Source organism: Neopsephotus bourkii, unplaced genomic scaffold (genome assembly GCF_033783945.1).
Source record: "Neopsephotus bourkii isolate Nb327-2 ecotype Australia unplaced genomic scaffold, CSIRO-AGI_Nbou_v1 NB_973, whole genome shotgun sequence".
NCBI classification, from domain to species: Eukaryota; Metazoa; Chordata; class Aves; order Psittaciformes; family Psittacidae; genus Neopsephotus; species Neopsephotus bourkii.
Window position 1 is genome coordinate 35,017 of NW_026901467.1, and position 576,716 is coordinate 611,732.

Sequence of the window (576,716 nt, forward strand, 5' to 3'; positions counted from 1 at the left end):
TTTACAGCAATGGGGTGTCACGCATGTCACTGGTATTCCCCACTCCCTACAGGAGGCCAAGGGACTGTGGAATGAACTCACACTGTTCTGAAATCCGTGCTACAAAAACAAAAAAGGAGGAATACTGTCCCTCAAGAACAATTAGACAATGCCATCTATACATTGAATTTTTTAAATTGCACTCAATCTTCCATGAATACTCCTGTCATGGCAGCACAACAACATTTTGGCTCTGATAGTCCACATTCAGAACGGGGTAAAGTGTTGTATCATGATCCTTTGGGCCTGCAGAAATGGGAAGGGCCTGTGGAACTGATAACCTGGGCAAGGGAGATATACTTGTGTTCTCCTACCTACAGGCCCACGGTGGCTGCCTGCAGTTTTTCAAGACATATTATGAGCTGGACAGAGAAGTTGAAGAACCCGATGCCTCAGATGCAGGAGCTGACCTTGGAGACCCTGAGCAGAATGAGACAGAGGAAGAAAAAAAGAAATGATTCGCAAAACATCACTTGGGGGCAACTGAAAAGTGTCTATAACCAGACTGTGTTTAATGACTCAAATATGTCTGCTTGCAACACAGCTGTTATTAGAGGCTGCAATTTTGTGTATAAACCACCTGTATTTAGTAACCAGGTACTAATAAGAAACTACACCTTGCATCTTATGTATTTGTCACTTGTAAAAGAGTTAGAGCATGCAAATCTGCAGCAGCTGCTAGAAAATGCTAAGGCAGAAGCTAGAAAGATCCTAATAACTGTACATCACAATGGTAGTGTTATGAAGCAGGTAGTGGAACAAATTAAGAGGATCAGAGAACACCACTGGTGGGAAATTTTCTTTGGATGGTCCCCCACTGCCACCAGTATCTTCAATGCTCTGCTGCACCCTGTAGTAGTTATACTGCTAATGTAAATCTGTATGCGCTTTGCCATGAGAGTGACTTGTTACTGGATGAGGCAGGTGAAATTCTGCATTGACAACAAGGTGCAAAGACTGAGGTTGACCAAACACCTCCTACCATAGTCAAGGGCAAGGCTGGGTTGGCCTCTGTCACAAAGAACCTTTTGCTCCGCTGTTGGCTGCAATCCAGTAGGCACTGAGTGGTGGGGACACATGCCATGCCAGACCTTGAGGGAAGGGATGGCCTCCTCTGTTGTAAGAAGACCATCCAGGAGGAAAGGGCAGGCCAAAAAGCCTGGGGGTGGCACAAGAGATGTAGTCCAAATCCCCTGCTCAAGCAGGGTCATCTAAAGCAGGTTTTGTCACCTTGTATTCTCAAAGGCTGGTGTCAAGAAGCTGCTCTTGTGTGATTTAAGACTCCTTAAGCAGAGAAGGGGATAAGAAAAGTTAAGGACTGTGTCTTCGGAAGTAGCAGCATCTATCTCCAGGTTCCCAAGACTCCCAGTATATCTGGCCAACACACTGGTGAAATATTGTTTTTGGAACCTGGACATCAATGATTTGCTTTGCTTCTCCTCCATGCCATCTGGAGACTTGTTACCAATCTGTGAAGAACCAAAGCCAGAGTGCTCACCGCCTTGATCGTGCAAGGGGCAAAACAGGGCAGCAATTGATATTTTTGCTTTTGGTACACAAGCATGGGTGTGAAGACTTTGATGGGTTATGCCGCATGAATTTAAGCAACTAATCCAGTCCAATACATGCACAAATACAAAAGTTAAAGACCCTCACCTAGCAGAAAACACAAGGTGGAACCCCTTTCAGGGATGGACATGAGTGTGGGACTAGCTGCAAAAAGCTGTTATATTACTATTAGTAGTAGGTATTGGGTTTTTACGTATTTTTTGTTGTGTTCCTTGTCTTTCAGTGCTAATCTATTCCCTTGTAGACAGTATATTATATAAAACTGTAGTATGGATGGTAAGATATCGGCATGTTCCAACCACAGACTTCAGGGTGGCATGTATCAGAGACGACAGATAATGGTCTGTGGTGAAACACACAAAAAATGGAAAAGTACTGTTTGGCACAGGTTGTGGGAACATAACCTTGAAAATAGGGCAGTTAACCACTCTTAGCACAAGGGAGTCTTATACCAGTAAACATCCCTTCACACGCTGGCCACGTGTGTACTGGTGTTGCAATTGGCAATTTTCCACTCCAACCCAAGAGGGGACTTAAGGACCTGTGCAGGGATAGATGGGTGAGGTCAGATGCACATCTTGATTCAGGGGACACCCTCATGACGCACTGCCTACCATCCCTCTGACAGGGCAACATGTACTGTTGCTTTCTCCTGCTCAGCAGTATCCTGTGCAACCAGGGGTCAGTATGTATGTAAGCTGCTTCATGTTAGTGTATATTTGCTTCACATTTAGTAACTCAATGAAGAGACTAGAGCATTTGATTGTTTACATTGTGTTTGGTGTCCAGTCTTTGTACATGGGAATCCCACGAACACTGAACGCTCCAACATGGATATCCTTACTTAACAACATACCTAAGACTCCATCTCTGTTAAGAGCCTCACTGGACACCACTCTACAATGACCAAGACACCAGCTCCGTAAGTGTGAATGTCCAGATCCTGTTCCTAAGACTGTGCTAAGATGGAAACCAGGAGCTGGGCATCCAGGAACAGCCCCTCCAACACGGATATCCTCAAGTTACACACCTAAAACCCCATCTCTGTAAATTGTCACTGGACACCACTCTCCACTGAGATGCTTTGGGGGATGCTCCGTGACCCCCTCCCGGACACACCGGGACAGGGCACCCCCCGAGGACTCCCTGCCCGCCCCCCCCCGCTCCCACCGGCTCACCCCCGCACAGGAGATGCGCTCCCGCCCCACGCCTCTGACCGCCACCTGCAAGCCGAGGGTAGCGCGGGGCTGAGTTGGCCCCGACCCGCCGCCTCCCCGCCACTTACCGGGGCGCCGTCGGACGGGCGGACCGCGAGGGCACGGACCCGGAGCCGCCGCTCCCCAGCAGCGCTCCCACGCGGTGCAGCCGCTCCAGGGGCTCCTTCTCCTTCCCTGTGCGCCACCCGCGGCCGCTACCGCTGCGAGCGGCGGGGCTTGGAGCAACCTGCTCTAGTGGAAGGTGTCCCTGCCCACGGCAGGAGCTCGGAACTGGGATAAGCTTTAAAGTCCCTTCCAACCCAGACCATTCTGGGATATGAGTATAGGTAGGAGCAAACTTTACTCATTTGCCTTTAGCTGACACTCCAAGTATTCTAAAATAACTCTTAAATAGGTTATTGGTTTGATTACCCTTCATATAAAACCCTCCTTCAAATGCAGGTTTGCTCTTTTCAGATTTAATGCACGAGCAGAAACCAAACCTGCATACCCACTGAAACCAGTGCAAGAATTTCAATAAACTTCAGCAGTGTCAGAAATCGTCCTCAAGGATCTTCCATACAGCAAATACTTCCTTCTTCAAAACTTTCCTAAGCAAGTGATAGTGATGGTGCACCACAAACACCCCCAGTCACACGCATTCCTCCTGAGACCGGTTCACAGCTTAGGATTTTAACCATCACCATGCTGTGTACTTGATACAGGTTTTCCCCTTTGCAAAGTCTGCTGATAGGGAAAAGCTGCAAGTGCTACACAAGCTGGCAGACTCAATGCTTCTTGCTAAAAAGATCAGGCTTTATTAAAAAATACACCTATTGCTTAAGGACCTGTAAATCTATGAATGGGTATGATGGCTTGTTAGCATCAATATTTAAACACAGGTATGAAAAATGTCCTTCAGCTGAACACCAAAGTCAATTAATTAATTGCTGGGCAACTCCCCAGGGATAAAACACCTATTAAAAGCCAACAGCAAGCCAGAAATCTCTTTTCATTTCATGTGATAAAAAACACAATACATAATAAATCCTGAAAAGGGTCTAGATACTGGACAGGGAAAGCCTATATTGTTAATAGTGTAAGCATACAGCTTCACAACTCCAAACAGCTGTCAACTACGGCTGCAAGTAAGCTGAAGTAGTAGGTAGAGAGGAACCACGTCCATGCTAAGCCAGTTAGCCACGCAGCAAAACTAAAGAGCACTGCAACCAATGCCATCTTAAAGAAGAAAAAAAGCCCAAAACCCTACAAAACACAAAAACTGAGAGGAGCCATCACTTTGCATGGCATAAGCAGGAAGTTATTTTAACCTGATGACTTCCCTGCTCTAAACTTTAAGCATAACTTTCACATGTTTTTAAAGCCTAGGGTTACTATGTTAAATGACCTACTTGTAGTGGCACCCCAAGTGGACACCATTGTCCACAACTTCTACAGGACACTGCAATATGATTAAGCACTAGATTTCTAGGGGAGGTGAAAAAAAAACCACACCAGCAGTGACTCATTCCATTGAAAAGCTTATTACCTTCACTTCCAAAGCAACAAGCTACAGAGATACTGAATGAAAGCAAGCCAAATCCACCTGGAATACTTCATATTCTCAGCTAAAATTTATAAACTCTCTCATTTCATATTATAAAGGATTAACAGCATTTGTATGCATAGAAACTGCCTTTAGAGTGATGTGTGCAGACCTCCAAGTCATGAATTAAAATGTCTTCCTAAAATGTAGCAGTCTTAGCACTTCCTCTAAGTGACGGAAAAAGCCCATAACCAGAAAAGGAGGGTGAGGCAACACCGAGCTTTTTTTCCTAGACATAACAAAATCCTGAGAGAACAAGATGCTCGTGCTATCAGAATAAAAACCCAAAGATGTAAAATAGTTCACCTTTCCCCCTGTAAAGTTGTTTTTGAGTCCAGATGTTCTCTTTTCCTTGGCCAAGCATGAAACCTCTCTTCAGTTTAAGACCATTTTCAAAATCCTGAGTGAAGCAGAAATCAAGTGCACACACTGGAACATGTACAGAATCTTACTGGTAACAAAAAAACAACACAACACACATTACTACACTGGCTAGAAATGCTTTAACTGTTCTGATGGAAAGACTCAGCTTATTGCTAGGAAATAAAGTGTCTGGAGCCCAGACCAACTGCTGATATTCCAATCAAACGCAACTTCAAAGAGCATTTTTTACTGTATTAAAAAAAAAAAAAGCTGGAGAAGGAAACAGGGACAGAAATGAAAATCCATCCAGGGAGTCAATGGTACAGCTTGTCACCATGCATCTGAACATGACAATTGCAGATATTCAGAACAAGCAAGTCCAAATACCACATTCCCTGGGAGAAAAGAGGGAGTCTCCCTTTTCAGAGGCTAAAGTAAAAAGTTCTCAATGTATTTCAAGGCAGGACCCAGCTACCAGAAGGCAGATTTTCTGACAGATAAAGCAAGGCAAAAGGATCTTCCTTGAAGTCTGCTGCTCCCGAGCCCCCTTCTTCAACTCTTCTTCTGGTGGCAGGAAGGCAAAGCATGTCCTGTCTCTGTGAGCCTGTGCGCTCCTTGTCTACAGTAACAGCAGGCACCTGTGATTCATCTCCAAAGACATTTACACATTGAGATCAGTTGAATACTGCATTATGAAAGCATAAGCTGCAGTGAACATGATTTAGAATCAGTTGTTTGCCCACCATGACAAAACAGAAATGGCAATTCCTTACTTTATAAACGTTCTCTTAACGTAGCAGTTGCTCCAAACATCTGTCAAGTTTTTATATCCCAGGAGAACAGATGCAGCCAAAAGAATGTTTATTCTAAAAGGACTACTCTGAACTTCACAAGCAGGCAGGGGCAGCTCCCAATTTAATTATACATACACACAGCAGCTCCCAGTTTAATTAAGGATACACGGCACCACTTAGTGGTGAAAGCAGTCACCGCTGACGTGGATGAGAAGTTGTAACTCCAGCCTTCTTCACTCCCCACAAACATGAACCAAGTCTGCCCTGTCCCTCCTCACTAGCCAAATACTATTACAGTGTGTTTACTACAAGAAAGTGTATCTACCAAGCAAAAGATGTCCAAGAGAGATGAACCTCAAGGCCAGTAGAGCCAAAGGCTGCCGAGCATCAAACAGATGCATCCACTTTAAAGAGCTTTTCAGCATTCTCCAGCACTGTACCAGTTTCTGGTGACACAGATACAAGGAGTGTTTAATCAAATGATCCAGCTTAGTATCTGCCTGTACTCCAAAGAACAGCAATCTCTTAGCTCACAACTTGTATTTTATATAGACTTGGGTCATAAACAAATGCAACAGATGTAGAAAAACTAAACACTGACTTTCCACTCCATCAACCAGTTAAAAAACTAACTTGTGCACTTACATAACAAAACACAGTAACTAAAAGAAAGCCTTTCATTCAGGACAGATCGGTGCATTGTTACAAAAAAATAATGATTTCAAGTTATGAAGTCAGCATCATCATTACCAATGCACCTTTCCTGAAGAGGAAATCCCTGTCTGTTATCAAGTATCAACTGCAAGAGTGCATAAACAAAATAAACAACCAACAAACACACCCATATCCGAAAAGCTCTATTTATATTATATTCCATACATATATATATGTCTTCATAGACGACAACTGTATTAATTTATACTTCAGGTCCTTCTCCTCCAGGAACCAGCTATAAAAGAATAAGACAATTGTGTGTTAGTGCCATAAAGTTTTACAAACTCATATGTGACAGTTCTTGCTTTACAAGATTTTGGCAGATGGAGACTTCATGGTAGACCACAAAAGTGGTGTTTAGATTTGATATTATCTTCCTCTGACAACAGAGGAAATCAGGTACAGCAAGAGAAGCACGTCCCAAAAAGAACCTCCAAAATACAAAGAATGTTTAACAAGACATAAAGGAGTTTCTAGATAATACATGGTTTTTGTTTTGTCTTTGTTATTCATTCCAAGGAGATTTTTTTTTTGTCTACAAACACTACAGCTTGTTTTCAAAAAGACATAGAACATGCTTCCTTTCATGCAGGATTTCCCCAATTGCTCATTCTTCCCCAGGCTGTCGCTATACTGGGAAGTTGGTTTCCCCTTTCTGACTCCTATTGCTAAGCACAGCCCAAAAACTAATAGAGCCTGAACCCTTCTACAGGCAGCAGGGTAAGTCAGCACAGCATTTTCCTGTGACGAAAGTAAGGAACTTTCTTTAAGACAACTGAACAACAGAAAAAGAAATGCAAAAGGAAAAATATGAATAAGAAGATAATTTCTTTCACTGACACATTCTTAATAGTTAGCTGAGCGCTTCTAAAGACAAAGAGCTCTGCTGCTTTTGGGACCAAAGTAAGAAAAAATCTAAAGCATAGTTTTCCTGATGTGGGAAGACGTGCCCCGCAGAGAGACATAAGATCTAATATAGAGACATATCCATGCCTTGCTGAATATCTGCACTCTAAGAATCCCCAGCTTCTGCTTCGTGGGCAGCATCCCACCAGCTGAACTGGACGGTAGTAGTTTTACCCCATACAGGGAGTCAGAACATGCACTGTCCTTCAAGGATGCAGAACAATAACCAAAGCAGAAAAAGGCTTAGAAATGAAGTCAAGATGGCACTTGCTGAGACACACAGTAAGGAGGTGCAAGGTAGGTATGACAGCAAAATGGAGATTATTCCTCATTCACACAGAGCCAACTTGCATCTAAGTCAGTCTTCCTCTTCTCTTCCCACAAAATTAGGAATGCCCTTATGTAGGTACTCCAGACTTCAATGCAGAGAAGCAAAAAAATCTGGGTCTGCTTCTGTAGTGTTTAGGAAGTTGCAGAATCCAGCTTAAGGATGCATAACCACAATATCTAATTACTGTTTCATTACTGATCTACATACATCAGCACATGAGAAACAAAACCCATGGTGCTTTCCATCTGGCATCATCCAACAGGCCTCCAGATATTTTTTCAGAGCACATAAAGGTACATACAGCTCTCTGAGCACCAGGTGGATAATTACCACCAAATGAATCAACATGCTTATAAGCATCCAAAGTGTGCAAACACATTTATATATAAAATAATGGATAAAATAGATGTATTCCTCCTACATACTTAGGCAGGCAAACACTCATAGGAGTTTAAAGCCACTGTATGAACCAGCCTCCAGAGTGGGTAACAAAACCAGCGATTCCTTTGCACACCTCAAGATCAGAAAAACATTCACCTAAGTAAAATCAGGGTCATGCTCTTTTTATTATTATTGTTTTTAAGCTGTAACGTGAACCAAGTAAGGCAATAATACCACTTTTACAGCACCACTCACAGACAAATATGCCCTGGAAGGTATTTGAAAGTACCTTATGCAATAGAATTCTCTGGAAAGCTCAGCTTAAAGTAAATTTAACTTAATTACTAACAGACTTACAGGTACAGAAAATAAATGCATGCAGCCTCTTAACCACGATGACTTACCATTGTTATGTTATTTCCATTTAACAAAATCTGGTCTAGTTTTGTGATTCTTCTACCCTCAGGTGTAATCTCACTGAAGCAGCATTAGAAGAACATGAGAACATGTAACCAGGAATATTTCAAGTTTTGATTACAGAACTGACAAACATCTCTGCATTCAGATGACAATTGCTGGAACTAACAAAGACATCACCCACACTGCAGTGTAACTGACCACCTGGGTAAAGAAAGCTACCTGCCAACTATAAAGTTCCATTGTACTTTTCTGCTCAGTACACAAAGACACAGATTCACCCTCTAAATCTTGGCAATTTCTTGAATACCATCAACACTCAAAATAGGTTTCAAATATAAACACAGCACAGCAAAGTAATAAATACTTATCTTTATGTCTGCCAGCTTTTTAAATCTTTGCTTAGACCTTAAGAAAATGTAAAAGCAAACAAACTACTGGCAAGTTCTACACACAACCCGTGCAAAATTAAGGCTACAAAATAGGAACCTGATTACAAGTATACATCATGCAACAGCTACTCTATGACACAGCTGTCCTGGACACATCACCACCTATAGCTTAACTCCAAGATATAAACTATTCAGCTGGCAAGTATTCAAAAAATGCAAACCCACTTTGCTTATAAATTTTACACAATATTTTTTTCTCAGGAAACCAAACAGAAATAATGCTTACAATTCTGTAACATCTTCTAACACCATATCTGAATACCCAGAATCAAAGAAAATAAGACCCAGAGTCTTAAAATCAAAATAAAGTTATTTTCATTTTTACTGAACTGTAATTCTATCTGTAAAATAAAAATACCAGAATAATACAACCGACCCATACAAAAAGTTTCTATCCAGTGAACTCAAACCCCTCTCAAATACAACAAATGAATGAGCTGAAGCATAAAACATTTCCATCAAAAGACACTGACAAAGTCAAAAAATCCTAGAAGTGTTCCAACAATTTCTTTATCACTCTTCATTACAATATGAATGCGGGAGCCTATGCACTTGTCCACAAGTTCTGTAAATAAAAACAAACAACAAAGTTGAAAGGTACAAGAGACTGTTTTATAGAACAAGACATTCTTTTGAACAAAACCCCTGACACTGTGTGCAGTGGAAATCTATTTTTAAAGGTGCACCTGTACTGCTAGTACACGACCACGTTTCTGAGGCTGGAACTCTGCAGGAAGACGTTCCCTTCGGTGAGAACACTTTAATGTCATAGAATCAGTCTGTGTTTCAAGGGCCCTTAAAGCTCACCCAGTTCCAAACCCCTGCCACGGGCAGGGACACCTTCCACTAGAGTAAGTTGCTCCAAGCCCGTCCAGCCTGGCCTTGAGCACTGCCAGGGTGCGCAGCTCATCACCGCACACTGGCCGAACACCAACACTCGGCCCCAGCCGCTGTCTGCTCCGCACCCACAGACACCCACCGGGATCCCCGCTTACTGCAGGAGCCTCCCGAACTCGTCCACCCCATTCAAGCTTCCCGCCAAGCGACCGCGCCGCTCACACCGACCACAAGTGCCCGCAAACAGGCTTTTCTTCCTCTCCCTTCCGTCCCGTCCCGTCCCGTCCCATTCCATTCCATTTAATTTCATCCCATTCCACCCCATCCCATCGCACACCGGAGCGGCGCAGCAGCACCGCCGATTACCGAGCGGCAGCAGCTGAGACGGGTTGCTGGTCGCGGTGGCCGCCATGTTGGACCCAGGCCTGACCAATCGCTGCCACCTCCCGCTGCAGATGTGAAGGGCGGTGCGGCAGCCCCGATAAGCGGATCGCAGAGGAGTCGCTCCGCCGTTCCCCATGAGTAAATACACTCACCCACCCTTCAAATAGCTCTTCTTTTCGCGGGGAGTGGCAGGTGGAAGGATTTTAATCGCTGTACACCAGAGCTATCTTTATTTCCCCACCCAGATTTGTTCATTAATTCACAAGTGGGCTGCAGCAGGAAGGATTTTTTGGAAGCCCTTTTGGGTATACACATGGCTTGGAGCAAAAATCACTGGTTGTTCAAATACACTTTGCTTGCTTCATACTGCAGCACTGAGCAACCTGCTCTAGTGGAAGGTGTCCCTGCCCATGGCAGGGGATTGGAACTGGGTGAGCTTTAAGGTCCCTTCCAACCCAAACCAGTCTATAGTTAGATAAAACTGGTATTTCAACATCCAGAGGCATCGCACATTTTGTGCCAGGCTGCCTCTGGAAGAATCAAGCCCAAATAAATTCCACCCTCTGCCCTTAGAGGGCATGAACCTTTGGAGGATGTAGAGCTGCTGGCTGCAGGGCGGCTAGCTCAGTTCTTGTGTGCTTAGTTCCCAGGCAACTCTGAATGTTCACAAAGTCAAATCCAACCTCTGGCATCAGCAGATGCCACACGGCTCCACACAGGACCACTTCACGGTGACCAGAGCAAGGTGAGGGCAGACTTGCCTCATAGCGAGGGTGCAGGGCTGTGTCTCTCCCTGGAGCAAAGTGTGTACAAGGTGGCAGTCGGGGTAGTTGTAATGATGACATAAGTTGGCACAGGCAGAGTGTGGGGACAGGCACAGAACCACAGATGAAATCTGAAGAGGAAGCTTAATTTCTTTACCTCACCAAACAGAGGATCCCCTGAGCAGAACCTGGGCAGAGCCACTTAAGCAGGGACACAGGCATCATGGAGCTTGATAGATGCTGGAGGATTACTGACACTTCTGTTTTCCCTGTTGATCATGGATTCATGCAGGCTTCATTTACCACTGTGCTTTGATCTTCTCCATAGTAGGACATAAATTTCAAGTGTGTCTCATCGGATGTCTCCAAGTCAACTCTACTTGTCAAGCACAAAAAGATAAACAATTAGTATGATATGTATTATTTTTCAACAGCCCACTTGCTGTGTATCTCTCAGTGTATAAAAATTCTGATTCACCTTTCAGTAAAGTGGATTCAAACCCATTCTGTCAATTCTAGGAATGGATGATAGTCCTTGCATAGTCTGGTTCAGAGGAAGAGGAGGAAAAGGACTTGGAAAATCTTGGCTATGCAGGCTTACGAAATGAGTCTTCCAAGAAATAAGCCTTGTTTTGGTGGGTTGGTTCTGAGCTGGCAAGTTCATGGGTTCTGTTTGCAGACAGACATCTGCAGAAGGTGTCTACATTGGCACAGGGAGAAGACTAGCAAGGGGGTGGAAAAAAGTCTCTTAAAAGTGGTAGTCTTTTCTTTTTGCTTGCCATGTTTGCACATGGAGTTTCCTGAACCACTGCATTACGCGCAGTCTGACATGCAGACTGTCAGGAGGTGAAAAATAAGGAGGAAAAACTAACCATTTAATCTAAAAGGCAGTGTTGGCACAAAAGCAAGTGGACACAAGAACTGCTTTTATTGTTATGAAATGCAGAATTACTAATGAACTGATGAATGAATGGGGCTTTGAGCAACCTGGTCTAGTGGAAGGTGTCCTGGACCGTGGCACGGGGGTGTGGAGCTTTAAGGTCCCTTCCAACCCAAACCTTTCCGTGCTTCTATGAATTACAGTTACTATGGTAATGATACAATAGATAATGATTCTTAAGTAAAATATTTACCTCTGAGTAACAGAAAAACTGTAGGGCTGAGTTTTCATTGCTGTTTGCTAGCTATGCACCAAGAAAAAAAAATCCTTTAGGAAAATGCTGTGACTTCTCTAAGAGCTTGTAAGGTAGCAGCTCTCTTTCTCATAAATACATGCTGGGTGAACTGTGAAAAAACAAAACAAAACACAGATTATATCAACCAGTTTTCCTGCAACAGGTTGGTGTTGTCAATCCAACGTTTTTACTGTCTTAGCAGGAAAGAAAATTTCAAGCAGAAAAAGAAAATCTAATAATTTATTTAGAGAAGCAGTAAGCTATAATTATCCAGCAGTATCATATACAGATGTCTCTGTTAATGCAAAATCCATAGCAGGAAGAGTGATGTCAGACTGCACTTTCCTCAATGAACTGAGTATGAGCTATAAACACTCCCATGCATCTTTGGGGAGATATCTCATTACTGCAGTAGACAATGGCCAATACTTTGTACCCTTTTCCTTTTTAAAATGATACTAAACAGTAAGTTACAGACTAACCAAGAAATCATTCACTTGCCAGAGCTGGATTGTTCTTTGTAGCTTATCCTGTGTTCCTTGCAGTATACTTTTTCTATAATGGCACTTCTGTTGAAGCTGAGGAACTATTATGTAATTACATGCTTTCCTGTTATAATCTGAGACTCTGGATACTGTGCTCGTGTTGAGATTTTCTTTAAGCATTATTTGTTTACAGTTCTTTCAAAAATAATTCCATCAATTTCCACCAGAAAACCTTAATAATTCAAAGTCCAGTCTTTACTGAATGCTGTTGATTAATATAAGCAGAATTGAGTCATAACACAGGTTGAAGAGGGAAGATGGCCTGAGTGCACTATGATTTTAAACGACACTAAATTTTCCTGTGCTTTTGAACCTTTGAACTGTCTTTCTAGGGTACAGAGTCATAGAACAGGTTGGAAGGGGCCTTAAAAATCATATAGTTCCAACCCCCTCCCATAGGCAGGGATCATAACACACATTTAGCAGCAGAGCAGTGCTAACAGAAGCTTTTACTTGATTTTTCTCATTTTCAGCATCCAAACTGACAAACCTGGACAGAAACCATCCAAGACTCCCTTTTGTACTACCATTAACGCGTTCGGCTGGAAGGATGCAGCCGAGGATGTGCTGTCCTCTGCGCTTCAGGGGAGCTTTAAGAGATCTGCTCAGAGAAGAAGTAGACCACCACCAAGAAGGGGGACCAGGACTGGCGGGAAGGCCTCAGCGACTGCATTGCCCGGCCTCCATTATGTTTTCCCGGCCTCAGGATAACACGCAGCCGCACGCCCTGGCAATGATTTCTATGGGCTGTTTCCTCCCGACTGCCCGGCACAGCAGCAGCAGCACAGCACCGCGGCGCCCCGATACACGGCAGAGCGCACCTCCTGAGGGGCCGGGCCGAAGCGAAACCCCGCCTTGGCAACGGGGCGGAGGGAGGGAGGTGCTGCCGGTCGTGGCTGGGCGCTGCGGAAGCACAAGCCGGGGGGGGGCTCTCATCCCTGTCGGACCCTGAGCGGCAGGAGGCGGAGCGAGAGCTCGTGCAGGGTGGCATCCTCCGGAGCGGCCATCGCCGGGGCTCCATGGAGAACAGGGGCCCGGTGCTGCACATCGTGGTGGTGGGGTTCCACCACAAGAAGGGCTGCCAGGTGAGGCGGCGCGGTACCCGTCCTCTGCCTCTTCCGCTCTCTCTCCCTGCCATACTCTGCCCTCAGCCCGCGGCGGGGGGGCCCGGCTGAGGCCCGCGGGCAGGCTGGACCCACTGCGGGGAGGGGGGGGGCGCGTCCGATGGGGCCGGGGGAAGGGGGGGGGGGGGGAGCTTTGCTTTACCTCAGGGCGGGCTGGAACCGGCGAGGCGTCGCTGATTACAGTAGGGTTGCGGCCTCCCGCCGACTGGGCCGGGGGTTCCCTCAGCCGCGGGGCCATGACTCAGCCCGCCCCGGGCGGTGGTTAATGTTTGCTGGGCTGCGTACGTGACCGCTGCCGGTGCTGCGGCCGTGGCTGCTGTGGGTTGGGCGTTCAGGCTGAGAGTTAAGTGGAAAACAGATTTGTTACCTGCCTCCTGTTCCTGCCGGACTACTCTCACAGGTACAGCTTGCGCACACGCAGCCTGGTGGCCCCAAGGGACAGGACTACCCGTGATTTAAGTTTCGAGTGTCGGCTCCTTTCTTGCTTAAGTGCTTGGCTGCTTCCTGTAGCCTGTAAAGTAGAATAAGTTTATGTTGTGCATTTCATACGTCTGTCATGCTCGGCTTATTTTAACCCTTGAAACAGGAGATGCTGTTACCCAGCTGGGCTGCATGCACAGTTGCTTTGCTGTGACTAGATAGATGTAGTGATGGACTTGAAGTGAGTCTTTGTCCATGGGGCATCCGTAGTGTTTACAAAACATTGACAAAACAATAATGAATGCCATGGTGATGGCTATACGAGAATAGGTCTGACACAAACACGTTTCATACAAGGTAGCAAAGAGTTAAATTAATCTTTGTTAACGTTTAAGGAAACAAAATAAGCACAGCATAGTAATGTCTAAAACCATTCTTTGTACCAGCAGAGGCTGAAGCAGAAGTGTAGTAATTCATTGTAGGTATTCTTCCATCTCTTTTTCTGAAAGATCTGCAAGGTTTTGGCATGCATCATTTCTCCTCAGGGTGCTTAGGGCCTGTTCACATGCGGATGTTCGCAGGCTCTTCCTGTGAAGTGATCAGATTATCTAGGTTGCAAGGTTTGCAGTATTTATCAGTCACTTTTTGTCAAAGACTGTAAGGAGATGAGTGTTACTTGGTTATCAGTAGGAGGAAGAGCAGATTGTTGTTGACCTCTTGGAAAAGACATAGGTTGGAGATAAAAGCAGAGATCACTCTTGTTGCTTCTGGTCTTCTTCTGCAGCCTGTATTTTTTTCCTTGTAATGTTATAGAGTGTTGATGCAATGAAAAAAACACACACAAAACCCCCACCCACCTATACATTAGTAGCAGTGAATTTTATCTTGCTGCCAGTAAAATGTTTGTAGAGGGATGTTTTCAGGTGTTGTCAAAAATGGGGTTGGAATACCTCTGAACCGAATCCTTCTGTAAGTTTCTTAAGAAATGAACTGGAGAAGTTGGAAATGAAGGCAGTTGGGGAAAGGGTTAAGGTAGCTGTGTTGCAGGGAGAACTGCAGGAATAGAAGGTCAGTTTGTAGAACCACAAACAGCCAGGCTTCCTGAGGGAAATCTAACCAGAAATCTAATTTCAGATGTATTCTACTTCTGACTTAGCAGATTTGTTACTGAACTGTAGCCTCCTAAAAGAACTGGAGGCAGGGAGCTGCACAGCTATAGCCTAATGAGTTTGACATCAGTAGCACATGAGTCTCTAGAGAACTGATGAAGGAAAGAATTAATTAACAACATGAAACTAAGTAGACTGACTCCTAAGGGTGTTCACTGGAGATAGATCATGCCTGGCTTACCTGCATCTTTTGCAAGAACAAGTGATTTACTTTCTTTGGAGAACAAAGAGAGAATCTTGAATCTGCCTGCAACTTGCAAACAGATCACACAGCAGTGAAAAAACCCTTTTTTTCTAACGTGGAGATAATGGGGAATTAGCACAGGAGCTGGTACCTGAATTAGGAATAGGATGAAGGTGAAGAAGAAGCAGCATATTGTGTCAGAATAAGAGCTGCTGGTCTGAGAGGTGCTCACAAAGGATGTTTCTCAAGACTGAATTTGGGACACATACATGGTACTGGTGTTGTGTATACAGTGAAATCTGAGCTATGGTGAGCAAACTTGAGGAATCAGTGTTACAAAGCAAGACTGGAATGTTGTGGAAGAGCTGGATGATAAGGAATGCTAGAATGATAGAGATGGGGTGCATTACAAAGGTATGCAATAGGAGTGAATAATAACAGTATGGGCTTGGGAATTAACATGAGGACGCCTGTGGAAGAGCAAAGTGAGACCATGTATGATGAAGGATGAGTTCCCGAAGTGGTGTGGTTTTGGGGGTGAGAGTGGCAGCAAATGTAGTCCTAGAATATAATAGTATTTTTATTGATGCATAAAAATTCTGATTGACCTTTCAGAAGAATGGATTTGGATTCTCTCTGTCACTTCTGGGAATGGATGAGGTAGTCCTTGGGCAGTCTGTTTTCAAGGAGAATGTAGAAGAGCTTGTCTAAGTAGGATAACAAAATGGATTTTGAGGCTTTCAGTTGTCTTCATCTGAGGACTATTAAGCTGCCTCTGTGAATATGGGAAGATTCTTCCCTTTTCCTTTCCTACCTCTTCAAAGCTGGAAGATGGAGGCAGTTGTGTGTTGAGCTGAAACAGGGAACTGAGATGACCAAAAAGCAAACCTTGTTTTGGGTTAGTTTTAAGGTGGTTGGTTCACAGGATCTGTTTGCTGAGTGGACATCAGCAGAAGACAACTACAGGGGCACAGTGAGACTAGTAGGGGAGGTGGAAAAATGTCCCTTGAAAGTGACAGCCTAGGGCTTCTCTTTTTGATTGTCATGTGTCATAATGGCCTTTGAAATATTCATTGAACAACTGCATTAAATGGAATTGGATTCCAGGAGACTGTTGGAAAGTAAAATATAAGGAGGGAAACCCAACCATTTAATCTAAAAGGCAGTGTTGGCACAAGAACAAGTGGATATGAACTGACTGTGGACACACTGAAGATGGCAAGCAAGCAACCACTAAGTGCAGAAAAGCAAAGTTCCAAAGCAGCTTTTAAATGGCAGCAAGTCAGGGTGAATTTGGGGAGCTTAAGTTGGAGATATCATACAGCTAACCTGCCTGTTGTAAGAAGAGTTTACCTGGTTTACCTGAGAAGGCTCCTTTCGGGTTCTGTGTTTCCATTTCTCTTTTCTCAAAGAGTCTTCCTAGTGAATGCATGTGGAGTTAGATATTTGGACGGATTTCTTGATTCTTGGTGTTTTCTTTAGATGACTTTCCTTCTGAAACTGTAGTATGGAAGAAGGGGGAGATAAATATATATGTGCTATAAAGCTGATGTGTACAGAAGTGTGTAACTTGAAACTGAGCTCTGACATGAATTCTCTGTCTGGGATTGCTGTTGGTAATGGAGGTAATTGGATTCTTACACATGCTGTCTTATTCTGGCTTGAGGCTTACATCTGAAGTGTACAGGTCTTCCTGTTGATTATCTTTGCATATAAGAATTGATTAATCTATAGAGAAAAACTTTTATGTGCAGTTTGGAAATGTACAGGAACATACTTATCTTGCATAGGCTTGGAAAACAATGCACATGCATCTGTTTACAGATGAGAAGGAGAGTCAGGGAATTGCTTTGTCTCCTTCCAAGGCCCCACTGTTGGACTGTGGGTCTTTTTGCTGGGTGAAGTAGAATTAGGCTTGACTTTGTTTAGAATTAAGAGATGTCTAAGGAATGAACGAGTTTGCTTTGCTCTTTTTATCAACCCTTTTGAGAACAGCCTATGTTTCCAGGTCTCCTGTGCCCTTGACTGTAGTACTTATTTCCAAGAGGAAAATTTTGAGGTTGCTCTCTTCAGAGGATTCCACAGGCAGCCTTCTGAAGGCATCTTTCTTTTCTTTTGTTAAGGGGAGCACTTCCAGCTTGTTCCTGTCCCTGCTTGTTTGCTGTTGTTTTCCTGGAGAATTACTTTTTTTCCACTTCTTGGTCTTTGTCAACCCAGTAGTTGATGTGATTGTTAGATGTACTTGATGCTCTTAATCATGTAAGTGAAGTAGGTGCTTTGTTGTCATTAAGGTCCTTCTCTCTGTTCTGGGGAGCACAGTAGGCAGGTGTTAAGCAATAAGTAATCTCCTCTAATGATTAAACGAGGTGTTGTTAAAAAGAGCAACAGAAACACAAAATAACTTGGAAAAGAACTGTGCTGAAATCGAGCTGAAGTGCTTGTCCTGCCTCTGTTGACAATAACCTTTAAATATTAGCTCAATTCGTTCTGTTTTCTTCCTTGTTTGTAATATTATTTAAGCACTTCAAAGGGCTATTATGAGCATGAAATCTCTAGATGAAGTTAATCCTAGCATAGGCTGAGTATCAAAGATTACCCTGTTGTCTAAAATATGTGGGTTTGCTTATGTTCAACAGGTTAAAACTTGGAAAGAAGCTTTTAGCTTTTATTAGAAAGACTATTCAAATTAGCATGGGATGCTAAAAGTTTTAAATCCACAGTGTATTGCTGAGTACACCTGTAGCTGCTATCTCACATTCCTGTAAACAGTGCCACAGATTCTCATCTCTCATGCAGGATTAATGGTGGGTTCTGTTCTTTGCATGTCTCTGTAATCCACTTATTTAGTATTTTTTTTGTTCATTGTTCAAGTGAAACTTACAGGGGTTGTGGATTTCTGTTTGGGTTTTTTGTTTCTTTGTTTAGTTGTTCAAGCTATGAAGAGTGCTATGCTTTCATAATCTTGCAGTTGCTTCCCTGAAGTTCCAGAAAGGAAGTAAAGCATTTCTTTGAAGGATCCTATACCGGATATTTTCTCCTTTGTTGCCCTGATGCGTGAATTGAGATGAAGTTCCTAAATACCTGATTGCAGCTATGTGACACTTGCCATAGTCAGTATCATCAGCTTTCATCCTATAATCTGCCTGTTCTTTATGTGTCTCATAATATGTGAGTAGTTCTTTAAATGTTCTGTACCAGAAATCGTGAGCTTTCTCTTAAATAAATTAATTAATTACAAGTGCATCTAGACATAGGACAAGGGGGAATGGTTTTAAATTGAAAGAGGGGAGATTTAGATTAGACATTAGGAAGAAGTTCTTCTCTCTGAAGGTGGTGAGTCCCTGGCATAGGGTGCCCAGAGAAGCTGTGGCTGCCCCATCCCTGGCAGTGTTCAAGGCCAGGTTGGGTGGAGCTTGGAGCAGCCTGCTCTAGTGGAAGGTGTCCCTGCCCATGGCAGGGGGTTGGAACTGGATGAGCTTTAAGGTCCTTTCCAACCCAAACCAGTCTGGGTTCTACGAATACTAAATCAGTAAAAAAACTTTATTTTTGTACCTCTGTCTCACCTTTCATCTACCTATTTCAGAATGCTTTCAAATAGTAACTCGGGCTCTCAACACTTGTAGAGGAAGCAGTGTAATTTATATACATCAATAATAGAGGGAGGTTCAAAGCTGTAAATCATTGAACAAAAGTCACTCCAGCTGGAATAAATTGAAACTTGCTGTTTCAGCTTTGTGTTCCCTGTCCTAAAATTGCCTTATTTTATGTGTCTGCTTTTGTTAATCTGCCCCACACCTTGCATGGGCTCCTGAGTTATTACACCTAGGCAGGTATGTTGTTTCTGACAGCACTCTTAGAAAGTTGTGGATACAAGATGTAAAAGCAAGTTCCTTGCCTGCTCTGACATGCTGGAGGACAGTGCATGGGGCTGCTTGCTTTGTTGAGGTTACCTAGAGCATAGTGTGTTCTGTACTTCATGGTGTTACTGTGTTTGTTGAGCTAGATTTGTCTGTTCTGAGGAATAACTCTAATGCTGAAACTTGAAAGGAATGAGCATGTTCACTAACAGCCATTCTGGCACCATCTGGTTTCCCATGGTAAAGACCCTGAATACTCTGTGGCTCATAATATAAGGGGATTGCTCTCTTGGACTACATCAGTTCAGCAATATAGGCTGTATGAATTACACACAATGGCTGTTTCTAAACTGCCAAGTAAATGTACTTTAAAATGTCCCTACAGTCCTGGTCCTTCATTTTCCCAGGACAGGGAGGATTCACTGGACCACTTGACAGCTCCCTGCCAGTATGCGTGGGCTTCTTTCCATTGGGAACTGGGGCATGCAGCAGAGCTGGGGAAAGGATGCGCGTCTTGAGTCTTGTATGTGATAAGGTCTGGGTGCTGTCCTGGGGGACAGGAAGTGCCACCAGGCCGCAGGTTGTGGGGTGAAAGAAGGCCTGCTGCTGACGCCAGTCTATACTAATTGCTGTGTTGAGCAGATACCAGTTAGGAGTAGAGCAGAGGATTGTCCTCTCTTGTTTCATTAAGGAAGCTGCCTTCTCTGGTACCTTATATCTTCTTAAGAGTTCATCCTATATGAATTCAAGCTTAGTGTCTGTAAGACCATAAAGTCTTGTCTTGAGGGCAGAATTCCCTAGCAAGTCCTCTAGGCTGGAATGGTTGCGGTAGTGTTATGTTCTACTTCTGGGAAGAGTATGTGTGTGTGGAGAGGTTGTCATTGTTTACTTTCTTTGAGGAGAATGATGTAAGCTAAAGTTCCAAGGCACCGGACTTATGTCTGACTTGAACTGCATGACTGCAAAACTGAAGTGTTAAGTAATTGGGAAGAGTGTCTAAATGCATCCTAGCATGACTTTGATGGCAAATGCAAAGGTTCAGTGTTTCAGGTTATTTTCTATTTTAAGGGCCTAAAAGTCAAAACTTTACTAACCTGGTGAGAGTTTCTAAAGCAGACTTGAGTGGTTATATTGTGCATCTGAAAGAATACAAATGGTGTCTTAGAACTTGTGTAAGTGGCAGCTCTATAGCTTTAGCAATATGGGAACATGAGGCAGTGCCAGTTTCAGGAACTGGAAAGATAGAAAAGACTCTGCCCTACCTTTTTGTAATACATGGGCTTCTTTCATTGTTAATCTGTGTGAATTTAATGGATTTTAAAACATATTTATAGAAATACATATCATGCATATTCTGCATCTGTGTTTATATAAATATGCATGTGTATTATACATAGTTATTGCACAGATAAATGTATAATGTATATTTAATAATCTGTTATTAGATGTATTATTGCATAGGCATTATTGTTATATGGATGGGTTCCTCAGCTTGTAGATCCTGATCTGTTGGCTCTCTCGTACAGCAATGGGGGAAGCTTGTCATTTAAATCAGATTAAATTGTGATTTCAATAATAAATTGATCTCTGTGCTGAAAGACCAACAATGTTCTTGGATTTCCAGTTGGCTGCATGCTGCAGTTATGACGATTCAGATAAAATCATGGGTATGCGGGTTTTCTCTGCATCTGGCTGTGCCATCAAGAACATCAAGGACATCAAGAAAAACTTTTAAAAATCTCTGCTTTATGTGAGGAGCAAATGCTGACTTATATGAAAAGAGGGGTCAAAGTTTAGGTGTAATTTTGATTACTGTTGCTCAGTTGATCAGTAGGGTTTTTTGATCACCATTGCTCAATACTCAACATCCTTTTACTTTCTTAAATGAGAGAGGAAGAGCTTGTATGCTCAAAATGAAATGTGCTGAAATGGTTTATGAAGGGAAAAGTTTTCCTGAATGGGAATGTAGTAAGTGGATTTTGCTGATCACCTTTTCTTCCTTTGGACAATTCTTTTACCTGTTTGTGCGGTACAAGCAATAGGAGAGATCATCAAAGCAGTTGTTCAGAGAATGGAGTGGGTTTGCTCCCTGCAGATTGGATTTTACAGTTGACTGAAGGCATCCTTAGTCTTTAACATAATACTGTCATTCTAAATATTTTCAGGGTTCTTTAATAGAGATTTGAGTTTAAACCCTCTCTTCATTGAACTGATGGGGAACCTTACTTGTGTCCACGTGTTTTTTCATTTCTTGTCTGAAGAGAAATCTTCCCAAACACCCATATTAAAAAGGAGAGTTGATATTGTGACTGTGCTGAATAAGAGGGGTTAACTTGTAAGTGGAGTAGTTCAAACGTGATTGTAGATGGAGGGGGGAGGATGAGTTTATACTGCCTTGCCAGCACATTTTAGGTGATCGCTATTTGGTGCTTACTTGGAATCTTACCATGGTTGCCAACACGAAACACTTCTCACAGGTAAGGGAAACAACCTTATCCGAGTAAAAATTAATGCCAACTTCCTGTGTAATGTCTGAATGTAATACCTTGGGTGGACATGTTTATATGTATTGGAAATTCCTCTTTTATGAATGCTTTTTAACTTCTCGTTTTGTACTTATCATTCAGAAGACAATATCAATGTGTTGTTTTTAAAGAAAAAACACGTTTGTTCCTAAATATAGCAGGCGAAATACATTTTTCCTTGCCTGCACTCGTCTTTTTTACTTTGAGTAAAAAAATAATAAATGAGTAAAATAATAATAAATGGCTGGTAAATTTCTTCTGGCTGGGAAATCTCCTTAAGGGGAGAGGTTTTTTCCCTTGTATTTTATCTTCATTTGGCAATCCACAAAGGGTGAAATCCTCTGTGCAGAGCACATTTATTTGTCCACTAAATCGCAGCACAACATTCTGTATCGATTTTAGTTCTGATATCCGTCAAGAGCTATGTGCTCACAAAACAAGACAATGTGAACAGGCAGATAGCATTGCCATCAAACCCCTTTGACAGGCATAAGCAATATTTCCAGCAGTAATGAAGATCCCCGACAATGAGTGGAGGTTCTAGTCTGTGTGTTGCGTAACTTATTCTGATGTCTCTGAGGAGTTCAGCTTTGCATTTGAATTTCATTTTGTTGGAAAGTCTTCTTTAATTCACATGAGGAGACAAAACACTGCTCTAGCAGTCTGCTCTGAACTTGCATGTATTTCTTTGTTCCTGTTGACTAACGATCTTTATTAAAAGACTTTATTTTTCATATTTGCAGTAATACATCTGTGTATTAATGACAACAGGGAAATTGAAGTGCATGCTTATGTATGCACATTGTCCTGGTTTCAGGTTATATGTATGTATGTATGTAAAGTTTTACATAAATCCATTGTATTTAAATAAAAAATTAGCTTCTCTTCATTCTGTGAAGAGGGTGAAAGCTCTGAGACAGGTCTCGCTGTAGTCCTATCGCATCCTCCTGTCAAGGTTCGTCTTGGGTTTAAAGTGGAAGATGAGAAATAAAATAGCTTTTATTTTAGGTTGCTTTGACTGGGGACAGTGTACATTGTGCACACACAGGCTGAGAGGAGGATTTGACTGAGGCTCCAGCTGTTCAACAAGTCAGAAGTGATAGAACTGAGATTCTGTCTACCCTGTTGTTATCACTTCTGTATATGTGCATTGTGCCAAGCTTTTCAAGAGCTGTGGGGTATGGTTTTTTCAGTGTTTTTGTTGGTTGTGGAGTTCTTTTTTTTAGGCTGCTCAATGTTCTTATCCTTTGGGTTTGAAATAATGTTTTTTAATATGCAGAGTTGATGTAAGTCTGCAAATTGAGCTGTAGAAATCAAGCAGGGAGCAGTTATGGTGAGTTTCATCTGCATTCATTCAGTCAGCTGCAAGTTAGAAGTGTGAGCAAGCTCTCTTCAAAGGCGATGGAAAGAAACAGATCAGATGAATCATCCTCTGCAGGTGTCTCTTTTCTCTGACTGCAGAATGCTTAGGAAAAGGAAAGCTGTCTTGGAGGTGGTGCTTTTTGACATGTGGGCAGCTGATATGAATCCCACATGCACTGACTACTTGGCAAGAAGTTTGATTTAAAGAGTTCCCAGTGATTTCATTTCAAAGAGTTAAGTCGGAGGAGGGGTGGAAGGAAGTTCCCCCAAGTCATTGCATTCTCTCCTTGCTGTTGGATTATCCTTTTTCTTTTTCCTGCTTTGTTACTTCCACGCTTTCAGCCTCCATGGTATGAGGCAGTACGTCTACAAGCAGTGATCTATTACACTACACAGATGTGATTCCTCCTTAGAAACCAGGGTACTTCCTACATGGATACTCTTGGGGAGGGGGAGGGATACTATATCAGAACATAAATCAGGTCTATCATAAAGTAGATCTATAAAATAGGCTGGTTCAAGCTACTTATGCAGTCTTAATTCTACTTTATCTGAGTTTTGTGATATTCTCTCACATATGCAGGTGTATACAGAAATCTCTATAGTAGAGCACATTTTTGAAAGAAGCAGACTGATACAGAACAAGGTTGTCATTAGTGTCTAATGTCTGCTCAGTTGAATTTGGAACAGTCAACGCCTGCAGAAGGCCCTGTTGCTGGGAGTATCAGGTAGCAGCTGAGGTGCTGATAGTGTATTGTGGGCTGCAACAAAGTAGTTCCTCAGCAACTTTCATGCTGTCAAAAGAACACAGGAGGCCAGATCTCTTGGCTTTATTCTGGGCTTTGAAAAGGGATATCCCTAGTGAATACATTTTTCTTACATAGCTTGAGTTGCCCTACCCTTTTTTCCTTTATTATGTCTTCTAATTAATTATTTTGGTTGGAATGCAAAATAAAATTGGAATTCTGTAAGTGCTTGAAAGTAGCTTGGCTTCTTAGATCTTTACTCACCATATTTTGCTGTGAGGAATGCTTGAAGGTATTCACTGAAGTCTAAGAGACCTGGGGTCTCTGTATTTGATGGAATTAAGCTCCTGCCGTGGGTCATGCAGTGAAATAAAATATCTAATTCAGGAAGTTAATGTAGATGCTTCTTGACTATCTGTGTCTTAACACTTAGGAACTGTGTTTTATTTATTGCTGAAGTTAGTCCTCCTGCAAGAATTTAGTAATAATTCTGCCAAGTTTTCTGCCAGCCAGTTTGAATCTGAACAGCATCAGACTGTATAATCCTTTTCTGTATTGCAGATACTTACATGAATCTTCTAACATTTTAATTTTCTTATATCTGTGATTTGAAAAGGATAGCAAGAAGTTCTCTGGATTTATATTTGTACTAGACAGCAGACCTCTGCTGCTTGGATGGATGATATTTCCAGTGTCTCTCCTTCGGAAGTCAGATGCTCTTCTCTTTTGTTCAGCGTAAATATCAGACTGAGGATTCTTGGTAATTAATTACAAGTCAGGGTCTGGATTCCCTCCCCTTTCCCCTGCCAGAATTAATCCTTTTTCTATTGCATGTTTTGTTGGTTTGGGTTCCTTTTCTCCCCCCTTGCCTAATTATTTTTGTGGGTTACTTATGTTTTGCTCAGGACTTTTGTCTTTCACCAGACCTTCATTTTTTGTGGGTATTTTCAAGGTCTCATCTATAATACAAGGAATAAGAAAACTTGATACAGCAAGTAGCAAGGCTGATTTCTTGTGGTGGTGTCCTTTGTGCTTTTTTAAGTTGGCAGCAGTTGTAGAAAGAGTGACACCGTGTGTTAAGGTGAAGAATTTAACTTTTCTTGATTTAGTTGCTGTTTCATCTTCAGTACTCTCGTTCTTTACCATGTTTTTCTTTTATCATCCATCAAACGTTAAGGTTTTCTGTATGCTTGCTTTGCCATGCTTTTGTTTTCCATGTATATATACCTGGAAAATTTCCATGTGTATATATTACAGCTCAACGTTTATAGCTACATGTGCTTTGAGAGAAGTTGCAGTGTCTTTAACTATTTTAACTTGCTGTTCAGTTTCTTTTACTGATAAAGGTGGGTTTAAATTTTGTTTGGTAATTTAAGAAATACCTAAAGGGGGTCTACAAGAGCGCTGGAGAGGGATTTTTACAAGGGTTAAAGGGACAGGACAAGGGGGAATGGCTTTAACATGACAGAGGGGAGTTTTAGATTAGACATTAGGAAGAAGCTCTTCCCTGTGAGGGTGCTGAGGCGCTAGCACAGGGTGCCCAGAGAAGCTGTGGCTGCCCCATCCCTGGTAGTGTTCAAGGCCAGGTTGGATGGGGCTTGGAACAACCTGCTGTAGTGGAAGGTGTCCCTGCCTGTGGCAGGGGTTGGAACTGTATGAGCTTTAAGGTCCCTTCCAAACCAAACCAGTCTGGGATTCCAAATGCACCTCTGGAAAAAAGAGTTTGTGAAAGTGGCTGGAAACCCAGTGGGGTCTTCATAGAAAAAGAAAATGAAGGATTAGTATTATGAAGATGCTGATGATGAGAGTCTGTGGTAGACATGCAGTGTAGTGCTAAGAATAGAAAGGTTTTCTCTATTTCTAGGGGAAAGGTAAATGACAAATAAATGAAAGGTGAAGTTGAAAAGCAGGATTTCTTGGGGAAAGGAAAGGGAGGTACTTTAGGCCAATATGTAGAATGCATTGCAGTGAAGGACATAAAAATACTTACAAACAGTATTTTGCTATTAGCATAGATTCTGAGATTATTCAACACTGTTAGGGTAAAATAGAGGCTTTTGTGTGTTAGCATGTTACCCAGTCATGAGCACTTGGGGGGCTGAGAAGCCAAATCTGATTTCAGGCTGTGTGTGCCCAGCGATGGCCCCTGCTGAGGTTGCAGGTGCAGAAGTGTGCTGCTGGCTGTGTGCATACAGAAGGTATTCAGCTGTTGGGTGATACTTTCTGCTTGAGGACCTGTTTCACACCTCTCTCGAGGAAAAGGTCCTAGGCTGAACAGGAATACTGTACAAGCCAAATCTGCTCAGGGCCTGTCAGACCACACGTGAGTTAGACTGTGCCTGCTTTGGAGTAGGAGATAAAGAATGCTAGTAGGAAATAAAACTTTAATGCCATTGCTAAAACAAAAGGTGCTGGGCTGAATCACAGACACTTGCTTGTTCGATAAAAGTAATGTATTGTCTCTTTGCCTCCCCTCTGCTTTTGTTTTTTTGTTTAGGTTGAATTTTCCTATCCTCCCCTAAAGCCTGCAGAAGGACATGACAGCCAAAGTTTGCCAGAGGAATGGAAGTACTTGCCATTTCTAGCCTTACCGGATGGGGCTCACAACTATCAGGAAGGTAAGAAGTGAGAGAAGCAGTTGTATCTGCTACTGCAATCAAAGAAAATATCTTGATGTCTGAACAGTTAATCGGTGATTCTTTTAGACTTCCTGAGTTGTTTTCGGTTTAAGCTGCCAAATACATTGGCAAAGGTACTTCAGTTGCTTCAGGCTTTGAAATGAAAGTAAATCATAAAGGTGTACCTCCTACATCAAGAAATCAAATGTTGATAAAAGCCTACACTTGTGTGTAGTCTAGAGTAAAACAAGGCTCCAGCACTCTCAATTCTTTGAACAGGGAATAAACTGTTAAGTAAAACCTGATCCAGTTTTGAGAGAAGAATGAAATGCTAACATTCTGCTTTGCAATGTATGTAATCATTATGTTCTCTACTAATTCAGGGGTTCTTGGAGTAACCTACAGGTCACTCGGTGTCTGTAGAATGGTGTATTTTGAAAACCGGCAAATGTAAAGGGCAGGAACAGAAGCTTTAGTGTATTTGTCACCAGAATGATTCCTTTGCCATGTATTTACCAGCAAGTTCACTGCAGTTAATTTGTTTGTGTTGCTTAGTATCGAATTTATTTGTTTGACAGCAGTTTGGTTCATCACCATGACATTTATATGCATGTCCAGTTGCTTCATCTGAGGTTTTTTTTTTCTGCTTAGCAGTGAACAAGGAAGTCACTTAAAACAGCAAAATCACAGAAATGCTTTAATACTACTTTTAATAAGGTTTTTGTGGTTGGTGTTGGTTTTTTTTTAGCTCTGTGTACTTAGCTTCCTAATTCTCCAGCTTCCAGAGATCTCATTTGGAAGCAAAAAGAAAGTCATATCAAAATAATCCCTTGCCGAGCAGCAAGAAGACTCCAGTCTGGGTCACAATTCAATAGCTTGATTTCTGTGTTGTTAAATATGTAAGGAGAAATAGGCTACATTCAAAGCCAGGAAAGTCACATTCAGCTGCACCTACATGTATTCTCTTGGCTCAGTACCATCCCTCAACTTTAAGCATTTTTATTACTGTACTAAAAGCTTATCAGTGTGTAATTTTGGGTAAATAAATAAAGATTTGGCAACAAAACTGATATATATTCTTGTGTTCTGTAAACAAGAATGCACCTGAATTTGAAAAACACGCAAGTATGTTTCAGATAATAGTTATGCTTACTATAGCTTTATTAGATATCTATTTTTTTTAGTTTTAAAGTAATACCCACTAATAGTTGCATTTTTGCAAAGGAGATGATGGTTCAGGAAATAGTCTTCAAGGCTTTCTAAAACCCTAGGTGGTCTTCATAATGTCATTAAACTTATTTGAGGGAGTTAGCTTTGTTGTGGATAGTCCCTCTTTCTGTTGGACTTAAAACGTGGGATTGTCTCTTCATTTTGTTACTGTGAAGCAAACGAAGTAATAGCAGTTGGTTTCAAAACAAGTTCCACTCAGGTTTATGAAAGGTAAACAGTTGTAAACAGTTGTCTTCTAGTTACAATTTAGCAACTTTTGCAGTAGTGGCAAGTGTGTGTGTATGTACACTGGTGTGTAGGTCTCAAGCCATAAAAACCTTCCACTTGTCATATTTTATCAATACTTTTTTTTCTTTCATGTTACACTTGCACAGGGAGAGTAATTATTTTGTGTGAGACAAGGATTCACAAATCCTTTTTGTGAGCATAGTGGTGCATGGGTATCTACCTTAGCAGTGGTAGCAGCTATGATAATCTGTCAGCTGTCCTCGGTGGTTTTTTTTCCCCTGTCTTCATGGCATTTGCCTTCTTAATGGCATCACCCTTCAATTATATGCCTTGCCTCACAGTGCTTTGTCTTTGCTCCTCCATACTGAACTGGAAAAGCAGCATGCCTGCAGGTTTCAGTGGTGCTTAGCTGCTGTCAGTAGCTACTTCTGAGGACCTGTCAGTGGGCTTGTAGGAGCTTGGTTCAGCTAAACACCAGGCTGTTGTTAGAATATCCATATTAACACAGCTGGAGATGCTTCCACAAAGCATCTTGCAGTCTTGAAACTAATTTGAGTGTAGGCATAGCTTTATATATGAGTTTTTAAAGTCTCAGAAAATAAGTGTGCCAGTATTTTCAGCAGTGAATGTTTTATAAATAAGCGATGCTGAAAATGACAATATTGGACTCTTGTTAGTAACATATGAAACAAGTCTTTTCTTTTTCACAGATACTGTGTTTTTCCATTTGCCACCGAGGTGTGGGGATCGAACCACAGTCTATGGTGTCTCTTGCTACAGGCAGATTGAAGCAAAGGTAACTTTCCAAGTTGGTAATTACATTAATGAAATAGTAGGCTTGATGCATTAATGACACCAAGAATCAGTGGCTTGCATTACACCGACAAACTGCGTGATCAGCTTGCATTAAAAACCTATGAAAATATGCATAGTAAATAGCTCCATAACTTGGAAACTATTCCTTTCCCTATGTCAGCAGGCTTATTGTGGTCTTTTGAAATATCCAAAACAATTGACCAGTGTGTTTTGGCTCTTGTGAGCTAATCCAAACATCAGCACCAAATAGGAAAACAGCTATCAGTAAATAGATAATTGTCTGTCAGGTAGCCAAGTCATGGTCTCCGGGAATTAAGCATCTTGGGTGGAAAAAGTTGAAATTTCTCCAGTGTGTGCCTGTGAGGAATTCTGTAGTGTTTCCTGGGATCTAATGATGCAAGTGTAGGGATGTTTTTCTTCACCTACCTCCTTTACCAAAAGTGCACTTGCAGAGTAGACTAGAATCTTCCCATTCATTGTAGCTGCTTACCAATACTGAGCAAGTAAAAAGCAGTAGAGGTGAAAAATAGCTGAGAGGTGGTGTGCACCTGATCACTCTGAGGAAATGATGCATTTGATCTGCTGGAATCTGTCCATATTTTCAGAAGTAGTAACAGTAGTATAATCTGTGTACTTAAAATTGAGGAGTTGGGAACTAAATGATCTTTAAAATCCCTTCCAACCCCAACCATTGTAGGATTCTGTTGCTGAGTTATTACAGATTTCTTTTAAAATTCCCCCCTTTTCCAGTGAAATGCAAAACATCTGGACTGCCATGTGGGTTTGAGCTTTAAATGAGTCTTACATTCAGAAGATGTAAATGTTGTACTCTGTTATAGTGTTAATCATACCTTGATTATATTTCAAGTTCCTGTTTATGCTATAGGAGAAATTTTACACATACAGATTTTAGTTCTATTTCTTCTGAACTAAATCCATGTTCAGTTCAGTTCCCTCACTATCTTTGCAGCCAGTTTTCACTGTATTCTGTGATTTAGAGCCTTCCTCTAGCTATAAATTGGCTTTATTGTGGTCTTGATTAGTTTATGTTATTTTGTAACTAATTAAGAAGCTAAAGAGATGTTTAACATTTTGGAACAAGTAGAACACAAAACAGTGTGTTTCATAGGACAGCTGTAGTGTTCTTCCCATCTGCTCTTTCTGGTGTGTACGCTGCAGTCCGCACACTTGCTGGTTTGTACCATTAAGTGAATCACTTCGCTGGATTTCTGCCCCACCCTTTCTAGGTCTGCTCTTAAATCCTGGGACCATTTGGTTTGGCTGAGAATGTAGTTGATTCTGCAGATTATACCTCCTATTTATTTGATGGGTGGCTCAAAGAAATCTTCCAAGTATAAAGCAAACAAGTTTCTAGGCAAAGACTTTTCAACCTGGTCCATTTCCACAGATACTGTTAGAGAAGAGTGAGTGATGTGTTGTGGCTACTCTTCTGTTACATTACCTTGAGTTAAAATGCCATTGCCTTTTCCAGGGCTATTGCCTTTTTTTCATGATAGCGTCTTTTTAAACAGTCCTCTGCCTATCATCACAGTTCTGTTTGGATCTTTGCTATGCTTACCGAGATGAGAACACAACTCTGACTTATCAGTGTTATGACCATTTTTACTAGGTAAGGGCAAACTGTTGCATGGTTTGGATATTCTGCCATTTAAAGCAGTCAGTTTTAGGATTCTGTTTAAAACAGGGGGATGGCATGTGGCAACTAGACCTGTATTCACAACTCTGTCTGGTAGAACTACTGTAATACTTCTATTTTTTAGGCATTAAAAGTACGGCAAGCAGATATCACCCGGGAAACGGTACAGAAAAGTGTCTGTGTTCTCAGTCAGCTGGTAAGAATGCTTGTTTAACTCCCAAAACACTTTCAGATAACATACTAAAAAATATTTATTTTCCATGTTCTGATTTGGAACTTTTGGCTCCAAATACTTCTCTTTAAATCATTGCAAAGTGAATTTACTGAAGTAAAACCGAGTCAGAAGGCTCTGGCGTTTGAGTGAGCTGCCTGGAGTTGATATATAAGTTATTGTAGAAGTGTCTGCCTTCTGTATATGTTATCAGGGATCAGGATATTTATTTGTGCTTTTGATTATTCTCATGTGCTACTAACTTTATTTCATGTAGTAGGATTGAGGGTTTTGGCCATTATAATACCTGAAGAGAGTGGCTATTGACATTGATGCTCTGACAGTTGACATTGAAAGAGCTTTTAAGATAGTCACACATACAGCATACTCTTGTTTTGAAGAAACATCTTGTGATTCTATTTAGCAAAAGCTACCAGTCACCAGGCAGGGAAAAGGGATTCTTTCTGTGCTTAAAGCTGAAAGGTTTAAGCACAGGAGAAGGATGCTGCGAGTTAGCAACTGCCCCTCCATGAACTCTGTAATAATGTGTCTATATTGCAAGATACAAGATATAAGATATATTGTAAGATAAGAATGAGAGAAGATTCAACTTCAAAAATGAGTGACTAAATAAATTTTCTTCACATGCTTTTTGTGTTTGTTTTTCTCCCAAGCCTTTGTATGGATTACTTCAGGCAAAGCTGCAGCTCATCACACATGCGTACTTCGAAGAAAAAGACTTCTCACAAATTTCAATTCTTAAGGTAACTTTAGTAACAGCCACACAACAAACTTTCAGTGTACAGAGCAAAGCTTTCAATGTAAGGCTACAGGCTTTAGTGTTTGCAGTTATTGCTCAAATATTCCATTTGCATAGGTCATTCATTTATTCAGCTCTTGTAACAATTAAACATGAACTACTCTAATCAGACAGAGAGTCACCTTTCTGATGGGTAGTGAAACACAAGAACAAGCATGGTTATCAGTCTGTATCTCCATTGACCCCATCAGTAAAATCTGACTTTCTTTCTGGAATAAGATGTTGAAATCCTTGAATAAATGGATTTTATTTATTCTGGATTTTTGGTGACCGTGGGCCATTAACAGCTTCTGAGTTTTGTTTTGCTTTTGTTCTAACTTTTACAGGAGCTTTATGATCACATGAATAGTTCCCTGGGCAATACTTCACTAGAAGGGTCACAGGTTTATCTAGGTAAGTATTTTTGTACAAGCAGCAGAGATGTTAAACTAATCAGCACATTCCCTTCCTGAGCTAATTTGTTTATGTGCATTTAACAGATTTAAACAGCAGAGGTCTGGGTGCCTGCACACTATTCTGTTATGTGTTTCTTTCTTTATGGCTTTCAATAAATGTCAAATAAATTGAGTGTTGCTTTCATATTAGGAGGTAGTTGTAGGCTAAAAGCCGTGTTACCTCTTGACCCAACAGCCTGACAAGCCACTGCTTGGCTGCTTTTAGGAAACAGCATCTTCTTAATTTCTAGATTGAGCTATTTGAGAGTGTAGGGTGCTCAAGCTTTCATCATATTTTATTTGGGATAGATCCCATGTGATTCTGACTCTTTTCTGTGTTTTCTGAATATACAGTGCAGTACTTCAGTCTTTCCATAATGCTGTATGGTAGGCAACAGAAGTCAACTCAAGAGTATGACAATTCAAGTTACAGTTATTATTGTCTCAATTGTAGATATAACTTTCGCTCCTGCTCAAAAGAGAGTATTTTATATGAGTTCTGCTGTTGAAATAACCAGGTTCACATAATGGGTGTCCTGCCCCTCCTGAAAAATGGTGACAAGAATTAGGTTAGTATCTCTACTAGCTGTAGTAACTGCTCTCTTTTTGGAATCTCAGGTCTGTCTCCTCGGGATCTTGTTCTTCACTTTCGACACAAGGTAGGTGTTCTATACTAGATGTATGAAGTACATCACTTTGTGGAGTAAAATGCTTTGAGAGGAACTGAAAAACACATCTAGACAGACATACCTCATCTAGGAGGAAGATGACTGTTTCCTAAGTACTTCTGGTTACAACCTCCTGATTTCCTGTCCCCTTCCACCTCCGTAACTTCAGTGAATATAAGTCCTAGACTGACAAGTTTTGCCTGTGTGCTGGATTCCCTGGCCATTTCTATATTTGTGTGACACTTCTTTAGACCTGTTGCAGACTGCAGGTGGGATCTCAGTTATGGCCTTGTTTCTGTTTCCTGCTTCTCATCAGATGAACGTGGTGGAAGAATATTGTTAAAGTCTGTGCAGACACAACTTGGAGCATTTTTCCCTGTATCTCATAATTTTTGCAGCTTCTGCCATCACAGAACTTGAGAGGACTTGCTCCTCTTCTATTTCCCAATGACTATTGAAATGCAGTGTGTATAGCTAAGGTACAAATAGCATTTAGAATCTTTTGTTAACTGAAAGAGGTATCAAGGAAGCAAATTGAAGAATCTGAATTTCATGGTGTATTTGTGCCTGCTCAGTAAATTTTTGGGGTAGAACTCATTTTTGTTTAACATCAGAGGTCTGCCAGTCATACCCCAGAATTGTCTGTGTTTTAATTTGACTGTAGAGGGTCTGTGCTGCCACTCGGATCTAATGTCTCACCTGTAGATGCCTAAAATTAGGTGAGGTGAATGTCATTCTTGGTATTTTGCTGCATCTTCTCTGTAATTCTGTGGAGGAACTCTTTTATGGTTCTGTAGTTTATTGGGGTTTTTAAATTCTTGAGTTGCACAACATGTACTTTCTGATAAGCTTTGTATGCTTGAAATTACACAATTCTTTGTGTAGGCTTTTCATTGTGTATGTCAAATGCTGATTTAAAATGAGTGCTCAGGTGGGAAATGAGTATTGGAACACTGGTTTTCACTGGTCGAATGTATCTGCTCATTTGACAATCATGCAGTGATTAATATGAAACCTTGGGTAAAAGATTAGGCTTGCATAGTATTTTTCATAAATAAAGACTGGTTCATTCATAAAGACTGGTTCACTCACCATCCTTCTCCTTTCTGTGTTTGTTCTGCAGGTGTTGATCCTTTTTAAACTGATTCTTCTAGAGAAAAAGGTAACGTTTTGTAGGCTGAGGTAATTAAAATAGAAGATACAGTTATAAAAATTTGCCTCCACTTCTGTTCTGTCCACACTCCCCCTTATTAATGGTTGTCCCAGCCAGAGTAAGTAAAATGTTATTAAATGGAGTGGAGAAACTTAACATATTATAAAAGATAAGAAAGAATACATGGATACACATAATGCAAATAGGTACCTGTGTGAAGGAACCAATAGGAAATGCTGGTACCCAAAAGGCTGCATACAGATTTACAGGATAACTTCTGGTTCAGGCTTTAAATAGGCATACCAAAGAAAACGAATGCTAGAAGTGTCTTTCAGACGTGAATTGCATGGACACCTGCAGGAGACAGGGTAAAAAGCTGTATGTGTTAAGTCAGGCTGAACTCACACTGAGTGGGTAAAAACAGTTGAATTCTAGGCTCAGAGTTTTCTTTGGGCTATCTCACTGCCTCAGAAGTAATGCTGACTTAGTCATGTAAGTGCAATATGCAATATGTACAAGCAGATGTGAAACAGAGACATTTGTTTTCTTCTGTGTGTATATATATATACATATATATATATATAAATACCCTGGAACAAGCACTTTCAGTGAAATGAATGTGTATCAGGTCTCAGATCTATGCAGGGATTTGCTTTTGTTTGTTTTGCTTTTTTAAACTTGTTTAAAATTCTATTTAAATTTCCCAAATGTCACTTTCTCTTTAGCAAACCTGCTCTGTTAAACCCCAACTTGTTCAGAGCACAGAGAAGGAAAATGAGGATTTCCTGTTAGCTGCAATTGGAAAGTCAGTAGGACTTAATCTATAAAGGAAGTGTTCAAGGCCAGGTTGGATGGGGCTTGAAGCAACCTGCTCTAGTGGAAGGTGTCCCTGCCCATGGCAGGGGTTTGGAACTGGATGGTCTTAAGGTCATTTCCAACCCAAACCAGTTTGTGATTCTGTGAGTAATTCTAAATATAAACAGTTGTGATTTTTTTTTTTTTTAAAGCTTATTGAAGGCCTGGATATTTTTCGTGAGGCAGTAAATATGGCTTTTAAAACAGAAGTAACAGCTTCTCCAAAGCTTTTGCACCTGTCACTTGTAAATTAAAAATAACTTGACGGTTTAAAATATTCATTGATGAGAATAAATGCAGTTTATAGAATCATAGAATAGAATTGTAGAATGGTTTAGGTTGGAAAGGATGTTAAGATCATCAAGTTCCAGCCCCCTGCCATGGACAGGGACACCTCACACTAAACCATGTCACCGAAGGCTCTATCCAACCTGGCCTTGAACACTGCCAGGGATGGAGCATTCACAACTTCCCTGGGTAACCCATTCCAGTCCCTCACCACCCTTACAGTAAAGAACTTCTTCCTTGTATCCAGTCTAAACTTCCCCTGTTTAAGTATAAACCCATTACCCCTTGTCCTATCACTACAGTCCCTAATGAATAGTCTATCCCTAGTATCCTTATAGGTCCCCTTCAGATACTGGAAGGCTGCTATGAAGTCTCCACACAGTTTCTGCATTTAAGAGCTGTATGCTAAAGACTGCTAGGTATGAAATGCTAGGCAAAAGGAATACTTGAGAAATTACGATTATGACATAGTAGGAGTGCACATGGAAATATGTATGTAAACAAGACTCAATATGCAAGCTTTTTCCCCAAAAGAACCCAAGTCTACACTGGTTTTTTTTTTAACCATAAATGGAAAGAATATTTCCCAGTAGGATTTTGTAACGTATCTCCACGGATCTGTTTAAAAACTTGTAATAGCATTTCACCAAGTCAGTTCAGTATCTGGACATAAAGAAACAAAATGCTTTCTTGAGCTACAGTTCTTCTCTGAAGCTGCTCAAACCACAAGACATAAATGCACAGGAAGAGGAAGGGTTTCCCAAGCATGTTCATATGACTCAAATGCATGAAATTGTTTTTAAAATAACTGGATCCTTATTGAATAAACCTGCAGGTTGCTTTGGTTTTGTTTTTCCCTGACCTCCAACAGGAGCACAGTGCTCGCATTTTCAAAAGGAAGAGTTTAGGTTTTCTGACACTGCCTGCGTTCTGGCACATATTAAGGTTCCAGAATAACAGGAGGAATCTGTATGTTCAAGGACCTTAAACATAATCTCCAAGAAGCCACTAGTAATGCCAGTTTTCCTTGAGCTGAAAAATACCTGAATGCCACAGACCAATTTGCTTTAATCTTTAGCAATTTAGTTGATGCCTTTCCACAGGCTAAAGTACTGGTTTTCCACCTTGTGGCTGTCATTAGGCTGGAAGACTACTTCCAGATGGTGATCATTGGATTTTCTGCTGCCAGGACCACCCAGTTTGCTGATGTAGGTGTTGTAGGGCATATAACGGGTTGGGAGGGGTCAGGAAGTGTGCACACATATGGAGAGAGAGATGGCAGAGGGGCTTGATGGAGCCAATATAGAAAAGTACTCGGCTTAAGTAAGCAGTATACCCAGTGAAAACTTCGTGTGGAATAGATTTATTGTAAGCAAGATGGTACTTACAGACTTAATGATTTCTGTAGGCTTAAAAATAAGCTTGGCTAAGAATACATGTTATCTGGGAATCTAAATCTCTAGAGGTATTGCAGGGTTTCTGTTGTAGTTCATTGCTGTTGGGTCCTGCATCTTTCATACGTGCTTTAGAAAGCAGCGTCCTAGAAGAAGTTTGACTTTTTGATTCCTGGTGGAGTCAGCTTAAATCCTGTCCTCAGATGAGCTGCTTGTTCTCATCATGCTTTCTCTGTGGCTGTAGCAATTGAATTTGCCTATCTTGAACATAGAAAAAAAAAAAATTTGTGCAATACACATAATCCGTTTCTAGCTGAGGTACTATGAAATATCATTTGGTATACGTTAGGTCTCTATAGGTTTTTCTTTTGGTTCTATCTATACACTATATACTATTACATTCTATACACTAGCTTGCAGACTTGCAAATACTAGTGAAACATGAGTTCATCAGTCACATCAAAGTGTCTTCCTAGCTGACAGCATAAGTCTTCTAGTAAGTCTACAAATTTGCACTTTTAATTTCATCATAAACCTATTAAACTGGCTTGCAAAGTCATCAAGTTAGGTCATTCTGCATTCCTTTGTCTGGTTGATTCCTTGTAACGCTTGCCTGTCTTGGAGGAGCTTCAGTAGTAATATTCAGTCTGCCTTGTGGTTCTTCTTTCATTGCTAGCCTTTGACACTCCTCCTTTTGAATTCCTAACTAATCTACTAATCACAGTCTCTCTGATTTAATTAAGGAGATTCTCTATTCCCATGTTATGCCTTAAGTGCTTTACCAAAGCTAGTATCAGTCATGTTTTCTGTTTCCGCAAAATCTTGTGTTTAATCATAGGAAAACACTGTTAATAAATGCATGCTGCATTTATCCTGGTTTTCATTTATCTGCATAGCTTTAATTTATTTTCTTAGAAGGGATGGTTTTGCACAGGTTTTTGTCAGAATTCTGGAATGGGTGTTATTTGGCCTCTTTGATTTATAACAGACATTATAATGTACTACACATGGATAAGAATTTATGCGGTGTGCCAGGAACAACTTCTTCCTGTCAGTTATTCAGTAACTGAATCAATTTGGGGGGGAAAAAGCCTGAGCAACTGACAGTAAAATCAAAATGATTGACAAGTATCTATTACACATGGCTGTATATATGCGACATATATATATATCACAAATAAAATATAAGGGTATAATAGACATTTAAATATTTGAACTGCTGTAAGAGCTTTTGTTGCTAAGCAGACTCTCTAAAATAACATAAAAAGCAATGCTTGAATAGTTTGCATGTGTTCTATATATCTTTGCCACGTTTGAGTGTAATTTTATTGTTCTCGTTCTCTTCTCCCTAATTCTCCTTTTCTCTCCCCACCCCTCTCCCTTCTGCCACTAGGTGCTGTTTTATATCTCTCCAGTGAATAGACTAGTGGGAGCTCTGATGACTGTCCTGTCACTCTTTCCTGGTAAGAAGAGAAGTTTGGACTTCTTTTTTTATGTGCTTTCTGGTAATAACTGGGACTGGCAGTTTCATATGGCAGACAACACAGGTGACAATAGAGTCATGTTTGGTATGTTGCTTGAAAAACAGGTGGTTTTATGTGTGTACACATATCCTAATTTTTGCTACTTAAACGCTATGGGTTATTTCTTGTGCTTTATTGGAGCCACTGGATCTTCTGTATTGCCAGTGGGTAACATAGGTGGGACCCTGAATAAGTCACATGCTCCTGGTGAGTTCAAACAAACAAAACCAAACCCCCTAACCTTGCTAATTCCTAGCTTCTAACCAGTCTCCTCAAAGAAAAAAAGTTGGGGAAGATTATTTAGGAGAGAAAGTGTGGGGTTTGGTTTTGGTTTACTTTTGTGGGTTTTTTTAACACAGCTTCCTCCAGAAGTAGTGTTTTAAAAAACTTGATTTCCACTACATACACCAAAGTACTTTGTTCATTTTCTTTATTCAAAGTCGCTTATATTGCTGTTGAAATGCTGATATTCCTGTGTGCTATCACTTTCCAGGGATGATTGAACATGGTCTTACTGACTGCTCACACTATAGACCAAGAAACAGCATATCAGAGGATGCTGGGTTGCAGGAAAATACACCACATTTGGGTGACCCTGTTTCAGCTGCTGATACTTCAGATACAACTTCAGGAATGGGAAAGGGAAGCAGAAAGGTGGCAGAAAACCTTTCGCTGGAAGGTCAAAAAACAAGCATGCCTTTCTCCCCATCAGAGAAGACTTGCAATGGAGCTCAGTCCTCCAACAGTGCTGTGCAGCGCTTGAAAGTTCCTTCCCGTGCTTCTCCAGCATCCTCTGACAGTGACTGGGAGACCTTAGATCCAAGCATTTTGGAGGAATCTAATCTGAAAGGAGGAGAACATGAAAATACAACATCAGAACAGGCTGAAAATCTGAGCTCAGAAAGCCTTCCGATCACTGTGCAGCCCCAAGCAAATACAGGACACGCGGTGCTTGTTCCAGGACTGATTTCTGGGTTGGAAGAGGACCAGTATGGTATGCCCTTGGCTATTTTTACAAAGGTAATGTCCTGGGTTCAGCAGGTAAACATGTTGTTCACGGTACCTGGTAACTCATAAAGACATCTGTTTTTCAGAAGTGGCTAATAATTTTGGTTACCCAACTCCAGATGGACAGTAGGGTACTACAAAACATGTAAGTACAGTCTCTGGCAAGTGACTGTGTTCCTAGGCAGGTGGAAAGTGTGAGTGCACGTCTGAGAGGGGTGTGTGCACGTACATGCACACACTTGTCTTTCATATGTATTCTTACTTCAATTCTACGTGATGGTAACCTGTAACCCCACTGTGGTTAATAAAGGCTGTGTAACTACTGTTTTCTCTCACTCTGAATTGTTGATCTAACCTGTATGGGGCAAGATCAGAGTATTTAATAAGTGTTTTGATACATAAATCTACACTAAGATTCTGAAAGCTGTATTTTAGCTAACACCTAAGCCTGTGTTTCCCTCTTCTAATTTTTATATGTATGTATTTATAAATACATATATGTGTATATATGCATAAAATGTGTATATAAATGTGTATCTGTATGCAAACACAAGAATATATAGAATCATAAAATCACAGGCTGGTTTGGACTGGAAGGGACCTTAAAGCTCGTCCAGTTCCAGCTCCCTGCCACAGGCAGGGACACCTTCCACTAGAGCAGCTTGCTCCAAGCCCCATCAAGCCTGGCCTTGAAAACTGCCAGGGATGGGGCATATATATCCAATTTCATTATTTTTTACATGGGAACTCCCAGTTGTCTGGCTCTTTCCCTGTGCCTGGTGCAGAGCCACTGAAGTTTAAGCTTGTGCTGGTGCCTGACTGAACTCCAGATACTCGACTGTCTCTCTAAGGACTCTGAGCATTGTCAGATAACAAGCAATACATTTACTACGGCTGGTTTCCCATAGCCTTCCCCCTGCCCCAGGAAAGTGCATCCCTTTTAAAGATATTTTTGTTAGTGAAAAAGTTTTGGTTTTAATTTAATAATCTTTTAGAGGAAGATTTGCCCAGAAAGAAGAAGATTCAGATTGATTTCCTCAAGCTGATGAGGTTCAAAGTGATATTTCTTCCTTTGGAGGTGCTTATTTGCATTTCCTTACAGGACATTTTATTAAACGGGTATGTGAGCTCCTGCCCGTAACTTGCATTGGAAATGGCAGTCTGTGTGGGCTCATGGGAGCAGCTCAAATGTCATTGCCTTGTATTGCCTCATGTCACTGTTAGAAATGCTTTTTCAACCAAGATCTGCAGTCTGGTGTTTGTCCATACAGTCTGTCTAATGAAAAGGATAGCCTGTGAATTGTATTTAGTGTAGTTCTATGGGAAATACTAGATTGAAAGCAAGAAGAAAATGATTGATAAGGGGGCCTATGAGTGCTAACTTAGTTTGCTACTAAGCCCATAAAGTGGAAAAATAAACAATTTTAAGGAAACAGACAGTTTCTACGTGTTTACCTTCTGTTCCATAATGGCACTTTTAATTTGAATTCATCCAGTGTCATTAAAGCAGAAAAGACTTTACATCTCTTTAAGTTATCAGAAAAATGTCATTTGAAGTTATAGTTTAACCATTGTAAACTTGCTGCAAAGTTTAAATCTCTTTTAGGGCTCTCATATCAGTGTTTTTTTTATGCAATGCCATGGAAAGACTAATAAATCTGACTAATGAGAGTGGGAGGAGATTTTGCCAGATGGCCTAATTCCTTATCCAAGTACACCTGAGCATAAGGAAAAGTAGGTTGTGATACTTGTTTCTTTGGTATCAGTTTTTTAAGTTCTGATACTTATTTCAGTTGCACTCTTTAAAAAGAATGGAACACATTTACAGAAATAAGAGTAGTTGTACTTAGAGACAAGTGTGAATTTGGGAACTGACACTTGATACATAAATAGCAAAAGATTTCCAGGACTTTGCTACTTGACTAATCCAGTAATTAAACCTTCCTTTGCCAACTTCCATATTTTGGGAAAGATTTCCATTTAAGTTGGTGATTCCCCTCAAAGCACCATTGTTCCTTTGACACAGGCTATTTGTTCTCAGCTGATAAGGCCTTGTCATCTGGGAAGCCATCCCTGTGTCTAATCTTAACAAAAGGGAATAACTGTGCTCCTTTCTTCCATATGTTTCCCATTACTGTGTGCTGTGTGATGAAGTGCACGTGCTCTTTTTGCTGCCTGGTATGTGTTAGCCCTTCAGGGTTCCTACCAGTAAATTGCTTTGTGCTTTATACAACTGAACAGCTGGAATTAGATTTCAGGGGTATGTTGAGCCTGTATTGAAAAGAAGATTACAATTCCTACAGCTGCTTCTCGATGATCTCTCAATGGTTTACATCAAAGCCTTTTTACAAAGGCAAAATATTTGGGTGTTGGGGTCTTTTGCAACTGGAATGTAGGATACTAGTTTAACTTGTAATCATGGAGTGGCTAAAAAGCATGGTGTATTGCTTTCTATCCTGCTCTTTCTTAAAGCAGGCATGCATATGGTTATCAGAAATTGATTGCTATCTCTGGAGCATGGAAATCTCCACCTACAAAATGTGGATAGCAGTCTGTAGCTTTCCTGCATTATGTGCTTCAGGACTACTAGAAGACATGGTATGCAAGTGGAGAGATGAATCTTTGCTGACTTCTTGTCTCTGAATTGACCTGAGACTTCACTCTTGTTTTATACTGCTTGATCTGTTGCCTTATAAACACATTTGATTCCTGTCCTTTGCATTGTGTTTCAGCTTCAGTCCTGGGACTGAAAGGCAGCATAACCACCTCTTGAAAAATGTAATTCATGTGGAACCTGGTTGCTCTGCTTTGCAGATGTGATGTAGCAAAGCAATAGATAATCGTGGCTGAAATTGTAATAACTAAGGTTCATTTTGGGTGGAATGTGCAGGTTTTGTTACGGAAAAACTCTGAATATAGACAATTCTAATTGTTTGACCTTATGTTAATCCTCTGAACATGTCTGTTCTTTTAGGGGTACCTCTGCTTGCCCTACATGGCACTGCAGCAGCATCACCTCCTGTCAGATGTAACAGTGCGCGGCTTCGTTGCCGGAGCCACCAATATCCTGTTCCGTCAGCAGAAGCATCTGAGTGATGCGATTGTGGAAGTATGAACCTTTGCCTTTGAGTTTCTTGAACTAGGGAGGGGGAAACAGAGGTTGCATTTTAAATACAGCTTTAAAGTTTCACTTTCATGCCCAAATTCTGATTTTTTCCTTTTGAAATAAATTCTTAAAATGCAGAAGCGTATTAAGTTGATGTCATCTGTTAGGATAGGGTTAGATAAACTGTGCAAAACTACCACATGTTTTTCTGTATAGTTTTATATCCAATATTTGAATTTGCAACTTAGAGTTTTGTTTTGTTGCTGGTGTAATTTTAACTTCTCGTGTTGTGGGTTTTTTTCATCGCTTTGTAGTAAGGTCTTCAAAAATAAGTGCTTGCAGCTGAGAAACAGCTACAGTTGGGTAATAAAGCACATTGCTGTTGAGTTCCTTCTGATTCAAGCAAGAGATAAAAATCAGTATCTAAGAAAACATCAGTTCTAGCATCAGTATCTAGTCAGAAAACATCAGTATCTAGTCAGAAAATATCAGCATCTAATCAGTTCTAGCAAATGGATACAGCTACATAATCAGCATTTGGTAACCTAAGATAGCTACATATAGGTAACCAACTTAATAAATTGAAGTGATAATCAAAGAGCCTCTAGGAGAATGTATGTGAGCACCAAACTTCCCCTGCCATATCCTGTCAAATAAGCAGCTTTTACTATGTGCCAGGGAGATGATTAGGTTCTGGTTTTATCAGAGCAGTATCTGGCTTTCTGAGAACGGTTAATTCTTTGTTTCTTTGGCTGTTTATTTCTTCTTGGTACTGGGGGGACTGTAAGTTTAGATTTAGGTAGCAATATATAGTTATTATTATTTAGGTAGCTATATATAGTTATATATATATATATATAAGTAATTTTATTTAGATGAATGTTTACCATTGGAACTATTTCAGATAGAAGATGCTCATGTACAAATCCATGATCCAGAACTCCGTAAGATCCTGAACCCAACAACTGCTGACCTGAGATTTGCAGATTACTTGGTGAAGCATGTAACTGAGAACAGAGACGATGTTTTCCTTGATGGCACTGGATGGGAAGGAGGTGATGAGTGGATCAGGGCTCAGTTCAGTGCTTATCTTCATGCACTGCTTGCTGCTGTGCTGCAACCAGGTAGAACGGACACCTTGTCTAGGGACTGAGATGAGGGTGGGTGCAATAAGCATTTGTACTGTTGCATTGAATGTGTGGGAGTGGTCACTGGATCTTTCTCTGCCTCACATTTCACTTCAGGCTGCTTTTTCAGTTGACCTTGGCAATTCTTGTTACTCCTTGCCAAGCTTGGTACTAATTCTCACTCCACAGCCTGACAGACACTTTCCTCTTTGTCTTCTTTCTTCTTTGTCTGTCTCCTTGATTTAATTAAGCTTTCCTTGTAAGTAGAAATACCTGAAACCCCATATATGATGAGACATATATGATGAGACAAATTTGGGTGTCTTACAGACACTATTGTAGCCTGAGGTCAATTTTGGGGAACTAATTGGATTTGGAGACATTAAGTTAAGAGGCTGTCTTCAGGAAGTTTTCCAAGGCTATTCCATCTCTTTTCCCTTCCCGCCATAGTCCCAAGCAGGGATTCACATAAGTGGAAAGTGTCATGTAGAGGTGTGTGTATTTTATGGAGCTCAATTTTTTGTCTTAACTCAGAAATCTCAATGTTCCAACTTTTTGTGCATGAATATAACTAAAAGAATCAGTGTTTTATTTGTGGAAAATGTTTAGTTTGGCCAGCACTGACCCTGTTCACTTCATTCTCGTCACAATTGTTCTATATTCATGTCAAGCAATTAATTCAGATTTTGTTCTGTGATGTATGTGAGAACATGGGACTGGGGACTTGATTTTTCAAGTCCGGAAGATGCTCAGTTCCTGTCTGACAGTATTTTCAGATGATTACCTGATTTATAGGAAGTGCCAGGGTTTTCATACTAACTTGCTCTAAAATAACTGTTTTCCTTCTCTCCTGGCATTGCATGATTGAGACAATTTAAAATGAAACTAAGAAAACATTATTTAAATGCCTGATTCTTAGTACTAGAGTTTTACTTGTCTTTGATTTTATAAGAGCCTGGAAAACTTTAATGTTTCCTTACAAGAAAGAATGTGCTATGTCTTGTGTTAGGTCTCTTAACAAATTGCTGCAAATTCTCATCTTCTTCTTAATTTATCAGACAACGAAAAGACTTTGTCAGACTTTGGAACGGTGTTTGTAGCAGCCTGGAAAAACACCCACAACTACAGAGTATGGAACAGCAACAAGCATCCAGCTCTTGCAGAGGTAAATTCTAGGTAAGGAAAGCACGATTTTTTTTCTTTAAACATTTACCATGGGTTGCTCCTAGTTAGGCACACCATTCTGTAGAAATACAGCGTTCCCTTGTTCCTGATATAAAGCACATTGAATCAATACCTCCTGCAATAGTTCTTGCTCTAATTCTGAGCTATAGTTCTAGGAAGAAAAATGCATCCTGACTCAGAAGAAGTGAAAGTTGTTCAAGTTGATTGTTGGCTGTCCACAGCTATAGAAAGTTTGTCATTCCTCAGGAATTGTGCTCAGATGGTTCTGCTTTTCACTAATTGCTTCCATGTGTCCAGGGAATAGCTGTGTCCAGGGTGGTCGTTAATGGGGATGGAGGGGAACTGCCCGTTTTGTATTGCATCTTCTGTACTTTGGATTGTTTTATGTGTATTTTCACTCAAAGATTAGATGATGCCAGGCTTGGCGACACTGTTGGCTCTGCATGTGTTTTGTTTACAATGGGCTGTTATTGTACTGCAGGGAGTTTTGTTTGCTTTTGCGTTGTCAGCTGCTCTAGTCTGAAGAAGGCTTTTCTTTAGACCTGCAAAGCTCTCTTGGTCTACTTAAGGGATCTTTTTTATTTGCTCTGTTTTGTTGGAAGGAGGTGCTGTGCCTTAGTGTGCAAAGATTGTTAATATCTGGACTGTAAATAGAAGGCACCTTACAGGTCGTTCCTAGGAAATCTACAGTTGAATTGTCACTGGGACCTCACCTTTGGTGAAGTAGTGTGTCTACAAGAGATTTTATTAGTTTTATTGTAAGCCACAAGGAGGAGTACAAGTAATAACTGTGTGACATGAATTGATTTATAGAACTAAATTCCTAAATGTTTTCTTGGGTTTTCCTCCTCTTCTAGCCATCCATTCCAGGGCCAGTACTCTGTGTCAGATGTGAAGTTAAGATTGTCACAGTAAGTGTATAGTACTTGGATTTTTTTACAGTTTTTAAAGTGTGATCAAATATTAATAACCTACTGTTGCTATGATGAACTAAAACAAAATAACTATTTAAATTGGGCCTGCACGTGAAACTGTACTCAGTGTTCTGCAAAACACCGCATCTAAAGATGGAACATTCGCCTGAAATAAGGAAAAACAGTACTAGTGCACTATTTTGTGTTGGACTTCACAATAGAGCTCTGTTTTTCTTGCATTGCAGTTATAAGGCTTTTGTATCTTTTCTCCCTCTGAGAGCTTGCCTAACTGATCTGTGTGGATAAGATGCATGCAGGAATTATGGGCTTGATTGTGTATGTATATATAAAACTATACGTACCCTATGTAAATTAGTGTGTGTGTTGATATATATACTTTAACTATGTATTTTATTCACACCTGGAAGTACTAAGTCAGTCAGCTAACAGTGTTCAGTATCTCTCTTGTTTAGCTCTGTGCAAAACAGTGAACGTGGAAAGAAGATTGGGAACGTGATGGTTTCTACTAGCCGAAATGTTGTTCAAACAGGAAAAGCTGTAGGTAAGACATTTGTTTCAAACCAGCTTGCATCTAAGCCATATCTTTTTTGAAGAAGCATCCTATATCTCAGTTATGGTTTGTTTTAATCCAGATGTTCATTTCAGTTCATGGCTTGACTTCGCGAAAGAAGATTTGGGATATCCAGATGTACTTTATTATATATAAAGCAGAGCAACAGTTTGAGGGGTAAAGCTGGTGATTGAGGCTCTGTATATCTGTGGAATACAGAAAGAGAAACAGATAGACAAAGTGTAAATTCCTTTTCTGGTGTGGGCTGGAGATGAATGTGGGAAAAGACGTGTTCAGGTAAAGCTCTAATGGAATCTGGAAATGCTTATACAACATCACCACCTTCTGCACTGAGCTGTTCTCATTTTTGTATCAATTCGACTGAAACTATTCAGAGCTGGTTGAAATTAGAGGAAGACCTCATGTCAGTTTCTGTAGGTTTTGCAATAGTCTGTAATTCTCTGGAAAAGCTCTTCTTGCCCTTGAACAGGAGCCACATCACATTGTCACAGAACCACAGAATCAATGAGGTTGGAAAAGGACTTCAAGATCATAAGGTCCAACTGTTCCCCAACGTTGCTAAGGCCACCACTAACCCATGGCACTGAGGGCCTTGTCTACAGGATGTGTGAACACTTCCAGGGATGGTGACTCTGGCACTGGCCTGGACAGGCTGTTCCAATGCCTGAGCACCCTTTGGGGAAGGAATTGTTCCTCATCTCCATCCAAACCTATCCTGGTGCGGCTTGAGGCCATTTCCTCTTGTCCTGGCACTTGTTCCTTGGGAGCAGAGAGCAGCCCCCTCCTGGCTCTGTCCTCCTGTCAGGCAGTTGTTGAGAGAGAGAAGGTTCCCCCTAAGCCTTCTCTTCTCCAGACTAACACCTCACAGGTCTCCCAGCTCTTCCTTATCACCACTGGGCTTCAGGCCCTGCACCAGCTCTGTTGCCCTTCTCTGGCCCCGCTCCAGCACCAAAATGTCTCTCTTGTAGTGAGAGGCCCAGAACTGAACACAGGATTCGAGGTGCAGCCTCACCAGTGCCCAGCATAGGGGGATTATCGTCTTGCAATACCAGGTAATATGAGTTCACCCACTGAAGAATCTGATAGTTGTCCTGCAGTAATTTTACCAAAAATTGTTTAGCTTCCTATTTTATTCCATTGGAATCTTTCTACTCTTTTTGCTGTTGTACAAGCTGGGAAGAAGTGCCTTTCAGCCCAAGGTCTAGCAAGGGCAGCACAGGCCATTTGTGCTGACCTACAACATTCAAGTTCTTTGAATATTTTCAGACACAGACTCTGGACTTGGATTTTAAATCCCAAACTGGATGACTGGTAATGTGGGTGGGGTTTTTTTCTATTTCTTTCTAGGGGCTGTATAGCAATAACACTACACTACTGACCTTTGCTTTGTAATGCAGGTCAGTCAGTTGGAGGAGCCTTCACAAGTGCAAAATCAGCTGTGTCATCCTGGTTTTCCACTTTTACACAGTCAACCCAAAACCTTGGGGACTGAATGACAGTTTTCCACGATGCTGCTGAATACTTCAGGTGCAATGCTTTCTCTGAGCTCTAGAAAGACCACTCTGAAACACAGGAGTGGAGATTAACTATCCAGGACCAAAACAAGGTATATGTTGCTTGCAAGCAGACATGGAATGTTATTATTCAGCTTCTCTAGAAGTACAGAAGAATGGTGGGTGTCTCCATACAATGGGATGGCATTTCCAGTATACTGGTTGTATGGAAAATGACTACTTTCCTTTCAAACTGAGCCTTTATAGAGACATTAGCAAACAGGGCTTGTGGCAAGCCAAATGTATTTGACTTTAGATTTGTACATTTTCTTGGATGTTGAAAATATTTATGTAAACTAGTTATATTTTTCAATCCAAATAGCCAAATGTTGGTGAATTCTTGTTAGGAATAAGCAGAGTATAAATACTGTTTCCTCTTTCGGGTTGGACTTGAGAAGATCTCTGCAACAAGTATACAACGGGAACCCTCAAAGGGTTCCTTCCAAGCAAGGTGGAACTTTTTCACCTGCAAACTAAAATCAGAAGGGTGCAGAGTAAGACTGTGGCTGACTTAAGGGGTTTATTTTTCCCTTTATCCTCTGTACCCAAGTACAGTTGTTTGCATTATTCCAGCTCTCTCTGTCTCCAGATCTGTGTGACAGTGGTGAAATCAGTATTTTCTTGACATCATGCAGTAAGCCTTCATAACTTTGCATATGTTTTGGCTGTGTTTTTATCCTGGAACGTAAACGGAATTCCAGTTGGCGAGATCTCGTAGGGAAAAGGATTATAAAACAATTCTCCCAAATCGGGATTGGATCACAGACAGTTTTGGGAGGTCTTACTTTATGACAATGTAATTACACCATCAATGTAGTTACATATGAACACAACATATTAAACCCGCCTAAACCTACACCAGTAGCAAACTCTGTGTGGCTTTTTTAACCACTTTTTTTTGTTACAGTAAAGTTATGAAGACTCTTCCAAATGAAAATCAGCTCTGTCGATTTTCTGTGCAAACTCAGGGAATGTTCTGTTTGGATTGCTACATTTTTCATAAGGAAAGTAACACTAAAATTGAGAGAGGAACTGAAATGGTTCAGTTCGTATCCTTGTGTGAAGAAATGTCATAGTTTATATGAAAAGATGTGGCATAATGCTGTATTTTGTACACAACATGCATGAGGTGTCTTCTGTACGCAAGAGTTTTCCCACTTCCTCTCTTTGTGTGCCTCTTTATGCCTTCCAGCATCCCCACGTGAGAGCTGTTAACATTTTATACATTACATTATCAAATGTTCCAACTTTCTGTAGTAAAAGGCTCTTGGTTTATTGCCTCATCAGTGTCTGTCAGCATTTTGCCATGGTCTTTTCTGGGGCCAAGATTTCAAGTCATAGTTATTTCTTCTGTTCCTCAAATAAAAGATAGCAGCTGTACAAGAGATAACCCAGAAGGCTTGAATGTACTTTAAGAACTGAAGTTCTCGTTTCCTTACATGCATTTGAGAAGCCAACAGAAAAGCCACACTTGTATCACTGTCCAACAATTTAGTTTTCAGTTTTATTGCTTCAAACAGCAATTTGAAAACACAGGGTCTGGTTTAAAGCCTTCATGATTTTTTTTCCAGGACTAACTAGATAGAATGGCTGCGGAAAACCTGTGAGTATACAGCTAGTATGAGTAGTTTCATTTGAGAAGGGCAAGAAAGGCCCCTAGAGCTCTACTAACCTACTGCTTCTGACATACAAGTAAAACGTATCTATAGAACTGCTGCAACTATTACTCCTGGTCTCTGTGTATTTGTGTATCTCCTGAAACTGCTGATGCTCTTGTTCGTTTTATTCCACAACTCTGTAACAGAGAGAATAGAATTTATATCTTTTCAAAGACTAAGTAATACTTGATAGGCAGGAAGACCTCTGGTGAAATAAGACTGGGGCTGCATTTATCCATGATGAGTCTGGAGCGTTCTGATTCAGCATGCAGATAAGAAAATACTCCAAAATAATCCCTTGCTTTTGTGAAATGGCTAGCACATAATCTGCTCTCTGGGGCTTAAGTGGTCAGGCTTCATGTTGTAGTGAAGACTAAGGAAAAATGCATAAAGGATTTAAGCACTTACAAAAGTAACTGCAGCAACTTAGGGCACACTGGGTAAATTTAGGCTTAGGCGCTCACAATAGCGAGTTCTAGGAGCCAGGCAAGTGATTGGTATTTCCATGTACAAGGTATAGAAGTGGGACCTTCAAGGATGCCTTTTCAGTATCTTTCTCATCCTCACCTGAGTTTTTCTGTAGAATTCTGTGCCCCAAATTTGTGTAGCAAATTTGTTATTGCTATACAATCTGTTATTACCCTGCATTCCCCTCACTCCCACAGACTCCCTTGCTGGTCCAGGGATATTAGGGATGATATTAGAAAGCTGACCTGTTTTTTGGCTGTTGTTTTGTTTTGGTAGATGGGTCTGAGGAAAGGCAGAACAAGTGCCTCTGCAGTGCTAAGGTGATACACAGCTTCTTGCTGCTTTGCACATGGACCCTAATGATACTTCACAGTGTTTCTCTTATGGGCAAGAAGATGAGGCAGATCTTTCTCTGCTTTTTCCCACAGCCCCAGCTGTCTCTGTTGTGGAGCCAGACACACAACCTGATTTAAGAGTATTTTCTGTTCACAAACGATAGAATAAGAAACTTGTATCCATTCTCAACCTTTTTAAGAGCTGGCATGATGCTTGCAGGTCAGGCTGTGATTTTTAAACTCATACAATGCTGAAGAGCATACAGCAGGTGGAGATGAAGTGATTTTCATAATAAGTGGTCTTCATTAACCTGCTCATTTGCTCTTTGACACACGTTGAACTTACTTTGGGGCAGTAGGAAGGTATGTGGCCAGTGAGGTTCCCCTAAGCTCATGTAGTCCTCTTCTTATTAACAGTTCTAATCTCTTTAGTTAAACCCAATGCAAACACAAGTTATTTTCTTCCCCTCTGTTTTCAAATGTCCAGTGCAAGCATTAGTATTTAGAAAGATTCAGGCAGTTGATTTCCCTTTCAAAGACCCTGCCATCCATTTCTGCCCTGCAAGGAACACTGAGCCCTACATCAACTGCTGATAGTGCCTCTGATAAGTCAACTGTTAAGCTGTTGTTACAGCTCTGCCATGATATATGTTGCAAAAGTATTTCTGGCTGCTGATGTACAGCATGAGCTGACTTACTCTAGTAGCACACCTCTCAGATCCCCAAAACCCACAATGGTAAGTATTGTTGACCTAATATTTCATTTCACTAAAAGGTTCGGCACTTCTCATCAATCATTTTCATGCTACAACCTTAATCCCTGTGCACATTTGACACAGATTCCCTCAAATATCACAATGTGATGATCAGTTTTAGATCAGTGTTCTAGTACATTGCACTTGTTTGACCTTGTACATGTTTTAAGCACCTTTGTAATGAAATTGAGTCTTTTGCCTAAATGAGCTTCTGATTTCCATACCAATTATTACTAAGCAGAGCAACTAATGTGGCAGTATTTAATGATGAAAGTGAAGGCATGAATGCAGTTTTTAAACGTAGAAACTGTTGTTTGATAATAAAACATTCAAGTAATGTACTGGATTTTTCTTGTCCTGCTTGAAAAATAAATACACCCAGCCTGTTTAAAGCTCTGTCTGCTCAAAAAGCTGTATTATTTTATGAACTGAATCCCACCAGACTACACTTGCAGGCATCTAGTGTGATACTGGTAGCTGCTTGTTTTAGGCTGGCAGTCTAGCTTGTCTTCCACTTAAAACTGATCGTGCTGTTGCTCCTTGCAAATGTAGGACAAGAGGATCCTTGAGTGTGATTTTTGATTCCCTATTCGGTATTGCTCATTGTGAGTTAATTAAAGCCTTCAGTAGGTCACAGAGCTCTCTCGCATCAGCGAGAACTTCAGGTACAAGTATAATGTGGATATAGATTTAGCTTCACAGTAATACATAGTTCATGGGGATTGTGACATCGAGTGAAAACCAGGGGGCTGAGTAAATTAAGTGCTGCACATCCAGTTCTCTGGCATCCTGAGCTGTTTTAAAACATGGTAACTTCTACTCTTACTGTCCCTGTCCCTAGCTGAGAATGATCTGGTAAATTGCTGTAGGATCAAACTGCCTCCAGTAACACTGGGATGTGAATTGGATGGAGCATGTGTCTAGAAAAGAGTTACAATTCTCCAAAACGTGTTAAAATGTTTCAGACCATGTGCAAGTTGTTGTAGGAACACACTGAAAGAGAGACCTCCATCATCTTGTCTATGCAGTGTCATTTGACTTTCTTGCAGGTATTTAGTTTGCCTTCAAAAGGGCAGCATGGAGAGTACTGATTAAAGATGGAAACACTCCATTACTGTACTGTGATTAAAGATGTGTGACAAATTGCTTTGTGGTGTTTGGAGTCTTTAATACTATAGGAGAGGAGAGACTGGCTTAAAGAAAACCAATACAGAGCTTTAGTTCTGTGATGTTTCTGGTCTTGACCCCTTTCTTTATCACACAGTAGGAGTAGTGCTTGGATCCATAAAAAGAAGTTAACTAGTTAAGTAGTGACCCTTACTCAGGTTACTTTATTCCCCTAATTTGACAGCTGTGTGTGTGTATCATCTGTACAGTGATGGAACTTGGAAATCAAGCTGTCTTGTTGAGTCCTCCTTTATAGATTCAGAAGCGCCTGATCATACATTGCTCTTCTTGTAATACTATTCCAAAATCAAGTGATAAAAAACAAGGTAGGTTTTTTGTTACTTCCCTGCCTGAATGGACTGATGTTGGTAAAAGCATAATTACTGTTTGCCTCAATACTAGCAGAGAAATCCTACACAAACTTCTTTTCTTGTCTTGAGCTAGATCACCAAGAAAGGCACACTGCTTCCTAGAAAGAGTATTTAGACTGAAGGAAGACCAGTTATCTGAAGTGAAGGCAGATACAGAGGTGGGGAATAACATCACTTGCATGCTAGATTAAACAGATGGGAAATACTGAAAGAGTAGACTTGGTTGTTCCCTCTTATCTCTGAATTCAGAGACTTTATGAAATGCATGGAAGCACCATGGAGAATTCATGAGCTGAGGTAAACCAGAAAGTCAGAAAATAACACTGAGCATAACGTGTTGTCTAATATGACCTGTGGTTACTGACCTTTGTTGCTTTGAATTGCGTGTCTGTGCATTTTGATGTGTGTAATGCTGTGCTGAAAAGCTGGCTGAGGAGTACCCCCACTCTTAAATGGTACTCTTCAGTAAGAACACGTGCTCAGAGATAAGTCAGTGAGCCATAGCTCTTGCAGTGGCTAAATAAAACCTGTGCCAAGACCTAGCTTGATGTTTGTCGCATCAGCTGAATAGACTCTTAAAGCCTGCATTATATCACTACCTTTTTATTGTTTTGTTTACCAGCTCTTTGGTCATATTACTGCAGTAGTGTGTGTCTGTATTCAGTACAGTTTAATGTTTTAAGAGATGAAGTCATGTAATGTTTGAGGTGACCAGTCCTAGTTCAGGAATGGTGTGTGTATGCTTAAACCCTCCCTTTCCTGAAACAAAGCTACCTGGAGTCACAAGTTAGACCAAGACACATCAGAGCTATGCATTTTAGAGCAGGAGGGGAGAAAAGTCCATGCTTTTATTACTCTTTCACCTTCATGCCTGTCTTACCTTCTCCGTTAATCCTTTCTTTCCAGATTGGAGTTTAACTCTGTACTGACCCAGGTGTTGCTGGTTGTGAGTGATCCCTGCATTTTACTCAGGCTGCTAGTACTCCTCCTCCTCCAGGTTACAGGTTCTGTAAGAACTCTGCCTTCCTGCATTGTACTCAGGTTGTAGGAAGGAGATAAACACTTCTGGAGTGGAGCCAAACAGAACTGGGTCTGGCTAATGTTAAGCATGAAGTGGGAAGAAACTGGTTTTAAGGGTGAGTCTGCCTGAATTAAAGCTCCTTTCATGTAGGAGTCCAGACCAAAAACAAAACAATGTTAAAGTAGCTGTAAATGGGAAACAGAGGAAGGAAAACACCAGGCTGATGCTGATGCTTCAGGCATCACAATGGCTTGTTCCATAGTACTGCAGTGGGACAGGTGCTACTGCCTTGGAACAGAAGCACTGAGAAGTGACATGAGAAACATGAAAAAACAAAACTTAAGAGCTTTATCAAATTATTCCCCCCCACCGCAAATTAACCACCCCTATAATCCAGTTCTCTGTAAAGCTTGACACAATCCACTGCTCTAGACCTGACTGGTTCCATTAGAACAAAAGTTAAACTTGCCATTAGGTGTGTATTTAAACAACTGTAAAAACAAGGGGATGCATTAAAAATAAGCAGAGGCCAGACTGCTTCCTTTTATTACTTCAGGTGGGGGGAAACTGAAACTCTGCAGGACTAACTTAATCAGACATACAGAGTATATTCTTTGGAACTTGTATGTAAATGTACTCCAAAGCCAAGCCCAGGTTGAGCAGGCTGGCATTAGGGTGCAGCTTTGTAGTAAGATACTAGTTTAGAACTCTGTAAAGGCTTTGATTGTATTTGCTCCATTTATGAAATGAGAACTGTATTTTTCAGCTGTTGTCTTTCACTCATGTCCAGTGCCCATCTCCAGGCACATGCCAGCATTTTGCCTGCACAGTTTCCTTCTTCAGTTATGCAAGGAAAGAATCAAGACTTGAGAATAGCATTTCTCAGCTGTGTTTTCCTTTGGGGTTGAATACTGACTGCAACAACTAGTTGTATAAGCAACTGAGCTAAGAGCTAGTATGTCTTCAATGGAGTCACTACAGAACGGTTCAACACTTGACTAGTTTAAATACTGTACTAATAATAGTAAATTAATTCACAATAAGTTACTACATCATCTTAGACCATATAAAATGCAGATAATAGCTAGAACAATATAAAAATAATACATTAAAGATGCAGACCAGCAGGAAGCCCTGTACACCAGCTGTGTTTTAAGATATCCCCAAAGGCACAAAATTAAGGACAGCTCTCCCAGATTCTGTGAGGCAACTGCAGCAGCCACTGCAATTTAGTCACCTCTTTCCTATTCAGATTTACCCTTTCCCCCCCCTTCCTTCAGTAAGGAACTATGCATAAGATTTTAAACTCAAGCTGAAGGTTCTCACGCAGCAACCCCACTGTGCTCCTTCACCAGCTATAGTTCCTGTTAGGGTGGTGAGGCACTGGAATAGGTTGCCCAAGGAGGTTGTGAATGCTCCATCCCTGGCAGCATTCAAGGCCAGGTTGGATGATATAGTATGATATAGGCCTTGGGTGATATAGTTTAGAGCGAGGTGTCCCTGCCCATGGCAGGGGGGTTGGAACTTGATGATCTTAAGGTCTTTTCCAACCCTAACCATTCTATGATTCTATGTCCAAGCACTTCAGCTTGTCCTGAAGACTCCTGCAGCATGATACAGTGGGCAGAAGGGAGCAGCCCTTTCAGACCAGCATTCCCAGAGACACCACTCACAGTCCTGCATCAGATATGCGATTCTCTAAATCCCATTCTAAAGCAGTATCACTGGTTTTCCTTTATTGTACACTCCCCTGAGTGGGCTTGCAACTGGAGGTGCCAGGCTACATGCCAGCAATAGGAACAGCTATGCCAGCAGCTTGCCTCTTTCTCTTCTGTTGGACCCATCATTATTCTGGCTCCCATAAATCCCTGCAATAGCACAAAATGCCAAAGCATTACGAAGAGCTTTATATAAGGCAGCTTTCTTACCTGAAGTCCCTTTCCCACTCAAAGCCTTAAACAAAGCTTTGTAAATCCATGTAGGCGCTGTATTTATGGAATAAGGAACAGAATCAAAGGAAAGCCAATGGCAGTCTGGTTGATCAAGTGGGTAAATTTGTTCTTGGTATTAAAGACTGAAAACAGGTCTCCCATCTTCTGAGCTTGCAGAAAAGATCCCTCATCACCTCCTTAGTGCCCACTCATCACTTTCAGTTGAGCAAGGCTTGTCCACTGGAGAAGTGCTGATACATCAAAATCATAGCAGGGGATTCTAGTTCTATATAATCCTTAGTTCAACTTGGATTCCCCTTTCAGTGATTAGTAAGTACAGTTAACTCCTGTGCTTCTCTCCAGGCTTCTCACAGCTCAACTATTGCCAGTTGCCTTCAACAAACCACTCTATGCATAGTAACTCCATGTCCTCCAAGCAGAAAGCACACTTCAACTCAAGTTGGATTCAGTCTTTTTTAATAAATTAATGTCATTCAAAATACAGTGCCAGAACATGATGCAGCTGAACATGCTAGTAAGGTTTGTCATGAAGCACCTGTGTTCATGTTAGATTGGCGGCGCCCCGCTACTGCTAGTGGTTCCTGGGATTAATGCCAGAGCAGCACTAGTCATCTGCTCTCCTGCACGCAGAGCACAGGGTATTCCTGAAGTTTGCTCCCCTCCCTCCCCCGAGTAAAAAACCTGATAGCTAAGGGATATCTATACACAATCACACTACAGTAATGCTTGTTATTAAATTAACAGAAAATAAAGACCTGGTTAATCCACACTAAATCTTTGTTTTACAATGGAAAAATACATCAGCAGCAGGAAGTAATATACACGAGCCAATGGTACTGTAACACAGAGCGTGGAGGCATTTCCTGATCAAAGCTCCACGCAGACCCGCACTATGAGGGCTGGCAAGTCCTACTCCCAAGCCCCGCAACTGAAGTCCACACCTGGTAATCTACCAGCTGCTTGGAAGACCTGTATTCTAAATAGACAGGTATAAGTTAGTGAAAATAGGATACATGCACCTAACTTTACAGCTTGACTGAACCTGCAGTCATCGTGCCCTGCATGTTACCATACAATGGAAGATCTACCCTTCCTACCACAGGTAGATCCATGGGATTTGTTTCTTTTTCTTTTAATGGCATTACTATACCAACATGGATATTAGTATTAAGTAAGTGCAGCACAGTCCTCGAGTTGGGCTGTGCTGACAGATAACTAGCACTTAAGCAGAATATCCAGAAGTAGTTCAAATGTAACTAGAAGATACTTTCAGAAGAGTTGTGACATCATCCTAGAAACTACTCTTTTCTGAAGCTAATTTTCCTGAACTGAGACTTCATAGAACTAGAAATTAATTCTTTAGACAAGTCAGATGCTTAAGCTTATGATATACATATACATTTCTCAATTATCAGATAATAGTATTTCAGATTATGGAAGCGTATCTGCTCATTTCATTGATTCATACTGAATGGCAGCAAGGGTTAGGGGAGGGCTTAAAAATACATCCTGGGGGAAGCAGAGTCTGACACTTCATTTTCCAGACCTGCTCTTTCACCACCATTTATTTTAACCTAACTGAGTACAGAATCAGTTGCTCAGTCTGATCGGTAGCTATACAGGTGGCAGAGTAACCATCTCCCCATCCAGCTCAAATTCATCAACTCCATCTGGTGAGAAAAGATAGGTTGGAGGCTTCCACGGGGATTCTTCAAGGCAGGATGGATAGAGCTTTCCTACAGTGCACCGGAAGTCCTTCCCCAGGTCCCAAAGCACACGTTCTGATATGTGCTGCCTTAGAAACCAGCGGTCAAGTTCCAGGTCATACTGGTAGGTGGCATACTTGGCTCTCTCGTTCATGTGGGTTTCTCGTATAAAGACACATAAGGAATTGGAGATGACAACAGCTCTGATGCAGGGGTCAGAGTACCGCTTGGCAGGGATATTGGCTGCCATCCTCCATTCATTTTTATTCACATCATAGATTTCCACAGTTACGGAAGACCCATCTACAGTACTGCTGGGGAGCCTTATACCGGAATTGCTGGCGATATGCAGTCCTCCAATATAGAATATTTTGTCACCAAAAGCAGCAGCTGAAGCAAAACACCTACTTGTTTGGCGCATGGCCATTTCGACCCAAGCATCTGACCTGGGGAAATAGCAGTACATCAGGTTGTATGCCATGACATAAATGCAGTTGTGAACTGCTACTGCTGTGCTCCACTGCCACGCACAAGGCAACGGGCTCACCATGGTCCACTCGTCCTTCTCGGTGTCATATCTTTCCACAGTTCTCCTGTTGAGCTCTCCACCGACACTATCTCCTCCAATTGCATAGATGTATCCTTCACAGCAGACCAGGCATGGCTTTATGCGAACAAAGAGCATTGGTGTCTTTGGAAACCAAGTGTTTTGCTGTGCATCAAACCAGTAAAAGCAATTGACAGTTCTGAAGGCAGCCTGGAGTTTGCTGCTTTTACTGTGATTGGTTTTTGTGTTTTTCAGAGGAACCTGCCCACCTGCTATGTAGATGTCATTATCAGGAGTTACAAGCGTCCCAACCTTATGCAAGTCGGCAGGAGGGTTGCAGAGTTTGTAAACCTTTTCTGCCTGTGGGCTGTAACAGACAGAAGAATAAAGACTACCAGGGTTTTCAGCAGCAGCTTCAATGAATATCATCATCTCCTCTTTTGTCATACCGAGTCTGGGCTTGAAGAACTTGGGCATTGATTTGTAGAGTCCTTGCACTACCACTGACTTATCATTAGGTGGCAAGCCTTGAAACCAGGCTCTCTGTGTCACTTCTGAAAGTGCATCAATCCGGATTTGGCTAAGAACAGAGGACAAGTACTGTGATCGTGACTCCGTGTTGTACTCCAGCCACAACATAGCAGCCTCCCGCACTGTCTCCTCCTTCTCCACGTTTAAATTGTCACTGCTTAAAATATCTATCAGTAGATCGTGTGACAGTTGCATGAAAGCCTCCTGGTGGTACACAGCAGTGAACTTGTGCTCTACCATCCTTTTAGCACTCTGCTTTAACTCCTCGCAGCTGAAGAGATCAGCAAAACTCAACAGACGCACACAATTCTCTGCATTAATCTTTTTGATTAAGTATTCTCTGCACCGCTGCAGCACATCATCTACCTGTAACACACAGAAGAAATGCACTCAGTATTCCTGCGTACAGCCTGTTCCTTCACACACAAAGTACCTGCATTTAGTGCTGAACAGAGCTGAGGCCTGGAATACTACATATACACAGAAATTCAGCAGTGATTTACTCAACTGCTCCATACAGATCAAGTACATCAATCACATGGTTATGTGTTTTGGAGAAACTACTCTTCTGTCAGAAGCACACTGTTTTACTTCCACCCTCCACAGGGACTGTGAAGCAAGGAGGGATGGGTACAGGACACCTATGCGGCAAGCAAGCACTGCCTATACTGAGCAAACTGAACATTTTGAAGTCACTACACAGAAAAGACTATTTAACAGGAAAGAACATGGTTGAGAGATAAAAAGCAGTTACTTCATACTCCAACTAAGACACTCCTACCTGTAAGAAGCAGGCAGTTTCATACAGCTGCTCTACGGTGCTGTCACTTATTGCCAGGTTACCCGTGTATGCGTAAGTGATGATGATTTGCAAAGTGGCTGCATCCACGTTCCTCAGGTGCACATGTGTCTGTTTGCTTTCGCTCAGCCCGCTCATGAACATGGCTCTGAGGAGAAACACACACATTCAGACAAGGATCAACAGTGAGTAGGTACAGCCACCTTAAACAGTCACCTCTAAGGCTCCAGTGATTACACTCCAAAAGGGGAACAGTCTGTTTAGTACTTACCATCTAGTGTTTAAGATAAAGCATTTGCAGAGAACTTTTGGAAAGTACCATCAGTGCCTTCTGGAGAAACATTTTACATTTACAGAATCATAGACTAGTTAGGGTTGGAAAGGACCTTAAGATCATCCAGTTCCAACGCCACTGCCATGGGCAGGGACACCTCGCTCTAAACCATATCACCCAAGGCTCTGTCCAACCTGGCCTTGAACACCGCCAGGGATGGAGCATTCACAGCTTCCCTGGGCAACCCATTCCAGTGCCTCACCACCCTCACACAATAAAGAACTTCTTCATTGTATCCAATCTAAACTTCTCCTAAGTTTCAACCCGTTACCCCTTGTCCTCTCACTACAGTTCCTAATGAAAAGTCCCTCCCCAGCATCCTTATAGGTCCCCTTCAGATACTGGAAGGCTGCCAACTCTTTTGCATTAATCAGACAACTCTAATGATTTGGGAATCTTAACACTGAAATTTAAAACTTTTTCTACGTTAGGTGATGATGAGAAGGAAGAAACATCCTCCAAGAAAACACTGTTGAAACACATACAGCTAGATTTTAGATTCTGAAACAGAAGCAGCAGATTCATTCAATGGAATGAACTAAGTCATATCAAAAAAGTGTGCTCCTCTAGGAGGAGGGAAAAGCTAGAGCAAGGACCAGCATTCTGTGAAGTATTTCATATACACCAAAACGCTTTATATACCTATTGCCCATTCTGTTTTTTTAATTGCAACACAGTTAAGAGCTAACTAGAGTCTAACAGTGTAAACCAGATACTTGCTAATGTCTAACATAGGGGACACCAATTTTAAGAGCTTGATATTCTCAGGTTTGGTCTTTGCAGTCATATTAAAAACTCAGCTCAAGGCTCTTTATATGTATTTGGGTCTTTTTAAGAACTCAGGCACGAAAGAAACCCTACAGCCCCGCTTCCAGCTGCAGAGATGAGGGGACCCAGGGGCACACTCCTTAAGCAAAGCTGTTCCAAGAAGCATCTTGTACAGAGACAGTGCCGTATCACTGTTCCCTCCTGCATCATCCCCACCTCTCCATCTTCTAAGCTCCTTAACTAAGGGCAGCTTGTATCTTAGGAGGGACCACTGAGTGGCCAAGTCAGCATCAACTTGCCATGCAGGTAAACGAGACAGTACAAGTGCCAGCAGATTCCTCTTTGCAGAAAGGAACAGGCAGCTGTTAGAGACAGCAGTGTTCCAGCACAGAGATGGAAGGTAAGCTGGCTGCAGTCAGACACAATGGCTACATCAACCAAGAGATGTTTTTCTGCTCTTTCCCCCCTCCCCACAGCCTCCTTCAGGGCTATCAATTTTTCATAGTAAAGCTAAATTTAGGAAGCTGAGCATCTTTTTGTAAACCAAAGTAGAGAAGAAAAACAGAACATGACAAAACCACAAGCATGATAATTCTTTTAACGAGTGCCAAAACCTCATTCCATAAATAATAAACACACACATATGAATAAGAGATCTGACTACACAGTCTAATGCAGCTCACTGTGGACTCCTAACAGCTTTCCAACCTTATGATTAGCCACCAACATTGAATCTGGCTCCATTTCCAGGGGCTGTTATTTTATAGACTGTTGGAACTATGTCATCTGTGCAAGGCCAACAGCAATAATCGTTATTATCTAGTTATCACACGATGCTTACTGCTAAAGAAATAAACCTTTTAATCTCAGCTGAGGCTGGTTGGTACAACACAAAACCCAGCAGCAACAAACACTTCTATGAAAGTAACAAACGAATCCTCAAATATTTCTATACAAGAAAGCAAACAATGTACAGAAAACAGTTTAGAAGTGTTCTGCATGGTGAGCCCATCTCATGAGAACCTTTCATTGATGAAACAGGAAAGCAATGTCACAACTGCATCAGGAAGGTAAAATGTGGCTGGATGTCACCAAGACTAGTTTCAGGCTTCAAAATTCCTTCCAGGCAGGCACATTAATTATACTGTGTTCCCACAAAAAATGATCGATCACTACAGAACATTCACAGTGCCTCATCTTCTAGGACTTACTACAAAGGTACCTGCAAAAAGTAGAAGCACTTAATGTATCTTGTTAAAAACATCTTCATTAACTAACTTGATTAACTCCCTAAAAAAAAGGAACCATCACAAGTATAACTGTTTCTTCCACTTACTGTAAAAACTACAGCACCTACCCAGAGTAAGTCACAAGATGCTCTTTTGGTGTTGGCACCTAATGGTATTTACAATTTTAATTACTACACTGATGTTTAAAACGCTAACACATTAATTATAAGTCGATCAAGTAATTTTACACTCAAAAGCAGCTATCACAGACTGCCTAGAATTAACAGATCCCACTTTGAATGCTTACCTGAAATACGAGCTGCAAGTGGCAAGAACCATCTTATGGCAGGGAAATTCAGTGCCCTCAACAATCAGTACTATGTCAGTGAGCAACTGCTGTTCATAGAAGAATTTTAACTGCTCCAGCAAGGATACAGCGTACTCTGTATTTATCTGCCTCTCGTCCTGGGTAGACATGACTGTATTCCATTAATATTTCCAGGACCAGAGAGAAAAGTCAAGATCTTTTCACCAGAGAAAGGTCAGTTGAATGTTTCTGAAGTAAGAGCAGGAAGTCCGTAGCCTTCAGAAGTGATACTGAGAAACACGGCACTGTTATCTCGGACTGCTGAATCAATGCTTCAGACTTTGACCAACTCTTAGGTCATCATGCTTTGACTTGCTGTCACAACCTGGTCAGAAACTTTCAAGAGTGTCTGCAGGGCTCCTGGGAGATCTGTGATGCAGCAAATGAACGAGGAGAAGCGAAGTCTGAGGTAGGTTCCGTGGGACCATCTCGTGAACAGCAGCTGCACTTGAGTCACTGAAAGAACGAAAATAAAGTTAATTTACACATCAGCACTTACTCTAAACCCTTTCATAGTTACCTGTTAAAAACAGTTGTCTACAATGTATTTCTAAATCAAATAATTCCAGCTTTAATCTTGCACAGTTGTTTCACATTCCAAAAATCGAGCAATAACCAGGGTCACATTTATCTAATGTATAAGACATCACTACCATCACAGTTCATTATGAATGGTGAATGCAGAAATACCTTACTTGAAAAATCATACTTGAAATTCCAGGCAAAAATACACCATCTGGCATAAGGCAAAGGGTGTAGGAATCCCTGCTGCCATATTGCAGATCTGCTCATTCAACAGAGCCCTGCCTCTAATACAATTCAAAGACAACTGTCTTTTAACATTCACTCACTTGAAACAGATCTGCTTAATTAATGCCACTTCAGTAGCTACTAATTTAGTGTCATTGATATTTCCCAGTGAAGAAATACACACAAGCAGGAACCTCAAACTCTTTAGTTTTCACTGGCTGTTTAACTGGAAACCAGTCAAAATAATCAAACCCAATGTTTACTGGTCAAGTGAAGCAAGTTAAATGAAGAATCCCAGATTGTTTTGGGTTGGAGGTACCTTAAAAAGCCTTAAAGCTCATTCAGTTCCAGCCCCCCTTCCATGGGCAGGACACCTTCCACTAGAGCAGGTTGCTCTAAGCCCCGTCCAACCTGGCCTTGAACACTGCCAGGGATGGGGCAGCCACAGCTTCTCTGGGCACCCTGGGCCAGTGCCTCAGCACCCTCACAGGGAAGAACTTTTGCCTAAGAGCTCATCTCAATCTCCCCTCTGTCAGGTTAAAGCCATTCCCCTCATCCAAAGCCCCTCTCCAGGTTTCCTGTAACCCCTTTAGGCACTGGAGCTGCTCTAAGGTCTCCCCTGAAGGAGCCTTCTCTTCTCCAGGCTCAACCAGCCCAGCTCTCTCAGTCTGCCTTCATAAGAAAAAACAGAAAAGGTATTAATATTCAGGGGAGGAGAGTCTTACCTGCAATAACAACACATATTTGCACAAGCCTTGCCTTCAGACCTCCAAGTTTCAGGAGCAGGAGTCACTGACCCACATGTGTATCAAGGACACACAAATTACTGCTCATCTAAAGCAGTGACCTGCTTCAAATAGTACCTTTTCACCAAATGAGCATGCATGCTGTCTCTGCATCCATGACACTATCCTGGTTTATCTGGTAACAGCATAACATGCAACCTAATCCACTGACAGATTCTGCACTGAACTTTAAATGGCTATAAAGACACACAAACCTCCTAAGTGCATTAGGCCCACAGGAATAAATAGCTCATGGCTCTACTGGTATCCCGGGTCTCTCTACAGCATTGTTTTTCCTGGCTTAGGAGTAAAGTTACAAGAACAGTACAAACTAGTGGATTAAGCTCTGTTGAGGCAGAGCATTGGTACTACTAAGCTTTAGCAAAGGAAGTCACTGATATCCTGACTTCCTATTCTGATGTAATTTTAAAGGATATAAATCTTCAGGAATAGGAAGAAGGAGCAAAACTAATGTACACTGTTTTAGTCATCAGGTAATGGAACCAGTCAAGGATGCCATGGAGAAACTGACAGACACCTGCTAGTGAGATTAATGACTTTTTCGGCAGCATGTGGCTGAGGGTTGGTAACTGAAAAAGCAGACCTGTTCAACAGGAGACAAGCTGAAACTGTGACATTAATTACTATTAATAGCTGGAACATTTCAGTATGACCCTCAGGAGCAGAAAAGATTGAGGAGATGACAGGAGTCTTATTGGAGAACATTTACATGATGTGAACCACTTTGGAACTATGAATTCATAAAGCTGGAGTCCTTGGTTTACAGCTGACCCCAAACCATCTTGTTTCTGTGATGTGCCCAGAGAGGCAGATGCACATAGTAGGGACACACAACATACATGACTCCTGTTTTCCACATCCATACTGTGTTTTGCTGCCAGTGGCAAGCATTTGCTAATGAACAGAACTTTGTGTTTGTCATAAAGCCAGGAGCCACATCCTATTCCCTTGTAACAGAGCCATCCTCAATACTCCTGAAGAGAAAAACAAATACATCAAAGATCTATGCACTTCAGGTTTAAAATTATCCACATTTATATTGACATTTGCTCAGGAGAAGCAAATCTGTTCAAAATATTTGGGCAAGTGGTGTGGGAACATCATTTTGTGCTTGGAAAGACATCCAAGACTACTTACCTACCTCTCTCACGCCTCTCTGAAGAGTTCCATACAATTTTAAAGGAGATGGCTCTACTCACTTTAGAGGCAGTGAAGAAAGAATCAGCTTGTCCCAGGCCACAAACTTGCCAAAGGAGAACTACAAGAGGGTCAGTCTTCCCCAGTCCCAACACAACACCTCTCACTACCCTGTTGTTGTCTGGCATGCAGCTCTTCATCTCGCCTGACTGAAAAACTACCTACGTTAAAAGATGTCTACAGATGCACTACAGCATCCTCTAGTTCTAGAAACTACACAAGAGTGGACATGTTGGATTTATGCATGAGAATACCTATGGCTGAAGTTAGCTTAATATCCTGAACTGAAATTCTAATAAAATAAAAATAATCCTTGAATACAAGTTCTATGAATAAGACTTTCCCCTACAACAATGTCACTGGAATAATCGTGTTGTCCTGGGTAACTTCTTGGTAGTCAGCTATGTAAAGCAGGACTGGCAGGTACCTGCTGGATGGCCACCACTTAACTGGACTTCAAACTAATCCCAGGTGATCCAAAGTATCTCCCTATCAAGCAGAACAACATTAAGCAACAGCCTGATAACAGGGGTTGTTTTTAAGTAATTGTTCCTTTCAGCTTAAGTAATGAGGTGGCTTTTAACATTTGCTCATGTACTTCCAATCTGAATGAGACCATCCCAAACATTAGTCATCAAACGTTAATGAGTTCTGGGACAGGCTATTAATTGCCTTCCTTGAATCTGTTCATCTTCTGAGGTCAGGCAAAGACTGATAAACAGAGATACAAACTGCACTATGTACATGGAAGTGTTAACACTAACACTGTATGTCACCGTGTAACATAGAATAACTATGTGGACTATTTCCAATTTAATTAGTAGGGAAAGGTGTAATATATATAATATTCTTCAACTGAACCATTTAAAACAGAATTTGCTTTTTTTCTTTTTTTTCCAGAATTAAATGAAGGACAAAACATATCTAGATATGCAGTATTTTGGGGGGGGGGGAAAGAAATAAATTCTCCTGAAAATCTCATTAAGAATTCTGCTAGATGAAAAGCCTAGCTTCCAACAGAATGCTGGGATGTATGAAAGTGTCAAAGGTTCCTATCTGCATGTTTGGCCATCTAAATCTCTCTTGAATTCTAACTTCATTAATTCTGATTCACACTTCAATAAACCTGTATGTTTGGAAGAGAAAGAAAAAAAAAAACCACCACCAAAACTTACTTCCTCAGACATTCAACTCATTAAATCTACTTATAACTAATTAAGAAAAGCTTTAAATACTACTTTTGTGCACTTTTAGTCAAATTCCTATTTCCATCCAGGGGCAGCTTCACACAAATCACAAGTAAAAGCATGTCTAAAGTGAGTCACTCACTATTTTTAACATAATAAAATGTCAGAATTAAGAAACAACTGTAAGCCAAACTACACAAGCTCATGTGTAGAGAGGAATCCTCCCAGCTAGCAATGAAAAGTATCAACCTCTGCATATGCCGAGTCACACATCAACATGATACAACATTACCACACCAACTAATAGCACAGAGAAATACAAGTACTAAAAGTGATTAGAATCAATTCTGTAAATCAATACACCTAGCCAACAGATCTCAGACAGGAAAGAAAGAAGAAAAAGGAGCTGGAAGTTCTAGATTCTTGAGTAATATATCAAGTTTGCATCCTTGGCAGCAAAAAAGAAATAGGCAATTGATGAAGCAATCCCAGACTTGGAAGTTTTCCTCTCTTCTAAAGTCATCAAAGGTGTCTTTGATAGCACTGCAAGTCCAGAAACCTGAGGACATCAAGGAGATTCTAGTAAGGCAACAACACGAAATTTCAGAGGAATACAAGGAATGATTTATTCCTACAATGTTATCATCTTGAAAATTACTGTTCACTTGGAAATTACTACTATTTTCCATACATATTATGCTTGGGAGGAAGGCTAGTTACAGCTCAAAGGTAGGTGAGCCTTCTGAAACTACGCAGAAGCTAGAGACAAGGAGTGTCAGACTATGCTAACATGTTTGGTCACAATGTACTCCTCATTCCCAGTTTCTTTCCTGTTTTTCAGCTCCTAAAGGAAGTTATACACTAAAGGAAATACCTGCTCAGAAATAAAATTAGCACAAGATAAACCAACAACTTCACTTGGCAAGTGGCCTTCTACCCTGAGCACAGGTAGTTTCCATCCCCAAGGGCATTTCTGTTTTGTGGAAAGACTTCACCTGTTTTGGAAAATTAAGCTCTGGAAAAAAAGAAAGAAAAAAAAGTGGGCCATGGATGTCTCCAGTAAGATCCAGCCAAGTCCCATCTGTAGCCAGAAAAGTGGGTTTTCTCTCTGTAGTATGTTAATGAAGCAAATCTGTTTAACAGCTTCAATTCCAGTTCACAATACATGTCACTTCCCAAAAAGTTCACTATGAGATATATTGACGTTCAACTATAAATTCAAGTATTTCTACATTAAGAAATCAGATTAATACTTAATCCCAGATTGATCTGGGCTAGAAGGGACCTTAAAGCTCATTCAGTTCCAATCCCCTGCCATGGGCAGGGACACCTTCCACTAGAGCAGTTTGCTCCAGGCCCCTGTGTCCAACCTGGCCTTGAACACTGCCAGGCATGGGGCAGCCACAGCTTCTCTGGCCACCCTGTGCCAGCACCTCAGCACCCTCATAGTAGCTCAATTAACCATGTTTGTTCCTAAAAGGTAGAGTCTTATCATGGAGATCTTATTAATACATACAAAATTTATTATCAAAGTGAAATAGCCACTAAATTAAGGAAATCTTAGCATTTGCACCAATTCTGCTTCAACATCACCTGACCAAGCTAAAAAAAGCCTGCCTCAAAAAAAGACCCCAACAACAACCACCTGTTCAAAATGTAGTAAAAATACTTCTAAATAAGCAGCAACATCCTTTTTCTTTGGTTTCTACTGGTAAGATGCTAGCTAGACAACACCAAGTATAATGGGAACCTTTTACGCCACATGCAAAAATAACTGCGAAAGAGGTATGACACCCATGCCCAGTTCATAGCAGTACATGGTTTACATATCTGAGTGCATCAAGGATTAAAAATTACCTGTTTCTCCTGGACTATTTATGAGAAACTGACCCAACTTCATCTTGTATTTTAACAATCTCCTGAATCATCTTAATAAAGCTCTCTTAGGTAAAGCTCAAAGTGAGCTCACAACAGCACACAGACTTTCAGGCCCAGTATGATCCCAGAGTAATAGAGAAAGCAAACCTGTGGCTTTGCAACAGAAGCTCTAAAAACACAGATATTAACTACAATACAAAGCCATTTCTGTTCATGATTAATTTCAAAAGCAGCAGGTATCTGTTTATAATAGAAATAACAGTAAATAATAAAAAAATCTTAGGCATGCAGATAACCAACTTCAAAGTTATACTATGCATATACTTAGTCCATAAAAGCTCTCTAAGACTTTTCTGGCTCTTCAAATGCACATCTGAAGCCCACCCTCAATTGCTGTAGCTACAAACACAACTAGATGTATCAGCAAGTAAAGACGGGCAGCAACGACAACAATCAGCAACACTTCTACACTGCTGTTCTCCTACAGGGCTTCACTGTGTCTTCAAACGCCTACAAAACGCACCCAAGCTACAAACACCCCAACCTGCTCAGCCGAAGAGACCCTGAACGCTGAAACCCCGCTGCCCACCCCGTTACAGGCCTGAGTTCACAGCCCCTCCCGATTGCGGGGTGCAGCGACACGGGAGTAGAGACGGAAACACACGTTCTCCCTCCTCCCGACACCCAGGTGTGCACGAGTCCCTCCGCTGCTGCAATTCCTTTCCTGCTTCCCTCGGAAGCTCCCCACCAGCACTAATGAAAGGGACACCTTCCTGCTCCGTGAGAGCCGGCGCAGTCCGGCGGCTCAGGCCCGGCCACACGGCAGGCAGCCCACTGCGCCGAGCTACCCTCTTCTGCAGCCCTCCGGGAACCGGCCCCGGCCAAACAGCGACCCCGCAGCTCCTCGCTTCCTTTTCGGGGCGCCTCCACAGCCCGTCTCAAGCAGTGCCCGGCGGGGCATGGAGCCGCAGGTCGCGGAGTTGGGAAGAGGAACCGCACCTAGGCTGAGGAGTGTTTGTACTGGTACCAGCGCTGCCGCAGAGCCCCCCTCGGGACACCCCGTCCGCCGCGGCCCAGCACCGCTCACGGCGACGGGCGGCCTGGCCCCGCGCGGGAGACGGGAAACAGCGCCTCGGCCGCGGGAGAGCCACCGCTCAACCCACCCCCCACCGCGGACAAACCTCCGAGGGCCACTCGTGCCTCAGCGCCGCACGGCGAGCCCGGGCCGGGCCGCGGAAAGGGGCGAAGAACGATCCGGTCGCACCCAGGCGGCGGCGGCCGTTACGACGCGCCGCCCGCCTGTGCTGAGCATGCTCACAGCGTGTAGGGAGGAAGGCGGGGGGGGAGGAAGGGGGGGGTACAGCGGGTGCCCGCGCAGCCGGGCCCGCCTCCGCTTCCGGGGCTGCTCGCACCGCCCCGCCCCGCCGCTTCCGACCGCACTGCGCAGGCGCTAAGGGAAGGGCTGGAGTAGGTGGCTGGAGTATCAGGCTGTGTCTTGCTTCCGCCGCCCTGGCTCCCCCTGCTCTGAACGGGCCGTGAGGCATCAGGCAGACCCCTCCGTCCACCTCAGAGACCAGGTTTAGACTGTTCCGAGAGCGGACCTGGAGCTCGATGTGGGGGGGTCCGCAGTAGCGCCCTGGAGGAGCCCGAAGGGGAGATCCTGAGGGGAAGCGGCTCTTTAAAAGCCAGGCAGCCTGTCATTTGTTAATTTGTTAATTATCGGCCAGGGCAGTGCTGCAGTCACCGTCCTGGAAGTGTTCACACACCATGTAGATGAGGCCCCCAGTGACATGGGTTAGTAGTGGCTTTGACAGTGCTAGGGAACGGTTGGACTGGATAGCTTAAAGGTCTTTTCCAACCTCGATTCTGTGATTCCATTTGGATACATCCACCAAGAGATAGAGACAGAACAAAACGGTAAAGCACAGGAATTTTCCAACCTGGAAATGTGGACTGTTTCCAAGCACCCATTCCTCTTGGGTTTTCTCCAGTCACATACCTTCGTGCATAGCACATTCATAGTGCTTTCCACTGGCCCTCTCTGTCCCAGAATTGGTGTTCTGTCATTAACAGATGAGACATGGCAAAATCACCGCTCCAATTCTGATCTGAGAGGAGACAGGGCAGAGACAACACCTTACATTTCATAAATGACATGTGGCAGAGTGTACTGTGCTGGAGTAAGTGTGTCTCTTGCCCAGATGGAAAGAACATGGTGTTTGTCAGCATACTTAGCCACAGAAACATAGAATCAACCAGCCTGGAAAAGACCTTTAAGATCATCCAGTCCAGCACTGCCAAGGCCACCACTAACCCATGGCACTGAGGGCCTTGTCTACACAGTGTGTGAACACTTCCAGGGACAGTGACTCCAGCACTGCCCTGGGCAGCCTATTCCAATGCCTGAGCACCCTTTGGAGAAGGAATTGTTCCTCATCTCCATCTAAATCTCCCCTGGGGCAGCTTGAGGCCCTTTATTCTTGTCCTGTCCCTTGTTCCTTGGGAGCAGAGCCCAGCCCCCTCCTGGCTCCATCCTCCTGTCAGCTGTAGGGAGCAATAACATCCCCCCTGAGCCTTCTCTTCTCTAGACTGAACCCCTCAGGTCCCTCAGCCGTTCCTCATCACACTTGTGCTCCAGGCCCTGCACCAGCTCCCTTGCCCTTCTCTGGTTCCGCTCCAGCACCTCAATGTCTCTCTTGTAGTGAGAGGCCCAGAGCTGAACGCAGGATTCAAGGTGCGGCCTCAGTGCAGGGGGGCAATCACTAGCCTGGGCTACTGGTGCTGGTACAGGCCAGGATGCTGGTGGCTTCTTGGCTGCCTGGGCACAAGCTGCTCGTGTTCAGCTCTATCAGTCAGTACCTCCAGGTCCTTTTTCAATAGGCAGCTTTCCAGACATTCTTCCCTAAGCCTGTAGCATTGCATGGGTTGTTGTGGCCCAGATACAGGACCCATGTTAGGATGGAAAAACATCACATCCTTTACTCAGTACTGAAAACCTCAAATTTCAGAAACAAATCTAAACTTTGCCCTGCATTACCTAACTTTATTTTCCTGAAAAACAACAGTTTTAAGCAGAAGATTAGCAATAATCTGATTTGGTTCCTTAATGTAAATTCCAATGTCACAAAAGGAAATATTAAATTCATTTAGGGATACAGCTTAAACACCCATAAGAGGAGTCTTAGCTTCCTGTAAGCAGAAGAAACAGCTGAAAACTTTTACCATGATTCCTACCCGGATGCCTTGATCCACCATCCCCGACACTGATAGAAAAAGGCTCCTGCATCACTATTTAATGAGCCTCAGGTGGAAGGGGGAGTAGACAAGTAGTAACTGTCTGCCATAAAGAGGGTGAGCTGAGGGACTGGTTAGTTTCTTGCTGGGCTGTAAGCTATAGTAGCATGGACCTTAGCTTAGTAGGGGCTCTAATGGGGTATGAATAGCTTAAGTCTTGTAGGCTTAGGGTTTAGTTTCTTTGAGTTTTTTTGGTGGGTTGGTTTTTTGGTTGGTTTTTTTTCTGTATTACTTGCTTTTTCCAAGGCTAAAATAATTCTGGGAGTGTGGGCCTAGAGAAGTAAGGGGAGCCTGTAGGCTTTTTGGTGCTTACGGGAGCTGGTGGGTCATTCTAGATGGCAATTGAAAAGGGCTCCAGTGTTCCTGGAAGCTTTCTGAAGCTCTAGGCTGAACTGTGTGCTAGCCTGTAGCAGGTCTTGAATTCAGTTTTCTTTCCTTGTGATTTTGAAATGTTTAAGCTTTCTAAAGAGCTGAGTTGCTGTCTGTTTTTCCTGCTTAGTCACTAGACCTTTTGTGTTCTTCACTGATCTTTTTTTATTACTCTTCCTGCTTGTAAGCTATGTGTGACAGGATTGTATTATTTGCATGGTTTGGAATAGACTGAATTTAGCATATTAGTTAACTGAGGAGATGCGTAAGTGTGGGAGGGAGTTCTCTCTTGTGAATTTTGTATGGCTTTGAATGTGAGCTTATGCATAAATATTTTCTTTGTTACCTATTATCTAGTTTAAGTGTAGTGCCGCTCAAATACTTGGGTTATTGTGTTAGCTGACCTTGTTCTTGAGTATTTTATGAAGTGCATTTCCTGAATTAATAGAGCTCTTATAGTGGTCTCAAATGCAACACATGTGTTAGCATTAGGAAGTGCTTTTTTCATAATGCACTAAACTTCTGAGTGTGTGAAGTTGCCATTGAGTTTTTTGCTCAAAGCTAATTTTTACTTGTCTGGAACACTACTTATATGTATATATAAGACTACACTAAACTTACTAGTCCTGTGGCTTTAAAATATGTTATAAAACTGGATTGAAGTACTACTTCTGAGAGCTGCCTATAAAAGCTTGCTTAACAGAGGATAAGATAAAATCTTTGACCTTGACAGTAATGCAAATTATTTACTTTGTTTGGAAGATAATTGCTTTTTCCTGGAAAGTTCTAGTTTCATTGGGCTGGGAGAGGAATATCTGCTGAATTCTGACACTGCATCAAAAACATGAGGTCACACAGTTCTTTCAAGTGGTTAATTCTGATTATTTTTCTCTTTCAGTGTTTAAAAAAAGAAAATGAATACTGCCTCAGCTTCAGAGAGTGGATCGTATTCCACAAACCACACAAGACCCTTTTTTTATGTACAACAAGCAGCACAACAGCCTTTTCCAAGTACATGGTACCTCAGTCATCCATATGGTCCATACTGTATACCTGCTCCAGGTAAAGTAAATGAGAGCTGTCTGTGGTAGCTTTGCTTAAGAAGTTAATAATTGTTTCCTCCACTTATTAAGTGGAGGAAACAAATGTGTATTTGTGTTAAGAAGCTTCTTGGGAATTTATGGTAGTAGTATTGCAATGTTTTAGTTACCAAAAATCTGATTTATGGAGCGTTAGTTAAATGTGTAGCTTGTGTGCTGGAAAGCATCTGCTTGTGGAGAATGGAAGCTAAGCAGAATATTAAGTAATGGTTTTCCCACAGATACAGAGGTCTAGAATATGCCTAGCAATTAATGTGTGTGTACATATTTGAGTTATGTATACATATTGTACATATGGATAAATACAAACTTAAAGATCCACATAGAAACAATATTGTTAAATACATCTTGTAAACGTGTGCATGTTACCATTTATCTAGAGCTGTATTTTTCAAAGGCAATGCTATAACATAGTCCATAAAGTAGCAAAGAGGTATGGAAAGCTAACTGGTGTACATTCCAAGTTTTATTTCAAATGTAGCTCTCCAGATAAGCTGTTCCATAACAAGGAGCCCTCTCTGCTTTTTTTCACCAGATTTGCTTCCAAGTGTTGGTGGGGGAGTGTCTTTCTTACTTATGTTCTGATCTTGTAGATGTTCCTGTGTATGCAAGAAACTATTAATTGGAATGACTTATTTCAAGAAGGTATATTTGTCTGCCTTTTTTCATTCCCAATGTTTAGGCTTCCGAAGTGGACATCCCTATTTTCCATTTTATTCTGTTGCACTCCATGAGTACCCTGGATTTCTTGTTCCACAGCAACCAGTACATGCAAGAGTTAACAGAAGGCCTTATTTTAATGCTCCCCAACCTTCCCCTATGTTTTATCATGCAACAAGATTTAGACACTATAGTACCCCTGGGAAAAAGATGGAAACAAAAGAAACACAGACTGATCCTAGACAGCCTGAAAACAAGCAAAAGAAGCATCAGGATATCCGTATGGAAACGAAAGGTTGTGATGCAGGAAATGCTGCCTGTGTTTCTTCTGGCATAGGTACAGAGACTGAAAGTACTTCAGAGAAACAAGATTCATCTGGATCTTCCATTGTGGTAGACAGGGAGTTTCATAACAAGAGCCCTTCCAGCTCTACACAGTATAGAAGTCTTCCTACTGGAAGCTATGCCTTTGAGAAGGAAGAAGTGAGGATAGAATATGGAAATGGCTCTCCAGCTATTCAACTGTGGAAGTCCTTTAAAGAAACTATCCCTTTGTATGATGTGGCAAGTGGTAAAGCAGTCCCAGAGAATATAGTGCAGCGTGACTTATTTTCTGTTAGCTCATGTGAAGGAATGATGTATAGCACTCCTGAAGGGGAGAAAATGGTAACAGGAGCTTCCTTAGATGAGAAAAAATCTGTTCTCCCCTCTAAACAGGGTGTTGAAACTGTGCAAGAAAAAGAGGTCCAAAATAATGAGGAGAAGCTGGATGCAGAAAAGCAAGTGAATGCAAGTCAAGGGGCAAAATCCCCCCCAGGTGAACCCATGGCAGTGCAAGTCACAGAGCTGTCAAGGTCTGTTAGCATAGATCAACCAGTGGTAAGACAGGATGTGGTAGTAGCTAAGAAACTGAGCTCTAAAAAACCTACTGGCTCAAAAACTTCTCAAGAAGAGCCCAGCTTTATTCAACAAGCAGGACTGCTTCCATCTAGCATGGAGGTTATGAGTGACTTGAGTTTCCAGCAGAAAAAGCTGAACCGAAGCCACAATGTGACCAGTGAAAGTCAAACTGATAGGAGTGTTTGGTGTGACGAATCCATGGAGAAGTACGTTCCTTCTAGCAGCTGGCTGGCTTGTGTGGACGCTATGGACACCAACTACACCTATGATATTTGTCTGCCACAAAGGAAGCGTCAAAGTGTACTCAGTCTTTCTTCTGATGACGTGTCCTCTAGAGAGGAAGGCTCATCAATTGACAATGCCCCAGTGTCTTATTTTGTCCCCGACTATGTGCTTCACAAAAGCATGTATGCTTTCCAGAAGAGTACAGAGGGCTTGGAGAAAGAGAAAATTAAAAGTGCCGGGTCCCTTAATGAAGATGAAGTGGTAGGAAGGGAGCAGATTAATAGCTTGCATGACCAAGATGTCAAAAGCTCTTCAACCATGAAGATTAAAGAGGCTTCCAGTAAAGGCAGAAAGTTGGGAAACCTTCCTAGATCTTCTAGTCGGATGAAACTCAATTCTCTCAGGACAAAAGCAGCTAAGAGTTTGTCAGAAGTTGAGGACTCTGAAGAATACTCTGTGAGGGGAGAAGAAGATGATGAAGAGGGAGAGGAAGAGGAGGATGAGTATGATGACTATGACATGGATGAAGTGGAATATTTTAATCAGGAAGCTACTCCATATGAAATCTTGATGCCTAGTACAGGAAGCTTCTACCAAGTTGGCCAGAGGGTGCTTTGGAAACCACCTAGACATGCTATACCAGCTCACTTAATCAGCTGGCCTGCTCAAGAGATGGTAAAAACTAGGAATGGGCTTGGTGACAACACTGGTGTAGTTTACAAGCCAAAGGAGAGAGAACAAGATGGTGCATGCAGTGACTATGGGTATTATGGAAGAAAGATGCCTACAGCAAGAAGAGGAGGACTTGAACACCAGCGAGCACTACGGAAATTCTTGGGAGGTAAGAAAATGGCTGAGGACAAAGTGCTGCTGAATAGAACACGCAACCCACCTAAGTGCAGTTGCAAACTGTAGTTGGAGCCAGTGGGGAAGATTGGAGCAGAGCTGTAAATACTGCAGAATTAGGTTGGATTTTCTTGAGGAGAAGGGGTTTGCTACTATCTTTTGCCAATTGCAGGAGGATTCTGCATCTTCACAACCAGCAGAGGAATTTGCAAAAACTCTCCTTTGAGTTAGATTTGATCTACTTCACTTTCTGACATTAGTGGCAATTTATTGATTTGAAAAGCTTTTGGTTATTTGAACTACACATTTACCATTGTTTAATAGTATCTTGGAAACCTGGCATTTAAATGTATACGAACATTCCGAGTTCTCATCACATGCACAAGTTAAGTGGATGAAACAGGATTAAATTCATTATAATCTGGTGGCCATGCCCTGTGTAACTTCTCTGCAGAAAAGGAGTCAAACCATTGTTAGTTCACTGTAGCTGCTGCTCTCTTGCTGTTGGCAACAAAGGCTTTGCCTTATTTTAATCAAATCAGTGTGAAACTGTAAGTTTGACCTGGAAAAAAGCATGTTATTAGTCAAAGAGACTAGATTCATCTGAACTGAAAATGAGTGAAGTTATAACCAGTTATGAGCCCTGAGTGATGCAGGAAATTCAGTGAGTGGCTCTTCTTTAGTCCAGCCTTGTATTGTGACAGGTATCCAAAACAGGGTGATCTACTTTTAATGACAGTCTTGGTGTTCTTAAAGTTCATCTTCTTTGTACAAAATCTGTAACTTAAAACAGTTTGTAACATGTCAAGTGTGGTCTCTAGAAAGCCATGAGGTTTTTCCAATAGCCACTTATTATTAGATTCAGTAGCTAGCTTTGCATTCTGACTTTTGGCTTGAACAGTATAATAACATTAGTAAAACTAAATACTAACTTAATTCTTTCCTTAATTAGGAAGGCTGTTCAGGGAGAACATGGGGATACCACCTGAAGAGTACTGGATTAGAAGTGGTGCTAAACCCAAACTTACCAGCCAAATACCTGGTAGTCTCTTACCCACAGCCAGGAGCAAAGAACAAGGTACAACTTACTTGCTCAGTATGTTTCTGTGATTAAGGAACATTCAAAAGGATCTGATACAAAACAGAAAGCTTATGGTATTTGAACAAGTTTTGAGGATAAAACTAATGCTCATCACTTTGATTTTGATGAAATACCTGTCAGTGCATCTTGGGGTATATTTATATCCTTCTCAAACTGAAATGTGTGAGTAAGGATGTGTTCTAGCTACTCATCTTGTTTTAAAGGTACCAGGGGAAATCAAAGCATCAAATGCTTTGTGGCCAAGCAAAGCCTTTATTTGTGCCGACCTGCTACTTCCATAAACTATAGTATTGATTTTTCATCTGGATAATGCTTAAGTGCATGTGCAATGATAGTTCCTGATCTTGACGAGTAGAACATAGGAATCTTGTGATAGCTACGTAGGCCAGTGCTTAGAAACTAGCATGGACCACAGTTACCTTGCTACTGCTAAAGGATGTCTGCGTGCAAATCATCTTGATGTGGCTACGGGAAAGGTGAACAAATCATAGAATCATAGAATAGTTAGGGTTGGAAAGGGCCTTAGGATCATCCAGTTCCAACCCCACTGCCATGGGCAGGGACACCTCCCACTAAACCATGTCACCCAAGGCTCTGTCCAGCCTGGCCTTGAACACCACCAGGGATGGAGCATTCACAACTTCCCTGGGCAGCCCATTCCAGTGCCTTACCACCCTTATAGTAAAGAACTTCTTCCTTATATCCAATCTAAACTTCTCTTGTTTAAGTTTTAACCCATTACCCCTTGTCCTATCACTACAGTTAATGGGTTACTTTAACAAAACTAAGGTTAGCTAGTTTCTATATCTTTTTCCTCTGAAGAAGAAAGTTTTGCCTTTACAGTTAAGGTTTACTTAGAGTGCAACTTTGTTTCTAAATGCTCTTCAAGGGTGTTTTTCGTGGTAAGTGCTTTGGAACAAGTGTAGAATTTGCTGTAATCTGAGTATTACTACTGTCCTGGCTTATGTGCTTTCAAAGTATCACAGGATCAGCCTAGCAGGTAACAGTGTGATGCTATTTTCAGGATAGGCTTCTCTTAAGTGATAACATCTATCATGTTCCCCATATCAACAGCTTAGTAAATTGTTCTTCAGAGTGTGTTCCTTGGTTCTCTCTCCACATTGCTTTGGTGCTTGAGCATGTTGGGATTTGAGATTTGCCTCCGGAGTTGGATACTTTGTCCTATCTGTTACCAGATTTGAAATTGCTGTGGGTTGTTTATGCTAGCCTGCTCTGTAAAAGTTGAAAACCTCTTCCTTTATCAATACTGTTCTTGGCTCCTTACTACAGTTCATAAAAATCATAAAATAGTTCTAAAATTTTGTTTAACTTCTCAGCATGTCTCTTCTGTCTCTTCCAAGTTATAGATGGTATGGCATGCTAAGGATGTTTGTTACTCACTGCTTTTTCCTCTTATAATTTGGAGAAGCTAGCATGTTCAATGCTAGGAGGAAGGAATAGGTTTCTTAATGCTGTCCATGCCAACGAATGCCTTGGAAGTGCTAGTAAAATCACATCCTTTTTAAAATGCTGCTTATCTTAAGACTGGTTTCTTCATATTGATCTTAAATTTAAGTGCCCTGCAAGTAAAGGGGTTTGGCTAAACAAAGTATGTTGCTTTAGCAGTAATATCATATACTAAATTTGACTTCTTGAACTGTGTACCTGTGGTGCATAACTTAACAGGTCTGAAGAACTGAGTGTTTTTGAGACAGTGGCAAGTGTGGTCGCTTAGACAGCCATCAAGTAGTCTTGAACACTTAAAAAGTGAACTAGAACAGAATTATCCAACTTTCATTGGAGTTTTTTTTGTCACACTCGCATCTATCCAAGTTATGCCCCAAAATGCAATACATCCAGAGTTATGGTTAGTGATTCGATATTGTAGACATGGAGGACTGTTGCTTCACATAAGCAGTGTCAGTTTTGTCTGCCACTAAAATTGGCACATAGTGGGATGGGAGAAAGAGGAGCACTGCAGACTAGTCAGGGGAAGTCAGGCTTAAATTTGCTTTTAGACTATGCTTTGGAGAAATAATGCCAGTTGTATTTTGCTATGTAGGGTACCCACCTTTGCCTAAACTGAAGAAGAAAAGAATAAGCAAGCCACCTTCAAAACGCAGAGACACAAGATGTGAGGTGGAAGAAGCATGGGAGATGCCTAAAAGCAGTGTCCACAAAGGTTGGTATACAGTGACAAGCTACAACAATGGCTGCTGTGAGATTTTTCTTCATTACTGTCTAATAATTAATGGTTTTGTTTGAACTGTAAGAATATCAGGTTGTGAAATAATAGTAAATACATTGCTATTGTATGTGGGCAAAATTGAGGGGAGGAAAAGCAAGCTCAACTTTGAACACTGAATCACTTTGCTATGAAGACTGCTGTAGCTTTGACCAGGTTAGATTCCTTCTCCTTATTTAAGGGAAAGGAAGGAAAAAACCCACATACAAAACTCCAGTGTTTTAGTCTAGTTGCTTTCTAAACTATTAAGTGTTGGGTTCAGTGTTGCTTTGCAGTGATGCTTTTTTTTTTTAAGCTACTGGTCTGTCTCAGCAAAAATACTGTTACTTGAAACAGCCCAAATGCATATAGATGGTTCTTAAGAACTTGAACTTTATGAAGTAGGAACTTTGTGCTACTTTGGAGGAAGCTGAGAAAGGTGATGGAGGGAAATACCACATTGAGTAGGTTCAGTAACAAATATACTCTTGTGCACTTGTGGGAGAGTCTAAGAAGGCTATAGATTGAAAAGGGTTGGTATGTACAGGAAGCTAATTTAGGTTGATCAGAGTTCCTTCTGGATATGAGCAAGTTGGCATGGTAAAGCTAACCTGAATATTCAGTCAGGAAACATAAGGGGTTGAAGACAGTCTCTCTTACATTAAAGAGATGACAATTTCTTATGTTTGCAAGGTTGGAAACCATGTTGGACTGAAGCATCTTGCTACTCAAAATTGGCATCAGTGAACTGGATTATTTGAACAGTGTTAAACCCTTAATTGCTGTTCCTCTTCAATAAAAGCATCCAGAAAACGTGCATCATTCCAAAATACTTTAGATTTGCCCCAGAAACAGTTGGTGCTTCTTGGGTGCATTCAACAATGTAGTTGCAGGAGCACGTTGAAAATATACGAGTTTCATGAAGAACTCTTATCAATCTGTTATCTTGGGATATTCTGAAACACCATTCCTGCAGAATTTATCCTTACTGGTAAGCTGAGCACATAGTTTTATATCAGTGTGATCTCCTGCAGTAGGACAAGGCAACCGCTGCTGTCTAGTCTGTCTTTAGAAGCAAATTGGCATGTATTGGAGGGAGAGTGCATCGCTTAATCTCTTCCTTTTCTTTCTTCAGGGCACGGATCAAGAAAGTCCCTCTCTAAGAGACAATAAATGCCAATATTGGGGCAGGATGGGAAACAAAGTTATGTTTTGCATAAATCCCAAACTCTATTATTTTCTTGTATATTTTGTAAGTTGCTGTGCACTCTTAAAAGATAAGTAGTGGCATTGTAAAGACTGAGGACACTTAAAATGGAGTTAAGTATTTAACACTAAAAGCACCTTTTTACAGCTAGCACACCAACTATTTAATAAATTTAATAGAATTGCACTTTGAGTCTTCTTGTATTCCATCTATTACCTGGAAACAAACCAGCTTGTTACAGGGGGGTGTGTGCCTCAGTAGTATTAGTATTATTAGTCTTTACTGCTGTCCTGATGTTGAGCTCTGCAGGGTTGTGAAGCCTGTCAATGTTATCTCATAGTCAGCTTGTCTGTATGGTGTGGCTTTCAATACCAAATTATCTTCCATCAACTGGGTTTTTGGTTGGATTTTTTTTTTTGTTGTAAAAGTATATAGCTAAAACTGGATCAGGTTAAGTACTGACTTGAAGTTTCAAGGCAGCTCCTCAGGTCTTAACTCTCTTCAAGCGCATGACTGAAGAATAAAACTGAAACACTGTGGTAATGGGATGCTTCCCCCTCCTCCCCTTGTTTTCCTTTGGAGACCTTTTAGTCCCCTATGGAGGCCTTGAGCTGGAGAGGTGAACTTTGGTGAACCAGAAGTTTTTTACAACAGCACTGTACCCTGTCCCTTGACTTCTTACTGATGACATCTATAACTGCTGATACTGTCCTTGGCAACCTACTACAGGAAAATTATCTATAAAAGTAAGATGATAAAACTAGTGATCCTCTGAATAATGGAAATAGACTGATCTAGATGAGGTGGAAAGCTCAGAAGTGGCTGTTTTTATGTGGGAGTATTGAGGTTGCACTTGCTTACTTGTTTTAACAAGCTTTTATAATTACAGCCTTCACCCCAAGCTGTTAGTGAAAGGATCCACTTTAACACTATGATCCAAGTTTTTGATTTACGATACAGATTTTGATTTGGCTTTTGTGCTGCATAAAGCCTGTATTACATCAGAACCTGAAAGAATAAAATGAAGGAGGGAATGACTTCCAGCATGGAGCTTTTTAATAGTTCGGAAAATATAGGACTGCTGCTCTTGGACATCTAATATAGGAATGTGCTGCTCTTAGAGGAGGAAAGACTTTATTCTGATGGGGAGGATCAGTGGTAGAATCTCTTCAACGTGAAGATTGTTCTTAGGTAAGGACTGACTTCTTTTCCCCTAAACTTGAGCATAGCCTTGGCATTGAATACTAAGCCAGTTCTGCTGACAGACTTACCAGATAAGCAGCAAGACACAGTTAAAGGAATATTCATGACCTCACAGTTAGATGGCAGTCTGTTAATAGCTAATAACTTCACAGGTACTCCCAAGATCATGCTACTGATCCTTTCACAGGTCTTGCAGGAGTCAATGTATTTCCTACCCAGACAAAAGAAACAATTTAGGCTCTGGTGACGCCAGCTCCCAGAAAGATGTGAGGGAGTAGCAGTAGGAGTGTTTAGACAGCTCCTTGTCTGGAGAAAAAAAAAAAAAAGCTATTTTAAATGAATTCCTCAATCTTGTAGTGTACCCATGCTATGTACCCATACCAATGCTTTAAGTAGTAGGCATAAATGTGTAAGTGCTCCAGAAATACTTCTTGGGTTGTCTTATATGTGGTGTATTCTACTCTGACGGTACTAGTTGTATGACCTCAAAACTAAATCTTCTACTTGGCTTTTTTTCCACTCAGCAGCATAATTTGTGGACTGCATCTGAAGTCAACTGGTTTACAGCTATATTTAATATTCCAGTGGGTAAAATAGCCACACTTTAGGCAAGTTATGAAGTACAGACTGTGTTTTATGAGGCTGTGAGTTGGAAGTCCAGGCTGCTTTTATTTGGGCAGATAATCAGCCACAGGGATTTTTGAGATTTAACTTTACAGGTGCTCATACGTGGCACACTTTTCTCAGTGAGGCTGGACTTTCCTGTGCTGGCAGCACTGACCTTGCAACTGGGGCAAGTACAGCTCTGCCCTTGAAGCTTTCACATGCTTCCTGCAGCACCTCTGAAGAGCAGCTGAAGAATCTATTTGCTGCTTGGCACACCAGTAACGAGTGGTAGAGGCTTCTGAGGCTGGGAGATTGGTTTGAGCAGACCGAGTGTCTGCAGCTCAGAATCTGACTCCTTATTTGTAGCTGACTAAAACCTCTGTCACAAACTGGGTGTGCTGCAGTCACTGAAGTGGAGCCAGTGTCTTATGCTGGCTTGCCACGTTTTAATTCTATGTTCCAAGTGTCAATTTGGTAGCACCTGGATGGCATAAAGCTTTCGCTTTTACAATGTCCTGTCTTCTGCCTTATGTTGGAAAAAAATTGCAGGTCTCCTCATGAAAATCAAACTATGGAAGACCAGAGTCAATGGCACCTCTCCTTCCCCTCCCCCCCTTATCACATGCTGAGAGAAAAAACACATACATGGCTTAAAAAAAAAATTCTTCACATTCCCCTGACTCACTGCCATCTCAGACAAGACTTATAACCCCCAAGTGATTTCACAGCCATAGAAATAAGACATCAATATTTATACTGGACTCTGACAAGGATGGTCATTTCAGCTGTTAAGTTTCTTTCTGGTGAAAGAGCCAGGAGCTCTGAATTTACTGCTGATGTTGCTGATACAGGGAACTATCAGGAGTCATCAGTGCATCTCATCACAGGGAGACAGGCTGTATAATACTGGAGGATAAAACACAACTCTGCATTTAAGCTCTGGGAATAAGAATCCTTGCGTAGGTAGCTTTTGACTACCTTGTTTTTCCCCAGAACATATTGTGAATGACCGGCAAGGAATGGGGATTCATTTTTACTAAATGACTCTTTAAGACATGTAGGAGGGAGAAAACACATTTTAATGTATATTTTCTTTCCCCTGTCATCTTTTCCAAAGGTCTCAGGAGGAAAAACCAGTCATCTTCCATAAGATTTAGTCTGTGGTTCCTAATGTCAGTGTTAATGTTCACCTTACTAGTGTCAGAGCTTTATCAGGCCTTTTTCTTTCAATGTAAACATAAGCACAGAAACTGAATTCCATGTAAGCCCTTCCTACTCCTGTCAAGGCAAATGTTTCTCCTTCTCCTTTTGCAGACTACCACTATGTATCTCATCTTGGTCCTGAAATCACAGCTTTGTACCACTGCATCTTGATGTTTCAGAAAAGAGCTGTTTACTCTCATGCAGTTCAGCTTACTCTAGCTAAGTGAGCCTTCAAGATTAGTTAGAATAAAAGCATGGCCAGTCCACAAGGTCAACTGAGTAGGCAGAACTTTTCCTTCTTCCTGCTTCTGTGTTCTTTACTGCTGTTCTGTGATTTCCATGTCTATATTGGAAACCATTTTGAAAGCCTTACGCACTTACGTTCTTGTGGGATGATTCACAAAGTAATTGTAAACAAAAAAATAAGGTGGAATTTATTTCCCCGAGTAAAAAAACCTCAGATGTACCAAAACAACTGATACTAAAGTATATACAGAAATGAATCCTTTTCATCTTGAACATGAAAACCCCTTTTTAAATAACTACACCTACTCCATCTTTACACTCAGCTTCCAATCCTATAGGTTGGAGAAATGTTTGAGGTGTTGTAGAACTATGTGTATTAACGGTGATGATGTTGAAATTTTATTACACACAATAAAACACTCAAGTTTTATTAACCCAGCAATTTTAAGTAGATCCCCTTGATTAACCTTCCTTTCCTTCAGCAGTGCTCTTTACTTCCCAGCTGCCAGTAGTAGGACAAATACACTGAACTTCACATAGGCTGTATGCAGTATAATACAGTACAAGCTGCTGCTTATGAGCACTGTAACTGAACTCCCAGTGCTCTGTATGTAATACAATAACTTTACAGAGAAAAGACACTTCAACGGACAGCCAGCTCCTGCTGCAGGTTTGTTGGCAGTACCTTGGAAGTCGCTGTTTCCATCACATGTGGCGATGCAGAGCCAAATCTGGCCAAGGCAGATGACCCTTAGCACAGGTTTTACAATAAAGATATGGTTGATAGAGAGTTGTTTAATGCAGTTCTCTTCTGGCTGCAAAGGGGCAGGAATGGACGGGCCAGCGTAGGATGTCATATGTATCATCTATACATTCCCAGTTTAATAAAGGCTTTTCTGGTGGTTTCTTCCACATCCTTTGGATTTTTCCTTTCACTCCACCAGAAGAGGTCAAGGAGCATGCAGCAGGTGACTGCTGCTAATCAGATTCTGACTTCTCATTAGATTTAGATGACTTACGCTTTCTCTTTTTCTTCTTCTTCTTTTCTTTCTTTTTCTTTTCCTTCTTTCTCTTTTTTTTCTTATGTTTATCTCTGCCTTCGGAGGAAGTGGAGCTGCTGCTGTCTTCATCATCCTTATCACTGTTATCTTCTGAGGTAGAGTCCTCCAAGAGCTGCTTCAGCTCCTCTATCCTGAGTTTAAAAACTGGAATAAGAATCCTTTCTAGCTCCTTTTTTTACCTGTAAAACTTTATTCTAGCTTTCATCTGTTTCCTTCCTAGCCTGAGAAATGGGAGCTACATGCAAAGGGCAGGGGAACACTTCTGCTTCTGCCACATTACACTCCTGTTACAGTATTTGCAGACTGATAAAAGCAATCCCTTTAGCACAAGCAGATGCTCTGTTCTCTGGGACTTCCCATCCCATAGGATGTCAAAGGCAGAGCAGGATATTGGCCAATATTTATGTGTGCAAAATAGTAATGCTACAGCTATCACCAAACCATCCTAAGAAGTTCTGTGCTTATCCACATGCAAATGCGTGTTGGAATGCTGATATTATGACATTCACTGTCCTGATGACACACAGATGATGGTACTGAAGCCTTTTTTAGGCCTACAAGTAAACTAAATGCAAGTACCTGATTATTATGGCATAAATGAATGACTACTCTATAACCTTTGTTTTGGGGAAAAGTGTAGATGACAGAACTAAAAAAGCAGGAAGTATTATTGTGTGATTCTTAAGAAAGCAGAAATGCATTCGTGTCTACTGACATAAAGAAACTGCCATTAAACAAAATGTAAGGGTAAGCTTGTATCAAGATTTCCCCTATATTAGTACTGTGACCAAAATGAAAACCAAATTGAAAATACAGTTTACTATGGAGCCACACTTACCTCTTTTCTCTTTCTTGCCGTTTATTTTCCTTTATTATATTATACATTGGATCTTCGTGTGCCTTTAAAGTGGAAAACAGAAAATCCAGTGTTGGTAAAGCAAAGTATTTCTTACTGACTGTTACATTTCCTAAAAACAAACCAAAGCAACCCAGATCCAGAGGCTTTTATCAAAAGATGAAATACAGTTAGCAAGCTCTTAATTCCCAGGTATACTCTCAGGCTTACCATACTTAATCTGAACTGGTTTGGTTTTTATTACTTTAATGAAGGGGACCCTTCTTAGGTATAATGCTTCTCTGCCTCTTCAAGCAGTTAGCTAAGAGAACGCCTTTCATGTACTACAGGAATAGCTAGACAAACATAGAGAAATTCAAACTGAGCTGTATGCAACCTTATAGCATATTCTGTATATAAACACACAAGAATGATTACAGGAGCAAGGAATATAAGACAAACAAATAATGAAGTTCGAGTTGTCCTTGCTTGCTCTGCACTACCATTATTGATCCTTAACTCAGTTCTTATGCAGCGGAACAGGCACTGCAGCAAAGTTTGTGGCGAAGGAAGGTAGCAAATACTGCAGATGTTTAAGGTGAGTTCATGCCATGCAAGAATTCAGCAAAAAGATGGGGTAATAATTTCTGTTGGAAGATTAAGCAAACAAGTTCAACAGAGACGAGGGATCTGATGTTGACCAGAGGTGGGAATTAAAATGTCAGTAACAAATGAAAGATGTTGGGAATGCACCATGAAGGGCCTTGGACATACAGCAAGAGTTTGAAGCAACAGAGAAAAAAAACCTGAGGAACAGTGAAGAATAGAGGCAATCTTGTTATGGGAGGGAGCTAAACCCACTCTATGCAGTAGCATACAATCAGTATGAGCTCAGAATCAGGAGAGAATGAGTCCAGACTATATTTTAAAGGATAGAAATGAGGACATAAGACAAGGTGACAAGAAACTGAAATACAGGTTAAGAATGCAGAGCCACAGGAAAAGTTAAAGAGGTCATGCAGAAAGAATCTGCAGAACTGAGATGCAGCTTCATGTAGCAAGAGATCAGACCTGTAGACAACTGGATTACAGACCTAGACAACAGGCTTCATGATGTGGTTGTTCACAGCGACAGCAGAAGGCTTGAAGCAGCTGCAATGTGGGCAGCTCAAGCTTGACTAGACATGTTTTGTTACGTTGGCATTTTAATCACAAACACTGAGTATAATGGTTGAAACAGCTTCTTGAAGGTTTTCAATGTAAATGTAAAAATTACTAATTTTCCTTTTGAAGAGTAGATTTTCTGCAAAGCAGTCAAACATCCAACCACATCTGTAGCTTTTTCTTTATTAGGAGATTTTCGGCATCTGTATTATACTAGAGACAGGGGAAAAGTCCTTAATATAGCATCATCTAACAGGCTTCTCTTCACTTGCAAGATTATGCATTGTCAGTATTAACAAGTACAAGCAGTAATACTACAGCATTTGTACTCACTACTCTAAATTGTTCCAATTTCTGGTTGCCTTTAATGAAGAACGGGCATTCTTTATCTCCTGTTCTGTGTCCGTAACGCTTACACCTCCAACCTTTAAAAATCAAAGAGCAGCAGTGAATTGCATCTCTGAGCCAGATCAGAAAACCCCCCACCAAAACCGTATTTATGCAAATATTTTCCATGTATTGGAACAAACAGTATGATGTTCATAAAAGTACAGCTTTTATGAAAGGCTAGGCAAGGCTACTGCGTGCTTCAAAATACTTTTATATCAGCATGAGGTCATAGATTCATAGAATGATTTCTGTTGGAAGGGAAATTAAAGCTTATCCAGTTCCAACCCTCTGCCATGGGCAGGGACACCTTCCACTAGAGCAGGGTGCTCCAAGCCCTGCCCAGCCTGGCCCTGAACACTGCCAGGGATGGAGCAGCCACAGCTCCTCTGGGCAACCTGTACCAGCGGCTCAGCACCCTCAAAGGGAAGAACTTCTGCCTAAGAGCTTATCTCAATCTCCACTTTTGTCCTGTCACTACTTGCCCTTGTAAAAACCCCTCTCCACACTTCTTGTCAGCCCCTTTAGGGACTGGAGCTGCTCTGAGGTCTCCCCTTAAGGAGCCTTCTATTCTCCAGACTGAACCAGCTCAGCTCTCTCAACCTGGCTCCAGAGCTGACCTGCTCCAACCCTCGCAGCATCTCCATGGCCTCCTCTGGACTTGCTCCAACAGTTCCATGTCCCTCTTGTGTTGTTGCCCCAGAGCTGGATCAGGACTGCATGGGCGTCTCACCAGAGCACAACAGAAGGGGAGAATCTTCTCCCTTGACCTGCTGGCCAATCTACTTGGACCTTGTCATCTGTCCAGCACATCTGCCCTCCCCCAGTGTAAGTGGATGGCTCATGAAGGTCCAGTGACATCTGGAATATTTTCAGCCTTACACTGCATGACTTTGACTTCTTTTCCCAAAGGCATCCAAAGCCCTTTTGTTGGGGCATGTGCCAGGAATTCTCGGGCACCTTCATTGCCTGGCACATCAGGTATGCAGTCCTCTGGTTTTGTTTCATTCTCCTATGAAAAAAAAGGAGAATAAAATAACTTTTTTAACTTGCTAAAAATTAATACCTCAAATGTTCAGGCTTTCACTTACTGTGGAAGCTATTTTCCCTGTAACATTTCTTTTTCTTGTAACATGTAAGGGGTTTTAAATGCTTTTAACAGCATTAAGTAATTTGCTTTTGTCCCTCACCCTTGAATTTTCCAGTCGGAACTTTATTGCCATATTAATTCCATTCCTTCCTATTTTAGTAATTTATTTAAATAAGTAATGTAAATGAAAACTTAACAGACAAGCAGAGGCTTCTTTTCCCTCTTTCTTCTAAGAAGACATAATAATTAAAAACAGCCTTTACATCACAGATTATTTCTTTAGGTTAAAAGCACTAAATGATGGCTTAGGTATACAAATTTGGCAAAAGAAGTTATAACTGTGAAAGGAAAAGTATTTTTACACAAATATTTGAGCATTAATAACCCCAAAGCATCCTGGCAAGATGTCACTCAAACTGAAAGTCTGTTTTGCCATAAATGACTCCCCTTTAGCCTATTAAATACTGCAGGAAGTGTGTGCGCTAAGAGGTGATGAAAGAACTGGTCTCATCCTATCTGGGCATTTCACTCTGGATTCACTAAATCACGGTTCAGGTTGTAACTGAGGAGACTGAGTTTTACCTGGAAGCACCTAGTATACAGGTCACTTAAATACCTAAAAGACAGGTTTTGTGAAAATCCCTTGTCATGCTAAACATTTACTGCAATGTATTTACCAACCTTAATGAGCCCAGGGGGAGGTTTCTCATAGCTGAAAAGCAATAGGAACATTGTTACTCTGCAGCTTAGCACAAACACGTTGAGAACATACAGTACTTTGATGGTATAGAGCTAAAACTTTCCTTTCACCTCACATTTTCCCTTGGATTTCACTCTGTCAACAGGTACCAAGATGCAGGCAGACTGAGACAGTGTTTCTCAGATTGCCACACACCTCGCAAACATCCTTCCAGGTTCATTCTCATGTGGGAGAACTGCTTTCATTGCACTGCTTTACAGGGATGTGTGGTACATCCAGTTCACCTTCAGCTATCATAAATGCACAACTCCCTCTTTTTCTGTAGCACCCCCCCCATCTCACTGATCCACTCCAGCACTGCTGAATCACAGACACAACCAGCTGAAAACATCCCATCAGACTGTTCCTTACATCCAACCCTGCCAGCCAAACCTAACACATACTGATTTAATCTCTCTGTATTAAATCTAAAGACAGAACCATACTGACCCAAGTGTCATCTTTCCTGCAGCATTTCTTTTAGAGTTAACAGCAGATACAAAACGTATTTAAATCCAAACAGCAAGCAGGCCCTACTTAAGAGCACAGCACCTGAGAAAGTGCCTGTGTTGGGAGTTAAACGCCAAGGCACTATGAAATGGTCTAATTTTTTAGTCCTGCTTAGTGCATTTCACTACAGATTTTTACTGCCATTTGGAAAGGGGAAAAAAATCATATTCTTGTGAACCTCCTGATCTTCTTATTCCATTAAGCCCCTTTCAAAGAAATTCCATAAACTCTTCACAGCACTGCGGATTACTGATGGGAGTCATTCGACAGATCTCAAACCTTTGTATCTTAATTTCTTTTTTAACCCACTCTAGTGGAAAGCGGCTGCACAACCTCTGCTTCTATGCTGCAACTCCAAGACTCCCAGGAACGTGGAAGAAACTCATTTTCCCTCCAGAAGAAGTGGTTATAGAGGCACCGAGCAGCACTGCAAGCGGCCCCGCTCCCAGAGGCACGGTCTGCTTATGGACAAAAAGGAGCCACTGTTTTATACAGTTACGGGGCTGGAGCAGCCGCTGAGGGAAAGGAACCAGCCCCTGACTCCCACGGGGCCGAGCGGCAAGTAAAACCCAAACCCCCCCCCCCCCCCCCCCCCCAAGCCGTGCACTGGGAACGAGCCGCAAAGGGGCGGGGAGCCTCCCTCCGCCGCTCCTTACAAGGACTCGAGGTGCTGGATCTTCTGGAGCTCCTGCGCCTCCAGCCTCTTCCGTTTCCTCTCCTGCCGCTCCTGGCTCTTCCCGCTGAGCGCCGGGGGCTGCGATCGGCTCTTGAGCCGCGCCCGACTGCTCCTCGCCGCTTCCTGCCGCTGCGCCCTCCCTTGCCGCTCCTCCTCCGGGCCCTGTGGCGCCGTGTGGGACATGGCAGCAGTGCTCAGAGCCCCGGCAGCCGCCGAGGCCGCGGCGACGAGCCCGCCCCTCCCCGCTGCGCATTTAGGTTTCACTTCCCCTCACGGGCGGGGCGCGACCGCCCAAGCGCTGACTGCCTCCGGTGCCACGGCTGCCTTCGGGCCTCCAGGCGTGCACGGCGCTGGGCGGGAAGGGAAGCCATGTTTAGCTCACCGTGAGGCGGCAGCAGGAGCGGGGCTCCTCGCCGGCACCTTTCCCGGCCATTAGAACTAACATGTGGAGTGTAGGGCTTTCAAAACACCGATATTTAAAAATAAATAGGTGATAATAACATAAACCCCACCTCAGTGCCACAACCATTCACACACTGGGGTTGAGGCGGGTAGCCCAGAGGTCGGGGAGCAGAGACCAGGGCAAGTGGAGAGGCAGAGGCTGAGGGTGCCGTGTCCCTCACCGAGGCCTCGGGGCTGTGGGAATGCAGCTGGTGGGTGTCTGGGCATGAGGAGAGCAGCTGGGTGTGCAAGAAGGGCGTCCATAGTGGTGGTCACAGGCCACCAGAGGCCAAAATAGGCGTGAGTGGAGGGAGGAGAAGGTCAGGGACATGCCTGCAGCACCCAGAACACATGGAGGCAGGTTTGTTGTCTTTCTTACCACTTTTAGTGGGTGGGTTGCTGCCCGTGGAGGTGTGGGCTGGCTGTGGGACAAGAACCTAGCCGTAGGTCCAGCGAGCTCTGGCCAAGGCTGTGCTGGAGCTGCCTGACAAGCAAAGGGCAATTCCCTCTTCAGCCCAAAAGCACTCCTAAACAGCCCGATCTATACCCAAGTTTTGCAGTTTCCTGCCTCAGCCATGCTGGTTGGGCTGCAGGATGAGGAATGGAGGCAAGGTGGTGTTGGGAAGGTGAAGTTTGAATTGCTGCTTCAGCCTCACACTGAAGTTCAAGGCCACATGAGATTGCTTGAGAGCTGAGTGAAACATACAAAATGGATCTCAGAAGTGGAGGAATTGAAGGTGATTTTGACTGTGATCTCCTTGCTGCTTCAGAAGTGGCAAAGGGTGCTGTTTCTTGGTAACTGATATCGCAGCACCCTCTGCTTCTGGAGTAAGAGAGAGTCCTGAGAAAGCCCATCTTTTACAAAGAAAATAGCAGTCTTACGGTTTATTTAACCATGTAATATTATTAAACAAGCATTACTTTAATGTTGTTTTAGCTTCTACTTGCTAAAACCTCACTTACTTCGGATGAAAGTGTTTCTCACTTGCTTTCAGCTAAGTGGCTGCCATTGTAACTTCACATCCCAGGAAACTATTTTTGTCCAGTTATATCTGTCACAATCTTTTGCAAGGATTTGGTGCTTATTTTAAGGTTTAAACAAAATAGTCTAGCTCTTCATTGCATACCATGCCACCAATATATAATATTGATGATTTTTATTTAATGCTCCAAATTTTGTAGGCTTTCATCCCTGGAAAAAAGGCAGCAGCCATTCATGCACGGAACAACACTCAGCAGCAGAGTGACATAATCTTGGAGATGCACTTCTCAAAAGAAAACCAACTTCTGCTCTTCATAAACTAATCCCAGCATATCCATCTGGTGAAGATGTCATGAGATGTCGTGTAAGTTCTGAGAAAACCATTTTCATTCATTTAACCTGACAGAGGGGAGATTGAGATGAGCTCTTAGGTAGAAGCTCTTCCCTGTGAGGGTGCTGAGGTGCTGGGACAGGGTGCCCAGAGAAGCTGTGGCTGCCCCATCCCTGGCAGTGTTCAAGGCCAGATTGGACACAGGGGCTTGGAGCAAGCTGCTCTAGTGGAAGGTGTCCCTGCCCATGGCAGGGGATTGGAACTGGATGAGCTTTAAGGTCCCTTCCAACACAAACCAGTCTGTGGTTGTTTGATTTTGTGATTCATCCCATGGGTCTGTAGTTAGCTCATGTGTTTTGCTTTGCAGTGGGCCCTTCAGCAGTTTTATTAATAGCCTTTCTTTGAAACTAATCTGAGAAGAAGAGACTGAGCTGCTGCCATCTCTTGACATGGCAGGATGCAGCAGTTGACCCAAGGTGCAAAACTCAACGAAGACCTCTTTTCTAAAGGCTGAGAGGCAAAAGCAGTTTGCTAATTTGAGTTAAATACCACTGTGTCTACACAGAGTATGAGGCGAATGCAAGGTGATGTGATTTGAGGTAATCCGCTATGGTGCACAGTAAGCTGATGATTTCATGTTTGCTGGAGGCCAGGAGATTTGTTGCTGTGACACCGCCGGTGTGTGGGAATATGTCAAATGGCATCAGTCCTTTACATGGTCATGTATCTTCAAGCAATGAGTGAGGCAAGAGAAATGTTTTTAGTGTCACAGTTCAGTTTAGGATGTCTGAAAGGACTTAGAGGAGACAGTGTCAATTTTCACTCTATTTAGAGAAATGGCAATAGTTACTAAAAATTACGTATCAGCTGGGCTGATGCCCACTAAATAGAGACTTTATTTTGGAAGCAAACTCAAGTGATAAAATGGAGGTTTTTGTCCCTCTTTTCATTCCAGTGTTATTTTGCTATTTTCAAGTGCCTTTTTACTTCATGTTTTCAAACCAGCAGAGTAGTCAGACTTTGAAATGGCTCTCCAGAGTGTTTCTGGACAATGACAGAAAACCTGATGAATTTTCAGGTGGTGATTTTCTTGTTTATGAACAATATTTTGTGGGAGGGATGTGTGCAATAGCAAAAGAGACAGGAGTTCTCTAGAAACCCTACCAGTCTTGCTTTTGTACACCCATAATGTCCTAGTTTGGCTGGATTGAGAAGACTTCTGCCAGTTTGGAGCAGGTAAGGGCCTGGTTTAACCTCAGATTCAATGTTTTCAGCCTTGAGAAAATAATTGACACAAATTCAGGAGCTAAATGCAGTCTCAACAGAAGTGTGGGGTTGCAACTGGAGGCAGAAGGACAGACCATGGTATATTATCCTCTTCTTACCCTTAAGTCAATGAGAGCTTGGCTGTGTTCTTTGCATCCTGGTGTCTTGTATATCCAGGCCTTAATTTGTGAGCATATCAGGGCATCTGTGTAATACTCTTTGTGGTGGCAATTTAATGTGGCACACAGAAGGTAAAATTAAATAGGTAAATAAATCTGCTCAGCCACAGTGGTTTACATGTGTTCTTTCTTTGGCTGGATACAAATAATTCACTAATGTGTTTCCTCGTCTGTCTTATCACTCTATTACCCTCCTCAGAAGTACGTAGCTGTGAGGTCAGGCTTTTCCTACTCTCCATTTTTAATAGAGGGAGATTATCTAAAGCTACAGGTAACCCCAAAGTGTCTCTTTTGATCTTTGCTGAGAAAAGCCCTGCTTTCCCATATCTGTTGCACACTTACCCAAGGACACAATTGGTTTTGTGTCAGTCCTTAGGGAAGATCAAAACAAAATGAATTGGGAAGAAGGAGGGAGTAGAAAAAAAGTAGCTGTTATTTTCAGTTCTAGTTATTCCGGAACAAAGATTCTCAGTATCTGTTGCTTATCTATTGCTTAAATTTGCTCTGTTTAAAGGGTTTATATTAGCTGAGGAGCCGGTTCCTTGTACTTAGCAGGATATTTATTTGAAGTTATATTGGTTTTTCCCTTTATTTGCATATAGTGCTTCAGGCATTTCAAGAAGTTCATTTTGGGGGAAATGTTGTCTTACCATAACAGCTGGCTGTTACAGTGCTGTAATTCCAGCTTTATCAAAGCATCTAAGCAGAAGCATTAACTGCTGTCACAACACAAAGTATCTGAAAGGCCCATATGTTTCATAATATCCACTACAACTTTGTTATAAACAACTGAATGTTTCAGCTACAAGTTCTAATGCTGGAGCCACATTAATTTACATCTGTGTCATCCCATGGGCATCAGTATTCCTGTGAGAGTGTGGCCCTGGCAGAACATCAGCCAATCTGTTTCTCTCCATTTTTGGCTGGCTAGAGCTTTGAGCCAGGGTCTGTTTCTGATTATGTGTCAGATATTACGCACAGGAGAGGAATCCAGAACCCATGTTAGGCTCCATGGGAAGCTAAGTACCTCCTAATGGGATCCAGAAGCAGCAGCAGGCTGAGCAGAGCACAGTCTAAATCCAGCGTGGCCAGCCTACCACTGCCTGAAGCTAGCTGGTAGGAGACATCCATGACTCTAATTTCTGGACCATTTCTGAGCTCAGCACAGGCTACTTTGGAACAGCAGTAGCACTTTGAGCCACTTGGGATCCTTGGTTGTGAAGAGAGGTACTGACATGCTTTCTTACAGAGAAATCTAAAGTTTAGTTAAGTGGAAGTGCTGCAATTTCTTTTGTATGCTAGCTTAACAATTAGGAAATGAGAGACTTGGATTCGGTTCCCTCCTTGGTCTTGGTATTCAGTGATGGTGGCACTAGGAAAAAATACCCCAACCATCATGTTAAGGGCTACATTAGTGGGAGCCACCAGCCATTCATGTTCCACTCTTTGGGAGCAGCAGAGAAAAGCATTTGAGATTCATGGGGTCGAAAGGACAAGTGTGTTTGAACTTGGCTGTGAGTACACTAAGAAGGGTGCCCATCCCAACACTGAAAACTGTACTTCTTTCTGTAAGTTACAACATTAATGTTTTAAGCAGGGGCCAGAACCCAGTTCTCCCTTGATTAGCACCATTGCACCAACTGACAGTATCATGTTCCTATTTCTGCCTTCTTAGATTAATCTCATTTTAAAACTTGAGAGTTAATTATAAACTGGGCTCCGGCTCCTGCTTAGGTCATTGATTTTGTGTGAAAAGTGAAAACTGTTCCTACACACCTGAACCTTCACTGTGGTGTTTACTGCCACACATCATTGTGTAAAGGGAATGAGGGAGCAAATGTCTGAAAGAACACAACAGCCACAGCTGTTCAAGACTGTAAATGTCTACAGGAGCAAGCCTTTTAGGGAAACTGGGAGGAAGAACATCAAGATTTTGGATCCCAGCCAAGCATAGGAGTGAGCTAAGCATTGAGTTGCTTGTTTCTGTAAAGACTGGGGTACTACCTAAGGTATTAAAAAATGTCCACCTGCAGGAAAACTCTACAGCTAAGCAAGGAAATGTCTTTGGAAATTAGGGTTGGACAGCAGTTGAGAAAGGTTATTTGAAGTGCAGCTGTAGTCTGAAGCTCCTTTGTAAGGCTACATCTCATTTTAAGTACTGTAGCACAGTACTCAGCACAGGTGAGGCTGCACCTCAAATCCTTTGCTAAGTGCTGGGCCTCTCACTGAGACATTGAGGTGCTGGAGTGGGGCCAGAGAAGGGCAACGGAGCTGGTGCAGGGCGTGGAACACAAGTGTGATGGGGAAGGGCTGAGGGACCTGTGGGGTGTTAGTCTGGAGAAGAGAAGGCTCAGGGGGGACCTTACTGCTCTCAGCAACTGCCTGACAGGAGGATGGAGCCAGAAGGGGGCTGCTCTCTGCTCCCGAGGAACAAGGGATGGGATAAGAGAAAATGGCCTCAAGCTGCACCAGGGGAGGTTTATATGGAGATGAGGAGCAATTTCTTCCCCAGAGGGTGCTCAGGCATTGGAACAGGTTGCCCAGGGCAGTGGTGAAGTAACCGTCCCTGGAAGTGTTCACACACTGTGTAGATGAGGCTGTCAGTGCCATGGGTTAGTGGTGACCTTGGCAGTGCTGGTCAACAGTTGGACTGGATGACCTTAAAGGTCTTTTCCAACCTGGTTGATTCTGTGATCCTAATGACTGATAAGCTAGTACTTAAGAGACTAATGATTATCTTCCTTCTTGTAAATTCTGTCCTCCAAGCCTCTGGTTGTTGATTGCATGGATGAACTCCCTCCATCCTTCCGTGGAAATGCTGCCTTACTGATCATTTAAAGCTTGTAGTGGCAATGTCACCTATTCCTTCTGAAGTGTAGTGCTTACTGTCTCTTCAGGCCACCACACAGTGAAAATAAGCTGTCTTTGATCTTTCTTCATAATTTTAACTCCCTTAAGATTTTAGAGAAATGAAATCACTGAGTAACTTACATTTTTCATAAGTTTTTGCCTTTTGCTTTCCAGTCTTTATAAATAAACACAAGTAACTGTATGTAGTCCTGGCCATTTTGCATTGTGCCACTGACACTTTTGGGAGAATGAGGCTGTATTTAATAGGGGTATATTAGTGTAGTATACTACTGATAGAGTATTGTATCTCTGGGTATACACTGACATGGTTTCTCCTCTGTTAATAGAAGGCCTCAAAAAATTACAGAGGCAAAGCTCAATGTAGCCTTCAGGGGGCTTTGCCTGACTAAGGACTGGGCACATTTGGGAACTGTGTGAGTAGCAGGACCACTCAAATGCATTTGCATTATGGTGCATTATGCAACAACAGTGGGGAAGGGAGAATTTGGCTGACAGCTCTTGGAGAGTCTCCCAAGCTCTTACAAAACGTACCATCCTTTGTGGGATTGCTTGTGCCCAAGCTGAATGGGCAGGACTTTGGTTTCATAAGAGACAGTCAGATGCAATGAAACGGGTAAGTCTCTATTTATCTGTTTTTGACAGATGAGAGGAGTCAGGATTGCTGCAATTTGAACCCCTTATTAAAGTGATGATAATTATTCCAGATTGGAGGTTCCTCATCTATTAAATCTATATATATACTGCTGCTTAACTCCCAATGGTTATAGGTTTACTGTCACCAGGGTTGGCAGGAGTTCTGCTACTGACTTAGCAGGGATCAAGGCTAGATTCTTTGCCTGGTAGCCAGGGTTTGTGTTTTCATAGTTGCAGTAAATTCCTCCTTTTGAGCTTTGGCTATATTGTTATACCAGTGATCAGTTTGCAAGAACTTTTTCCTTGCAAAAGCAGATTCCTTTCCAGAATTTCTTCTCCAGAATACAGTGACTGATAAAACAGTTCTCATTTTAATAATGCCCAGCGTATCAAATAAAATAGGCAAATCCATCTTTAGGGCCAGTATCTGCCTTTGGTATGTCCCTTCTGCGCTGCCAACTTTCCAGTGGAACACTGGTTGAGTTGCCTAAGAAGGCTCCAGAAATAAAGTGATGAAAAATACAATCTAAAAAGTTGAAGGCAGAGATTCTTGGTTCTGCTTCCTACCTCTGTTAAACAGGGAGATGACTTTTGTTAAAATAGCTGCTCTGAGTTCCATGCAAAGCAGCTGTTCCCACTTAACCATAGATTTTTCAAAACTAGCCAAAGTTGCAGCTCTTTAGGCTTTAAATGCTTCCTAAATATCAAGTTACAATCAGTTCCTTTCTAGGTAACTGCAAAGAAATGAATGGAAACTTGCAGTTCTAGAGCTTCTTCTGCCCCTGACCCTGTTGAGAGGGTGATACAGAAAGACCAGAGTAGCAGTGGTACAGCAATGAAGCAAGGGTTAGTTATACAGGTTGACTCAGGAGTGTCTCTGACAGGAGCGAGAAAAGAATTCTGATATGGGACTGTTGAAACTCATGCCAAACACACACAAATAATGTTTCCCAGTGGTGGGATAGGAGCCTTCGTATCTTTATTCTGCTACTTTACTTTTGCTATGAATGACATCCAGGAATGCTTCCTCACTGCTTGAAAGTTAATCTCATCTCTTTCCTAATGCAGTCTGTATCTAGGCAGATTTGTACATGGCCTATGTCACTCATGGAGTGTGTAAAAACAGTCAATTTATCATCCTCTAATAGAGCTTTCTGCTGCCAGTCTTGTGTGATGCTTTTGGTCCTGCTTGAATAAGCTGAGAAATGAGAGGAGTTCTGCCCAGCTATAATGTAATTTTAACAATGTACCATTGGTATTGCCAGAACAATTAGATGCTGGGTACAGGTGGGTAGGCTGTGTTAACGAAACATCAGTTAAATTATCTGGAATGCAGATACAATACTTAGATTGTAGGCTGTAGGGAAAAATAACAGGGCATTTGGGGCCTCCCAAAATATAAGACAGCAGTGGTAGCATTGAAAATTCATGCACAGTAATGGAGACCTCAGAGCTATAGGCACAAACCATAAAGAGTTCTGCTACTGACTTAGCAGGGATCAAGGCTAGATTCTTTGCCTGGTAGCCAGGGTTTGTGTTTTCATAGTTGACTAAAGAAATGTAGCTTTAGAAGCTGAGTCAGTTGATTTTGTGGGTTAATAAAGAGAACAGAGAACAAGTCAGTAACACAAGTAAAACCTAAAACATGCAGTAAACTGAGAAATAACATGGAACTGTGAGCCAGCAAAGAAGGAGCAGCTGCCAGCCCCTCCTTCCTTACAGCCTTGGGCAACGTGGTTTAGTGCAATGTGTCCCTGCCTATGGCAGGAAGGTTGGAACTAGATGATCTTCAGGTTCTTTCCAACCCTAATTATTCTATGATTCCGTGATTCTATATAAAAGTGACCTAAAGTAAGGAGGAAGAAATGCACAGTATCATTCTCCTCCTGGCAAAAAGGAAGAAAAAATCATAAGTATTATCATTGTAATCATGGCAAAGTAGTTGGAATACTGACAGCTTACTATAACCAAGCCTTGCTGCTTCTAAAGAAGATCTTTTGAGCCCAGTGGGAGGGTGAGCATGATACCAGAGAAAGTCATAGACAGCGCTAGGTTTGTGTATAGTAGTTTGAATTATAATGTTATTGAATAAGCTGCAATAATCAGCTAATTGGACTGTAAGTTTTAGCATGACTTTAACTCTGTTGCAAAGACTTTAATTTTGGTTTCATGGAATGTTTTTTCAGCCCACACAGATTGCATGGGATGTTTGTTCTGGGCCCTAAGCATAAGGACAGACAGATAAACTTGGCTGTAATAGCTGGTGGAGAAGGTAGGCAACGAAGGCTGTGACCTGTGCTGCAAAACAGCCCCGCAAACCAGGAATGGGATGAGAATGTGCCCAGCACTCAGTATGATCTCACCAGCACTGTGGAAACACCTAAAGCTGGTTGTGTGATATGAAAACACGCAATTTTGTAAACCTGGGTCTAAAACTGTCTTTTAGTACACAGATCAGATGGCTGCAAGAGGTTACTGGGCTACCACCCTCCACTTGCTCCTCAGATGGACTATACTCTGTTAAAAACAAGTAGAGAGATGTAGTTAATATTGTATGGATCTGTGAGAATCTTCTTCCACAAGAATGTTGGAATTTCTAGTAGAGGTGAAGTGTTAAGACTTGATGTCTGAATACAACTTATTTTCTCTCAAGATGCAATATGTGAATAAAAGTTCATGAGAGAGTCACTAAATACTGACTAGAAGAGATTACAGTGATCTTCTTGCACTTGGACCCCTCGTAAGCACCTGCTGCAGGAATGCCTACATGCAATGTGTGCTTGCAGCCCAGAACTCCCTGTGTCCTGGGCTGCATCCCCAGAGCATGAGCAACAGGTCAAGGGAGAGGATTCTCCCCCTCTGCTGTGCTCTGGGGAGACCCCCCCTGCAGTCCTGATCCAGCTTTGAGGCAACAACACAATAGGGACATGGAGCTGTTGGAACAAGCCCAGAGGAGGCCATGGAGATGCTGCGAGGGCTGGAGCAGCTCTGCTCTGGAGCCAGGCTGAGAGAGCTGGGCTGGTTCAGCCTGGAGAAGAGAAGGCTCCTTAAGGGGAGAGATTAGAGCCTAAAGGGTCTACAAGAAACTTGGAGAGGGGCTTTGGACAAGGGCCTGTAGGGACAGGACAAGGGGAATGGCTTTAACCTCCCACAGGGGAGACTGAGATGAGCTCTTAGGCAGAAGCTCTTCCCTGTGAGGGTGCTGAGGCAGTGGCACAGGGTGCCCAGAGTACTTGTGGCTGCACCATCCCTGGCAGTGTTCAAGACCGGGTTTGACAGGGCTTGCAGCTTTAAGCTCCCTTCGAATCCAAACTAGTCTGGGATTCTGTGATACAGTAATAAGAACCAGTGAACAGTATTTGGTAACACCTATGCACTGTGGGCAGTTCCTGGGGAATTCACAAATGAATATGAATGAAGGGAAAAATAACAAGGTATCGTGTTTCCAGTCTGCTCAGGCAGTGGCCGCTGGCAGCTGCAGTGCTGGTACACAGAGGAGTGACTGACCTGACTTGCCTCTTTTCCAATTCCCTCTGCAAATAATCCTTTAACTCAAGACAGGTAATGTGGGTTTGTGGTATGCTCATTTCAAAATGCAGAAGGTTTTATCTCTGGTAGAACAGATAAGCTTACATTTCAGGAAAGCTGGCTTAATTTATTTTGTGTCAAGTTGTTTGCAGAGGAACGCTTTCCTCCTCTCTTCCCAAAACATAGAACTTCCAGAGCACATTTTGTAGGCAAAATGCTTTTGGCAGGGGATGGGTGGATGTGGGGGTGTGGACTAGACTGGGGCTTGCATAAAAGGGTTCTGTCATAGTCCACACCTAATTTACAAACCAACTCTATTAAGGCTGCTTTGTTTAAAAGAATGTTGGAACAAAACCTTATTATTTTTAATTATAGAGCCATAACAGTTTGCGCAGACAGAGCACAGATTGGCCTGATAAAACCTAGGTGGGATAAATCAGTTACCCAATTGTGACCATTTGCTTTACAGACTTTCTTGAGAAGGTTTTTAGTCTTCAGATAAATGCATAATGCTTCCACCGTCCCCTTTGATTCACTGAAGATGCTTTGTAACAGACAAACTATCAGTAATGGTTTGATTGTTTTGAATACATTTTAGACAACATCCTTGTTGCAGAAACTGCTCCTCTCTGCACAGTTTCTGAGATTGTGCATGCGAGTCCAGAGAAGGCCATGGAGATGCTCCAAGGGCTGGAGCACCTCTGCTATGGAGACAGGCTGAGAGAACTGGGCTTGTTCAGCCTGGAGAAGGGTCAGCCTTCAGTGCTAAAGGGGCTACAAGAAATCTGGAGAGGGGCTTTTGACATGGGCATGTGTCCTGGGTTTAGCAGTGGCAGTCATTTTTCTCTTTCTTGGTAGCTGGTGCAGGGCTGTGTTTTGACTTTCAGCTGGGAACAGAGCTGAAAAACACTGATGTTTTGGTTTAGCCAAGGACTTTGTGGGCCTCATGCTCTGCCAGGGAAGAGGGGAGCCGGGAGGAAGCAGAGACAGGACACCTGACCCAAACTGACCAAAGAGGTATTCCATACCACAGCACGTCATGCCCAGGATGTAACTGGGAGTTACCCGGAGGGGGCTAGAGGGACTGCAGGGTTGGAGGAGGTATCGGTCGGTGCTTGATCGGGCTGGGGGGCAAGTTATCGGTCGCCTGGTGATGGGGTGTTGTATTCTGTTCCCTTGTTATTTCCTTTATCATTACTATTATTGGTGGTAGCAGTAGTGATTTGTGTTATACCTTAGTTACTAAACTGTTCTTGTCTCAACCCATGGGAGTTGCATTCTTTTTGATTCTCCTCTCCGTTCCCCCAGGAGTAGGGGGAGGGCAAGAAGGGGGGGAGTGGGTAACAAGCTGTCTGGCTGTGGGTTAAACCACGACAGTTCTTTTTGGCGCCCAACGTGGGGCACGAACCCACGACCCTGGGATTAAGAGTCCCATGCTCTACCGACTGAGCTAGCTGGGCAAAGAGACAGGACAAAGGGGAATGGCTTTAACCTGCCAGAGGGGAGATTGAGATGAGCTCTTAGGCAGTTCTTCCCTGTGAGGGTGCTGAGGCACTGGCACAGGGTGCCCAGAGAAGCTGTGGCTGCCTCATCCCTGGCAGTGTTAAAGGCCAGGTTGGACCGGGCTTGGAGCAACCTGCTCTAGTGGAAGGTGTCCCTGCCCATGGCAGGGTGTTGGAACTGGGTGAGCTTTAAGGTTGCTTCAATCCAAACCAGTCTGGGATTCTGTGATTCTATAATATATTTAGACTATGCTTTATTTCACATGAGTTTTGATAATGTTACCCAACACATTTCCCATCTTGTTTCCAGCTACTCACAGTACATGAGGTATGTCACTAATGACCAGATTTTCAGTTTATCTCCTCCATAGAGGAACTTTTCTGAAAATCTGGTAACTGATTTCATATTTATGTTTAAATTTCAGCATTTCTGAAACAGTGAGGTGTAACTTCCATGCTCTCTATTTTCAATGGTATTTAGATGTGAAAACTTTCTGAATGACAGGCTGATAAGCACTGATGAAGACAGCTGTTAAGTCTCATTATGCTGTGACCTTCTGCAGGGAAGTTGCTGAGTACCTAGGGGCAGGTGAGACTTTCTCCTGGCATGGCAGCATCTGAAAGTGGGTAGTGATTCACACTGGTTACCTGCTATTTCTTTGACTTCGGTTTGAACATCCGTAGTGGGTGGAGTAGAAAGCAACTGAAGATGTATTTGAGTAAGTGAAATGTGCCTACAGGTATCCACAATTTAAAGTGTATCCACTTCTTATGCTCTGTGCACTTTTGTGTTTTTACTGCTAAACTACTACCAGTAACAAATCAGAATGAAACCTGCATGTGGAGGTGACTGATCAATCCAGCATGACTCTGACAAGTAAAGAGCTCTGTGGCACAGTATTTATGGCCCACCAAGGAAAAAAGCCCAAATCACCTGGATCTTTTTGGTCACCAAAGGCATTTAGGGTCATTGTCGGACCCTCATGAGTCACACCATTGATAATAAATACAATTACACCTAATGTAATTCTGTGTAACTGATAGAATTTTTATTAAAATAATTTGGGTACAAAGAGCTGTTTCAGGTTCCAGAAGTTCTGAACTTACCATGTAGCTGCATAAAATAAAATAGTATTTGTTCAAAATGCTGCTTACTCAAACCGGTACTTCCCGAGGATGCTCAATGAATATAGTTTAGCCATATTTAATACTTAAAAGCAGTGTAGATACACTGTGCTTCTGTGGTAGTTTCAAAGTATCTGAAGATCTCCACAGACTTTACAGATGCTTAGAAGAAGTTAGCTTTGAGTTATAATTGGGGCTTTCCTTTTCCTCACTTGAAATTCAGCTCAGCAGAGAGAGCACAATGGTTCTTTCACATTAGTTGTAACCCAAAACTATTCTCTAGGAAACTTCTTAGTAGTTTGAAAGAGAGCACATACTGAGGTGAGCAGCTGTGGAAAGCTGCAGAGGGTAAAAGTAATTCATAGTCCCTGTAGATTATACAGCCAAGCCCAGCATCATGCTGTGACCTTTCTGAACATGACCTACTGATTAGAAGAAGACTGGCTTTTTTTTTTTTTTTTTTTTTTTAATTGGATTTTATATCTATTCAAGCTGTGTTTCTCATTGCTCTTACTTTCTTACTTCTAGAATCATAGAATAGTTAGGGTTGGAAAGGACGTTAAGATCATCTAGTTCCAACTCCCTGCCATGAGCAGAAATCTGAGTTTCCTCTCAGTTTACCTGCCATCACTTCAAGGTACCTGCAAGCTGTAGCATTTGACATGTTCTTTTTAAGAAAAAAAGGACTTCTGCTTTTCTTGACCTGTAATTGAGAGAGTACTTAGAAAATATCCCAGATCCACTCTGTTTTCCTCTTTGGGTATGCTACCTTTTTAGAGAACCTTCATATCAAAACACAGTACACACTTGAGGCATCCAAGGACTGAACCTTCAGGCCTGTAATCTTAGCTGTGTGATGGGTAATTGAGAACAGTTAGTGGTTAAGCACTGAGTAAGTCCAACGGCTACTCAGCAGAATATTTCACTAGTCACAACCTCTTCTATGTTGATGTAACCAGATGTGTGGCAAACACTGTAATTTACATCATGACTGCCTGGCATTTGGCTTCAAGCACATTCCAAGGAGCAGAACAGCACCTAAGGTTACACACCAGGGGTATCCAGAACTGGCTTCTCTAGAAGCATTAGGCATGTCTGTACCTATCTCCCTGCTCACACTGTTAGTCATTGCTGTGTTTTGGGCTGACTGAAAAACAGGCAATCCAGTAGTGATCAGCATCTCCAAAATGCTTCCTGGGCAGTCAGGTTAGTGGTCAAACTAAGCCATGCTCCCTTGTTGTGTCACTGAATGCCCTTTTAAAAAGCCCCTCTCCAGATTTCTTGTAGCCCCTTTAGGCACTGGAGCTGCTCTAAGGCTTTCCCTTAAGGAGACTTCTCCAAGCTGAACCAGCTCAGCTCTCAGCCTGGCTCCAGCGAGGTGATCCAGCCTGGAGATCCAGCCCTTGCAGCATCTCTGTCACCTCCTCTGGACTCGCTCCAACAGCTCCACGTCCCTCTTATGTTGTTGCCTCGGAGCTGGACACAGGACTGCAGGGGGTTCTCACCAGAGCAGAGTAAGGGGAGAATCCCCTCCCTCAGCCTGATGGCCACACTCCATTTTATGCAGCCCAGCACAAAGTTGAGTACAAAACTGTATAAATATTAAAGAGTCCAGGGAATTGTTTTGAAAATGTAGAATTTCTAAATAAATGGGCAAAACCCAAAGGCTGTGTCACCACCTGGCAAAAAGAAGTGCCAGATGCAGGGCAAGCTTTGTGTTGGTTGTATCAACATACTCCATACTCCAGTGGTGACCTGTGTGTTCTCCTTAAGAAAATAGAGCATGTCCATACAAACTAACATCAAAAAAAGCTATTTCAATCTAGGCAACTGCCAGACAATCTACATGTCTTGTTTAAAGGATGCTTTGCAGGGCTGATCTGGGACATGCAGCCTGACTGTTGTTGGATCTGTAGCAGCAAATCTGGTTATCTTCAAATAGCTGCCTGAGTTGCCAATTTTTTTCACTGGTTAGGTCACAGAGCAGCCAGCATCTCCTAGCAATACATCAATGTTACACAAGAGTGTTTATGAAAGCACTTTAAAAACACTTTGATTGGCTGCATCCCTTCTGCTGCAGTGTGATAGTGTGTTAGTGTGCTGGTGGCTCTGCAAAGAACGGGGAGCTGGGCTTGTGGGACACAATACTCAGGCATCAATCACTGCATCACACCCTCAATGGTTTCTTGTTGCAGGTGGTCCACCTGAGTGGAGTTTATGCTTGTTTTATAATTTATGAATAACATGATCTTATCATAGAATCCCAGACTGGTTTGGGTTGGAAGTGACCTTAAATCTCATCTAGTTAATCTCACCCAGTTCCAACCCCCTGCCACGGGCAGGGACATCTTCCACTAGAGCAGATTGCGCCAAGCCCTGTCCAACCTGGCCTTGAACACTTCCAGGGGACAACAAATCCAAGTTCCTCCTCACCAAGGTCAAAAGGGAGAAGGGGAGAGCTGGCTGGCTGGGGCTGTGATGCCTCATGGATGTTGGTGCCTCACTGCATGCTTCTCTGGTCATTTTCTCCATCTCTTTTGCAGTTTCTCTGACAGGCTGTTGCAAATACTTGTGACTGGTGCTCACTGAGCAGCAGATGTCAATGCCACCTTGTTATCTTTGGAGTTGTGATTTAAAAATGGCACATTTGCGATGGGATTTTAAAACCTACAGCTATTCCAAACCGCGCAGGGAGCATGTGTGCCGCGGTACAGGCCCAGCACTAAACCTGCCTGGTGCCTTCGCTCCCTCCCAGGCTGAAGAACTTATGTACGTGTGAGGAGGGAAGGGCAGGACCAGGACAGGCCGGGAGGGCGGCCCGGGGGCAGCGCCACGTCGCACCGACAGCCGGTGGGATGGACGGACGGACGGACGGACGAAGCAGCGATCGCGGCGGCGTGTGGGGAGCTGGCGCCGAGGCTGCTCCTCCCCGTCTCGGGTGGGAGCGCTCCATCCACGTCTGCAAGTTCGCAGCGGCGGGAGGAGGAGCGGGCGGGCCGGGAAGGGCGGGCGGGCTCCCTGCTTCTCCCCCTTTCTCCGCGTCTCCCTCCCTCCGTGCGCCGTGCGCGCTGTGCGCTGCCCGCTTGCAGCGCTCCATGGCGGGGCCCGCGGCCGTGGGGCGGCGGGGCCGGTGCTGCGGGGCGCTGCTGGTGCTGCCGGCCGTGTTGGTGAGCTGGGCCGCTTGCCAGGCGCCGCCGGTGCCCTCCGCACAGCCGCCCCCGGAAGGCACCGAGCTCCGCGTCGAGCGGCGCTTCGTGCCCGAGAGCTGCCCGCGGGCCGTGCGGCCCGGAGACTTCGTGCGCTATCACTACCTCGGCTCCTTCCCCGACGGCACCCGCTTCGACTCCAGGTCTGGCCGGCACCCCCCTCGGAGTTGGGTTCCTGCGAGTGTGCTCTCGGGGAGAGCAGGGGAGGGAGCGGCTCGGTCCCCTGAGGGTGTTGCTGGGTACGGCTGTTGCGGTTGAGGTTCGGTTCAGCTCATCCCAGATGTAGCCCATGGGCACTTCTGGGGTGAGCGCTTGGAAGCAGGTCAGCGGCAGGCTGTGCAGTGCGGTGCGAGCGAGAACAGAGAGCTCCCATGGGAAAGTGTCTCTGGAATGTGAAAGGGTGAAGAGCTGGGGTGTGATTGCAGGGCACTGGGGGTGAGAGAGACCTCTGTGGAGGCTGGGTCCGGTTCCCAGTGGTTTGCGTGCCCGAACGGATCCCCATTGCATTCTTCCAGTTGCTTCTCCAATGCATCCACCAGAACCTTTATGCTCCAAGAGGGGAGACTGTAAGGGTATTAGGTTAGCCTGGTAAACAGGAGCACATATGGCATTGGAGGCTCTCACAGTACGCTGGCCGTTTCTTTCTGTATGTTTCCTATGTGTTCTCCGGGTTCAAACCTTCTGGAACACAGACATTTCTGAATCATTATAATTGCCAGAAATATAAGAGTTATCAGGCTGTGCTTACATAAAAGTTTTTGGGTAAGTTGACCTATGTACAGTGAAGAACCTGGCTGCTTTCCTGCTCTTATTTTAGGATCAGACAGCCTAAAGAGTGGGATCAGGAGCGTGTGAGGAATGTTGATGCTGCCCATGGCTTATTTGTTTTTTTCCTGTTTCATTCATTACCACTGATCAGAAAGAAAAAACAAAATGTCTTTTCAGTAATCCTGGTAATCTTCCATGTGCTTCAAGGAGAAATCTACTGCCTTAGGGAAGTAACTGTCCTTCAGTGCAATCTCAGCTCTTCCTCTGGAGCTGAAGTGGCTGGTAGTGCCCCTTCACCAGCGCTTCTGCAGGTAACATTTGAGATGCAGTAACTGGAGTTGGTGCAGCTTCGGTGACGAGGCATAGCGGGGACAGTGAACTCATTGGCAAGTGAGACTCTTGGAGAATCATCCTGAGCTGCAGATGTGAGGACACGCACACACAGAGGCAGCATCCTCACGGCTCATTTTACAAGTATGTGGCAATTGAGAAACCAGCCGTGTGCTAAGAAATGTGCTTCTGCTTTCTGCAGATACACACTGAGGCTTACTGTGGGCTGAGCTGGACCAGCACATGCCTGCACCCAGGCAGAGCGCTTGGAGGGTCTTCCCAGGTGTTGGCTTTCATTTAAGTCCAAGTTCTTTGTCATTTGGAGCAGGAGCAGGCTGTGCAGAACTGCAGAGCATTTATCCCTTTCAGTACTCTAAGTATCAGTAAACCAGTAACATCAGTGAGAGTCTAATCTAACTTGAGTGTGGGTATGGCCACCTTCAGGTCAAGACGGTGCAGAAAGTCAGGTTTGTTCTGCTCGTATTGTTTTCTGTCACATTGACATAGGTTTTTGTTATTCACTAAATATAGTCTATTTTTAATATCAGTGACAGTGATCTGTCATGTTAAGACAATGGAAAATGAGGAGGGGTTTATGTTCTGTAGGTTAATGGAAGAAGTATTTTTGAGTATTTGTCATAAAATATTTGGAGTTCCCTGCATACAGTCAATACATACTAAAATTGGCCTATTGAAAAGCTCATTTTTCTACTTATCTGCCTTGGTACCTGTTGATTGTTTTTTCTTTTTTTTAAGTTCCTGAAAGTGATAACCAGCATCAGTTCAGTCAAACACTGCTATGAAATTGGCCTAGAAAACACTCTGGGTGTTGAACTAAGGGCAGTTTTACTTTGTTTCTTCCTCAGCTACTGAAAATATTCTTGCAGTTTAAGACTATTTCCCTGTATTTCCAAGCAGAGGTGGTCATCCTGCTCTTCTTCCTACCAGGCTGTTGACAGAGTCTTAGTTTATTCTTTATAATAGTATATTATTTTTTATTATTATAATTTATTCTTTATGTTTATTGTGTGCCTGTTTATTTTTTCCTCCCCTTCAGTATTTTCACTTGTTTCCCTGGCCATAAAATGATCTGCAGTTTCAAGTCTGAACTGACTTGCCCAGTCATCTGCTGTTAATTTGGGAATTTCTACCAAAAGAAACTAATAACAGTCACCCCTGCAGAGCAGCATGATCTGTTCACTGCTTTGGCCAGTTCTCTGCTGAGCATCAATGTCTTGACTGTAGGTTTATATCTGGTTTCTTAGAACCTGTTACTGGTCTTAACACCTTCATTATGTTTTTGTGTGTATAACAGGATTTGGCAGGAGCTAATTGAAATATTTTCCACCCTTGCCTGGGAATAGGGATATTTGTGCAACCAAAAGTGAGTGCTCTGTACGGTGCTCTGTATAGAGGGTTGTCTGTTCTAAGGGAAATAGTTGCCAGAATTAAAAATGATGGAGCAAACAGAGAGGTCACTCAGTGAGAGATACTTGAGGGATTTGACACTCTGGGACTGCTGGGAGGCTCAGTGTGTTGTGGAAGTGATGTGTATGGTCCTGGAAGGAAAGTTTGACATCATTTCCCCAAGCAATATCTAGCTCCTGGCTGCTTTCCAGAGAGTTTCAGCAGGAAAAGAGGCACAAGCATTTCTTTTGTATTTACTTATTTTTTTCAGGGCTGCCTTTATGTGAGAACTAAAATAAAGTCCTTTCAATTATAAAAGGAATTTGAGAAAATGGGAGCAGCAAAGGCTTAAAAATAGGCATGAAGCTTTTGAAATACTTCCTGCTGTATGTTTATACATTGCTTCAGACTGTCAAATAGCAGCAGTAATTCAGGCACAGCCAAGCAGGAACGTTGTGCAGAGTTAAGGTGGTCAGCCAAACCATGTAAGCTGATGTTAGTGTTCTGCTGTGGCAGTGCTGATGTTTTCCAGCCTCTCTGAGAAGCGATCATTTAAGCATCATTGCTTTTACCTGTCAAATGTTCATGTGTTACCACAGTGGAAGATCATTTAGCTCTCTTGATTCTTGATCAGTCAAAGTTGTTGTTTAAAGCATGTCTCTATGCCTTAAGTGAGAGATGGGAATGTGGAGGAGAAAAATAAGTAACCAGCTGGAGAAAATAACCAACCACTGACCAATCTCAGAACTAATACTCAAAAAGGGATATTTTCTCTTTCTCTCTTCTCCCACAGGAAGTCCCCAGCCATGATGTCTCAGATTATAAAGCTTGTCAAGCTGGTGTAATTTGTGGTGTTACTCACCAAAGTGGTGAAATGGTAGAAAGGTTTAGGTTGGAAGGGACATTAGAGCTCATCTAGCTCCAACCCCTTGCCCCAGGCAAGGACATCTTCCACTAGACCAGGTTGCTCAAAGCCCAGAATGAGCTGCTAATGTTTTTGCCCTCCTTTCCCCCTTTAGCTATGACAGAGGATCCACATTCAATGTGTTTGTGGGAAAAGGTCAACTTATTGCTGGTATGGACCAAGCTCTGGTCGGCATGTGCGTGAATGAGCGGCGCTTCGTGCAGATCCCCCCCAAGCTTGCCTATGGAAGTGAAGGTGTCTGTAAGTACAGCACTGGGCCAGCAGGGAGTTGACTGTGCAGGGGATTCAGCAGAGCAGATAGAGGATGGAGACACAGAAGAGTAGAAATGGCAAGTAGTGAATTTCAGAGAGGTTTTCCACTGCTCAGGGGTGTTTGTTAAGCCTGGCTAATCTCAGCAGGCTCCCTCAGCATGCTGAAGGAAGAGCTGTTGACTGTACAGGACCTTCAGCAAATTAGGCTTGCTACCAAAGTTCACTATTTATTTATACCTGCCTTGATGTTAAAAACTTATTGTGGTTTGTTATGGCAGTACTGCACACGTTCTTGTCAGTGCCACAATCAGCCTTGCTCTACAGACAGTCAACAAATGCTAAATCAAGATTGGTTTGCCTGATGGACATGTTTGATAACAGTTCATGTTGCCAGATACCCCCCTCTGTAAGCAGCTGCAACAGTGACAAGGGGCCAAGTGGATATAGGCATTACAAGGAGAAAGGTGTATACTGTGCCTGTTTTTTAGGATACGCATGGATTTGTTCCCTTTTTCCCTTAGAAAAAGGGAAATGAAACTGGTTGTGTTTTGCTTTTGCAGCTGGTGTGATACCCCCCAATGCTGTGCTCCATTTCGATGTGCTCCTGATAGATCTTTGGAACTTGGAGGATGAAGTGCAGGTTCAGACTTACTTCAAACCTGAGAAGTGTCCTCGAACAGTCCAGGTGTCTGACTTTGTACGATACCATTACAATGGAACATTCCTAGATGGGACCCTGTTTGATTCAAGGTATGCAGCTGGGCTGTGTGTCTTTGTGTATTTTAGTAGATATCTCATGTCACTTAAACCCATAATTTCCTCCCTCTTCACTGGTATAACAACTAATGTTAATTGCTGAGAAACACAGGAAATTAAAGCTAGCATCATCTGAGTGTCAGTAACTTATTTAGGGGTTATAGGAGAGAGGTACTGACTCAAACCAGTAAAACAGTACATTATTTCTTCATGGGCATTACAAACCCAGATCACTATTTACTGCAGCCAGCTCAAAATTTCTGTAACCACTAGCAGCATAGCAGTTCAAGTTAGAAACAAGCTGTATAAACTAAGCAGAATTCGTAATGAAACTGAGCTACTAGAACTTTCATGTTAAGATTTTAAGTTTGCAGCATGTAGACTTCATTGAAGTTTGGTGGAAGATAATGCCGTAATAACAGCTGCCATTAGGTTTGTGAGCCACTTTTCAAAACCTCTGCTAGTTTCCTGAAATAGCTAAGCACTCTGGAAAACACTTCCCAGCCAGCCCTTGGTCAGTCAAGGAACAGTATTTTCAGAGTGGCAACTTGGGAGTTATATCATAGAATCAACAAGGTTGGAAAAAACCTTTAGGATCATCAAGTCCAACTGTTCCCCCACGTCGTGGTTTAAGCCCAGCCAGCCAGCTTTTTCAGTCACTCCCTCCCCCCCCCCCCTTCTTGCCCTCCCCATACTCCCGAAGGGATGGAGAGGAGAATCGAAAAGAATGCGACTCCCACGGGTTGAGATAAGAACAGTTTAGTAACTTAGGTATAACACAAATCACTACTGCTACCACCAATAATAGTAATGATAAAGGAAATAACAAGGGAAGAGAATACAACACCTCACCACCAGCCCCCCCCAGCCCGACCAAGCACCGACTGATACCTCCTCCAACCCCGCAGTCCACCAGCCCCTCCGGCTAACTGTCTGTTACATCCTGGGCATGACGTGCTGTGGTCTGGAATACCTCTTTGGTCAGTTTGGGTCAGGTGTCCTGTCTCTGCTTCCTCCCAGCTTCCCTCCTCCCTGGCAGAGCATGAGCCTCACAGAGTCCTTGGCCAAACCAAAACATCATTTTTATCAGCCCTGTTCCCAGGCCCAAAGTCAAAACACAGCACTGCACCAGCTACCAAGAAAGAGAAAAATGACTGCTACTGCTAAACCCAGGACACTCCAGCACTTCCAGGGCCACCACTAACCCATGTCACTAAGGGCCTCGTTTACATGGTGTGTGAACTCTTCCAGGGATGGTGACTCCAGCACTGCCCTGGCAGCATGTTCCAGTTCCTGATTACCCTCTCTGTGAAGACATTGTTCCTACTATCCAGTCTAAACCTTCCCTGGTGTAGCTCGAGGTCACTGCTGGTACAGGCCAGGATGCTGTTGTCTTTGGCCACCAGGGCACACTGCTGGTGATACTGTGCATAGCATGGGGCTTTTAAAGGTTAATGCTGTTCTTTCCTGGGGCTGTCTATCACTTAGTCATGTTTTGTTTGTGTTTTTGTTTTCTTGTTTCTTTTTTAGCCATAATCGAATGCGGACTTATGATACTTATGTGGGAATTGGGTGGCTGATTCCTGGTATGGACCAGGGTCTCTTGGGAATGTGCGTAGGAGAGAAGCGCATTATCACAATACCACCTTTCCTGGCATATGGAGAAGAAGGAGATGGTAAAAGTTATTTTTTAATCTTAAGTAATTCATATTTTAAAACAAACTTGTACTTTGTGTATTTTAACTTTATGGGCAGCATTATTACTGATTCCAGACAGATGGAACAAAGTGGTGGAGAGAGAGGTTCAAAACGTATTATATGCAGGATTGGACTGGTTAGAAAGTACAAGGTTTTGTTTTTTTTTTTTTTTTTTTGATAAAATTGTAATCTTTATATATTGAAATTTTATTTCATTCAGAAAATGCAATCTACAAGATGGATTAATTGTCCTGTGAGGCTGTATGCAGCCTGCAGGTCATACACAGAGGTCCCCATGTTAAATGAGGGGACAGTTAGATACAGTTTGGAACTCATCCTTAAATTCTTTCTCTGCTCAAATATTTAAGGACATGTATGTGAACCCAAGGTTTCATACCCCTTCCATGAATTCATTACTGTTAACTGTGATAGCCATCTCCATGGATAACAAAACCTGTGTGGAGCTGGGTTTTGATCTTAACGGTTCTCAGTCAAAGCAACCCATGCTGTAATTTGTGTATTGATGGAAAGGTACTTTTTCACTGAGATACTCAATTTGCCCTTCTTCAACTCCATCATGTGGTTTCCTGTTTTGATATTAACATGATGGGAAGAATGGGTGTGCCACATATTTCTTCTAATGGTTATTTTATGCACTTTCGTGGAGTGTGTTGGAAATACTGGTAGACTAAGCCACGCAGCTCAGATGCAGCTATATGGACTAAAGTAGGTGTTGCTGAAGGGGCTGTTCTTAGTGAAGCAGTGCTATCACAGTAGGAACAGAAGGAAATAATTGAGCTGAAGAATTGAGTGACAAACCCACTGAAAATGACTGACTAGAAGCAGATTATGCTGATTTATTTTGGGAGGGGAGGAGCTTGATACTCAGCTGTTTCTTACCAGTTTTCTGCTCCAACACTTCTGTAGGTAAGGAGATACCTGGCCAAGCTTCCCTTGTCTTTGATGTGGTTTTGCTAGACCTCCATAACCCCAAAGATGGCATTGCTATAGAGAACCAGCAGGTGCCCGAGTCTTGCGAGCGGAGGAGCCAGGCAGGAGACTTCCTCCGGTACCATTACAATGGCACACTCTTGGATGGCACACTGTTTGATTCCAGGTAACCAGATGGTTCAGCCCTTCAGGTCCCATTTGCAATTTGACTTGTCTGTTTTGTCCATAACATACGGACATATATCCAGTTATTTGCTTTTCCTTCCTTTTTGCAATTGTTAAGCGGAGTTGGAGTCTTCTTAAAAAGCTCAAAAGAAAACTTTCAATATGGGAAGGAAGACAAAGACCTCTTTGTGTTATGACAGTATCACAGACGCCATCTAGGGGTGGTGATCCACCTCGTGAAGCTATGGATGCTTCAGACACGTGCCTGAAGACTCTTTGCCCCATAGAGCTTATTTGCCTAATAGGTGATACTACTGAAGAGAAAACAGATCAATATGATTCCCATTGTATGTCCTGAAAACTGTGAGTCAGCATGCTAGCGGCTCATTTGAGGTTAATCTCAAGAAGCTCTTTCCAGTTGCTCTTGAAAACTGGATCTTGAAGGCTGATGTCTTTCAGGACTGAACTCAGTGATGGGGTTTCTGTGGTAAAGGAAGAGGGATTGCTGTTGTGTCAAATTCAAAGCTCTGTGAGCATGTGAGACTCGTGTACAGGATTACATGATGAATAAGAAATACCCTTGTAGCTTCCTGCCACTTTTGTTTGCTCTTCAATGAGCAGTACTTCACTTTCCACTCTAGCTTTCAGAACAGTTGGCACAAGTAGCCAAAAAGAGTTGAAGATGAGCCATTGTAAAATGTTTTAAAAAATAAACTCATGGAAGAGTGTTTAGTACTGCTACAGCTGCTGTGTTTTTTCCTTCTGCAATAGTGAGCTGCAGAACTGCCCCTGGGCAGCTCAGCTACGGCTGTCTGGACTCAGAGGAGTTGAATTACATCAGTGTCTGTCCTGGTCTTGCTGTTCTTCAGAGTTACCTTGTAAAGATGAATTAAAACCTTTCTACCTTCCTTTCCTTGGGCTGTGCCTTCATGTAGCATGCCTTGAAGAAAGGCAGAAGACAGGCACATCCTTGTAATAAACCTCATTTGTTGTCATGGGCTTGTTTTATTTCTGTCATTAGGTGTTGAAGCAGATCCTTCAGCCTACGCAGAAGTGATTGGCATAGTGGGAAGGGAGGGATAGTATTGATAGTGTTTTGTTGATGTGACTCATTTTAATCATGTGCCTCCCACCTTCTTCTTGTAGTAATTGTACTACATAGCTGTGGTTGCAAAATGAGGTAGTCTGAAGAGTGTCTTGTGAAAATGAACATAAACTACATGTAGTTGATAAGCATTTACTAAAGTAGAGTCAGGGCAGAGGAAAACTTAAAGAAGCTGATTTTTTTTCAGTTACTTATCAAAACATGGTTTAATTTAAGATACAGAAATAAGTGCGATTTTCTGTCAAGGTATGGTAGGAATGTGTTTGCAGATAAGCTGTATCCTAGCCAGGGCCCCAGTGCCAGTTAGTGAGTGATGCACACGTCACTAACTGATGAAACGTGGTGGCCTAGATTCATTGAACATGGTGATTGCATTATGCTTCTTAAGTGCTAATTAATGACCTGAGCTGCTTTCAGAATTGTATTGCAAACCTGCTGCAAGGTTCTGTGTTTGCTGGAGCACACCTGACACTGCTAACATGCATTTCCCACAGCTACTCGCGGAATCACACGTATGACACCTATGTTGGGCAAGGTTATGTCATTGCTGGAATGGATGAAGGTTTGCTTGGTGTGTGCACTGGTGAAAAAAGGAGAATAATCATCCCCCCTCACCTTGGATATGGAGAAGAAGGAAGAGGTGAGCTTCCCTTTTCATTTGAGTCTTCTGTAATTAATGATGTTTCCTTTATTATTGAGTGCATTTGTATTTAGTTCCCCCTTTTTTTCCTGGCATTTAAAGACTTAGGTTGTTATTTTGTGGGCATAGAGCTGACAGGATTACACCCAGGATTTGCAGAATGAGTTTAATTAACTAATAGGACAGGAAGAATGCAGGACAACCTCACATGTGATTGGTGACCTGAACTCATTTGGATGATGGGTGGCTCAGACAGACTGGCACTTGGGTGCCAGGAGCTCTGCAGGGTGAAATCTTCCTTCCTTCCTTCCTGAATGTCTGCAAAAGCTCTGTGTGCTGAAGGAATTCGTTGTGGCTTCTTCGCCGTTCTTTCCATAGACACAGGTTTTGTGGATTCCTAAACCTGTAAAGGGTGGATGAATGTAACAGTGAAGTGTGTGTGTAACATACAATTAACATTCCTTTGGGAAAACTCATTAGTACCTGCAAAGATTGGTGTGAAAGGTTGAAGGTAGTAACCCTTCACACCGATCACAGACCTAAGACTGGTGTTTCAAAAGGTACCTCCTGGGATGTTACTTGGGAAAAGTGACTTAGAAAAAAGGCCTCTCCTTTGGGACTGCAAATTCTATGCCATTGATTTGGGAATCAGACTCCTTTACCAACAATCCCCATTCCTGGGTCAGTATGTGTCTTGTTAGTCCTGGTAATGCAGTTGCACATTGTCCTGGGAGGAGGAAGAAGTTGCTTTGCTGTCAGGATGTTGTAAGGAAACATCACCTTTTAGACATGGTGGCATTCCTTGAAGTGTGCGAAGTCCTACGGAAACTTTGATGCTCTGTAATGAATTGGTACATGAAACACAAATCAGTTATTTGGGATGGTCACAGGAAATACCTGGTTGTTGCTTCATATCAGCATATTTTTCAAATTCAGAGTAATGCATTTTTTTTCCTTCACCATTGAACTGAGGTTTTAGTGCTTTTCCATTGCTTCTCTTTCACTGGATACAGCTTGCATTAGTTGCACACACAGGAGATATAATCCTTTAATTCTGAATGAGAAGATCAAAATAACTTGGTAGCAGGCACCGTGGGAATACATATTCCTGCGGGATGCAGGGCCTGGCCATCATAAGCCTGTTTGGGTACCATTTTTTTCTCTACTTGCCTTATTTTATTCCTATTTAGGGAAGATTCCAGGATCTGCAGTGCTGGTCTTTGACATCCACGTGGTTGACTTCCACAACCCCTCAGATTCAGTCAGCATTACTGTGAACTATAAACCTTCCAACTGCACTGTCCTGAGTAAGAAGGGGGATTACTTGAAGTATCACTACAATGCTTCACTCCTGGATGGTACTTTGCTAGACTCAACGTAAGTATATCCCTGGTAAAGAGAATATCCCTGGCAGCTGGTCGAGGGCCTGGAGCACAAGTGTGACGAGGAGCAGCTGAGGGAACTGAGGGGTTCAGTCTGGAGAAGAGAAGGCTCAGGGGGGACCCTGTCACTCTCAACTGCCTTACAGGAGGATGGTGCTAGGAGCAGGCTGCTCTCCGCTCTCAAGGAACAAGGGACAGGACAAAAGGAAATGGCCTCAAGCTGCCCCAGGGGAGGTTTAGATGGAGATTAGGAACAATTCTTTCCCCAAAGGGTGCTCAGGCATTGGAACAGGCTGCCCAGGGCAGTGCTGGAGTCACCATCCCTGGAAGTGTTCACACATGATGAGGCCCTCAGTGCCATGGGTTAGTGATGGCCTTGGGAGTGCTGTGTAGTGGTTGGACTTAATCATATAAAGGCCTTTTCCAGCCCCTTGATTCTATATGATTCTACAGCATAATGAGAGAACTGGGAACAAAGAAGGTGTAGGAGTGTGTTGGAGAAGAATATAGACACTATGAGTGGAGTGATGAAGGAGGTTGTCTGTGTGGCAGTTCAGGTGCCTGGGCCAGTCCTACTAGAATGACACTGGTTTCAGCGTAAATGAGCTGCCTGAGTGTGTTCAGTTTCTTGGGCAGGATTTGCTCTCTGTGTGGGTTCAGTGCTGCCAAGAGAGGTCTGATAGGTAGGTGTAGGGCTTGTTAAAGCTGTCTTGAGTGTGGTACATAGTCAGTGGTCACCCATCACATCTGGACCACACATGGGTGCTAGTTTTCCATTATTGTAGTGTTGTGGTGTCAGCATGGAGAAACTGTCAGAGAGCCTGATTGTGATGGTAATGATCATTTCCTCCTTCCTGTGGACAGTAGGTTCATGAGGGAAGTAAGAGGCTGCTCCAGTCTGTCTCATATAGAACGAAAGTGAGCCCATGGCACGGGTTGCTGCAGCTACAAGAATGCTTCTGCTACCTTTTTTTCCCACCTTCATCTTTTGGATAGTGCAAGTGATCATTATTTGGGTTGGAAGATTTGGTTTTGGAAGGGAAGTTGGGAAAAGCTATTCTTAAACAGGTTATAATTAATATAGGAAGCAGCTTGTAGTTTTCACAGTGTTCACCATAGCTTGCAGAGCTGAAAAGCTGGCTGACATTGAAGCTCTTAATGTGATGCTGTAGGCGAGTATGTATGCAAGCAATGTGCTTGGAATCAAAACACCTTTTATATGGCAGGAATGCTCATTTTGTAGCAGGAAGTAAGGGATGTGGAGACGGTCTTATTCTAAGCAGTTTATAGCGAAGCAAAGATGATGTATCTTATGCCTCTAATTTTAAGGCTGACCTCAGCGCCACTGAATTGTTTTCTTTCCAAATAAACCAGCATATTCTGCGGTGATACTGCCAGGCCAGATAACCAAAGGAGACCAACAGGAGAAAGGGTCATAGAATCGTAGAGTCACAGAATAGTTTGGGTTGGAAGGTTGAAGGCTCATCCAGTTCTAACCCCCTGCCACTAGAGCAGCTTGCTCCAAGCCCCGTCCAACCTGGCCTTGAACACTGCCAGGGATGGGGCAGCCACAGCTTCTCTGGGCACCCTGTGCCAGGGCCTCAGCACCCTCACAGGGAGGAGCTTCTGCCTAATGTCTAACCTAAATCTAGGTCCTGCTGTTGTGACATGCACCATGTAAAAAATATTAACACCGCAGGCTCTGCTTTTAGCATCACTTTAACTTGTGATAATTTCTGATTTTAGAAACAAGCCACCAGCAGCAAGGTCAAATTCAAAATATAATGTGGTTAAATAGCAATAGTAGTATGTGAGATACTTCCGTGCTGTGTTGGTTGTGACTGCTGCACTGTAGTGGCTGATTTTATTACAGGGCTGGCTGATCCATGTGCTGCACCCTGATCCTCATGGGCTGGTAGTTCTGGGACAAATGTACCTCTGGAATATGGATATCTGCTAAAAAATCCAGCTTAATGAGTTAAAAATATGTGAAAGGCAAAAGCCTTGTTTTAAGATAAAATACTTTGGGGGTTTAGTTGGCAGAATTAATGATTTTAATTGGGTTTCATTTAAGAAGCCTATCATTTTAGTATCAGAGGACCTGTCAGCAGCAGGGACGCTTCTGTTTGGTGTTGGCCATAACTTGCTACCTTGGGAACAACTTCAGGTAACTGCTTGATAGAACATGTTGGGCATGTAGTTAATTTTTGGTAATGGCAGGACACTAACTAGAAACTGCTATTTCTGTGGTAATTTGGAACAAGAAATCCTCTATTGTATGTTGAGGGCTTTTATAATTCTTCTTCTTCCCTTCCTCTGCAGACACAGCCTTGGCAAGACCTACAACATAGTTCTGGGATCTGGGCAGGTGGTGGTGGGGATGGACATGGGCCTGCAAGACATGTGTGTTGGGGAACGTCGAACCATTGTTATTCCACCTCATCTTGGGTATGGAGAAGATGGAGTTGGTAAGTGAGTGAATCCTAATGCACATCCACTTAGCATCTCTTGAGTAACTGAAACACAAGTACGCTTGTTATTTGCTATGCTTTAGGGTGAGTTCCTTAATGGGATCTTTTTAAGAGGTTTTTCATGTCATTACTTTAGGATTCCTCCCCCATTCGTGAATGAAATGAACATACTGTCTGTACTGTGTTTTAAGTCATACTGTTCCTGTGGTCCATAGCCCATCCCAGTACAAAAGGGAACACACGCCCCAGTAATGTTGCTCTGTTAAAACACGATCCAGGCACTCTATTGTAGAAGGAGGTAAACACTTGCTCTCTGTGATGGAGAATGGGATGCTCATGCCTGGACATGCCACATGTTATGCGGGAAGCAAAACTGAAGGGGCCTGTTCCGCACTGATACGATAAAAAATTCAAAGAAAAACTCAAACCTCAGAAACTACGTAAGTCAAATGTGAGATGTGACATGGGATCAGTGCTGTTGAAACACCAACACGTCTAAGGCAGTTTGCTCTGGTTTAGAGCACTGAAGCCGATCCATGTTTCAATGACAGGGCCAACAGTGATAAAAAAGAACAGTGTAGAAGGGACAAGAACTTTCATATCCCAAGATAAGATATGATACTGGTCCTCTGAGTTAAAAGACTCGAGGAAGAGGAGTCAGGAGATCACCAACAAACTCTCATGTGTATGGAAACAATTGCAGAAGTTGCTGTGTTCTCTGAATAGCTCCAGAAGAGTTTGTGTTTTATAAAGACTGTCAGGCATTATGTGCCAGGCTTAATGGAGAATTAATTTGTGATAAGAAATAAGGAAGCATTTTCACTTGTACCTGTCTTCCATGAAAAAGTATGAGTATTATATATATTATTACATAAAATTGCATAGTTCTGTGTAATAAACTGAAAGTCTCATAACGTAAGAAGTCTGCTGTGTTAAATACCTGTCACAGGTATTTGCCATCATTCAGATTACATTTGCTACCCATGGTCTTAAACACTGGATGGTTGTTAGTTCCTTGGTGTGTACGCAGGTACCAGAAGAGATTTGCTTGTTTGCTAGTGGGCAGAAGTTAGAGATGACCTCCATTTTCTTTATCAAGAATAAATCAAACTCCTTCCTTCCATGGTTTCAGCATCTCAAGCTGCTGCAGCACTCCTGAGTGTCAGCACCCGATACACAGTGTATGGGGGAGATAAAAGAAAATGGATTAATTCCTACAGTTTTATAAGTAAAAACAAACAAAAAAAGGATGCAGTTTTATTCTGAAAGCTTCCTTCATGTCTTGGTCACCTCTGCTGAAGTGAACAGGAAGATTTGGTGGTTTGGGATCATGGGGTTTGGGGATTGCAGTAGAGAAGGCGCTGTTGGGGAGGGGCTCTTCATTAGGGACTGTAGTGATAGGACAAGGGGTAATGGGTTAAAACTTAAACAGAGGAAGTTTAGATTGGATATAAGGAAGAAGTTCTTTACTGTAAGGGTGGTGAGGCACTGGAATGGGTTGCCCAAGGGAGCTGTGAATGCTCCATCCCTGGCAGTGTTCAAGGCCAGGTTGGACAGAGCCTTGGGTGATATGGTTTAGTGGGAGGTGTCCCTGCCCATGGCAGGGGGGTTGGAACTTGATGATCTTAAGGTCCTTTCCAACCCTAACTATTCTATGATTCTATTCTATGATTCTATGAGGAAGAGAAATTTAATTACGGATTGAAAGGATATACATCCTTCAGTGTAAAAGAGGATCATGCCCCTCTGCCATTTGTTGTGACAGAAGGAGAAGTGCCTGGTAGTGCTGTACTGGTTTTTGACATCGAACTGCTGGAGCTGGTGTCTGGCTTGCCCGAAGGGTACATGTTTGTGTGGAATGGGGAAGTCTCTCCCAATCTGTTTGAAGAAATAGACCAGAATCACGATGGAGAGGTTCTTTTGGAGGAGGTAAGCTGAAATAATGAGAACACTAGCAGTGATTTTATCCAACTACCATCATCAGGATGCTTTCTTCTAACACCATCACTACAGATGTTGAAGAATGGGATCTCTTCTCTTCCCCTCCTCCTCTTCTTTGACATGGTGTTTTTGTCAAGTTAACAGGAAGGCAACATGTCAATTAAAATGTGGTTATTTAGCCTTAAAGATAGAACCAAAAAGAAGCAATGTAAGAACGGCTAAGAAAGGGGTTGTATTTTTTTAGTTTCTTCTTAACTCTTCCTTTTCACCTTTCTCTGTCATTCTGTGTCCTTCCTCACTTGAGTAGTGTTGCCTGCAGCACTCACAGGGTGGGCTGGGGCCCTATGGAACAGCATGAGATCCTTTTGAGCATTTTAACAAGCCAATGGGGTAAAACCAGAGTCTCATTTTCTTTTCCCCTAGCACTCTCTTTTGTTTTCCTTCCTTCTCCATCTTCTCTTGTGTTTACCTCCACTTTTGCTCTTGCAGAATAGAAAAGCATTTTTAGCACCCTAGGCAGTGAGTGGTATTGGATGTGACTGTTGCTGGCACATCCTTCTGGTCAGCTAGCAAGGAGGAGAGTAGAAGTGCTTGGCCTAGGAGGTGTAAGTTAATGTCAGGAGTAGCTTTTCTTGCTGAAGCTTATTTAACAAGAGGTGCCACAGCTCACAGGAGCTGAAGAAGTTGTGTTTGACTGTGGACTTCATGTCTTTGGCAAGCCAGCAGTATGGCTTCTGTCAGATGTTTTCTCATCACATTGAATAGCTTCATCATACGTATCAGGAAAAGGACTTTCAGGGAAAACTAACCTTGGAACCTTTCTTACTGTGGAGGCAAGCCAGAGGCATAATGCCTGAAGAGACTTTAGCAAATCTCATGGTGTTCTGATACTCAAAGTCTCATTTCCTTGTTTCACTCTTTTTTTCATTATGTGTGGTTTCTTGTAAGATGCAGGAGGATGTTCCTTTTACAGTGTGAGCTGCTTGCTTTGGCCTGTGAAATTAACCCACCCCTGTCCATATTCTGTGTCACTCTGTTCTACTCATTTTCCCCTTAAATTATGAAAAATAGCTTTTCTTGTTAGGGGTCCAGCACCCATTGGAATAAGTGAGGAAATACACATAGAGCAATTTAACCTCACGTCTGTCTGAATTAGTCCAGTTTAGGTTGTTAGCGTTTTATGTGTGTACTTTTACACACACTTAGTAAAATGCTAATAGTCAACAGGAAGTGAGTACTACTTTTGTAAGTACTCTTTCAGTTTTAAATGCCTGTCTCACTGTGAGCTGTTTTCTCCCCCTTTCTCTCCCCTCAGTTTTCAGAGTACATTCAAGCTCAAGTTGATTCGGGTAAAGGAAAACTAGCTCCTGGGTTTGATTTTGAAAAGATTGTGAAAAACATGTTCACCAATCAAGACCGGGATGGAAATGGTAAAGTTACTGCTGAAGAATTCAAGTTGAAGGACCAGGAGGCCAAAGAGGGACATGATGAACTGTAAAGAACCGAAAAGCAAAGTCCTGAGCTGAGCTACTGTTTGAACGTGCATACTGGAAGAGGTTTGGGCAGGCATGTTTTTTGAAAGGTCAGTGCTCAGACAGACAGCCCGCATCTGTCTGTCCACTGTGCTGGCAGGCTGCTACATGGGAAGAGGGTTTGCAGTTGGAATCATTAGGTCTATTTGAAGAAAGTGTTCAGTGCCTCAAGTTAGGATGTGCCAACAGATAGAGTATACAGCTGGGCCTGACCCACAGGGGCTGGCTTTCTGCTAAAGCTTAGATGCTCGCATTGAACAACACACAGTCACTCGGGGGGATGGGTGGGTGCATGGGCTGATGGATGGATGCATGGATGGATGGATGCATGGGTGGGTGGGTGGCAGGGAAAAAACTTACTGAGTGCTTTTAAAAGAAGTTTAAGATATCTTCTGTACCTGAAATATTTGTGCAGGAAAATGAACCAGCAAACATTCCCCATGAAAATAACCTGTAAAATGGGCAGCTGTTGAGCCCAGCTCCTTTCAGAACGCATGAGCTCTCTTTCCAGTAACTGAACAGACTCCCAGGACTATTTGCCATCTGATATGCGAATTGCAGAGCATGCAGCTGCTAGCTATGCCATTGCAGAATTCCGTAAGCTGTGAATTAAATTAAACAGGCCTAGAATTGTACCCATGTGTGTGCTGGGTTTTCACCTGATGTAGTAAAATTCTGCTACCAGCTGCCTTGTAGTTCATTAATAACCTTGACTCTGGCTGGCCTGTTCAAACAGTTCCCCCCAATGATGCCCACACCTCCCTAGCTGTAACCTTATTTATACTTTTGTTAGACTTCAGATATTACTATTCCGGGATCCAAATACTGTCATAAATACCAGACACAACTGATGTTGTGTTGGGCATCTGTCTCCTGTATTGGGAATGGTTAGAGTGAGGAGGAAGGACTCGGAGCAGAGCAGTCTGGCATAGCGAACACCCAAAATGACAGTGACACAATCAAGGAATAGAACTCTCTGGGTCTGCAAAAGCTCTGGCCTATCCCTCCATACCGGATCAGCTGGAATGGGGTGTACTCCTGAGACAAGGACCCATTAGGTCTGTAGACATGGCAGGCTGTTGAGTAGGAAATACACAAACCCCCTTAGTATGATCCCCCTCAGAACGCTGCATGTAAAGAGCACAAATACACATCTGGTGAGACACTGTAGAGGACAAGGAGAAGGGGAGTTACGTTCCATTATCTGCTTTGTGTCTAGTCTCTTGCTTTTCTTGATCTGTATGTGCGGGTTGGGAGCTCCCCGAGACCCACTTTTTAAAACCTGGTATTTCAATTGGATGAAAGCATTTTGTATTGGGGTTTTTAATAACAGTTGTTATAGAAGGAGCAATTAAATATTTTGTTTTGATACCATTAAATGTCGGATTACTGATCTTTTTGTTAAATAAAATGTTGATGACTTATTACTGCTCATGTTTCTTTTTTTTCTTTCCCCCCCCCCCCCATTTTGGGAGCTTGAGAGGAAGCAGGACCCCTTGGTGCAGCACTCTCCTCCTGCACACCGCAGGCTAAACCTGAGTATGGGCAATACAGCTATTAGTCTTCAGGAAAAATGCTTTAAACTAGGATTACAAGGAACAACGTTTCATTCCTCAGGTTAGTGAAAGCAATCTCCCTGGGTGTTGTATCTGAGGTTTGGTGCTCTCCCTGTGCAGCCTGTTCCAATGCCTGAGCACCCTTTGGGGAAGTAATTGTTCCTCATCTCCAGTCTAAACGTCTGCAGCTTGAGGCCGTTTCCTCTTGTCCCATCCCTTGTTCCTTGGGAGCAGAGAGCAGTCCTCTCCTGGCTCCATCCTCCTGCCAGGCAGTTGTAGAGAGCGGTAAGATCCCCTCAGTCTTCCCCCCCTGAGCCTTTTCTTCTCCAGACTAAACCCCCCGGTCCCTCAGCCGTTCCCCATCACAGCTGTGCTCCAGGCCCTGCACCAACTCTGTTGACCTTCTCTGGCGCTGCTCCAGCACCTCAGTAACTCTTGATGATAACTCTTGTCAGGTCATTAACAGCCGTATGAAAATGGGTGTTCAGGGAAGGAGAGACTCCAGCAATCAGCTGCTGCTCCTGTAACAGAGCAGCCTGGTTCCCAGCCTGGGCACCTGATTCCTATTAAGTAGCCAGCTGATGAAAGGGAACTGCCCATAGGCAAAGGTTGGTTGTAGGGTTATTAGAGGCTTACTAGGAAGGGGACATGGGTGTGCACCCAGAGAAATTCAGGTATTTATATTCTTTCTGTGTGTTTTCCTTGTCCTAACTGGACAGAGATGCTTTCTGGTATGTAACTGATTATAAGGAAACTGTAAGCCTGTAGAGGTCCCCAATACTTGATCTTGGACATGTGCTACAGACAGAACAGATACTGTGAGTAGAGTCAAAAAACTTGTAAATTCACTTAACTTTGCTGCTTATTCCTTGCTTTAAACTTTAAATAAGGCTCTTTTGGCTCCAAGAGAATGATCTGGGAAATGTATGATACCTTTCTTTCGAAGTTGACTCATAAGTTAAATATACTTTCAATGTTGCAAAACGTTTCTGATTAGAAACTTGACTTAGACATTTTGTGAATAATATCTCTTTCCCAGAACTAAATGCAGAATCTGGTTAGCAATTAGAGGGACTGGACTTCCTGGAGGAGCTGCAGTGATGATGCTGTTTGTAGTTAATTTTGCTTATGATTTTGGAAGGCAGTGTGAATTGAATGTATCAGTTCTTATTTCTAGCCAACAGACATGTAACAGAAAGATGGGATTTAGAAAAAGTGGAGGATATCTGAAAATGCATCTTATGTTTTCCACTGGTTACCATATAATCAAGAGTTATGGTTGGCAGTGGGATGAGGAAAGGATGTTGATAAACTGTACAGTACTATGTAGGTTTTTTAAACTGGACTTCCTGACTCAGGTTGGTTGTGTTGGTGCCTGTTCTCTCAAAAAAGCTGCACGTATGCTATCTCAAGAAGTAAATTATTTTGTGTACAGATCCCCTTTGAACAGGAAATGGGCTCTGTCAGATGACTGAAATATGGCTCAGTTGCTCCTGTGTCCTAGAAAAGGTTTGCTGTCCTGGCAGACCCCTGATGCAGAGTCTGAGACTGACAGGATTTAATGGCTGAAGGTGAAAACCCTGCAGGAGGTCTGAGCTTTCCTAGTGGGAGGGTGAGAATCCTTTTTTTTTTCAGTGATTGTCGGTGTGGACTGTTGTTTGGAGACTGACCATTCATTGTCCAAAATCTTCCTTACATAATGCATGGGACATGGTTGGTTGATCTGAAATCTTCTATCAAGGCAAGGAGTTTTAAGTATCCCTGTAGACGGGAAACCATCAAGTGATCCCTTCTGATACGCTTGGGTTCTGGGCAGGCTGAATAGTCATTTCAGTAGCTCTGATTAAGATGCAGTTGGAGATCTGCTTGGGTAACTGCTTTTAAAGATGCTGCCCAATGCTTTTCCATGTTGGACTGTCTGTGCTATTGTGTATAGTTTGGTTGGTTTTGTTTTTCTTTCCCCCCAGTTATGGGTGGGTTGTACAATGAGATCCTCATCATGCTGAAGGAGTGATGGCTTGGGATGGGTGAGCCTGAGAAAGAATCCTGGCAGGAGGACCAATGAGTTTACGTGAAATCCTGAGGCAGGCTGGATGAGAACACGGGACAGTCCTACCCACCAGAGACCAGTCTCACACCTTCTCACTGATCATCTGGGGAGTCAGGGAACTCTGTTATGCTTGTAGCCAGAATGATCTTGTGCCAGACAGTGTGTTACTGCCAGATCTTGTGCTGTGGAGCTGTGGCTATCAGCTACTTCTCACATTCTCTACATTTTAACTGTTATCTGTATTCCAAAGGTAACCCGCCTGTAAATGGAAAACTTTGTCCCAGTGTAGACTGTGGGGGTAATGCGTGGTAATTAGCCCCTTGCAAGCAGAGACTGGTTAAGTAAGCAGTGCATCCTGGCTCTGTGGTGTTTGTCAGAAGGCCTTTGCCTTTTGGACTTCTATTTGGCAGCTCTGACAAAAAAGCCAGCATGACTGCTTGTTTAAAACCCAGAACCACCAACTCTCCCCCTGCTAAAACCTTGACGTTAGCTCAGCTAACAAGTTTCGTAGGTGCCTGTAACCCAAAATGTAGATTGCTAAAGGCAGAAGATGACTATGCAGAAGGCTGCTCCTTCCTTCCCTTCCTGTTTTGCAGTACAACCATCCAGACCCTCCTTGGATGGTCGTATTGTGACTTGCTCCTGTCAGTCACACGTCAGCTGCAGCACTTGGTTCTATGTGTTTGTGTGTACCAGTGATCAGCAGCTCTCTCGGTGCCACTGACTCAGCAGCTCTCACTGCTTTCAAGCTCTCCCTGTTCTGGCTTTGGCTGACAGGCTCTTGGCAGGTCAGGGCTGAGGCAGCTGCTGCTGTGGTCTTCTGTCACTGGCATGACCAGGGAGTTTCCAGCTCTTCAGTGTGCTGCTGCCCGAGTCATGGCTCTAAAGGGAAGGCAGCCAGGACATTGTCCTCGCCTTGGTTGTATTACAGTTCAAGTGGTTTTCTCCAGAAATGGATTGCTTCTAAAGTCCCACTTGTGGGGATCTGGCTGCCCCTGTGCCAGGAGTAAGGAATTACATGACCGTAGGTTGCATACAAGGACATCACCTCTCAAGCAATCCCTGCCTGTGACGATGCATGCCTCTGCCATGCATTTGGAATACGTGGATAGTTAAATTTCAGTTCACTGCAGAGGCTGCAGCCAGAGGTGGGGTAAGGAAACTACCTCCATCTTGCCTCCTTGGAAAAGTTCCAGTGGCTGTAACAGATGTCAGTCTGTTGATTGGGACTGAATGTGACTGGTGCTACCATGTCAGAGTTTAGATAACAGACCACAAGTTGGACAGAAAGAGGCTGTTTAGTGAGAGGTCTATTACTTGGTGGTGGGAGAGTATGCTCATCTAGGCTCTCTTGTATATGTATTCCTCAAGGAATGGAAGATGGCACAGATCCTGCTGTGTATAAAAAAAGCAAAGGGGAACAATGACCGTACTGCATATTAGGGAAGTTACATGACTGCCTCTATATTATTAATGAATAGAGCTAATACAGCCAAGACCTCTTTAGGACCAGGGTCACAATACCACCTTTAACTTCTGCAACAGATCAGAGTAAGCTTCTGAAGCTGTGGCTATATTAAGCTGTATCATTCTGTACATGATGCGGGGAGGTACAGTCATGTGTTCAGTACAGGGGAAACACTTCCTGAGGGAATATTTTACGAGGGTGATGAAACACTGGCACAAGTTGCCCAAAGAGGTGGTGGATACCCCATCCCTGGTATTGTTCAAGGCCAGGCTTCTTGTGGTTCTGTGCAACCTGACTTAGTTGAAGATGTCCCTGCTCAATATGGGGGGTTGGAGTAGGTGATCTTTAAAGTCTTTTTCAACCTGAACTGTTCTGTGATTCTGTGAAGATTCAGTAGGTGTTTAAACAGAGAGGACCTGCAGAACAAAACTGGAAGAGCTAGATGTTGTATTGATGCTTGTGCTTACAACTTCCAGGGAGTAGAAATACGACCCAAAGCCAATCTGAGAGGTGTTTCTTAAGTGCCTTTGAGGCATGGGGCTGGTAGCAAGAAAACTCAATTTTGCACATGGTTAAGTCAGCTCTTAAATCCAAGATTAGGATCTAGCTTTGTTTGGATTTTCTGTGCCTGTGGCAACTCACTGAGAATTCCAACAGAAATTCCTTTAGACGATCCATGCTAGCTTTGACATGAAGCAGCAGGCTACAAGTGGAGTAGTACACAGAAGATCTGAAAAGGGGCTGAGGTTATGACTGGACTCTCAGCTTGTGAAACTGTTGTTACAAAGATGGAGAATCACTATCTCAGATACACTAACTTCAAACATTCTTCCCATTCCACAGAGGATAAAGAGATAGTAAGGATACAGAATATTTTGTACTGATACAAAAATCTGTTAAGAAGAAACACTTTGCCTGAATTGGGTGAATAAAGCATTTTTACTGATGAAAAATATATGTAGAAAAGACTTGTGTGAAAGTCTGCAGCATATGAGTAAGATCTTTCAAAGTGCAGCTGAGACCGAAATCTCTTCTTTGAAAGAAGAAAACACAAATGTGCACGCTGCTCAGTCACAGAACGTTCACATTTTCAATGGTACAAAATAGCCACAGTTTCTAAAATGCTCCTCTGAAATGCCTGATTAAAAGACATTGAACCATATTATCCCATCAGGAACGCTTTATCACATCTATAAATCCAATTTAAATCTAGTTATAACAGGAGTGTGAGACAACAAAGAACACCACAAGAGCAGTAAAAGGAGCTTCTAGTTGACGATGGATGCCATATGTATTTCAAAATACCAAAATAAAGATAAAAGTTTTAAATTAAATAGTTCTGTAAATGAGTGATCTAAGACAGCACCAATGTGCTGCTCTTCTGTCCAGTTGCCTCCTGGAAGGAATGGAGTGACTTGAGACTGCAGTTTACAGGATTTTCTGTAGGATGGAGTTGGCAACTTCCAGGGATTCATCTTTCACCAAGACAATATCGTAAGAGTCCATATATTTTTCCAAAAGCTCATCTACCTAATTGCAGAAAGGATAAAGATCTGCTTAGTTGTACATTTAATTATATATGAAGAGGTTTTGTCTTTAAAATATTGCCCAGTCATCCCACCAAATTCAGGAAATAAGCCATGCAAACATGTATCGCTCCTATGAGTGAATTCCATGGGGGGACAGAGGAGGAGTGGCCTGACATAAGTGTGCATGCATTCCAGGATACAGGACCTCATGTTTATTCCAGGAGCTCACACATAAAGATACCTAAAGGAAAAGCTACTTCCTCAGCTTCCTGAAAGGCTGCTCTCTCCTGAATGCAAACAGAAGTGCATGACAACAAAACATGTTGTCATGCCAACATGTGCTTTGATACCTGAAGCTTAGTATAATGGAGCTGTTTCTAACTCATACTGTTTCACTCAGTGTTTACAAGGGTAGATTAGGCTACTTACTTTATCGTTGAGATAGCCGATCTTAAGGATGTGTTCAACGTTTGCTACTCCATCTGCCATACTCAAGTCCCCTTGAGAATCACCCAGCAGTATGATGTTGCTGTTGTCTTTTAGTTGTTTGAAGTACTCTGTATTCTTCAAGGCACCATCATGTTTGTTGTAAACATGAATCAATTCTCCTTTAAATCCTTTTAATACCCCCTATTTAAAAAACCCAACAAAACACTGAAGTTATTTCTAGTGTCATACAGATAAGGCAGAATCTAGGAGTAAAGAGGTGGTATTACTGTTGAACTAACAGCGAACTATGTAATATCTAAGGAGGAAGAAGATAAATTACTGTTAAATAATGTAATCACTGCAATAGCATTGTTAAAACTGGACAGACAGCGATTCTCCCTGCCTGGAGGAAGAGAGGTGCTGTACTGGGCTGAGTGTGAGGTTGTCATTCAAGGGAATGAATGGTATCTTAGTCACACCATGCTAACAGTGTTTGAACTGTTATCCTCTGCTTCTATTTTGCCTGGGAGAGTCCTGAGTATGCAATTCTGATCTTCTGTGGCTACACCTTTGCATTAAAATATCTTGTAGTGTGTGTGTATGTATCTATATATAGCTACTAAATACAACAATCAGTCATGTTTGGTAAGAATGTGTTATTTCATACATACATTTTCATCAAAATCCATGAAATTGGAAACCACTTTGACATTAGGATGGTAGACCCCAGCTTGGTGGATAACTTCCTCAAGAATGTCCCCAATCCCAGCAGAAAATATGAACACAGGAATATTATGTTCACTGAGCTTATCAAAGAAGTTCTCATATCCTTCTCTGCAACACAGAACATAAATACAAATCAGATCTCCAATAACAAAAGGCAAGAGAAGTCCAAGTTTTCAGAAGACATTCACATCATCTTTGGAAAACAGAATGAATTTTCCCTGAGCACTCACTTCTTTTACCTCATCTTTTTGGGTCAGCAAGAACCATCAACCTAACATAAGGCATATAGTTTTAGCAAGAAACTGCTGCATCAAGCTGCCTGGTCTTGGTCTGTAGAGTTTTATTTTCCCCAGAATATCTATTAAAGAATTAAAACCAATGTCCCCTTCCCAAACACCCCAGCACAAGCAAAACGACTAGTAGAACTCTCTAGCAGAAGTCTGTGCATCTCCTTTCCATCTTCCTTGCTTAAGTTTTGACTTTCTATAGGGTTATTGCCATAAAGCACATCTTGTTTTGCTTTTAAATCCTGAAAATATTTATTGTGGCTCTTTTCTGAAAGTTTCTACTTTTCAGTACCCTATCAAAGCTATATATACTATACCAGGAGCAAGGGAATGTCAGCTACATACGCTTTTTCCACACAGACACTGATGGGCAGAATTTCACATTTAAAAGAGACCATGTGCTTGTCTGTTTTGTGGAAGATAGGAATTTATCAGTGTGATAAACAAACACTTCCACAAGTGAAGTTCTAACATCCTGTCTCAGTCATCCAAAATTTACCAACAAGTTTGGAGAACTTTAAAAGATATAGTAGCCCCATCACATTTCAAGGAGGGATTTTGCTGGCTTTTAAACTTGCCTTTAGCCATAGAGGAAGAAGAATACTTAATATAACATATGAAACGTATTTTGCTGCATTTTTATCCTAGATAAAACTGTTTTAGGGGATATTTTTCAAAGCAACAAAGTTCATCTCTGCATTAGCTTTTAAAAAAGTGCCACCAGTGCAATTTCAAGAAGATGAGTCTACAGAAATGAAGCTTGTAGGGATGGAACTATAAAAAGCCCACAAACCCCAGTTTCAGATCTCTAGCTTACATTGTGCGATCACTGCAGGCATTTAGCTGCAACATACCAATGAACTGTGAGAATGAAGAGCTTGTTGTGTTCCAAGATTAAGGTGTTGTGTTCTCAGGAATATTGTTTGGTGTTTGCTTTCTCTCCTCCGCCCCTAACACCCAGTAAGAATCTACAGAAAATGTTCCAAACCAGTATCACTTAATCAAAAGGAACTTACTTCAGCATAACATCAGATTCCTTCACAACTTCTGCAAACTTATCCTTTTGTAAGCCTTGTTCAATGAGAAGTGCATGAGATTTATTGTACCTAGAATAGAAACAAAAATCGGTTGAAACTGACTTAAGATTCACCCTTCATTAAATCCTATGATGAAAAGCATCATGTATGGTTAATTCTTGCTCATTCAAGTTAGCAGCAAAGCAAAACCAGCTGTTGCACAACTCTTGAAGAGATTAATTCAGTTCATGCATTAACTAAAGTTAATTACTGCTATTAATTTCCTTTTAAAAACTTACTAAATTGAATCTTAGTTCAAGTTCAAGATGCGAGATGTCTCTTACCATTCTACCATATACGGATATTTTTCTTCAATAGTGAGAGCTGGATCAATTTCAATGGCATAATAGGTTTCTTTCAGCTGCAATAACTGAAGGGAAAAAACATTGGATATTTCAGAAAGATACATTAAGCAACTTTTGGTATTTATCTAACCATTCTGATTACATTATTTAGATACAATGGAATCTGAAATGCTTTTTGAACAAGGCGATAGCTTGTAAATATAAGAATTAAAAAGCGGATGCTGTTAAAATCAACTATGTGCTACTATCAAGAATACAGATATTTCCATTCACTTCTTAGTGGTGGGATTTCTTTCAATCTCACTCAATTTCATGAGTGAAGAAAGCTCAGGGTTTTAAAGACTGGATCCCTTTTCTTGTGGCCCTATGTAATTCAACATACAGCACAGATAGTGTTGTCTATACCAGTTGTCTGCACAACAAACCAACAGCTAGTAAGTTTTCCATTTACCTTTTTCCGACAATCTTCTGTGATGAGCTTAGAGTTATCAATGATGTCTGGGGGGGGGGGGTGGAAAAAAAGAAGTGTTAAACAAGATGGTGTATTTCCTTTGCTTTGCTCTACAACAGTGTAAATGGCACAGATGGCAATGTTTGATGACATACCACTATGTTTCCTCAGAACTTTCCTTACCCACAACCAGTAAAAGGCACATTTCATAAGCATGAAGATGTCCTTCCCCTCATCTCTGAATTAAAAGGTCAATTACAAGCTCTCTTATCTGTTTCTTGAGATTTAACTTTCTGAAATCATCATGAGCCCTCCAATGTGTTTTAGGATTCCCACTTCTTTAGTAAATGGATTCTCTTTGTTCTAAAAGGCTACAGGATAAAAATGTCAAGAATTATGACAAGTTTACTATCTGGATCTTGCAGGCCTCAGGAATATTACCAGCTCTTAAGTTGACCCTACCATATTGAGCCACTAGCACATTATAGTTCAGAAATTAATGCTTTAGCTGTGAATGACAACTGATCTCAATTAACACAGATTGGTATTAAAATGTATATGCATAAAACCACATATAGGCAGTCACTAGGATACTTCTTCATTAGGACGTACAGGTTACATAACAAGTCAGTATAAAATCTCACGTATTAGGAAATAAATTGGATAGAAAATTAAAATGTAGGAAAAACTAAAAGGAGTGAACAAACCAATCTCCATTAAACAAAAAAAAAAAAGTACTCACTATGGCAAGTTGGACATCTTTTTCCATTGTAGGAAAATCTACTTAATGTCATATCAAAATCTGTAATAATCTATTTAAGGAAAGAAAAAGCAAAACTGTCTTACAACATGGAGGGACAAAATAAAGAATGGCTAGAAATTCTGCATGATCAACAATACCTGCAGCTCAGTAGCATGTGTCACAGAAATTCCCTATTCTACTGAACTGCTGTAATGCAAACTACTATAGCCCATGAGAGTAACTTCTTCTTTCTAACACAACTGTTTTTCTAATTCCTTTGGTTAAAATATTTCCTGAAATTATGTGTTTATCTCATTTACTTAACTAGTGTCTGGCTGAATTACACTTGAATCAACAACAACAACAAAGAGTTACCATTTAAATTTGGGAGATCTCTTGAAGGCTGACTTCTGTTTTTTTTTTTTTAGATATATATATATTTATATTCTTCAAACTTTCTGGCATAGAGCACCAATAGCATGATTGCTTTCATTCTGAAATGGTTACACCTTCTACTGTCTTTACCTGAAGTTTGGCAGCTCCACCTTTGATGAGGCCACAGATAATCTCCTCTACTCTCCCTGGGTCCTTAATATGGACAGTCTTCTTCTGAAACTCTGGCATCTATGAAGAATAAGAACAAAGACAGAAATCCACTTTACAGAGGAAACCTTACTAGGTAATACCTGCTATCTATCAGCTTGGAAGCTCTGTATCGATTAACAATTTTATGTGAATTGCACGGGACAGGAACACAAGAGCAAGAAGAAACAGAAAACACCTGAGATGTATGAACTGATGATTGCATACAGTTCTGCTTGCTTTCAACATCTGTTTTAATTTCCTTTCCTAATATCAAATTATTCAATAAGCTGACACTTGCAGAAAAATATAACTGTATTTGTAGGGAATAAGTGATATATATAGAAAGAAGATGTATGGGATCATCCTGTGGGTCAAGTATGTCAATCGGAGATGGTGAACTTTAAAACTAGCTCTTTGTGCGGTTAATATGCCCTTAAAGTTTCAACACAGATAGACACTGCTTGTGTTGTTGGGAATGCTGCATGTGTCAACTGAGTGTTCCAGTACAACAAGGCCGAATAGTAATCCCTGCTCCCGAGCTGGTCCATCAACCATTTTCCATAATCCCTTTGAAGAGTATTTCCCAAATACTATGAGAAATGCTGAATTAGGAAATAAAGGAAAAAAACACAAACCTCCTACTCCTCCGTAAACCTCCCTCCCCACACCCCAAGCCTTTACTCACTCTAAAAGTTTATCTTCAACCTTGCAGAAATGGTGAAAGAACTACTTACTGACAGAAATTTCCCAATTTACCCTGTATTTCCTACCTTTATAATCATGTATGGACTCTTCCTACCGCAGAGGCATTAGACATTTGCAATCTGTCTACACGGGCATTTCTGATTAGTACAGTTTATTTTCTGTATCTATAACTTCAGAGATGATGAAGTGCTAGGAATTTCATTTCTCTCATCCTGACTGTTCAGCTTTCCCTATCTCATACCTAGCACATAATCTTTTCTGCAGTGAGCCAACTGAAAAAGGAAGAGGCAGCTTGTTTCCAGACATACTTCTGGAAGCAGAATTCTCCTATCACCAATTGTTACTAAGTCACACAACACTCTTTTGTCCTGCTTTCAATACAACTAAGCCTTTAACAACTGCCTTGCAGTCAAACCGCAATTAGGTTATAACTTAAGAAAAAGATGACGTTCTAAAGTCTTGCAAACACTTGTTTTTATAATGGAAAAGATACTTGTGTGTCAGGGAAAAGGAGGAGTTGGAGGTACCTTTAAGTATCTGCTCTAGTCCACTCTGCCCTCAGGGAAGAGTAAACTATTACAGCTACATAGCTCTTAGCAGATACTTGTCTAACCCATTCTTCAGAAACTACTCACATGTTCCTTACTTTTCTCAACCATCTATTCTAGTGCTCAATTATGTTCAGAAAAGTTCGGTTAATCTCTATGTACCCTTCCATACTATAATTTTAGGCCATTAAACTTGGAGGAAAGTATTCTTTTTCACAAGTGCTTGCTGGAAATTTTCCCCCTTCTTCCTGCACTAAAGAACCCCAGTTCCTTCAATCTTCTTTTGCAGAGCACAGTTTTCTAAAACTCTGACAACTCTTGATGTTGTCCCAGCCCATCCATTTGAACCGTTCTTGAAACACAGCATCCCTAACTATGGGCACAGTCTTTCTGCTGCACTCTGAAAAGGCCTGATGTGAAGGGCTTCTTTAGACTGTGTCTTTACGTAGTAAGTTTGCATTCACATTTGAATCTGTTTACTTTGTTAGCACTAATATAGTGACAGTTATTCAAATTCAGTTGGTAATGACCACATATTCTTCAAAATTACTCCTAGGCAGAAACAGGTAGTTACACAAAGTGCTCTATTTTATATTTAGTCTTGCTGGATTGTACCTTTCATCCACATCACCTCCAATTTTTCCATATAAGAAGTAATTCTAATCCCCAGTATGGTTGTTGCTACTTTCTGGCTGATACCCTTGAAGACACTAATGAAAACAGGAAATAAAAATCCTTCCAAAAACTTAAATCTTGAGTCTCCGATTATTTCCAAGGTTTTCCACCCATCCAAAATACCTATACCAGAATACCTTGCCAAAAATTCTAAAGTCTTGACAGGGTATTTACTACTTCTTTGCTTTATAAATCTCAGAAAGAAACAAATCAGCTACATCCCACCTGGGAGTCATTGAGAAAGTTATAGAGTGCTAACAAAAAATAAAATCCCTGGAAAATATCCATGAGAGAATTCCCTAATCTTTTTAGAAATGCAGTTACAAAGCATTTTTAGATATTTGTTCACAATTATCAACACATGTAGCTTCACAAAATGAAATATTAACAGCTCTTCACAGATGTTTCATGGTATTTCTTTTGTATGTCATACAGTGCTGGTAAACAAAAGTAACCTTACAACCGGTTTGGTGAGTATACACCATTTTTTCTCTATAATGGAATATGAAGCAATTTCTTTTGTAACATTTTCACTGTAAATTGGCTCATCTAATTCATTTGACTTTCAAGAGGCAAATGATACATGTATTTTTAGACTTGGCATGCAAAAATTAAAATGGAATCTAAATGCATGTTTTTCTAAGAAGTAGTTCAAATGTTAGGTGGTTTACTTAAGATTCTAAGCAACAGACTTCCTAATATAACTGATTTAAACAGAACAGATGTTGGGGGAGATGGAGAGATCAGAGGGAGAAGCTGTCTGAGGAAAGTTGGATTGTTTGCTACTGTTTGATTTCAGACATGCCTTTTGTAAGTTTCTGAAAAAACTTGAGGAAAAAACCTCCTTAGTAAGCACTTTAGTAGATGGTGTTAAAGAACACATTACTTAAGATTGTAAGTCTGATGAAAGCTTCCTGCTCTGATGTTGTAAACTGATACTCCTACTCAAGATCAGCTTTTAAGATACATTTCTAATACATCTTCCATTTTTACATAAGAATTGAAGTCAGTTGAAGAGGATTTTACTTAAAGGGTGAAAAGCACCAGTCTTCTCCAGGAAGTATAACTGAGGCAATTTCAGTCTCACAGGCACTTTCACAGGCAAAACCACATCTTCATTATAGGTACAGCATCTGATAAAGCCTCAGACAAATATGGTTAGTTGAAATAGCCATTGTCCTATCACTAGCTCTTTGTATCTGTAACTGCACATTAACTAGTTCTTTTATTTAGGCTTTATCATTAGAAGTAAATGAAACTGTCAAATAAGCAGTCACCAGTTTTCTGGCAAATTGGCTTCTTCAATACCAGGCTCCCAGAATAGCTCTTGTCTTTTTCTTGCATATTTGCCATTTGTGAAGAGTTGGAAAAGACAAGCAGATTCAAGTTGGAAAGAACTGATAAACAGATGAAAGAACAAAGAGTGAAAGAATGTAAATAAGAACATTTCAGTCAATTTGCTAAAATTTGCGTTTCTATTAATTGGTTAAGAAAGCTCTAAGAGTCAACTCAGTATACACAAAAGGCCCCAAATTCTGATGCTGGGGAAGAACACATATGGAGAAACACCTGAAAAAAAATCTCCACAGCACCTAACAAAGGCAAGAAAGCTTTTCAGAGCAAAGAGCTTCTATACTGAGAACTAAAACTACGTAACTACAGGAAAAGAAATTCCACATTTTGTTGTTTTGAAAGTATATCCTATTGAATTATTTAAGTTTCCCTATCTATTCCAAGTGTGAGAAGAGTTTTGCTTTCTTACCAAAGATATCTATATGTTACTGAACTAGCTCAGGGACCAGTATCTCTTTTAAAACACATGTTAAGATGACAACTCCCAAAGGTAATTTGTAGTTGGCTTCTATGCTGGCCAGAAATACATTTAAGTTTCCAGCCTCTGACATTTTTAAGGAGCCTTCAAAGAGAAGCAAGGAGAACAAAACTGAACAAGATTATTTTAAAGGTTGATCTTAACTGAATTTATGAAAAGGAAAAACAAAGATCTGCTTGTTTGTGATTGCAGGTAATTGGAATAAGGATGTAGGAAATTGTTTTGTAGCTAATGATGTTAAGAGTCATACCTTGATGAATGAACCGTAATGGATTCACGCAGGTTTGGAAATCCCCCAGACCTACAAACCATAGAATGGGTCATTTACAACAAGGATAGTTCTGGAAATTACAAGTCCATTTAGTACCTGAGACATACATCTGGATTAAATAAAGAGAAGTATTTACTGTAAAGACCCTGTTGAATTCTAGTTTTGAAATAGTTTCCTATATACAATTGGATAGCAGGAATGGAACTAGGTGATCTTTAAGGCTTCTTCCAACCTAAACTGTTCTATGATTGCAAACAAAGCTGCTTTTGTGTTCTAGCTGGGTGCTGTTTTCTTAGTATTTGAGACAGATTATATCTAAGTGCATGCTCCATCAGTTCAATTACAAAAAAAGTTGGTGATGATCACTAAAATGAAAGGCAGGTATCCAAGTGAATTCACAGCTGCCAGAGCAAGCACTTCCAATTGGGTATCCTAGGGAATTAGTAACTGATTGTGTACACCAGGTGAAGTGTCATATTCTGGAGTTAAGATTACACTGAACTTTTTAATCTACCAAGTGCTGGAGACAGAGCAGTTACTTCCCCTACCCAGTAAAACAACGTTAAGTCCCTATAATTTAAAATAACAAACAAGTTCAATAAAAAAGGAAATTTCCTATAAAGGATGATCGTGGGACCTTCTTTTGTTTTCACTAACCATAGTTTTAAGTTGGGGAGGACGAGCTGATGAATGACTTGCTATCTTAACTACATGGAGATATGGCTCATTTCATAATCAAATCTTGATACACAGCCTGAAATAGTACTCATGATAACTACAAATGTAAGATCTTATCATCAAAACTCTAAGTAACGCTTTGACTGAGGATGTGAAAAAAGTGGGGCAAGTATTTTTATTCTGATACCTGTAAGCCTACATTACTTGACAAAGTTGGGTTTTATTTTAAAAAGACCAGTACGGATCCTAAAAATTACTGCTAAGAAAACACCCTGCATTGTGGCTGAGTAAGTAAATCTCAATTATCACAGTTTCTTTTTTCCTCCTTTCCTGGTAAAGCTGCATAGACTAGACTATGTTCCAAACCTATTATCTTTTGACACAGGACACACAAGGGTGGGCTGGCAGGGGGAGGAAACTATCAATGTAATTTCCAAACAACAAAATTGCAAATCAAAGTGATTAAATGGATAGGATTCAATTATTTGTAAATTCTATTTCTAGTCTATGGTGATAGCTTCCAAGTAAAAGAGTACAAACCAAGAATAAATGGCATTTACTTTGGGAACTACAGATGCCCGATTCCGAGGTCCCAGACTAGCTATCACATATACTTACTTATGGACATGTACCAAAAAGGACAGCATCAGTGATAGCTTTGAAATCTGATACCTTGGCAAGCTACAGAAAATTGGTTTCAGTGCTCTTGGTGTCAGAAACTAACAGTTTTGTGAAACTGTACTAAAAAGGGCACATTCCTTAATTTACATCTTACTTTCCACTCTCTTTTTGCTATTTTACACCAGAGCATTACTTTCACCTACTTCACAAAGCAAAGCTTACAAAAAAGCGTTTCAAAAGCATACAAGCTTTTTCATGTAACTTCCTCTATCTGCAATGTACGAGCTGCAAGAAGCAGGGAAGCTGTAACAAAACCACAGAATGGGTGGGAGTGGGTGTGTATCTTTTCCTCCACCTCTGTGTGCTCATATATAGCTACCAGTGCTCTTGCAAGTATAAAGCAAGATTGGCTTTGAATTCGGACAATTTGAATTGTGGTCCATGAGTGCAATAAAGGTTTCTCTTTGCAGCCCCAGCTGTGAGTAGCTTTCAGACAGGAACATTAAAAGCTACTGGATGTCAGCATGGTTGCATCAGACACAACATTAGGTGCTGCTAGTCAGCAGACCTGCACTAGTGATCATGCAATCTGCTAGCATAACCTGAGCTCAGGACAGATAGATATTCATTTGTAATTACAAAAACATAGTAAGTTTTCTATTTGTATGATGTAAACTCAAATACGGTAGTAAGAAATCCTTAGTAACTAGTATTACTAATCACTCTTTTGGTAGTTTTGCCAAGAAATAGCCTCAGGACTACTTATCTGAAAAGTAAACAGGCAAATGTTATTTTGGAAATGAAAAACACAGAACACCGAATATCTTCACAGTTGCTTGATAACATGCTGCAAAACTAGACACCCAGCACAGGTTCTATGAAATAACTGGAAGTGGCTTCACTACCTAAGCTATTTTAAGAAATGGAATAGGATGCGTACTAAAAATGTTTTTTTTTCCTGTTTTGTTTCATTACTTACATGCTTTTTACACTTAATGTGCTGGATTTGGATACTGTTTGGTTTTTTTTTTTTTCCCAAACTAAAACATACAGAAAAATCTGAAGAGAGAGCTTTCACAGAAAACATGACGAGCATTTCCTCTTGTGCTTTTAAAGGAGAATACCTGTGCGTTGAGCTTAGGGCACTCCTGATTCTTCTGTCCTTGATTTTGTCCTACTGCAACAGCATAGGTGGCAAGCAGAGTCCAGAGACGCAGGGCTTGCATGCAGGCTGCCAACAAAAACCAACCAAATCCTTTTAAGAATTGGTCTGCTATATTATGTGATCTTTGCTATTCCTGTTGTATAGAAACAAATGCAGACATGCATGGTACAGAGCTATGTCCCTCTGAAAATACCCACACTTACATGGCTGCTCTAATACGTATTTAAAAGCAGAGCTGAATTCATCTACTTAATACAAACTGGTAGATATATTTACTCTTTCAGTGCTGCTGCCAATTCTTTGGTATCAAATTTTTATATAAAAAATAGAGCTTGTCACAATAAATAAACAACTGTAAATAATGCTGCAGCTCCTAATCTTGGCTTAAAAACGCAGGCAGAAGACAGCGCTGTTGACAGAAGCTGTGCACACTTACCAGAGGGTTTTGCAGGAGCAGCTGCCAGAAGCAAAAGAAAATTCCTCTTGCTTGAGAAGCACTAATATAGCAGCACAGGGTGCAGTTGAGGGCGTTTCCAAATACAGCCTGACTAATCCCCGTGCAAAACCCCAGGGTCCTGTGACGCACATCAGCAGCGCACAGCAGTTTGTTGTGCTCAGCAGTACAGACTGCAGGGCTTACAGCCCATCAGCTGCTGTACCAACAACAGAACATTTGACCTGCGCTGAATGAGCAGCCTTCGTGGAGGCAGCAGGCGAGTTGGGGCTGCTCTAACAGAGGAAGACACTTGTTTTTCAAAGCAGTTTGCTACTTAATTACTTTTTAACCCTTTCACAAGATCTCTCCAAGTGTTTTAGGATTTCCTGTTGCAGAGCGCCACAAGTTCCTCACAGCAGCTTGACATGGTCTCATGAACGCGTAGGAGGGAGCACAGATTTATTTGTGTAGAAGCAGCAAATTAATGACTTAATTAATCTTTGCTTTGACTGTAATTATCTATGTGATACTGAAACAGGAAATCAAGGAGGCTTGTTTGTCAGGATTTTTGAGAGACAAGGTGCCACAACATGCTTTCAGAAGTTTGTCATTTGCCTTATCAAATACAGTAACTAGGTACCACAGAAGATGCATGTAAAAGGAATCTCTATTTTGCTGTCAAGAGTATGAAGGAAATATTGTCTAATCATATTCACACTTTGAAGTTGTGTAAACACTTGGAAGTGTAACACGAAGTTAACTCTTACTACAGCAACAGCGCGAGCTTCCCTATACTACCCTGTCAGTAATGTTCAGCCTCAGGTTTATGATCACTAGTTCAGGCCAATTCATATGTGGTCATGAATTTGACCCATGCAATCGTTAAGAACTGAAGCAAGGGCAGGTTAGAAATGTAGCATGTACAAAACCCTTAGAGCTACATCCCACCCCTCCCAACCCCATTACAGGACACTAGAAATTCATTGGTGATACAAATTCCTGTGCTTTTTTTCTACATTAAAAAATACAATCAATAGACTTTTACTAAATGGATCCATATGTTTTGTGTCCACATTCCAATTGTAGGCCAGTGTGTACTCTATCAGAACCCCTGTTTTGACCCAACGAAACAACTACTGCTGATAGAAAGCATGCACATTTCATCAACACTTATCCTCTTAGAATTGAATAAGATCCCCTGAAATGTACATGTATAGGTCTGCTGTATTCTGAAGCAGCAAAACAGTTTAAAAAGTGTGTTAAAAAAAAGACATAATCCCTGCAAAGACTATATATAGTAAATTGAACACACCTGGCATTGGTATTTGCCAGGATTTACAGTCCTATTAATCTACTTGTTACAGCACGTGTCTACTGTTGTAATAGGTAACATACAGAGAATGCTACCTTTTATAGTATTTTCATATAGTTAGCATGCTTTTGGCTAATAGTATCGCCATAATAATGTTTGAGAAAGATCTGTATAATACATGATCTTGAATAAATATGAATTACTTGCATTACAAAAAGCTGTAGCTTATGCCAGTGTTGGATTTCCAATTTAAAAAAAATCTTATGAACAATGAAGTAAAATATGCTTGCTAGATGAATCATGGAGTTTAGGTAAAGACATCACTTGATACATCCAATTTCCAGAGTACCTGCCTTTGAGATTTTATATATATATATATTTATCAGCGGTGACAGTGGTACTGCTATAAACAAGTCTTGTGAACCTCCCAGGTGAGACTGGGACATGGTGGATGTTGGAGCTGGCCTGTTGATATTCTGATACTTCTATGGTGTGATTCAGTGAGAAAAGAAACGCAAATGATATCAAGGAATTTAAAGGAAATGAGCTTGCTTTTGATGAAAGCTGGGGAAACAAATAAAAAAAGTGTGGTTTTGTTGTTTTTAAAAAAAATTGTATCCAATTTAAGGCTGAAGAAAAGAATTGCAGCAATAAAGTCCAACTTTTACAGACTAATTTTTGGTATACCAGCCTAATTAGAAAGCCTTTTAAACGAATTACTACAGTGTTAGTGAGAGCCAGAAAATGACGTGAGCAACATTTCTGTAAACATGAATACAGCCAACACCTAATTCTTAGAAAAATATCTTCCTGTTTTTCAACGAGTATAATTACTTTCGCTTTAAATGAAAACATGGTATATGAAACTCCTCATTTACAAAACAAGGAAGGCTGTCTTTACAACTCTTAAGAACCCTGTGTGTCAAACACTTTAATGACAACCGCTACTACTGACCATGTTCTGTTACTGCTGATTGAGTCAGTCCAGCATTTTGTTTACAGTGTTTAACTTTTGGTAAGAGATGAATTAAAATCACTTCTTTGTTGAAAGAGAGAGAAACCAAGTCCAGCTGGCATTTCTACTCTCATGATACCAAAGGTCATTTAAATATATTTTAAGAACCATGAACTAAAAATGTATAGCTATTGCAACAGATAGGTTCTATTTTAACCCTCTCTCTTTGGCTGAGGGCCATACCTCGACTGCAGAAGATTCTATGGAGGAAAAGGGGGGAGGGGATACAGAACAACACTTAGAACATTAAATGAGTTGTTATTGATATAAAACTAGGAAAATGTTCAAATTTATATGGTGGTGTGTTGGGTGAACTTGGTTTGCAGATTCAGGATGCTCTCAAAGAGTATGAGGCACTGGAAATTTTAGTCTGAAGCAAATAAAAACTGGTTCTGCTGGTCCTTATGCACCTCTGCCCTGTCTATTTGTGAAAAGAAATTAACATAGCAAAAGTAAGTTACATAAGCAAGTAAGCTAAAGTTCTGTTGTTTTAAGTAGTAAGTTGAATACTTTGACTAAATTGCCATCAGCTTTAAAGATCAAGAAAGGTCACATTTAAGTTATTTCTATTTATTGGAATATTTGTTACAAAAATTAGAAGTGACTGAATCCTGTCTACAGCATTCATTAGTAAACATTAGCTAGTGGCTTTTCATGAGCTTACTACTTTTTATTCTTGTTTAGTGAGCCTACTATAACTGAACAACTTTGAACACAGCCATTTCTTTAGCATATTGCCCAATTTTACTTGAGCAATGCTTCATTTTATTGCAGGGATCAATTTTTAAACTTCCCGTTTTTAAACTTCATGTATTTGTTTTCTAATTTTGCTTTTGTAGCAAGTTTACTTAGTCTGTATTTTCCAAACCAGACTACTTGATATAACCTCCACAAGATAGGGAAAGCTAACCGAACCTTAGCACTCAAGTATCAAAACCAAGCAGAAGAAAGGAACCAACATAAGTCTAATTCAAACATGATTTTTATTCATGTCACAGCAAACCGAGTTAATGATCAGCATCCTGGCTCCGGGAATAACTTTTTCTATTTGTGACCATTACAAGGAAAAGAACATTAATGTTCAGGTTGAGGAAACTGGAGTAAACAGAAGTTTAGAAGGCTGCCTTGCAGGAATACTGGATATCACTTATTTTTCCAGTACAGATCTGGCGTTGTTCTAGCCATATTTACAGCTGGTATGATGCAATACAGAAATGTTTGTTTATGAAGATGTGTGTGCATTATGGAGATGACTCATGAGGAATGTAAGAGATTGTTTATACATGAAGAGCTTGAACAGCACTTGCTATGGGGAAGTGCTAAGAATGTATTAAAGACTGAATTAATTAAACTGTAATGAATCCAGAGAAGACGCATGCTAAGAATGTGAGGTCTTAACCTGACCTATTTTAAGGAGCAGCAGTACCACTGTAGCTGAGAATTTATTTTGCCTACTCAACTATTGTATTTTGAAGAGGCAGAAAAACAAGTGCATGCTCAAAACCAAATAGAGGAAGGAAATGCCGTATCACAAAACATAATTAGAAAGTTTATTTGATGTTAGATCTGATCAGAGATAAATCTTTCTTTACAATACAAGAGAGAACTTGTGTTCTTCTAGAGTCTGACTGTTTATGGCTGTACTGAACACATGGTGTTACCAGTGATAACACATGCACTAAAATGTGTAACAAACAGATAACTATTTATTCTTGCTGTGTTTAATACACCAGTAACTATGATGTTCAGTTTGAAACATGCAGGAAGCTGTGACTTGCAAAATTCTATATAGAATTGTTCAGATGAGAAAGTAAAAGATACTGCAGCATCACTGTCCCGTATGCACCTTCCTCTTGTGCTTACAAAGCCATTCTAAAAGCAGAGGTTTCCTCTGGGAGGTATATCAACAGGGGTTTTGAATCTTAACAGGAAAGCAGGAATGAAGGCAAGCCAAACACACTGCTGACTTGGTATACTGAAGTTCAGGTAACAGAGTAAGGGCAAAAGGTTTTGATGGACTTACACGTTAATCAAAGATACTTCTCAAACACAGAGGTATTGTTAGACATTACAAAACTCAGAAACAACTGCAAGAAATGTGGCAATAGAAATCAACACAATATTTAAAATCCTCCATACTACTGACATAGAGGTTTATGAAGAACTGACAGTAATTAAGGCCTGAATTTCCAGTATTTCATGTTTTCTCCTCCTGTCAGTTACTACTTCAGGCAAAAATTTAGTCTGAGAGTATATATGGAGTACAAGCCACACAGAACCAGATCCAAAGGTTCTGGGAATGAATGAATACAGTGCAGGGCAGCTACGTTTTGCCTGCACTTGTATGTTAGGGGAATTGCCTCATCTCTGGGCTCTGCTCCCCTTCTCTCACTTTGGAGAGAATTAAACTGATAGGTTAGAAGAAAAGGGGAAAAACAACCCCAAAGTCCTATTAATAATCAATGAGTATCTGGAAATGATCAAGTGATCTTTAGTTAGTAACCATGTACCTTGGAAATGCTAGTCTATAATGTCTATAAATGGCAGCCTACCTGAGCCAGAGTTTAATCTGCTGGGTTGTTTTCCATATTTGCATTTCACTGATGCCTGTTCTTGCCAATGCTTTCTGGATAGCCCTCTTTATAATTCATTATGCACTCTCAAGTTAAACACCAAATGCAGTTCTGGTTTCTCTATCTTACAGGGGACAGAGCAGAACTGGAAAAGGCCCTGAGAAGGGTAGTAAGGATGAGCGATGACATGAAAAGCTTCCCTACAATGAACAGTTGAATATAATAGAATTCTCCAGCCTGGAAAATAAATGACTGGATGGCATATAAAAAGTTAACAGGGAAAGATTGTTCACTATCTTTTCCTGTGTAAAAATAGTAATTATCAACTAAAGTTAACAGGAGGCACATTCAAAACAAGTGGAGACAGCTAGAGGTCACACAATTAAGTAAATTAGTAAGATGTGGGAATTCTTTTCTGGTGATACTGTAAATTTACACAGCCTTAAAAAGGTACTGGATAACAACACGAAAAAAGCTCAGGTTAAATTACAGCCATTGTCTCTTAAACACAAGCTGTTGGAGGCTGGGAAGTCATTCTGGAAAAAAAAAATTAGGACAATTTGTCCCTTTCTTAGGATTTTCCTGGGCCTCTGCTATAGACTACTGCTAGACAGTATCAGGCAAGGCCTTTCCTGGAAGGCAAGTCAACACTCCCTCTTTGTAACGTGATGGAAGGGAGAAGCTTTTGCTCTTCAGGGCAGTGCTTCAGTTTCATTGAAAGTATCTTATTTTCTGCTCATTCTTCCTTTTTCCTGCTGTTTTTTCTTCAGAGAGCACAAATATAGAAAATTCGTTTTTGACAAATTAGAATTTGAAGGGTTCTCTCTTTTTCCTTTACTACTGCTGTGGTAACAGCATAGCTATTGGAATCTGTCTATCTGAAAGATCCAGTTCCCTCTCATCTTACACCTAATCTAACACTCGCTGAAAGAATGCTTACAGGTGAGGTGGCTGGTGCAACTAATCCTTCTTCAAAACAGTACAGAATTCTAAGAAGTGGCCATATGTAGATATTCTGGCATTCTTATAAATTCTTACTGAGCTATCAGGTGTGCAAAAGCTCACCTTGCACACTAATGCTGATGAGCTCTATTTTTTCCCCAAAGCTGCACAGTTGCATATATACTTTTTAAAATTAAATATTCTGTATGTACCTGTATGCTTGGAAATAGCTTAAAACAAATGTTGGCTTGCCTGGAAACTTCTCATGTAACACTATCTAAAGTGGAATTTGCATTAAGCCCAAGGCCTGGACTAAAGCAGTTGCTGATGATTCTCCTCTTATCTGCTTCTAAGAAAAAATACCCATCTGCTTAGATTTTTCTTCCCACTAAGAATGCTGTATCTAGATCAAATAAACTCTGACCCTTGCATAGTGGAGTTGCAGGACCAGTTTGAAAGCAAAGTCAGCAGGACAAAGTTTAATCTACAATGTATTGCCAGACACTACCATTCTGATGGAAGAATGTAGTGCTAATATAGTACAACAGTTAAAGTTACACATTGAGACTAAAAGGTTTTTAACTGTTCTCTTTGAGTACAGACCCTTCTTTAAACTTCTTGGAAAAAACCCCATCTGTTAAGTCTAAAGATGAAATACCAATATGATACACTCAGTTTAAAGGTAATAGGCAGCACAATGACTTGAGGCGTGATGGATTACCTCCATGTCCCATTGTTTTATGGGTGTTCCTGACTGCTGAATCCATTCAAAGATGTAACTGGATGCTCCTTTTTTCTTGTAACTCTGCATATTTTTCCCTCTGGAAGTGTTACAAGACATGTTCAAAACCTACCACTACTATACATTGCACTATGCTACTACTACTGCTAATGTATCAATACTGCTGTTGCTTTTGTACTAATTCTTACCCTTTGGTTTCACATACAATTTTTCCATGGTAACATGCAGACCAGGTTCAGCCTTACCCATAACTGGTTTATGTTGCAAAGGCAGATGTAATCCAGGATAAAAAGTGTTGCATCAGTAACTGCTAAGTGTAAAATTTACACTTTTAGTCTGAAAACTTGTAAGTTTCCAACATAGAAGGAAAGCTTTCAAGGAGCAGGGTTAAGGGTACATTTTAGTGGCATTCATTCTGTCAACACAAAGGTGGGAGTAAAACAAACTCTTGGGTAACCCACTCCCCGATAAACTTAAATTATTTCAGGGATCCAATCTCCAAAGCAGATGAACAGTTGACAGGTGGGGACAAAAAGTAGGAACAAATATATATGAACAGGAATCCCTGGTGGCAAAACCAGCTCAAGAGGTCTCAAATTCTGTATTCAGACACATTATGAATCTTCAGTGTCTAAATCTGGGCCTTGCCCCACCTCTTTAAAAAATAAATTACAAATTAAATTATTTTTTTAAAGGTTGGCATATATGAAAGCAGAAGCCCCATTTCCGTCTAGCAACCGGCATTATTCACATTATTTATAGAGTATTTTTGTAATTATTGTCTGAGATAAGCCAGTGCAGTTCTATATTCTTTTGTGGCATTACTGAACAAAAATAGAGTTAATTTTAGTATTTAAACATGGTGTCTTCTTTGACCTGTGTGCTGCAACCTTAGGCATATGTCCACTTGTACTGCAAAAACGCGTAATCTTTTTTAAGTATTCAAGTAAAACACTATATTAATATAAGGATTAGACAAATTATAAAAAATCCATCACTTTTAATAAGCAGGTTTTTATTCTTACAGTCAGAAACTCCACACAAATAAGCTAAGAGAGATGTGACCAGCACAACAGCCACAGATTCCAACTTCATGGCACAGTGCCAGTCAAGCTGCTGCATGATAGATGTGGGCCTAAAAACCTGCCTACTGCAGTCATCATAAGTTCACTGACATTTTACAGCAGCTGGCCATTGGTGATTGATTACTTTCGGGTAAGAGAAAGCAGCTGATACCCAGAAACTGGTCAAGGTGTAACTGCTATACAAAGAGCTATGCCCCAAGAAGAAACAGTAACTACGTATCAACTGCTGCACAGTAATCTGACTACAAGAAGGCAAGGGGGAAAGTTAGACTTCATGTCCTTTTATTTTCCACACCCTTCACAACAGTATATTTATCCAACTTTCTTGCCCAGTTTTATATGTGCTCCTATCTCTTTGCATGCTTGTTAGGAAAGGAGGCCAGGAAGAATAGTTGCGAGCTATTCCTGCCTCACAGTTGCATTTAGCATATGATAAGATCAGTCAAATTACAGTGCTGAGCATCTGCCAGGCCCTCTGCATGCAGGAGCAATTCAGCTGTATGTGTCTGACCTGGAGTCAGGTAGTGGCCAAGAAATGCCAGTTGTTGTGGGACAGGATTTCTTAAAGGACCGGTTACATACAAAGCAAGCACATACCCATCTTCAGAGATGCAAACAGATACTAGTGCCACCTGCTGCTCTACACTGTCTGCTGCAGCTCAACTAGCTAGTATGTAAATACTGACAGTTGATTGCCATCTGACAAATGCACCAGATTAAAGCACTAAAATCTAACAGTGGGCTTCCCTTCTATTTTCCTTGAACTTCCCCCATGATGTAGTATTCACCGGAAGTGAAGAGTATACTGTAGTACACTGGCACAAAGTAGGTGTGCATATGCACACATGGAGAGAAGAAAGGGGCTGACGGATTGAAGGCTATTAAAGTGAATTGGAAATAGCCAACACAAGAAAAGATTCTGTATTTTGCATTATGCAATTCATTCAAGTGAAAATAAAAGGTAAGAGGCAACTTAAGGAAAGAACTTCAAGTTCAGGTATTTTAAAAAGGTTTCCAGGCTTACACAAAATGTGATGTTTTTACATTTGCAGGTACCTTTGAAATTGCTATTGAATTTACAGCTAGTGTTCTCCTACCTATAAATGCACTGATCCATACCCCGGGACTCTTCAATACCTACAGTGATCAATTTAGGTATTTTTAATACAAGTTGATAGTTCCTGTGAACTCAAGACTGACTGTTGGAATGCTATGCAACTTTAATTCATAATACAAAGAATTTTGCAATGATAATGTGCATTCAATTAAAAAAAAACCTTCTTACTGCTTCTGTCATTTGACAATGAAAGGTAACATGTCGACCAGCTTGGATGGAGTCTTGGGTGACATGTTTTAGTGTGACGCGTCCCTGCCCATGGCAGTGGGGTTGGAACTTGATGATCTTAAGGTACTTTCCAACCCTAACTGTTCTATGATTCTACGAATACTTGCAGTGTTTGCTATTAATCTTAATCCACATAAGAAGTTTAATAGAACAGATGCCATTAAAGCTCAACCAATAATTATTGCAAAGAGGAGAAATTCACTTAGAAAATATGACTTAACACATTCTAAGCATTTATGAAAAGGTAAATATATTTCAGAGCAGAGAAATTCACTGAAAGATTGCTTTTCTGGCTTGGGCAAAGACTTCATACAAAAAAGAAAGCAGCAAACAAGATGTTCTGAGCCTATACCTATAATATATATCATATCCTGACATTTCCTTATAGTTACTACTTGAAGCTCAATTTTCAGGTGTGTAGATCATTATCATGTTTTTGATAACTGCTGTAATGAAGATAAATAAGTTCTAAGGAAACTCATGCAGAATTAAAGATTCACTTGATCTTCCCATACCCATTCCTTGTAATAATCTATGTTTCAAGACCTACTGAATCAAAAAAACCCTCAAAGGTAGCAACAATTTCAGAAAATTAAAATCTACTTCTGAAACAGATGATTCAATTGTAGGATCAGCTTATACTAAAGTAAAATATTAATATGCACACAATGTATACAGTACACTACTTTTTGATTCTTAACAGTGTTAGAAAAGAATATTGAAGTTTTTCTTCTCCTAAGACCTGAATCTTTAAATTTTCCAACTGAATTATTTGACAGTGAGAATGAAAACCTATTAGTGGTATCTAAGTTGTATCAACATAAACTCTGCTTACAGTGTGATTCCTGGCCTGTACAAACTTGCTTTACAAGCCACATTCTAGGTAATTATGTATTATGATTATCTGTGCAAAAGGCCCGTGGGCAACAAAACCTTGTTTTAGTAATGCTGGTGTTTACCACACTGTCAATGTGATTTTTCTTTTGAGGGACACGGTCTAAACAAAAACTAAGACAGGAATAGTTATATCTGCAGCACTCATATAAAATTTAACTTGGATTAAAAATTTTAACAGTATTCTAAAAACGATCCTAATACTCCAGCTGCTAATAATATAAAGGCTCTCACATACATGTCAGTAGGTAGGGGCAGTATTAGGTTTCAGGAGCTCTTTCACATTTCACTACCTTTCATTGATTCCAGTTTGCTCAGGCTTGAGTTCTTCATCTTTGCAAAGGAAAAAGCATGTATGAAGGAGCTTCACATACTAGCCATTTAAATTCTTGAGTACGTTTGCTACTTATTACATACTCTTTTACTTCAAGTGGAGAATGTTGTGAAGGTCTCATGCCAGAGTAACGTCACGGTTACCCTAACAACTGGCTTCTAGCAACAAGACAAGAATGAAGTGGGGAGGTATGTGATTGCTGCCAGTTGTAAAGGTCTGTATCCTTTGTATGTGGCACAAACCCCCGATGACCTATGAAACAAGATGCCAACCTCACCAGAGACTGGAAAGTAAAAGAAAATAATAACAAATCCCCCCACAAACCCTATGGCAGTCACATATGTTATTTGATTTCCTAGGGAAGTACGTAAGTATCAGTTACCTCACTTCTCACTCGCTTGCTTATTTCTCTCCAGGTAAGCTGTAATACTACAAAGATCCACGTTTCTTTTCCTCCCCCAATGTATTAAGTAGGAATCTGTCCAGAGATTTTAACAATGGCTGGCTAGAAAGTTCCCTGTAAAAAGAGAAACTGTTTTTTTGATACAAAGTCTGATTTTCTGGGAATTGGATCCTCTTACTTCAGAGACAGAATGGAGAAATAGACAAATGTAACTAACTATTTGCCCAGTTTTCTGGATATCAAACCTGGGAGAGTAAGGAAGTCTCAGTTTCAGGTAGTCTGCTATTCGGGTTTCAATCCCCTCTATTATGTTTCTCATCCTTATAAAAGAAATACAATAAAAAGCTCCAAAACAAAAGTAATAAACAAGTTGCCAAGAAAAAAATCCGAAGTTCAACAATGTTGTTTATGAAACAGACAAATAACAAAAAATACTGTTACCCCATTAAACAGTTTTTCTTACATTAACCCCATGTTTTAGCTAGCATGGACTAATCCTTGCATATGAGTGTTATCAAAAGACTTTGGCAATGTTTTTCACTTTTGTTTGTGAACACCTCTTTTCTGCTGAGTTCCTAAAAGGCTTTACAAGGAGTAAGCAAGAAATGAAGTCTATTGTTAATAGAATTGATTTGCTATATAAGGATCCACAACTTCATTGCAAACTTGTTCAGGGCCTAGAAAGTCCAAAAGATTGAGTGTTACTGTAAGGTTTAATCTCCTTTTAAAGTAGCTATCAAGCAGCATCTAGTAAGTTACTTCAAGAATCTAATTAATTATTAACCTTCTATTTAAATTAAAGTTAGCAACCTTGTGGCTAACTATTACCTTCACCTGACTACAGAAATACTTTTACAGTTTCAGAGATGGCAATTTAGCTGTGCAAAGTAATACAGAAGACTTTGGGTGACAGTTGCTTCTTAACACATCAAGTGCAACTTCATGTGACTGGCTGTATATTTACTATTAATGCCTCTTTTATTTCAGAAGTGGAGCCAAATTAACTCTGCCTACATCTATCAGTGCCTAAGGGAAATTCCCTGTTTGCAAACTTTAGATGGTCAATGAAGAAACATCATTAATACTTTAATTCCAGACTTAAATCTTTGCTTCCAATTAAGATGCTGTGATTTTATGGTGTCCTCATTAAGTTTAAACTTGTGTACCACTCTAATTACTTTGGTAAAGAAATGTAGGATAGATACTTAAGAATTTCTTGGGGTTTGTTATTCCACAAGGAAACTGTTACCCTTGTATTTTTCCACAGTGCTTGAGAATCCTTTCTACTTCACATTAAACGTTCTTGGGGTCATAATCCCCGATACTAACCTGTCTTATTCTATTTGATTTGTAATTTCCACCCTCCTTTTAGCTTTTAAACACTGCTGTAAGTTGGCTTCTTACTTATATTTGAGTTTTACATGAATTTTATTTTAACTAGGAAAAAAGTAAAAAAAAAAAGTATTGGTGTAGTTAATGATACAAAGATATTTCATTGATGAGAACTGAAGTCACATAACTAAGGTGTAAATAGGCCCGCTCCCTACTGATTTTGATGACTTTATAAATTAAGGTAATGCTGAGTCTAATGCGGGTATAAAACCAAAGTGTAATATTCCCCAAAGGAAATATGAACAAAAAATATCTGCTGAAAATACAAAACCAATCCCATAATTTTAATTTAACATGGAAGATCAGCCTGCTATAGTAACTCACAGATTAGGAAAAAAACCCAAACCATTTCAATAAGGCTGTACTGTTCCCCACCACCGCCCTAACTTGCACCAAATTACATACTGGAAAACACCTTCTCCCCAAAGCTCCAAGGAAGGTCTCTCTTGCGATAAACTAAACCAGATGCAGTGTTTTATCAATGACAACCCTTAAATCAAATTACATTTGTGGATAAAACTATTACAGGAAGTCCTCCAGAATGCAGCATATTCCAAGTAAAACAAATACATAAAACACATTTTTGCTTGTTTCCTTGGTATGAAGTTTACATAACTGTTTCCCTTATTGCAAAGAAATTTCACAATCTGATTCTATGTCCACTGAAGATACTCCCTGAGGGAGAAAGAGGACTTGCAGCTGATGAACTGCTTGTAAACTGAGGAAGCTGCCAGTTGGAACAGTGGTTGAAATTCTGGCTTAGTGAGCAGATAGTATTAACGTGTTCAATATTAACATCCAACTGGTAAAACATTTCCACCCAAGATAGCTGACATGCTTTGAACAAGCTTTATTTTCCTCTTGCAATTTGAAGTTCAGAAAAATCTCTGATCCTAAAAGCAGAATTTTTGGACTTACCTATTTAGGATCACAGATCTGTGTTCAAGAACATAGCTCTTAAGATGTTATCTAAAGTACATACTTAAGAGTTTCACTTATCAGAAATCAGTCTAACACTGGTGTAATGATTTTTTTCTCTACCAAAGGCAAAATCTTTGAAACAAAGATAAAAGCTAAAGTCTTCCCAGCCGAAACACTATTTAAACACTGCACAGAAAGCAAATAGAAATACATCTTTAGCAATTATTAGGCACTTTTCTGAATGACAGCTCAAATTGGTCATTGGGAATAGGAGGTGATGAAGCTATTGGAAGTATTACAGTACTAGAAGTAAAAAAGAAGTTATTTATAGTTAACCAGTGTTATGACACAGTCAGTTTTCAAATGAGTTTTGTCAAATCCTTCCATAGAATCCAGAGCCCTTTCTCAGAAATACATCTAACCCTTTTCATAGTGGCAATCCAAGCTTTCTGCTCTCTCACAAGCTAAGTGGGCTCACAGAAACTAAAAACCAAGACACCCCCCTCCAAAATACTGAAAGCTGTGCCTGATGGTAAGAAACACCATTCACATGCTTTTTCAACTCTAAGTATGACAACTTTATGACTACTAAAACCGCACAGTGGAATTCTTTTCTGGACCCACGTTACCACACACTGCACTGTATGACTTCAAGTCAAATCTCGCAAAACATGAGCAAAGGAGTAGTTACACAGCTCATAATTTACACAGAGAATCCTAGCTCTTAGCAAAAATCTATGTTTCCATGTGTAATTAAAATAAGTAAATCTGAGCTTTTAGTAAAGTTTTGCAGAGCAGATCACAAAATATCCATTGGCTAACATCAGCAGATTTAGTTTCAGTTCCATTCTTCAGTACTGTTCTTCACCAGTGTCCAAACCATAAACTCAGTATATTGTCTAAACTAAGACCTTTCCCCATTCAGTTAATACCTGATAGGCAGATATTTAAATAATACCCTAAACACGAAGTTTAACAAGCGCACTTCCTTTTATAGGAACTGTGAACGCGACATTGCCTCCCAGTTTCAACAGATGGCTGAGCATCGCCTCCTCCTACCTCCCTGCCCTCTTTTCTTGTAAACAACTTACAACCAGGCTTTTAAATTACAACCAAGACCTATACAGGCCCGTATATACCTACACCTTTATGCACAGCTCCATACAAGGTGGACAAGAGAGGATGAAACTGACGCTTTCAATGCTAGTGAATCTTGCTGTGATGGAACAGCCTCCAGCGTCCATCCTTATGGTCAGAAACCGGCCATAACATCCCTTGTCCGCCCCTTCGCCTCAAGGGGTAGATATAAGACACAGCCCCACGCATCTGGACAAGAGCCCTCACTCCTGGGGGCGGCCTGCAACAGGAGCTGCAGGGCAGCGTGTGAAGGAGAAGGGAGCCGCGTTTTAGGTAAAGGGCTGACATTGGAGGGCGGCGTCACCCTCAGGAGAAGGAGAAGGGCGTGCGGCCGGCGGCGGAGCGGGCCTCTTACCACGTACCATCTCGATGATCTTGGTCTTCCTCCCCGTCTTCTTCTTCATGGTGAAGATGTACTGCGCCAGCACCACCCCGCCGACCAGCACGCACACGCTGGCGCTGGCCACCGCACCCATCTTCGCCACGGCGGTCCTGTCCATGGTAGCTGCTCGGGGCACGCCGAGAGCCGCTGCGGCGGAGCGGGGCCGCTGCCTGAGCGCTGCAGGACGCCGGGGGTGCTCGCTCCCTCCCTCCCTTCCTTCCTTCCTCCCCCCTCAGCGCCGGCCTGAGCGGGTCCTCTCCCACCCGGCACAGCCGCGGCGCGGGCTCCCCGCGTGACGTAACGAGCGCGTGGCCTGCCCGGCGCTACCACGCAAGAGGAAAAAGAGGGGGAGAAAGGGAAGCGGGCGGCTACTGGAAGAGCAAGGAGAGAGCGCTCCAGAGACGAAAGGCCTCTGTGAGCGGTTTCAAAAGGAAACAGCACCAGCTAAGAGGTTAGATATTTTTCTCAGGACCACAAACGAATGCCTTCTTCCTTTCGCCTCCTCACGCCTGCCCCCACAAAAGAAGAAATGAGAGAGCCCAACGGGCCATCGCGCCGCTTCACAAACTACATTTCCCGGCTGTGGCGCCCCCTGCTGGTTGGGGCGGCGTGGCTGATGCTTACCGCGCGGGGAGGGGACGGCGGCGATGGCGGCGGCCGGGCGGAGCGGGTTGTAGCGCTGCCGGCTGGTGCCTCACCTTTCGTTTCGCCTTAGGCCGTGCCTGGGTGAGAAGCCCCTGCGAGGAAGGGGGACTGCCGTCCCGGAGCAGCTCGGACCGCACCACGCCCGGGAGGTGCCGGCTCCCGCCCAGGTGAGCACCCGCCGGGCTCTGTCTGTTGTCCCGCTTCAGGGCGTGTGTGTCCGTGCCTGTGGGTGCGGCACCGAGGACCTGTGACGGGGAGAGGGTGTGTTGTCGGCAGCCTGCCCTCAGCTGCAGCGGGTACCAGCGGCAACCCCTGAGGTGAGAAGATAGAGGGCTTATTTTCCAGGCATGGTTTCCTTTATAGAAGCAACAGTGTGGTTTGTAGGGCTACCTTTTCTCCGAAGGAAGGCAAAGGGTGATCCCATCCTTAGGAACCTGGCAGCCCCTTACCCTCCTCTACCGAGTCGGGTTTGTCCCGCTCACGGCGGGGCAGGGAGCGGTGAGTTTTGAGGTGGGGTGTTGTCGAGCCGCCTACAAAAGGATTAATCTCTTCCTGCGCCTGTCCCCTTCTTAAAATAACAGCAGGTATGGAGCAGAAAAGCTGATTTGTGCCCTGAGGTCTTTAGTTGTGTCACTAGGGCATCTGCAAGGCGATTACTTGTTGGAGGTTTTGGTGTTGTCTTTCTGTGTCTAAAAATAAGTTTTCTTGCATTAGACTTGCATCAGAATCTTTTTCTTTTCCTGATACTCCTTGATAAGAGAGAAAAATCTCAGTTCTGTGACTTTGAAATCTTGTTTTACTTTCTTAATGTTAGTTGCAGAAAGCGTTTAACAATTAAAAAAGCTGCTGTTCCTTTGTGTTTCCTTTAAGTAGCTATCAGTGGCTATCATAACTAATTTCCAAACTAAGGACAAGAAGTTTCCTAGGGTTGTTTTCTGAGCTACATAACCAGAAACCCAAGACAACTGAAGTCAACATGTACACAGCTCAGACTAGAGCAATGCAAAGCTAAAAGGTATATAAGAGCATACTAAATCAAAGTTGTTGATAACAAGGTTGTTTGTGTACACAGGTGTGTATATACTTTATTAGTTTGTATACAGAGATGTATGTTTATTTGTATATATATTCGTATATACTTTACTAGTGGTTTGTTTCCTTTTCAGTAAAGAAGAATGTCATTGTTTAAAGCTAGAGACTGGTGGTCCACCATACTTGGAGAAAAGGAAGAGTTTGACCAAGGCTGTTTGTGTGTTGCTGATGTTGATAATAGCGGACGAGGTAAATTCAGAAATACATATTTGCTGACTTTTAGGCTACACAGCTGCTAGTTTGCATACTGAAAATTTATTGCCCAGGTTGTGTGCATTAGTGCAGATGCGTTTCAGTTGGTGGGGGGCAGAAGTCTCTCTGGTGCTTCTGTGGTTTTCTAACACATCAATAACTCTTGTGTCTTTGCTACTGCATGATTCTCCATTCCCTGCTTTCACTGAGAGGAAAGGACCTCGTTAACACACCCATCCCTCAAACTTGTTGCCCCGAGGCTTATTTTTAATGAGCCTGATTTTATCCCTTCCCCCCCTTTAAACATAATTTAGAGCTCACTCAGTTAGCCCTGCTAACTCCTGTGCAAAGATCCTTTTCCGTCTTTGACACAGGTGTACCGCATCTGTTGCCAGCGGCCTGCTGCCGTGTTAACTGACCTGTGATCACAACTCCCAGATTCTGCTGGAGGTCTGAGTTGTCTTTTCCTGATGAAAACCAAATGTAATTGGTATAAAAGCAGGACTTAAACAGTGTTGTGGGAATAGTAGTCTGTTGTTTTATTTACTTTCTCAACATTATAAATTTCTCTTTGTTTTTAGACTAGTCTTTTTCTACCAGAGTTCAGGACCCAAGTGAATCAGCTATTTGCAATTGCCTAGTCATAGGCTGAAATATCCTCACTTGAGCATTTTTAAGGAATTAATAACTGCAGTGGATTTAGTTTACTGCTGCTGAAATACTTGTTACTGAACTGAGGAAGTGATGTGGGGAAGGCGGTATTCTGTGACTGAGGGGCTTGGGGGTTCAAATCTTTTGTGGCTGAAGAAGAGAGGAAGCAAGTGCCTGCTCTGAGCTTTTGATGTGGGACCCCATGGAACCATGCCAAGTCTCTAGAGCCTGGTGAACTTGCTTTAGGAGTACTTGTATGTTCTGATCTGTGGAGAAGTTTTGTTGGTGTGACTTTTGATCTGCGTTAATATGATGATCTATATCTAGAAGAAATAAGTATTGGCAACCAAGGTGGGTTGTTTGTTGTCATCTTGGGAGGCACCTCTTTGGTGGTTTTGTTGTTTTGTTTATTTTTTGTTTTCTTCATTAATTATTTTTTGTTATTAACAACCAAATGACTACTTGATTAAAATACTGATTCCAGAATAACTCTGATGTAACTGTTACATTCATCTTTGTGATAGTGGCCCTGTCTCAAGAGCAGGTGGTTCCAAGGTCCAGCTTTGATGTAGTAATTATCTGCCTTTAGGTTTGCAGTTGGATAAATGTCATTGGTCCCAACTTTAAAATTTCACACTTCTGCAGGTGTGCTATGTCTATGCACAAATCCAGGACGTAGAAGCTGAAAGTTTGAGGAACTCTTCAAAACCAAAATGGGACTTTTAAAGCATGATCATCAAAATGATGGAATAGTAACAATAGTCAGGGCCACCACCATGATAATTGCTGTATTGAATAATTTGCTAATCTTAATCTAGAGCACAGAGCATAACCAAATTTAATTGAATCATGGAAATATTCTTTTATGTATTCTTTGCAATACTTATGCAAGCAAAATGAGTTCCGCAGGTGTTACTGTACTCTGTAGTTTCATTTGGTTACTTGTTTGTTTGTAGATAAAATTATTGTAGGCAGCTACATGGGATATCTCCGAATCTTTAATCCACATCCTATGAAACCTGGAGAGGGAGGACAACCTGAAGACTTGCTCTTGGAAGTGCAGTTACGAGAACCAATATTGCAGGTGGAAGTGGGAAAATTCGTTTCGTAAGTCAACAACAGGCTTTGTTGCTGTTTGTTTAAGGCTTAGCTGTGATTTTCTTTGTTTGTTTTGGGGATGAGTTTTCAGTTTCCAGAGGGACAGCTATTAAGCACATCTGAGAATACTGTACTATGCATTTGATCTGCTTCTCAAATAATCTTGATATGAGAGGATTTTTACTTACTGTATACATGGAGGATAATCTTCCAGATCCTTTTAAGAACTAATTTCTAAAATAAAGTTCTCCTAAGCAGATTCTCTTATAGCCAATTAAATACATGTTCTTAAGGGATTAATTTTAATTTTGAAATAAACTTCTAATACTGAGGCATGAATTTTATTTGAAAAACAAAAAAAAAAAGTGTACTAAGCAAGAGAAAAACTATTCTGAGACCAAAGGCCACAGGCTGACAGTCCTGCATCAGTTGGAAACTGTTGTCCTTTCTCTCAAGTACTCATGGAGTGACCCTGTGCCAGGAATTCTAATGCCTTACCCTGTGACATGATCTAACCGATTTTCTATAGTTACAGCACAAGAACTTTCTCTGCAGGGAAAGGTTTTGGAGAAGAAGAATGTGACTGTAGGGTTCAAATATAGGAATATGCAAATATAAGATTTGATTTCTGCCTTATAGTTTAATTAACTTAGGTTCCATGCAGGTATTACAAAAGTGAATTTAAAAAAAGTAATATATGTGATTGTTGAGAAATACATATTTGGAGGTATGATCTTTATACTCATTTAGCTTTTGGAAGAATTAACAGCACCTTGTTTGAAATGAATTTCAATATAAAGTGGGAAACCAATTGACTTGCTCTTCATACATAAATGTGAAAATATGTTCTTAAAGGATTCATTTTAATTTTGAAATTAGCTTCAAATACTTCAGTGTGCATTTAGAAAATTAGTACTTCTGAGATTTCATGCTAGCATAAAACAGCCAAGCCTTTGGATTTGGCCCATACCTAAAAATAATTTCAACAAGGTTATTTGAATTTTAGCCTGTATGCATTTTACTTGTAATTTATCTGTAAACAGTGCTTTTTTTTAACCTTCCTGACAGTGGTACTGAAGGACTTCATTTGGCTGTGTTGCATTCTCGAAAACTCTGTGTGTATGCTGTTTCAGGTTAGTTACACACACAAGCTTTCATGTGATTTTTAACTGTATTCTAAAGTCTGGATTAGGTTAATGCTAAATTTAGTATATACAGCGTTTGCTCATCTTCTCTGAAGAGCTGCAGTCATGTTCTCTCACTCAAACTCGTGTCTGAAGAGGAATCATTAGTGATTAGTACTAAGTATTTCCCAGTGACTAACAGGTTTGCTGATCTGCTGAGTGCTTGAGATGCTCTGATGCGTGTACTGGTCTGTGGTTGGCAGTGCTTGCGAATGACTAGTTCTTCTTACAATTTTGAAGTGGGTGTTACTGATCAGAGTGCTAATGAAATAAAAGGTTGTTTAATGACAAGTTATCTCTTTAAAAATGAAACAATTACAATTACTTCTGAACTCAAATCCAGATAATTCTTAGAAAGCCAGAACACTCGTAACATTGCGCAAGGAGGTTAAGAGAAGGTTAATACTGGTAAGAAGGTGAAACTACTGTGTTTTTCCTTAAGGCTTCTTTCTTCTACTGCTTTTGGAAATTCTAAATTCTGTGTTCTCTCAGTATGTAAAGAGGCAAATCACAAAATACCTATTCTGTGCACTGAATTCTTTCTAATATATTCTTAAAGCAAAGCACAGATTTAGGAGATTGTACCCCCATCTTTAAAATTCAATGGAGAACTATACATTGTGCATTTTCTGTGTACAGGGACAGCTGTGGCATTCAAGAGCATGGTTTTCTTGCAATTTCTGTTAATTTTTCTCATTTGAGCAAGTACTTTCAAACGTGTTCCCTTCAGGAATAACGATCACTATTTCTTTACGCTTCTGGCAAATTACACTTTCGTGAAGTGGGATCTTTACTTGATTTATACATGTTACCCTATCTGTCACTTGTAATAAAATAACTATGCTGCTTATGCTTATGAGAGCATCCTTCAGGGTTGAGTAATTATAGCCTCAATGTTGTATTCCAGTCAATCCAATGTGTATTCCATATGGAATGGCTATTTTCTAACTTGTTTCTTCTCTACTGTTGCTACTTAGCTGGTTACTTCTCCAGACAGGTTTTTTTTTCCTCATATCTGTTCCAGTGTCTTTCCCTAACATCGGCCTCCTTTAGGGATAACTGCTTAAAAGCTATATTGGGTTTTAGTTGGAAAAATTGCCTGAAAGGTTACCATAAGTTACGTATCTTTTATAGTGTGTTAAGATGGTATTGGAATAATCTTTGTATACTTAAAGCTATGGTAGCATTTAGCTTAGGTATCATTCACTCAAAGCACCTTTTCCCCTGCTGATGTGACTGTTCTCAGAGGGTTTTGCTAATATTAGTTCTTAAGTGTTACTCTATAAGGTGAAGAACTTTGTTTACTTCATGGGGTGCAGAGAGGGCTTACTCAGAAGGGGAGCTTTAACTTCAGTTTCTATAGGAAGCTTTTTGAATTTCTCATAGTTTCCTAAAGGAGTCATGAAATTAAAGTTCATTTTTAGAGAAAGTGATGTGTATCATAAAATAATTCTTGTTTCCATATGTTTGTGTCTTACCTTTGCACTGTCGATCGCTGCATTTAATTTCAGACAGAGTAAAGTCAAGTCATAAGCGTGCCCTAAGCATGGCTTTGTCCAATTATAGGAAGTGACTAGCTATATCTTAATTTGAGACAAAGACTGTTACAGCTGAGGGTGGCTGTTGAATACAGTGTATTCACTGAGTAAGTAGAGAATTGTATGAATTTCCCTTTGAGCAGGCTTTTTTCTGGTATTAGAAATGTGCCTATCGTGGAGAAAAATATACTTAAGTAATAATCTCAGCCTCTTACTAAATATTTATACCATATTTAGTGTAAGAAGACCTTATTTCTGGTTCTGGCCTTTAGGAATTTTGTAGCTTGGTGATTTTTCTAAATGAAAGCAGTGGTGTGAGCCTTCGTATCTCAAAGCCCCTAGGACTTAAGTTACATGTTTTTTCAGGTTGTTTAAGCTGGTACTTCTTTACTTCTTCCGCATTGTGTGGATCAAAGGTGTAAATATATAACTTTTGTTTTTTGTAGAAACTCTGGGAAATGTGGAACATGGAAACCAGTATCAGATTAAACTAATGTATGAGCACAATCTTCAGAGAACTGCTTGTAATATGACTTATGGTCCATTTGGTGGTGTAAAAGGTAAGTTCCTTGTTGCATATTCTTTATTATTAGTTGTTTAACTGTGAACACATGAGGATTAACTTAAATTTAGAGAGGCAACATGATGCTGCTGTCTAGAGGAAACTGTCTTTCTATGAGTGATGGTACCTTTGCATCTAGAAAATAAATGAAGCAAACTATGAAATGCAGAGTAGTTGTTTCGTCGCATCTTGAACTGGAAATGAGTTTACAAGGATAATATTGATCTAAAAAAAAACCCAAAAACCCAACAATATAAAACCCCTAGTTCCTCCCTTGTAAAATACTTTTAATATCTAAACTAATTGTCATCATTTATGCTTTAATTCTGTTTTGCTTTTCTATGATTTGCTTATCCCTGGGCAAAAAAAAAGTTAACATCTTCACTCTCTGATCCTAAAATATCAAATGTCTTTTAAAGATATGTAGATTTAAAAAACTATATAAGCTTTGATTGGAAAAACATAACAGCGGAAAATAGAATTTATGGTGTTTTTGTAGTTCTGAATGAGTTTAATAGATATCGGTCTTTTTGAGCTTCTGAATGGTGAGTGTTTGTGTTCCAGTCTGGAAGCATTTAGGTTTTCTGTACATGACAGTTCTTTCTCTTCAGAAGTGAAGTTTGCCCAACAATATTAAGGGGTGGTTGTCATCTACACAAGTAGTGTTCATAAACTGTCGGCAGTGTGATACCGCTTTACCAAGGTAGAAAATCATCTGGATCTTCTATGTCTGTAAGAATCTTCTAGTAGTAATTTTACAATGCCTTATCCTAAACTCAAGCTTGTCCCTGGGCTTAAATTCAGTTGGCCAAAATTCATATAATTCATAATGATTGGAGAGATTTTCACCTACTGATTTTGTACAACCATTGTGGGAAAAATGGTCACCTTTTGTGGGTGAGAAGGTATCTATGCTGTGAGTATCTTGAGAAGTGAGTATACAGAGTATAGTGCACTTCCAGACATATTATAGTGGAATTGCAGTAACATGTATTCAGGGGATCGTAAGCTAAGGGTTGTGAGTGTCAGGAGTGGTTCAAGAAGAATATAAATCAAATACCCAGGTACCACGATGTAGTTCTGCAGAATAAACTCTGGATTTTTGACATGGTGTTTGTTTACCATGGAGATTCAAGTAGAATTCTGACCACCAGCCCAGTCTTAATGCCAGGCCTGTCTCTTATAAACCTTATCATAAGCTGTGGCAAATGCAAGTGATGTAATGAAGAAAGTGTCTTTGCAAGCTAGGGAGGCATAAGGTAATGGTTACCTCAGAAACTGCTCAGCCAGCCAAATACTTTTCAACACCTAGGGTGATCAAAGAGAGGGCCAGTTCTGCAATGGCAGCAAGAACAGCAGAGGGAACTCTGGTAAGTTCTGCAGACTCTGTTTTCTAGTAGCACTTCTGCCCAAGCATGTCAAGCTGTATTCCTTTTCCTTTTTTCTTCCCCATGTTCTAGTTTGCGTTAATGTGTTTGTTGCTGTGGAAAAAGAATGACCTCAAGTCTTGTTTTGAGGTGGCAAAATAATAAACAAGGAAGGCACAGATTTGTGTTTTGTAATAAATAGTACATTTTCATATAATAAGAAGCTTTCTGTTTAAGACCTAAATCTAGAAACATTATAGTGGATGTACCTAATAGCAGGCATTGAAGCATCAGAGAAGTAGGGAAAATGAACACTGAAGAAAGTTCCTTTGGGGAAATATAATAAATAATTATATTTGGTATAATTCCTGGACTGAATGACCTTTTTTTATGTGGCTTTCCTGGACTGTCTGGCTAGATCTCTTGTCAAAGATGTGTTTCTAATCTTGCCCATAGCCTTTTTCAGTGAATTGATTTCAGGTTTTTCTTTTTTTTTTTAACTATCATCTTTAAATACCCTGTTCTCTGCTTGAGACTTATGAATAACAGTATTGGGGATTTATTTCTATCTTGAAGACCAAACAGAGTGAACCAGAAAGGAGGTTTGTCAAGTGCTGTTAATTTCAGTAAACTCGTGCGTGTCCTGGTCTGGCCTGCTATACTATCTGTGTGTATCTCTGGCAGATGTTCTGGGGTGTAATTGAGAGCCATTCTGTAAATAAATAAACACATTTTTTTACTGTCTTTCATAGGCTTCTCTGTAATTCTGGCCAGGCATCTACTAACAGTCTTGCTTGCCTTCAGCAGAGGCTAATTCATGATTGTGGCAGTGCTGTAAGCATGCAGCAATGAGTTGGCTTTGCTTATGGTGTGACCTCTACTTCCACACTGTGAAAGTAGGCTAACAAAACATAGGGATGGTTTTTCTATTTATTGCCTTCTGTTACTGCTGTGACTGATATGTGTCTTATTGCTATGCTCAAGCATCCTTGAAACAATGTGAAGGTGAAAGAGGCACTTCAGAGGTCATGTTTACGGAGCTACTGAAGCAGACACGGGAGAATAGCAGTTGAACAGAAGGAGGAAAGCATGTGTACAGGGAAAGCATGTTGTGGGAGTGTCGGGGAGGAGGGTGAATGTCAGTCCCCCAGGAACATGATCTTTCATTTGAGGAAGTAAAGAATGCTGTAGGAGTTGACACAGAGCACTTGATCTATGAAGTTCCTCAGTCTTGCTCACATTTCCCTTGCTGAAGATTATGCTTTTTACTCTTAATGGAGGTTTTAATTGTATACCTTCAGTGTTAAGAAACTTAGTCTACCCAGCCATACCAGTTAACTCTCCAAAAAATCCCCACAGGATTGACTTTGTGTATGCTAATATGTGCTGGTGTCCCAAATGTATTCTTGAGGGCTTTCTGCCCTTTCTTTGGACCAACAGTTATTTGGTTCTAGCTAAAGCTCTGTTTGTTTTTTGTTGGACTGCTTCTAAACCGTTGCCTGTCAATTTAATGGATACTGCTGAAAATGATCAGTTCACTAATGCTTGTTCCTACCAAAGATGAAATTGGCCTCTTGGCATTGAGGTATCTCCTGGTATCATTCCTTTGTCTACAAATAATGTTATTTCTGCCCATGTGCAAATGCAGTCTTAGACTGTATAGTGGGCCGCTACAGCTGTAGATTCATCTGTAGCTACATCTGGGATGCCAAATGCTCTGTTGGTCTCTTGATGCTGTAAGGTTGCCTAGCCAATTTTGAAAATTGGGCTGTAAAGCCAGCACATGGTTTGCATTTCTCATCTTGCATCTCCTTTGGCCTCTGTGGTGCCTTCTGCTCATTCTGTCTGAAAAAGTTTCAGTTTCCTTTGAAAAAGGAAGGTTGAACAGCAAGGAAGGTGTCTGAGGCTTGCTGCTGTCCCTTGCTTCATGGAGAACCTTGCGGAAAAAGAGATTAAGTCCCCTCTTGTCAAGAACCTTTCACAATGTGGGTGGGATGGGGTACATAGGGTTGCAAGAGATGCATAAACCAGGCAGGGACAGAGGTCTGAGGCTGGGTGACTGCTACTGAAATTGGGAGGCAGTTCCATAAGTAGGCAGCAAACTGTGCATAATGGTACAGAAAGGAACTCCCTTTCAGTCCTGCAGTTCTTGAACTTAAAAGAGTTTCTGGAGATCCTCCAGTTCCCTTTATGTTCTTAAAGGGGCTGAAGAGGCTTGTTCAGACCAAGCTTTCAGTTTTCATAGTATTTAAGTTCAGTTTATATTGTATTGGAGCAGAATGTGGTTCTCCAACTGAAAAAGTATCTTACTGTCTTTAGGATGACTGTTTTTATGCAGAAACTGCCTGAAATTTTTTTCTTGACTGTTGGTTCACCTACCATCCAGTCAGAGCTTTTTAGCAATGAAGGAGAATACCTGTTAGAAGTGGATGCTCTACTACTATTATATGTTTTGGTTTAGTTATGAAGCTCCACTAAGCATCCTTTAGCTGTTTGTAATTAGATGTTTGCTTACATAAATCTCTCCTGGTGTGTGCTTTCTGCAGCTTCATTAGGGGAGAGGATCTCACAGGTTCTGTTACTGTGGTAGCTGGGGAAGAATGTCTTTGCAGGTGCTTGACATGTTCAGAATATAGAAACAAACACCACTAGGTCTGTATCTCATTCTCAGTCAGTTTCCTCCAGTGTTTTTGCTTAATTGTCCCTGCTAGTTTGTGGGAATCTTAGACCACTGTTATAATTTGGTTTGTTTAACTGCACGTCTTTTTAGCTGAAATGTGATGGAGATGTAAAATGTACATGGAGATGTAAAATGTACAAAGTGCAACTGTCATTTCTCAACTGGTGGGTTGTTTTTTTTTTTTTTTGTCTTTTGCCTTAAGAAAAAAAGATATTGCAGATTTCTCTAAGGAGAGAATTGGGGTAACCCCCCCTATTTTGTAGCCTAGTTGCTAGCAGCTTCGTTCCTGCTTGTGTCTTCAGATTAATGATTTGATGCTATGAGCAACTTTCACACATGGAAGGATGTTCTTAGAAGAGGAGCAGATGAAGAAAATCAACAAACCCGTTTATTTCGTCTCATCATGGAAGGTTGAAACCTAAATTAAATAAGCGATTAAAGCAATGGAATAAAAAAGCCAAAGGCTGAGAAGCTCTTCTGTGACTGGCATAGGTTAACAGCATGCGTTCGTCTTTGAAGTAGCAGAGTGTGAATTACGTTTGTCGCCACTAGATGGTCCTCTGACTACAGGTATTGGTCAGTGGGCTGCATCTCTAAAACTGGGTTTATACTAGAACAGATCCTACAAGTGTATTTACTGCAAGACTTAGTGTAGAAAACACAAAAGTGTTTTCTGAAAACCTGCATAGCAAAAAGTTTCACTGATTGCAACATAATGTGTTCTGTTGGTTTAGAAGTTTAGCAAAAAGGCAAAATGAACTTGACTCTTGCTTTCACCAAAATTAAGGGGCCAGGGATGTGGGAAATAACTAGGAAATCCCTTATGTTTAGCTAGAATCCTAAACAAAACTGATGGAAACATAAAAGAAAGAAGTGGAGAAAATGTACAAAGATGAAAATATAAACCAAGTATAGGCAGAGTTAATTGTGATTTAAAAATCTGTGGCAAATGGAAAGACAAAAATACAGAACTTTTATTTCTTTGCTGCTTTAACTTTTGTTCCTTGCTGTGTCTGAACACTGGTGCTAAAATGAAAACATGAAACTATCAAGAAGTGACAGAGGGAGATCAACTAATAAAAAGATCTTGTATTGTTAGTCCAGACTTTAAAAAACTGAAACTAAGTTTAAGTTATTTCATTTGTTCTATCTGCTTTTCAAATTTTGAACTCTTCCTCATGATCTTAGAGCTGTATGTTGAATTTGTCCTGCAATGCTCTGGTTCCAGCATATGGGTCCTTTTAGAAAGGGTGATTCATGATAAAGCCATGAGTCAGGAGTGCTGAACACTGGTTTTCAACCACATGAACTCTTAACCTAGCCACAAAATGTCACAGCCCTTAAGTAATGATCAGATTGCACAGTCTTCATGTTTTACTTCAAATGTAAAATTTAAGGAACTCGAGGTGACTCTGCTATAAGCAGAGTAAAGGAAATGAAGGTGAATAAGCATGCAGTTTAACGATTTATATTGCAACCTTGCCTATTGTCAGGTTTCAATTCTACAAAAATATACTTTGTATAAACCAGAGTAATTCTTCCCCCTGGTGAGACCCCACCTGGATTACCACGTTCAGCTCTGGGGCCTCCAATGCAAGTAGGATGTGGACCTGCTTGAGTGAATCTGGAGGAGGCCACAAAGAAACTCCAAGACAGGCTGAGAGCAACCTGTGCTAGTGAAAGGTGTCTGTGCCCATGGCAGGGAGTTGGAACTGGGTGAGCTGTAAGGTCCGTTCCAACCCAAGCCAGTCTGTGATTCTATAATTAGACGACCAGCGACTGCTGTGTTAACAATTCAACTCTCATTATATGAAGTTGTGTTTGCTGTTAGTTTGCAGTATCTTGGAAAGTATTTTTGTTTTCACATCTATAGTGTATTGTATTTGTAAGATACTTGACTCGAATACCAAGTTACTGGCTAAGATTATGGTAAAGAACCTAGTCAGCTTCTAACACCAAGAGTAGAGTTTGCATAACTGTGGCTTATAATTTTGTTTGGGAGAGAAGTGAGAAAGTTGTTGAGCATTTTAGGCTTGTTTTAGAGTTTTTGATCATCCAAATGCAAAGCTTTCTCCTTGTTTATGAATGATCTGACTTGTTTCTCTAATATAGTGAGGATGTACTTATGCTTTTGTGGTTGTAGCTGTGTGATGCCAAGGCAGTTGTGCTAGTTTTAGAACAGTGTGTGTACTGGACAAAGCATGAGATGTACTAGTTTAGAATTGTAGTTAGTATTCTGGATAGCATCTCTAAGATGCTTTCTGTGAGATAATATATTTGAGGACAAGTAAACTAGTTTCAAATGTTGTACAGGGCTGGTAAACACTAAGTGATGTGACTTCATTTGGCTTATTAAAAGTCCCTGCTGATTGAAAGCTTCTGATAAATGAGTTATGTGTTTTGATGCTGTTAAAAGAATGGAGTGAAGCAAATGAATTGGATATAGTGTTTTAGTTAACAATTCCTTTTCTTCATGTACCAGTGTGCCTCTAGTGCAGTTCTTAAGGCATAATTCTGATATTAATCTACAAATAGTCAAGTTTTATTAAGCAATATTCTACATATTATTTAATCTTTAAGTTAAAACAGCATTTATAAACAAGAGTGAGAAGTTTTTTTGTTATTTAAATAGTGATTAGATTTTGAGGCAGAATTGCTCAGTTTTGTGATTGATATAATTTCATCACAGTTTTGATCCATTCTTAAGCTTTTTGTTTGCAGGTTCACCAGAGTCACGTAGGTCTAGTTCTTTTAGCTAAATAATGCTGAGTTGGCTCTATTCTTGCTGTGCAGGTATTTTGGTTAATTAATTTAGCTCTTCAATTATATGAAACAGTAGCTGTGAATGATCTTCATATAATAATAATAAAACTACTTATAGCTGGGTAATCACTTGGAGATAGTTAATTGTCAACTGTTTGCTTAAGGATCTCATGAATTTGCATATTGATACAGTAGAAGATTTGCAGGAAGTTGGCATTAAGCAAAACATTTTTGTCTCTTCAAACAAATCCATATCACCTCATAATTAATTTTTATAGCATTTTTCTAATGTGATATTTAGATAATTAGTGCTGAACATACCTTAATTTTGTCTCCACAACCTATAGAAATAAACTGTCCTGTGCTTTGACTTTGCCTTGTTCGCATTGAGGGTTTCTGGAGATGGTGTGTTGTCCTGCCCTTTGTGAAATCTGAGGAAGGGACACTAACTTGGAAAACCATTGGATCACAGCCTGGTTTGTGTTGAAAGGGACCTTAAAGCTCATCCAGTTCCAACCCCTGCCATGGGCAGGGACACCTTCCACTAGAGCAGGTTGCTCCAAGCCCCTGTGTCCAACCTGGCCTTGAACACTGCCAGGGATAGGGCAGCCACAGCTTCTCTGGGCACCCTGTGCCAGTGCCTCACTGCCCTCACAGGGAAGAACTTCTTCCTAAGAGCTCATCTCAGTCTCCCCTCTGTCAGGTTAAAGCCATTCCCCCTTGCCCTCTCCCTTCAGGCCCTTGTCAAAGCCCCTCTGCAGGTTTCTTGTTGTCCCTTTAGGCACTGGAGCTGCTCTGAGGTCTCCCCTTAAGGAGCCTTCTTTTCTCCAGGCTGAACCAGCCCAGCTCTCTCAGCCTGGCTCCAGAGCAGAGCTTCTCCAGCCCTTGCAGCATCTCTGTGGCTTCCTCTGGGATGGTTCCTCGTGTGCTGCTGGACCAGGACTGCAGGGGGTCTCCCCAGAGCACAGCACAGGGGCAGAATCCCCTCGCTCAACCTGTTGATCATGCTGCTGGGGATGCAGCCCAGCACAGGGGTGGTTCGGGGCTGCAGGTGCACACTGCTGGGTCATACTGAGCTTTTTCACTCTTGTTACATGACCTGCTTCTGTTGAAGCTTACAGCTATTAGCCTAAGTCCTTCTACATCTTGAGAAGGAGTCAATATACTGCTTGTGCCTGATTCTTCTTAAAAAGAGAGATTTACTAGTGTGTAGCCTGCTTATAAGAAATGGTGATATTGTGCTTTATGTAGTAAAAAAAATGGCTCTTAGCTACTGCTTTGAAAAAAGTGCACAGATCAGGCTGCACTTTTATTCTTTGCCTTGTTTGATTCCGGTGTGACTTATGCTTGAGGAAAGTATACACAATAAATTCCTGCTGAAGTATTATAGCGGATGGAGAAGTGCTTAAAGTAAAAATAAATCCACTGTTAGCTGAAGCTTAGGTAGTTTTACCGATTACTGTGTATGTTTCCTGTGGTCAGTTGTGCATTACACTGAGTGGTGGGGAGGATAGTAGGTCATATAGGAGCAAACAACAGCATATAAGGAGTGAATACTAAAACTCTATACTTGGAGGACTGGTGGATGAAGTACAGGTTTCCTGAGCTACCATCTGGTGTGCTTAGGAGATGTTTGAATGATCACATCCTGTAATAGGAGGGTGACTTTTCCCAGGTGAGGGCTGAGTTCTGTGATTGTTCTCTAGAGCATAAGTGGTATGCTAAGGTGGGCATATGAACATTCTCAACACTTCTCGTTTTCTTTTTCAGTTTACGTCATTAAGATTTTGTCTGTTACGTAAGAACTAAAGAATCAGCATATTGATGGTAGGGAGTTGAAACTAGACGATCTTAAGGTCCTTTCCAACCTTAACCCTTCTGTGATTGTATGGTAGCTTACCAGTGGGGCACACAAGCTATTGGGTTGCTCTTGAATAGAATGCTGATTTTATTTAGAGACAAAGCATAGTTTAAGAACCTTGCTTTTGTAGTAACCGAGTTTTTAACGGTGTTCACTTGTAGGTAATGGCTTTTTATTTTCACTGCAAAAGTAACATTAGTATTTTATGTGATTCTATAGAATATATTTGCATTATCTAATAGTTCAATAATCAGTGTATTTATCCTGTTTTTATAGAACTTGTTCAAAGTCATTGATAAATGATTTAGAATTGGATCCTCCTAATAATGCACATTTTTTGATCTGAAAAACTTCATGCCTTAAGTTGGCTTCCAGACTAGTTCAGGTATATTTGAAGTTGTTCAGTGGATACTGTATCAATAAAAAGAAATAATAAAACAACAGCAAAAGGAAGGAAAAAAGAAAATACAACTTTGACATGAAAAAGTTACGAGAAAAAGAGGTGTGAAAATACCTTGAACCTGTCTTTTCCTCAGCAAACAGCCTTGAATTAATTTTACTTTATTATAGCACTGGCCTAGAGGCAAAGTATGCTTCAGAGTTCCAACAAAGAGGGTGCTATACGTAGGAATTCTCTTAATAATGAGGTGCAACATATGTGTAAACCATGTGACCTTGTAACAGGAAACTTTGTAAGAAGGGTTAGACTGTGCTTAACTTTTCCACAATTCTGCAAGAATGAGTTTTATTAGGTGTTAGTCAGAAAAAAATTATCAGCTGAGTTTTATGCTCTAAGGTTAAATGATTCTTATGACTATGTTTAAATACAGCAGCAGTATAAATTTGGACTTGGATTTATTGGCTAGTTCTGTTAAGGAGAAGAATGTTTAACTGTTACCTTCCTGTTGAATTGCTTCTGGGTAAGGACAGGTGATTTGAAAGGCTTGGGCATCAAGAGTTGTTTCATGGAATAGATTTGTTGCTGACTATTTCTAAATGGTTTCTCATGTAACTTTGGAAACCTGTGTTTTTCTTTTTTAAATAATGGACTTAGAACCTCTTTTAAATTGATGATGTGGATGGAAAAACAATCAAGGAAAGTGTTCTGTGAATCTCTCGCCACCCGTTTCCTTTCACCTTTCTCAACTTCTCGTAACAGTAATGACTCAGATCAGAGCCTCAACTGAAGTGAAAAATCCCATCACCTTCAGTATGTGAGAACTTCAATTACAAATTGTTGGATGTATTATTTAATCTGCATTTCATTTAAACAAAGCACTATCATTAAAATGAAGTAAAACCAATTGTAGAAATGGAGAACTGTGAGAGCTCTTGTATATCTTAGTGAAAGACTTGCTTTTCCAAACTTTGGTAGATTTTATGTGATACTCTTTTTGAATTTCTTTTGTTGAAGTACAGTATGCAAATGTGTGCAGTCATTGTGCACTGGTAGTATAAAATGTTTTGTATCTCTCATGTAGGGTTATGACTTTAGCAGTACTCCTGCCAAGAATCAGTGAGTGCCAAGCAGAACAATAATTACCTCATATGTTTTTAATAGTGCATGTATATTAATAATGATCCCATCTTGCATTTCTCCTTTTGGTGACATATTGTTGACTCATATTTAATTCATCATCCTCCTCTAATCCCCAGATTCTTCTTCTTAGTGCTGTTGCCTGCCGTTCTCTGGTTTCCTGTGAGACAATTGTCTGAGATCATATCAGATGTTTCACTGAAGTTTAGAGATGCTGTCTCTAAAGTGTTTTGATGCAGTATGTATTATTAGTCTGATAATAAATAGTTTGGCATGCTGAATTTTCTGTTACTTCAAACCTATGTACAGCTTTATTATTCACATATGTACTTTCTTATTAAGTGTTCCTGCATTTGTGGATGCATTTGTCTATCAGATTTGCTTTTTTTTCTTCATCCAAAAGAACGCAGTTTTCTATTTAGTCTCTTTTGTCTCCTCAAAGGGTCTTTCAGAAATGTGTGTATGTACCATTTGCTTATTTTTCTAGTATTCATCCATGACTATTCCGTGACAAAGTCTCCAACTTGTAGGAATTTATTTGGAAGGTCACCAAAACCTTGTTAGTTGCTTTTCCTAGAGGGGTGAAGTGTATCTTGTAGATGCTATCATGCTTTCTACTAATTCTAATTTGGGTTATTAGGTTTGGTGCAAATAATTTCTGTTAGAAATTACTCTGTCATTAAAGACAGATTTTTTTTTTCCTTGGAGTGTCAAAAGCATGAGGGAACAAACTGGCAAGAGGAGATGAAAATTAATACAACTGTGACAAGGTAATCTTACTTTCAGATTCATGAGCAGAATTCTATTTTTGTGGTATCCAGTTGGTTCTGATCATGGTCACAGCTTGTTCTAGACCTTGTTGAAAGGTTTATTGTTGGCAAAATTGGACAGCTGGGCATATACAGTTGAATAAGATTTAGAAAAGTGTCACCAAGTACCTAGAAATTCCAGAAGCTGGTAAAAATTGAAGTTAGATTTAATTTTATCTACTTGCTTTGTGTAGGACTGCTATGTTTTCCCCTGGGTGGCAATGCAAGCTTTGGTAAGTGAGACTTGAGCTTACCTTAATCATAGCTCTTGCTTTAGTAGCAGAGCCTCTGCCTACTGGAAGTTTAAGGGCTGTACAGTGCTGTCACTTCAGAGTGCAAAGCTTTAGAGTTTTAGGGGAATCTGGAGAATTTGGAAGGGTTTAAAAAAAACTTTAGCAGACGAAAAAGTGTTCATAACAAAGAAATAATGCTGCAACCTTGCTGAATGTTTCCATTTCTCTAACATGACTGATTATGACCACGGTTTATTAAAGATAAACATGCAACCACTGCAGAGAAAAATGTACTTGGTGACTGTAATGAAAAGGACAAGAAAGGATTACAGCAGAAATGAAGTGTTTGCAACTGATCCATCATAGACTTCTCTAAAGATTGCTCTTTGATTGGGATCAAAGTGTCCCATCCTGCTTAGCTGCAAAGGTATGAAAAGAATAAATTGCAAGGCTAGTGGCAAAGGACTAAGATAATCTCAGCATTTGCAGTGTGCTTCCAACAGTCTTAAAATACAAGATAACAAATTATTCCTGCTTTGCTAAATCCATGATCTTTTCTGAGATTGCCAGAAAGGAAGTCTGTGGGGATGGTGGTTTTTTGTTTTGTTTGTTTGTTTTTGTTTTGTTTGTTTTTTTTTTTTTTGATGGAGACAAAATTTATGGACTCATTTGACCACAAAGTAAGAGTTAGTCCTTTCTGTGTGTTGGTTACTAGCTGAGGATAAATAGACAAATGATCCGAGTATGGAAAGTGGCCGTATTTTATTGGTGGTTTTGAGAATCTTTAGTCAAGCTGTGTATTTCTGATTTTAATGGGATACATGAAACTTCTTGAAGAGGTAAAGGTGTTCCACCTAATAGTCTAAACTCACACGTTTGCACTGTAAGCTTCAGACTATTAGACTTTGGTCTGGACTATTTTTAATGAGTTCTTTGGGTGTAACTTCAGTTATTCTGGAGAGTGTTCTTCAGCAAATATTTTCAACAATTCTGTAGCTCAGAATTGGTAAAGAATCCATGTACTTTAGGAAGTGCTTAGGAATCATGAAGCTTCTTACTCTAAGGAGATTAGAAATGAGAGAAGTAGGAGAACAGATGGGGAATTTCGCTGCGTTTTAGCAGTGGGATTTTGTATTGTGTTTGGTTATAAGTCTGCAGGTCTGTCTTAAATGGGAATTTAAACATGGTGTATTTATTGTCTGATGGTGACTCAAGATCCTACAGATAACTTTTGAAAGTACCTAAAATATTGCAGAATGGGGCCTATATTCAACTTCAGCTGAGCTCAATACAAGGACTAATTGGTTTGTGAATCATTAAAAACATCCCTGTGCCTTAACTATAAAGTCAGAGGCTGTTGATTTGGAAGGGCAGATGCTGACAGTGCTTGTCTTTACTTCATTTGTATTCGTGGAAGATTTGCAAGTTCAGTAAGATGTTCTATAATAGTTATATAATACAGGATAGGTGTATAAATGCAGATGAGGGCATCTTGCCATTGCAGAGGTTTCCAGAGTAGATTTTCTCCTGTCCTCTTTAGGAAACGCGTCTGTCGGTGCTCTTTTTAAACACCCACTCTATTTGTTCTGTCTGTAATTAATGCGCTATATTGGAAACAAAATTTTAGTACAATAATCTGTTTAGGGCAGTAGACTTTACCTTTCATGTCTACACAGTGTCAAATACTGGATTTTTTTCAGTAATAATTGCACAAGTGTGCTGGATGTTGCAGCTCTGATACTGTAGTGCATTTAAATCTTCTGTGCTTCTTTGAATCATACTAATGTTTTTCCTAAGGTTCCTTCTACCACCTCAGGTCAGTATCATAAATGGACAATTCTCAAGTTGTCTTCTTGTGTAAGAGTCAGGTCAAGAATAAAGGAGTGTATCACAGGTCTCTACAGGATTGGTTATGTAAGTGAGGGCTGATTGGCCTTTGGAGATATTTTCAATAGTTCAAGATCTCCTTTTCATCTACATCCCCCTTATGCTTTATGGGAAGCTGAAATCTGCAAGATATTATGTAGGGAGGATAGAGGATGATGACTGAGAGAAACAAGAAGGTGCTTTTCCTCATGGCAGCTCTGACTGCATGCTTTACTGTGTCTTGACCAGGGAGGCTTCTTACGGAGTGAGCTGTTGCAGAGAGAACATCTCTTGTGTTGGGACTTGTGAACGTGTTTTGCTGCGCTGATTTAATTTTGGGAAGGGCTCACAAAATAGTTAAAGCTAACATCAGCGGTATAGGCATTGAGTGTTTTCCGTATACACTTTTGTTATTTTCTCTTAAACTGCTATCCGCTTCTCTAGTTTCCTTTCCTTCTACCTGAAAAGCACCGAATCAGTATCAGCTGAAACGTAGTAGCTTCATGCATTGTTTGGGATGGGGACATACATTAGCATTGTATGATGGAGGGCATTTTTCCCTTTTCTCTTTACATGCGTGCAGGGTATTGTACCACCTTGGCATTGCCATCAGATCCACCGGTCTAGAATGAATGGCTGCAGCTGAAGTGCTGAATTCTGATCCCTTCTGTACTAATGCAATGCGCAGGCACCAGACCACCATGTTAGTCGATTCAGAGGTCTTTAAAAATGCATATGGACATGTGCTTCCTCCTTTGGGTTAGGGAAGTAACCTAAGACTTACCTTTTTCTAGGCATACATTGTTTTAAGAACTGCCTGTCATATTTTCAAATGGTTTTTCCATTAGGCAGAAGTGATTCCTGAAGTGCTTTTCTCACAGTTGACCCAGATCTGTTTTGTTTCAGGAGCTGTACTCAGCAGCAAGTTGAATTCTTCAGAACGGCTTTGAACTGGAGAAGGCTGTTTTCTGTGCTGGGAGAAATGTTTGGGGGTGAATTTCAATGATGAAGGAAAAAGAAAGCATTTTTGCTTGTTTCATGTCAGGACACTTAATTTCTTTTCCAGTGTGTGGGAATACAGTTTGTGTGATGAATTTAACTTCTTTTAGGAAAACATTTCCCATGTATCATTAAAGCGCTCTTAGGTTCCTAGGCATCTTATAAATGGCAACTGATCTTTTAATTGACACTTCCTTCCACACAAGACTTTTGACTGAAGCTTTTGATTACCATCGGGGGCAATAAAGTTATCCCTGCTGACTTCTCCCAGAAAGCTGTAACTTTATGAAGCTTTTTCTGATCTCTAAGTCATCCTGTTTGATAGCGTAGTTTTCATTGCATGAGTTCACATGGTGCTCAGGCCTTGTGCTTGCATAATGTACTTTTAATGAAAATGATTTGGTGCCAGAGGGGAGGCTCGAAGTAGAGGAAATCATTAACATGCAAAAAACCTTGAGCTCCAAATAACTTTAATTAGATTATTTCAAAGAGCTACCACCTGCCTCTCATTTTGGCTTTGCATTAGCTCTAAAAATATGTTGTAGTTTAAAAGTGTGATGTAAATATATTCATATCATGCTACAATAACAAAAATGCAAAACAACAGTAGCCAGACTTGTGCTTAAAAGTAACACTTTCTGGCTGCAGGACATTCCTCTTGAGACACGAGCTGCTGCAACTATGTAGAGTATACTAAGTGATTCCATCTGATCTGCAGAAAACACTATGGTTTGTATTTTCACTTTATAAATATGTCACTGGTAAAGCCAACTGGCTGCAATAAGCTGTTTTGAAATGGACATTTCTGGCCCAGTTTTTGGACAACTGCATTTCTTAAAGTGAAACATAAAAACTCCATTCACTAGCTACACATTAAAAACAAATGGCCAAAGGAAATAAGTTGACCTATAAAATGCTGGGAAATAAAAGAGTTCATACACAATTTAGTTTTCTTTAATTATGCTTTACATGTAATAGTTTGGATAATTGGAGTTTGAACCACTAGTAAAAGCTAGTTAAAATCCAGAGCTGAAAGTTAGTGAGTGGTATCGGCACAAATATGATGAATAAAGCGGTAGTATATTAAGAAGTAATGCTGTAGACTTCAAGTCAGAAAGTGATTAGTGATTCAGTCTTAGGTGCCTTATATGTGTTTCTTCAGGCAAGGCAGTTCAGTACTGCAGTATTCTTGGAGATCATTGGAGTGCTCTAAAGAATTTGTCAGATCACATCAATCATATATTCCTATCAGTCATACCAATCATATATCAATCATATATTCATATCAATCATATATTCATATCAATCATATATTCATATCAATCTTACCATATTCAATCATATCACTAATGTTAAAACAGGAGAGATTTTAACTTTGATATTTGTATGTGATCAGGGACTATGAATGTTAAAGATGAATGCTTCCATGTCTAACATGGTAGCTCCATCTATTGCAGAAAGTGCTATAGTTTTAATAATTTTCATGATGTAATGCAATTGGTATGAATAAGATTGATACTTATAATCCACATGGAAGCAGAAGCTATTACTACTTGTTACTTAAGCAGTAACACCTCAACACTTCTACTGGCCTTTACTTTTTCCTGTTATTTGAGTTGTAATATCTCTACTAGTGACCACTGCATATCCATTTTATCTGCTGTAGTGTTTGTCTTTCTGTGTCATCAAAGAATAGAAGCGTAGGTGTGTGTTTCTTTTTTTTTTTTTTTTCCCTTCTGGTTTTGCCTGTATTTTTCTAAGGAAGCAAAGATGAAGAAGAAGAAGCTTTAACAAACAAAGAACAAACGTGTTCTGCTACTGGGCCTTCAAAAAAAAACCAACGCATTTTGCAGGCTGATTTCTGTCATCTTTGTCTTCAGGTAGCAAGGGAGTTCCACAGAAGCTAGACATTGAGAGTTAAGGTTCTGGAAATAGGACAGACAGCTGCAGGTTTCTTCTCTAGCACACAGCTGATGGTAGGAAAATTCATAGGAAATTGCAAGGAGAGTTGAAGATTCTCCACATCCAGTCTTACAGCATTGTGTTCTTGATAAAGGTGTAAAATCGAGTGGAACTGAATAGTTGGCTAGTATATAGGGTTGAGAGAGTTTTCAGTATGCCTTTGAATGTGAATGTATGTGGTTTTGAGGTAACAGATATAGAGTAGCTGTGGTCATGTGGACACCTGGATTATGAAGCACTGTTTTCTTGCAAGCCAGATGAAAATACCACTAGTTAATTCTAGTAGCCAATAACTATAAGATAACTAGCTAAAACTGTTAGGCAACCAGTGGGCTAGCATGTTTTACTAGTTATCAGTGTTTGTACAAGTTTCTGAGAGTACTTTTACTGGTTACTAATAATTTTATGCAGCTGGATACTTTTTCTAGACTGTATCAGCAGTGTGATAATGCTGTCAGCAGCTGTTGGGAAGTGGAAGCTGGGTCATTAACATTGATAGCGTAACAGTGCAAACCAGCTCCCATTAATGGTTTCCATTGTTTGCTGATCAGGAGTATGTGGTAGGACTAAATCCTGTGAAATTTCACAGCATTGAAGAGCAGATAGAGTAGATCAGAGATGAAAGATAGAATGCTTTATTTGAATTATTATTCTCTTGATATCATCTAGTTCAGTCCTAGTTTCCAAGCAATTTCATCTACAAGTTGCCCAGGATTGTGTTCAGTTGTGTTTTCAGTATGTCCATGGAGGGACATTCTGCAACCTTTGTGGACAATGGGTTCCAGTGTTTGGTGTTCATGGTAAAAAACCCAACCAACCCACCAGTCTTTTTTTTTTTTCATGTTCTGATAAAATTTCATGTGGTACAGTTTGTTCCTGTTGGCTTTTGTCCTGTAATTTCATGCCACAGAGAACAGTCTGTCTGTCTTATTTCTTCTCTCTCATTAGGCATTAATGCACAGTGGTGAGGTTCTCCTGCACTCTCTCTTCTCTAGGCTGAGCACCCCCAGCTCTCTAGGTTCTCATCTGAAAGATGTACCAGTTCCTTAATAATGTTTGTGGCCTTTGCTGGACATGCTGTGGTATGTTTCCAGATGTGTTTTTGTACTGGAAGCCCAGAACTGGACCCAGAACTACTGCGGATGTGACCTCACTGATGCCGAGTTGAGGGGAAGGATTGTTTCCTTCAGCTTCCTGTTGATACTCTTCCTAATATAGCCTGGGGTACTGTTGGCTGCCGTTACTGCAGGGGCACATTGCTGGCTCATGGTACAGACCCCATGTCTTTCTCTGCAGAACTTTTTTTCCAGCTGTTTGGTCCCCAGTGTGTACTGATGCCTGGGGGTATTCCTTCCTGGGGCAGGACTTTGCCTTTCCCTTTGAACTTATGACATTGCTGTCTGTCTACATATCCAGTCTGTTGAGGTCCCTCTGAATGGCATCACACCTCTCAGCCTGGTAGTTTAACCAGTCTTCAGTCTTCCTCATTGTCCACTTACGTGTTAAGTTTTTCCTACTGAGTTGGCAAGCCTGTTGGCAAAGATACTTCTGCTGGATTTAGTCAGAGCATCCCATCTCTTTCAAACAGCTGGCAGTCCTCAAAGAGGTTTCTCAGCAGGCTGAAGGGAGGAAAACCATCTGGACATGTATATCCTTAACCATCATGCCCAGAGCTATGTCACACTTTTAAGCTTGAATGGAGTTATTTATGTGGGGTGATGACTTACTTGTCTGAAACTTAAAAAAACTACAAATTCAGGATGAGTCCTGCTGTCAGCTTAACAGCCATCAGATAAGTACCAGATCTGGCTTGGGGCTGGAGGCACAGGAAAGGAGGTGAGTGAGCAGGGATCGCTTGCCTCCTTAGCATTGGATTGATTTCTCTCATTTATCTGCTCACAGCCTTAGTGTGCTTCAAGTGATAAAGTGAACTTAACTAGTGTAGTTGTTACAATTCTTTTATGTATATATTTTTAATTTACACTAATGTGTATTTTTAATTTACACTAATAGTAGTTGGTAGTGTCAGCAGTTAGTGATGAAAAGGAGGGCATTTGGAATTGTAACTTTAATAGCTTCATATATGCATATATGGTATGCATATATCTTCACATGCATCTTTATTTTTTTAATTGAAACATAAAAGGTACTTGTAGATCACTATTATTTCCGAATCATCTGCTAGCAAAGTCATTGCAGTGCTCTTGGCTGGGACTTCAGAGACGCAGTATAAGCAGCAAACCAAATACGCTGACTATGATCAGCAGTCACTGTAACCTCTTGAATACTGCGTATTTTAGGTGTAGAATTCATCTACAACTTATGAATAAATCGGAAAATTCTGGAAGCTGTTCTATGAAGAATGTTTAAGAGGGTAAATGATTCTCAGAGACTTAATAAAGCTGCTTTATACAAATAATTTCAGAGGAAATGCATGAGTTATGCACATTTAAGAGTTGTGTGTATATCTGCATGTCTGATGTGTTTGCATACTGTGTGTTTCTAATTTTATAACCAATAAATTCTAAGATGGAACAGAAGCCCTAGATGATACTTTATAGTTTTAAAAGTCTGTGTAGAAAATCCTAGGGAAGTCCTCGTTCTAAACCAATTTCTCTGTTTAGAAAATGATTCTGGGTATCCACAAGCCCATATATATTCTCTCAAATATAGCAATATATCTCTCAACCCATAATAATTCTCTCAAAAATGACTGCATTTAGTCAAAGGAAACATTTCTTCATTGACTTTTGCCATAAATAGACATAAAGAGTCTACATTTTCTAGAAGGAGGTATGACTTTAATCTGCACGTAGAAGAGGAAACATTGAAAATGTTTCAGGTTTCCAGTGTAGTGGTACAAACTTCAGCATGTTATAGATCAAACTTTTGAGTCTGAAATCATCGAATTGAAGCTGCTAGTGACAAGTGGTCACTGGTTTAATGAGCTGCTATAAACATGATATATTTACATTTTCTCACTTGCAGTAGTAGAAAAAACCCAAAGATATATTGGTTTGTCCTTAGGATCAAGCAAAATCTCAGTCTGATTACTTTTGAACAGTAATGATTTCCACACTGAAATGCTGCTGTATAGCATGTTCCTATATTAATACAGATTCTGACATTTTTTTCGGCTTAGGAAGATGAGTTTTCATTGTCCTCTATATAGAATAACTCCTTGGTTTTGTTGATGACACAGACTGCGTTGGTTTGGTTTTGTTTTTTTCTTTCTCAAAAGACAGAAATGTGAATGCAAAGTGTGGAAAACATTACCATTGTATTATTTTCACAACAATATATATTTGTAGGACTTTGTATTGTATTTGCTTAAGTAGACTTGAAAGAGTAGAATAGGGTATTTTTAAACCATGGTTGTTATGACTGCTTGTAAGGTATGGAGGCATTTAAGAACCCAAGTAATTTGGGGTTTTGGCAGTATTAAACATTTCTTTAAACTGAGATTGTAATAGTAATAGCTTTAGGAATTTTGGTTTTAAATAAAATATGTGACTCTCTGTTTTGTTCTTAATATGTTCTGAATGTTATTCTACCCCAATCTAGTTTATTTTAGTAAGCAAGCCTTTATTGAGGCTGGCATATTTAGCATTTTTTTCCCCATAGTAAATATGTAAATTACAATTAATCTTATTTTTGTTAGGATTACTTCTGAGTACAATTTTAATTTACTAAAAATTTTAGGATTAAAACAACATAAATAAAAATCCTTTGTTTCCTTTGTATTCTATTTCTTTTGCTTTTCTCAGGTCGCGATTTGATATGTATACAGTCCATGGATGGGATGCTCATGTTGTTTGAACAGGAAAGCTATGCTTTTGGCCGTTTTCTACCTGGTTTTCTGCTGCCTGGTCCCTTGACATACAGCTCTCGAACTGATTCTTTCATTACAGTGTCTTCTTGTCGACAGGTTGAGAGTTACAAGTATGTGTTCATATTTGGTGATTATGTTTTGGTGCTATCATTTAGCACGTAAACCAAAAGTAATCATGTCTAATACTTATTGCCTATACCAATGTAGTATCCCAAAGCAGGTGATAAGTAATTGCAGGAAAGAAGAAAAATGTTTTATGTTGTTTACTGATGACTGTCTCTGCGCAGTCATAGAAGAAAGCATATCCTGTGTCCTAAGGACTTTGGGGTCCTATTTTATTTGCATTAGTGTGTTAGGTATACTAGCTCATCAAATTGTCCTGCAAGTGTAAGGATTTTCCCTGCTTCAGTTCAGTCTAATCTGCGCTTTCAGCGTTGTCTGCCCTATACTGCTTGAGGAAGATACTCCTCCTTGTTGTTTCAATGGGATTTTTATTTTGATGCAAATAGGTGTTAGCCTGATAAATCTGTTCAGTTTTTGGAAGAGCTTTGAGACAGGGATTTGTTAAAACTCCTGGTGGCAGAAGGTACGAAGAACAAGCACTTCCATGGATATTTCAGTTGTAAAAAGGCAAATCTAAGGAATTGGCCCACTGTCAAACAGATTGGGCAACTTCAAAGGTGTGAAAAGACCAAGGAACTTGATGCTTGCTTTGCTTTATTCTTTCTCCATTAAAACATTAAACATCAATGCATATTAGGGATCAATGGGAGTTTGGTTTGAAAACTGTTAGTCCCTGATTATATAATAAAATGCTAATGTGCCAGCTAAGACTGTCAATAAAATATGCTGAAAGAAAAATATGTATTTGGTCAGAATCTGCAGCTTATCCTACAGATGTTAAACTGAAAGAAGGAAGTGAATTTGTTCATATAGAGGACAATTAAAGACATAATAATTGTAATAAAAGCAGCTTATATAGTATTTTTAAGTAAGTCATAGCATTCACCTTAAGCAGTTAAAGTTTCTTACTCCAAGTACATAGTTCTGTAGGTAAATATTTTTAAAAACTAAAATCCTTTGGTATGAGCACTACGATACATGCACCTGAAATGTGAGGGCTGCTGGTATCATCTTTTTAAAGCTGCAAGTTTGACAATTTAGAAAAATACATAATTTATTAAACTTGAATTGGAGCATTCAGAATTGTGTTGGTTTGAGCCTAGGAGCTGATGGCACTCCATGACTTCCAGAATCGAATGCTGTCTTTTGGATAATTTTTTTTCTTGGTTATTTCACTTCTGTAGCAAACTTCAGTATTTCACTAACTACTTAGTGATATGTGAGCAATGGAGTAGTTCAGTATGTTAGACAGCAGTATAAATTCAGGAAAGGAATAAGTTACAAAAGTTTCAATGAGGACATTTTGAATGTTGAGGGTTGCATATGAGGATGGATGTGCAAAGCTTTTCTGGCAGTTGACATCTTTTGTTCTAATCTCTTCATTGCCAGTTTTCTTAAGTGGTTGGTTGGCAGTTTAAAAAGAATAAATCCCAACCCAAACTTGCAAACCTCTCATCCTTAGCTAGATGTGCAACCTATTGGTGCCAATTTACTGTTATATCTTGGATTGGAACCACTTAGTTAATGGATGTGTTTCAGAGTAACTTATATATAGCAGATTGTATTTCTGGGTAGTTTAGGAAGTTTTATAAAGCTTAAGGGGAAAAGTCAATTTTGTATTAGAATACTGATTTCACAATTTGAAAAGAAATTGGTTTCTTGCTGTCTTTGTGGCTTAGACTTCTATCCTCTAATATATTTAGCTGTTGAAATAATTTAGCACCAGATAAAGTGTGAATAGATATGTTTGTTTCATTTTTCTGCCTTTACATTTAGCTGTTAGCCTACGGTGATATTTATCTCATCATCTTTGCTGTTGACAGATGTGTTGCAGTAGGTTTTCTGACAATCCTTTCAGACTGTGCTTTACTGTACATCTATACTCATAATATGATAATTATATTCTTTCTTAATATAAGGATATTAACTACAAAGATACATTTTATTTTTTACTTTTTTAAACATCCTTTCTTCTGAACAGATACCAAGTGCTGGCATTTGCAACAGATGCTGATGAAAGACAAGAAACAGACCAGGCAAAACTTGGTTCTGGAAAAAGACTTGTGGTAAAACCTGTTTATTTTACTTAACCTGTATGGTACGTTGCCTACATGGTAAAGAAACCAATATTAAGTAACAGATGGAAACGTTGTCTGCTGACAAAGGACCTGATCCAATTGCCATTAAAGGAAATGGAAAGAATCCAGTAGATTTCTATTAAGATTTCTTTCAGTTGTTTAAGGTTGGGCCTTAAAACTCACTGATGTTCAAAGGAGAAAAAAAAGCCCCATAAGAGGACTGTGTGCTGGAAATGACTATTTCTAAGGCAGTCTGTGTAATACAGAACTTGAACTGAGGTAAAATAGATAATAGGGAAAACAGCTCATGGTTTTAATTTAAGTTTATTTGTGACTTTGTACTGGACTTGGAAAATGAACCTCATTCTACTAGGGAAACTCAGTAGTTGAAAACCAGTTCCATAAATAATATCCTGGACTCTTTTTGGTCAGAAAACCTGTGGATTCAATAGTCTTCAGGAGGTCCCTGTGACTAAGTTGTTTGATATTAGAGCTGTCTCCTATTAAGAGGAAGAAAATGCCCTTCTTTGAGGTCCTGGAATGGAATTACCTGTCTACTTAATGCTCTGTGTACACTCAGCATATTTCAGGTATGACAGTAAAATACTGGGAGAGCATCTTCCTTCTACTGGCTAATCATACAACTTTCTTGAAACTGTCAGTCAGAATCCTAAATCTTGCATTAGGAGAAGACACAGTTTTTAAATAAGAAAATTGGATATACTGCAAATATTATTATTTTTTAATCTAAAATGAGAAGCATACATGGAGACAAATATAATAAGCCAGGCTTTTTTTACCTTTGTCTTTTAAGATGGCACTTCCAGCTTCATGTATCAGATACGCAACTGTGTTTACAAACACATTCTATGTTCTTCAAAGTGGTTGATGCTGTTCTCATAGGAAGTGCTGACAGTTCAACTTGGATTTTTTTTTTTTCTTTTACTTCAGGAATTCAGAATTCATGTTTAAGCAACTTGGCAGAAGTCAAAAGCCGGTTTTTCATGTGTGAATTAGTTGAAATTTCTTGGAGGAGCTGAAACAACAAACCAATGAAATGTATCAATAAGCAGTAGTATTTAGAGATGTAAGGGTATAGGCAAGGCAGAATTTTTAAGTAGTTGCTTACTATATCCATGTATGTAGTAGGAAAAATACACTAATACACACAAACGTTCATCAGACTGAAGGGTGTACATTACTGACTGTTGTAAACATGAATGTTGGCTGAGACAGCTAAAACTTTGTTTTTCCATTTACATGTATTAGTATAATAAGTTACCACCTGTTGTCTCTAATCTTGCCCTTTATCTTAAGATATGTACAGATTTAAATGAATTTAATATTCTGCTCTTGGATTTAATAGTTAAAGCATGAAGCATTTTATTTCTGAATGGGATGTGTGTATTAAAATTTGAATATACTTAAGTGCTTAGCCATCTATTCATGACTATTTTAAAAAGTGGATGTTTTTGCTGCTTTACTCACAATAAGGAAAATTACCAGTTGCCTTCAAAATAATAGGATAACCCTTCCTCAGAAAAAGACCTTGATTTTACTTTTCTATGTTAATGATATTCATGTAACTTGATGAGATCTGAGTGTTCTCTAAGCTTTGTCTTTAATATGCAGCTGTTGACTGATCTCTGGAGCGTGTTTTTTTTCTTTTGAAGGTGGATTGGGTTTTAAACCTCGGTGAGCAAGCATTGGATATATGCGTTGTCTCCTTTAATCAGACAGTTTCTTCTGTTTTTGTGCTTGGTGAGAGAAACTTCTTTTGCCTTAAGGATAATGGGCAGATTCGATTCATGAAAAAGCTTGATTACAGCCCGAGTTGCTTCATTCCTTATTGTTCAGGTTTGTAAAAGGAAAAGTCAACTGAACTGTAGCTTGGTTTCTTCTACAGCCAAGTTGTTTGGTTCCCCGCCCCCGAATAAATAGATTTTTCTCAACAAGCTGTTGATCTTTAAGAAATCTATGGAATCAGAGCTCTCTTTTTAGATGAACTAGGTTGATTGTCAAATATTACTTAGTGTGATGTCTCATAATTTTTAGCATCTGAATAGGTATTTTCTCATCACCGAACCTAGGTGCTTGTCTACTGTTTGAGTAAGTTTGCCCAGACTGCCAAAGCAACAGACGTTTGAGAAATTTTTGGACGAGTAAACTAGTATTTGAAACCTTCTGTCATTTATGGACAGTGACAAAAAATCAAACTAAGTTTATTGGTGGGAGATGAAACTTACTACATTGTGTTGGAAACACCTTGGTTGGATGCTATGATAGAACTACAGATTCTTCATACCTATTCTTTTTCCAATGGTATTAGATAAATTTTTTGACACTGTCTTTAGATTTAAAATATCATCTTATTTTCACAATTTATGCTTTCTGATTTAAATTCTACTGTAAATAAACTCTACAAATGCATACACTTTTAATCAGTATTCATGAGTCATTTAAGGAAGAGTTTCAGTAGCTAATATTTAACCAATGTGTATGTTGTCACATCTGTTCTGGCAATTAGGAATCTTTGTTCATCGTGATGTGGCTGGCTAGAGCCAGTTGTTGGATATGTTTTATAGTGTGCAGTTGATATTGGTGTCCATAATTAATCACCTACGTCCTTGGTTATTGTCAATGTAACTTCCATAACTTTGGTACTTTAATTTATAAGAATTAATGTCTTCAAAAGAAAAAATAATGTAATGATATAAGAAAAGTACTGGCTTTTGAAAATCTGTCATCCTAAAACTGGTTTTGTATCTCTTAACAGTGAAAGAAGGAACAATAAACACTCTAATTGGAAATCATAGTAAAATGTTGAATGTTTATCAAGATGTTACACTGAAATGGGCCGCTCAACTTCCCCACATTCCTGTATCAGTGAAAGTAGCAAATTTACAGTAAGTAACTTATCAAGTTTACTTTTTTTCAGATCAATTTCCAGTTGTGAAGTTTGCCTAGATGTGAACAATCAGTTCTGAGGTATGAAACAAGGTGACTTTTAAAATGAAAATTCAAAGTGCTTTTTCTTTGTTTTGTAAACTATTCATTATCGGGCAGACTGTTAATTCTAGAAGAATACTGGAATTGTTGCATTGTGCTCTAGATTTTCTGTTTTTCTTGAGTGAAGGTAGAACCTGGGATCTTACAGCTCCAGTGGAGCAGTTTTTTCTCTTAAGAGAATGAGAAGAGAAGCTCTGCAACCTGGTAAGATCCTTCTCTGAGACAGGAAAATAGGGAATCTCACTGAAAATCTGTTCTCCCTTAAGCTTTTAAGAGCATATGAATTCCAGAGAAGATTTGTTGGAACAGAATATTAAACTCCAATGTTAAACTGTGGAAATTAAGGAACTTAATTGCAGTTGCTAAGGATTGAACTGCAGCAGCCCAAAACTTCTTATAAAACATGCATAAGACAGGTCAGGTGTAAATCTGTTTGGGTGGGGGATCAAGTGTAGAGAAATTCTGATACATTGATAGCTTAATGCTGAGCCTGTCACTGAAATTAGCGAACTACAGAAAAGTTTAGCTTATGGCTGGACTCTGCCACCAGAGCTGTCGTAGGTGCTGGCTGCTTAGTGCCTGTAACCGTACAGGATGCAGTAGTATGCTTGGCAGGTGGGTTACTTCTAATCCCCAGTAGGTTTATGGCTGCTGTGCCACCATACACTGGATTGTAGAATACTTGATCACGAGTCTTACATTTTATCTCATAACAAATGAAAATGCATCAGACTAACTGGCTTAACTCACTTGCACAGAGCAACCTGAGGGATGTTTGTGTTTTGTTTGGTACTAATGGTTACCTAATGATTTTTTAATACTTCGTAATTTAAATTTTTGTTTAGACTCTCTGGAGAGAGTTGGGCTGGCTTTCATTCAACGCATCTTACAAGTAAAATAGAATGAAGAGTCTCAGTGGGCCAGTTAGTATAAACCAACAGTTAATTATGCAGGATATGACAGTACAGCTTTTGAAGTTGGGAAAAAATATTTATGTCAGAAAAAACTTTGAGAAAGGCACAGATTTTTACAACAGCAGATTGTGCTAATGTTTGTGTACACACTTATTTCTTTGGAAAGCTGTATTATTGAACCATCTGTTTAATAATGCCTCTAAGAAGTTGATGCAGATTCTGCTTTTTCCACGTGAACTTTAACACTTGGTAGTTTGATCATAGTGAGACTTTTAGGAGCCTACTAATTTGTCCCAGATCATTTTGCTAGTTACGTTTCAAATTCCCACAGACTTATTAATGCTAGGGTTTGGTTTGGGGTTTTGTTCTGTAGAGAGTGGAGAGGCAGCAGTCTAGTTATACATACCTCTTTACACAGGTACTGGTAAATGGAGGAATGCTTGTGTGCCTAGACTAAATGGCCTGAACGGCAGGGAGAAGTCTAGGGCAGATGTGTGTCGGAGCTGTGATTCTCTCTGTTTAAAAACGTGCGGTATTCTTGTACTTTTGAGATTAAAAGTAAGGATGAGCTGAACAGCAAAAACTGTAGCAAAGCTTACAGAGGTAGTAATTTGTCTTAAAACATGGCTGTTTTAAAAAATAATTTGGAAGGGAATTCTTTGAGTCAATGTGATAATGCTTTTCTAATGCTCCGCTTGAGAGGCCTCAGCCTCAGTAAGGGCCTCTGGGCACTACTGTAACATAAACAATATGAAGTACTTTAATAAGCATAGAGTTGTTAATCCTACACTGTTGAGAGATTGAAATGCCTTAAATATGTATGTCAATTAATTACTTTCACATCCTTTCTGCTTTTATTGCACTAATAATAAGGAGGTAAATGGAGTGTTCTGAAAGCAGTTGTCTCTGCAGATCATAGATGTTCATCTATATTTTCTTGTTGGCATGTGTACTACTATTGTATGGCTCTGGCTTGATGGATAAGAAAAGCATCCTTAGAAGCTGTTTTGTATAAATCCCTTGGGCAGGGGTAGTGATTACTTCATAAATGCAGTCATGTACTTTTATCCTATAATCTTGATAGTCTACTTCAAAGATCAGCGTACGCTTTATGAATTGATTCATCTTCTTACAATAATGTGATGTACAGTACTTCCAGTATGTAAATAATAACAACACTACAACATTTAGAATGAAATTCCAGCATAAACTGCTTGATTTTTATCCCATTTTCAGAAACATGCAAGAAAAAGTAGAATCAAAGGTAGATGGTTACTTAATAGCATGTTTAGTGAGGTGGCTCTGCACTGTGTTTTTAAGGTGTTGGAACTGCTGCTGTTAAACCAGAATGTTCTCTGTCAGGAAATTGAATATTTCATATAAAAGTTTGTGATCAGAAACTTGAACTAGAAGCAGAAATTTGGGTGTTTGTTTTGGGTTTATGAATTTATTCTTATTCTGGTTTTTACCTGAAGATCTCTAGAATAATGGTCATTGAACTGAAAGTTCAGTTCTATTCATTGTTGCAGAAGTTTGTTCACTGTTTTGTTAGAAGCCTGTGTTCTGGTCCTGTTAATATAGGTATGTAGTAGGGTAGTTACTAACTGTTCATGACATGGTTTTAATGTCAAGGGGACTCCTCCATGCTTAGCACTTCAGAGATATAACCACTTACATTGACAGTTTTGGTTAATCTGCTTAGGACTTCATCTCAGCAAAAACTCATCTTCCCATTGATAAGCCTGCTTGGACAGTTACATTTCTGCATACCCTGTTGTCATCCTTAAAGTTATGGCTGTGCAAAAGCATTCTCACTGCATCTGAATCTCTGAAAGAAAATGGTGTGGTGTTCTGCCCTGAAACCAACAAAAAGAAAAAACCTTCTAGGGTGGTTTGAAGAAACTTTCCATATGCTGCAGTTAGGAAAGCTTGAGATCTGGGAAGCTACACAAGGGAATTACAAAAGTTCCCACTTCCCTCAAATTTTCAGTGTGGAAATGGTAATTGTGAGCAGCAATGTTTGCTTTGGTATCCACCATAATTACATAAACCTCTTCTTAGCATTAACCTCAAAGTCCATTCCTTTGTTTAGTGTGAGGTGTCCCTGCCCATGGTAGGGGGGTTGGACATAGATGATTTTAAGGTCCTTTCCAACCATAACTATTCTATGATTCTATGATTTTTTGACATTTAGTTTCTGTTTTTCTGTTTCATCAGAGACCTCTTTTCAAAGACCTTCCTTGTACCTCCACATCTTTGCAAAGGAAATGTCATGAGCGGGAGCTTGTACATTTATAGATTATCAAGTTTATGAATTAGTCACTTTTTGATGCTTCGTAAGATGCATTAGATTTTCTTTCTGTTTCCCACCCCATAATGCAGGTAATTATGAGGGGAGCAAGCTCACATAGAATTGCGGCTCCTACAGAGAGTTTCTGTTAACAAAAGCACCTCATATGAAAGTAATTTTTTCTCTGTTGGCAGGAATTTGAGCCTGTAAAGGCACGTGACTTAATACTCCCCCACCAAAAAGATGGGTCATGTTTGTCTGAATCATCTGAAATAATTTATACAGAAAGTAGCAGAAAGTCACTTTTTAAGGGCCTATCACAAGACTTACTTGTTTTTCTGTGCCTGAATTATCCTGTCTTCATATGCTTGACCATAAAAGGTCCCTGGAGCAGATTAAAATACTTAGACAACTACTTTTCTATTTATTTGACACTAAGTCACTTGGCAAAGCTGTTCCTAAGAGTACCATGTTTTAATGGCTGGCTAGGTATTACTCTGACCTGGCTGGCCTGAAATTAGAACGTTATGTTAAGGTGCATTCAGTCTGAAGCAAAATAGCTCATGTTGCTAGCCTCGGGGATGTTTCCATCACAAACAGCTGAAATGCCACTGTGGGTTGAGTTAAAACTACATAGAGAATTATAGCTTGGATGTAGTCTCAGGAAGGGGATTTCTCTTGTGATCACTTCCAAGTTACAAACCTGTTTTTGCAATAGAAAAGCATGAAGCCTTTAAATCAGGGAGTTTGTTTCTGCTGAACATTTTTGAAGTTCGCTAGTCTCAACTTTGCTACCTGGTTTGTTTGTATACAGCCTTTGAGTTATACCTGGTAAGTCTGTGAAGGTTGCCTGACTTTTTTCTTTCAAACTGAAATAGACTGCAGAGTTCCTCAGATACCTCTCTTTCAAGTCAGTGTTTCATAATATTAATAAAATTTCACAATATTCTTAATATTTCATAAAATTCACAGTTTTGGTTCTTTGTGCCTTTAGCTATCCAAGAAGAAATGAAGTCTGGTGATATCTGTATGGCAAAAAAAAATGTTGATTTCATGTAGACTTTATCAGCAAGCACAGTATTAAGTATTAACCAGCCTCCTCTCAGGATTCAGGGGGATGTGTTGTGGGAGATATTTCTTCCCTCTCATTTTAATATACTGGGGACTCTTACTACTTAAGGCACCAGTTTATCAATGAAGTTCTTGTTTAAAGGAAGGATATCTTCATCTTTAGCCACACTGGAATTGGATTAAAAATAGCCAAAAGAAAAAACAAGCCACCTCTAGTGCTTGTCTAAAGATACTTGGGTGCTTTGCATATGTGGTGACTCTTGCTTTTAGACTATGGGAACCAACTTTCTTTTGTCAGGAGTTATAGGTCCTACTGTATCTGTGAGCAGAAGAACTGTGCTTCATGGAAGAAAGATTCTTGAAGCAAATAACCCACAGAGTGACATATATGCTTTGTAAAATGTGAAGTTACTTTGATTACAAGGAGTTGACAGATATAGACAAGTTGGTGAAAGTTACTAGAATATTTGCTTTCAGTTTCATGTATTTGACAGATAAATATCATTTTACTTGGTAGTGGAACAGCATGTTATCTGAAGGGGAAGTATAAAGCAGTCTGGAAAGGGTTGGTTTTTTTTTTTGTGCAGAAGTGATATATCACCTTTAAAGAGTAAGAATTTCTGAGTTTCAAAAAATATTAAATTTCCAGTACCCATTGTTTTTAGCTTGAGCTAAGCTAGCAAATATGTTTTCAGTATTTGAGATGGGGGAAAAACAATTACTTTTTTAAACAGGAGTAACTGTTGAAAAGCCAGGAAATAAAAGTAGCCTTTATACGTTCAAGGTGGCAAGCAGGGCCACTCAGTAAGCTTTATCCATACTTGAGCTGTTTATGAACTTCAAGTCTGTCGAGGTTTATACTGAGGAATGATCCTGTAATTTTTTTGTTATCTTCTGCAAATAAGGTAACAGCAGGCTTGACTATAGGGGTCATGCTTCAACTTCTAACATTGGTGGTGTGAAACAGCAGCCATTAAGACAGTATCGCATGGTAATATATTAATCAGCCATCTGTTAAAGCCAGCTACCCATGGGCTATTGATGTTCATGATTTACGCTTTTATGTGTTGATTATGGATTCTACTGAATTGGAGACTTAAAGTAATTAATTTATTAAAGTAATAAATTAGAGACTGTGTAGGCTGAGATGCAGGAGGCTTACTGAATCACTCCAAAGTTACTGACTTGATATGCTATAATAGTGTGCAATTTTCTTACTGCTTGTAAGACAAAGTATTAAATAGGTCTAAAATTTGTTGTTGTTGTATAAGTCCTTCTTACCCTTGCAGAAATAATAAAGAAGCGGAGAATATTTGACTGATGAAGGTACGTAGTTAACATGCTTGTAACTTCATGGCAGTTTATCTGCATAAGTTTATATATGAAGTCTCTGATTAGGAACCTGTCTCCAGGTTTAAATTGCTAGTGTTTAAAATCTTTGTTTTGACAGAGGTTTAATTCCCAGGTTTGAACTCCTAAGTAACACAGCAGCGTGATCAGTTTGGTTTAAATGAGGTACGTGAATCAAAAGACTGGAGTTCAGTATTCTGGTGGACAGCCTTTGGTTGAGAATGTGCTTTATGAAGTTTTAGCTTCCAGTAGTTTTAAAAGAAATTTGAAATCTGCAGTCAGTTTGAAAGTGAGAAAATACTGGCCTGGTCCAAGTAGGAACTTGAAATTTCAACTTCTCTGGCACAGAACCATGATACATTGGGTGGTTAGATGAACACTGTGTGTAGCTGGGGCTCTCCAAACAGTAGAAAGGTAACAGGAACTGAATTTATCTGGAAAAAATATCAAGGAATATTGTTGAATTAAGTATATAAGCTGTAAAAGTGCAATCACATACAGGGTAATAGTGGGTGGAGTCGAAATAAAACCCCTCTCTTTGAAATTTTTAGCTGTCCAAATGCTTGAATATACTTTGTTCTTCATTCCAGCTCATGTGTTATTCCTTATTAAAACTGACATCACCGCAGCTACCACAACTGTTAAAGAATCGCCATATAAAAATGGCAAAACTTACATATAAACCCAGCAAAACTTAGCACTTGCTACACGTTTTTATGGAAAGAAAACTGCAGGAATCAAACTTTATAGTTTGTTGAAAGATTTTTCCTTTTTCTGTATAGTAGGACTGTACTAGAAGCAATGCTAGTTATGATGCACCGTATGACCCCTTCAGTTATATACCTGTAGATATATATAAACTTTTATTTGAGTGTTCTGTAAGAATGTTGCCTGATCTGAGAAGTTAAATGCAGAGAATTCTAGAATCTGTCTACTTAAACATAACTGCATTTTGAAGAGATGCTTTTAAGGAGAAAAATCCCACATTTTTTAATTACTGAATTACCATTGGGTTGTCAAGAGGTGGCAGTACAAAACAGTACCCTTTTAAAGGTCTTTAAAGAGATAATTTTGATTATTACTGTGTATAGCTTAGCCACAAAATATGAATGTGATTGTATTTCTTTTACCTTAGTAGGATTCTGATCCTGCAAAAGACATAGAAGTGCCTAATACTGTATCCTGCATATACTGTGATTCATGAGTGGGCTTTTTAGCAAGTTGGTTTCAAAAGGTATTTAATTGTATGATATTAAGCACGTGCCCATATTGCCAGTTCTTCTAATTTTATTGCATGTCACTGATTTGCTTTTTCACAAAGCATACTTTTTACAGTCACGGGTTTGTAAGTGTTTCAACTTACTTTGGAATAACACTTAAAATATTCCTACCCTCGTGGTTCTAGGGAAAGCCTTAAAGGTGAAAATTCTAACTGCTCAAGAACAAGAAGGCAAGTAACTCCCCTTCTAGTATTTGAAATACAATACTTGCTTTTAAACAACTTGCATGGGTTTTTTTCCCTGCTAACCTGCAGTTTCTCTCTGCCTGTTCATATTGTGACAGATCTGTAGTGCCTAATACTGGCTTATGTGAAGCCAACAGCTGAGAATAAGCTTTATCTAAAACTCATGAGTGTAGCTGTTATCAGTGTCCTTCCTCTTTATTGTTGGAAGCAGAGATGCTAGGGTCCTCTCCAGCTTACCTGGAGTGAAATGAACTCTAAACACTATTTTGAAGTGGGAGAAGAGAAGGTTTAGATGAAGGATAAATTTTGAGGCCCTCCAGATGCTATATTCACGATGCTGTAGCTGCTGTGTTGTATAGCCTTTGGAAGCTGTTCTGTGCTTGTCTGCCAGTGAGAGAGTCTGGCCTTGAAACAGCTTTTAGGCTTACAGCAAAAGAGGCGCAAATGCAGGAATACATACTTGGTGCAGCTGAAGAGGGAGTGAAGCACGGAGACATTTTAGGTGTCACACTTGGTCTTAATTTTTTTCTTAACCCTGACACTGGTACTGTCATAAAAGAAATCACAGAGTAATTTCTCTTGCTTATTATTTGGAGCTTAGACTTAGAGGCTGCATTCTTATTTAAAGTTACTGGGTTTTATCAGACCTCGCATGCATTTTCCATTTAGATAATGCCACTAGGTGTCTTAGGTATGGAACTGTGATGATACGAAATGGAATGTGGAAGTTCTGAACTATTCCTTGAATATATTATACTTTAGAGCTCTTTACAATTTTCTGCCTAAAGCAAGATCATGTATTTCTGGAGGCCTGTGTCAGCAATATGAATGCTCTGGTTTTATTCTATTTTGTGAAAAATACGATTTTAATTTAAATCTGCATTTTTGTATAGCTGGCTACCTTATTTTTTAACATAAACCTTCACTGCTTTTGAAATAGCTTTGATTTTATATTTAAACCAACAAGAAACTAAGTTGATTAATCCTTAAGATAAAAATTGATTTTAGATGCAGTATCTAGCAAGAGCTGAAATCGTGTGTCTAGCTTGCCTGTAGTGTGTGTGCTCCCTGTCTGAAGGGACCACAGGGTGATCAAAGAATTCCAGAGTGGTTTGTGTTGGAAGGGACGTTAAAGCTCATCTGGTTCCAACCCCCCTGCCACGGGCAGGGACACCTTCCACTAGAGCGGGTTGCTCCAAGCCCTTGTGTCCAACCTGGCCTTGAACACGGCCGGGGATGGGGCAGCCACAGCTTCTCTGGGCACCCTGTGCCAGCTCCTCAGCACCCTCTCAGGGAAGAGCTTCTGCCTAAGAGCTCATCTCAATCTCCCCTCTGTCAGGTTAAAGCCATTCCCCTTGTCCTGTCCCTACAGGCCCTTGTCCAAAGCCCCTCTCCAGGTTTCTTGTCGGCCCCTTTAAATATTGTCAGACTGTTACGAGTTCTCCCCGGCGCTTTCCCCGCGCTAAGCAAGCCCAACTCTTTCAGCCTGTCTCTATAGCAGAGGTCTCCAGCCCTCATGATGTCGTTCACGGATGTCAGTGTCTCTGCATGCATTGTTTAATCTTTAAGGGAATCTTATCAGTCAACCTATCATACTAACCCTTATTAAACCCCACTGCTTCATCTAATATGATACGGCAACTTTTGGGGCTCGCCTGTGCCTAACTCCTGGGCTGGCCCTCACCCGCCTTATTGCTGCCCCGCAGGTGGCAGTAGTGCTCTGGCAGACAAGACCCCTGACCCAAACTGCTGTAAATAGCATGAAAACAGGCCTTTCCAACCCAAACCATTCTATGATTTACTAGTTAATGATATTCAATATCATTACAGATTGTTAAACAGTTGTAACTGAGCACTGTATTTGCATTATATGTTTACTTTTCCTCTTCAAAGTGCGCAAAGCATGTTAAATACATAGCATAAATAACCTTAAAAGAATTTTAGTTTCTGAGAGCAAACAGATTATCTGCTGTCATGTGTAATAGCAGAACGATGAAGTCTTACACACAGAAGTATTACTTTTGATGTAAATGTGAACAAATGAGTTTTTTTTTTTAATAAAGGGAGGGGTTTTCAAAGGAGCCTGGGGGTCTTCCACAGATACCCCAAACCAGTTAAAAACAGTGGCTAACTGGCACTGAAGGTTGTACCAGGTATACTTTAAATATCCAGCTGAAGGTCTGATTTTGGAGTTAGTGTTTAGTAAGACTAAGATAAGCTTTTGACTTTTACTCCCACTAGTTCATGTTAGGAAACTCTTTACAGTTTATTACTCCTAGTCCAGTTTTCCTTGAGCATTTTGTCAAATAGTTCACACAGCTAAAATGACACTGAAATGGTAGTGAAACTTAGAACAGTCTGGGTTTTCAAAAGCACTAAACTGAAAAGTACTATTTTCATTATGCTCTTGCATATAGTTACTTCAGAGGGTGATGAGAGAGAAGTGTATTCAAAATGCTTGAGTACAGTTCAGAAATGAGTTTCCTAATTTAGTAGTTTATAAATGATACATTATCAGTAAGGCACTGAAAACAGCACTGCAGAACATCTTGGTTTCTAAAATGATTTGTATGAGTAATACCAATTAAGACTACTTCTGAAATTGAGGTAGAAGTTTTATGTGCTATTATAAATATAAATAATTAAAGCTGTAAATTGTGTCAATAACCAGACCTTGTCCTAGGAGTTGTCCCAAGGCTTAGATTGTGTCATTCAAGTAGAATTTAGAATTACAGCTCCAACTTCTATGTCAGTTGAGTGATCAGTTTGGTATTATAGAACTGGAAACATGCAAAGCATTTTAATGTCTTCAAGTATTATATTGTGAGCAATTTGTTTAGTAATAGAAGATCTACAAAAAGCATATGCTGTTATTATTACCCAGAATCCAATAAAAGATACTTTTTCAAATTATTACCATATGTGTGTAGGAGTTGCTTTGTATTGTAGTTATTTTAGATACCAGAATAATTTGTTTCATACTTTGAGTTCCTCACTGTTAAAGTGTCCCCGTAGATTTGCCATTACTTTGACTATTGTGTGAGATACAGTAAAAAAAAAAAAGAAAAGTAAGTTTACAATAAAAGAAATTTAACAGTAATTGGAATTCCAGATTCTGCGCAAAATGTGCCAAATGAAGTAATGGTATTTGCAGGGATATTGCGCGAGTGCAGTAGCTGTGGGGAAACTACTATAAAACTGTTAAATGCTCTCCCCTTCCCCCTGCTGTCTTTAAACATTGCTTTATTTTCTTCAAGCTTCTATAACAAACTTGACTAGCTGACAAACATTCCAACAGAGAAATTAATGTATTATAAATCATATAACTGGTTACCCATATTTTTCTTATTGCTTCTATTGATGTGCAAATTCATGGATGGCTTTAACAAGGAAAGATTATTGTAAAAGGCTTTTTCCAATTTGTATATATTTTGAGTTGCAGTCTTCTTGGGGCCCAGCAGAAAAGTAGCTGAAGCAGAGACTTGTGATGCTGCTTTTTTAAACTAATGCTTTTATCTCTGAGCTACTGAAGAGGACTACATGACTAAGAGGAAAGTTGGTTGAAATGAGTTTGTTTAAGATGGAGTTTTTGAATGTGTGTTCTGTAATACTGACACACTCATAAGAAAAGTGTTATTTATACAGTAAAATCACTTCCTTGATTTGAGTTGATTTCATGTGATAGACTGATAACCTGCAGATGACTGCCAGCTTAAAGGTACATAGGAAGGACTGCATTTGCAAAGCACTTTTGAATATATTATACTTCAGTAGTATATCATCAAAGACTTACTGCAAAGTGTGTACCTATATTTCTTCATGGTCTTTTAATTTACAATCAGATGTACTCATTGAATCTTTCTTTCGCAGCTTGACACATTCATAGCTTCAGGAAAGAAATTTTAAGATGGTCCAAAGCCAGTGCTGGAGAACTTTAGAAATTGCCTTATTTTCAGGTGTCAATTTTCTTCAGTTTTGGAAGAAGCTCATGGCGCAGTTTCTCTTGTTTTCATTATTTGCTGCAACTAAATAGTAAAGGGTGGGACAGGGTATTCAGTAACTTGGTAACGTCTGCTTCAGCAATATCCCTTTTCTAAAGGCTTTGCTGTTGCCTTTGCCAGCTTTCTTATAAAAATTAAGTTTTAGATCTAAGAATGAAATTTGAGCTATCTTTGCTTTATATGCCAGTTGTATTTGATGCAAAGGCGGTGCCTGCTGTAAGATATTCTAATTCTGGAGTAGGAGCGAATTATTGGCATGAATATATTACCTCATGATTATGAAAATAAATACAAGCTTTTAATTAAGAGTAAGCATTTTAAAAACTAAAATGAAAGTTAACATTCTCTTAACTTTTGCTGGTAACAACTATTCTACTCTACTCTTCGGTTCCTCTTCTGTTTAGGGATTACTTTCAAGTTAAGCAAAATGTTGGCAATACTCCCTGTTGTCTTGTAATTTGTTAAATGCTTTCCTAAATCTTGCTTTGCATGGTATGTGGTCAGATACACAAAGTAAGTAAGATTTCCATAGGAGTAAGTTCAATGAAATACTGTTCCTTCAGCTGAAAAGACACTCTAGTGTAGCTAATAAAGCACCCATTTGTATTGATCCAGAGCAGTGAAAGGGAAATGTTTTGGATCCATGTGGCTTCCTTTCTGAAAGATACCACGGGGAAGAGCCAGCCACAGTCCTACTGCTGTCTTCACTGTGAACATATTCCATCCATTGTGATTTCTTCAAATGCATCCCTTCCCTTCCCTTACTTGATGTTCCATTTTGCTAATTTCTCTTCCTGCATACTAACCTTAGTCTCAGTACTTCAGCAGACTTAAGAAGTTGTGAATGAAAAAAGTTACAACTGTACTGTCTACTCAGCTTTTTGTTCTGATCCCTTCCTTTACCTTTCTTTGTTATACAGATTCTGAGAAACTTGGATTATGTTTTAGTCATCTGTCTAGCACAGATTGGTTCTTAGGTATGATTGCAATAAATAGGAGTAATATTAGTAAAAGCCTTTGAATTGAAGAAGTATTGTTATTTTCTTTTTGTCAAAGAATCTCATTAAAACCAGGAAGTTCTATTATATTTTTAGATGGAACAGTAGAAGCAACATAAATTCAATGTTACTGCTTCTGTGATTCTTTGCAGTTTTTTAATGAGCTTTCTTTTTTTTTCTCATGCAGAGATTTGAAGGGTGTTATAGTCACTCTGAGTGATACTGGGCATCTTCAGTGTTCCTACCTTGGAACTGATCCTTCACTCTTCCAGGCTCCTAGGGTTGAATCTAGGGAACTAAATCAGGAAGAGTTTGATGCCGAAATGAAAGAGCTTCAGAAGATCATCAAGGAGGCCACAAAAACACAAGGTATATTTTATATGTGCTTTTAATCACCTGACTTTGCTTATAGCACTTTGAAGTACTTTGTTTCATTTTCATCTCATAACACATTTCTGTAGGAAATGTAATATTTAATAAAGTTTAAGTTTTAATTAAAAAATACACAAACAAAATCATAGACTGTCAGGCCCTTGGATACAGAGTTTATCCTTTGTGTTTTTATAATGCCTGTTGAAACTTTCAAGATAGTTATGTGGGGTTGCAGATAGTTGTCACTAGTGCAAGGATTCAGAGAAGAAAATGCCAGTGCATGTATTACCCAAAGGCAAGAAAACTTTAAGGAATTTCATAGTAACAGTCTGATATACTTAGGGTTCAGAGAGAGTAATAGTATTGCCAAATTCTGTTTTGTTATTACAAATGGCTTTTTAAGTCGTGCAATCAACAAAGGATTATTTTTGTTAAACTTTTCTGTGTTTTCAGTTGTCTCAAAAAGAGTTGTTTTAGAAGAACATAGACATCAAAACCCAGATAATGATAAATTCTGGAATTTACATACACTGCTATGTATTGCATTGATTTTGTTCAAGTAAGGGCACATAATTTCTGCAGAGATTCTTCAAAGTTTGTGTTTTCATAACTGAGTGTTTAAACAGTGTGTCTGACTTGTACAGGGAATTGGAAGCATGTGATTTTACAGGAAACTATGGAAAAATCTTAGACAAATAGAAAGAACCAATTAAAATCTCTTCGAGATTATAGTTAGCATGTTCTTAAATTGTATTAAAGATACAGTTGTGCCTTTTTGTTTGAAAAAGAGAGTGATAAAGCTCCCTAGAAAATAAGAAATGACTTATCTGCAGGTATGAACTTGACTCTACAACTTAAAGGTTTCTGTTTTGTAACTGCACATAACCTTGTCCATTATTGTGGTAGACTAATGTCAGATTTTCAGTTTTACAAATCCAGTAATTTTGATTTTTACCATGGCTGCTCTTTATGAGTACTTGACATCTTTTTTCTGGCTTTCATAACCAAAGGAAAGAAAGCATGATGGAATAATAAATCCACTTGAAGTGAATCAACTTCTGTTTGTTAGTTTTAACATGTTGTGTGGAAGATCCAGAGAGAGAGTAAGGAAATACAGAGCTGTCCTTTATAACTTCTTTAATAAGTGTCATTGTATGAGTGACAAGTTTATTGGGAATATTGTTGGTCTTTTTTTAATTCTCCCTCTTAGTTTTTCATTTCCTTCTTCGATCTTTCTAATCTGATCTAAGGTGTTACAGTGGCGTTTTCAGGTGGGTTTTTATGAATGCTCTTTTTGTTGTGGAGAGGTGCTCTAATGATGCATTTGGCTTTAACTGGATATAAAACTCGTGAGAGCATTTATACAACAAAACCTTTTACTTAAGAATGCCTTTCAGTTTCAGATGTTTTTGTTTTGGTTCATTTTGGCTTTTTACTTAGAACTTTAGCTAAGTCTAAAAATAACTGCTAGTCATGTCTGGTTGAATACGAAACACTTCTGAACATTGTTCACCATTAAGATACTCATAAGCATGATCTTTAAAATGAGGCATTGACTTTTTGTCTTTTGGAATCATGTTTGCAGTAAGAGCTGTTGTTGTTTTGAAAATATTTATACTTATATGGAAAGACTTTTTTTTTCCAATTTTGTTTTTACTTCCAAACATGAAACTACTTAGAATTAAGTCATCATATTAAAAATAAATTAAAAAAAAACAAACTCCACCCCCCAAAAAAAAACTGACCAGAGTAGTTATTCTCATAAATGCCTTGTATTTCTGTTCAGTGCTGACCTTTAAGCTGTTGAACTTAAGCTTTCTTATACATGTTGAGGAGTAAGGATTTACTCTGTACACTGAAGTATTTTAAAGACTTAATTAACATACTAACTATACAGATTAATGTTACTTGCATCAGTTTGGATGCTGTGATTGAGCTGAGTCAAAACACCTATGTTTAACAAAAAGTTGATGCTTACATTGAAACAGCCACATTGGAAAAGACCTTCCATTCCTGGCAGTCTTCAAGGCCAGGTTGGATGGGGCTTGGAGCAACCTGCTCTAATGGAAGGTGTCCCTGCCCACAGCAGGGGATTGGACCTGGATGAGCTTTAAGGTCCCTTCCAACTCAAACTAGTCTCTGATTCTATGAAGTTGCGTCATAGTTTACTTGAATAAGCAACCTGAAGAGAAATGCTTAAAAAGAGATAGAAAAGGAAGATGTTGACTTGTGTGTATAAGTGGAACAGATTGTGCCTATTCGTATGTAATTGACAGAACCTGTTCTTTCTGAATGTGCTGGTGCTCTCAATTATTCAGTTAGTATGCTAATTTCCCCTTCACATTAAGTCTTTACTGTTTGTTACTTCAGGAACTATACATTTCCTGTTTGGGTTTTTCTTTTTCCAATACATTTAGTATTAAGAAAGAAAAGTGCTTTTCAGAAGAATGCAAATACCTTAGAGCTGGACTTCCGGACTCTGAAGAGGAGAGTCTGGAATTCCTCATGCTATTTAAGTGCCTAGCTTTTAATCCTTGCAACTTTTTTTTTTATGCATGTGAATCTGCATAAGGTTTTATATCATGGATATAAATTTGTTCATAGCATTCTTTGCCTTTTATGTTGAGTCCTGGAAATCATCAGGTAATATATTATAACCAAGCCCCATATAATGCTCTGTACATAAAACTTCCATATACTGTCTTACACAGAGGAATTCCTACAACTTATTTTAATTCTACACTGTTAGGCACAGAATCTTTCTGTGTCTAATGTGTTGATTATCAAATTAGATAGATGAAAGTGCCATAAGGTGTGCAGTATTCATTTTGGAGATAGTTGGTTGTTAGAAGTGTATTAATATAAGCATGTGAAGACAGAAGTTTACAAATTCCTTACAGCCTCTGAAGATCATGGATAGGAGGTGTAAAATCTTGTTACAGATTGCACCTAACTCCTTTTCTATAAAGAAATCAGAAATCTGGTATGAGATCCAGGTTTTAGCTTTAGGAGGAAATTGGTCTAAATCATATGCGTTGTTATACTTTTCCTTTACGCTCGTAGGTGTCTTGACATAAGTCAGAAACTTGATGCTGTTATTTTTACAAATGTAGCTGTGTGTTTGTTAAAGGAGAGCTGATTTGCTTTTTTCCTTTTCTTTCAGATATTTTGCCCAAATCTGAAAAAAACAGAGATGTAATTGTCACAGCAGAAGTTTCACCTGGTTTGGATGTGGAAACTGTATGTACTTGTCGAAAAAGGAAATTACTTTGAAAACATGGGTTTCGCACATGAGTAGATGGTAGTTGATCATGGATAGTGATTACTATGTATTTATGTTTGTGGGACTGAGCTTCTGCATAGCCCTCAGTTTCCATCAATCAAAGCGCACTTTTGTTAATGATTTTAACTAGAATTATTAAAATTATTTAGTATCTTCTGTATCTTTAAATTCCTGGCTAAAGAAATGTAAGTGAACAAGAACTTGGGTTCTCAAGTAACTGTAGTGGTGAGAATTTGTAATGGTGAGTAGTTAATGAGGGGAAACAGCAGAGGTGTGGAGCATCTTGTGGGTCTTTTAAAGATATAATGCATGAACCACTCAAAGATGCCTTATAAGAAATAATTTTTCTCTGGTCAAGGCATCATTCAGTGTTCACTGGTATTATAACCTGATTAGTTTATTCATTTTGTAAACGTACATAGTTTATAAAAACTCAAATTAAGATTCAGGAGAGCTTATATTCTTTCTTTAAACTTTTCACTTTAACATTTCAGAACATACTTACTGCACTAGAACATCTGTAATAAGTAGTTTCTGGCCACTGATTTCTGCAAAACTGATTTTCAGGGCTACTTACTGTTTAAAAACACACAAGAAGCTGCTTTTTAATACATTCATATATATATGATATATTTATTTAAACTGTTATTACTACTGCCACTTCTACTGATATTTGGTAAGGGGACCTCCTTATAGTATGTGCTAGTGTCCTAGCAGTTCTCTACAGAAGGACAATGACATGGTCTTGGCTAGCTTCAGTGATCTCACAACACTTAGAAGTGTTAGGTCCGCAGGACGTTCTAATGCTGCTGTGTTCATTTGGTCATCCTTCCAGATGTTTCATGTAAAAGTAACTCAATATAGCTGTTAAATCACATACTTTATTTCCCAGGGTTGTCCATATATTTTAGTTACCTGTGTGGCAGCCTTTTTCTGGGTGTTCCTTCAGTAGTCATTTAGAAAGGGAAAATCTGGTAAGATATTTAATGGGGAAGGATCAATACAGCAAACATGGGAACAATTTTAGGGCTTCTGCTGCAATCTTGGAAACTACAGTCTTGTAGATACTACTTCTCCACTTGTGGGAAGATTGAAATTGCACTGTATGCAGGAGTAGCAAGATGCCTACTATAATTTTCTTCTGAAGCTAAAAATGTATTTCTGATTATAAGATAATGTGTGATTATTTTATAACACATGCTCTGGTGCGTATGTAATATATTGGCAGATTGGAAGTCACCTTTCCCTACTGAATAACAGAAGGTATTTCCAGAATTTAAATAAATATGCAGTGGAAAGTAGTGTGCCAAACAAAACTTTTTCAGATATTCATATATACATCAGAGTGTATTAGCTCCTTATACACATAACATTCATGACCTTCTGCTATCCTATTTGCAGGCAATTTCGGACAGAGGCTTTACATTTTCAGAAGGAACTTGGAAATGTATTTTGTGTATTTTAAACTGTCATAGGAATGATAAGTCCTTTACTGTTAATTCCCTGTTTACCAAGTTGATGGTAGGAAGGTAATATTGCATTCATTGTGTTCACTCATTCATGTGTAATATTGAATTTACTCTGTTTTCATCTTTTTCTTCACAGCAAGCAATTGACAGTGAGGTAAAAGCAGAGGCAGTGCCATCAGTCACAGTGAAGGTACTGTGCCTAACTCAAACAGTAGCATTCACATAGTGGTGACAAATTTTAGCAAACCTGTCACTGTATTTCACTTAGATGATGAGAATGAGTAAAATCTGAAAAGCAGAATATATTTAATTCCTTTTCTCCATAATATGGCAAGGTGTCATTCCAGTAAGCCTTCTGCTGAAGTCAGAAAGTGATTGTAGATTTATTTTTTATATGCTTATCAAGAAGCAGACACAAAGACATTATTAGGATGGACTGAAGTTCTTTCTGGTTATAATTTTTCCACTGCTTTTCACAGGCAATAAATAATTTTTCCAGCACTTCTCAAAGGCAGTAAATAATTGCTTACTCTTAGTGTGAAGGTTGTTACCTTTTTAGATGTCAATAAACAAAATTAGACTTCCTTTTTTAAAAAGCTTTTCATAGCTTTTGCTAGTGAAAAAGAAAAATGCTAGGAAAATCTAATTCAAAAATTGAAATCACTGCAGTCCTCTGTTAGAGTTGCTGCCTGTAACTGGTACTAAAAAAGGGTGACCGTGTGTGTGCTTGTGTGTTCATGTGTGCAAGTGTATTTTCTCCTTAGTATTGTCTAAAATAGGATCATGATTTTTATTTCTGAGTTTGAGAGGATCTTCTAAGAGTATCAGTTGAGCCTTATTTTTGAGAACCTTTCGAGTTCTCCCTCTTTCTTGAGTAAAAAGTTCAGAGGGTAACTGGACTGTTTGTTGAACCAGCCTCCCTTAGGCTAGCGTGGTTTAGTTGTACTTGGTCTAACACCTTTCTCTGCGTTTTTAAATGCTAAAATGATACAGGATAATCTGAAGGCCTGTTGCAGCTCAAATGCAGTTTTAAACCAAAATAAATGTTGATGTTGATCCTATTAACGTAGTCAAACTTCCTAACACTTGAGTGATTTTATAGCTAATAATATTTTCCAAAAGTTAACCTGGCTGCAGAGAACTCCTTGTTAGACCAGCAGTACAAAACAGATGATAATAGATAGCAGATAGGGTCTGTGAACCTGCAGACCACATTCAGATCTCAATCACAGTTATACTTTTTTTAGATCTGAGTTAAGGACATTGTTTTGGTATCTGTTGGTTTTGCAAAGAAATAACTGCCCTCAGCAGAAGCCCCCAGAGCCACTCCAGGTTTATGGTTAGCTCAGCTCTCATAATCTAGAGTTGTAGTTGTCCTGGGTATCCTGTGTATAGAATATGTGAATTTGTTTGCAGTAGAACATCAAATAGAACTTTACTCCAAAATTATTCAGGAAACTGTGTATTTCTCTTTGCAGTTAAAGGAAATAATTTCTTTGGTTAGCTTTGTTTTTATTCTTTTTGGTCTTTTTTACTGTAGTCACTTAAAAGAGGCAACATGTTATTTTTATTTACATTTTAATAAACACTTTAGCATCGGTTTGTCTTGGGTTAGCATTACAAAGAACATGAGAAATCCCCTCAGGTTTTTGTAGTCTTTCAAGTTATTGTGTACCATTGTTGGCTGTAAGAAAGAAGGAATTGTAAAAGGAAAATACTTGTCTTGAAACTTGAAGTTCTTTAACATTGTTGCTGAATTGCTCTTTGCAGGATTTTCATACTTTTTTGCTGGTTATGGTTGTTTAATGCTATACAGAGATGAAATTGATGCTTCCTTTAAATACTTCTGTATGTCACTTGATTTAGATAACGATACAGAGCAGAGTGACTGCGAAAAAACCAAACCTGGAAGTGTGTGTACAAGCTCCATTAGCAGTGACCTGTGAGCAGTTCGTCTTCGATGATTTAGGTAAATTATTCTAGGAGCATTACAGATATTGCATCATATTACGTTGTCTGATGATGTTTGAAAGGTATAGTCCAGCCTCCATCGCCAGTGTATTGCAGATATGTGGCTGTTAAAGCAATTACAAATTTGCCTTGCCTGCACTCTGCAGCTTCTAGATACTGCTTGGTGAAGAAGACAAAGTTGAAAGGAATACAGGTGCTTCCTTGATTGTGGCACGATGCATGGCAGGTGAGGAGAGGTAGCTTTATGATGGAGGAAATAATACATAAAAATCAGTTACTCTGTGGTACTTTTGCTGGGGCATTTTGTTTTGCTGGCAATTTCTCTCTATGTACAAGTGGCACTGTTGAGCTGAAAGCAGTGCAGAAAGCTTGTTTACCCTGAGGACAGTCTAGCATATGCTTCCAATTTAGCATCAGCTGTTTGGTGATTTCTAGTCTTTTCCTAGCTCTGTTGATAAGGCTGCGGGTGGGCTTGCCTTGTTGATTAAGTGGAGCTGAAGACCTGAGAAGTATGTCCTGGTACCTCAGTTGGGACAGCAGACCATTTCTGCTCTGAAATGTGCTACCATAGTCTCTCTTGAAACAGGGCTTTACTGACTGCTGCTCATCTGAAAGGACAGTTATTAGGTTTTCTCAGCCTGTGACAGGGGCAAAGGGCTGATGGCTTTGTAAACTATTAAAACCACAATATAAAACTGCATTTATTTTGATATGCTCTCTGTTCAGGGTATTTAATTGTTTTATTTGTTGTACTTCAGGATAGTTATATGTTGGAGAGACTAGTCTGCCTTTTACAAATTACAGATTTTAAAAAACCCAAAACATGCCCAATGTTTTGATAAAGGTGAACTGATGGAAACAATTGACATAATTTAGTAGAATATTTCCCAAAGTGCTAGAAAATACATTGCTTTTGTTTGGATCCTCCTATTACTTGATATAATTTTGTGTTGCTTTTAGAACCAGATTCATCTGAAACTGTGGTTGTGTCTGTCTTTTTGAAGAGGAATTTTTCTCCATCAGAACTCGAAGGAAATTGTGTGCTTTCATACAGTACGCCAACAGGTAAGTCACTGGAGATTTCAATTTGATTTGCCTTTTCTGAGGTCTTTATTTTTACGTATTTCTCATAAATGTTCTTTTGAAATATATTGAAGGCAGTAGTAGTTAAAGAAATAATGTGTATCAGAGTCTAGCCTTCAATTTTAGCTAATATTTTATGTAGTATCCTTTAGTTATGTAGTTGTTCTTACAGATGTAAAATCGTATGCTTTTGTGGCTTAGGAAGCAGCTGTACAAATTTTCACAGCTTGTCCTACCAATTTGCTCCTGTTTTGCTCTTTAAGGGATCAACTCTTGGAGTGAGGAGTTAATTACATTTTTATGACTCCTCATATTTCTGGGCTGCCAACAAATGTGACAGTAACTGCCTCCCCCAGAAAAAGATTTGAATAAGCATTGGGGTGATTTGTTTAGAATGAGTATGTTCAACTATTTCTGAGAACATACTCATTCTAAACAAATAAACTAAGTCGTTCTGATTTACAATGCCATAATGACCCTAGTGATAGCATATGTAAGTTTACCCTGCTTTCTATAACTGAAGATGGATTAGCTTGGTTTTCTGCACGCAGCCTTGTCAATGTGTCAGCCTACTGAGAAACAGTATTTAGGCACAACTTCTTTAAAGTTAAATGCAGCATACATCAGTTTAAGCTGCCTGTTCTTCACATCTCTGCTGCTTGGCTTTCCTCCTGCACCTCTTCCTCCCTTGTGCTCACACAGTCAACGGTTAGTTCTCAGCCAGATTTGCTGATTTGGTCCCCTCTGCAGAGCCAGGGAGCTGTGCCAGCACAAAAGGAAGGGTGACATGGAATAGACTGGCAGCAAAGAAATGCATGTGGAGTTAGGGCTTCCGTGGAGGGTGATGGTCTTGAGTACCTTATCCCACATTGATGCTTTTTACTTCACTTCTCACTGAAACACTGTGTTTATGATGATAGTCTAGGCTGTGTGATGACTGACAAAGCTGAAACTCATGTTTTTAAAGAACTTGATCTTACCCTCTTGCAGATGGGTGCAGAGGGTGGGAGGGAAAAGGATGATCCTCCCTTATTCTGAAGAGCCTGTGCACGCAGCTTGTACAACTTCAGTCCCTCTGTATTGTCACTCTGACTGCGTATTCCTTGTGAAGGAGATGTTGTACCTTCATGAGTGTCCAACTTGGTGATGTGCCTTTAGATAGGTTTTGTACTACAGCTGTATAGCTAGCATACTTCTGAGTATCTTGGACTGTCTGGCTTTGAAATCTCGTTTTTTGTTTTGCTGGTCTGGCTTCTGTGCTTTTGCTTTGCATAACCGGAGTATCAAACTTTAAGGGTATTTCTCACAAGCAAATGAATGTGTTATTTCTTTCAGGTGGTACTAGTGAAACTTAGACTTATATTTTAGATAGTAGGTTGGATTTTGCAGGCCTTTTGGTTAAGGAAATTAAGAAATCTTGTATCTTAAGTACGTTTGATTGTTTATATGCAATTAAAAAAGTGTCCAGAATACATGAAATTTAAAAGAATTAGGGATCTGTAGAAGAGATCTTAAAAGCTTCCCTTGAATGGTAGTATTTGTAAGACTCCTAAATAAAGGAACGTGATTAAAATATTGCTAGATTTTTGGTTATAAATTTAAATTTTTAAGCTGGGATAATTCTGTTCAGTTGTGTGCTATTGCTAGTGGTACATGTGCAAGGCAATCAAATCCCTCAATGTAATACATTAGCAAAAATGAAGTGCCTTTGTGACTTAATTTTGTCTTAATAGAGACTTTGTCCTCTTTTGTTTTTAAGTTATCCATATTTGTGGCCCAATCAGTCTTCAGTGTATCTATGTGGGATTCATACAGCTGAAGATTAATGAGTCAATCAGTTGGATGGGATTGCACTATTGATGAATGTGGTCTCATGCCTGCTTTTTGGCTAGGATTATGTCTTTATGTATTGTTTAGTTAAAAAATGTCTCTTAAGTTCTTGAAAAACTGTTACTACATTTGCTGTTTTCCTTATTTGAGTAGCATCTTACGTATTCTTCTTTTTTTTTTGATCTTCTCTTTTGTCCTGTTGCTGGTTATACCGTAGAGCTCTTCCCTGAAGGTGAGTGAATGGAGAAAATGCAAAGTTTGAATGGTTTCATGAGTGACAGCACATGCTGGATAAAGCAGATTTGGAAGGGAGCTGTTATTTTGCCTATTATTTCTGTAAGTTCTCATTATCCTTGCTTTGACGCTGTGAAGGTGTGAATATTTGAGAGAATTGAAAGTAAACAAGTATTAGACATAGGCCATGGAGAAAATAAAGTAGTGAAGACATTTCTTGAAGTATAATGCATTTCCTCATATATAACGTAAGACTTTTGCAAAGTATTAAGTGCTGTGTGTGTTGAGATTGGAAACGGAAAACACAATTGTATGTTCTTGCTTTACTGTATTTTGAGCTTTTTTTTAAGTTGCAGCGAGAACTTAGGCAGGTAAACTATCTTTTTTTGTGCAACTGAAATGGCTATTAAGGATTTGTAGCTAATGTTACACTGTTTGGCCTGAATAGCTCTGAGAATGGTGTCACTTAACATCTTTTCATTCCAGTTGCTGTTGGAAACAAGTTATTCAAGGCTAAAAGGCTGCTTTCTAACCAAGAATACCAGCAATACAAAACTTAGCTGTGGTTGTGATAGATAGGGGATTTTCAAAAGATGCAACTAAAAAGACTAAAGCTTATGCATTGGTAGACTAGAAAGAGAGAAGGGTAGTTTGCAATGTAGCTGTGTACATGTGTTGAAACGATACAGCCTTGTAGGAGTTACTTCACTAACTTGTGCTTTTGCAAGCATACTAAGTGGAAAATTAGGTAACTGTGTTACTGGTACCCTATTTTGGTCTCTGGATGTTTCAGGTGACTTTGAGGTGCTGTACGAGAAATAGATACTTGAACCATCTCCATAAAATACCACTGTTGGCAAGAATAGCTATCACTTTGTGGGAAGATTTCTGCTATATAAAGTAACTTTAAAAATTAGTAAAAAAGAGAGTAAATATACAAATAAACTGTCTTAAAATAGATTTGTATCTTTTGAAAGCGTAACATTCTAAAAAAAAGAAGATTTGGATTTTTTTTAAAGAAATTTCTACTCAAGGTAAACACCTGATGCTGAAGTGAATTTTGTGGAGCTTAGTAAACTTAGTAGAATCATCTGGGACATTTGAGTTACTCTGAGGTGCACTGGACTAGGTAAATGCAGGGTCATCAATATCAGGAAAAGCATAAATTCTCTGAATATGTAACATCCTAAATTAGAAATCTCAGCTTTAATGTTTTTTATCATGTATATCAGTGTTACATTTCAAATATAAATAAGAAGAATGCATGAGTAATTTGTAAGTGAATTGTAACTACAGTGTGTGGAACTTCTATTGCTTTTATCAGGTAAGTGCATAGTATGCCTTTAAATCGTAGCAATTTATGAGGTAATGTTACAAAATTTCTGTTGTATTTCAGATTTGAAGTTAATCTGATTCTTTCCACATTCTTCCTTTACTACAGTGCTAAAATTATGTATCATGCAATGTATCACAACTTGAGATGAAGTGGGATGTATTGCTAGACATAATGCCAAAGGATTGAGGAAGTTCTGTCTCCCGCGCTTGGCTACTGCTTTATGTTTCTTTACTACCATTTAAAATGCTAAAATACTCTTCCCAGCAAGAGTTTTTCACTGTAATGATAAATTTTATTAGTGCTTTTTGATTTGGTTTTCTTATGTATAGTTGTTTTGGACTCATTAACTAGAAATCTCTCCAGTCCCTTCTGAAGCCAGATACTATTTGATTTAGTTTTGATTTGACCTTTGTCTGAAATAACTGAAACACTGTTTCTGGTGAGGCAGACTGAGAGCAGACTATCTAGGAAAAGCTGGTTTGAAACAAGAAGAAAACATCTTTTTAGATAGTTTTGTCACTTTTCTTCCTGTTGATAAATCTCCATATCTAAGTTCAGTAGTAAGATGTTTGTGTTACATTGTCATCAAGAAAAGATCTTGATTTTCCCTTCAGATGATGAAGATAAAATTGAGTGAATCGTTCTGAAGGGTCATGGTTTATCAGCAAGTATTTTTCAGGAATTGTCCTTGGAACCCAGGGATATCCTAGTTATAACAAGCTTTCTGCTTATTTCACACTGATTTTACTCTCTACAAGCTGATGCAGAATACTTACTTGGAGGCATTATCAGCCAGCCAAAAGAGCTACCGAACCAACAACCTAAAGGATTAAATCTGAGTAGTAGTGTGGAATTTGTCCCAAGATAAGTCTTAGAAAGAATTTTTCATTGCAAGGGCTATGTGAAGCAGCAAACAAATTTGTGAGCAAAAAGTGTTTCTTGGATGACTGCTAAATGGTTGAACTCTATTTTTACGTTAACCTGCTAACCTGACAGGACTGATAACTTGTGTAGCTATTCAGTTTCGTGACTTTTCTTCCTCTAGATAATCTATGACAGTAACTTTATTCTCTCTAAAAATGTGCTATGTTAAATTCTGCTGAGATAAGTGTTGGGTTCATGTTTGTCTTTTGTGAGTTATTTGGGAGAAAATGAGAGAATGATGAGAGATAGAGGTGAGATAATGTTAATACTGATCTCAATATGATAGGTATTTCTGCTGATAGTGATGTCTGTACCAGAACAAAACAAGGTTTCCCTGTTAGCTCCTTCATCAAAAAATCCTCCTCGAAAACCCCATAATCTGGTTGTAAGAACTCCATATTTCATAGCAAGTAGCACTTCTGTCTTTCACTTCTACCTTACACATATCACAAACATCCTCTTTTCTCTTGCACCTTCTGGTTTAATTGCATATGATATTAGATCCTGAGCATCAAAGGCTGTACAGTTCTGTTTCATTATGATGCAGTAAGCTCAAAAACAGAATTGGGTATAAATGTCCTAGTTACATTTTTGCTCAGAAACAGAATTGGGTATAAATGTCCTAGTTACATTTTTGCTAAGCCACAAACCTCTGACAGATGCTACGAAGGTAGCATAGTTTTTAAGTGTGTAAAAGAGAGTAACTTTGTTCTTAAAAAGGGTCTAGTTTGTGATCCTCCTGGTGAAAACATAAATGCTTCAGTTTTCTGTTTGAAGTACCAGGAGTAACCACACAGCTGTGGTCTGTCTTAAAGTAGAATTGCTTGCCTACAGCATGAAAATGTTGATCTTCATTGCAAGTTAATTGGTATAAATACAGAAATACAGTGTATTTAACTAATAACTCTTGCTTCCCCATTTACTTGAAAGTGTTCACTTGAAAATGTAATTAGAAATATTCAAATTTACAGGTGTTTTTAGGTGGAAAATAGAACAAAATTTGAGATTTTTGCATAGTTCTTGTTTTAATGTATCCTTAATCATGTTAAATATATCTTGTTACACCTCTCTGAGGGTAGAAGTATGAAGTGTCTTGTATTCAGAATATGGATATGGAAGATGAATCTGTGTTCTTTCATTTTAGGAATACTGAAAGCTGCGCAGTGTAAATTCAGTCTGCCTTTACGATTAATTTGCTTTCCAGCTCAACCATCAAAAGCAGCAAACCACAAGATAACTATTGATACCAATAAACCTCCCATCAGTTTTCTCACCATTTTTCCAGGTAGGTTTTAAATGATGTCTGTAATAGAAAATGTGTTCGGACCTCCAACAGGAATTGTTTGTCTGTGCAGAGTAATGAGGTAATTAACAAAATTAATGTTAGAATGTTGAAACACTGTATTTTGAAAGAAATAATGGAGTTCTTGATACAGCTGTCTGGAGATGATTTTTCTTTTTAGTAATAGTTTTCTTGGACCAGACAGATAACGTGTACTTACTGATATCTTGTAATGCACAAACCTGAGCTACTTTTTCTACTTAAGAGGGTATTAACATAGTATGAAGGAGTAATTAGGTGGCATTTAGGACTGGGAAAGAATAAAATTGAGTACTATAAAGTGTAATGTTATGAAAGTAATTTCTGCTGTAATTATGAGCTCGTAATTTGGAAGAGATAGAGGAGGTGGAAGTTACCACAGAAATACTTTTGTAGTACAATCTGGTACAATCATAAGCAAGCAAATAAGAGCTGAGGATGCATTAGACAAAATGTTTCCATGCAGGAAACTATCATATTACTATGCATTGGCACACCGAGTGCTGGTTGCTGGTACTAAATAAAAATTAATTTTAACTCAGAAGTGTAATAAGAAAAAGCCATGAGCGTTATCTAGGGATTTGAGAAGAAATAAGAAAAGTGACTCATTTAGCTTAATAAAACACAGGCAAAAAAAGGGAATACAGTTGACTTAAGTAAATATTTTGTGGCTGTATCATGCATCTAGATGATCATATTAGCACCAGAAGAAATGAATAAACAGGGCTTTTGTGGTTTAAGCCCAGCTGGTAATTCAGCACCACACAGCCGTTTGCTCACCCCCTCATCTGGGTGGGATGGGGAGAATGAAAGGAATGTAAAACCCACAGGTTGAGATAAGAACAGTCCAATACCTAAAGTTGAATATAAAACTACTATTAATAATAATAAGGGAAAAAAGAAGGGGAAAGAATCTAAAACTAAAAGAGGCAAGGGGAAAAAGAACAATAAACCCAAGTGATGCACAATACAGTTGCTCACCACCTGCTGACCGATACACAGCCTGACCATATCAGGGTTAAGCACTACTTGGCAACAACTAGACCATTGGTGTGTTATCAGCATTGTTCTCAGACTAAGGCCAAAACACAGCACTGCACCAGCTACTAGGAAAGAGAAAAATAACTGCTACAGCTGAAACTGGGACAAGGGCTTATAAAGAGATTTTGAATAAGTTAAGTCTGGCAGTTATTAAGTTTCTGAACTTCAGAGAACTAAGGTTCTGGAACAGTTTGCTGAGAGCTGTATAGGCCAACAACTTTAATATGGTATTTTTAAGGTGGAGCTGCATCTCTTTGAAGTACATTTGTCTGAGAGCAGTGAATTAGGCATGGTAGGTTTTTTTGGTAACCTGTTTTTCCTCACTTTGAGAGTAAATACGCCTTTTTTCTTTTTTTTTTTATTATTTAAGGGTGTGCTATGGAACACTTAATTGAAACAGAGGAACCTTTTTTCCAAAGGTCTACATTTTGGGGTTTTGATCATAGGCTTCCATTATGCCCAAGCAATAATGCTTTCAAAATACAGTACTGTATTCTATTTTTAATAGGGATGCACTGTTGAAAATACAGCAGAAAGCATAGGCCTGATGTGCTCGAAAAGAAGGTATTAAAATCTTCTGATTTCTGTTCATCCCATTGTTAGTGATCTAGGGGGTGGGGGGGAGAACCCAACAAAACCATACTGATGTGGTCAGTGAAGGAACTTTAGATTCTTGGTGGGCACAGTAAAAGTTGTATCTCTTCCGCTCCCTGTTTGCCTTGTTTTTAGGGGAAGGTTGGGAGGAGAGGTGGTATGGAGTAGTTTTTAAAGTGCAGTACCCTTAAGTGGGCCCTTTTAGCCTGTTATGATTCACTGTTTGGAATGAAAAGAAAGGTGGGCATGCATGGACTTTGCAGAGTAGCTGGTTTGAGCAAGGTAGACGTTTGTTGTGCTCCGTACTGAAAGCTGGAAATATTTTCATGGAAAATTTCTGCAGGATTTCTGCAAATGTACGGATGTTGTACACATCTGATAAAAGGTGACGGTCTTTGAGCTATACGCTAAGCGCAAGTCTTCACAAATCTACCTCTTGTTTCCAGGCTGGGGAAGAAACAGCAGTGTGTGGCTCAGCTTCCACATGTGAATAAAGGGAGGGTATACCAAAACACTGCTGTTTGTCTTTACTTCTGAGCCCTAAGAAAGGGGATCAGTCTCATATTGCCTTTCTTGAATTGCTTGTGCAAAGCCTGATGTGGTCCTGGCTGTGGCTTGAGGTTTGTTGAATCCCAGCATCAGATTATAGAAAACTCTGTTCAACTTTCTCTTTCAGACTTTGTTGATCCATCTGAGGATGACCAGGCAAATGTTCTGGGATTTCAGTTTTTAAGTGGTTCAAAAGCCACTCTTCTTGCTTCAAAAACATCACGTAAGTGCTATAAGAATTCATGCTAAAGGAAGCCTGATTGTTAGTTAATATATGTATAAAATGAGGATGTGAATCATACAAAGCAGGATAATAACTGTGTGAGAGTTAACACAGGGCTTTCAAAGTGTTAGCTGACTAATTCTCATCCCCTCTCTGGTATCCAGTGATGTTACTAGGAAAGGCACAAAATTTTACAACAAACCAAAAAATCCTACTCAAGATATAATACACTACAGTGCCAATCCCCTGAAGAAGCTGAATTCTCATCAAGTTTTTAGTAACGTTTTCATTCATGAGTTAATACTGTCATTGTAATAATGAAAAACCCGTCTTTTCCTCAAAGGTATTTCAACATCTGTGTTTGGGAGTAGGCATCTAGTGGGATTTCTAAAAGGGATTAAAAAGCAGGTTTCTAACTCTCCCCTGACATTCAGAAATCCTTTACTTTAATTAGTCATCAAACCCTGCTTACTTGCTTTTCTGCCTCTAAGTAAATGCCTGTCTCTAGATGCTTGTATATCTTTGTAAGCATAGGATTATGGACTCTATATGCTTCCTATTATGTTGACAAAATGTATGAAGTTGTGTGTAGATATAGTGTTACCTGGTCCAGCGTCTCTTGTATAGAGCAGTTAGTAAATTAAGTGGTCATGTTACAACCACTTTGAATTTGTGCTATTTAAAAAAGTTTGATTCTGTTCATTTTGGAGAGTTATGGTCTTGCCTTGTACAACTACTCAACTCGCTAAACTCTTTCTTGGCATATGCATCGGAACCAAATCACTTCAATTGTGTTTAGCATTTTCCATGCCAGCAGATCACAAGGTTTTCATTTAATACAGCAGACTAACAAATGAAAAGCTATAATACCTATTGTGAGTGGCAGGGAGTTCAAATGGAAGAGTGTGTGAATGCTTAATGAAAAGTGTTTTGAGGGAGAAAGCAGAATATAGTTTGTTGTTGTAAAATTCTTTTGATGCAAAATTAATCTGCCTCTTGGTTTTCAAAAATTGGTGTTCATGATGGGTTATGCAGACACTGGTGGCATCAGCTGTGAGCTCCAGGATAATATTTTATACCTTTTCTAATGTAATCAAATGTGGGAAAGCCAGAAACCATTTGGAGAGTCACTGTCATGGTACCAAGAATCACTTTACATTTCTGAAGTTCGAATCCATTTGCACTGGTTTGTGTATGCATTACTTGCATGCTGGTTTATGATTAGTTTGTTTCTAATATTTGTTTAAATAGTATGACTTAAACAGTTTTAACTAACTGGACGTGCAGTGATAGTTTCTGAAAATGAAAGGATGTGAATGATTTATAACAACTGCCTTTTTCCTGCATTGCATTTTAAATCCTTTGATTAGAAATTTATTTTGCATAGTTGCTAAATCTGATACTGTGTAAGGAACAAATTTGTATCCATGTAATTAATGCATTTTAGCTTCTAGTGAGGCTATAACTTTTAATTCCCCTACCCCAAACCCTCAATCTTTTCCTCTCAGGTTTGTTTATTCACTAGGTTGGAATGACGCTTGCAGTCCTACTATAAACTTTCCCACACTGCTTTACTTGTGAAGTTCAGTTTACAAAGAAGATTCAAAATATCTGTTTCTCTTAGCATGACTACTCATTTCTTGTGTCTGGGAATCCTGACTTTAGAAAACAAATGAGTTGTTTGGTGCCACCTTCTATATTTCCAGCATTCATTCATGGATTGGATTGGGTTGGTTACAGAATTTCTGAGGAGGATTTGCTTATTTGAAATATTACCTATGTAAAACTTATTTAAAACAAATAAATTTTAAAAGGTCTGATACTGAAACATAATTCAGAATATTTTTATGAACAGAGACTATCCATAATAAAAAAAACATTGGTAGAATTTCGTGATACTAAAATGATTGTGCTTGAGTCGACAGCTCTTCCCTGGAATAATGAATGCAGACAAAATTGCATATTATTTACGTTAGTTTATTACATGTTAATTTAGCATTTAGTTTATACTTTGTAAAAGTGATTATGCAATATTATCATTGTCAAAACAGTTTTCAAAAAGAAAACTGTACATGCAGATAAATAGGCTAGAAGTAATCATGTTTCAGAAAAGTAAAAAAAGTCCATTGGGACTGATCAGTCCTTATTTCTGGTTTACTGTGAAAGAAGTTGATCTTGGTCTATGGAAGCAGAGATCTTTTTCCATATTCCTTATCAATTGGACTTTAAGTTCTGAATAGGAAGAACTGTTTGTAGGAATGAAAGTCTCCAGGTTCATTTGGGTTTCCCTGTTAAGGCTGCAGACATGAATGGCATCTGTGTTCACATTTGTTTTTACTTGTAGTAGCTAATCCAGTTTGAACATGGTAATAATTGAAGATGTTACTTCAGCCTGTCAAAAGTGCTGCTGCAAAGGACCCAACCTGAGTTTATTTTAACATTTAGTACACAGATACAGAAAGTACAAGATACAGAAAATATCTTCCCTTATGTAGATTAAGGTTTTAAGTTTGTTTATTTCTTCTCTGGAGTGTTTTATAACTGTTTTTCAATAGAAGTGTAAAGGAGGCTTGACTGCTAATTGTGGCTACTAACGTGGGTTTCCTGGCTGAGAGGTGAACTGAATCTTCCCTGTTTCTTTCAGATAACCTGCTTGCAGGGTGACCACTCTTAACGCAGGTTGTGCTAGTTGGATGCATCAGCTGTAGTGTTAAAAGCCTTTGTAACCTATTTAGCCTATTGGTGCTTCTCAGTCTCCTGCTTTTCTGAGTATTTTCTGACAATCTATTGCAATTTGCTGTAACAGAGCTTACTTTAACAAAAAGCAAACACAAATTGGTGAGCTGCTATAAAAGCACAGGATGAGCAGAAGCACAGTTATTTCTTTTTTTTTTTTTTTCCCATTGCATTTCTGTTTAAAGCACCTACAGTTAAAGATTCTGTTTCATACAGTTTCTAAATCTAATTTGTCTGTTTTTGAGAGCTGGAAGATCATGTAAAGCAAAGGGCTGCAATGCTCTCAGGCCATGGTAAAATTAGATTGTGTTTGTATTGACCAACAAGCAATGTATGGAAATCAAATATGCATTTTGGAGGAAATTAATTTTATCCATTTTAAAACATTAATGTATTAGATATGTCTATTATAAATATAATGACTGTTGATTTGGCCTGAAAACATCTGAGCTAATTTCCCTCAAGGAAAAAATCACTTAAGGCAAAGTATGGTGATACTCGGCACAGTCCAGCCGTTACATTGTGAGTGTTTAAAAAATGGACATTAGGTTGAATGTTATCTGGAGCAGATGGTGTTCTTTTCTTTAACAGGCATGTTTTTAAATAAAACTTGCTTCTTTCCTGTTACACTGTAAACAGAATTTGTCATTCTTTGTTCAGGGAAATAAGTATCCTGGGAATGATGCCAGTGGTAATGTCAAACAATCTTGAATTACTAATGTTGAGAAAATTTCAAATAAGTACATTCAAGTTCTAAGGAATTCTGGTTAATTTGATTTACTGTGAACCTTGTTAACAAGGGCAAAAAAAGAACTCGTTTGTATCAAGTCCCAGCAGCTCTTTTCCCTCATAGCTACATTTGTCTATTCTTTCGGATAAAGTATTGGTAGATGTGTAATGAAATGAAATAAGGAACTGTTGTTTGAAAGTGTTTATCTGGATAAAAAATGCTGCTGTGGTATTCCACAATGTTTTTGTCTCCATATTTAATTAATTCTGACTTCCTGGAAATCATTATATACATTATATACTATATATGCATTATTATATGAATGTGAACAAGAAACAACAGAAATAAAATCTTACCCACTAGCTTGATAATTTGCAATTTACTAAAATGTGGTAAGATAAGTGAATTTATTGGGACAGATAACACTGGCACAAATAGGATTTGTATTTTCACTTCAATTTAACTCTTTCATTTGTACACTACAGCACTTCTACAAAGCCATAGTGTGTAAATGGATAAAAATCACCTTCTGCTAACATTAGCTGTGTCTAGATTGAAGCATAGCTTATTAAAGGTGAATGTTGTTGTCTGTGACTAGTTAGAGTAATATTTTTCCTACTAAAACGTATCCTAGAATAGGAAGTGGTGATGTAATTAAAATTGTATTGGCTGTATTATCAAAGAACTCAATAACAATTTCCAAAAGATATTCAGGGTTTTAGGTAAATTGAAGTTGGTCTGTTCACACTGTTGCCAGATGCTTAGGATGCCTTGCTTCTGTCATGGTTTAAAGTGAATTGATCCTGGTTCTGCCTCCAACCCTCAACACAGCTCACTGAGTTGTACTATGGGAGAGAATTGTGGACAGTCTGTTGTGATGACTTAATATCATCCAGTAATTATCTTGTTTCCTTATTATGGTAGTTCTTCAGAGCTTTTTGTTCTTCATGAGCAGGCCCATACTGAAAAGTAAGTAGTCCTGAAGCAGTAAACATTTCTATTTTGTGCTACGAAACTGCTTTTAAAGTTAAAACAAAAGAGCGAGTGTTTAGGACTAACATCCACAGAATACAAGTATTTCTTTAATGAACATGCATCTCGTAGGAAAATCTCATATAGACTTAGGATGCAGTTAACAAGTTCCAATTGTGTGTGAGCTAAACTATGTTGTACAGTGAACGTATGTGGCTTAAATGTGTGTTTATTAGTCCTGTATTTGTTGTTGTTTTCAAAGAACGATATAGGATCCAGAGTGATCAGTTGGAAGACCTTTGGCTGATAACAAAAGAGCTGAGGCTTCGACTCGAAGAACATTTCAAGAAGCAAAACTGCAAAGATTTCACATGTACATTTTCTGGTTCCATTCCCCTGCAAGAATATTTTGAACTAATTGATAGACATTTTGAGGTATGTGAATCATTGATGTTCGCTCGTTTAAAAATTGTGCATGTGTTAGTACTATGGTTGATTAGGTTAGGACTATAGTTATCATGGCATTTGGCTTTCAGGAAATATGAAGTTGTGTCTAAGACAGTGCTGGAAAAAGTGTGGTAAGGTGATAAAAAGATAAAATAAGAATTGTTATCTGGGCATTAGATACCCAGTGTTGATCTAAGTTCAGCTATTAAGAAGGAGAAAAAAGACTGCTACTGCTGAACCCAGGACAACACTTCAAGAAAGTTTGTTGCTATAGCTGATCAGTGTATGTAAAAGGAAAAAGGATTTCACTTTAGAAAAAGTCATTCAAACAATGCAGAGTTTAGTACTTCTATTCATGCTTAAGGGAATGCGATGAATATAGAATTCAGTACACTGTGTGTGTGTTTCATAAATAGCATACCAAACAGAAGAAGCCTTGAGATACTGGTGGTGAAATTTCACTCTTGTTATTAGGCTTCTTGATGACATATTTATGCATTTTCACAGATTATTTGACTGTTGACAATCAGCTTTGATTTCAGTGGCAAAAGATAATTCTTGGAAATGTTAATAAGCTTATGAAAAGTGTAAAATATGAAACTGGTATAAATGACATTATCTTTGCATAATGCACACTCTCCCAAAAATGTTACTACAGTTTTCCCATTTCATTTGGAATGTGCATACAAAACGTATATGACCCTTAACCTGAATTCCTGAAAACCCTTAAATTGCAGCTACGTTTGAATGAGGAAAAACTTCAGGAGCTGTTATCTCAAAGGGCTGCACAGTTTCGAGCTATTGAGCGGCGATTGCTAACACGATTCAAAGACAAAACTCCTGCTCCGCTTCAACATCTGGATACCTTGCTAGAAGGAACATTCAGAGAGGTCAGTACAGTTTGATTATGAGCCTAACCTTTCTTTATGTTGTTGGTAAAACTCAGCTTAAAGCATATAAGCTATGCTTTCCTGGTTACGTTTACTATCCAGCAGACCAGGAAGCAGTAATTTGTTTAACCTAATTTTCCCTGTAACTTTCCAGATGATTTGCAATAGTTTTATTTCATCTGCAACCACAAAATCTTTACTCCTGGGTCACACCAGCTTGACAGCACATCATTCTTTCCTAACTGATGTTGACAGTGTAAATATTTTATAGTTCATGTGAAAATATTTTATAGTTCATAGCTTATGTAAATATTTTATGGTACACTGTAAACTGGTTGGAATGGTTTGGCCAGTGTAACATCCACAACAAAATTGTCTGTGGCTGACCATGTCCTTCCTTACAGGGATTTTATGTTCTAACTGTTCCACAATGTGATAGCATTCATTCCTAAACCATCCCCATGCTGGAAAGACCCAGGAATAACACAGTTTTTCTTCCTTTTGCTGCCTTAGCTCTGCATTGCTTTAGAGTAACCTTTGTGTCATGATGCATCCCCTTTGCTAAGAAGTTATTTTGTGCATTTTCTGTTGGAGGATCTGATTTTACTTTCCAGTATGCCTTGTTAGAGAGGCTGAGCCACAATTAGATTAATTGTAGGAAAAAAAGACTTACCTTTATGCACTGTTGTATATCACAGCAACTAAAAAACAAAGTTGTTAAGGACAAATATTTTTCCTTATTGTTTGCTCTAAGAAAATATTTCTCTAAACTGAAGAAAACTGCCTTTGCAGATATACATGAGTGAAAAGAAATTTGCCTTTGCTTCAGTCTTTACTGTGAATGAGTTAACTATGAGATGCTTTAAGTTTGAAAGTGTTTTTTTTTCTGCTTACTTCAAGAAGTAGGTATTGTTGTGATAGATGGGTGATTCTTTAACACTTGGAAATGGCATGACTAAATAAGCCCTAAATATAAACAAGCAGGTCTGCTTTTGCTGTGTAGACCTGTAGCCTTTCAACTTAAAAGTGACTGTGATGTCCTGAAGAGTTTTCTTACGCAGTTGAATTGAAAGATGAGTTCTGAGAATATGACAAAAATCAGGTAGTTGAAATAAATGGAGTTTGCAGATGCTTGTTTTATGAGGTCCTTGAAACCCAAATTAAGAGGGTGCTTTTCCTGATAATTAATGTTGTCAGCTTTTTAATTAGAATTAGTGTGGTTGAAAGGAAAATGAGGGGAAAGATTTCTTTCCAGAGAAAGAATGCATACATTTTCCAGTGTTTGTTAAAACTTCCTTTTAGGCAAGCTCACGTTTTTCTTGGAAGATTTCCTTTGTTGTCTGCCGTTGTGAATCTCCTTGCAACAAAGAATTGTCATTATTGTTAGTACAAACAAAACTGTAGCAAAATAGTAATTACCATAGAGACCCCCACTGCTGCATATGTTGGTTTGAAAGCAAGAGTTGTGGTAGGATTTAATACTGTCTCTTTGTTATGTGGTTGAAATGAAGTTGCTCAATGATGCATTTCCTATATTAGAAAATGCCTTGTATTTAATTCAGTCTAATCTTCTGTCTTTATTTGAATAAGTATGTCTAATGCAAATAGTTGAAGTATTCAAAATTTGGTACATGTGTTTTCAGTAAAGGAATAATAAGGCCGGGTAAATATGAACAGTATAAAGTCTCACTCCAACAAGTATGTAGCCTTTTTGACATTGGAATTGATATGATTCTATTTTTGAGAATGCTGCTTTTCAGAAGAATTCTTCAAGCAAGTTGCATCTATATTTCCTTTTGTAAAGTTGTCTGTTTTGAGCCCTATGGTTGTGTTCCATGATTTTCCTAATGCAGAATGCATTCAATGAAGAATAATGACCTATACCTCATGGAGTTAAGTGGGATGACTTATTTGCGTCGGTGGAATTTTTATTGAACTCTGAATAAGCAATGTAAAAGTTCTAGGGGGTTTTGTAATAAAACAGATATGATAAATCCCACAATAAAATATATTGCCAACAAGGCAGGATGTATTTAGTACTACAGCACAATTACTAATGGATTTATTGTAAGTAAGCTTTAGCCTTACTTTTCATCTTCACAATAACAAAGAAATATATAAGCAGGCATCAGTGTATGCAATGATGAAAAGCTTGTGCTTGGTTTTATAGTCCTGTTTAATCTTTTCTTCTATAATTTCTCTTTCTGAAGTAATATTCTGGGTCTAAACAGATTTGAGAGAGATTTAACAGCAGTTAACAAATAGTGGCATCAGGTGTTCCATTCTGGAAGGAAAAGCTTTTTGATACATAGTAACCTTGCAGATTGGAAAAAGGAAATGTTATTCTCACAAAATTTAGGAATGATTTGTGCTATGAAGGTGCTATAAAAATAATGGAAAAATTGATTTGCAGTAGATGCTATTTGTATGCCCGTGATTAATTTCTTCATCTCTGGTTAAAAAATGACCAGTGCAATTGGACATGCTGCTAGCTGCTGTTCTAAGAAAGTAATTTAATTATAGGAATTTAAAAGCAATTGCACAGTAGTTGAGATTGCATAGATGCTTTGTAGTTTAAAGGACTTCAAATACAAAATGAGATTGTAGTGAATTTTATGGTAGCTGCTGTAAACAGCATGTACTTTGTGTAATGCTCACTTGCTAGGGACATGTTATTGCTTGAAAGCATAATTTAATGATCTTTAATGTCTGTGATGTGCTTTCTGTCTTATTAAAGTAAATAAAAAAATCATAGTTTGGCAGTAGCTGCAGGTGCTTGCCCCAGAATGGTAATTTTCATGCGTTGATTCTTGACATACATTATTTAGGTTTTCAGGTACAAGCTGGAATTAACAAGTGTCATAAAAATCAGGTAATTCTGTTTATTAGAACCCACATGGATTTTATCATAGTGAATCAAAGCAATACTGGCTGTGTCTAGCTGCAAGCTGTGTTTAACCCCATAACCATGTTCAGAAGACTACAACAGGTACATTCTTCTGGGGAACGAGGAGGAAGATTTCTATGATTCTGAGGATGAGTTTGAAACGGGGGGGTGGAGTTATCCTAGGGCACTAACTGTTGTTGCTTAACCAATTATAAGTGCTTAAAACATGAATCTTGGACAACATGGAACAGTTCAATTTTACAAAAAAAATTAAGGACAAAGCAATTACATCTGCCTTGCATTGTACTACAATAAAAGGCAGAAAAATTAAGAAAAATCATGAAGCAAACACCTGTGTCCTATATCCCCACACTTCCATCATGTGTTATAACCATTGCTCCCTTCCTCTTCTTTGATGCCACTATTGCACAGTACCCCATGTTCTCAAGTTTCTTTGGCGTTAACTGGCTTGTGCTTTTTAAGACTGACAAGTTCTAACCATGACCCCAGCAACACTCCTGTAATTGCTTATCTGTGCACTCTCAAGCCAGCGTGCTAGTGTTGACTGACAGTAGCCATCTAACCAGACAAGAGGATGATGTTCCTGAGTCAGTAAAAATACCAACAGTGTCTCTCCCCTCCCAGCCTGCTAATTAAAACAGATATAGAGAGGAACTTCATGATTTCTGGATCTTCATGTCACTGAAAAAATTTGTGTTGTCATTGGAAACAACAGAAGCTAGGAATGGACCAACAGTGTAAGTCTGGCATAAATGGCCAGCAGAGCTATCTAACCTTAGACATCTAGTCTTGACAACTGCATATTCTACAGCAGTGGGTCTTTGTTTTTGACTGGTGATACATTTTATCTTTTCTTTCTTTAAAGTACTTTATAAGTTTGAGAGTGTCTTGCCATTAATAAGAGAAACTAACACGCTTTTCTAAATTGGACTGCTAGAACTAATTGATGCTGCAAGTTTATGCCCTTTATTTTCTCCTGATTCAGCTATCCCATCATGGTCATTTATATAATTACTGAATGGCTTGTCTCACAGAAATACTTGGCTGTAAGCAGCAACAAAGTGGCTTTCAATGTCATTTTCAGATCTTGCCCTGTAAACAACTGGAAGTTGTCCAGTTCATTTTGCTGGCTTTATTATATGGTTTGTATTTAACTTGTCTGGGCTTGGTCTTGCTTATTATGGGTTCTGCATATGAATTACAGCTCCAAGAAATTCATGTGCATAGGAATTTTTCACTTAAAAACTCTGCTTGAAACAAGGGGAAAAGTGTTCAGTCTTTCAGATTTCGAGGGGTGCTCACAGCTTACTGTTTACAGGGAATAGGAAGAGGGACCATTCCTACAGATAATTTTTCAGGGTATTTCCTTCATTTTTCTCCCTTCAGCACTCTTGTATTCTCTGTCTTGTACGTATAGCTAGCAGTGCTGGAAAGCAAGCGTAACACTTCACCACCGAGCTGTTAGAAGTGGTCACCAAATGCAATTGCCTCTAGGTAGATATACTATGGCCCCTCATTTAGAATAAAGACAGCAATTCCATGAGGACATCAATTTTTATTCTTTATGCAGCAATAAAATGTGGAGGAATTTGTTGTCTGTGACTGAGAGAGCTTTTTCAAGGGTAGTCGTTTTCCCTGAGGTCTGTGATCTGAGCTGTCACTCATGTGACATGTCACACAGCTCTGGATGTTATTTGGAGATCTTGAGCATTCAGTAGAAACAGAGGAATTTGGTGAAGGATTTGGAAGTCGTATATCTCTAAATGAATGCACCGGTTCTTTTAATGAGTAATGTCACAGGAGTTGTCCTTTCTCTTTGACATGGCAGTTTTGAAGAAAGGTGATTCTAATGTTGTTAGAACTTTATGAACTTCATTATACAACTGTTTCTTTGTCATAGTGTAATTTAAACAGAAAGATGGACTAGCTCGTGGTTTTAAGATGGAATGTCAGCAATTGTACTGTGGATTAATGTCAGCTGCTAAAACGTAGGACTGGCCTACGGTTTCATGCCATAGGGCAGGATTGATATTTGGGTGTCTTACATTTTATTTATGGATAGCATGTCTTGCAACCTGATTGATCGTTTTGGAGCCCTTCAATCCCATGTTATTTTCAGAGTGACATAAATAGCCATATTCCATGACAAGGTCCATTTTAGTCTTGAAAGTGGACATTCAAATCATAATATTTAAAGTTAATCTTTGAGAAAAATAATTATACAAAGACAGAAAAGAAGAATTTAGAGCAACACCTGACTAAAGCATGGAGGATGTGTCTTGCAGCTCTGTTCAAATATATTCTAATATACGCAAAAAGAGCATTCAGCACATGTCAAAGAGTTAACTAAATGTTTTCTTAGAAAAGGATCAGGAAAGAGAATGCTATGATACAATAAACTTTCAAAGCTAAATGTAAGGAGAAAAAGCAAATCTTTTGTATTCCTGGACATCATTTAGGAGACCATGAGAAGTGCACTAAGTATTTGTTTCTTGAGGTTTCAGCAGAATGTGTAATTAATCTGAATTTTGGATTCAATTTAAAGGAACTTAGAGTCCCTTTGAGCACATCTTACTTAACAGGACAGTTGTGAAAAATTTTCACTCCAGTGCTGCTGATCATGCCTGTGATGTCTCTCTTCCAGTGTGGTTTATGATCAAGCAAGAGTGTTGAAACCTTGTCAAGCAATATTTTACATGTCAAATACTGTGTGCCAGTAATTGTCCATTTTATAGTGCACAGAGATTTTTTCAGTCCCCACAGAAAGCCCTCATATGGTCTGGTGAACTTCTGTCAGGCTGAGAGTACAAGATCTACCCTACAAAGGAATATTATTTTTTTCCCCTTCAAAAACACATGAACCACTGAAACAAATGTCACAAGAAGTGCCAAAGAACACTTGTGTCACTTATGTCACAAGGAGTGACATAAATCACTTCCTGCCATTGCCTTTATACACCGGTCTGCCTCTACGCATGAGGACTGACTCAGTGCTTGGGGAATCCTTGGACAGGTCACACTGGTGCAACAGCTGTAAAGTGGGAACTGCATGTGGAGTGGTTTTGGGGGAAAAATATTAACTGAAACCATTCCTCTGGTCCTTTGGTGATCTGAATGAAGCAGTGGGTGTTATGAGTTGGCTGTTCACAGGTTCAAGGGGCCTGTATGACATAACACAGTGTAGCTGAAACCCTCCTTTGTGGAAATGTGACAGGCCAGACTGTATGCAGCCCAACCGACCCCAGTTGAAGCGCTTTGTGCCACATCTATACACACAAGGACATTTTACATCCAACTTCTTTCTCCTGTGAGGGCCACATCATTTCCAGTTTTAATGTGCATCTAACTCTCTGCTTTCTGAGCTATTATACCTATTTGTCCTAAAAACTGACTGATCTTAAGTGAAGACAGTCCCACACTGGAACAAGTAATTGCTACCACAGACAAGAATACAGAAGAGTTGTGCCAGCAATCCTAATATATGCTTCCCAAGCACGGCTAACTACTTTCAGATATTTTTGGAATACATCTTCTAGTAAAAAAGGGGCTTTGATGACACTGTAAGTATTCCACTGTTAAAACTCAGTAAGTCTTCGGAAACAGAAACATAACACTGTTTGAACACCAGTAAAATAGAGAATTTTAATTATATATAATAGCCAATAAGCTACTTTTAGTGCCTATGAAAAAGCTACATTTAACAGAAACAGCAGTAAAACAAGAGAAGTTAAATATAACTCCTCCAAAGAACAGCATATTTATTCAAGCCAAAAAAGAGCTAATTTATACTATGGGTGTAGTTCTCCCTGACATTATCTGGCGAAAATGACTATTACAGGAGAGGGTGTGATATATAGCCTTTGAGTCATGCATGATAAACCCTAATGGTTTTGCTTTGAGGTAAAAGTCCTTACTAATCAAGTAATGAATCATTCCCAAAGTGTTCCTAAGGCCATGTGTGTCTGAAGTGTGACTCTAGAGAGAATACTCAATCATTAATGATCACTTCTGAGATTTTTATCAACCAATTAATAAGCCAGGAAAGGAGTTAAGGGGCTTGAACAAAGAGTTAATGGACCTTTAATGGCATTCCATGTGTTTTAGTGAATAGAACATAATGAGTTTTGTTTGCCACTGACCACAAACCACCAACGATCGAAGCGCTCCACACATTGCAAGTGTTAAAATATTGCAAGGAACAGGATTTGCACTTTCAAGAGACTGGAACACCATGTTTACTTTAAAAGTTGCCATGACCATACTTATTTTGTATTACAGGTATGTTGTAGATTATAAATCATAGAGTTCAGCTTCCTAAATCAGTAGATGGACATGAGGTAAGGAGAGAAAGAGGAAATGAAAATGGACCTGGTTGCAATTCCTCAAAGAAAGGAAACGTCAAATCTGATCATCTGAAATATTGGATATCTGTGAATTATTGACAGATTCTTTCACTGGGAGAAATGTACTCCATAAGCAAGAGAGGAAGTGTTCTGCAGTAGTGCAGTCAACACTTGAATCAGAAAAATTGATGCCGTTTTCATAATGGAAGACACTATTATTTCATGCTCCTTAGAAAGTTTTCTGTATCAGCCCTGTAATTATTCAGTGCAGAAGCATTTGAGGCATGAAAGCTATACAGTTGAGAACAACTAGTGAGTGAGTGTACATGGTGGAAGATACAGTGGCTCATTTATGAGTTTGGATACATGATCTTTGTGAAATTGCTCATTTTGAGTGGTCCAGATGTGATCATTTAAGTAAACATTAAATTATTACCAGGTTTAGTTAATTTCTACATGCAGTACTAAGGACATTTTGGTGGCTTCTGATGTAATTTTAGAAGTTTGCTTTTATACTTGCGGTGGCTACTATACTTGTTTAACCCATGTGTACATGGATGCTGTGCCTTCAGGTGGCTGTAGTAACGTTGAACTGGATCATGTTCTGGTATAAGCTCACAACAAGTGATACTGTTTTTTTTCAGGTACAGTAGATAATAATTTTGTGTTGTGGTTGGATGGCAAGTATGCATTGGTTTCAAATTCATGCTGAGTTCTGGAGACTTTGATACTTGGATTCAGTGGAATGCTTGGGTTTGTCTCGACTTTTATGGTCACTTTGCCAACAACTAAATAAGGGGGAGAGCTACATAAATCATGTAATTTAATAGCATTTTATGCCAGACTGTGATTTAAGACCAAACCAAAACAAAAAGACCTCCCTCTCTCCCCCAAAACAACCAAGCAAACAAAACAAGCATCTGGGACATAAATATTTGAGGGTCAAATTCACTAAATTATTTGCCCATCAAATGCGTTCAGATCTTGGTGTGAGCTGGGTATGGAAGTTTATTTGGTTACTGTTGTATCTTTGCTGTATCTTTTGTCTGCTAACTTAATCTAAAATCATTTTACATCACTGCTCACAATTATTTCCATTTAACATACGGTGAGTGAGCATGTAAATCACTTTTCTGTTGATCTTTGATACCCTTACAGATTTAATGTAGTGACATTTAATTTAGTCACTGATGACGGCTGGCCAGAAATGACTTGTACAGACCAGTGTCCGAGATGGGAATAGACCTTAGGTCATCAGTACATCTACTAGTGCTTACTTCTTCTTTGCACTTTCCTGATCACCTGGCTTCAGATTCTATTTGGTATTACTTACCAAAGCTAGTAGAGTAGTGGACTTTGGATTCCTGAAGGAAAAAAAAAAAACAAAAACAGAAAAAGAACTTAAAAAATAGCATAGAAACTTCAAAACTAAAATAACTGTTTGTGTGTATGCCCCCTGCAGTCAGCTCAGAGCTGCTGCTCTAGCCACTGTCTCTCTGAGGAAAAATGTAACTTGTGTGGTCAGTCTTCCAATTTAGATCTTTTAAATAAAAGGTACAGTTTATTTTGGAGTGAGGCTGTTGGTTAAGCCTGTAAATTGACAAAAACAAAAGGGAAAGAACTTTCTTCTCCATTTCTTCTTGCCAGTTGGCATCTCAGGAGGTCTGTTTTACGTTTCAGTTGTGCTTAACTGCTAACTTCCACAGTAGGTATTTCTACGTTGTGAACCGTTTAATTATTCTGTTGTGGATAATTTAAACCAGTATGCAAAGGAAAAAGGTGGTTGCAGGAAAAGTTGGTGTAATGAACTCAGGGGGTCAAAAGTTGGGAAGGAAGAAGACAGTAACGATGAGTGCCATAACTACAGAGCCGTTACTTTAAGGCTTCTATTACATAGAATGTTCTGCCTATTCTGCTTGCCTTGAGTTTTGCAAAATGTCATGGCTGCCAGTTTCTTGTTTTTATATTGTCTGTTTTTTGTGGATACAGACTTGGTATTATTTAGTAATTTTAAAATGAAGTACTTACTGAGTTCCTTGTTGTATGGACAACCACGACACTGGCAGGTTTTGACCATAACGGTTGTAATCATGATTTTTCCAGAAAACCTTTTAGTCAACCTAAAAAAACATCATGTATGGGTGCTGAAGACTATGCTTGCCAGGGTAAATTCCTGTAACATGGGAAGCAGAGCTGGAGAAAAAACATTCTATATCAAAGGAATTGGATTTTTCAAATGGTATTTTTAAAGGAATTGTTCCATTTCCCTTTAGGAAATTTGAAAGTATTTGGTATGGATAACATAATTTTTATCTTGTTCATTGTTTATACTCTTCAGGCCAATCTACTTAGAAAAAGCAACACCTATTAAAGGCCTTTGAATTCAGAGTCTTTCATGTTACAATGTGTCTATTTACTGCTGTCAGTAGGCTTGTAATATATTTAGCTTGAAGAGGTTAACAAGCATACCTTGGAGTGTTACTTTTATTTTCTGTTCTGTGACACTTAGCAAAATCCCATTACACAATTGAGGAGTATTATGATGTTAAAATGTTAATTTGTTCTGCATTCCGTTAAAATTGGATTTTTTTCTTGTGCGCTGGCCCATGCGCTTTTGTATAAAACCTATAATTTAAACACTATACCATAGAAATGCCTAAATTAGGAGCCTTTTGCCTTTGCTACCTTAATTACGTCTCATTATTTAGTACTTAAAGAGCAACTTCTAGCTATTGGTTAAATATTTGCTAGCTAAATAGATTTGTTGTGTTAAAGAAAACAGTAGCCCTTGCCTCTGTTCTGATGTGAATGGGGTTTCAGAGGTTTGAGAAAACTCTATGCTTTGCTGGAGGAAAAGTAAACTTTTTGCATTTTCCTGATTTCTTTCATTTCTCCTTAATGAGCATTTCATCGTGCGTGAGCTGTCTGTTACGTTCCAATAGGCAATTGAAAGTCTGTCTTGAAAGAAGTGTTTTCCAAAAGACTGTTGTGTTTCAGTATGTTCTATGTCTTCAAGTTACATTTATTCCTTTTAGCTTTTATGAGGATCTGATACACTCTTCTCTCTTTTTATTGTGGAAACAAATAAGAAGCAGATAACTTGTTGGCTACTAATAGGTATCATTCAGATGTTTTTTTCCTCCTTTTGGGAAGAAATCTCTGTTGTGTGATCAGAGTCACAAAGAATATGATGCATTCCGAGATCTGTTGAATTGTCTTTTCTGACAAATTTTACAATAATTTTTCCTATTTTTTTAATTATATACAGGAATTATAAACTGCAGAAGTCATCAACAGCTTGCAGGTGAAGCTTCAGTATTTTATTGTGCTTTATCTTGCTATTTTTCCATTGTATAAGAGCGTACGAAGAGATTGTAGTTCATAATTGCAATTAGATAGAATTCCAGAGTGTGAAATTCCCTGTCATATGCAAAGATACCCTACTTCATTCAAGAAACTCATCCCTGTGAGGGTGCTGAGGCACTGGCACAGGGTGCCCAGAGAAGCTGTGGCTGCCCCGATCCCTGGCAGTGTTCAAGGCCAGGTTGGATGGGGCTTGGAGCAACCTGCTCTAGTGGAAGGTGTCCCTGGCTGTGGCAGGTAGTTGGAGCTGGATGAGCTTTAAGGTCCCTTCCAACACAAACCAGTCTGGGATTGTATGATTCTACTGCTCTCCTTAAGGAGCTCTTAAATTGCTTGTGCTATTCATTTGCTTTTGGAAGCCCTGTGTCTCAAAAAAAGTCCTTCACCTATTCTTCCCATATGTTTTGTTACATTGTGGGTTAAAAATTGCAGACTGGAATGGTTACAGTTTGAGGTATAACTCTCCACTTACGTTTATTGCTGTGATATCACTGATCTGCTTTTCAAAAGGCATCAGAGGCAAATAGAAAAAAAACCCACCTTGATGCAAGTCTTCATCTTGCTCATGTGGTTTTTCTTCTGTGAGAAACCCATCTATGGAACAGAGAAACATTTGGCTGCCGATTCTATGAAAGCCAGTTTTAATTTTCTTCAATGTATTCCTATTAAACTTTTTTGAGGGTAGTGGTGGGGGGAATACCAGCAGTGCAGCTACGGAGAAACCTGTCCAATTCTAGGCTAAGGACTGCAACCTTTCAAACAGATAGTGACACAGGAAACAAAATGAAGTTTTCAGGGAAACCATTTATACATGTGGTATATGTAAGCTCTGCAATCATTACTTCACTATTCATGTGAGGGTTTCGGTGATTTGTTGGCTATTGTCTGTATATATTCTTGGTTTTGAATTCAGCAAGACAATCTGTAAAGTTCTGTGGAAACCCTTCCCTGAGAAGAGTTTTTGAGATTCATGTGGATTACAAAGCATTAAGAAGGGTTATTCCTTAATTTTCTTTCCAAGCAAAAATGCCAAGAGACAATTTTAGTAGGTATTAGTAAAAACTGAAAAGGATGCTTTGTGTTCTGGGACTGGTGCCAACATCTGTATTTGCAACTCCCAAGACAGGTCTAAGAGTGAAAGCTTTTCCTTATTGCCCTCGGAAGACTGCTTGAACAAGGTTGTGACATTTCTGTCTTGTTGCATCTGTGATACTTACTTTCCTCCTCACAATTTTTGTTCTTTCTTTGAGGTTTATGGCCACTGCAAAGGAGTTTACTCTCTAGGGATGGGAAGAGAGAAAAAAGTCTTTGTCTTGATCACAGGTGCATTTTTCTAATAGGAAGTCACATTGAATTTGTGTAGTGTGTTTGGATGCTTCTGGATCAGATCCTCAGCCAGAATGAGTTATCGTGGGAGATAATAGCTCTGAGTGCTAACAAGGGCTGAGGTCTGTTCTCCAGTGCAGGTAAGTTTCTTCATTTTTTAATAAAAAAATAGGATGTAAATTTTAGAATTCTATCAAATATCCTGTAAATTGGAGTAAATTTTTTGAAGCGATTCCAAGTCTTGTCTCACTTTCTGCAAATGGTATTGGAACCTATATTGTCTCTTAACTTTTTCATATTTTGATCAGGGATCAAATGGAGGTGGTCTGGTTTCTGTTGCTCTTTTAAAATCATGCATTTATCAGGTGAAGGAGAGTTAAAATGCTGCATACAATTCTGGGCTTTACAGTCTGTGTTTCAAGAAGCTTTTCAGTGCCTTATTGAGGCACTTAATTTGGTGTAGTTTTATTCTGAGCAGTATGGAGCCCTCTTGTCATCCTCTTCAGTCTAGGACTGTTTCAGGTGCTCTCTCTTTGAAAATAGGCCACTTTATTAGGTCAACTAAATACTCATTTAAATGTCTTAAATTCTGCTTTTAAAAATACAAGTGCTTCAAGAGTGCATTTTTACAAGCAATTAAGAGTCCTGAATTTTTGCCTCTCTCGTTAACTTTTCCATTATGCACGAACGGTGTTGCTGTCAGTTGAAAAATCGATTGTTCCAGCAGAGTGCAGCAAAAGACAAATATTGTAAATATGTTTAGTTCCCTGTCAAGAGTTGGTATTGTGTAAAAAAAGGAAGAACTTGGATGAAGAACTCGTAATTCCTGGAATTCCAAAGAAATGGTTAAGGTCTGCCTGCAAGCTTTTCTTTCTGCAATCCTGTGACATCAATAGAATTTACTAGGAAAATAATCATTAAAGAGGTGTTAATATGTAGTGAATAACTAAAGTCTAAGGTCTCACAAGCATTCCTTGTAAATAGAAGTAGAGCTTTGTAGGTAGCCAAATACTAAGGTCAGTAATTTATCTGAGACTGGACTGCAAGCTGGTGGGAGAGTGGAGATTACAAGTCAGGATTTTTCTCATCTACTCAGCTATTACACTTCAGCTGTTAGATCCCCCTGCCTTTCGTTTTAGGTGCTAATGGTTTGGGTTTGTTTTTTTTTGTATTAGTGAGCCTCATACTGGTTCTGGATAATATCTACAATTTGAATCAGTATTCTAGTTCAATCTTGGGGAAAATTCCAAATGATGCAAAAGGATTCTTGCATGTTTCTTATATGTCTGTATGCCTAAACTTACTTTAAGGCATTATTTTTCTTCATATTGGCATAGCTTTGCTGGATATTCACAATGCAAAAGAATAGTGAAGACACCACATAGAAGTATGGTTTTTTTATAATACTAAAGCCAGTAGTAGTTTTCAGAAGGTGAAATTTAGTCTTAAAACATGTTAGTGAGTGTAAGAGCTATATAGCTAAGAAAAAAGTGAGTATATGTATATTCACAGATAAAAAATTAAAATGGATACATAAAAGATTTCCAATGAAATCTCACAGGATTGTAGTTTTCCTTACCCCATCGGTTAAAATTTACATAATTTGAATTAAGTTGTGCATTTTTACTAATAGTTTCTAATGTCGTTCCCATGTCAGAATCTGAATTGAGAGCCTGAAGCATGCTTATGTTTTCAGTGTTTGGGTTGCAGCCTGATCCCCTGGTCCTCCTGGTCCTGTGTTTCAAAATGCCTTGCACTGCCAAAGTTCAAGTGGGAAGTGTTCCCGGAGTTCATTCTCAGCTCATTAATCAGTGTGAACAGGTCAAGTGAGAGACTGAGGATGGGTAAGTCAGGGGTCCCCATCCAGTTGGTGTGGACACTGCAGACACATCACCCCCACAGTTGACCTTCCCATTCTTCAGTGGGTCCCATTCCCCTGACACCTTTGCCCAGCAGAAGTGTGGGGTACTGCTTGTTGCACTAGTCCCTTCCTCTTCCTCCTCACTGGTCAGGTAAGGACAGTTCCCCAGGGGAGAGTGAGAGAAGTAACCTATGGAGAAGCTAAAGCTGCAGTGCTGAAGAGGTAGGGATGTTTGGAGAAAAATCATAGCAGGCTTTTAGGAGGCTATCCCAGCATTCCTATCTGCTGCAACAAGCAGTTTCCCACTTTTCCCATGTCCTCTGGCTCTAGCAGATGATGGTAACAGCCTGTGATATATGCTGATTTTCTTCTACTGTGACCTTGAATCTCTCAGCAGTAAAAGAATCTGGTTAAGTTGCAAATGCCTGGGTTTGGTTGTGATCAAGATTTTTAATGCAGCGTGAAGTAGGTAAGTTTCTGGAGTGCCTACATATTCCAGTTAGGCTCAAGGCACCCAATGTATTGGATGCTGTGCAAGCACAGAATAAAGTTTCTCTTTTTATTTTGAAGATCTTTCCATTTCAGTACACCAAATCTTAACCACGTTTTAAGGACTTAAGTTTAGGGGTAAGGATGAAGGTCAGAGCGATAAGAACAGAGAGATATTTAGGAAAGCTGTTACACAATAAGATGATTCTGGGTTCATTTATTGGCTTTTCTAATACTGTTTTTTGTTTAAATTTTTGGATCTGACTCAGTCTGTAGTCTGAAGGGAATTGGTTACTGACCTTTCCCGTACCAGAAAATCTTAACAAAGGAAGAGTGGTGCGAAGCTCATCTAGTATTTTTCCTGCCTCAGCTTTGTAAAGACTTTATTTACAAGAAGACAAAGGGGAATAGATATAAGAATCCTTCACTATTGGGAAAATGCGACTGCAGAATGGTCATTATTCTTGTGAGAGCGATGCTTGATTTTACAAAGCATATTGCTAGTCTTAGTGAGCTAAAACAAAAGCGCTCAACAAATACAGCCCATAAGGATCATGAAGAAAAGCTTGACATTCTCTCTGAATAGTGTGGGACATGTGGGAATGACTAATTTTAGGGCTGCCCTACAGTACTCCGTATCTGAACATTTCTTTTGTGGCAGCACAATGTGGCCACACTCAAGTTGGAACCCATTTCTGCAGGCAGTCCAAACTTAAAATACCAATAATTGCCTCAAATGTTATACAATCTAACACAGCATTTCTCTGACCTTTTTTAACATAATGGGTACTGATTGTTTTATTTTACTTTTTTATTTTCCTCTGCTGTTTGCAAGTTGGAAACAAGGAAAGATGGACAATAAATTGCTTAGAATTTAGACAAATAGCATCCCGTTGCTTACAGGAGCATTGCTTTGATGCTGTAAACCTAGATGTTTTAAATTGGCACTGACAGCAGTGAGGAGCTGGCCTCTGGCTTTGCCTGCTAGCAATCCCAGCTATATACCTGCCAGCTGAGTGGGATTTCTGCTTAGGTGGTTTGCATTTGTATTCTCAATTGGTGGTTGCTTCATGAATGCTGCTAGGAAGACCACTGGTGGATCTGTAATCCTTTGAAAAAGTGAGTTTGCAGGTGGCCAGAATAGAGGTGTCATTGCAGAGATTTAATAGTAATACTAAATGAACCTGAAGAAAGTCATAAAACCCCTTTGAGGATTCTTTGGGTTGGTAATTATGCCTTGATAATTACCATGATGGGAATTAGTAGGTTGGTTCTGAAAATTAGTATATGAAGAAGTCATTAGTGTTTGAGAGCCATTTTATCTAAGTAGCACAACGAAGGTATAAAACGTTCAGCAGGTGGAAGGAATGTTAAGATAATGGCTACAAAGAGCACGTTTGCTGTTGGAGGTTTTTTGAGATGGGGAAAAGAGAAGACAGAATGATGGCTTGAAGAGAAAATGATCTGTGGCTTTTGATTCAGTGATGATGCAAACTATATATCCCTGGACTGCCTATAGCACATTAAATGCATGCAGAGAGAGGAGAGATTCAGGGCCCTGGGATACAGAGCTGTCTTTGTTAGCATGATACCAGACCTTTTGCAGGCTTCGTTTTTACTTTTCCAGGCACTGCAACTGGTAGGGGGTATTTGATCTGCACAGAGTCTGACTGTTTGTGGGGGTTGTGGGATAGCAGGGAAGGAGATCGGAGCTTTGGATGAATTTGGGAAGTGAAGAAGAGAGGTGATTGCAAGCTATTTTGAGGCAAGGTGCTCTGTAGGAAAGCACTCTCCACATACACTTACCAATGCTAGTGAGGCTAAGAAAGAAGACTGATCTTAGCTCAAGGGAGCTACAGGTGTGTGAATGGCAGTTGCTGTTGAGTGAGCAAATAAGACTTTAGGAAGACTGGAGGAATGTAATGAGAGGTGGTACTTAGAAGAAAAGATAGTTAAGATAGCACACTGAAGAAAGGAAGAGAATCTGGAACTTTCAGACAAAAGGAGACAAATTATTTTTACATATACTACTTTGTCTTCATTTTTACATTCAAATAAACAATCTATAGAGGCCTAGAAATGATTTCCAACAGGAGTAGGCGTTTAGATTTTGTGTGTCCTGATTGGGAGGAGAAAGAAGGTGAAGGGGAAGAAACCCCAGAAAGTACAGAAGCTGGTCATGCTTCAAAGCAATAATAAATATTTTGGTAAAGATAAAGCAACGTTTATGCTGCTTTTACACTTTTGTCACAGTTGATTCTTTTCATCTAGTAAAGATAATAAATGAATAATCATAAAATATTTGTGTTTGAAAGGTCTTCCTTGCTTTTCATGAAGAGTATTTATTTTCCATCAGTCCATTACAGTGTAACATTGATTGGTGCATGTAATGTATTATTCATACTGTTCTAGTTTCATCCCATTAGCAATGCCAACATTATGCTGAATTCTGCAGTGGTAATCTTGTGTGAAGTCTTTGTGCAGTGACTGGTGCTATGGTTCAGACCCTGTTTCACATTTAGTGACAAGACAGAGTGAACAACAGCACCTTGTTGATACTTCTCAGACTTTGTTCCTCCTGTCTCCCCCCAAAGCCATGAGAACTGTAAATGTACTGTAGACCTATGAACCAAATTGTGAAAGGCAGAAAGTGTATCAGAACTGGTTTATTTTTAGTCCTTGTAGTGTATTTTTGTTTTCCTGGTAGCTGATGTCTTTAGAAGAGCCAAATAACTAAAACCATCACATTGCAGAAATAACAACAGAATTAAAAACAGCCTTCAGATAAAATAGTCTGTCATTTTGGTACATATATATGATCCTGTGGGTACAATTTTGATCATGTAAATTGCTGGGTGTAAAACTGATTTAAATATGTGCTAGAGCCAGCTACTCAGTACAGTAAAGATGAGCAAAGGTCTGCCTAATGCTAGTACAAAAAAGCATGCTGGTTTTTAATTCGAATCTTCAGTATTTGCTGCTTTAACATTTAGTATAGGAATTTTTTCGTGTGCAATAGGCTCAGACCAGAGTCCATCAAATTCGGTGCTAATCCGTTGATTGACTGAATGATTTGGGCCTGGTCTCTGTAGGTGAATACTTAAGGTTGTAATTTTTTTTTTCCTCTGGAAAAGTGGACTTCTCCATTGGATATTCTGAAAATCCATAAGAAATTGCAATCTCGAGACAGATGAATAAAGATGAATGTAAAAACTATCTTAGTTCCTAAATGCTTGAGATGTGAAATTACAAGGAAATAAGATGAAAAGTTTGAAGAATGTTCTTTTTCAAATGTTTTCATTTTTGAAAGCAGCTGTGTAAACACTGCAACCAGCTCTTCCTGGAATGAATGCTGAAGAGAAGAGAAAAATACCCCCCCCCCCCCGCTCTAATGTAGATGTTGTCATGAAGGAGAAATGGCTGGTATCTGTAAAACCATGTTTCCTTGGATTTTTATCTTTGGAGACAGGGAGTGCCTGAGCAAAGTCAGGAGGGCTGTCTGAGGAATGGGAAGCTCACAGGTCAACTGGACTCCCAGGGCTCTGAAAACAAGGGCTGACAAAGAGTCCAAAGAAGAAATCTGGAGAGGGACTTTGCACAAGGGCCTGTAGGGACAGGACAAGGGAGGTGGGTTAACCTGACAGAGGGGAGATTGAGATGAGACATTAGGAAGAAATTCCTTACAATAATGGAAAAACTGTGGCTGCCCCATTCCTGGCAGTGCTCAAGGCCAGGTTGGACAGGGCTCAGAGCAACCTGCTCTAGTGGAAGGTGTCCCTGCCTATGGCAGGGGGTTGGAACTGAATGAGCTTTAAGGGCCCTTCCAACACAAACCAGGCTATGATTTTATGATTTTAGGGGATAAATGAGATGGAATGAGGGAGACAGCTTGAGGTACGAAAGGAATAGCCTTCATAGTCAAGACGGATTATACCAAAGGAATAGAAAACAAAAGTTTAAAAGGAAAACAGTGATGGTGAGAGACGGTGAGTATTTTTGGCTATAAGTGTGTGTTTATTCCAAGAGGCATGGTTGTACTTTGGCCTTCATTAGCATTGAGGAAAAGATTTGCTCAGCCTTTTGGAGAATAAGGTAGGTTAGCATTCTTTACCAGGCTTTGGGTGTTGGTCTGAAAAGTACTTGTGTTGTATATACGCAATTTTTTTCTTCTTTCTTTTTCTGATAAGGAATTGTGCATCCTGGAACATATGTCAATAAAACCCTCACCTTTCAGAGTTTAAATGAAAATGAGGTAGAGAAAACTCAGTTATTTGCAGCAGTGTTTTCATTGTAGTAAAATTCTGTGAGGCGTTGAGTAGATTTTAGTGTAAAGAATGTGGGTAAATTACTATTTTCAGTGAGAGTTTATATATTCAGGCTTTGATTTTACATTAGTTTTTACAAATTAGACTTTGTTTCATTGCCTGATGTATTTGTCAGTGTTTCAGAAACGTGTTTGAGTCGGCTGAGCACTTCAAATGCTTCATCTTCACTAATTGTAGCATGCAAATATAATGTCAGACACAACAATTTATTTTTAAAGAATTGATCAAGATACTAATTAAAACAGTGTAGGATGAACCTCTTTGCTTGAAAAAACAGGGAGGAGGCTTCAGGCAAATGGTCCAAAAATCAGTGAAACCCCTCCTGGTGTATTTCCTTCTTCCTTTACCTGATATTATCCAGCATATGAGGAAGAAAGACTTTTACAATATCTCGTGTGGTATTTGACCTTCAGAAGAGTAGTTACATCTGACTGCATTCCAGTGAATAGGACAGTTATGGGGAAAGAATTTAGTCTGGCCAGAGTAGGATGTGCCATAGCCAAACAGCTCAGTGGCTTAGAAGATATTTCTTCTCACTGGCTTGCAGTTTGTATTCTTTATTTTCTGGCATTATAAATTTTGCGTTCCATATTGTGTTTGGGTCCAGCTTTGGAGGGTTCTAACCCAGGATCTTTTCATCCTGTTGATTAGGGAGCTTAATAGGAAGTAAGGAGGGTTGGGTGTCATGCTTTCTTAGGGCAGTGCTTTAACCCCTGTGTAAAGGGTCCTGTGTAAAGATACGCAGCTTCAATTAGATGCCTGCCTGGATTTTGCTTTCTGAGGCTTTAGTGGGTAGCAGGAGCTGTTGCAAAGCCCTAGAGTACCATGTGTTTGCTAGCTGCAGTGTGATAAGCCAGCAGCAGGATGAAAATATAAGCATGAGATGTTGTTTTGCACTGGAAGCTGCTGGTCAATTGTGATCCCAGTGAGAAAGGCAGTCAGACTGTGAGGTCTCATTCACACTCCTGCTTATTGGAGCTAACGCTGTGAGAAGCGTAGATACTCCTATGTCCTTTTAGATGTTGGGAACACCTCATGGTGTAGCATCAAATGCACCTCCAACCCATGGGCAGTGCGATGGGGAGACACCATCTGTAGACAAGTCTCCCTTTTGATCATTGCAGCTGTAAAAGGATTGTGCAGGAAAACAAGGCAGCAACTTTTTAGCATTTCTACAGTCAAAAAAGGACAATGTTCTTGGGAGACTTTGCTGCCCTTTCAGGGCTTGCAAGTGGTGTTAACTGCTGGTATGGAGGTGGAGCTGCCTACAACCTCCTCTGTTACAATGTGTTGGTTCCATTTGCCCTGTGGCCAGTGGGTTTGTGCAGCACAGCCCAGGTGGAAAGCCATGCTGGGTGAACTCTTTGTTGGCTGGATCACTTGTTTCTTAAGACAAAGTCTCAGTCTTTTAACTGGTGAAATGAACAATTTTTGAAGACATTCTTTCTCCATCTAACTTTCTCTTTGCAGTTCGTAGCTGTTTATTCCTTATAAAATATTATTGTTGTGCAAGTTATGCTGTGCTTCATATTAATATTTGAAATATTCTTTTAAAGTGCCTTTTTATTGCTCTGATTAACTTATTGGAGTTGATAATCCTCTTTGAGAGCTTTGATGTTGCAACGCCTCTTAAATCAAAACCCAACTATCTCACTGATAGTTCCAAAGAGATGGAAAAAAAGTTCAGCAATGGGAACAAGTATTGTTTCGGCATTAAAATTTGCTGTGTATTTTAGTGTGTTCCAACGATTATGTTTCTACCAGCTTGGCTTGCTAAATCTTGCTCTTTACACATATCAGGTCAAATGTACTGGATTCAGAGGCTTACAGCTGTGTATAACATTAGGAAAAATAACAAATTAGTAGATTAATCTGTGAAATTCATCTCTAAATGTAAAAACTTGATAGAAAGTCTTACACTGTTTTGCTTATGAGTTTCTCTCTTCCAGCAATGTTGAGTATTCCTTCAAATCTAGCTGTGACTCCTGTTTCATCATCCATTGAAACCACTGGTTGATTTTAGTGGTGAATCTTTCATAAACCTGTGATCATAAGATTGTGAAATTTTCTGTTTCTTGAATTTCACATTGCAAGCTTGTGGGATGTTTAAGTAGTGGGAGGAAGACTAATGTTCAATTAAACACCAGCATCAGTTTTCCAATGTGGCAATCGATATTCCACTCAAGAGGTGTGAGGATTGTTCATGAATTATGAGGAAGCAGCAGAGCACTGATAAGAGAGCTAAGCTGGCACATAAAGAGATTTGGTAGTATTTGAGCTTTGCTGAGGGCTAGTTATGGCTTGTGTTCATGTAGCTTTTGTCTTGAAGCAAAAGGCAAATGTATCGAGACTGCAGCATATTGCCTTATGAGTGTAACAGAGAAACTGTACTCCACAGTCACTTCTTTTAAGGCTATTGCTACAGCTGTATTGGTTTGCTCCAGCTCAAGGTTATTGTTATTCTGAATAAATGTAAGGGTAAAAAGGACAAAAAAATAAAGGAGGAAAAAATTCTGCCATGTGCCCAGAGAAGCTGTGGCTGCCCCATCCCTGGCAGTGTTCAAGGCCAGGTTGGACAGGGCTTGGAGCAAACTGCTCTAGTGAAAGGTGTCCCTGCCCATGGCAGGGGATTGGATCTGGATGAGCTTTAAGATCCCTTCCAACTCAACCTGTTCTATGATTCTATGATACTTTTCAGTAGTTTCATAGCACAGGTTGTCATCTGAAAAGAATAGTCATTAAAATATTTAGAGCCTCAATTGAAAGTACTTTTATGACTTTTACTGGATTTTCTTGTACAAATTCGTTTTAATTCAAAGCCTGCTCACATCTACAAATTTGGGTGGGCAGGAATCCCTATTTCTGGCCTCCTGAATATCTCCTGTAGGTATGTCCCATTCCTTTCTCTTGCTCTTCTTTTCTTTGCCGCATTTAACAGGCCTTTTTAATTTTTAATGTTTACCCTACACACAGAGCATTTGCCATTATTCTGGAGTTCAGGATATATCTTCTTGGGAGCCATTTAGCTTTCTTTGACAAAGTATAATTGAAAAATGCTGAGACACTAAAATTAGCCCATTAACTACTATTAGCCAATGTCCAGGTTTTCAGAATTATTTGTAGTTGTCAGAATGTTCTATTGAAACATTTTCTGTATGGAGCATTCTGTAAAGATTTCTTGTTCATGTTGAAATTTAAATTGATTTGTATTTCCCAGGGCTAAAGGAACAAATTGAAAAGGAAACCTTTGAGATCAGCTAAATGCATGTTTCCCTTGAGTTATTATTTTCTACTCTCTTTGTGTTCTTTAAATGATTTTGTATTTTTCCATATTGAGATGTGACCAATAAAAAAACTGAAACCCCACAAAATTAAATGACCTGAAAATGAAATAGGTTTGAAAATTCTCCTGGAAAATTTTAATACTATGTGCTTGCGTTGAGATTTTTAATTGCTGAATATTCTGCAAAATGGAAATGTTAAAATCTGCTGTTATGTAGGCATGTTTTATATTCATTATAGAGCCAGAAACCATGTAACAATTTCTAGCATCAGAAAAGAAGTCTGAATCCTTGTTCCCAATCCGCTGTTCTCAACATAGCATTCCCTTCCCAGCTTAATTCTAAAGGGAATCCAGATGTTTATTTGAATATTCATAACACACTGCAGTTAGTTCTGGGAGGACCATAGATACCTGTGTTCCTTTCACACCACATTCATCTTGGAGCTGAAAATGTCGTATTCATTGCAGTGCTAGCAGATGAGCTCTTTGACAGGAAAATGCTTTCCCTCCTACCCCCCTACAAGTAAGGCTTTATGGAAAGGCAGTGGTAGAGCAGTCTCAGAAAACGTAATGTATTGAGTATTGACCCCAGCTCCACAGAAGAAGCTTTGTGTACTGTATTTAAATACTGTATTCCCAAAGAATTCTGAATTTATTTGCATTGCCTTAGCGCTAGACATATCTACAAAGGGCATAAAACATTGTAAGGAGCCAGTTGGAGCTTTGTAATTAACATGGAGATGAATTACACATTCAACAGGGGGAATTTATTTCATTGTTCATGGAAAACAGAGTTTACCATCAAAAATTGAGACCTGACAAAACTTTTAATTTGCAAACCATTCAAAAAAGGACTATTTATTTGGCAGCATTTGCTGCCAAACCTTCCTAAGGGTCATAACTAAAATCTGAGATTTTAAACATGTTACCTGATAAAAGTGATGAAATCCCAGTCTGTGTAAGATGTTTATATCTGGCCCATTTTATCCTTGCAGATATTCTTCCATAAGAGTGGAAATAGTTAAGGAGATAAAGTGGTGTATTGGATGTATATTAATTCTGGAGTACAAGGGAATGTGTGCAGTGAAAGGAAATCGATGCAGGGGAGCGTGAAAGCCACCAGGCTGGGAATTTGGGGTATGTGTATAGAAAGTCATGGGAAGATGCAAGCAGCAGTAGGAATCTGCAAGGTGAAAGGGATAAGAGGAATGTGCGTTCTATCTGTTCTGAGGAAATAACGCATCTGTAAACCTTTCCAAACTGGTACTGCATGCTTCTGCTTTTCTTCTTATTAATGGAAATGAGTCAAATTCCCAGTGAATCTGGCCTTAAAAGCTTTAAGGAAAGGCAGAAGTAGGGAGGTATGATTGATTATACTAAAACAGAAAATAATTTATAGTCAGCAAAGACTATTTAGATTATTCTATCAAATGACTGAAGTCCTGACACCACTCTATTCTTCACTTCTTTAAAAGCGTACTCCTATACCTTTCACTATACATTTTAGTAAATGGATTTTAAGGGGAAATTTGAAAGGGAAATGTTTAGCAAATGATAGCAGGAGCATTAGATTAAAGTAACAAGCAGAGTGGGCATGGTTCTTAAGGGAATGTTGGAACATCTTCCATGGAAGATGAGGTACAAATGGTGGTTTTTTTTTCAGATGTTTTCTTCCATTCTTACTCATGCATTCCTTTCCCAGTATGGTATCTATCTAGGTATCTCTGTTAGCAGTTGTGACTTTTCAACCCTGATTTAGATGATAATGAATGATGATACAACATATTTGCACTCTCAACTCATTGCAGTGGCTTTTTAAAAATGCTGTCATAGTGCATTTTATGAGCATAAGTTGCTTTCTCTGTCTTGTGGCAGACAAGTGATTAATTCTTGTAGGCAAGCACTATGTGCCATTATTGTCTGTAAGAGCTAGACAGGTATTTGAAAACACTGTTTTTTACATTCCTTTCAAACCATTGTGAAAATATTTGGATGTACAGGGTGTTTATTAGTTTGAGTTTACTGGAGTGAGCGATAGATATAGGCAGACTGGACTGTGAAGGAACAGAATTGAAGACTTTAAATGCCATGTGAGGAATAGGATTTACTGGCACAGAAGAAATTTGATCCCATTGGGTTATCCTGTCAGAGGACTCGCCCTTAGGACAAAGCACACCCAGGAGGCCGGGCTGCTCAGCAGCTGCAGGGCTGCCTTTTGTATGATTCGAGGCTTACTTTGGTGTTTCCTGCAGTGAACAATGATAATGGGAAGTACTGGTCAGGAGGGATAAATATTAAATCAGTCTTTGGGCTTCCTGCCATGTTTCTTGGTGCTTGGGCCATCTTATTTATAAACCCAGGAGAGTTTGGTAATTATTAGAAGAAAGTGTAATTAATTTACAGAGTTCTAGTTATTTTGCTGAGTACTGTCATTGGAAGTACAATGAAGCCTTTAAGTAACATCCAGTCGCTGCATAAAGCTGTCTTGTGGCTGCTAAACTTTAACATTATACTGAAGTTGGATATAAACACTCCTTTTATAACTCGCATGTCACTGAAGTACGCAGATGTCTTGGCTCTGAAAGCACATTTGTGAAACGAGTGCAGTACTGGACCTGTGCCAGGACTGAGACGCAGTAGTTTGAGGGGGAGTCCTAATACCTCTCAGGATGGGAGGTCAGCTGAATAAGTGGGCCTCCCTTGTTCTGGCAGCAGAATACTACCCCTGAGAGAGTGTGCTCTATGCATGTTAGCTGCATGATGCTACAGTTCACTTCTGAAACTGAATTGAGACTGCATTAGAACACTTCTTTGGGCCTTGCTGGAAGGGGCCATTTCTGTTTAGTGCAGGCATTGTGCCCTGTTAAACAGAAAAGTTGGAAAGAAATAAAATCTGGAGAATTGTATTCATCTTTGTCTTAATTTCACAGCAGTTTTGTGAAAGTGCATAGAAATGCATAGATTTCTCAAGGCTTACTTTATATAGCTGATAGGTGGATGTATATTTATACAATGTGTAATATGATGTGTGCCAATACATATTTGTGTTTATGTATATGTATGTAAACCACAGAGGTTATAAATATTACTGTAGAATACCTCTAGCAGCTTAAATCCAGTTTGATTTCTGGAGTTTCAGCTGTTGTAAAAGACACCCACATTCACATGTTAAGTGTTTAACCAGGTGGGACAACCTTTCCTCCATTGCTGGGTGGAGACATGGCTGTACATCATCCAAGTTGGATATTATGCTTTCTTTTGTTTAGAACTAATATGTTGTATAATTTGGCAGAAATGTGATGGAACAGAGTTCTCTTTTGGGGTAATTTACATTGTAGTTTTGATCTGTCATTTGAGACTGAAGTGTGAGATTTTATTCTAGTTATTTAGCACATAAGGAATTAATGGCAGAGTTGAGCCCAGAGCTGAAGTGCTTGTTTTTCAACACTGAGCCACTTTCTTCCTCTCATAATAATGAGAAACCATTGACATGAGCTAAAATTAAGATTACAATCATAAATGTTTTATATTTCAACATTACATCGACTGGGCAAGATCCTTGGCTTTGCAATAGTGCTGTCTCAGTATCAAAAATAATCCTATGGGAATTCTGCTTTTGGTGGGGTATATCTACACATTTATTACAGGCAGATAGGAGTTAATTCTGGCCATGCTGCAATTCTGAAGGCTTGCTGTGCTGTACCCAAACTTACTGGGTTAGCACAGTGCTGAAAATCCTCCTGTAAAATTTCTGGGCTAGAGCTGTCTTGTATCTGACTGAGGTGTTCATGTAGCAGCTGGAGGATCTTGTCATCTGTGCTTACCGTCTTAGATCTTGGTTTTTTAGATCCTTCTAGGAGGATATAGAATTATCAGTTGCTCATGAGATCCATATAGAGGGCCATGCTCGAGTACCCCTGAGACTAGATAAATTGAGTCTAGCTGGTGTCTGTAGCTACAGATGACTAAGTATATTCACCTCTAAGTATATTCACAGATGACTAAGTATATTCACCTCTGCTGAAAGATAACATAATGCACAAAGCTCAGCCATGATGGAGAACAGGACCCCTTATTTTTCATTTACGTTATTCCAAGGTGTTAGCACTGTCGTTCAGGTTGGTAATTTAGTGAGTTACTGACAGAATTCTGATGTTCCAACGTGCAGATTTTGTATAATGACATAGTCAAGCTTACAGATAATGTGTGAAATTATTTTTTGAGAAATACTGGGTTTTGGCAGAAGTTATTGTTGGCCTTTTTTGGTTTGCCATGTTTTATGAACAAATTCAGTAAGGTATTTGTGCTAGGTGGATCAGCCTGCAAGTAAGTGAATGTCAAGATGTTAAACTGAAAGAGGTTAGATTTAGGTTAGACATTAGGCAGAAGTTCTTCCCTGTGAGGGTGGTGAAGCACTGGCACAGGGTGCCCAGAGAAGCTGTGGCTGCCCCATCCCTGGCAGTGTTCAAGGCCAGGTTGGACAGGGCTTGGAGCGACCTGCTCTAGTGGAAGGTGTTCCTGCTGATGGCAGGGGTTGGAACTGAATGAGTTTTAAGGTCCCTTCCAACACAAACCACTCTGTGATTCTATGTTAATTTGCTTCAGCTAGATATCAAATCTTTTGAGACTTACACATCTTAGTTGTAACAGTTGAGATTGTCTGCAGCAGTTGTACTTCTGTGTCAGGGTTTCTGCAGTGATGGGATATCTCCGAGCTGCCCATGTGACTATTGCATCAGTTATGTCAATTTTCCAGGTAAAACTGGTAATTTGCCATTCTCATGAAATAAGGTATCTGAAAGAACGAGCAAGCAAAGCCCTGGTTACTGTAATACTTTGATATAGTTTTCATAAATGTGTTTCTTATCCTTAGCTTATCAAAAAGACTGTGGAGGCAATGGGACCAACCACTTGTAATTGCCTATAACTGGAATTACAGGACATGTAATTTTTCTGGTTTGTCTAGGGTGGAGAAGGGGATGTGAAGCATGGGAATCTTTTGAAACTATTCCTAATTCCATAAAAGTAAGTTTGTTAATAGAAGTTTCCTTTCTTTTGGTTCTCTCACAACTTAAGCAATAATTTTTCATTACAGGCTTAATATGTAAGGCAAATATTTTCCTCATTTGACTCTTATCATTAAAGAGTTTTGAAACATACAGGGGACTATCATATTCCATTGAGAACACACTGTAGTATGCATTCATCTTAGTTATTTTGAGCATGTATATTATCAAATGCCTCTAAGAAATAGCCTGACAATAGTTTTCTCAAGTTTAAAAAAGTTTTTTTTTAATTTATATTTCCATTAATGAATAAAGAATCTACCTGTAGATGTTTGGTATAAAGTATTAGATCAGTAGAGTGTCTTAATAGTCAGTAACATTGAGTGTTCAATCCTTATGTCTGTCTGGCGTTGGCCTTGCATGACACTTGAGAAAAGCATTAGCTAGCAGCTGTAGATCTTGCCTCTTAAAGTTTAGGACCAGAAAAAGGACCAGTCTAGCCTGTTAGAACCATTTTGGCAAGTCTATGCCTTCTGTTTGGCTGTCACGGGCTTCAAAGTGAATTTTGTTTCACCCCAGATTACTCAGGGACAGCAGTGCCTGGAATGGAGTATGGGGACATGATACAGACCCTGTGTCTGCATTGCTTTCAAACAGGGGCTCCGGTGCTCCCTCAAAAGTAGTGTGTGGGTATGACATGCAGCATGTTCCGAATGTCCTCCAGAGCACATGGAGATCCTGGCAGCCAGGACTACTTGTGAACTTGGTGTGAAGCAATCGATGGGTACAAGGCAGATGGGCTCACTCAGGCAGCAGAGACGGGTCGGGCAGCGTGGTAGGGAAGACACGGAGATGGCTTCGCTGCTTTGAAGTCTCTGCTGCTGGAGCAAGTGATGTATCAAGCTAACCCCATTTTGGTTTAGATGCATTTACTGTGTATTAGCAGAAAGCAGACATTTGCCTGGTAAACAGGATGTGGTCCACTACAGCTAAACCAGTGTGTGTTTATAATGTCCTGTCAATTTTTATAGTGTTATTTCTAACCACTGTGATCTACAGTTATACAGCACAATCAAAAGAATAGGTGACTGATGGCAATAATAAAGATGAGAATGTATGGAAATAAATGTCAGATGGGTGATTTTTTTTTTATATTAAAAGTACCACTTTTGAATTTACATACTCTACTGTAGGTTCCTGCACCTTATTTAGGTACCTAAAATAACAGTGAACTTTCAGCTGTTCAGAGTGTTCTTTTCCTCCAAAATTATTGGAAGAGATTTGGTGCATTTGACTACCAGTCTATGGTGCTTAAATAGCCTGTATCTCACTGATGTAGGTTTCTGATTTTGTATGTGACTTTTAAGGATATTGTTCAAAGCATCAGATTCATCACCATTTTACTTTATTATTACTTAGAGTTGGTTAATTTTCAGCAAAACCTACAAAATATAAATCTCTGTGTGAAAAAGTCGCATACCTGAATTTGGCAAAAGTGTCGTTGATGACAAAAGGCTTGTTTTAGTCCTTTGGGGAATTTTGAGAGCAGGATGCTTTCTCCACTCTGTGCTGACCTGTTTGCTTATCTTATGGTATTTATGGGTCCTCTATAAATTTCTATGACATCATCAATGGATAAATGGGAAGTGCTGTACACTGTGAGTTAATAAATTGCCTCATTTGTTGGTGGGCTTTGAAGGGTGTGTTTGTGTTAAACTAGTGGCACCAGTTCTTCAAGTGGAATATCTGAAAGCTGTTTCTTTTGCTTTCCCTGTTTTCAGGCAGTTTGAAACACCTTAGATCAGTAGTCAAACTGCAGGTTGCAATTAATTGTTCAGAACATGGGAATGGAACGCAGGTCTGGCATAGCCCAAATGAGTTACACTGAATTTGGCATGGAGCATAAAAGAAGGTGAAGTCACTTTTAATGGTATGTCCCAGTTCGTAAACAGGTGTTTGCCCAAGGGGAACACATCAGTGTTACTTTGCAAGCATTATGGCAGAGTGATTCACTGGAATATGTGAACATTTCTAACCCTTCCCTCCCCCCAAATATATTCTGTCAATCCTTTTAGCAATTCATGTTCAGTGAGATATTGCTTGCAGCAGTGAAAGAGATTGGATTCCAGAAATAGTGGCACTCTTTTTATCTATTAACCTATCTAATGAATGGTGGTTTAAAATTTGATTGGCAGCTTCTTTTCCTATCTTAATTAAATTGGTCTTTCACCCCAGTGTCTTTGAAGGACAGAGCCTTTGTTAAAGATGTCAAGTTGGTCTTTTATTGTTTGTTTCCACTGGAGTAGAGCTTGTTGACAAAGGTGCAGAATAAAGAATATACTTGTTAAAATATTCATTAAAAAGGTTTTAATAGTACTACCTAGGACAAAAGAGGAAAATGGGGCAAGTGACATTATGTTCTCCACCTGAGATGCAAAGAGCTTGTAACATTTCTACTAAATCAAATTCTTTAGCTAAGGTTGAAAAGAAGGTAGTAAGGCTTGTTCTGTAAGTGTGAAGGCAGCTGAATTCATAGAGAATTCAGTCAAAAATGTTCTGTTTGGTAGTACAGGGACAACCCATGCTTAATTTCCATAGAAGGGGAAATATCATCAAATGAACATTGTAGAAACGTAGCATAGATGTAAAGGGAAAAAATTGCTGATGGAAAAAAGAGTTGATAGAGAGTCTGTTTATTAAAATACTTGGTTTTAAATTAAGTGGGGATTAGAAGCAAATTATTTTAAGGTCACCAATTGTGAGTTATTAGACTATTCTCATGCAAATTACATTTGACTGTGCACCAGTTGGAATTGCTTTCTTATTCAAAGCTTTATTTGCACGTACGTTTCACTGCAGAGGTCAAAGCGCACAGTGTACAGTTTGAAGTTCACTGATATTTCTCGTGTGGGTATGTACCTGTTTGTCAGAACCAGGTGGCTGTAGAAAGTTTGTCAGATAATGAGAGTTTTCACTGGCTTGAAGAAGCCATAGAAACCCAATTCAAAACAATAAAGGTCATCTTTTGCTGTTAGGATTGAATTTGCTATTTATATTAACCTCAAAGGCCTGGAGGACCGTTGATTGTGAAATTGTCCTTTATTATCACAACTTGCTAGGGACTTGTACAGATTCTGACTTGTTAGCAAAAAAATGCTTTGCTGTACACGTAAATAACCTGGTGAAGAGTTGTACTTTTGTATATTGCCGTATAGTGACATGCATTTTGTGCTTTATGCTTGGATGTTTTATATTTGGATCTTAAATCTACTCCTTCTTTGTTTGCCATCATGTTTTAATTAAGTTTGAATGCAATATATTTGATAAGGAGCCAATACCACTTATGGAAATGGAGTCATAAAACTGTCCTTAAGTCTTGGTGCTACAGTATATGGTAAGCGAGCTTAAATTTAAGGGGAGACCCTTATCTAGGACTTAAAAATATAACAAACCAGAGTAAAAATTATCCAGACTAGTATGTAGTGATGGGACAAGTGGGAAAGGCTTTAAACTGACACAGGTTAGACTTAGATTAGATATTGGGAAAAGAACTCCTCCCTGTGAAGGGTGCTGAGTCGCTGGCACAGGTTGCCCAGAGAAGCTGTGGCTGTCCTGTCCCTGGCAGCATTCAAGGCCAGGTTGGGCATGGTTTGGAGCACCCTGCTCTAGTGGAAGGTGTGCCTGCCCATGGCAGGGGTTTGGAACTGGATGAGCTTTAAGGTCCCTTTCAGCCCAAGCCAGTCTGTGTTTAATGACTCAAAGACCATTCATCTAATGCATTTTAACACAATTACAAGTTGTGTTAGAATGAGAAAATATTCAGGCTACAGTGTTTATGAAAAACGTGGTGGGAGTTTACTGCTCCTAATTTTTCTGTTAGTTCTTGAGCTGAAACAGTGTATAATGGAACAAGATTAAAGAGCCAAATTTGCTTTTAATATTGGGCATTTCTACATTAAAATAATTTTATGGGCTGCCAAGCAGTCAGATAAGGTTGAAAATAAAGTGGTAAAGATGTTATGGAAACAAACGCTTTCTTGCTATCCACAAGGGTACATGTGGCACCATGAGTTAATGTATTACCCTTTCAATTATAGGGATTTTATTCTGGCAATACATGGACTGTATTTGTTTTGACAGGTATACTGGTGCCTATTGTCATGTCACCAGTTACTTGAACATCAGTAAAAGTAGTTGTAATGGGATATAGGGAAAAGCTCTTTACGTGATCAGATCCTAAAAATGGCTAGGAATAGGACCAGATAGAGAAGTCTCATGTGTTCCCTGACAATTACTCAAATTAAATGCTTTCTCAAGAATAGTTTGAGCAGAGATGTGTCCCTAAAATATTCTATGTTAAATATAGAATATACATATTTTCCATATATAGAGAGAATATACAAATTCCCTCTGTCTCAAAATATCCTGTTCTATAAATATGCAGTGTTCTCCCTAGCTATGGAGAACAAAACCTAGGAATTCTTAGCGGTTGAATCCTGCAAATACTAATTCCCATGACAAATCCTGAATAAAACTATAGTCCCCACCAGTTTCAAGGGCCATAGATTAGAAGCAAAATCTGACCATTAATATGAAGACAGTAACTATGGAGCGATGCTCTATGACTGTGGAACATAACTGCCTGCATGCTTCCAGTTTCCATTAAGCTTTTGTAATAGAATTGAAAGTTTGCAGAATGTAAAATGTAGTGGAAAGCTTGATTACTGCAGTTTGGTGCAGGTGTGGGTTTTCTTTCCCACAGAGGCATTTACGTATCTCGCAGCAGTATCGTTCAAGTTGAGAACAGAAGATAGGGATAGAAGTCTGCAGCACAATAGGAAAGAAGCCCGTTTGATCCCCTGGCTATTTAAGTTAATTAGTTAATAGCATATTTTTCCTCCAGCTTTCTTCCAATAGGTTTAGAAATGTATGTGTAAGGGTTAGTATGAGGGGGGCATTCTGCAAACAAGGATACTAGAATGCTATTCTGCATCTAAACCTCCAAGAATCTGAAAATTTCCAATTGCCTGAGACTCATGCATTCATATTGGACACCTTTATCTATTAGAAGTGTAACTTTATTGTGGTTTTTTTTCTTTCTTTCCGCAGCTGTGATGTTATATATTAACTTCAAAAGCAGAAATGCTGAATATATATTCTTTATTGATCTAAACAGAAATATTGTGTTCTGATCAAGTGATGTAAAAGTTTCCAGTAGTCCCTAAGGAGAATATTAAGCATTACTGTAAACCTTTTAAAATTTTCAGTTTATCTCATATTTAAGAATTCTAAAGGCTTGGACAAACAATTCCCTGTACATGTAAGATTAGTTAGAAGTGACAGAGGAGGATAGTTCCAGAGAAGTGGCTAAAGCTGATGTTCAAATGAATTAAAGGAAGACTGAGGCAAATGTAAGGATGTTGGCCTGACATTCATCTTGGGTAAAATAATGGAATAGCTGAAATGGAATTGCGTTAGAAAGTTATGTAGAATTGCAGCACAGTCAATAATAGTTGATACAAATTTATGGAAAGATAGGGGATTATTATTAGTATTCCCTTAATTATATGTTAATTTAAATTATTCACAAAGTAATTTCTGTTCAACTCATTGTTTATATGCTGTTGAATTTTATTATGCAGTAGAGAAGGAAGAAGTTACACATTGGGGATTCTGTTTTGTAACTACCATTGTTGTTAATTCTCTATAGTTTGCCTCCCATTTCTACTGTTATGGATATTATTGTGCAAAATCACCACAAAAGGACAGGGAAGACTGGGGATACCTGAAGATAAAGGAGAGGGGGACTAAACCTACACTGCTTTTCAAAGAGATGTAGGTGGATTAAAGATTCAGGTAATCTCTTTCTGTAAAATCTGTTCATACGTCATCTGTCAAACATCATCATGAAAGCTGAAAGAAAAGAGTATCTTGATGTCCTCCTGTCATACGTAAGGTATGTTTCTGACTCATCTACCATTAGAACTTGCATCAGGTTGACACCCCTCTCAAATATCTTTGCCATGTTTTCATAGATTGATAATAAAGAAATAAATGGATAAATGCTCAGTTTAAACAGGTTGAAAATTGGAAGAAATTTGAAAAGCAAACAAGTGATTATGGAGGGGTTAGATTGTTAAATGAAATAGCAGGTGAATTGAGGGAGGCCCTGGCTGGTATCACATGGAGAAAAACAGATAAGAGGAGCACTCACTAGAAAAGACTAAATGAAAGAGGGCAATTAGCAGGGATAATTACTGACAGGAGCACCCTTTTGCCATTTTGAAAGGGATTTTGTCCATCAGTACTCTGATAATAACTTCTGATAACAGTAGTGATCTTCGGAGGCTGCAAATGCTAAATACTGACTTTGGGGGAAAGAATGTTTTCATTTAATATGGAGCTACTCTTTCTCAAATGAATTACTACATCAGAGTAACCCTGCTAAAGTTCAGAGTGGCTTCAGGTTTTCTGTTTCCATGAATACTTTTGAGTGATAGTGGCTGAATATGTTTTATCCACACAGAGAAAACTTCTATTTAAGAACATAATTATGTATTAAGAATTATATATTTTAGTTGATTTAGATATAGATAATTATATGATTAAGAATTATGACTACATATTAAAGGAAACGTACTTTATTAACTTGTTTACATTTTGCATATGATTTTTCCTTGTGTAAAATCTCAGTTAAAAGAACTTAAATATAGTGTGATGTTTACATGCTGTCCTTAGTCATATGTCAGTTGAAGTAGTGGAATTTTGTATGCTGTGGATGAGCCTGCAAGGGTCCAAACAACACGTCACACATCTATCCTTTCTTGAACATGATGCTTTAACCACAAGAGTCCCAGATAAAAGGACACTTGTTTGCTTATGGTTTATGTTGATTGTTTTTAAACTGTAGTTTGTGTTTTCAACAGAAGCGTGTGGTATAGACTTAAGTTGGAATGTCCTGTTTCAATAGAAAAAGAAATATTCTTAATAGTTTCTTTTCTCAGGTAAAACTTTGATTTACTTATAGCCAGAATTATTTAACTTTTGAGCACTGTAGATCATGAATCCAAACCCAAATGTACTAAAATTTTGTTCTTAAGGGAACTAAAATGTCTGTGGTTAATTTGTCTGTGGAACCACTTTCTTGGCTGCTTTTGCAGCATGCTTTTTCACATGCTACTATTCACAGCAGGGAAGTGTTGGGAATTTTGTCTCTAATATTGTGCTACTATGCAGAAGAAAAAGGCATTCATTGATAATGAAGATTGACTCTTATGAGATGAGATTTCTTACATGTTTTATTACAGGATTCACTGCTGAAGATCTAGGCATATCTTTTGACTAGGTGGGTTTTGCTTTATTGAGTGAGTGAGATTCACAGAAGCAGTTTTCATCTAGAAAGTTAGATTTCCTCTGTAATCAGTGGAGAGGAAGATGGGTCTTCTGGATTCAGAGGCATGGAAAGTTTGATACCTTCTTTGGTCTTTGTAAATTTCCCTCTGTTTTCAACAGCCCTGTTCTTGTATTTGCTGCAAAAGAAAGCAATGCTGCGTGTTTTCCTGGTTCTTCATAGTTCCTTCACTCTGTTAGGGTAGCAGATATCCCTTCCTCCAGTTCCTTTAACAATAAGCCTTGCAATGGGGTTAATTCCTTTGGGAAATGATTTTTCTTTTATATTCTCCCCCAGGAATTTTCCATTTAGAAAAGAACATAATGTTTGGTTCATGTTCTCATTGCACAGCAGGTTTTCTTCAGTACTTCTTCCCACAGGAATGATGCTCAGTAATTCTCTCCAGTCCTATCATTTAGCCAGATGCCAGCTGTCTGTTGATGGAGCTCAGTAAGTTAGCTCTACACCTGATACGAGGTTTTATCTATTTTTATATATTTTCATTACTAATTTTTGTGGCTCAGCATCACTCCGGGGGAAATGCTTACATGAAACCTTACATGAGAGCAATGCAGTCTGAGCTCAGCTGCGTATATCTTGTAATGTGAATCTCAAATGCCAAATACCTTCTCTATGGGCTCCTAAGCAGACTCTCCAAGGCGTTTCTGGTAACAGGTCACTGGAGATGGCTCTGGAAAAAGTAAGAATATGAGTGAAAGTAGACAAATGTTTTTCCTTAGATTCTTACAGTTTTATTAGTGATGAATGCTCCCCCCCCTCCAGCAGATGCTAAATGAGGAGATGGTTGTTACTTTTTCAGAGGACATAACTGTGTAATTTAGATCATGTTTCTGAGCTCCACCAACTTGAAACATCAAAGTGAATTTGTTCTGATATTTGGCCAACTTATCCAGTCATCCCTCCAGACAAAGCATTTATCTGGATTTTAGGTCTGTAGTGTGGCTACAGTGTACACTCCCCAGATGTGTTTTCCTAACTTTGATGCGATAGAATAAAGCAAACATAAATACCCTTTTGAGTACATCTTGTTATGAGAAGTAATGGTTGAAATGAAATTAAAACTATTAGATTTGACTGAAGCAGGGCATGAACTTCAGCTGTATTACGTCAGGGGAACAAGACAAGTGTTTAAATTGAAATTTTTTGAAAGGAAAATCTTATCAGAAAGCTTATCAGGAAGGGCATTTGTTACTAATTTAGTGGGGTGTGTATGTATGTGGTTATATATTAGTGTTGAAAAATGAGCTCTTTCCTGTTCTCCATAATTGAGGGTACAATTTGTTAATCCAAATATGCAGTAGAACTATCCATAAACTTCTGCTCACATAATAAGGAGATTTTTCTAGATTTAAACCAGAAAGTTATGAGGTTAATTATCACATTTCAGACACTGAAATGTACTGACTTGCTATCTCTTTCCTCTGTTCTCCTACTTCAAGGCCTGAGGGAGCCTAAGTCTAGGTGAGCAGGACTTAAAAAAGACCTTACATATGTTGTCCCATCTCGTTCATAGACTCAGCTGCCTTCTGGAATAAAGAAGTTGAGAAATGAAATGTTTGCATGGAGGGCTGCAGTGTAAATGCATTAGTTCATGTGCATTTGATGCTAGGATGTTTTCCTTGCTGGAAAAAATGGCTTTCTTCTAGGAAGTAGAGTTGAGTTGAACTTTGGATCTTTTAGAGTGTGCCTCCAAAGCCTTTTTGAAGGTGAGAGATTGTTTCTCTTTAACTCCAGGTGGCCTGAAATGCCTTGCTTTTCTGTCAGCATACCAGAGTACATAGGTACTGAGGCTAGGTCAAAAACGTGTTTATCTCAAACACTGGTAGGTTTGTCACATGGCTGTTCTTCCAGTAGAGAACTAGTGCTAAACATATTGGAAGGATTTTTTCTTTAATCTCTTTGTTAGCTCCTCTGTCTTAATTTAAGGAAAAGAACAACAATGCATGCTATGAGTGGAGTTAGCACCAAAAGTAGGGAAAAAGTCATATTTCCAAAGCCATGGGTGAAGGACTTTCACCTGTACTGCCACATTTGAACTTTCTTTTTTTTCATGATGTTTTTCAGAAGCGAAGAGATTGAGTGCATCATTAAATAATGTATTTTGAATGAATGTTACAAAGTCATATAGCTTCATCTATATTTAGAAACACAGCAGGAGTACAACATAGAATGCTATTAATAATAATAAAGTCCCAATCCTATAAATATGTACATGTATCCATAATGTTGACTTTCACATTATTGGATGCAAACCGGTAACCTATGTTGTGTAATCCTGTGATAAAACAGTTTTTACACTCTAAAACAGTTATCAGTTTTGCAGCTTGTCTTGCCTTGAACGTAAGATTTGGGGAAAAAACACTTGCTTCTTTTGGTTCTGTTCTTCATTCCTTCTTAAGTTCTAACTCCTGTGTTTAACTGGCAGAATGCTTTGGTGGAATTTGCTGTGTGGCTAGGGCAGATGCATGTGTGAAGAAACCTGCACCTGATCCTGTTCGTGTGGGCTTTGTGCTTGTGAATTAACAAGGTATTTCAGGTGAGATTTTTTCCTAATTTGTCAGTTTGAGACAAGAGAGTTAGAAGGTACAGTTCCAGGTGTGCAGAAGAAGGTCATTGGCCATTATCTGTAACACAACTGTTTTAGTGACCTAAAAATATATGTTCTTTTGATTGCCACCTGAAGAGTTGCCATTGAATATATTGTAAAGATACTTCAGTTGGTTCCTTGTTTATTTTCATGGTTTTTCTGTAGATGGATGGTCCCAGGCAGGGATATGAGAAGCTGTTTGGTGCCTCAGTACTAGGTTAAGTCCACCTACTGTGTGACTTGGCAGTAGGATATTTTTTTGGTCTATCAAAACTTGTCTTGCTCCCATAAAATGAAATCTGCACCACTGAAAATAATCATACCTGTATGGCAGCTGTTCACATAGAATCACAGAATGGTTTGGGTTGGAAGGGACGTTAAAGCTCATCCAGCTCCAACCACCTGCCACAGGCAGGGACACCTTCCACTAGTGCAGGTTGCTCCAAGCCTTGTCCAAGCTGGCCTTGAACACTGCCAGGGATGGGGCAGCCACAGCTTCTCTGGGCACCCTGTGCCAGGCCTCAGCACCCTCACAGGGAAGAATTTTTTCCTAATATCTAATCTGATAGAAGCCAGATGAAGTAGAGAGCAGTTTGAGTTTGTAAAGGTTATTTGCTGGATATTGCTGTGGAGAGAGCATTGTTGTGGTCTGTGCTATAGTTCCTCTGTGGAGGAGTACAAGAATCCTATTAGAAATTTCTTGGTGTTGCACCTTGCATGAGCAGTGAAATTCTACTTTCTGTAAGTGACTCCTTTGAGACCATTTTCTATTTCTGCTAGTAAATTCAGTACAACCTGGTGAACTCTAGTCCTTCTGCTGAATTCTCTTCTGGTTTGCTAGACTGTGGTGTTGACTGAGTTTAAAAAGAGTGCATTTCATCACAATGTGCCTTTGTTTGGAAATGGTTGTGTCTCTTTGAGATGGAAAAAAAAAATAAAAGAAATTATAGCAAAGTTTTAATTCAAAGACAAGGTATTCAAGCAAGCAGTTCATACGCTTTTCAACCTTTGTACTTTGACTTGAGAATCACAGAACCATAGAATGGGTTGGGTTGAAAGGGACCTGAAAGCTCGCCCTAGGCCATGTCACCCAAGGCTCTGTCCAACCCATTTTATTTTCAAATGTATTGGCAAGTTTCTCAAGAACTTACTAATAATAGAGAAATTCTATAAAGTGTCTCAAAATAGAAAAGTAATTTTAGTGCGAGATTCCTTGAAACTACTATTGTTATTAAGTTTGAGCTTCTAATTAGCCTTCCATCCATTTTCTTTGGTTGCTATGTTTAGAATTTGTTTCCAGAGTGTATTATCTTAATTTCATCACTCTGAATCCCAGTTGCTGTGTTAGCAACCACTGTGGTTTCTAATCACTAGAAATTATATGCTGGCTTAACCTGAAGAGGGACTTCTGGAAATTCCCTCAGGTGGTTCAGTATAAAACACAAGTGCCAAAATTGCAAATGGGATTGAGGGGGGCAAGTTTAATGGCTTGGAATTTAACTTAGAACTTCATTGTCTAGACTGGCTTGATGGTTAGTTTGATACTGATACTTTTATTGTTAGAGATGTTGGATTAGGATTTTCTGGAATGGCTTTGTGTTCATCTGTGAAGATGGAAAAATACCTATATCACATATTAGTTGGATTTGGTTTTATTAACCTTTTAAAGATGCGTCTGTCAGCATGTTTATTGTTTCTCGCTATAATAAAATATAGATGTGAGATGAGCCCGAGTTAGGAGATGTGTTTTCCTGTGTACTTCGTAGGAAGCAATGACCTGTGGATTTATTCTGGATTTCTGAAACTCATCACCTGATACCTAATATGCTTTGAATACATTTATCCCCACTAGGCGCGTATGACTGATCACACTATGAGTAATGGTCTGTAATAGGATGTAATTCTGCCTTTACTGAATCAATGCAATGCTCCCACCAGAATTGGCTAGTCTGCGACATTACTCATTGAACTTCACTGAACTTAACTGTGTGCAGAAGTGGGATCTAATGGCTTTCTCTTGATTTCCTAGGCATTGGTAGATGCTGTTGAACTGAAATGCACTTAGAAATATTCAGGACAAGGCCACTGTTATTTTAAGCTGTTTGTTGGGGTTCCCAGCTCATTTTAATAGATAAAGCATTATAACTTCCCTGTTTAAAATTTGGTCCTTTGTTGTAAAATGGTCTTGTGATCATTATACAATATCATATACTTGGGGTATAAACCAAGCTCTCCATCTCTGTGCCTCCATTTAGCTAATGTCTGGCTGTATTTCTTTTTTTATACATTGCTGCCAATTCAACCCCAGCTTTACAGTGAAACTCTGTCTCCAGTATTTGTGGGCTATCAGAGAGTCCGTGACATATCTGTGCGTTATTTAGCACATCCCTATGCTTAAATGGAACTTTTGTTTTGAAGGGGTGAGTAAAGCATTCATTGTAACTCCCTGGTTTCTTGGGGTTTGTGTAATTTGTAGCAGATGTTGCTTCACTCAGATAAGCTACTAATTTTATAACTCTGCTTTTGAATTTGGATTTTACAATGTAGAACTTGCTTCTAAATGTATTGGAAAGTATCATATGTTTGTAGCCTTCCTTGAAAGAATTATTGCCCCCCCCCCCCCCGGTGTTTAATAGTTTTACCAAAGAACAAGCAGTTACTCACATGTAAAACTGGCTGCAATATTTACTTTTGGATAGGCTGTCAGGAGGAGGTCAAATGTGAGGTTTAAAGTAATTTTCTTCTATGTATTCTTCCCTTTAACAATATTAATTTTCATCTGGCTTCTCAAAAATGCTAGACTGCTTTACAAAAGTAACAACAAGCAAATAGAGAAAAGTATATTAATCACATTAAAATAGTCTTAAGTGTAATCCTAACCACAGAAGGAACACCAGAGGCAACAGGAATTCCTTTACGTTACCATGGGTTTAAACAAAGAAGCTCAGAAGATGATAGGCAGCAGTATAAAACATTAGATGTTAGGAGAAAGTTCTTACCTGTGAGGTTGGTAAGGCACTGGTCAGAGGTCCAGAGAAACTATGGCTGCCCCATCCCTGGCAGTGCTCTCTATGGGCATAACACACTATTACTTGGGTTTGTGGAGGTAAGAGACATCTTTGGTACATGCGAAGTCTCTAAAGAGGATTCTACATTTAAGAATGTCATAATGTACATGCATTTGGCTCTTATAGAATCATAGAATAGTTAGGGTTGGAAAGGACCTTAAGATCATCTAGTTCCCACCCTTCTGCCATGGGCAGGGACACCTCGCACTAAACCATGTCACCCAAGGCTCTGTCCAACCTGGCCTTGAACACTGCCACGGATGGAGCATTCACAGCTTCCCTGGGCAGCCCATTCCAGTGCCTTACCACCCTAATAGTAAGGAATTTCTTCCTTATATCCAATCTAAACTTCCTCTGTTTAAGTTTTAACCCGTTACCCCTTGTCCTATAACTACAGTCCCTAATGAAGAGTCCCTCCCCAGCATCCTATGAGGTCTCCACGCAGTCTTCTCTTCTCCAGACTGAACAGCCCCAACTTTCTCAGCCTGTCTTCATACGGGAGGTGCTCCAGTCCCCTGATCATCCTCGTGGTCCTTCTCTGGACTTGTTCCAACAGTTCCATGTCCTTTTTATGTTGTTGACACCAGAACTGCACACAATACTCCAGGTGAGGTCTCACAAGAGCAGAGTAGAGGGGCAGGATCACCTCCTTCGGCCTGCTGGTCACGCTCCTTTTGCTGCAGCCCAGGATACGGTTGGCTTTTTGGGCTGCAAGCGCACACTGAAGCTGGCTCATGTTCATTTTCTCATCACCAACACCCCCAAGTCCTTCTTCACAGGGCTGCTCTGAATCTCTTCTCTGCCCAACCTGTAGCTGTGCCTGGGATTGCTCCGACCCAGGTGTAGGACCTTGCACTTGGCATGGTTAAACTTCATAAGGTTGGCATCAGCCCACCCCAGAAGCATGTCAAGGTCCCTCTAGATGGCATTCCTTCCCTCCAGCTTATCAACCGAACCACACAGCTTGGTGTCATCGGCAAACTGTGAAGTGTTTGAGCTAACTGGCATTTTCATGTGTAAACTGTGTTATGTTCTTATAGATAGAATCATAGAATGGTTAGTGTCGGAAAGGATCTTGAAGCTCCTCTAGTTCCTACCTTCTGCCACAGACAGGAACAACTTTCACTAGAGCAGGTTGCTCCAAGCCCTGTCGCACCTAGCCTTGAACTTGCCAGGGATGGAGCATTCACATCATCCTTGTGCAGCCTGTTCCCAGTGCTTTACCACTGTCACAGTAAAGAATTTCTTCCTCATAACCAACTTAAATCTCCCTTTTAAGTTGAACCCAGATGATACTGCTTTGTAGCAATTTGCAATTTAACACTGAAGAAAACAAAACCACACAACTTCCCATGTGAAATTCCTTAATCTGGCTTTCCTATTTTCTGGAGGCAGATTGCTATATTAATTACTTGTGATGATCAATAATTTCACATTCCTCACGGGAGGCAGTAGAATTTCAGGAGGTAGCTGGGTCCATCCAGATAAAGCATGGGTCATCATGCTGCAGTGTCTTTCATCTCTGATGTCGTCTCAGATCGAGGTCATGTTGCGCTTCACTTGAATGTTGAGTGTTTGGTGTGTGGTGAATGGATGCTTTGTCCTCATCATGGTGGGCCTGTGCTGCCGTTTTAAGAACTGAGGTCATGGTTAGCACGAGCCCAGGCCTTCTGGTAAGGGTCAGGTAGTTGTGGCCTGAGGTACTTAATCTCAACATGATCTCTCCCGTACCCACTGCAGTGCTGTGGGAATGCCACAGTGTTTAGAAGTATCTCGCTTGAGGTGAGTGTTTGATAAAGATCACTTTCTGACATGGATATCTTTGCCTGCATTCCATAAAGCTTTAGTCACCTGTCAAAGGCTCTGTGCACAATGGCTGTTGAGTGAGGTGGGCTGCGCAGGGAATTGGGCTGCTAATCACTGTTTTTTTAACTTTGTAAACTCATTTGGGAATTGCCCATAAATGTTTACTCCCAGAATAAGGGATATTTGGGATTTTAATTAATTGGGTGGGTATTATCACTTATTTTATCAGTTATAAAAGTTTGCTGGCCTGGTGTCTTAACTTTTTTATGTGGCTGCATACCAGATGTGCAAGGTAGACAGAGGCTTGTAAGGAAAAAAAATGCTTTCCTTTAAATGCTTACATGTTCCAGGTGAACTCAGATATGTGATGGAGACTTCTTTAAATCATAAAAAATTACTTTGTTAGATCTTGTTTTAGATTTAATAACTGAGTGGTGTTTCCTTCTCTGAAATGAGTTAATCTGTGAAAAGGTGAAGTAGAGTAGTAGTCGTTGTCCTGTTGCAATAGGAATGGCCAAGCAATAATCCTAGCATTTCTCAGCATTTTATTTTCTGATTTATATGCATTAACATCCTGCTTTCTGATTTTGTTTAAAAATAGTTGGACGGGATCAGATCAATGAACTACCTTGCAATAAGTATTCCATAAGAAAAATTGCCAGGAGAAGACCCATGTGCTTGTTATCTATGTTTTTGCTTCTGTAACTGTGTACAGAATGTCTCTTTTGAGCCAGGTATAAAGGTTTGGTTATGGATTAATTTACTGTGGAGTACATAATAGTCTTGGTAATTCACCATCTCTGTGTCCATTTAATAGTAATTACATTTCAGATGTTATTTCGCCTATTTTAAAAATTAAAAATAAAGACTTACTCTGAAGGGCTATGGGTGAAATGTAAAGTGACTGTATTCCTAAATGCCATACTTTTCCTCTCTTCAAACATGGTTTCTGCCAAAACTGAAGATACTTTAAATTTACTAGAAGCTGAACCCAGTGTGATAGAACTAGTGAAAGCAACACTAGTTGGCTGAATTTCACCATTGCTGGGCATTTATGTTTTTCTTGGTTGATTGAAGAAACCCAACCCCCCCCCCCCCCCCAGCCAAATTGTCAGACACATTTCCTGTTTTCTGGTTTAGAATATGGCATAAAACCTGTGAGAGTTTCCAGCCCCAATGGTGCTAGGGCCTCCAAAAAAATGTGTTACCAACTTAAAACAAAGTACCTTGGCAATTCATACTCACTTCTTGGCCTTTAGTTTTTCAGTTTTCTTCAAAATTGTAGCCAGCTAATAAGAAGGCATTTTGTATTTTTGGGATTGTATTTGTGTTTTCTTGTATTACTGGAATGAGCCTGGGAGAGCGACGTTCATTATTGCCCCAAGGAACTTGTCTGAATGTACAAGAGTGGGTATGTTGCAAGCCTTTTCCAAGAGGGATTATTAAGTTTTAGGTTAGTGCTGGATGTTAAATAGTGCGCTAAAAAATATCTTTAAGAAAGCGGTAATAACAGAGAAATCTGAATGTTTTTAAAACTTAAATCACCATTAGTTTGCATTTTTCAAATTATTGACATCTTCTGAGGTCTACTTAGCAATAAATAAGCATAGGATCATAGAATGGTTATGGGTTGGAAGGGACCTTAAAGAGTATGAAGAGAAATCTTTCTGCTTAAACACTTTAAGGTTGAAAACATGAGAAATGCTCTATGCTTGGAAATGATCGCACTTGGATTCTGGCAATAGTGTTGAGGGTGGAAATTCCCAAGATGTTAAAAATGCTTCTGGATTTCAGCTTTACCTGTGCACCTGTGAATATGAAATTTAGTAAAAATATTCAATATGAGCTTTCTTTAAGGTTATAAATGAAAATGAAGTTTTGATCAGTTGTAAGAACATACATTCAATAGTGTACTTTCAGCCCATGCCAGTTTCCTGCACTGGCTACTTTCTTTTCTTCCATTGCTGTTAGGAAGTCTGAAAACCTGATTTTTAGTTTTGTTTGAAAGCTTTGGGACATTAAAGAAGGAAAAAGAAAATTGTTAAATAGGCAGTGATACGCCTTATGCGGTATAGGTGGGGTTTTCACCTGATGGCCTGGGAAATGTTTACAGTAATTTTCCTCTGTGAGGGAAGATTTCTTCTTTTTGCCTGAGATCAAGTACTTACTGTGGAACCTTACAATCTCAGACTATCTTTAGTTCTTCCAGCTGCTCTCTGTTGCTTTGGCTTTCAGCTCGACATATCTTAAGGGGTGCTGTCCAAGCAACCTTTTTTATATGGTATAGGCTTTTTTAAAGCTACCATGGCCGTGTATGCCATGTGTATATCATACGTTGTAGTATTATGATTCATATTGTGTTATCCTGGGTGTTCCAGATCTCAGAAAGCTGTATTAGGTCAATTCATCTATTAACAGAATGATTAGGTCTTAGAAATGAGGGTTTTTTTTCCCCCTTTTTGATTTCTCTGAAAGTATAGAAGTTGAACTTGTATATATGCAGTTATGTAAAGATTTAATTGCTGTGTGTTTTAGTGACCTGCAACACTCCAAGACTGCACCTCTCCTTTAGAAACTTAGGCCTGTCACTGGTGTATATTTGTCTTGTATTAATGTGCATTAGAACTTTAGAACTTTGTACCAAAGGCAAACTTCCCTAACAGCTGTATTTTCATGTTTTCTTATGAAGGTGCTTTCAAAACAGCTTAATGGCTTGGTACATTAGGTATTGTTTGGGAGTACTGGGAGATTTGTTTTACGTGTATAGCCTGTGAAGAGGTGAGCACCTCCTTTGATTATAAAATGGAAAGAAAGCAAATTCTGAAATGAAGGTTCCTTAAGGTGAAATGCCATGTAAAAGGCCAGAGTTATACAGTTTAAGTTGAAATATAGCACAGAGTGAGAGATCATCGAGGAATTAATTCATGAATTCTCAAATGCCTATTGGACAGGAAAGGCAATGAGATGTTTGAAGGCCTCTGTTAGACTGAGGAGAACCTCACTGTTGTAGCTTGCTTTTTCAGAAAGGTGAAGCTGTATAGCTGTGCAATGACTGGCTGCAGTGGTGAGATGTAACTAGTGTAGGGTACTACTTAGTGTTGTGTCTGTGGTGGAGCTTTGTCACCCATAACTGTTGAAATATAATGGCAGTGTGGAACTGAACCTTTTGTAGAACGTGAGGTATGAAGAGCATCATAGCTGTTGTCTGAGCAAACTGATGAGGCACGATTACATCAGGTTGTATGTTTGTGATACTATTAATCTCTTCCAACTGAACTATGTCATGTTGGTTTTCTCTATTTGGGATTAACATCTCACTTCTTCTCATGGTTAGCTGGGCTTTTTTTGGTTTTGTTTGTTACTGGGCCCTAATTTATGTAGTGTTTGGGCTCTTGGGTGTCCTGTGGGTTCTCCATGTTATTTGGAAATGTTACATCTTAAAACATAAACCAAAAGCTATCAACACATTTTGTTTGAAATGTTTCATATTTATCGTTCCCTAAAACTCTGTTTTCTTTATCTTCCCAGTCACATGGGAGTTTGGAGGGAACACACACACTCGTCTCTAATGCCAGTGTTGCAGATTAAAAATAGTTTTGCTTCACCAAATGCTAACAGCTGGTTGGCTTTAATTCCCGGCTGAAGATGCATCGTATAGTATTTTCGTTTCCCTGATGTTGCCAAATGCTAATGGATCAAGCTCTGCAAGTTTTTCCTTTGTAAATTCTGTTGTAATACTAATTACAATTTAACTGCATTTCTGCAAGGCTTTTCACAATTCCAGTCAAGCACCTATTACCCCATTTTGCAGATAAGTAAACAAAAGGAGAATGTGATTGAGGGAGGTGCTTTGGGTTGATTTAAATGGCAGTGAAGGTAATCAGCACTGCTGTAAGCCAAGTATTATCCAGCCAACATGAAGATGCAGTGGTGTTCATGTGAACAGGTCTTGTAAGCTGTGCTCACCCAGGATAAACCCCTTTCCTTTAGCTGAAGTAGTTCAGTGCCAACAGTGTGGAAAATCTCTTGTCATATTGACATGTCATATTGAAATTGCATAGTGAAATCACTGTTATCTTCACTTTTCACTGGCGATGGAAAATATCTAAACATTGTACTTCAAGAAAGAAGGCATTTATAGCAAAGTTTCTCAGAATAACAATTTTTGTAATGCTGTGAGTCTACAATATTATATACAGTGACAAGTTATTTTGGAACTGAGTTGAATATCATATAATGGCTCTTCTGTTTTTCCCCATCTTGAAGTACTCAACACAACTATTTTATCATCTTAGAAGAAGTGAATCTGGTGTTTCAGTTTGATTTTTTTCATGATGTCTGGCAAGTGAAGTGATGCTGCCTTCATATACATGATCCATAATGTTTACATCTTAGCATAAAAGCTTAAGCAACTAGTGCAAAAGATGGAGAGACTCGAGAGCTAATAAAATAACAGATTGCAGTTCTGTTCATCTGGAAATAATTACATACTGCATTTTTAATTGCATAAAATCAATGTATTGTTTTTGATTCATACAGTAGGCGTGCTGGTCATCTGGAGATTTGTCCTGTGTGATATAAAACTGAAAGTTAGTGTGTTATTATGTATTATGATGGGAATCAAGCTCAGGAATGCCTGAAGAATATGCTCGAAACAATCCTTTCTACACTGATTATACTAGATAGATTGATCCTGTTATCTTGGGTATGCAAAAGAAAAATCTTGATAATGAATTTAATACTTTGTGGTTTGTGTTTGTGAAAAACAGAATTCCTCAGGATCTTCTAAAGGAAAATAGAAGTGTGCCAAAGGTAATTTCAATGTTAAGTGTTCATGGATGGTAAAATTATCCTTAACAGATGTTTGTGATTTTTGCAGGTAATAGCTCTAGCAGATGCATCAGTGGAAAATCAAGCCAACATATTCCAGGCATTCACAAAGCTGAAAAGTGCCACCCATCTGGTGATTATGCTGATTAGTCTGTGGCAGAAGCTCAGCACTGATCAAGTTGCTATTCTGGAAGCTACGTTTTTGCCATTAGCAGAAGATACAAAAGAGATGGTAAGAGTCTGTATAGACCTGTTCAAAAAATGCCACACAGCTTTAAGTGCTTAAATTTATGTATTTCATCATGTGCTTTATGGAAGACTGTCCTTTGAAGTGATGTAGTAGACTTATTAAGTAGGAGTTTGATGCAAACTACATCAATTTCACAGGAAAGTGGGAAAATAGGAGTAGGTTAGGGAAGGCTTCATTGGAAGATATGGTTGATAGTTAACTTCTGCTGAATCCTTCCTTACCAAGCCATGTAGGAGCATCTCACGTAAGTTTAGCTGGCTTTAGATTCTCTCCAGTTATTAGCACAAACAGGTTAGTCCTAATTTTTTGGAGATTAATATAAATGCTGTAATATATATATGTACTTACATGCACACATTCCAACAGAACTATAAAATATAGATGTGTACACACAGTAATAAGCATTGGCCCTACTTTTTCTCCAGTGTTTGCGCATTGGTTTATATAATGGATGAAAGTTATACAAATAAAATACTATATATAGATAATGTACTTGTGTTCTTCAGACTGCACTCTAAATAGTCCTGCATTGTTCAGATACTTTGAGCAACCTGGTCTAGTGGAAGATGTCCCTGCCCATCGCAGGGGGTTGGAACTGGATGGGTTTTGAGGTCCTTTCCTACCCAATCTATTCTGTGATTCTGTGATACTTTGCAAATTCTCCTTTGATTTAGTGAATATGGCTATGTGAGATCATGTGCAAAGTTTGGAGAATGGTCTGTAAAGAAAAAGATAGTGCTGTACTCTATCCTTGCTCAAGGCTATCAGTTAGACACTCCTTCAGGTGAAGTAATGAATGTTCTAAACTTAAAACAACCATAAGCAATCTCTAGTTAGTTTCAAGTCCAGCCTTTTTACTGGGTTCTAGAATAAAGTAGTTAAAGATAGCATGCCACAGTTAGAACAGAAATAAAATATGACATTAATACACCTCAACAGTTTCCTTTAGGAGTCTGAACAGTATTCTGTATAATTTTTCACAAATGATTTCTGTAGACTAAAAAATACAAATTATCTTAGGTACACATTAATACTAATTTTCATGCTCTGCACAGGGTTTTTGCAGAGTACAGTGAATGCAGATTCTGGTATCTTCCTGAAATACTTAGGAATGGTTTGTGGCCATTTAGAAAGCTTGTGCTGGGTTCCAAGTGAATGTAAGATCATCTGCAATTTCCCCCTGGGGGTGAGAAGCAGTGTTTTGGTATTACACATTATATTGATCCATAGCAGGCAAAGCAAAACAGTTTTATCAGAATTTGTTTTGGATTTTTATCCTCATTTAAACTTGAAAAACTAAGTTGCCCATCTGAGGAGTATTCATTCCCATGAATGGAATTGAAAGAAAGTTCGTATGACTTCCACAAAAGGCCAAACAACCATTTTCTGCATGACTCCCTTATTTTGTCATCAGGAGTTGCATTGCTTTGACACGTTTTGATAAAAACATGGTGAAATCTGTTGCATATCATATAATATATGATATCACTTCAGTACATATATTGATGTGGTTTTGATATAGTAGTTAACAATCTTGTGTTAAAGCTGCAAGACCTCACAGATATTGTAAGGATATATATACTGCAGTGCAGCCAGGATGAAAAATGTAGACCAGCAGTAATTGGGAGTGGAAATGGGAATGAAACCTTTACAGAATACTGAAATACATGCTGTATTGAAGTTGTTATGGTACCACAGGAATCTGAACGTAATTTGAGAAGAAGTTTAGGCAGGGAAGAGGGAAATCTGACATACCAATGATATTTACAGCCAGAAGCTCCTAGCTAGTATTCAGATTTCCTTGCAAGCAGTCGAGTGGAACACTGGTGGAAGAAACTACTCTGAAGAATTTTTATTTACTCTTCAAACAGTTCTGCACAATAGTTTATTGTATTTTTACTTGGAGGGAACGTGTTTAAAGCAGGGTTTGGATGCAGTCTACATCTCCAGAACATTGTCTGCCTTCTGCACTCTGATCATGGAAGTGTTTTGGTGGTTGTTTTGGTTGTTTTTTTTTAATGGAAGGAAAATGTTTAGACTATACTATTACCGTAAAAAGAAATGCTTCTCTGACCATAACATCAACATTATTCTCATACATGCCGTTCCATGTAGAACAGATTGCATCTTGTTTTCTAGGCCTGGCAATCACTTCAGTTAGTTTTTGTAGTAAATACAGTAGTGGTGTTTTATGTTCCCATTGTCACCATTTTTTTTCTCAGACTGCTAAATGGTTGCTGCAAAACTTTTGTGTAATAACATGGAAAATTTCTTTTTCCCTGTCTGCAGAGATCCATGGAAAGTTTGCTTTTTGTTGTCTACAAAGTTCTAGCAGAAGTAATATGGCTGACTTGCATATTTTCTAAAAATAACAGATATTTGACATTATATTTTATTTGCAGCATAATATTATTCTATAATATTTTATTTAAAACTAGCACTGAAACAGTATTGCTTTGATTAAACTACAGGGTTGCTCCTATTTAGTATTAGACATATAATGCCAGGTTGGACAGAGTCTTGGGTGACATGGTTTAGTGTGTGGAGTCCCTGCCCCTGGCAGGGGGTTGCAACTGGATGATCTTAAGGTCCTTTCCAATCCAAACCATTCTGTGATTCTATGATTCCCCCTTTTCACTGATTCTTTCATGAATTTTGCAGTCTGAGAAGTGTAACATCAGAAATTGAATGAGGGTCCTCAGGTCTCTGGTTTTTACTAGTGGGATAAATGAGCTAATCCTTCTGCTATTGAAACCATTAAGAAAGTGATGCTAAAACTGAATAAAAGTTAGTTTTATTTGCACAGGAATTAGGCACATTTTTGTCCAGTGAACTTTGCTAGTGTGGGACTAAAATTAAACCCATATTCAAAATATAGTAGTAGGTATTGTCAATATTTTGGAGCATAATTTTCTAGCTCCTTGCAAACTATACTTTAAAATGCATACTGGTTGGTGTGTTTTGCTATCAGCTGAAATATAGGGTAGAAAGCTATCTTGGAGTGCTTTTGGAGACAAAAGAATCCTTGATCACCACAATAATGATTTATTGGTGGTGTTATTATGCTTTTCATTTTTTTCAGGGGAGTTGGTGAATATCCTGAAAGTATCCAGCATATTTGTTATTAGGTTATAACAATTTGAATTATTATAAAGTTTGAAAAATGAAAAAGGGAGCATTTTAAGGGATGCTTTCCCTGATTAGACTTTACCAAACTCTTACCTGGATGGAAAAAGATTTTTGAAAAATGCTTGGTTAGTGATAAAGCAGATGTTTACCATAGGAATCTCTTGGCGAAAAGAGGGAATTTGTCAAGGCTAACTTAAAGTGTTCAGAGGGTTCATGCTACAGGGGATAGTTTTGATATAAAGGTTGCATGTGTCTGGATTGACTGGTGGCTTGTATGTTTGATCAAGAAGCTATTAATGCTTTCTTTCAGATACTACAGATAGAAAAGAAAGTATCAATACTAATGTTTTAACTTCAGGACTGATGGAGGACCCTCAGCAGTAAATTTACTGAAGAATAAATATTTTCGTAGTTCTCATGATGTCCATCATGTTTGAAAAATCATGGCAGTCAGGTGAAGTTCCTGCCGACTTGAAAAAGGGAAATATAACCCCCATTCAAGAATGGGAAAATGGATGCCCCAGGGAACTACAGACCAGTCAGTCTCACCTCTGTGCCTGGCAAAATCTTGAAGCAGGTTCTCCTGCAAAGCATGCTAAGGCACATGAAAAACAACAAGTTGGTGGGTGACAGCAAGCATGGCTTCACTAAGGGGAAATCCTTCCTGACCAATTTTATGGCCTTCTATAATGGGGCTTTTAGACCTCATAGCAGCTTCCCAGTATCTGCAGAGGGTCTATAAGGATGCTGGGGAAGGACTCTTCATTAGGGACTGTAGTGATAGGACAAGGGATAATGGGTTCAAACTTAACCAGGGGGAGTTTAGATTAGATGTAAGGAAGTTCTTTACTGTAAGAATGGTGAGGCACTGGAATGGGTTGCCCAGGGAAGTTGTGAATGCTCCATCCCTGGCGGTGTTCAAGGCCAGGTTGGACAGAGCCTTGGGTGACATGGTTTAGTGTGAGGTGTCCCTGCCCATGGCAGGAGGGTTGGAATTAGATGATCTTAAGGTCCTTTCTAACCCTAACTATTCTATGATTCTGTGTTAACCAAATAGTGACATACAGGTGCTTCATTGCTCAGAATCATTCCTTTCTTGTTATAGGCACATTTGTGATACTACAGTTAATAGTAACAGCTATAAATTGGCATTTTGGAAGTACATTTTCATCTCCTTTTAATGATGTTTGGAATCATACCAACTAACTAAATGTCTGTATTATTATATCTTATTTTGTTATTGAAGTTGTAATTTGGAAGAAAAAAATGCCTGATGATGAAATGCATGTTTTTAAGTGGCTCTATGATCTACTGTAATTAAGTTTGTGGCTATAAATTTGCTACTTTACGGTGTTTATTAGATAAAGTAGAAAAATAAAGTAAAGGATGCAAAAGAGATGGTGTCAGAAAAATATCATAGAATCAATGAGGTTGGAAAAGACCTTTAAGATCAAATCCAGCTGTTACCCCAGCACTGCCGAGTCCACCACTAAACCATATCGCTACCATGAACCAAATTCTTAAAGTGTCAAGACTCACAAGAGTTACTGTTAAAGTGACTATGATTTCTGTAAGAAGATGCAGGAAAAGATCAGGCCATTGGGAAAGACTGAGTAGCCTGCTAGGCCTTATGCTTGATAGCAGATGGGTTTGACTTGTAGAGTTCTTGAGTGATGTAAAAAGTGCTATATGGCTGGTTTCCACTTCAAAGGAGTAGCAGAAGTAACTATGTCCAATTGTATTTTCAGGTTTTTTTTTGTAATTTGCAGTTTTTTCAGTTGCTGATAAGGGAGTATCAAATTTTTATTTTCTTAAAGTTTGACTTTTGGTGATTAGTAATAGTGGCATAAAATTAAACAGAATTATGCAGAAATAGCTTTTGATGTGTGTTAGGAATTCTTGTCTTGTTAAATTGTATTCTCTAGAACTTGTATCAAACTCAGAACAAGCATTCAGCCTTGGTATAAATCTTCTAATGGAGAACCTGACATACCTGGTTTTTAATTTTGTATTTAATTTGATCTGTCACCTTATTTGTTCTGTCAGGATTAGGAAATACTGAAGTTAATCATCAGTGGGCTCAGTTGTGAGCATAAGCCTACTTAGGGGTTTTCTTTCTTGGTGTAAATTAGTCAAGGTAGAACTGTGTTCTGCTGTGATTAGTTTGCCTCCAGCATATATTACCTCCTTGAAAACTAATTTGGATTTCCTTTGCAGTTCTCCCAACAGACATACCCTTTGTTTGATAGATTAAATAAGCTTCTGTTATCAGACATCTTTCTCTATGTAATATTGTGATGGGGACCTCTAAACTTTCTCTTTGTTAGGGTAGTGTAATCTGCCTCGTTCAGGTACAAAGAGAAGCTAAAATATTTTAGTGCAGTAGTAATTACTGAATATGTGCTGCATACCGGGAGTTGAGATCAGTTGTCATCTAAACTGCTTAATTACCAGAGTGATGCATTATAGTGATTACAGCCATGTTTTTCACCAAAATGACCTAACACTTCATAGAGATAATCAGTGACTCACTCTTTTGGCTTGTTTCTTTTAAAGAACCTGATTGGCAGCGGAGAATTCTCTTGATATTGAGTCCTAAGTGAAAGATCTGTAGATCCTTGCTATGTGAATCTTTCATCTTGTTGCAGGATCCCAGGAAAAAACTCACTGGCTTCTTCACCATGATTTTGAGCGTAGCCATTTCTTTTCAGATGGAAATTTTCCTTTTAGTTAATGGTAAAATGCTTTGTCTTAATTCCTAGATCAAGAATGATATACCGGTATTCTCTCGTATCTGCAGAGGTGGCAATAGGCACACTTTACATTAGGACAGGCCGGTTCATGTTAAAGGAATGCTGAGATTGCATAATTTATTTCTGCCATCTTCTCCTGGCTTTTTCTATGAAGTGAGAGTTTGATACAGCCAAAATATTGTTTTGATGCCTCAAAAATAAAGGCCATAAGACAAGGCTGTACAAACAATGGTGAAATTAATTATCTTCACTAGGTTGGACTAGATGACATTTGAAGGTCCCATCCAATCCCAACTATATTATGGTTCTATGATTCTACTGCCTCAAGCCAAAAAAAAACCAGTACTTCTAGCATAAGCTTGAGAATTGGCTATCCAAGAAAATATGCAAGTCCTGTTTGCCACTGTCCTTATTGTCCTCGCCTGTCCATTTTGAGAGAATAGATATTCCACAGTTTGAAGCAACAGAGCTGAGTCTAAAGTTAGTGGTGAGTAGATCTAAAGTACTGTGAGAATAAATAGGAAACAAACTTCTTGTCAAGTTGTGGGGTTTTTTTTAGAGGTAAAATATGTGAGTGGGCATGTTTCCATATGTCACAGCTTTTGGAAACAGAAACTTGTCAGGCTTTTATAGCATCTTATATTGGTAACCTAATAAAAGATATCATAGTAAAAGTTCCTCCCCAAAGTCTGTCACTGATATTACAATAAAATATGGGGTGAGATGCCGTAAGATGTCTCAAGAAACCTTTTTTTAGCATGTTTGATTCAGTTTTTTTTTCCAGATCAATTGTAAGGTCTGATTCCTCTTCCCTGTATCAAAAATCATCTTGCTGAACCTCAACCTCATTTATAGACCTCATGTGGGGCAGGATTACTGATGGATGTATAGCCTTCTTCAGCAAGATGCATGACTCCTGATGTGTTTGCATGCCTGCAGACAGCTTTGACAGCATCTGCAAAACCCAAACAGCACCTCAGTTTTCCTGCCTAACTGGTGACAAGTTCTTGAGGAAAAGAAAGATGAGGTGTTAGACTATTTCAGTACTAAAAAGCAAAACAAGAGACCTCTGAAGCTGGCAACGAAGAAGCCAAACCCCTCCATTCATGTAGCACACACAAGAGTTTCTTTCATCAGTTCCCAGGAAGGGATCAATGGTTGTAAGAAGTCAAGTTAAAAAGAAAACTAAGATGACAAAACCCCCTAAAAGTTTCAGGATTTGGGAATAGCTTCTACAGAAACCTGTGATGTATGTGAACTTTCATGATTCCAGACAGGATGTATTTGAATTACAACAAACAAGCATTACTAAAGGAGTAACTGTACAAATAAAATCGCAGACTGGTTTGGGTTGGAAAGCCCCAGAGCTCATCCAGTTCCAGTCGCCTGCCATGGGCAGGGACACCTTGGAGCAGGTTGCTCCAAGCTTTGTCCAGCCTGGCCTTGAACACTGCCAGGGATGGGGCAACCACAGCTTCCCTGGGCACCCTGTGCCAGTGCCTCAGCACCCTCACTGGGAAGAACCTCTGCCTAAAAGCTCATCCCAATTGCCCTTCTGCCAGGTTAAAGCCATTCCCCTTGTCCTGTCCCTACAGGCCCTTGTCCAAAGGTTTCTTGTAGCCTCTTTATGCACTGGAGCTGCTTTAAGGTCGCCCTGGCAGTTACATCAGACCTATGCAGAAATGTTCTGTGTCTGAGACACTAAAAACAAAACCTTACTCACAGAGGTGTTTTTTTTTATAAGCTGATATTTACAACTTAGTACCTGAAAATGTGAGTACTAATAGTTCAATTAGATGCTCTAAAATAGCTTGAAAATAGTTGCTAGCATGGACCCCCAAAGAGGTCTGCACAGATCTGTTGTGCTAATATCAGACTAGTTCATTAAATATTATAGAGCAGTTTCCTGCAGATTCCTTTCTGCACTCTTCCACTTTTTATTATTCATAGACACTTCTGTCTTTCATACCTTAAATATCTGTTGTATCATGATCCCTACAGCACTTGATTTTTCAGGCCATGACATATTGTGGTCAGTCATCAAGGTGTTACCTTGTACTTCCCTGGGTTTTGCATTTGGATTTTATCCCTTGTGTTTAAAATAATTGTAGTTAGGTTTGGAGTAGGTAAGTATGCTAACCCAAATCCATAATAAGATTTAAAGGTGTATAATGTAGCTCTTGACAGGATAGGTTATGACTTCAGAATCCCATCTCACAAATAAGGATGGTTTTAATTCAAGGGTTTTTTCCTTGAATTAAAATGAAATTGATTCATTTACTGTTTTGAACTCTTCTTCGAGAGCTACATACCTTGCTAATTTTCTTAATTTTAGTTATTCTGTCTCTTACCTTGTTTTGGATTTTCAGTTGTATTCTCACTTTGATATTGCTTTCATTAGTCTGTAAACTGTTAGAATTGAATTATTTTAAATACCAATAGAAATGAAAATCAAATTAATCAATAGTATTATACATGATACTGATTTAAAGAAAGATACATTTAGAGAGAGCACGATTAGTGTAAGAATCTCAACTGCTGCAAAAAACAGTATTTTGTTTGCGCTACAAACGTGCCTCTTAGGCACTCAGTAGATTCGGAATGTATTTAAGCTTGAGTCACTAGTCTGAATTTTCATCAGACTTTAATTCCACCTATCTGTAGGATTTTACCATTTCCCAGCTTTTTAGGTATTCCAGTGGTGTTTTAATGCACTATGTTTTTATATTGTTACATGGTAATTCTTCAACCGTGTCACGTGCATCCTAAAAAATGCCCTGTCTCTTGAGACCATTCAGAGTTTAATACATTAAGACTTCAGTTGTATTTTACTGCATTTTTTTTGAGTGCTGTATAGACATACAGCCTATTTGCTTGGCTTCTTCTAGAATTTTATCCAGTCTGTTTAAAAGGTCTCCTTAAATGCTTTATCGATTCATTTTTAGCAGTAATTTTTCAGGGACACTCCCAAGAAAGGTTTGTCAGCTCCTTTTCTGTCAGAAAGGCAAATATTGCACACTATCTGCGTGGCTGCTGTGGCTGTTATCTCCTGTTCAGACAGATAGGTCAGTTAGAAATACAGAATATGCTTGAAGAATGTGTGTAAGGATGCCTGGTAGGACATCAAAATTGGCTAATGGTCTGTGTCTGTGTTGGAGACTACCAGTTCAGTAGCCCTTGGTTAGTGGATTACCAGTTTGTATGTGTAACAAATAAGGTAATTTTTGTTTTAACCACTGTAAAAGCGAAGTGTTGAGAGATACACAGCTGGTGTTTCTTGTGAATTAGCATATACAGTGCTTTCAGGTACAGAAACCTCTTCTTCGGTGATTTGGAGAAGCATAAATGCCTAGGTTTTCATACAGTAAGGTATGCTTCTAAGTATTATAGCATTTCTGAGAGCTGATGAAATCATTATTGTGACTGAAATAAAGAAATAAGATACAGCCAGGCAAATTCCCAGCTCAACAGCTGTAAGAGTTCCCATAATTTGGCTTGCACCAATTCTGCATAGTTTTTGCAGTATGTTCCATGTGGCATTTGTATTCTTTCAGAATTGTCTGGACTATCCCTCCAGGGTATGTTACTTCACAGGCAGCTTGAAAAATGGCTGTTGCCTCAGGACTAATATTAATGATAAAGGCTTTCAAAGTAAATTCAGTCTGTTAAGGTGAGACTTAGGATACAGACTCAAATGTCTGTCTGGCTCATGAACACAACTTAGGAACAATGTTGTTCAAGTTTCCGATGTGTTAGTAGGATGATTTATTTACACTTAAGACAGATAGTATTAATTTGTAGATCTCTAGGTAAATTTTCCACAATCCCTAGAGTTCTCTGATTATTTGAACAGTAAAACTGAATTTTTAGCCTCTGTTGATGTAGCTTACTTGGCATTTTTATGGAGAAAAAAGTAATTCTTAGCATGGTGGGTTGACATGTTCCTTGATGCAGTGCAGCAGATGTTGATATTAGGATGGGGTTCAGCTGATTGCAGTGATTGCTTAAAGCTGCTTTTATAGCAGATTGTGGTCCTGAATAGGAGTCAGTATTCTTGCAGTTTGGAGACGTGCAAAATATCATACAAAACATTATAACTGCAGGTTGAAGAGACTATTTTAATACTACTTGTTCTTGCTTTTGTGAGTCTTGTGAAATGTTAAAAGATTTTTTTTCCCTGATGATCACAAGGCACTTTACCTGGCTTGCTAAAAGGAACTGGCAGATTTAATGGAAGCAAAACAGAGCGGCCTAATGGAGAAACAGCTATGAAAACGTCTAACCAGTGTAGAATAATACTGTGTCATAGTGGGCCTCTATCATTAGCAATCATTTGCTGAGAGGTTTCTGCTCTTCTGCATTACCTAGCACAAGAATAGAATTGGTTCTGAATGTCTTTGTTGTTAGGCCTACTGACCTCTACTTTCCTTGTGTTAAGAATCACAAGGTGAACTGGAGTTTGCATTCAAAAAGAACCCTTTGCTCAGCTCTTACATCTAGGAAAGAAAAACACTGTTAGGCTAATAGCTTGGCAAAATTGAGTTTGCTCCATTATCTGCGTTAAAATTGAAGAAGAGTCATTGGGTCATCTGGTCAACTTCACTATTAACCACATTCTCCATCTGCATATTGTGTCATAGGATCAGTGCCCTTTCTGCAGCCTGCCAGTTTATTTGCAGTGTGATATCTCGGATGCTGGATGGGCCTCCAATTTTATTGCCTAGAATTTTACACTAACAAACAGTAAGTTGGTCATTTACCCTGCACGGAAAATAATTTTGGAGGTTTCTTCTTATTAGCAAATAGTAGAACCTAAAAATCATCCTGAGAATTAGGTACCCTAGATTGAACTTTATACCAAAGTGAGGGCAAATGTATAATCATGGTTATACTCAGGTATGCCATGATGCCTGGGGATCCTTAATGATAATATATATGAAATATAAGTTATGTGTACTACTACAGTCTTAGTTCTTCTGGTATCATTTGGTCTTCGGAGTCTTACAGCGTATGTGATTTGGTTGAAAGAAAGTGCCAATCTCTTCCTATTACCTACAAGAGAAAAATAATAATGTATACATGCAAAATATGAAGGCAAGTGTTTCCCAATGAAAAAGTTAAATTGATGAATTCAATATTTTTCATGTCTATTTCAGGTCATACAGTCAATATAAAGAATTTGCATGATGAAGTAACATGTCTTCTGTGATTCTTGACTTACATTTGCTGTGGCAGTTATGGCAATGCTTGCTGGTCGTAGGGTGATGGATTACTGGTATCACACTTCTGTTGAAGGTGTTTCTTTCAAACCTCAAATATGCAGAATATTACACAGAAAGCCATTAGTGAATATTGGAACCATGGCTGTAGAATCGTTCGTCATTGTAGGGTGTAGACTTGGACACTTTCATTTTCAAAAATCTTTTAGCCTTTTAATGCCTAAGGGGTGAAGAATTTTACTTGTTCTTTCAGTTCACCGCTTGCACCAATAAAAACTACTAACAAATGCAGTCTTATTTGCAGCCATCAATTCTTAATTGTATAAAGTCACTTTAACAGATTGCAATCAGGAGGGTTTATTTCCATGTAGAGGTAGCTTTTGTGTACTCTTTCGCTAATCATAAAGGCTGCTATGGATTTGATTGGACTTACTACATCAACAGTTGTTGAATTGGAGAAGATAGCTTTATGGTCTACTGAGAAACCAGTTTTATGTGGAAATTAGATACAAGAACAAGGGCTGGAAAATGTTAAGGTACAAAGTAAAACATACCTGTGTGAGCCAAGGACAGAGTACTAGACACTTTTAATTTCCTGACTTTCCTTAGCTTATATTTCAGTCTTCCTTATTTAAATACTCCTTTTGCCTGCATATATATAGCTTATTTAGAGGGATGTATTGGCCAGCTTCTCAGCTACTGGATGCTGACACCAGTTAATCACATATTTCTTTGTGTTTTAGTGAAACTCTAGATTCTGATGTTTGTGTTGTCTTATTTTTCATGATTTGTAGTATAATGAGGAGTGCCTGGCTTGATTGTTTTTGATGCTTTGTACATATTAAGTTTCATTGCTCAGTATGTGGGAAAGTAGACAGCATTTACCAGCTCATTAACCTCTTTAAATTGGCTGCAGAGTGGATTATTTCCTGTGACCATCACAGGTCAGTGGATGGATTACACTCCAATGGACTCTTTCTAGAATATTTGAAGAATGTTAAGCTACTACTGCATTGATTGACTGACATGGTTTTGCTGATCTACATGGGTTTTTTTGGGGGGGAGGAATCCAGATAAGGAAGTAGTTTAATATCCTGCCCCTCTACTTTGCTCTCGTGAGATCTCACTTGGAGTACTGTGTGCAGTTCTGGTGTCCTCAACATGAAAAGGACATGGAACTGTTGGAACAAGTCCTGAAGAGGGCCACGAGGATGATCAGGGGCATGGAGCACCTCCCGTATGAAGACAGGCTGAGAAAGTTGGGGCTGTTCAGTCTGGAGAAGAGAAGGCTACGTGGAGACCTCATAGCAGCCTTCCAGTATCTGAAGGGGGCCTATAGGGATGCTGGGGATGAACTCTTCCTTAGGGGCTGTAGTGATAGGACAAGGGGTAATGGTTTAAAACTCCAACAGGGGAAGTTTAGATTGGATATAAGGAAGAAGTTCTTTACTGTTAGGGTGGTGAGGCACTGGAATGGGTTGCCCAGGGAAGTTGTGAATGCTCCATCCCTGGTGGTGTTCAAGGCCAGGCTGGACAGAGCCTTGGGTGACATGGTTTGGTGTGAGGTGTCCCTGCCCATGGCAAGGGTGTTGGAACTTGATGATCTTAAGGTCCTTTCCAACCCTAACTATTCTATGATTCTGTGATTCTATATCATTGTTCTGAAGTCAGGAATGGTAAATGTTGACTGTGAAAACCTCACTAGCTGGTCCTGTTCCTCTGCAGAACGTAAATGCTTTACACGTACACAGCATATTTTCGGGACACTATTAAGAGTAGTGTGTTTGGACCAAGATGAGATGCCTGTGACTGTGGTTTTGGATGTACTTGACCACTAGTGAGCATATACCTGAACCTTTTCTTAGGAGGTAGCAAGGTCAGGAAGGGTGGCCTTTGCTTCTTTGTGTCAAAAGCAGTACCCTAGCCTTCACCAAAGCCATAGCTACCTAGTTAAAGAACTTCATAAACCTTATTTGTTTGACAGTGGACTCCAACAGGGTTTACACCATCATTGTTTCAAATGCTATGCCTACCCAGTCATGAAAATTTGGATAGGTAGGTGATTTTGCTGTTCAACTGGGTGTTAGAATGTGTCATAGAAAGAGCTTAAAAACAAAAAGGCTCTGGGTTTGTATTAATTACAACTGAATACTTGAGTTTTATTTTTTTTTTTTTTTTTTTAATGCCTAAATTGCTATCTTGGTATCCATTACCTTAGCACCAGATAGAGCTGGGGGGATTCCGGACTGTAGCCTCAAATACTTCCACAGTCAGGAAAGACTATTGCCAAAGTAAGTCCCAACCAATCAGGAGTGTTGAGAGAGCAGATACTACACTAATACTATAGCAACTAAATAGTACTTCCACATGTAGGCAGCACATAAAATTTGCTTATACAGGTAGTTGAATGCTGAGAGATGTTACAAGTCCTGAGGTTAGCAGACCAGAAAGCCCTGTATTAGTTACTAAATCTGTCCAAGCACTATAACATTGTCATGAAAAGACACGATCGGGCTTTGTGAGTGCCTTGCAGGTTCATTAATTACAGGAATTTTGGATTAATGACATAATCTTATCATAGACTGTAATTTAAGATTAGAGAATCCATCCAGATGAGTCAGTTCTGCATTGCATACTGCAGAATGAGATAGATGTCATGTATTAGATTTTACATATTAACCTAATAACCTTGCACAAAAGGTAAATACTTTTGCTATCCAGGATTCTTACTTGAAGAAACATCTTTGATTTGTTCATGTCACTGAAAACCATAGTAGAGATTACAAACTTGAACCATTTTAAAGGTGTTTGTCAAGCTGCCTCAGGGAAAGAAACTTTCTTGTCTTTACTGAGTGTTATTTGCAGGAGTAAAGAATTTTGTGGCAATATGTATATTGAATGTGACACTGAATATAGCTTTTCCTCCTGAAAGCTTTTCCTTAGGTAGCTGCATGTTCTGACTTAACTAATTATTAAACTGGTGTCTTATAAATGTTTACAGCTTGACGTGATGCTCTCAGAAATCTAAGTAGCAGCTTATCAGAGCACTGACACATCTCTGCTAATGCTGTGGGTATCATAATTAAAAGTTAATTAATCTGATAAATGGATGCTGAGTATCTGCAGCTTTTGGTTGCAGTCATGATGTTCTCTACCATTGGCATATTGTCAGAATCTTAGACAGTGATTCCAAAGAATTTATAATATGTTTTTGACTTTTTTTCCCTGGCTTTGACATATGATCAGCGTAATGTTATATACCACATATTATATCTGTATTTACATCTCAGTTCTGCTCTTAATTCTAAATGTTGCATCTAGGAACTTCTGGTTTTGTTATTAGTACAACTATTGAATTTAACTGTTATGTCACATACTATCCATATAAATGATATTTCTTTGTCAATCTTAAATCTGGAATGGGAAGTATTTCAGTTTTTTCTTGTACAAGCTGAAGAACTGGGATTTCTTGACACTTGCTAAACATTAAATTATATTTAATGTATTGCTATCATTTTCAAATTTTTAGTCCTTGATTTGTTACTTTATTTTTTAATAATGCTATATCATATTATAGTCACCTAATCTTCCTTTTCTTTAACCCAGGGTTGGGAAGAAACTGTGGATGCTGCCATTTCTTACTTGTTACGAACTTGTTTGTCAAAGAGCTCTAAGGAGCAGGCTCTGTCTCTCAGCAGCCAGTTGTGCATGCCCAAAGATACCAGCAGACTGAAGAAGAACATCACCCTCTTCTGTGATAGATTGGCCAAAGGTGGTCGCCTTTCCTTAAGTACAGACTCAGCCACTCAGCAAGCTGCTGTCATGCCAGGTGAGGCATGAGGTACATGTTCACAATTCACAATACGTATTTGTATATTGAAACTAAAAAGTATGCACATTTGATTGTGTTAACAGTTTTCACTGGTTGTGGAAACCAAACACTGGTTGTGTTGCTGAGCAGTAAAATAAGTTAATATTAAGGTAATACTAAATCCAAGTTTTATCTCAGTCTCAAGCCAAAAATGGTCCCATAATTGTTCAATAGTGTAACTGTCATTACCTTGAGGAATTTGTTCAGTGCCACTTTTTTAAAAACTATTCTTTTTCTTAACAGTGGAGACTCCTTTTTCTATAGCAACCAACTTTTAGAAATGCATTTAAAAGTGCCTAGAACCCTTCTGGCATTGCAGCACTATAGCAGTAATCTGGATTTCTAGAAGGTATATTTGATATGTTTGAGATAGGGTACCCTGAAATCTAGAGAAGCTGTCTGAAGCCACACTGAAAAGCTGATGATTATCTTCAGGTGTGCAACTACTTGAAACATGCCCCTTAGAAGATAGCTATTAGTATTCGTAGTTTATCCAAGTGTATATGTTAGCTGTGTGCCATGGTCTCTGCTGGGCCTGGGTTTGTTTATTATTTTCCTTAATGGTTTCTGTGATGGAATATGGAGCATCAGTGCTAAAATTGTGGTTCTGTAGCAAGCTAGCAGTAGTTTCAAGTGTATTGAAAGAGCAGTAGTAGATCTTGATAAATTAGAGAAATGATCTGAAGCTAGTAAGAGGTGATCAGCTGAAACAAGGGCAAAGGACTCTAGCTAAAGCAAGAATCAGACAAACATAAGCATGGTTGCCATTGAATAGACTCCTGGGGGTTATAGTGTGCTTGCAACTGAAGAAAAGTCAGCAACATGATCCCATTAAAGGTGAATTCCAAGTTTGGGATGTAGTAATATGACTTTTAATGAGGAGATACATAATTATTTCTTTGTATTCTTCAGGAGAAAGATTCAGTTAAAATTACAGGGTAACAGAATTTAACAGAAGAACTTAGAGAAACTGAATAGAGTTCAGAGAAGAACACAAAAGGTATAAATGAAACAATTTTTATTTTTGTTTATTCTAAGGGAAAAAGGAAGAGAAGATTGAGAAGGGATGTGATAGTTTTCCAGTATGTAAAATGTTCTTATGAGGATGATTAAAAGTTAATCAGAATCATTAGCTAAATATAATTGCAAGTGAGAGCCACATCAGGCTGTATCATGCACTGTGTTGACTTTGGCAACACGTAAACGGTTGGATGAGAGGAACAGTGAGGGGCTTAGGGAGCAGTGCCAACCCAAAGTGTGGGTCAGTGCCAGGGAAAGGTGAAGCACACCACCCAGGTTGTCACATATTGAATTTAATGGGTGCAAGAACTTACAGCATAAATCCTGATGACCTGCAATGAATTAATTCTGTGGTTTTAAAGGTCTCATAATATCTTGTGTGTTTTGCAGGATTGCTCTGATGTGTCAGCTGTTGCTAATTGGAGATCTGTTTAGGTGTCAGTCTGGTTGAGAAGCTGTGGCTGCCCCTTCCCTGGCCAGTGTTCAAGGCCAGGTTGGACGGGAGCAACCTGCTCTAGTAGAAGGTATCCCTGCTTGTGTCAGGGGGTTGGAAGTGGATAAGCTTTAAGGTTGCTTCCCTCCTAAACTGTTCTAAGGTACTGCTGGAGCTCTATTTGCAGTATTGCCTTACCCATGTCCTTACTGAAAGATTTTTCTATTATTTCATGTGCATTGTCTTTTCTGCAAATCAAACTGGTTTAGTGTGAGTATTGAAGGTAGAAGTGGCAATTAATGATATTCTCTGTAATGTTTAAAGCTTTGGAAAGTTTTTAGTACATCCCCTCAGTGACTTTTTCTTTTATACTAATAGTGACTAAATTATCTCATTTTCAGTTCTTACTGATTGTTTTCCAAAGTGGAGTGTTTTTCCTTTCATCTGTAGCAGGGAGTATACCCTGCTATACTGTGCTCCATCTCAGTTGCCAGACCCTTTCCTATCCAATTGTTACCTTAACAGATGTATCTCATTCTCTATTTAGATACATGGTATTAGTTTCCTAAACATGGTAGTATATATGTGACTTAACACTTTGTCTTCATAGCTTTAATTCGCCAAGTTGATCATAATTTTGCTTTGTATAATTATGATTCTGTCACTCAGATTCTGAAGGGGTAAATGCTAACTTGAAAGACAAATTGCTTTACCACATTAAATATACATATGCACCAATAATGTATTCAAAGTCATGCTTTGGAAGACAGATTTTTTCTACTTTTTGTTATTTCTTGCATAAGCTTATAAAAACCTGTTTTCAAAATTGTGTTGTGATATCCATGAGTCCATTTTGGAGCTGTGTTCTTAACTGGAAAACTGGGATTCAGCAGAATGTGTCATATTCCTTAAGGAACATTCTGTTTACGTGCTACTAAACTTGAGGAGAATGTCAGGACTAATTAGAAAAACATGTGGATTGTAGTTCCTGGAAGAGCAACATTCATTTTTATATATGTATTAGACATAAACTTTGCTGCAAAGTCCTTGGTACACAGAGTGTGCTGTCAAGAAAGATTATTACTAGTTTGTGCTATCTGTAAAAATAGGATTCTGGTTGTTGCACATTCCTTTCTTAGACTGTTAATTATCAAATCTTTGTTGGTCATTAGGAGAGGGAAACAAGCAGTATAACTCGGGCATTCTCAGGCTTCATAGTGTGGACTTTAACACAGAATGTTTTGCAAAATGTAGTACTTGCTATTTGTACTCACTGTCATGGTAATGTGTCTCAGAAGCAACTACAATGATTTTTTTGCCTGGAGAAGTTAGAACCATGTAGTTTAAAATTGCTCCAAAGTAACTGAGCAGTCTGAAGAAGGCACGGAAGTCAGCACCAAGGACTAGACAAGACTTTGAACTACCAGCAGATATGCTGAAAATCATGGGATGACTACTGGAAAACTTTTCCTGGAAACTAAGTATTATTAGCCTGAGATGACGGTAAACTGATAGCTTTGCATAGCCCCCCATGCTGGTGCAGAGAAGTGTATTAAAAATTGCCAGTATAGTTTTTTATCTCACAGATGTGACATAAGTCCAGTGTTGCTTATCTCCACTGAAGACTATAGTCCATTATGAAATGTGATTCTTGCTTAATATATTTTCCATAGGTTTCCTGTAGCAATAAACTACTTTTTCCCTTAGCAACCCTTGAAATAATGATTTTAGATTGTTTTGTTGTGTTTTTTTTTTCCTTAGTTTAAATATATTGGGTATCCATAGAGCTTTTAAGCAATAATTGTTAAATATGTGTGAGGAAAAGCGAAAGGAAAGTTTTATTCAGAACGCCTGCTACAAGTTACCTATAAGGATTTTGTAAACCTGAAGACTGGTCAGTACTGATGAATGGAACTGAGTCCACTGAGGTCAATGGAAAATATCATTACCCGAAAGACATTCAGCATTTACCCATCTTTTTTGTAGTTTTCCTCACCTGTTTCAAATATTTCATGAGACGCTACCATTTACAAAAATGTCCAGAGGACATTGGTGGGTATCTGTGATCTCAGGAATCTAAACCTTAATAAAAGTGCCTATTTCTCATTGGAAGTCAGTTTGCTGAGAACTTTTTTCTTAAATGTACCCAGAGACCTTTAAAGTACACTTACAAACACTGCAAGCCAACTCATTCCTATGGATTTGTTGGCGCAGGTCCTTAAATACGCAGTTGATGTTAACTCACTTCAGCTGTTGCAATGAAAACTCTGAACTCATCTTTACTAGCTTCCGTAAAATCATACAGGTTGGTCAGTAAAGTACCTGGAAGGACCGATTCCCTCAGGAAGTGGGTTATTTAATAAGAGTGAAAAAGCAATTTTTAATGTATGAGATACTAAAACTTAAACAGGGGGAGTTTAGACTGGATATAAGGAAGAAGTTCTTTACTGTTAGGGTGGTGAGGCACTGGAATGGGTTGCCCAAGGAAGTTGTGAATGCTCCATCCCTGGCAGTGTTCAAGGCCAAGTTGGACAGAGCCTTGGGTGACATGGTTTAGTGTGAGGTGTCCCTGCCCATGGCAGGGGGGTTTGAACTGATGATCTTAAGGTCCTTTCCAACCATAGCTGTTCTATGATTCTGTGATTCTATGCTGCAAAAAGACTGAACTCTGCATTTAGATTTTTTTTTTTGTTTGCTGGAAGTATAGCCCTGTATCACTAAAATATCACATTCACGAACCTTCATTTTCATAATTGCTTAAAACTTACAGACATATTTATCTGAATCTGAAGTTAACATATGTTTGCATTTTAACAAGTACATGTTGTTTTTGTTTTGCCTGAAGAAGCTGGGGTTCCCATGCCCAGATAAAGGTTTCTCTGTGAAAAGTTGTGTACTGCTTGAATTAAAACCAACACAGATCCATCATCCACTGTATCAGGTTGTTCAGACTTCCCATACTTTTCATTGGTGCCTTAAAGCAAACAGGCATTTGGTAAAAAGTATACGTTCTATTTTTGTAGTTCTTCCTTCTAGTAAGGCTACCAGCCTGGGGTTGGAACTAGATGATCTTTAAGGTCCCTTCCAACCCAGACCATTCTGGGATGGCTCTGGTTTGTTTGGTTTTCACTGATTTGCCTCAGTTATTTTTTGCATTTCTCCTCTATCCATCTACTTCACTGGTTTTCTTCTCCATACTGTGCCCTTTTGATGTCCATGCAAATATATGCACAATTTCTTCACTGTGATAGTTGGAGCATGGTAGCGCTATCACTAGCCACCCAAGGGCGTAAATATTATGTAGCAATAAAAGGGTAGAAGACCCTTTTTCTGGGTGTCCTGAAGCAGTAACTGCAGATTAAATCCTGTGGTATGAGTGTGGATCTATCCGGCAAAGAGATTTTAGCAAGGTTTAACAAAGGCATAATGGAGACTGAAGCTGTGAACAGTGTGATCATTGTGTACTTCTGTATCCAATTTGTGCAGCCCTGAATGGCTGAGCTGTTGTGCCAGTTTAAACATAACTTTCTTCTTTCCCTCTAATTGCAGATGATAATCATGTAAGAATGATGATAAGAAGTTGCCATAACTGTTGCAGCCCTCAGCATTGTCGTGCACTTCTGTTCCACTGTGTCATGCCAGCTAATAATGAGCCATGATACGGTGTATAATGGGACATGATACGGTGCTGCAGCTTTAATGTGACTTCTAGTACTCCACATATAAAGTATTTTTGCAGAAATGTATCAGCTGTTCACAAGGAACAGTTCTATCTTAATAGAAAAGTCTAGAAATAAGCAAATAGTAACATATCAAAAATCTTAAACTAATTATTTGGGTTCTATTTTTGAGATTAAAATATGTCCCTTGCCCCATAAAGCTGATGTAGTGAAAAGGAAGGGGAGTAGCAAATCATTAGGGAGAATTTTGGGAGTGCTTACAGTAATAAGATCTGTGGTTGCTCAAGAAAAGCTTAAGAATAGCTTGGTGGAGCCAGAAACAATGACTGTTGGTCTCTCTGATGGGAATCTTTACTCTCTGTAACTTTTCTGTTGTGTCTTTCTTTTCTCTTTCAAACTTTTATTCTATTGTTTTAGTATCTTCAGTAATTTATTTCTGTGGAAAGAAAAATTAAACAGTAGAGAAATTAAATTACTTTCCCAAGGTCATCCTATGAGCCAATAACTAACACCTGTGCATAAATAGGATTCAAACAGGCCTTGCAGTCTTGCATTGTAGCTCCTACATATAGTTTTGTGTTTTATTGTTAAAACACAGATTGCACATTAATAGACTGGGGAGAGCCAGCTTGCCTTGCGGCCTGTTCTTTATCATTCTGCATGGGCAGATGAAGACATTTAAAAATCAAAATCTGAAGATCAGACATGGGAAGAGAATGAGGCAGAATGTCAGAGGTGGTCTTTAATTTTAACAAATTCAGTCAAATTTCATCACCCTCCTGGACTCAAATGATAGTTCTCTGGTTAATTTTCAGGGATTACGTGAACAATGGTAAAGCATTGGTATTAATTTCTTTTTATTGAAAAAAAGATACTGATAGAAAACACGTATTTGTTTTTTTTTCAGGACATTTCCAGATTCCAGTGTTGTAAGAAGGGGCAGAATAAGATGGAAGTGTAACAAGACATGCTTGTGTGCAGGGTTGTGAAAATGTTTTTATTATGTTGTTTAGAAAATCTCCCCATCTCAACTGATATTACAGCTGGCAAAAACCACAGAGGGAAGGAGTACAAAGGTTAAGAAGGCTAAAGCCGTAACATTTCTTCAAAAAAATGAATAATTTAAAGAGGAAAATGTCATGCATAATGAATAAAAAAGAAATCCCGCTTGAGATTTGGGATTCATTCATTTGTTGTACTATGAAATGTAGCTGGCAGTGTTGCAATTCCAACTTGCCTCATCTAAGCACAGGATCAACACATTAGTGCCTTTGTGAGCACAATCCTATTGCTGGCTCTTTGCATCAAAATCCATTAAATTTTAATATGTCCCACTTATGTATAAGTGGTCACAAATGATTCATAATGTTGAGGTAAGCTTTTGGTGAAAATAATTGTCAGTTGAAAGAATTTCCCCTAATGATTGTGCTTGTCACTGGGCTTTATTTTCTGAGTTGTTTGAGTCCTTGGGAGACCACAAGGAGAAATAAGCTTCTGAAATCTGCACTTAGAAGCTAATTTCTTAAAACTATGGAAAAAGTGTTGCTTAAAGGACGAAGCATACAGCCTCTGACCTTCTAGTTCAGATGACTCAATAGTAGCAAGTGAAAAAGTAAAACCTAAATAGTTATTTTAAGAGGCTGTAGCGGATGATGTAATCTATTTTTAAATAAAGCCAACCTTTAATAATATAGCATAATCCTTGTCTTTAATGTATGCTATTAATAGGGAGTCAGTCTTACATGTCCAGTCATACTTGGATTTTCACTTACCAGGTTTCCCTTGGTTCCTTTAAGTTTTCATTTCCTGTGGTACTTCAAGAGCAGCCTGTCTGACGGAGTGCACTGGTATTTGTACTTGAGCCATGGGCATTTGAGGAGCATAATTAACTCTGCAGTGTAGATGACATTACTTCTGATTTCCAGTCCCTATCTAGATAAAGACCACAATGAAATTACAGTGACTGTCTACTTTTCCCAAGTACAGCCACAGAAAAGCATACCCATCCACAAAAAGGTACTGGGGGGAAGAATTTACAGAGGGATGGGAGGGGGTGGTGGAAAATAATTTCCAAGTCATCTCTTCTCTCTTAAAATGCTGACATTGGGTTCTTTGGGATCATTTCCTTTTTTTCCCTTACTTTTCTATGTGTGTGCAACATTTGTCTTAAGTGGATTGTTAAGTATTTCTTTTAATATGATATATAGCTTAAGCCAGAATGTGTAAAGGTTAATGGCTTATTAATTTTCTTCTGACTGGAAGTAGCATCCTTTAGTCAGCAGAGATGCAACTGTTTAAATACTGGGAGATGTTGTGGCCTTTATTTCAGGTACCACAACTGATTTGTTTTGCATTTGCTACTTTGCTTTTTTTTCTGTCACATTTAGGTTGAGTAAACCTGAGTTTTCTCTTACACTGCCATAAACTGGACACATCTTAGCTGAAATTGCTAGTGTTACATTATTCTGAGCTGTTCTGAGCCAGTGTGCTCACAATGAGATAGTTATTTGCATCTTTTTTTTTTTTTTTGTATTATCACTGAATTTGGCTTACAGCTTTAGAAGGGAAACTCTTCACATTTTCTTTGATTCTCAATTGAAGAAACAGCAAATTGCTTGAGCTATAACATTATTAATGTTTTCTAAATATTCAGGTCTTTTTAAAATGAGGTAAAGGTGTCTGTGTATGTTGGTTGATTTCATAATTTTTGTTACGTACATGCTGTAAGTAAACGTGTATGAGTCTGTGGAACTCTGTGGTGAATTACCAGTGCAAAGCTGTATGTACATCACTAACACCACTTAAAATGTATTTGCTCTTCCACATTGCCATAAGGGAGTCTAATAAATCTAAACCTAGTGAAAATTTCATATTTTGTCCATGCAGAACTGATTTTTCAATTACTTCAGACTTTTTTAGAGCCCAATCCAACCCTGATGAAATCTATGGGAGTTTTTCCATAGACTTCAGTAAGGTTTGGCTCAGACCCCCACTTTTCAATTTTTCAAATAGATTTGCCAAAAATCTGCTGAGAGCCAGGCTCTTGGAAAAGTTTTTCCTTGTGAAGCACAGCTGGTTTTGAGTTGCACACAGAAAAGTTCCCCAAAGAAACGCTTTTTTGAAACAACAAAAAAAGAAGTTTTAAAGGTCTCATAACTTTAGTAGGTACAAGAGTGGCTTTAACTTTTAAAGCTAAAGTTGCCTTTGGTCTTAGTCTAAGCATGACAAATTCTACACTAGATTATTTCTATAATATGTAACTATATGATAAAGCTTAAAATGACTGTTATTGTAAGCTAACATTTTCTTGGGTTGCAAGTTCCAGAGAGCTGTGGATGTCCTTCCTGATAAATTATTTCTTTGTTTTTTGCTACACTGCATTTAAGGAGTAATTCCCTGAGATTAAACTACGCTAACTTGAGAGAGAGCTCTTGAACTTCAGGGAACACATAGTACACAACCAGATCCAGTACACTGCGACTCCGGGCAGTTTTCACTGCATCTGGGTTTCTGGATCACGAGACTTGGAGATAGATGTGGTTGGAGAGGCTGGGGTTTAGAGAGTGTGGGGCACAGTATGTTTCTCAGCAGGCTTTGCTTATATCCTTGCTTATCAGCCTGAGAGTAAAATAGTGGCATTTTAAGGTCTTAGGTTATGGATGGCAGACAATGGTGTGTAGACTGTCTTTCAATTTCCCTTTTATTTGTGGCTTGTTTTTTCTTTGAGTGATTACCTTCAGCAGATCTGGCTGTAGTAAAGCTCATTATCAATTGCCTGCTCCCATGGTCTTGATGGCTTTTTCAGATGGAGAATAAGGGTGACATCTTCCCGAATCTGAATGCCTGACACTGTTATAAATTTGTGCATCATCAGTATTGAATTTTTAGAGAATGAGAGCATTTTGGAGACCAGGCGTGTTTATGACAGTTCCAGTTTTTGTGAGCAGTCAGCTGTTAAGTCTGCTCATGAAGCTGGTTCAATGGTTCAGCTAGCGTTCATATGTTGAGTGAAGGTCCATAAAGTCATGTCTCCCTTGCCCCTGTGCGCAGATTCAGACATCTCTAATGCTTTTACCTGGGATTTGAGCTGGAAAATGTAAATTAAAGCAAACACAAGGTGCTTCAGCCTGGAGAAGGGACGGCTCATTGAAGCCCTTGTAACAGTCTAACAGTACCTAAAAGGGCCTGTAAGAAACCTGGAGAGGGGCTTTGGACAGGGGCCTGTAGGAACAGGACAAGGGGAATGGCTTTAACCTGACAGAGGGGAGATTGAGATGAGCTCTTAGGCGGAAGTTCTTCCCTGTGAGGATGCTGAGGCGTTGGCACAGGGTGCCCAGGGAAGCTGTGGTTGCCCCATCCCTGGCAGTGTTCAAGGTCAGGTTGGACACAGGGGCTTGGAGCAACCTGCACTAGTGGAAGGTGTCCCTGGCTGTGGAAAGGGGGTGGAGCTGGATGAGCTTTAGGGTCCCTTCAGTCCAAACCAGTTTGAGATATTGACGTATTTGAAAATTCTTTAAAATAGTTCTTTTTTTTTCTAATGGTGTCACTGGCTGAATCACACGCAGGGGTGGTAAGGAGGCAGGTAAAAATGAAAATCTCTATGAATTTAATCCCTAAGGCTGGTTTTGATTCAGTTAACTTTGAGAAAAAGGTTTAGCTCACCTTTGCTAATTTGAATGTCGCTAAAGCACTACTAAAAATATAGTTAATAATGCTAAAGTACTTTTCTTGTAGGAGTATAAAAACCTTCAGCAAACTGATATGAACTGTAGGCTTCATGGCTTTCACATGATTAACGTGGTAGACTGCATATCTGTGGGATGTTTGCTGTGTATTGTAAGGGCAAATACCGCAGCAGGGTGCACTGCCGGTAGCTCTCTGTCCTTTGATGAAAGATGTACTTTATTAATTCTGACCTTAACCAAAGCTTGACTGTTATTCTACTTGGAGAAAATTAGTTTAACTGTAAATTAGAGATATCACCGAAAGGGGTGTTACTTCAAAGTTAGGATGCGATTAGGGGGATGTTCCACTGTATTAATTGAGTTTCAATTTTAATGACCTACTGTCTTCTATGTAACAATAAGCAGCTGTGCCACACTGTGTTTCAAAGAACATTTACTCAGCCTTTAAATTTACCATTAGAGATCAAAGAGAAGGTCTGATGTATATGGATGATGAAGGATGCCTCAATTCAAATGGATGGCTGAACAGAAATAGTGCAACTAGAGGGTAATAAATATTATGAACAGTCTTTTTTAATGTAAGTTATGTGGTGTTGAACTATATTAAATTTTATAGCTGTGCTGAGAAATCTTTCACTATTATCTTTAAACTTTGTCAGAGTACTGATAAGCATGTAGTACTTCTAGCACTTTTATTTCAAATAAACTTTTCAGTCAAAACTGAGGGTTTTTTAAGTAACAGTAATTGCTGGTGACATCCTTGAAAGCAGCTTAGAAATAAATGGATGCTTGAGTTACATATAGGAATTTGTAGAGGACATTTCTGAGTAAAGTCTGGTTAAATGATCAGACTGTTTCCTTCCAATCTTAAAATCTGTTTAAATAGATACAACTTAGTAATTCTTGGTTTTCATCTTCTGTAAAATAAAGAGGGTTTCTTGTAACCAGAGTAGTCATTAGAGGTATTAGGTTGCTGTTCAGGGTTATTTAAATGCAGTTATAATCTGACATTGTCATTTGAATCAGGTCATTGATAAAGGAGACGATAATGTGACAGGAGTTACACAGGAGATTAAAGTTAGTGGAATACATTATGTTAGATACCCTGGGTCTGATTACATTCTGCCATAAATTGTTGAGAAGAAGGAAATCCTATGGAATAATGTAGAGTCCAGCCAGATATGATGAGGTAATAAGAGGTTAAGATCTAGCAAGGGCCATATTGCATGTTACAGATAGGATTTTCTTATGCTCTTATAGTTCTATCTTTAAAGCCCTTATAAAAGTAAGTCAGGTTCTTATGGTGCCATGTGACCCTACAAAGGCCCTGTATTGTCAAAATTAATATGTTGCAATACTTTCCTAGTCTGAGGAGAACAAAGTAACCAGTTCTGCTTGATTATGTCATTTGATTAGGTATCAAGAGTAAAATGCTTGTTGTACAATATCATAATAGATTTCTCAAATATTTTCAAATGAAAAGAACTGGTATCTATGTCAAAAAAGGAGCCTTTATTTTTGGTCATCTTTGCAGCACATTAAAACCAGCTTTGTTCTAGTTTAGTGTAAAATTGATTCTCATGTGGGTAACTATATTCTCTCTGGCTATTGAATTGCATGTACATGAGACCATTTTGGTTAGTGTAGTTACAGTGTATATTGTAAACCCTGTGAAGAAATGTAAGAGGTTCAGTTCATACTATTCATGGTTAGCCTACTCTGGATTTGGGTGCATGCTATGTTTCAAGTATGTACTTTGTGATTCATGGAAAAATGGGAAGCTTTCTGCAACACAGCATTGCCAAACCAAGAAAGCGCTTCAGTTCTTGGTTCAAAACATTCCTTTTTAATGCAGATATCAACATCAGTGGTCAGTAACGGGTGTTGAAGGAGGGTTAATTATTCATTTTCAGACCTGTGATAAGGCTATGCTAAAGAGAGCTTTTGTACTTCTGGCTTTTTGCTAAGATGAAAGCAAGATCTTTGTTGTGGATGCTGTTTGATTATATTGTAGTATGTTTGGTGAGTTAACAGTTTACCTTGATGGAATGAAAAAGGAATACTTGTAGAGGGATCTACAATTAAGAATCACCATGGTAGGTTGCATTAGGAAATTCTTGAGAAGCACTAGTCACTAGTCTAGTCCTTCTGAATAGCGAAATTGTTTTGATCAACAAGAGAAGAGTGGAATCCTGGCCCCACTGACTTTTCGCCAATGGGACTTTTGCCATTGGTTTAATATAGTCAGGATTTCTCCTGTTTACTTGACAGTACTGTATGTTGCTGTTTTACTTATATTCATGTAGTGGTTGTTAACCTGACTTAGGACACGTGCAAGTGAACTCGGAAGTGGACTTCTTTTAAAAGTGTCTTGAGAGTATGAATTCACCTCAGGTGGTTCTTCCTTCAGTGTTTGGACAAAAAGGAAGGTACAAAACAATGTTCAACTCATTGCAGATTTGGTGTTAGTAGAAATGCAAACACAAATACCCAGTTACGTTAGCAGAGACTCTGTAACACTCTTCCAGTACCTAAAGGGGAGCTACAAGAAATATGGAGAGGGACTTTCTGCAAAGGCATGTACTGATAGGAAAAGGGGAAATGGCTTTAACCTGACAGAGGGGAGATTGAGATGAGCTCTTAGGCAGAAGTTCTTCCCTGTGAGGATGCTGAGGCGCTGGCACAGGGTGCCCAGAGAAGCTGTGGCTGCCCCATCCCTGGCAGTGTTCAAGGCCAGGCTGAATGGGGCTTGGAGCAACCTGCTCTAGTGGAAGGTGTCCCTGCCCATGGCAGGGGGTTGGAATTGGATGAGCTTTAAGGCCCCTTCAGCACAAACGAGTCAGGGATTGTATGTATCTGGGAAGAAAAACAAAAATTAAAACACAAAGCTTCATTTTTTCCTGTAACTTTGGTGCCACATTGACAGTGCTGTCTTGTCTTCATGACAAGTAGGGAGGTAAAAGTGTAAAGAAAATATGAAAATTAAATTGATTCATTTCTGTTAATTCCTACTGAGCACCAAGTAGGAAACACTCAGCATGTAATATTAATAACTGTCCCAAACCCTTTGAAAAGGCTGACTTTAGCAACAACTACAAAACGCGAACTTAAAATACTGTATTTTCTCTAGTTTGTTATTTTTTTGTTGTTGTGGCTGAAATCTTCAAGTGAGGAGAAGCAAAGGATCTCTTGGGGAAGATAAGCAATAGAAAGAATTTTAATGTACCTGAATTATAATTACAATTTAATTATAATTGTATGTTTCATTTGATGCAACTCAAATACAAAGAATGTAATGATATGTTATCGCTTCCACTATGGGCTGTAACAGAGAGGGCCTGTTATGTAGCTGGTGCTTAACAAATTCAGACGTTTAGCTGATGCACAAAATATACCACGCGTGTTAGAGAGCTGACAGGCTAAAATGAACAGTCTGCTGTAAGTAGCATTTCATGTTAGAGAAAATGCAGATGCTGCTGCAAGATGTATTATATTTCCATAATCAGTGATAGATAACAAGAATTGTTCGACAATCCATATCCTTATGTGTGCACTTAAGCTATGGGCAGATCGATAAAAAAGCATTAAGCCTGGTGCCAGCTGAAGATATTATACCTACAGGCTGTTTCACTGCATAACGGAAACTAAATCTGGATTTCAGTAACTCTATTTAGGCAAATCATTATCTAGGCAGTGTCTTTTCCAATTCCTCTCTTAGTTCTGGGTCATTTGGAAAGAGAAAGTCTATACTGAGTCAATGGAGTTTCTTGTTTAGTATTTATAACACATAATTTTTCCATAGATGAAGAAAGTATTGCTGATGTCTTAATGTAAATGTTGTAGTGCTTAATAATAGTAATTTTATCACTTACAGTTATTCCTGGGTCTGAGAAACAGCAGTTAGTTACACATAGAAGAAAACCTCATGAGCATGTGTTGAAATGGCTGCTCAATTAAAATAAGCTTTCTCAAGTCTTCAAAATCCAATAGTATTGTGTTGTGTACTCATAGAGGGTTGAGGGGGGTGTTGCATTCTAGATACTGGTTTGATTTTCAAGCGTGGCAAGTTTTACCTGACCTGTTTGTGGAATCATGAACAAAATGTAAAGTTTCAGAACATGTCAGAGTTACAGACCTTTCAAACGTGATCAGTGAACACTGAATCCTCAGCATGAACTCTTTCACTCACAAGACAGGTTGCTATTGCTCTGCTTTACTTGAATTATAGACATGACCAAATTAAAGCAAAAGAACTGGGAACACTTCTTTTTACCAGTGAAATGTATCCTTGGCCTTTGGTCATTCTGTGTATGAAGTCATGAAGCTTGTTTTATGGAGGGGAGCCAAAACAGCTTACAGCGTGTTTCTGTCATTTTGAGTAGGCAGCAGAATGAGAGTGCCACAGACATGCAGTGAGCTTGGCTATACAAAAACTCTTTATAAGGACACATGCTTTTAAAGCAAGGAAATGAGATAGTGTGATATTTACGTAGTGGGGTTTTCTTGTGGGGTGTGTGGTTTGTAGGTTTTCTCTTGTGGGGTGTTTTGGGAGTTTGTTTTTTGGGTTTGGTATTTTTTGTGTAGTGGCAGTGGGTTTTATGTAGTAGAAACTGTCTCATATCAAGTTATTTCTTTTAATGAAGGAATTCTGATCTTTTTGAGGTCACAATGAATTTTGGTACTGTCAGTAAAAGTTAATATCAGGTGAGACAAAAAAAGGTCAAAAAAGATGTAATTGATTTTTATATGACTTATTTCTGCTATCCAGTGATATAAAGAGGATCATGTTTGCTAAAGTTTGTAGCCACATGTTTGCTAAAGTTTGTAGCTATTTTGACTGTTTAGAATAACTTGAAATAATGTGCACGTTGTAGGGACTAAGAAATTGCTCATGCTGTTACTCTTGTTAAAACATACTGTCAAAAGAAGTTAACATAAAAGATCAGAGGTTTGATGGCAGCAAACTATAGTTAGATGATCTTTGGTTTGCCACTCAGATACAGGTATTTGGACTTTAGTTTCTTTGAAGTGATGTACAAGTAGAGAAGCATGTCAGTGCTGTGGCTTGAGGGTTGAAAGAAAGAGGTAGAACTTAAAAAGAACTGGTAAAGGAGGAATGGCATTTGAAGTGTAGGAGAAGCAGCAGCTATTTTAATTAGTATCTTCCTAGGGAAAAGTCCACCAAATAATATAAATTATCTGCTTTTGCTTCAGTTGAGAGTGGTTTTAGACAGGAAAAGCAAATTTAAAATAATGTTTAAGTTGACCTTCCAAATCAAGTGCTTATAGCCTAAAATTAGTGATTCTGGTATCTTCTTGTTGTCTAGCTCTGTAATGGTGTATTGGGTTTGCATGGCAAGATTTTGGAGCATTCTGTTCCTGGAGGAGTGCACCCTGTGGGAAGATGCAATCTGTAAAATCCTACCATTTCGGTTAATTCTCTCCAGTTTCAGGTTGTCTGATACTTCCACTTGAATATATGTTTATAATCTTTGGATTGCTTTATACAGTTTCCTTGCAGATGAAGTAGATGTTTCTAAATGATGTTTTATTTAAACTGTATATTGCAAGATTTATGTTTAATTTGCCATAGACTTTCTTCAGCATGTTCTAAAGTTGTACAAAACCAAGACAAATATGATTTGGAGGGAAAGGAAGCAGAGGCAACCCTTGTCATACAACTTTCAGTCTGTACCTTAGCAAATTTCAGGGTATCCAGTCGCAGTTACAAACCCAGTTATTTTAAACTGAGTAACCCCTTGTTCCAGTGAGGTTACAAGATGATCTTTCAAACCTAAAGAGTTGATAGAGAGAATTAAATAAGCATAAGGCATAAAAGTAGCTGACTGAGAGCATCTCTGTATTCTACTTTATCATTTTGGACAGTAGCAGCAATGTCAGCTTTTAAATAAGATGAAACAGAACAGTTAATCCTGTGCCTTCCTGTATAAAAAGCCACTTTGTTTCAGACATAGCATTTTATTGTAAAAACAGACCTTACTTTTTTACCAAAAAAGCAGGTTGGATATGATCACAGCTCTCTCTAAATATCCACTGTCTTTTAGTGGATGTAATTCATTTGATGACATTAGCCAAATTGAGTCTCTTTCTCCTCTTTGAAAAGTTCACTGCCAAGGTTCTGCCAAGTTGTTAAAGGTTTTTGGGAGTGTGGATTCTCAGATCTTCAGATACCTTGATCTTGGTAGAAAGGTACTTGGTAAAGTTGGTTCAAGGTATATCTCCTGAAGCACATCGACCTCCTGGCTGCTGCTGAAAATCCTTGCAGGTTAAGGAAAATCCTTGCAAATTAACTCCTTCCTTCTTAAGAAGAAAGGTCAAAAGTAATTGCAGTAATGGAAGATCACTTTATCTTTCAGTTGTATCATTTTCATAACATTTGCATGCTATTGCTGTTAGTAAAATTGGGTGATTAACACAAATATAGGTGTGGTACGAGTGAAATAATGAAAGAGGAAAATTTGCTGAACAGGAAGTTCTAAACAAAGGCAAAATTTTGTCTGCAGGATAAGATGCAATTTTAAAGTAGTGTACAATTCTGTGTTCATTTCCTTCAAATAAAATAGATTGATTACAGGGCACTATGATACTAAATGAAGCCAAAGTGGCTTTTTTTTGATTCCTCCTCCAATCAATCCCAGAAATTGTAATGCTTAAAAGGTTGATCTAGCACAATATAATACTTGGGTTTATTTGATCAGTGAAATGTAAAGTAAATGAATTACTAAGTAATAGTGGGATCAAAGTAATAAGGTATGTTTCTTGTTGCAGTATTGGAGCAAAGGTAGGTCATAATTTAATCTTAGCTCCTAGTACAATTAATATGAATTGTAGTTGGTCATTAAGAAAAAGTGACTTTTTTTTAGACTAGCAAACACAATATTACTCAGGTTTTGACAAATCTAATATTTGGATACAATTGAGAATAGAAATTTACAATACATGAAAACAATGTGCTATCTTTGATATAATTAACAGACAAGTAAGTATACTCAGCAAAGGTTGCATTTCAAGTGTGGAAGGGAACTTCTGCATTACAAAAAGAATTTGCTTTCTCTCCTATGAATGCTTTGGTCTTCTAGGTTCAAGGATCTATGTGCTGTTTATCTTGGAAAGGCATCAGATGTTTATTGTTTTTATTTCAGTGTCTTTAAAAAAGAATGCTTGTATCCATGTTTATTTCATCACTTAAGTTGCTTTTGTTCCAAGTAGTATCTGGAGAGACAGAAGAACAGAGGCTAGTTCAGAATCTTCTTGAAAATGCAATGTCTGATTTCTTGTATTAAATTTCAGCACTTGGAATTTTGTATTTTATAGTCTACTGTCTCTCCAAATGTAAATTTAGTAAGTCTGCTTGCCAAATAATTTTGGCACCAGAATTGTCAGAACTTGAGTTTTTAGGTGCTTAGCAGTATCGCTGCTGGTATTTTAAAATGAAATATTCTCAATGATATTTTGGTCCCAGAGTCTTTACATTTTTTACTTGCAATTGTGAACTATTGGTTTACTTCCTAAAGTGGTTAAAGTAGCCTGGTAACCTACTTTTTGTGGCATTTATGTTCAGCGTGAATGCTGGGAAAATATTGTTAGATAAATAGAGGATAGTAATTCATTAATGTGCTAATGATTAGATGACTACTCAAGTGGAGAACACATAAGTAGAGAACAGATAGATGGATAATGTTAGAACAGTAACAGATACATCTTTGGTGGGGTAGAAGGGAGAGGGAAAGAAAGAAAAGAACTTCCTGGTTCAGAAACTCCATCTCTGTATTAGAATAAGGCAATTTAGTCCCATTCATGAGCACAATTGTTTACCTCCACGCTTTCTGTTCTGGGTTTGTTCAAAGCTCTTGCTCTCTTGGCAGTCAGAAACCTAATTTCTAGTAAAAATTACTTTATGATCAATTCCTTGTGATCTAAGAGTATCTTTTATTTTGCCAGAGACTGAGGATTTCTGGCCTAATCACATTATTGATAAAGATCAGTCTGTTCCATTTTTAGTCCTCTTAGCTAGAGCGATTGTCTGCTCATGTGTTGATAAGGGGAGTTATTCCTAGATGATCTCAGTAACCTTCAGCTGAATTTTTCCAGGTTTATTTAACCTGTCACGAGCACATTAACAGGAATTGAACTCAGTATTGCAGATGTCTTACCAGTGCCTTGTTAGTACTATTACTGCTTTCTTGATACTTATTTGGAACATTATCAGGTGGATCTTTTGCCTGGTCATCACACTGGAGCCTTTGCTTTTATCATCCTTTGATTGTTTCAGGGTTTTTTCTATACTTTCATTCTTGTAACACCAACATTTCTAATAAGATTAATTCCTTTCATAATATTAAAGCAACTGCAATTGCTCTTGAAATCTGATCTTGGTATTCTGTAGGTAAAATTTGACATTTTGTGTATTAAAGTACTTTAAAATCCTTTTCCAAATTGTCCAATTCTGTATACTCCTAGTTCGGTAGCTGGTCACAAAAATATATAAAGTATTACTCTACCAATTTAATTTTACCTTTCTGAGCAACATACATCCTTCAGTACCTACATTTGGATCCCAGTTACTAGTCCACTATTTTGTTATCCACAGTATATTCGATATTGCATCTGATGTCACTAGTTTTTATTTCTGTATTCTCTTGCCCAAAGTCATGCATTAGTGTACCTTGCAAATGGTTTTTCTTTGATACCACTCAGTGTCTGATCCGGATTAGGAATAAGCTCCTTATTAACTGTTTCTGCCTGACTACTGTTTCATCAAGGCTGTCCCAAACATACAAAAGACCTTGTGTAACAAGTTCTCACGCAGCAAATTGCATTATTAGCTTTAATTTCATGTTCACAGCTGGAACAAAAATGTTCGCTGTCTTGCATTACTGAACTTCCTCTTGTTGTTGAAAACAGTGTTTTGCTTAAGTCGGTATGCTTCAGTATCCGTGAAGGGAAATAGTTATCTGTTCCTCAACCAGTCAAAGAAACTCACCTTGAAAGTCTTGCAGTATGTTTGTATGACAGACACTTTCATAACTCATTGGTTACAAAACTGCAAACTTTGCCCTAATCACTTACTATGTGTTCAACTTCAGGCTGCAGGGAATGAGATCTTGCTCTTTCCTTACTAGTAACTTCAGAATTTGTGTGTGTATACATATACATACAAATATATAGTGTCTATATATGTGTCTGCTTTCTTGCATAGTCCCCTTCAAGAAGGCTTCCTATATATGCTCTAAGAAATATAAGTGTTTTAAATGGTGTCTTAAACCACAACAAAGGGGAATACGTGCAGAACAATTCTTTAAACTTCTCAGAATGATGAATACCAGGAGGGTTTGGTATCAAGGTTACAACCATTAGTTTCAGTCTGTCTCCTTTCAGTGTACACTGAAGAAAGGTCAGAGACTACATAAAGACAATATTATGAATATTTTTTTACAAGCATCCTCTGGAGATCCCAGCTGCTCTGAACATTGGCTTTCAGGTGTCCTCTTGGGGTGTGTTGGCAGATAGAAACCAGAACTTACAGTAGAAATTCATTGTGTTTATCAAAGGGAGTGTTACCTCTTCACGTTTTTGATGTAAACTAGTAAATGACTCTTAAGTGTCTTTTAAGTCTCATTAGTGCAATGTGTTATTGAAAGAATGCAAGAAATACAGTCTCTACAGAGCTTGGAGAATGTCTTACAGAAAACAAAATATTTGGCATAAAATTATCTGTTTTATATATACATTCTAATACACATATATGTATATTTGTGTGCACAAACTGAATTTCTATGTGTAAAACAAAACTAGTTATGACAAAACCCTTGCATATTCTTCTTGCTCTCCAAAAGGCCAGCATGGAATTGAACTTGTTGCTTGAATCAAGAATGTTGTTCTGAAAAAATGTTGATGACAATATATCCTATAACTTCTGTGACTTCTGTATTTAAGCATTTTGAAAGAAAACCTTTTCTGGTCATTCTAAACGACCTTGTACACTGAATATGGGGGAGAAAATGTGAGACCCAGTTGACTGGGTGTTGGTGTTGGTGTGTGGCAGCATATTCTGAAAAATGCTTTCATTTTTATGGTTATAGTGTTTGTCAACAGCTGATATTCACCTTGAAAAACTCTTGCTACAAGCTGATTTTGTTATACTGTTAAATAAAGGCAGATGGAAGTCCTCCAAGCACTAGAAAATTCAATAACAATTAATTCTCCCAACACATACACAGAGCATGCTTTTCAGCTAGTCTGTCCTCATCAGGTGAATAGACTGCTGGGTGGAACCGTACACTTATGTGGTTGAAGCACATCTGTCATTCATCCTTCGTTCATATGGAGTAACAGTTGACTTTTGGTAAATACTGAATGGCACCGTATAGTTTAGTGTTACTGCATTCTTAGTCCTGTGTTAGTAAGGGTACTCCTGAATGTTGATTTTGTGTTCTTGGCTGTGTCCAATAACATTTCTTTAATAAAAACAGCTGCTAGATCTGTTCTTAGCAGTGTGTTTCCCAATGCCATTTGTATGACTTGCATACCATATGCACTGAACCTCATCCTGGAAGAATGGCCAAGATGATTTGACAGCTTAAACAGCATAGTTGCTCCCATAAAGAGGTTGTATTGCCAAAGTCCCCTGAACTTCTTAAGTCAAGATCTGATGAATTCAGGCATGTTCAAAATATTTGAATAGGCTACAAGCTCAAACAGAAGCCACACAATTGGTGCAAATTATCTCTGCATAGCTCTCAGTGCAAATAGTGGCAACTTACAATAGGGTAAGTGATAGAATTTATGAACTGGAAGATTTGCTGAGAAACATTAGAGTAAAGCAGATCAAGAGTCTGGTATGCCTTTGTGTACTCCTATTGAAAATACATTTTGGTGATCTACAGTGACCTTGGACTGCATATGCAGTTTGTATGATTTTTCATAAATATATTATCCTAATGGAATGTGACACAGAAATATTTTCCATCATTTTATTGAATTTGGTTATGTCAGATCAGGCCTGAAACAGTGGAATTTTCTGACTGCACAATTGTAGCCACACTCTTAGACTTCAGTGCTATGTTCTGAGATCTGTAACTGGTTAATTAGTGACTACACTTTGCTAGTGAACATCTGAACTGAACCTGGGGTGTTTTCTACTGTCATTATCAGGCACCCGTGTAGGGGAAAAAATAAAAAAATCCCTTCTTTGCTTTTCTCTAGTTCTTCTTTCTCCTTATACTCTACAGTGGAAATATATTTGTGTTCCTGGAATGTGTCTGTTCAAATGACACTCTAACGCAGACCCAGTACGTGAATAAATGTTCCCTGGACCTCACCATACACTCAAATATGTGTTGTTTGCTTCTATAGATTTTGTCTTCCTTCTAGAAAGAAGCAATAGCACTATCTATCTACAAAGCCTGCATGCAGCATTTACTTCAACAGGCAATGTACTTTCTAATAGGCAGGTACTAAACGAGATTTACAGGACTTCAATACATGTAGCTGGCAGAATCAGTAGAAGTAATTGATTAACTCCGTTTTAGAGAGAATATTCTCTAATGACTTCAACGGCATTTTTTGTATACACTTAACCAACAGAACATGGGTTTGCATATAGCTTTGGAATATCTGAAATAATTGTTTGGTGTTTAGATTATGTCCATTATATAATGGTATACAATGATGACAAATATATACATTGTAGAATGGTATACATTGGTCTCCATTGTATGATGGTATGCACAGATGACAAAACCTGCTGTTTAGAGGACTTCCTGCTCACATTTATCCTACTTTCTTGCTGCCAAAGACTGCTCAGGAAGCTGCTTTTCTTCCTTCTTTCTGTAGATTCTTGTAAATGTTAATTTCAGAGGAAAATGGAAACTTTATGCATAGTTCAGATTGTGATTGAGTGGAAGAGAAAGGGGAAACCCAAAAAAGTCTTTCCTTCAAAGTGCCTTTTCATTTTTCAGATGTATACGACTTTTGTTTTCCTGTTTTTCAGCTTTTGGAGCCATGTTAAAACGTGTAAAAACATGGTGATAGGAACCTGTAGGAAAACTGTCAGTACTTAATTTTTGTTCAATATGTATTATATGTTTATGTTTCCTTTGGGTGTGGGTGTCTTTTTCCAACTTAAGAACCAAATGTGTTACAAAAACAGATGTAGTGAAAATAAACAAGAGAAGTCTCATTTCCTTTAGTGAACAGAGTTCACAATTAGCTTGAGTGTAATTTCATGCATGTTGTACCCTATCGAATAGATTTGCTGACCAAAGCTTGCTTTCTTGGATTTATCACAACTGATAAAAGATCTGTGATGTCAGACAAGAATTTAGCTACACAGAAGAGGGGGAAAGCGTGGGTCAAATGTAATAACATATTCTAGATGTTATTCCTGCCAACAATTAATGGGGAAATTCATTTTATGAAGCACTGTTTACAGACTGACATCTGGAGAACTTCTCAACTTGGATCATTTCCAGTGTGTAGATTTATGTACTACTATTCCTGCCTCTCTTTTCCCTTAAATATTTCACTTTTCTGATTTGTACCATTCATTTATGAATGAACGTGAATTATTCTGCTGCTGCGATTTCTTTTAGAATTCCGGGTGCATAAAAATCTTAAATGCTTGCTAAAATGGACATTCAAAGTATTAGAAAGTATCAGTGGATACGTTCTGAAATTTCTAGAGATATGCAAGAATTTAGGGAGGTTTTGATTTTATTTTTATTCTTTTTTAACTTAAAGTTCTGTTAGTCTATGACAGAGATTTAGAGTAGATACCCTCAGTAGGATCCCTGCAGTTTAGAGTCCTAGCAGGATAAGTTCTTTTTCTTCTCTTTCCAGATAGCTGTCCTTCACAGTTGTTAAATGTTTTTGAATCGCATAATCCTGGTTTACTGTGCATTAGATATTATAGTCAGTGGTGTATGTTTGTGCCTTATCCAGTTTCTTTTTTAGTCTAGTGAAAGTTTACAATACTTCGAACATTTCAGTTCTTTTAGTGTGACAATTGATTTAGTGTGGTCTCCAATCTTTTCTTCCTGTCCTGAATCATAGCATGTTGTCAGGGGTATTCATTCAAGATAAAGACGGATACCTGTGCTTATTGGAGCAAGAAACTGTCACAGAATTACAGACAGGTTTGGGTTGGAAGGGACCTTAAAGCTCATCCAGATCCACCCCCCTGCCATGGGCAGGGACACCTTTCACTAGCTCAGGTTGCTTCAAGCCCCTGTGTCCAACCTGGCTTTGAACGCTGCCAGGAATGGGACAGCCACAGCTTCTCTGGGCACCCTGTCTCAGCACATCACCACCCTCACAGGGAAGAATTTCTTCCTAGTATCCAGTCTCAGTCTCCCCTCTGTCAGGTTAAAGCCATTCCCCTCGTCCTGTCCCTACAGGCCCTTGTCCAAAGCCCCTCTCAAGGTTTCTTGTAGGTTCCCTTTAGGCACTGGAGCTGCTCTAAAGTCTCCCTGGAGCCTCCTCTTCTCCAGACTAAAGAAGCCCAACTCTCAGCCTGTAATACAAATATTACAAGAGTAAGATAGAAATGCAGGGGAACAAAGACATTGACAGTGTAAGCTTCATTGTCTCAGAAGAGTAAAAATATCGCTACTGTATTCCTTTCTTGTCTGGTGATTAATTTAAATAATTATTGGCACAAGAGTTCTGGTGAAGTCGTGCCCCACTGAAAACAGTGCTCTCAGCCCATGGAATGCCTTTATAAAACTATAGTATTTAAACAGTTTATAGAGAGCAAGTATTAGTGTCTTTGCAGAATAAATAATTGCTACTCTTAATATTGATGCTGATACTACTGCTGTATGTATTCCGTCTTTGTTTTCATTTGGTATAAGATAGTCTCTCACTGGTAACATTTCAGTCCTCGCTACTCTCTGTCAAGAAAATAAAGTTATGGAAAAAGTGAATTTTACTTTTTATTTTACTAACTTCTGATAGTGTCAGGTGACAAGTAAATCTGAACAAATCTCTTGCATCAAAATCAAGAGCAGGAAGTCTTGCTTCCTTTCAGCAAGTAGCCTGTTGTACCTAAGGGCAAATAGACCTTTTCCGATTCTTACTCAGTTACTCTCAGCGTTGATGACTAATGACATATTTTGGCATCAAAACCTATCAATTCTCAAGGCTATGTGTTACTGAATTTCAGGTTTTTAAAATGAACATTGCAGAAGGTCTTTGATTTCCATATGGAAGTTCAGTAGGTGATAATTGGTGAGTTTTTGCTCATGCTGTTAGAAAATATTCTAAAACCTTTTAAAATATCTTATGCTATTCTTAGTAGTCATTTTGTGCAGGAAACCTTAATTTTGTATCCTGTATTTACAGATTACTGTTCAATAGAGTAGATTTTATTTGAAGAATGCGAATGAAAAATATCTAACGTGACCTTTAAAGCAGTGGTTTCCATTTCATCAGATCTCATAGTTTACATTTTAGTCACAATTTGCAACTGGGAACAGGCGTATTAGCTTACTGATATTTATTTTCATTTAGGGTGTAGGTACATTTATCTTTAATGCCATGTCAGACATTGCCCCAGTGTTACAGTATTTTAACATGAAGACTTTTTCTAATTTCCCATTTCCTCCTTCAGTCCCATAGCAAGTATCCTAAATATCTGAAGCTGTCATGGGTCATAAGTGCACATTGCTGACACGTTCACTCCTAACCTTCCTTTCTAGCTGAAGAAAATTGCTTGCTCTAAATCAGACATAAACCCCATGATGCATCTTACCCTTTATGTCAGGGTGTATCTGGAATATAGTAGCTTATGTCTTTCCTCTTTGCTAGGAACAAAAGACACTGTATCAGTTCTCCATCTGGTAGGAGTCATAGAACGATAGAATACCAGGTTGGAAGGGACCTCAAGGATCATCTGGTCCAACTTTTTGAGGCAAGCATGAGCTAGATTAGATGCCCTGGCATTGTCTATTTCCAGGAATGAATGTTTTCACAGGATTCACTGGACCTGCCATGCTTTACCCTAGCTAGACAGCATTGTACATTGCTGCAGCACAAGGCACATTGATTTGCCAGTGCTCCTGGAACTGTTGGGGAAACTGTAGCTCTCCTGCATTGGAATGCAACCTTATTTTCAACTGTTTCACTTGTTTAGCTTGAAAGGAGAGAGTGGCCTGTATTGCTGCAGACTGTATATACTGGTTATGGGGCCTGGAGTAGAACAGCTCTGGCATAAAGGTGAAGAGCCTTTGTGCTCCACTGGAAGTTGATGTGCTGTTTATAAACATGTGTTTTCAGAACATAATAGATAAGTACATGGATTTGTTTGCTTGCTAGTTGTGATCCTGGGAGGGCTGTGGAAGAGAGATGCAGCTGAATTGTGTGCTATATTGTTGGGAATACACTTACTGTAAGGTCACGTTTCTGTTGTGGGATAGTGGCACATCCTCCAAAATCCTGATCATAGCCAACCATTTGAAGGTAGATTTAGCTCAACCTATTCTACTGCGAGCTGCTGCAGCTTGTCTTCAGGTGATACTACTACTAGATTATTCCTTTCTTCATATTTTAAACACAGGCATTTAAACATGTTTGAAAGCTGTAAGGTGCTGTGTTCTCTAATGATCTGATCAGAAAGGAATATTGCAAATACAAAGAATCTGTTATGCCATGTATCCTTAAATCACTTGAGTAAGGTGTTGCCTTACTCAAGTGTGTTACTGGACTGTGAAAGTGGCCTTTTATTTCCATATCTCTAACACTGAGTAATAAAAATACTGTATTTAATAGCCATAGCCCATCCGGAAAATGTCCTCATGTCACTCTCTGTGGCAAGCTAGCCATCTTCATGAGGTTTGTTGACTTTGTACAGTTACTTCATTCACACTTACTTAATTTTATTACTAAACTAGCTCCCAGTAATCTGATCTTTAACACAAATCATATTATTTCCATGTTTTATGTGGAACCAGTTTCACATGTTCTGTGGTCTTAATACATTCATTCTTTTTTGAAAGCAGGATAAGAAGTAGTCATTAAGGCATAATCAGCCTTCTAAACAATGGTAATAGTTCTCTTCAACAAATGTTTCTGTGAAGTGAGGATAAAGACTGTTTCAGTTTTATGTGTTCCTGTCAGCTAATTTATCACCTCTTTTCCTTAATTATGCACCAGTGGAGTTGTTTTGTTACATAAACACCACATTAAGGTTCTTCCATTTTCAACTAGGTGGTTGTGCTACGATCCCAGAGTCTGATTTAGAGGAAAGAACAGTTGTACTGTGCTCCACGGCAATGTTTCCCCATCACGGACAGATCACAAAGCAGAAATCCAAGCCTGGTAAGAAAAGGGAAACTACTTTGTTTTATTTAGAGGTGTACAGCTCATCTTTTCAGAGTGCTTGTGGACATAGGAAAGAAATGACATATTTCAGGCTTTATTAACATAATTCCAATTTTTTCTTGTGATAAAAGTATGATGTGTAGGATTCTGAGTGTATTCAGCTTCTATCAAGAACAGTTAAACTCTAGAGATCAGTCTTGGAATTAAATAACTTCACAGTTGAAAGGTTTTGTGCTACATACACTTGAATGGGATTCTCACAGGTTTTATTTCCAACCTCTTCCACAGAAGAGGCAAAATGAAGCTGAGGATATTTTTGTGCAATAACAGTTGTTTTTCGCTGCAGGATGGTTGTTAGACGTTGTGCCAGGTGATTAAAGCACAGTCATTGCTTATCTTTTGTGGGGAGACTTAACTAGAATTTCAGAAAAATATTATTGGATATAATCAAATGAAATTATATCAGCTATAAAATACACTGCATACAGTGGTGACACATATTCTGGAAAGACTTAATGCTGCCGGGAACTGTGATACAGTGTTAACATCATTTAAAAGCAGCATGTGAAGTAGTGCATTGCAGTTTAATAAAGTGCCTGGTAAGTTCTTAAACTTTGACTGCAGCTATTTCCCATTTTGTTTACTAACTTTTGCCTTCCCTCATTTTTCCCTCCTCATTGTCTGATTTTGTCCTGTAGTACCTATTTTTAAATGTATTTGAATGTGGTTTGTAAATCAGATGTGTTCAGTATAGATTGCTGTTGAAGTTAAGAGCAGCTTAGAGCTTGCAACCAGTGGTAGTCAGAAACTCCTTGTACATCTGCAAAAAGCAGTTAATTGTGTTTAAAATATATTCAGCTGCTTGTTTGCCCAGCTAACTGTTGCACAGACAGGCAGGGAGTTGAAATACATAGATAATTGCAATAGTAGAGTTAATAATAGTAAGTTTTTAATAGTGGGCAAGGAAGAAGGCTATCTAATGCAGCAGTACAGTAATGCCACAGTGTAACTTGAAACTCCAAAATGAGTATCTGCTTCACAAACGACCTGAAAAATCCCTTGAAGGCCTAGAGCTCTGTTCTAGAGTGCTAATTACTTCCAGTCCTTAATGGACTTCAGGTCATGAGAAGGAGGGAAGCTGTCAAAGTTGACATACATGGAGTTCAGTCCTTGTCATCTGGCTATATGAATTACCCTCCTGGTAATGGAAAAGGATATCGTGTCTTTGATGTATGTTAGAATCCTGATAAAATTCCAACTTCGGGCGACTAGACCAATAAATCCAGAACATACGGCAGGCAATCTCTTTTCTTTGTATGATGCACATCTTCATTCTTCAGTAGATCGTGTTCTGCTGTGTTGAAACAACCTCATTGCTGAAAAGACAAGCACAAGAGGAAAAGAGTAGAAGTGTATTCATGTGATCCAGAAGCAGCAGCATGGGCACCTGCATATTCTACTGTAGGTCTTAGCCTGTGATAAAAATAGAGACTTACATCACATAGCTGGCTGTTGTTACTTTGTGGCTGTAAAAGGCAGAATGAAAACTTTGAAAGCTTTAAAAAAAACACCCCAAAATCATTAAGTTTACAGCCATGTGTTATACCAATGAATCTAATTCATTCATGGTAAGAATTGACTGCCATCTGCCAGTTAGTGCTGCGATGTGGAGAATAACTAGAATATCTGCCGCTGAGCTGTCTGGAAATTCTAATTACTAAGAGCAGTGTGTAAGAGCCAAGGGAGCTACTTAAACCATAAGGTAACACTAGTCATGAAATCACAGCGTTGCAATGTTTTTCTGTACATGATATTTTTGGCCTGAATTCTAGTTCAGGCACCAGAAACTGCAGCAAGACCATGGTGATTACAGTGAGCCTTTAAAAAATATTTGTTGTGTCTTATGTATGTTTGTATGAGTTTGCATTTAATTTAACCATGTCCAGTCAATAAGTAAAAAAAGGGTCAAAGTTGAGTAAAAATTATTTTCTTGATATATCATCATTGATTTCCTGGGGGAGTTTGGGATAGATTTTGCTTGTAAGTTAAGAGTTTTTGTTTTCTTGTTGAAGATGGCTTTTGCTATTCATATCTCTAGCTATAGAGTTAGATTAATTATACTGACTTGAGAGAGTTTTCTGCTAATATTTTGCATTGACCTGTGTCAGCTGAACTGGTATGTCATGCCTTAGCTTCGTCATTAAAAAATCCTACAGTTTAATGACAGAAGTTTAAATAGATAAAAATAGGTTGTGGCTACACCACCAAATAGCTCAAAACTGATGAGAAAAACCAGGATCTTTTCAGCTGTAGATGGGTATGTACATGGGCACAATGGCTGGTAACCCTGTGTAGAAAACCTGAGGAGAAACGTGTCTAGTAAAAGAATGCATGCACAGAGGAAGATGGAAATGAATTTGATAACATGAGCTGATCAAGTTAGAATATTCCAAAGTATCCTGTAGGTCATTTGAGACCTTCAGTTGAATACTCAAGAATACCCCCCATTGAAATGGAGTGTGAAGTGTTGTTATGTACTTGCTCCATCTGGTGCCAGACCAAACCTTAGCAACAGGATTTTGTACAGGTTGAATTCTATTAGTAGTAGAATGTAGTGTTGGAGGAAGGAACATGGACACCCTTGCTTATAGTTAAATTGCTTGGGCTGATAAATCTGCTGAGGAGAAGTGCTATTGGGAAGGTTTGGAATACAGGGCAATTATGAGCAAGGAGGAAGACCCAAGACCTTGAGGGAACCTAAATTCTGTTACGGACTCTGTGAGCTTCCTATGAGCTTGTCTGTATTTATTATGGCTGTGGCTGCTGCTTGCATAGCTAATGTTCAGTTAGTCTTGAGCTAGCTAACTGCAGTACTGCTAGCAACCTACTTGTGATAGTATGGCATTGAACCCTGGCTGTAGAATTTACCAAAACTCAAAAGTTCAACAGTGAATTTGTATGAAACTCTTGCTGCTCATAAGTGTCTGAGCTTGATAATCTCTTGTTAGTGAGATGTAGTGTGTACTCTATGGAGGTGACAGCCAGTCACTGCATTGTACACTAGAGTGTTCTTTGGTCATGCTGAGAGCTTTTTAGCTTTAACGAGTAGACATGGACATGAAAATATGCCTTAAAATATGTTGTATGAGCTAGGCAAATAACTGTGAGGGAAATGAGGGACAGACCTGGAAGACTGTGCTGTGCTATGGGAAAGTATGCTATAGGATAGCATCCTGCCACAGACTTGTGAGTTATCTCATACAGAGTATTATATTGAGAATTTCCAAGCAGCTGCTAAGCATGTCAATGAGGCTTTTGGCTTTGTTTGGAATAATTATTTAGGGCAGCAGAAAGTGGCATCTAGTAGTGATGTTGCAAGTCTGTGCAAGGAGAGAATAAATGGTTCTGGGCCAGATCAGAGTCTCTTTGGAAAGGGAATTAATGGCTGTATGACACTTTCTTTTTATTGCTGAAATAGTTCACCTTGATTGTTTTTTTTCTTACTTGTTTCTTCCAATCCAAGTATGTTGTGATTCCATAGTAAAGAGTGGGATCAGGTTCGTGATATTTGAAAGTTGATCGTATTACTGCAGTTATAGGAGTAGCTTCTTGCCAACAGCCTTTGCTTTGAGTGGGTACAGAGGTACTCCCTTGAGCATTCTCTGTCCCGGTGAATGGAAAATTCTTCCTGCTTACCCCCACAGGGCACAGAGCTCGTGTGCACTGCATTTGGAGGAGTAATGTTAGCATGTTAAATCTATCCCTGCAAACTTTGATCTTAGTGCTTTGGTTACAGTGTGGACAATGCAGCACAGATTTGATCATGGGCTGCAGAAGCATGGTGGAGAGTTTGAATACAATTTGAAGTTAAGTCCACTTTCAAGTCTCTTGTTACATCTTTTTCCATGAGCTCACAGCTACAATACCAGTGCAAATACAACATGATCACAAATGCAGTGATTGTAGACTCTTTCATGTGGGTCCTATGCACTTCCTTTCTCTTTGTTATGCTGTTGCCTATATGTTCCATTTTCTTCTTTACAAGTTATGAATTTCTCCCTAGAGTTGCAGTCTGCTTGAGTAGTGTGATTGCAAGAAATTTTCATACGTTCTAGGTGGTAACAATTAATGGAGATTTGCAGAACTCCACTTCCCAAGTTCTCCCATGAGTATTTCTGATGAAATGAGTTGAAAATGGGGTTTGTAGCAAATAAGTGTAAGGAAGTTCTTGTACCTGCTGGCTTTCTAGCAACATCTCTAAGAGATACGGTGAGCAGCCTTGCTCTGAACAATTAAACTGTGCTGGTGATGAGCTCTAGGATAAAATAATGACTTATGTATTCATCAGGATATAGCCCTTTAAGTATTCTGTGTTCCTCATATGCTACTGCTGCATGCTACTTACTATGAAAGAAAATTTCCTAAGGTGCATTTTTCTAACGAATACAAATATTCCTACTGAATATTTTAGGCAGAAAGGATCTGGTTGCTCTTTTATGAGTAAAGAGTTTTATGCTGGTAAATCATGAGTAACTCCACTAAGTTGATGGAAAACTACATGAAAACTTAGTATGAATAAAAGAATTATTGGGCTGGAAAATGACTGGGGTTTTTTTGTTGTTTTGTGGGTTTTGGTTTTTTGTTTTTTTTTTTTTTTTCTTTTTTTGTGTGTGTGTGTGTGTAAGAGTGGTGCCACTTTGCAGTTTGCTTACTCATTCTGGATTTTACAGTGCTGGGAGTCTGATATGTCAAGTGTCATGTCATGCAGCTGTTGGAATTCTCACAACTTGTAAGACTGGATTTTCCTGGCAGGATTTTTTCCACCAAAGATCCTGTAAATCTATCCTGTAAATGACCCATTTGAGCAAAAAAGAACTCCTAAATATTGAAGGGAAATATTTGCCTGACTTATGTGCTAATTCAGAATGATCACTGTCTTTTCTTGAAAAAGCAACCAAGAACATGGCTTCATATTTACATTTAATGTTTAAGTACAAATAATTCTGAGGAGCTATTTGTGAGACCAAATGAACCAAAGGTTTAGCATTTGCACTCACTACTGTGCTGCCACTGGTTTTAGTTGAAGTTTTTGTTTTTTGCTATCATGCAAATATTTAGATGACTTTAAGATTAGATTTTGAAGTTCCCATCTTGTATGATTATATTTAGAAAAGTAAATAAGCTTTCATAGTTTAATACTCCTCGCATCTAAGACCAAGAACAGTTTCAGTATTTATATTTATGTATTGGAATAGATTTTTTAACTGTCTTTAATTTGAAGCATCTGGCTTGTTACGTTTGATTAAATACATGGGCAGCTATACATAGATGACTGTGAGGCTGAGCTATAAACTCCAGTAAAACAAGATATTCTGAGCCAAATTCCCAAACAGTGCTCCAGAGTTGCACCCAGACATTGCACAGCTGCAGATCTTTTCCTGCAAGTTTTACTTAGCACTTTTTATTTGTTGTATTTGTTACTTTATCTACAGCATTGCATGACAGCATTCATGTAGATGTGGTGGGTGCTGTTTAAGAGGATCATTCAACTTTACTCTCCTAGTCAAGGATTTCTAGACTTAATATGCCTGGATAATTTTAGGAACTACTACATGATTCCAGCCCACAAAGATGCTTAATTATACAAGGCTGTGTAAACAACTCTGTTAGTAAACAGCTAATTTTCTTTAAAGGTCTAGTGGCACATTTAAATTTAGCTGTGTGCTTTATTTTTTCATGAATCATTGTTTACGTGAATACACGACTGTTGAAATGCCAGCTGTAAAGCACCTCGTCACAAAGTGAAAGAATACAAGATGAAGTTCTGTGATAGTGTTTCAATTTGTTTGATTTCAGAAAGGAATATTCTTAAAACACTCGGCTTTGTACAAACAGTGAGATGGTAAAGGACTTTTGGATATAAATTGTTGCCAAGTCGACTAAGTCTTCTATTTCTGTACTGTTCTTAATCTTATCTTCTACCTACACAAATGAGAACAGGCATATCTTCGACTCGTTTTAAAGGGTGTTTAAATAAACTCCAAAACATGTCTGTGAACATGTCTGTGAAAGATTTGTTTGCTCTAGATCAGACTTTTTTATTTATAGATTGGACTAATAACTGCACTAGATTTTCAACATACACAAGTAAGATTCAAATGGCCTTACTACTGTTATTGTAATTATCATTGTTTGCTACACTGGTAATCATTTGGATACTGATATTCTTGCCAATTACAGCAAAAGTATTTTCAAATACATGGCCAAGCAATTAACTTTTTCAGGTTAGGCATTATAATAGGACAGAAATCAATCCTAATAGTAACTGAGTTCTACATGAGATTAAACAAAAGGGAGATGTATAAATTAAGCTAAAGATCATTTTGGAAAAATGTACGTGCTGTCTGGAATAGGATTTCATGCCCATAATGAGCTTTCAAAACAATCAGTTGAACGGATCAGTGTTGTTGGCAACGCACTTTTCAGCTGTCCATGGCCACAGTTTTGAACCTGAACTTTTGTCCCAGGTCTGGTTACTACGCTCATGACCGTAAGACCACTCATAAGAATAACAGGTCTGACTTTAGGCTTATTGTTTGAAAATCATTGAAGGACCAATTAATGGGGCTCTTTTGAAGGAGTAAATGTACCTTGTACAATTTGAGTTCAGTTTCAAGCATTTTTATGAGAGAGTTGCAGCACAATATTTTGTTCTTGAGCTAACGAAAAGTCTTGAATTAGGAAAGAATCCATCAAAAATGGGGAAACCTGTGATGGCTTCAGGTAAGTGAAAGCTCCTTCAGGACATAACCTTATTAGTAGCTCAGTTCTGTAATTCCCACTGATGTATTGTAGCACTGTGAGACTAGATCCTTGTTTCTTTCTGTCTCAACATTGCTATGTAATAGGAAAGATACCAGGAGCCTGCAGCTGGGCCCACCTAATACTTTAAAATTGCTAAGCTAATTGTTTCCACAAGAAAAGGTGCAAAGAAAATCACTGGGCTACAAAAAGCCTATTTTTCTGGGGAGAGCTAAGAGATTTATGGAGGTTTTCTTTTCCACAGAGTCTGTTTTTCTAAAGAGCAGTACAGCTTAAGAGATTAATGTGAGAATTCCTTCATTAAGTCAATACCAAATGAAGTGCAGTTTCTCTTTTAGCGGGAGTTTGTACATACCTCTCCTGTGAAATGTAATATAACATGTGGGAATGTAGAAAGTCTTACTTATGTTCTCGTATTTGCAGATTCAAGTATATCACAATGTGTATTATCCACTGCAGTAGGTGGAGAGATCGGCCTCTTCTGTTTGCCCCATGCCAGTGGTTGTGGTGGTGTTTTGCAAAATGTTTCCTTCAAAGGTCAAAGAAAGTCTGACTAATTCCAGTTTGTTTCATGGGTTGTCTCAGAAATTGCTATGAGATCACAGAAAAAAGGTATGAAATGAACAAGTCATGGTAGGGGGAGCCCTCAACTTCAGTGGCTTTAATGGAAAAACATGGTTTGTTTAGAGCAATTTTATGATCTGAGAAGACACTCAAAATTATTAGCAAAAGATTGCTATTGTTGCAGTTAGCAGAGCAGTAAAATGCAATGCAGTGTATAATGACATACTCATGACCATATCCAAAGTTTTGGAATCGATGAAGAAGCCTTTCCTTATTCTTATCAAGTCCTGAAAATGAAACTGCTGATGGATACTAGAAGATGAGAAGCACGTAGAAGTGGCATGCTAAATATGGAACAAACTGAAAATCAAAGTTAAACCTGTTGTTACAAATGCTGAGTAGGTTTTGCGTGCAAGAAAGGGGAATTATAGCACAATGCAAATAATACTTAAAAAAAAAGATAATTTTAAAGCTTTTTATGTGACCAAATGTTGTTCCTCATATTTCCTTGGCAGTTGTTTTGCATAACTATTGACTTAAGATAAGTAGATGACTGTCTGTCACTGGAATTCATTCACTTGCTCATCCTCTTCTAGTAAATATAGGCAGAACAGAAAGTAGTCTGACTTTTCTGTTAGTTGCTGCTACTTTTCGTCTGTGCTGGGGAAGGTTGATGCTGTTTTCCTTGCTGGTGTTTGTAAGATTTCTTATATTGCTTTTGTTTTCTCACACCAGTTATTTCCTCCATCATAAGAAGTGTTGACATCTAAAGTGACCACTGCAAATACACCCAGTTCTTTGTTTCTGGTAGATGTGAACCGCTGGCTGTTGTTGTGGCAAAACCTTTCCATTGAACAGTCAGTAAAGCTTGTTTCTCAAGGAATCTGCTTTCCACCTAATACTTTACTGACTTTATACACTGTCTGACTTGTAAATAAACTTTTTATACCTAGTTTTTTCTTTAATGGGGAAATGACCATTTTGTCCAGAAGATGGATAACTTTGAATTTCATATGTTGTTTGGATTAGTGTATTACTCCTGGCTTTACTTCTTTTGTCCGATCTTTGTTGGTTAATGAGATAGGGCACAGATATCTGTGCTGCTTTGTTGACATTATGGAAGAGTGTGTATGAAATTTACTTTCCACTATTTATTCTTTATGTGCATTTGTGTTAGATGTTAATGGCTCCTGTATGCTCCTGGCAGTCTTTGAGAAAAAAGAATAAAAGGATAGAGAAACTCATCAAAACACTATTTGAATGCCCTCTCATCATTCCAAGTCCTGAAAATCCAGGAGGATTTAATGGCTGCCAGGTATATTATCAGTTCCTGGTCAGTTGTTCAAAGCCCTGGACAACAAGGTTGGCAGGCAGAGGAGAATTTTAGCTTTTAATGTCCCTATTCATGTAAAGAGGTAATTAAAATGAAGGTGTTCAATAGCACAAACCAGAGCCAAGCACTCCAATTTAAAACCTCTTCTACTGCTGAAAACCAGTACTGTGAGCTTTAGGGAATCCCCAAAACTCATTGAGTGCTCCATGGAGCTTTTCTGATGCAGAAACTTGGGGATGGAATTGGATGGCTGAAGTTTTATATTAAAGTCAGATTACACATCATAAAGGTTACTTCTGTCCTCAAACTGTTTCACTAACTTTCTCAGAATCTTAAAGTTAATACTAATATAAGTGCTTGGTATATCAGATGAGTATTAGTTAAATCCAGGATGAGGCTGTAAAATGGTTTTCCAGGTCTTTTTTCCAGGTTACACAAAATGCCAAGACTCACTTTATAGCTTGTCAACATTGGCCACCAAAGGGAGATTAGCTCTAGGTCTTTAGAACTGTTTGCTGGAAAAAAAAAAAAAAGAAAAAAGACATTGTGGAGGTGTTAGAGGTTATTTTCCAAAGTATCTTCTTTTAGCAGTAATTTTAGTGTCTTGCGCCCCTTTCTCCCCTCCCAGTTCCAGAAGGCAGACATCCATATTATGAGCTAATGGCTTAAACTTTCTTTAGAGAAAAGAACTGTTTTTGAGATACCAAATTGCATGAAAGCACCTGAAACTGCTAATATCAGTTCTTTCTCCCTGAGGGTGACTCTGCAACCTCTTGAAAAATAAGGGATTTCAATGGAAACATTGACTGTCTTTTAAAGAACTGCTGACACGCCTAAAATGAGGGAGCACATTCCCACATGCTCTTTGTTGGAGAGTGTTACTGGAATTGCAAATAGGTTTTCCAGGTCATTTTGTGGAAATTATCAGTGCCATTATTAGCCACTTCGGAGCATTGCCACTAGAGCTTTGTATTGTCAAGGAATGGGCATTTTGCTCATATGGATAATATATAATGCCAGAGCATATTGTCTTAGTTAAATAATATTGTGAATAGTACTGAAATGTTTCCAGAGTTTTTATCAGCAATTTTTTCCTCTTAATTATTAGAATAAAATATTCAAAATGTTACTGCACCATCAAGGTTGTACAGCCCAGAGCTTTTCTATAGAGGCAGTGTGATGTCCATGTTTGTACAGGTAGGTGATACTGTGATGCTAGGGCTGACAGGTTTCAGAAGTGGCTTGAACCCTAAATACCAGTAGTCTCACAAGTTCTTCTCACTTTGCTATGCTGGAGCAGTAACCGTTTCAGTCATGTTGGCTGTAGTTCTTAAAACTGGTCACTTGAAATGGACAGTAAAACCTCTTAATTTCTATTTGTATTCAGTAGTGTTAAGAGCTCTTCCACAGTTTTTTGAATGCTTGGGGACACAATTCCCCAGTGTCAAGGTATGTCTAATTCACAGAAGACGATATTCTGCTTTAAATAAGAGTGTCTTTTGGGGCCCTACCTCTATGTGCTGTCACAACTATTGTAGCTGGTGGCCTGTCACAAACTCTTTGGTTCTTTACTTGGTTCTCATTGCCTGTGGCTGTGAGGTACAGCACATGTTGTCCATAATGCTTGAATTAGCAACTTGGTCTAACGGAATGTGACCCTGCCCATGGTACACGCATTGGAACTATATGAGCTTTAAGATGCCTTCTAACCCAAACCAATCTGTGATTCTATGAATGTGTCATATTTCCAACCTCAGTGGAGAATTAAAATTTAGGAGTTAATAACTATACATTTGACTGTAGGTCAAATGGATGCAGGTCTTCTGATGTTTTGTGATCAAGGGGCACATCAGTTACAATAACAAAATTCAACAAGTTAGGCTTCAAGAACTGATTCAAGTTCACCACATTGAGGGTGGTTGGATGACTTTGTTAAAGAATTGTTTGGTGTGGTTTGTCTTACCACCGTGTTACTGCATAAGTAAATCTATACCCATACTTCAGCCAGTGCATGAGGCTAATCAAGTTTAGGTCTTTTGTAAGATACAGTGGATGCAAAAAATAGCTTGTATTTCCTAACACAGACTTTCAAAGTTTGTCTCTATTTCGGGGAGAAAACCAGAGAGATGTTCCAAGATGTGTAGCAGCATGGGATGTTATACCTGGAGTGGTGTTACAACTAGGTTTCTCTCCTTTTGTGCTACCCTCAAAACAAATGTACTGTGCCACTTAGTGAGGACACATTTGCTTTTATTGATGGCATGTTATTTACAGCTCATGCTGCCTCTCAGAGCAAGGTGAACCACAGCAGAAACCCTGCAGTTCCTTAGCTTGCTCATTTCCTAAAATTATGACTCCATTTAGGCCAGGTTACTTTTCAGCTCAATGTGTAGTGCCTATCCAGTAAGATAGCAAGTAAGATACTACTTAACCACATTTGAACTCTTGATTTATTTGTCTTCATGTTAATAATGAATTGGATCTGATTATTTTGTAGTACATTTTGGATCTTAGATATCTGTCTTCAGTGTCCTGAGTGTCATGGACAGAGTGATGTGCTTTGTAGCGCTGTGCAATCATCCAGTTATGTATTGGCACCCTAGAGAATACTGTTTTAAAAACTAGAAGAAAAGCTTGGTTTCTGGAAAGTAGCCTTAGCAAAATGTTGTAACTTGGATTTCTGATGTGAGCTCTGGTCCTATTAAAGAAAACCTTAAGGTGAACATTAGGAGTTAAAAATACCAAGATTGTATGTACTTAGAATTCTCCCGTGGCTCTGCTTATTGAGAAAATTTTGTTCTTTTAGGGCTTTATTTTTGTGTGTTTAACATTCCAGCAGATACTGGATTATTTTTCATGCGTGCGAGTGCTAACAACTTGCCACTTTGAGATTGGGAACTGCTGTCATTGCTGGTGGGAAAGAGGAAAAAGCAGTAAGGTAAGAACAGAGGATTGAAAAACAGCACAGTAGAAAATGAGGAAAATAGAAAATACAGTACACGTTCCACATCACATGGGTTTTAGTCCTCTCTCCTGTAGTCATAATCCAGCAAAGTTTTTAACTGTGAAAAGCATGATTAAAGACATGTGTATGCTTTCATCTGGCCTGCACTGTCAGCACCATTAAGCAAACACTCACTGCAACTGTTCCTCAGTGCACATTGCAAAATGTGCCTGGAAAGATAAGTTGTGCATAGCTATGCTGCTGCCAGTACCTAGGTTAGCTAACTTAAAACTAGATTGGTTGTATACAAATGAGTTGTGGCCTAAATCAGAAGAGCTGCCACAGTTTTATCTTCTCCCCAGCCACCAAAGTGTTTCTTCACTTTCTGGTGCCAGTACTACTTTTTATATGACTAGGTGCTAAGGCAGTTTTAGGGAGCTGAACTGATTGAAACCTTGCCCCAAATGGGGTTAAAGCTGCTTTTTCTTTAACCTTAGTCTTACAGTTAGACCATTAAAAGGAAAGGTTTTGCAGTGGAGGAGGTTGGTATGAGCATCGCAATACATGAAGGAGAACGAGACTAACCATTTTGGCAGCAGGCCCATCAATATATGAAATTAAGTATGATTAAGTATAACGTGAAATTGTGTCCTAGCTTTTGACTCAGTCAGCTTCCTGAATCATTGACCATGTCATTGCAGGAGCATGAGTACTGGTTCAAGGAAGAAGGGAATGGGGAAGCCACAACTGCTTACATGAGCTTATGCTGCTGTGTGACTCTTCAGGCACAGTAGCTGAAGCACATTCGGACCCTCAATAAATAGCAGCACTGAGAAAAGAGCCCAGAATGTTATAAGGATTTATTTAAATTGTGTGCTGTGCCTTATTAAGTGGAATTTTAAAGTTATTCTGAGTTCTGTTAACTAATGGACCAGTGCTGAAATGCTAGTTTATTTTTGTGCCGTGGAAGGTGGTTTGTGTATGATGGGGAGCCTCTTCATTCTTGTGTTCACAATCCATTGTGCCAGAACTCATTTATGCTTTTTCCTGGCAATTTTCTCACAGCTCTAAAATTGTGGACACAGGACCTAATCCAATAAAGTTCTCAAGCACATACGCTGCCAAGCATATGTAGCCTTACCGGACTCACAGGGGAGTATAGTAGGCAAAGTGAAAACGCCCTCTGGTCTTTCTGTATCAACTGTATTTGGTCTTTCTTGGAGTAAAATTGGTTATAAGCCTGAAAGAAATGTCATATTAGGACAGCTGCTTCTTCTATTCTCCTTAGCATTTTCTGGTTTCGTCAAATGGAGAGTAGGTCAAGACTCCCATCACAAACATGAAGCTAAGCCAACCCTTGAGCAGGAGTTTTAACATTTTGGAATATTTATAACAGCTAAACTTCAGGATAATAAACTGTTCATGGGCTGTGTTAGTTCATTTTCTCTAAAATACAATTTTTATTCTGGCTGAATTCCAGACATCTGAGCATGGACTAGAAATCAATCTGGAATGGTCTAAAATTAAATTGCCATTCTTTCTTTTCTTTTGCTTTTGTTAAAAGGATTTTTCAGAGGAGCTGATACACCAAGTGCAAGACAATAATTTGGACTAAACTAAAACAAAAAAAGGTGGGGGGGGGGCACACAAGATCCTCTATGAAATTTCATTTGCTTTCTGGAGTACACTTCTGGCAATTAAATACTGATTTAAAGTAATGTGTCACATCTTTTATTTCACTGTTTAGTACATCAAGACCTATATTGTATGCTTTGAGGCAAACTAGAAAACATAAACTATGTAGCCCAAGCTGATTTCTTTTTCCAGTAACTACATCCCCCTCTTCTGTGGTGACCCTTAAGATCTCTATCTTGAGATATGTTTTTTTTCTGTTGATCAGCTTTATTTTGGAGCGATTCTCCTTCTGCTCCCACTTTTTTCTTTCATTGTTCAGTCTTCTTTCATCTCCAGTCTTGGAGTCTTTTTTCCTTCCTGCCAATTCTCAGTGTTCAGCTTGTAATACTTGCTAGAGATACAGGAGGTGTTAATGGTTATTGATAATTATAAAGGCAAAGGTGATCAGGTCTACTGTATTTCCTGTACAGATGCAGTGGCTGCTCTGCATATTCAGTTCTGCGATATTGTAGTCTGAATTTAATGACGAAGAATTAGGTAACTGGTTGTCAGAGTGTAGGGTGTCCCTGAACTTTAAAGAACAATCATACATAGCACATAGAAGTTACAGTATTATGTGTAGAGAAAGATAGTGGAAATGGATGCAAGATTTCATTAATTTCATCAGTGATTACAGTATGGTTTCCTGAAACTGAATTGTGCCTTATCCATATGTTACGATATGTTATATCCATAACTGTTACAGCTGAACCTAGAACACCATATTTACTGCCCATTCTTTTAAATTCAGGATCGTTTCTGTAATAGTTTAGGTCAATGGCTGTCAAGTTTGCCATTCCCTCCAGAACTGAGCTTTGCCTCATTCTTCATGCTCAAAAGAATGGTCTTCTGCCAGGTTACATCTCTGAACTTGTTCTTCAGAAGAGCAGATGGTACAAGAGTTTACATATGGACAGCCACAAATAAGGCAACAGAAATATCAGCTAAAATAGCTTTAGAAGCACAGCTCACAAGTTTGGCTGTGAAGCTGATTTTATTTATTTGCTTCTAAGTCAGATTCTAGGTGATTCATACAATCACAGAACAGATGCGACAGTGATATCTAATGCAATTGTTAAGGAATAGCCAGAAAGTACCTAACTGAAATGTTAAGTATGGATGTGGCTAGAGAACCTGAAAATGTTTTCAGATTTATTTCTGAAAATCAGTGGGAAGAATTTGTGGAAAAGAAAGTAAGATTCCTATAGGAATTAAATATATATATATATATATATATCTAGAGAGAGAGAGAGAGAGAGAGAATAAATTAGGTATTATAAACTGTTCTCTAATCCTCATAAAGTCTTTCCACCTAAATCACTATTTCAAATGCAAATGATTGCCAAGGGTTATTTGGTCTCTGAATTACCTGTGGTTTCAGTACTCAAAGTAGTCATCTTTGATAGTTTTCCTGATGACTGCCCTGTAGTTCTGTTTGTTATTGCCACTGTACCAGCTTTGAGATGTACTTGGTTCTTATTTCACAAAAGCAGGTGGAGGGGGCTCCCCTCCTACCTTCACCTCCTTAAATCTGCAATAGTGAAATACTCTGCTAACTCTTTGAAAGCAGGTGTTTCATCAGTGCTTGCTCGCCATTATCTGCTACCACAGAAAAATAGGAATTGGGTTTGAGTTCCTGAGATAGGGTTTTAAAGCCTTTTTAGATCTTTGGACTACAATTTCGCTAGTTATTTATTGTTGTCCTTGTTGCAAAACCATGGTGATGTGTTTGGTTCTAAAATACCAAAAAGCAAATCTGTTTTTACAGCAAACGGGATGGGTTTTAAAATCTGCAATGCACATCAAGTAATGCATGTTGCCTGATTTTGTCATAAGTAATAGTTTCAGGGGAGACTGTTCTTGGCAGGCACTGCTTGAAGTGGGATTAACAGGTTTACGATGAGAGAGATCCCAGGAGACCTTCTGTCTTTGTATAGATGTGTAAAATAACCCACTAAACTTTCCACAGGAATCTCTGGATAGACAAGGTGCATTCCCTTGTTTGTGCATCTCCTTTTTCTCGGGAAAACATCTGCTTGTCACTCGTATCTGTTCATATCCACTCATCCTGTGATACAACACTTCACCTGCCATTCCAGTAGAAACTGGAGTCAGTATTTTTGAGGCAGTTTTCCTCATTGAGCTGAATTTGAGGAGTTTGTAAAAATTCTGCTTTGTTTTCCAAGACAGGTTTATGACAAGTAGAGAAGGGTATGTCTTGGAAATCAGCTCACTTTTGCTGAAGGAACAGAAGAATGCTGACAGTGGAACAGTGATAAGCGAGCTGATTTGGCAGCTCTTTTGGTGCTAGAAGCATTAGTGCTGGAAGGTAGTTGTGGATTAGGCTTAAATCTTTTCTCTTACTGAACTTGTGTTGGGCATATTAATTTCATTTAAGGGTAGTAATCAGTTCAAGTAAGATTAGAATCAGTCTGTTATGTTACCATTAGAGGAGCTTTACTATAGATCAGCCTGTGCTGCTTTAAAATTATTTGATCATTAGTTTATACAGAGATAAATATGTTGAGCATTTATGAAGTTCACTTTTCTGATGGCTGAGCAAACTCTGAATCCATTTTCAGTGTGGCTCAATCATGTCCTAGGTAGCAGATAGCTGACAGCAGCTTTTGGTGTATCTTAGGCCTGTTGGGGATTAACAACATTGTAAGGAAATATTTTTCAAAGACTAAAGAGAAATTAAATTAAAATATGATTTTTAAGTAACCAAATTCATAAAATTATCTTCAAGTGCTTGCTCCCTCACTCTCCCACCCAGCCAAGTGTGTTATGGCAGAGCTATGTTACAAACCTGGTATTCTCTCTTTCATGCTGTCTCAAATCATTGACATGCTTTTAGATGATGTGTTGAAAAGTAGTTATTGAATAGAGAAAGGAAAACAAGTAGCAAGACCACCAACACTAGCAATGTAATACCAAACACAGTAGTGCAGTTTTGTCTGACTCTAACTGATCAGGTTGATCCAAGAGAAGAAGGGTGTGAATAGGAAAGTGTGAGCTTTTCCACCTTTGGAGGATCTGCAGAGCTCTGTAGCATGTTTAAGTTGTGCCTTTGAAACCTGAAAATGTGTTTAGCTAAGCATATGCTATAATAAAGAAAACAGTGCTAACCATGTGTGTAAGACACTATTTCTCATGCTTATGTGACTTGAAATACCTGTCCCTGCACCTCTGTCCCTTTAATTCTGCTGAGCTCACAGCAGTAGAATGAGACAAAGCTGCCAGTATCTTACATCTCATTCATTAAAACTTTACAAACAAAACTGTCTTACTAAATTATGAACATGTAAATCACTTCTGGAATGAACTTCTGAGTTATTTTAGATATAATTTATTATTTGAAGGGTTTTGCCTATGTAGCTTTGAATTCCACATCTGGATCTGTATGAGATTTATACAGAACTACTGATATTCAATTGGAATGTTTATCCAGATATGCAGGTTATTTACTTAATCTATTAGAACTGGAAAGAAGCAGGCTTTTGCCTTTTCCAAAGGTCAGCCTTATCAGATCCCTAGCATTTTAAAAAGGGAAAAAAGGAAGACAATTTTCTACTGTCTCCAGTGAACCCAAACGTCAGAGTTTTTGTTCCACTGACCTCACTATTCAGTATAGAGAAAGTAGATGGCATAGTATTTTCTTAGGTTGTTTTGAATGTTACTATGGTGTACCGTATGTTCACATCATATATAGGTATGTATCCAATATATTCAAGATCATTGTTACCACTGATAAGCTTTCTTTTGAATTAAATACACCAAGCATGCATCAAGAATGAAAAGCTATATTTTGACTGCTAATTTCAGATCTCAAAGTATTTCAGGATCTGAAAATGTTTCAAGCTTGGTCATTCATTCCACCTACATTAACAGCCTAAACTTCTGGAGAGTTAGTGAAGAAAGCAGATTCCGCTGAAGAATAAGTGAAGGTATGGGCATCTTTCCATCGATTGTTCTGAGGCTTACCCTGATGTCTGCCTATGGCAGTTCAGTGCTTCTGCATGCCATGGAGGAGGCCACATGGCATTGGATGAAGATCTAGGTTCAGGCATTCATGACTGAATGTGTCTTTGTTTTAGAGCTTCTCATGCCATGCAAATGTTGAGCTATTTTCTTCCCAAGCAGTTCTTAGACCCACTTCTCTACATAGGTGTGAAAATGTTTGAGCTGGAACTGGGAAGTTAAAAGGTGAGGGTTGGGAAAGTGCACTTGCCTGTTTCAGAATCAGTGTTGCTTACTTTTACTAGGTTTGTAGAACTGTAGCTTCAGCAGGTATTTGCTTGGGGCTATGGAGAGTAAACACTCTTAAGTTCAGATGCCAGAGAATGGGGATAAGTAACAAGTTCAGTGCTGTTTGTACAGTTTACTCTGCAGTACTTAAATGGAAGTGCATACAACAGTAAGCGTAATTTGTGGTCTACATAGTGTTTGTAATGGCTAAGCTAAACAATTCAGAGCAGAAAAACCCCCAACATTTGTGGAAGGAAACAGTTTATTTAGAGAGCTTGATGCTCATACTGTCTATATTTCAGGGTGTTTCACTTCCGACTACCTCTACTCTGGTCAAATGGACTCCATTAGTGGTTGAGGTACATTTTCTAGTGTTGCTCCATCTAGAAGGAGTCTCATCTGTAGTCTCTTAGACTGTACCATGATACTTGAAACAAAGTACAGAAAGTGGGGGATGACTTCAAAATCTCAGTTCTGTTCCAAATATAAATTGTAGATGTACACAGTATACGTCACTGATAGAGGCAACAGAACTAATCTAACATTCTGTTCAGTTTTCACGTGTGTTTGAGTACAGCATTTCAGTCACTGGCTTCTGCATATTAAAATATTCAAATTCTGGCTATTCTATTTTAGCTTTAAATGAATTCCTATGGTAATTGCAGATGCAGTTGTTTTCATCTAGGTTATCTTGTCTCTTGTGTACTGCTTCATTGATAAAATTATCTTCTGTACATAAAATACTGGATCTCATGTTCAGTTATCTTGATGCATGCTATAAATTACACTGATTCAGAGGCTTTGCATGAGCGGAAGTTTAAAGGAAAAGACCTGTCAAGGAAAAAGTCACTAAATTGCCTTGGTAATTAGCCCTATCATGTAACTTCATAGTTCTGATTTAACAGAAATTTGGGGTCTTGTTAAAGAGAGAGGGTGTCTTTTTGCTCTGCCTTCACTTCACACTGGTCAGGTTGATGGCTGTGTGTGTTTGAACTTGTCCAGAGACTTCTAACAAAAAATGAAATCATGGTTTTACAAAGCCACTGGCTTTAAAGGAGAGCATATTACATGTGTGCTGGTATAGGCAAAAGTAATTTAAAACTTGGTCCACAGACCAGAGAGTAGGAACTTCAATTAAAGTTTTGCTTAATTGGGTTTATGGATTAATTTGGCTCACTCAGATCAGCTCTGTCTAATTATAGAACTATATGTGAGATTAAAGGGACCTGAAAAAAGCATACCTGTTCCTGATGTACCTCCCACAAGTCCTTTTCATTTTAAATTATTTTGTTTGTTTGTTCCACATTTCATCCTAACAGAAAAACCTTCTGGCAATGAAGTTTAAGGATCAGTTACTTTGCAAGTCTTAGAGAAAGCACAAGAAACTCTTTTATTTTCTTCTTCTTCCCCTAAGGGGTTGCTTTTGAAAGATGACTTACAATTCTGTAAGGACAAATTTCTGTCTGCTGTTTAATTACTCAGCCGTAGTTGGGGATTTAGTCAACCTAGCCACTTGATTGCACCTGCCTACTAGGTAGTTAGATGACTAAACCCCTTAATTTGATTCTTCAGTTAATTGCAAAAAGAACTCTTACTGCATTGAAATAGACATCAAAATAAAGACTGGTACTACTTTTTCTCTCCCCGACTTCTTTTCTACAGCACAGTGTAAGGTTGTTTACCCAGGTTTTACTGCAGTCTCCTCTGGCTTGAGCCATAATGAAATTGAATTTTATTAGTGGCCTTCACTGACGTTACAAATTTTGACATTTCTCATTTTGTCTGATAATGCTGTATGAAAAGGTCTCTGTGTGTGGTATATTTAATCGTGGTAGAATTTTACTTTCCATTCGTATTCACATATTTTTGTTGTCTGTCATACAGGTGGTATGTTAAGTGGAACAAATGGTTGCAGTGATATTTTCAAAGCTGCAGTCACTGTTTTACTGGTGTGTTTAATACATGCTGGAAATACATCTTCTTTTTTTTAAAGAGACTAGCTTCTTGTCTTCAGTGCTCCTGATTCATAACCCATTATGTCCTGCGCTAAACATAGCTTTGCTCATTTATGCTGAGCTTGTTCCAGGAATGTGTTGTGTAACTGATGGCAATGCACAACCAGAGGCATGATCCCGAGTGCCTGCAAATTATTTCACCAGAAGCTAGAGTCTCTTAGTACTCTGCGTGCAGTGTTTGGCTCTTCCCAGCATATAGCACCTACTGGCTCTCCATCTCATCCCCTGGTGCTTTTATATCACCCATAAGTAAGGTGCTAAGCCAAAATTTGAAGGTCTTTTGTATTCTCAGTTTGTGCATGGTTTTCTATTGCTGTTTTCCAAGTAGGCAGAAAAGGAGTTTTCTTCTGAGGAACAGGAGCAGGTTGTCAGCTACAAGCCCTGTATCTTCACCTTGCTGCTGGGATTGCTTTTTCTTTGTTGTCTTTCTCAATTTTCTTCCTTTCTGAAACGACAGACCAGGTTATTGCTTGTTGGGCTGTGTCATTATATGGCTGTTTTTACACAGGCAATGCCATGAGTAGTAAAGGTGGGGACTGCAGTTACAGATAAATGTCAGTTGAGGTACCACACAGAATTTCTTATTGAGGAAAGATGTTTTCTCTTATTGGTTTGGGTTTTTTTTTTTAGTTTGACTATTCTTATTGAACATTCTGTTCTCTCCAGTTTTGTGATTGCTTTTCCTTTCATAATTGGGTCTTTATATCTTAAACATATACAAGTGCTTTGTTGTTACCATGAAATGATACGTGTGACAATAATTACTTTTCAAGAACAACTTGGATCTTTGTTTTTTAAATGCAGATATGCAGTAGTTTATCTGTTTCTTAGATCACCTAGTCTTCATTATGCTGTACTGAACTGAGATTACTTTCACAGTGTCCCTTTTCTAAAGGCAATATTTAAAGCACCCCTTTTGGTGTTTAAAATGGGACTTTAAGACGAGTGGGCAAAAATCATATGAAAACAATAGTGAGCTCAGGCTTTAGAGATGCCTTAAGTGCACTAAGGATGTCTGTTGGACTAGAAGTTCCCCTCACTTTCACTTCCTTTCACTGAGTAAGTGGGGATGTGCCTGGATATTGCTGGAGTTGCATTCTCTGAGTATTATGTGTATTTATATATATATAACTCAACAGAAGAAGGAAGTTTTACAAAGAGACAATCATTTTTATTAAGGAGCCTGTCTTCAGAGGCTGCTGCTCTTGATCTGCTCCAACTAGAGACACTTGGTAGGAATCATGCTTTTCATGATAAAGAGATGAAGTTCCAACACATGTGAAGTACAGTATCCCCCACTTGTCCTTAGTGGATCTACACACAGCTTTTTGGGTTTTTAGACCCTTTACTTTGAAGATACTTTGCTGTGTCCACAGACTATGCAGGTAAATGACCAGGACTGCATTCTGGAACCACACATCCACTTCTTGGGTGTTTCAACCCTGAAGTTACAGATTCTTGAGGACATAGTTCTTTCCCACAATTCCAATTCAGGTTTTAGCCCATTGGCTATCCAATCTGCAGAATCAAATGCAGAATAAATTTAACCTCCTGTGTCGTTCTCTCATTTTTCCAGCCTGATCTTTCAGATCCAGTTTCACAAGAGCACTTGGGGACCAGATTTCCTCTGGATTTGAGTTTGTCCTGCATGCACACCTGAATACATGTCTGTGGAGTGTTGTTGCAGAAAATTTGTTGGAGAAAGGAACTTTTGGGAAGGATCTGAATGACAAGCAGGTGGTTAATTAGTTCTAAGGGAGGGAAGGAGAGAGACTAGGAACTCTTGAGTTCTGTACTGAAGGTGGCAGGAGTAGGAGAGAGGGAGGGGATACAGTTTGGGGCACAGAAAAGAGCAGTGAGGGCAGCAGGATTTGTTTGGGGAAAAAAATGTGAAAAGATGAAGCCCATATGGATTTCTTTTAGCTTCTTTTCCATTGCTTGAGTTTTGCCTTGTTTTGGTTTATAATGATTTTCCAAGTACAACATACTTAAAAATAAATCAGTGTTTTCATCAGAGTTTATGTGTTTGCAGTCCTGATTCTGTTTTTAAAATGCAGCTGTTGAGAATCACTCAAGATAGCTTACATTTCTTTGTGTTCTCCCTGATAAGTTGTACTTAGTTTTTTTTGCCAGCTAGTTCTCGCACAACTTCAGAATTAAACTTGTAAAAACCATTAAAATGCCGTTGAGAAGCAGAACTAATAATTCTTGTGGGTCTTGTTTTTTATGTTGGTCTTATTTCAGACTTGGTTTTTAGGCTGACTGATCTGCTCTCTGAAAAGTAGGTCTATGGCCTTAGACACAAAGCACTAAAGAACTCTGTGTCATATACAGTATTATTCTGTGGGGGAAAAAAATAAACTATACTGAAGGATAAAAATCCATTGGGGAAAATGATAACTCTTTTTTAATAACTGCTTATGAAGCAATGTGTATTAGCTTGAAAATAGTGGTCCTGTTCATGTGCGACTCAATTGAGGGGCTTTGAATTTTTGTAGCAGCTAAAACTCTGTGCTTTCGATGTATTAAACATGCAATGAAAAATTATCTATAGCTGTGAACAGTATAATTTTATGTTACCCTTTGTCCCTAATGCATGTGATGCATTAGTGAATGGACACTCTAAGTAGAATATTAAAAAGAGAAAGAAATCTGATCTCCTGCTTTTATTTGTTCCTACACTAAACTATTATCAACCTTATGTATTTCCATATTTACAATTTCATTAGTAAAAGGTCTTATGTTACCATTAATTCAGGAAATGCTGTGTAGTCAAAACATTCCTTGACACTACAGCCTTTTACAAGAAGCCATGTGCTTGGGGTTTGACTATAACATCTGTATGTTCCTTGACAATTACTGCAAGTAACAGCTTCTTTGACAAAAATGACAAATTTGTAATTTGTATTTAAATTGATTCTGTGAGTTAAAGATATGCTTGGATAAATTACCTTTTAAGTTGTTAGTGCAAGATTTGTGTTGTACTGACTTTCAATTGATTATATGCTTCTGCTTAAAAAGAAGGGAATTGAAATGTAGTTTTAGTTTATGTCACTAATTATGGGTGCCTTCTCTGATTTTATGTGTGTGTTCAACCAAGAATCCTGCATTTTCTGTATGTCTAAGAAAGTTAAAAGAAAGACTGTGTTATAGACCATGGAATTCCATGTTTAAACAAAAGATGGTATTGGAGTCTTGTTTGGAAGAAGTTGATGTGAATAGAGAGGTGGACCACATCTTTGAGATGCTCAAATAGACTGAGAGACTTCATTCTGCTGCTGATCTTTTTGTTGTCTATATTGCCTTTGACATAATTTGAGGGACAATGAACTAGAAACCCAAAGAGTTCTCTCCCTGTAAGAAAAATGCTGGGGCTTTAATTTTCTTCCCTCTCAAATTTGTTCAGCGAGTTTTGATGAAGAGGAATGCAGTAGAAGCAGCTTGCTTTAAGTCTCATCTAATTGTTACATCCTCACGTTTTCATAAAATTAAGTACAGGTTTTGGTCAGGTTGAATTAACTTGTTACTAAATTATATATGTTGTCAGATCATAGAATCATAGAATGATTTGAAACAATAAGTTTGTCATAATCAGCAGGAAGTAATACAGACCCAAAAGGTGAGCATTTTAATATGGAGTTTTCTTGTTGATGGGTAACTTCCTGATACCATGGGATACCCAGTTCTCTCCTGCGCATAGTGACAGCTTCCTGAGTGAATTCCAGCCTATGTGCCTGTTTATGAATTATTTCTTGGCATATTACTATTGTCAATTTTCATTGCAAAAATAATTAAAGCAGGGAAGTTCTTTAGTGGAAATTTAATCTGAATCACACTGTTCACAACCATGCTGTCTGTTTAAATGTCAGGACTGAGGGATTAGGAGATTTACACTTGGCTGTTGCTTTTCACTCAATGGTCAAAATAGAACCAGTTCAAGAAGGATAGTAGGAAAACCAGTTAAGCCTCCTGCTAAAGTCATTGGTTGAACTGAGACTTGTGAGGCAGCTTCTCAGAATTCAGTGCATACTTTCATAAATGATATTGTGATGACATTCACTTTCTCAGAAGTTCCAAGTGTTCCTTGGCTTTGCTTTAGGCCTTGCTGCTATTTGCAGCTCCTGCAGAACTGTAAAAGCTTTCCATAGGGACTATGTATATCTACAGTTTATGCATACTGGTTTGGAACTGTGAATTCCTTACATAGCCTTCTAACACACTGCAAATTTCATTTCTATTGTACGGCTGCTTGCATCCTCTCCCCTTTTCTTCTAAGTCTTGGGTAGAATTCCAAGCTCATGGCACAATGCTAGCAATGGAAAAATTGTGTTTTCTCTAATTGCGAATCTAAAGGCATAGATTCACAATTAGCAATTAATGGGGAGGTCTAGAGAACAGGTCCATCCAGTTATATTATGAAATTTAGAACTGTATCAAAGGCAAACACAGTTGTTGAAAAAAGCTGACTAAAAGTTAATTCTTTATGATTTTTTTTTCCCCCAGTGTTGAATTACAAACAGCCTGGTGCTCTTTTTCTTAAGTGTTTCTGCTGATTATGATTTCTGTCAATACTGAACAGATCATACAGTGAAGATGATCAAAGGTCATCTGCTTGATGAACAGCAACTTTTAGAAAGGTAACTTTTCTACCAAGTAATTTAGAGCAAAGGGGAAACTCAGAGCAACATGATGTAGGAGAAGAAAGAGGATCATGGCTGTGCAATAGAGATCTCGTCTGTACCCACTGAACTCCCAAGAAAGGGGGGAAGATAGAGACTGTAAAGGTCGTACGGATAACTTACTGATTTCTTGGGTATTTAAGTCTCTTTGACTAAATAAAGGGTAATTGATTTTTAGATTCTTTCTGCTTCCTTTAAACACTAAAGCTCTTGGAAGACTGTACTTAAGCAACTACTGTATTGAAGGCAACAAAATTGACTTGCAGATCTGTGGATGCTGAACTATAAGCCTCTGATTCTTTAGAGAGGTGTCCTGGGTTCAGCACTTAAACCACGACAAGAGGTAACAAATATCTCTGCTCAAGAAATGTACCGAGGGCAAGGGAGAAAATGAAGCATAAAGCAAAGCTGAAAGCAGCCATGTGCAGTGGTGGGACTTCTAGTAAAATAGTGGGAGAGGCACAAAGGTGTTTCACTTAGTATAGGCTATCTCTGTTTCTTACAGATTCTTACACATTTGATGTGGCCTGACAGCACTGCTTTCAGCAAAACGTAGGATACTGGGATCAGAAATATTCAATTAAACACTATCCTATCCCTTGATATGTCAGGATGTCTGAGTTTCTTACTGTGGTTTGCACTTGCTGTTTGGTCATCTTTCTATTTATGACCAGATACTATATTTGATAATGTCAGTCTCTAAATAAAGCAGGTACCACTGCTTTCAAAGTATAATATGGTGAGATGTCACCTGGAGTACAGTGTCCAGCCTGGGCTCCCCAGTACAAAAGACGGAGCTCCTGGAGCAAGTCCAGCATAGGGCTGCTAGAATGATTAAGGGTATGGAGTATCTCTCCTATGAGGAAAGGCTGAGGGAGCCTGGTCAGCTTGGAGAAGAGGCGGCTGTGGGGGGAATCTGACCAATGCATATGAGTATCTGAAGAGAGTGTGTCAAGAGGATGGGGCAAGACTCTTCTCAGTGGTGCCAGGTGATAGGATGAGAGGCAACAGGTGTGAACTAAAACAGAGGGGGTTCCACCTGAACATGAGAAAGAACTTGACTGTGGGGGTGACTGAGCACTGGAGTAGGTTGTCCAGAGAGGTTGGGGAGCTTCCTTCCCAGGAGATATTCAAGAGTCCTCTGAGAGCAATCCTGAGCTATAGATGACCCTTCTTGAGCAGGGAGGTTGGGCTAGATGACCCCCAGTGGTCCCTTCCCACCTCAGCTATTCTGTGATTCTGTGAAAATATACAGTAAAAGAAATGCCTCCAGCAGCTCCACTGTAACTTGAAGCTATGGTTTTCCGTTAGGCTTCATAGGATTTAGAGCTTCTATGTAGAACTAGATTCACAGTTAGGGCATGCCTTGTGTCTTTTCCGTGTTTTAGGATGAGTAATCTTTACAGCTTTTAGGAAAAAAAAAAGAATGCCGCTCTTCCACAAAAACTGCTACAGGGAGTTGCAGGTGTGTGTTTGGTTTGGGATTTGTTTTAGTTTAGATTCATCTATAGATGAGTTTTTTAATTGGCAAATGGAGAGGAGCTTTTGTGTTGGTTATTTTTAATTCCTCTGACTTCGAAAAGTCTTTTGCCATTCTTACGTCTCTTAAATTCATGGGTTTTGAAAGTGTTTTATCTCTAATGTGTAGTCAGTTATTGTTTGTAACAAATTTTTGTGGTGAGGGATGAAAAAGTCATTTGTGCGCAGCATTCTTCCTGAGTCATGATTTATTGCCATGTTAAAAAGCTGTCCTCATATTTGGGATGCAGCAGTTTTCTCCTGTCGTATTTCCACAGTCTACTTATTTCAGCCAGTTTATCTACTGCTAATGTAGCATTTTGCAGTCAGCAAGCACTTACCATTCTTACAGTTTTGCTCTCACAGTCCAACAGTTTTAATAACTAATTTTAGCAGGCAGTGGTATGATTTATTCTTAGTAGACCTACATTTGATTATTAAATATATCAGCTCTTGAAGAAATATAACCTGTTCCAGGTAGGCTGTTACTCTCTAGCTGAATACCTTGCTTTTTATTACTTCTTGCTGAGATAAAATAATTTCTAAGTAAGTCACCCTTTGCCATCTGCAAAGCACGGTGATGGTTTTAAACAGCTTGCCAGTAGGGTTCATGCAGGTAAAACGTAGTTTTAAGATGAATTTTGATAACTCAGGAAATCGAGGCCAGCAATACCAAAAAAAACTGGTCCCTGAAATAAATGGGAAGTTTCTTGCAGTAATACATTCCAAAAAATAGATTCTTAACTGGCTGCTTTTACTTACTAACAATTATTATTGTACCTTTTCAGTCCTTGCTATTTGTAGGTAGGTATTGTGTGTAATTCAGTTATTAAGAACTACAGTAATCATCCCAGTGACACATCATGATACGATGTCACCAAAGTTAGTGTAAATTCTCTTTGAATTGGCCAATATTGCTCTGGATAGTGTAGATAAAGTTTAATAGGGTTGCTAATAGAAGTAATTTGTAGGTGAAGACACTATTGTACTTCTTAGTCCTACCTGTTGGGTTGGGAATTTGAACTTGTGTTTGCAATGAGTTGAAAGATGTAAATGTGAGGAAGAGAGAAGCGATGTGTAGCTCTGAGTAGCTCATAAACTAAAGCTGAGAGCACCTCAGCACTAGCGCCAGCGTACCACCCACAGGAACTAGGACTGGCTAATGTGAGTGTATCTACTTAAGGCTGCTAGAAACTACTAAAGTGGGGTGCATTAGGATAGATAGATAAAATTACATAAGTCATTGCTTAAGATGGCTGATTTGTCAGGCACAGGCATGTTTATATTGCTTTTATATTTCTGAACAGCGGCGATGCGGTCATTAATCAATAATTGTCTTGATGGATTTAAAGGCAGAGGGTGGCCCTAGCAATATTAAGTGAGGGGCTGTAGTGAAAGTCTTCTTTAATAAATAACGAGACTTTGCACTTACATAACAAAATGCCTTTCATCTAAGCAGGATAGAGATTTATAGAGGTGGGTAAGTTATGATGCGTTCATTTTACTGTAGGAGGATCGAAGATATATTGAGTTTGAAATTAACCCAATGTCAGGATCAGAATTCATAGAATCATAGAATGTTTCGTGTTTCCTCAGAGAACAATATGATTAATTCTAATTAATCTAGTGTTTAAGAATTAAGTGTTTTCCCAACTGGTTTGGGTTGGAAGGGACCTTAAAGTTCCCCCAGTTCCAACCCCCGCCACAGGCAGGGACACCTTCCACCTGACCAGGTTACTCCAAGCCCCGTACTTGTGGAGTAATACTTCATACGCTGGAGCTGAAAGCTTCCTCCCCTGAAGTAGGTTGGAGTGCTTTCTCTTTAACTGCTATATGTCTTCTAGGAGCTTACACAACATGTGTATGGCTAGGGTAATCTATCTGCTCTTGTGATCTTTTGAAGTTGCTGCTGAATCTTGAACAAAAGCTGAAGATAAAATTAGAAAGTTAAATTAGAATCTTCTTCAAAGGAAGATTGTTTCTAGAACCTTGATGTTCAGTTGTTTCACAATGGTACTGAGTAAGCTTTCTGTGCAGAATGCATTCAGGTGACTGACTTTGAAGGCTGTTCTGATGGGCTTTTTTTCTCAGTTGTAAACTTTTGGAAAAGAAAATACAAATCAACAGTGTGTACAAGAAATTCCCCTCATTTATATTGAAAAAGCATGTAAATATTTTAGAATGGTTTTGCAAACGATCAATTATTTTAAACTGGATTGTGCTACAAACTGAATGTGTGTTGCAAGGTGACTTAAAGTTTGGGAAGAGTTTTTAAAGGCACCAGCTTAATTTTGTTTTCAAGTTCTTATTACTTTAAATTTCTCTCTCAAAAATCATGTTGTACTTTAGGAATCTGAGCAGCTGAAAATACAGCACAATAACAATTGAATTGTTGTAATGTAAAAAGCCTGCACACATGAGAAAATAATGAAATATGAAATGTTTGGCATGACCTTCTTACTAGAAGATCACATCACACCACAAAGTGCATATTCTATTAAGTCATATTCTTATCAGCTGTGGAAAATGCATTGTCATTTAAAATGCTTCCAGAAGATGAATTCTGGACATTTGAGGTTTTTCTGACTTCATGGATGCTTCGTAATCAGAGACATTTGCATTAGCATGGCTAGTGATTCTGTTCAGCTGGCTATTGCCAGAACAAGTAGAAAACAGAGGATAAAGTCCAAGAACCAGAAGTTTCAACAGTTTTTCTACATTTAGCCCCATCTGACACATGCCTTGCTAAGAGCATTGGTTTTGGTTGCATGGTCATTTCTTATGTGAATCTCTGGTCCTTTTGTTATTTCATGGTTCCATTCAGAAATCATGTCTTGTGCTGTCTTCTTTGCTTTTATTGCTTTATTATTTATTTATTATATTTATTATTATTATTTTATTCCATTTATTATTTATTATATTTATTATTATTTTGTTCCCAGTTTTGCTTTTTTAATTCTTCTTGAGCTTCTCTTGTTTCTAACCATGGAACAGGGGTGTTGGGGAATATTTGGCCAAGGAAACTTCTTTGAAAATACACGTTTGTGAATCAAGAGTTGGGCTTGTTCAGCCTGGAGAAGAAGCAGCTCTGGGTAGACCTTATTGTTGCCTTTCAATACCTAAAGGGGCCTACAAGAAGTCTGGAGAGGGACTCTTGACAAGGGCCTGTAGTGACAGGACAAGGGGGAATGGCTTTAACCTAGCAGAGGGGAGATAATATTAGACATTAGGAAGAAATTCTTCCCTGTGAGGGTGCTGAGGCACTGGCACAGGGTACCCAGAGAAGCTGTGCCTGCCCCATCCCTGGCAGTGTTCAAGGCCAGGTTGGATGGGGCTTGGAGCAGCCTGGTCTAGTGGAAGGTGTCCCTGCCTGTGGCAGGGGGCTGGAACTGGGTGAGCTCTAAGGTCCCTTCCAAGCCATGCTATTCTATGATTCTGTAATGAATAGTGTGCAATCTTATACACAGTGGGTTTTTTTTTTTCCTTCTGGCGAGATAAAGCATGATTGATGAGTTGGGTCTGTGCTTAGCTTGTACTGGAGGTTGCATTTACGTAATGTTCATGAACTGTCCTACAGTAAACTTCGATTTAGGATAGAGAAAAATCTCATTATTTGCTATGGCGTTTTATAAATTAATTCCAAATAGTGAAGATCTTGTTTTCTGACAATTTAGTAGGTTGCTGGAGTAGTTGCTACAGAGCCCTTGTGATTACTTCATTGCCTGTTGAACTGTGTAAAGAAAAAAAAGGAAAATCAGCCACAGCAGTGGTACTGATTCCTTCACAGCATATTGCCATGGTATGTCAGTCATGTATTGGAGAAACTTAATCAAAGCATGTAAAGATATTTTAGTTTTTGGCCTCTGAGGCTGTCAACATGTTATTCAGTGCCCAAGCTCTTAATGCAAAGTTATGTGAAATTTAATAATAATAGTTAAGACCTAAAATTTCCAGAGGGATCTAATAACTCTGTGTGTTGTAAACAAGACTGAAGGCATGAATAGAAGTCAGTGTCAAATTTGCATCTTCCCATAGAAATCTGAGAGGAATGTAATTAAACATGACAGGAATGTCAAAAAAGCCTGTCAAATTCTACAGAGATATTTTCATGGTGGCAACTTCTTGTCCACTGGTACATTGATTGAAGTCACCAGGATACTTAGACCAGTGGTACTGAATATAATCACATTTGAAATGAAGATTTTGACTTATGTTAATTATTCCCCCATTTCTGATCTTTTAATCATGATGGAGTTAGTGTCATCATGAAGTGTGGAAAGAGACATGAAGTTGCTTATATTTTTTGTATGAAGCTAGTGAGTTTTTCAAGTGTCTGAAGACTTAAACTCTGGAATAATGACAGCCAAACTAACACTTTTAAGCAGTTGACATAATAGTTTTAACTTTCAGATGCTGCACAGGAAGCAAATGCTTGACAATAATTGTCATGGATTTTTTTTTTTCAAGTGATTTTCCATATAAAACTTAATCAGTAAATGAAAAAAAAACCAACAAAACCCAACCCCACCAATCTGTTTTGTAATATTTGTCTTGTCATATCTTGTCAGTGTTTCCTTTCAGTTGTTTAAGCAAATTAGTCTATTTTTGACAACCCGTGGAACAGGTTTTTGCATGAATGTTGCTTGGAACTAAGATGATGAATTTATTACGCCTGACCTTGAGAAATATTTTTTTATGTTAAAATGCTGATAAAGAAGAAGAATGGCTTAGCATAGAAACTATGCTTAGGAAAAGACAACTGCTGTCAGAGGAAGGAGTACACATTTCTTCTCCTAGCTTGTTTTCTTTGTAACCCCTGGACAGACCTACCACAGGCGAACAGGAGATGCTAAGAGGTAGTTGGTTACCTAGAAAGGGAACACAAGGTTGTTTCTGGATTTCTAATCCATAATTATTGCTACAAGCAATGTAGGATCTGAAGAGTTACCTTATTAAACTTAGCAATAAATTTCGTAACTGTTCCTCTCCAAATCAGTACTTTCTTTCGTGATTCATAAAGAATATTGCAATAATAAATGGATAGGACAAGTTTCTCTATTACCAGTTTTAAGAAGCAGGGAATTGGATTGTTCAAAAGAGCTGTTCTCTGAATTGCACTGGCAATTCGATTTTTATTATAGGCAGATGGTGTTTTATGCTGTGTAACCAGCTCACTTCTCAAACTCTTTGGCCTGATCAGGCTTTACTTGGGAATGAGATCCAGCTCTTTATTTGTTTTCAAAGTAGAAACTCATTCCTCTGCTTACACAAATAGCACCTAAGCAGTCTAATGTTGTTTAACCTCATAACTGTTGTCAGTAATTGGCATCAGCACAGAATAAGGCTGTTATTGATAGCTCACACTGTCAATTGAATATTTTTGTTAAGATCTAAGATTTCTATTCTGTCAATATCCTTTTTTTCATATTAAAAGTCATTTGGCTGCAAGTTACGTGTTTTCAGTGGTCTAGCGAGGTAAGTGTGAATATTGCATGCACCATTTGCTCAAGTTTTTGTGCCTGTATTAACTTGACTTTTACTGAGGGTACATTGGGAAATTAATACTTCAGATGTATACAGTAACTGTTGTATCTGGATATCTGTGTTAATACATCTCAAGCAAGTTGCACTGTCACATGAAAGATCTTGTGGGTAGACATGATTCAGGGTAGGAGCAACTTCAAGTTAATTGCTTAATTAATTCTGCATAGAAGATAAGCCCATAAATGGCATGGGGGTGAAGCAACAGTGATGACATGATGCTACAAAACAGATATAGCTACATATACTTGGAAGCTGTGCAAGCTAGTGGAAGTGCTCCTTGATGATGCTGGTGGCTAAGGATTGATGCCTTACATTATTTTTATATATATATATATATATATATATATATATATCATATACACATTTATATGACACTGCTTCTTCAGTTCCTGCCTCTGGAAGAAGCCTTTCTCTGTCACTCTTGAAAAAGGATGATGGTTATTTTGGTGGAGCACCACTCCTTACAGGAAGTCATTGTACTGAGGAGTAGCAGCATAAAAGCTAAAAAGAAAACAAAATACCAGATTCCATCTTTGTGAAAGAAGGACATTGTATTTAAGATATTTATGGTTGAGAGCTTGGTTGATAAGCTTAATACTGGCTTCAGAAGAAAATGGAGTCTTCTACAGACTTCTTGTTTTTCTTGTGACCATTCATTTGTTTGATTTCTATTGGGTTTTAATGTTTTTGCTCCTTGGAATTTTTGTGCAAACAGCATTGCGAAGTCAAACATATTCAAATAAAACCTAATAAATCTGACAGAAAAATATTGTATAACAGTTCCATTTACATGGTGAGGACTCTCCCATTAAAGACTCCTATGGCTTTTTATGACTTTTTATTTTAATGTTTGGTTCCTAGCTTCTATAAATTATGCATGTTGGCTTTTCATTCACATAGAAGGCAAACATAATTCCTTGCGGAGAATTCTTTGGTCACGCATGATTGAGAAGCTCAGAAAGATCAAAACCACTTCGCTTTGTGGTAGGAACAAAACTGTATTTCATGTACAGGCTCCAGCTCCCTGATTTTTAATATTGATTACCTCCTTCCCCCTCAGTTCCACAAAAATTCAGGAATGCTGATAGATTACACAAAGACATTTTGTAACTGCTGGAGCTCTATAAAGAGCCCACAGAGTGATGTTAACCTCTTCCTAAGAAATGAAGTAATCTCTGCATTGCATTTCGTGTATAACAGGAGTCAGGCATTGCAATGATTATTTTTGCCTACAAAAAGATGTAAGGCATTTATTTTGTTCAAATGTCTTATCTTGGTTGAGAATGAAGATTAAGATAAAATAAAGATGACACCAAATAAGGGAAGCTTTGTTAGTACGGGCTTGGTGTAGGGGCTTGTGGGGTTTGGGTCTTTTAGTCTAAAGGCAGTTTTATATTCATAAGGCTTCCAATGAAAAATGTGACATGGGAAAACAATGACTGAGATGTATGAGGATAAGGGCTATGGTTCTTGCTTTCTAAAAGACAGCAGGGAAGGATTAAATTTCATAGTGTTAGTGCAGGAAGAGATTTTTCTATACTGTGAGCAGAAGAGACTGAATATATAGGATGAGTTTGGTACATGGAAAATTGCATGTTGTCCAGAGGGAGAAGAACCCTCATGGGGGCTTATGAGAATGGTTTCAGTACTTTAACAGAATAATTACAGCTGGCGCAGGATTGGACCACAAATATTGTAAGCTAGAGGAGATGACTGAACATGAGAAGTTGATGTGGATTTTAACACTTACGTCAGGTAAGTTTTTTCTTGAATAGCAAAAGTACTAATAAAACATCCTTTTTCTGTATGTTCAGGATATCTGGCATTTCTAAAATACACCTAATCTCTGAGTAATCTATATGAAAGTTTGGAAACTCCTGCATTACTGTGAAACATAGATTAGCAAATCTACAGGGGTATTGGAGCGCTGCAGCATGCTGAGGCACTTTTAAGTAGTAAGTGACTGAGGAGGGTGAACAAGCTCATCAGTGCATCTCCTCTCTGTTATGGAGGCAAATGGGGCGACTGGTTCTGTGTAAATGTAGCTTCCCCGTCCCTGGCAGTGTTCAAGGCCAGGCTGGACAGGGCTTGGAGCAACCTGCTCTAGTGGAAGGTGTCCCTGCCCGTGGCAGGGGCTTGGAACTGGATGAACTTTAAGGTCCCTTCTAAGCCAAACCAGTCTGGGGTTCTGTATTTCTAAATCTAAAGCGTGAGGCTGTTCTGGTTGAGACTTTTCAAATCTAGGGGTAGCTGAGAGGTGAAAAGCAGAGGAGGCACAGGTAACCTACACAGGGCTCTCATCAGCTTATTCTCAAACTGGTTTATGTGGGGCTTAACTGCTACGTGGAACTTTGCCCCAGTTTTCTACTCTTCAGCACAAGACTGTTGTAGGGAGCATCAGACACGTTGCCAGATACTGGGTTTGACCCTGCACCTTCAAAGTGGTCAAAGCATAGTACTGGAAAAGCTGGCAAATGACAGTCGTGCCACGTGTCAGATATTAAAAATACCCCCATTTCTGAAATATCAAGGTTGGGAAAGGGGAGTTACTGGGTCAGGAGTGAAACGCAATGCATGCGATGCATGTTGCAATAGCTGGCTGTGCATATTGACTGTTTCTAGTTCTTCTGAGTAGCTGATGCCCAGTAAACTGGATAAAATGTTAATAGTTAAAGAAAGTGGCCCTAGTGAATCCCTCAAATTCTATGAAAGATGACAAATGAATACATCAGAGTGATACATTCAGCATGTGTCTCATTTAAGTCTCTGCAGTATTGAGAAATAGAGTTTGGCAGGTCCACTCTCCCATCCTAAACCAAGTAAATCAAAATCTTTCTCCAGTACAAACCACTGAATGGCATTCACAACCCATGGAAATTGGCATCACTCGCCTGCCTTCCTATTGATCTAAATAGTCTGAGTTTGGTAAAAACCTTGGCTGGGTTACATTGCAAGCCTTTTCTTACCACACCGACTGCAGTCTGTAACCAAAAGGTTTGTTTCTCAGAGGCTGGTTGTAGCTTTTAAGATAGCTTCAAAGAAGCTTGAGTAAGGCAGGCAGCCTGGGAAGTATTTCCCTTTACTTGGTAAAAGAGCTAAAATACAGCTAGATTGTGAGGTGAGTGTTCTACTGTTGGTGCTGCTTTATATCCAGAACCTTCAGGGCATACTAAAGAAACTGATTTATAACAGCTTTCATGCTTAGGAAAGATAAGGAACTTTCCCAGTACAAACATTGATGGTGTTACCTTGTTCACTGCTTTTTATTGATAGCTTCTTATATTTCATAATATAATGATTAGGATCACTGTATGAGTAAGGCTCTGTGATCTGTAAAACCCTATAGAATGTCAGACTTTCCCCAGCAGTTCACAGGATTTTTGTCTACAAATAAGTTTCTTAACTGCAGTGTCAAATATACTTGCACACAAATATATATTTTAATGCTATATTTTAATGTATTTTAATTCAAACTCCTTGTGGTGAGAAGCATGACTGAATTTGATAAATGTAAAATGGTAACTTGGAACAATGTTATGTGTGTTCCTAGAATGCTTTTAACTGCAAACATGCAGGCAGAATACTGTGGCTGCAGTTTTTTGTCTATCTATACTAAAAACGTTAACTTGAACTGAACCATTTAACATGCCTAATCCATAGCAGCTGTAATGGTCAGTGAAACTATTTCTGTAAACCACTTCTATTGGCATTATGAGCTTCCTTCAGTATTGATTTAATTTTACTCAATCACTCCAACTTTAACCAGAATAAGCCGGTGCCAGATTACGCATCAATGACATATGTATTCTGTATTCCTCACACAATTGCAGATTTCACTTGCCTGTACCACCACTTTGTACCTAATTAGACCAGACGTCTTGCTAAAGAGAAACCACAAACACAGCAGTATGCCCTGATAGATATTAATACAGTCCAGTCTCCTAACAAAGTGAACAATTGCCCAAATAATGATTTCCTGCTGTGGACTTTTTGTGCTTTGTTTGTTAAATCCTATTTTCCTTCCTACTTTCCTGTTGACTACAGCAGAATTGAATTTTATTCAAGCTGACTCTCACTGGGTCAGCAAAAGCCTTCACCTTTGTGGAAGAGAAGTTAACCCATTGAAGGCTGGCTGGTTTTGAACATGTTGTATCAGTGCACTGAGCTCCCACTCCCAACCAAAGGGAAGGGGTTAATAGTCCTGTACGAAATGTGCGAGAAATGAGGAGCTGAGGTACATATTTGCTAATGTGTTTAAAGCGGAGCCAGAGTTCACTGGACCATGGTTTGGTTTGTTTTCATTTTCTAACTGTTCATTCTTTTCTTAGTATTTGATCATTGCCTTAGTGATTTAGCAAAATGTTGTGCTAAGTGTATTGAATATAACATTAACAGTGATTACTAGCGTAAGCATCACTACTGAAAATGAAGCTATGTTGGAAATTAATCGTCTGGAATATCATGTCACTAAAGAGAATGGCAACATCTCTGCATATTCATTCAGCTGCTAGGATGGGGATACTGGAAGTAAGGTAATTTACTACATAATTTACAGAAATATATGGCTAAGCAGGTTTATCTGATGATATGCAGGGAAAAACTTGCTGATGGGCAGAGAAATCATTTACTAACTTTCTACTGTTTGTATGTGATGTGACTGCATGTGAATTTCAAGTAGGTATATCAATAACACTGTGCTTGCTACCTTTATGGCAAAACAAACACTTCTATAGTCCTTAGGAAATGTGAGCACTTGCAAGAAATGTTTTGGATGGGATAACTTTCTTGCAAGTACAGGAAAAAGAAAGGTCAGAGGGCTATGTTTGTGATCAAGAAGCCTTAGTCAAGTCTTGATAACTTTTGATGACATTACTCTTCCGTAATGAAATCCATGGGTCATACTCTAATGAACGGAAAAGTGTCATACAACTTGTTGTTCAGTTTAATACTCTGAAAATATTAGGCCCACAGGGATGAAAATGGTGCTAATTGTCAGAATTAATCAGCAGGAGATAAATAATAAAGTAGCATTTATTTATTGTATTTTTTATGTTGCTATTCTGCATTTTGCACACTCTACAGTATGTCATGTGGATATGGTATCATCAGTCAAGAGTAAAGATTCCATAGTAACTCTTTAAATCCTTAATTACTACTAAGGTTTTTAATTGAAATATCAATATTTTATCAGGGTTGAGAAACTGCCTCTGTGGTAGATAGAAAGTACATTTAAAACAGTGAAGAAGTGTTCAAAGTTGCATTTTTGGGAAAAAAGGTTTCATGTTGTGGCTTCCTGTGATCTTGAAAGCTACCCAAGGCATCTGAATCCCATTCATGTTTTCCCCATTTTTGCTGTCTTTTTTAGTTCTTTCATCTGCTCAGGTGGTATTGCTTGAATGCTGAGCCTCCTGGTTGAAAAAAGGTTTGAGAGATGCATGAAGGAAAGGTTATTGATTATGCAGAAGAAGGTCTAAAGCTGAGCCTCCCACAACTGTTTTCCTTAGAGTGATAGTTGCAGAAGTCACTGAACTGGCAGTCACATGTTTCCTGTATCCTTTAGAGCCCTTTGAATGGTAGAAGGGCATGCAGCCATTTATTTCTGAATTCTTGGATGAAAAATACTTCCAGTTGCACAAATTGATCACCCCGGAATTGGGACCACTACAGAAATTTGGAAGGGGAGGGGAAAAAAAAAAGGCCCTGTCATTAACTGTCATTGTTTAAGGACCTCTGCCAAGTGCCAATCTTTGTGTAATTATCCAGAACAGGTTATAGTCTATTGATACTATTTTTTTTGAGGAGTATTTGATGTATTTTCTGCCTTCTTTTAGCTGTAGTCTTTATTTGTGCTACAGAAGAGATGCACAGATTTATTAAGGAAAACATTTGGTGAATCCTAGCTCTGATTTATTTTCTGTGATAGGTAGTTTCTTGTTTCTCTGCCTTACTTCTCTCCCAGGAATGATGCTACCTCCTAGATGCGGAATGGCTTTACCAAAATTCGGCAGTTTTGTAATAGGCAGCGGTGTAAATTAGGAGTACAAGGGACTTGGAAGGGAATAGTTGCACCTATTTGCAAGGAACTTCTGCAGATCATTCTGCAGATCTGAGCATAAGCATGTTGTCGATTCAGTGGTCAGCATAGCACCACTGTGAGGCAGGTAGTGATAATTAACTGTATCTACACAGGAGGAAACCAAAGCAGACACATTACATGAACTGAGTTTGAAGAGGAATCGGGCTAAAATAGAGGATTTCCCTAACTTGATTCTCACACTTTGCTTGTTACACCATGATATTTTTATTGTGTGTGTTACACTCAAGGGCAGTCCAATTCTGTTATAGGGACATGTTGGAGAAAATTCATGTGTGACCTGAATCACTGCCCTGAATGTGAAAAGCTGAGTTTTAACAAATGTTGCATTTGACTGATGTCTCTGACTTGAAGTTCAAAGGAAGAGAAGGATCCTGAATGATTAATAGCATTTCAGAATGAAATGATGTGATAGTGCCCTATGTGACCTCTTTGGCCTTGTGTAAAAAAAAGGGACAAGAGCCTGGTTTAAAAATCTTTGCAATTAGCTCCAACATTTTATATTCCCAACCTGCAGTTTTCATAAATCTTCAAAGCATTACTCTGCTTTTGGTGCTTCATCAGCCATTTCTGCTCTACTACTATGGGTATTATTCCCTACTATTGAGTAAATCAGCTTCTACATTGGACTGTGTAACAAATTATTAATTTTTGTTATTTAAATACCAAGAGAAGGCAGTTAATGACCTATGTATCTGCCTTTTTTTTTCCTCTGAGGTAAATAAGAGCTATAATTTCTATTTATACTATGCATGGCATTCATATGCTGCTTTGGATTGTCACTTAGAGATAAAGAGATGCTGTATTTCCAGGCACATGGTTTTCAGAGTCTCTGCTTTTCAGAGTCTCTAAAAAAGTGAACTCGGTATCAGGCTCCCAATATCTAATCAGAGCAACTTCACTTCTGCCATTGGACCAGTGTTTGCTAATCAGGGAAATCCAAAGGAATTTGGTTAGATGTATGTGTATTTTGGAGCTAATATGCAAGTTAGACCTCGCATCATTTGTAGAGTGGGAGAAAACTAATTGCTTCTACAAGAGTAATTAATGTTAGTGCACTTTTATTGTGCAAATAATTAAAAAAAATGTTGGACTTGGGTTTTTCATCATGTTTCTGTTCATCATGTCTGGTTCAAGCCAAAATTTGTATTTCTGTGTCCAAGCTGTGATTACAGTTGGCCTCTTTGTTTAAAATGCAGCACCCAAGTCCGCACAGTGTCTGGTGAGGTGAAAATTTACTGCCCTCTATATAGACTAAACCATTCGTATAAAATAACATCATTGGTTTAACGTGGATTATCGTAATACTACAAAAGAAATCACAGCCTAAAGTTTTGATATGCAAATGAATTTATGAAAGTGAAATTAGAAGGTCACTAAAAGGTTTGATGTGTTGTCCAAGGAGGCACCGAGGCAGGTACATAGACCTGCTTGTATTGTGACACCGACACAGGTTGCCCAGAGAAGCTGTGGGTGCTTCATCCCCAGCAGTGTTCAAGGCCACGTTGGATGTGGCTTAGAGCAAGCTGCTGTAGTGGAAGGTGTCCCTGCCCATGGCAGGGGTTGGAAATGGGTGAGCTTTAAGGCCCCTTCCAACCCCAGCCATTCCATGATCCTATGATTTCCTACTCTGAGGTATAGAACTGGCATAAGACTTCTCCAATAATCCTGCTAATGCGTCCTGCTGTGGGCTGGCTGAACCACTTGACTCCATCCCACTTCAGTTCTCTTTGAGGAGGGATTTAGATCCTGAATCACATCATTTTTACTTTTTCTTTGAATTCACAGTTTCCTGTCCTCAGTAGCTGGTAAGCCGTATAATGTTTTTCCTGGCAGAAAATGCTGACTCAATCCTGTTTCATTTTCTGTATGGCTTTATGTAATGAGCCTTGTGAGACACAGCATAGTATTTTGTATGCCTGTCTGGTCTGGCAGTGACACTGTGAATGGCCCTAACCATTTATCTTGTTACACTTGTTGGTTGTCCATGTAAAGTTGCACTTCTGTTATATTTCTAAGAAAATAGCTTTTATCACAAAGAAACCAGACCTGACTGAATCTCAGCTCCAGATAGAGCTTCAATATTGTAATGCACAAGTTCCTCAGTGTCTCCCTGACATATATGGATGCAGTTTTACTCTCTTGGCAATATTCAAAGCTTAGAAACAGCCTTGTGAAGGCTTGGCAATCCTTAGTGAGGCCATTTGCCCCACCAGCAAATTAGTTGAGAGACGCATCTGACTTGTATCCAGAATGAACAGGAGCAAAGCGAGCAATTTTCTCTATTTAGATGCTGGAAAAGTATAAAAACACGCAAACGTTCTTTTCCTTTTAAATATGATCAAATTTACAGTCTTCACATTTCTAAAAGCCTTTTTTGTATCTATACCGTTTCTTTGATGGAAGAGGGTAAATGAAGGATAAATTATCTTTGAATATGGCATGAATGTTTGAAGTGGGAAATTGGGACCTTAAATTGCTCCTTAACTTAATGCTTCTAGCAAGCAGGCAAGCAGGTGACCTGAATCTCAGATTACATTATCCACAATGGAAATATGGTTATCTTTTTTCCTTTGATCATTAAAAGGATGTTGGGGAGGGTTATGTGTGATTCTGTAACTTTTCTATTTCCCTTTCTGCTGGAGAACCGTTATTGTTCCTTGCTGCCCTTGCAAATAAAACAAGTTCAATGGTCAACAGACATGTGCAACCTGATGATTGAGGAATGAAAAATAATCCTTCACCTTCATTTTCTTTATCATTGGCCTTTTCTGTGACACAGCAAACCAGATAAACCAGAACTTTGTAGAAGTCTCTCTGCTACAGGGTGACAAAGTTTTTGGGATGACTTTAACTTGCTTTTTGGAAGCTTTTGGAGCAGTGAAGTCTAAGTGTATTTTATGGTCAACTAGGGCACTAAGATTCAAAGGTTCTCCCTGAAAATCTTACTGCTGACCTTGCTGCTTCTATTTGTGATGTGCAAAGATGATTGTTTACCAGTATCACATTGACATCTGGTTAGAAAGCTCTGAGCAAGGTCTGAGTAGTGTTTATACCCATCTAGAGATCATTTCTTTTCCTGCAGTGTGATATAGTTCAAACCAGACCAACCTCAACCGGAGAAGGAATTTATCAAACAACAAGGCAGTACAGATTGTGCATTTCTTGAGGATATTCAATGGCATTTACATGCAACTTTCCTGGCAAGCAGTGAGTTGGTTACATCTCACTTGTCCGGATGTGTTTCTTCAGGTTGTCTGACAAGAAGTTACTTCCTTGCCTGATATTTCCCTGACCCATTCCAAGAAAACCTTTTGCAGAACAAACTTGCACTGCAAATAATTCCAAGATTTCAGCAATTACAACTTGACCACAGAGGACAGGCTTATTTTTGTTGCTTTCCTTTCCTAATGTGGAGCTAGAATCATGGAGCCAGTTCATGCCGACAACAAACAACGTCAAAAGTAGATTAGTTTTTTTTCCTGTTCTCTTTCATTCTGGGGTTTTATAGCTTGGAATTTCCACATTTCTATTCACCTCCTGGAAAAGAAAACCAGGCCACAGTAACCTGCCTGTGACATTTAGAGATAAAAGCATTTTGTGCCAGCAGCAGCAACCAGGCATGATCACCACAGTGAACCAGGTTATTAAACTCGTGTTTGGGTCCAGCTGGCACAGCGAGCAGTGACTCAACTTCTCCCCGTGGCACACACATCAGCGCACACTCGCTGCCTGCCACCTTCACTGGCTCGGGTGCTAAAATTAAACTCCATCCAGGCCAGGTCTAGGATCTGTAGCTTGTTTTATCAGCCTCACAGAAGGCACGAGTGACTCGGTGTGTCGGGCACTGTTTGTCTGGATTCAGACTTCACAGAAGTGCCACAGTAGTGTAATGTGATTCAAAATGAGCTGCCTGGCTTAGGATGACTAAAAGCAATCAGAAGTGTGATCTTGGTTTGAATGCATATGTTCCCTCTTACTCTTGGCCTCTATTAGCCATTAAATTTCCATATTCTATTGTGTCTTTCCCAACAAGGCCATACCAAGATACTTCACATGCATGTTCCAGCTCTGTTCATCTCTTTGTGTTTGGCCCCTTTTTCAGGTTGGTGGCCTGCAACCCTCATCCTCTAGAAGCATCTGGTGATGTTTGTGAGCATTTATGTCCATTTGATGCTACCGTCCATTTGATGTTCACTGTGCTTCTTGGAACTTTGACTTGGCTTTTGAAGTTAGGAAGAAAATGATGGGGAATTGGATACAATCCTGATGAATAAGGGGCATGCCCGTATTGCTTGATGATGCAGCAAGCAGCTGAAGCCAGCTGATCCTCCTTCACATGGAGCCTTGTCCCTTTGTGACCTACCTTTGAACTTGTCTTTGATAGCTGCCACTTCCCCACCATTTGTTTTGCAGGCTAATGAAGCGTGGTGAATGGATATGCAGGAACTCCCTGGAGTCCTGAAGTATGGTTTTGACAAATTCTGAATATCTTGGATAGGAATTGTATGGGGAGGTCAAAGCCTGTTGTTAGATAAGTGGCCCGATTTGTTTTTTTTGAGTTCATGGCCTGACATCTTGTTCCTCACTTAAAAATTACTGTGCACCACATATTTAAAGGTTTCCTTTTAGACTTCCATAAAGGTAGTGGTGGAGATATAGCTAAAAATAATGCGGAATACATTTCTTGGCTCTGATTTTTAAAATCTAGGTGGTATTATCATTATTATTGTTATTGCTGTTATTGTTGTTATTGCCAAAAGTGTACAGGTATAATGATGATGGTTTGGCTTTGCGAGCGAAGATTTGGGAAGGGCTTTAGCCACGCTTACTACAGGCGCGATGACCAAGGGCATGTGGGGTATGCAAATGTTTGGGAAAAATGGTGCTTAGGCAATCAGGGAGTGTCCAACCAGGACTGTCATCTCCTGAGTAATCTCGAGCTACCCATGCGCTGGTCCACCCGCATGCAAGGTTGGATCTGCACCTTCCCCTGCACCTTGTCACCTACCGTTTCGACCCTCGCCTGTCCAAACAGACAAGTGACAGTAAGCCCTTCCAGCATGCGCAGTGGATTTTTTAGGTAAAGCGCAGCTTGCACAGAAAAGCCCCACCCTTTACACCTGAGGTTTGACAGCCACGGACTGGTTAGCTAGGATGGTGACAGCAAACTCCTCAGGTCGTAGGTTTTGAGATTATCATGTATCTCTTGGTCTTCCTGGAAGTACAACCGAGAGTCTATGCTGATTTAAGAAGAAAAGTCATAAAGCTGGTTTTATACCTACCTGTAATTTGAGGTAAAGGTGAGTTTAAAGAGATATATACTTTAACTATTATTTTTCCCCATGTCTGAATTTATACAGCGCGTTAAATCTTGAGTGTAATTATTCAATAAAAACAGGCTGAAGAGGGTGCTGATTATAGTATTTGTCACAGGGATATGTAATGAAAGAAACAGTAAGAATGGTTATAAAATTAAACATTTGAAATAATCCTGGTTTGCTGTATGTTCTCTGTTCTTCTGTATGTACTTACTTGTGTAACTGTGGGAATGTGTAAGAGTGTGACAGGAATGGCTCATGGTGCACGTATCAGTACTAACGATGAGGAAAAGTGAAAAGCGGGTGGAAGTTCCCTGTTGCTGCAGCAGTCTGGTAAATGCGCTTCTGGAGCTCTAGTGCTGCCAGTGTTGTTTATTCTACAATAGAGGGCAGGATGCTGTGGTTATCAGGAAATTCCAGCAGTTTTCACAGTTGGCCATTTCCCATGGGGGTTACAAGGAAACTCCTTAAATTCTTCGTGTCTAGACCAAGCTGTAGCAACCAGCTACTGCTGGGAAGAATCTTTGAAATGCCAGTGAGGTCCTGTATACTCCATCCATTAATGTCTTGTGGTTGAAACATAAGGATAGAGCAGTGGAGAAGAGGTTGTAACCTGCCCTTTCCCAGATTTACGCTGCCATCCAGCTGGGCCCACCTACAGGTATGTACAGTGTCAGGATACAATAGAGAAGTCCACTAAGAGTACCTGCATCCAACCCTAATAGATACTTCTTGCCACAGGACTGAGAGTTCAGGTATGGGTGTGGATTGAGTGATACCCTCACAACCAGAGTGGTTATGAGGAGAGCTGATCCATAAGAGGTTGATGCAGATGAAAGGGCAGATGGTGGTATAAGTTGTTCTGTTGAAGGATCTGCCCACATAGTGTTTTGCCTATGTCAAGCAGAATTTCAGTAGTTTGCACTAAGCCGTCCAGTTCATTGCAGAAACCTGGATGTCATAAATGAGTAAGAGAAACTGCTTAAGAAGCAATAGGGAGTCATGCAGCACCAAAGTATACTTAGTTAACTTGCTCTGACAGGCCGGTTGGTGGTGGTTGTTTATAGTGTGGTAATGCACACTATTCATTTCACAGGCTGTGTGACCCTGCTATAGTAGGTGCTGTATAAACGGTGAGCAGCACGGCAGCCTGTGCCCGAGTGGTCGGTCAATGGATGAAACGGGAGGAAGTGGAAATAGAGAAGACAATGGAATACAAGGAGACAATATGCATGCAAAGCAGTGTTTTCAGTATGCTCTAAGCCATACTGTTCTACAGCTGAATGACTCCATGGTGGGGGGAGAAGTAAAAGCTGTGTTCTTTTAATACTTCTGTCAAGATACTGCTTTAGAAGCTGTAAAATGCTTGTCTTGATCTGGAGGGGGAGGTTCGGAGATGAAAATTGCCAGCAGCCTGGTATTCTGAGAGGAGCATAGCATGTTTTTGATGAGGAATGGATTCCTGTCTTCTTCTCCAAGTGATGTGTCCTCCAGGCTGGCATTGGAGAAGGTAGCTGCACACATGTGCCTTGCTCAGTTACATATGCTGTCTAAATCATAGTAGGTAATAGGACTAGCTGTTATTACAAGCTTCTATTTATTATGTAAACTTTTCTTAATTACACTGTGGAGAAACTTGACTCCATCCCTTCAATAGAGGCTTAATTACTGAAGTCTCTTTTGGATGACAGCACCAAATATAGCTAACCTAAATTCCACCTAACACATCTCCTCCAACTTGTGTGTTATGTTCAGATGTTTCTGAAGGTTTATGCCACAGGTTCTGATGCAGGAACATAGGTGGAACTGAGGCTCTTTGTTATAGCGGCATAATGCCTAAGATAGATGTTTGACCCTTGTCTTTAAGCCTCACACATTAGGGACCTGAGAATTCTGTTTTCTCCACTGGAGAGTGATAATGCAGAAGCTCTGTCTGCACCTAGACTCACTAACCTGCAGCATGGCAAACTAGGCAAGCTGCCTGGTTTACGGGTTTATCTAATCTCACCTGCCCTTAAAATGTGTTCATGAGATGGTGCTGGCTAAGATGGTCAGGTGCTGGCTAAGGAAGGAGAGCTGGAAGAAGTTTGACCTTATTGCTGCTGAGCAGGCAAGGTATGTGGATAGCATGACTTAGAGAAATAGGAATATTAAGTTCTGGGTCTTGAAGACATCCTGTGCTTGAGAGCACTTGCACGTTCTCCCACCACAGGAGAACATAGACCACAGGCATGAAGTGTTTTAAAGACCTCTGAACCTGAGTTGGACAGAGGTACTTAGTTTTTTGTTCTGTAAAGGCATGGTCATCTTGTATGAATGTGTTAATTCATAGTTTATTAATTAGTGCTGTAAACTCTGTAAAATATTTTTACATGATACCAGAAAATGATTTTGGTTTAGCACAAGGAGACTTATGGCAGTGTCTTTCTGGTAAAGCTGTGTTAATACAGTAGTGAGCCTGCCTGCCTTTTGAGATACTTCTGGATGGTTTGGATTAATGAAATGACAATAAGTGTTGTTTTACTTTATGGACTAAGGGATATCATGAAATGTACCTTTCCTAAAACCTTTGATGTATTATTGTGCTCACTGTGGTAGTGAATGAGAACTCTATTGCAGAGAAGTGTAATGCACAGTACTGTCATCTCATAGATAAAAAACCCTTATAAATCAAGTGGATATAGTGAGGGTTTTGTTCTCTAATTAAATCACCCTTTCTCGTGTTTTTACACAAATAAAACATTTTCATTTTCATTCAGGCTAGTGATTTATGTCTTTGGCACCCTGTACTTGATGCTGTAGGGGCTCTGAGATGTTCATTGTTAGGCTCGAACTGTTGCAGTAATTCCGTTGCTTTCTGTCTCCATGTGTAATTTTCAGTCAAAGATTTACAGCCACTCACCCCATGGATCCTCATATTAAATTGTCTCATCTGCAAAAACAGATATAAATGAGTCCCTTGGCTATTTCTTCATAGTTCCAACACTCTTACGCAACCTGTGTATGGCCAACACACAAGAATGCTCATTGATGTAAGAGCCAAGTCAAGTTATTGCCACTGCCTATAGGTGCATTTTCTTGTACAGTTGTTTTCAGGACAGCATTATCCTTATTTCATATTGTCCTTTAATCTGTGTTAGAAAGCTATGAAAAGCAGGTAGGAGATCTGTATTGCAGAAACCTTTGCAGTTCTGTTCTCTCAGAATCATAGAATCATTGAATAGTTAGGGTTGGAAAGGACCTTAAGATCATCAAGTTCCAACCCCCTGCCACGGGCAGGGACACCTCACACCAAAACATGTCACCCAAGGCTCTGTCCAGCCTGGCCTTGAACACCGCCACGGATGGAGCATTCACAGCTCCCTTGGGCAACCCATTCCAGTGCCTCACCACCCTTACAGTAAAGAACTTCCTCCTTATGTCCAATCTAAACTTCCCCTGTTTAAGTTTTAACCTGTTACCCCTTATACTATCACTACAGTCCCTAATGAAGAGTCCCTCTCCAGCACCCCTATAGCCACCTTTCAGATACTGGAAGGCTGTTACAAGGTCTCCACGCAGCCTTCCCTTCTCCAGACTGAACAGCCCCAACTTTCTCAGCCTGTCTTCATATGGGAGGTGCTCCAACCCCTTGATCATCCTTGTGGCCCTCCTCTGGACTTGTTCCAACAGTTCCATGCGTTTTTTATGTTGAGGACACCAGAACTGCACACAATACTCCCAAGTGAGGTCTCACGAGAGCAGAATAAAGGGGCAGGATCACCTCCTTCGACCTGCTGGTCATGCTCCTTTTGATGCAGCCCAGGATACGGTTGGCTTTCTGGGCTGCAAGCGCACACTGAAGCCGGCTCATGTTCATTTTCTCATTGACCAGCACGCCCAAGTCCTTCTCTGCAGGGCTGCTCTCAGTCTCTTCTCTGCCCAACCTGTAGCTGTGCCTGGGGTTGCTCTGACCCAGGTGTAGGCCCTTGCACTTGGCATGGTCTCAGAGGGCCAACATCTTTCTCAAGTACACTTAATTTGATTTATTTATTTTTTAATGGTCATCTTCAGTAGTCCCAATATGTAGGCCATCTTTTGTGAACAAGTTGGGTTAAAAGCTTGTTTAAATTAAGAAAAAAGTATTTCCTTCAAGACTTTTTTTTTTTTACTGTAGAATAAAATAGCAATATCATTTGTAGCTTCTAAGGGTATTCTAATGAAAGTTTCTGAATAAAACATGATCCACTTTTTAGAATGGAAAGCAAACCACAAATCTAATAACTTTCAGTTCTGCAAGCTCAACATGTTACACAAAAATCAGGTTAGGTTCCTCTGGGTTCATATGTAATCCACGTGTAAGCATGCAGAACCCACAGTTGGAATTGGCTGATATTATTCTTTTATGCTTTTTTATTGATATTTTTCATTCTTAGATATTTTGAAGATGTGTAAATCCATATTTTTTTCCCTTTAACATCCTCTTACTGTTTTGATTTTCTCCATGAATCAGTCAGTTATGTTATGAATCTCAGATTGATAACAATAGAAAAGTCATTTTGTTGCCTAGTAATTTTTTGCTTCCCCTTTGCTGCTCTTGCTTAGTTATAAAAATGTTATTGACCTAATTTATTCTCGCAAAGGAATAAGCTGTGTTTTGTTTGAACCACATGCAACTACATACCAATTCTTAAGTAGCGGCATAAACTGAAGGGCCTTAGGTTCTTCAATGCAGGCAATGATACATGATCTTACCATCCCTTCATGGTTACTTTTTGTGATCAGCCATGCATTACCAGCTGCCTTCAGCCCTGTGAAAAAGAAAGTTATGTCCTCTTGCGAAAGTGGACTGCTGTCTGTCTGCTGCTTAAAACTTTTGTGTCCAATGTACATACAAAAACACAAGGGTGGTGGGGAAGGCTAGACACCAAGGAGTCACTATATATAGTAGGGTTTTTTCTTTTGACTGCTTAAAAAGATAAGTAGCTGAGAGAGAATCAAGTGTTGTTTCTCTATAAATTGTGCGCCAGCAGGTTTATCACTAAAGGCTGTAGGTTATGTTGAGTGGAATAATCAGGAGGAAGAAAGGGAGGCTAAAATAACAGAGTGGTAAGACTATTTTGACTCCACAATCAAACCCTCCTTGACTTTTGCCCTTTGGGTGGAAAGTGCTTATGTTACAAAACAACATGAGGTCAACCTCTATGTTCTGCTGTTAGTTTTGTTCTTGCTGATCTATACTGAGGGAGTGGTTGCATTGTACGTTTGTATTCTTCCCTTTTGTGTTAAATATTACATGCTGTCACTGTTTGAGTGATAAGGACAGTTGCCTTTACTACAGGGTGTAAGAAGAATTGCCAAGTTGAAGAATGAAAAATTGCCTAGATGGCATTGAAGAGCCATCCGTGACTTTAGGAAGGTACCTTGAAAAACACCTAAGCATCTACTTTTCAAATACCTCCTTTCCTCAAAGGCAGTGTATGGTGTTAAGACTATTTTTTATGAAGTCAGTTTCAAAAAAAGGTGGTTTGGGTGCATCCAGTTTGTGAAAATTTTCCTGAGTTCTTTTGAAAAGGTAAATCATACCTGGTCTAGTTATCAGCTTTTTTCTGAACTCTTATCACTGCTTGGTGAGTGATCCAGTGATAGACCTGTGATGTAGAAGAGGTGTTGGAACCTGAGTGTATTATTTAATGGCTGCGGTGCAGTGAAGGAGGCCCCTCTCAGGAAGCAATAAAGTAGTTATTAGGTAATGACTGTGGAGGCACCATATATAAGGTTAAATTGATACATGTAAATCACTGACTTTAAGATGCTGAAGCTGCCTCTTGGTGCCCATCTTTTTTTTACACAACTGGGGATCAAATAGTTCCTGTTTTGATAAATGGTATGTAGCTCACATACGTTAAAGACCTTAAGGGAGCTGAGCTCTTGAATTCCTTTAAAATGTAATGGAATTTGAGCACTGAGTGCTGTTTCTTTTTTAAAAAGAGTCGCTGTCTTATTTGCCTTTATTAAGCGGCTTTTGAAAATAGCGTGCAAAGACTGATACATCCTGTTAGGCACCGGGTATACATGCAGGCAGACACGTCTGATTTCAGATGTATATTGGCTGTGGGAGAAACCAGTGCAAAGCAATTTGGATTAGCTGTTGGTGACTTTCTACTTTTGTGTCTAGCATGTGCGGTGAATAAAACTGATGTCAGGTTTTGGAGGTCTCTGCACAGGCTGTGTGGGATCATTTGAACAGGAATGTTTCATGTTGGCTTGTTTGTGGATCATTAATTTTACTTAATATATTTTAAAATTGAAAAAAAAAATGATCTTTAGCTTATTGGACACCTGACATACAGGAACATGTCTAGTGGAGGGTGTCCCTGCACATGACAGGGGGTTGGAACTAGATGAGGTCCCTTCCAACCCAAAGCACTGGGTGATTCTATGCCTGAATCACTTGCTATATATTTGTCTGCTACCCAGCTGTATCTTAAGAAAATAATTCTATTTAGCAAAGCTGTTACACATGCTAAACAATATAAAAATTTAGTGTGATGATCATTATAACCCACATTCAGAATAGATTAAGCAAATCCTTAACACTACTGAAGTTGCAGTTTACTTCTGTAGTACATAGCATTAGGGTATCTGTAAACGTTTATACATGCAGTTCCTATATAAGAGTGGGTATATTTGTGTGTAAAATACATATAAACAAGATTTTACAGGACTTGTTAGCTGCAATTTCAAACAAGACCTGAGATTTTTTTTAGGAATGAGGGACTGTCTTCGCTTTTGAGGTTTGAGCTGTCTTTTCCTTGCTTGTATTGCTGTCTATGGAGGCTGTTTATGGCAGTTAAACCTGACAAATTTTCTTCAGACTAGTTACGTTGTGGGAGCTGCAGTTCGGTTGACATCTGTCAAGCTTTACAACAGAAAAGTTTGTTGGTTTTTTTTCGTATGGTAGTTTACATGTGACTTTATCTACTCTTGAGAATTGAATCTGCTATGGTTAAATACTGTATCTGATACTACGTGTGCTTGGACAGTGTGCAGCGTTGCAGCAACAGGTGAGTAAAATACAAAACGATTGCAAGCTGCTTTTCTTAAGAGAGATGTAGAATTAGGTCTTGGGTTTACAGTTAATCTTAGGTACTCTGCCACTTGCATGGGTGATCACCAAGGAAACAGGCTTGCTTTTGTTTGTGAAGGTACGTGCAATAAATGCACAGTAAACATCTGAATGGAATTCTATTTAAATATAATCATGTAAAAGAAATGCAATTAGAATGAAACCAAACCAGATGTAATTTTTTGCTAATATTCTTTAATTAGGTGAGTGCAAATCCTACAAGTGTTCAGTTAGAAGTTCACATGTAAATGTGAAAATCCAGCTGTAAAGTTAAAACAGAAGTACCTTAATCAGAGCTACACAAACCTATATAATCAGCATGAAAATATTTTTGTACTGCCACATGTGATATATCATTGCTTTGCTGTATAAACACAATTAAAGAGTGCCTTGGGGGCTCCCTCAGCAAGAGATTAAACAGGGAAACAAGGCCAGCAATTCTAACACTTTGCATCTGATGATTTAACCAATCCAGACAGGCTTTAATTCCCAAAGATTTCTATTCCCTGCAATATGCATTATAAAACTCAAGTGCAATTGTCTAATGCTTTAGGTCACAGACATCCGGTGTTTTGTGTTCTGCTTGTCAGTAAAAGAAATAATCCGTAACCTTTCCACAGATTGTCTCCCTCTTCCCTCTCTTTCCCCCCACCCTGTCAGAGATTAGCAACAATTTAGACTCCTGAGTGGAGCTAATTGCTGAATTCTGTCTAAACTGCTTCAGACAAAATGACCTTGCTTAGCAAAACCCTCCCATTTAAATTCTTAGGTTAACCTCACTTGTTTTGTCTGGAATAGGTTAAGGAAGCAGGCTGTAGGCTGCTCTGGAAAAGGTGAGCATTTCTGATGGGGAGCTGAGTAGCTGCAAGTGCTTCAGGGAGCCCCATTAACTTTCTTTTTTGAAATAGCATCAAGTAAACTACACAGAACTTGAAAAATAGTCTTAACTCAGGAAACTGCTTATTACTTAGGTGATTCTTTCTTACACAGTCTGATTCTGACTACCCTAGATTTACTAGTTTGGGATAACAAATCCCCTAGTTTGGGATAACAAATCCCTGTTTCTCAGGCTTTGTAAAATGATATATGGACTCTATAGAAAACTTTGGCTTACTGAAATTTGTTATAGAGGAAACCGAAACTTGCAAAATGGCTATTTTCAAAATTTATTGCTTTTGATAGCTAGCATTCCATAGAATAGAAAAGTGGTAAACTAGTTCAGATCAATCTCTTTCTTGGATGCTGTGAAATCCATGAATAGTTTCAGTGATCATTTGTACCCATTGTTAATTGCAAATAGCTTCCTATGTGTTTATGCCCCTAACTTTTGAATTTCTAGTAGTAAATTGCAACAAATCCAGCACAAAATCTGAAAAGCAGTTTTGGCAGTGTCTCATGGGTCAGATCACACACCAGCAGGCCTGCTGGCAATGGATGGAGTACACTTATCTCAAAGGGGGAGAAGAATCTTTGGACAGAAGTAGTGACAAAGGCTGAGCTACTTATTGCTGTCTTTGCCTCAGTCTTTAGTAGTAAGACCAATTTTATTCTGGGTACCCAGCTCTCTGAGCTGGAAGACAGGGATGGGGAGCAGAATGAAGCCCTCGTAATCTGAGGGGAGATGGTTCAGTGATGGGTCCTGCACTGGCGCCACAACAACCCCATGCAACGCTACATGTGTGGGGAAGAGTGGCTGGAAAGCTACCTGTTGGAAATGGGCCTGGGGTGTTGGTCAGTGGTTGGCTGAGTATGAGCCACCAGTGTGCCCAGAGGTCCGAGAGGGCCAACAGCATCCTAGCCTGTATCAGCAATAGTGTGGGCAGTAAGACCAGGAGAGTGATCGTCCCCTGCAACACTGGTGAGACCGTACCTCGAATCCTGTGTTCAGTTCTGGGCCCCTCAGTACAAGAGAGACATTGAGATGCTGGAGCAGAGCCAGAGAAGGGCAACAGAGCTGGTGAAGAGTCTTCAGAACAATCATGAGAGGAACGGAGATGGTTTGATCTGGAGAAGTGGAGGTTTAGGGGAGACCTAATCGCTCTCTACAGCTACCTGAAAGGAGGTTGTAGTGAGATGGGTGTTGGTCTCTACTCCCCTATAAAAAGCAATAGGACTTGAGGAAATGGACTCTGAACAATAGAGATCTGGGTTGAATATTAGGAAAAATTTCTTCACCGAAAGGGTTGTCAGTCATTGGAACAGGCTTTTCCAGAAAGTGGAACGGTAACCATTCCATGAAGTATTTAAAAGATGTGTAGATGTGGCACTTGCGGACCTGGTATAGTGGTGGACCTAGCTTGATGGTTGGACTTGATGATCTTAAAGGTCTTTTCTGACCTAAACTATTCTACGATTCCTGGAGGAAAAGAAAAATTCCTTTTAGTCAACTTAGTTTTGAGGCAGGCTGTGTTTTGGATTGGAAAATTTCAAAAATTCCAGATGATTAAAATGGTTTTTTAAAAGCAAACTTCTTTCTTTTTGGCTTGAAGTATTTTAATTGTCATCCTTATGTCACAGCAAAAATCTTTGGCATAAAAATTACATTTTCATGCCAAATACTAGAATGCATATTGCAGCATACAGCTCAAAGTCGTTATACTGGGTTGCGTTCAGTCTTCTTGTGGGCAGAAGGCAGAGATCATCTTTTCCGTAGGTTGTTTGGGTCTCCAAAATTAGCCTCACCTTTGTCCGATGTTGCTTCTAATATTGAGAAGGGCTAGTCAACAACATTGGAATATTTTATGGGACTTGCATGTTTTGCAAAGGTAGAGATGCTTGTAGTTCTTATGTCTTTTTATATCTGTAGTATGTATACGATAGACCTCATCCTCTATCAGTCATTAAGGTGGTTGTATGCAGCTATTCTTTTCCATGAGCTTTTTTTTCCATGTCTGCCTTGCTTCACGTCCAAGCAACTGGAAACGTTAAAAGTTAGTTTTTACAATACAATCACAGTCATGAACTCTAAATGACAAGACCTAACCAACCTGATAAATAGACTGCGAGAGCTGTCTACAGCTGCTGACTCTTAACCAAGAGCACTCATAGCTCTACAGCTCTATGGTTAACTTCTTTTCCTTCTCCATGCTGCACCTGATGTGCAGTGGTTCTCTAAAGCAAGTTTTATTAACAATTCAATTGTCCTTCTGCTACCTAGAGATTTCCTTTAAAGCAATAAAATTCCTAGTGCCCTAATCCAAATGACTACCCAAAGGGTCAAACATCCTAATTAGCTGGTTGTGAACATTGCCTCATATCGGAAATGGAGTTTACACATTTTATAAATTAAATCCAGATGAAAAATACTTTCTTTTCAGTCATCTTCATAGGCTCCGAATACCAAAAGTCTAATTGAGAGAGTAGGAAGTAGGAGTGGTGACGTTAAAAGCCTGTTCTTTCACTGTCAGCCTTGGTGCAGATGATAGGAATTGGTGAGCTGAAACTGTAAGGCATGAACTAAAATGAAAGTTTGAAAAGAAAAATATACAGTCATGGTATGTATTTTCTTACTTGATTCCAGAAAAGTAACTTTAATTCAGAAATATTGTACTGTTACATCCAAAGCCTTCAACAGTGCTGCAAAGTGATGAAATGTTTAAGGTTTTTGCTAACTGTCCAGGAATATTCAGTAGCTAAAAAATAAATAGCAAATGGTAAAGGAAGGAAATGGATTTTTAAGCCCCATTTAAAATTAAACCTCGTGTTTATTAGTATCAATCCATAATAGTAATACTTGTATTTGAATATACTGTTACCAACAGGGAACATTTGGTCTATTTGGACATGCTGTGAGATCCAGGCAGCTGCAGTAGCTTAGCCATTTTTAAATACTTAATAAACTGGCACTCCTAAACCTGACTTATTTATTATTATGGACATAAAATCCTGCAAAAGAAAGCCAGATGGTTAGGGACCACAGTTTGGTTTTAGGGTTTTGAGCTCTGTATCATGCTTTTCATTATAAGATTTCCTATTCCCTGTATTTTTTTATATCTTCTGATAAGGCTACCAAAAATTCTTCAGTTCACCCATTCTCCACATAAATGAGTTGAATGGAAATTGTAAGAAATAAAAGGTGTATGGTTTAAATGCTTGTTTCAAGAACTAGTGTGTTTTCAAGAGTAAAATGAGGTTTAGGTGTTTTGTTCAGAAAGAGCAGAATTGCTTTTAATTGCTTTTGAATATCTAGTTCAGATCAAACCCAAGGAAGTAAGATTGTGAAGTTTCAGTCTTCAGAACATTGCTTTGAATAATATGGCCTGTATCAAATCCTGCTCCATGTGATTGAACTATGTGACTGTTCTCATTGTCTATCGCAATTTTACATTGTTTTCATTCTGTCTAAAAACTTCCACCAACTTCAGTTTTTTTGTATTTCTCTTCCATATATATCATCCTCTCCTCAGTGGAGCATTTAATGTCTTTGCTCCTCTGTTGAAATGTCGCTTGCATTTCAAATTTCAGATTCATGTTCATTGGATGGTGACCCTCATTACAATTCTTTGCAAGTGCATTTCTGTGTAGCAGATTACACTGGGGTGCTCATTTAATTAAGCATGTATCAGTTGATTATTCATCTTGGGCATGGTATTTGTTCAAACAGAATTCTGTTAGAAGGAGTTTTGTAATATTTAAAACAGTTATCTGTTTTTATGTAGCATTTCATATGTTTGTGTAGAATGAAATTAAGCAGCTCTGGCTGCTTAACTGTAGGTATTTAGTTGTCTTATAATTGATCCATCCCATCCGTGACAACTGTTTCCTAAATTGTCAGATTTGTAGTTCATGTATAACATGTCATTAAATTTTACCTGTGTTGTACTCTAATTGGTCTTGATAAGGAGTTTGGAAGTTCAGGTTATAAAGGCAGAAGAAATCAGGCCAAGCAGAAAGTAATTGTGTCTTAGAAGATAGTCTCATCAAATACAGATAATGATTGTTTGAAGGTCAAAACCAGATAGAATGGAAGAGTAGGCATGGATGTGGGAAATGTGTGTTGGAGATATGAGGATTACCTTCCTAATCCAATTAATCTTCTCCTTTTTGTCATTTTTTCTCCTCTTGAAATCTCTGTCCTTTGTCTTCCCCATCCTCCAGGTGAATCACGTGCCTAATACTCTCTTGAGGGTAGTTTCAGTAGCTTGTGCAGGATGGGTCTTTTATCTAGAATGTTTTTGGTTTTACTTGGCAGCTACTGATTTGATATGCAAAACATAGAAAAGGGCTGTGTATTCATGTATATACTTTATTGTGTTTATGGGATGGATCAGTGTTTTAAACCCTGGAAAGATGGAAGAAGCAGCAGGGAATACAGATTTATTATTCAGTTGTTGTAGTAGAGGTTAACCGTGGTTTAAAAAATTAGCATGCTAGATAAGTAAGTTCTCTTTTGAAGTAGGTATGAGGAGGAAGCAGAGGGGTGATTTTTTAGGGTTTACCATGGAAAACCTGGATATGTTCAGTAGAAACATATCTTTTAACAGGTAATTCCTGTGGTAAGATTTTACAAAAAGAATTTATAATGGCAAATAATTACCCTTAATAGCAGTTTTAAAAGGCAGCATATTAATCCACATCATTTTTCTTCTAGATATGTTTTGAAATAAATGTTCTCCGATCAGTGTCATAAGTGATGCCATTTAAAATTCTGAATACACACTCATGGACATGTGGGTTCATGCTTAGATGTGTAGATATCTTTTTCAGTGGAGTAATCAGTGACTGAAAAAGGGATTTGAAATGAGTTGAATATTGACATAGAACCTGAAGTATCTCCTTATGGAAATGGTGGCGTTAACATCATTTGGTGAGAATCAGAGGGTTTGTCATCTTCTCTTTTCACTCTTCCAATTAGTGGAGTATTTCCAGCACCTTTTTAGCCCCAAATTTGGCCTTTTAATTCTAATTAATTTGTGCAGTCTGTGTCTTTTTATTGAGGATTCTGCTGTTTTCTGAAAGGGTGTAGGTCAATATCCTTTTTATATCTTTGAAAATTATATTATTTGAACATAGAAACATGTTACAAATGGAATTAAAAAATAAAAAAAAAAAAATAAAAGCTTTCCCAGTTTTCTGTATCCCTCTCTCTTCAAACATTCATTGAAAGTCCTATGTTATCCATGAAAAAATAAAGGAGTGGTTTGAAAATTATCTGTACTTGGTGCTCAGATTTTCTTCTTACTCATCAGTTGCAAAAGAGGACCTTTAACTGCAGATACGGTATTTTCAGTGAGTGAAGGATTCTTTTGTTTTCATTTGATTCGTTTGTATTTAGATGAAAATGTTGTTTCAAGTCTAAAGCTAGTAAATGGAAAACAAAATTGAGCAATATTGTTTCTCTAGTTAATATATATCGCACATAGGTTTATATTGTAGGTTATAAACCTATATAATTAATATAATTAAATGTGTTTATTATAGGTAGGAGTATAGGTAGCATATCTCATTAAATTTGACCCTTTGTATCATGCATGAGTATTGATTTCAAGTATAATAAAAATTCTGTAAGTCCGGTATCCGTGGTTGCTTCTTAAATGATACCTGAGAAAGGACATAACCTACAAATGGTTTTCTGTATTCTACAATCACACCTCCTAGCCTTAATCAAAGGTTTGTTTCTGGTCTACAGACACTGGCTTTAGCAGGTGTAAATGGAAAGCACATTTGTGAGTCGTGAGCCCAGCACCTAACAACTTCCTGCCATAGTTGCTCATGTGTTCCCTATAGGACTTCTAGTTCCTTAAGTGCATTAGTGGTATAGCTGGATGAGGACAGTTACTGAGGTGGTAAAGTGAATCTTGTGTGTTGTACTGACATTACTGGTACCTAGCAGTACCTGACTGATTGCTACGTACCTATGGACAGGGCTTTGAGCAACCTGTTCTAGTGCAATGTGTCCCTGCCCATGGCAAGCGGCTGGAACTGTATGATCATTAAGGTCCCTTCCAAACCAAACCCTTCTGTGATGCTATGCTCTGTACCGAACTGACATGATTTTTTAGGGGCCAATATAGACATAATGTGCTGAATTGATACGGTTCCAGAACTATGTAAATGTGAATTGCTTTCAGATACATGGTTAGAAAAGTCCAAAGTCTAATCAGACCTAAAACCAGGTTGCACAGGATTTCAGGAGATGTCTGAAGCTCCTCAGCATGTCTATTGAGTGCAGTATGGTTAAAACCACCTCACAATGAATCAAGAAATAGGGGCCTCAGTACACTACCATGCCTAAATCGTATTTATTCACAATCATATTATGAGTTTCACTGAAAATAAATACTATTTACAGGCACGAATTCCCCCTGTAGTTGTTTTCTTGCTGTCAATAGAATTTCTGTACCCTCAAGGTCTTTGCTATGTGATATCGTTTACCTTTGGGCATTCACATTTAGACTTAGCCTAGTTTCTTTTGGCCAAATTTGGGATGTTCCCTGGCACAATGACACTATTATTTGGATCAGATTGTCCAATCAGTTGCAGTAAAATGTCACTTTGAACTGAAGATGAACCTGCAGTGTAATACTGGATTCTGATTTTGGATCTGTAATCTCAGCTTTGAAGTTAAGAAATGTTCATATGGCATATGAATAGGAATGCCAGATATGTGTAGGTCACCTGCAAATAAATCTGGATACAAAGTCAGAAGTGATTTACAGTTAAAATATCATGTAAATTAAGTGCAAGTAAATATGTTTGGAAAATAATTGTATGTTACTATACTATTTTGAGTTCTGTATTAAAATGCAGAGAAAAAAGGGGGTTGCAACCCTTAGATTAACATGTTTTTCACCAGGATATCAATAAAAACCTAATGCCAACCTTGTCTGTGAATAAAATACCTATAAACACAGTATATAACACGTTTTTACATAGTTGACCTATTGAACATTTGCACATGTTTTTCATTTACATGGAATTGTTCTCTCTACTAGACTCCATTCAATTTTACTTTTTTTTAAGCTTGTCTTAAATACAGCAGACACTTTAAATATCTTAACAAGCAGAGCCGACCTCTATGTGGAATTCTTCAGAAAGGATTGTGGGCAGCTGCTGTGGCCAAGGTGTGCTTAGGTCTGGTTTATGGCATGAATAAGGTAGAGGAATCCTCAGAAGAGTTTGTACAAGTAGAGTGTAAAAGCTAGACACAGGGGAAAATATTGGCTCTGGTCAAAGGAGTGTATGTGGTGCATATAATTTCCCAGCAGTTGTGCTGTAGTGCACTCATACGCACAATATACTGCTTAACTGGTAATAGGAAGCCATTGTTTTCTTTACAGATCAGAAACCTTGACTCCTGGCAGGTCATAGGAACACGTGCATAATGTAATAACTTAAACACATGTCCCTGTTGTAAGGCAGGTGTGAAACAAGGATATTCCAGTTGAAAGATCCTACAGCTAGCTTTAGAGTCAAGAGGAAGGCCAGCAGGATGCGTGGTCTGGAAATAGGCGCTATAGATGTTTTAGGAGGTTGCTTTCATTCTGTTAAAAATCAAAATCTGCATAATTCAGTTCATTAATAATTTTACTCTATTCTTTTTTTAAATGCTTTTTTCCTGGTCTCTGGGTGGGTGGGGAAGGCAAGTTACCTTTTCATAAGCTTTTATTGTTCTTTTTCGCCTTTAGCTGTAAAAGTACTTTTAGTTTTTTGGGTTATGTTCTCTATATTAGAAAAAAGACCTATGCATGCTTGGTCTTAAAAGGATTTGTTTGTACCATTTCTGACACAGAGAAGGAGAATTCCTATTTAGTATTTTTAAACCAGGTTCATTTGTATATTAATATGTTTAATTTCTAAACTATTAGTTATGTATGATTAAGATAGCCTTCGGTATATGTCATTGCTCCATTCTAGTTACTTAGAAGCACCAGCTCTCAATCTGATGACAATCTGTACTCTAAATATTCATTTCAAGGTGTAAGTTCATTCCCTTTTGGTAATGAGGCAAGCTTTCTCTGGGTCATAAACCCTAAAGCAGCTTTAATATTGAAGTAAAACTGAGGAGTGATTTAGCCATATTATGATCTTGTTTGGGGATTTTATTCCCTCCTTTATGCAAAGAACTTTCCAAACAACAGATGTTTTAAATGTGCAACATGAGATTATAAATACAAAGCAAACCCAGTGGATAAATCACAGATTCAGGGCTCTGTAAGCTGCTTCTGTACTATAGAAAAGTTACCTTCACAGTCACTGTGGTATAAAACATGCCTAATACTGCTTTAAAATTTCCTGTACCAGAGACTAAAATATTGTATTTAACTTGTATCTGTTTTGAAATCCTTACTTTGCAGATCAGGATAATTTGCAGAAGCCATACAAGTTTTCCTGAGTGTTCTGGGCCCATGCTTTTTGTTGTTAACTCGGGAGGGATTCTTTTCGGTAGGAAGTCAGAACTGACAGTTGCAAACTTTGTGTAGGAATTACTCCATCCACAAAAATCCTGAACAGTTAGAAGGGAAAGGACGTTTTAATGAGGGGGGGGGGCCCCCCCCCCTCCCGCCAATGAATCCTCTGTGTGAAAGAGAATGAACAAGAGACCAAACATTTTCCAAGTTATAAAACTGAGGACTTGAATCAAGGGTCTTCTTGCTTCTTACGAACTTGTGAATTGGCAGTATAACTAATCTGCAGCATTATTCTTCCTCTCCTCAGCTGTTAGCAGCAACAGGGGTAAGTGTAAAGGCTCATCCCTCATGAACTATCATTTGTATCTTTAAAACAGGGTCCTATTGTGGCTGTAACTTCTGCACATGGTATGTGAAGCCTTGATGCAAAGGAAATCAGTAGAAAGTTTACTGTTGACTACAAGAGTCTTTGGATCAGGCCCTGAGCTTTTTAGTCTGCAACTGTCGTGAAAAATAAATACTGCACTTTAAGGAGCAAGCTCCAGGGTCTCCTAAAAGTAGCTTAAATAGCTCAGAGAGGAGCAGTATAATAACTCCAGCTTTCATATAGTAGGTTCTCACTAGTTTTACATCCCAGGGATACTGCTGGGACTCCCAAATCACTGGTCAACGGTGTAATGATACATGGCAAATTACCTAGGTAATGGCAGTCGGATAAATCACCTCCAGCCAATGCTGGTTAGCCAAGGGAGGGGTGCGCTGTGTATTAACTGGAACCAATTCCCCAAAGACAAAATCAAAGGAAAAATGGACTTGAGACATTTTTTTTTTTCAACCTAGTATGATGATTAGTGGTCATTAGTGAAGAAGATTTATTTTTCCTTACAGAAAGGCTAGTGAGTGACTTCAGAAAAGCAAATGTGAACGTTTAACTTCTTACAGAAATTGCTGGAAGGGATCAGAGGTTTCACAGCAGAGCTGTTCACCTTCAAGACAGAGTTTCTGTTTGTGCTCTTCCAATAAGGCAAAACAAACACAACGGAAAGAATCCAGAAAGCTCTTGATAGCACCCAGGACTGCAAAACAGCCACAGTGACTCGGCATTATCATTTTCATGAGAAAGAAAGGAAATAACCAGCAACTATTCCCTAACCTCCTACATGTTTTGCTGGGGTGATGTGAAGTTGAAGATCAAAATGCTGTCAACTTCATAGGAATTGAAGGTGCTGAATGGGAACCTGGCAAAGGAAAGTGCTGTGGCTCATCTTAGCCAGAGCACAAACTTTTTGGGGAATGAAACCCGGAATCCAGTTAAAGTCACAGCAAAGTGCTATATTTTTCGTACCTCTATCCAGAAATGCAGGACTTCTAAATCCCATCTGATGCTTGCAGTTAGCTGTGGAAAAAGTGAATGTGGGTTAGGCTGGTGCCAGTTATAATAATAATTTGAATCATCTTAGAAAATTTCAAAGTATTTTTCTGACAGAAATAAATCATGGGCTAGTAAATTGAGCAGTTAAAGGAAGGTGTTAATGGAAGGTGGGTACATTGACAGGCATTAAGCACATCCTGTGTTAGGCAGTGATGTACGAGCCCATGGTGGTATTTTTGGAACTTCCTTTGTGGAGCATTGTTGAGTGCTGGAATTATCACCTCTTTATGAAGGTACAGGCAGGGGAGGATGACTTAGCCATCTCTGTTGCAGAGTTCAAATGGTAACTGCAGTATTTTTAACCTGGGTGTGTGATGACAAGCCAAGAGGCTCCCATCTTGTTCTATTGATCACACTGGTGGATTTATGCACTTTAGTGCATGTATCTGTGCAAGATTTTCAAGTATTTCAAGTTGAATAATTAGGATGATGACTCACAGAATCACTTGCATATAAGGTACCATCTGAGCTTACAGGGAATATTAAGCAACATTCAAAGTTCTCTGACTTAAATCCACTGTTTTTATTTTCCTCAAATAAGCTTTCTTTCCTAATGTAACCTGCCCAATTCTGGCTTATGTGTAATGTTTCTGATAAAAGCAGTACAAGACACTTATTCTTTTGATGCTGTGATCTGCACTTCTGGCTAATCTTTTTTTCCCTGTAGCCTGGATACAGTGTGGTAAGAGAGAGAAGCAGATATGATTCATCATCTACTGAAGTGCAGCCAAATAATACATGAATTCTAAAAACAACTAAAGCTTGAGTGATGGAAGATGAGACTGAAGCAGTCATGGCAGATTCATGCTAGCAGGAGAATCATAGAACGGTTAGGATTGAAAAGGGCCTTAAGATCATCTAGTTCCAAGCCCCTCCACATGCAGGGACACCTTCTATTAAACCAGGTTGCTCCAAGCCCCTTGAACACTGCTGGGGATGGAGCATTCACATCTTCCTTCATCAGTCTGTGCCAGTGTGCCTCACCACCCTGATAGTGAAGAACTTCTTGCTTATATCTAACCTACATCTCCCATGTTTAAGTTTGAATCCATTGCCCCTTGTCCTGTCGCTACAGTCCCTGAAGAAAAGTCCCTCTCTGGCATCCTTATAGACTAAAGTACAGAGAACCTGGTGTTAGACCAAAAGAGCCTTTACCCTTTCAGTAGCTTGACACAGAAGAATAATCCTATTGATAAATCTTAATCTTCACATAATTTTCTCAATATTTTTATTTTAGACAGACTGATGTATCTGGAAATTATGTTAAATTCTTCCTCTTGTGGCAGTGAATCCCATTGGCCATTTATATTAATGGCATGAGGTGAAGTGAGTATTAGTGTTCATAGTCATGTATTTCTACTTGCTGGCTACTTGTCCAAATGCTGCAAAGGGTTAGGCAGATTTTTGTTAATGATGGTGCTAGAATGCAAAGAGCAATAGTAGCCATTATATCTGTCTGAGTTGACATTTTGAAAGGTTTTGAGTGCTTCAGGGTACTTTATTTTACTTGGGATTTTAGCTTGTTCCTGACAGCCAGAGCTGGGTTGCAGCACAGTTCTTTAAACATCTGTAGTTTCTTTCTGTACTAAAAAATAGAATAGGGAGTGGAGATTTTTGACTTCACATCCTTGCTTCAGTGAATTTTAGTTATCCAAAATGAATTCGTTGCACAAAGTAAGTCAATTACCTCCAAGGAGCCAATAGACTGATAGGAAGGGATATCTGGGTGAACAGTGGAATCTAGCCCATGAGCTGAAGACTCTCTCTTTCCAAGTTAATATCCTACCTGGAGGTATTTTTTAAATTCTCTGTTCCCATTTTTGAGTGTGCAAATTTGCATTTTCCAGTTTAAAAAGACTGTGGAAAACTTCTTTATGAGTTCTAACCTTCATTTGTTCTGTAACAAACGTTACAGAACAACTTAAATGCTTCTGTAGCGATTTTCATACCCAGGTAGTGTTACAAAAAGAACTCTAAAATGGGCTGGATTTAGTTTTTATTTTATTTATTTAAGAAGTGAAACTTTATTCTGCAAGGCTAATAGCTAGCGTAAGGTGGAGCAGTGTCCTTGCCAACTATAGAACATTTGTTAACAATGTTTATTATCATAATGCTAAAAGTATGTTATTACTAACTTTGTATGAATAATATTTTTGTGCAAGTTACAGCACACAACAAGGTGTGCATTATAAAAGAGGGTGTCTTTGGCTGAATGACTTAAGTGCCTTGAAAAGTGGGATTTTTGTATCCATCCACACAAATGTATTCATCCACTAAAATTTTCCCAAACTCATTTCTTTAGAATGGCAAGAGAGATTAAAAAGGGCAAAGTGATTCTGTATGATCTCGTTGTGATGGAAAGAACTTCAAGCTAATGACTGGATTGTATTTTATGATCTGTCCCTATTTTATTCTTTGGATGTTGGAGTACATTGTAGTTTAAGATGGAAACAATACTGCTTTGTGATCTTAAAGGGACTTATCTTTGTGGTGTGTTGAAAAACGTTAGTACTGCACATCCTGACTATTTTCAACTCCTGCAGTTTCACATAGGTTTTAAAAAGAGAAGACTTGATCAGCGTTAGTTTGTTCATAATGTAGGAAAGAATCAGCTACTCCGTACATTCTGTTCTGTGATTAATTCGTCTTTCAGCTCCAGGTAAGCTGCAGAAAAAGAAATCTGTAGCCAAATCAACAGCTTTTCACAATGATGGTTTCAAAGCTGGGTGCATGAGCACTGCTACCTACTTAGGCTTGAGGAGATGAAGAAAAGTAGGATGGGATTAAAATCATCTCCCCCTGAGATGGATGTCTTACATAAGGCAGAGGATTACTCTCTGGTTGTGAATTCCTTTCTCCATTATCTGTCAAAGTCTATTTTATTATAACAAAGTGGATGCCTAATTTTTGCATGATTATCATTAAGTGAGCTGGATCCTATATAATAAAGTCAATTGCTAGGTTACAGTGAAACTGGTTACGGATGAAACAAGAACATTTTTAGTGTGTTGTATATTATAATAGTTTCATGCTTTGAAAGAGCTAGTACCTTTACGAAAAAGCAAAAAACTCCTTGCATGTAAAATCAGTGCCATTCTACTGAAGTCAGTGGACAAGTGCTGATTTCACTTGAGCTGAAGATCTGGCCTGTGTTCTGGGGCTAGTGTGGAGGACGTTTCATGTTTACCTTTTACTTTATTACTGTCTCAAAACCATACTGTGCTGCCATATATTTGTCAGTCACCTTTTAGAATTGGCATTTATTAATTGCTCATGAAGCATGTAAAAGGACTGATAATTAATTGTTTGACTCAGAAATAACTTAATGAAAATACAAAGCAGTTTTTGCCATCTGAGTGCTGGCAGGAAACCAAAGTGCTAAACTCTAATATATACCTCAAATAAACTTGAAATATAACTGTGAAATATGTAGAGAGGTACTTCTCATTAGTACTGTATTGGCATAATGGAGCAGAGTTCTGTTTTACATTAAATGGAATTCCATTTCCTGTTATCATTAATGCAAAGGGACAATTTGGGCTCCATCTTCTTAAAGCACCCTGTCTTTATTATTGATAAGCCACTGTTTGCCTTGGTCCATTGTACTGGTGTGGATTTTAGGCTTGAGACTGAAACTGGGAAGCTTTCCTGAGCACCAAGCAGTGCAGTAGGTCAGTGCTGCTTAGTCAGTCCGCATTTACTAGCATCAGAAAATACAATGGATTGCACTGAAATGAAACCATCAGGTTCTTGAACAGAGTGGTTCCTTTCTCAACTTCAAGAAAAAGTTTAAACCACTGGATAAAATTATGTGCCAATTACATATAAACTTTTTTGCCACTAGAATAAAGGAAGCCATAATTCTATAGACTTGCGTTTTATTGCATTAATCTGTTTTCACTTATAAATAGAAGGTAATAGAAAAAGAAACCTGTGCTGGTGGACAGTGAAATGCAGCTTCTGTGCACTTGCAGTGAAATGAACAAAACCCCACGTTTTCTCTCTTTGACAGGTTGAAAGAAGACTCAGAAAAGGAAAAGCTACTTTTAGAATGTCAGTCTTGAATACTTTAGTTGTTAATGTTGATCTTGAATATTATAGTTAATAATAAGCCTGTTGAATTCAAACAGCATATTCAAGCTCCTCCTGGAAGGAAGACAATTATTTTAACAATTCTTCAGAGAAGAATTTAGACCAAGCCTATAAAACTCCATATTTGGGGCACTGTTCTCTTCCTAATTGCCTCCAAAATTCCTAAGGATCTAGTTTCATTATTTAGAATGTTTAAACTTGTCCTTTTGTGTAGAGCCTTTTAAAATTAAATACAACTGAAATCTAAAAACGAGGGAGACATGGGATATTTAGTACACAGAAAAACACTTAAGCTGGGACTATAAAGCAAGAAATCCAAGCAGTACCATGGTTAAAATTTTGCTGGTCTAACTTGGGCATTTGCTCGCTGGAAAAGGGGGATTTTTTTTATTGAAGATAGACTATTAACTTCTTGAGAATGATAAATATATCTACTGTTAAATCTCACTCCTTTTTGCTACTAAATGTAATATTGCATTACATCAGAGTCTTAAAATTAGTCACTGGAATAAATCATAATTAGGGTAGCAACTGCTACAAATGGGAATGAAGTATTTAGTATACATGTCACTAATGAAGTATTTCTCTAAAGTTTATTAATCGAACTATGAACATATAGCTTGCTAATTGGATTTATAGTGTACAGAGTACAGGATGAGTATATTTTAAAGTACCCCCTTAGATCCCTTTAGTAGTAATTAGGACTCTAAGGACAGCCTTGTGGTATTTTCATTGCATCATTAAAATGAAATGATTAGTTGATTAGTTAAGTGATCTTGTACCAGAGCCACATCACAAGGGTAGTGATTGCTTAAAAAAAGGTTGTGGGTTTGGTTTTTTGTACTCCAAAGCACTATAAATCCGTGATCAAAATATTGCTTCTGTGCATGTGTATAGATACATGTACATTAATCACATAGAATCTGGAAAAATATATTATTGATGCTAAACATAAAAAGTAAATAGCATTCATTGCAAAAGAAGATGTATGTAATCTGTCACCTCCTGTAAAATCCCCAAACACCCTCCTTGATAGGTCATGATTTCACTAAATTTGAGTGAAATCATGGTATTTGGGTAGGAGCTACAACTGCTGCAGTGTTTTCAAGTCTTTATTGTGGGAAGGTCTGAGCTTCAGTGAACATCTCTAAAGACAGAAAGCATCTTCCACAGTTGGGTTGTCTGTGGTAATTTCAGTCTGGGCTGTGAGCATCATCTCATTGACAGCAAGTGCTGTAGTTCGTAGCTGTGTGGTGCAGAGCAAACAGTAAATGTGCAATTTTATTTTTGTGAATTTAGGATAATTTTATTTCTCTTGATTTTGCTTCCAAACCTGATATATTAGAACAGTTCCTCAACAACGTTTTCTCTGGATTGAATCAAAAACTTAAATCCCAAACCCATCACTTTGTTGGTTTTTTAAATGACACTACTATTACATTGCAATTTAAGACTTTATTCAGAGTAAGAAGCAGTAAAACTTCTGTGGAATCAGCCGAGGGAGTGAGAGGCTGAAGCTGTTTCGACCCAAAATATAGACATATTTTGCCACTTAATGTTAACTCTCAGTAAAACATACGCAGACAGAGGAACCTTCCTGAGCATTGTTCACCTCTATGTCCCAGCCGGTAAGTGAATGGGACTTCAGCACAGGAAGCTTTACTCTTGTGTTGATGGCACCAGCAGTGGCAATGAGGTGGCACAAGCCAGTAGTCCTAATGAGCACTGAGAACCCTTGGCAAGCTTGTATGTTGTCCTTGGTGCTGCATCTGCACAGACATGCCCATCATCACCCCTGGTAAGCCTTCCCTCTCATAGAATCCCAGACTGGTTTGGGTTGAAGGGACCTTAAAGGTCATACAGTTCCAACACCTTTCACTAGGTTGCTCCAAGTGCTGTCCAACCTGGCTTCTCTGGAAATACAGGAAAGAAACTGAGCCTGTGGAGAATAGCAGGACACAACATTGTGAAAACACAGCCTCAGAGGAAAGCAAAGAGTGAGCTAAGATCAGGCCCAATCCTGAGTGAAAGGCAAATAACAGTGTCAGTGAAAAGTCACTTCAAAGGAATAATGTGACTTTCTCATTTTTCCTTTGTAGTAGAAATACCCTAAGGATGCTAAATTTTGGCTTTCTGCTCAGGCCAAAAAGAAGTAATGCTACTCAGGCAAAACTCCGAAAAGATGTGTCCAATAAAAATGTATTACTTTTTTGGATTGCTTTTTACTGACTTAGAGGTTTAGATGATGTAGCATACATGAGCACCATAGGTCCATTTGCTTCTCTGTAGTGTTCAAAATTATTCTGCTAATAGCTGTCATAAATTACATGTACCTGTTCTGCACCCAAAAGGCTGTCTAAAAGCAAGAGTCTAGTCAGAGTTATGGTCGCTCCAGTTATTTCTCCTTTTTCCTTACCTCGTGACCAGCAGGTGGGATGTAAGGAATACAGGAGCCATTATCCATGCCCTTGAACACTTCAGGGCTCCTTTGCAAAGGTGAGCCATCTATTTACTGCAGAAAATAATTTTTAATGATTGTTTTTCACCACCAGAATTCCAATGAATAACTTCGAAAAGGTCAGATTCACTGCCTATATTTCACTGCCATGGGAAATCCATCAGGCAATAATTTAACCTGTGTGCCCCTTCATACACATATGCACGTTCCATATTGTATTACAAATCTGTCATCTACTCTGTATTTGCCCAAACAGTCTTTTTGACTCATAAACTGTGTTTTCTTTAAAACTGGCTTGTGGAATTCTCTGTGGAGGCAGAGGAAAGGAAAAGGATTGCACTGAATTGTTTCCAGAGTGCTTGTGTATATAGGGATGCTTAAGAAAGAGTGAGTTTATTTAAGATTGAGAAGCACATAAACCAAAATTGGATGGGTGTCTTGTGAAGGGTCTCCTGGAATTAAGGTGAAGGCAGAGTGTGCCACCAGGGTGCAAAAAAATACTCCTTCATAAGGTGTAGAAAGTGTTAGTGGATGCATTTGTCTTCAAACTTTTTTACTTAATCACTTCAACTTTCCAGAGTGAACCCAGATGCATGTAGCTAATCCTGTCTGTGGATTGCTGCTCCACTTCTGTGGTGGTAACATGAGGTTTATTTGAGGCATATTTGAGAAAAATTCATCATGTGGATAGAATAGGATGATTTTTTTTATATTCATGAACAAAACCCCCACTTTCACTCCAAAAGCGAAAGTGGCATGTGAAGACAGTTATGCTACTCCCACAGCCACTGTTTTAAGTAGACCACTGTTTAAGATACACGGTACTGTGCAGATTTACTAGCTCAGGCTTCTGCAATCTCAGCATCATTCTCATTGTGCATTGTGAAACTTCTGTGAGAAAGTTTGGTCTTTTACTAAATGAAGTGTCATTCATGAGAAGTTATCCTAGGAAACTTTCCAGGAACCATAAAATGTAAAACAGCATTATTTTTTCTTTCAAATACCACTGAATCAAGAGCCAGTGCTGTAAGGAAATGTAGCTGCTCTAATGTGAGTGCCCACGTTTAAAGGATGCATTACTGATCGGTGTTTTTAACTTTTACTGTGGTATCCCATTTTTAGTCAGTGAAAAGATAGTGCACAAAAAATATGTGTGATTTTTCTGCTTTATGTTCTGAAGCAGGATTAGGAAGGCTGGAGGGAAAACATAAAATGTGACGTGCCAGGCCAAATATAATAACTGTTCATTGTAATAATTTTGTCTTGACGCAGTTGTTTCTTCATCCATGATAACTTTTTTATTCTTAATTTAGGGTAGCCAAAATCCTATGAAAGCATAAACTCTTTAATAGAGTTTTTAGGGAAATAGGCCAATTGGAATATAGGAAAACTTTAAATAAACTATAGATATATTAAAAGACTGTATATTTGGGGGGTTCCCCTTTCCCCCTGCCCCATATATATCGTACTTACTCTGCTGGTTTTTAAACAACAGCCCTAAAATGTTATCATAAAGTTCATATTCAAGTCTACTTATTAAACTGTGGGGTTTAGCTGAAAATTTGGTTTGGATAATCCAGAGAAAATGTGACATGAGCCTGCCAGGTAGGTTGCTGTAAAAGAGAGGGCTATATTGCTTCAGATTTTCAGCTTACTCTGTCTTTGTGCATGTAATGAAAAGCATGTAGCAGACTACAGAACTATGTAATTTTGCAGTGCTCAGACAGCATGATCTTATCTGAGTGTGATTATCCATACTGTCAAGACTGTAGATACCAACAGTAGCTGTATTTTCCTGTGAAAGACTGGAAGGAGGGGGGCACTGTATTCACAAAAGCATCTTTGGTATTTTCAAGATGGCTGGAGTTAATTTCAAATAAACCATTTAAGTTCACATTCTGTTTAATAATGTTGATGATTTCTGTTGTTGACATACTTGGACAATATTAATTTTTAAGAAGATCGATTACCCATCTTTATAGGCATCAGCAAAAGATGTTTCTGGTGAATTCACCAAAGATTGGATAAAGGTGGGTGCATGTAGTTGCTTTCAGTTTTCCTCCCACTAGTTTTAAAGTGAGGAGATATTGTCAACTCTTTAGGATACGTAATTTGCTAATTCTTGAAGAACTTGTAGTCATTTTAAGGTTTAATTAAACGATCTGAATCTGCAGAATTATTTCCTGTTATGTTCATGTAGTTGTTATCAAAGATGAATCTGTTTGAAAATAATCCTTTCCTACTTTTGCAGCAGCTTTTGCTAACCAAGGGGAAACTTCAATACCCTTCTCCTTAAGCCACAATAGCTCAAGTTATTAGTATTCAGTACATGCATCATGTTTCCATTGACTATTCCTCCCTTGTCGTTGATGTTTGGTTTTAGTGTCCCTCTCCATTTTCTGTGTATAATGTTCATTCTTGTCTAAGTACAGGAAGAACCAATTATTGTTATAGTATTTCAATTAGGTGATATTGTATATAGAGGTATATTAGGAAATACTGCAGATAGACGGTTGATGGCTTGCCTGCTCTGGCATTTCATTCTTCCAGGTTAGAGACAGCTTGGCCACTTTTACTTATGCATTTGATCTTGGGGAAGCTTGTATCTTTAGTCCAGATATAACTAATGATCTTCATAGGTGCTCCAGGTAGTTTAATGCAATTTTTTAAGATTTCTGTGTCTTGGTGTTCTTGGTGTACAGGAATAAAATGTAATGAAACTCATATAAGGACTTAGCCATAGAGATGTAAACATCACACTTTTGATAGATTTTTTTTCCCCTTCTTGTCCTTCCTGTTATTACTGTAACTGCTGTGATTTCTTCATTGTGGCTTCCTCTCCCATCATCTGTTCTAGTCAAAAACAATAGATAATTTCCCCCCTGTCTCTCTTACAAGCTCTGTTTTTCTGTCTCCCCAATGGCTTTGCTTCCTCCTTTTCGGCTGCTGTCACTTTCTGGTGACAGCAAGAAAGCATGTGTACAGTGTGTCTTCCAGTGTGTACAGTCCTTCTGAAGTCTTACTTTCTTTCTGTGTGTTTAATGCTCCTGGACTGAAACAATCCTTCAGGAATGACTTTTTTCCAAATTCCTTCCAGAACTTCTCCTCAGAAACAGGAGCACATCTTTTCATTAGCTGCTTCTCTGTGCGTTCTGTTAAGTCTTAGGGGTGATGCACTTTTTGGCAAAGGGACTCCAGTTAATGTGCCCACATTATTGATGGCATTGCTAGTTCTCAGTTGTACATCTTGCAAAATCTGATGCTTTAGTAAGACATTCAGCTCTTGAACACAACAGATTTGAAAAGTATGTCAATGTCTATATTAAACCCTTCCCTCATCCCCATCTCCCCACACCCCCTGGAAATTCCATTTTTTGTACCTTATCTTTCTCGGGAGTTTTGGCTTTGCTTTTGTAATTCCAAATATTTGCTGAATTGCATCTAGGTATTCTTCCAGTACCTAAAGGGGGCCTACAAGAACTTTGGCGAGGGGCTTTTTGCAAGGGCCTGTAGTGACAGGACAAGGAGATTAATGACTTTCAACTGACAGAGGGGAGATTTAGATTAGATATTAGGCAGAAATTCTTCACTTATGAGGGTGCTGAGGTGCTGGCACAGGGTGCCCAGGGAAGCTGTGGCTGCCCCATCCCTGGCAGTGTTCAAGATCATGTTGGATGGGGCTTGGAGCAAGCTGCTCTAGTGGAATGTGTCTCTGCCCATGACAGGAGGTTGGAACAGGAGGAGCTTCCAAACCACTCTATGATTCTGTAATTAGTCTGGGGCCAAAGACAGAGGTGAAGAGGACAAATTTTAGTGTTTCTATTTCTTTTTATATCAGGATCCCAAGTTTTGTCTTTAGGCTTGGACGGGACTGTCTCATTTGTGGTGCAGAGGAGGGATGGATCCTTCATATCCTCATTTATGAAATCAGCAAAGACACTTTCCAGCCCCATGCTGGCTAAGGATATTCTGTTTCTTTGAAAAATCTCAGGAGAAAGCGAGCATCCAGTTGCCTGTAATGCTCTATCTGCCGGATAGAGCATTGTTTTGCTCAGTGAGTGACCAGTCATATTTAAGCAGTCCACCGGCTCTAGTAAATCAGGCTGTAGTAAATTGACATCTCTGGCTGTTGTAGCAAAAGAGTTCTGACATTTTCCTCTTTTTATCAGCAGTTTTCTGTCTTGAAGCATTAGCTGAACTAGTTTTTCTCAGTAATCACATCACCTTTTAACACGAAAAAGCAGCTATCTTCATCGACACATTTAGCACATAAATAAATATTTTTTTTCTGTATTAAATACTTGAGTGAATATTTCGCTCCTGATACCAAGGACTGTAATTCACAATCTAATTTTGAGAACAAGAAATTATGCAGCCATAAAGTGTGCTTTATTCACTAGATGGTTTAAGCTTATTTTATTTTTATGACTATATATTCTCTGAAGTCTATACAGATAAACTTTTTTAACATCTAAATATAGTACAACAGTAACACAGACCATTTCATCCATGGTACAAGTAATCTAGCAACAAAAATGCCTGTGTTACAAGGTTTGAGTTCAAATGTTCAAGGGTAGAATTGGCTGTAATGGTATATCTGTGAAAAAAATAAGCCTGTGGTGAAGCTGGAACCCCAGTGCCAAAGCACAACATATAATTGGGCCTAATTTTTTCCATATGTATCAACAAAAACAGTCTTTGCTTCCATGAGAGATGAAAGCTTCCCTTTCTGTCATATTTTTATTTTGTATATGATTCCTAACTCTTTATAATTTCATAGGCTTTTTAAAAAAACATGCCTAGATTTAGGGAGAGATGAGCTGTCGCCCTGGATTTGAGTTTATATTTCTAATAGAAAAGCCTTTTTTGATGAGGAAGGGAAAACACAACTATTTCCCCTCCCCTGCCAAAAGGGCTACTCTGTTCAAATCCTTGTACAGTGCCTGTGAGCTATCCAAGTTGGCGTGGAACAATCCATTTGTGAATTGATTTAAATACCTCATTTAAAATAAATAATCTAGTGGAATTAGTGTCATAAATCTTCATAGAATAAGCTCACTATTTATATAAGATTGAAGAAGTGTTAAATACATTTCTGTTCTGTCGACAATGTATGGTGGTGTTTCTCCCTCTGCTCAGTTTTATGTTAATTCCCAAATAAAAGATGCCTATTTTATTATGCATTTGATCTGTTGTTTAATGTGGGATCTTTCCAAATAATATTTCTTACTCCTGTCTGTAAATTTAGTTAACATGTATCTGAATCCTGCAGACACTGATTGCAAAGGTAGACTTCATGGAAATGCCTCAGGATGCCAGTGGTACCTTGCTGGTTTACTAGTTCACCTCACTTCAACTCTAGTTACATCTAGAATTTGGTTTGTAATTTATTCTTCCCTTAACTGATTCCATGGATGTGAGGGGATTGTTTTTCTCCTGGCCTTACATTTACACAGCCTTTAAAACATTTTGTTCTAGACACCTTCTTTGGTAGGAGCAGAATTGAAAGTTGCATTGGCAGTGGAAGCAGACATCACTGAAGTGACTTTTGAGTTCTCTGTATTGCTGGCTGTGCAGAACTTACTTGGATGTGTATGTGAGCTAAAGCCATCTTCAAAGTTACTCCTAGTTCCTAGTGGGCTGTTATAAAGATAATGAAGACAGTGCAGCACACCTTTCCAAAATGACTTGTTAATTTTCTGTTTCTTAGGAAGAAACCCCAAGCAGACATTCAAGAATGAGGAAGAAGCATTCTTCCACTTCTAATGCAGTTAGGAAATACCTAGGTAAAATCAAGGAAGGCGTGTCTTGGTTACAGTAACCTGCTTCTATGGATGTATTTTGGTAAAAGCAGTCTTACACAGTTTTGCTTCTGGTTTATGAGACTCCAGGAACAGCAGACAGCTCAGAAAAATGAAGCAAAGAAAACTTTTCTGCCTTGTTCTTATTTTGGGTCAGCCAGAGAAACATTCTCTCGGACACTAGGTGACCGCAAATTCCAGGGCCCTCCTGGAGCAGCAGAAATCCTTTTGGATTTCTTCCAGAGGATTTCTTTGAATCTTAATGCAGGTCAGCCACCTTAGAAACAGGAGCTGCTACTTACAGTGTTCATCGCCTCCAGGTACAAGCCTTACTTCTTCAGTAGTCTGCTCCCGTCACTTGTTTTTTTTCAAGCCTTGGGCTGGTTCTGCTTACCTTTACTGCATCCATTCCCCATATGTCCCATGCATACCTCTCAAATTCCCATACTATTAGCACCCTCTCCAAGTATTGGGATATCAGAAGTGAGAAGTCTGCCTGTAGACCCTCTTCAGGCTCAGATAAACATGCTCCTGACCTTATAGTACGTCTCCTGAACCCTCCTCCTGCTCCAGAAACCTTCTGATAGCTAATAACCATATTCTTCCCACTCATTAATGTCTAATGAGGTGCACTGCAAAGCAGATACATCTTTGACTTCCTTTATTGACAGCCACTGGTTTTATTTGCCTCCATTAACTACCATCTGCTGCCTGAATCATCTGAGTTGGTCCTCTCACATCATTGCTTTCACACTGTCCTTTCAGACTTCCAGCTTTACCTGTGCTTTTCCTGCAGCCCTTCCTTTCTAGCTGTCTCTTGCTTGTCTTCCTATTTTGGCAGTGTGTTTTTATTCCAGCCTCTGAGCCTCCTCTTCATGACTCCATCATTTTGGACTCCTTTTACCTTCTCAAACAGGATGTCTTAATGCAGAATTGTAGGAATGCAGTTATGGCCCTACTCAAGTGAACAGGCAGAAGATTTGCCATCTCTCCATGTATTTTTTTCCCATGTATTTGGGCACTATTTGCATGTATAATTGTTACATATGGATCTGTCTCATGGAAGAAAAATAAGCTGAACTTATTCCAGTCTCTGTATAGTCAGATGATTGATATATGACCAGTATAGACTAACAAAAAGAACATTCTCCAATGCTCATATTGCTTTGATTACTGAGGTTTTAGAATGTCCAAACGCTGTACAAAATGAGTAACAAACATCAGATGTTTGAAAAGTTAACTCAGTAGAAGTCAAGGAAATAATTCTTAGTAGCAACTTGTTACAAAGAGTTCATATTTTTCTATTAATGGAAAATGACACAAAGATACCCTTAGGCCAGCTCAGTATTTGTATTAGTAAGTGACCAAAACTGTGTGTCAAGGCACTTGCACACATGCTAATCACTTGCATTTGTAACTGCTTCCTCCGTCTTCCTGGCAAAATATCAGCATTAGGAAATTGTGACTAATGGTAAGAAGAAAGAACGTTGAAACACTTATCGTAATAGGCACTATATCAGTACAGTCTTTATAGGAGCCAAAGAAAAAAAATAAAATACAGTTTGATTAACCTAAATACGATAGTGTGAATGAAACAGGCAGTTCCTTTGAAATGTAAGTGAGGGTGACCAGAAAAGCTCCTACAGAGGTTGTTTTTATTACTTATTATTTTTTACTGCATTTGTTAGGACCAGGAACAGTGTATGTACTCATTCCTTTAGCACAGAATGAGTTTTGTGCACGTACAGGCATGAAAGAACGGCAAGGCTACAGCGTTCATCTGTTTTGATTTTTGGATATTTTTACTCTGCTTAAAATCTAATATTTCTGGATAAAATTTACATCCTTTGTTCCCTTGTTTAAAAATGGGGAGGGGGTGTTTTTGTTTTGAATAATTAGTTGTGGCGTCTGATTGTATAAGAATTGCTCTATTGTTTGGACAGTATGACAGCCTCTTGTGTTTTAAGAATCTTTTTTTTTTCCAGGCAAATGGCTTTTGAGAATGGCAGCATTTCAAGATTATGAAACTGCTGCTGATGGTAATGGTTCTGTGATAATTAAACTGTCCACAGTCTCCTTTTTTTGTGTGTGTGAATCTGAGACAAGGGTAGTTGTGATTTCATCAAAGGCTTTGTTTGAGCTCTGGCAGCTGGCAGGGCAGAGCCCTCTGCTAACAGGCTAAGTACCATCCTGAAGAGTTTTCACTATACATTTCCTTCATCAGCTGCATATTCATCACATTTCATCTTTGCCCATCTCGTAAGAGGACTAGTCGACTTCTTGGTATTCTTTGTTGACAGAGTAGCCAATTTGTCCTCTTAGTAATCATGTATTAAAATTGGCTTTTGGAGACTTCTTAAGTTGAAGGTAGGGACCACATTGTCTTTGGGGTTTCATTGTTTGCATGAGAAAGTACAGTAAGAAAGTACAGTAACCTGAACATGCCAGATATAAATAAGAAATAAAATTATAAAATACATTGTGACCCTGCAGTAAAAATTAAAAAGGTTTTCTTATTTTAAAGAAAAGTACATCTCATTCTCTGAAGAGGCCTGCAATAGCCTATGTGTTTATGCAAATGTGTAGTTTTTTAATGCTTTATGCCTGGTCAAGAGTTTAAAGTTAAAGACCCACCACAGGTTCTCATGGCTGGAGCAGTGCTGAGGGATTTTCACAACTGCTTTTGTGTGTGTGATTATGCCATGTAGGCAAGAGATTATCTGTTCTTTTCAGGAAAAGCATTCCTGTAAATGGAGTCTCTAGAGATTCATGGGAGCAGAGCTGTATAGCCTGGCAGATAAACTTTGTTTAGATCAGTGGTGACGCACTGTTGTTGAGACAGTACAAGTATTTACTGCTCAGTTGGTGCCCTCACATTAATAGCATTGGACTTCTGGACACTCAGTACCTCATGGGATCAGGTTGTTCTACTGAGGATATTGCTTAACTCTTGTTCTTTGCCTTTTTATATGGTTTTTCATTCAGCATTGTCTATTAACACAGTCTAATTAGCTTTGAATATTAGGTCTGATGGAAAGCTAATAGAAGGTGAAATCCATTTAAAAACTTCTTATGAGATGATGCTCGTAACACACTTGTCAATGGAGGTAACTGGTTGGCTGAGACACTGAATATATCATTTGGTAGCTGTATGGTCCCTACTGGCTTGTATGTGTTGTGCTTGGGATGGGATTCTGTTGCAGTGCGTGCTGCATGACCACTGCCCGTTCTTGTGTTTAGAAAGAGGTTGGTGGCCCTTCTTTAATGGAGGAGACAAACTGAGTTTGAGGTAGCTCAAGGGGGAGAACTGGCAATTCAGAGACATGTGAAGGAAAGACATGATCATAAGTAGAAAGTAAATTTGGGTAAATGCCACTTCTAGTGTTGTACTATGAGAAATGTTTGGAAGAATTTGGGGGAAAAGTAAAAACGGTTAAGGAAGATGAAGGGGATTAATGCACAGAGAATAGTGTGATTCAGAGTTTGGGTAACTGGGGAATCTGGGAGTTGGTAAACACTCAGCAGAGCTTATTTGGTGAATTGTAAGACATTAAAAAATAAGAGACTGAGAAAGAAAGTGGGAAGTCAACAAATACTGTAAACAAAGAGCAAGACAAAAGATCTCTAAGGCTATTTGAGATAATGGTCTAAAGTGTTTGCGTGTATAGCACCACAAAGGGTAGTACATCTGCATTAATTCTCACAACTCACTAGCTTGTGGGCCCCTTGCAGAAATCCTTTAGTGTGGAGTTACACGAGATGACTGACCTGGCCTAGGATCACTCCTTGCTGGAAAGAGGAGATTGTTCTCCTTTCTTCCTCTTGCTGCTGCCCCCTGCTCCAGAGCCCATCCCCTACCTAGACCATGTTCTAGCACTTTGTTCATTGAGCCACTAGGAAAAAAGTGTTTGTATGTTTTTTTGCCAGTTTAGCTTTCCACAGTGTTACGTGCTGATTCAGCTGTGAAGTCTGATGGGCACCAGCACAAGGAAGGATTGGGAACAATCAGCTGGAGTAATAGAATCATAGAATAGTTAGGGTACCTTACTTTGCAAAGTACCTTAAGATCATCAAGTTCCAACCCCCCTACCAGGGGCAGGGACACCTCACACTAAACCATATTACCCAAGGCCTTGTCCAACTTGGCGTTAAACACTGCCAGGGATGGAACATTCACAACTTCCCTGGGCAACCCATTCCAGTGCCTCACCACCCTAGCAGGAAAGAATTTCCTCCTTACATCCAATCTAAACTTCCCCTGTTTAAGTTTTAGCCCATTACCCCTTGTCCTATCACTACAGTCCCTAATGAAGAGTCCTTCCCCAGCATCCCTATAGGCCCCCTTCAGATACTGGAAGGCTGCTACGAGGTCTCCACGCAGCCTTCTCTTCTCCAGGCTGAACAGCCCCAACTTTCTCAGCCTGAGATTCCCTTTTGTGTTTATGACTGCTTAGAGCAGCTATTTTACCTGTCTTTACACTGTGGCTGCAGTTTTACAATTGTCTGAATCCTATCTGAGTCCAAGCTCCTGCTGAAAGGAGTAGGGGCTGTGCTGATGGTGACACCATCATGGTGTCATCATGGTCAGTGGGATGGTCAGATGAGCTAAGAGAAAGTAAGCATCCTGACAAAAGAAGAGAAGTCTGTTTTCAGCTGGATCCATTGCCTGGTTTGGCTGTCCTATTCACAAGAACCCAAGAGGGGGGAGAAGGAAGAAGGGTGGGCCTTCATTCTGGGTTGCAGCCCATGCTTAGATGATTTTCTGGTCCCTGCTGCATTAGATTCAGGTTCTGTAACACAGGTATAGTCTTGCTTGCCCAGAGAAAAGAGAGTTGTAACTAAAGATGCAGTTCACAGAGAAACCGTAAAACTTGAAGTGTTAAGTTCAAGGTTTTTGGATGGAAGGCATTGTATAAATACTGTTTGTATTAAACTGAGAGAAAAAACCCACTGTTTAAAATTTCAGGAATAGCTGTGGGAAATAATTTTAGGTCTGTGTAAGGAATGCATGTTATTTTAAAAGACAGGAAAGATGACCAGGATAATGCAGTGATACAGGGGTACTAGGTATGCAAAATAAGTAGTTCTGAGTTCTTTAGGAAGGGAAGGGATCCTGCTGAAGAAAAGGGGATTCCACTTAAAATGTGTGCAATTTTTAAGAGAATTTAAAGAGGAAATCTTTAAAAGTTTTTTGAACTTGAGTTGGGGGCAGAAAACAAGGAGATACGGGCAAGACTTGAAGTGCCATGTATGAAAGGAATTGAGGAGGAATTGCTGGCTGACGAAGATTGTTATTGTACAGCTTCCAAAGAGAAGAAAACAGAGAAGCAACTGAAATAATAACAATAATAACAATAATAATAATAATAGGCATTTGAAAAATAATAGGTAGTGAACATACGCAGACTTAAATGAGGGGAGTGTCCTGCATGGGTTCTTTGGTATCTCTGAATGAATGGAAATCTCTCTACATATGGTTGCTTGTCCACGGTGGTAGGCAACACAGGAAGGGAAAATATGTGATGGACTCTGATAAGGCAAGTTCACCAGAGAAGTTGTGGCATGTGGTATTTTAATGTGTAAGCTCTGGTACAGTCACCAGATGTCACTTCTATGGTTGTATTTAAGTAGACACTGTATTTTGATCAGTCTGTAGGCTGGTGGGTGTTTATTTGCTCACCAAATTGTATGTTCATATTTGGGCAACATTCAATGCATTTTGCTCTCTTGCTTTATGTTCTTGTCTTCCTTAAAAAAGAACACATATTCTGTGTGTTTTTAGTCAAAGCAAGCATATATTTTTATATGCAGATGGCAATTATAGTGAATATATATAGGGCAGAGACTGGGACTTCCTTCCTTTTGACCACAGCCTTCTCTGTTCCTGTATAGTTACCTCATAACATAAAAGTAGTCATATAAGCAGTCATGCATACTCGAGGTTAAAAATGGTTTCTCACAGTAGTGTTATACAACCTGTAACTAGATGCCAAACCCCCAAAGTGCACTGAATCAATAAAAATTCCTCTCAGTCTGCACTGAATAAAGTGATACTGGAGTGCAGCAGCCAATACTGTTTTACGTACTTACATCCCTTGGTGCTCCCTTGCAGGTGACAGAGTTGCAGCATTCCTCCCTTCATTTCTAGACTCCAAAGGAAATAAATGGTGAGGGGCAACTCTCAAAAGAATTGAAAGCTTCATTTCTACGGTTTTTCTGTTCAGGATATTTATTTATATTGCTTTGAATTGGAAACAAAGCCCAGAATTTCATGAGAACGAGCATTTTTATGAGCTTTCTGGGGTGTAATTACCTTCTGTTTGATATAAGGTTTACATGTTGTAACATGATTTTAATTATTCTTTGTGGTTATGCTTTTTAGAAATGCATTTCTTACGTAGTCTTCAGCTATGTGGAAGATGTATATGTAAAAGGGTGCCCTCTGTTTGCATGGTAACAGAGTACTTTGATTATAATCTTTTGAACCTTATTTTAAAGAAAAAAGGATTCTCTGAAGTGTCCTAGTTTGGACATACAAAAAACTGTATTGTTCCAAAAGCAGTCATGGAGATTGAGGAATAAATCCCATCTCTCCAAGCTTATTGTTTTCTTCTCCAAAAGCTGTCATTTCTTGTGTCTATAGAATTGAGATGTCGTACTTTGAGCTTGCATTTTTCATTTCAGCATGTTATTGTTGCTTGATAGAGTTAGAGACAGGGGTTAACTCTCCAGTAACAGTTGATTGCTAATTCTGTAACTGTAGATTCACTGAAGATCCAAGACCTAGTTATTTCTTATCTAATAAAGTTGTCGATGTAATGGATCACAGATAAAAAGATGGCTTTTTGAGCAGACTGGTTTGAAATAGTGAGAATGCCTTTTGAAGCAGAGGTAAAGTCAAGGTTGAAAATGAATGAGGTATTAATATGCTCTGTCTTGTATAGTTATAGAATGCTCATTCCAATTGAAGGTGAAGTCAGGAATTATAAAGGTCTTCAAAATTAAAACAGAAATAAAAACCAGGTTAACTGAAGCTACAAAAAACTTTTGCTTTGAGGGAAGATTTATGTAGGTTTTTAGTTTATCCAAATTGCTTCACCCATTCTTAGGAACACTAATAGTACTTTGGATTTCTATAGCACCTTTCATCTGGGAACCTCAAAGCACTTTGCAGGCATTAATTTAATTAAATTTCACAGCACTCCTGTGAGCTAAGTAATATTTAAATAAGGATCACTTCACCCAGCACTGAAATGGAGCCACCCCTGGGGTGGAATGCAGTAAGTAGTTAATAGTACATAGCAACACTACACAACAGTTCAGGACAGAGCATGAAGAAAATACTGTATCCCACTGAGACTGCAGGGTGAATCTTGTTAGCCAGCATTTCTGTTTGCTTGTTGCTTTTCCTTCTTAGTTGTAGGTTATATTCCACCACCTTTCTGATGACTACAAGGGGCTAAAAGCATTCTTCTAGTTCCCACAAAATGGTCTTTGTCTAACCAAGACTTAGCTCCAGGTGCTGTGATGTTCCATTCAGTGAGGTGTCTCCTCTAATATACACAAGTTTCTGTAACATTCATGCCTCAATAGTTTGATACTGATTTAAAGAATGGAGCATATCATCTGCTCTGTCATCAGCTGTGGATTGGCATCACCTTTTTCCCCTGGAAGCTTACTATGCCAACTACCACAGTGGCCCATGCCAGTTGTGTTTGAAAGATCTAATAGGATCATAGCATAATGTATGGTTATCCTCTCAAATCAGTCCATCTTTTTTTGGCACCATGGCATGATGTTTCTGGTAGCTTTACGTTCAAAAGTGAGCTAATGCATTGAATCAGCTTTTACCAAAGTCTTAGATCCACAACAAAGCATTTTTCCATTGTTACTTTTTGAATGTTGTAGGATATAAACTTACCTGTTTGTGGCTTTTTTTGCTTTGAAGAGTAGTATGTTATGGGATTTTAACTTCCAACATGCCTTGCATGACTTTTACCCAAATCAGAAAACATAAGTGGGGTGGAGAAGGAGGGAAAAAGGACTCATGCCAGTGGTGCTTAGTACTTGCTTTGGGAACTTGAGCTGGGATGTTCACCGGTCAGCAATACACTGGTTATTGAAAGCAGAAGGAATTTCTTTCCTACTGTCTGTAATGATGACATTATCTTGAGATGAAAATTGCTGCCATAACTCTTACATTCTGTTTCTGTTGTTTTTCATCACATTTTGCATCTTACTTGTATGTGTTTTGTTTTATTAACCCACTAAGGTACTGTGTGTACTAACTGGGAAAAATAGTCTTTCATTTTCAACTTTCTTCATATGCATTTATCCTTTTAAATTGCCTTCTTTTTTTTTTTTTTTTTTTTTAATGACATTGCAAATCTCCTGTCTCGTAAGTAAGTAGTATAGAGGGAATATAATGAGAAATTCTGTTCTGTCATAACCAGGAGGCAGGTGGTTTCCATTAGAAGCTCAGCTGGAGTTTCCTTCCATGCCAGCAGCTTCCCACAACTGAACTACTCTACTCATCCCTGCCCTTTTCAGTGGGGAATGTGGAGAGGAAGTGGAACACAGCCCTGACAGATAAGGGATTACTCAAATGGCTTCTGTCACAGTTTGGGGATTAGGTTCAGTTATGAATCCATTTATTTTGTGAGTCCTGTTAGTGCTTGTGACAGTCATGAATGAGGACATTCTGCTGGCAGGCATTTGGCACCAGAGGAGCCGTGGAGTCTGAAAGGGTGTAAGAAAGCACTCTACCCATGTTGGTATCGTGTGTCTCTCACTTCCTGGAACAATGGGACCTTTTGCAAATGGAACTGTCCCTACCTGTGCTATCTCCTCCCAGGGAAGAGTACATTACTGGAAGTCTTTTTGGAACAGAGTCTGGCTGCAGGAAAAACCTAGTTTATCCAGCTGTAATCAGTTAACCAAAGAGGGACAAATCCCTACTTGAGGTAGGAGATTGGTGCACAGAGGTGATAGACTTGTCAAGACACTTAGAGTATCTATTATAAAATGATGAGGTGCTGGTCATAATCCATAGGGATAACAAAGACAAAGGGGGAGGAGACACATCCAAAGGGCAAAATTTAAGCTAGAGACCAGGTATTTTTTGGTATTATTTTCTAGAATAGAAGAGGAGTGAATAAGGCATGAGATAATATTATAGAGGCAATGAAAATCTTGGATGGTGTAGAGTCAGGAGAAATTGCTCAGTGGTTCTCAAATAATAAAACTGGGCTGTCTGAGTAAAAAACCAGGCAGCAGGTTGCAAAAATAAAAAATAAAGGGGATACCCTCCTACATGGCATCTAAACTGTAGAACACCTTCCCACAGGGTGTTGTGGAAACCCAAGGTACAGATTGGTTCAATGATGGGATGAGTTTATGAAAGGAAAGGCAGTTGAAAACTACTAGCTACAAAGGTGTAAAACTGATCCTAGCTCAGGAATCTTTCCAGCTGTGGAGTGTTGAAAGGTGGACATTGCTTTCTATTTGCCCTCTGCTTTATGCACACTACCGAAGTATCTGCTTGGGATCACTATCAAAAGGTGGCTATTTGGCTACATAGGATTATGTATGCCATTCCTGTGCTTTTTTCCAGAGTAATTCTTGAATGACTATTTTCTTAAAGGTAAAGAAAGGTTTATTTTAGGCAGAAACACAAGGCATAGAGGGAAATGGGAAGCAATGTATAAACGTGCAATTGCAATTCAGCAGAAGACTTTTTCCCCATCTCCTAGTCAGTGTGCAGACAGGTGTGGTTATTGTCAGAGAATGGGTTCATCTGTGTAGATTGGCTAGTTGGGAATAGGAATAGGTAGATAGAAAACCAGATGTGCAGCTGGTTTGAGGCATAAGAATATAAGGTGGTGGTGGTCAGCAGAAGTACTTCTTTCTCTTCTCCCTCCATGCTACTGCCAGCACTGAGCCTTAACAGTACAGCTTGCAAGGGGAATGAAATGTGCTTGCTGTAAACTTTCTGGAGATAGATGGTAAGTGGCTACTTGATTCTTTTCAGGTTCCCATCTCCATGCTGAAAGAGTGCTAAGAAGCATAATGATAATCAAATTTCAGTGGGATCTGGGTAACCCTGAACTCATTTGAGCATTTAAGTTCTATGCAGAGTTTTGAAATGCTGTTATTTGGTTTTGCTTGATTGACATGTTGCATTTTTAAGCAAACATGCTATGTAAGCAAATTCAAGCAGACATTTGCAATACAGAGTTTATGTAAAGCCTGAAGCTTAATTGTGTGGGAAGAACTAATCCCAAAGTTAATTAAAAGAGGATAAATAAGTTATGAGATAGCCATAAAATATTATAATAGATTTATTTACAAAATATTTATGATATTACAATATTATATCCAATCATATGCAATAAAACATACAACATTATTCACTAGGTCAAAAATCAGAATCCCAACTCTTTCATTCAGCAGGTACCTGTTAAAGTTGACAGTAAAATAAAAAATCAGATGTATTCACAGAGAAACATCTAAAAAGTAACCAGTTATTTGAATTTTCTATTTTAGAGCCATTTTTATTTCTGTGTATGCATTCATAGTGTAGAATTATAGCTTTAAATTTTAAGACCTCTTCCCAGGTTAATTTTCTTTATATTCCAGAAATAACTGGCCTCTGGGTCACTGGTCTGGAATGAGTTTCCACTTTATTTACACAGCCGTTCTTACATTTGGTATTCTATTTCCATGGTGGAGCAAATATTTCTTATTGTTTGAGAGAGTTCAGCAGATGCTTCAAACCAAAATATTGGCTTAACTGGCAACCAACTTGACCTGTGGCTTAGGTACCAGCAAATATCTTGCCTAAGTTCCTAGCCCCTTTGGTCACAAACTGCATACTTTGCAATATTCCTGTTGTTCCATGGGGAAGATTGGGTTTTTTTGGTTTTGCAAATCAAATAAAAAACAAGTGGTGAAAGACTCAATGGCTAAACTGTAGTCAGGAAGTGGTCAGAAACAAGGCAACAGTAGCCTGTTGATTCTCAGCCGGATGACCCAAAGAGGGGGGCAGTGTCTATGTATGCCTAAATTATGAAGCTGCTGTCTTTAGTAACATCACCTTCCGCAGAGCAGGTGCCAGGAATGGCTTTATGGCTTGATGTAAAAGAGGACGTATATGTGGACATAGCTTTGTTCCTGATACTGTTTTTGGTTTGTTGAGGAACAGAGTAAAATTATAGTTTTCTTGCAATTTTAGGTTTACACTATGAATTCTGCTACCTCAGCTCAGCCAGTGTCCCACAGGGAACTCTGTTTCGGCTTGCATTGCTCTCTTCCTGTGTGCCATTTAATCTGGCAAACCTGGATGAAGGTTTCACCACCAGCCACAGTCTTTGGTCAGTATCATTCATCAGAGATTGTGGAGAACCACCTCTGTTTCAGAAATACAATAAAACTGTGTTCTTACCTTTCTCTCTTAAACCACTGATACAACTTAATGCAACTGTATTCCCGTATGACTTGTTTTCCTATCTCATGCTCATATGTCATGTTAAGGACACTGAAAAATTGTCCAGTTTGTCTTCATCTCTTTACACGCTTCACGATTTCTTCTTTATTGATTAAGTATGAACCTTTCTTAACAAGAAGCTATTCCACCGTTGTTACTGTGTTACAACACTAAAGTTGAAGACTTGTAGGGAAATACGTCTGCTAGTGCCTCCTGAAGAAAACGTCAGTGTCCTAAACAGTAGGGACCTTTCTGGTATAACATTTCCATGTGCAGAGTGCAAGTTTTTTAGTTTATAAAGCACAGATTCAGTTTGCCAGGACTCTTAGCATCTCCACTCCACGCTTGTAATGACTGACACAGAACACAGGACTGAGCTCCTATTCCATAGTTATGGCCAGAAAAAAGCAAATCTGTTTTAAAAAGAAGTACTGCTATGTTATAAAGAAAATTATCTGGCAGTCAGAGGACTTAGTAAAGCAAAGCTTTTTGCATAAGTCATCTGGCTTTCAAACATGCCTTGAAAAAAAGGAGGGAAAAGTCCACCAGACTATTCCATATCCTGTGGAGAAAATTCTGCTGAAACTGCAGAAGCACAGTATGGCAAGCGTCATTCCTGCCTCCTTCGTTCCATAAGCACTCCCTTGACACATGGGGAAACTATCCATGTTGGGCATAGTTTGCTTGGATACGTGCTTTACCTAGACTTAATCCTTCTACTACTAGCAAATTGAACTTGCTATCCAAGCAATGACAGTTCCAGTAGACAATGTGTGTTATATTCAGGATCGTTATCTCGTACTTTGTATGACACTAGACATGAGATTAAGTGCTCTGTAATGTGCATATTACAGCTATTTTTTTACTTCCTCTTGTGTTTTGTTTGATGTAAAGTAGAGATGAACAAAACCAGATAATGATTTTAGAGCCAATGTATTGCACATGTACATGGCTGGAAGCAGAAGCAAGAAAAATTTGGGCCTAGAAATAAAGGACAAATTCTGGGCAGAGAGGAATAACTTCCTTACAGATGTGATTCATTCTTCACTTGAAGTTTTTACATCAAAACGCTCAACTTGAAGTTAAGGGCTTGTTGAGTAAATTATTGGGTGAAATCCTATATTCTGTATTATTGCAGGCATCTGACTAGATGGTTGTATTGAGACCATCATAGTCTAAGCCCTTCTGTTCTTTAAAATCTGTGAACAGTGAATGTTGCTGGCATATGTTTTCATGTTACCATGTGGTGTTTTCTTTAGTAGTGTGCCCCAGTGAGGGAGCAGCTTTCTAAAGGCTGCTCAGTAATACCCAGTATTCCTTTAAAACAGTCAAATTCTGCTCAGTTTACCTCCAGCAGGTTTTTTGTACGTTCCCAATGGAGAGTTTCCCCAGCACAGAGGTACTCTGTGTTTGGTGTGACTTTTCCAGGTGCATAACCACAGCTTCCATTCTTTGCTGATCCATTAAGGAGTTTGGTGGTGCAGTTTAGGGTTGTGTGGTACCAGTTTGTGAGGGTGAGGCCCTTAATTCAGTGCATCATCTAAAGCTGCATGTTAAAAGAAAGACCTGAAGATTATTTCCTTTTGAGAATGAGAGCCTGTTTTTGCAAACCCTTATGAGAAGTGTTTGCTCTATGGATTCCTATTCACTCTGTTATCTCCTAGACACCTCTCACATGGACTGGCAGAGCTATGTTCAGGGCTGTGATGGAGAATGCAACACTGGCACTGAGTCTGTACATGTGCATAGAGGTATCTGCTGAAGTCCTGCCAACGTGTTGATCATACAGACATGGGGCAGAGCCTGTGTTAATGAGCCCCATGCTCTGATCCACAGAAACCTGGGGGTAAAATTGGGCATATCCACTGAAAGGGCATTTTCTTTGTCTCTTTGAATAATGCAGCTTTCAGTATCGTAATTCTGCAGAACGTTTATAATCAGGAAGGCATTTTTTTAGAGGTATTGAATTCACCCTGCTTTTTAAATGATGGGGTTTTTTTTTAACATGTGGCATTTTATAAAGCTAACTGATGGTATAAATCATAGGGTTATTTTTTAAGTTTAATATGAGCTTCTAGCTTGGAAGTGCTTCCTTATAGACTGCTTTCCCAGTAGAATATATAATTAAATGTCAGGGTGAGGGCTTTTTGATTTTTGAATGTTTCTTGATTCTTCAGAATTTCTCATCTAAAGCTTCTCTTATCCAGGGAAAATCAACAATACCATTTCCTCTCCTCTTCATGGTGAATTAGTTTATGTAATGGTTTTCACACAACTTCATGAATATCTCTTGAAACACAGATGGATTGCAGGAAACCAAGCTGAAAGTGCATGTGTTTTTGTTTGACATGAAGTAATTGGACATACTGAAATGGGACATTTGGATTTGCTAAAATGGAATCTCTCAAACTTACAAATTTAGAATGTCCATTTGTGTCTGGTTACTTTGTGTGTAATAACAATGCCTTCCATTTGTAACCTGCTTTGAAACCTTATGTTATCATAATGGTTGTCTCTTGTTCTTCTCTTGCCACCCTGTTGAACCACCATGGTGAGTTTCCTATGGATTTTAAGGAGAGATAAACATCTCAAAAATATGTAATTCCATACAGATTTTATAGAAGTTGTCAGGTGGGTAAAGGCTTAGATTACTAGGGGAGGGCTCAAACAGGAATTTATAAGTTACCTGTTGCTTTTGAAGTAATCTTGAGTAAGTAAGCTCTTACCTCAAAACCAGCCTAATTCGTGGCTCTTGCTTGGGCAGAAACTGGTAGATGTGAAGGGTTAGCTGAGGGTACTGTGAAGTGAGAGGGGATATAGTTGGCTTTAGCTGTGGGAGATGGAGTATGTCAATCTAACAAATCAGGAATAGGAATTAGGAGAGGAAGTGAGACTTTGTTTGAAGCTGTTCTTCATAATCACAACTTGTTGTATGGTGACATTGCCAATCTGAAATGTAATAAAAAGTTTAATTCTTTGTTATATTTCCATATTTTTATATAGCTGAGAATGAAAACCCGTGGCAAATACCAACATTCTCTATAAAGCAAGCATTCCACTTCCAGAACTGAGTTGCAGTCACAGACTGCACAGTTCAGGCTACATATGTTTGTTGAATAAAAACATTGACAATCAGACTTAAAAAATCCTGATTTCATTATTCTGGCTTCTTGGCAATTCAAAGCTATAGGCAGATCTCAGAAGAACTGGCAGAAAGTTACCTGATCTTTTTAATACTTCCAACTATTTCAAATTGATTTACAGCCTCTGTTTCATCTCAACAAGTTAAGCTATCAGCAGATTTACTGTTTAAATCCCTGCTTTATCTTGTTTGTTTTTCTTTCTCACTGTTACAGTTCAACAGAATGAGATGGAAGTTTCCCCTTTATCTTACTTTTAATTTAGCAAAAAACTGAATGTTAGCAACTTGTTAATCTTTAATGAGTGTAAAGGATGATGCTATCTACTGTTTACAGTGTTAAAGAAAGGGATTCGAGTGTCTTCCAGCTATCAGATCACATATAAATAATAGTGATGGTTCAGAATTGGCACTGAATATACATATGTACACGATTACCTAATTATATACTATCTTGTGGGTATATTTACATCATGGTAATAATGTTCTTTTAAAGTTTTAATCTCAAGTATATTATCCTTTAAAAAAATTGCCAGTAACATAATAAATCGAAAAGAGTCCTGATTCTAGAAAGTTTTAATTTCTTTTTCTTACAGATAAAGTCTGTTTGTAATGTAGAAATCATACAAGTACAGCACAGTTCACTAGGAAAATGAGCTTAGTGTTCTTGGTTTAGTCCAAGTTGGACAACACATTATTTGGCACAATTGAGTAGCCTAACTTTAAGAGAAGTACAAGACTGAATAAGCATAGTGGTTTTATTATTTGGGTGAGATGAGCTGTATGCATAGAACGATGAGAAACCCTTGTACTGCATCCCACCTGCTTTCAATTGCACTGCTTTTATAAACATCGGATTTACAGTAAAAATGTCTCCTACAGAAACACTATTCTTTCCTGTCATCTGTAGATGAAAGGCGGTGTACTTCTGCCTTTCACATATCGTACTTGTGTAGACAAGGTGTTATGGAAACATTGATAAAAATATCAGTGTGTACATTAAATGGTTGGATATTTTTTTTTTCAGAAAACAAATGTGAGATGTTTTATGTTCAAAAGACAAATCATTTTGTTATGTTGTATGTTGCTCTGGTGCTTTGCCTGTTGAACAAACCCTGCTTTTAAGGGGAAGTGTTCTTTTCTTTGTCCAGTCTTAATGATTGCTTGGTAAGATGTTGACTTCTGTTAGGGTGCAAGTCTTAAATTAAGCATTCATTTCCTGTGGATTATAATATTAAGAAGGATGAAATTCACACATTAAGAAAGAAGTCATTCCAGTCCATTGGAAGTGTTATTTGTGTTGAAAGAATATGATAGGAAAGGCTATCAAGTGATGAGTTTCCCATTCTGAGGGTCTTCAGAAAGAGGCTTGCTTACCAGTTGAGAAGTACTAGCTTTAAAGATGAGATTTAGTGAAAGCATGACAGAAATCCTCACTCTGATATGTCTGTTACTCTGTTCAGAGAAGTAGAGCATGGGGACCTGAATTTTCACCCTATGACTGCAGTAGAAGGATGGGATTATAAATGACGGCCTTGCAATAGGTTTATGGTTTGAAGAGGAGCTACTGAATTTAATTTCAAGAAATCAAAGAGACTGTATTGTCTTGGACCTAAAGTTACAACGCAAAGAGTATTTTAGATGGCTTTAGCCTGAGCTGAGGTTAAATAAATAAACTGTGAAATTAAATGCAGTTATCAAGTACTCGGTCAAACAAAAAATAAGGCTGCCTCTTTCATATAGTCTTGGCCTTCTCAGAGGTGCCAGTGGAGGAACTTCAGAATGAAGAGTGTTGAAAATAGTTGTAAAGCAGAAGCCAATGCTAATAAACAGTTTTGGAAGTACAGTGAGTGGTTTAAGCATAGTCTGGATTATTGTTATTACTATGTTAAATCACAGCAATCAAATAGCCAAGCATTGCTTCGAATGATTAAGTGGGATGGCTGTCAATGAAAAACCTTCAGGCTGTATTTGCAGGCATAGGGAGGGGTGTGGTCGTGGTCAGCTCTCCCAAACATGACTTTGAATGCTGTTGCAGATACAGAGCAGGGTGTTACATGATATTTTCAGAATCTGGCAGGTTTCAGTTTGGTTTGGATGTTTTTTATGTACCTTGGCAGGCATGCGTATCCCTGCAGCAGTACAGTGATCTGCATTAATGGCTGAAGTAACACCTACTGGTGAGGCAGAGTCAATCAGCAACAGGCTGCTGTTGACTCATGACTTCAGTTGACTCATAATCCCATTGAGTTTTGGAGGTCACCTTTTGTTCCCACCCTGAAGCCCAGTGCCACTTCCTGTCATGATTTGAATACCCATTGATTAAGAAAGTAGGTGATTAGTGCTTTGTGGACAAATGAGCATATGCCTTTAAGGAAGATATGGTAGAGTCGTACATTACTTCCATCAGCTAATTAAGTTAATTAAAATTATTTATTCACATTTACAAAAGTCTCACTCAGAGTTTTAGATAGATTGCATTAATCATAGAACCACAGAATCATTTAGGATGGAAAAGAGCTGTAAGAACAGAGAGTCCAACCACAGAGCTCAGTGTGCTGTTGAGTCCAGAGCTCGGTGTGTCAAAATGGCACAGGAAGATCTCACAAAGATAAGTGATTTATTTTACAATGCATTCAGATTTTATCATCCTCTGTGTATATTTCTGTCTCTCCTCGAAGAGCGTGTAAAATAGATGAGGTTTGAAATGTGCCAGATCTGGGTATTGTCATGTGAAGGTGGCATCATATGCCAGATAACGGAGTTTCTAGATCAGACCTGAGAGAAAAAATAAAGGAAGAGAGCATTCTGCTCCTGGAATTTGGAAGGTAAAGAAATATTAGAAGCATTTCTAGGAAGTTATTCAAAGAGTCTTGGCTTGAATAGGAGGTGGTGTTGCACCATCTCTGAAGATAGGTATCTCAGTATGATCCGGTTTAGTTTTACAAACATGAAGTCATTTAACTTGTCATCCCATGCATGATGTGTGATACGTGGGAGAACAGCTCATTCTTTTTTAAGTCTGTAACTTGTTAAAATGACTAACCATCCTTTTCCAAGCTACTGCACAGGGACTGAGGCTGGTAACGTGTATGGAATCCTTCAGGCAAATACTATTTCTGACAACACAATTTGAATTCTCCTGTGTGGGTGGAGAAGCTCTGGCCATGGTAAGCATGAGCCAGCAAACTATTCCACCATGCTTAAAGGAAGCTACTTAGTAGTCTTTACTGCAGCCTGTTAAGTGGACTGGTTTTGAGAGTGCTTCTGTTTTACTGCTTTCCAAAAGGCAGGAAAGAAGGGTAGGTGCTACTGGAAATAGTATATTTGAAACTTCATTACATGCTGTTTTACTATTTTCTTGTTCATCATCTGTAGTTTAAATGAATACTGGTAAAACTGCAATTTGATCCTCTACTTTTCATCTTCACACGCGATTGAGTGGCTTTCACACTTTCAGAATCATGTATTTCTGCTGGCCCATTTCCTGCAGATGATCATATCCTCACACCTTTAGCTGAAAATACTGTAAGGATGATGTTTATTTTCTTGTTCAATGTGATTTCATGGGCTGCAGACCATGAATTCATGGATGACGGACTGGAAAACACTTTCGCCATTCCAAGTAAGGGTTAAAAGCAAAAATCTATACCTTAACTCACAGCTTCTTTCAAAACATCTTACATGTGATGTATGTTGCCTTTCTTCCAACTAAATCCCTGATTACAGCAGTAAGACCTCTAAACTGCAAATACATTGGGAGAGAAGTAATAGCATCCAGCTTGTTGCAAGATCTTAGCAGAAGCAGATAATGGGCAGGCACAGTGGGACTATGTCTACGTTTTGATAAATCTTCATCTACTGTATTAAGATTTCACTCTTGCTGCAACAGAATGGCTCTCAATAACATGTCTTTCTTTACATTTTTGTCCAAACTATCCATTTGAGAGGCTCCAGTGGAGCTTTTGGAGCTCTGTGTGAACTTTGAAGGAAAGCTCTCCTGCAGTGAGAGATCAGAAATGCCTTGTAAAAAGCAGAGTCTCCTTTGAGAACACTTTGGAGACAGAAAAGCATCTGTTTCCTAAGAAAGTTCTAAACAAAATTGTGTTGAGTTAAATGTAATATGTGATTTAGATATTTCCTTGGGTGATGTCACCAGATTCTTCTTAGACATAAAACCTCCCACAGAAAAATCCGTAACAACATTCCTTGCAAGTCTTGTGCACAATAAAATGCCAAAGATTAAAAAAACCCCAATAATGTAATATCAGAGAATTCTGGGGCATTATGCAGGAAAGCACTTACGGCTGTACTTCAGTTCTTTGTTAATACAGTGCTTGTGCACGCACCCAACTTGAACATATATGTGGTGTGTTCAGTTCCACCAAACTCAGTTGATCATACACATAAGTGATTGGAAGCAGTTTTCTGACCTGGAATTGAAGCTGATTAAGTATCATGCATGATCAGTTAGCTACTCTCCAAACTAGTAAACCTAAGTCCTTAAAGCTCTGTCCTATAAACTAAATAGCAGATTTGAGGAGAACTTTCACTATTTTCAAGGTGGCTTGTGAAAACCTGGATGTCCACCTTCTTAGTGAGGCAGACATTATTGCTCACATAAGTAAGGACAGCTAGTGGTAGCCTAGATGCTGTGTCAAGCACAGGTTTGTGGACCTTCAATGCATCAAGTAGAGAAGAACAGCATTAAGTTGAATTGGAGGAGGAAGAAACCTGTGAGGTTCCTCTGTCAGGTAAGTTACCTTGAAGCATGACTGAGCTATCTTTAGGCTGCTTCAAGTGGACAAGAGGGAGACTATGGAGGTGGAACAGCTGCAGAGGCAGCTCCTTCTGTGATATAGATAGAGCTGCTGAGTATGGGAAACCTGACTTTCATACTTGAATAGAAATCATTTGCCTGCATTAATTAGTATTTAGTTGATAATATTATACTCCTCATGGTTAGTTTTGGTTTTGCTTTGATTTTTTTTCCTGATTTAACATATTCATCTTTGCTTTCTTAGCTTTCTCCAGGCACTTGATTTATTACCCAATGAAGAAATAATTTTAACATTAGATAACCACCAGAATGAAATTGTTTGCTCTTCCTAGAGTCGTTAGTGTCCAGTTCCAGGAGAAGTCTGTGATTTAGGACAGCTAGTTCTGTTGCGCTCTAATGAAACTAACTTATTTACATGATGTGAATGTATTTTGAGCAGTGTCCTTGAAGAATGCAGTCATTTCAACCTGCATTCATTGTGGGAATCCCTTTGCAGTGACATTTCCTGAAAATTTGTAATACTGAATTGGCTGTCTATAAAAGTTGAGCATATTTTCCCTAAAGTCACAAAAATTTATGAAAACTATATTGCTTTCCTGCAGTCTGACTATGCGTAATTTTTATTGCTTCCTGAGCCTGTGAGAAAATCCATAATACATTTAAAACTGTTACTTCCATCATTCCAAGCCTTAGATGTGAGTGTGTTGGCTTTTACTGCTTTTCTGGAGGTACTAAAAGGTTCAGTCCCACAAAGCACTGCCCTCATTTTGGTTCTGCTAATTTCCGTGTGAGGTTGGAGGGCCCAGAAATTTCTACTCCTCTTTCAGAAATGCACAGATTTGGGCCTTAAGGAATCCCCAATTGGATCATCAAATCTGAGTAGCTTTACAATTTTTGTTGTGAGTACTGAAATTGCCATTATAGCTAAGATATGCCTGGAATCATATGGCCGAGATATGCTTGGAAGTATCCAGGGATGTAGCAGGATGCGACTCTGCTTTCATGTATATGAGACAAGACTGATACCAGTGGAAAAAAATAGTAGAAATAGGGAGAATTGCATTACAGGTCTTTGGTATAGTGAGATATTAAGACATTTTAGAATATATGATAAAAAAAATACACACTGCTATTACATTACCCCTCTAGCACACTCTTCATGCCCCAAATCATCCTTTGTGTTTGCAAAGATAAGATTTTAGTGGGGTGATGAAAGGGGGTAGACACATGACCTTTAGTGTTCATTTAGAAGAAATTTCATCTGTTACTTTAACACAGGTTCTTTTTATTTTCTTCATTTGCTTTTAAGCCAACACTGAGACTTATCAAAAGATTGCATTTGGAAAAAAAAAAAGAAAAAGAAACCTCTTAAAGCATTTTTCTCATATAGTGTAGCTTAAGAGGAATGTGTGAAATTCAAGATTGGAAAGTATTACCCAAAAGTATTCTTTTTTCCTTTGTTGTTCTTTTTTTGAAGCACATTTTTCCTCAAACCTGTCTCTCTACCAATGTCTTTTTCCCACAAGACTCCAAAGGAAAAATGACATCAAATGGTAAAATCCTGTTGTATGTTATTTCCAGCAGAATCCATGGAAATCTTGAATATGATTTTATCATTTGCACTGTAATGTTCCATTGTTAAAAGGAGCAACATACTGAAGAGTATTCATTTGCTGAATACTTCATGGTAAGCAAAAACTGATGTTTCTGTGACTATTACAAAACACTTGAGGAATTCGTAGCACCTCAGGTCTGTTGTATGGTAATAGGAGTTAGAAATGGAAAACTCTTGTTCTATCAGCTTGACCATCTCCTGACACCACCAGATTGTTGTCTTCATTGTGGTACTAATTTGAAAATGTCATAAGCCGTGCAGCTTTCACCACTTCTCTGGGGAGAATACATGGCATTAAAGCAGCCTTGAATAGTCCTTTCCTTGACTTCATCTTCTCAATTCTCTTTTATATCTCTTCATTGAAATAAACAATTCCTAATGTTGCTTTGCCTTTAGTTATTTGATTCGTCTCCCTCTCTTCTGTTTTCCACAAAATCATGCTGTTTACACTGTTCCTGTGGGGAATTTCTCCTCTTTTGTTTATCTTCCTGGTACCCAGGAGTCATGGACTTACATATACTGTAGGCTGTAAGAAAACGTTAAAAGTCTCTACTGGAGAAACTTATGTTTATGTATGAAGGTACTTAGTTGTCTTGTGGACATACAAGTTAAACTTGCACAGGAAGGCCTTAAATGCAGTCTATAGCAAGTCTATAGCATCCCATAAAAAGATGGGGTTTTTTCCTATATAAATCTAATACACTTTTTATTCTGTATTTTCCTAAAGCTGGTGTTGGCTACAGCTGCATATACTTTGCATGTAGTACGTATTTTAGCAAAACTTGCTGAAAGGTTCAGTCTGACAGTGATATCATGCATATTAAAAGGACAACTGCACTATTTTGACTGAAGATACAGGTGCACACAAGAATAGAGCTCTGGAATAGAAAATCTGTTGTTTTGGGAGAACTTCCAGTAATTGATTCAGGTTTCCCTTTTTCTGCTCAAATGAAGTATTTTGCTTAGATTTGTATCTGCTAACTTACTTTTAAAAGTAAACCCAACATTATACTCAAGGAAGCTTATTTGCAATCCTTCGGTGTTAAATGAAAATTAAAATTATTTTGAAAATATCAAAAATGCTGTAAATATTTACTTTTTTTAAAGCCAAATTGACCTGACAAATGCAGCAGAAATGTGACTGATGGTTTGTTTGACCTGCATTTGCAATTCTCTAAGGCAAATCATCTCAGCTGAAAAGTTTTCTCAGTATTAGCTAATGTTACGTATGTAGAATAGGAATGTTTGAAGTTAGACTAATGGGGAGGTTGTAGGTCTTAACAAGTCAATTATGAGTTGCAGCCAGCCTACAAGAGTAGAAATTTACTGTAATATCTATCTATCTATCTATCTATCTATCTATCTATCTATCTATCTATCTAATCTTTCATATCCATGAAGGATCTCAGATCTTCCTTCAGACAGACACTGGGTGCTGTCTCCAGGAGTAGGATTCATTACCATTCATATGAAAATGATGGAAAATCTTGCCCTAAAGCTAACCTACCCCTGGAGTTTTGCCTATCTGTCATGGTGATCGCTTGTCTGGCAAGATAAAGGATTTGGTAATAGTCAGCTGGCTGGTCTGGCTGTCTGGGAAGTCAACAAAACAGCACAATGAATTAAGCAGGCAAAAGACTGATTACTATGGCATTACTTCTCCCCAGGAAAAAGCGAAGAGTTAATATCTATGCAAAAAAGATCCTGTTTTTAACAGAGTATCATCTGTCTAATCTCAGTATACATGGCCCAAATATATGTTGGTTTGTTTTTTTTTGTCAGCAAATTATTAAAGAGCCAACAGTTCTGAAAAGTTTAATAGGATTTGGGGTTGCAGTGAATAGGAAGGTATAAGACGAAGAATAAATCGAATCATTGATGTTTGTGTGGCTGTAATTACTTAAGTTTTAGATTTGTGTTGTGCGTATTTTCCTTAGAAGGCACTGCCTTAATTTGCTGCCCTAACAAAGGGTGATAGCTAATTAGGAAGAAAGGAAGTTTGGTCACTAAAAAGCAAACTCTTTTTAAGGGATTTACTTCCTGGCAAGAAATACCTCTTCCAGCTGAAATGTGTCATTTGTGACTTCTTCCTGTAATCATCTCTAAAGAAAAATAACCATTTTTCAAAGATTGCAAGGTTTCCTAGAAAAATGCCCAGGATTTGATAGTTGATTATGATAGGCCATCTATTTGGAGAAAATAGGCATTTTTCATGCAATTGGAATTACAATTCTCACCGTAATGATCAGTGACTTCATTTCAGATAGGTAACTGCTTTTTAAGTAGCTTGTCTCCATGCAAACATATTCAGTTGTGTCTGTAGTAATTTATGGATTGTTTTTTGATTCCTGAATGAGCTTAGAATACTGTTATTATAGTGCTGCTTATAGAGCTCTACATGGCTTTGAATTTACCAACATCCCATTCCTCTTTTCTCCTTGATACCTCTAAATGTAAGCTAGATTCGGTGTGTTGACAGCTCTTTGTGTTTTACAAAACGTGTTTATTCCAGCAGTGTGTATATATGTGTGTATGGGGGTGTGTGAATATGTAATGTAAGTGCCTGGGGTCATCAGGAAAAGCAGCTGTGTGCCTTGGGAATTTTTTTGGTCATGTCACTGGATGTTTTTCCTTGTGTTCAAATTTGGTAACTTTATATTAGAAACATTTCACATGTCTTGGGTGTTTTCCAAATGCAAAGCAGACCTAAAGAAATCATACACACTTTGCAATGTTATAAACATAGGAGTCTGAACTCCGCCATTTAGAGCTTGAGTACTTGATAATCCCAGGAACTGTGAACTGGTGCACACTTCTTTACCTGACCCAAACCGGGGCAGTAATTCAATGCAGTTCAATCCCTGGAGCCACTGGTGGCAGCTCTAGTGCTTTTTAGGTGCTGGGGTTCTCAACAGAAAAGTTTGTAGGAGGGACACCTAAAAGTGTCTGTATGTACACTGTATAATGTAATGAAGGCTGAAGAATGCAGTATTATACAAAAGAAGCACAGCATAATTTAATTATATTAATAGTAATTTATATTAATTATGATATTAATATAGGATAAAATTGATGATAGGGATATTTAGTTACTGTACTTTGGAAAACAAAGACAAAACAAAAGAAATTACCTTGGAAGGGACACTAACTTTTCCATCATGTCCCATTTCACAGTTGGCCTGAGTTCCTACAGGCATGGGTCTGCAGAGTTGCCATTGAGGGCCACTGCCCAGGGGCATGAATGCACAAGAGGGCGTTATGTAAGGTGTTTAAAAGTTAATTAAAAAAAAAAAAGAAAATCTTGGACACTTGGTAAATGTTGTCTTTGTGGTTGTCACCGCCTTGTTATCTCCATTGTGTTATGCGGCTACTACATGTCACTGCTATGGCAGAGTGACAAAAGGAAGACTTTTAGAGAGGTTTTTTAAGTTTTGTGGGAGTAGACCCTGCTATCCCCAAGGTAAGAGGTGCCCCTTCTACCCCTGCTACTTTGTGGCAGCTCAGCAACTTGATTGTTGATGGCTTTATATAGGTTGGACTTGTCATATTAATTGCAGTTAGTAGGGGGCATGTTTGAGACTGATGGAAACTGTTGTTTCACATTCTTAATCTTGTGATGTATATGGTCCCTTAGGACAAAGAAAAGTTCCCTGAATTAAGTCTTTTCAGTCACTCTGTTTCCTAAATGAAAAGCCAATTTATTTGATTTACACAGTTCTCTAATGAATGAGTTAGTCCATGCTTTCCCCTCATTCAGCTACCATTTCTCCCCTTTCAGATACAAACCTGAGCGCTTTTAAATCATGTATGCAGTGATCAGTGACTCACTGGTGTCTTGGGAGGCAATGATAAGGCTCACTCTCAGTTTATTATTCCATGAGAAGTGATATAGGCTACTGATCAAATCCAGTTTACTCTGTTAAGGCAGTATAGGAAAGTTGGTAGCTTGTCCATCATGGTGATCAATCTTCTACACCGCATCGGAGTTGACAATTTTACACTAATCCATTTGGCACTCCAATTGAGTGTGTCAATTTGCTTAGGATAAGCAAGATACTGTTGCTTTCTTAAGCTTTCTGGAAAACCCTTTGGATTCTGTTCATGGAATAAAGATCAAATACTAAGAGAAAGGAAGCAGTATATATTTCCTTAAGCAGTTTATAACAATAAAGAAAATTATTAACAGTGAATAGAGTTCTTAAAGGGAAAATTATTGTGATTTTCAGAAATGTGACCTGACAGTGCTGGGAAAAATCTGATGTCTTTTGTTAACAAAAAAGTGAAAAGCTGTTAACTTTGGTCATCTGGAACTTTTCATTTTGGATCCAGAATTTTATGAAAACCATGTACCTTGAAGCTGTAGTTTGTTCTAAAGCTGTTTTATGTCAGGTCTAGAAATAGCAATATTAACCATCAGGCTGTGAGATGGGGTGGTTTTTTCCTCTTTTAAGTGGGACTAGCTGAAGAAAGGGGTGACTCCCTTCTCTAACTTAATTTGAACTCAAAGTAACTTTTGTTGTCTTGTTACAACTGCACTTTTTTCTGAGTCACTGTATGAAAGCATTGAATATTGTAGATCAAACACTTCAAAGCCAACTTTGACTTAGTTTTATGCATGCTTTGGAGTACACTAATGTACAATAGTGTCCAGGAAACTCAGCCAGTAATTCATAGGAGTCCAAAATGTTCTCCTTAGGATGAATCATAGCAGCATAAATGATAGGATTGGAGAAGATCCTTTAGGTCATCCAGTTCAAAGCCTGTGTATCTTCCTTTTTACTAATCCCCACTAGGATTTCATTGACCCTATCTTTGCAAACCTCTCATATTCTTGAGTCAGCCACCTCCCTGGGTAGTTTCTTCCATTGCCTAATTGTTTAACCTGAACATCTTTAAACCTTATACCATCATGCTTAGTGTGAAAAATTTATGACTACAGAAAACAATCCTTTCTCCTCCCTTCTGCTGTCATGATCAAATATCATCCCTGCCTTTAAATGGTTTTGGTTTGCTGGTTTTGTTGTTTTGTTCCACCACCCCCAACCTGCATGAATAACAGTTCCAAGAAACTTGGGGCTTTTTTTTAGCTGTCTTTGCTGCTTCTGTCACTGTAACTGCTTTTCTTTGAACTTTCAGTTTTCAAGACTCAAAAGTACATTTTTATCTAGAAATGACCTTTCTGTGCCTGTGACATGTATGCATTAAGTCATGCTTTTCAAGAGGTAAATTAACAGGACTGAGGAATTCTGTCTTTGTTTATAGAAGCTGCTTTCGTGAGGGTGCTAATGTGCTCTGATAGACAAATACACAAAATTGGAGCAATTTCAGTGACTGAAGGTGGAATCTGGTTTTGACCTGAGATAAATGCAGTCTCATGTTACTAGTCAGGATGTTAATTGGATCATATATATCAACTCTGTTTCGAAAACTTCCCTCCAGAAATTCTGGGGTTGCCTACTGCAGAGGAGTTAAGATTTATCGTGCTTATTTCCAGAAGCAGTTTCCCAGTTCATAGCTGAGTTGATAAATAGAGGTGTGAACCTTTTAATAAACATTTGTCTGTGTGCTCAGACCAGTATTATTCTGGTAGGATTTTTGGATGACTTATAAAATGAAACATTGAGAACTTCATAATGGGGATATAAAGATGGAAGGAAGCTTTTTTCCTGATGAAATGAGGTAAAGGAGCCTTAATATACAGATTTATTTTTTTTATATACCCTGTATTTCTTAGGTTCTGCCTGGGCCTGTCAGAATATGCTGATGAGAAACCTCTCTGGTGTTAATCATCTCATATACTATGATGTAGCATGAGCCAGTGAGAGCAATGTGACATGGGTTAAAACTTAAACAGGGAAAGTTTAGATTGAATATAAGGAGGAAATTCTTTCCTTTTAGGGTGGTGAGGCACTGGAATAGGTTGTCCAGGGAGGTTGTGAATGCTTCATCCCTGGCAGTGTTCAAGGCCAGGTTGGATGAGGCCTTGGGTAATATGGTTTAGAGCGAGGTGTCCCTGCCCATGGCAGGGTTGGAGCTTGATGATCTTAAGGTCCTTTCCAACCCTAACTACTTTATGATTCTATGTACATTGTTCTCCTAGATGACCAGTTATTATTGCATGTTGAAAACATACAGGGCAGAAGTGGGAAGGCTGCTTATTGCAAGGCAAGTTTTCATACTGCCTCCAATTTTGGAGCTGCAGTTTGTACCCCACCTGTCCTCTCACCTCTCCTGCAGTTTACTCATGTAGGTAGTTCTTTGATCAGTGCAGGTTCCCTATAGTCATGTATAGTGCTGTTGGGCAAAGTTGTGTGAAATTGAGGTAAATCCTGCTACATTACTTCAGTTTTGCCAGCCTATAATTACAGTTAATGCATTACGTTTTGTGGATCCGCTGGGGGTCATGTGCTTGAAGGTAACTATTCGTGTTGCCCATTTTGGCATGGCAGTTTGTAGAAACAGACACAAGGGTTGTTTGTGGGAAGTCAGTGTCACAGAAATAACAGGTTTTGAAAGCAGTGTCTTGGGCACTATTTTATGGCTCAAATGAATTTCTTTGCATTATAATGTCATAATTCCTTTTTAATTTTTAACATGCTGTATTTTCAGCCTAGTAAAGATGCATCAAGAAGGCCTTTTCAGTAAGATTCCCCTCTTCTCCCCAGTATTTTTGTAAATGTCCCTTGATTTCAGTGCTGTTATGCTGCTTTACATGTTCTCTATCCAGTCCTCAAACGTATTGAAGTTGAGGGCACTGTGTAGTGGCAGTGTGACATGTCTTGAGTGTGTAGCTTAGTGAGCAATGCTCATGCAGAGGTTAGTGCCTCCTGGTCTCTGGTAGATCTGTGGCTATTTCCTTCAGGTACAAATTGCTGACCATAATCATAGCACCTTCTTGCTGTTTCTCATCTGAGCTGTGTGTGTGTGTCCAGCTTTTCTAAGAGTGGGCAGAAACTGATTTCATAATTCTTGCAAACTCTTTTCCTTGATTATGGTGGGCGAAGTACCTTTTATGTAGTATAGAGCTGTAAACAGCTCCAGATGTGATCTCAACAAAGCTGTATGGTCAGGAACAGTATTAACTGTGAGCTTTGCAGTGTCTTTTATACTGCATTGAGCTACATGAGGTATTCTGTATGGGGTATTTCACTGCAGATGCATGTCTAAAACAACTTTTTGCATTATGCTACTTCTGCAGGGCTTTCCTCAGCAAAGTATCTGTGTTTAAGATTGTTATTTCTGTGATGTATTTCAAATGGTGTCTCCTTTTATCTTAACCTTGTTAATCTCTTAGTCCTAGAGCGGTCTTTGTCCTCAACAACATTTGTAGCTCATCTTAGTTTCTTATAATCCACACATTACATTATCATGCTACCTACCTCCTTCCCCTAGATCATTAATGAAACAAGATGGGACCTGCTGCTGGTTCCTATGGCATCCCAGCATGTGCTACGTGATGAGAGTTTTGAACAAAAGAGCTGCCATTTGAGGGCTGACCTTTGTAAATCAGAGACAGCTCTTAACATGGCATTTTTAATTGTTCTTTAGAAAAAAAGAAAAAAAAAAGAAGGAAAGAAACCAGTAGAAGCTTCAGTGAAGGGAACTTCTTAGTGCCTCAGGGGCCTTGGGCTTCCAGCTGGTGCTGAAATTTTACTGCTTCAGTCTTTTGTATCTTGGTGATTTTATCCTTGATCTCCTGTTCTGTTAGCTTCATTGATGCTTTCCTTCAGTCTCAAGGCCTGAGATAAAGTTTGTTCAGTTTAGTATCAGCAGTAAAGCATTGTAAATCCTGAAAACCCCAAGCTCCAAAAACCACTGACAGTGGAAAATAAAAACTGAAGAAAGAAATGTATCTGGTTTTGTTGATGGGGAATTGCACAGATGTAAATGAAAGCATATTCTTTTAGAATTATATAGATTGTTGGTGCAAAAATCTGTGTGAACAGGATTGCGAAGGCAGTCGGGCTGACAGACAAGTGGTGGCTTGAATTTAGATGACTTGGATGCTCAGATTTTATTCTGCTGACCTGCTGGATCATTTCATTTCATTGGGGGTGTGTGGATTTCAGCTTTCTTCAGAAATGGCTCATAAAAAAATTCACAACCAAACCCAAACACCACAGAACAAAACATAAAAGCTGTGTGTTTTTTTAATTATTATTCATATATCCTTTGGAGATGGTGAGAGTATATTTTGGATTGCTTTACATTCATTAGAAAAGAATTTCAGTTAAATCATTTTCATCACAAATTAAGAGTGGACCTGTTAAATAATAAGAGCTGGGTTAAATAATCAGTTCAATGTAAAGTCAGGCAAGTATTTGCCTATACAAATTTGTGTGATTATCCATGGTTCTTTTTCTCCCTGGATTTTCCAACCAAGTTTTTATGAGTTTCTACCCACTTTTTCAGTTCTGTCAGGTTCATTATTGCAAAGATTAATATCCAGTACAGGACGGATTCATATCTTGAACTAGTACTTTAAATAGGAAACTCAAGAGTTTTGGTTTGAGGCAAAAGTTATCTTCAATACAGGGGTTTTGCTATTTTCCCCTTCTCCAAAATGTCAGTCTGGTATTTAAAAAAAAATAAAAAATATATATAATATAATATAATATAATATAATATAATATAATAGTTGTTAATGGGTTTATGGAGCCAATTTTCTATTGTTTTGCAATTTGTATTGCCAGTTCTACTTAGAAAAAGGGACAGGCAAAACGCAAGTAGATTGGAGTAACTGTGTCTCAGATTGTATTCCTGGTTGTTCTCTGTCATGTGTCTATGATGTGAAAGTGGTCTGTGATTTTATAACTTAGACTCTATCATCCACAATATGCATAAAAGAGCTGATGTCAAATTGCCCTTACTGCCTTATTTTTTTATATTTTCTAAACTTGTGAGTGCTTGAATTTGCAAGTTATGCTTTTTTTATTGTAACTGTTTTGCATGTAATAAATTGTTTCCTCCAGCTATAACCAAGGGTTTTACAAACTGATGGAGTCAACAATGTAATGCATGTAGTTGCCAGATACACTGAATATTTAAGCATTTTCTTTCTTCTTAATAGGTTTGTCTGGGGAATCAGCAGAGGAAGCAGAAGAGCCATGAAATCCAAAGACGACCCTTGGGAGGAATTTCTCTCCGATGTCAGATGCATTTATAGTGCAGCAGTACCAACCCGTTTTACCTTGCGCTGACTGCAGCTTCCAGAAGGACTGTGCTAATTTATGCAGATACAGAGCTGGGTCTCCCTGCCAACTAGCATCCTTTCCGTGAACAAAGTTTAAGCACTTACCCAACTGTGGTAGGAGTGTTGTGTTATGTTATCCCTTTCTAAGGATTCAGTTGATTGATCAAAGACTATTTACACATAGTTAAAAGCAACCTTTGTTTCAGGATATGGTTTATCTTTTTTTTTCTTAAAGATACTCTGAACGGTACCCTCCTTTGAGATTATACTAACATTTGTTATATCACAGTTTTGACAAAATATAACTATCTCGTTTCCTCCTATACCAACATTCATGATTCCAGACAACTGAATTCACCACTAGAAGAAAAACTGATAATCCATCAACCTTCTTTTTCCTCCTCTCATTGCTTATGCAGACTCTTGCTCTCTAGAGATACAGAGTAAAATATGGTTACTGGACAGAAAAGGCAAACCCTTTTGCCATAAACTATGTCACTATGAATGTGAATAAAGTTTACACTGTAAGTACCTTGAGCACAGCAACACATGGATCTTTTTATGGTTACCTGTGAGTTCTGTTACTCTTGTCAATCACTCTGTTCTATTTATGGGCAAGATTTTCAAAAGTAACAACTGATTTCTGAGTGCCTTAATTTTTATTAATCCAGTTGGAGGGTGCTTTGAGGGTTGTGTTTTTAGAAAGTGCTGACTATTCGCCTTCTGAAATTCAGGTTCATTCAAGGTGCCTGAAACACAACATGCAGCAACCAGGGTGACCTTTCAGAGGACCTTGGATTTGGAAGCAATCTGGCTCATGTCTGGATTCCAGAGGGTGATTTGAGATATCAGTAAAAGGTACTTGGGACTGAAAACAACTGAGATGTGGGTCAAGTGTAAAAACAGGCATTTGAATGAGGCCTCTCCTGGCTGTTGCTGGTTCATACCAAAATATAAGTTGCAGCCTTTTGGATAGCAGAATCAAAAGGCAATGCTTGTTTTAGCTTAGTTTCTGGTAGATGCAATTGCATGAGCCATCTCTACATCCCACTCTCCTTAACAGGGGTTGACCGACTCCTGTTGTAGCCATCGAAGAGGTCCCTCCAACTCATTTTTACGCTGTTTCAGCAGAGACTGTGACAATTGATGTGGTGCTAGGCTGGTATGTGGGTAAAAAAAGGACATTATTTTTTGGGATGTCTTAAGCCATCAACCTTTATCATCTCTGTATCTACTTTCAACTTCTTTATATGCACCCCCAGTACAAAACCAACTTTGCACCACGTCTGCATGTGCGGCTTAACTATCATCTGGTCCTACTCTGGCTCAGTGAACATAATATGACCATGTTTTACAGAGCCTTATTCAACATGTTAGCTATTAAATAGAGCTAAGTGGGCAGGGAACTGGGTTCTGATACCTCTAGGACTGAAACGGGCAGCGACTCTCAGTAAAAATTACTCTGTCCCCCAGGAGACCTCAGATATCTACAAGTTGTGGGGCCAGAAATCTTGCTGCTTTCCCAGGAAGGAAAAAATCCTACCCCCTGCTTGCTATGGAGTGATTCTGCTGGCTGTCTTTGCTCTCATCCCTCCCCCGTGGTTTTTGTCAGGAGGGTGGTATCCATCCCATTGTCCAGGTACCCGCTGCGCTGCCAGAATTACTCTATAAAATAATCTCCTGCAGTCTCTGTACACACCTCAGTGACCAAAGAAAATCCTTGGAGAACTAATCAATTACTGTAGCTATCAGGTTTAAACTTTAACCATAGATCTCAAATCTTCTTTTGTCCTCTTGTCAGCAGCTACTAGGTAATCTAGAAGAATCAACCACAGTTACTACTGGAAGCCTGTACCATAACAGTGTAGAATCCTGGACCAAAGAATCCTAAGCTATAGGCATATAATATAGCTGGAAAGCACACTACTGTGAGACTTCCATGAAATATATTACTCTGTCATAACTACCGTTATTGAATGTGATCCCAGTGCTCAGAGCTGCCTGGCTTCATTGGGAATTTAGGGTAAACAATGAGTAGGCACTGAAGTCAATTATATCATCCACTCTTATTTAAGTTATTTTCTGTCATTTTAAGATGTAAGGCTCAGAAGCGCTCTTATTTGCCTTTTCCGCTCCATGCTTTGTAAAATGAAGTCTCATGAGAATAGTTTTCCAGAAAGGGGAAAACATACTGGTAATAAAGAGGAGGGAGGAAAAAAGGGTAGAACTATCTATAGGAGTAATGTATGACCTCTTTGTACATTGCACTAAATTGCAGTATTTGGTAGCATCAGGATTTGAAAGTTGCATTGAGTAGAAATTACTTAGTTTCCACCAATGCCAAATAGTCCATCTAATTCACAGGAAGGAAGCAATTGAAATGTAGTCATTTATGCAGTAGGCTAAGAGGAAATGTTGTAAAGTAATTCTTCACAATTCTCAAATGGAGTTTGAATTTTCAAGGAAGTTCTTTTTGGCTGGAAAAATTCAGGCCACTTACAGGAAGTTTTGCATTGAAGAGAGTTGGCCAACTGTAAAGTGTAGGGAAATATTGCTAGTTTAGGGGGACCAAATGTTTGGTTCTCATCAGTGATGTTTCAGAGGCCAAGACAGGCATTGCTGCCCGATCAAACTATTTTGAACAGGATTTGAGAGTAATGCCTGATCAGTTCTTCTGGTCAGGTTGAAGACACAGCCTCTCTGCATGTTTAGCTATTTGAGGTGAAATGTGTATGTCTCCCAGATAAAAATTAATGTTTAATTATTATCTTATTGAAATTAGTTTTGTATACATATATCTAAAAGGGTTTTTTTGACAGTTTGAAAACAACATTGTGAGTCACGGCAACTCCATTATATTTGCGCTAGAGCACTGTGAAATGCATTTTCTCAAGTAAGTTCCAATGTCAAATTCATACTTTTGTGTTTGTATTAAACAGGTAAATCCTTCTGGAGTTGATTTTCTTGGTAGAGATTGTTGTCTGAATGTTATTGTCCAAGGGCTTTTCTTTCATTTTGTTTTTGTGCTGTTGCAATGTAGAAAAACAGATTAAAACAATTACTGCTCTGATGACCAAAATCTGGAGGTCTGGACTCTGCTGATCTTTTGGGCTTTGAGCACAGTGCTGAGTTCAAACTAGGACTGTGGTTTTCAGCCTCAGATTGATTCTGCTGTCCAGCTATTATTAAACTATGACACAGAAAAACAACATTTCTTTACTTTCCAGGGGCTGGGTTTTGAATGCTTTGTCTTTTTTCTCTAGCATTTACTGTAACACCAAGCATTAGAGATAAGTTCCAATATTCTTATATTGCTTAGAAAGAGTAATTTACTGCCATAAACTGAAGTTTGCTGTGCAGATTGTATTTCTATGTGAACACTTTCCAGCATAAACCCCCCGCCCACATAGTATGTATCATATTGAGTAAGTATCTTTCTTCTTATCAGAATATCCTGTTTATAAATAATCCATTTTAAAACTGCTGTAAAGGTGCAGTGAAATACATGACATACTCCTGAAACCAAGCTTCTGTATCCCTTCTTTATTTAAAATGAACCTTGAGTTTCCCAAAGCCCTGTTTGTTGTCACCCCTTGACATCAGTCTGCTTTTTTCGTTTTTCTTGTAGCATAAGGTTCCTCATCCTGTTACAGATGACTGTGTTCCTTTCCAGCTCAAAGGTAAAGTTTGTGTAGCTCTCCACTGATTTATCAACCTTCATCCTCTTGAGGGGATGGAGCACCCTCAGGTCCCCTAGAAACAAGCGGGAGGCCGAGGCACTCGCTGCCTACAGGGCAGGGTTTATAATTAGCAGAAGTGACCCAATCTAGTAGAATGCATTGTGTCTGTGACAATTTATCCTAATATTCCAGTAGACCAAGTTCAAGGTTGGTATTTATAGAAAGACTGAAAAACATTGTTTGGTTTAGTCTGAAACTCCTCCCTGCTTGTCTATTTCCTGTCTTATAAATTCTGACAATGGTCAGTGGTACCAGGAATTATTATTTCTGTCCTCTTTTGCAAGGTTGCTAGCTGTTTGCTATATAAAAGCTGCTAATATGGGAGAATATGCTTTATCCAGGAGACCAGCAGAGACACTTAGTACTTCTGTTAGCAAATGATAGTGTTAATCATGGGATGGAAGCATAACCCAGTTAACTGATATGACCTGGTGTTCTCTGACAATGTGTCCTTATTGCTGTATCTTCACATCTGCTATAGCAAGGAGTACAAACCGATGCAATATGCAAACACTTTTGAGTGATTGCTACTTTAAAATACTGTGGCATTTCCCAAGAATTTCATGATGTTGAAAGTAGGAAAGGAAGTAAAATACAATTATATTTTCATATGCACTCATTGTAGGCTGGTGTTTCCTTCACGTGCACTGTCATGTGCTTAGGTTTATTATGTGTGTATAAGGTATCAATGTGTTTGTATGAATCTGCTGTATTGAAGATTTTGGTATCCACCCTCATTCTTAAATTAAAGGATTGAGCAAAATTGTGTTTTTATAGCAGGAAAAACAACATGGAAGTAACCAGGAGCCCTGGAAGAGATCCACAATCTCAAGCCATAGCTGGTAGATTGCTATTAACTCTAATGGGAGTATTTTCCATTTGATGTACCATGAGCATATTGTATTACTCAGTTGTTTGCTAGCACCACTTTAACACTACATTCTCATAATAAGAAATATTTCTTTTGGAAATTATTTTTTACAAAACCAGTTAAAGCTACAGAGAAAAATGATAGCAGTTTTTAATAAGATACTTTGATTCATCTTTACAGGCAGAATAGAGACTTGGAGTGCTTCCTAAGTGGGGATGATCATTGCAAGTCATAGATCACCCTCCACCACAGCTCCAGCTGGGTGCAGGCTGACAGTGCGTTCAGTTGCAGAGGCAAGATAAGAGTTGTTCCAATTATGTCAGCTGTTGCCTGATCAGAAATTGTGAAGGGGAGGTCGGTCATCCTGAGTCATTACTGTAAACTGATTAGAGTCCTAAATCTATTTTCATTGAATTTAACTGGGTATTTTGCCATTGATCTTGACAGGAGAGCATCCATACTCTTCTACTGGAGTTGTGTCACAATAAGATGACATACAAGCACAGTTTAACTAGCTGGCTGATGTAATCAATTATGAGGGTCTCTCCAAAAGATACTATTCCCAAATTACAATATGCATGAGGGTTAGCTAGTTAGTATTAATTAAATAGCTTCAGCATTCCACCTCAGAAGTGGTTGCTTCTCTGTAGAGAGTGATGCTGCATATGGAATGGACCCTTACAAGTAAAAACACAGATCATTTTATACATGTTACTTCAGCCACTCATAAGATGAAATCACTCTTGGGATGAAGTATAACAGCTTTTCAACAACCAAAGCAGTTTAGGAAATCCAGCAATGAGCAGCATGCTTCCCAACCAAGATAATACTGGAGGGATGTATTTCCAGGACATGTTCTATTAACAATGCTCTTACTTAATTTGGCATTTGAGCAACAGAAAGCTGGGCCCTCTATCTTTTAAAAAGTTGTTATGGTTTTTCTAAATTGATGTTGTTCTTATTACTATTTCCTAAATTTCTCGTACAGTTCAAAACCTGGCAGCTCCAGAATCCTCTTATTATAATGAGACATTTTATCATTGTTAATGAATGTAGCATAGGTGCTATTCTTAGACAACCTTAGAAAACAACAAGGATTTTGATCCAAGGATGTCTTGGGCCAGTTCTCCTTACTCTAATAAAGCTGGTGAGACTGTATTGCAAAGTCTGCAGTGTGATTGGGAGAAAAAAGTTTTTATTGTATTGATTCTATTACTTGATTCATTTTGAAGGATAGACCAGTTCCATAGCATCTTGGATGAGTTAGAGAATATATGAAGAAGTTGGTCTATGGCAGATGATACTCCAATTCATTATGAAGCAAGTATTCAATAATTAATAGTTACTTCAAGTGCCCATAATATATTATAATCATGGTTGGATTCAATTACAGGAGACATAAAGGGAATTATTGTACTTTTTCTTCCCCTGATGGTATAATGAAGTGGAGGCAGTTGGGATCCATAAATATTGGAGAACAGTCAAGTTGCTACATATATAACAGGAACTGTTTTTTCCAGCTGTCTGGATGTGTAGTGTCTTCCTTCTGCTTGAGCTATGACTGTAACTAGCAACTGGTAAGCATACAGCTTGGTTAACATGGTGCGATTGCTTCTGATCTGGTAGAAACAAAGAGGGTTTTGCTTGGCAGCATGTTTGGGTGCCATGTTCCAGCATTAACTGGATATTTCATGGTGGCACGACATGTATCTTTCAGCATGACACTGGACAGCTGCCTTGCAGACCTCAAGATGCAAGTCCCAGAAGCCGTCAAATTTTCCCATTGCAATAGTATTCCATCTGTAAGGATTTGTCCCCTCTGGTAGTGACTAGAGGGCCTGGAAGGAGGAAGAGGAGACCCAGGGATCTGGATTCCCATCAGGATTGTGTTCTAAAGCTCCCATGGCAACTGCCACAGAGAAATGTATTCTGAGAATAGGAATCCTGTTCATCTGGGTAAGAGTGTGCCCTCAGGGTTAGTACATGTGGGTATTCAATGATCAAGCAGTAGGGCTGGATTCAGTGGTAGCAAACAGCTTGATAGCAGTAAAAGAAGAGTAAAAGTGGCCAAACAACCAAAAGTTTCTGTGGCCAAACAACCAAATAAGAATATGGACAATATGGCTGGCCCTTCAGAAGAGCTAATGATTTATCACTGCCATGCCAGTTGTACCTTTCTGGTTCCACATCACTGTGAATGAAGAGGTTGAGGATCACAGGAAAGCAAGGTCCAAGCAGAATTGGATGATACTTCCTCACTGCAGGCAGTCAGGACTGGAAAAAGTGGCCTTCTGTTAAGTACCACAGGAAAGGTTAGCAAAGATAAGGTGGAAGAGAGCTATGAACATGCAGGTGGTTGCAGATTGCGGATAGTACACTGTTAGTGTACTCAGAATTGATTTTTCTATTTTGGTCTCTCTTTTTAACAAAGTCATTCCACATTCATTAGTTCATCTCATGGGGAGAGGAGTCCTTATCATCCAAATTTTTGTAGATAGCAGTCACTCTTGCAATCACAACATTCATTTCTTCTCCTATTTGCTTCTTTCTTTTTTCTCCCAGATGCCATTGACCATAAATTGATGGTTTTGCCCAGCAGCCACTTTGTAGATGTGTTTTAAAATTCTGAAAGAAGGAAAACTTGCAGCAAAATGAGTGTTTTCATGAAACCTTTAAAATACAATATAGCTGTTCTTCTCTGGGATGAATAATACTACTTTCAGCATCAGGAAAATAATGAATGGAAAACCAAATGTGCTCTTAAGAAGCTGAAGCTTTTTTGAAAGGGCTACTGCCCAAGTATGTCATCCAACGGAGGAAAGTTGGTAGCTGCATTGTTTTTTGTACGACAGCTACCCAGACGGTGATGTGATACCTTTTATTGGGCTAACCAAAGTTAAAATTAGAACTGAGCAAATAAATCCCAATGAGTAACAGAGTTTGTACATTTAACCTTTCTTGCTTCTTATTAAGATCAACTTTTTCAAACCTGGCCACTGATTTTTTGGCTTCCAGTTTACAGCATGCTGAGGGAGGACCTAATTTCTAAGCCTGGTGAGCTTCCTACCTTCAGCTTGGTAATGATTGCACAAAACCAAATAGGCATAACGGTACAGCCTTAGTCCTACTTGTTCAGGATTATTGCATTGGACAGAACAATTTCTACAAATCCTCCCACATCTCTCTTGTCATTTGGAGATACCCAGTGCCCAAATCTGAACCCTGAGTGTTTAGCTGAGTTAGGTCTCAAAAGAGCAGGCATGTCCATCCCTCGGGGGTTGAGCTAGGATGTGAATTCAGGATTTACCTGTGTGTTTTATGTATTTGGGTTGCTATAGCATTGCCAGGGGAGGCTTTGTGGTAACATTTATGGAAACCTGCATGCACTGTGACTTTTTATATAAAGGTTTGTCACCAGACCACTTCCATGTTGACTTCTGATTTGAAACTCGTTCCTCTCCTGGTCATTGTCCTCACTGCTGTAAGTTTTTATTCACTAAGTTAAAAACAAATTATTCCTTCTCTGTATCACTTCTGCCCCTGTCTATAGCTGCCTCTCCTTCAGAACCAGTCGTGCACCGCTGGAGGTAAAGTGAGCAGCACAGCAGAGGTAAGAAGATCCAACCACTTGTAAATATCAAAGTTGTATAACTTGCACTGATTCACCATTCAGGGGTGTGGTAGAGCAGTTTCTATAATGGTAAACTTACTCACCAAAGTGGCCAGAGGACATTTTTCTTCAGAAAAAAACAGCCAGAGGGTATAAGCAAAAGGAGAACCTTTCTCCTTCTTAATTTCTTGTGCCTACCTCATCATTACTCAGCACTAGACTGTTAGTCATGTGGCTGCTGTGGTGAGAAGATTGTGGGTTTGATTCTCAGCTAGAACAAACTGGAACAGGGGTAGTTGAGGCTTTGACTGTGTTCCTAGCCACCCCAGAACCACTATCCCTTTTGTCCTTCTTCCCCTCTCCCCACACATGAGCAGGCTACTCTGTGCTCCTGAGCAGGGCAGAAGCAGGGATGTTCACTTTTACTTCGCAAGGGTAAATCTCCTGCTCCGGCACAGTCAGGCTGTGCCAGCATCCCTCAAAATTCACCATGGATTTACCCAGATCCATGCCTCTGCCTGGCTCATGTCAGAGGTGTCACTTAGCTCCCCTTTAATATAATTTTCCACCATTTGTAAAGTATAGCACCAGGTGGTGCTTAGAATAATGTAGAATAACATTTATAAACTGGTATAATAGTATTTTGCTTCTCTCTGCAGGACCCGTGTCTCTATCCATGTCCACTGCATGCCCAAGAGGATATCCTTGGGTTCGTGTACCACTCTGTCTCTGCTAGGCTTGGCTCAGTCCCTGTCCTTTCCCTCACTAAAGTGTTATCAAAACTACCTGATAATTTGGATTGTGCTCATCTTTTAGCTGCCCCAGTTCAACTCAAGGCCCGTGGCTCAGACTGGGAACCCCAAAAGTGAGACTCTCAATTTGGATAACTTGGTTGTGGGTGAATAGAGCTATTGTTTGGCTGCTTCCATGCCTCATACCTTTGCAATCTGGTTGGATCCTGCCAGCTGTGAAAAAATGCTTCGTTTGCACTGCACCTATTCTATGGGAAAACGAAGTGTAGCTTTCAGAGCCATCTTTTCTTCCTCGTTTCTCCTAGTTTGCATCATGTTAATTCAAACTGTCTTGTCTTAATCCTTTTCTGCACTTGGGCCAGCAGCTGAAAGCCTGCAAAAGTATGTGTGCTGTATCCTCTCCGTGCTCTGCAGAAACAGCTTTACAAACCACAGAGACTATTTTAAAATAAATGGCCATTTTTTGAAATCCTATCATTACAAAGCTGAGGCTTGGTTGTTGTCCTCCAAGTGCTTCATAGCAGCAACATTCCTGCATTTTGGGAATTGTGCTGTGTATTCAGCCAGTTGGAGTGAATCCAGAAGCAAAGCATGGAACTGTTGTGAGCACTGTGTGCTCATGCTGTTGCTTTCTCTAATAGATGGCCTGTATTGTTGTTTGTGGAATGCTGGGGTGTCAACTCATTGTCATTTGGAGTGTGGGGATGATTTTTTATTTTTAGAGAAGGATGCACAGAAATGATCTTTCAGAATTCCAGTTGCTTTCATTACTTCTGGCACAACAGAACTGAAAGCAGCTCCACTGCAGGCCTGTGGAACGCTCAGTTCTGTGATTTATTATTTGATATTTTTCTTTCTTCATATGAACATTTCTGAAGGTAAACACATGCTGCAAAACAAGTCTGTCTGAGAAAGTAATTGTGAAAGTTAAGTAATCCCTGGCAGTGTTCAAGGCCAGGTTGGACAGGGCTTGGAGCAACCTGGTCTAGTGGAACTACATGAGCTGTCAGGTCCCTTCCAACCCAAACCCACCTGTGATTCTATGAAATACCATCCCAGATATCTCTTAGGTCCCAAGCAAGCCACCCAAGCAATGCCATGCAGCTTGCCTGGCACAGTTGGTAAGTACAGGGGTGATTTTTGCCTCCCCCAGATCTACTGTAGCCCCCTTGGGAGAAGAGACCCGTTCCTTGGATAACCCAACACAGAGTTCAACCAGAACACATGGGCACCCCTATGTTGTTGTAGTCATCCCCTTTTAAATGGAGTTATCCTGTTTTCCTCTGAGGACCTGTTGCAACAGGTACTTCAGGAGCCTGTAAGTTCCTTCTTACAGGTTCATCATGGCCTTCTGCCCATGATGTGATTATTTTCATGGACCTCATGAGGACTATTCTGATGTGTATTTCCTGCGGAAGGGCCTAAATTTGTAATTTGAGGTGAGGGTGGTGAGGCACTGGAATGGGTTGCTCAGGGAAGTTGTGAATGCTCCATCCGTGGGGGTGTTCAAGGCCAGGTTGGACATAACCTTGGGTGACATGGTTTAGTGTAAGGTGTCTCTGCCCATGGCAGTGGTGTTGGAACTCGATGATCTTAAGGTCCTTTCCAACCCTAACTATTCTATGATTCTGTGAAATTATGTGATCTATTACAACAGTGAGCCCAAGATACTTCCAGCATTGTAATCTTTTGTTTGTTATATCTATCTTACTGACTTCCATACTGACACATATACACTACAGCCGTACAGGCTGATTTCAGTTTGATCAAAACATAAGGATATTAAAGCCAATTTGATCCACACCTAACGATGTTAAAACCAGGCACTACCTTCAGACTTAAGAGTCTCCGCTTAAAGATACCAAAAATAAATAGCATACACCACATGTAAATACATATTTAAAATTCTGTGAATCCTTAAAAATGCTGATTAATTGATTTCTTCGGACACAAGTAGTTCAGCTTACTCTCCTGGGTTTCACCTGCTAATATATACAAGCCATGTGACTGATACTTTCCCAAAGTAAATACAATTCCCTGTCTCTGTTTACCTCATGCTTCTAAATGATGTATTTAGAGGCATGCTACTGTCCGAGGACTTTGGGATTTGGCAGAAACCCCCTGCAGATCTGTGTAATGACACCAAAAGCCCACCTCTGGCACATTCAATCTCTCATCTCCCTCTGAAAGAGCCTTAGATAGCCCAGAGGCAGGTAGATGGATTACACTGCTTTTTGGAAGTACTTTTTTTCTCTTGCCCAAGTGGCTGTGTGTTTGCTTTTTGGCGAAGGTCTGGGGTTCATCCGATCTGGGTGCATGGGTACTAAAACGAGATGGGTTTTTAACAGATTTCTACTTTGTTGTTGCTAGTACAGTTGCTTATTTGGAGGGTTTTTTTGGTTGGGTTTGGTTTTTTTTGTGTACTCTTGAGTAATTTTGGTTTTTAGCACATGCAGAATTATTCAGGATTTCATTAGTCAGTCAGACTGGGGCATAGTTCAGTATGATTATTAAATCTTGTAATATTGCTTCTTTAATAATGGCTCTATTACTCATTAGGAAGGTACATAGCTCACAGAAGTTAGAACAGATCAGTGCAGGATTACCCCAGTTTGCTCATGTATATTATCCCAACATATCCTGGTGGTTGGAGCTGAAAAAGACTACTTACGATTGTCAGTTCATTGCTCACTCTGTGTGGTACAGAGCAGGTATTAATGCTTAATTGAGTGTGCTTCATTTAAATCTGAAGCCTGGAAGAAATGATAGGGAGGATTTCTTACCTATTCCAGCTGCAGTGTTGCATAGCCAGTTCTCTTAAGAAAAAAAGTAATCAGTAAATTGATTAAGGTTTGTACCTGGAAAATAACAATAAATAGGGTCTCTTTGTAAAACTCTCTTTTGGTTTGTTTTCCAGATAAAGTAAGTTGTGTTGTACTAATGGTAGCGACAGCAAGAGCCCAATGCCAGATGAGGGAAAAGGAAAAGCCCGTTTTGAGAGCAAACCAAGGGAGCATTTCGCTCCTGTAGGAGCAAGCCGTTAGCACATGTGGCTTAGATTGCTATAACCAGCTCTGTGGTTCAGGTTGATTGTTGCAGCAGCTCCTGCTCATCCCTACTCAGGCTGCTGGCTGCAGGGCTCTGGTCTTCCAACACTGCCACCTGCCAGCAGCTGCTCCACACAGCAGCAGATTGTCTTGTCGACAAGCTGTAACTTTTTATTACAGATGTCTTAAAATTAATGGCCCTTAGTCTCCTCTCAGTCACTTGAGTGGGAATGAGGGCACCCATGTGAAGGAGAGGAGGCTTCTACGTGATGCATTTCATTCCTCGAGCTCACCTCTGAATTTTTAAGCCTTTAGTTGTCATTCAAAGAAAGTCCTGGGAAAAATCCTGCTGCAAAAACAAGAGCAGCAGCAGGAGGAAGGAAGTCTCAGTAGGTGAAGTGATGCTCTTACAGGATGCATGTTGTTGAAGCTTGTCTTTTAGCAAAATTGTGAGTCTTTGCCCTTCTCTGCTTGTAGAGGCATCTGATGTTGAACTGCATCCTGGCTGAGGGGTGCAATCTTCTGTCAAAGCAAGCATGTCTTGTCTTTTGGGGGCATGGGTGGAATCCAGGAGGGTCCACCCTCATCTGCTATCATTCTTCCATTTTATAAAGTGTTTCTGGAGTACTCCTTGGCGTGGGATTTATAAGCTGGGATAGCAAAAATGCAGGTTTTGGTTTGTCTCACAAACTGGAAAAAAAGAAGAAAGTACCTCACATGTCACTCTCCATGTGATTTCATTAGCTCTTATCCTTTATCAGGCACAGCAGATGTTCAAGGGTGAATCCAACACAAAAACACATAACTCAAAGTAATTTTTATTATCTCTGGAAGGCAAACTATTTACAGCAGCAAAATAACAGGGAGGAGTATGAGCGTATGCCACTGTACTCTGTTTGCTTGGCCTGTGGCCTCTTGAACAGCTTCTGCTGGGAGTCCCATGATTAAGACAGCATCAGAATTTCTCTTACCATTTACTTTCTTGTTGTCCTTGTAGGATATTTGATATGGACCACTTCAGCAGCCTATTGTCTCCGTATCGGAGCAATGCTTTCTGCTGCATACAAGTATTTTTCAGTTTGAGGTGCTCGTGGCGTTTATATCCCGTTCAGGCTCTGTTCATTTGGTTTGCATTGCACAAATACAGATGATGAGGCTAATTTTGAAGACTTTTACAATCAGAAACTCTCTTTTTTGAGTTCTTAGAAAATACAGTTTAACCAATAGAAGTATGTGAGTTTGACCATGCAGGACATTCTGTGTTAATAAACTTGTAAAATGTTACTCATTATCTTGCCACAAATAAGTTAAATGCTTTGCATGTTCCAGAGCTTTATGGAAAACTGTCAAAATGACAAGCTGTTTGATAGAATTTCTAAATATTTATTCAGGAAAGTGTCACTGTAACTTTTAGTTACTTTCTTATACCTTCTTTTTATTTAAGGACTTTGTCCATAAGCTGTTTTTAATCCTGTTACAGTTTTAAAACCTCTTCGTGTGGGCTCCTGAACCCACTTTACATCCATTTAGTCTTCTGACTATTTTGCTTTTTCAGGAGTACCTCTTTGATACACTCAGGCCAGTCTGCAGGTTCATTAACATTATCTCCTGGGAAAAAAAGGGCAGTGCAAGAAGTACTGTTTGTTCACACTGGTAGATAGATGCTCTTAACTTTGGAACATGATTAAGCACAGAAATGCATGGATATGTGTAAGCATTTGAAAGGCTGAAGCCCAGCTCAGTATGGCTGAACTGTGAAGACCTGATCAACCACCAAATGATGAACGGTAGTAACTACTACTGGTAGTGTAACTCCCATCTGCTCTCCTGTGTTAAAGTGCAATGTCTCTATCACGAGTTACTATGGAGCTTCCTGACAGCTGTGTGCTGATGCACCATGATAATAAAACACTTTTGAAAATTACAGGTGTCTCTGCAAGCATTCACAGGGTTGAAGCTTACCAGACCCAGGCCTCCAACTACAGTGAATGTGCATGGTCTTCTTTTTGATTGTGTAAGTTACTGGATCAGGAGTTCTTTAGTAAAATGTCGATAGCAGTAGGAATGTGTAAGCTCAGTCTGATAGGCAAACTATCTTCATTACCTTGTAAATGTAGCATGTTTATGGCACACCCTCTTGTATGATAAGGAACCCTTAGGAATACCTATGCTGAAGACCTTGAAGAGTGAATTTCATAAAATACATGTGAATTTCAGTGATTCAGTTTCTTCCTCCACTTCTGGAAGGATTCACTAGCCCATGAAGAATGGGCCTTCTAGTGATTCTGACTTGCCAGATAATCATGAAGAAAGATGTGAATGTGCTCTCTGTCTCCTTTGCTGTTACTGTTGTTAACCATAAAGCTTGTTTTATTTCTTTTTAGGTGAGTGCTGAGTTGATTCTTTATTATGACCAGCTAGTGGCTGACATTGTTTTATGTCTGACTGGTAGGAAAGCATCACTGGAGAAGGAGCTGCATTACACGTAAAGCGGTGTTTGTGAAGAGCTACCATTCCACCAAGCTGGATGAGCCCAGGCTGACCAGGACTAATGAACATATCCTCTCAATAACACCTGATACCATGTAATGCCTGTACGAAAAAGGTAAGGCTTTTAATGACATGACTTCTATTTTAACTGCTGGCATACAACAAAGTCTCTGTGCATATCTGATAGCAGGGCACAGTTTTCAGTGAGACCCTCTGATTTTGATAAAATTACCACAGCTTTGAATGTTGTTGTCAGTGATTCATTCAGTGTTTTGAATGAAAAATAAGTACCTCTTCAAACATGGATGCAAACTGGAAAAAAATCCCCTGGAACTGTGCTTAATGTGGCATTACAATCAGAAAGGATGCTGACCTCTGATAAGGCACATGGGAGATAGGGTAAGAGAGAGGTAAAAAGCTGAGACAACCCCCCTACCTATAGCTCTGAATGGGTGAAACTGAGGTGGCAGGAGGGGGTTGAGAGGGCATATTTCTCTCCCAGGCTGGGATTTACTTCATGAGAGATATAAATGAGAAAATAATTTTCTTCTGACATGTCACCAGTACCGACATCAGGAAGAAACAGAGGTTGCTGCTAACAAGGAGTGTCTCCCCTGATGAGCAGGGAGATAGGGAACCAGGGCATCAGGAGATTTGGAGACAGCATCAGCCCCGAGCAGGCTCTTCCACTGGGCAGCAACCAGGCAGGCATGATATGAAAAGCCTTAGAATCCCATTTCAGCAGGTGTTTCAAGCAAGGAAGATGTGAGAATTCCTCACCCCAACACTGGCGCTACCACAAGAGACATGGACCCAGTGAGCTCACCCCACAGACAGTGTTTTCATGCCACAGATGGTGTTTCAGAGGTAAGTTTCAGGCCTAATTAAGTGTGTTGAAGGTGCTTTAGTGATCATGCTTTTTGTTTTCTTCCTGTGAAAACTGTGTGAACAGATCTGTGTGTATTGCTCCTGCCCTGCCTTAGGTATGATTTCATTATATAGGATATCATTATATATAGGATTTCATTATGTAGGATATAAGAAAGATTTGTAACTGAATGACTTATGGCAGGGATTTAGTGTGGAATTCAGTTGCTGTCACGTCTTGTCTTTATTTGATGAAGGAGATGAAACTTTCTGCATTTTCAGAGTATTTTAGCAAGTTCCCTGCTGTTATCTGGATGCCTGAAATGTTATTTGATGCCTTGTTGTGATTTGTATGTTTCTCACACCGGGTGACGTTAATATTTAATGAATTTTAGACCATCACAAAGAGAAAATTCGATGCACATGGTGATATAAGTACTCTCTTGTGGCAGCTCTCACTTGAGAAATTATTAAGGGTAGATTTTTTTTTCCCCTATGGCTGTTGCTTTAGAAGGGTTGTGGCCTGACTGGAATTGGAAAAGGGAAACATAGGCACTTAATACAGATTTAGAAGTAAGAAAAAGCATTTGCCAAAAGATTCAGTACATCTTTCCAATGGAATAAACCATTTGGATAGGTGAAAATCTCTTCTGGACTAGTGCATAATAATATGTACCTTGACAGGCTCATCTAGGTTTAAAATGAAGGGGAACATAAAGATGATGTTTCCCAGAAAAAGATATACATCCAGGTTACACACGTTATATTTATGTAACTATGTGTTTATAATAGTCTACACTATGTGGAGCAAATCTGGTACCCCACTCGTGTTTCTAGGGAATATAAACCCCTTTTAATAGCACGTAAATGATCGTATTTGCCTGTGCAGCTTCAACTTATACAGACTGAGGTTGGGTGATAAAAGTTAAGCTTTCTTTTCTCATAGAGACAGATTTTGCTAGTGATGTCTGCGGGTTTGCCAGTATCATTTTTTCCTATCACAGGTGCAATTTTAGCTATTTTAGGACTTTTGCTTCCTACCCTAAAGGTAGGTAAGAAATTGTGTTAGAAATGAGGTGCACATATCTTACTTTTTAGAACTAAGCTAAGGCTTTCAGACATCTTGGCTTTGGGGGTTTGTTCTTAAAAGTAACATGTAAATCTAACTGTCTTGATTCTTAAGGGGAAGGGGAAATTTATTTAAAGTAGTCCTGTGTGCACCAGCCGGCCGTGCACTTGCTTTGCCATTACATTTGAGATAGCAGCTCACATCTACCTCCCAAAGAATGAAAATAAGAACCTGTATAAATCTGAGAACAGTGTTCAGACTCGTTTGCTTCAGAGAGCGCTTATTTCCCCAAATGAAACATCACAGTTTGAAGGAAAACGGTTTGTGAAACAGGCTTGGGAGGATCTGTCACAGAAAACGCCCCTGCCACACACTGCAAGTGTCATCCCGTCCAGACAGTGCGTGTGTTTCTGTGTGCAAAAGCCGGGTTTCAGTGATGTCTGTAGGTACTACAGCCCGTGTTTCTACCTAGGATAGGAAAAGGTGGATCTGCAAACGGGAAGCGTTAAGGAGAGGAGCTGCAGAGGTTGCAGCACCCGCCGGGTAGCGAGAGACTGGAAGGGAGGGAAGGGAGCGAGGCCCCGGTAGCTGTCACCCTGCAGCTCCCCAGCCCCTCGGGCGAGGTGAGCCCGAACCCCGATGTGGAGAGCTTGGGCCTGAGAAAGCCCCTCCGGGCAGGGGGGCAGCGGCGCTGGGAAGCGGGACTTTGTGTTGCGGCTGCCGCGGGGGGGGGGGGGGGGGGGGGCGCAGAGAGGCCGGGAGCGGAGCGGGGCGGGGGGGGAGGACCGGAGGAGAGCCGGGACGGAACCTCGGCGGCCCCGGCCGGGCGGGGAGCGGAGCCTCGCCGTGGCGCTCCCGCGCTCCCTCCCGCTCTCTTTCCCTTCTCCCCGCTCGCTGACAGCCGGCAGGACCTGCCCGCAAGCACCAGCGGCTCTGACACCAGTCGGGCTGCGGGGCCAGGGACGAGCCCTGCGGAGGCAGCCGCGCTCTGCCCAGGTACCGGGGTTTGCGCCGCACCAGCCCTGCCCCAGTTTCGTCCCCTCCTTGCTCCTCTGTTACCTTTTCCTCCTCCTCGTCTTCCCTCCTCTTCTCCTCGGTCCCCTCTCTGCCGTTCCCCCCGCCCCACCCGCGGGCGCAGCCCCCGACGCCGCGGCCGGTCCGGGCGGTGCTCGGCGGGGCCGGGGAGGGAGTGGCCGGGCATCTCCCGGCAGGGAAACGGGGTCTGGGGCTGGCAGCCTGTCTGTGCGTGTGTGCGCCGGGGGGGAGGGAGGCCTGGGGGCCGGGGGGTGCCGGAGGAGGGACTATGGGGAGAGGAAGGTATAAGAAGGGATGCGGGCAGGGGAGGGGGGTGATGGAAAGAGGGGGTGCGGGGCCGAGGGGCAGGCGCTGACAGCCGCTTTCCCCGCACCCACAGTCCCCTCCCCCGGTGCCGCCGTGGGGTGGGACTCCCCGGCGGGCCACTGTCTGCCGTCCTGCTACCCTTACCCACCGTCGGTGCTGGGCCGGGCTCCCCCACCCGACGGCGCGTCCCCGGGACAGCGGCTCCTTCCGGGACGATGCCCCGGCGGCTCGGCGGGGGCTGGCCGGTGGCTCCAAACCTCGTCCCGGCCGCCGCTGTCCTCCTGGGCGCGCTCTGCTTCCCCGGGGCGCTGGCCTCCTCCCTGCTCACAGGTAAGCGGGCGCGGAGGGGCCGCTGAGGGTGCGCGCTGTCCACCGGCCGCCGGGACCCGCCGTCGGGCACGGGAAGATGCCACCGCGTGGTTTAGGGCAGGTGAACGCGGGAACCTCGCTCCCCCCACCCCCCCATCTCCTTGAGGGTGATGTTTTCCTGACATCTGGGACACGGAGGGAAACGCCGAATCAATTTCTAGGGCAATCGAGGAGCCATTAGTTTGTGGGAAGTGATTCCAACGTGACACAATAGCGGCTAATCAGCGCTAGGGCCATAAAGGGATTTCTAGTTTGATGCCGTTTGACAGTCAGCCTGCTAATTTTGACTCATTTGCCAGTTGGCCGCCGTGCGTTACAAGGATGCTTGGTTCTGCTCTCGTGCTATGCTCCTGGTCCAAGTCCTTGCAGTGTGATGGACAGCTTTCTGCTGATCTCAGTGAGCTCTGGAGCTGTTGTTACAGAAGTGCCCTGCTTTGCGTGGAGTACTCGTTATTCTCCACACGTCATCTGGGAAGAGAAAAAGCGTCCTTCTTTGCTATAACTGGGGCACAAAGAAAGTCTAGGTTGGTGTGGCAATAAAGGGCCAGTCATTCCCTTTGGAGTCTTACAGAAACGCTGAGTGTCCTTGCTTGCTTGAAGTGGGCAAAGTAAGGCAAGATTTAAAATCAAAGGCTAGGGGTTAAACGTGAGTGTAATGAGGACAGTTTTCAGAGCCAGCTGGGGGAATTCTGTCAGTGTTCTAAAACCTGTGTTTCTGTTACAGGATCTGTTGCAAAATGTGAAAATGAAGGGGAAATTCTGCAGATACCGTTTATCACAGACAACCCCTGTATAATGTGTGTTTGCCTGGTAAGTTTGAATTTCAGATAGGAAGAACATTCAGGCCTGTGCTAAGAGTAGCTGCATGGAGAGGGGAATATTTCACATAATCAAATCTTGGGTACCTCTGTCACCTTCATGTAACACAAGTTTATCTCAGAGCTGAGCTAATGGAAACTAATCCCATCCATGATCTGGCAGTCATTTCTTTGGCTTTAAAACTCTGGGTCTCAAAGTTGTACGTGACTTTAATCTGACATCATGAAACCACATTTATTATGTGAATTTGGGCCAGGGGGGTGCACACAAAAGTCTTTGCATGTAGTTCAGTAAAGGGAGTGAAAGGTAAGGCTTGGAAATGCTGCTGCTTCGAGCTCCCACATGCTTAGTGTCATACGGTGGTGGCTGAGGAGCTGCACCACGGTGCAAGGTGAAGGCTGCAACGTGACTCTACATGCTGTAGTAAGATGACGGTGAAACCACAAGCAATGCTTTTATTGGGGAACTTTGTTCCAAGGATGACACTGCCTGCTGTGCTGGGAATGCAGTGGTTAATAATGTCACTAGCTGATACACATTTTGGGGAGAAACATTCCCTTTCCTTATAAACTCTGCTTTGGAGTTAAGTGTTTTGGGGATAATTCAGCTGGACAAGCCAAGGCTTAGGAGATACTGAAAAGCAGTCGTTCTAAATAAAACTCCCTACAATGTATTTAAAAGAAAGCCATAAAACCTTAATTTGCTGTTGAATGCAAAGGGAAGTATAGACCAGAAAGCACTATGTTTTACATTTTGGAAGTTATAGAGTAGCTGAGTGTACAGAATGTGCTCTACTTTAGGACTGAAATACCAGCACGCTCTCTCCCCCCTTCTATTGTTGCTATTAATATTATTAGCATTAGCCAGCATTATCATGTCTGTAAAAGACTTAAAGAATTGTTTCAGACTGCTTTTTAGAAGGCAGTTTTGGCAACTGTAGGTCTCTGATCTTGAGCCCGTCAAGACTGATGTATATCGATGCATTGACTTCTATAGATTTTAAGTGAGACTCAGTTATAACTTTTTAGCTAATAGTAATAAAGAATAAGTTATCAGTTCTTCTGAGTAGAGGAGGAGGAGGATGGGATGTGGTAAGTAAAGAAATCAAAGGGAAAACAAAAAAAGAGACAAAGCTGTGTTTTATCATGGATCACCTTCCCAAGTATGTCTGCCACCACTCTTGCTAATGGAAGCTGGTGTTAACCAGTGAGGAAGCAATTTATCTGTGAAGGAGCAGAAGTTCAGCCTTGGGCATCAGGGCAATAATGCATCAGGGTAAAATACTTGTATTTATAGATCTCTCTAGACCTTGGCTGTATGAAATCAATGAGCACCCTTTTAGTGCATGAACATGAAGAACTGCAAAAAGTATTGGATATAAGAACTCTAAATCTCTGTGGTTTCTATGGCTTGCTTTAGTGAAATGGCAGCCGAGGGCATTTGGCTCCCCTCTGTGCAAGGAGTACACTATGTCTTCTTAAGAGTACAGATGCCTAATGAGTTCCTGCAGTTACCTGCACTGGATACGCTCTCTTTTATTTTTGCCAAAGGATATATATGATCTCTCTTTCTTGAGCTGGAAGCTGGGAGACCTGGTAGAGGAGAAGGAAACCAGTTTGGAGGTACTGACTTTAACGCTGTGCAGCATCCAAAACAATTGGATAGCCCCTTGCTGAAATCTTTGTTCAGGCCTGCTATGATGGAGAAGATCAATTTTAAGAGGTCTGGGGAGAGCAGAAACAAAAGAAATGATGTGGTGATTTGTGTCCAGGAGGGAAGAAAGAACCAGGTTTCCTTACATCCAACTGGAAATATTGATTGTTTAATAGCAATTCAGTGAGGAACGTCCTCTGGAAAACTGCTCATACTCTTCAAGTGCATACCTCATGGATGTTTGTATTGTAAGAAAGGAGCAACTAGAGTGGTTAATCAGCTGTTCCAGGAAGGATGCAATTGCTGTCCAGGAGAGGACAGAACATTCAACAGAGGGCACTTGTGTTAAAAACACCAGTAACGTGAGTAACTGAAATATGGGATTCGATTATGGCAGGTCTTCCGTACCGGTGATTCATTTCCATGGCTGCAAGCTGCCATAAATAACTGGACAAGTTACAGAAATCTCAATGGCTCTGGGAAGAAAAGGAATATCTAAATAACTCCCTTCCAGGACTTTCCCTATCTCACAAATGAGAGAAGACAGAACTGAAATATGAGAACTGAATCATCAAGTGTTTGACAGAACCGACTCTGTAGGTTGTGTCCTGAATGGGGATGCATCCCAGAAAGGGAAAAGAGGGAGGCAGCATAAGCAAAGTGATCTCCATCTTTCTCTTCACAGGCTAAATCACTTGGGAGGGCAAAGCAACAGGTAGTGAGCTCTACATAAGCTCTTAGCTTCTAGCTCTTGTTTTAGAGATACTGTTGATCATGAGTACAGAAAGGACACTGGTGTGGATCTCCTAGAGACAGGCAAGTCTAACTACCAAACAAGATGAGTTCTTTCTTGAACACCTGCTGTAACATATGAGAAGATAAGTTGTGGTGGTAGGGGAGTTCAGACTGGGCAGCATGTGCTGGAGATTTTGGGAATGGCACATAGGCATCCACTTCTAAAGTACAGGTAATGCTGTTCTAATAAAAAGGCACTGCATGCACCATGAGATAGCTCTGCTTGGACTTCCCGATTTGTGAAAACGAAACGTGGTGGAGTGTGCATAGCAGCACTGATGCTTGCCCTTAATGTGAGGAAATAGGTAAGGCTCAGTATGTGTGTTTGTAAATGTACATTGCAGCTCCAGGTACAAGAACAACCAGCTGAACAAGCCACTACAGATCAGATGTGGAGTTCCCTAATTTGTATATGTCTCTACTTTATGGTCTTAATAATGCCCTTAAAAATAGTAACTTTTAAAATCTGTAAGACAATAGTTTCTGTGTGAGCCTTTACAATTACAACACTTTAGCAATGGTGTATCGCTGTCCAACTAATCATCTCTAAGCACTTAATAAACACGGGATGGATTTGATCTCCAAAGAACTGGTCATTAATTACAGCTGACTGCAAGAAGTGGCCACTTTTATTTCATTTTTAGAGAGAAACATCAAAGTCAGAGAAAGATTGTGGTTTATCCACAAGGAATTTCTTGTGGGAGTGTGATGAAAGCTCAGGTCTCCTAACTCCTGGTCTAATGGATTGACTACAAAGCCATCCCTTCTCACTTCATGCACTTTCACTTTACAAGTGGATGTGGGTAGTATAGTCACAGTATGATTGCACTCGTTCTTTTTCTGTCTCTCTGACAATGGGCAGGCTGCACAGATGCCAGGATTTTGGTGTGTTGGCTCTCCTCAGTTTGTTTTGAGGCACAGATGGACAAAGGCAGATTAAAGCTGACTTCATGATCCAGAGGTTTTGAGAACTATGATTTATGACTTGCCATTGCTATCTGCTTAGTGCTGTTAGAGCTAGTGTGCTTTGGTCTTCTGCCCACTTCCACTTTGCATGTCTGTGGTTCTGCATCTCTGAGGAGACATGCTATCTCCGGAAAGCCACCCTGGCACTTGGCTTTCCATAGGGTTTGGGATACCGAATAGGACAAAGCAGGCTGAAGGCAATTAAGAGTTTTAGATTAGGTATTAGAAACAGTGTCTTCCTTGAAAGGGTGCTCAGGCATTGGAACAGGCTGCCCAGAGCAGTTCTGGAGTCACCGTCCCTAGAAGTGTTCACACACTGTGTAGATGAAGCCCTCGGTGCCATGGGTTATTGGTGGCCTTGGCAGTGCTGGGGTAATGGTTGGACTTGATGTTCTTAAAGGTCTTTTCCAACCCAGCTGATTTTATGGTTCTATGATTTTGAGAGTACCTGCTTTCTCGAGCCTTCACTTTATGTGCTGTTCAACAAAGATACTGTCAAAAGCACTGGCATCTTAGTATTCAGATCTAATAGGTAAAACAGATACATGGAAGTTGCACTAGAAAATGTTTTTTTTTGTGAAGCTAGGTCACATAAAAGTGCAAGACAGCCCATTTCTGAGGGCCATGGCTGAACATCCTGTTGCAGCTGTGTTTATAGCTACAGACTTCTCTGATGAAAGGATGGAAAATGATGCAAGCTGCAGCAAGCTCTGTATCAGAGGAAGATGAACAAGCAAAAGGAAACTCTGGATATGATGGGCAGTAACAAGGACTAAGTCAAGCAACTCTGTGAATTAAAAATACTGTTGTCAAAAAGAGGGAAAATATTATTCCAGATAACGATGTGGCCCTTGACAGTACAAAGAAAATATGTCAGAGAACATGTGATTGTGAAATTATTTTATGCTTAGTGGTCAATGGTAAGAAAATCTCATGTCCTGCTAGTTTCTGAAAAATCAAAGTAGGGCAAGTATGGGTTATGAAAGTGACTTGAAAAAGTTTGGGTTTTAAAGAACTTGCCTGAATTGGCAGTGATGATTATAGGCAAAATACATAATCCTGATGGTTTTCATAACAGAATTATATTGATTCTGTTTGAGAAATGGATTCTTATATTCTGGTTATTAAATGCTTTAAGATGCAAGCGATTGTAACTGCACTACTTAATGCAAAAATTATCTTCTAGAAATGCTCTCCTACCTCTCTAAGCTCCCTGTGGCCTGGCAGTGTGCACTTGCAGCCCAGAAACCACCTGTGTCCTGGGCTGCATCCCTGGAGCATCAGGTCAAGGGAGGGGATTCTTCCCCTCTACTGTGCTCTGGGGAGACCCCCCTGCAGTCCTGATCCAGCTCTGGGGCAACAGCACAAGAGGGAGGTGGAGCTGTTGGAGCAAGTCCAGAGGAGGCCACAGAGGTGCTGCAAGGGCTGGAGCAGGTCAGCTCTGGAGCCAGGCTGAGAGAGCTGGGCTGGTTCAGCCTGGAGAAGAGAAGATTCCTTAAGGAGAGACCGTAGAGCAGCTCCAGTGCCTAAAGGGGCTACAAGAAACCTGGAGAGGGGCTTTGGACAAGGGCCTGCAGGGACAGGACAAGGGGAATGGCTTTAACCTGACAGAGGGGAGGTTGAGATGAGCTCTTAGGCAAAAGTTCTTCCCTGAGAGGATGCTGAGGCCCTGGCACAGGGTGCCCAGAGTAGTTGTGGCTGCCCCATCCCTGGCAGTGTTCAAGGCCAGGTTGGACAGAGGTTGGAGCAAGCTGCACTAGTGGAAGGTGTCCCTACCCATGGAAGGGGGGCTGCAGCTGGATGAGCTTTAACATCCCTTCAGCCTAAACCAGTACGGGATTCTGTTATTTGTGGAAAGATGATTTTATTTCGTGTACCTTGTGGCATTTGAGGAAACCTAACATGTCATGTATGACAGTTCCAGATTTTTATATTTCGGATGTGAAAGTTTTGTGCTGACGGTAGTGAAGGCATGACTAAATTTCTGCTAGTAGAAACAAAACTTCATAAAAGTGAGACACATTTTGGTAAGTTTTGGACTTTCTGTATATCAAGGATTTTGAAATGTTAGGATGAAAATGCTATTAAAAGAACATTGAGGGAACTTTTGATTAGATTTTTATATGAGTGTCAGCATATAAAATAGGCATGGAATATTTAAGTTCAACTCTGGTACAAGTACAGTAAATGATCAAGCGCAGCAGAGTTTTTGTTGGTACAGCTTTTTGGCTGGAAGGTATCTGAAACTCAAAATAGAAGTAGGCTCACACCTGATATTACGGCATTTGCTTTCAAGAAATCTACTTCAACATGCACTTGGAAAAGACATAAAAATGCTACAGCCCATCAGAAATAGATGAAATGAGAACCTGTGCATAATTGTAGGAGGAGAACATAAAAACACCGCAGTTAACTTAGCTTAAATTAAACTTCTGAGTGCTGAGTTTGTTGAAGGTGAGATGAGCTCAGCAGTGACAACGATGACCAGTGTTGGTGGTGGTGAGAGCCATGTCATTTCATGCCCATTTATCATCATGGACCACGAACACCTTGCCAGAAGCAAGCAGAGATCCAAGAACAACCTACCCATTGGCCAGTGGTGTGTGTAGTTTTGAAATGAATGTACTAAAAATGCCAGCTGAAAGGGACAGGTGAGAAGGCAGGAACTACAATGAAATAGGTGAGCATACCTCAGCTAACAGTGGCCTTCACATTGCAAGAGCTTGATCATTTACTGTACTTGTACCAGAGCTGATTAATTCTCCTTTCAAGATAATGAAGGGATTTATTTTCAGTGTGTTCTTTGTGAGGAGAAGAGGATTCTTCTTATTTTCTTAGAGTTTGTTTTTTTTTTTTCCCAAATAATTGAGAACAAAGTGAGTTGTGTCAAGGAACAGCTGATAAAAGCCAGTAGTGATCTTGACAAACCACATCTAACCCAGCACTATTTCCCCCACTTTTCTTCCTCTCCCCTTCCCTCATGCCTGCGCTTCAGTCTTGCCAACTGCACCTGAGGAGTGGTAATCATATGTCTCAACCTTTTATCACCTAAATCCAGAACAGAAGGAAATGAATGTGAGCCAGAAAGTGTAACCAAGTGTTGGAAACCTGAGAAAAGTTTGGAGACAGGAGCTCAGGAAACTAGAAATCAGAGCTTTCCTTGGCGTAGGCTTTATTCGGCATGAAACATCATTCTGTAGTTTAAATTTCCGCCTTTAAATCCAAATGTGCAATGTAGAATTTGACCTTTGCTCATAAAAAAAAAAATACATTAAATTCATCCTTATAAGACCTAGTGTTCTACCTAGTTTGAACTGACAGAGTAGTGAAACCAAGTGCAAGCAAACAAAAAAACCCAGAAGAAATATTTTCAACTCTTGGTCCTCCCTGCATATCCCTCTTAGCTCCCCCCAAACCCCCTGAAACAATCCCAAAACCCCAGACCAAACAAAACACAAAACCTCATTGCAAACTAAAGCAGGAAAGCTACTAGATTTGTTGGGTTTTTTTTTTACCTATAGCATAGTTGATTCCTGTGGCACAATACACAAGTTGGAAGTGCAAAGCTAGCCTGAGAGCAAGTGTTTGACACATGTTCAGTGAAGATGGCCGTGTTTTAGTACAGCAGGATTCAATTGTTGTTGCGTCAAGGTATAATGTGGCCCAGATGACTTTTAGTGGAGAAGTGCATATTAAAAAAGAAAATAAAAATCATCAAACAATTCTTTCATACCTATTTTATTTAATTTCAATAGTTTACATACATCGACTACAGAATCTACCAAGGCTGCATCTTCTTTCAATTTAAATATTTTTGGTCTTTATTACTTTATAGTATAATCAGCTTTCTCTTCACCCACAAAAATAACAAACAAAGAGACACAAAAGCCTATGATACAGTAGTGTACTGGTAGTTTTCACTCCCCTATTACTGCAAAAGAGAATGTTGTTTTGATCTGTGAGTGAAGGGTTCCTGGAACACAAACATGCTCCAACATGATAAAAGCTTTATTAGTTTTTGTCTCATTTAAAAAAGATACAGATGTATATGCCATCTCTTAAATAAAAAATGAGAAAACCCAACACCCCAGAAAACAAACCCTGAAAACAAAACCATACGTCCATGTCTGGTGCAGCTGGCTGTCCAATATGCGCTTTGTCGTGGAGAGCAATGTGTGTGTGTGTACGTATATATTGAGATGGTTTTGTAAGTGATAAGTGAACTGAATCAAGAGCCCAGAGCTGGTTGATTACCTGTTGTGGAAATGAGTGCTTTGGTAAGCTTCCATGAAAAATGATTCAGGTAGGTTCAGTTGTTCTTGATTCATGTAAGACTTGTAAGACAAGACTTTGGCCTCTCCGAGAATGAAACACAAACTATCTATGGTAGGTGATGGTTACTGTAGCTTGAATCCTCTAAGTTTTCAGTAACAGTGTTGCAGCAATGTTCAAGTCAGTTTACTCCCATATACAGGTAGAGCCACCTTGCCCAAGCTGTACCATGTGCATCCAGTTTTCTCCTCTGAGAAATGATTATGGATAGTATAGCTGTATGTTGAGTGTGTGCCATCTGTGGACCTTTTAAAGTGCACTTTCTGTGCTTTGCTTCACAACCCAGAGCTGCCTCAGAGTGTGGCACATCCCTCTGCAGGTATGTTTGCCTTCCGTTTGCTGTTCCTTAGCGTGACATTTAGTTGATTATTAACACTGTACACAGTCGTATTTGACAGCTTATGATGAAGCCTTTCTGGAAATATGCAGGCTAGGAGAAGCTATTTAATGTTGTTCTCGGACCACATGGGATAGTGAAGAGTTCACTACGTGCACATATTCTAACTTAGAGTCAGCTGCATTGACCAAACATACATGTGCACACAGTGCTGAACTGATTATAAGTCTTGGCAAAGCCCCTCTTGCAAAAGATCTGGTGATATGTCACTGTAATGATGATGAAGGTCCAATCCATCAAGTATGGAAATGAGATTCTTTTTGGCATAAATAATCAGAGAACTCAAATACAAAATAACATATTTAAAATATATAAATAATATGTGGAAAAAATATGGAGGGCACAAAAATGCCATAAACTAAATGGAAAAATGTAATATAAGTTGCAAATGTCTTTGGAATGTGTCTACAATAAGTGCAAAATGGATCAGTCTGAGTTAAGGCACTTTTTTATTGCCAATAAGAAAAACATTATTAAAGAGCTGGTCCAATATCAAAATGGCATTTTAAAAGCATACGGTTACCTGTATATAGTTTTTATTAGCTTTCAAGTTTCTTCCATTGAGTTGTTAACGGTCTTTTTAAGAATTATGGTCCTGTAATTGAATGGCTCACAGTGTCAGTACTTCTGCTGTTCTGCTTTGTGCTGCCATAGAAAAATAGATATTTTTTCCCCACCAAATATCTGGTTTTATTTCCCCATCATGTTTTAATAGAAATTTTTGAGGGAAGAAAAATATTAAGCCACAACCAAAAAATCAAATGAAAACGCAACTGTTTTATATTGAGCTTATGGTCAAATAAAAGGCCATTGTGAAGAAAAAACAATATTGTATAAAAGCTTTTACCTGTAATACTACTATTAAAATGGCTATCATACCGGTACTTGCTTGTATTGTACCTAATAACTGCTGTAATTACTTCCTCTGAGGCCTCTTGGCCTCTTCTTCTTAGGCATTTAGCTGCAGCTAAAGAATTCTTAGTCTGACTATTTGTCCAGTTGAGTTCTGTGCAGCATTTTGCATTCAGCTGAGGTACAGTGTGGACCCCATCCCTTGTCATCCCCAGGAGCTGACCTTGTGTTCTGAGACCTGGATTTTGTATACTTTTTGTCTTTTTCTTCCATTTATTTATTTATTAGACTTTATTCCTGCCTCTTTCCCCCCACTCCCTCTGTCCTATTTTCCCTCTATGTCTGGAATCTAGATAGTGAGTGTGCTCTAGTGTGTCTGCTCTAGATAATGGTCTAAGATGGGCTGCTAAAATAGGAGTGTGTACTGTCACCTCACTGAAAAAAAATCACATCTTCATTCATTGTCTGTGATTTGCACCCTTTTGTTTCCTCTTCCATTCTACACATTCTGGCTGTAGATTTAATTTTCTGTATTGTGTATTAGGTTTTTCAGAGAGGGAAGCATTGTACATTTGTGCTGTAAAGTGCTATGACAGAAGGCAGTACTGTGTTGCATTAGAGTTGGAGATCTATTTGTTCTTGTGAGCACAAAGGACAGAAATGTGATTAAAAAGTCATTTGGAAAATTATGTGAAAGATTTGATATTTTACCTGGCAAATTGAGGCCCCAGTTTTTCTGGGTCCCTGTTTTAAGTAAACCTTTCCACAAAGCTTCAATGTAAAAGTTTGAATTAGGTCTTGTCTTTAACTCTGCCTTAGAGCTATGCTTACATGGTTACACTGCCTTTTGCTCCAGAGCAGGTCTAGTTAACGTAGGGCGTCTGCAGTTGGTTGCATTAGTGACATGGTTTAATGGTGTCCTTGGCAGTCCTGGAGTAAGACTTGGACTTGATGATCTTAAAGGTCATTACCAATCTGGTTGATTCTTTGATTCTGTGGCAGCAGAATCAAAGCAGCTATGCACAGTGAACGCATAAACCCCAACAACTTACCGTGTTGAACCTTTCTGTGAATCAGATGTTTAGTGCAAATTCCTCAGCCACATAGATGCTTTCATTTCAATTTTAAATGTCTCTTGTGCGGAGTACTGTATTGGTTTTAATATCCAGAGTGGTGCCAGACTTGGGAAGTTGAAGACTACCATTTCTACTTTACCCAGGTATTGCTCAGCCTGGGCTGATAAGGTGCTCAGTATAACCCTAGCCTTTCCTGTTGACTGCAGGGGCAGGTGCCCCTTTCTCCTACCAGCCGTGGATGGCTCACCTCCTCTTTAGTAGCTAAAAGTCTTGCTTGAGGCATGGGAGCAGCAGCTCCACATTCTTCCTTGCCCAGGGGTCTCTAAGCCAATGTGTCATAGTAAAATGGCCAGGAAGATCAGATTTCTGACAGCTAAAAGTTGTGTGGTTTGGGTTTTGTTTTCTTGGTGGGTTTGTTTGTTTGTTTGTTTGTTTTGTTTCTGACTGTTCCTCATATCTTTACATTCAGTTTTATTAAGTGGCTTCAGGAGGATCTGTATCTTCCCATGGTCTAGAACCATCAAGATGTATTCTGGTGGCCAGCTAGAGTTGTACACTTGCATCTGTTTTTTGAGTTTGTCTTATGATTTATTAGTGGCTGAAGAATAGCAGATCTTGATTGTCCTGAGGTTGTCTCTTCCTCCTTTTTTTCTGTCTGGGTGGTGAAGGGCAGTTGAGGCATGATTTGCAAGAGATGGATAAGAGCTGATAAATGACTGCTCTAAGGCTATGTAGTGGTTATGATCTGATTGTGCCAGTAGGCGAAACACCTCCAGGTTGTGCTGCTTGGAGATCAGGAAGGAGCCAGACTGGGCTTGAGATAAGACTGTTAGCTGAAGGACTGCCTGTGGGACCTAAAATACTGATAATAGCAGCAGGCTCTCTTACTACAGGGAGGCTGTTGACCATTTACTTGTGACAGAGAACATTCTTTTTCTGTATATATGGCAGTGCACAGCTGATCATTTTCATATTTAGCACTTTACCCCCCAGATACTCAGCTTTGGGGAGAACTGGAGCAGTTATAACTGGGTTAGGTGGATAGCTAATTCGGTCTGGCAAATACTTTTGATTAAAATAAATGAGTAAAATCATGGCAGCAGGCAGAATGCAAAGCATGTGAGCCCTTTCGCTCGTGAACCAAGGGTTGATGGATGGGTTCTTTGTAAAAGCAGTGTGTAAAACATGGTGGACAATTAAAATCATTATATATTTAAATGTTGGCGGTGTGATAGTGTAAGAAACCTTTTCAACAGGAGCATGCTTGAGGCATAGTTTGTGATCAGAATGCATTAAGCATTTCTGGAAAAACTTGCTGATGTGGACATTAAGATGCAGCACAGGTCACTCCTACTGAACCAGAGCTTGCTTCACATGGAAATGCAGAGGAAACCCAAGAAGGGTGCAATTTGTATAGCTCCTGGAAAAATGTCTGTATATGTCCCATCTAACTTGTCAGGGTTTCCAGTCCTCAAGCAAAAACAATTTGACCCCAAAATCGATCTGAAGTGGGAATTTAAAAGATATCTAGAACTCTAGTCCGTGATAGTAAGAAATTGGAATGGTTTTATGTACTTGTCATTACACAAAGTGTACATATTCAGTGCCTAAAACTATATAATCATTTTAGTATAAAATGAATGTCTTTGATGTTATTGGGTTTCTTGGCATAATTAAACTAGTTCACATATGGAAACATACAAAGGTGGGTGCTATAAATGGGAAAAGAAATCAAATCTCCCACAACAAAAGGCAGGTTCACTGGAAGGGAGCCGGTTGCAGAGATGAGTTGGCAGCTCCAGCCTGTTCGCTGGGCATTACCTTTTACATGCAAGACAGCACAAAAACTCCTGATGAGACAAAACTTCAGTTGAGAGGATGTGGATGTGATGTGACTCCAGGAAAGCTGTGCATGACTGGATCCAGAGGTCTGGAAGGATTTTAAGCATTTTCTGGGGACCTACTATTACTGTCTGTGGACAACTTGTGACTGGCTGTACAGTACTGTTAGTTAACCCACTCAGAAGTACTCAGGTTGGGCTATTGGCACAAGCAACCCCTGCTAACTGTTCTGTCTCCTCTATTCAGAAGGCAGCTCAGAACAGGGATTTCTTATAGCTGACATGCCGAGTAGAGAGCTGATAGCAGGTGTTGGGTATGAGGACTTACCCTAATCAATTCTCTCTCCTTTGGGATCAAGAACCTCATGCTGTGCTGTTCAGGGTTCAATGCTCTGACCTCAGTGACAGGAGTATCTCTTATGTCATACAGCTTAGTAGTTGGAGGCTGTGGGAGAAAAGCAGTTTATTGTCAAGTATATGGAGAGTCATTAATGCAGAGACTAGCGATCTCCTCTTGGTCAGGCATCTCCTGCTCTTCTCTAGGCTAGAAAAGTATGTTTCAAATGCCTGTGTAAAACGAGGCAGTGTGGCCAGGCTGGGTGAAACGTTGGTCCTCTTCCAACCCAGTTCGTCTGTGACTTGGCAATGAGGGCTTTCTCTAATTGCAGAAGAAGGTGTAGTTAATGAAAAATTAAGTTTCCAAGACCTAAAGTGGTTACTTTTTAGTTTTCTTCAGTTCTGCCCTAGGTTCTCATTTTAACATGGCACTTGAGTCTCTCACCATAAAGAGCCCTTCTTACGCTAAAGGTGTGAAACATTTGGATTTCAGACCATCTTTCCATCTCCCCTGTTTCTCCCCACTGCTGCCTGGGTAGTAGTGTTGCTGCCCAAGTTCTTATGCTTCAAAGAGAACAGTGCTATCCCACACAATGAAATCACCTCTGGCTGCCTTGCAAGCGCTGTGGACTTCGAGCCAGGCATAATCCCTTTCCTGACATTTGAGTCTCATTAATTGGGTTAACAAGATGCTATCCGCGCTCTATACTTATGTAAATATAACATGCTAGCAAAGATCTTAATGGCAGCTGATATATCACACTGCCTTTACATCTATCAAGAGGTAGCACTGCAGGAGTCACTTCCAAAAGCAGGTTGTGTTCTTGGTCTCATGGGTCCCTTTATAAGCTGTCAGAAATGCTGGTGGTCAAGGCCAACTGTTCAGTTGTCTTTAAAGTGTCCCACTGGTGACCAAAAATCACTTTGTCAAGATGACAAATGGCCTGCACATACCCCGTTCACCTTAGAGCTTCACTCTAATGTCAGCTCCATTTACTTGTCAGAAACAGGTATTTTTTTTTTTTACTTCCAGCAGTGCAAGTGGGGCAGGGGAAAGGAAGGAGTGAAGGGAACACAGGCTCAGAAAGAAATCTGCTTGTATGGTTTCTGTTCACTGTGCTATAGTAGTTGAGATTTGCAAGCTTTGGACACACCAGAATCTGTTTGTTTGTACATGTGTGAAACAGAAAGAAGGGAATTGGCTTTTCGGAAGTGAGAACTGCCCCTGCAGAGCTCTGATTATGCAAAACCATGTTTTAACCACTGGATTTTTCAGGCAGAAAGCGGTTGTGCAATGCGAGTTTCTTATTTTGGACAACAGACTTCTTTCCAGAGCAGCATTTAAAAATAACCGTTTAATGAGCTGGGTCTACCCAGTGCATAGGGCATTGTGTGTGTGTTGGCACTGAAGAGCTCAAACCTCTGAACTCCTGTGGGTGGTTTCTGCAGTGGTATTTTCATGTGGCTCAGTGGTCACTGCTGTGAATGAGAGATGCTACATGTCACCCAAAAGCAGCGAGGGCCAGGCCACAAAATATGGTCAAAGTGAGCTAAAGGGCTGGGAAAGTGGCTTTGACAGCTTTGGCTTTTTGTTTTTTCTCAATCACTTCCATTCTGCTTTTGCTCAGTTCACAAGTCAAAATACACTTTTTCTCCTTGCATCTACAGTGTTGGCTGAAGCTTTGAAAGTCACAGTCTAATGTATTTTAGCAGTATGGTTGATCACAACAAAGGAATGTTTATTCCACCTTCATTGCATCTGATGGAAGCTTTGCATCCATCGGAAGTTTGAGTAGCTAGGAAGCAGAAACATGGAGAAATAAGATGTTTCAAGTAAAACATCACTGCGGCAGGAAGTTTCTCTGATTAAATTCTCCTGTGGCCTTGAGTCTTTTCTTGCTGCACCAACTGGATGAAACCTACTTGAGAATGTTCAATCTAGATCTTTAAGGTCCCTTCCAGCCAAAACCGTTCTATGACTGCTGCCATGAGCTATCCATGAGTTAGGATTCCTGCTGTGCCTCCAAGATTTTACTAGCATGGAGCAGTTGCAGTAAAAAGGAGTGAGCCCCTGTGAACTGAAGGCAGCATTAAAAGACTCCAAAGGCTCTTGCACCCTTCAAGGAGTCCTGCCTGAGATGCTCTTGGTCCTTGTTTCTGCCCACTCTTCTCTACACAGACCGACGAGCTGCACCTTCTCTCTGCAGACTTCTGTGAATAACCTCCTCTCCTTTTCCATTACCATTGTGTAGCACAGGCAAGATCACATAAGAAAACAAAAGCGGGGTCAGCGCTCAGTTTTCTTGCAAGTTCATTAAACCAGCAGTGTCTGGCGGCCTCTTGCCTAAATAATTTCATAATAGAAAACAGACTCCTGTTGCTTTCTTTTGGGCTACTATTTTTATTTGGTTGTTCCTCAAGTGTTTTGGTCCCATTTCAAAACTTGCTTCAATTAAATGAAGAGGGTTTGTTTTTTGGTGCTTTCCAGTTTAAAAGCTGTGCTACTACTGCAGAACTTCTAGGAGTCCTCTGGATTATGGAGCTAAGGATTGACAGGAGTTTCCCTAATAAAATATCATTCAAAAAACCCTATGTAGATTAAAAATTCAGAAGAAAATAACAAACCCTTCCCCTTCCGTCCCCCAGCTGAAATCTCCTGTAGCTGCTTCTGGCATACATCACATCTTTGAGGATACAGTATCATGAGAAAACTGTCACTTGGTGATGTATTAGGGTAATATATCATGAGAGCATCGTTTCTTTAGAGGATATGGGCAGTAAAAGACATGATTCTGGCCAGACAGAGCAGCAGGGGACCTTGCTTTTTTTCCTTCCTTTTTCTTTAATCTAGCCCTGTTTCTGTGTTGTACAGAAGTGAGTTTCTTCATGGGATATGACTTGTTGCAAAGTAAGTTAGGAGGCCCATTGGGCTTTTTAAACTCTTTCAGAAGTACATGGCCTCAAGGGCTGCTTTGTTCAAAGTTTTTAGAACAGGCTCAAGCCTAAAACTAGAGCATTTGCCACTGCCTAAATCTCCAGTGTAAGAGTTGAGTAAGCAGATTTCAGACAGAAAAGGCAATAAAGATGCAATGACAGGTAACTACGGTTTGGATAATGTATTTGTAGATGTAGCCCATCAAAATGTAGTGAAATTATATTTATGAAGAAACCTCAGTCAATGCATCTGTTTTAAATAGATGTCAAATGAAGTTTTAATTCACATCAGTAGAAGAAAAAATACTATTGGTCGGTATTCAGTCTGTAATATAGTTATCCAAAAACATGAATTCTGAACTTGGGGACTCAGATATTGATGAAAACTTTTAAAAGTTGTTTTTATGGCTTTGTCTCTCTCTCACTAGCAATGTCTGCTGGAAAATAGGCTGAGCACTGTCTATAGACTGTGGACCAGGATGGCAGTAGTTAAGAAGCAAAAGTAGAATATTGTTAGGACACTCTTTTGGTGGGGCTGAGTGAATTTTTGAGATGGCTGTAAATGTGACACCATGGCTTGCTCTAAAATTTGTTGAATTCACATTATTTAATAATTTCTTTTAAGCCTTTTGCACAACCTGCTTTACCCTCTATGAAATCAGCTTGATAGTTCATATGTGCCTTCTTCAACAGCTTTTTTGGACAGTATTTATTTAGAGTGTTTTCAGACCAATTTGGCTCAGGGATGATAGGAACAAACTTCTCCTATCCATCCATGGCACTTAAGGGGAACCAGCAGAGTAGCATGCTCCAGGAGCTGATGCACCCAGGACAGCAATGCTGTTCCACATCTGCTGACTTCAGCTGTGTGCGGGTGGCCTCTGGATCAAGTTCAAGCAGTGGAAGATCTGATGGTCCTCAGCTGCCTGTCACTTCTATGGGAGAATGAATCCTGCCCCATCAGCTGCAGTCAGGGCAAACAAGGCTAGGCTGGACCATGCTTTCAAGATGAGTTGGGTGGTTATCGTTTTGCTGGCTGATCTGAGTGACTGGGAGCATCCAGCAAGAAACAGATTGTAAGCTCATAGGGGTGTGTCACTGAGCTGCAGCCTTTTCCAGGAGGATGGGTACAGGTTTGCGCCCTCAACTTCAAATTGACAGGTATTGTCTGTGACTACCTTTTTCTTAGGTCTTGGCGTCAGATTTAGGTGACTGATAATTAATATAAATTCTTTATTGACAGAGTCAAAAAAACGTGTTTGGATTTGCTTCTTTGAAAACACATTTAAAAATCACAAGAAAAGCCATGACTATTAAATGCATGCATCTTGTGAAATGCAAAGGTGGGGTCTCCCACAAGAACCCCAGTGCATGCCCTTTCACCAGAACTGGTTTCTGGACTACTATAGTTGTTTTTTTTGGACTACAGTACTAACTGTTGTGAAGGCAGCATCGTTTATTACTTGAAGACCATGATGTTATTTTGTTGACAGGTAAAGAGTTTTGCCTTTAACCTTACAGCTGAAGAGCTCTAATCCAAAGTGGCACTTGGAGGCTGAGGTGGAGCAGGGAGACTGGGAGCTGAGTGGTCTGGATCCCACCCTTGCTTTCTTGCTGACTTAATCTACAGTTATGGTCATTTTGCCTGGCCATGTCTGCTTTGTCGATAAACAGGGATGTACTCCTTGGATGTGCTTGTGTGATGTCTGATGTAATGGGACCCTGATCCCAGCTGCAGCCTTAATGCAAACAAATGTAAAAGGAAAGAAAATGCTTTCTTTTCACCACGTAGTAGTGCAGTGGGCTGCTGTCAGGATTGCAGCAGGCCACCGAGGTCACTTCCCTCATGCTGGTGAACATCATTAAGCACAGTGAAAAACAAGATTTAAATCTGTTCAGTCTATAAGGGCTTGTGAGTGATGTGTCCTGAATGACTTGCACATACTCATGTCTTCCTCACAGCAGCAGGAGACACCGGTTTGCAGTGAAATTCAGTGTCATCTTTCAGCAGGGCCTTTGTTTTATCCTCTTTCCTAGGGTGCGGGGACAGATGGAAGTATGAAGGGGTGGTTGATACTGGCTGAGCTGCAACCTCCTCCTGGCTTGCCCTCAGAGAGGCCAGATAGCTAAAGAGATTAGAGGGATGAGGGGATAAATTGGAGGCTACCGAGTGCTCTGGTCAGGAAAGGAAAGAGAGACTCTGGGAACTGAACTGTCGTATTTTGTTCCTCATGAAATACTGTTATTGGCACCTAATGCAATTCGTGCTAAAATTGTGGTCATGTTGTGCCATGGGCAAGAACCTAATGCTGAAAGTACTGAAGCATATATGTTTAGCTTCACCCACCCCTGGTGATAAAACCCCTGGGAGTTGCCCTGTTGAAATTGCTCAAGATAATAGGACTTCTCTCTGTGTGGCGTGAAGCTTAAGCCTTAGTGCTTGTGGGTTAGTGTACACTAGCAGAGAAAACTGCATGATTTTTCAGAGAACAGACATTGCTTCATAGGGAAATATTTTTTCCACCTTGAGCGTAAAACACACCTCGTGTGCTAACCCATTACTGTACCCACAAAATGTGTTTTTGCAAGGGTAATTGGAGGGGAACAAGGGAAACGAGACCTTTTTCTTATTTCCCTTGACAGTGGTTCAAAACATCTGCAAACATCTCTCCGTGGGGAGTGGTGTCTCCTCCCTGAAGCCAAATTGTGCGGCTCTTGCTCAGGCAGAGCAATGCTTGTGGAAGAGAGCAGTCACACAGTATTAGCAGGGATTGCTTGCTTGCATCAGCTGTCAATTAAAGGGAAGTTTGTAACTCAGACCCGAGACAGCGAGTTCCAGGCAGCAGTGCCAGAGGAGCAAGGGTGCTATTTTCAGAAAGTGCCTCAGGATTAGTCTAGACTGAGTTACGCACGTGCCTGAGCCTGTTTCGAATTCACGTTGGCCCAACATTGGGGTTGTCTGCACGTAAGCATAGGTGCAAGCACACAAAGCTTGGTGCTCCCAAGCATTGCTGAGGGACAGAGATTGTGGCCAGCACTGGCCCAAACATTTGCTTCCATGTGTGCATGGACTCAGCATGGCTCCATGTACACATGAGAGGATGCTCTGGCCATAGGCAACATCTGGCAGAGAGCCAGCAGCTGGAGAACGTGCGTGTCGTGGCAAGTGGTGTGAGCCTGTGTTTGAGCCTGCCCTGTCCCTTGTGGTGGAGATGTTGCCTGTATGACTTGAGTGCTCTTGTTTCATTAATTTGAAATGGCTTTTTCTTCTCCTAAGGTCATATGTGCATATTTGAAAGCTGTATCCCAAATTCCCTGGGGGAAACTTTTGACATTGTCTGAAAATCATTACTGTTGCAGTGGGTGATCCCACAAGCTTCTCCTGGCAGAAACTTAAGGGCACTCTGAACTACATAGTGAGGAGTGGGACTGTGATGAATAATGGTAAAAAATGAATGTTTTCAGGATTAGCCATTAATGATAGTTCTCATTTCTGTTTAATCTCTGTTGCTTTTATTACTTTTCTGTCCATGGCCTTTTTTGGTTAAATGAATGTTTAAACACTTTTCCTGTTCAATACAAATCATAGATTTGTAGAACCACAGACTGGTTTGGGTTGGAAGGGACCGTAAAGCTCATCCAGTTCCACCTCCTGCCACAGGCAGGGACACCTTCCACTAGAGCAGCTTGCTCCAAGCCCCTGTGTCCAACCTGGCCTTGAACACTGCCAGGGGTGGAGCAGCCACAGCTTCTCTGGGCACCCTGTGCCAGCGCCTCAGCACCCTCACAGGGAAGAACTTCTGCCTTATATCTAACCTGAACTTCCCCTGTTTAAGTTTAAAGCCATTGCCCCGTGTCCTATCACTACAGTCCCTGAGGAAGAGTTCCTCTCCAGCATTCTTGTAGGCCCCCTTCAGACACTGGAAGCTTCTCTGAGGTCTCCATGCAGCTTCTCTTCTGCAGGTTGAACAACCCCAACTTTCTCAGCCTGTTGTTTGTTTTTTGTCTGCTCTCTTGAAGTCAAACCTGAAATAGTTACTAACCTCAGGATATCACAAGTGCAGTGCGAGCCTCCTGAAAGCATCCTCAATACATAAGAAGTCAAAAAAAGAGGAAAACCCTCAGACTCTTACCATGACAATCTAGCCCTCTGTGAATGCACATCTGCAAGGCTGTCAGCAGCCAGCTGTGACAGCACAACTGTGACAGCTTGGGCTGCCACTGATGGAGTCACTCTTTGGTACAGCCGTAAAGAAATTAAGAGGACTCCTGGTTTTATTTTATTCCTTTATTTTCTCCTCTTCCATGTCAAATCCAGGTTGAAAAGAGCCATCCTCCTGGTGACTGCTGTGAGCCGACAGGAGCCCAGTGGGGAACCCTGTAGAAAGTTGGCTGTGGCTTACAAGCTGTGGTTTGGCACACATTCTCTCCGAGACCTCTGCCAAATATTCAGATTTCTTTTTAGTGTTGGTTGCTTTTCTTTCTTTTCATGTTGGCATTTTATTTAAGGGGACCATGTGAGTTCAAGGCTGTTAGTTTGATACACTTTGTCACCAGATTGGGCTGTTTTGTGTGGAGTTCTTTGCTGGCACGTAAAAATACAAGGTGTATGTTGAAGGTGAACAAATTGTGTGGAGAGGAGGTTGTAGTAAAGGTAACATGAAGTGGTAACGCTGGTATTGGGTCTGGTTACTGCATGGGAATTTGGCCTCACCTTTGCATGCCAAGTTAGAGAGACCTGTGGTTCCCACTAGCAAAGTGTGGGCTCCCAACAAAACTGATCTTTCTTCAAAGGTGTTAAGACATAAGTTCTCCAGCAGTTGGGCTTAGTGAGCACAGGAGAGGAGTGTCAAGGGTCATCCTCCATGACTTCCCTGAAGTTTCTTTTCTGAAGGGATTCCAGTGTGAGCCCTTTGTGTGGTTGAGCACTGGCCGGGGAGTTGTGTCAGCTGTGGCAGCATTGTTCTGGATCAGCCAGAATAAGAAATAGGTGTCTCTCCAGCACTAATAAAAACCTTCAGCTGAGGTTTTCTCCCTTTCTCTGTGTGTGCCTGAGCACTAAATTAACAAAAATCCCAGATGTGAATCTATAAACCATCTGTTTAAAATAACCATTGTGCGGGGCTGTAATTAAAAGTTATTTATGATGAATCTTGGGATCCTATTACAGATTTGACTGACTCCCAGGTTTCTGACTTAGCAAATGGTTTATGTATTTATGAACCATGTGTCTCTTCCACACTTCTCAGTGCCAGAGTGCACGTCCTTTAAACAAAAGGAACAGAAAAATCCCCTACCCTCTCATAACTGTTGGCTTCTGAATGTTGCTGTCTAAAAAGTTTTCTCTTAAGACCAGCAAAAATCAAAGTATCTGAGAGCTTTCAACAGCTCCAGAGATGCTGTTGACAACACAGATGAAAGTTTGGTAATACAGCTGTCCCGCATGCAGCTACTTAGTGACTCCTTAAAATGTATGGCTGGGACAAGTAATGAAATGTTATGATTACTGAGGGTAGAAGGGGACGTATTTGGAAAGGAAAGGATTTGTTGCTAAAGACCATTTGCTGTCACCCTTCGCTTTGCCCTTGCGAAATAGGAGGGAAGAAGGCAAAATCAGGACAAGCAGATGGACAGTAGACATTGAGCAGTGTTTTGGGCGAGAGGGTGAAAGGAAAAAAAAACTCCTGATGACAATTGCTCTTTGTTTAATCTTGGTACTTTTACACCCAGTGGGCCTGCGAGATCTGCACTGGATAATGCCTGACTGCAATAGACTAAACAATGGTTTACCAGCCCTGGTTTATCTGCTGCTGTCCTATGACTGATCAGCATGGTACATTAACCCTTTCCTGTACATCTGCTGGCTCCAGTTTTCCACAGGATGCAGCAGTAAGATAAAACAGGATTTTTTTTGAAGAATTTGGGGATTAAATCCTGTCTTAGAAGCAGCAAGAGGCACATGGATGCACGGCCCTGGAGCTACGCTCCATAGTGCAGAAGTCATTTTTCTATGACGACTGTGCCAGGGCAGTATGTTGCAGTTGTGGCCCTATTGGATCCTTCTTCAGCATAAAACCCCAAAAGGAGCAGTGGGGGCTGTAGCCATGAGTGCTGCTCAGCCCAACCCCAATAGCAGGGAGTTGGGCACCTTGGCTGGCACCTGAAACACACTTTTGGAGCTGTCTGGGGCTTGCCTGTAATGCCAGCTAGAGAGGAGGAACATCAGCTTTGCAGATCCCACCCTGCTTAAGTGCTTAGCTACCCTTCTTGTGATGGCAAAGGCTATCTCTGTTTACCTGGAATACACTGACGTGCCCCTGTAGGAAAAAGGATGCAGCTTCTCCAAGAGACAGAGCTGAGCTTGCTCTTTTCTTTAAATAAAGAGGAAAAAAAGTCATGTCTGTATGGCAGTTACCTTTGAGATAGGTCAATCATGTTCAGTGGCTTCCATATCCAGAGGCAATTCAAAGCTTCATCCCCTGTTTTCCCCACAAGCATCCTTGCTCTTGGGACTGATGGCTTTTGGGAGCATGAGGAGCAAGCCCCTCTTCTGCTGAAGCTAGGCCACTGAGACTCATGTAGTTAGTTCAAGGTCTACTGAGATAGAGAAAGGAATTAGGAATCTATAGCCTACTGCTTAAGACACCCTTCAGTTCCTGTCGCTGCACTGTGGGCCACTGATGTTCTTTAAGTGGAATAGCTGCCTAATGTAAAACGGCCCTTGGCACCAGTATATGAAATTCCAGATTTTCCCTCCTAGCACTGGGCATGTACAGCCCAGCTCATTTTTGTTTTCTCATTCCAGTTGCTTCCATCTGTACGTGTAGCACGGGTCCTGAGTTTGGGGTTGAGCCACCAGCATTGCTGGTGATAAAGGAAGAAGAGTAAGATCCAAACCTGGCTGCACTCCTGGGCTGGCTCAGTGGCACCAAAAAATTCATTGGTGAAGATTGGTGATTTAGGTGGGGAGCAAATAGGAGGGTTTTACTTAGAAGCAGTAACTATCATGTCTCTCTTGTTTGAAACATGTTGGTGTCATCCTTAGGATTATTCTGCATTGCCAGCAAGAAGCAGCTACATTAGGATGTACCTGAGGGCAAAGGGAAGCAAGCAGCTGGTACTCAGGGTTCTCAGTGTGAGAAGCTGCCTGGGTAGCTGGGTTGCATGAGACATTTGCATCAGCAGTCCCCTAGGAATCTGGGAACAAAAAGGAACATCGAGCTGTTTTACTTCTCATCCCTCCCGCAGTAATAATGTCTTCTTTGAAGATGGAATCTGATGGGTAGGTGCCTACTGGAACCCCTGACATGTGTCCAGCCCTGCTAGGTTGACACAGAAGGGCACCATGCGTCTCTCAGCTCACGGAGGTCCATGATGCATGCTGCAGCTGGGTAAAACAAAGGAGACGTAGTCTAAACTGGGTTTTACCTTTCTTTCAAACATGATTTGAACCATGCACAAGATTTTCCTACAGATAAAGGCAGTGGGGCTGCTAGGCTTGATACATTTGAGCAAACTCTCATCAAAGAGAATCAAATCTTAGCAGAACCCTTTAAAATACAGACTGTTTGTAGCTGATCTGGTAAGCCGGATTCCGCTGCCCTTCAACAGGCTTAATGGAGGCACAGTCTCACTTTGTTCAAGTGGCACTGTGTTCACATAAAGGGAACCAAGATTTTACTCTGTGCTCTAAAAAGAACATGTTGAGCAAGTTGCACTCCTGTGCCATGGCTGCTTTGTGCCAGTCCAGAGCCACGGACCTACCATAAATTCAGCTTAACTCGCCAGTTAAAACGCATTTATGGTTGCTCTGCAATGCTGGAGTGATGCAGGGCAGCCAGCACATAGCAGTGACTAGCAGTGACCTGGCTTTTTACAGTAGTCATTTGTGTTGCTGCAGCTGCGCTTTAGGGCTTGATTCTCATTTGCTGATTACACACTGGCTGGAGAGAGTCCTCATTTACACTGATAAGATTGAAGTGCCTTTATAGCTCCCATCAGATCAGGCAGTGACTTTGAAGAAAATAAACCTCTGATTTTAGACAAAGAGCTGGAGTGTAATAAAAGCTGTGTGTTATCCTTCACAGGCACCTTGAATAAGGCCACAGGGAGCGAAAGGGAAAGACTGGAAAGCACTGCCTTTTCTCCTTTAGTTTTATGATTTACATTTTCCTAGGCCGTTGATTTTTTTGGTCTCTAATTAAAGTCATAAGAGTGGGTGAGGTGAGTGCTTGTGTCTAGTATAGACAGCCACCTGTGTCACTTAATGACCCAAGCTACTAATTATAGGTGAAGGTGACTTCAGAGGGCTATTTGCAGTCAGGAATTTCAGGTAGCAAAACTTTTCTGCAAGAAACGCCCAAAGTGTTTGCTTTCTGGTCTTGTTTAAAGGCAAGGATAACCAGAAGGGTTGACACCACAGGGGAAAGGCAGGCTATAAATGGGATAGTTCTCATGCCTGCTGTCACACATTCTCTATTGACATTCCTTAATGTGCTCTTTGGCCTTGGCCATCACTGGCTCTTTGCCATAGAAATGTGACAGTAATGTACAGTGATTCTGCCTGCTTGTGGTGTTTCATTGACTCTCAGCATCTCGGGGAGAAAGATGAATTGCAGTAGTCTCATTTTCAGTGCAGTAGCCTCTTCTGAAGGACCTCTGGGTAGCTTGGTAATACCGCTAGTTAAAATGACATTCAGCAGTGGCGGAGAGTTTTGTTTTCTCTGAGGTTGCCAGCTCTTCCTCAGCCATCTGTCCTTTTGTCACTGTGAGAAATGATTCTGGAGCTGTGTGGTTCATGGGGCAGCACCTCAAGACCCCAAAGATATTTTAACAAGCATATTGTGTAGCTCATTGCTCATGTAAGTGAAGTGGATTTCTTCAGCGGGGCATGTTTTCTGTCTTGTGATGGGTAGCATTCATGAATTACTGTCTGAGCAGAGTTTAAACACCATTTACTTGGGCTCCTGGATAATTCAGACTGTTTTGTGCTATGTTCCTTCAAGGGGAGAAAGATGCTTTGAAATCACAAGGCCTTCTCCTGAAGAGAAAGAGCAGATCGCTCGCCTCATGTTTTACTTTCTGAATGGCAAGAAATGATAGCTGTGGATTTGGTTTGCTTGCAATAGCTTTTTGTCTGTTTTATTTTTCCAGAATAAGGAAGTGACATGCAAAAGGGAGAAGTGTCCAGTGCTCTCCAAGGACTGTGCTCTCGTCATTAAGCAGAGAGGAGCTTGCTGTGAGCGTTGCAAAGGTGCGCTTCCCTTCCTGTTGTTTCCCTCTTTTTAAAATGTTATCTATTCACATCTGTGTTGCTAGAGATTGAACAAAGTTGGGAGCTTCTCAGCTGGGACTTACTGTCACCAGAAGCTAGAAAAGGACATTAACCATAATTAAAATTAATAGGTTTACAAAGCTGGTGGAGAATGCATAAATTCATGTATGTGTCCTGTAATTATTAGTTCTTGCACAGCAGCAGTCCTTTAGAAATACATCTTTACTGTACTTTGTTGGCATGTTGTCAGTCTTTTGAAGGGATATGTCCTTTGTAACTATCAGAAATATCTTAGATCAACATCCATCTGCTAGTAGCAACCAGTCAGTACGAATTCCTTAACCTTTTGTGTGGTTGGACAGAATAGGAATAATGCTTCTGAGTAACGAAGAGCAGAGTAATTATCCAAGACACTTTTTATTTCTCCTCGTATTAGAAACAAATCAACCAAATGCTGTTTCTTTCCCTAAATGTTCCTGATTAAAATCATCATATCATGGATCCTTTTGTTAAATCTGAAATGGGCAACAGTCTGAACACATACATTTATTTTTTGACCAACACTGTATTTTCCAAGCTCTTTAGAGTGAGATAATTATCAAATAAATATATATATAAAATTAATAAATTGTGTAAGCATTCTTATCTATGAAATATGTGCAAGTAGATGAAGTTGAAAACCTATCTTTTTTTTAATACTGATATAGTAATACACTCTAAAATATTGATTTTGCTGAGGGACTGCTGATGGAGTCAACGAGGTGGAGAATGTCATACTGAGACAGCTTTATTTTTCTCTGTTGTTTAATTCCCCAGTGGTGACGGAGTGTTTTTGAGAGGGAGATAGGGTAGGATAAACTGTTGGGAGATGCAAGCATTTATTGCCTTCCCAGAGGGAAATACAAATGCAGGAAAACAGATTATGCTGAAATTCAGATGGAAGAGACATGATGGATATGTGTTTTTCCTGGATGGTTGCAGAAGTGTGTTAGCTGCTGCTGTTCTCATGCTTTGCTTCTGTGCTGCAACTTTGAAATAGGTTTGGCAAGTCACAGTTTGAGGATTTGTCTGGAAGTCTGACACTTAAAAGCAACTGAAAAAAGTTAAAACATTACTGAAACAGATTTTACATAAATGCAACTTATTTCTTTTGTCAAATTCTATTTAATGTCAGCTTTATAGCAAAAGATTCCTGAGTGTTGCTTTGATTAGGCTGGAGGTTGATTTTTCATTTCCATAATGGGATGTGTAGTTAGCAATGGCCTGAAAATTTTATATGCATACATATGCATATGTGCATGCATGCATGCATACAAAAACAAAAGGTTTCAAAGTTGAGGACACAGATATTATTTTAATATATTATTTTAATTCAGACTCCTTGTAAGTTTCTCTGTTTATCCTCAACTGGGGTGAGTACCTACAGAACATTACTAATAGGCTTGAGCCTGTCATCTGCAGATTGCCTGACATCTCTAATGGGAAAATTAATAGAAACTGTTAAAAAACAGAATTAGGAGGCACATGGATAATTGTAATGTAAGGGGAAAGAGTTATGTCTTACAAAAATCCTAGTCCTTTGGATGTGTCAGTAAGCATATGGACAGAGATATCCAACTAACAGGCATACAACAAGATCCCTCACCAAAAGCTACTAAAGAAACTTTAGTAGCCCTGATTTTGCAGAGAAGCACTTCTCATCAGTGAATAACTAACAGGTGGTGACAATGAGTGGTTGTTTTTGTAGTGGAAAAGGTTACCAGCAGATCATAGCAAAGATCTCAACTTGTCAGTGTGCTCAGAAATGAGCTAGAAAAGGGGTGAAGAGGGACAGAAAGCTTCCTGCTGATGACCTGATCTCTTTAGTAAAGGAGGAGGGCTGCCTGTGAGGAGTTGAGAAGGGTCTTAACAGACTGCACAACTGATGACAAAATGGCAAAGGAAGTTAACGTGGATGGGAATAAATGTGTGCATGCAGGACAGAGCAATCCCAACTATAGGTACAGTAACAGGCTCTGAGTTGGTGGCAGTTACCTATTAACAACTGTTTCTCAGCATTACGAAAGATACATCTCTGGCTGGATCAGCTGGACCCCAGTAGCTCTTCAAAGGGAAAACTGAATGTTGGGTTTACTAGGAAAGCAGTAGGGTATAAACCAGAATGCCCTGATATTTTTCTGTGTGAGACCACAGTGTGTCCACTGAGGGTGTATCAGGTAGGCTGCTTGTTCTCTCTCCTCTGGAGGCTAAGGTAGAGCTATGGAGCTTGCACTGTATTTTTCACTTTGCCATGGGTGTCTGTTGTTGGCTGCTATCAGATACTTGACTAGAAGGACATTTCTGAATGAGTTTTTCTGCTCTTTCTGAAAGGTAAAGCAAAATAAGCACCTATATACCTATAGCAGTCCTGACACCACACACTGTCACCAGGTTGTTCTGGTGCTATGGGAAGGCGTTCATGGAGCCAGATCTGCCTCCTGGGAGGCTGCTTGCTCTCTTGCAACTCCAAATGCTGCTGAAGCTCTTGCTGTGTAATGTGGGTATGGGGAATATTTGGGGAATCATGGGTGCAAATGCCTGCCTAGCACTTCACCTACTCCCTTTGGTGTCCCAGCAGCTCCCCGGCACTCCCTGTGTGGAGCTCAGATGCAGCCAGGACTCTGCCCTGCAGTGCTTGTTCTCAGTTCTATTTTGTCAGCCTGCCAGAGTGCCCATAGGGAATGCAAGCAGGAAAAGGGAAACAGGGCTTTTTCTTTTTTTCTGATTTATTCTTTTTTTTTTTCTTTTAAACTGGTTTTATTTCATCTAAACGTGAAAAGAATATTACAAAGAAAAGACATCAGAACCTGATGGCTTTTTTTCTTGGCTTCATTCCCGAAGCCTAGAAGAGCTTAATCAGGCCTTAGGGGCTCTTGCCAGCTTTATTTGATAGCTTCATGTCTTCCTACCTTGTGAAGAAATAAATGAATGAATGAATGAATGAATGAATGAATGAATGAATGGTTGTTGTCATTTGAGCACATCATCAGCATGATGACATCAAGACCAAAGGGTATGTTTCCAGAACTGGCTTCTGTAGGAAGGAAACCGCCACTCATGAGTCATTTGTGACACTGCTGCCAGGATATTTTTTCTGTTGTGAGGAGTGCATAAGGACTGGGTATGTAGGCCCAGTATCTCTGATAGCAGAGAAGCAGTCTGATACTATATACCTGCCATGGTGCATCCAGGTGAAATCCCATATTTAGAGGTGTACATACAGGAGAAATTGAATTGTTGGCAGGCAATGGTGAGCATTATCTCTGTTGCTTTGATTTGGGTATTTCTATGCTGCTTAGATAATTTTTAGCACTTTATTTCATTTTTCTTAATAAAAAAAGTAAGAAACAGCAGCAAGTATAGCTTTTGCAGTCAGAAAACTCACTGTGATAGAAACTACATATTATCCTTCACATATTAAAAGATTTGGCTTTACTTAATGTTTTAATACTCCAGACTAGCAGTGTGTTTGAACACTGTTTTTGTCTTTAAGCCCATAGGACCTTGAACAGTAAAGTCCGTGGGGCAAGGCTCTCTTTTGCTGTGTTTGTGCAGAGTCTGAAACACAGAAATGTGAGCCCATGATTATGGCTCCCTGCTGCAAGGAGAATGCAAACAACTAAGTATAATAGTGCAGATTTTCAGAGAGGTTAATCTCGTAACAGGTACTAAATGCAGCTTATAAAACATACCCTATACCTCTAGCATACTATTCATTTTGAAAATATTAAAAAAATTAAGCCCTCTCATTACTTTAATATAGAATAAATAGGCCACTTTTCATCTCTCATTTTATTTCATCTGTTTAATGAAAACATATGAGATCACTGAGATTATAGAAATAGATTTGGCAGCATTTTCTTATTTAGTTAGATGGAGACCTGTCACTTGGATGTAGAGCTCTCTACCCCTCTAATAATAACTTATTTTCTCTCTGAAGAAGTGGTATTACTGGCTCAGGGCTGCATAAAGTTTGCCTTTCTAAAATGGTGCTCCATATTCTACTCTCTTATCCTAAGAATCTGAATCTTCTATGGATGTGCAAAGACAAAGTTGGTGGGTATTTGTAATAAGAGATTTCTTCTGAAGTTTCTTTCACTTCCCATGTGCAGTTTTGCTTTTTCTGCCCTTGTAAACTTCTGAGGGTTACTGTGGGGGTTTTTTTGTTGTGTGTTTCATTTTCATAAATCAGTGATCTTAGAGGTTCACGAGCTGTGCTTCGTTGATCTGGAGTCTACAGAGAATGGAATCACAGCCCAGGCAACAGCAACACTAGTTCCCCGCAATATTGAATATCCAAAGCTATTGTAGCTAATTGTGCATTTCTTGGATATCAAATATAATAGTTGAGGATTGCAGCCAATTTCAACTATTAGGGCTCGCTTGCAAGGGAAGTTAGAGGGAGGTTATGAGTTTAACAGTGCTCTGGGTACTCTACTAAGGCCCTGCAGAGGCCATACATGCATTCAGCCCTTTGCCTGTGGACACCCCTAGTATGAGATACCTGATACCAGTTTGGTGCCCTGCTGTAACACTGACCTGGGGGGCTTTGTATGGGCCCCTGCTCAGCACTATAACTTGCAGCTCATCCTTGCATGCTCTAAGGCAAGCTTGCAGAGACAAGGGTGCAACCCAATACATGGATGGAGGGCGATAGGCTGGGAAGTTCATAATCTAGTCCTGGTATCTGTCAGAGACAGGTTATGGAAAGAGATGTTTTAAGGACATAATCAAGTCTTACTTTTTTTCTTGGCCTTTCTTACTGCCTTGTAGTCTTTCAGTCTTTTGGCGATGTGCTCCAGCTCTGAACCAGGACTCCTGTTTCTTGAGACTGGAGGTTTGCCTCAGCTTTCATTCAGTTTCTAGCTTTGTATTTCAAGCAAAGACAGGGATTTTGAAGCAGTGACATACAGCCACTAAGGACAGTATCATGCAGTATCAGGTTATGCCTAAGAAAAGGTCTCTCTCTCTCTCTCTATCCTTCCGTTGGGTTAACTCTTCTTACAAAGGTCTTAACACATACATTTCATATCCCTTGAATATCTGGCATAAACTATTGTGTTCAGTTGCTGCCCCGATCTCAGATTTTCTTATTATCTTGATTAATATATTAGTCAAGATAATTATATTATTTTTCCTTTTATGTAAGAAGCTCATTATGAAGTATCTTGTCAAGTTAACATAAATACTTTTGCTGTCAAACATCAGTTACCTGGAGTTTTACAATCACAGAGCAGTTGCTCAGGATGCTTGGATTAGAAAATAACATGAGAGCTCCATGGTGATACATGGATGCACTTGTACCTTGCGTGTGGACATTGTGCCCAGTGCAGCAAAGGAAAAGGAAACTGAAGACCAGGATGGAGACTTCACACAACGTACACATGTAATGTTTCTCTGGAACAACATGATAAACATCTTAGGACACTTAATATTGGAATAAGAATTTCTTTTACTATTTGACTTTGAAGCTTGTAAGCTGTACTGATCATGAGGAGACTGGGTATAAATGGCAAGTAATTGTGCCACCAAACAACATCATTCATGACACCCTCATAACCATGAGAGGTCACAACTCTCCAGCTGCCAGGGGTGGGAAGCACATTGAGATCAAGATTTCAATGGTAGTTTAACTATAAGGCATTTGGATTGCAAGGTTCTTCTGGACCTGCAGAGTGACTTTTCCCCAATCTGCATTTGTATTTGTGAAACACGAGACATTTGGAAGGTGAAATTCAGTGAAATTGCCCCCCAGGATGCAGGGGGAAAAAACAGCACTGGGAATAATTGATGTTTTTGTTTCTGCTGCTCTTTGTTCAGTGAATATGAGCTTCTTTGTATCATATGCCTGTGAACTGTGGAGTCCTGGCACAGCTCACCCTTATGGCCACTTCACTCTGCTATGTTGTAAGCCCTTTATAAGGCCCACATGCCTTGCATCCCTTGAGTATTGTAATTGCAGTGGCTCAGCTGCAAATAGGTTTGATTGTACTCAGTTACAGAGGAAAGAGTTGGATTTTCACTGTTTAGAGTTAGGCTGGATAAGCAGGGGAGATTTTGTATATACTTTCATGCTTCTGTGTTGACAAATGAAGACCAGGCTTGGCCAATAGGAAGTTGAATTTTCTAGTAGCTGTCAATGGCTTTACCATTTTCACATGTCATTAAGACACGTGAAGATCTATTTTATGATGGGGTTCACAGTTCTCTTATTTTGACCAACAACTTTCCTGCCCAGGAAATAGTGCAGAATGTGCAAGTTATTGTTTTGTTTCTTGTTTGGAGTTTTTGTTTGGTTGGAATTGATGTTTTTTCTCTTTGGCTCGAGCTGATATTTAGTGCTAGCATGCCTGGATACTTCCCTGAGGATTAATTTATCAAACACTAAATAAAACATGTCTTCTGACTGTTTTCTTTTTCCTAATGTTTATTTTCCATGCCAATAGAGATGTTACATTTTTTAAATAGAAAGTGGAGGGAATTCAAGAAAAAAGACTCAATAGGAGAAGAAAGATGCTGAAGAAATGAGGGATGGGGAGGCAGTCTATTGTGCACCAATATATCACTTTCTCTTGGGAGAATAAGGAAATGACTTGTCTATAAAATTCTCATTAGCCTAAAATAAGCAAAAAATCTCTTCTGGAATCTTATTATGCAATGTCAAAGTGAGTAATAAAGGCTTGTTTTTAATGGACTGCTGAGGACACTGGCTGAGCTTTAGCGCTACTAAACTGTCTCTTACAGTCCATTTCCCTATCTTCATATGATACTCCTCTGTGTTGGGGTGTTTGGGGAAGGCAAAAAAAGGGTCATTTAACAATGTTACTGGATTTGGAAAGACAAATGGCTTCCTGATTGTTAACTTGTATACATGCCAATAACAAAATCTGCTATAAGTTGCCTCTTTTGTTAGTCCAGTCCAGTTCTGTGTGAGGATGCTTGTGTTTGGATTAAATTGCTCTTTCAAATTAAAGCAACCAGAGGTTGGTAGAGCATGTTTGAAAGTAAGGTGCTGGAGTAAGGCATGTACACCTTTAAAACAAAGCAGCTAAATTAGAAAATTAGAATTGATGTAACTATTTTACAGTCTTTTTTTTCTTTTGTGCAGGACTGACTCAAATCTAGAGGATCATTTTGCCTTTATGAGGTGGCTAGAAGGGAATTAGCAATTTCCACTGCATATACAACAGTGACCGACTTCAAAGTATTCAGTGGTTTGGTTTGATTCAGATAAGCAACTTTCAGCTTGCGTGTTTATCCAGGACTTATCTGAGCTATTTGAGTTGAAGTAGGTAATAGGAACAAAACCTACAACCAACTGAAAGTTAATATTTTACATTAATAAAACACCAGCTATTTTTAAAGAAAGAATCAGAAAAAAAAACTGGGACACACTCCTTGACTGATATAAATCACCTTAGCTCCATTAAAGTTGATATGCACCACTGATATTTAACTACCTTCTCTATGTGGAATCCTAAAGGGATACCATATATTGGGGTATATGTCATGGGATCCAATTTACTGATTAATGTTGAATTTTCATGTACTCCTTAGAACATTCTCAGGCTTTTTGGGTTTCCCCTCTTGAAAACCTCCTCTGTAGCCCTTTATTTAAAGTTTTGGTGTATGTATTCAGGCAGAGTAAGTGGATGGTGTTTAAGTGACTGTGCTAAGCTCTGATCTTTCTTGATTTATTTTCTCTTGCTCTCCCTTTCAAATGGTGGATGGAGACAGTGAGTTAATGTAATAGTATTTCCAAAGGGAATTAGAGTGGCTTTTAGGAACCTGAAGTATGTTCTGCCATGCTCTCTCGTAGAAATTGACATCGGGGACTTTGCTGATGCCTTTGGACATGAGATACTCAGTGATTGCTACTTTCCAAGCCAAATATGGTGAACCTTTAAGCATGGGTGAGCTGGAATGGCTCAACTGAGCTGGCATATGTCGTGAGGCAGGTTTCACTCAGCTGAACTTAGGTGAGGCTCATAAACTTCCATGCTATGAGAAGGTGTTTTAGGAAACTGTGGCTGTGCTTGCATGTATCAGCTGAGAGATGTGTACATTGAAAGTGAGGTTCAGAAAAACTAGCCAGGATGTGGGCTTTGTTTCTTTCTCCTTTTGAAGAACAAAAGTGGGTGTAGCTCTGGGGCGTCCAAAGGGCAGAGCATTGGAGTACATCTCTCTCAGATACAGAGATTATAAAGCCCTTCCTTTTTACTTCTCTTCTGTTTGCCTGGCATTCGGTCTTCCTCCAGCTCTCACCAAGCCTGCTTGTGTTACTGGCTAACTCTCCCTTTGTGCTGTTTTCCTGCACTGGGCATCTTCTGAAATCCTGCTCCCACTGTTGGTTGGTGCTTGCATGATGCTGCTCTGCCTCCCTTACTCTGCTGGCCTGTGCCGAAGCTTGACATCAATCTTGGTGTCTCCAATGCTTCTCCAGGCTGTTCCATCCTGGTATTCAAGCTCTCCCTGCCACGGTTACTTCTGGTGTGCCTCCCTTAGTGCTGCCAGCACCACATATCAGCGACAGAAAGGGCTTGTGGGCAGGGGGAGTTTGGCTCCCCCCTTGCTGCTTTCCACAGGGGCAATGGCTGGTGCTGCAGGGCAGAGGATTTTGTAGCACAGCTTGGCAAGTGAGACCAGTGGTGACTGCATGGATGCACCACCTTCATGCTTTCTTGACCAGACTAATCCTTGAACTACAAATTTCAGTTCAATGTGCGCATCTGTACATGCAGATTAGCCCAGGGCCATTAGCTTTCTGACAGAGGAAATGTTTGTAAATTAAAGAACATAATTGGTGAACAAATATGCAAGGTATTTTGCAGTTGCTAGTTTCCAGCCTGGCCCTTGATTCTGCACAGTGCTGAAGATATCAGACCCATCTTGTAGAATACACACACACAGAGCACAGCTTATTCCATCTTGAGGGTCCAGCACACATGTAAACTCTTTCTCAAACTGGGATCAGTACGGCTCGGGCTTCTGCAACTTGAGGATGCTAAACCAGGTTGAACAGGCTCTGCTACTCATCTGGGTTTGCAGTGAGCAGTGAGACTGCACTTTAGCTGGATGTTTTTCAGAACAGGACTTCAAAACGGGTAAGAGGAGCTTAGGGCTTCCTGCATCTCTCTTGAAATGTTGGTTTGCCTGTGTGAGCACTCACACAGAACTGTATTTAATACGTGTGAATCTGAATATTTCTTCTGTTATTCAAAACTGGGGCTTTGCTACTTAAAAAGAAATACACTTTGTATCTTTCAATATTGATCAAAGATCAGTGGCTCTTAGGCTACTGACCAACTCCTTTCAAAACAGACCTGTTTCAGCTTAGGCAAGTTAAATAGCCACATCATCTGCAAATTTCTCTTGTGTTGCTTTGTTTTTAGCCTGGAAAAAACATCTGAATACTGCAAATCCTGAAGTACAAGTCTTCTGTTGTTTAAGATCTTAACTGGAGGCAGTTAACACATTTGAAATTGATCTTTATAAACTAGGTTTCCTTTAAATTTTGGGTTGAATTCCAAATGATTCTGGGGGGGTTTTCAGTTCCTCAGCAGCTCAGAACTGTGACCCTCAAGCTTTCTTACACAGTTTTGCTGATGTAGTTTTATAATAGATTATTATATTGTGTTAAAATATAAATTAAAACTATAAATATAGGTTAAGAATTTAATATTTACATTAAAATATTATAAATATTCATATTTAGAAATGATAAATATTTAATAAATAAAAAAGATAAATTAAGACTATAAATATATAATATATATTTTCTAATATATTTGATATGTTTACAGTTATTTTGCTGATAACGCACCTTAGTTTTCAAAAGGGCATAAAATGGAGCCCAAAGCAGTTCAGGTCAGTGCACCCTACACAGAATAGAATGACTTAGAGTAGCTGCTGAGGTGGAATGTGGGAAGAGGATGGTGCTGTGTGCATCACTGGCCTGACTGTAGTTTTGTGCTTGGTAGATCTCTGTAGAAGTCTGTGTTTCAAAGCCTCTGGCAAAACTCCTCTTGGTTTCACAGGCTCTTTGATCAAGCTCATTTTGGATAAAATAGACTAGGAAAAAGCCTTTGGAGCAGTAAATGGAAAATGGGCATTTTTCCTACAGAAAACAGCATATGTGTTGATTCTAATTGTATTTATTTGTTTCTATATTTATTTCAGAAACACTTTCGGTCTCCAAATAATTAATTTTTAATTGAAACAATTTTGCATTCATAAACCATTTTGAAACAAATATTTATTCCACTCAATATGTCTTTTCTAGTTGTGCATTTCTGTTGAGCTCTTTTATTCGTCTTTGTGTTCCTTTTTGGGTTTCCCTTTATGCAGAATACCAGAAAAGAGTGAAAAAGTGGGAAGGGAAGCTAGGAGGAGCATGTAATAGAAGTGTGTAAAGTAATGTTTATTTTATTTTGAACAAATGGCTCAAGGAAGCTTCATTTTGCACAAAAAAGTGTGTGCTGAGCCTGTCCACAGGCAAGTCAACCTATTTTCTGTTAACAAAGTTGTCATGTAACACAGAAAGGCATGTCAAGCCAAACCCTGGGGGACTCCGAAATGGCCCCACTCGGAGATCCACTTCCCGCACAGAAAAGCTTGATGACTTAGTTGGTGTGGATGTTGATCCCTTCTGTCATGGAAGTGAAAAGGCATAAAGGAGGGGTAGCTCTGCTGATGTCAGTTTGTCCATGCTGAGCTTCCCTGACTGAAAAGCTCTTCCCAGAGGGTTTGGTTAATGGATGAGGATAGCATGGCCAGGCTGGGATGCTGAATGTTTCCAGCTCTTCTCTTGCCCTCTCTCCTTCCTCTCCCCGCTCCATTAAGAGTGGCAGAGGAGCTCCTGCATGGACTGCAGAATAAGCACCATTTTTGTGTAAATTGTCACTAATTTCCCTTTGCCTTGAATAGTCATAGTAAGGAGTTTGGCCAGTCAAGCACTAGAGCAGATGGTGGTGGTGCTGCCAGCCCTCCCAGGACATGATCCTTCTTGTTGGTCCCAGCTCTATCTCTTTTGTTCACCCATGAGAGAGAGGATGGGTTGCATTTAGGATGCTGCTCTGTGATTTTCAGCAGCAGCCTCCTATGCCATCACTGTGTTCAGCTGAACTGATGTGCTTCTGTGTCTTCCTCTAGATTGCAGTTTTGGAGGAAATACATACAACAGCTCTATGAAATGGCACCACCCCAGCAATCCCTGTGTTACATACCAGTGCCAGGTAAGGATGTCATCAGCATCGTGCAATTGGAGTTGTGAGCTTTTCCCATGAAATTCTGAGACTTTTTTTTTAGCTGCTTCAAGTAACCTGAAATATTTTATTCCCAAAGCACAATATGGACTTTGCATTTAAAGTAGTTTAAATCCCTCAGATGAGGCTAGCTATAACCAAACATTCAGGATAGATTTTATGTGACTTGAGTACCACTGCTGAAGGAGAGAGGCACAGCCATGCCATTTCCTGCTGTCTTGATATTGAAATAAGTCCTCTTTTTCTCAGCATGCTAAGCCTTTTGTGAGATACCAATTATTTTACTAAGTAGTATTTCACTAAGCAGACACTTTTGTGTTTATGGGTTTTACCTGGGATGTTCTTTTAAGAGAAACCCACAACAGGATCTTCTTTTCCTGGGCTCCTGCACTGGAAAATACTACTACCCAGTAGTATTTTTGGTATCTTGTCTATCTGCTACCATGGCATTTGCAAGATTATCCATCTTCCAGCACAAAGCAAGGAAGCATGTAGGAAATTTTAGTTTCTGTCTGTGAATAGGTCTGGCATTTTTTGGTGACAATTTGATCTGGTTTTAATAGTAACACTCAGGCAGCTACTAAGAATTGCAACTGTTGGAAAGAGAAAAAATGCATGAGTATGAAGTGTTTCTACAAACTAGAGAAGAGAGTTTCAAGATGTTTCTGGTTTTCTGTGATGCTTCTGCTCTGTGAAACACACCTGTGTTTGTAAAGAGACATACACTGAGAAGGATGACGTTAAAGCAGCTGTATTCTGTATTTTTGCACTTAATGGAAAGATACAATGTGAACTCAGATACTCTTACAACTACTAATTACATGAAATGAACAATTCTTTATTGCCTGTTTTGGCGCTTAAATGCAAAACTGGGTGATGGTGTTTACCCTTGATCCACACGGTTCCTTTGGCTTCAACTGCAAAACAAGAAAATAGCAGCCTTTTGTACACAGATACTCACACCCAGATTTGTTCAGGAGGACTCTTGACTTCTCCAGCAAAGAGTACAGGAAATGTTAATTTGCTAATACTTATCAGGCAAAGCATCAAAGATAAGCGTCTCCCCTCTACAGAGCAAGATGCTTTTATCTGCTTTCTAGGCCTTTTTAACTCCAAGGGGAGAGGGATGAGAATGCCTTGTGTTTGGCCTGTGTTCACCAGAGTTGCATGGCAGATTACTGAGCCTGAGGATTCCTGATAAATCGGGATTCCTTTTCCTAAGAAGGTGCTTGTTTCTTACCTGATGCATTTTAAGGCAAATCCTGTGACTGGAGTCAGAGAGACTCAAGTGGATCTTTTGACTGTGGATTAACCTGAATTCCTGATACAAGGCAGCAGGTACAGAAAGAAAAGAGGTTTTGAAATCCAGTGCTTTGTGGCATGTGCTGGGCTTTAATTGTACCACTAGTAGTAGTGGATTTTTGCTTGTTAAAGCAATCTTAACACAAACAATGAACATGTCTGATCTGCTTCTTTTTCAGGAAGGAGTGATAGTAGAGTCGGAGGTACAATGTGTTGTCCCTTGCAAAAATCCTACCAAACTCATGGGAATGTGTTGTCCTGTGTGTCCAGGTGAGATTTCGTAGGAAGATGCTGTGCCACATGTGCAACTGTATTTCTAATGATAAGCATCATTGTCTGGGAGACTGCCTCTAACTTCTCCATTGTACTTGACAAAAATGGAGGCCAATGGCTTGCAATCCATTAAATGACAGACCAGGCTTAATATCTTTTAGTGGAGCTCAGGCAGACTATTGCATAGGCAATAGCTTGTGTCAATATCCACAGGTGTATTTATGTCGTTTTTCAGAGGGTCTGTCAGTTGGATTTTCCTGGCTGATGGCTGGGGTTGTGTTAGGAGGGAAAGTATAAGAGTAATCTTGAAAAAGAAGACTACCTTTGTGAGGCTAGCTGCTAATTAGAGACTTTGTAGGTAGGCACTGCTCCACTTGTGATACAATGGGTTTATTATATTCTAATCAGTTATAATTTCTGCCAATGTATAAGCTTGGAGATAAGAACAAGTAGTAAAAGATAAACAACTTCTAAAAGTGTTTTAAAGCCACTTTCAATGGGAGACCTGACTTAGTCTGGACTTCATTGGTGCAGATTTGTCCGCTTGTAGAAGAATTTTTTCTTTCCCCAAAAAGACATCTGGGGGTTCTCAAGGCCTTTGTAAAGGCTTCTGAAGTATTTGTGTCAGAGAGGATGGTATGATTTACATTTCATATTGTCCTATGGTGGGGTTATAGGGTATTGTTACAGAGAAAAGGCAGTGTGCTATCCTGAGCTACACTTATCCAAATGCTATTTTCCAGGTTGTATATTTGAAGGGAGACTTTACAATGAAGGAGAAGAATTTAGGCCTGAAGGAAATAAATGTACCAAGTGCTCTTGTATTGTAAGTATTTGCCTCTTGGCATTGTATCTACCTGTATGAACTTCAAAAGGCATATTATTATTGCCATAACAAAGCAAAAAATATAAGGAATTCAACACTACTAAGCATTCGTCTCCTAGAGCTCAGTTTTCTATTGAAGACTTCACTGTACTAATACATTCTATCACTCATATTCTGAATTTATCATCTTTTTTTATGAACTTACACTGTACACAAAGCATGGTATTTGGAAGAGGCTCAATGTGTTAAATTAGTGATGCTTTTTTTTCTGTAGTGGGATCATGCAGGAGGAGACAGAAAGCTTTTTGGGCTTCATCTATTGATCAACATTTATTAGGTGTTTCCTTGAAAGGATCTTTTGCAAGGATTCCTTTCAGCTCTATGTGGTGAGGGCCTTTTCTCTGAATTACTGAGTGAAAGGATAAGGGTAGCCTCCTTAGGCTGTCCCAGGTGGATTTTGTCTTAATGCTTAATGAAAAGGTCATATCCTGGAATTTATTCTTGACTAGCAACAATATAGAGAGGAAGTAATAATTGCATCCTTTGGGTAATGAGCACGGGCTTCTCTTTCACTTCCATTAAGTTTGAAAGATAATGCTATATGAGTTGGGGCAGCTAACTTTGACTTCCTTGGTGTGATCAGTGAGAGCACTAAAATGCAAAGTTCAAATCACTGCTTTTGTTGCAATTGATGAGCTGGTTATCAGCAGAAAATGCAAGGCTAGGGAATTTGCATTTCAGTAGCATACCAAGAGTTTTGTCAGTACCAGGCACAGCTCTCCTGCCTCATGAAAATAAAATAACAAAGGGAGGAGAAAAAGATAGAACTCAAAAATTAATATGTGTCTGTACGTAGACACACATACATACTTGTAATGAAGCTGCTGCTTTCCCCACTCTTGTGGGGAAAAATACCTGGTGATGTGCAAAATTAATTCACACTAAATCATCACTGCTGTTGTGGAGAATTGGGCTGCTCAAGTAATTGTGTTCTGTTGTTCTTTTGATGTAGGTATTTATTTGTTTATTTATTAAGTTTTAATCCTGTAATAATGAAAATATGCCATCACAGTGATACTATATGCCTTGGGCTTCAGTTCCGTCCCAGGCTGAGGAAAGTTGCTCCCTCTGTAGTTGGTTGGTCCCCAGCTCGCTTCAGCTTCAGCTGTAAAGCAGTAGCTTTCCTTAGTCATGCTCCTCAGGGGAAGACAGGTCTGAATGGCTGAGAAGTCTGTGGAGACATGCTTGAGTATTTTCAGGCTGTGCTTTGCTCTTTTGTAAGTGCTGTACAGATACTGCCTATTGCCCAGATGTTGGTGTGCCAATATCTCCTTTATCAACTTTCCTTTGCTCCCTAAGTAACAAAAGTAACAGTTCCAAAAAGAACATGGGAGGTGGGAGATTTTTAGGTAGAGCAATATAAAGAAATATAGGAACATAGGGTCAGACCTGAGGGTCTGTCTGACAGTTACCAGTGTCAGCTATGTTAGAAAAGGAAACACATCAGCTACTGATAGTGAGACATGTAAAGTATCAGGTAAGAGGCCTAATGACCCCTTCTGAAACAGAAGGCATGATGGGTTTGGATGTTCATGACAGCTGTATAAAATGTCCATCTCTAATGCTGAATGTTACTGACAACAAGAAATACCATCTATGCATAAGCTATACGTGTCCCGCCTTGGCTCTCTCTGCAATGCCTTTTTTTACCCTCTCACCCTTTTCCTTCAGAATTTGGGAATTCCTGTGCAATTTAAATGCAAAGCAAATAACAAGGGCATCCTGAGGGCTGTGATAGCAGCTTGGTGCCTGCTTTATGTCCGTTCCCTTTTGGGAATGGGTCCCCAGTTAATCTCTTATCTAAGCAGCTGGTGGATGTCTTATTTAGAGATACATATCTAGCCATGCGATGTGATGGGAACAGGCTTGTGTGCGATGTGCTGCAACTTGTGGATGCTGTAACAGACGAAAGGTAGCTCCTCACTGCAGATTTCTTCTGGGATTTCAGATTGTAACTGTTTAGTGAGTCTTTTGTGGAAGTGCAGCAGAGGAAGTGGCATGGCATATATTATTGCCAAGGTATGTTGGGGGAGTGGTGTAAGGATTCAGGCCACTTTCACTTAAAGGTGAATTCTGCTTTTTTCCTGGGAGCAAGCTTTTCTAATGGTGCATTATTCTGGACTCCATAGGCCATCGTTGTCCCAGGCATAGCTCAGCCTGAGGCTGCAGGCTGCATTGAACAGGAAAAAAGTAAAGAGGGATGGCGGAGGTTTGTATTCCTGGAGAGATGTAGCATTGTTCCCCATTCGCTAAATGTATTAAAATGAGGAATTACTTAGAAAAAGGGAATTTTACCATTGCAGAATGCACTTTAAAGCACATTTCAGCAAGGCTGAACTGCAGAGCACAGTCTTTGGAAAGCTCTTTGGTAGTTCAAGTTTGTGGTATTTCCAACTCGGAGCAGTGCCTACTAGATACTGTTGAGCTCCTAAAGAATGTGAAATGGTTGATAAGATTTTTTTTGTTGTTGGTTTATCATGCATGGCCCCAAAGGGTAGGGAAAGCAATGGTGCGGCTACACACGGGTGCTTCACTTGGTCCTTACCTGCCATGCACTCAACCAGTTAATACAGTTTCTGTTTAACACCACTTGTGGTTCTAGTTAATGTCTACTGAAAACCAGCCCAAACCCACTAAACTCATTTCATGGAGGTCACCGAAACAACCCATTAGCTAACAAGTTTTGGGTTGCTACTGAGCCAGGCTATGCTTGTGGCAGCAAGGCAGAGATGAAAGCCCTCGTATTCCATTACCGCTCTCTGGAGCTAGCTGCTCCTTGGGGCGACTGAGACTTCTTGCTGAAAATGAAAATGTATCACCTCTCACTCAATGCATATTGCCTGTCAGGGGCAAATGAGCTGGCTTTTAATGACTCAGGTTCTCTGGGGAGAGGCATTTGTGTAAGAAAGGTGGACGGGATAATAGGGATCTCCTCGTAGCCCAGCTGAAACCAGCTGTATCGCAATAATTCATCTGCCTGGCCTGTTCCTTGCTTTCTGTGATAGGCCAGCAGCCTGTTCTAGAGAAACCTTGGATATTTTCCCTACCATAAGCACCTACTTAAGTGAAGGACTGGCCGCTTTAATCAAGTGTTATTTCTCAGATACCACTTTTATGAGGTTGAGAGTGTGTTTCTGCTTGCACAGTAAAAGCACTTGGCTTACATGTTCCCTTTCCTACCGCCTGCATTAAAATAGCCAGACTGTGATTATCTTAAATGTTTTCATTTTCTCTTTTGATGTAGTGTGTTGGGGAAAAAAAATAAATAGTGGAGGTGGAAGGAGAGGGAGACAGGGAGGAGGGGAGGAGAGGGGGTTTGGCAGGAGAGTGACCTTGCATGAGACTGGTAACCATGGAGAAGCTTATCTCTGAATGGTAGAATCCAAGCTCATAACTAGCCCCATTTGACTCACACCCTTGTTACCCAGACCATGGGCGCTGTGTGTTTCGGCATGCGAGGCATGCAGTGGTACGAGGTACCACCATGCTGAGAGCATGCAGCACTATGGAGATGCCGCAGCCCAGGTCCCGTCTTCTTCCACACCCCTGCTTGGAAACAGAGGTTTTATTGCTGGATTATGGCATTGCTGGGATGGCCAAGGGCTGGAAGCAGGAAGGGTTGCACTGTCTGTCTGCCCTGCAGGGAGGCTGACAAATCAACACGTTCAATTATACCTTTGCAGATGAAATACTGCATCTATGAGGCAGTGGAACAGGATGCCCATAGAAGCTGTGGCTGCCCCATCCCTGGCAGTGTTCAAGGCCAGGTTGGATGGGGCTTGGAGCAACCTGCTCTAGTGGAGTGTGTCTCTGCCTGTGGCACGGGGTTGGAACTGAATGAGCTTTAAGGTCCCTTCCTACCCAGATCATTCTGTGAGGCACGGTTCAGGGATGACTGTTGGCAGCGTGGTCATAGATGTTTGGTCCACAAGCAGCATTGTTTCATAGAAACAATGCTGGCCTCTTAGGTGCTATTCCAAAACAAGTCAAAGCAAGTGAAACCCAAATGACCTGAAGCAAAGCATGGGAATTTGGGGCCCTTGGAGAGACAATTTAAGAACTGCCTCTGCTTGCTCTCCTTTGCATCACTGGGGGTTTTACACTGCTGCTCAGGTGGGCTCAGAGGGACTCAAGATGCACAGAGCTCCTGGTCTGCAGGTGTACTTGTGGGTCTGTACAGGAAATGTCTTGTGTACTTATGTTCCTGAGTGCTAGGGTGCAAAAACTGCATAATGAAAGTTTTGCACAAAGAAAAGGAAATAGCACCAAGAAAATCTGTTTCTAAATCAATGAGTAACAGGCATTGCAACTGTGATAAGTAATGAGAAATTACATATGTTAGTGCTTTGGACACAGAGGGTGGAATTCATCTTGTCTAACTCCAGCCATGCAGAAGTAATGTCTGCTCTGATCTCCTTATCTGGGCTCCTCTTAACAGAAGGAGAGAGGTGGGATGGATTACTCTCTGCAGATGCCTATCTTCCTCCACTAACTACTGGGGGAGCCTACCCGGCTCCCTGAGATGGCTGAAAATAGCTGAGACAGATCATGCCCTTGCAGCCAGCTGGGTGATCAAGCACCCTGATACAGCTTTAAAGGCTTTACTTCAACAGGTATTGGGAGCTGCTGAAATACATTCCCGTCTCAGTGGACTGCAGGGGATGTACTCCAATCTACTGGGAAACTCAGGGGAACACGCAATTAAATGTATCCTCAGTGAAGCCTGGTAGCAGAAGCTGTGTCCAAGTTCAGATTTCTGTCCTCAGTGCAGTGCCAAACACTGATCTTCCCAAATTTCCATGTACTCCAGCTGCTGCGAGTCAGCTCCAAACTCCAGCAGATGCTGTCTGCCCCTACTTCAGGGGCTAAGAAGTAGTGACAGAGTTGTAAGCCAGGGGTAGAAAAGCAAAGAGCTAGTCTTTTGGTAGGAGGACTGTTCACCTTCTTGATGTTAGTGACAAGTAGAAGTGATTGGCTTATGGGCAGCTGCAAATGGAGAGCAGTAGATGTTCAGAAATGGGCAGCACAGGTTTGCTCGATGTATCTGTCTGGGTACACCACCGGGGGGGGGCCCCCCCCCAAGTCTGCAGATGTTTTGCAAGGCTAGAAAGTTTGTTTTTCTGACTAGTCTAATAAAACCACAGTCTTGGTGTGATGGCTGTGCAGGTAGGCGAGAGAACAAGGACTGGGTATGTGCTGAACTTCAGTGAGAAAAACAATGTGGCATTAACATGCATTGCCATTTTTTAATCTTTCTTTTGATTTCTGTCAAAAATGCAAAAATTTCTCCAAAAATGTGTCTTTGAGAAAACATTCAATAATTTTAACAAAACTCTTGGAGTAAAGTTCAAAATAAAATTAATCACAATGTTTCTGAAATACAGATAAGCTCTGGGATAGCAATGCTAGTTGTTCAGTGTAAATGATTTTTATTCACAAGCACTTCAAATCTAAGACTTTATAGAGCATCTTTCTGTGGCAAGGTCTCATTTCCTTCCTATAGTCCTTTAGTCTTACATCTACCTGCAGAGCTTCCTAGCTCACCTAATCTGAGGGTGTTCCCAGCTCCCTTCATCATGCTTTTAATTTTGGTAAGGATTGAAGGGACCATTCTGTGCAGCAAGAGACTGTGCCCAGTTTGGGCACATTTTCAGGGGAGCAGAGATACTGAGCAGCTTCCTGAAGATGCAGATGATTCTTTAAGGATTGCCCAGAACATGCAGCATCTTTCTCATATCCCTTCCTTCCTCTGAACCTTTAGCTCTCTCTCTTCAGTTCTGGTATTCACTGAACTGAATCCCACCCTTCAGGATTCAGTTCAAATTGGCCTTCCATGCTTTAGCATGATCTGTGCTCCCATGGCTGTTCTGTACCTCCAGCTGTTCTTCCTTCTCCATTGTTTCACATAGGCAGACTACCCAGTTGTTACTATTTTTGAAATGGCATCTATGATCACCTATCAAAGATGAGTGCCCATTGCGCTTTATATCATAAGGACATTTACTCCCTTTGCCAAGAGAAGAGAGTGTGGCGGAAGAATGTGAAAAGCGATAAAAGTGATTTGGCAGATTTCTGTGGAGAGTTTTTCCTGCTGGTAAAGGAGTGTGGAAATGCTGAGAAATCGGAGGAAGGAGCTCTGCCTTTGTAAGGTTCTTATTCAGACAGAGAACTGTCTTTCCAGTTTGATGATCTGAGATGGTATTGTGATGATTAATGAATTAAGTGATACTAGAAGCCACAAAAGACTTAAAACTTCCTGGGTACCTGAAGGGCCTGAGTATATGCTGATTAACAACACTGAAAGAACAACCTCTTGCAGTATAGAGAAAAGGCTTCCAGGACTTCTTATCATTCAAAGGAAAGGAATGCACAGAGCAGGATGGATTTTGCACTCCTAAAGCATATAAAGAAAAGAAATAATGAAGGTTGATCACTTTTAAAGGCTTATACCTTGAGTGTAGGTTACTGCTGTTCTTGAGAGCAAAGGGAGAGAGCTTGTGCTGTCAGGTGTCTGTCCCTTGTCTTGTTAAGCTTTTCCTAATTAAGAGGCTTCTTATTGACTGGGAAGAATTAAGTACAGAGAGCTTTAACAGTACAGGAGAACTGTTAACAGGCAGCCTCTAGTGAGGGGACTGTTTTTTTCTGGCATTGGGCTGCAATGAAGACTGCAGGCATCTCTGCTCTAACTCACTCCTTGCAAAGGCAAGGAACTATCTTGGAGGGAAAGCAAAGCAGTAAGATGGCAGAAAAACAAAGAACCTGGTTAAACTGAGCAAACAAACAAACAAAAGAGCCTGCTGACCAGCAGGGGATGAAAGGATTGCACGTGATTGTAGAAGTGCCCAGCAAAGACACTGGTTTTATGTGAGATGGCTGTAGCAGTTCTTCTGAGTGGCTTCAAATGGGAATGCGGGTGGCATCTCGTGGGAACGCTTGTGTGCAGAATTGATTCAGGTCTGAAAGATTCCCACAAGTTGTGGTAGGAAGCAGTAAAAGCAATAGCTTGTCAATTAACAGGGCCTTTGTTTGCCAAACATTTTATGGAGAGTCCAAGAACCTTCTGGCTGGTGTTACAATGAAGGAGAGGCTGAGAAGAGCAGGAATGATTGGCTTTCATGTTTGTCACCCTTTCAGTTTAAATAAACTTGGATGTCACAGACTTGGAGGTTGTTAGCGGATAACAATAGCTAATGGTTGTAAACTTGCACAGCTCTCTGTGTCCTGAGACAAGGTATTTTAGTCTGCACAGTCCTACTAAATGAATTAACACAAGAGAGCTTAATTAACTGCCTAACATCTACTTGGTTTCCTCTCTCTGGTTTTCAAAAGAGAAAGTAATTAAGGATTGGAGATGATACATGGTTACATGTGGAGCTTTGGGGTTTGTTTCCCCCTCCTTTCTCTTAAGTCTGACCACTGTATCACTTTGGGTACTGTATTTTTGTAGTTAATTGTGCTTTTGCTGTTGACTTTGCTCATATTTCATGTTTTTCATTGATCAGTGAAACTTGGGATCATTAAGTTTGAATTGGTGTTGAGCTCTAGTGTGATTGCCAAATTCCGTCTTGACTTGCTGCCACTTTGCCTATATTCTCCTTGCTCTTTCCACTGCATCCTACATCGTTGCTTTTGTTTTCTGCCCTGGAAGCAGCTTGTGTGGATAAGGGAGCAAGTTTCCAGCCCCACCTATGAACTATTCTTCAGCTGGGATATGTGATAAATGAACATTCCTTACAACAAACCAGTCATCTAGAAAGGGCTTGTCAAAGCTCCTTGGATTTCATCAACATGAACATATTTACTACTGTTGTTGCCTTATTTAATGGTGAAAAGCAAACACACTGGATAGTAAAAGGGAGGAGAATGATGCCCAAGAAATTATTTTCAGGATTGTGACAGGCTGTAACTTTTTTATACAACTCATTCTCTTAGGCTGAGAGCAGAATAGGCAGAATAATTCAGTGGCTGTCAAAACAGACATAGGAAACAGAAAAGGAAAAATAGAAAGTGTTTTGAGATGTGACAGTGATTTATTTATAGTGCCTCTAACCTGTCAGAACTAAAATGTGTCTAGGAGCCAAACTACCATAACACTTTTGGCACTCTCCTGTGGGTCTGTCTGTCTGAAGGAAAGATGCAGACATCCTTGCAGGCAACTTGGGTTTGTGGTCAGCAGTGGGTCGTACAGCCCTAGCTTCCACTGTAGGTGCTTCAGTATGAAGGTGCTTCAATACGAAAGGTTAGTCCTTAAAAATGCTTTCCAACTCTAGTGATAGACAAAGACTATATGTCTTAGCTTTCTTCCAGGAAATCATGCTCCCATGGTACCTGAAGTTTTGTCCCAAACATGACTAGAACACCATTAAACTTGACAGTCCCAAGCTTCATTGAAAGCCCAAGAAGTTTTCAGCTCTCTGCCAGAAGCTTTGTAATGAAGCATTGAGATTTTCTACAGAAAACAGATGTATGTGGGGGTTTCGTGTTTTTTCTTTTTTAACTGGCGTTCAGGGGTGTTGTGCAATATTTTGCACTAAAATCATTGAAATGGAAATTTCTTTATCACTTGTACTTGGGCATCGGAGCCAACGTGATTGAAAATGCGAAGTCCAGATTTCCAACAGACTCAGATCTGATGCTTGAGGTGTCCCAGGCCAAAGGGATTTGAGTAGGTTGCATGCTTTTGTGGCTTCTTTTCCATTCTTTTCCTTTTATTTCTCCAGAACGCAGTACCAGCAGTTTTCTGAGAGTAGGACAGAGGCAAATGTGCCCATACCAATAGTATCTCTCTTCTCAGGAAAAAGCAGAGCTGGCCTCAGCTCTGAAAGCATGGCAGTGAGGGCACTCTTGTTCCTTTTACCATCCTCTGCCTTACACCCAAATATTCCACGTGCTGAACAGAATTTTGACAATGAGACAACGTATGGGATAACAGTTATTTCCAAGAAGTCTGAGGGTTTTGTGCTTTCAGCACTCAGCCTGGTCTCTGCTCCCTCTCCTCATTGTAGCATAACTTTCCTTTTCCTGGATGCAGCTGAACACAATTCTTCCTAGTAATCTCAGTTGCCGATGCACTATTTATTCTTTCAGCAGCCAGCTGAGCTGCTCTGCTCTCTGTCTTTTGAGGTCAGGTTTTCTTAATTCCCCAAGGTTCCTGCAATCACCATTCCTCCCCCATCTAGGTTTTTAGTGCTGCACTTAAGCAAGTATGCGTATGTACATGTCTGAAACCATGCAAAGAGGGAAAATCCTGTGTTTAGTGTATCCTCTGCTATCCACTGCTCTTTGTAGTTGACATGCACGTGTAAAATCTCTTATCAGCAGTACTTGCACTATGTCTGCTACTATGGCTTTGTTTTTTGGTCTGTGAACCTGATTATAACACAGTGAGCATTTTATAAAGTAGCTAAACGGGAATAGGACCCATAAAAGTTGACACCTGGTGGAAACCAAGCTAGGGAGGCATTTTCTTTCCCCGTGGTGGTGTTACATTCTTCGTGGTCAGCAGTAATAGCTCTGCCTCCTGAAGTATGGGCTGTGGGGTTTTCCTCTGTTCTAATGGGCATTGCTTAAAGATTTAGTGTTTATGGTGTTTGGAGGACACATTCTTGCTTCTTGAGTGCTCAGCGCAGCAGAGGTAACAGCAAGCAATTATATAAAATGAGGAGTAAGTTACAGGCTAATTTGACGGCTGAGGGAGACAGAGGGGGAAGAAACATGCTTGTGCATTAGCAGTAGCGTCAGCCTCTGTAGCAGGTTTGCTGTTCCCCTAAGACTGTTTTTGCAGTATTTCTCCGAGTCAGATGAGAGGCTAACAGGGACACTATTAATACACCCAGTGACCAGAAGTACTTTTTACAGTTTTCATAACGAGTGCCTCTGTTTCTATTTCTGTATATCTCATCCAGCTGCCTCACATTGCTGTCAGTCTCTGGGAAATCCTTTATCTCAGACTTTCTTCAAACTTACAGAAAGAGAAGGTGGCAAAGTAGACTTGGATCTTGCTTATTCCCTGATACTGCCCTTCAGACTTTAGTGAATAGCCTGGTCTACTCTGATTATAATAAATACTTGCTTCCTTGTCTGACTTCTCATGTAGGGCAATGGATTTCAAGCAGAGAAGGCATTCCCTTCTCAGGATGTGACAGGGTTTAGTGGGGGAAAGCCAAGCCATACTGAGGAAATAATTTCTTCCTTCTTGATGTGGTAGTAGCAAAACAATGTGTAAAATGCATGGTGCTCTAAGGGGAGCAAGCGGGACTGAAACTCAGTGGGACCCTGGAGCTGCTACAGCAAGGGAAGGTGCCAGCTTGCCTGTAAAAAAACAGGGATATCCAGATGGTACAGAGATAAAAAGCTGCAGTTTCCAGCTCCCCACAAATTCCTTCATCTCTCCTTCACTTTGAACTCTTGTAGTTTTCTAAATACTTAGCATTATTAAAGTGGGGAAGGACACCTAAGATGTGTCCTGCAAGAGGCAGATGAAAGCAAAGGCAAAGAAAGAATTCATAATTTCCAGTGTGCAGGATTTATACCGCATTTGTGCTCTTGCAGGGGAAGTAAACCACTCATACTGGGGGCAGGAGCTGTAAGTCGGTATCATAAAAAATCTCATTTGAAATTCATATCATCAGCTTTTATCAGATGGAAGAGTTTCTCCTAGGGATGGCACTTGCCCACGGAAGGAAAACTAAAATAGAATATGGCATACCACACATGCCGAGTCAGAATAGCCTGAAATATTCATATCTAGAAAGGCAACAAGCATATTTGTGGTTCAGCTACAGAATAAATATCAATTTAGTATTATTAATTAAAAATTAATTCATTATCTCTGGGCGGTGTATAATGTCAAAAGTACTAAACCCTGCTTCCCCCTTTCCCCACTGTAATTTGGATGAAATTTAGTCTTTGGTAATAGGTTCCAAAATTGCCAGTTTAATAAATCCGAATCAATACGCTGAACACGTGTAGGAGGGTGACAATTTATCTTCAGCAGCAGGCACAGCCCAATGAGGGTGTGTCAGCCCTCTGCCATATTATCACGATCTTTCTCTCCAGTCCGTTGACAGATATGGTTTTATTTTTAATTTCTATCATTTATTTATTTATTTAGGGGCTCAGGGTTTCAACATTTGAGTGCAGAATGGAAAGCAATTAAAATAACGAGTATGTGGATTTTCAAACATGGAAGCTTATAATTGCTCTCTTAGTGCTGGCTTTCTGTTCCAAAATCTGAATGGCCTCAAAGAAGACAGTGCTGAATGCCATCATCTCATGCTTGAGTGAGAAAGTCCTAACAGCACTGGATTTGAAACCCTGGCCCTAGGGAAGAAGTTTGTTGTAGCCCTTTGAAACCCAGCTTCCCTTAGACTTGATGTCTCCTCCTTTTATCTGAATTAAGCAATGCTCAACTTAAAAGGTTACAAATATTAAAATGGATGTGGTTTTCTATGATAAAACTGAGATAACTTTGTAGGAATGGAATACAGGAGCTGGGTTGGGTGGAATAAAAATGAGGAACTAATTATGTCCACTGCTTAATTTTATCACCTCTTGCTAGAGCGCTGTCAAAACAGCAGGCTGCTGCCTTTGGAGATTGCTCTGTGTTATCTCTACATTTGGAAAAACAAAGTTGTTTTCCATGTAGTCCCATGTGACCTGTGCTTTCCTGGTTTAATTAGGCTCATTTCAGTGATGTTAACACAAGGCTAGATTGAGTCTTGCATTCAGAACTTACTGTTTTGATACTCAAGAACAAATACTGGCAAACTTTACAGTAAGTTGCATAATGGCTTGGAAGCCCACTGGAAAACTTAGTCTACATGGACTTTTTTGCCCTATTGCAAAAAAAATAATATGATCAGATGGGAAAGATGGCTTTTTGATATGTTTTTATTTATTTTAATGGAACATCCCCGGTGAAATAGAGAAAAAAATGTGTGCGTGGATACCTTTATGTGCCTATGAGTGTCATTGTGTTCTTTCCGTGTGCTGCGTGTCTCCGCCCTTCCGCCAGGTGGCGCTGCCGGGCGCGTCCCCAGAGCGAGCAGGCGCTCCGCGTTGTTTCCTGGCGCCACCTGGCGGCAGCGGCGGGAGCAGCACCCCGAGTTCAGAGACTGCCAAGCAGAGGGATGGTCAACTGTGATTAACTAGACAATAAGGTAAGAGCCATATTCGGAGATTCCAGCAGCCCTGTTTCTGCCGGCAGGGAAAATACAATTTAAATATAATCACCGAATTACAGAGTGGTGTGGATTGGAGGGAACCTTAAAGCTCATCCAGTTCCAACCACCTGACACAGACAGGGACACCTTCCACTAGAGCAGGTTGCTCCAAGCCCCGTCCAACCTGGCCTTGAACACTTCAAGGGATGAAGGCCTGATTGACTTTGTCCCTTCAGTGTTACTTAGAGCCCATCACACAGTTATAAGAACACAGAAGGTTGAAGCTTTGGATGTAGTTAGAAGTCTCACCACCCTCGTAGTGAAGAACTTCTGCCTAAGAGCTCATCTCAATCTCCCCTCTGTCAGGTTAAAGCCATTCCCCTTGTCCTGTCCCTGCAGGCCCTTGTCCAAAGCCCCTCTGCAGGTTTCTTGTAGCCCCTTTAGGCACTGGAGCTGCTCTACGGTCTCTCCTTAAGGAGCCTTCTCCAGGCTGAACCAGCTCAGCTCAGCCTGGCTCCAGAGCAGAGGTGATCTTTTAATGAGAAAAGCACTTTATTAAAGGCATCTTGTTATAATTTCTATTAAGTGTGAGCTGTATATTCAAGTCTGCTTGCATGTTTTCTTCAGTTATTATATTTATACTGGCCAGTGCTGCAGTAACCCTTAGAACCTGAAAGTACATGACATTTTTCTTTTTTTGTGTCCTTGACCTGACTTCCTAGATGTGGTGTTTCCCTGTATGTGTTTGTATATATTTGTTTGAGTGAAGCCTTTTGCTAGTGCTATTCTCTGCTTTCACTTCTCCCTTAATCATTTCTCTGGTAATGAAACTCATGTTAGCAGGATAAAATGTTGGATTGTATTTGATTTCTGGTGACAGTGAAGTTTTTCAAATAACCTTTTGCATATATAGATTGATGAAAATTGGCAATACTGGAATGATGGGCATTGATACACGGCTCTTGGGTTTCAGCCTGATTAAAATGATGGGAGAATACAAAGGAAGGAAATCTAAACAGTTGTGCTCCACTGGGGAGTTAAAAAAGGCAGTATTGAGTTGGAGTCCAGTCAGCTGCAACTGCTAAGTTGGAGTTGTTATTTATTATCAGAATGAAGACAAATGAAATCACCAGCCATTAGCTCACAGTGTATGAAGAGCTCTGAAATGCTTTTGCACACACAGCAGACTCCCAGCTTGTCAGTGTTTGTATCACCACTGAAGTCATCATACAGGGGACAAGTTCAAGCTGCAACTTTAAACTTGCTAACCCTTACTTTGTGCAAGGCTGAGCCTTGGACACTTACAGGAATGTAGGCCAGATTGACTTTATCCCTGCAGTGTTACCTATAGCCCATCACACAGTTACAAGAAGTCAGAGGGCTGAAGGCATTTTAGCTTTGGATGTAGTTAGAAGTGTCATAACTTTTGTTCAAGTCCTTGAGAGAGGGCACTGGGAGTTGGAGAGGTGGAGGCCAGTGTCATCTCAGGCAGCAGAAGCCACAGGGTCTGTCTTCAGGATGCAGAGAGAGACTGGCTTAATTTCGAAGTGGAAGGTGTCTGAAATGTTGGGGCAATAATGTTTACTGAAAGCTTGGTCATGCATTCCAGTTACTTTTTTTGTATCTTTACTTCACTACTGCTAGCCTCTGCTTTTAGGCAAACACACTTTCTTAACCTTTGTTTTTTCTTGCTGATAAGGCTGCTTCTGAGTGATGTGGCACATGTTTATTGTACAGTAAGGGATCTTTCAACTGTGATAATGGATGCTCTCAGTGTGTGCCAGTGCAATAAGCTATTGCAGAGTACCCAAAGCATGGTGGTGTTTGCCTCTGCAGCACCTTGGGTCACTTACAGAGATGACTTTCCAAATACTAGAAGACGAAGAAATGTCTTCCAGTGCCTAGCAATGACTGAGAAAACTCTGGCATATGGCAGGATTTGAAAAGCACTTACGGTTTTAAAGAGAGAATGTGACATACATATGTTCGGCTAGCGTTAAAGAGCTACAAATGAAAACTGGACAAACATGACAAGTTCTGGGAATTTGCATCCTGTGAGTAGAGCATTGCCTCACGTTAAAGGAAATGTCAGCAGATGTGCCAGTTACAAGAAGAACAGGATTAAAAACTGTATGTGAATATTCTTGTGTTGCACTGTGGATGGTAGAACACGTTATTTGTAGCTGTTAAAAATGAAATAAATGTTTTCACGTTTCTTTAGTGATAGCCCTAATGAAGAAGAATTTTAGGAAGTAGGGAAAGGTCCGTATGACTTCAACTACAGCTATAACCCTGGACTGGTAACACCTTCTCTAGAGAAAATGGGCATGTGGCCAGCCAAGCTTAAGTATGAGCTCAGCTTCCACTGGGACTGCTTGTCCTGCTTTCTTGAAAAGCATGTGTATGCAGGGCTTATTCGCAGTGCTTTTTCCTTGATTGTGGCTTGTCCTGTTGGAGACAGAAGAGGAAGCTTGATCTGGCTTCACACCTTATCCTTTCTCCCCACATGAAGGCAGGCAGAGAGCCAGCAGGAGAGCAACAAAACACATTTCATGCTGAAACACTTAATCTCTATGCATTTTTCCCAGGGAGCATGGCTTTTCCCTTTTCTTGCACAGTATTTTCATGATACTGAACGTTGTCCATAAATCTGATATCCTTGAGAACTGTCAAAAATAGAACATTTGTGAGTTGCAGGATTTATTTACCTTGCCCTAAAACATGGAAAATTCTCAAAACATGGGAAATGTAGTAGAAGAATGAATCATTATACTGAAGGATTTGGTAAAAGAATTGTTACTCTTTTCCCTGCTGCTCCTCCTGCAATATAGACTGTCAGGAGCAGTGGCAGAGATGTATTTAGCCATGCATGGAACAAAACAGAGCACAAATGCGTTTATCTTTATTGGTAGAAAGCACATGATTCTGTATAATTGCACTAGCGGAAAGGGAATTGAGAGATGCCCTGAGCTGTGATGTACTGAGCTAGAGAAGAGGCAGGTGAACAGGCAGAAGTGCATTTGCCTGGGAAGCTGAACAGGATTTAATGGAAGTAGTAGTGAAGCAGCCAGAGAGAGAAGTGGCTTCTTGTGTTCTCAGGCAGGAATTCCCTCCCCAGGCACAGTCCTTTGAAAACTTTGCTGGCTAGTAAGAGCAAGACAGTCTCTTGTTGATATCATGGGAATCGGAGAGCCTAAAGACATCACCAGTAGGAATGAGAAAGTTGGAGTAAAATAGGAATTGATTGCACCTTGGAGTGAAATAAACTACTGTGAGAGGCAGGCAGTGTTAGTGGTGATTTCATGCTGGGTGAAGCCAGCAGTGCCTGGGAGGCATGAGAACACGCTATTTCCAGATCAGAAAGATTCCTGATAAATGCTGGGTGGTAAGCGCTTCTCTTCTGCCTGACGTTGCTCTTGCTATAGCAACACTCTAACATGGTTTGCATTCTGGGGTGGGATTGGCATGAGACTTAATATCTGCTCTGGGGTTCTGAATTCCCTAAATCTGGAATTCTCCGTGTTTTAACAAATGTCCTTCGGCTGTGGTAGTATTTCCTCTGCATGATGCATAGGTCAGTGCAGATGGGGTGTACATGACACTGTCAGCCAGGTCTAAGAGGCTTGCCAAACCTTAAACTGCTTCACAGTGGGCCCCAGACAGTTCATAAACAATGGCTTTGCCTGAGCATGGGAGAGCTGCTTGACAACTTATTTAATTACTGGGTGGAAAAAAGTCTAAACATGAGGAACCGAACCATGTGTCATGTTCTTTAGGAAAGAAAGTAGTCTGAGGGAATCACATCGTTATTATCCAACATGTACTGGTAATGCTGAAAGTCACAGAGAATATTCTCCTCCATGCTGTTTCCTCTGTTTTACATTGGCCCATTTACACTAAATCTTGCAATAAAAGAGTTAGGTGTGCTTGACGCTGCAGTGTACTCAAGTTAGCTTTAATACCCAAAGCAATCTAACTGTGGCAACACAGACCATTGCATGAGTTGTTTTATCCTGGAGACAACCACAGACAAGGTACTTTCTCAGCAAGCGAGTAGATACTTGTATTGTCCACATATGAGCCTGTGGGAGAGAGCATTTTCCTTTGCAGAAGGAGACCTGGGCAACGGACAGATGTTCACTTTGCCGGCAGCTGTGCTGGTTAAGACATTACCATCCCCAGATGTTCGATATTCCCATCTTGCATATGTTCCTGCCTCCTGAGCTCTGCCAGTGGAAGGGAGCCAGGAAGTGCTTGCTAAATGGGCTTCAGGCAAAGTCAGCTGTGTAAGCTCAAGCAGCTGATTGAGGTGGCTTGAGATAACCTGACTGCCTTTGCCTGAAGCTCACGCAACTCTTCTCGGCAAACCTCTGACTATGGGATAGCCTCCAGTTGGCAACGCGGAGATATGGAAGGCAACTATCAACTGGTGGTCTTAGAGTCACTTCTGATGCCCTTATTCACACATATCCCTTCTCTTGTGTTGGTCAGGAATGAGGCAAATATTGTTTTAAACTGTCTTTATAGTCCTTATGTTCTTGAATTGCTGGAGGCCTTGTTCAGGTAATGAATATCACTTAAGGTTTCTCCAATTGTTCCCTGTTTCTTAGCCCCTCTGAAAGATTAAAATTAGGTTCTTGTTTGTTCCTTACTTCCAGCACTCAAAACAAACCTGGGTTGGAAACCCTAAGCTGTACCAGTGCTGAGTGTGGAGGACTTTAAAGTGATGTGGCCTTGGAGGGGCTGTCTTTTCTTGCAATGTTTGATGTTGTGAATTCTCCACCTGAGTCATGCACGATTCAAACCTGCCTGCACTCAGCCTCTCCTTGAGCAGAGTGCGTAGCTGCCTTCTGGAAAAGATCAGGCAGAAGGTTACCAGGTTCTGGTTCATCACCATAGGCGTTTGGAGGTTCTCAGCAGAAATCTTCTGTGTACAAGGAAAGCATTTTTCTAGTTAAACCTACAGATTTCAGCCACTTGTGTGAAGCTGTTTAGGCATCTTGCCTAATTCAGCTTCTGGAAACAGGCATCAGAATGAAAGGAAAGAGAGGTCTGGTGTGGCACCATGGTGGGAGGACTGGTCTGGGGCTGGCTGGCAGAGCTTGGAAAACACAAGTCCTCAAAGATAGGGAGGAGAAGAGAAAAGGCCCAGATACATAGAGAGGGAAAAGGAGAGCATCACAGCACTGTGGTTGGTGCTGAGGTTTTGTCATTTGATGAATTTCAGGTTTAAAGTGTCCACGTGGGGCTAGCACAGCCCTGTGTTCTGCTTGGGTGGTTGTTCTTTACCTACGTTCATGTATGTTCTTTATAGCATATGTGACCTGGGTGAGCTTTGCCTTGCTGCTGTGTGTCTGTAAGCTGTGCTTTCAGGTCTTTATATATGAGGCAACATTTTTCCTTTCAGGTTTGCAGTGGTGAAGGTTCTTTATGGACTTTGGAGATTTCCAGTGGGGATCAGAGAAATGGAAGGGTTCATTAGAAATGATCTTTTGAACTAAAAGAAAAGCAGCAAGGATGAATCAGAGAGAAATTAGATGTAAGGAAGAAACTCTTTACTGTGAGGGTGGTGAGGCACTGGAACAGGTTGCCCAAGGAAGTGGTAAATGCTCTGTCCTTGGCAGTGTTCAAGGCCAGGTTAGACAGAGCCTTGGGCAACATGGCAGGAGGTTGGTGTTAAGATGTTTTTAAGATTTTAGATGATGTTAAGGTCCTTTCCAACCCAAACCAGTCTGTGATTCTATGAATTCCTAACAAAGAAGTACCACACAGGCTGTTCCACAACAAATTCCCAACAGCATGTCTCAATTCAACTGTTTTAATTTTTAAATTTCAAGTCCAAATAAGCGTTGTTTAGAGAATAAAGTTTTCCATCCTTTCTGTTCCATTTATTTCACTTCTGTCTGATGAGAAGCTCCATATGAAAGAACTAGTTTTCAAACAGTCTTTGTGGATTAGAAACATGGAGAAGTGGAAGTTGCAGATTTCTTTTTGAGCATCACTGCTTGGAGCAGGAAAAGGCTGGATTTCTTTTGGAATTTCACAAATGAATTTTTGCTTTAAAAATATGGAAACTGTTGATTTTATGGTGCTCTTGGTTCTGATTTTTGATGGAGAGAAGCTTTAGTAATTCTCTTCAACAAAAGGGTAGGCACAATTTTCTCCTTGTTTTGCCACATTCAAAAATAGCTACAAATATTGGATTTCTGTTTCATTATATGTCACTTTAATAGTACTCTGAAATCCTGCTTGTAATTAAAAAGTTTCACTCGGGGAGGGGGGGAAATGCCTTTTCTCTCTTTGAATGAATTTGCAAATGGGACAAATGGATGGTGCAGTCTGCAAAGAATTCAATACAGAAGAATCCCTTTTTATGAGTGTCTCACATCTGTACAGGTTTTTTCCTTCTTTTTCACTCTGAAAGTGAATAATTACTTCAGAAAAAGAATGCCTTAAAATAACGTGTCAAATTCAGCTTTGGTATACGGACCTGCTAGTTCAAACTGCCTTTAACAGAGTGGCATTCCTTTATGTTGTGTGTGAATTTGGCTGTAAAACCTTACCTGACTGCTCTGGAAAGCTCCGGGATCTTCCTTGCATTAGGAAATATCCTGTCCACAGTCTCACTTATACAGAGCCCATTGTATCTACCTAAGAGTTATGGGGCTTTTGAAAATTTAAGTTAAAGTTTTTTGAACTTTGCAGTAAAGCTGGAAAAAAAAGGAAGAAAAGAGAAACATAATTCAGATCTGTCTTGACTTAATGAGATTATTATGGAATGGACTGATTCCTTTAGGATTTGCCAGGAAAAAAAGAAAGGGGGGAACAGGAAAAAGCCACAGGAAAAAAAGAAGAAGCAAATGTAGCATTTATCAACTTAGTAGTGTGTATAAAAATTACACAAGGAGTCCAGAGTTTGCCTCAGATGCAGTAGTTGCCTGATACTCCACAGTGATAACGTGACTGATCATCCTTCCTTGCTTCCTCTTGGAAAGAGGGGGAGAAAAAGAAAAAGAGAGAGTAGTCATATATCTTCTGTTGCTAATGCTGATATGCAATCTAAAGGGATTTGAGCCAACTTGGAGAGCTCTTTGAAACCAGCAGTAAATTTAATTAAGAAAGTTTGAGAGGGCTACGGATGGAATGGATAATACAGAGAAGATTTCATTTAGCTTTGAAGAGGAGCCCTTCCTAAGCAAGTGTTTCGCATTTGGGAGGAAGGCTCAGAGGAGGACAACACTGCAGAATAATCTCTTTTTCTTTACATTTATTTTGGTCGCTCCAGATCATTTAAAACAGAAGTGAGTTGGAGGGGAAGGTCTTATGTGCACACATGAATTGTAGTGTTGTTATCTAGAGCGTGGTGCATTTTCTTCCCTGTCTTCACTTAAAATACAATTATCTTTCCTCCGGTACATTCACTTTCTTAAATGACATGGGAAAAGTAGGCAGTGTGTTCAGGGATGGTCTGGTAGGAATTTCTGTTCATCCTTAGTTTGCTGCTTCTATTTTGTTTACGTCTAAGGAATAAACTGTGTCATGTCTGTGCTAGATCAAGAGCCCTATGCCTCTCCGAGAACACCTCTCTTGCTAATATCACCTGGAGAACAGTTGGCACATGGAATTTGGTGGCCATTCTCTGAAACTGTCTGGTATGCTTTTCTTCCTTGAAAAGCAGAGTAGATTTCTGTGTCGTTTTGAGTTGGTTTTCCCATTGCATAGGTCCTAATTAGTGCTGGGGAAGTCAGTTTGCACTTGCAGATTACCATCTGGCCAATCTTATTGCATGATTTTTACAGAGGCCTTGTGAGAAATGGAAGTCTCAAAGTCAAAAATAACCTTTTTGTCCTATCTTCTCAAAATATGATGTTTTGGAAATCCTAACCAGGACTTCAAGGTGTACAGGATTTGGCATAGTGGTGCTCACACAGTGAAGTCCCTATAGAACCTCTGAACCACAAACAAAGTGGAGTTGCCAATCAGAATTCCCTGGTGTTACTGAAAAAAACACCAGCTTGATATCACCCGAAATACAAAATAACTTCTTTTCTTTTTTAATTAAATGCTTAATCGATCCTAAAAATGAAGAGTTCGGGAATATTCAGCATAATCAATATAGAAGTGCTTGTCACCCACAGAAAAGGGAAAAATTGAAAACCCTTAGCAGTGGCCATTCTAATATCAGTTTAACTTGGACACAGAATTGCAGAGACCTCATGCAGGCTTACTTGGCAACACTTAACCTTCTTCAGTCCTCTGTTTCTATCATCCATTGCTATATTTAGCCCCATCTGTAAAAATATGTTTTTGCCAAGGAGCAAAGGCAGGATAAATTGCAGAAAGCATGTAAGCAAACAAAAAATCACAAAGCTTACAGGACAGTCACAGTTGCAGTTTTGTTAAGCTGATCCCCATTTGTTCCTTGGCTTTGTGTTACCTATTTAGATCATAAAGCTGCTCAGGCAGAAATTTGGTCTTTTGGCTTTTTTGTTTGTGCTTAAAGCCTGCAGCACTTTGTCCGTACATTACTTTTACAGAAGACCTAAATGCCTCATTTCAAGGGAAAATAGGAAAATTTTGTGAAGTCCATTTAGTGATAGTGTCTTGTACAAGCACCTATAATGGATGTGGGCAGCTTCAAGTTCTCAGCTCATAGTCTGCCTTATCTGGGACTTATTACCTAGGTACAGTGGCATGCTAAGAGGTCAGTGTGTCCTGCAGGCAAGCCAAGAGTGATGTCTCATCTCTGGCCAGCTCAAATTGTTGAAATAAGGAGATTTGCCAGCACCTTTCTGTGCAGCCACGCTGGAGAGGTCTTACTGTCACTAAACCAGTTAGGGTAACAGCCTGAGCATAATCTGAAGCGTAACTGGCTGTAGAGAACAGCTACCATTTGGAGTAGGACACCTTTTGGGCTTTTTTATGCCGTTGAGTAGTGCACTTGGCTGCTCACTTTTGTGCCGGGAAGGTATGGGTTTCTGGTGGTAAATTCTTTGTCATGTGCTTTGGAAATGTCTTGCATAATGGAATTATGAGTGCTTTGGCAATGTCTTGCATAGTCACTGGGTCTGAGATGGCTCAGGCTAGTGGCATATATGCAGATTTTGCCCAGAGGGACTTCTTAGCTAGTGTGGTCCATTCTTAGAGCTCTTAATTTGCTCTAACTGATTACTAATTGGAAGATGGATTTCTCGAATTGCTGGTGGTTAGTGGCCACCTACTAATTGCTGTTTGTTCATACATCTGTTCATGGTTTGTTTGTGCATAATTATCCTTAAGTGATGTTTTCTTTTGGCATGCATTTCTCCGGAAGGCAATGTGAGTACCGCAGAGGTCCTCTGTGACGTAAGGCAAAGATGTAGGAGGTATTTGTGTTTATGTAGTGAGAAAGGCATATGGCTTCATCTGCTGTATCTACTAACAATACCATGTATGTTTAAAAGTTGGACTTGATTATTTCAAAGGTCTTTTCCAACCTAGCTGATTCTATGATTCTCTGTTTTAAAGAACAGCAGTTACTGTACTAAACATGCAAGGAGCGGGCCGTGGAAACCAACCACACTCTATGTCTAATCAAACCTAACATGTGTGGCACCAGTGACATGCTAATAAAACTGTCAGGCCTTGGGACCAGTAATTTACACCCGTGTTCTTAGATTCTCTGTAAGAAAAAAGCAACTCTCCTTGTGGATGAAAAATGATGTGTGAATCTGTAAGGCTGGGCTGAAAAGAAGCAGATGCTGACATTTCTAGGATTAATATTTTTGCCTTAAAAACATGTCTGTCATCAGCCTCCACTTATAAGAGCAGAGGAGCACTTATCTAAATAAACATGGCAGCTGTTTTATATGATGGGCCTGTTTTTAAAATAGTAAAAAATACTGTATTATTTTGAAAGGTATAGCTGCCGTTAGTGTTAACTTACAATAATAGGCTGGAGTGTGTAGCTATTCTGTACTTTAGAGTAATTTCAAATGACACTTTCTCACATTATCAGAGAACCTCCCTGCGAGGCCAGCACAGTAAGAGAGAAGTTTAATAACTGGAAGTGCATTTTTACATCATTAGGTACAAAGGAGACTTAACAGAGTGAAGGAGAGACCTCCACTTGCAGCCACAACCAAATTTTCTTTGTTTGCTTATTATCTCTCTTAGTGACTACTAATGATGATGAAGCAGTAAGCCAAATACAAGAATGCATTGTAATTTGCATGTGACCCCAATTGTTAGTCTTAATATAAGCATTTTCTGAAATGAGAAATGCAGGTTTCAGATGGATCTTCTCAGTTTTGGCTTCTTGGTGGTGTTGCTTTATCAAGAGGATGAGGTGGTGCCTCTATTCTGAAGTGCTTTGGTTAGCAGGGTGTTATTGGAAAGGTAGATACAAGTATTTCCATCTCCTCTGGCAATCTTTTTTGAATGAAGTTGGCCATGTGCTGTGGCCTGAACATGGCCTATGCGTATGGTCTCACAGATAATTTAGGTACAAGACTATCCAGTCTGTTAATGTGATGTGAGCTTAACTTGGAGACAAGTGCCAAGCTGATTGGCTTGCCATAATGGTGCTGTTCCAGAGCAGGAACAGCATCAGGCCTTTAAGCAGGTGCTAAAAGAGTTTGCCTGGCCAAATGTAGCCAGCCCTGGCATGTTTTAGGTGCCTAAATGGTTAAACCTATATTTCTGTAGGTCCTATGTCGTGCCTAAGCTTTCCCTGAGGAACCTACGATCTTTATAGTTTTGGCATCAGCCTATTTCAGATGCATTGCTGCCAATGGGGACCCAGTAATTAGCAACAGGATCCCACCCATAAGTTAACAGCAGTAGCTGGATACGAACTGCATTGGAAAATATTTGGAAGAATGGACAGGGGAAACCTGAGTGTATGACATGGTCCATGCAAAAGGAGGAACAGACTTCTTAGGGTTTCATCCATCCTCTCCCCATGCATGTGCAGATGGTTTGCAAGCAAGGAAGGGAGGGAGGAACTGTGATTACCCTATCAGTCTTGCTAGGACTGGGAAATGTCAGATTTGGCTGCTGATGCTTCTGTAAGTCATTACCCCGGAGGAAGGAGGAAGCAGTAGAGGAACTGGGACTTGTAAGTTATTCCTAATCAAAGTGTTTCCCAAGGCTATTCCTGGAGAGCTGCAGATTCCTCAGCACCCCTTGCTCAGGCTTGTGTTTAAGACTAAAATGTGTTACTTTCCCTTGATCACAAGGAGGAGTGTGCCCTATCCTGGAGTAAATCCAAGCCATATATCTGGGGAGGGACAACTCTAGGTGTAGTACAAAGCAGTGGAATTGTGCACTGTGGTATTTAGGGATGTTACTATAGATAGGTACGGTTGGCCTACAATGAGTCTAATCCTATACTACTTTAGGTAGACAGTGAGTATAATCCTATACTACTTTAGGTAGACTGAACTGTTTAGGTAGATTGTGACTGTTTCACTGTAGGAACAGTTTCATAACCCACTGGTTTCATTAAGATAGCCTGGTTTTCCTAAAACTTCATTTCCAAGAAATCCTCTGAATGGGCTGCAGTTTAGCAGTTTCTCTTGCTGAAGTCTGTATAACATTTTAAAGTGTATTTTTAACTCTCTTTGCTAAGTGCTTAGGACAAACAGGATCTCCTGTTAATGAAAACCTTTGATGGATGCATGAAGGAAGTAGTGTCTATGTAATCCTATATTTCCTGAGGTTACCTCAGCAGTATACGTGCAGCATAACATTTAAGGAGGGTATGTGCATATGTGAAGGTCTTGTAAAAAGCTAAAAGTAGTTTCCTTACTACTGTTACAACAGTATGTTTTATTTTACCATGGATGTTCTACAGATATCAGTGTGCTTTATCATCAAATCTTCAGGCAAGGGCATCCATAAAATGTGCAAACAATCGGTGAAGGATTAAATCTCAACCTCTCCAGTACCTCGTTGAACTAAACCACTGAAGGTTTGTTCTCTTTGCTTGTGACTGGAACAGTGACTTGGTGTGGGCTATTCTGGTAGGTTTTGACCTAGTAGCAACTTTTCCCAATTCAGGTAAGTAGGTACCTTCAAAATGCAAGAACAGCCCCAGTTTATTTCATTCATGACCTTTGCACCTTCAAAAAATGAAGCTCAAATCGTGCAATGAAATGAAGTTCATGTTGTCTACAAGAATGTATCCACTCTGCTGAAAATAAAGCCTTTATTTTGTATTGAAATGCCAGATGTCACCATTTGTTGGGCAGTTGAAGATGTAGTTCACTCGAGTCTTGCAGTTTAGTGCTGTAGATAACTTAAGGGGAATTATTTAAAAGAAACGCTCTAAGGCAAAGCTGTGAGGATACATCTGTAGAGTTTCTTGTCGTGACCAAGTATATTAAAGAATGATGATGAAGTGAGAGTCAGAATTGTCACCTTTCTCAGGACCACAATGGTACTAGTATTCTGCGTACGCAAGAAACACGCTGGGGACACTGGAGGGATTTAATAACTGTTTATCACTGTGAATGGGCTGTTCAGAAGGAAAAGCTGTTCTCAGAAGGGAGGGCAGGGCTGTGCTGTAATGTGGGAATTGAAGTTGGGGTGAAGGTAGTTGCCAATAGCTGACAAAGCGTGGGGTTTATGGAAGTACCGTTTACTCTAGGACATAGCAAGAAAAGCCTGTACAGTAGTATGACAAAGCTGCAGAAGGAGAAGGGGGGGGAAGGAAAACCTTTGTGCAAGTTTATCTTAGGAAAAGCAAGTGCTATTTATAAAAATACATTGTGGCAGTGATTATCATTTTGCAAGCATTGGGTTAGGACTTTGAAAAGTTATGCAAATGCACTGGTGGTGTATACGCAACTGTACACCCACTGGACTGTGCTTCATGTGTTCTTGATGCCAATGAAAACAAAAGCAGCCTCCAACTGATTTAGGGGAAAAGTCATAGTTGCAAGAAGCCAGGACCTGCTTTACAGAGCTACTGCTCTGCTTCTAATAACTGAAGTTAGGAAATCCCTTGGATTTAACCGTAACTTTCTTATTATCTAGGATGAGACGTGAATTAGAAGAAGAAGCTGAAGAAGTTTGTTAGTGGTTTTTAATAGTTTTTCTGGCCACAGTTTCCAGCATAACATGTTTTGTTGCAATTTTTCATAGCAGCTCTTCATTTTAGATAAGAAATAAATAATCATGTGGCTCACAGCAAAGATTCCATAGTCACTGGAGACCTCTGGTGTAACAGCTCAATTAATCACGAATAGCTGAACTCTCTCCTGCAGTGGCATGCCAGAATCGTTTCCTTGCCCATGTCTTTGCTTCCCTTCTGCTCTCCCCATGAAGCCGCTGCTCTTTACCCTCAAGGTGATGAAGAGTTCTGCCCCTTTCTGCAGTGTGGGGTTGCCTATTCCTGCTTACATGGTTGTCTTGGCTCATTTTTCACCATTGCTCTGTCCAACCTTTAGGACATTTGTTCAAAATGCTGTCATCCAAAACAGGCTGACAGTGGAAAGACTCCCACTGATTTGTATGATCTTTGATGCAACCCTTGCCTACATCCTGCCTTAGAATCCACCTCTTCCACCAGCTCTATGTCTTCTAACATGCAGCATTATAGAAAGACAGTAAGTCTATAGTAAGTGCTGTATGACACTAGACCCCTATCGCTGTTGTCCCTAGCAGCATTCACAGAGATGACTTGGCACTGTTCGTGTATGCCCTGTGCAGCAGATGGCAGGGAGATTAGAAGGGGAAGCATAGCCTATAGAAGGATGTCTGGTTTATAGGACAAACCAAGAGGGTACATGAAGGGGTACCTGTGGTTGCAGCATCTCTGTTACATAGCTCTGTATTAATAAAGAGCTTGTTTTACTTTCAGAAGTCTGAATGCTTCTACCCAGCATGGACTATATAAGGCCGTGTGGCAGCAACCAGTTTAATGAGACATGTGAGAAGGAAGAGAGCTTGATTAATAAGTGTGTGAAATGGCAGCAAGTGATGGAGGTGATGTGAAAGGATTGAAACTATAGGAAAGGAAGCTGGATTTGAGATGTTGGCCAATCATCTCCATGCTGAAAGCAAGAACTAACCTGCTGTGCAGCACTGAGCATTGTTGGTAAAGTTGAGAAGATGAAGATAACTTTTTAGATACTCTCTTACTGGGGAAAACATCTGAGAAGTGATGTTCTGTTGCTAGGAATAGGGCCTGTGATAATTAGGCAGCCCACAAAGGTGTCTGGGGTGCAGTGATATTTTTCACTTACTATCAGCAAGCAGAAGAAGGAATAGGCACTTACATTACAGAGTTGAAAGCTCTGCCTTCTGCAAATAACTTCAGAGACATTAAAAAGTACCTAATAAAAGACAGAATAATTTGTGTAACACATTATTTCTACTTGCAGGAGAAATTTGTTGAGAGAAAGAGATCTACCCTTGGAAAAAAACCGAGTTGTTGAACTGTCTGGGAGAAGGATCAATAAAATAAGAGCTCCCAAAGCAAGAACAAGTATGTAGGCTCCAGCTGAAAGCATTCAGCACTCAGGGTAGTTGCAGGCCAGTTTGGAACACAGGTATCATAAATCCATGTAGGTACTGGGGAAAAAGAAACAGGAAAGACAGGAAGAAAATGCTTCATCTCATGGGAATAGTGCAGTAGGTGTGGGGCACAGACTTGTCTTGTGTCCCATTGCCCCTGCTAACCTAGGAATAGAGCTATTGTTCCAGGAGCAGCAGAAATAAGGAAATTCTGTTTTTATAGATGTGTAGCCCTTGTTTCTTTAACTGCCTTAACTCCAATAATCTGAGCTTTCTTCCAGCATCTTCGTGACATGAGAACCAGGCAAAAAGCAGGAGTTGTGGGAGATGCTGCCTGGACAGCCAGCTGCTGCCTAACACTGTGGGATGCTTTCTGGTATATTCTCTGGGGAAGAAACTGGGGGCTCTCCACTCTCTGCAGCCATCCAGTTTTGACAAAACTTGTAGGAATTTAACGTCCTTGAGATCTTAATGTCATTTTAATTTTTGCCTTTTCATCTCTATAGATCTGTTTTAGAGGAGTCTCTTGATCGATCATTTGTGGCTGGAGCTGATCAGAGATTCACAAGTTGCAGGTGTGCCTGGTTTGTGCCTGCATAAGCCTTTTTTCCTTAGGAAATCAGCCTGCAAGGGGAGAAGTACACACTGTGATTAAACTCTTCAAGGCTTCCAAGTGAAGGGGGCTGTTTACAGCATCAGTTCCAATGGAGCCAAGAGCTCAGTGTGTAAGCCCTGGAGGGTTGATGGCTGCTGGCTGTTCAGCTGTTGGGTCAGCGAGCAATTTGATGTCAGCTGGATTGTGAAGCCAGATGCAGAATAATCCCAACAACACTTCTGCACAGCACTATTAGAGGGGAGAAATATGACTAAGTGCTTGCTATTGTGTCCCCCAGTTGAGAGGAGAGTGCTGTGTGACCTTCCCCAAGGAGCTATTCTGCAGTTCCAGCAACTGTGAGATTTTAGGAGCAGTGTCCCTGCCTGTGCATATTTAAAGAAGGCTACTGTGCAACCCAAGGTTTCATTTTCTGCAATGTTCCCTTTCATCCAAGGGATAAATACGCTGATCCTTCACCTTCTCTGACTGGAGAGTCAGGGCAAATAGTGTTTCAAAACTTGACAGAACCAGGGCCAGCATCACTGCAGTAGTCCAATTTCAAAGTGGGGAGCTATACCCCAGAACAGTGAACTTCACTCTAGGAGGAACCTAGCAAACAAAACACAGCCCACCACTCCCCTCTGTAAAGGAGAAAACTTCTTTTCTTCATCTAAGCAAACATAGGGAATGTGGCTCTCGAGAAGTGAAATCGATGGCAAGATCAATTGGCTTGGCACTGACACAAGTAGCTTTGTACACATGGTATTTGTTTGAGGGAAAGCATAACAGTATTTAGAGGCTTCATCTTACCCTAAATTACTAACTAATGGATACTTTAGTTAATTCCTCATTAGCTGGGTACAACCACATACGTATTAATTTCCAAAAGAGGGAGGCTTTTTGGTTGCTCAAGATGTTCTGACTCTGTGACACTTTGCAACCACACTTGCACCTTGCTAGGAGCTCAGGGACATGAATTTACAGTACTTGGAGACAACTAAAGAACTTTCTTATTAATGCAGGTTGTTGGTGACACAAACAGTACATCTGTACCATAAGGTGTAGTTCACTTGTATCATAAGGATGCACATGGAGGGAGAAGTGGTAGAGTCAAACTCCTACGTTCTAGAAATTGATGGAGTTCTTTAGGCTTCTCATGGTTGTGTCAAGGAATGCTTTTGCATCAGATGGAGAGAAAGGATCGTTTAAGAATTGTGCCTTTACTTTGCCCTGGAGTTTGGTCTAGAAATTTATTCATAAGAATCTTTCTTGTAATCTGTATAGATTCAGGCAATTTTAAAGACATTTAAGACAATAATTTATATCCTCACTAATCTGTATGATCTGGTATTAAAATGAAGGTGAGCTCTTCAGAGCAGTTTATAGTACACCACTTTAGACTGTCACTAGGACCACTTTCTAAAGCCTTCCCATAGCAGTGATATATCAGCAAATAGAGTTTGAGATCTAGGTCCAGAATTTAAAAACTTAGTACAGACAAGAAAGTATAAATACCTGCTGCTTTGAACTGAACCTGAAGATCTTCCTAGTCTGAATTTTATCCAGTGCTTTCTAAAGAGGCGTTTTTAAAATCCTAGTCTAGACAATAGATGAGGCTGCAGGGATGCAGAAAGCTCTGGCTTGTCTGTCTGTTTGCTGAACTGGTTGATGTGCTGTTTGCTTTTATGCTGAGAACTGTTTTACTAATTTGTGCATTTCCTAAAACCTCCTCCCTGCTGTGACCCTTCCAGGGAGCTCTCATTGTGCACGATACGGCTATTTCAGGGATCCTGAGATACTGTGTAAGGGCAAAGTTACTGCCAGGGCATCTCCTGCATACGGCACTGGCATTTTTGTGCAGAGTGTCTTTCATCTGATTTGTGAGAGAACACCAATTTTATTTCCAGATTAAAACCACACTTAAATACTCTATCCTCTCACTTTAATGCATGAAGTTGACTTACGTGACACAGCAGGGACTGTACATCTCATTGTAATATCAAGGTATGGGTTTACAAGCATGTGATTCCAGGGGAGTTTTGAAAATGTTTGCATAGTACATGCTGCTGACCCTTTTTATGTATTTAGTACACGTTTGGGAGGTAGTGAAAGTCTTTACTATCACACAGTAGTTAGTAATTTAAACTACGACAGTAAGTCAGGCAGAGCTCCTGGTGACCGTCAAGCGTATGCAGGCAAATACACTACCCAATTCACATAGGAAGCCGTATACACATCAGCAAATGTGGTGTAGTGAAGTAGGAGTCCTTGTATGCCTTAATCTTTTTATTTTCCAGAGTGATAAAACTCATCATACCTGAATCTCAAACAAAATGTCTATCATTTTATCAGCAGATTTCTATTAATTGCCTCTATGCCATTACTGTCACAAAAATGATAATGTCTCTTTAAAATCTCATGGTGTCTGTGGTCACCTGCACCATGTGTTTATTTGGCTTCTCTTGTCACTGGCACGGGGCAGACTTGCTTAGTAGTGACCCTGTTGAACTTTAAAAGGTATTTTTCATGCTGGTGGCATAAAATCTTTATTCATATTTGATGACAATCTTGAACATCTGTCTTAGTTCTTATAGCAACCCCTGCTGAGGCTACAGTGTGCATCTGACCTTGCTCTAATGTCTGGAATATGTATCCTGGAGTTGAAAGAAATGTGATTTTGATATTTCTACATTTTTTTTTCCTCATAAGGATAACCTCAGTGGTAGCAAATGAAGCCTTTCACACTTCCAGAATGAAAGTTAAAAGTAAATGCCTCTAATCCACTGTGAGCTGAATCTTAATGCCAGCACTTAGACGAAATACTCTGTGAAATCGATGGAAATTTTACTTCTGTTGGAGGATTAGCAGAGTCTTTCAAGCACAAGGTGAACATGGGGCAAAACTAGGGAGGAATCTTTTTTAGATGATTTATAACTTCACTAAAGCACAGAAATAAAGCCTGAAAGTGAAATGGAAAATGAGAGTCCCTCAAAAAACACAGTTCTCGATAATCCTGAGTTAACCTTTAACATTAAATAATATTTATATATGACATTATTAAGCTTAGGCATGCTTGTTATCAGTAGCAAGCAAATTGGGAGTATGGAAACCTCTGTCCTGAGATTTCAGGAGTGCTTTCAAAACGTGACTACAAGGGTAGCTCTGCTGTTGTTGATCCCTGTTCTCTGCCTCATGGTAGATGAAGCCCAAGACTCTTGGCTTGGGTTCCCAGCCTTTGGGGAGGTTTTGGACAGTTTCTTCTGCAGACATTTTCCTCTCCATCTTTCCTAGTGCAGAGGCTGCACACATACTGTGCACCAGGCATGGGGGTAGCCTGCCCAAAAGCCATACTCTGTCCTTCATCCAGCAGCTCCATCAAAGTCAGCCACAGCGTAGTTGTCTCTCAACTCTGCCAAGTTTCTTGTGTCCTTATTAAACAATGAGGTATCACAGTCAAGATAGGAACTCAGCAGAATTGGATGCATGGCTAGGTAGACTAGCTCCATGCTTTCATTTTAGGAAAGACTCTCTCTCAAAGATGGATCTCTCATGGGAGAATTAGAAAGTGCTGTTTCACCTTCCCCTCCCTTCTGTCTCTTGAGAAAGCTGCTGAGGCAAGACAGTACCTCAGTGTGCACCAGCCTCTGAGCCAACGCCGGAGAGCCTCTTGCTTTGCTTTGCAGATACGAGGTGGCAGCAGGCATTTCAGTGGTTTTGTTTGTCTCCAAGGTGGAAAATTAATCTTTTCATTGTAGACTGTAGATTTCATACCAAATCTATTCCCTTCAGAGGACTTGGGCTGCAGCAGCATCCCTGATTAAGGCTTCATGTTAACTATCAGTCAAGGTTTTATTTGCCTAGCTCTTGAATAGTATTTCTCACAGGAAGCAGATGTCATTTGTACTTTATTGGTCTGTGCTGGCTTCCACTTCAGTCTTCGCTTTACTGGAAGGTGTTGCTTCAGACCTGGAATATTCTTTATGCCTGGGAGATGTTATGCTTAACAGGGAGATGTGAGCTGAAAGCTGTAGCTCTAATTGGGAGGTGGAGGAGGCAAGGTGTTTACTGTGCAGTTCCCACCCTGGCATAGGCCATCCAGAGCCAATCTTTGCTCTCTGGAGTTACTTTTCCCTCGATTTATTTGATTGAACTTTTTGTTGCACTGTTTTTTAATCTATCTGTCTCTGTTTCATGCAATTGAAAGCACTGGCAGCACTAGCTAATACTGCTTTGAAAGCTGATGTTCTGAATGCTTTGTGAGTTTTGAATTGTGATGACTGAGGCTTTTAAGAAAATAGAAATATTGTGTAGGTTTTACCGTTTCCTTGTAGTGCCTAATGAGTTATCTCTCTAAGCTCTGTAGGGCAAGTAACATTTTTCTTACTTTAAATGGTACAAGTTGATCTGTTTTAGCCTGGTTTTAAACTTGCACCTGGCATGATAGTCAAGCCAAAGAACCTATCTTGGACAGCAGAAAGTTAGAATAGAGTTTGGTGTTAAAAAGCAGCATTACCCTCCCTGGAAGCAGGGGTAAAGAGAGATGAAACCGGACTAGGTTTTTGCAGAGGAGGGGCTGGTACAACAGATAAAAAGGAGCTATAACCAAAAGGTTGAAATTAAGAAATATTTCATATTATCCATGGCATTGTGTGTTAAAATATATTTATACAACAACTGTGAAGGCAATATCTCAGTAATACGCTAAACCTGAGATTTGATTCAATCCATCAGAGAAGCAAGGCTCCAGAGCAGTTCCACAGAGACATAGAATAGGTATTAGGTATATAAGCAAGATTGCAGGAAAGGACCTGTGCTCACCATGTGTAGGACCGTTGCTCTGTCTTACACAGGCATATCCCTGATCCTGTCAGCAGACTGGCCGAGGTCTCCATGCCCAACTTTCTCATGTGCTGAATTGTCACTGAAGTTTGAACTTTGTCTTCCTTTAGCCTTTTTCCGTGGGTAGAAATGACAGCACTGCTTCAGAGAGCCCTTCTTTGGTATTTTCTCTGTCATTCTGCACCTGTGTCTCTTCTCACAGAGCTATTCCCTGAGCATCATAAGGAACATCAGTGAAGAATTCATTTTGTTTTGTCAAGTTTCTGGTCTGACCCTTAATTTAGAGCAGTCATTTCAGTCTACAATAAACTCTGTGTTCCTGCATGCCGCAGTGAAAGAATTATGAGTAGTCCTTATCCATGTGCATTCAGGATGCTTTGGTAGCCCCGTGGGACCAGTAGACTTCAGTGCCTGAAAACTTATGGAATGGGGTAAAGTCAGGATGTTATTTTCTGTATAATAGTATATATGGGGTCTGCCTGTATGTAAAAGCTTTTACATGATTCACTGAGACCATTAGGAGTGGAAATGCATACCATCATTTCAGGCATAGAGCTCTTCAGAATGAACAGCTTTTTCCATCTCTCCCCAGGGAGCCCCGGGAGGCATCCAGCATGTAGCTGGGAAGAGACTGTTCATAAGTCTTCCATCACAGCATCCAGGAACACAAAGCTTATTGTTGGGATGAGCCTGCAGCTCTGAATGATAAGTAAGGCAGGCTGGTTAGATGGAAAGGACTTACTTCCCTTGCTAAGACAAAAGCATACTGATTTTTAACATGTAACAACCTGGACCTCTCATGAGTGTAAGGAGCACATGTTGGTAGAGAGTCCAGAGCTGAACACAGTATTCTGTAAGCATGGTGAAGTAATCAGGCAACAAGGCAGAATGAGAACAAAGATCTCTTTTGACTGAGTTAATTTTAGGCATATATTCTGTGCTTTCACCTGTGCTGTGCTTTTTGCCTCTCTCTGTTTCTGATATTCATTGATGCACCAGGATATATCCAGTCCAGGCTGCTTATTTCATATACACTCTTGCGTTTCAGTTCCCTAAGCAAGCAGACCTTCTGGCTTTGCATAGTTGGGCTTGGAGGCTAACAAAAATGTGCTTTCTTAAGTGATTTTGGCTTATTTGGTTTCTGAGGTCATGGACATAATGGAAGAACACCTGCTCTCATCTTGCTTCAGCACTTAATCCCTGTCCCAGACGAGCCTAGAAGGGCATGGCACAGGAGGTGAAGAATAATATAAAAAATGGCTCAATAACTTCTTTGAGCATCCGGAAAGGTTCATGGATAATGATTTTATTCTCCCTGGCTTTCTCATATCCACACCAAGAAATAAGAGAGAAAGGCACTGTTTCTTCAACTGCTACATTCATTGCTTGACAGAATGAAAAATACATGAATAATCCAAGGTCTGTACAAGCAATATTGAAAACATTGGAAGACGTAGGTTTCTTGCATGCCTGATGCAAGCAGAGATTTCTGTTGGCAAATAATGCTTTGGCTTAAACTTTTCAAGGCTTGTTACCAGTCAGTACACATCTACTTGACATTTTGCTTTATTTTTCTTTCTAACTGAGCCTATTTTCCTTCAGGGTGGCCGGACACAGTGCATCCGAGAAGTCTGCCCCATTCTCTCATGTCCCCAGCACCTCAGTCACATTCCTGCTGGACAGTGTTGCCCCAAATGCTTAGGTGAGTGGTGTTTTTCCTGGGAATTTTGTAATTGATATGGTATGTTTCTGTGTAATAACTTTCATACCAGTATTTCACAACACAGTTATGGGAGAGAGTATGCTCAGAGGAGTTTATAATCTACAGGTACTGCGGGTCAGTGTGTAGGGTTGTGATGGGTGGTTTTAAGTAAGCAGCAGCAGAAGACCATTTGAGCATAGATCAGTTGGCTTGCTTAGGAACACAAATACAGAGATGCTTCCTGCCTTCATTACACATTGTAGAAAGGAGGTTGAGGACGGAGGAAGTGTTTTGCTGGAGTTTGCCACAAGAAAAAGGCCTCACCCTCTCATGTTTTTATTGAAGTGTGCATTTGCATTCTTGGTTTTGAGGAAATGCAGGTCAGAGGAAACTTCTGGACTGGAACTGCATTCTTATAAGCTGTTGTCAGAGAGGCCAAGGACCGAGGAGTCTGCCTCTTAAGGTGGAATCACAGTTTCAGACATGAATGTTTCAATTAACATCTTTCCAACACATTTTAAAGGAGAAGTCAGAGGCCCCTAAGAAGGGTTAGCTCTTCCAAGTCATGCCAAGGAAGGCAGTGACTTTTGAGAGTCCTCATTTTGCTCTTACCATGTCCACAGATCCCACAGGTTTATGTCCCTCAGCATGTGTCCCTCTGTTTCATAAACAAGGAGCACTTATATCCTACCAAGTAAATTAGCTTTAATTTTGTCTGTGAGGTTATAACTAGGTTTGGAAAAGTTTCGGAATTGATAACTCCCAGTTCTGTAACAGAAACTTGTCATTTTGACCATATCTTTACTACTATCCAAAGTCTATTTCCAAGGGTAGGTTAGGGATATAAAGAGGTCTGGCCTTGGAGGCAGCAAGCCATAGAGTACCAAGTTCTTATAATAGTTAACATTTTTGGCTGATTGAAATGAACCTGAATTTATCAATTTATTTATCTATTTATTTGTTAATTGAGAAGTGCTACAGATAAATACCAGCCTGGAACATTTAACTGCAGCACCAGAGAGTAATACAGTAGAGGAATGAAATGGAAAGGAGAGCAATCCAAACACCAAGCTTCTATTTTGACTGAGGACATTTTCCCTTTCCTTCTGTAAACTCACTTGTCCTCTCCATCCCATGCTTTTCCCAACTGAACCTTCCCCTCCTTGACCCAGGCATTCAAAACCCAGCTTTAGTTTTTGACTGCTTCATGGAGATTTTTCTACAGGTTCTTTTTTCCTCAGAAATGTCTGTAATAGATAATGTCTGTTCACAAAGAAGTGTTGGGAGTTTTTTACTGGAGGCAGAGCCAAGGGATGTGTAGCACACCACATGGCAGTTAGGAAAAAGAAACATTTTCAGGGATGCTGAGGCAAGGCTTTTAAAGTATCATGTGGAGGATTTCCCTGCAACTGAATTCCTGATACTCAGCATATATAACTTAGAAGAATGCAGTTGACTCTACTGGGACTTGAATTATTAGTTTAACTAGTGGTTGTGGGCCAGCAAAGCCAACCATTAAGCCAGTATCTTCATCACCACATCTTTTAGAAGTGGTAGCTCCTCTGTCAGTGGTTTTTTACCAACCATTTGAACAGGGTTGGCCACCCAGAATTGAGCTGGGTGGTTTGCAAGGCATGGGAAGAGGGTGTGAGAAAGAGCTGGACTTCACTTGCTGACATAAGTTATTTGATTGAAATCCTGGCCCCACATAGAGCAGTAGAAGTGTTGTTACAGGCAGGACTGTGGTCAGGCTTTGCCTGTAAGTGGTGCATGGTTGTAGAGCAGTTCCTTTTAGGGCTACTGAGCATCCTCAGCTGATTTTATGTCAGTTCTGTAAGAGGAATCAAGCGTTTTTTGAAGGATACACAGGCTGGTTATACAAGCATAGATTAACCCAAGGTAGCTAATTTGTAAAAGAAATGTTCAAATTGTGTCTAACTGAAAAATAGCAATTATTTCTTAACTTTTGTTTAATGGTTATTTTAACATCGGATTTGTAAAAACTCAAGGCTAATGCAGTCAGTTTTGCTGTGTGTTTATCCTTTGTTCACTTACATCTCAGAGGAAAATGGAACTTTTTTCTTTCATGCTGTCCTACATTTATCAATAATCGTTGAAAAGGGAAGGAATTGCAGAGTGCCAGCACATGGTCGTTTGAGAGCTAAAGTATTGGCTTAATACTTAGTGGCTTCTTGTATGCGCTTACAGTCGTCATTCCCTATCTCGGAATTGATGCCTATTTGATATCAGACCTCAGAAATGATAGGCCAGGAGACTGGCAGCCACTTTATTAAAGAGCTTACTAGTTGGCTTCCACCAAAAGTAAACAGGGGAAGATATGAAAAAAAAAGGAAGATAAGTATAGTGTTTTTGTAAAGAGCTCATGTTTATGTATCATAATGATTGCTTGTTTAAAATAACCTACTAGGAAACAAGCTGAGGAACAGGAGAAGCTTGGAGGACCACAGTGTGTTGCAACTTGAATGTGAAAGTGCTTGCAAGGTTGAAGGACTTTGGGAAGGATTTGATATTGATGCCGCCTTCCCTGTATAGTGCTCTTAACCCTGCCTCAGTCTCATGAAACACAAATGTTTTATGGGTTATGGAAATGAAATATCCTGTGTTGCCCTCATTCTGCTCATAAATGCTGCAAATGCTTGTATTTCTTGCAACCCTTATGAACATGGTACACTAAGCTATCTTAATGAGACCAGACAACACCTATGTTGGGGTTTTTTCATCTTTGTCACTGAGTTGATTTAGTTTGGCTGCTGTGAACCCCTGAAGTAGATATGCTAAAACCAGTTAAGGCTGCTTTATTTGATAAGTTATTGCATTACGTTAAAGACTGTTTAAACTAGTTTAAGTGTACCTACCCTAAGAATTTGCAGGGCTTACTTTTTATTCCTTTAGCTGCACTGTGCACTTTATGATGAGAAGGAGAAGAAAGATTTTTCCAATATAAACATGCCGTAAATCATATTTACATTCCCTCCCACAGCAGCATTTGTACAGATGAATGTATGCTAGAAGAACAGTGAACTGTTAAAAGCACATTTATTTTTTTTTTCACACCAAAATGGAAACACATAGCAAATGACACATTGCACATTAATTTGGTCTGGTGACAATAAGCCCTACTATTTTTGTTGACAATATGGCATATTTTCAACCACATTCTGTTTCTATTACTGTTTATTTATATTCAGGACAGAGGAAAGTGTTTGACCTCCCATTTGGAAGCTGTCTCTTTCACAGCAACGTGTATGATAATGGGTCTTCATTTATTTATGACAACTGCACAGTGTGTACATGCAAGGTAAGTCCTCAGTGCTTTGGTATTGCATGCCACTGGTCGTCTGGCGTGGCAGTAATTTGTAGGGCTGTGGAATTATAAGCCCTACTACTAATACTGTTCTTTGGCATCTTGTGTGGTCCCTGAGAATCTGATCTGAAGAGCATTGCAGTTGTGCTACGAAAGTCTAAAAAGCTACTGACTGCCTCAGCTGAGACATGTTGCCTGATGCTGCATGCTCCAAAATGGAGTTGCTTCAGGTTATGCGATCCACTTCGAGTTTTCATTAGAGAAGAAGAGATGTTTCTGAATGGCAAATTACCATATATTTGCTGAAGGACAGTGATTTTTTTCAGCTCCTTTAACATGAACTGTGACCACTAGCACTTCTGCATCAAGGTAAAAAGCATGAAAGTGTCACCAAATCAGTAAGATTTTGCAGGTCAGCAGAAGGAGAATTTGGGTTTCAGCTTCACAGGCCACCAAAGGGCCCCTTAATCCAGTAAATCATTTTTATTTTCTCCAACCTGACCTATTCAAAGCATTTGGACTGTAGTGAGGGTGGATGCATGACTGAGTGAGCAGAAATGTTACAGTAAGGACACACAGGAGCACAAACATCATGTGATGATTTCATTATTTCCTTTTGTCCTTTTACCTAGGATTCAACAGTGATATGTAAGAAGAGGTGCTTACTTCCTGGTGAATGCAATAAAAACAAAGACCACTGCTGCAAGGAGTGTGTCTCGTATCTCTCTCCTGAGGAAGTGAGTGTGTGCAAGTTTGGCAACAAGATCTTCCAGGTAAATATTCAGGTGTGGCTCAAGAATAGATGTCATTGTAAGAGCAGAGCTTTGCAGAGCTTTCCATCTGCAATTTTTCTTCTGAGTTTGTGTAAATTCTGCCAATATACAGCAGTTAAAGATTAGTTCCTCCTTGGTGAGACATGTCTTCCTCCCTGTATGCAAAGATTCAAGTTGCTGTCTCGTGACAGGTAATACATTTTTTGTAAGAAACAGCAGTGCTCTGCTTTCCCACTGATATTTATGGAGCAGATACTCCAAGTGCTGTGTAGGCTTTAGCTGCTGAGCTGAAGAGTCTCTTCCATAGCTGAGCTAATAGGAGCTTTGCAAAGTTTGTCTTGGCTGAGTTATTCATCTTGATTTACTACATTTCAAGTCTCTGCTAAGGACAGCACCCCTGACATCTTATACTGGGATAGCCATAATTGTTACCTACTGCATTCTTGCTCAGTGTTTTCATCAATCTTCTATTGATGAGACCCTGTTAGGTTTTCCAAGTGATGTGCCTTTTTTTACAGTGTCAGAAGAAGATTCTGTCACCTCATGAGCCATCTGTGAATTACGAGACTCTTGAATCAGATCAAATGTAAAATCTTTGTGAATACTTGGTTTGCTCAGCCAGAGTTACTTCCCAATTATTCCATCTTTTGTGTACCTAGCTAAAGTGTTTATTCTGGAAATTACATGTGAACCTACTGTATCCTGAGACTATACACCATGTGATTGGCGCTTTCACACTGGTGCTATTGTGCTTCAGGAACACATGCCTTCTTCTTAGGCACCCAACTAAAATATCCTGCTTCTTGTGAAGATTTTATTATATTACCAAGTATTATATGGAGTGAGAAAAAATAACGAGACAGTCCACCAATTTCTGGCCTTGTGAGCAAAAAGGTAAATCCAGCATTGCTCTGTTGAGGTTAATGGTCTAACACAAGTAGAATGGGCACAGCGAATGTGTTTTTGCATGCCCATGTAAAACCAGCTGTGATATATTCTGGTACCCCAGCAGATGCTTGGAGAGCAGTCATTAGTGGCCCACAAGAGCATGTGCTGCATCAGGAACATTAGGCAATGGTAGCATGGCCTGGAAACAAAAGACAGGAGAGAGCCAGCCTTTGACCAGGGATGCTGTGCTGAATAAGTTAGGCTCCTTGGCATTTCTGATTTAGTCTGTTTTCCACTCTGGTCAAAACATCATGTCGAGGTGGGCACATAATTGTTCACAGCTGTCTGGTTGGACTGGCTGTTCCTGTCAGATCTATCTTCACCCTTCCTTCACAGCAGCCCTGTAAACAGAAAACAGGCACATTTTGGCTCTAAGCAGGCTAGCACAAGACTGTAAGTGGGTGAGACAGAATGTTTTAGGAACCACATCTGGCAAATACAACACTGTGTATAGGGAACCAGGGCAGTTCCGCAGTCATTTCCAAGTAAGTGGGGACAAGATCATGAGGCATATTTTGCTCTGAACTTAAGACTTTGAGAACTATACACAGACTGTCTTACCTGCTCTGAATGTGAGAAATTCAGCACTGTATCTCTTCTAAGCATTCTCAGATGTTTAGCAGATCAAGTATCTGTGAAAGTGCTGTAAGTAATCTAAATAAGGATTCATTATTCGACCAGTCCTGCCCTAAACCAAAATGATGCTGCATCTGGGAATAAATTCACTATATGCTGACATCTTAATCGAATGCTTTCACGTGCAACAACTTAAAGGCGTCACTCAACCCAGTGAATCAGGTTTTTCTCATTATGTGAGCTTAAATGAAAATTGGTGGTAGGTGTGATCACAGCTCAGGCACACAGTGGAGAGAAAACAATGCAGATAAGCAGGACACTGATGAAAAAATGCAAATGTGATTTTGTTGCCCTTGGAAAAATGGATTTCTGACCTAGAGGTCCAAAGAGAAGAAAACCCTTCTGAATGTGAACTTTGTCTTGAATCTGACTGGTCATGGACAGACACCTCAAAATAATTTAGGCTAAACAATGACACAGTGCCAAAAGGAAAAGTCATCCTTTCTTGTGCAATGATACATTGCTGAAATAGCTTCCTGCTGCCACCCCAGCTGATACTGTATCATGTTGCCTCTTGCAGGATGGAGAGATGTGGTCCTCTGTGAACTGCACCATCTGTGCTTGTGTAAAAGGCAAGACGGAGTGTCGCAAGAAGCAGTGCATTCCAGTCAGCAGCTGTCCTCATGTGAGTTTTTTAAGAGAACAGAGCTTTCTTCTCTTTTCTTTCTCCACCATTGTCCTTTTCAGTGTTCCTTGGTAGTGTATGCATGGCAGTGGGGCATGCAGATTGGAAAAAAGGGATCATCTGGCATATTCATTTAGACAGGCGTTCCCCAAGTGTGCTACTGCTACCCTGAATATGGGCTTCCTGACTCTGTCCTTGCATTGAAGGCTCTGTGCTACTTTTCTCTTCCTCTCTTTAACTTCCTCTGTCCTGAGTATCTGGACTAGAACATCTCTTTCACATATATTCAGTAGCTTCATAGGGTGGTGAGATGACTATGATAATATTTCAAGAGCATGCCTACTGTCAAGGCAGGACACAGGAGGTTGTTGGTCTTGCATTTTTCAATGCATATGAGGCTTAATACTTGGTTGAAAATGTAAATTAGGCAAAGCAAAGCATATTATTTCAGTCATGTGGTGCCGCTTTCTCTTAACGTTGCAGCCTGAATATTTTCTATTTGGAAGTCTGAAGTGAACCCAGAAAGTGGTGTAATTGTAACTTTACTGTATGGCTTCAAAAATTAGCATTACTTGAAACCTTTAGCTCAGGACAGCCCTTATTTCTTGGGTTGCTGTCACTGACAAATCATTCTGTTTTAATGGCCCAAGCTTTCAGAAGAGGGAGCACTAAATAGCACCTCGTGTAGGGGCAGATCTTTGAACAGAACTGCAGAACAGAGAGCCAAGTCGTTAGCATTGCACCTTCTCAGTGTTTCCTTCTCCATCCTGGAAGCCAGTCGGGAAAATATGAGTCATAGACACCTAGGTATAAAATTTTCAATGACAAACTCTAGTTTGTCAAGTTTTATATGTGTAAACTTTTGAGAGCCAGAAGCAGTGGTAGAATAGAGAGCCTGTACCTTGGCTCTCCCTGTTCTGCTGTGACAGTGCTTGCATTCTCAGAAGAGGGGACATCCTTTTCCTGTCACTCACTGCAGAGGGCAGGTCTCCTGTTAATGTACATCGTGTGAGATGCTGCATACATTGTAGGAAGCATGAACAGATGCAGCTGCTCTTCTGGGAACCTGATGTGGCTCATGGCAATCAGGCCATTCACAACATAAGCAGGAGGTGAGAGCCTGGACTCTTCAGGGCTTTTCAAATTCTTTGTTGGCTGAGAACCTGACACACACTGCATCTCATTTACATTTACTTGTGCTGATGCATTTCAAATGTTTAAGCTGCTTCTGAGATCAAATAACTAATATGGTTTAATATAGATCTAAAGTGAAATACACCACTTCAGCAGTACCCAGATACACATTTGAGCATTGAGGTGATCAGTTGAAGAAGAAGAAAATGAGCATAGTGGTGGGTCATAGTGGTCACCATCCACAGTCCTGTGGCAGCATAACTAAGTTGATCAGCACTGCTACATCATCTGCTTCAAGGCTAATGTGAAATCATAAACTGCCTTAGACCGCTAAGTTGAGTCCTCAGACTCCTGCTCTCAGTTCCTTAGGGCAGAAAAGACCAGCTTCGTCACCCTACAGCACCATTACCTCCAGTCTAACCAGTCAGCCTGCTGCCTGCCTTAAAATGGAGCCTACAGCAAGCTGCGTGCAAACTCATCCTCCTCCACAGGTACATCACGCTTCTGCTCTTCCAAGCTAAATTGGAAGGACAAGTAGGAGAAAGAATGTAAATTCTAGAGTGAGATTTATTTTCCTATTCCAAGTGGGTTTCAAGTAATTTTAAAGCAAATAATGTATGCTAATGCATTTAAATCTTCTACTTTTCATCTCTCCTCCACTCTCTTTGATGAGATACTCTGTCACAAATGCAGAAACATTAATTAAACACACCACATTATTCAAGATAAATATATATTAGTAATACTTGAAGTCTGGATATCATGAACAGAGTTATGCTGCTGTCTCTGCAAACTTCAGGGGTGTGAACTCCATTTCTTCCCTTTCTTCACAACATTTCTGGCAGTAAGCAGTCTCTGCTGACTATTGAAGACTGCTGTGGAATAAAAGGCTGTTTAGTGTCCCTTAGGGTGTCAGGCCACATAAAGTTATCTCATTAAAACTGTGTTACGATACACACAACTGAGTGTGAAAAGATTGGAGATTCACAAGGAACCTATAATATTATTCCTTGACTTAAAAGGTTTACCATGCTTCTTAATACTCCTTGCATGGTTTTGTGCAGGGGTTTTTGTGATGAAATATTGTTTATCAATGTAGATTTTGGCCAATTATTCCTCTAAAGGATGGGTTTCAAAGTGGTAATTCTGCTGAAATTTCCAGTACCTTGAAACCATTTGTATTATTCAATGTGTTTGTGGTGGGCTGATGTATTTTTGAAGACTCTTCCTGACATTTTTTTCATTTTGCTCATAGATTTAGGCACATTTTTCTGTTTCTCTTATTCTTTTTTGGAGCATTTAATCCTGTATCAGTACTTACAAGAAGGGTCTTCCTCAGCTTCTTCTCATCTGCAGCAGAGGTAATACATCTGACAAATTCAATCCCTCCTGTCATAGTGAAACACTAGAACTCCTTGGGTTTCTAGTGAGCCTTGTGGCTTGTGGTTTCTGTTTCTTACTTTCTGACCACTGGCTCCATGGATTCACTCCATAGATATTCCCTCTCTGTCACCTGGAGTGTCAGCCTGCAAGGTGAAGTATGCGCTGGCTTCCATCCAGGGAAAGCTATTAAGCATGTGTCCAGCCCTGCTGAAGTTAGTAGGCCCTCTGTATGAGATTAAGCTTAAACACATGCTTAAATACTTTATAGGAAGGGAGTAATCTCAACACTTGGTAAGACTGTTTCAAAGACCCTTTAGACCTTTTCTTACCTAATTGGCTATTCACTTACCCTAGCCCAGCTCTAGCCTCTTTCTTGCCTTGTGCCAACTCCTTTCCCATTACCCATCCTAATCATTTTTCACCTTACCTCCTGTCCTTACACCTTTGCATTCCCCACTACCTCTGTAAGCCTATGGTAATGGTGGTTGTGGACATTGTCTATTTTTGTCCTGCTAGAGGAGAGCCTGGTGAGTTCTACAGCATCCAGCCTTTTCTGTGCTCCAAGGCTGTGCAAAAGTTAATAGAATTAAATCCATGGCATGTGAAGACATTTGCAGAGTTTGATTCTGCGGGTGAATTTTGAACCCGTGAACTCCAAGTGAGTTGAAAATTTATTCAGAACACGTTCTCCCATCTCTAGCACAGACTGCATTTAATGTTAGACACATCTGTTATTATTACAAACAAAAAGTTGCTGTTTTTACTGGAGTGCCAAATGAGGCACAAAAAAACAACAGCTGTTGCTATTGCACAACCAAACAGCCCCCTTCCCCCTGCAATTAGTCTTGCCTTAAAAAAATAGAAAATAAAAACCTCAGACATAAAATTGAAAACCTCATAAAAAAAAAAAGAAAAATCCCAGAAAATAGACAGACTTAAATGTGGTCTGCTTATAAATATTCATAGGGAAAAATGGGATCACATCACTTAGCCCACTCCTAAGGGAGCCCTCAATGCTAACGAACTCTTGCAGCACATGTTAGCAATAATGGGTTTCCTTATTCTACAAGACAAAAACAGGATCTTGGGCCAACATGGTGGCTCAAGTAACCAGCCTCAGCAGGCTGCCTTGGAGATTCCAATTTCACTTGAATTCTTGCCACTTCCAGTTTGGCTGATGATTTCAACTCTTTTATTGAAACAGAGAGGTGAGGCAGTGCAGTGTGTGGCATTCAGCTGCATGTCTTCCCTTCGTACAAATACGTGTTGCCAAGCTCCCTGTTTCTGTGCAGTTTTAGCTGTTCCTCCTTTAAGGGGTTTTGTCCTAGCAGGTGCTTTAAGATGCTTCTCCTGGTTAGCAGCCTGGTCCTCAGCTGTTCTCTTTGCTCTGGTGGTCACACAAACATCAAGGCATTGCCCACACTGCCAGAGAAACTCTTGATCCAGCCTTTGTCTCAAGTCCAGACGTACCTCAAGTCTGTTCACATGCAGTTGCACATTCAAAGGCAAGCTTACACGGAACTTCCGTGCCTTGTGGATGATAAGCCCAAGCATGCTCATCACCAAGCTCTCATTCATGGCATATGGGTATGTCAAGCGTGAGCAGGACAAAGCATGCTCTGCTCTGGTCTGCAGCAGATACTTCGAGTTCATTTTTTCCCATGCACACTGTCAAAGCTTAGCAGTCCTGTAGGCAGAAAGCAAGGCAGATATCAATAGAGCCTGCTGCCTGTGCCCCCCTCCCTGCTTTCTGCATAGATCTTACTTCCTGTAAGGTCTTAACTTCTTACTGCCACTTACTTCTTACCTGTTTTCACAAGCTTTTCTGTGCTGGTGAGTGGGCAGAATAGCACAGCTTGCTCTTGTTGGCCATTCCTTGCTCACCTGCTTGGTGGGGAGCAGGAGCAGTGGTCCCACAGAGATGGTTTACTCTGTAGTCAAATACTGCTGGAGCAAAGGCTCTGCGCTGGGGAGCAGCACAGCTCCATATGCCTCTGCCTTCCCTGTATGGGAATGAGGGTGAGCTCCAATATCACCGTAAGTTCTGCTATAACCCATGCCAGTTTTTGCTTGGAAAAACACATCATTCAGTCTGAAATTTTCCAGGCTTATCCTCTAGCTTGATGGTTAGCTTTAGGGAATTTCAGTAAAATCAGATAGAACATCTTTTCATTTAATGAAAACTCAAAAGGAGGGCGAATGTACATATGCAGAGGCTGCTTCTAACCAGCCTTGTATAAGACTCAATCATAAATAAAATTGACCTGGCAGAGTGGTAAATAAAGACTGAACCTTTTTTTCCATATTACTGTGACTAGACCAAATTGTTGGCTTTTAGATGGATGTGTGCCCATTTACTTCACTGGGGAGACTGGTCCATGATTGGTAATACGATTTGGTGAGAGATACCACAAGATTAAGCCGTGAAAGAAATCTGACCAAACTAGATCTCTAGCAGTGCCCCTTTCCCTTTCCTTTCCTTTCCTTTCCTTTCCTTTCCTTTCCTTTCCTTTCCTTTCCTTTCCTTTCCTTTCCTTTCCTTTCCTTTCCTTTCCTTTCCTTTCCTTTCCTTTCCTTTCCTTTCCTTTCCTTTCCTTTCCTTTCCTTTCCTTTCCTTTCCTTTCCTTTCCTTTCCTTTCCTTTCCTTTCCTTTCCTTTCCTTTCCTTTCCTTTCCTTTCCTTCCTTTATTTCCCTTTCCCTTTCCCTTTCCCTTTCCCTTTCCCTTTCCCTTTCCCTTTCCTTTCCTTTCGTGGAGAAATGAAAGATGTGGGGGGGAATGTGGGAATGGGTGTGGACCAGATTGCTTCTGTGTGGCTACTAAAAGGCTGTGCATAAGAAATACATATACTCTGGGAGGTGGGGGAAAAAGGGAGTGATTTTGTTAACCCAATGACTAGTCTGCTTTAGGTATCTGTGAATGCATGAGTCCAAAATTCTCTCACACTCTCTCTAAAGAGAAAAGTGGTAACAGAGAACCCTTTTAGTATTTAATTTCTTATAAGACTGCCAGGAAGCTCTTTGAATAGTTCTGTCTGTTTTTAGCACCTGATATTTGAATCTGTAACCAGGGCATTGAGTTCAAACACAACTTGAACTATTTTCAAAGGCTTATCCAGCCTTACAACATGACACAGTCATTGCTCCAAAACCTCTTTCATTAAATCAGCCTGTCTTTCTCCCAATTAGGGTAAAATCCTGAACAGGAAAGGATGCTGTCCTATTTGCACTGAAAGTAAGTTCTTTCTTCGCATTCTTTGAATTCTTTTTTATTCTTTCAGAGAAAATAAATATAGTAGAAGTATGTTTGCTTTTCTGCCTTCGTTTTAGAGGTGGCTAAAGGGCATGTGATTATTGCTGGCGACAGATTTTGCCTCCTATGAATCTGTAAATTTAAGCTAAAATGCCTGGGTATTTTATTGTATTTTTTTCCAAATGACACCCTTTTGGTCAAATCTGAGGTGCTGCTTTTTTAAGGATATAGTTGGCCGGTGAAATTTGTAGGTAATAAAATAAGCAAATTAATAGAGTTGTAGCTTTTAGGACTGGGTGCCTTTTATCCTTGTATATAACAGCCCAGCTATGTGTATGTATAATCCAACGCCTTTGCAGATGATTTATGAGAGTGAAAGGAAGGTGTGCAGAAATCTGAGACACAGTCTGGGGCAGCGGTGGAAAGTACAATAGAAAGCTAACCTTGTGTTTGTATGATGTTTAGCCTCAACCATGACCTTTTTATCCCTTTTCACTTCATGAATGATCATCATATGATATCACTTGTGTTCTCTCCTACTCAGCAAAGCACTTAGACAAACACTTATTTTTAAGCTTGTCTTGTTTAAGTCAACAGGGAGACCTGTCTTCACCGAAGTTAACAGAATACAATTATGTATTTCCTTCAGGACATGTTTAAGTACTTTTCCAAATAGGGACATACTGCTAAAATGGGGGTTTATGATTTATAGGAAGGCTTCTGAAAGAAGGAACAGGTTTTTAAGAAGAGTATTTCCTATTCTTCTGGCTAAAATCACATTGAATTTGCTGATCAACTCAACTCTGGATGCTCTTGAATTGCATGAATTCCATACGCTAAATACCTGTTTTTCCACTCTACAGCTGAATTATGTTGAAATGTGTAACTTGTGATAAAATAAACTTAGCTTGCAAGTCTTCAGTATCAAAACAAAATTCAATACAAGTGGCAACCTCAGAAACACTTGAAATAATACTAAGCAGAGGGAGAAATGAAAGAGGATTCAACTGACCAGCTGATTTCATGTTGGCTCAGTTTCCATGGAGGAGAAATTCATATAGACCTCTGCTCGAACATGACATGTCATTAATGTCATGAATTTATTGATCTCTGTCTTGCCTCTCTCTGTTCTTATGTTTCAGTCTTATTTAACCTTTCTCATGTTCTTTTGTAACGTGAGAGTGGGAGGAAAATAGTGGGGCCAGCCATTCCCTCACAACACTGAAGACCCTCTACTGTAAGGTCTTAAAAGGAAGACGGTCACTTCTTCCCTTGATAATATAAGGGAATGGTCATGGCTACAAGACGTGAAATTAAGGGCAGACTGCTGTTGCTTGTCCTCCTGCCATGAAGATCTGTAAAGAGTTTGGCTTCATCTTGCTAGTGAAGGTACTCTTCCCAGAAGCCTTCAGGATAACCAACTGGCTAGACATGAGGCTGGGAGGCTCACTGCACTGTCCCACAGCGGCACGCTTCTCTGTTGCACATGAAACAGAGAGGTCCTCTTTTTTGGAGAGGTGTCTCACTAGGGACCCATCTAGTGTTTGGAGGCGAGTTGATGCTGAGCTGATTCTAAGCTACTGTGATTAAAAAGCCATTCCCAGCTTTTATCAGATAATGTAATCAAAGAGCTTAAATACCCATTGTTGTACAGCAGTGGTGGCTGCCACTAACTGTTTTAACATCCATGTTTTAACAGTTGCCATTTGTAGGGAAATAATTCCACCTTTGTGAGGGAACTGCTGTAAATCTCATCAGAAGACGGGCATAAGGCATAAGGATTTCAGTGATGATCACCATCTCGGATAATAATTAGAAACTTTGCTAGTTCATCCAGTTTCTGTTGAGCTAAGATGTATATGCACAGCCCTTTCTCTCACCCACCCACTCATGTTGATCCTCTCTCCACGTATTAACACACCAAACATTTCTGGCGGTCCAGCAGATATTAATTTTCCAAAGTAAAAACAACATAGGGAGGTACAAGAACATACTGTACACAGGAGAGCTTTGAGTACAGTTTAAATGCAGCCAATTTCTGTGAAGTGGGTAAAAAACAGTGGCGTTGTTAAAGCATACACTTTAAGCTGAAAAAAAGAACCCTAAAAAAATCAAAGGATTATTTTCAAAGCAGGTGAGAAGATAGAAGCAGAGAGAAAAAGTACCTCATCTCCTAAAGGGTTGGAGAGTCTCTTTTGTCTACTGTTGCCCAAGTTAACTATGGTTAGTTTTGGCATGTTGCTGTTTAAGCTCCACGGCTGGCGTGCAGTTATCACTAATTAAACACAGTGGTCATACCAGTGGAAAATTCAACAGTTTAGTTTATGCTGCTGTAAAAGTGTAATGAAATGTACTCTTTTGGGCTTGATTTAGAGAAATCACCACTGACGTCAATTCCATAAATTAGTAATCCTATGTTAGACCGAGGTCATTTTCATATTAAAAAAAGAAAATACTAAACCTGAGTTCAAATAACATGAACAGACTGCTCTCAACTCCAGACAAAGATGGGAATTTGCAGGGGAAGTTAAATCTTTGTTCTTGACAAAGAAGAATTGATAGATCTTGCTGGAATTACAGCATGCAGTACGAAAGATTCCTCCTGCAACCGTATAGATATATTTTACTCATGATCAATAATCTTAACACTATCTTACCTAAGACATTGTGAGGCTTTATGGATGAAGTTCTTCCCAAGTGGACTGCAGTCATATAAGTCTAGCAGTACATTAAATTTGTAGTAAAGGCCTCTTTTGAGGCAGAAAATGTCATTTGTCACAAATCATTCTGCAGCTCTTTTACTTGATGAAATGACCAGTGGAGCTAAACCAAACTCACTTGGATCCAGCCTTAGGAGTAAAATTTTGGTCCTTTCACCTGGTCCTGCATCTTTTTTATGTGTTTTTGTAGAAATAAATATTCTTCAAAGCAAAAAAAAAAATAAAAAAATAAATCCCAACAAAACCAACAGTAATGTGGGGTTATGCATGGTGAGTACCTGTGAGAGCAGGCAATAGGACTAAAGGACAACATAGGCCCGTCCTAGTTCTTTTTCTTGTGTTATTTCCTTGCCCTGGAGATATCCATCAGCAAAAAGACTGCAATTGTTTATTCATCCTGGAACGCTGTTCATGATTTACCTTTTCAGGCATTTCAGCTCTGATGGTGTACTGTATAAATATGTATTTTGACAAATTGGAATAGCTATTTTATTTATGAAATAGACCATAAAGACTCCTGCGGAGTTTTTGACACCACACCTTGTAATGTGTATTATATCAAGCTGCACTATGCAGCAGTTATGAGGAAAGTACTCTCTGGCTATGCATTTTTTACAGAAAAGCTAATGAAATTCTATTATGCGTGTTCTGTAGCTAGTTTTCAAAAGTTAATAATGTGTTCTGTTTGATTTAGGGCTTAATTCAGCACATGGGCTAATTGCATTCAAAATTTCATTTTATTTTAAAAAAGCTGGGACCTTTTTGAGTTATAGATGTGCAACCAGAACACCCTTAACTGGTAAACTTGTATTTTTTCCTCCCTCTCCTTACTTAGAAAGTGTCCAAACCAATTTTAGTTATAATTTAAAGCATATTTTTCTTGGCCACTCTTAACTACCTACAAGCCCAGAAGAGTGTGACCAGACATCTGGACATCTTGGACTTCAATTGACTGCTCTGATCTCCTGAAAAAATAAAACAAGCCATTCCATGAGCACCAGAGCTAACAGAACCTGGTTTCCTATGGATTTGTGTCCCATTTCCTTTATATCCCAACAAATAATAAACCCAGCTAGAGACAATATATCCTGTGGCTGCTCTGGAGCTACAAGTGTGCTAATTGCCCAGCCAATATGCTTACGCTCTCTGGCTGGTCAGGATGTGTGTGCTGACTGTCTGTCTGGCCTGCACCATGCAGTATATATATCTCCTCTTTCTAGAAAGGCTAATACCATCTGGGGGAGGGGGGGGCATTGGGTGAAAGGCAGAAAGGTACTTTTTGGCAGTCACTTCTTTCAATAAGTGGTTCTTACCTTTACTGGGCTTCCTACTTATTAGAAATAAGTTGTCTTTCAGGCTTTTATCCCTCCATGTTGGCCAAAACAGGTAGTGATTTCACAAAGATTTTTGGGAAATGCTAAAATGTTCTTTTCCTTTCTGTTGGTTTTTTTCAGCTTCCTTTTTTTGTACAGATAAATGTGCTTTCCAAACTGGTCTACTTTGCCCACAGTTACCTTCCCTGTTACCTTTTCTAATGAAAGTTACTATTTCATTTGAATTGGGTGCATGATTTGTAATGCAAGGAAAACGTGCCAATAGTTCTACAGCATTCAGTTTAGCACCTAAATACTATTATTATTAGTTTGTAAGTAAGCTGCAAAGCCTTAGGGTGGGAGCTGAGCATACTGCATGAATCACAGATGTAGTTTACGATTGTCAAATGTAAAAGCGTGAAGTCCATATTTAGTTGCTTAAAAAACAAATGTGAAAACTGCTGAGCTCCCAGAAGTGTTTATGAAAGCCAGGAGTTTGCAATAGTGATTTGGGAACCTAAATGTAGGATTTCCAAAAGAGGTTTAGAGACGTTTGCAGCCAGCTCCCAATAATGTTTAATCGGAGCCGAGTGCCTAAGGTGCTTTGAAAATCACAGCCTTCTGAACATAGCTCTGAGGCCCTCCTTTGAACAATCTCTGTTATTCAGGGGCAAAGCGGGAAGGGGTATATTTGCCTTCATGTGCATGTGTAGATGAGCAAATGAAGTCATAAAAGAGCATGAATGCCAGGCTCAGAACAAGAAAGAGGCAATGGTTCTTCATGCATTTTGCCCAAGGATATTATGGCTACTCAAACCAGTTTTGCATTGAAGGGGAGACTGAATAAGTTCACAGAAAGGAAGTCTATCAAAGGTTACTAAATAAAGAGAAGTCATGTTTAGCTCAGGAAGTCCCTAAGCTAAACATAGGTAGAGGCTGCAGAGCCTTAAGGGGAAGTGTCATATGTAATTGCCCTTTTCTAACTCTGCCCTAGAGAGATGATAGATGCAAGGAGTATCCACAATAAGCCGGGAACAATTTCCTGTAGGGAAAAAAGGGAAGGATCTTCACTCATGGCCCTGTGCCTTGTTAGCACAAGCTACTAAAATTCATACTCCAGTTTTGGGGAATGTACCTTTGGTAATGAAGCAATATCTCTCCATCCATTATGTCCCAACAGAGGAGCAAGTCACATATGCTCCTAACTAGAGAATGGGTGCTTACAATAGATTCCAGAACCAGCCAAGCAGAAAGACTGGTTTGTTTCAAAAGGGGAAAAAAAAGAAAGAAAAAATAATAAAGCAAACCGTAAAACATGATGTGATTGAAACTCTCCCAAAAGGAAATAAACAGCAGTCCAAAACCTAAAAATGGCAGGAACTCCTTTCATGTTGCTTGTCTTGTTACACCCGGTATTTAAGGTTTATTTCTAGGCCAACCAATTCTTCTTCCTGGCAATGCCTGAGTTATCACACACACTCTTGCAGAGTGTGGATTTTTTGTTTTCATTTTAAATTCATAATTTTAGCAAACCTTTCAAGAATGTTTTACACAGTGATATCAGAGAATCAATTTTTTAGGCTGGTTTTAGGTAGATTTTCCCTCCTCCATTTCCTTGGTTATTAAAGAAAACAGTGAAATTTGGATCAGACATTCAGCTCTCTGGTCCAAAATACATTCTTTTTTATTTTAACTGCACTGCATCAAGTTGACGTATAACGTGACGTGATGTAACATAACATAAACCAACATTACTCTGCATAACACATTAGAAATTAAAAACAAATATTTCCTTTGGATCCCATTGGTACTATCAGTTTTACCTGCACATCTCTAAATTATGTTTACTCCTCTCATGTCTTGCCTTTTAGCCCCTTGCTTAGGTGAAGAAGCAGCCTTCCCCTCCAGATAAGTTAGTTAATAAGATGTGTAACATGTTATTGGCCTGTAGAAATGCAGACAAAAACCAGTTCTCTCCTCTGAAATCTTCAGTGATCCTGGGGCTGGGTTTTTTTGCTGATAAGTTGTCATGTCTAAAGAAAAACTAAAGCCTGAAAAAATGAAATAAAATCTGAGCAGGTAATAAAATGTATCTTCATATTCATTGTACAGATAATTATTTGATGTAAGGAAATTAGAAACATGTGAGTATGATTTAGTAACTGTGAAGTCAGATGGTCTCTATATAAAATCTGTGGATTCTTTTCCCATAGGTATAAAGGATCAATTAATCTTTTTATGGACTTTGGGAAACAGTTCTTGATATTCTCATTGGTATCAATGAGGAAAACGAGACTCATTTACTCATGGTTTAAAAGTACACTTTTATCTAAGTGCCTTGGTTTTCAGGCTCTGCTTAAAGTCCATTGGGCCTGATTTCCAGAGGTCTTGGTGAGATGTGGTTCTTTTTGACTTGTAATGGAGCTGTCAACATTATGTCCTGTGTTGGTCCCTAGTTTGCAGGCATAGCGGAGAAGCATAATAATGATGCTGAGAATAGTTACTGGCTTAGCTAAAGAAGCATGCATGTTGCAAGTTAGGGATGAAGTGCAGATTTCCCAGGCATCAGCTCTGTGATGGTACTGAGGGACAGTGATGGCAGTGAAGTACACTGAGGTGAGACTTTAGGAAGACCTAACTTGCAATCAGGGCAGCTGAGCACTGCAACTGGTTTCTGGAGGAGGCTGTGGAGTTGCTGTTACTACTGCTCTTTAAGAGCAGATTGGATAAACATGTGCCAGGAATAAACAGGTACAGGTGATTCTGCATTGCACCTGGAGAAGGGAAAGGTCATTTCTCCAGGGGTCCCCTTCAGCCCCATTTTCTGTGTCTCCATGTAGGTATCCTTGGATGTTCTTTAACTACAGCTAGAAAAACATGCCTGAAGCATCACAGCTTCTGTAGCATAGCATACTGCCTAGGCTGAAAAACCACGATGAGGAATGTGTATTGCATAGTCACAGCTGCACTGCACTCCACTGAAGGAATTCCCTGCCTCTTCTCAGTATCATCCATGTCTCCTTTTCTGTAGGTTTGAATCTGCTATTAATGGGCTTATTTTTTTTCAGTGAACAAATTGTATTTTTTTTTTTGATAGATGCTATTCGCATTATTGAGTCTAGTTTTGTTACTGCACAAAGTCCTTCCCCTAAAGCAGGCATTATCTTTCAAAAGCAGTCTCAGCCCGTGGGTATCCAGCTGGCAATAGCAATGTGCATTTCTCTGCCTTTTGAGACTCCTTCTTCCAGGAACAGCAGAAAGGAGATGTGGTTAGGACCTGTTGTTATGCCAGAAGGCTGCAATGCAAATAAATCTGCTGCTGTCTTTGATTGTGAGGCAGTTCAGTCAATTGTTGGGTGACTGCAGGGTAACTCAGCATTGTTGACATGAGTTTGGAGATGTTCTGCTTTTAAGCTGTGGCTTCTCCAACCAGTGTATGGATGCAAACATCAATAAGAAATCTCCTGCTTTGCATGATGCAGAAAGATTGGTAGACATACCAGCCCTTAAATAGGCATTGCATCATGTTAGTCATGTAATACAGACTTCTAATTGGTAACGTGGTGACAATAACTACTACAAGTCAGTTGTGTATAAACAACACCTATGATAGCAGAATAAAGTTTCTGTTTCTACAGATAATGTGGGGAAAATGTATACATGAACAATACAGTTTATAAATGTACATTTTTTTATTGGTGTGCCTATATAAAATATGGACAGTACCAGGTCCTGGTGAAGTTGTCTGATGACTTTTAATTTCACGGGATCATCCTTGCCTTACTGGGACTTTAGAATTAGCCTCAAAAATACACAGGTGATGTTTTGAATTCTGCTTCTATTAGTGGATTGGGCTTTGCTCCCACAATACAACTTAAGAGTGGGAGCTCATCCCAGGCGAATTTAACTGTCTGAGAGGAATGACTATAGTCTTGGATACTTGTTTGCTCTTCCAGAGCTGGCTGCAAAGAGAAAGGCTCCTCCAGAGAGTAATTCCCCATGTATTAAAAGAGATGTCTAAAGCTGGTGAGATGAAAGACTTTTTAGGCATGTCTTTTCTTCTCTCAGTGAGAGGGAATCACTTAGACTAGACATTTCATGTCTGGAAAGCTGAAGGTTAGGTGGGAAGGCTCCCATCACACATCTCCAGAGGCGTATGGTCTCTGCAAACCAGGGCTGTGCCTGGTCTGATACCATGAGTGTGGCTTGTATTTTCCAGAAATGAAATAAAGTAAAATATTTCACAGGCTTTGTAATAAGCTAAACTGTTCACGTGATACATGATGTTCAAGGGGCAAATGTGTAGGTTCGAAGATGTGTCCTTGGCTCCTAGCTACAGGTTAGCCTTCCTATGCTGCCCCAAGAATCAATTGGCCTTTGGTTCCCCACCCACTTTGGAAAGACATCTACTAAAGCCATGAAGCCTCTCTTTTTCAAACATATATATTCCTAGTGGGCATCAGCCCAATGTGCCCTGTAGGACAGATAGACTAGGTGAGAGCAGCATCCTCTAAGTTCTTATCAACTGCTTTTCTTAGACTTGGATTGATCCTGATACGGCGCTTTTGTTTCTCACTCACCTGCAGAGCCTGGCGTTTGCACTGTATTTGGAGACCCTCACTACAACACTTTTGATGGACGGACATTTAACTTTCAGGGAACATGTCAGTACGTTTTGACGAAAGACTGCTCCTCCTCTGCCTCGCCCTTTCAGGTGCTGGTAAAAAACGATGCCCGGCGGACCCGTTCTTTCTCCTGGACAAAGTCAGTGGACCTTATGTTGGGCAGAAGCACTATCAGCCTCCAGCAGCACCTCACAGTGAAGTGGAATGGGACCCGCATCTCCCTACCTTGCGAGACACCACAATTTCAGATCGATCTGGATGGTTATTTGTTGAAAGTGACAACCAAAGCAGGTAGGGCAAGTGTGTGTGTGTGTTTTCCCTCAAGAATTTCTCGAGTGCAGCTTGAACAGCAGTCAGTAAGAAAAGCATGATACCAAAGCCACTCTATCACTCCCCCTTCTCAAATGGACATGGGAGAGAAAATATAACAAAAGGCTCGTGGGTTGAGATAAGGAGACAGGGAGAGATCGTTCACCTTCTTACATAGTGTTTGGGTTGGATGGGACCTTCAAAGGTCATCTAGTTCAACCCCCCTGCAATGAGTAGGGATAAGATAACCCTGAGATGCTACCACCATTGCTCATGGGCTCAGCTTTGGCCAGAGGTGAGTATGTCTTGGAGCTGGCTGGCATAGGCTTTATCATACATAGAAGAAGCTTGCAGCTTCTCACAGAAGCCATCCCTATAGCCCCCTCTGCTACCAAACCTTGCCATGCAAACCCAATACACAGGGTCATCAATTGATACTTGAAGGTGAGAGCAGAGAGGAGATCAGTTCTTAAAGAGATCATTCATGGTTTTATCCAGTTGCAGCAACATAGCTTACAGTCTAAGTCAGAAATGATATAAAATCATAGTTACTAATGGCTAGAATGAGTTTAAGTTGTCAAATTATGGGAATATTTCACTGTGGGTACCCAGCAAAATGGAGGCCCTGGTTGGAAAACCGTAGCTTAATTTGCCACCGTGTTGGGCTTGCTTTGTGCTCAAGTAAGAGTTTGTCTGCAAGGAATAGAGTCCAAAGCACCAGAAGCAAAAGGAAATCAGAAGCTTCAGAGAATCTGGTACCTTATTTATGGAAACAGGGAAGGGAGATGCAGACTCTCAGGTCTTTTGAGTCCTAGAAAATGCATTAACTGTCAAAAAGCTGAACCAAAGGACTTACATTTGTTTTGATAAAACTATTCTGAAACTATAGTATCCTTGCATAGATGAATCCTGAGGGGAAGTTTAAAACGTTCTCATTAGCATGTGTTAGGTACTACTGTAGTCCTGAGAGATTTCACACACACAGTGAAGTACTGTTTCAGTGAGAATACCATTTACTGTTAATTCAATTAAATGCCATGTGAAAGCAGTGAAACCAATCTTTCTTATGGAGTGATATGGTCACAGGCGTGACGCATAGTCATACTCATTATCTAGCATCACTTTTTTTGCAAGGGGGGGACACTAAGCACCCACTGTTGAGCTGAGAATTTAGACACCTGTTTATATAGCCCCTGGAAATGTAAGTCTGCATAATGTGGATCCCAGCTCTGGGCTCATTCCTCAAAGTGGCAATGCAGATTTTTGTGGCTGTCTGTAAAATGCACACAAGTTGACCATTATTCACAACTTCTAATTAAAAGCATCTTGAGGGTTTCTCTTTGCAGCCAGCTGAACGCTATGAATTCTGGCTATGTGGAATTCATTAGCCAACCACAGGCCAAGGCAAGGTTTTCCACTGAAGATGAATGACAGCTAATCCTGCTGCTATTCCATTTGTCTCTGGTGCAAGCCTAATAAGTGACTGTATACCACATTGTCCATGTGTTGGCAGAGGGAGTGCAAACATGGCATATGACAACACACCAAACAGTGTGTAATCAATGCAGATTATAGCCTAAGTAATTCCTCCCATTGGCAGAGCAGGATCAGATTTCTCTTGCTGAATGCAGCATGATGGGCCAATTCCTCTTTTCCTTAGCACGTAGGGCCTGGAAAGCAGTAGAACATCATGGCTCCATTCTGCTGGGAGAGGGCAAGCAGCAGAGAGGAGGAATATGCTGCATGGAATTGGTTTAAGGACGAACTTTGTTCCACAGGAAATTATGAGTGCTGGAGGGGGAAAAAATGGAGAATTTTCTGTTTCAGAATGAAATATGGATTTTTAGACAATAGATGTGCTTTCCCATGGTAGGGTGAAAAAAGGGATGAGGGGAGCCGAAGTAATGAAAAATAAATGAAACCATTGCACTACAAGCAAAATTCGAAGTAAAATTAGGCTGGGAAGTGCAGGGTCTGGTGCTTACAGCTCAGCCAGCATTCCCACGGCTTTTGGTTTCCCTTTTGGAGAGCTGGGAGCTGAGCCCTGGATAAAACAGGGGAGCCCAGAGTTTCAGGAAACCTTGTGGTCCCTGGCTACAGAGTGATCTGCATGCAGGGCTGTCCTGGAGTTGCATACCCTTAGAGTCCAGGTTTCCAGGCAGCCCACCAGGCGAGCTGGCAGGAAACCAGCTTGGAGCCTTGCCTGTGCTGTGTTGGAAGTTCATTGAATCTGATATGTCTCCCTGAAGCATTTCAGTTCTGTTGAATTGGCATTTTCCAGTGAAAACCTGTTTTGTTGCTGAATTCCTCACCAGCTGTAGCCCTGGATGCCATGCAGCAGTGATTCTGGCACCCTGCACTTGCAGGTGCTTTGTCATGGGTATGATTGGATGGTGGTGTGTCCTGTGTAAAATCTGTGTGCTAAAAACATGAGAGAGCAGAGGTCAGAGGGCTGGTGTCACTTATCTGTCTCTCTAGTGCAGGAGAACTTTCTGTTGTTTCTGTGTTGATCTTTTTCCCAAAACTTCCTTGCTGAGGTTTTCTGTACCGCTTTGGCACTAAATCCTTAGGGACAAGTGGTCTGCCAGTTCTTGAGGATGCCTTTACCATGAAAAATCAGGCAGAACAATTGATGGGAGTTCCCAGCATGGGGAACTCAGTGTGTGATGTGCATAAATCCAGATGGATTCTTTTTTAAATGCAGTAGAGCACATAGTGTGCCAAGTTAAGAAATCAAGTAACAAGTTGGTTAAGCATCCATCAAAGAAAGGGGAAAATTGGAAAACCTTAAAAAGTAACTCAGAGAATATCCCTTTTCTGCATATCCGCAGATGGGACAGATGCTGCGTCTTTTGGCTTCATATCTCTTGGATACTGATTCTTGTCCAAGTGAATGGGAAACTCATCCATTTTGGGGCAGGGGGAAGGAAAGGATTTATAAGCACGAATAAAATCTTCCAAATAATTTCTTTCTGCCAATGAGACCATTTCAAACATTGTTCCGTAGCGTAGTCCCGTCTGTCACAGCTCTTGCTGGTTTACAGAAACCAGCTGAACTTTCTGCTTGTGACCAAACAAAAAGGCACATTCTGCACAGTGCCAACAAGGTCTGTCAAAATTATCATGCGTGTAGGAGTAAATACCCTTCCTCATTACCCCAGAAGGAAATAAGCTTCATTATGGACAGAAATCTTCAGGCTGTTGATCAAAGCTAGAAATTATCCTGCGATCTAAGCAATTACAGTAGAATATACAGTACCCAGCTAGAGGAAAGGGCATCCTTTTGTCATAGTTCAACTGTGAATCTCTTAAATCAAATTCCATAATCAAAGCAGGATTCTCTAATCTAAAAATGTGTATTTTTTGTATGCTGAGATGAAAAGTAATGAATTTCTTTTATTCTTATCGGCATACTGATTGCTCACAGAGCAACATGTGACACGTAGTTTAACAACTCTCACAGAGTACACATGGATCTTCAGAATAATTTTATAGTTAACCTTTCATAATGAAGGTGATGGGTTTCACTGAAAGTAAGTCTTGGCTTGAGAAAAAAGAGAAGTTTTAAAAGGAAATTTAAGAGAGAATAATTAGCTGGTCTTAAGGTCAGCAGCTTCTGAGGGAGCTCACTTGGGGAAGAAGTTGAACACTGCGTTAAAAACTGGAGTTATTTTCTGAAGAGAACTGAGAATTTGGATCTGGATGCTTCAAGCTTTGTGAAAGTTCATATGATTCTCAAGTCTGAAGAAATCTTAGTTTATAAGTTAATGGAAGCTTTTTATAAATGCCAGCACAACAGTATTAATCTAGTGTCTGCAAATCAAGCTGTGTTTTGTTTTGTTCAGCGTTGTCAGAAGCAAAGACAGCTGGAATTTGAATTTATCCAGCAATGATAATGTGTGAAGCAGCTTAAAAGGCAGCTTTCCTCCTTGCCACTGTTCTGGCCTTGTTAACAACTGTAGTCTTGCACAATTTCTCAGTTGTCTGGGTGTAAAGTGCCTTTGGAAGAGGACACAGTGGCTCTAACGGTTGGACTTGATGGTCTTAAAGGTCCTTTTCAACCTAAATGAGTCTATCAAAGCTTGGTTTATTAGATAAATCGAAACTGCTTTCAGTAACAGCTCAGGACATATTTATCCTACGGTTTCTAACCTATAGTGATAAGAAAATAGTATGCAATATACTATAGTGGTAAGAAAATAGGATGCAATAGACTACAGTGGTATGTGGTGCAGAATTATCTGCACATCCTTGCTGGGTATGTTTTTGCCCAAACCCTTGGTGGCATGGTGTAAACCATACCAGCACCAAGACAGGATGAACCAGTGGCCAAGAACCCCTTCTGTAGCCATAATTGCCATTTGAGCCTCATCCTGTTACTCTGCAGCATGGATAGGAATTGTCATAGGAGACAATGGGATGTGTTGCTAAAGAAAGGATTCCAGCTTTGAACTGAGTCACTGGTATGATAGTTACTTACATGAGGATAGGACAGGATCTGGATCACATAGTGGCAAGCACTGATTTACAAGAGGAAAGGGTGGTGCTAAGCCAGCCCACACAGTAAATGTAGAAAGCTGGAGCAAAGCCCTGGTCCTGCACCACAGAGTGATGCTGTTTGGTATTCTTGGTCAGGGAGGGAGAAGAGGGTAAAATCTGTTTTATCCTCTTTAAAAGCAGATTCTTGTGTTTATCCTTAACTAATCACTGCACACAGGTACTTTATGGGACTAAATTGACAGCAAAATGATTTGTTATCTTCAGGTGCAGCGTTACTGCAGAGATGTGAAGTAGCATTCATCAGACATTGGAAATAATTAAAAGAAAGTCTGGTTTGGGTAGAAGTTAAGCAGCAGTGATTCTTGGTGGTGTTTTTGTTCCATATGATACTAAAATTGCTTTCCCTTATGAGATACATATTTACCCCTCAAAGGATAGTCACCCAGGTAAATACTAGAAGTTTAGCTTCCACCTGATGTCTGGGCTCTCTCAATTATCACTGGAAACAGAGAGGCATTCAGAAGTTAGTTTATTCTGTCTGTATTAGACACCCATATTTTGACCCTGAGCTGCCTGTTTCTCTCCATCAAAGAGAGTGCTCAGACAGCTGACTTGAGCTAGCTTTTAGGTGAGTACAGACAGAGAAAATGTGTTTCACCTGTAGAAGCCAATTTTTGAGGTACTAGAAGTGCAAAAGCCTACTGTAAAACAGACTCGCAGAGCACTTACATCTCACCCACCAGGTGAAGGATAGATATTTACCGTCATTCATTAGTATTGCTGACTGAGGAAGTCAGCTTCAAAAGGTTGGTAATTAACACCTTTTGAAGAAACAGTTTGAATTGAGTTCAGAATGCTTCTTACTACGGTTTTATCCTCTGACATATCACTGTGGTCCACTTTTTAACACTCTTCACCCACACAAAATAAGGTACTTGTATTGGAACAGTTATATTCCAGCCCTAATCATTCTGTTTCTGTGCTATTCACTCAAATGAGCAATCAGTGTCAGCTTTTCAGGCAGGAAAAGGGTGTTTTCCATAAGCTGCTCACTGGTGGAGTCTCATGGGACGTGCACACCTTTGCATTTCCATGTCCTGTGCAGTGGGTGACAATGGCTGAAATTCTGGGCCTCCTGCGAATTCAGGTAGAAATTTATCCTAGCAAATTCCATTTGCAGAATTTTGCAAGAGCCTTCTTTCCAGGTTGAGAGGAGTTCTGCCTTGGCTCCACATTTTTTTAGGATAACCCCACTCATTAGCAAGGAGGAACAAAAATAAACAGAGGTAGGCATGAGAGTATTGTAATTGAATGTGATTTAAGAAACAACTACAGTTGCCAGAGGCACTTACTGGGAGGTATATAGAAACCTAACAACATTATCAGAATGAAGCCAATGGCTTTGTTTAGATTCCCATGAGCACTGTTTCACAAACACAAGGCACTGGTTTTTATCCTCAATTTCTTCTTATTTTCTTTTTGTGTGTGTGTGTGTGCATGTTTTTTTGTCTCATCTCTTTATTAGGCTTGGAAATCTCATGGGATGGAGACAGCTTTGTGGAAGTCATGGCTGCGCCTCATCTGAAGGGCAAACTCTGTGGTCTGTGTGGCAACTACAATGGGCACAAGCGAGATGACCTGATCGGGGGTGACGGGAACTTTAAGTTTGATGTGGATGACTTTGCTGAGTCCTGGCGTGTGGAGTCCAATGAGTTCTGCAGCCGCCCGCAGAGAAAACCTCTGCCTGAGCTCTGTCATGGGACGGTTAGGGTGAAACTCCGAGCCCATCGGGAATGCCAGAAACTCAAAGCGTGGGAGTTCCAGAGCTGTCATTCAACGGTGGATTATACCACATTTTACCGGTAAGTGTGGCTTGCTGTGGAAGGAGATGGTAAGTTACTGTGCAAGGAGCAAAACCACACATCTGGCCCCCTTTCAGTAGCATTTGAGTGCATGATTTGAGCTTCTTTTGCTGTGAATTAATATACAGGCCTAGAGTTACATTATGATGAGCTTTTCTGAGTCAGAAATCAAGAGAAGATGTCCCTGAGCTAATAAAGACCTGAGCAGTCAGTGGTGAGAAGGGCAGGCAGGCTTGTGATCACCTAGAGAAAAAGTACTTCTGGAGACTGAAGAGAGAAGAGGAAGAGACTTCAAGTCATTTCAAAGTCAGCTGTGAAGTTGAGGCTGACATTAATTGCTATTGTTTGTGGTCCAGAGAAGTGTGTCTTCCCAGAAGCATTTTTGAAATGACTTAATTAAAGCAGAGATATGAAATATTACTAGTGCCTGTTGGATGGTGTAGTTTGTGAGTTGAGAATTTGCAAGGAGAGGGTTAACAGAAAGTTAACTTCGCCCCTTCTGCCCTGGGAGCAAAGGAAGACAGACGAGGATCTAGAAGCCTTCTCCGAGTGAATTATTCAAAGTTTTTATTTTTTAAATGCTTCCAGTCTAAACCACAGAGACATCATTTCTGTTCTTTAATTGCCATGAGTTTATTTGCCCCTCACTCAGTAAATAAAATTGGCTTTTCTTCTGATTGCCTGACATAAAAAGATAAAAGTAAAGCCAAGTCACATTTGTATGGTGGCGGATGGAGCTGCCTGATCTCTGCGCTCCCAACTTTCCCCACTTATGCACATCTGTTGAACTGTTGGGCTTATTAGGAAAAGCTTTCGAAAATGACTCAATTTCCCTTATGAATTGCCTTTCCTCTTCTTTTATAATGAGACAGAAAGACTTTTATCTAGCCCAGCAGAATGTCTGGGACTGGGAAATGCTAGAAGACACACAGCTTGGCTTGTAGTCTATGTGCTTCTGCATTTAGTTTGCTATAGTGTATCCCTGTGCTAGCAGCCTGACAGATAGTGAAGATTATATTGTGTGCAGGTTATAATGTTTTGTCTTTTCCAATGGCTGGAGGCACAGCAGAGAGCACTAGAGATGCTAACACACACACAGGTCTGTTGAATACATTTCAGCAACATTCCCATCTCACTTCCATCGTCCTCTAAAGGTAAGTGATGACAATGCAAATAGAAAACAGACACAGAGAGATTTGTTTCATTTTGCAGTGGATTTTTTGTCCCTTTTTAAAAGTAGCTAGTGATTAATTTAGTGCAATACGCTTCCTGACACCACAGTGGAAAATGATTTATATTTTGGCTACAGCAGCCAAAAAAATAATCTCTACATGCTCGCATAGAGCGTTTCTGTTCCTTAAGAATAATGTATTCTATTTGTCCTGGAAAGACAATGAAATCTAGCAAATATTTAATTTGATCATATCCTTTTGTAGAAAAGTCTGTTTTTCCCTAAGGAAACTTTATGTTGAAATGACCATCATAACCTGTCAGAAGTAGCTGTTAGATTGCTTCCATGTAGATGTTGCTAGCTGTTAGACTAGATTCCAATACAGGAATCAAAGATAAAATATAAATTAAAATTAGATAATGGTATTTAGTAGAATGGTACTTCTTGTTAGAAACTGACAAAGTTGGAGCATACAATTTATCCAATGACCCTGGCCATTTCTTATACGAGGAAATTCCCAAAATGGGGTCATGACTGTGGGACAAGCATTCAAAGAAAGTTCTGGGAACCTTTCTAACATAAATCTTTGCTTATACAAACACATGTGCATTTGTGTATATTAGTATAAATAAGTGTGCTTAAGAGATTTGCATTTTTTTGTGTATTATTTTTAAAGAACTCATTGCTGGTGATGTAGTTTTGCAGAAAATTTAAATTACCATTAAAAAAAATTTAAACTGACCTTTACAGCTTTTCACTGAGGTCTTTCAAGAAAGCATCTTTAGTCACTGTTTTTTAATTTCAGGCTGGGTGTAACTAAATAGTTTTCCAATTCTGCTTTACTAACTATGGAAAAGCTTCTAGCAGTAAGAGAAGTGATGAGGCAGAATGATAGGGTCAGGTTCTTTTGGTTTATTATCCATCTCCTCTTTGAATGAATAGCTTCAAATGGAAATAGTATTTCCATTTGAAATACTGCATTCTCAAGAGTTAACCTTTCTTGGTCATTCTTGCCTATATTATCAACATTGACTCATTTTCATTATGCTGCTCTGCTAGTGACATGCTGTTAATAAGAATTCTCAGAAATAGAAATGGATTCAGCAGGAACTTTATGAATCAGGGTGTGTTTTCTCCCAATACCAGTGAAAACAGGCAGTGACCAATGCATTGCAAACATTTGTCTGACTCTGTGTTACTGAGGAGATTTTTGTGAAGAGGTCTCAGTTTAATTTTGTCTCCTCTTTACAGCTGCAGTTTCTCTTTTCGTTAGCCATTGAAAAAAACATATACAGCAAGATTGTCATTGATTGTTAGGTGAAAAGGATATGGTTAATGTTTTAAAAGAGTAAAGATCTAGCTGCATTGTTGTGCGGTTAAAAGCAGTTAACTCCTGAGCTTGACTTTGATAGAACTGTGACACCTTAGGAGAAATGGTTGTGCACCTTGCCCTTAACCCTTCTTTTTTGACATTGTGACTTTGGTGATGTGTTTCTCTGCAAAGCACATGGTAGAAGAAAGCACCAAGAAACTATTTTGGAATAGCCCTGATTGCAAATAACAATTTTAGCATCTCCTTTTATACCACTCTTTTGTTTTGTAACTAGATATGTTTTATAGGCTTTTAATTGTGGTTTGGTTTGGTTAGTTTTGATTTGGTATTTTTGATTTGTCTTTAATGCATTGCTAATTGTTCAATACTCATGAATAACACTCTAAAAATAACCCTTAGGGTTCAACTTTATGGAGGCAAGTTCATTAAGAAGGGAAACAGTTTTGAATTTCCAGGATATTTCAGTAAAATTTGGGTGAAGAAGAGGCTAGCAGTGACACTCATCACCATTGCCACTTATCTATTTAGAGATTTTAATATGAGTAAGCATCCTTGCCAAAGAAAGTTACCAAGGTTACTCAGTAGCAGGCTTTTACAGGGGGTACTCTGACCTCTTATGCAATAAAGCTTGCACTCAGGCTCCTGAAGCTGCTGTTGAGTATAAGCAATACTAAAAATACTTGGTAACGTGAATCTGTCATGCTGCTGTTACCAGAAAAAGCTCTATCACATTATTAAGAACTATTATGGTATATTTAAGCTCTTGGATGAAGAGTTGGGGATCTTAGAGGACCTGAGGAAGGAGAAGACAACTTTCTGTGCTCACCAAGCTGTACCCCATGGCTGATCTCATTGTGTGCCTTCGGGGCAGGAGCCTGGAAGAGACTCCAGCCCCAGTGAGATCAGGGAGCAACATGGCGTGGGAGACAGGTCTCTAGTGTGCCCCCATCCATGCCGATGCCTCTCAGGAGCCTCCTTGGAAGGCAACAGGCAGCCCCAAACAGGGGTGCAGGGCTGACAGCAGTGCTCAAGTTGGGCTGAAGGAGACACCATAAAGGAAAGCACAGGACTGACTAACACTTTTAGAGTCTGCCTTCATTAGCATCTGTGGCTTTCTGGTAGACTTTTTTGGTTTTTAATAGTTTGATATCACCAGCAGCTTTGACATGTGACATCAACATGGTATCAGTATATCACCCATCTCTAACACACTTACACAGTAGCTGAGTTTATAAATGGGTAGTTAGACATTTCTCAAGTCTAACTTAACTTTAACTCTCACTGCTGCCATAGCTCTGGAAAAATATTCAATGTCTTACTTTTGCCATGCAGCAGACTTCCTTATTTGAGATTGGAAAATCTGTGCTTCTAAGTCTTGAAACAAGTCTTTTTATTATTACTCTTCCTATTATTATAGTTTTGTTAATTCCACTGTTATTGTCATGTTTTAACAGCAACAGCATACACTTAAGTTGCATACATACCTATTGCAACATACATACTTAAGTCACTCTTTTTTGATTGTCCTAAGAGATATGTTTTCTCTCAAACACTTGAATTTAGTCATATTTGGCATTTTATAGCAAGCAGTAATTAACATAGTAATAGCCTCATTGTTTGAATCTGTGAATCAAATACATTCAGGAATTGCAATTTTTGTCTTTAATGTTCGTTGTGACTCTGCTGACATTACTCCATCTCAGCTCCTGGTTAGTCAGTTATTGGGTTTCTATCTGTTACCCAGGTAGCTGTATGCAATTAACTGCTGCATTTTTGCAGGCTTTCTAAAGCATTCTGTTTAACCAGTGAAAATATTGATCAAAGTTGGAGTATAAATTGCGATGTTGAGTCCATCAGCTCCCTGTTATTAATTTTGACAGATATGCCATGAATGGCTGCAGAGAGCATGTGAGCTGTAGCATTTCTAAGTTAATGCAAGCACTATTTAAAAGATGGGGACCAAGGGTTTGTGGCTTTGAAGCAGAAGGTTTAAAAGGTTTTTTTCCCTGTTAACAATGATGTCCTACAGCTGTAAATTCATGTGGTTATAACCCTGTGTTCACTCAGCAGGATGGTGCAAAAGAAATGTAGGCTGAAGGACTTCAAAAAAGCTGGCTTCAAGTGTTAAAGGGGTGGGTGGAACTGGGATCTCTGGAGCACTCTGCTGCCAAGGGTGCATATTGCAAAATACACAATAAAAGAAATAAGGGTTTCTGGTCCTGTCTGTGTCTGTGGGCGCAGCAGTGGGCTGTACTGCTCCAGCGCTCATCTGTGATGTGACCAAGGGTAGCTGTAGCTCTGAGTGCTCACCAGGGTCATTTCTGTCCCAGCTCCTGCACCAGTGGCTTTCCAGTCTCCCCAGGGCAGAGCAGCCTGTCCACCCCTTTCAAACAAGCCAGTGGTGATGGCTTGGACCTTGGCTTGTCCCCTTGCTGCCCTGGCACAGAGCAGGGGCTGTTTGTCCCACTCGCTCTTGTGCTAAGGTAGGGATGTTCTTGCACATGTCTGACTGCCTGCCCAAAGCTGGCCCCGAGTCTGAGTACTAGCAGCATTGTAACCACAACAAAGAGGAGCTCAGGATGAAACAATTTACTTAGCTTCTTGGGCAAATTGTCACTGAGCAGCTGTACGGCCCACAGAGCTTCTGGTTAGAATGGAATTTAAACATATTTGAAATAATAATTGTATTTTTTTTTAAGCAAATCTGTACCAGGACTCGAGTTTCCTATGAGTTGGAAGTGCCACTTTCCAGTCTACTCTATTCAGCATCGTTGAATCTTCCAATCATCTGAAGTTACCGCTGCAGCTTTAGTTGCTTGCATTAAAGGCTTAATAATTCAGCTTTCTGATTTCTACTACTCAAGGCGATCCTTTGCAGATCTGCATTGGAGAAATGCGCAGCAGGTTAAGCCTAAATGCACAGACAGAGCCAATGTTCCCAGCCTTTACAAGAGCACTGGTGCTTGGGAACACATGCTGCCTTTACTTTATGCCTCTGTACGAATAGACATTATTTTCCAAACCACTTCTAAATATCAGCTTGTGCTGTCTTGTGTATTGCCATGATGAACTCACTGCCTGACAGATAAGAGGCATCATGACTTAAATGATCTTAAGGTCCTTTCCAACCCTAACTATTCTGTGATTCTATGATTCTGGTGGCTGGCAGTGCTATCAAATGGGAGAAAACAGACTTTGTAGTGTCCAGCACACTTTGGGATTTCTAGCAGTGAGCAGCAAGCTTTGCTATCTGTGTGCTGATGGTAAGGAGTACTGCAGAAATGACACATATATAAGTCTATAGATCACCACTGTGTTAAGCGTCCTTCTTGAAGTATTTTTCATCTGATGTAGCCAAGAGTGGGTGCAAGCTGCCAGAAAAAATACTGTTTAGATTTAATGATTAGAAGTTTGGATTTAGACATAGGTTTGAGTGGTCAGAAAAGATAAATCTGAAGCCAAGCTGAGCTCAATTATCGGTGGGTCAGGATTCCTCTTCATCTTCCCCCACACCCATGGCCCTGGTGGGGTATTTTTCACATAACCAAAATCCACTTGTGCCTGTTTAGAAAAGTACCTCAGGAATTTGGAGCTAGAAAACGTTCTTCTCTTTGTATCAGTGGTTATTACAGCTGTAAAACATTGAAGCAGGGCCAGAGGATTCACAGATGTCTCCTTTCCTGTTGAGGTATTACAAATGGGGGGGATGAAGGTGGAGAGGGCTCTAAACTCTGACAAGACAGTGGTGTTGGACAGACACCATTCACCTGGGACCATTCGTGGCTTGCTTCCAGCTGGAAAGCGCATGCTTCCCTGATGACCCGCTTTGTGCTTCCCTATATGGAAAGTTAATGGTTTTATTCTTTTAACAAAGAAAGATTTTTTTAGTAGGAAACCCAGATGAAGCGGCTATACTGCTCTGTGATAAGAACCCAGGAAAGTATCCTTTCTTCAAAGGGTGGCATGTCTGTAATGTGTTTGTTTTGCTTACCTAATTACATGATCACAACCCTACCTGACACTGTCCTTTTACGCTGAATGAGATGTTGTTTCCTACTGGTTGCAAGTGCAGTATGAGGCTTCTTTTCTCTTCTTTCCAGGAATGAACTCAATTTGCAATTATCATGCATTCAGGTATATAGAGACTTATTACAAAAACCTGCTTCTGCCTAGTAAAACTTCATTTCTTTCTGGTTTATTACCTGGCTCAATGAAATTCAAGTCAGGTGTTTCATAACCTAATACTGTCTTCCTCATTGCCCAGTGTCTGACAGATGTGAGAGTCTGCATGTGAAAATACAAGGTCAAAAGTGATCCTGAAGGACGGTAGAAACTGTGGGAAAGCAGGGAGAGGGAGAGACATTGATCAGAAAAGTGGGGTACCATAAATGCCCTTGATGTCGGCTGTCCCTATCATTGTGAAGCAGAATTCACCAAGCGTTGGATTGTTCATCCACTAATAGGGAACGTGAGCTGAGATTAGACCATCGTTAGACAGGTTAGTTTTACCCTACTGATGAGGTGTTGTTGCAATAGTAATCCTGCTCAGTACGAGAGGAGCCGCAGGTTCAGACCCCTGGGGTGTGTACTTGGCTGAGTAGCCACTGGTGCGAGGCTACCATCTGCGTGCTTGTGACTGAATGCCTCTAAGTATCCTGCCTAGAGGTAGTGGTACCGCAGCGCTGCCGGTGCCTCGGTGGGTTCGCGATAGCGGTCACTCGAGATTGACCCAGGAAATGACAATCTTGCTCAGAATGTGCGGGTTAAAGCCCATCCCGAGTCTTCGTTAGCAAAGACAGGCCTTCTTCATAGGAGAAGGAAAACTCCTATCTTCAAACCCGGGCTGATGGAGCTCGTCTGGCCTTGTATGGGCTTCCATTGGAGAAGGACACTCTTACAAAACCTACGACCTGAGGACTTTGCTGTCACCATCCTAGCTAACCAGTCCGTGGCAGTCAAACCTCAGGTTTAAAGGGTGGGGCCAGTTCTGTGCAAGCTGCGCTTCACCTAAAAAATCCACTGTGCAGTCTGGAAGGGCTTACTGTCACTTGTCTGTTTGGACAGGCGAGGGTTGAAACGGCAGGTGACAAGGTGCAGGGGAAGGTGCAGATCCAACCTTGCATGCAGGCGGACCAGCTCATGGGCAGCTCGAGTTAGCTCAGGAGATGACAGTCCTGGTCGGACACTCCCTGATTGCCTGAGCACCATTTTTTCCAACCAGATTTGCATATCCCACATGCCCTTGGTCATCATGCCTGTAGTAAGTGTGGTTAAAGCCCTTCCCAAATCTTTGCTCGCGAAGCCAAGCCATCAATATGACTGCATTCTCAGAACTTGTTGTTTGTGAATTACCTTTAACAGAGGTTTGGTAGGGTGGTTTTATTTGTTTTTCCACCATGCCTTGGAGTCATGGGATAAGGTCCTGATGCATTGAAGTCAGTGGAAGTTTTGCTGTATTTGAGCGACAGGTTTTCATCATTGTGACTGTTCCTCTCCCATGCAGGTTTACTACACTAATCTCTCACGTCAGTTAGTAATCCTTGGTTAGCCTTGCTGTACCACAGACAACTTAAGGAAGCTTCAGCTGATTCAGAGACAGTGCGTCCATTCTTCAGTGGGCTAGGCAAAAAAACCCTCATTCAGATCGGGGCTCCTAGGTCCTACCTGCTTGCCACATTTTTCCAAGGGGAAATCGAAAGAGTAGCTTTCCAAAGTAGAAGTCCTAATTTGTTTGGTCATAGGCAACTGAGTTAACTTGAGTTCACCTGTGGTTCTTTCTTCTTGGCTGTAAGAAGTGTGTAGGAGAAGACTGCAGTGATAGGTCTGCTGTCCATCCCGTTTTTCAAAGCTTATCTGATAGGCTTTTAAACATGCCCTAGGCATAACTTCTCTAATATAAGGTTCCCCATCTCAAATATCCTTATTTAAGCTGCAATCTTAAGATGCCACTATTTCACAATAAGCATGAGTGTGCCCTAGGCCTATCATGGCAAAAGACAAGCACACCCCTCTTGCATAGAGTAATAATTACTTCACATTAATAATGATATTAATTTCACATTCTGGAAAACACCCCCAATATTTCAGTCATATAATACAAGGCATGGTTTTTAAAAGGGAGAGCAGGTGTGGCGAGGAGCTGGTAAAAGAGCAGAATGATATCCTCCCTTGTGAACACGTTTTAAAGAACACTACAGGCCATTTGGTGCAATTCAATCCATTGCCAAAGCAAAAATGGCAGCAACACTGAAATCTTTTTTTTAGCTGCAAAAAGCAATCACGTTTTTTGGAGAGATGCTGTTCAGAGAAGCTGTCTGCATCATCAGAGGAAACCACCCTCTAGCTTTGTCAGGTATCGCAGGATTTTAACTACAGCTGCTACAGAACCCAAGACCACTGTTTGATCTCATTTTAATTAACCTCTAAGACAGGTTCACAGCAGGGCTTTCTTTGCTGGCTTGTTTTAATTTCGTTTTAGCTTTTTATGTTTCCAGCTTCACTGCAGTATCAATTTTAAAAACAATCCAGAGATGCTTAGCTGATGGTAATGTGTCTATTGCCATGAATAAATAGTTCAAGAAACCAGCCCATCATATCTCACATTCTGTCTTGGGCAGGGGCTAATATGTGTTTCAAGGAAGAGGAAACCCACCCATACTGTAGCTGGCCAAATGTGCCATGTCATAGATGGTGGAGGAATTCCTTTCAGTCCCCTGAGATGTTCAGTTTACATCCCATAGCATGAAATTTTAATTACCTTTCCTTTAACATGCATAACTGCAAAGCTACTATATTTCAGCTCCTATTTTAAGCCACCTGCAGTATATCCTGCCTAATTAGACACACAGCAAAGACGAATGAGTGTGTTTATAAGCAGGCAAATGAGATGAATTTGTGGGAAACGTTTTAAAAATAAGCTTAACCTAATCCTCCTGTTATTCTTATGAGTTCATTTATGCTTCTGGCAGGATAACCAGACAAAGCAGGACGTGAGCTGTGACCAGCACAAAAACTTTCCTGTAGAAAGTTTGCCTTAGGAAGGTTTTGACAGCTCTGAGCAGCTTATCAAGCTTGCTGTCGTTGTTGTTCATAGAGCTGACTTGCCACAAATGAGGGCTCCATTCTGGAGACTTTATGTGGGTTAGATTTAACTGAAAGCTTTCTTGTGGGTGTTTTTAATGGCTGAAGGTCTTTTCCTTCACTTTTTCTGTTGTTCTCTATATCTCACAGGGCATCCAAAAAATCTGGGGTGTTCCCAAGGTTTGAGATCTCCAAGGGACCTTTGCACTATGTCAGCTTCTTAGATGTTTTCGAGGCCAGGTTTGACAAAGCCTTGGGTGGAATGGTTTAGTGCGAGGTGACCCTGCCCATGGCAGGGTGTTTGGAACTAGATCTTAAGGTCCTTTCCAACCTTAACTATTCTATGATTCTATGTCTGTGATATAAAGTAGCAATCTGGGGTAAAGGCTCTTCATCAGTGGCTGTAGTAATAGGACAAGGGGGAATGGGTTCAAACTTAAACAGGGGAGATTTCAGTTAGATAGAAGGAAGAAGTTCTTCCCTATGAGGGTGCTGAGGCACTGGCACTGGTTGCCTAGAGAAGCTGTGGCTGCCCCATCCCTGGCCGGGTTGGGCAGGGCTTGGAGCAACCTGCTCTGGTGGAAGGTGTTCCTGCCCATGGCAGTGGCTTGGAACTGGATGAACTTTAAGGTTCCTTCCAACACAAACCAGTCTGGGATTGTCTGATTCTAAACCTGTTCCTCTCCTGTCCATCTCTCTAAGGGCTCTCTGTATTGATATGCATGTGAAGGTCCCATATTCCACACTTGCCCTCTCAAGTGTGCAAAGTGCTAGTGTGTAAAGCAATTAACTTCTGTTAATTACTCAATCCTTGTTTTTCCTTCAGTCTTCACAGCACATGAAGGAATCAGCGCCTCACATTACTGGTGATTTACGCAGCTTTGCAAACAAGGGCAGCACAAGCTGTTTTGGGAGGCCTCTATGAATGCTGTTTGACCTTCACAGTGCTTGTTCCCTCTGCAGCAAAGCACCGAGAGCAAGAGCAGGTTGAGCACCAGGGGCTGGTAGTGTGATGAGGAGCAGGCGCAGCCCTTGTTTAACTGCAAGTGCACAGGTCCTACACACCTGTATGCAGCAGGGCCACTGCTGATGAGGACTTGGGGCATGACAGCAAAATCTCGTGGACCTCCATGGCAGTTCTTGGTAGCTGAGCATTATTGTACCTTAGGGCATCACAACCAGAGCAAAGAGCAGACTTGTGGGAATTAAGGCAAGAATGGGTGGGGATACTTGTGCTTACACAGGAATATGTATCTATCTATCTCAAATATTTACCACCACAGTACCTATGGGTAAGGCATGCAGCACAGGCTGGCTGCATGGGTGTATGTGTAAGGTTCACTCACCCTTTAAGCTGTTGAGATGCTACTTCGAAACGTGTGGCTCTGCTTTCTGGTAAACATGTCAGAGCAGGCATAAATTTATGATGGTGAGGTCTCAACACTGGAGATTGCCAGTACCATCCTGGAGCAGGGGTAGAACTAAAATGCCACTGGATCCATACCATAAAAAGTCCCTTCCTTACCCAAAGGGAGTGGTAGGGTTATACTTTCACCCAAATGGAGGACTCTCTATATGTGTGAGCAGGTGCTGTGATTTCACCTCTTCATCATGATATGCAGAGGGTGAGAGCACTTAAATCTCTTCCTGACTCCCACATTTAAGACAGCTGAAATTAAAGTTGGTGGGGAATGTACTGGGAATACTGAAGGGAGTTGGAGCCATAAGTTTTCTTGCATTCCTGGGTACTCCTGCAACTAACATTCTGTTTAGATAATATTCCTGAAACATAAAAGCTAAAATAAATCCAGCACGTGAAAATTAATAACAAGTAATTTCTCTTATGATCAGTCCAGAGGAAGCTGTTGTAAGTGTTAAGGCATTCAGACAGCTGATTTTTGTACATCAGCTCTCAAGTGAGGTATGTAGTTTACAGAGGGTGAGTGCTTAAGGTTATGTAGTCTGAGTACATGAAATAAGAGGCTGTTGAGGATGGTGGATACCATGGCAGCAAGGAAAAAGTTTACAAAGTTCATTTCCTAAGTGCTCCTTCTTAGCACTTTACATTTTCAAATTGCAGTGTAAACATTTAATTCTCACTGCACCCTGGTTTAAAGTTGCTGAAATGAAGAGAGTTCTTTGCTGTGCAGGAAGCCAAGCGCAGATTTGAGATTAAAATGTGAAAGCGCCTGGTTCGTGGCCTCAAGCTCAAGTCCTTCTGACGGGATTTAAGGGGTTTCACATGCACAAGAAGCGCATTGTCTTATTCTTGTCAAAGCACAGATTCTTCTCAGACTTTCAGAAGAAGGCATTGCTAGTCTTTTTAAGAAGGCACTAAATCTTCTCTGCTCCTGCAAGGCCCAGTTAGATGACAAATAACTCATTAATACTTCAAGCAGCAAATGTCTCTTTGGCAATTAAGGACTGTAAAGCAAGTCAAATCCTAGTAATGGGTTGAGGCAAGGACTAAAAAGATTTGCTTTTGGAGCTGGAGGAGTCAATATGCAAGAAAACACCAGTACTCTGTTTTCAGATATCAAGGATTTGGCTAAGGTTTGAAAGCCCATTTTTGTTGTTCTTCTCATTTGTCTACATGGTTCTTCTCTGTTTACTGATTTCTTAGCACACGGTTCATGAAAATAATTCCATACCCTTTGGAGAGGATTTTTTTTCATCATGGCAAGGTGATGGCATAGATCATAGATCTCCTCAAAGGGTGACATAAGCTTTCAATTATTTCATGATTTGTTGTAGGTGCAGAAAACTTTCACAAAGGGCTTATAGACTGCATGGCATGAGGAATACACTTCTTGGCTTAATTCCCAGGGACAAAGATGATTTGCTGGCAATGTAGAGAAGGATCACCAAGATATCACTTGAAGGAGTGTGAGGTTGTTCTGTAATCAGAGAAGAACTACACAGATCCCACAAACAAGTGGCTACTTTCTCTGCCATTGAGGTTGTTAGCATGCCTCAGACTCTATACATTAATTAGGCTGTGTTTTGTCAGTGGCTGAAATATGTATTTCCCATTATTTGCATCAGGATTCCTCACTTTACAGAAAGGCCCAGATCTTCACTGCAACCACTTCCAGGGCAGTGGTGGAATCTCCGTCCCTGGAAGTGTTCACAAACTGTATAGACAAGGCCCTCAGTAACATGGGTTAGTGGTGGCCTTGGCAGTGCTGGGGCAATGGCTGGACTTGATCTTAAAGGTCTTTTCCAACCTGGCTGATTCTGTGATTAGCAGCAAATACCTGATTTCAAAAATACCCAGGAGCTCAAAGTTGAAATACATTACACAGACATTTCATCCCATTCAGAAGAGATATTTGGTTTATATTCCAGCTCTCCTCTAACTCTCCTGTGCTGATCTGCAGATAGTTTGTCTCTCTGGTTAGTCTCATCTCTATGCAGTTGTTTCAGACAGGTGTCCATCCATCCCTTGCAGGTGAAGAACGCAGTTAGCAAGCACCTTTCAAACATGTCCTCTGCAGGCTGGGCAAGATCACACAGAACACAGTGCAGAGAGGCAATGAGGGAACAAACTTCTCCAGCAGGTTATTCTCTCCTGAGCTGTGTTTTCTCCCAAGATGTCTAGTCTGCTGCCTGATTTGACATAATCTATTGCATAGCCACAGCCTGTGTTATGGGGCAGCCAAGCGATATCCCTGGCCAGGATTCCCATCTGGTTTTTGAGGCAAGGAATTCACACTGCGTGGTTCTCTTTATCAGCTGCATGCAAACCGTGTGCTGTCTTGCAGCCCCCAGAATTTCCTTCACCTGTCTCTTTTATTTCTCTTTGTCTCTCAGTGCTGTTCGTATTTCCTTCCAAATGATGAAGTACTTGGCCAAGAACATATTTTAGTTACAGAATACCACAGGGATTTTTGTTAATATCTCCCATCTATGGAAGTTACAGTTTTATATGGGTAGAGGAAATTTAACCGTGTTACTGGAAATAATAACTTTTGTGACATAAAAATATGCTATTTATTTTCTTCATCATCCTTGCAGCAGATGGGTTCAAAGTCATGCCAAGGTTGAAGATGCTGTGTGCATACTGTTGGTAGAGTATGTTTTAGTACCATAACTGATGAGCCTGATTGACAGTGGTCTATGCAGAATGTTTAAAAACTTTTCCATATGACTAGGAAGTCAGGAGTTGACAAATTTCCCCAGTGTTTATAATTAAACCCTAGAAGAAGATATTAAAACAGTTACTGGTTTCTGTGTTGTGGTCAATATTAAGATTTATTGACTTGAGAACCAATATTGACTGAGGGCAAACCAAGCTTTATTTTTCCCCTAAGGTCTACCAAGTCTGGATGTTGTCTGAAGACAGAAGGTTGCATGTTATAGATATCCAGTAGCATCCTTTGCCAAGAGTTTCTTTGACTTTCAGAATGACTCCAGAGTTTGTTATAATGTTTGTTACAATGCTTTACAGAAATTAGCAATACAGTGTTGTTTTACAGAGTCTTTTAATTGTGGACATATCCCTTTGACATGCAGTTGTTGGGGTTGTGTAGAGTGCATGAAAATGCTGGATTGGTAGCCTAAGGGAGGGAGAATTGTGTGTTCAGTGGGTACAAAATGAACAGCAGCAACAGGAGTTTCTTGTGCTGTCCTTCTGTTTCCATCTTGGGCTGTGACAACATAGCTTGCCGAATTCCACAGTCAGTATTGTCCCTGTATCCAGATACAGAGTTATTGCAGACAATGTGGTGACTGTTGTGACATGGACTGCTCTTTGCAGGGAAGCACGAAAATGCACCTGAACTCATTCCAGATCATTACTTTTGCTTTTGTGTTAGAAGTTTTATCATTTAAAAACATCAGGTGCCTGAAAGAACAGCTTGAGCTAGGAAAGTCAGAGAACGGAGCCTGATCTCATAAACCAACGTACTATGTGACTATCACTCCTACATATACAGCATATGTATTTTTGCCTGCTTCTGACTGTTGCCTGAATTATATACATTGCTAAAGATCTGAACACTGCTATTTTTTTAAACAGTCTCTATGAAATTAATCTCTTGCAGATGCTGGCTCGAGGCTGGCAGCATCCTTCATTTGCAAGCTTAAGGTACTAATAAAATTCCTAAGTCTGCTTTCCATTCAGATGTGAAGAGAGCCTTCCAGTTTGACATGAACAAACTCTTTGATTCATCTTTTGTCAGTGGTGAGAGTGGGGCTAGTTCAGCTCACAGGGCTCTAGACAGAGTTGTATTTCACAAAGTAGGCCAATAACCCACTCACCAGTTAGACCCAGTGAAGTAGTTTACCTAGGAGGTTTTCACGCCTCCCTTCCTTGGCAGCTTGGAGCCTGTCAAATTACACGGTCAGACTGAATTCAGGCTTCATGTTGGCTCAGCAAAATGAATGCGTTGTGAGCTAAGGGTGGAACAACCAAGAGAGGTTTACTATGCTTATGTGCAGTAGGAACAAAACCAATTTTTGTAACATGGAGTGTCAACTGCAAGAAAACCAGCTTTATCTTAAGTTTAATGCTGGCAGAGAGACACATGGTTTTGTTTTCAAGGCTTGGATTGGTTTTGTCCTTTTCCCTTGTAGTGTCTATTGCCTGCTTTGAATGGGAATGTTCTGCAATTGCAGTGACACCTTACTTGTCCTTTTGGCTGAGGAAAATGCATTATGTACTGGTAGCTAGTGTTTCCAGAAAACAGCAATAACTTATTACAGAGTCTACCAGAAACCAGTTGCCTCAATATTAGCAATTTTTAGTGTTCCCTTATTTACCTTATAGACATGAATACTGTCTGTCTGTGTGAAGAGAGTACCCTTTTTTTTGGTTGACCCTTTGTTTTCCGCTTTTGCAGTACGGGTGTGACAGTGATGGAGGAACACGTTTACAGGTCTGTGGGGCTGCTGGGAAAAAAGGTCCCTCCCTGGGCTGTTCACAAAGTGAATCATTAGCCTGACTGTAACAATAAATACCACCAAAAGAGAACATGCAAGGATTTATCCAAAGGTCACATTTACCCAGAAGGTTTCTCTGCTGAAAGAAGCTCACAGCTGTGTTAAGATTAAAGAGTGTCAGAGAACCATCATGCATGTGATTTTTTCACTCTGAGTAAAATATGAGCTGTTTGTGTAACAGCCCCAGCTGAGAGATGCTGGTGTCAGAATGCCTTGGGGCTGTCATATGTATTTCCAGTGGGTTTTTAGCGTTTGGGAATAATCTTGTCTTTGATGCATTTATCTGACACATCCTAAGCTCCTGTGATGCCCAGGAGGAGATCTTACTCCCACTATTCTGAGTACTTTGATAGTCACTCAGAGAAATAAAGTTTAAGTGGAACAGCCCAGACAAATGACTGAGGTCAAAGTTATCCCAAAAATGGAAGTAGCCTGAACAAATCACTTGCCTTCTCACTTGAATGTGCTTAATACACAGTGGGCCAGGCTGTGACGTGATAAACATTTTATCTACAGCAACAGGCAGCTGCTTGGGTGAACAGTTGCTGATGGGCTTTAGTCAAGACCCTTGTGTGGGTTTTTATTCATGCATTTAAGCACACAGTCATGTAGTTACAATGTGCAGCAACACCTCTATGGCTAATCTCGTTAACCAGCTTCTCCATTCATTGATAACTTTTTAAAGTCAGGAATAGAGTAATGAGTTTAATACTGATTTAATCAAAGATTTTTGCCTTTAGTGGTATAGGGCACAGTGTAGCCCATGACTGCATGATGTCTCTCTTGGTCTCTTTCTGGCAGATAGTATGGGTTTTCTCCTCACTTACTGATAGTGGTCCTGGATCTCTGAGCTCAGGGAGGGCACCTTGTGCTTTCAGGACCATGCATTGGTGTTCTCAGCAATGACAGGCCACCTGTAGATGCTGTGGGAAAATGCTGTGGTGGCAGAGAAGGACCTGGAGTGTTGCTGTACTGAATGTTCCTTGAGAAACAGTTGTGGTTGTTGTTGCATCAGTGGGCAGTAAACAAACTAATCTTTTTTCAGTGATGTCCAGTGATAGGACGAGGGGCAATGGGTGTAAACTGGAGCATAGGAGGTTCCATGTGAACATCAGGAAAAACTTCTTTACTGTGAGAGTGACAGAGCACTGGAACAGGTTGCCCAGGGGGGTTGTGGAGTCTCCTACATTGGAGGCATTCAAGGCCTGCCTGGACAGGTTCCTGTGTGATGTACTCTACGTTACCCTGCTCTTGCAGGGGGGTTGGACTAGATGATCTTCTGAGGTTCCTTCCAACCCTTGGGATTCTGTGATTCTGACATTTGTGTTGCAGAAAACACCGGAGAAAGCCGTGAGAAAATTTAATATAATTTTAATTGCCTTGTCACTTCTACCCACAAGTCATTTCATCCTTTATCAGGGGACTCCACATTGGTGGATGTGAGGGAGAGAAGATCTGCTGGTCTCTCCTCCTAGGTTTTCACTGGGAGTTGATTTTTCTGGAAACACTCAGTGGCACGTTCTGCTCTGTTTTTTAAAGAAGCATCAAGTGATCACCTGCTGAGAAATGGACCCCACACGGGACTACACACCAGATTGTAGGCAAATATCATGATAGCCCAGCGAGAGCTCTCTAGCAGCCACTTAGCAGATTATATATTTACAAGCAGTGGGGTTAGAAGTGACCTTCAGGCTGACAGCTGTCTCAGCAGTGAAGCCATGTTGGTTGTTTGGATCATCTCTGAACCTGCTTTCTGTCTCTGTGAGTTCATGTGGTTCTTATGTTGACTTGATCTGGAGAGTCACATAAATGATTGCGGGTTGTTATAAGAAATGGGTTTCCATGTGTGCTAGATTTCATGTAGGGAAGGCTACCATGAAACACAACATGAGGAGAAAGGAAAACACCTGGGGCTGAATTGGTGTCATGGGTCTGTTTTAATTCTGAAAACCCTAAGTCTATATCCAAAGTACCTCAATGCTGTTGTCTTAGATCTTAGTGGACCTTAGTCAAAAGCAGAGTGCACAGCTTTTGGCACAAAACCCAGAGGGTTTTTTGGTTGGCTTTTTTTCTCTGGTTTCATACAAAGGTGGTCTAGTCATAATGAAGGAGAACAGTAGCCGCTTCAATGTGATATTTCTCTATGTTATTATGGCACTGAATAGAAAACCTGTAGGCAATGTGGTGACATACTTAGCTATAGGCCAGTTAGACACAGGAGAAGACCAGAATCCCATTGCAACAAAGTAATCCCTTTTCTTCTGGTGGTCAAGGGCTTTCATTTTAAATCTCCACAGTTTTTAAGTAAGCATAAAAATGTTTTGACACCTTTAGGTGTCACTGCTGTAGAGTCTGTCAAACTCCACTTCCATGCCTATCAGTGTAGAGTTTTGCAGATGTACGCATTGTACCAAAGGCTGAAGTCATGTGCCTGAACCTTTACTTCAGAATTTATTTTGCTTCTCTTTTATAGAATCATAAAACAGTTAGGGTTGGAAAGGACCTTAAAATCATCAAGTTCCAGCCCCCCTGCCATGGGCAGGAGCACCTCACACCAAACCATGTCATCCAAGGCTCTGTCCAACCTGGCCTTGAACACTGCCAGGGATGGAACATTCACAGCTTCTTTGGGCAACCCATTCCAGTGCCTCACCACCCTCACAGTAAAGAGCTTCCTCCTTATATCCAATCTAAACTTACACTGTTTAACCGTTACACTTTGTCCTATCACTACAGTCCCTAATGAAGGGCCTCTCCCCAGCAACCTTGTACATCCACCCTTCTTCTCTGTGTCTCTCTGGCATTCTGGCTCTATTGATGATTGCTTGCAAAAGAAAAAACAGAACAGAATCTCTCTTTAGAAAGAAATTTTGAAGCATTGACCTTCTTCTGAACTTTACATCATAGTTTCCATTGGCTGTCATGCTTGGAGTGGTTTGAAGTTTCCTGGCTGCTTATCCATTGGCTCAGCACTAGGGTTTTCACTTTGTCTTCATTGCCCGATTAGTGGGCAGAGAGCAGGAATGTGCTTGTGGAGGGGCTTGCTGGCTTGCTCTGCTGGGTTTAGGTCTCCAGTGAACTCAATAGCTTTGCTAATGTTTCTCTCTTGAGCTCATGGCAGTATTGCTGGGGAGCATGTTTTATGGAAGACAAGAAGGAGATGCAGGCTGTAGAGGTTACATTTGGCACCTTTTTCAGTTTGATGACTGAGGTGATGAGGTTAGCACCAGGTTTCTGAGTCCCTATGAGCTGGGCAGAGTTCCCTGCTGAGGCCAGTTGCTGGGTGCTTGATCTGCAGCTCAAAAGTATTTGCCACTTAGCTGACCTCTGGTGCCTGTTTTCTGACTTGCATGCTGCATGACTCCTGTGATGACTGAAAACAGCAATAGAGGTGGATTTAGAATGAAAAGGTTCATTTCTGCCATGTGGTCTTTTAGAGTGCTGTGGGTTTTCCAACACAGGTTTCTGGAAAAAGTGCTGCTCCAGGGGCCAGAGGTTTTTGCAACCCAAAGGTGTTTGGAGTGCAAATTCCTACAATAACCTTTTTGTTGTAGGAATTTGCACTCCAACCAGAATATGAAGCTTTGGAAGTTCCCTGGAGATAAGACCATGAGTGTGACGGACAATGCAAGTAGGATAACTCAATGGAGACATTTGGCTGTTGCTGTGTAAGTGAAAGTCAATATACAGGGACTAGCCCTTTGTGGTGCAGTACATGCAGAGAGCTGGGACCACGTATTGCTGGTTGTTACTGGTTCCAGGGAATGCTCTCAGTTACAAGCCTGTGGCATGGCAATTTCTATTGCCCTCCTCCACTTTGCATTAGCACAGGGTTAGACCTTAATGGCACAGTTTTCATCTGTCTCACTGCAGGTGAGATGATTTGCTTGAGGCCACCCCAGGAAATTATACTTGCAGGTTCATATGTCTATTCAGGATTAATAGAGAAGTGTGTGTTTAAGCCTACCCTACAGTGCTGTGTAACAGCATGCAATGAATCATAGGGCCCGCGACTTCTGCTGCAAAAAACAATAGAGTTATTTCATTTGGTAATACAATAATATTAACAGTAATTATAAAGAATTGTAACAGTAAAGAATTGCTCTTAGCCAAGCCCTTCTTTTCAGCCTTTAGCCTGACATTTCCTGATTTGTTTCATGAATGGATAAACATCTTTTGGTCACTTTATTGCACAGAAAACAGGAAAAAGAAAATACATGCTGGGTTTGTCATCGTTACTGATGTAGTGTAGTCAGTTTAACAGATTTTTCACAAAGTTGCTGGAAAACTGCTGCTGTTTTATTTCAGATGATAGTAAGGAACAGCACTTGCTTCTTTTGTTGTCAAGACAAACTCTCCATTTTGAATGTCACCCCTCATGACCTTATTTTTGACCTGGATAGCTCAGGTCTGATTAATCTAAAATGACACAGCCAGGACATTTGATAAATACTGTACAAGTAATGTGATAACAGCAATGAGGCAGGGGCACCTTCCATCTCCACACATATTCCATGCTGCTTTTGGAAGTCAGATGCAGCAGACTGTGTACTATGCTTGCCCTTGAGGAGGGCTGGGATTTGGAAAGGCCAGATAGCAAGTGTCTGTGGTGCTCCAGGCAGCATCAGAGGAAGCTTTAGGAAGCATAGTTATCCGAGAAACACAGTTTATATATCATTCTGTGGTCGCAGGGTGTGATCTGTACATTTTGTTCACCCTCAGGAGCTCACTGGAAGTAAAAATAAAGAATGAGAGAAGCTCTGCCTACCACACAGAAATGGTCTGAGGCATGGCTTGAAAGCAGCAGGATGGAGTCAGAGTCAGCTCTGCCATTCTTCCCTGATGACTTACATGTTATGTGGGACAGATTGCTTCCCAAATTGTTGCCATTCCCTTGCCTCCCCATAACTTGGTCCCTAAGGGGAAGGTAGAGGTTTCTTGGCTGGATCTGCCCATTGCCTTGAACTTGGAAAAGGACAAATGTAAGACTTGGCGTCATTTCTCTCTTCCATCCCCACAGATGTGAGATCTGACCATCAATGCAAATAATTTTAACTGCCTCTGGTTTGAATTGAGCCTGGGGCTGAAAGCTGTGAGCAGTATGCAAGTTGTAGTAAATGAAATGGTGACTTCCCTCTGTTATTAGATACTTAAATAAATGATTAGAAATAAAGCAGCATCCTCAGCAGAAGCTATGTAAAGATGCTGGAGTCTTTCCCCACCTGTAGAGCAGGATCATTGTCAATTCTCTGTAGAATTTCTTGTTAAATAGGCGATTTTAATACTAGGGTTCTTACCCTGGCATTGTAAATACAAACTTTAGGACATTTTGCAAGTTAGAAAGGACACAAGCTGCACAAGCTTAGCTGAGAAAAATCATATTTCAAGCTACTTTTACTTAAAAAATATTTCTTGTAATAGCACATGAATGTAGTTATGCTTTAAGGCTGTAAATATTTTTTGCAGTCCATTGACTTGTGGTACGCATTCACTTTTTGGGGCTCTGAATTGCCCATGGACTTGGGTGTGAAATGGAGAATGAAAACATTCTCATTTCTCCCAGATCATGGGAAAATTAGATGCTTTTGAGACTTACCTGCTGTTCTCAGGCATTGAGGCTGCTTGCTATCACTGCAGCTTCTGACTGGCATGAAAAACTCCAAGTAGTAGGTTGACTATGAGACCACCATGGCTCCCTGCTGAGCCTCCCTAATCAACTGACCACCTGCCTAGCTGGAAGATGTTTCAACCCAGCTCTTAGTGTTGCTGGGCCAAGCTGCTCAGGCAGGCAGCAAGGGACCAAGTCCAAGCAGGCTTATAGTGTCCCCAAAGCAGAGGTTCAACACTGCTGTCCTTCACAGCTTCTTGTTCCTCTTGCTGCCATATTTCTAAAATGGCAGGGTTTCAAAGCAGAGTTGGGAAAAGACTTGGTTTTCATGTGACTTCTGAAGATGGATACAAGCTCTGTATCTGTCAGATGTAGGACAGTTAGGGGGAACAATCTCATAAATTGTCACTGGTGAGAGTATGATGGTATGTGATATTATTCCACTGTTGAAAACAACTATAATGTATTACTGCAGAGCCAGATTCAGGGCTAGGAAAGTTGGGTAAAGATCCTTTCCTGGGGCTCTCTGTGAATCTCTGCTGTTTCTAGTGAAACTGGACTGATTTATGGTTGTGTCAGGAAACTAGAAGTGGCCCGACATAGATCCAGATCCAGAGGCAAATGTCCTTAAAACTGAGTGTTCCATTGTGTGTATGTGCGGATATGTGTATGGGGGATGGAGAATGCGTTTAGCTTGTTACTAAATTGGAACAGATGTCGGATCTGGAATCGGAGATTTTGGTTCTTCTCCTTTTCTTGTGGAAACAATGCAAAGCTATCTTTTCAGCTGGCAAGTTGTAGCTGGTGTGTGGCTTTGGTCTCAGCTTTGTTACCCTTCAAGCTCTGAGGTTTATCCGAACTGAAACACAAAATACAATTCAAATGTTATGATCTCAGAAAACCAAAATGGAAATAGAGGTTGGTAACAAATGCTGATAATTCTAGGTCAGAAACCTTTCAAAGTCCCTTGTGCTTCAGTACTGTTATTCTAAATGGGTCAGACTGAGTAGGCAGCCCAAGATCGTATATAAAAAAATAGATGATGCTTATGCTACACGTGATAGAACTGAAAATGAGACTATATTTTCTTAAGACTTAATCCTCTTATTTGCTATTTTGAATCGTGGCTAAGAAAAACCGTGTATGAAACAAACGGACAAAACCAGCATGCAAGAGAGAAACTAATGAACGTACATACTGAAAGGGAACATTTTATTCTCCCCAAGTAATTCATGCCATTTTATGGTTTATTTGAAATGAAGTAGTCAGTCCTGGCGGGATAGTGAGCAACTTGGCACATGTGTTCAGTTGCATCCATGGAGAAAAGAAACAGTTCTTTCTGGAAGAAAGTCAGTATGTGAATATGAGAGAACTTTTTCAGAGCTGGTCGTGTAGGGTGAGACGTCAAAAGCAGCTGGTGCTGGCCAACCATACCTGGCACTATAGACAAATACAATTTCAACAGGGCTTCAACAGGGACGGAGTTATACCAGCACCAAGAGTTTCTGGAAAATCTTAACCATGAAAGAGCCTTCTCTTCTCAAGCCAGGCTGTATCCTCCTGTAACCAGCTTTTCAGGAGAAAAAGAGAAGTTGGCCTGAGGTTAACCACCACATGCCCAGCTGGGACCAGCTCAGAGATGGTGAATGTAGAAATGCTTAAAGTATACTCCTTAGTCAAAACGAGAGCTATTTGCTTAATATCAAAACACCCTTTAGCAATTTCTTAGAATTACAGTTAGTCATTTCCAAGTCCTACCTACTCTTTTTATTTAACTATAACACCAAAAAGCTTTATTCAAAGGGTTAATATCCTAGGGTGCTGGTGTCACGCACATATCAGAACCTCATTGCTGCCCTCAAAAAGTTTTAAGTTTTAAAGACTTATTTATGTTTGTCTAGCTTTGAAGAGTTCATGACAATCTGTCCTGTACAGTATTATACATTGTTCTGCCAGTACTGAGTTTTTCATTTGATAAAAAACAGGTCTGCTTCACTGCTACAGCTTCCCCATCAAATTCCTTCCTCCACTAACATTTCAATGGGATTGAAAAGTGGGTGTATTAAGAAGCAGAGAGAGGAAACCATAACGGGGTGTCTGTAATACTTCCTATCTTCAAGTGTCACGTTCTCCAGCCTTTCTCCTCGCTTGAGAAACATGAAGTCGGATCTCACTTACTCAGTAGAGTAAGGTCAGAATGGTGCTTACATAGAGTACCCCGTGGGGTTGAAAGCACACACAGCAAGAAGTTTGTTTTAGGACTTACTAGATGGCATGCTGCCTTGGAAGGCAGTGCTGTAGTATAATCATCAGGATGCCTTATAAAAACAGATCTGAGGGAGTACAAAAGCAAGCTATTTGCAGTGCACAGCAATACATTTTATATTGAGCGTACACCACCAAGGTATTTTTCTGTACTTCTGAGCACATCTGCAGACACCCCTACAACTGTGTACCTGAGGAAGTTCTCTCTTCCCAATGTGAAATAAAGACCAAAGAGTAACAGCATGTGGGCATAAAAATTAATGTGATAGTTCACATAAAACGTAAAAAGGGGGAGTATGTAATACTCTGGTTTTCTGAATTTCATTTCTAACCATTTAATTCTGACCACCTCAAGTCTTCCTGCACTTTAACTTAACTACAGCCTTTTTGTCACTTCCCATCATGAAAATCACACAGTGTTTCTGTGAGATGATAAACAGGTGTTACTTTTCATTCTGGCAGCAATGGCATTTTGGTGCAGGATGAAATAATCCTATCATTAAATAAGAAGCTCACAGTGGTGTCGTGAAGCTTAATTTGTTTGGAAAATGCTTTGCAGTATTCAGATGAAAGGCACTCTGGATATTCAAAGTATTATTACTGCACAGCTGGTGGTCTACACACTGCAGATGTTTATTCCATGCTGTTGCATGGTTACTTAAGTGGCTTCTTAGCGCAGATGTTCACAAGTGAGCATGCACAGCCTCCTCTGCCTATGTTTCTTGACACGGATTTTATTGCTGCTTGACTTTTGATCTTAAAAAGAATATTCCTTCACTGGTGAGGTGCTACGTGTGTGTGTGACTACGTCTCTGTTGGTTCAGCCCCCATTGCAAACAAGAGCATCTGCAGATATTTACTGTAGGCCTTTCTCTTTAGCCTCTATTTCCTTCTGTGGCTTTTACTCATTCCCACAGTGTTCGACTCTGGGGACTCTGCCTCTTAATATTCCATCACCATCACTCACTTCATGCAGACGTGATGATTCCCTTTGTACTCTTTGCCCAGATGGGATCAAGAGCTTCATTGCCTCTTGATTCTTTCTTTCCATGACTGCTGCTACTGTTACATAAAGGGGTCTCTAAGAACTTCTGGGCTGCCATTCACAATAATATAATCTCTCTGAGAAGGTTTCAAGATAAGATGAAATTTCTGCATGTATGCAGCTATTCTTTCCTTGCAAGTAAAGAGAGGTAAGGTCTGACTGCAGCTGACATCCACTGAGTGTGCTGAACATGCACAGATCTCCATGGAGGTGTTATATGATTTCATCAACCCATTAGGCAAGAGAACTAATGTTAAAATTTAAGTTCCTCTTGTTTTGCTGTAATTCCAGCAAATGTCAAGATACCCAGTGCAATAAATACAAGGGCAGCTGAGGAAACAAGACTTAACGTCTAACCTGAAGTGCAATGCATATTGCATTACTGACCTAGGAGCAGAAAATGAGTGAATCTCTACACATGCACACACGCAGAGAAAGAGGAAAATACAGCAGAATGGTACTGCTTCTGGTTAGCATAGATGTTATTTACAAGATTCACATGGAAGGGGGATTTGGTAAAACATACTTGAGTGTTTCTTCTGAAGTATTTTGAAGAATAGGTCTCTTGACAGCATGCTCAAGAGCCACTATCTTGCAACTCAGAAGAATGAGTCCTGACTGCTTATCTCTAAAGAGACTGAGAAAGCAGAAGCTTAAAGCTGACTACACTTAGACAGGAAACTTCAGAGAGCAGGGTGAAATCACATCACTTTCTGTAGCACTGGGAAAGGATTGGTGACAGTCAACATGGCTTCACGAAGAGCAAATCATGCCTGACAAATTTGGTGACCTTCTATGATGGGGTTGTGGTGTTAGTGAATAAAAGTGCCTGATGTAATCTACCTTTGGTGCATTCCTTTGCTCATTCTGATTAGGTAACTCAGCTGAAATCTTGTCGTCGTATGGGTAGCATTTGAATGCCTGTCATCTGATTCATGATGATGTGAACATTCATGATTTACTACTGCTTGGTATCAAAAGTTTAATTTGCACATGATAAAAGCTGCATTAAATCACTGGCCCCTGATTAGCAGCTGAAAATCAATCAGGAGGGGCTTTTGCTCCTGCCACTTTGGCTTGAGATTGAAACATTTCATGCAGTAGCTCTGCTAGGGGTAAGCTGGGCTGCCTTACTAACGTAATAAAACACAGACCATCCTAAGGGGATGAGGGAGTTGCATTCCAAAACTTGCACTGCAAGCGACCAGAATTTAATGGAAAACTTTGAAAAGATTCTATTAAAAACCAGTTTTCCTTCAATATATCATATGCTCTATTTTATGCTTTCCCTGCTCCCTCTTTTTTTTTTTTCCTTACTGGCACAAAACCCAGGATCTTTGTTTTGACAGAGCTAATCCGCTCCTGCTTTCGTACTGGCCCTCGGGCTCCCCACCTGTGGAAAGATCCATGGGAGCAGAAAAAGTGCTGAGCAGTTGCCACATGCTCACCTTAAAGGGAAGAAATCAGTGGCCTCTCAGAAACTGGGACTGAAAACACTGTGCTTTCTGAGTACCCATGGAGAACATGAACTATGAGTCCTGTGCAACCTCCAGCAACAGCTTTTCCTTCCATATTGCCTTCTGGGATTTCTCTCTCTTGTCAGCTGGGCTTCTTAAGGAGCTGTGCTGTATGGGCTGCCTTGCTGCCATGCTGCCTCCCTCTTCCCAAAGGCACACTCAGTGCTGACAGTTCCTACCCGCAAGCTTTGCTGGTGAGAAAGGTTTTGAGTAGCTTGCAACCACTGCCAAGTTTGACAGCAAGCTGCGTAACAAACTGGTGCAGCCCTGAGATCTCTCTGCTGCTTCTGTGGGGAGACAAGGAAAGATTTTATGGAGTGAAAAGTGATGGAGAGAGGATTAATTGCTTTGTGGCTCCATCAGGCAGCATGTTTAAGGTGGCTAACATCAGGCATTGATCTGCTCCATAGAATCTCTGCTTAGCCAACAAAAAGTGGCAAAGTCAAGTTCAGATGTTTAGGGCTTTGTATACAAGACTAAGCCCATAATTTATCTTAGCATCTTTGTCATTTGGCATCACACACAGATGATCAGGGAAATAACCTGTGGTCATGATTTTTCTGTTATAGGAAGGGTTTGCTCCTGCTCATGGCTAGCATTTCTCTTTAAAGACTGCTGGTGCACATCAGCCTTTGTATTTAGGCAAGTAAGTGGCTGTGCCCAAACAACACAGTGAAAGTTAAGTTTGTCATGAAGGAGAACAAAGCATGGCTCCATCTGGTCAAGTCATCTCATCCCACCTCACCGAGAAAGAGGTCATTCCGACTTTGTAACATCCATGTGGGTTCCTGTGGCTCCTAGGCCAGGCTTATATGTTGTGGAGTCGCTATGTCTAGCACAGGAAATTTTAATGCGTAGCATTTTAATTAAGGAAGCTTGAACTGAATGTTTTGTTGTGTGCTCAAGGAGTCTGAATCCTTCAAAGCCTTGAAGTACAGAACTGCAAAAAAATAAAAAAGGCTGATGACAGTTCTGAGTCTTGGCTCCTCTGCTGTCAGTAGGAAAATCCCCATCCATTTCACTGGAGCCAGTGTTTCATCCACTGTGTTTTCAGGCTCTGTACAGTGGTTTGCAAATGAGATCTTGCAGTCAGGAAGGTTAAAGAACTGTGGTAGCATGCAGAACATGTCTTATCCAGAGCTTTCTGCATACAAAGTAGCAGGCTAAGTCAAACTGACCAGAGACCAGAAACCAGGTCTCTGCCTCCTGACCGAGTCCTGTGTCACTATCAAACTGTTATGTTCACCCTTTCTATTGAATATTGTATGGGACCATGGCAGCACTGCTGCTGTTTTAAGATAACTGTTCTTGGTGGGTAGGAGGACCTCTCTGTCAGAGTGACAGTCAAATTAATGCCTGAGACTGCTCACATGGTCTTGAGAACACGCAGAGCAGAAGCAGAGGTGCCTGAGGAAACATGAAAACGGGAACTGAATATCCAGCATGGATATCCAGCAAATAATAAATATCTATCAAACTAAATATGCAGTAAGGTCAGCCTCAAAATGGGCAGGGCAACCAAGATGGGACTGCAGCTTTGCATTTGCGTGTTTGAATCCTGCCTAAATCACGCTTTATGTGCCCATATTTGTATGGGTCTGGGCCAGGACCACACAGAAGCCATAAAGCCAGGACCACAGTGGTTAATTAAAAAGATTCAGTTTAAGCTGGCTCTTATGCCACTTCTCACAAGTCCCATTTTTAGCAGTTATCTTTGATGAAGACCAAAGAGGGAGACCTCTGAGACAAAATGCACTGTATGTTACAGGCTGGGAGGTGGCATGCTTATTGAGCCTGATTTTGCCAAAACAAGATTTTTGGCCTTTGTTTTGTAAAAGGAGCAAGATAAGGAGGAAAGCTGTTTTCTAAGTGGCCGTCTCCTGCGTGCCCTTTCCCTTGCTCTCTTTCTTTCATATTCCATCTGGTGCCAGTGACTTTTTAAATGCTCTGCAGCCACCTAGAGGAAAAATATGCTTGACTGAAGTTAATTTTATATGGGTTAAGCCATGGAGTGGGCTCTGCAGAGGATGAGAATGTGAATTTCTAAACTAGCCAGCCTGTTTGTTATTATATCACAAGGCCTCCTTTGAAATATATGCAGTGAATCATCAACAAAAGCAAAAGATAACTTCAGTTTATGTTTGCACTTCAGAAATATTTCCTGCTTCATGTTCTCATTGTTCTTGTTATAGAACATAACATATTTTTATGACAGATAGCATAGAAGGGCCACGGTATATTTTGTCATGAGACAGAAGGGGGTGATCTGTTTTGAATTGTTTTTTTAAGAAGATTTAAAACTTGTATTACTGTATATGCCTGTCTCATGACTATGGCAATATGTTGCTGGTATGTCTACATGGTTTATGTTTCTGTAGATTCTATCTAGGACATGTCATAGGGCTCCTGGAAAACCTCTGGCTTTTCCTCAGATGAGGACAGTCACACAGAATACACTAAGGGGCTCTCTGTCTACTAAAGCAAAAGTTGGTGAACTCAGATTCATTTAGTTTATTCCATGTTCGTTTGCACAGTATGAAACATAATAGCAAAGCTTAGCTGTTGATTGAAAGTGCCACATGGATGATGTAAAGCTAGATATTAAAACATGTCTTTTTGAAACGGAATTGGAATGACTGCTTTTTCTTCTCTTTAGATAAGATATGACAGTTCAGTCTCCACTTGTGCCTGAAGAACTGAGACTGGGTGGACTCTTCTTTAAAAAGCAAGTCTAGACATGCAGAGAAAGATAAAATTTTATGTCAATTACATAATGCAAAGGCTCAAAACAGTGATGGGTTTTCCATTGTAGCTGTGCCAGAGGACACTGAAAATTCCATTACGATGGAGTGTCTCTGTCATAAGGCAAATTCACATGAGCAGTGTGAATGCTAAGCTAAGTGTGTGCATGAAGTGAATAGAAATGTAAAAAACCTTTTAGGAAGTGACTTTCTTTCTGAACATTAAACCCATAGAGCACCTAGAGTTTTTTTCACCAGAAGGCTTTGCATGATAAGCCATATCAGGTAGCATTAGACATACTGCTACTGTAATCTTTACCAATTATTTGATGGATAGTTGCATCAAATGGGTGATAGATGGGTGACTGTGGATATTAGTTAACTGAAAAAATAAATGTCTTCAGAAAGCAGGTTCCATCTTTTGAACCTTCAGTGTCAGGATCTAGGTGGTACTCCTAAATTTGCCTCTGTATCTTTCTTTGGTCCAGACTTCTTATTATAAATGACCTCTTTATAATGAGTTTGGAAACGATGTCTGTTCTCAAGCTGAGTTATTGTAGTCCTTGTCTTTTCCAGCCAGGTGCACAAACCACAGATCATACAACATACAGGCAGACATATCCTTTGTGCAGTAACCTCACCAAAGAGGGTGGAACAAGTTGTATGTATACTGCTCAAGCAAGCAAGTAAAAGAGAGTATTTTTCGATAGTACATTTCAGTGTGATGTTGGGTACCTGTTTAATATGGGGTAAGAAACTTGTGCTGTATGTCCTCTTTATTCTAATAATTCTGTTCTGTACATTCTGTTTTGAACTATTTCACTTCAAGCTAAATGCTATACATGAACTCAAAACAACTCAAGTTCTCATGTGTACAGATATTTATTTTAAATGCCAGGACTTTAAAGGTTAAATTCTTCATGGCCCAGCTCAACTGAAAGAGGAGAGGAGGAGGTGAAAGCTCTCTCCCACATTCTGAAAGTGAGTGGCAGTGCAAGGGGTCAGCTCTTCCAGGGCTGTGGGTGGCATTTCCATCATCTGCCAGTGTTTCTTGAGCAAAAATTCACTCTCTCTAAAGGTGGCAAGTCAGCTGCTCAGCTGTACTGTAACTTTCAGCTCTAGGAAATATTCTGAGTCATACCAGATGCTTCTTGGAGCCTAGCATGGGACTTCATTGTCTTTCTCAGTCATGGTTCAGCTATTTCCCCACGGAGGGATTTTAGCCAGCCTTTCCATTCTGAGGATGAGAAAGAACATTTAAAGCCACAGATGCCTGTAAATATCCAAGCACAAGAGACAAGAAGCCTACTTGACACATTAGTAGGCTAATTATCGTGAAGAAAGAGGTAGGGGAGATTGCTGTGTTATTTTGTTCTTTATTTGGTTCTTCCTTATTACTCCCTTTTAAGTGCCTTTACCACTGCTACTTCAAATTCAGAGAGATTGTAAGTAGGTGTCAGGGTAGTGCTGTACTGAGAACATTCATTTTAAGCAGTTTTAGAAAATGTTCCAGAACATTTCATTGTTCATTTTACCATATTCTTGGGGGTATGTTGGTGAAGGCAATGAAACACAATTTTGGCACAGATTGCTCTTTATAGAAAGGTTAAAAATACTTTTTGGCTTTAACCAATGCTTTTGGAGAATACTTTTAGTAGTACATAGCATAGGCTTGGGGTGATATTGTGCAGCACAGTACTTCTTTTTTCAGGGGTTTACATGGACATTCATTTATTCAGTGCCTGGAAAATACCATTTTTTGTTACCCTTTGTGAAGAAAGTATGGGTTTTGACTGCTTTTAAAGGAGATGGATATGCAGAGAAATGAAAAATGAATTGCTGTTTATTTCTGCTACATTGGAAATTACCAACAATAATTACCACTTGCATTTACAGCATCCTTTTCCTGAGTTGACTGAAGTCTTCTAAATAACTGCTTTGAAAGTGCCTTGGCAAGGCAGGGATGAATGTGGGTATCTTGTGTGATTCTGTTTAATTATCTCTGAGTGTGAAGTCTATATCTGGAGCAGGAACAATGGCACTCAGATTTAAATTAGGACTCTTCAATGTATGTGTAGCATGACTGCTATGCCCTAGAAATCTTAGATCACACACAGCTCTTGCCCTTTGGTGGAGTTGCGTATTCTATCATTTCTTTCCGCTTGGCTCCATGTGGCAATAGAGTCCATGGCTGAGTCAAAAGTCACACAAAAATTTGGGATCAGAATGAAATTTGAATGTGTGAGTCAAATGCCTACTACTGCAAACTCCTCCTCTGCAATCTGCCAAAAACAGCTGCGATATTCTCAGGCATTATGGCCAATGCTCTCTTTATAGAAATGAGATTTCCCCTTGGAAAGCATATGCCTGCAGTAGATTTGCTGTGCACTCATCAAAGATGAGCTGTGAGTTTCTTTTCTGATCCCACATATTTTAGGGTTTTTTTGGAGCCAGTTCAGCAGTGTGGGAGTTCTGGTACCATGGGGGAGTCTCCAGTACAAATCACATATATGCTGCCTGCCACTTTTACCAGGCACCCTCCCACTTTCCAGAAAAAAGAGTTAGGGCAGTTATGGTTTAACTTTGTGATGGATGACTTTATCAGATCCCCAAGGCGATGTTACCATTGTTATGATGTGTAGGAAAAACATAGAGGGAGTGCAGATATAGTTACCTGGCCTTGGAAGAAATGATCCTTGAAAATGAGTGCCTTTGCTGCATGAAGCAGTCTGTTCCCCAGGCAAGTGCTTTGAACAAATACTCAATAGATGTAAGGGCTTCTGTGTTTTCAGCAACTTCCAAAACTACCTTCCTCCTAAGATACTTGCTGCTTTTGCATCAATACTAGTAAATTCTGGCGAAAGAGAGAATGATCTCAAGCCTCTGATCTCAAGCCTCAAAGCCATAGTCTCCAGCTCTACATACCTTGCTTCAATACTTCAGTAAGATTAAATATGCACATACAGACAAGAGAGAGCTTGTGATAGCAACAGCATGAGCCTTTCCATTATACATCAGAATATGGCTCAGCTTCTCATCTTCTAACCTTGTGAAATGACTTCTCTATCTGGGACCATAAGTAATGGCAACTCATTGAAACTTTGTAGGGAAACCAAACCAAACAAACTTTCTTATAACAACATAATAACTGGCGTATGGCAATTTTCCTAACTAGTGCTAAATTAGACCAAGCTTTGTGCTAAAACCTTTGATTTAGCATACACACTAAGGAGTTACCCTAAGAAGTCTGTCTCATGGGATGGTGGGGCTGGAAATCAGTTCTCCCCTCTAGGTAGATAACCCTTCAGGCTTTGGAGTTCGCAAGTGTACAGTTTATCCCAGGTACAAACCCCTTTACCTCCTGATGCCTCTCTTCACATACATAAAACAAATGTAGTGATGCAATCTCTAATTGCTTTTGTAAAGTCTGTTGAGACCTCCTGGTAGAAAGAGGAAGATGTTCCTATTTGTATAGATCCACTTCTTGAAGGCATCGGGAGGTTTGAAAAATGCCCTGCATCAAACTCCTGTTGTGAAATGTGGAAAAAGAGCCCATCCAAAAAGAAATAGTCCCTCCTAAAATCCCAGTCTGGTTTGAGTTGGAAGGTCCCCAATGCTCATCCAGTTCCAACCCCCTGCCATGGGCAGGGACACCTTCCACTAGAGCAGGTTGCTCCAAACCCCATCCACCCTGGCCTTGAACACTGCCAGGGATGGGGCAGCCACAGCTTCTCTGGGCCAATGTCTCACCACCCTCACAGGGAAGAACTTCTGCCTAAGAGCTCATCTCAGTCTCCCCTCTGGCAGGTTAAAGCCATTCCCCTTGTCCTGTATGTACATGTTCTTGTAGAAGCCCCTCTCCAGATTTCTTGTCAGCCGTTTTTAGGTATTGGAAGACTATTATAAGGTCTCCCCAGGTTCTAGTTGTGTATTTGTGTGTACTGCAAAGGAAAAGGAACTGACCGTGTTCATCAAGTGAACATCTGCCATTTCAGTCCTGCGTGGCACTGACTAAAGCTGTAGGCTTTGTTGCTCTGATCTTTTCTTCTTCCTCCTTTTAATCATGCGTGTAGCACAGGACTCAGTTCTTTGCCCTTTTGTGGGACTTGGAGACTTTCCATAGTTTAATGTGAAAAATGGCTGTTGTTGAAGGAGTGTACTCATGCAGTTCTCTTTGAAGATGTGGCAGCAGAGTGTGTGTGTGTTTGTCTCCTCCAAGGGTGTGTCCCACAGCTGCCGGATGCCTTCACTTTCATGGATTTCCCCTTGCAGCAGTTGGTGATTATACACCCCTGATTAGCGGCATCTCTGATACACACCCTGCAGGCAGCATCCACAGCATCAAAAGGCATCACAGTGAGGCACTTGGTACCAGCTGAGGACTGAGAGGTGGGCTGTGCTCTGGTGCTTATTTGAAGCAGGGTCTCCAGATAAAGCGCACCATCACAAATGAATGTAAATACGTAAATATGTCCTTAAAAGTAATGTCATTTTGTTTTGGATGACAACATCATTGCCTCTCTGTATGATTTCACTGAGAGCAGAGCTAAGCTGCCCAGAAATATCTTGTGTGTATTTCTGTAGCTGGTAAAATGGCTTCTTTCATAAGTAACTTGCCCTGCAATTTTATGAGATTATTTCTGTATGAATGTAATGGATTTATATTGAAGCTTCATTTAAGCAAATATTTTGGTCTTGGTAAAGTGTCACAGTACCTTGGAAGACCCAAAGTCTCTGTTAGTGTGCAGTGTGGTACCTTGTCAGTACAACTTCATTATTGGCTTAATTCCGGAGTTTTACTAGAATTTTATTTTCCTGTTGCTTGTCAGTCAGATTAGAGTACAGCTAAACCTCTACACATATGCAGTTAGTGTCACCGAATCTATTTATCATACCCTGCTCCTTCAACTTCCAATTCATCTAACTGCAATTAATACTAATGCATTAAACTTGTCACCAAGGAATTTCATTAAAGGAGGAAAAAAAGGGTTTATTTTGATTGATACTTCTTAGCAGCTGTGGATATTGTTTCCTTTACCCTCATTTTTCATTTAATGGTAGTTAATATATTCTTAGAAATAATTATCAATTGTAATTCATTAATAAACCTGCCGCAATCTGATGATTACTCTTTAGCCACGCTTAGGGCTTGAGCCCAGCAGCTGTCAACAGGATTAAACACTTCAGGAAAATAAAAGCTACCCAAGTAATTAGGTATGTAACGAATCAGAGGATTGTTTGTGTTGCATGGAGCATACTACCTTCCTTAGTGGACACACATGCTGAACACTGTATCATATCGTGCTAATTTCAGTCAAACTGGAGATGTTTCGCTCTGGAGTGAAACTCTGAGAATACAGAGTGAAACATTGAATTGGAGCAGCCTTGAACATCTCTGGATGCCAAGGGTTAATGGTGTAGTGTCACTCACATGTATAGAGGGGCTAAACTCCATGCAGCCTCAAAGAGGTTGCTTTCCTGCAGACCAAAAACAGTGCCCTGGCCTCCCTCATCCCCCAGACCATGCCCAGTCTTTGTCAGGGTGAGTGCTAGTCTTGCCACCAACGTACTGATGATTAAGAAGACTGCGTGGCTGATGGTGGTATCTTGCCATGATGGAAGCATCTGGGATAGCTGGTGGTGCATTGACTCAGTGCAGGAGATGGCATCCCCCTCTGGATAATGGAAATGTATTTATGCTCGAGAAAGCAGAGGCAGTACCTCAGGTTTAGGATTTTATAATTTCTAAGGCAGGAAGTCAGTGAACACATAGCCAACATGGTACTGGCAAACATTCCTAAATAACACAGAGTTTTATAATAACTAAGTCTGCACGGAGAGCAGCACATTGTGATTGATAAAGGAGGTTAGCACAGGGACAAAAAGATGATGAAATCATACCTTAATAATTGAATTTGTATCTGTGGACAAGGGTACGTAGGGACAGGGCAAGGGGGCATGGCTTTAAACTGACAGAGGCGAGACTGGGATGAGCTCTTAGGCAGAAGTTCTTCCCTGTGCAGATGCTGAGGTGCTGGCACAGGGTGCCCAGAGAAGCTGTGGCTGCCCCATCCCTGGCAGTGTTCAAGGCCAGGTTGGACACAGGGGCTTGAAGCAACCTGCTCTAGTGGAAGGTGTCCCTGCCCATGGCAGGGGTTGGAGCTGGATGAGCTTTGGGGTCCCTTCCAACCCAAATGATCCTCTGGTTCTAAGATTATTACAGGCTCCCTTTGTGCTAATAATTTGCTGCACCAGCAAACCAGCATCTACTTCACTGTAAAATGAGACATACACCTCCTAAATGCTGTGGGGTATATGGAGCAGTGCCAGCTGCAGGGATGCTAGCAAGACATCACAAACATGTTGTGGCCAAAGGAAACAGTGTAAACTCGTTTAGTGTGTCACATAAAAAGGTGACCCTTTGTGCTTATACAAGGCCTTTTATCAGCTAACAACATCAAACAATGCCAGGGATGCTGTGCTAATCTCTTTCTTGCAGCCCATCAGCTGTGATACCCATACAGCAACATCTGTTACTGGGAAAGATGTAAAGGGACCTACCACAGAACTAAAGTGAAATAAAATTGCATCATCCCTAGAAAGTAATTTCAAATGAAAACCGCTGGTTTGTAGAAACAAGCATGTTGTAGACTTGCTCCAAAGCAGTTCTGTTTGTTCACAGTAAGCATATATCAGTAATTGCAGGACAGATAACCTTTTTACGTTAGCATTTACATTGCATATTTGTCACACAGTGAATTTTTAGGTAATTTTGTGTTGGGGGTCCACTGAGAGTAAAATGAAGGAAAGCTCATGGAAACGTCAAGTATAACTGTCAGGTTTAACCACGTGGTCACTGAAAGAGCCGGTGACTTTGGCAAGGGTAAATATTCCTCTTTAAGGGGCACTGTTGGATATGCAGGAACAAGCTTGTGTGTGTTTGAAGGACCACTAATTCTCTCTCCTACTTTTGAATAAAGAGTTCTCAGTGACACTAAAGCATTGTATGGCCATTAAGGCTCCTAATTACTCTGAGGTGCTTGCACCTTTTCCAAGCTATTACCTCCTCAGCTATAGGGAAGGTTTCTGGAAAATTAAGCCTGTATCCATTCTTTTTCTATAGACAGTTGAAATTTTGGTCCACAGCAAGAGCAATTAACATGGAGAGCTCGTTTTTACTTCAGCCCTTGGTCTTTCTAGAGGATTTGCACCTCTCACACACGTAGGAAAGTCCCTGAATATGCATGGAGCAGAGGAACACCCAAGGTGCATGCACAGAGCTACTTCTGGAAAGCAGAGGAACTAAAGGCATGATTTTCAGAGGGCACCTTGTCCCTGCATTCTAATGATTCCACTCAGAGCAGTAGCTACTTGGCATTTCTGAATTTGCATTGCTGCATTTGCTGAAGCACTCAAGCATTCTGCAGATGCAGAAACTGCTGACTGCAAGTCTGCTGGCTCTTGACAGTTACAGTTTATGTCTATGCCAAATGGGCACACTCTCTGGATGAAATAACTTGAAATATAGTGGTGACACACACAGTAGCAGTTTTGCTCCCTGCCATGTTTTATGATGATTCCATCTTATGAAATGGAAGAAGAGGGTGATATTAACAAGTGCCTGTGGGATTTCCTAGCATGAGAACTGCTCAGTTATGCTGCATGAGCCCTTTTCCTTTGGAGTCTCTTAAAGTCTGGCATTTAGTAGTGATGCTGCTGAGAACACAGGCATTTAGCTATGTTGGGGCCTTCAAGGCCAAGGAGAGGTTGGAGGTAACCTAGTAGAAGGCACCATTTCTCATCCTTTGTATGGATGGGCATGTGCTAATTACCTGCAGAACTCATCCACTTAACAATGCTGCTTTTAATATTGGTATAATTATTAAATTACTACTTTGCAGGGAATAAGAAAGAAGTCTTTATCTTGTGTTGAAACAATTGTTGCAAAAATGGAGTTTGCCTTCTCCCACTGTGGTCTTGGTACTCTCTGTCTGACATTCCTTGTATCCTCTTCTCACTTTCCTGTTTTTCTGCATGGTTGTCTCCCTGATGCCCTTGAGGCTTTCTGCATCAGAGCAGCACATTTAAAAAGAGCTGAGCCCTTGGGATGTAACAGCAGAGATGTGTTTAACTTCCCTGCCATTTAGCACAAGTTGCTGTGGCATTAAATTCCATGGGACTGGAAAGTAAACAGCTCCAAACCTTGGACAGGTATCTACCAAAGCTTTCCCTGATTCTCTGTTCTGGGGCTTCGTTCTGCAGGTCCTGTGTGACTGACATGTGTGAGTGCCCGGTTCATAAAAACTGCTACTGCGAGTCATTCCTGGCGTATGCCCGAGCCTGTCAGAGGGAAGGGCTCAAAGTCCACTGGGTACCGGAGCAGACCTGTGCAGGTAAGTGTTTTGGGGCTGCTTCTTTGTAAGCCAGTGCATAGGCTAATAGGCTACTGTCCTTTTACTGTTGGAGGAGGATCAAAAATGAACCATCTAGAAAGGACCGGATGTACCAGCAGGGAACTTGCATGCTGAATTATAGAGAAAGACCTTATGAGGAAAGATTTGTAACCATCAAATACCAGACATGTTTATTTTGCTGCAAACTTTTCACCTCTAATGCCACCTGTCTTAATTTTATGTATTTCCAGGAAGAAGTACATGCCTTTTTCTTTCAGGATATGTAAACAGTTGATTAAGGCCAGTTTGGATGGGGCTTGGGGCAACCTGGTCTAGTGGAAGCTGTCCCTGCCCTTGGCTGGGGATTGGAACTGTATGAGCTTTCAGGTCCTTTCAAACTCAAACCATTCCAGGATTCTGTGATTACAGACAGTGTTTAGACTCCTTTGACCTTCTGTTAAATACAGCTATATTTCCAGAGACAACATGCATATATGATTGCAGTAGGTTCAACAAGGGAAGGAGAGATAATGTATTTAATGGGAATATTAAAATTCAAACTTGCATTATCTTTGGTGCTTGGACCAGATTCCCCATGTGATTAGGACTGCATTAATTGCCAGTGATTGTGCATAATTGTTTCCGTGAGAAGTGGTGGCCTGTGGTTGTGGTCACTTGAAGTAAAATGCAATATTGCAGATTAATATTTCCCCTGATGATGGTCTCAGTAATTTAGGACATTCTATAATGGCATTGGTTTGCCTGGAAGTGTATTCAGGTTTATGTAAAGCAATTGACAGTAGTTGGAGAAAAAAAAAACAAAAACCAATGAGAGAAGGATACTCACTGCTGGTCAAAGAGCTATTGCTCTGTGGTCCATTCTGGTGATCATGTGTGGCTCAGGGTTTGCTCTCTCAACTTCAGTTTCCTTTTCTGTTGAAGTCACCATAGCAGGGATGAGGGAATGACAGAGCAAATTACACTTGGTTGACTGTTCCCAAAAGGTTCCTTTTTCTTTTTTTTTTTTTTTACGAAGGAACATAAAAATCCAAACAGGGTGTCACTAAGTGAAAGCCCTACTCAAGGATGTGGTCTCAGCCATACAATGTATGTCATTTTAATCTATTGATCTGCTAGCATCCTGACTTTAGTTATTCATTTTTTTGTCCAAAGCACTTCAGACTGAGACCCTACTCTGGCTGGTGCTGTAAAAGGAATAAAAACTCCAGTCCCTGCCTTAAGGAGTTTATACAAGTGCTGGCATATCACGACTTAGCTAATTGAAGCTTCTTTTCACTTTTTTTTTTTCTGGCATTTTACCAAAGACAAGGAAAGTTTCTGAGGCAAAAACAGTCCTTGAGAGAACATTATGAAGGAATTTAAATGCACATCTTTCATTAAAGCTAATGAAAGAACTGCTTAAATCCACCCAAGTTTTTAATCTCAGTGCAGGCTTCTAGAGGGAAAGGGGAAATCTTACTAAGCAGAAGATACAGATAAGCTGTATTGGTCAAGTACCCTCAAAACACTTAAGCACCCAATATCAGAAAAGTAGCACCATCTTCTACAGTAAATCATGCAGTAAGCATTACATTAAAGTGCCTCCACTGAACTCCATAATTTACCAGCAGCCAGCACCAAGATTTTAATCTTTAACTTGTTTTTTTTTCTCCCCCAAACTTGTAGTTACAATTATTGTGTCCTAATTACGGATAAAAGTTCCTGGGTATGAAACAATATATCCGTAATAAAATTTTAGCACTCTGTGACTTTCATTTCCTGCTTGACATTTCATAGCTAGTAGGATACTTGGAAGAGCTGTGTTCTGATGAAAATGGAGTATGCTTATTAGTAAAGTCGGGTTTTAATTATTCTTTTGTGTGTTATAAAACCAGATCTTGTGTGGCTGCCAGTTCCTCTACCCTGACTGGTGTATGCTTAGCTCATTTTTACAACCTTCAGAGAGCTTGTGTTGTCTGAAGGGCCAGCCAAACAGGATGCTCAGGAGGCTGAATTACATGTCTTGTTCCCTGCCTGCTCTTCTTCTTCCCCCAGTGCAGCAGCATATTCTCCTTTCAGTGCTCCACAAAATACTCCTGCTCAAGGTTTGCTGTCCTTTGGGCTTGACTTGGTATGGAGAATGTCAGCTGTCATTTAACTGGAGGGGTGAAGAGAAGAAGCTAATGAATAGGGAATATGCTTATGGTAGGAAAAGGCTTGTGAGATCTGCATGACAACTGAGAGGGTTTGGAAAGGAATATGGGTTTCTGTGGGAAATAGTGGGAAGTTAGACTTGTTAGGACAGCCACATGAAGCAATATGAGTGATGGAGAAGAAAAAATGCCAGGAGATCCAGCATGAGGGACAGAAGAAATAAAACAAAGTGATACAAGGTGTAAAATAAAGGATACAAATGGAAGAGGTTTAAAGAGGAAAGGAAATAGAAAAAAAGGGGCAGGGGGAGAGTAGCCCAAGAAAGGCCAAGCAAGCAGTTTATAAAGTGCAATTAAGTAATCTGAAGTGGTGAAAGGACTTGGGCCATAGTAATTTCACATTGAATTTCCGAGGGCACTGAGAGAAAGAAGACTCAAGGATGGCAGATGGCAGTAACTCCCTGTCATGGGCATGACTATACAGGCAAGAATAAAAAGCATATATGGACTATAATAAAGTGCAAAATGCACATGGTAGCACTGATGTGCTGACATGCCCTAACAGCCTCATAAAAACTGAACAATTTTCTCTTTTTCCTATGTGATTGGCCAGGCTAGAGGAGGATGAGTGTATATGTGATTTTGACTCTTCTCTCCTTGGTCCCCTCTTCTCTGCTGTGGAATTTTCTGGCCAGAGTCACTCTTTTTCCCTGCTACATGTTGCTTTCCATTAATTGCTTTATTGCGTGTGAGTACGTATCATAAGGCTATTCTGACATTTCGGTGGAAACTCTTTAAAAACTAAAAGTTGAAAAGATTTACACAAGTGTATCATTAAAAGGTCAGTGCCCAGATCTGTTGCCTTCTGCTATGCTAGAAAGGGAGATGTTGTGAATTACAAGCGCCACGAGTAGCATTCGGTTTGAAAGTCCTACAGAACACCTCAAAAGCCCATATTGTTCAACACCAGCAGAAGCAGGACGATGCACAAATTAGCTTAGGAATTTCTGTGGAATCAGATTTACCAGATATCCTCCACCAAGGGAATCCTTCAGCAGTTTCATGTTAGGTGTTTTGGCTTTTGTGTTGGGGAACAAGAATTCTTCCTAAATAATTACAACCATGTCTACAAAGACAGGCGCAGACAGATAAAAGCCTTCTCTGTGAAGCTGCCAAACTGGCTGGAATAACCCAGCCCTGGTCTGAAAACTATATAGCCTTATTAGGCAGGGTTTATTAGCTCAGGCACAGTACTGTATTTATGTGTCTATATGGCTTCTGGACTGGAGCTGGCTATCATCCTGCCAGCTCAGAAAGTGGTCTGAGGAAGCTCACATCTGTCATGCCAAACACATGTTCTAGAAGAAGAGTGGAAAAATCCTGTTGGGACTGGTAACATTGCAAAATGCAGTATTATTAGTAACTTTTGTGCTTTGGGGTTGGGTTTTTGAATAATTATTTTTTTGCTAGTGCACTAAGGAAGTTATTACTAACAGAGCTCGGTTCTTTAAGAGAGGAATTTGCCTTAAAAGACGGGTGCAATGGCATCACTTCTGTTTTCCATGTTTACATGGTACTGATTCATTTCAGCACGCCCCAGGAAGCCTACTGCAGAATGTGTTTATTTTTATTTTTTAAAGTGTTGATGAAGTGGAATGTTCTGGATCAATCACACCACATGTTAGGAACTGAAGCACTCAACAATAAAAACCATCCAGGAAACAGCAGCCATTGTACTTTTCTGATTTTCCCCTTGACAGCAAGTTAATAATGCCACTCTAGGCTGCCTACAGCAGAAAATAAAGTAATGTTATCTTCTACATGGCATCATCTGAAGGAGAAGGAGGTGTTTTGACATACCACATCCATGTGTGGTAGAGCAGAGCTGGGGACTACTTAGAGATGCCACTGCTGCTGAAGGCAGGCTGTAATATGTTCTCATTTGCTCTGGGCAGAGATGAGGAAGTGGAAAGGAGACCTTGGCCAACTTCCCTGAAACCCACTGGCTGAGGCACTAAACAGAGCTCAGGTGGAACAAATGAGCTGGCTGTTACTGCACTGAAGCTTTGTGGGATGAAACCTGTACAGCCTAAAAATGGAAGCTCAGAGACCTTTCTAGATGGAAACTGCGTGTACTGAAGGCTGGTGTTTGTTTGTGGTTGGTCCATTAGGGATCCTTCAAAGGGAAACTCCTTTTCAGAGAGGAGGGACAGAAGTTTCTAGTAAACAGTCCCCTTAAAGAATTCAAATTGTGTGCAAAATCACTATCCATCTCTGGATATCTCAGTCTACTTTTCTGGACAGTTAATACGTTGTTTACAAACACATTTTAATCTCCCATCTTATAGAGATTCAGTCACTATTCTTAACACACTATGTAAGTGCAGAGTTGTGAATCTAATATTTTACTTTACACTTATTGCTTGCATGTTTTTCCCACCTTCTGTATTTCCTGTTCATTTAGACTTCATTTTAATTATTCCTGTTGTTTGTTTCTTCTTCAGTGTGCATGAAAGCTATCATGCACAGCAAGAGAGAAGGGGAAAGCTGGAAAAAGAGCGCTCAAAACATCTGTTCCCACAAGCTGAATAAGCCTGTCTTGAACATTGCTAAAACATGTTTTTTTCCAACCTGCTCTAAAGGGATATGCAGTAAAAGGTGTCTCCCGGAGTTTTTGGGTAGCTTGCTCTGGTACTTTCTCATGCTGAAAGCTAGAGAGCTTTTTTGTCCCTAATACCTACCTAAAATCTAGTATCTGTCTAATATTTAGCTGTTGATTCTCTGTAACTCCCGGGTATTTTTCTGCTGTACTATCCATTTTTTTGTTTGTTTATTTAATATCTATGTCCGGAGAATTTTGTATGCATTCCTGACAGAATTCCTTCTTCAGGGCTATTTTTCGACATATACATAAATATCATAAAAATCATAAGAAGTAGAACTTGCAAGAAGTTGATGCTGTTTTGAAGATCACCTTGTCACTGGTGAGGAGGAGCCCCTTAAATTTATGATGCTTTAGCACTAAGACTTCCATCCTCTATTATTCACTCTTATACATATTTAATCAACATATTTCTGCCTATTTTCTCTTTACGAATAATAATAGTACTGTAATGGCACTCTAAGGCAAACCCTCACCACAGAACAGCATGCTTCTGTCCATAAGGCTGTTCTTTAAAAAATCTGGACTTTCTATCTCTTCCAAAATGGTCGAAACCTTCTTAACGCAATCACCTCTTTGTAAATAGGAAGAGAGGATTCTAGATGCTTGAGAATCCCTTACCATCTATAAACTGTTAGTACTTGGTTTTACCATCACCACAGCCATTAGAAAGAATAACAGACTTCTATTCATTATCAAAGCATGTATTATACTCCATACTAAAAAGTCAGGATATAAAATGTTAAGAGTTTAAATATTGATCTTAAGGGGATATAGAGCTTTTAGCTGAGCCCTCAGTGGTCTCTTATGTTGGAAATGCATTGAACTGTCAGCTACATAAATCAATGAATAGATACTGGAATCATTAAGTACAAGAATTCTCATTCTCGGTGATCCCTTGGTAAAATAGCATAAAGCATGGAAATAACTGATTTTTATTGTTTTGTCATGGTTTAGAAATGGTGCTGCAGAATTAACAGCATTGTTTGAATTTGCTGCAACGTGCAATATTGAAAGTATTATCTTAGGGCTAGAAAATCTGACATGGTGAACAACTCTCTTTTCTTCCTGTAGGAGTGGGACTGATAGTAGCTGTCTGTCCTTGTAAATGTTTCAGGAGTCTTTGATAAATTATAGTAACACATAAATGAACAATGTCAAGCCTTAAATATAAAGCATAGATCTGCTTATAGATACAAACCTTACCAAAGCTTTATATACCATCAGCTGTGTTAAAATACTCAAAATAAGTTAAGACTGCTAGGAACTTGCTACCTTTTGATTAGGAAATTTGCTACCATTGTATTGGTGATGAAAAGTAGTGCTGAATTTAATGTACTGTAATCACGAGTAATTTTTTTCCTCTAGGTGATAGCAGATAGCTAACCAAACCAAGCAGATAGCTAACTTTCCTTGTGGCCTTTGTGTAATATGGTATTTTGTTTCTTTTAACTGTCTTACAGCAACTCAGTGTAAACACGGTGCAGTTTATGATACCTGTGGTCCAGGATGTATCAAAACATGTGACAACTGGAATGAGATTGGCCCATGCAACAAGCCCTGCGTTGCAGGATGCCAGTGTCCAGCAAATTTAGTTCTTCATAAAGGAAGATGCATCAAGCCAGTCCTGTGCCCACAGCGATGACATTAGTTCTCTTCCCGTGGACATTAATGTGTGTGGTCACTGACCCCTTTGATGCTCACAGCCAGTGAAAGACTCCAGCTGTTTGTGTGCAGATACTGCAAAATACACGTCTAATCACAGAGTGTAAATATGCTCCTGTGTGTGTATTTATGTGTGTTTATGTATACACACATGGCGCCTAGAAAGATATATAAATGTATACTGTGTGTATGTACATACACATATCTATACACAAGTACCCTAAAACGTAAGTACAACCCATATATTTATATATATGTCCACACACTCAAATATACATCATTTCTATATATCATAGAAGGATGAATTATTATATGTATATTTTTTGCTATAAAGTTTATGTATTATTATTTCTAGGACTGTGATCTGTAAGTCATTGTATAAATAAACCAGGTGTTTTTAATATAATATACTGGCATGAAAAGATTGGATGACTTTGCCATTGCATAAATTTGTCGTTTCCAAGGAAACTTTTTTAGGGCCATAGCACTGCCAGACTGGATTAGTTTCAACACAGAACCTGGATTTACAGTTGTACAGGAAACACATTTCTCTGGAGATGGAGGATTTATCTAGGAATATTTCATGCGTACCTTAGAGCTGCACAGCGATTGGTGACAGTGCTTAATCAGGCAGAGAAAGCTGGGGATTGGCTTTTATGCTTTACTGAAATTACTGTGCAAAATGATTTCCAAAGCTGGTTGGCCAGCTGCCAGCAGAGAGATATTTCTTTCTGGAGCAGCACCAAAGAGTCAGGGGCCAGACTTTCAAAAGTGTTCGGCACCCAGCAGCTCGCTTTGAAAACCTGACCACTTCCCATTTCATATCCTAATGCCCCGTCTCTGCTGTTGTGTTTGGCAGTAGCTGTGAATACACAATAAGGAGCTTGAAGAAAATAGTCATGTACATATTAGCCCCTTTAACATGTTTGAAACTGCTGGGTTTGTTTCATATTTCACCCAAATATTATGCAGAGAGCAAATCCCACTGTGAATTGGAGTGTTTGATTTCAGCGTGCCTTAAAACATGAAATAATGCCGGGTTTAGTAACTCATTTCATATATCAGGATGGTTTAGAAGAAAGACAAATTCACCCCAGCAAGAAAACAGTAAAGAATGTCAAATGCTAATTGGAAAACTGCAATTTATTTCCTTACTGGTCTTTTGCTTGAGGTTTATGAACATGTGGGCTCTGTGAAGTTTGCATGACTTTTGAAGTCTCCCAGGGGAGAAGCAATAATATGGGATTTCATTAGAAACTGTTAAAAAAGCCATACAACTTTCTCAAGCCTGGAGGAGAGGGGGGAGGGTGTAGGGCTATTTTTCTTCCACTGGAATACCTCTTGTAGAGCCTGATAGAATGGTCTCTGGAGGTGACAGAAATCTTTGGGCATCTGATTTAAGTTTATAATGAAGTAATATCCTCCCACATAGCTAGTTCTGTTATGCCTTGTGTTGAAATTGCACACTGTAATGCTTTGAACAGTTTTCTCCTTCGATTCTTCACTCTCCAGGAAGTTTTGTGGGGTCTGAGTTTACAGTGAGTGAGTGGGTGCAACACACTTGGGTTGTACAATCTGCCTGCAGTCCCATCCTGGAGGAGGATGCTAAGCGAAACTGGTTAGCTTAGGTACCACGCTAACCAAGATGCTGCATCACCACAGTGTTAAAGAGAGATGGGTGAATAATGCCAGAAGCATTCCGTGGATCTGTATCCACATCTGAAATAAACTCAGCTTGATCTTTTTCTGTCCCTTTGCATTAATTTTCTCAGAACAGTTAAATAATTTGGTTTTACTGGCAGGGAGCGTTTCGAAGCCACACAAAAAAAGTACACTGGGAAGCAGAATTGCAAATGTGCAGATCCTATCAGAGCAGGAAACTACAAGAGTTTTATGTGTCCCATGTAGTAACTGAATGGCAAAGCTAAAATTTAGGACAATTGCAGTTGGTCCAAGGAGTTAAAATATAAAATGGCAGTCATTAAAATAATTCAAAGCATCAGTTAGACAGAAGAACATTTCAGCTTGTTAGTGTCTGATGCTGAAATAGGGGGCTACGCCATTACAAAGGTTATTTGCCTAGCTCTCTTTTAGGATAGGTTTTTGTTACTGGTAGGACTTCGTTACTTACTGCTCTGTGTTTCCAAAATAAAAATACAGGCAAAGTGAATTGCACACGGGAATGGTATGAACTGTCCTTCCCTTTTCTTCTGACTGATAAAGGTGAGTGAAAGGTGAAGGGAGAGCCTTTCAGCTCTCTCAATTCACTGATCACATTCAAGCAATGCTTAACTGATGCTGGGTGAAGAGGGGACAAATTCTATTTTGAAATCTTGAAAGGGTTCATTTTGAAGCCTGACCTAGAGGTCTTCTCAAAATGAGAACTCATTCCTCGGTTTAGCTTTTTCACATCTGCCTAATTAAGGGTAGCCCCCTGCTTTTAGCTTTAGTGATGTAGGCTGAGGAACGTGGTTTCATTTCTAAGCTGTCTGATTGCACTCTTATGGTGCTGTAGAGCTTTTTTTCCTCCAAACTCTGCAGATTTCAAGGCAATGATAAGGGTTCACAGGTACAGTCTAAGCAGTTCTGCTTTTCTAGAAATTGCCCCTGAGTTTCAACTTGGCACAGGTTTTATGTCTGTATCTGTACTTATTGTGTGCCCAGCTGAGCTATTCAGACCAGATCAGTCCCAGCCTGGGCCTGTCTCACTCCACTATCCTGTTTGCTTTTCTTCTTCCAGGCTATTCGAAAGTTGAAAGTCTAGTCCAGTAACATCAATAATAGCATTACCTCTGGCCTCATAGAGTTTGGGTTGTAGCCCATCTTCCTCGTTAGTGCAGCATTCTTTCTAATTCTGCTGTCTTGGCTCATGAAATACTGCCCTTGGATGCTAGGGCTCGTGAAATACTACCCCTAGGATGTTAGACCTGGAAACTTCCTGCATACCACCGGGGACTTATTTTTAACAAAATTCACTGATAATCCAATTTTAGTATGCTAAGTGTGTTCAGTATGCAATAATGTGTTTTTAATAATAGCAGAAAGTTGAAAATCCATATGGCATAGGGTTAAACCACAACGTATATTCACCGTGCAAAACTGATGGTTGTGTGAGTTTTGGTCTTGATTATGCTTATGTCAATCTGTGCATATAACTTTGTGCCAATTTGTAAAGTGAAGTATATTTGAAGGAACAAAGGTTCCAACCAAAGAATGATCCTAAAGGAAAGTCTGAGAAACAGCACTGTAATCCAGTGGATGGAATCAAGGAAAGACTTGGATCAATAGCTTCACCATTAACCTTCTATGTGTTCCCTGGCAAGTAATTTAATATTCTGTATTTCACTGAGGAAATGAAGCTTTGGGTTTATGCATAATTTTTATGTTTATGGATAGAAAATGTTTTAGAATGCCATATGCCACCAGGGGAATGTCAGCTGGTATTTTACCAATCTACTCAGGTCTGCTTTGCATCAGGTTGTCCCATATCTCCCATATCATCATCACTTCAAAGTCAGCTTTTAGCTGGCATATGTGGAGGTCATATACATTTACTTCCTCTTCATTTACTTTCAATTATGTCTATTTTTATCATATATATTGAATTTTATAAACCATGGAGACAAACCATAGCCAAGCAGAGCAATTTGAGTCATA

At 40.0% G+C, this 576,716-nt stretch overlaps 9 protein-coding genes and 1 non-coding gene across 29 annotated transcripts; 5 read left to right on the forward strand and 5 right to left on the reverse strand.

Annotated features, from left to right (window-relative positions):
- Window positions 1-6,232: 6,232 nt before the first annotated feature.
- On the reverse strand, window positions 6,233-10,126 carry LSM5 (LSM5 homolog, U6 small nuclear RNA and mRNA degradation associated). Its single transcript, XM_061359407.1, has 5 exons — window positions 9,972-10,126; window positions 9,238-9,333; window positions 8,995-9,022; window positions 8,304-8,376; window positions 6,233-6,516 (listed from the first exon to the last, which is right to left on the reverse strand). Exons 1-5 carry the CDS (start codon window positions 10,123-10,125, stop codon window positions 6,484-6,486), a joined length of 384 nt encoding a protein of 127 aa, XP_061215391.1. The 5' UTR covers window position 10,126; the 3' UTR covers window positions 6,233-6,483.
- Window positions 10,127-13,277: 3,151 nt separating this feature from the next.
- On the forward strand, window positions 13,278-50,852 carry AVL9 (AVL9 cell migration associated). 2 transcript variants are annotated; one of them, XM_061359393.1, is made up of 16 exons: window positions 13,285-13,558; window positions 26,358-26,478; window positions 28,647-28,732; window positions 30,534-30,605; window positions 31,295-31,384; window positions 31,767-31,833; window positions 32,493-32,533; window positions 33,666-33,704; window positions 37,626-37,695; window positions 38,249-38,775; window positions 41,738-41,872; window positions 42,774-42,993; window positions 44,055-44,172; window positions 45,039-45,092; window positions 45,569-45,657; window positions 47,085-50,852. In XM_061359393.1, the coding sequence occupies exons 1-16, from the start codon at window positions 13,493-13,495 to the stop codon at window positions 47,177-47,179; spliced, it is 1,890 nt and encodes a 629-aa protein (XP_061215377.1). In that variant the 5' UTR covers window positions 13,285-13,492; the 3' UTR covers window positions 47,180-50,852. The 2 variants fall into 2 exon arrangements, with proteins under 2 accessions (XP_061215379.1, XP_061215377.1); XM_061359395.1 differs by lacking the exon at window positions 47,085-50,852 and having other exon boundaries at window positions 13,278-13,558; window positions 45,553-45,662.
- Window positions 50,853-55,406: 4,554 nt separating this feature from the next.
- On the reverse strand, window positions 55,407-62,288 carry KBTBD2 (kelch repeat and BTB domain containing 2). Its single transcript, XM_061359379.1, has 3 exons — window positions 61,189-62,288; window positions 58,533-58,698; window positions 55,407-58,117 (listed from the first exon to the last, which is right to left on the reverse strand). Exons 1-3 carry the CDS (start codon window positions 61,356-61,358, stop codon window positions 56,582-56,584), a joined length of 1,872 nt encoding a protein of 623 aa, XP_061215363.1. The 5' UTR covers window positions 61,359-62,288; the 3' UTR covers window positions 55,407-56,581.
- A 9,328-nt stretch (window positions 62,289-71,616) lies between these two features.
- LOC133215397 (uncharacterized) lies at window positions 71,617-77,827 on the forward strand. Its single transcript, XM_061359415.1, has 4 exons — window positions 71,617-71,791; window positions 72,512-74,455; window positions 75,413-75,538; window positions 77,625-77,827. The coding sequence occupies exons 1-4, from the start codon at window positions 71,644-71,646 to the stop codon at window positions 77,825-77,827; spliced, it is 2,421 nt and encodes an 806-aa protein (XP_061215399.1). The 5' UTR covers window positions 71,617-71,643.
- A 4,589-nt stretch (window positions 77,828-82,416) lies between these two features.
- Window positions 82,417-89,011, reverse strand: RP9 (RP9 pre-mRNA splicing factor). Its single transcript, XM_061359406.1, has 6 exons — window positions 88,694-89,011; window positions 87,470-87,500; window positions 86,581-86,710; window positions 85,645-85,736; window positions 84,151-84,212; window positions 82,417-83,443 (listed from the first exon to the last, which is right to left on the reverse strand). Exons 1-6 carry the CDS (start codon window positions 88,894-88,896, stop codon window positions 83,230-83,232), a joined length of 732 nt encoding a protein of 243 aa, XP_061215390.1. The 5' UTR covers window positions 88,897-89,011; the 3' UTR covers window positions 82,417-83,229.
- A 1,354-nt stretch (window positions 89,012-90,365) lies between these two features.
- Window positions 90,366-122,524, forward strand: FKBP9 (FKBP prolyl isomerase 9). 3 transcript variants are annotated; one of them, XM_061359391.1, is made up of 10 exons: window positions 90,366-90,500; window positions 108,302-108,447; window positions 109,020-109,209; window positions 110,746-110,891; window positions 111,841-112,030; window positions 113,629-113,774; window positions 114,965-115,151; window positions 117,479-117,624; window positions 119,393-119,556; window positions 120,884-122,524. In XM_061359391.1, exons 2-10 carry the CDS (start codon window positions 108,360-108,362, stop codon window positions 121,064-121,066), a joined length of 1,440 nt encoding a protein of 479 aa, XP_061215375.1. In that variant the 5' UTR covers window positions 90,366-90,500; window positions 108,302-108,359; the 3' UTR covers window positions 121,067-122,524. The 3 variants fall into 3 exon arrangements, with proteins under 3 accessions (XP_061215375.1, XP_061215376.1, XP_061215374.1); XM_061359392.1 differs by lacking the exon at window positions 90,366-90,500 and adding an exon at window positions 95,281-95,396; XM_061359390.1 differs by lacking the exon at window positions 90,366-90,500 and adding an exon at window positions 104,636-104,920.
- TRNAK-CUU (transfer RNA lysine (anticodon CUU)) lies at window positions 100,332-100,404 on the reverse strand. Its single transcript has one exon. It is a non-coding gene; the product is annotated as a tRNA-Lys (tRNA).
- A 4,570-nt stretch (window positions 122,525-127,094) lies between the features above and the next one.
- NT5C3A (5'-nucleotidase, cytosolic IIIA) lies at window positions 127,095-153,934 on the reverse strand. 9 transcript variants are annotated; one of them, XM_061359402.1, is made up of 13 exons: window positions 139,235-139,267; window positions 138,758-138,864; window positions 136,314-136,364; window positions 135,510-135,629; window positions 135,226-135,375; window positions 132,245-132,343; window positions 131,720-131,789; window positions 130,978-131,024; window positions 130,506-130,591; window positions 130,162-130,251; window positions 128,804-128,966; window positions 128,133-128,333; window positions 127,095-127,704 (listed from the first exon to the last, which is right to left on the reverse strand). In XM_061359402.1, exons 6-13 carry the CDS (start codon window positions 132,341-132,343, stop codon window positions 127,603-127,605), a joined length of 858 nt encoding a protein of 285 aa, XP_061215386.1. In that variant the 5' UTR covers window positions 135,226-135,375; window positions 135,510-135,629; window positions 136,314-136,364; window positions 138,758-138,864; window positions 139,235-139,267; the 3' UTR covers window positions 127,095-127,602. The 9 variants fall into 9 exon arrangements, with proteins under 9 accessions (XP_061215386.1, XP_061215387.1, XP_061215384.1 ...); XM_061359403.1 differs by lacking the exons at window positions 135,510-135,629; window positions 139,235-139,267 and adding an exon at window positions 153,692-153,708; XM_061359400.1 differs by lacking the exon at window positions 135,510-135,629.
- Window positions 153,935-154,248: 314 nt separating this feature from the next.
- BBS9 (Bardet-Biedl syndrome 9) lies at window positions 154,249-414,474 on the forward strand. 5 transcript variants are annotated; one of them, XM_061359380.1, is made up of 23 exons: window positions 154,249-154,523; window positions 155,523-155,637; window positions 157,248-157,398; window positions 158,458-158,522; window positions 160,558-160,671; window positions 180,518-180,692; window positions 182,687-182,771; window positions 184,457-184,640; window positions 185,560-185,689; window positions 198,069-198,250; window positions 201,417-201,493; window positions 203,142-203,195; window positions 204,872-204,974; window positions 205,937-206,041; window positions 211,528-211,668; window positions 214,016-214,111; window positions 218,812-218,984; window positions 219,734-219,886; window positions 266,542-266,724; window positions 281,450-281,672; window positions 307,760-307,870; window positions 319,399-319,530; window positions 410,960-414,474. In XM_061359380.1, the coding sequence occupies exons 2-22, from the start codon at window positions 155,532-155,534 to the stop codon at window positions 319,479-319,481; spliced, it is 2,694 nt and encodes an 897-aa protein (XP_061215364.1). In that variant the 5' UTR covers window positions 154,249-154,523; window positions 155,523-155,531; the 3' UTR covers window positions 319,482-319,530; window positions 410,960-414,474. The 5 variants fall into 5 exon arrangements, with proteins under 5 accessions (XP_061215364.1, XP_061215367.1, XP_061215366.1 ...); XM_061359381.1 differs by lacking the exon at window positions 154,249-154,523 and adding an exon at window positions 154,580-154,673; XM_061359383.1 differs by lacking the exons at window positions 319,399-319,530; window positions 410,960-414,474 and adding an exon at window positions 363,328-363,712 and having other exon boundaries at window positions 154,250-154,523.
- A 14,415-nt stretch (window positions 414,475-428,889) lies between these two features.
- Window positions 428,890-574,803, forward strand: BMPER (BMP binding endothelial regulator). Of its 5 annotated transcripts, XM_061359385.1 has the most exons (15): window positions 428,899-429,199; window positions 429,963-430,048; window positions 454,393-454,492; window positions 465,704-465,786; window positions 467,298-467,388; window positions 468,135-468,217; window positions 501,980-502,079; window positions 505,289-505,398; window positions 506,037-506,177; window positions 508,282-508,386; window positions 514,091-514,136; window positions 522,774-523,103; window positions 529,147-529,483; window positions 566,449-566,579; window positions 572,858-574,803. In XM_061359385.1, exons 1-15 carry the CDS (start codon window positions 429,085-429,087, stop codon window positions 573,037-573,039), a joined length of 2,040 nt encoding a protein of 679 aa, XP_061215369.1. In that variant the 5' UTR covers window positions 428,899-429,084; the 3' UTR covers window positions 573,040-574,803. The 5 variants fall into 5 exon arrangements, with proteins under 5 accessions (XP_061215372.1, XP_061215370.1, XP_061215369.1 ...); XM_061359388.1 differs by lacking the exons at window positions 566,449-566,579; window positions 572,858-574,803 and adding an exon at window positions 556,015-561,580 and having other exon boundaries at window positions 428,890-429,199; XM_061359386.1 differs by lacking the exon at window positions 514,091-514,136 and having other exon boundaries at window positions 428,897-429,199; window positions 522,902-523,103.
- Window positions 574,804-576,716: the final 1,913 nt, after the last annotated feature.

Excerpts from the sequence above, each read along its gene's own strand:
- LSM5 (XM_061359407.1), bottom strand. The coding sequence starts at position 10,125 with ATGGGGAACGGCGGAGCGACTCCTCTGCGATCCGCTTATCGGGGCTGC. Across the intron at positions 9,334-9,971 it reads GTCTCAGCTGCTGCCGCTCG|AACTTGTGGACAAGTGCATA; the intron begins GTAATCGGCGGT and ends TTTTATTTACAG. Across the intron at positions 9,023-9,237 it reads AGGATTTTTTGACTTTGTCA|ATATGGTGTTAGAAGATGTT; the intron begins GTGTCTTTTGAT and ends CTGGGTATTCAG.
- AVL9 (XM_061359393.1), top strand. The coding sequence starts at position 13,493 with ATGGAGAACAGGGGCCCGGTGCTGCACATCGTGGTGGTGGGGTTCCAC. Across the intron at positions 38,776-41,737 it reads CCTTGGCTATTTTTACAAAG|GGGTACCTCTGCTTGCCCTA; the intron begins GTAATGTCCTGG and ends CTGTTCTTTTAG. Across the intron at positions 42,994-44,054 it reads TGCTGCTGTGCTGCAACCAG|ACAACGAAAAGACTTTGTCA; the intron begins GTAGAACGGACA and ends TTAATTTATCAG.
- KBTBD2 (XM_061359379.1), bottom strand. The coding sequence starts at position 61,358 with ATGTCTACCCAGGACGAGAGGCAGATAAATACAGAGTACGCTGTATCC. Across the intron at positions 58,699-61,188 it reads ACTTGCAGCTCGTATTTCAG|AGCCATGTTCATGAGCGGGC; the intron begins GTAAGCATTCAA and ends GTTTCTCCTCAG. Across the intron at positions 58,118-58,532 it reads AAACTGCCTGCTTCTTACAG|GTAGATGATGTGCTGCAGCG; the intron begins GTAGGAGTGTCT and ends TGTGTGTTACAG.
- LOC133215397 (XM_061359415.1), top strand. The coding sequence starts at position 71,644 with ATGAATACTGCCTCAGCTTCAGAGAGTGGATCGTATTCCACAAACCAC. Across the intron at positions 74,456-75,412 it reads ACTACGGAAATTCTTGGGAG|GAAGGCTGTTCAGGGAGAAC; the intron begins GTAAGAAAATGG and ends TTCCTTAATTAG. Across the intron at positions 75,539-77,624 it reads AGCCAGGAGCAAAGAACAAG|GGTACCCACCTTTGCCTAAA; the intron begins GTACAACTTACT and ends TTTGCTATGTAG.
- RP9 (XM_061359406.1), bottom strand. The coding sequence starts at position 88,896 with ATGTCCCACACGGCGCCACAGGGCCCGGAGGAGGAGCGGCAAGGGAGG. Across the intron at positions 87,501-88,693 it reads ATCCAGCACCTCGAGTCCTT|CTATGAGAAACCTCCCCCTG; the intron begins GTAAGGAGCGGC and ends ATTGCTTTTCAG. Across the intron at positions 86,711-87,469 it reads CTCCCCCTGGGCTCATTAAG|GAGAATGAAACAAAACCAGA; the intron begins GTTGGTAAATAC and ends TTTTTTTCATAG.
- FKBP9 (XM_061359390.1), top strand. The coding sequence starts at position 104,667 with ATGGCGGGGCCCGCGGCCGTGGGGCGGCGGGGCCGGTGCTGCGGGGCG. Across the intron at positions 109,210-110,745 it reads GGGACCCTGTTTGATTCAAG|CCATAATCGAATGCGGACTT; the intron begins GTATGCAGCTGG and ends TTTCTTTTTTAG. Across the intron at positions 113,775-114,964 it reads ATATGGAGAAGAAGGAAGAG|GGAAGATTCCAGGATCTGCA; the intron begins GTGAGCTTCCCT and ends ATTCCTATTTAG.
- NT5C3A (XM_061359404.1), bottom strand. The coding sequence starts at position 153,829 with ATGGACAGGACCGCCGTGGCGAAGATGGGTGCGGTGGCCAGCGCCAGC. Across the intron at positions 138,868-153,720 it reads CTTCACCATGAAGAAGAAGA|CAGCCTGCATGCAAGCCCTG; the intron begins CGGGGAGGAAGA and ends GGTTTTTGTTGG. Across the intron at positions 127,705-128,132 it reads TCGGCTATCTCAACGATAAA|GTAGATGAGCTTTTGGAAAA; the intron begins GTAAGTAGCCTA and ends TTCTGCAATTAG.
- BBS9 (XM_061359380.1), top strand. The coding sequence starts at position 155,532 with ATGTCATTGTTTAAAGCTAGAGACTGGTGGTCCACCATACTTGGAGAA. Across the intron at positions 155,638-157,247 it reads TGTTGATAATAGCGGACGAG|ATAAAATTATTGTAGGCAGC; the intron begins GTAAATTCAGAA and ends GTTTGTTTGTAG. Across the intron at positions 281,673-307,759 it reads GCAAGCTGCTGTCATGCCAG|GTGGTTGTGCTACGATCCCA; the intron begins GTGAGGCATGAG and ends ATTTTCAACTAG.
- BMPER (XM_061359385.1), top strand. The coding sequence starts at position 429,085 with ATGCCCCGGCGGCTCGGCGGGGGCTGGCCGGTGGCTCCAAACCTCGTC. Across the intron at positions 514,137-522,773 it reads CTGTCCTATTTGCACTGAAA|AGCCTGGCGTTTGCACTGTA; the intron begins GTAAGTTCTTTC and ends ACTCACCTGCAG. Across the intron at positions 529,484-566,448 it reads GATTATACCACATTTTACCG|GTCCTGTGTGACTGACATGT; the intron begins GTAAGTGTGGCT and ends TTCGTTCTGCAG.